Source organism: Phocoena phocoena, chromosome 9 (assembly GCF_963924675.1).
Source record: "Phocoena phocoena chromosome 9, mPhoPho1.1, whole genome shotgun sequence".
Lineage (NCBI taxonomy): Eukaryota > Metazoa > Chordata > Mammalia > Artiodactyla > Phocoenidae > Phocoena > Phocoena phocoena.
Window position 1 is genome coordinate 11,037,733 of NC_089227.1, and position 576,716 is coordinate 11,614,448.

At 42.8% G+C, this 576,716-nt stretch overlaps 1 protein-coding gene across 1 annotated transcript; it reads left to right on the top strand.

Moving 5' to 3' along the window:
• Positions 1–158,130: 158,130 nt before the first annotated feature.
• Positions 158,131–439,498, top strand: GLI3 (GLI family zinc finger 3). The gene is made up of 15 exons (XM_065883363.1): positions 158,131–158,209; positions 172,524–172,688; positions 250,642–250,884; positions 322,451–322,556; positions 350,375–350,580; positions 354,117–354,263; positions 358,796–358,997; positions 372,268–372,481; positions 373,447–373,560; positions 375,585–375,725; positions 423,277–423,426; positions 424,881–425,045; positions 430,073–430,363; positions 434,786–435,113; positions 436,010–439,498. Exons 2-15 carry the CDS (start codon positions 172,565–172,567, stop codon positions 438,340–438,342), a joined length of 4,764 nt encoding a protein of 1,587 aa, XP_065739435.1. The 5' UTR covers positions 158,131–158,209; positions 172,524–172,564; the 3' UTR covers positions 438,343–439,498.
• The last annotated feature ends 137,218 nt before the right edge of the window (positions 439,499–576,716 follow it).

Consider the following 576,716-nt stretch of genomic DNA (forward strand, 5'->3'; position numbering starts at 1 on the left):
CTGAGAAATGAACAATCATGCATATCTTACAGCTGAGAAATGAACAATCATGCATATCTTACAGCTGAGAAATGAACAATCGTGCATATCTTACAGCTGAGAAATGAACAATCATGCATATCTTACAGCTGAGAAATGAACAATCATGCATATCTTACGGCTGAGAAATGAACAATCATGCATATCTTACAGCTGAGAAATGAACAATCGTGCATATCCTACAGCTGAGAAATGAACAATCATGCATATCTTACAGCTGAGAAATGAACAATCATGCATATCTTACAGCTGAGAAATGAACAATCATGCATATCTTACAGCTGAGAAATGAACAATCATGCATATCTTACAGCTGAGAAATGAACAATCATGCATATCTTACAGCTGAGAAATGAACAATCATGCATATCTTACAGCTGAGAAATGAACAATCGTGCATATCTTACAGCTGAGAAATGAACAATCATGCATATCTTACAGCTGAGAAATGAACAATCATGCATATCTTACAGCTGAGAAATGAACAATCATGCATATCTTACAGCTGAGAAATGAACAATCATGCATATCTTACAGCTGAGAAATGAACAATCATGCATATCTTACAGCTGAGAAATGAACAATCATGCATATCTTACAGCTGAGAAATGAACAATCATGCATATCTTACAGTGGAAAGAACAGGGATTTAGAGTGAGATGGCAGGAGTTCAAGTTTCGGATTCAGCATGTTCGGCAGGTTACTTCTCCCTGAGCCTTGGTATCTTGAAATGTGAAAATACTTAGGTCAGAATATTTCGAGGATCAAAGAGCATCGCATGTGAGAACCCTGGGGACAGAAGAAAATCTCTGCATTGGTTAGGACTCTGTCAGCTGCAAGGACCAAAAGCCAGCTAAAACTGGCTTATGCAAATGAAAGAATTTGTGGACAAATCATGGCTGGGAACGGAGCTGAAAGGACCCCACTTGTGTTAGGACCACACTTCTGTCTCCGCTGGCAGGCAGGTCTTCATCATGGTGGCCCATGGCAATTCCAGGCTTTCATCCCACCAGCTTAGTGACTACCCTTTTCCAAAAGCACCAAGAACAAAGTTCTGGGCTGGGTTCTTGCTGGCCTGATTAGGGTCACGTATCCACCCTGTGGTTTGGGGATGTGGTTCTGGAGATGTGCAGGGTGTGGTACTCACATTGGTCAACCTGGATCATGTGCCCACCCCATGTGCCATGGGTGGGTTTACATGATCCATGAGTGGAGAGGCCCCCAATTCAATCAGCATGTATTACCTTAGGGGAGAACAAATGCTGATCCAATCAGGACACTAAAATGCATTTCAATGATACGATAATAATTGTGTACGAGAATCGCTTCTTTTAAATATCATTAGTAAACAGCAGATTCCATGAAGCTGACGGAAGTGAGAAAATCACTGTTATTGAAAATGTGATTAGTACTCCTTGTGTTGAGATGTCCAAGACCATAGAATCCAATGTCCTGTCTTTGAGGACTTAATAACCATGAATGAGGCCCCCCAGCTCCAGTCAGAGACCCCAGGAAGCAGACTCTCAGATGGAGCTTGCATGTCAGAAGCTTATCAGAGCATGAGCTCAGGACCAACACCTGCGGGGAGTGAAGGAAGCAGGTTTGGTTTAAAGCAGGGGTCACCCATCCAAGTCCTAACCAGGCTCGACCCTGCTTAGCTTCTGAGATCAGACGAGATCGGGCGTGGAGGACACGGGGAGGGGGAAGGGTAAGCTGGGACGAAGTGAGAGAGTAGCATGGACATATATACACTACCAACTGTAAAATAGATAGCTAGTGGGAAGCAACCGCATAGCACAGGGAGATCAGCTCGGTGCTTTGTGACCACCTGCGGGGGCGGGATAGGGAGGGTGGGAGGGAGACGCAAGAGGGAAGAGATATGGGGATATATGTATATGTATAGCTGATTCACTTTGTTATACAGCAGAAACTAACACACTATTGTAAAGCAATTATACTCCAATAAAGATGTGAAAAATAAATAAACAAATATATATATATATAGCACGGGTCAGCAAGCTTTTTCTATGAAGGGCCAGATAGTAAACACTTTGGGCTTTGCAGATGGTCCCTGAGCCAACTATTCAAGGCTACTGTTGTAAAATAAAAGCAGCCACAGAAAATACACAAACAGATGAGCTGGGCTGTGTTCCACTAAAATTTCACCTATGGACCCTGAAATTTTAATTTCATATAATTTTTACACATCACAAGATATCATCTTCTGTTTGACTTTTTTCAACCCTCTAAAAATGTCAAAGCCATTCTTAGATCATGGACCAGTCAAAAACACTCAGCAAGCCAGATGTGGCCAGTGGGCTGTAACTGTCTACCCTGGTTTAGAGGAAGAAGTTGAAATGAGATGCAGTCACAAGAGGGCCTCCACCTATCTGCTGGGGAGCCCAAGAGTAGGAATGGGCCTCTGCAGAGTTGCCCGGAATCAGCAGTAAGTTGCCCGAAATTGGAGCCTTGGATGTTGCACGTGCTTGGGAAGGAAGGGATGAGCTTGGCGAGGTGGCCCTTTTCAGCACAGGACAAGTCCCGGAGAGGAACGCAGCTGACAGCTGTCATCTACAACACTTGTAGCAACTGGGGTAAGGAGCACCTCAGTCTTGGAGGAGCACAGACCCATTCCATTCCAATGACTAGAACCATTCCACTACAACTGATTCCACAGGTGGCCATGTTTTGATTACAAGAAAATTCCATTATTATTTCCAGGGTACAGTCCCTGAAAGTGACATACAAATGGAGCTCAGTTCTCTATAGTACACTAACAAATGAAGTCTGTTCTTTGGGGCTGTCATCTTTTCAAGTCTCAACTCAAGGGAGTAGGGGGCACTGCTGAGTATTTATGGCTGCCTTCACATTCAACCTCGTTAGTCTCACGAGTCTCTAGCTCTGTGCCAGGAGTGGTGGTGGAGTTTTCACATGTTCTAAGAATGCTACCAAGACCAAGCTTGTACTGCTCGCTGCACGGGTCAATAAATGGAGAAATAAGTCATTGGGGCAAGGAATAGTGACTTTATTTGGAAAGCCGGTAGACAGAGAAGATGGTGGACTAGTGTCCCAAAGAACCATCTTGCGCAGGTTTGGATGCTAATTTCTTTTATAGAGAAAAGAGGGGGAGGTGAGGAGGTAAAGTAAAAAAAGGCAATAAGTTGTTCCAAATATTTCCTGGTTCCAGTCAGACTCCAGAGTGGATGTGTTAATTTCTTCCTTCTTGCAGCCATTCAGAGGTGGGCCTGGTCAGGATGTTTCTTGTGAGCTAAAGATATTTTAGCTTAAGGCTCAGGAAGGGTTCCAGGGGATGGGCCATTATGTATACTTTAAGCTATAGGCAATATCCCTTTAGTGATTAACTTGTAGCAAAAGAAATAGAATACAAAGATTAAAATAAAAGAAACAGATCCAATATGGTGTCAGATTTGTTCTTCTCTATTACAAGAAGATGGACCAGGTTTGAAGTCTGGTCCTTGTATGACCTATTGAAGAACCAAAACCTGCAAGTTTTAATTCTTCTAAATACTGTCCTGTTTCTCACCACCAAATCCTCATTTCTTGACCCTTGTAATGACAGTTGGGCCCAACTCTATCTTTCCCAGCCACCCTCAGTCATTGGAACAATATTCAGTTTTGGAATTCAGGGCTCTCCTCTTCACCTCTCCCTAATGCAGGCTGGAGCTATGGTCAGAGTCAGGGCAGGACCAAGCTCTCCCTCAGCCTCTTCTGGGCCCAAGGCCCTCTAACTGAAAGAAGCAGAAGACAGAAAGAGGAAAGGCATATGTCCCTCATTTATGCTGGAGGAAAGAGCCCATTGACAAAGGGCTCCTTCCCACGTGCTGGGCATCCCTGGTGATGGGGCTGCATCTCTAGCAGGAGTCATCACGCCATGCCCGGGACTGGTCCCTGGAATCCCAAACTTTTCTGTCACCCCCTGCTCATTTCAATACAATCCAGCTTCTATACCTCTCCAGAACTGGCACAGTGCTGGCCTTTTCTGCACCTGGAACTCTATCAAAATGACACCTCTCCTCAGTTTCTTTTAGGTTCTCACAGCCTTAACAGTCCAGGGTCAGGTCAGGAAATAGACAGGCTAAGCAGTCCTACCAGGGATGAATGTCCTGTCTCCCTGTGTTGCAGGACTCTCTTTCTGAAGAGTTCCTGCCAAGTTTATGCGAGACGAATTGGCAACAACTCAAAGCCCATTCCCAATGCAAGGCTCTAGAGGAGAAAGTAAGCTCTCTTCCCAGGCTCAGCCTCTCCGCAATACCTCCCTTCTCAAGGCCCCCCTTACAGTAATGATGGGGAGTTGGTGGTAGGTCTCCCTCTCTCTCCTGCCAACTGTCTGGCAACCTTCTGGCGAGATGGCTGGCCAAAACTGTTGGCAGAAGTCTGAACTTAGAATTTAGGAACTTAGTACCATTTGCCTATAATTTGGGGCTTTAACTGCAGTTCCCATCAACAGGGAAAATCCCACTCAAATGCTCTGATATGTTTTTTCTTTGTTTTATTTGGGTTAGGTTGGTTTTGTTGTTGTTGTTTGCTTTGCCTTAGCAAATAACAAGGTGCTTCTAGATACTAAAAAAAAAAACTCCCCCTGGAAAGCCCATCTTTGCTTTTCTAATCCCTTCTTGGCAAGTCCCCTGGATTGCATTCAATGACTGTGCTTTTTGTGTTTATCCTCAGGAAGAGCAAGGTTATAATTGCTTAGATGATAGACATCTTTCAAAGAAGCTGCTTCTTTCAAGATTGATTTTAAATTTAAAATCGGGTACTTGGGCATAAAGAAATAGAGTATTCCTTTTCAGATCTAACTTTCTTAGAATTATGCGTTCTATATTACACTCCTGGAACTGGTCATTGCAGAAAGGCTTGTACATACAGTTAGTCTCTAATATGAACCATAAGCAAGTATCTACTAAGTCCATGTCTATGTACACAGATTTGCACACACATGACTCCCATCAGTGTGTTCCCACTGTTACACTAATGTGCATTTAGTAGGACCGGGCTGGAAGAGAGCTTCCGGTGGGACATCAATGCCTGTGGGGCAGAGGTGGAAGAGAGAAGAGCAACTCAGCTAGGTCGCTGGAGGCGCAGTTTTCCCAGAAGGGATATATAGATTCAGACACACAAGATTCAAACTGCGCTTTGAACTTTGATGCAAGGGGGCCTCATCGCATAGGAAGAGGAAGCCTGACTGGTGTGAGGACGAGAAGCAAAAGCAGAGAGCATCCTTCTTCACCGCGGCATGGGAAAAGGTGAGCGTTCAGTCCTTTCCTTCCCTCACCTCTTCATACATATGCAGCATTGCAAAAGAGAATTTACATCCATGTTTCACTTTTTTGGAAAATTATTGTAAGTAGGCAGAGCACAGAGAATTTTTAAGGTAGTGAAACTACTCTGTATGATACTATGATGGTGGATACGTGTCATTCTGTATTTGTCTAATCCCACAGGATGTACGACACCAAGACTGAGTCCCAAGATAAACTATGGACTCTGGGTGTTAGTAATGTGTCAGCGTAGGCTCATTCATTGTAACAAAGGTAGCACTGTGATGGGGGGTAATGATAACGGGGAAGGCTGTGTGTGTATGGGGGCAGAAGACGTATGGGAAATCTCTGTACCTTCCACTCCATTTTGCTGTGAATTTAAAACCTCTCTAAAAAATAAAGTCTATTAAAAATTACTACACAGAATTGCCTTCTGTAACGCTGGAAAAAGCAAAACTGCATTTGACTCTGTCCAAGCCACACTTAAAGCAAGGAGCACCAATTTACATTCCCACCAACAGTGCAAGAGTGTTCCCTTTTCTCTACACCCTCTCCTCCACTATGGAGAACAGTATGGAGGTTCCTTAAAAAACTAAAAATAGAACTACCATATGATCCTGCAGTCCCACTACTGGGCATATACCGTGAGAAAACCATAATTCAAAAAGAGTCATGTACTAAAATGTTCATTGCAGCTCTATTTACAATAGCCAGGACGTGGAAGCAACCTAAGTGTCTATCATCGGATGAATGGATAAAGAATATGTGGCACAGGGCTTCCCTGGTGGCGCAGTGGTTGAGAGTCCGCCTGCCGATGCAGGGGACATGGGTTCGAGCCCCGGTCTGGGAGGATCCCACATGCCGCGGAGCGGCTGGGCCCGTGAGCCATGGCCGCTGAGCCTGCGCGTCCAGAGCCTGTGCTCCGCAACGGGAGAGGCCACAACAGTGAGAGGCCTGTGTACCGCAAAAAAAAAGAATATGTGGCACATATATACAACGGAATATTACTCAGCCATATAAAGAAATGAAACTGAGATATTTGTAGTGAGGTGGATGGACCTAGAGTCTGTCATACAGAGTGAAGTAAGTCAGAAAGAGAAAAACAAATACCGTACGCTAACACATATATATGGAATCTAAGGAAAAAAAAAAAAAGGTCATGAAGAGCCTAGGCGTAAGACGGGAATAAAGACACAGACCTACTATGGAATGGACTTGAGGATATGGGGAGGGGGAAGGGTAAGCTGTGACAAAGCGAGAGAGTGGCATGGACATATATACACTACCAAACGTAAAATAGATAGCTAGTGGGAAGCAACCGCATAGCACAGGGAGATCAGCTCGGTGCTTTGTGACCACCTAGAGGGGTGGGATAGGGAGGGTGGGAGGGAGGGAGACGCAAGAGGGAAGAGATATGGGAACATATGTATAACTGATTCACTTTGTTGTAAAGCAGAAACTGGCACACCATTGTAAAGCAATTATATTCCAATAAGGATGTTAAAAAAAAAAAAAAGCAAGAAGCACTATCACTTAAGACCTGTCTCAGGGTAGGCTTTTGCCAATAGCACCTGGCTGGGATCTCTCTAGAGGATTCTCTGCTGTGCTGTTGGATGCCTGCCCCCATGCAATTGTAATCTAGCCCAGGTATCTAAGAAGCTGCAGACACCAGCCCGGCAAAACAAGCAGGGGGCATGTTAATAAGTCATACCCCTTCGCTTTCTCCTGGAATAAGTCTTTTTCTCCGGCCACCATATGGAGTTGATTCACCCCCTGGAGAGGAAGGCTGCTGCTCCTGTCCTGCAACTGCTGGGAATTTTATGCCTAATAAAGGCTTCATTTAACACACAAGTATAAGTATGGCTTGTATGTAATGGCTGGGAGGTCTAGAGGTTTGGTATATTTTATATTAAAATGTGCACATTCTTCCACCTGTATTTTTTAAGAAGCGAGGGAAAATAGTGAAAACGTGTCCATCTCTAATGATGCGTCTACTTGCATCTTCTTGCAAATGAGATAAAATATTGAGGGCCTCTCACGCATAGATGTGAATTTATTTAATAAATAGGACTCAAATAGTTGTGTCAAATTCTGCTGGTATGGACCCCTTCTTCCTCTTTTCTCAAAATCTTTGACATTGAATGTGGGTTCCAGAAAGACAGGTTGCTCCAAAGACACGATTTGTGCATTGCTAGATGCACCTTAGCAAGGGCTGCAGGCGACTTTAAGAGATTTAAACAATGTAGAGATGGCCGCAACGATGACTTCATTCTTGGTCCCAGAGAGCACGTCCGTTACCTCTGCTAATGCCTACATTTTGGTTTCCTTGAATGGTTTGCCTCTCAGGCTCAGAAACAGGATTCTTTCCCATTAGTTTCCACTCCCACCTCCTCATTAACCCTTCAACTTGGAAAGAAAAGAAAAATTGGCAATCTCTGAAAACATTCTGTTTGGGCTTTTGTGTGGTACTTACAGGACGCCTAAATTAGCTCAGAGGATTCTGGGCGGGCAATCCTTATTACATCTATTGTTAACTCATCAGTAGACCAAAACTGCCTAAACCAAGTTTTCCACTCAATAATTAGCCAATGGTTTCATTTGGTGGTTTCTTCCATCAACTAATTACAGCCTTCAAAAGAATGATATCACTGCCTGGCTAGAAGAAAAGTTAAGCTAATCAAAAGCCATTTTCAGAGTCTACTGAAAAGGGAGAAAATGAATTTAGGATATCAAAGAAATCATGCTGCCAGCTTTGGGGAGACAGTGAATTTATAGCTTGGACTTCTAACACTCGTCTTTAACCCTGTGCTTCCCTAAGTTGTGAAAATATGAAGCTAGGGATATCAACAACCTATTAGGATTATTAGAAAGTCCTCAGGTCCTAAATAAAAAAGTGAGGTCAAAATCACTTCCTCAAAGTCTCAGAACAGAACTGAACTAAAACTTTGATCCCTCTAAGATTCCTTGAAACTTTTAGAATAGAGTTCTCTTTGAATAAAATGAAATAAAGTGTAGAGGAAGAATAATTTTACACTGATTTGAATATATTGACAATAATTTTTTTTTAATTTTTTTTATTTTTGGCTGTGCTGGGTCTTCACTGCTGCGCACAGGCTTTCTCTAGTTGCAGCGAGTGGAGGCTACTCTTCGTTGCGGTGCGCAGGCTTCTCATTGCGGTGGCTTCTCATTGCGGAGCACAGGCTCTAGGCGCGCGGGCTTCAGTAGTTGTGGCTCGCGGGCTCAGTAGTTGTGGCTCACGGGCTCTAGAGCACAGGCTCAGTAGTTGTGGCTCACGGGCTTAGTTACTCCGCGGCATGTGGGATCTTCCCGGACCAGGGCTCGAACCCATATCCCCTGCATTGGCAGGAGGATTCTTAACCACTGCGCCACCAGGGAAGCCCCACAATAATTTTGAAGCATAGTAATTAGTCATTAATGTACAGTAGTTTGCAGAGGTAGCTCTGATTACTGTAAATTTCAAAGAGCCAAACCAGGATTTCTGTGTGTTCATTGATTCCTGGGCACCCAACAATGGTGTAAATGGACTGGTGGTTTGGAGCGTGTAGAATTTACAGACGCCCATTCACTGTCACTCACTAGACCCTGACACCTCAAGCTGATGCTGCTCCGGCAACCCAGGCCTTTGCGCCTCAGATGAGCAGAGCTGTCTGCCAGAATTGAAGGAAGATGATCCAAAAACATACCTTTGTCATTTAAACCCAGAGTCTGGGAGTTATGTGATACCTGGTAAACATGTTCCAAACTTTCCTTTGTCTTTTTGCTCTTTGTACAAAGTTGAACGCATCACTTTTGGTTTCAATATCATTCAAATATTCTCCTATTCATTATTTTTAAAGTTTTGTTGTTTTGCTCAGTCTAGAATTTAGTTTTGCTTATGGAATGAGGAAGGATCTAATTTTATCTTTATTCCAAATGGGAAGTCCAATATTTTATTGGTTAGTTCATTTTTTTTTCCCTCACTAGTTTACAATGCCACCTCCTGCATATCCTTTTCAAACATGCATATGTAAGGGTTTGTTCTGGGCTCCTTGCTTTATTCCATTGGTCTATCCTAGAAACGGATACTACACTGTCTATTACTATTATTTTATAATAAATCTTCATACCTAGTAAAATGTGTCTTTCGTTATTTTTATTCTTGTCCAAAACTGTCCTAAATGTGCTTGACCATATAACATTTATATGAATTTCAGCATCTACTTGTAAAGTGAAAAATCACGTTGGGACATTATTTGGAATTACATTGAATTTATACATTTATTTGGGGAGAATTGCCATTGAGTCTTTCTTTCTCTGAAAATAAAACTTGGTATAGCTCTCCATCTATTTCGGTGTCCTTTAATTTTTTCCAAAATTGTCTTTTGTTCCTAGTTACCTTACAGTTTGTGGTGCCATACTAATTATATCTTTTTTTATTTGCATCTGTGATTATTTGTTGCTCACATATAAGCATATAATCATTTTTACATGTAGAAACCTTGCTGAAATTTCATTATTTCAAATAATTTGTGAGAAAAGGAAACTTTATTTCTTTCCATTTTTAAAAAATTGATCTTAGTGCACTGCCTAGGACCCCAGTTAAATGAGGGGAAAAGGCAGAGATACCGGGTATTCTTATCTTTTTCCAGATATTTAAGCAATTGCCTCTAAGGTTGCATGATTTTGTGTGCACCTGTTGTGGGTATTTGTGGGGTTTTTTTAACCCTGTATCGAGTTAAGGAAGTTCCCTTCCCATCATAATTGTTAGAAAAAAAGAGAAAATCTCATATAAACATTTCAGTTGAGCAAAATCTGGCTTTCCCAAAGCTCATTTCGAATCTCATGGACACTGAGTTACTAAAGAGTTTCTCTGAATCGGTTTTGCATCTGCTTCTTCTTGGTGCCCCAAGCGTATCCACTACTCTGAACCGATTCTTCTACTAATGCCTTGGCTTGTGATTTTTCACCACTTGAGGGTTAGGATTCCAATTCAGGTGCAGGTCCAGTGATTCAATTTCTCAGAAGGATTTGGTTTTCCATGTCAGATTCATGGTATAGATGAGCTTCCTTGTCATCCCTCAATTCTGTAAAGGGAGTTTAATACTGAGACCAAGCAGGACTCTGTGGGACCTTCCTGGGGACAGACCCCTCCCATGTCCCCTGCCCCTTGTCTGTAGAAAAGCTTTAGCCTCCTAAATTCCTTCCCTGAGTTTGAAAGAGCCAATTTAATCAGAGAATCGCGAAAATACAGAAACAAAGGAAAACAGTCAAGCAAGACAAAATAATATTAGTTGAGCTGTAAAACAAAGTCAAAGCCCTTTAGTTCCTCCTCAAGGGCTATAGATAATATCCTGAGGCATATCCTTGACTCATTTTAGAGATACTAAAACCTCCATCAGGTGGAAGAAGGTAACTGCATGCTGACCACCAGCATGTAGACCCCAGACTGGTTTGAACCAGAAGGTTGATTATGTTAACTCTGGAATACTACCCTGTTACTTCACCACCAACCAATCATAAGAACGTCCACAAGCTGATCATGTACTCTGCAACCCTCTCCCTCATCTTGCCTTTAAAACTCTTTCACTAAAAGTTTTCTGGGAGTTCAGGTCTTTTAAACATGAGCTACCTGTTCTCCTTACTTGATACCACATTGGGCATCTTGCAAAAACATTGTACTTTCCTTCACCACAACCCTGAGTCAGCAGATTGGCTTTGCTTTGCGTGGGTGGGTGGACTCAAGTTTGGTTCAGTAACAATATTCCCCTTTCTCCAGGATTATAGGTGTTCTTAAGTCTTGACTTCATACAGAGACCTCCCATTTATGCAGGAACAAGAAATAGGAACCCTCTATGGGCATTAAAACTCAAATCCATAGCCCTAACTGAGTCACTAGACCCTGGGGACAGTTGCTGCTTTGCTCATGGCTTCCTGTCCTAATGGTCAGCTCCTCTCTGCTTCAGACACACTTAATGTCAGTCATTCTCAAACCTTTTGGTTTCAGGAAGCCCTTTAAATTTGTAAAATTTATTGACAACTCCAAAAACCTTTATTTGGGTGGATTATATATGCTAATATTTACTGTACTCGAAATTAAAACAAAAAATACTTATTTAATAATTCATTTAAAATACCAGTACCAAATCCATTAAACGTTAACACAAGTTATGTATTTTTATTTAAAAATACACTCTCCAAAAGAAACACATTTGTATAAAGAGTGGCACTGCTTTACATTTTTGCAAATATCTTTGTCTAACTTAATGAAAAACAGCTGAATTCTCATATCCGCTCCTGCATTTAATCTGTCATGATATACTGTTTTGGTTGAAATATATAAAGAAAATCCAGCCTCACACAGATCGGCAGTTGGAAAAGGGAGGAATATTTTAGCAGCTTTTTCAGATAACTATAGATATTCTCCTTTGATAACACACCTGAACTCAAGTGGTAGTTTTTAACAGATTGGTTACAGTGTGGAATCTGAAACCATGATGCTGTACCTCTCTACTCCGTAACAATAAAATATGTTTGGTCTATCTTACAATTGGGTTGGATCTTGCATGCATGGTTTTATACATTTAAAAAATATTGGTTCACTGTTTTTCAGATCTTCCAAACATTAATATATCTCATTCACAATATTAAAAAACCACCTTCATTAAAATCACCAGCTATCTCATAAATATTATGAAAGTAGTTTTAATGTCACAGACCTCTACAAGGAGTCTTTAGGGGTCCCTAGATCACTTCGAGAACCATTGCCTTAAGTGATACAGTTATATTTTATTCACCATCTCTCAGGTTTCAGCTCTTCCATATCTGCTAATTTTCCTAAACCAGAGACAAGAAATCTTTTCTGTCAACAAAGAAACATGCTACAGTGAGAGTTACAAAAAGCTGTCAATAATCTCAACAATGTCTTCAAGCATAAACTTTCTGCTTGCTCACCATGGGCCAGGCTCTGTTCCAGACAACAGTCTAGTGAGTAAGAGAACATGAATTAAATTTATGAATAAAACAGTTCTATTGGTTTCTACTGGAAATCCAACTTTGTTTCTCTCACAATAGTCCAATAGCTATCGTTCATCAAATAATTCATACTTGTGCTTTAAAAATACAAGTTGCCAAGGGTTATATGGGAACTCTCTGTGCTATCTTTGTAACTTTTCTGTAAATCTAAAATTATCCAGAATAGAAGTTTGATTTTAAATTAATTAATATAGTGTGCTTCCACCAAGTTTTCTTGAGTCGAAAGTATTGCATTATGAATTCAGTTTGAGCTGGTAGCCTCTCTCTTATAAAGACATTGACTTTATTTAGAAACTTGAACTCCAAAACAGAATAATGATTTGATCACAAAGGAAGAGGATGAGTTTGGAAGGAGTATAAAAATGAATTCAAACTATACTCCAATATAAAATTAAAAGTTAAATTAAAAAATAAAAATGAATTCAGAAACACTATAAATTATTAAAACACATATATTATTTTAGTACGTATCCTACTGCATTTCTCTTACTCTGTGTCAGTCTCTAAACTAAATGTACTTCTTTTAACTTTTACAGTAACCCTATGCATTAGGCACTATCAATCTCTACTCTTCACAGAGCTACTCAGAAAGTTCTCTAACTTGTCAGTGACAGAGCCAGAGCAAAAGACAGTCTCTCTGGACCCAGAGCCCCTGCTTTTAGCCACTTGGCTCTACAGTTCTTATTGATGTGATTTCCAGAAATGGAAAAATTTACAGCCATTGAAGCCACCACAGTGAACGGAGAAACGTTTTCATTGTTGTTGGACTCAGTCCCTCATTTTCATGCTACCTTTCTCCTGAAGCCACTTTTAAGGATGTGACCGTGGATGGTTTGGTTGGATGTCTAGAGGGTGGCTTCATTGGGTGATAAATCAAGGTATCCAAGAGCAGAAGCCCAGAAATCCAAAGCAGTCCTCAGAGGAAGAAAAGGGGGATTTTAGATACTCTCCCTACCAGAAGGGAAATTAAACAAATGAATTTAATAAAATTAATGTTTACTTTTTAAATTTCTTTTTTTTTCTTTTTTTTTTTTTTTGCGGTATGCGGGCCTCTCACTGTTGTGGCCTCTCCCGTTGCGGAGCACAGGCTCCATACGCGCAGGCTCAGCGGCCATGGCTCACGGTCTCAGACGCTCCGCGGCATGTGGGATCCTCCCGGACCGAGGCACGAACCCGTGACCCCTGCATCGGCAGGCAGACTCTCAACCACTGCGCCATCAGGGAAGCCCTAAATTTATTTTTTTACTTTTTAAAAAAATGTTAAACATTTCATTGAAGTATAGTTGATTTACAATGCCATTTTAGTTTAGGTATTTAGTTTAGGTATTTAGGTATTAGGTTAGTTTAGGTATTAGTTTAGTTTAGGTATTTAGTTTAGGTATCAGCACAGTGATTCAGATATATGTATATATATATATATATATATATATATATATATATATATATACTCTTTTTCAGATTCTTTTCCCATGTAGGTTATTACAGAGTACTGAGTAGCGTTCCCTGTGTTATACAGTAGGTCCTTGTTGGTTATCTGTATTCATATATAGTAGTGTGTATCTGTTAATAATTTAATGTTTACTTTTGCTTACATAACACCTGATAAGTTCTGTAAGCATTTTATTCTGGAGATTTTAAAAACATACTCAAAAACAGAGATAATAGACATGTAAGCCATAATCAGCTAAGTTAAACAATTATCAACATTAAAGCAATCTGGTTTAATCATTCACTCACGCACTTTTTTGGAAGGATGGCTAAAGCATTTTAAAGCAAATCCCATATTTTTTAAAGATAACCGTGGTATAACGACCTCTTAACAAAATGAACGATTCCTCAATATCATCTAATACCCAGTTTGGGTTTATATTCCCCTGATTGTCTCAAACATAACATTGTATGGTTAGTTTATTGAAATCAGGGTCCAAATAAGTTCCATACATTGCATTTGATTGATCAGTCTCTAAGGATTCTTTTCATCTCTAACAGTCTCCCTGCCCCTCATTTTCTTTTATGTCATTTGTTTGTTAAAATAACCAGGACATTTGTCTCCTTGCATTTTCTACATTAGGTTCTTTGCTTCCTCATGGTGTTATTTAACACATTCCCCTACTCTTTATATCTCCTCTAAACTGATAATCAGATGAAAAGTCTTGATTAGATGCTAGAGGTTTGCTTGTTTGTCCAAGAATGTGTCATGAGTGTCGCATTCTGAGTGATGCTAGATGTTAGTATTGAGTCAGTAGGCTCCAGTGCTGTCAGCCTGGTCCAGCTATTAGAGTTCCCATCGACCTTCACCTAATGATTTTAGCAGGCAGCTGCTAAGTGGTTGCCTATGTTCACTTTCTCATGAGGGGCTACAAAATGATCATCTAATTCCATCATTCCTTCTGCTTTTATTAGCTGGAATTCTACAAACTTCACTCTGAAATAGGGTTGGATTTTATTTTATTTCTCTATAAATTCATCTAAGAGCTTTTGTCTTTTAATAAGGAGTCTAGACCATTTATGTTCAGTGACCTATTTGATAAGTATCTTCTTTCTTTTTTTTTCTTTCTTTCTTTTTTGCTTATTATATTTTTGTTTTCTTTTCCTATGTTTTGCTATATGGACTATACTTTGCATTTTTGTTTTTCAGTGTCTTGGAGTGTATATATGGTAGACAACTTATACGACATCTTCTCAGGCCATGCCCCTTTGCCTAAGAATTCTTCTCACACCTCTGTGGGGGAGCCCTTGGCAACCGTATTCGTACAATATGACCCTAGAACACTGGCCTGACATAAATGAACTAAGGGTAAATGTTTGACTCTAACTGGGCTGATCAAAATCTCTCCCCTGGGGATTTGGAATTGGGACCTTACATGCACTAGTCAATTTGGGGTTCTTACTAGAAGTAAGAAAATCTGTAAGCTTGAGCTGTGTTTACATGTTTGCACCATTCATAGTGGAAACTGGGGAGAAGGAACAAAATGAAAAAGAGGTGCAAATATATGTAAATGTATGTATTCTAAAGCAAGAGAAGGCAAGGGGCGAGGGAGGGTGGGGTAGCAGGGAGAGGGAGAAGCCTGCCTGAGCCCCCAGGTTACCTGCAGACCTTTGGTCCCTGAATCTCATCCTCCACGGCCCTGTGCACATCTTGCCTTGGTTGCTGGAAGACATCCCAGCCACATATGAGGGGGACCAACCTGGTGTTGGCTTCTGGCCATGTCACATTTTAAGGCAGCTGTTTTCTCTCAGAGGTGACATGGGGCAACTTCCAAAAGGACTCATCGTTGCCGACTCACTGACCCTCTACCTGGGCTCCTGGTTCTCTGGTGCCCACACCCACTCAGGTCCTCTCTGTTGAAGTCCCATCACCTCGCTTGGGGTAGAGTCATCCCCTTAAGGAGGTGGCTCTTTTTCTCACACACACCTGGCCCACATCTGATCGTAGGACACTTGTGCTTTCCACAAGGGAAGGGGTGTATCTGGGGAGGTGGTCCTTGAAGCTTCTCTCACTAGACTTGAGATTAAGAGAAGCACTTCCCTACAAATAGAACTACCATATGACCCAGCAATCCCACTACTGGGCATATACCCTGAGAAAACCATAATTCAAAAAGAGTCATGTACCACAATGTTCATTGCAGCTCTATTTACAGTAGCCCAGAGATGGAAACAACCTAAGTGTCCATCATCAGATGAATGGATAAAGAAGATGTGGCACATATATACAATGGAATATTACTCAGCCATAAAAAGAAACAAAATTGAGCTATTTGTAATGAGGTGGATAGACCTAGAGTCTGTCATACAGAGTGAAGTAAGTCAGAAAGAGAAAGACAAATACCGTACGCTAACACATATATATGGAATTTAAGAAAAAAAATGTCATGAAGAACCTAGGGTTAAGACAGGAATAGAGACACAGACCTACTAGAGAATGGACTTGAGGATATGGGGAGGGGGAAGGGTAAGCTGTGACAAAGCGAGAGAGAGGCATGGACATATATACACTACCAAACGTAAGGTAGATAGCTAGTGGGAAGCAGCCACATAGCACAGGGAGATCAGCTCGGTGCTTTGTGACCACCTGGACGGGTGGGATAGGGAGGGTGGGAGGGAGGGAGACGACGCAAGAGGGAAGAGATATGGGAACATATGTATATGTATAACTGATTCACTTTGTTATGAAGCAGAAACTAATACACCATTGTAAAGCAATTATACTCCAATAAAGATGTTAAAAAAAAAAAAAAAGAGAAGCACTTCCTCCATGGGTGGCGACAGAGGTCACAGCACCACCACCCTCTCTCCACCCCACACGACACACACACACCAGACAACATTTTGTATAGAAATCCACTCTGGAATTTCCAGCTTCAAACATTTATAAGCATCAGAGGGTGTTGAGGTCAGGGTCACAAAATTAGCTCTTGGCCGCCTCCTTTCCAGACCATGCTTAGACGATCAGCTCTTTACTGCCCTAGGGCTCCAGGCTAACTGGGCAGGTTTTCACTTCTACAAATGTCATACACACATACACATAGTATTTTCTAAGTCTCATCTGCTCATTCAGAACTAAGGGTTATTATTTATTTAAAATATACTAAATGAATGGGGTCAATTGGAAATCTCCCAAAACTTAAAATAATCTGAGTGTTTAATAGATTGATTCATTCTTTGATTTTTTTTCTCACTCATTTGGCTTAATATTTCTTTAAGTTTAAAACTAATACTTAATACCAACATCTTCTATTTGCCTATTCTTTAGCATTTACAACATGGTTTCAGGTGAATAATTTCATTCTACCTTCCTAGCAATCCTTTAGTGTTAACCTCATTACTGAGGATAAGAGAACTTGATCCATTATACAGATCCAGACGCTCCTTATTCTATGCTGCTACTACAGCTTAAGTAAATACATAAATACAGTTAAAATAACACCAATGACACACGGACCCCTGCCTGAGAAAAGAGATTTTAACCACAAGTCACGTTTGTAGCGGAGTGAGCTATTACCTAGAGTGGAATCTCGGCCCCCAGAGTTGTGGCTAATGGCAGCCAGCAGGGAGGCCACCAGCTGGATGGATTAAATGACCTTCTTTATGCCAATGGCTCAATCTTCCTGGTGAGGTAGGTGTGGGACGTGGGGAGAATGTAAGAACTTTCTTGAGACCCCAAAACGGAAGCATCCCTATGTTATAAAGATATCTGATCTCCAATGCTCTGTAGGCCTGTGAAGTTAAGAAGACCATGTTCATGTCAAAGTCATGTAAAAAGAATACAAACTGTGAGGACCTCCATTTCCCTGAGTTTCACATGCTGGCATTCCTCCTGAGCCGCAGATCTCACCCCGAAATGCCTTGGTCCCCCAGGAATCAAAAGTGCTTACAACACGCACCCAGCCTCTTATTTCACCCCACCATTGCCAGCTGGAGCTTCCCACCCAATCCCTTTTTTGAGTTAAGATTAATAAACATATTTGACACTGAAATCATCTTTTCCCCTGTGCCTTCTCCCTTGCTCTGAATTCTGACTCCTTTCTCAAGGCATGATAAATACATACATAATTTATTATGGGATAGATTTGCCTTCTCCTTTTGCAGCACTTCTTCCATTTGCAACTTCCTAGCACCTTCCAGCTTTAAGAGAGAAATTCCTGCCCATTCCTACCCCCATCCAAGTCACTAATAGTATATTGTGTAAGTTCCTCCAAGTTGTCTGTATAATATTCTATTTTGCTGATATCCCAAAATACATTCAACTCTTCACTAGTTCATAACATTTCCAAGATTTTTGTTGTTGGAAACAGATCTGTGATCAGCATCTTCTTCTTCCCATATTGTTTACCATATTTATGTTTATATTTCTGGGGGATAGATTCCTAGCCGTCAAGTACCGAGTCAAAAGGTACGCCTATTTTCAAGTTTAATAGACGTTGTCAAATTGCTTTTCAAAATGTGCTGAAACGGTGTACGTTCCAAGTGTCATGGATGAAAATCCTCTTTCTTTCCCTGCCAGTATTACGTGTTATCACTCATGAATTTTTACCAATCTGGTGATTAGGAATGATATGTGATTGTTACCTTAATTTGTAATTTCCCTGACTGTGAGGGATGTGAGGAATATTTTCTTATGTTTTTTGAATGTATCGTTTGGATTATTTGCTTGTTTGGGATTTACTTTTCTATGAAGTGTCTATTCATATTCTTTGTCCATTTTTAATTTGAGTTTTCTCTATTCATTATCAATATAAAAAGCTACTTTTTAAATATGGAGATTAAACTTTAATCTGTCATCAAAACACAAATATATCCCTATTTTACACTAATTTATAGATTAATTTTTGGTTTGTTTTTAAATTAAAGCATGCTCAACTCTCTTTGACAGTGTATTTCTTTTTTTTTTTTTTTTTTTTTTTTTGCGTTACGCGGGCCTCTCAATGCTGTGGCCTCTCCCGCCGCGGAGCACAGGCTCCGGACGCGCAGGCCCAGCGGCCATGGCTCACGGGCCCAGCCGCTCCGCGGCACGTGGGATCTTCCCGGACCGGGGCACGAACCCACGTCCCCCGCATTGGCAGGCGGACTCTCAACCACTGCGCCACCAGGGAAGCCCGACAGTGTATTTCTTAACATTTATTTATTTTATCAACTGGAATTCATGTTTTGTATAAGGTGTTAAGTGAAAAATTACTTTCTTTTTTTCTGAAGCACTGAGAAACTTCTTAGCACCGTTTATTAAAACAGCTTTTGAATCAAGCATAATAGCACTTTAATTATATTCAAAATTCTTAGGTATTTTAGGGCCTACTAATGTCTCATTAGGATCCGGTGAGCTGGCTATTTTTATAACAAATTTTAATAATTTCAAATTGGTAGAATAAGTTCTTCCTCTCTTCTCTCCTTTCATCTTTTAAAAAAGAAGATATAGGAAATTATATTGTGCTTATTGAGGTGAACTTTGGAACGATAGTTTCAAACTTCACAAATTTGATTACAGTGGTGTTACTCAGATAACATACTCTAACTGAGAGGCCATCACCATCTTTAGGCTTTAGGAACAAGGCTGATCTATTTAGACAAGTCTGAATTCAGATCTCAAGTTCTTATTTCGTTTTCTTTATATTTCTTATTAGAGCTGTTTTTACATATTTTACATTACTTGTTGTTTAGTGAATCAAATCCCCCTACTTATTAAAATACACTTAATTATACTTTAGCTTTCAGAGAAACTTTAAAAGTATTAATGATTCAGTGCTATGAGTCTGTAGAAGGAAATATGACTCACAAGAGTTTGGGAAGATTTCAAAAATTAAATCCTTTGAAACCATAATAAATGATTCCAATGAGACATCTGTTTGAATAGGCAATTGGCTAGCAGCCACCAGTGTATTCTCTCTTGATGTCTCCCCAAAATACCCATGAAGACACAAGAAAAGTTGAAAACATAAAACAAAACTGAAAACTAAGACAGGCAGTTGACCTAATTTTAGAATTGACATTAATTATACGTCAGATAACACAGGATTGAGAAAAGAGACAACGAGGGCTTATCTCATGAAATATCTTGACTTTTCTTCATGAAATCAAAACCACCTGAGCAAAGGGAAGAGATGCTTTGCATCTCCCCAAACATGTATCCAAGGAAGCAAGGATTTAGGGTTTGTACCAAAAAGGAAATGGTATCATCGTTCTTCTGCCTCCAACATGCTGATCTGGGAGTTGACCGCTCTAGTTCCTGTACTGTTTCTTTCCCTGTCTCTCTTACCTTAATGTATCTACTTATTCAAAGACCTAAAAAAAGATTCAATCAAACCACAGGGTATTGTTCCTTGCTAACCCTCGGGGGCCACTTTGCAAAGCAAATTAAATGTCTATTACTGCCACCTGATCTCTTATGGTCATCCTTCTATGTCTCAGCCAACCAACTCAGGGCTAGATATAATCCTTAAAAAATGAGAAGCATGTGAAGTGAGTGCCACATTCACTAAGGCTTTCCCTCTCAAGGCATTTTCCAAACCATGGCAACAGGAAAATAGAGCCCAAGAAATGAGTAGAAATCTCACAGGATGGGAGAAATGAAGATGGGAGTTTGGGATTGCTAAGGTGGCTGGTATTTGGGTGTCAGGACACCAGAGAAGAGGAAGCTGCAGAAAGGAAGTTCAAAAAGTCTGTTTAAAAGTATTGTTTTTTCCTAAGCCAACTTCTAAGCTGTGCATGCCCAAGATGGGTGTCTAGAAGGCTTGAATCAGTAGCTGCTGGGAGGCTAAAAGCTTAACAGGGATTTTAGGGGGTCACAGAGTGGGTATATATTAAAACAATTCCAGCTCAGTCAGAGTGGAAGGATCTTGGTGAACACCTCAGAGAGCACAGAGAGACCACACCCCAGGAGAAAGGACTATGCCCCAGGACTAAAACAAATGCTGAAACAGGGGTGAGGTGAGGTTCCCAGGGTGCAAACTTTCATGCCCCTGAGAGTGAATGGTTCATTTAGTGCTCTGGGCAACTCACTTGCCTCATCCTAGTTTTGGCCGTGCAGACAAGGACTTCAACATCACTGTCATTAATATGCTTTAAAACACACACACACACACACACACACACACACACACACACACACACAACAAAAGGATGTATAAAATGATTCAAAGGGAGGACATTTTAATACAGAATTTAAATTCTCATGAAAAAACAATATCAATATTTGAGAATTAAAATACCTAAATAAAATCATTAAAAATTAGTGAATGAACTAACAACTAGAGGAACAGAGCAGAAGTCATAATTAGTGAATTCAAAACCAGGTTGATATAAAGATAGCCAAATGGAAGTATAGAGAGGAAAAAAAGGAAAGAAAAAGAAAACCAAACTTAGAAGATAAGAGCCATATGGGACATAGTCAGAAATCTAACATAAGTGTAATTATGCTACACTTTGGAGTCACCAAAAAAGGAAAGAGAGAAACTGAGGAATTAAATTAGAACTAAAAAAAGAAAGATAAATAGAAAATCTCTTAGACATTAAAACACATATGCACACTTCTAAATGACTGCTAGGTCAAAGAAGCAATAATAATGGAAATTAATAAGTATTCTGAGCTAAAAGATTATGAAATATATTCAGAAATTGTGAGATGCAGTTACTTAGCAGGAATTTAAAAGTTTAAATGCATGTATTTTTTAAAAAAGAAAGTCTTAAAAACAGTGACCTAAGCATTCGATCCAACAAGCTAGACAAGGAGAGCCAATTTAACCCAAAGAAAGTATAAGAAAAGGGATAATAAAATTAAGAGTAGAAATAAATGAGATAAAAAAACAGCATATAATAGAGAAAATCAACCAGGCCAAAAGTTGATTCTTTGAAAAAAATAAATTTGATAAATCACTAGTAAGACTGCTCAAGAAAAAAAGAGGGAAAACACAAATTATCTGTATCATTCATGAAAAGAGAAACATTACTACAGGTCCTACAGTTATTATTTATTTAAAGAATTATGCAAAGCTACTATAAACAACTTTGTGCTAATAAATTTGAAAATTTAGATGAGATGAACCGATTCTATGGGAAAAAACGTACAAAATAACATCAATCTTATATAACTTCATTCTGAAAATAAAAAGAAAAGTCATGGTCGGGGATTTCTTTTTTCCTGGGAAAGAGCAGAAGGGAACTTTCTGGGGTGAGGCAAATATCTATATTTTGATCTTTCTGGTGGTTACAAAGTTGCATACATGTTCAAAAATTCACCAAGATGTATACTTATGATTTTGCACTTTATATGAGTTACATCTCAAGAAATACAAAGCAAAATATAAAAGCCTTTTATACTCAGATTTTTCTAATTTCATACTCTAAGGCAATTAATTTTTGACAATGTAAAAATAATTGTGATCTATTTAGGAAAGCACATAGAGCGCCACTCAGCAGAAGCATACACAAAGAAAAAGACTTGATCCTATCGCACAATTGTGGCCAGTGATTGTACACTTATAAATTTTAAGTACCAATCAGTGATATTAAAAAAAAAACTATTTTTCTATGCCTATGTCATGAAGATATTTTCTTATAGCAATTTCTATTAACATTTCAGTTTGGGTCTTTTATCTATCTGGAGGCTATGTTCCTATTTTTTAAAACTTTTTATTGGAGTCTAGTTGCTTTACAATGTTGTGTTAGTTTCTTGCTGTACAGCAAAGTGAATCAGTCATACATATACATATATCCACTCTTTCTTAGATTTCCCTCCCATTTAGCTCACCACAGAGCATTGAGTAGAGTTCCCTGTGTGCTATACAGTAGGTTCTCATTAGTTACCTATTTTATACATAGTAGTGTATATATGTCAGTCCCAATCTCCCAGTTCATCCCACCCTCCTATACCATTTTAGGTAAGGATTCAGTTTCTTTTCTTTTCCTTTTTTTTTGTATAGTGATCATCTTCTTTGCTTGTTGAAATAATTTTCTTCTTTTTTATGCATTAATTTCCACTCATACATGGATCTGAGTTCCCAAGTCTATTCTATTTGTTTTCATGCCAGTCCATGCCACTCTTGCCATTCTGTGGCTTTGTCTTAATATCAGGGAGAGTGAGTTCTTCTCAAAGTTATCTCCTTGTTAACTTAGCTAATCACAGATTTTTATCCCGCAAAGGATGTTTAGTAAATCAAGTTCTTTATAAAACTTCCAGTCAGAATTTTGTGTGGGATTGTGTTGAATTATGTTTATTATTTCAGCTCCCATATTTTATGAAATATGATACTTGGTTCTTTTTATGATTTTTTCCTGCTTTATATTAATAATATCCCCCTTATATCTTGGACATATTATTATGCTTATTATAAATTTGTTGTTGACGTAATCTAATAATTCTCCTTTTTGCAATATGTTTTTCCCTTTTGTTGATGTTTTTTAAATGGTTGTGTTTTTCTCTTGTCTGTTCTTTTGACCTGTGACTTTAAGTTTCCTTGGGAATATCAGCTACCTTATCCTGTAAAGTGCATAGCGAAGGGTCAAAACACACACTCTAGTTCTCATCCTACTAGATAGTTTAGGGGAGAGTAGGGGTGAACCCATAGAACTCCACTGATCACCATCTCTTTGCTGTCATGCCACCAGGCAACTGTTGGGCCAGGAAGCCATCTATAAACTCATCCAAAGAAACAGCTCTGGGATTTAGGAGGGTGATGGGAGTGGTGGATGTTAAAGGCCTGGGCTTGTTGCCACATCTGATTTCCTCAGCTCTGCGGGGCTTCTATGAAGCTCTGATATTTCCCTGTCAATGTGTGGTGTACTATGGCAACCTGCAACAATCTTCCAGCTGAATGGGACAGGTAACAGCCAAATGTTAAATCCTCTTGAGGCTCCATATCTTGATTGAAGTGTGGCTTACCTGGGGTGTACATCTGTCAAACACATTGAACTGTACACTTGAGACCTGTGCATCCCACTGTAAGAACACAATACCTAAGAAAGACGGGACATCTACTATCATCACCCTTATTTTACTGCTATTGAACACTGAGCTGGAAAACTAGCAATTAAAATAAGTTGTAAAACTAAATAAGAATTATAAATATTCAGAAAAAAGATATAATATTATATTTCATTGCTCTTATCGCATTTTCTCTGGAATCCCCAAAAACTCACTGAAAAAAATATTAGAACTACTGAGAGTTTAGTAAGATTGTCAGTTAATCAATAAACCCACACTGATCTATAACTGGGGGCACAGTTCAAATGCTTACAGCATTTTCACCTAATGAAAATGGATGAAAGAAAATAAACTGTTAGGAAGGTAATACAATTTTTTAAATTTTATTGAATTGTGGTTTAAACAAGTGATATAAACATCTGTGATACTGAAGATTATATTTTAAATTTGAAGGAGAAAAAATATGAATGGAGAAATCAGAACAATTTTATTTTATATATTTTTTTCTCACTTGGGGATGCTGTTTTAAGCCTGAAAAAATGACACATTTTGCATAAAAATATCAATATCAAGCTTTATATTTCCATTGTAATGTGTAGGACAGAATTCAACCTTGAATTCTTTAACTGGGTGCAATATTTAATTTTATATGGTTTCATATTTCATGAGAGAAAACAGCTGCTCACAAATTTAGGAAGTTCCGAACCTAACAGAATCTTTGTACAATGCTTTTTTTATTTAGTGCAATCACATTCCGGATATTTGTAGAATTACGGAATTCTGGCGTAATGATGTAAATATGTACCACAATATTGTACTGAGTTCAGAAACTTTTCTTTGTAGCTGTTCATTCAGTCTTCTTCTGATAAAGAAGTGATCACTATTGGTAATTTTTCTCAAAATATGAAGTTATCACAGTAGACTGTGTAGACTGGTTTAGAGGTTTAAGAGAATTGATTCTGCGGCCAGACCACCTGAATTCTATCCTTGCTTCAACACTCAGGAAGTGTGACCTGGGGCCAATTTCTCAGCGTCTCTGGGACTCAGTACATAATTTGTAAAGTGATGAGGCTTATAGCACCTACATCAGCAAGAAGATTAAATTACCTAATATACACAAAGCTCTTAGATGATCCCAGTGCATAGAAAGGTCAGTTATTATTAAGAACCTGTTTTTGAATTCAGTCATTTAACCCACTATTTAGAAAGTGAATATAGAAACTAAAAATGATAAAATCTTTTGGATGGCAGAATCCAAATATATATGGATGGTTGTGCATACGTAAGTGTCGGTTGTGTATGTGTGTATGCATATATGGATATACTCTTTATTAATGTTTGTATTCACTTGGATCCAGTAATTCTTCCTATGGGACTGTATCATGTGTCTAAATAATAATCATTTCAGTGTCAAAACAAACAAACACCAAAGAACAAATAAACAACCCAGAAACTTACTTGACTCAACAGGAGGGAGACATTATTAAGTCAGAACCTAAGAGAAACATTTGAGGTCAAGTTTGAGACAGACCCGTGAACCGGAGGCCTCAAGAACACAGGCAGCTCTCATCCCATCTTTCTCTTTACCCTAGGACAAACTCTCTGAGGAGGGGGTGTGAGAAGAGCCTCTAAGAAGGGAAATAGAGGAGTAATGGGAAGCTTTTGTAGTAGGCTAAAGAAATAATCATGAATTGTACAATGATGTACCCAAAAACTTGTTTATAAAAATAATATATGTCATACAATGTCTAAATGTATTGTCTAAATTATAGTAAAATATCTAGGCATTTAAATTACATTAGAGAAGACTATTTAATAACATGGAGAATCAGTTACTACATAATCTCTATTATTATGGAAAGATACATATTTCAAAAAATGATAAATATGATGTGAATTAAATTTACATTTAAATTATAAATATAGCCTGCAAATGATCTGGTTTCACCAGCATGCAACTAAAAATTAAGGGGATACTGCTTTTTCATGTTCAGTAATGACGGAGAAGTGGTTCAAATGGACTACACAAAATACCTGGTCATTTCTGCCCTTTCCACAGGTCCTCTCACCTGGTGTTTCTGGGGACTCCTGGTGGTTGGTGCCAGCATCTCAGCCAGTGGTCTGGTTTCCTATACGGTTCTGTTGTCCCCTGGGACATTGCTTGCCCTCCTACAAGGGTCTTCAGCAGTCTCTAGACTCCTTGCCTCATGCTTACTGCTCCCTGCTCTCGTCTGCGTCCCCATTGTGGGCACAGACTCTACTCCATTACCTAGATCAATAGAAAGGGTTAGGCTGTAACTTTCTATGAGACATTAGTTAAATTTCATGGATAAGTAAAGGTAATATCACAAAGGTTAAGGCTAGACATGGCCATGCAAAGAGCCCCCCTACAAGGCTTGGTTGGGGGGGTGGGTCCTCAAAGAGCAACCTCACTTTGTAACCTGATCACCTCCCCAGGCTGGGGACCCCTCTTGACCTGAGCCCTGGGAGAGCTTTGGGAGTCTCCTTGCCTCAGATCTTCAGCCCAACCTCCAGGAAACTCCTAAAGAGAGACTCCCCCTCCCCTTATCCCATTCCATGATTCACATTTAAAACATTTTAAAAATTAGTTTGTTTTTACTGAGATAAAACTCACACACTAAAATTCACCATCTTGCGGGGGTGGGATGAATTGGGAGATTGGGATTGATGTATATACACTATTGATACAATGTATATAACAGGTAACTAACGAGAACATACTGTATAGCACAGGGAACTCTACTCAATGTTCTGTGGTGACTTAAATGGGAAGGAGATCCAAAAAAGAGGGGATATATGTATATGCATAGCTGATTCACTTTGCTGTACAGCAGAAACTAACACAACATTGTAAAGCAAGTATAGTCTAATAAAAAAATAATAAAATAAAATAGAATGAAATTCACCATCTTAAAGTGTACGATTTAGTGGGGTTGTTTTTAGCATATTCACAGAGTTCTGAAACCACCACCACCATCTAATTCCAGAATATTTTCTCTGATTCCCTTTTCAATCCTTATTTCCCATTCCTGGTATTTGAGAACAAGTTTGAGAACCTCACGTCTAAACCGGTGGTTCTCAAAGTTTAGCAACATCCAAATCCCCTGAATGGCTTAACACACCACCTGCTGGTTTCTGATTCTGCAGAGCTGGGATGGGGCCTGAGAATCTGCATTCCTAACAAGTTCTCAGGTGATGCAGCTGCTGCTGGTCTGGGGACCACACTTGGAGAACCACTGACCTAGATATTTAGAAAACTTAGTTTTCAATCATTTTAATCTACCTTTGAGATTTAGTTTGCCCACTAGTCTTTCAGATTCCAGTCTTCTGCAGAAGGTGGGATTTTAGGATCTGTGCACTAGGGAGGGCTCTCCCCTCCACTGGGTCCCCGGGATCTGTGACTACCACTCTGCTCCCATCACAGACTATCTGCTGCTGTCAGGCTTGTGTTACCAGTGTTGAACTTGGGATCTGTCCTGGGCTCACGGAGCCCGGTGGCCCTTCAGTTCTCACCGGTCCTACATACCCTGCCGGAACTGACCCTGCCTTTGTTTGCGGAGGGTCACTTTGTCCCCCCCCCTCGACGGGCCCCATGGCCAGCCCATGGGGCTGACGGACTCGGCATCACAGCCTCTCTGTGTTGGACCACGCTGCTCTCCCCTTTTAGCTCTGCCTCTAACAGGAGGACAGCAAGGTCCCCGTGCCCCAAGGTCCCTCCAGGCTTTGCATCCTGGAGCAGAGGGATGAGAGCGCCCACTGATGATAAAGAACCACTGGACGAGAGGGAAACGCCCTCAGTGACTCCAGGACTCTCAGATGGAGGAACCGGCAGAAGCCAGGGCTGGGAGGCGGGGTCCCAGTTTCTCAAGCACAACCTCTGCTCTCCCTTACAGCAATCACACTCCTTCTCTGTTCTCTTTTCTGCTTAGCTGCCCTCCTTAGAGGTGGCTCCCTTTTTCTTTTTCTTTTTTTTTTTTTTGATGATGTGGACCATTTTTAAAGTCTTTGTTACCATATTGCTTCTGTTTTATGTTTTGGTTTTTTGGCTGCGAAGCATGTGGGATCTTAGCTCCCTGACTGCTGCATTGGAAGGCGAAGTCTTAACCACTGGACCACCAGGGAATTTCCCAAGGTGGCTCACTTCCGACTTGCAGGTGTTATGACATACTCCTGAATCCTTTCTGTGAAGTGCCTCTTGCCTGATCATCAGACCAGGGTGTGGTTGGGGGTGCGGGCAGCTGGACCACCTGTGCTGCTAGCTGAGCCACAGGCTCTCAGGCCACAACCCAGACTTACCGAATCAGAAACTCTAGGGATGGGACGCGAGAAGCTGCACTTGAACGGGCACCCCAGATAATTCTATGTACACTCAATTTGAGGACATCTGTACTAGGCTAATAGCCACAGAAACTGAGGGCTAGAAACTGTGCTGTTGACCAGCATATTTTCACCACGTGGCACACAGCATGTGCAGGAGTCGCCGTAAAGAGGACTGGGTTCCACAGTGGGGATGGGGTGGGGGACAATCATAGGTATAGTGACATGACGCTTGCAAATTGTGTGTGTGTGTGCATGCACGCGTGTGTCATCTCAGCACCACCTGAGTCCCCTTTGGCTCTGGAATAGACCCCTGCTTTTGCTTGGACACTGCTCCCCATAAGTGATGGGGTGCTTTAAACACCAAAGTCACAGCCTGTTGCTTACATGAGAAGAGAGTCACAGAAACCAAGACCCATGTAAGGTCAGAGTCAGGGTACCCTTCTCTGGTTTGCCATTTTCTCTGGTTTGCCATTTTCTCTGGAGCAATTGCTGGTGGAGTGAGTGAGTGGCCAGGACTGTGCTGGCTAGATGTTCTCTCTCTGTCCTTGTGTGGTTACGTTCACGGAAGCTAAAAGCACACATTACATGTCTCCACTGCGGACACAAATAAATGTTTGTTGGAGGAATGAAGGAACACGTGGCAGTTCATGGTCTGCAATGAACTTTCTATAATAAAGAAAAATAGCTGTCCTGTAGATCGTACTTTTCACGCACCAGGTCCTGTTCCAAACATTTCCCATATAAGACTCAATAAAATCTTTGATTTTATTATTTTTCTCTTTTAAATTAAATCTTTGATTTAAAAAAAAAAAAAAGTTTCCCATTCGACAGAAGTGCAGGCACAGAGATGAAGAAACTCACTCAAAGTCCCAGAGGCAGGGGCTGAGGCAGGGGCTGAACCTCAGCAGTCAGTTACAGCATCTAGGTGTTTGGCCACCTCCCCCTTGGCTCCCTGAACACATATACCAGGGGATTCGAGGGCGTTTCTGAAAGTCTCCTCAGCCAGTCCCCCTTTCATTAGCACATATGGATGTCCCCCTGAATCAAACTGGAAAACCAGGTACAAATATTTCCAGAGACAGAAGCCACCTTCTACGCTAAGGCATGTTTCCTCCAGCATGTTTTGTGCTGGTGAGGAATTGGTGGTTGGCTGGATTGAGATAACTCTCTTTTTCTTTGCAAACCACACACACGAAAGAACCCCACACCTCCTACTTAGTTTGCTTTTTCCTGCACTTTATATTATGTTGCATTCAGTGGAATTTTGATATTTCAAGTCATTGTAAATTTTATAGCTAAATAAACACCCCAATTGCAGGCTTTACTGTCTAGTCAGGGTTAGGTGTAAACATGAGAAGCTTTAGTGGAATTATTATAATACCTGTTTGTATTTCAAGATTATAAAAATTCTGCTTAAATAAAGTAGTACATATAACCTACATAACATTAAGTTATGTCATAATCATTCTTCTACACACACAAAATTTGAAGGCATTCCACTGATAATGATGGAGAGTTTCAATAATTTGTACCTTTTCTAACAGAACTAGAGTCTGTTTTGCTTGTTAAAATGCACAGTGATTTACAATAGTCAAAACTGCATTTGGCAACAAGTTATGTTGAAGACAAGATAGTAGGAAATATTTTCTTGATTAGATAGTGGTTGGTGGAAATTCTTTCCAGCTTTGGAGAAACAAAAGTTAGCAATTGAAAGCATATCAGATGATGCATCAATTTCCCATAAACAGAAGACTGTGCAACCTACTTTATTGAAAAAACCTTTATGCGGAGCTAGATTTAATCTCTCAATTTGAGAAGCAGTGCCATGAAATAAGACGTTTGCATGCAAAATCTACAGATTTCCAGTGGAAATATAAAACAAAGAAGCGCTCTGTTCCCTTGGGGATGGCACCTATCTTGGATTTGTTTTTTCTCTGATGTTCTTGCATGGTTTTATCAGTGGCTTCGGGGAAGCGAAACAGCAGTTTGCTTCCTTCAGAACAAAGGCTTGGAGAATTAGGAAAAAAGAAGAAGATAATATATTAAAAGTAGTTCCCCTACTGTTCTTTATATTTGTTATGGATCTCCTGAGGAGTAATCATTGTTTCAGATAATTTGTCTTTGAATGATTTTAATATTTAATCTAGCAACTAAATACGATCTGACTTTATGCTTTGTTTTCTTGGTTTTTGTTTTTCAAAATCACGCATGCAAATGTTTCTTGAGGAAGGCAAGTCTTAACTATGTAAAACTGAAAAGAGTATGGACTTAAGCAAACTATACATTTTTCCTAAGTGGCTAGTTACTTTACCAAAAATAAAAGCGAAACTTTACTAACATCTTTAAGTTTATTTGGTAATTAAAATATTTAGCACACGATATGTGTCTGATAAATGAATAAATGACAAATAGGACATGGTCCCATGGTCAAGGTCCACTAATGTAGTGGTGCATAACTGGTGTATATTATAAACATGGTGCCCAGGGAGAAAATACATCCTTTCCAGCACATGCACCTTATTGGCTATATGGCAACCATATTGGTTTCTCCTCTTTGTTTCTGTAACAAGACAGTCATTTCATATGTTGTCAAATTTATTGATTTCTATTTTCAGTTGTTAAATGCTCCAAAGTTCTACCTACTTATTTAAAGCACTGCTGCAAAAATGTCTAGTGTTTCACAGTCCGTTTTTATAAAGCCATTTCTGTCTACATATTTATTTGTGTCTTAATAGGCAATCTTAGGTAAAGTAAGCATAATTTCTTACCAAAGCAATTTAGCCAAATTTAGTTAATTATCTGAAGCCATAATATCGTGATGTGCTTGGACGGTTTTCCCTAAATACTATTTCCCATGAAAGGGAACCAGGCAATCTTGGAGAAATCTCCAATTCCACATCTGATTCCTATAGCTGGAAATGTACAAGATAAGCCTGGATTATCTCAAGATTGTGTCAAAAAGACACAGAGCATTTGAAGAGGTTTCCCTGGCTAAAAGTGGGACAATTTCAGCATCAAAAAGCATTGATATCCTAAAACAAGTAAATAAAATGAGCCAAAGAAAAAAGTCAAGCACATATACAATACAAATACAAACAGCAATATAAAAGCCTGAGGTCAAAAATAATAATTCGGGGGACTTCCCTGGTGGCACAGTGGTTAAGAATCTGCCTGCCAATGCAGGGGACTCGGGTTCGAGCCCTGGTCCGGGAAGATCCCACATGCCATGGAGCAACTAAGCCTGTGCGCCACAACTACTGAGCCTGTGCTCTACATCCTGTGAGCCACAACTACTGAGTCCACGTGCCACAACTAGTGAAGCGCATGTGCTTAGAGCCAGTGCTCTGCAACAAGAGAAGCCACCGCGATGAGAAGCCTGCGCACCTCAACGAAGAGTAGCCCCCACTCGCGGCAAACAGAGAAAGCCCAGGTGCAGCAATGAAGACCCAATGCAGCCAAAAAAAATAAATAAAATCTTAAAAAAATAATAAGAATAATTCATGTTACAGGTAGTAATGAGACATAGGGGACATTTTAAGTTATTAAAAGTACAATTCATAATAAATATATATCAATCATAAAGATTCATGTGATAAACAATATGTCTGAATATTTAAATTAAAAATGAAAATGAAACATGACAAAAACATAATAGTAGAAGATGTGAACATATCTCCCAGCTTTTGTCAAGGGAGTAGACAAATGTTTTAAGAACGTATAAGAAATTTTATTAAGGCAATGCATAACTATTATTTTTAAAATGTTTTTAATTTTTTTTAACCTTATAAGCAGAAAGTATCATTTTGTTTGCTGTGTCCACGAATAGGTTTTAGAAAATGATCTTATTTTAAGCCACATATTCAATTTATTTGGAAAAACACATTCTCTGTCTTCAATAAAATAAAATTAGAGGTAGTTGTAAGGATTTAAATAAAGAATTCCTCCAATTAGAAATTTTACAATGGCATTCTAAATGACTTCTAAGTTAAAGTGGAAATAAAAACTGCATATATAAAAATTTTGTAAAAATTAAAATGCCTATTCAAGAAACTTCAACAAGATGTTAAAGTTTTGCTCAGAAGGGATTATGTATCCTGATGGCTTTATTAATCTCAATACATAATGATGTAAATGAATGTATTATTCAAAACTCAAGGACTAGAAAAAGAATTGAACATTGAAAACTAAAGAAAGGATTCGGTAACTATAATTTCTACATTCATAAATTGACAAAATGCCATCATGTCTAATCAGGAAAATACAGAAGAATACAAAAGTCTATACAACATTAGGCACAAGAATGAGGATAGAGAGACATATAGATAAGAATTTTAAAATTATATTGACTTAAAAATGTTATAGCTATATCTCAAAAATATATCAATGTAAATTTCAGATGCAGTAAATACTTAAATATTTTTAAATCACTAAAATAAAAAGAGAATATTAATATGAACCCTGGATGGAGACAGATTTTCTGAGCATTACAACAAATGCAAACCCCGAATGTTACGCATTAGAAGACCTGAGAGTTTGTCTACAGCCAACTCTGGATCAGTGCAGACAGATTCAATAAGTGAGTGGCGGTGAGAGGAGCAAGTGACCCAATAAAAGACCAATGAACATGTCTTTTTTGGATGCTCGAGGCCAACCATTCAATCCAGATTGAGATGGGGCTCCCACACTGGCTTGGATTTGGTGGAGGATATTTCCAGCAATGCCACTTGCAACCATATTAAAAAATTTTTTTTTCAGTCAAGCAGGGTATATTTCCTATGAACCAGCCAGGTCAACTGGCTCAGACCCAGTGTTTTTGAGCAAATGCTTATTTGTTTTAATAGACCTTAGTTGTCAGAGCAGTTTTAGGTTCACAGCAAAACTGAGTGGAAAGTCCAGGGATGCAGGGACTCAAATGATGTCATCCAGACATGATCTGACTCCCTGCATCCTGTGTGTTGGCTTCATTTTCAGGTAAGCTTGTCTCATGGACGGCAAAATTGGGCCCCCGGGAGCATTAGGCCATGCTGTGCCAGTCCTTTCCTCCTGGAATCCTGTCGTGGTAAGAAAAAAAATGTTTAAAAAAAAGCAGAAACTCCTTTCAGAGGAGAGAAAAGTCTTTGCTGAGCAGAACACCTTGAGGAGGATTTGTGGATATAGAAAGACGCACTGGGGTCATGGCCAGTTGGGCTAGAAGAAACACGTATTTTATTATCAAATCAGGACACTTTGGAGGGTAAGAGGGAGTACTATTAATCGCTTCACTGGAAAACAGGTATCATCTGGCATCGCTCCCTATAAACTAAGCATATGCTCCCCTTCTGAAGAAATGAAGCCAAGAGGTAACTAAACTGTTGTGCAAAAAAAAAAGCACGATGAGATGACCAAATGACTGACCATCCCAAACGTTGGTGAACCCATGGAGCATCTGAAACCCTCACACATTGCTAGCGGAAGTGAGATGGTACCTACTGGTATCTGCCAAAGAAAACGGAAGTCACAAAACCCAAAGATTTGTACGTGAATGTTCGTTGGAGCTCCATTTGTAATAGCCCCATACCCAGAAAGAATCCAAATCCATCAGCACACAAGTGAATAAACACGCTGTGGTGTATCCATGCAATGGAATGCTCCTCATCGATAGAGACACATAGCTATTGACGTACACGACAATGTGAATTGATCTCAGAATCATTGCACTGAGGGCAAGAAGCCAGGCTAAGAAAGAGAACAAATTGTATGATTCCACTCATAGAAAACTCAAGAAGATACAAGCCAATCTATATACAGAAGGAATGTAGATGAGCAATTGCCTGGGGAGAGAGCTAGAAAAAAGAATGGATGAAAAGGGGCACAAGGAAACTTTGGAGAATGAGGGAAATGTTTGAGAGGTGATAGTTTTGTGGGGTATGTAGGTCAAACCTAATAGAATTGTACAGTTTAAATACGTGTAGTTTTGTGCACTTCAATTAGACCACAAAAAAGTTGGATGACTTCTAAAAAATAAAAATAAGTGAGGTTTTTTTTTTGGAGAGGTGGGGATTGGAGGAGTTTGAGCCAGGGTAGAGAGGAGGAGGTTGAAGGGGGAGTGAAGGGGCCCAAGAAGAAGCAGAGTCTGAAGCTAACCGAAGAGACCAGTGCCCATTCCCCAGTTGGGCTGGGGCCCCTGGAGAGAGGGTACCAAAATCCTGCCAGACGAATGATATCTGACAGTCTACTTTATCTGCTGCGGTATGCTCTGATGTAACCTTCATACGTACACCCTACGTCTTCAATACGAAATGGCCTTGGATGAGCGCCGTTTAGGGGATATAAAGGAGCTGAATCCCCGATTCAGGATAGTGAGGAGGGACAGCTGAAATATGCAACATGAGAGAAAGATGCAGGATTCACTGGGAGCACAGAATCAGTCTGAAATATGACCAGTGAAATATGACCTTCAAGACTCGTCACTGAGATTTGGAATTTGGCTTAAGGTCCCAGCACACAGGGAAGCGGGGGATTTGAGACAGCGTCATTGGACTTTTGGAGGCTGTTAGAGCCTGACTGACACCTGAGTTACATGACTATGTCAAAGGGCAGCGGTCCCGTCATTCCAACCAAGTGCTGCATTTTGGAGCCGCTGCTCTTTATAACCATTTTCACCTGGGGTCAAAGAGATCAAGGTCAATGGCCTTCTGCATCTCAGTCATCGGTTTCAAAGGTAAATTTCGATTCAGGCAGGGGGAGGGAGAGGTGGTGGAAGATGAGAAGGAAAAGCAGTTTTCAATTTTCAATTTCAATACCCACGGTGCCAACACTGGAAATGCCGTAATGAGCAAGACACTTGAGTCCTCTATTCCCAGAGCAGAGAAGCCAGCAGGAACACAGACGTTAAATCGGGAAGAGCGATGCATGCTAGCATAAAGAGGAGAGGAAGGGAATTCCAATGTGAATTAAAAATAACTGAGTCTAGGGGACTTCCCTGGGATGTAAAGGGTAGGATGGGATTTGAAACATGAATAGGGAATGTGCCCCACCCCCAAACACTCCCACCCCCTGTCCTTGCAGAGCAGTCCCCATCCCCCAGTCACTGAGGTTCAGCCAGGCTGCTGACAGCTACCCTGGCACCGACACTTGTGCACCGGCCGAGCTGGATACCGTCCTGAATATTGGTGTGATAAAGCAACATCTCCTACTGCTGTGGCCTCAACAGTAGGTTTCTCACTCTCTACCACAGTGGGCTCCCGTGTTCCCAAACTGATGAAACAACCAGGCACTGGCAGTACGGTAAGTCCCCTACGTACGGATGAGTTCTGTTCCGACAGCACGTTCCCAAGTCCAATTTGTTTGTAAGTCCAGCAAAGTTAGTCTAGGTACCCAACAAACACAATGGGCTATATAGTACCTTACTATAATAGGTTTATAATACTCTTCACACAAATAATACATAAAAAACAAACACAAAAAAATAAACATTTTCAATCTTACAGTACAGGACCTTGAAAAGCACATTAGTCCGGTACAACGGCTGGCATCCAGGGGCACGTTCACATCTTTGAAAGTTCGCAACTTGAAGGTTCGTATGTAGGGAACTTACTGTACACTTGAATATTCTAAATCAGAGCCTGCCTTCCTGGGAGTCATGGCATGGGATGGCACAGAAGGGCCACAGATGGACACCGTGGGTGATGGTAATAGACATGCCTTCAGCCTCCACGTTTAGTCATGGAATGTTACTTCCTCTTCTGCTCTTGTATATAGACACTCAGCCATGAGTCCCACTGTCAGAAGCACTTTTATCTGGTTCTCTGAGTCCACTGCTCTACCACAGAGCAGCCTGTGCTGGACTGTTACATTGGTGACCCCCAGTGAATCATGCTTCCTGGTACCCTCATCCCTGTGTAATTCCTTCTTCCATTGATTCTGGGCTTGACCATGTGACTTGCTTGGACCGGTGGGACATTAGCAAGAGTAAGGCAAGCACGGGTTTGATGAGCACCTGCCCACTGGGTCCTGTCCTCTCGAACTGTTCCCTGTTGGAATTCAGCTGCCATGTTATATAGATAGGGAAGTTCTTGCTCTTCTGTTGGGAGAGAGGGGCCACGGGGAGAAGAACTAAGGCATCCCAGCCCACAATCAGCACTGAGGCCTCAGGTGTGTGAGAGAGGCCTTCCAGAAACTTCCAGCCCAGCCCAGGCACCAGCTGGCTGAACCAGCAAGAATGCGAGAAGTCCAGCAGAAACCACAGAAGCAGAGAGACCACTTAGGGGAGCCCTGCCAACCCACAGGGCCATGAAAAAGAATACACCGCTATTGTTTTAGACTTACAAATACTGAAGTCCTTGCCTCACAACAATTATCTTATAGATGTGCCCTCAGGCCTTGTTTTCCCAAACTTGTCCACACTGAGCCTCCATCAGTTCATCAATGACATCTCAGATTTTCCTACCCGGGTGCTGGTTCCCATGGGGGTTTCTGTTCATGGGTCCCCACTCTAGTAAATTGTGATTCTTTGTATCCACCTGTCTGGGTCTCCAATTTGGGGGCAGGGGTTTCGCCCTGTGACTCCAATTCTCCAGCAGATGTAGAAAGAGTAGTTGATTTTTAATTTTTCAGCTTTTTACTTGATGCTATGATAGAGTGACAACTTCCAAGCTCTTTCCATGCCAGATTGGAAATTGGAAACTGGAAATCCAATGCTGGTTTTTTAATTGAGATTATATTGATAAGCAAAATTAAACTACTTGTTTAACATATTAATAGTTGGCTTTTTTCTGCTTTTATTCTTAGAACAATTTTCCTGTGGATGCTATGTTTTCTGGTACAAGTTTTTGAGTTGATCACTGAGGGCAGATACCTACCGATTTTCATTCTATGATTGCAATTTTCCCTTTCATGGGAAGCCACAGGGTAGGGTGCTCTTCTGACAGACGCGATATCCTCCAGGTTGGCAGGTAATGCCCTCAAGTGGAAGTGATCAAAGTGCTTCCCTGGTCACAGTACCTACACAGTCTCCCAAAAGGAAGCAGGCCTCCTTTGCAGGAGCAAAACGAAATTAAGTAGAGGGCTTCCCTGGTGGCGCAGTGGTTAAGAATCCGCCTGTCAAGGCAGGGGACACGGTTCGATCCCTGGTCCAGGAAGAGCCTGCGTGCCACAACTACTGAGCCTGTATGCCACAACTACTGAAGCCCACGCGCCTCAAGCCTGTTTTCCACAACAAGAGAAGCCATGACAATGAGAAGCTCGCGCACCGCAACCGCAACTACGGAAAGCCCGCGCACAGCAACGAAGACACAACGCAGCCAAAAATAAATAAATTTATTTAAAATAAAAAAAACAACTAAGTAGAGGTGGATTCCACCCCTCACTTTCCCCAGCTCCACTAGAGGCTGCACTCAGGAAGTGTGGGCAGATTCCGTCCATCCTCTGTTTCTTTATTTGTTCCACTTCTCCCGCAACTGATTCCATTGATGAAAAGTAGAAGCTCAGGGTAACTGTAGAAATGGAGGTGCTGATGGCTTGGGAGTGAAGGGTTAGGGTGACTCCCATTGCTTTGGAAAGCAGAATTTTCACGGTAAGAACAGGTACTGATTTTATAGAAGTGAGGATAAATACCCAGATGTATTCATTAGAGTCCTACCAGCTTCTTCCAGAGATAAACTGCAGATCAAATTAACACAATAGAAGTGTGTTTCTCACTCACATTAAGTCCATTTGGCAGTTAACTGAGCAGGGAATAGGGAGGGAAGCTCTGCTCCATGAGCTCATTCATGGAGCCAGGCTCCTCCGTCTCGTGGTTCTTCCATCCTCTGGAGCCTCAGAACCCTCTCCACACAGTCAGAAGACAAAGTGGAGAATCATGCAGGAGGTTTTATGAGCCCGGCTGGTAAACAGGATCCACGATACCTGGTCGTATGGCCACAGCTAGCTGAAAGGGATGCCGGGGAATGTAGTCTTGCAGTAAATGAGAAGATAAGCACTGGGCTTGGTGAACACCTAGTCAACTTCTTTTATACCAAGATAAGGGTAGACAAGACTGACAAGTCTTTGCTTCCTACATTAGTGACTGTGTTTTAAAGGATTAATGTGCATTACCCACAGATTGTGTTTTTCAGCATACTCTTCTGTTTTTTATTAATGTCCTAATATTTATTTATTTTTAACGTCTTTATTGGAGTATAATTGCTTTACAATGGTGTGTTAGTTTCTGCTGTATAGCAAAGTGAATCAGTTATATGTATACATATAGCCCCATATCCCCTCCCTCTGCGTCTCCCTCCCACCCTCCCTATCCCACCCCTCTAGGTGGTCACAAAGCACCGAGCTGCTCTCCCTGTGCTATGTGGCTGCTTCCCACTAGCTATCTATTTTACATTTGGTAGTGTATATATGTCCATCCCACTCTCTCACTTCGTCCCAGCTTACGCTTCCCCCTCCCTGTGCCCTCAAGTCCACTCTCTACATCTGTGTCTTTATTCCTCTCCTGCCCCTAGGTTCTTCAGAACCTTTTATTTTTTTTTTTAGACTCCATATATATGTGTTAGCATATGGTATTTGTTTTTCTCTTTCTGACTTACTTCACTCTGTATGACAGACTCTAGGTCCCTCCACCTCACTACAGATAACTCAATTTCGTTTCTTTTTATGGCTGAGTAATATTCCATTGTATATATGTGCCACATCTTCTTTATCCATTCATCTGTCGATGGACACTTAGGTCAGCATACTCTTCTTATCTAAGCCATAATTAGTCAAAACTTCCACCAAGAAAATAATTGCAATTCATATGTATCTGACAAGAATTCTCATTTTGAATACATTAACAATTTCTAAAATCAATAAGAAAAAAAGAAAAACAACTTAAAAAATTTTTATTTTATTTTGGAATACAGTTGATTGACAATGCTATGTGAGTTGCAGGTGTACAGCAAAGCGATTCAGTTATATACATACATGTATCTATTCTTTTTCAAATTCTTTTCCCATTTAGATTATTACAGAATATTGAATAGAGTTCCCTGTCTGTACAGTAGGTCCTTGTTGTTTCCCTATTTTAAATATAGCAGTGTGTATCTGTTAATCCCAAACTCCTAATTTATCCCTTGCCCCCCACCTTTCCCCTTTGGTAACCATAAATTTGTTTTCTATGTCTGTGAGTCTGTTTCTGAAAAAACAACTTTTTTTTTTTTTTAATGTTCAAAGGACAAGAAAAGGCATTTCACAGGAGTCATCCAAATGGTGCCTAACATCATCAGAGAAATCCATATTAAAAGCCAAATGAGATCCAGCATAGAGCCATCAGAATGGTGATAGTTGAATTTTCAATTCTTATTTTTAAAAAACTGGAAATACCAACTATTGGAGAGAATATGGAGCAATTGGAATTCTCGTATGTGTTGGCAGGTCATAAAGCATTACAACCACTTTACAAAAATGTTTTGCCAGTCTCTACCAAACCTATATATCTAAACTGTAATCCACCAATTTCCAACTCAGGAATTGAGTGGATTCCAATTCCAAAAGAATCAAAGGTGTATATCCACTAAGAGCCTTGTTTCTGAGTTTCCATAGAGCTATATTTATAGCTGGAATTTTAAAAATGTACATTAGTAAGAGAATTGGCTAACTAAAATGGGCTAACTGATCTGGGTGGTACCTACACTGAAGTTTTGTGCATTTTAACTGTATGTAAGTATTTTTAGATCTGAATTTTTTAAACATCAGGTTTCTTGAGGAAGAATTGAGGTAAAATTTCCCCTTTTTGTTCAGTTTCATAAGTTTTGACAAATGTATATACCACTATAATCAATATATTTCCATCACTCCAAAAAGATTCTTAATGGCTATTTGTAGTCAGTTTCCTCCTTCCATCCCCTAGCAACCACTGATCTGAGTTCTAAAGTTATGTGTTTTCTAGGTTGTCATATAAATGGAATCATACTTTATGTAGAATTTTTGTGTCTGGCATCTTTCACTCAGCGGAATTCTTTTCAGATTAATTTGTAATGCATATATCAGTACTTCATTCCTTTTCACTGTTTAGTACTATTCCTTTGTTATGGCTTTAGCACTCTTTGTTTATCCATTCACTAGTTGATGGATGTTAGACTTGTTTCCAGGTTGGGTCAATTACGAATAAAACTGCTGTAAACATTTACACAATTTAGCCTTTCCAAATGATGTGTAGTATCATTTGGATTTTAATTTGCCTTTACCTAAATAATGATGTTGACCATCATCTACACGTTTATTTGCCATCTGTAAATCTTTTTTTGCAAAGTGACTGTTCAAATCCTTTGCCCATTATTCGTTGGGTTGTTGCATTTCTAGCAAACAGTATGTAAAAGTTACATGTTTTGTAAACAAGCCCTTTTTCTGACATGTGTTTTGCAAATAATCTTTCTCATTCTGCACTTGCCTTTTTATTTCCTTACCGGTGTCTTTCAAAGGACAAAGGATTTTAATTTCAATGAGGTCCAATTTATCATTTTTTAAAATGATTTCTGTTTTCTGTATCCTAAGAAATACTTGCTTAACCCAAAGTCACGCAAATTTCTTCTGTGAATGCAAATCAAAACTACAATGAGGTATCACCTCACACCAGTCAGAATGGCCATCATCAAAAAATCTACAAACAGTAAATGCTGGAGAGGGTGTGGAGAAAAGGGAACCCTCTTGCACTGTTGGTGGGAATATAAATTGATACAGCCACTATGGAGAACAGTATGGAGGTTCCTTAAAAAACTAAAAATAGAACTACCATATGACCCAGCAATCCCACTACTGGGCATATACCCTGAGAAAACCATAATTCAAAAAGAGTCATGTACCACAATGTTCATTGCAGCTCTATTTACAATAGCCAGGACATGGAAGCAACCTAAGTGTCCGTCAACAGATGAATGGATAAAGAAGATGTGGCACATATATACAATGGAATATTACTCAGCCATAAAAAGAAACGAAATTGAGTTATTTGTAGTGAGGTAGATGGACCTAGAGTCTGTCATACCGAGTGAAGTAAGTCAGAAAGAAAGACAAATACCCTATGCTAACACATGTATGTGGAATCTAAAAAAAAAAAAATGGTTCTGAAGAACCTAGGGACAGGACAGGAATAAAGACGCAGACATAGAGAATGCACTTGAGGACACGGGGAGGGGGAAGGATAAGCTGGGACTAAGTGAGAGAGTGTCATGGACATATATACACTACCAAATGTAAAATAGCTAGTGGGAAGCAGCTGCATGGCACAGGGAGATCAGCTTGGTGTTTTGTGACCACCTGGAGGGGTGGGATAGGGAGGGTGGGAGGGAGACACAGGAGGGAGATATGGGGATATATGTATATGTATAGCTGATTCACTTTCTTATAAAGCAGAAACTAGCACACCATTGTAAAGCAATTATACTCCAATAAAGATGTTTAAAATTTTTTTTTTCTTCTGTGTTTTCTTTTGGAGGTGATAACCAATTTTAGGTCTGTGCCTTTGCCAGTTAACTACCTCTCAGCTCCAAATTCATCCTCTTTGCCTGCTCTGTGAAAATGGATCTGGGCCCATTGCATATTTTTTCTTTGCCTTTTTGGCACTGAAGGCTTGTCAATAGAGGGTACTAGAGAGTATTTACTAGCTGTATTTATAGTAGCAGGAGGCCAACGGGTGGAGATCTTGCTACTCCCCTTCATCTGCCTGGCACCAGGCTGGCTCCTTGCTCACTGGCCTCTTGATGTTTTCTTCCCTCTGAAATCCAGTAGGAAAGAAGAGTTTGCTTCCTGTTTCTAGAGTGCTCACACCACAGGCTCCTGCAACACACACAACATCTCCAGGGCTAGCTCCTGCAGTGCTCTGTGGTCAGGGCACCCAGCAACCAACAACATCCTCTGGCAACCCCTAGGGCCATTGTGTAGGTCAGTGCTTCCCTATGAACAGGTCCTAGAGGGCAGTTTTCCAGCATGTCCCACCAGCACAGCACACAGTGACTCTTTATCATCAGGCACCCACAGCCATGTCCTAACAACATCTATATCTCAGCCCTGGAGACAGTGGCTGATCTTCATATCTGCTATGTCTCTATTGTTTAGTGTCTTTATTTCTCACAAGCCAATCCATTGTTACTTTAATCCCTGAATATAAAGAATATAAAGTCAATACTTCTTAATATTAACTTTTCCTTGTTTTAATATGGTGTGAGTTATTAGTGAAAGATATTATATGGATATCCATTGTCCTAAAACCATTTGTTGAAAAGACTATTTCTTTCATTTAATTACCTTGGGGTCTTTGTCAAACATCAATTGACCGTACATGTGTAGGTCTATGTCTGGTATATATGTTCTATCTCATTGATCTATTTGTCTATTAATTCATCAATACCATGCTATCTCGATTATTGTCATTTTATATTAAATCTTGAAATCAGCTAATATAAGTCCTCCAACTTTTCTTTCTCTTTCAGTAGTTTTTTTTTTTTTTTTTTGGCGGTACGAGGGCCTCTCACTGTTGTGGCCTCTCCCGTTGCGGAGCACAGGCTCCGGACGCGCAGGCTCAGCGGCCATGGCTCACGGGCCCAGCCGCTCCGTGGCATGTGGGATCTTCCCAGACCAGGGCACAAACCTGTGTCCCCTGCATCGGCAGGCGAACTCTCAACCACTGCGCCACCAGGGAAGCCCTCGGTATGGTTTTGATCATATTTGGTCCTTTGCTTTTCTGTGTAGAATCAACTTACTGATTTCTACCAATAAAAAGAAAAAAAAAAACAATGTTGACTGAGATGACACTGAATCTATAGATCAATTTGTGATGAACCAACATCTTATCAATACAGAGATTTACAATCCATGAACATGATATAGCCCCACTTTTATTTAAATCTACTTTGACTTCTCTCATAAATGTTTTATAGCTTTAACATACATATCTTGCACGTATTTTGTATTAGGTATTTTAAGAGTTAAGGATTTTGTATTAAGTATTTCATGTTTTGTTATTATAAATGGTACTTTAAATTTTTTAATTTTAATTTTTAAAACACTTTTTAAATATTGGCTTTGTATCCTATGACCTTGCTAATGTTACCAGTTAATTTTAGGAGCTTTTTTTGGAGATGCTTCAGGATTTTCCACTGGCTTAGTCAGTTTGAGCTGCTATGACAAAGTACTATAGACTAGGTGGTTTATAAACAATAGAAACTTATTTTTCACAGTTCTGGAGGCTGGAAGTCTAAGAGCAGAGTACCAGCATTGTCAGGTTTTGGTACAAGCCCTCTTCTGGGGTTGCAGACAGCTGACATGTCATATTCTCACATGGTAGAAAAAGTGTTAGCTAGCTCTCTAGATTATATTTATAAGGACTCTGATCCCATTCATGAGGGCTACACCTTCATAACTTAATTACCTCCCAAAGGCCCCATCTCTAAACACTGTCACATTGGGATTAGAGTTTGAACATATGAATTTGGGCGGGGGGGACACAAACATTCAGTCCATTGCATCTACGTAGACCATCATTTGATCTGCAACTAAACACATATTTATTTCTTCCTTTCCAGTCTGTATGCTTCCCTCCTTTTTCTTCTCTTGTTGCATTGGCTAGTAACTCCACTAAAAAGGTTGAATAGGAGTGGTGAGAGCCAACAGCTTTGCTTTGTTTACAGTCTTAAAGTGAAAGCATTCAACCTTTCATTAAGACAAAATAATTAGAAATGTCAGCTATAAGTTTTTTTCCTACATGTCTTTCATCATGTTAGGAAAGTTCCTGTTTATTCCCAATTTGCTGAGAGCTTTATCATGAATGGATCTTAAAGTCTGTAAAATGCCTTTTGTGCATTTATTCAGATTATCATATGGATTTTCTCTTTTAGTCTGTTGATATGGTGAATTACATGGCTTGGTTTTCTAATGTTGAACCTTGCATATCAGGGGTTCCCAGCCTGTTGCTTAAGCTAAAAAGCTTTGACATTCAAATTAGTTAGAACACATAATCAGTTATGATTAGTAATGATTTATCATACAAGCTTTGAGGTTTTTTTAAATAGATCTTTATTGGAGTATAATTGCTTCACAATACTGTGTTAGTTTCTAAAGATGTGGCACATATATACAAACTTTGAGTATTATTCATTCAGTTCTTCAACAAGTATTTATTGAGACCTACTATTCTCCTGAATTAGGTGGTTAGGAAGATCTGTGCTTGGTTTTCTAATGAGATAGTCCTGACTCTATAAGTTTTTAGCTATATGACCTTCAGCAAGTCATTTCACTTTTCAAAGCTTCATTTTTTAAAAAAACAAAACATCAAACAGAAACAATAATTATACTTGCCTTATCCTAGATTCCCACAGGGCTCATTTCTTTCAGTTCTATTCTCCTGGAACCATCTTACAGAAGCCTTCCTTGACCACCTATGAAATGAGGCTCTTCTCTCACTCCCTTACTCCCAGATTTTTTCCATGACACTTCAGGTATGAATTCATACTTTCTGAGCCTGTCCAATACAATTTAATCTCCACAAGTTCAAAGTCTTCTGCTTTCAATACTAGTTCCCAAAGCCTAGAGGTATACCTGATATGGAGATATGATCAAATTGTATGTTGAATGAAGAATAAACTAAATGAGATTGCACATGAAAAGCATGTAAGCCTTATCTGGCACAAGACAGATGTTCATTAAAACTAACTCTTAATATAAATATGTATTCTTCATTGTACTTTCTCATATATGTTCCGATCATGAATTGTCAGGTCCCAGCAGATGGCACACTCAAACAGGGTATTTGAGGAGAGTAATAAATGGGTTTATTTTTACAAAAGGTGACTTTAGGTGGAGAAGTTTTAAGGGAAACCAGCAAAGGAAAGAGAGGGCTGAATAACAAGAGGGGCAGACTTTGGGGAATGGACCCCATCATAGGGCAAAGGCATATAGACCCTAACATCACTCCTCTCCAACTACTGGCTGAGCCCAGAAACCAGAGGGCAAGGGAACCCCAGTGAGGTGCTCCATAACGGCCAACCTTTCAGGGAGAGAGACAGAGTGGAGAGGTGTAAAATAGACCTGGAGGGGAATATGCAAACTGTCCGGCACCCATAACACACGAACCAATTTTCCAAGTTTAAACGCTCAACGACCAGGAAATTTTACAAAGTGCTACACTTCTAGGCTACCTTTTGGAAACATCTTTTTGCCCAATCCTTTCCCTCCTTGACCTAGCTCTAGAAGGGTTGTTTGGCTGAATGCAAGCCTTGGGTGAAATTGCTTTGTTGCTCTGAGATTCTAAGAAGAGCACATTCATAAGGACCACTGTAGTTCTCCCAGGCAGTTTCCTGGTTCTCTTCTCCCGATCTGTGTCTTTTGCCATACAAAATAAAAGAGAGCTGCTAACCCGGCAGCCAACTGCATTCATGTAGCATGCAGTATGTCTGTGCATTGTTACACAGCTGCCACAATTTCCCCCAGAGGTTGCTACATTTCAGAGCTGGATGAGGTAATGGGGATATTTAGCCCAAATGAAGCTTGTAAAAGTGCTTTGGGAATCTTTGGAATGAAAAGGACCGTGCATACACAAAGTTCGCTATTAATTACACGATGTATGCCCAGGGTTGGGAAAAGATCTTGGCATGGGTGTCTCCCACTAGTAAATATGACTATTTCTTTGCTTGGACAAGATTAATTTGACAACTGAGATGCAGTAAAATAAACTTAAGGCAGTATTAGTGGTAGAAAAATTTGAGATCATTCCCCTACCTACAAATTGGAAATACTGAAAATTATTATATCATCGAGACTAGGGGAGGGTATAACGGCAGTAATATGTATGAATTCATTTATGAGGAGTTTTTTTGAGGTGTCAAATAACATTCTTGGAATGGTAGCTAGATCATGACAAGGTTCCTTGTCATGCAAGGCTGGTTACAGAACCATCCACCTGCAAATGAATTGCAACTTATCCCTCCGTCTGGGTTATATCTTGAAATACAGTCAGGCAGGACTCAATTTGTTGAGTGGACTGAGGGGCCTGAAGACAGTCAGACAGACTGAGGGCTGGGGCTTTAAAACCAGCCCTTCCCTCCTGCAGTGGGACAGGTGGTGGGCAGCTTAACCCAGTTACTGATGCTTGGAGGAAGTCCAGCCCAGCAGGCAGCGTTTAGCTTCTAAGAGAGAGGCAAGAGGCCAGGCCAATAGTCAATTTCAGAGAGTTTACCAGGAAGGTCCTCATGGGATAGAACAGTACAAGCAGGAATGGCAGATACATGGAAACCCAAATGGGCAAGGACCACCATGGATGTCCCTCAGCAAGCGGCTCCAGCTCAGATTTTTACTTTACAGAAGGAACACTGGCAACTGTAAACCAGAGATGGGGGTAAGAGGCAGGAGGTCTATGGAGAAAGACACCCAGGTGCAGGGAACATCACTCCTCCAGAATTCTTATATAAAGTGCATTTGGGGAAGGCAATCTTGTTGGAAGGGGAAGTTTGAGGCTGTGTTTACATAGAACTTTACATAAAGTTGATAAGATAACAGTTTTCCATATCACAGAACATAGTAATTACGGAAGAAAGGGGATTACAGCCCTACTCACTCACACATACTCATACACACTCACACTCACACACACACATACACACACACTCATAAGCTACCTCCATGCACTACTAGTAGCCCAAAACTAGCCAACAGAATTAAAGTCCAGAGTTAGTGCAGGTAAGGAGACAGCAAGACTGAGGTCAGGATCTCAGCTCGGTCAGCTCTGCCAAGTACCAGGTGATGCCTAAAAGGCCCATCCTGATACACTCCCTATGTTTCTGACATTCACTCCCAATGGCCCTTTTCACCTGCATGTACAATACAAAGGGAAGGCTTGTAGAATGATCATCTCTGCAGCATTCCCTGAGCCATACATAGTAAGGGAAATTAGATACTTGAGCAGAAGGATGCATTCAAGACTCTTCACACCCAATATATCCCATCCACCTTCTCCCTCTATCACTTTCCCCAGTAATTAATGCCTAACATGTCCTGCTGGCCTGAGGATGTCTCTTCTGTGATTAAAAACCTCCCAACAAACAAAAGCCCAGGACCAGATGACTTCACAGGCAAATTCTATCAAACATTTAGAGCAGAGCTAACACCTAAACTTCTGAAACTATTCTGAAAAATTGCAAAGGAACATTCCCAAACTCATTCTATGAGGCCACTATCACCCTGACACCAAAACCAGACAAAGATATCTCAAAAACAGAAAATGACAGGCCCAGTATCACTGATGGTCATAGATGCAAAAATCCTGAGGATGTTTCTTGAACCACATCTAATTCAGGGGTGTTTTGACTCCAGAACACCTAAGCAAACATTTTTTTTTAGTCTCTTTTTTCACAGGTTGTGTCAGTTTTATGCATAAGACTCTGGGCTGAGGATCTACACCCTGAGCCTCAAGAAGCGAGAAAACTCCAGCTTCCATTATAGAGCCGGTTCCTTGTGACAATGGCCCCTGGCATCATCTTCAACAGAATTTTCCTGACACCCAGTAAGACACCCCAGTACAGCCCCGAACCATGGACTTGTTGTGCTAATGGGTCAAGATTACCTATAAAGTTGGAAATAAATAGAGGTGCCCGGGCTCATCCATGGAGACCCAGTACTGTAGATTTGGGGTGGTATCTGGGCACTGAACCAGAGGCAAGAATGCAATCAGTCAAAATCCAAATGACAGCCATTATGGAATGAAAAAGATTTCTAAGAGTTCCCGGTGATATATTCTTCCGCATGAAGGGATGAAGAGAATCTGAATTCAGGAAACACAGGTCTTTCGCGCTGTATTCTGTTCTGCATGCAAAACTGTACAGCCCTCTACACCATTGCATGTTCTCTGTGCATTTCTCCTTCGTTTGAAAACCAAGGGGGGAAAGTGGCAGGGGTGGTGGTGGTGTGATGAATTGGGAGATTGGGATTGACATATATACACTAATATGTATAAAGTGGATAACTAATAAGAACCTGCTGTATAAAAAAATAAATTAAATAAAATTCAAAAAATCGAAGAAAAAGAAAACTCAGCAACCAGGAAGTGATTGCTGTCATTGCCAGCTTGGCAGGGGCACTACTCCACAGCAGCCCTAAACAAGGAGCCTCTGGCCCTGTGTTGTGTGTGGATTTCAGGGATCTGTCCTGAGTGTCAACTAAATTCGTCTTGACCTTAGAACAGATGTTTCCACTTAATTTTTCGGAGCCACAGACAGTAATCAACTTACAGCAAATCTTGGTCTCAAATACAGCCAGCCACCTGGCTTCCCAGAGCAAAACCAGCGGCATTTCAGCAAATCTCCGGATGGAGAACTTGGAGGAAAGAAGAGAAATGTAATGCTTTGTAAATGCCAGGCGTGGTAGGTACACAGAAAGAAAAAATTGATTTAGATCAGAAAGAATGCAAGATACATTCTATAATCAAGGACCTTGGTGTCCGAACAGGATCCCCTTAGGAGATGAAGCTCAGAGACGGTGTTCCTCAGATGTAATGTGCGTACAAACCACCTGGGTGTTTCTTAAGATGCATATTCAGTGTTTGGTCCTGAGACTCTACATTTCTAAAAGCGTCCCAGATATAATACTGATGCTCCAGTCCAACAGCCACATTCTGGTAACAAGACCCAGGCCACAGGCCTCTGAACCAAGTTCGGTAGACAGATTATCAGCTTTGGTGAATTATCAGCCAAAGACCACAGTGACTTGAAGGCCAAAGAGGAACTCGATCTTCATCAGGCTCTCCAAGGGACAAAGGCCTTCCCATCCATGGAGATGCAAAGTAATCTTGTATCCTCTCTCTCCCTCTCTTTCTGATCAGAGCCCCAAATAACCTGTCCTATAGACTCCAATGTCTTGCAATTGTGAGTTAAGTAAAGGAGACATTAAGATGATTTCAAATTTCAAATAAAAATTGAGTCTGTTTCTTAGGCCATGTTTAATTCAAGCTCTTGCCATGGATTTTTTTGGGGGGGATGGGGGTTGGATTCAACTACATCATCACTTTCACCCTTTCTACACAGATGAAGGGCTGATGAGCCGGATGTTAGGAGGAACTGGGTGAGTGTTCTGCTCAGTGCCTGCCATATTCAGTCCCCCAATCTCCTTGTGACAAATGGCAGCTGGCTCGGTTTCAGACTGCTGCCCCAGGTCCATGTGGGGACTGAATTCATGACTGGGATGCATTAGAACAACCGTGGTAAAGCAACTGAGCAGTGGACCAACGAATGTGACTAATGATGCCGAAAATTCAGCCTCTGTGCACTGGTGTGGAATTGAATCTCAGAGACGAAGTTTTGGGTGAAGTAGAAAAAATTAGCTTTATTGCTTTGCCAAGCAAAGGGGGACACAGCGGGCTCATGCCTCAAAAACTCTGTCCCAACCCGGGCGGGGGGTCGGGCGGGGGAGTGGGATTTGGTGAGGAGTTTTATAGCGAAGGTTCAAGGGCAGGGTTGCTGATGAGAATCAGGGTGCGTGCAGGGCCTGCGCTCCTGTAATCTGGCCCGAGGCGGTCTCGTGATGAGCTTCTGTGGTTATCAAACTGTGACCCCTGGAATGAAAAATGCTAACATCTTCCATTTGTTGGGGGTTTTAGTTCTGCAGAAGATCTCAAAGATATTGCTACGTGTACCCTTGAGGTGGAGTCAGGACCCTGCCCCAAAGCTGCACTATTGTTTCTTCATTGCTCCTCCCTTGTGTCTGCAACCCCTCCCTTCTCTGATTAGCAACTGTTCAATCTGCCCTTCGAAACTCAGGGAAGGTCATTGAGGCTGGAGTCTATTCCTTACCAACAAGAAATGGGGGGCACAGAAAGGCTTCCATGACCAGGAGCTCCACAGGGTCCTGCTCGGTTTCACTAACAGGAAAAGCCAATTCTGGTAAGGCAGAGCCTCAAATCCCAGGACTGAAAACATGATGTTTAATGCTACCCCAAATATGATACACAATCACCTAACGCATTCACTAAAGGGCAGAACCGTGGCTGCCTGTTTGCTATGCCTATCTGAATCTTTCCCTCCTTCCACTCTGACAGCTCATGTAGCTGGCCTGATTCCCCTTATCATGGTATTTTTGTAAGTCAAAATTTAATACATATTTGTTGAACCATTTTTTCACTGTAGTCATAAAGAAGAAAAATGATTCTCTCCAAAAAAAAGTCTTGCTAGGATTTATCAATGGAATATGGAATTTATCAGAGTCAAGCTGGTAGAACCCAACATGTTGCCCATCCCCCTGCTGTAGGCATGACTAATACTTAAACATCCCTGCTTATTAAGACCTTTTGTGTTATTTTATAATAAGCATTAGAGAAACAGATTCTATAACCTTCTTAGAGAATGTCATTACGGTTAAGAGCATCTACAGTAAGGAGATTCTTCTGCCACCTGATTGTATTTCTTTGCACTGACCGTTTTAAAAGAAAAAAAGGAAACAAAGGATCACAATGCAACTACCATGAATTCTGCTTGCAATATCACACCTGTGAGTGGACATCTTTCTTAGCACATTCCCTTATAGGTCCTAGAACAGAATGACAAAACCACTATTCAGTTCCACAAACAAGCAAGCCCTAACGAGCAAAACCACCAAGTTCCTGGCGCTAACGGTTTCCCGGCATTCCTTTTTGACCAATATAAATAAAATATGGTTTTTGAAAAGTCTATGTTTATATTGAACATATCAGTTTGCATATTCAAAGAAAGACAAAGAGGAGCTTGGAATTCACGTACACACACTACGATATGTAAGATAGATAACTAACAAGGACCTACTGTAGAGCACAGGGAACCCTACTCAACATTCTGTGATAACCTATATGAGAAAAAAATCTGCAAAAGAATAAATATACATCTATGTACACCTGAATCACTTTGCTGTACAGCTGAAACTAACACAACATTGTAAATCAACTATAATCCAATAAAAATTTTTAAAAATTAAAAAAAAAAAAGACACAGACCACAGCAATATGGCAGCCACCAGCCACCAGCCACGTCCACATACATCTAAATTAATTCAAATCAGGTTATATTAAAAGTTTAACTCTTCAATCACATTAGCCACATTTCAAGTGCTCAATATGGACAGCTAGTAACTCTTTTGTATAAGTGCAGACATAGAACACTTCCACATCAGAAGAAACTTTTGTTGGACAATGTTGGTCTAAAAGGATGCATAGCGGGTAGTAACTATTACGGGTATCCCGGAATATTAGTGGTGATTATCTCTAGAAATTGAGACTGGAGGGTGGTGGAAATGTTGTTTTCTAATTTATGTATTATTGACTTCAGTTACTTTAAGGAGTCTTATTTACTTTTATTCTTTTTTTAACATGAAAATCCTGAAGGTTGGTGAGGAATCTAACTTTAGTTAAGTGTATTGTGGAGCCACGTTGGGTCAATGTGTCCTGTTTCTTTATGTGCATTTAGGAATCGAGCTCTTTTTCAGTAGATATGGAGTATGCCCATGTGAGCACTGCCCCATGATCAAAGCAGAATCATTCTCACTGTTTTTCCCATTTCTATTCTGTGAATAAAGGAATGAAGGAACATAAGCTTGGAAGTACAATTCTAAGTTGAATTGAGTTTAACAAAAATGCATTGAGCTTCTGTTGTGGTCTGCCCTGTGTATCAGAGTATAAGCACGAATGTCACCCTTGAGGACCTTACGGTCTGGTGGGAAGACAGGCCTAGAAACAGATTATTCCAAGGTAGGGAGGCAGGTGTGATGATGGAGGTACATGTAGCAAGTGACAGGAATCCAAAAAGGGTCATTAGCCCCACCCTGAAGATCAGAAAAGTCATAGCTCAACTGACTTAGAAAAGGGGAGTACCTATTAATGAGGAAAAGGAGGCATTTGGGGAAGGAGAAGAAATCCATGCTTGGAAAATGATATGAGCAAAGGAAGGGGTTAAAACAGAGGAGGGTAGTACACTCCCCAGGCAGGGTGGCCCCAGTGGGACAGGCCAACCTTTGGCTGAAAGGCTTATGCTCTGCCTGACTCTGGAAGGGATGGACACTGCAGCCTTGGTGAGAACAGCATGAGCTGTCGTGTCCAACAGCCCTGGGTCTGAATCCCAGCCACTTTCCTTCGCAGTTAATTGAATGTGTAAGCCACCTCACTGATGCAAGCCTTCTTTCTCTCTGTGCAAAAGGCCCAGTCATACCCAGCTGGCAGGATGGAGTGAGGACCAAGCAGGATAAGATGCGTAAAGCACAGCACACTGCTGGCCCTGATGCCCTGTGATGCTCGATCACTTTCTTCTTTTACCCCAATTGTACCATTTACTAAAGCATTTCGTTCCTGGGACTCATGGAAGAGGTAGAATCATGACAACATCACCAGCATCATTACGCGAAGCATCCTTTCTGCTCGTCGTCCCTGTGTCAAGGGCCATCACCGCCCCCGTCTCCATCCTCCTAACAAATCCCAGCAGGAAGAATGATTCCCCTCCCTGCCGCTTTGTAGCAGGGAAAGCTGAAGCTTGGAGTGGTAAAGTGACATTCCCAAGCTCCCACGCCCACACAGAAGCCCCAGAACTTGCAGCCATGTCTACCTGCGGGCAAGCCTGCCTGGGGGCCTCTGCGCGCGGCGCTCCTGCAAGAGGAGTAGCTGAGCATCATTTTGAGGCAGCCGAGGATCCACTTTTCAGAAGAGATTTTGGAAATAGTTCGAACAACAAAGAATTATCATTCACGATCTCAGTTCCCTGAAGGATCGTGCACAGGACTCTGTTTTAAAAAGCACAGAGTTTCTCTTAGGATAATATGTCTGCATGATTTAATTTTGTCCCCAAGGCAGAAACGGTAGCCCGATTTGGACCTTGACCTTGTAAAGCCAAGCTCTAGCAAGCCTGGGTAGACTTCCGGCCACCCCCACCCCCCCAGCCTCCAGGGGCTCTAGGTGGCTGCAGGGTGGGCTCTAGGAGACCCTAGACTCCAGCTGTTCAAATTCTGGTCAAGGAGTAATTCAAATAACAATAATTGCAATGATAGCTGCAAGCAGTTTCTCCATTGACAGTAGGCAACACAGGTACCTCTTCAAACCCCCAAAGCCCAGCCTCAGGTGCCGACCCAGCCCAGCTCCAAGCCAAGAAGCTGACGGGCTGGAGCCACGAGACGGGACCCTCTTAGTGTCGGCTGGAGCCCATCCACCACCCTCTCCCGCGCTGCCCTTTCCGGGCACCTCCCAGGGCCCTCTGCCTCTGGCCAGCGTCTTGTTTCAAGAGAGAACAGAGGGAGCCACAAGCCCGGGAAGGACACTTTTAATCAGTTACCAGACGCCTTTGAACTTCAGCATGAGTCCCCCTCAAGGTGTGCTTCAAATTTAAAGTGGAAGCCGTGGAGAGAAGCAGTCTGAGATAATCGGAACCAGAGTGGCAAACGCCAGGCGTGCACGTGTGCATCAGCCAGGCCCCCAAGCCCCGTCCTGCAGACACAGACATTAGACACAGGACTCGGGAGCTCCGGCTCTGCTCTGAGGATCACTCTGTAACTGCTGGGATGCGGCTACGGAACAAGAGGCCACCCCGCTGAGTCCCCACTGGGACCAACATACCTCTAGGGCCCCAAACCCAGTGGGTTTGTCACCTGTGAGCAAGAGATGCTGATTATCATTCTTTTTTTTCAATTTATTTTTATTGAAGTTTAGTTGATTTACAACATTGTGTTAATTTCTGCTGTACAGCAAAGTGAGTCAGTTATACGTATATATACAATCTTTTTCATATTCTTTTCCATTATGGTTTATCCCAGGATATTGAATATAGTTCCCTGTGCTCTACAGTAAAACATTGTTGTTTATCCATTCTCTATATAAGAATTTGCATCTGCTCTGATTATCATTCTCAACATGGTTGTTTATTATTTGCATCCCGAGACTAAACAATTACTCTGAGGCAGTAAACATTGTCCAAAGCACTTTGCAAGGAAGGAAGCACCATCCCCTCTGTACAAATTAGGAAACCAAAGCTCAGAGAAGTTAAATAAACTGGCCCAGAAGACGCAGCACTGCGCGGTGGAATCGGGGTTACTAAGGACATATTGTGATGATTAGGAAAGAAGGGCTGGAGAGCAGAAAGCTGGCTTTAGAGCAAAGGATGTTTGTTAATTGGCTTTAAGTGACATCTGTGCAATTAGTCCTCATGTCGAACTGATCTTAATTTCCTCTGGGCCATGGATCTCCCATCAGGAAAATGGGACTCACGGCTCTGCCCGTTAAGACCTCCTCGCTAATTAATTGACTCACCTATAACCTCTACGTGCAAGGTCTCGACTCTTAATCGTGAAGCACTTATATCTCTGCTCTTTCAAAGAAACTTCACAAAAGGCGTGCAGGCTGTGTGGTGTATGTGCACACATGGGTTAAGATGCAGTATCTATTTAGCCAGTGGTCCCCGACGCAGGCGGTGTATTGGATACTCTGGAAATCACGTTTTAAGTGATGGGGGGTAGGTGCTGAAGAGAACATGTCCCTTTAGAAGAAATAATGAGGTCTTTGTCTAATTGCTCATTCATCACAGGATTTTATCTCAGTCTGCCAGCCCACGAAAAGGAAAAGGCAGCCACTGATTTAGGCTTAGTTCACCTACGACTTTAACCAGCATGTGCTTCTAATGAAGCGAAGACTTTCTGGGCTGGAGAATTTACTGGTCGAGAAAGTAACCGAATGTTCCATCACCTCCTCTAATTGAACAGTAATAAAAATGTCACAAACGGTGTCAATTACCCATTGATGGGTTGCTTTCCTCCTATGCACCTTTTAAGACAGCAAGTGGTTCTGGAAAATACTCCAGGCTGCTTTTTTTTACCTCCAACTCTCCCCACACCCAGTAATATTTATTTCAGAAGTGACAAAGAGAGAGTGTCGCTTGTTGGTGTCTGGTCATTAAATATCTGTCGGAATCCCTGACTTAGGTTGGGTCCAGACACTCAATCACAGAATGGGGGCGGCGGGGGGAGGGAGTCAAAATAAAAGCAAAAAGTGAGTGTTGGTTAATTATGATCTAAAAAGTCAATAAAGTCATCTGATGGCAGATTTAGGGGAACTCATTAGAGAGTGGAATTCAATTGTGGAGAAAAGCAAGCTGCTACAGCTCCAAAACCAGCGCGTTTCATTAGGGTCTTCAAATGGGATGAGAGAAATGCCTCCAGGGCCTGAGTCCCCCCGCCCTCCATCCCAGCAGCCTACCAGTGGAGCATCTGTAAAGCATTTGCAGGAATAAGACAAGAAGTAAGGAAAGAATAAGATAGCCAGGTATCCAGCACAAGCTTCTTTCTTCTCATTTCACAGAATGAAATCCCTTACTTAAGAAAGCCAGACAAACTTAAGGACCCTAAGGATTGCAGGGGCTGCAGTGGCCACAAGTTTTTGCTCGGCCAGCATTAGAAATCTTAAAGCCATAGGCACCAGGGAGAGACGTGTGACACTTTCGTGTGTGTGACCATTTTGACTGTGGCTATTAATAAGAAACCGAATAGTGCAAGGCTGCAGGAGATGACAGTGAAAACTCCTTGTGAACCATATAGTATATATTTGTTTAAGAGTGGAATTTGGTCTGGAACTTAAATCTCCCAAGGCAAAGCTATAAAACAGGCAGTGTTTATCTTTGGCTTCTTACTGCCAGAATCCTCTCCTTTTGGGGGCCCTCTGTTCCCCGCATGTTTGTCCTCATGGCTCAGGGTCCTGTTCCTCAGCCTCTTAAAACTTACCTATCCATCTTTTATGGATCAAGCGCCCAGCTTGTGACACCTTGCTAGGCTATGGGGGAGTGATAAAAAGATGAGCCAACTGGAGTCTGTGTCTCCCGGGATCTGTTAATATTGTTGGAGAAACAAGAGATGAACATATGCCAAGCATCCATCCTACTCTGTCCGAGCCATTCCTTAAAAGAAAATGTCCGGTTCTCCCCATTTATCAGACAAGGTGATCTGATATGAGGCTCGCAAAATCTGTACCTGAACATATATACCCAGATCCCCATACTAAAAAAAATCTGTACCTGAACATATATACCCAGATCCCCATACTAAAAAAAAAAGAAGCAAGGCAGTGAGTTATAACAGTATGTTTATACTGCTGGGTGTGCTTGCATGGGTCCATTTCTATTGTCCAGCCCTTAGGAATCAGATTTTCTCTGCCTTAAAACATGGAAATAAAAAGCTGGTGTCACATATTTCTCTGAAGCTGGTGCCTTCCCTGGAAGGTAGGGATTTCACAAATCAATATGAAATAGATGGGCCCAAAATGGAAAAAGAAATGGTGGGGGGAAGAAAACATACCCATTAAAGGAGAAAAGAATTCAATTTTATTAATGCTCAAGTACAAATTAAACAACTGTGAGTGTCATTTTTCACCTATGGTTAGTGTCCAAAATTGGTGAAGGGTTAGTGAAAAGGGGACAGCAGTTTGCTGCTTGGTGCAAGTGTAAACGGGGACAATTTTTTTATGGAGCAATTTTCTGATCAGTAATCGTCAAAATGTTCATAGCCTTGGGCCTGGTAATTCTCCTTCCAAGAATGTATCCTTAGAAAATAAGCTCAGATGCATTTGAGGATTTAAGCACAAAAGCATCCAGCACACATCCCCGCCCCCAAGCATGGCTGCCTCGCCCGGGCTGGGCTGCCAGGAAGCCTCCTGCACCAACTTCCCCCCTGGGAGCAGCTTACACTTTTCAAACACACTGAAGGAATCCAGATGTGCTCCTGACCTCCCGATGGTCTAACGTCATGTCGGCCCTCGATCCTGTAACCTAAGGGCTATTAGCAGGTTTCTGCCTGTGTCTCTGCCACTTACTCTGTCTGCACACTGCCCCTCTTCCACTGAGGGTGAGTCATGAGCTTGCCTTTTCTTTCAATTCATTCTCCTTATGCAGAAATTCCTGGAGATTTTGTGTGCACATTTCAGCCCGACCAAGCATCAGCACTGGCTGCAGATTTTCCTCTTCTTTTTCTATCGGTCATTTAATTTATTTTTTTTTATTTTTATTTATTTATTTTTGGCTGCGTTGGGTCTTCCTTGCTGTTCACGGGCTTTCTCTAGTTGCGGCGAGCGGGGGCTACTCTTCGTTGCGGTGCGCAGGCTTCTCATTGCGGTGGCTTCTCTTGTTGCGGAACACAGGCTCTAGGCGCGTGGGGTTCAGTAGTTGTGGCTCGTGGGCTCAGCAGTTGTGGTGCATGGGCTTCGTTGCTCCACGGCATGTGGGATCTTCCTGGATCAGGGCGCAAACCCGTGTCCCCTGCACTGGAAGGCGGATTCTTAACCACCGTGCCACCAGGGAAGCCCCTTTATCGGTTATTTTAATGGGGATCTGGAAGGAGAGGAATTAAGACACTTGTTCTGACATAACATTCTTACCCAGAAGTCCTGGGTTGCTTTTCTAAAACAAAAGAGCATCAGAGGGAGGCGAAGAGGGAGGAGAGAGGGGAGATCCATTTGCGTGGCTCCTCTTCATAATTGCAGATAAGTTGCTGCAAGTTTGTCTGTTGGTGTGAGTTATTTTAAACAGTTTGCCACTTGTCTGGATGTTACTGAGCAGGGATTTGTGGGAGAGGGGATTGGAACAGAAAGAAAACTAGCTGCAGACTTCTGGTGAAGAGTAGATTTAGATGTGACACCATGATGCAAGGGAAGGGATTGGTTTGCCAGGAAGGACCTTTAGAATCTGGAGTCAAGATAACTGGCATCCTGAGAAGTCACACAGAGTCAGTGAAGTACACCAAAGAGCAAAAGGGAGAGAGGTTTCTAAAAGTCTTATTTTGTCCCCTCTTGCAAATTTTCCTACAAATCTGGTGGTAGCAGCCATCTCCTTTGCAATCCCTGAATCAAAGGTCCACCTTGATGAATTGCACGAAGATGTTTGGCTACACAAAATCGATTTCCTCAGAGAGCGATTAATTTTGTTGGCTATTTTGAAAGTGAGAAGTGGATAATGCTTTCGGAGTAATGTACAGATTTGACAGAATACAACCAGAGCTGTGTAGAAGCAGTGTTGGCTTTACAAAACCCTTTAGAACATACTAAACCATGCAGTTGTAGTTTCTTTGTCTTTTAATATTCATCTGAGGTCTACAGACTTCTTTTTTCCATCTTCAAATGACCCATAGTTGATCTTCCCCAGAGGGTCTTGCGCTCTATTACGGCACATCATAGTAAAGATAGCCACGCAGATAGGGAAACTCCAGGCTTGATTCGGCGGTTATTACTTTTGAATCACTGAGAACCCTCACAAAATTGTCATTGAGTTCAACAAAATTTGTCATAACATCAGTGGTGTGCGTGTGTGCGTGTGTGTGTGTGTGTGTGTGTGTGTGTGTAAAAATCTTTTTTAAAACCAGGCTGATTATAACTGGAAAATGCTTGAGAGAAAAACAAAGCTGATCAAGGAAATTTGGGTGATGTTTAACAGCTGTTTCCTGGGTACATATCTGTTATATTTTTTCAACCACAATTAAATGTGATTTTAAGAATCATTTGGTATTTAAATAATATACTATGATTGTCATATGGAATTTTAATTAAATGCACATTTTCTTCTAAAATATGAAGCGTTACCACTGTGAGAAGACCTTTTCTCTCCTAAGAACATTTTTTAAGAGTAATGTTCCCTGTGATTCAGTAGAAACAAAAAAATTCTTTTCCAATATTATTTACCCTCCTCCACTAATCCAGCATTTGATGAGTCTTAAGGGAATAAAAGACAAGAATTTTAAACCAAGTAAGTGTTCTCATAATCTCCAAATGAGGATAATGAAAACAGTGCACAGAAGGATATGCTTAAGATAAAACATTCTTCAAGTAAATAGCACATAAGAAGCAGAAGTTACTTCCATTCTGTCTCTGTTCAAGGCATTTCCTATACGCCATGTTTGTAAAGCAGTCACATTCCATCTTCTTTACCTTTGTTCTCCTTCTCTTTGGGAAACTTTATATCTTATATATTTTCCCCCAGCTTTCAAAGGCTCTGAACTTCGATCTTAGTTAAAAGCAAGCTTGTAAACGGCACTGGTCAAATCACCATCCATCCTTCCCAGACTCCAGAAAATCATTGTTTGGGTGCTCATCACATTTGTGTGCTAAAAACCCCTTTACTTTCTATAATTTTATAGAATTATTTTTCAAGTGTCATTTTTCTGGTGGCGTCCTTTTATGATTCCTGCCACCTGTTCACCTATTCTTACCTCTGGTTTCAGTGTGTCTACTGAACTATGAGCAGCCCAGGATCTAAGGATTGGTGTTGGAAATCAAACGCCTGATGCATTCAATGATAATTAAAAAATTAAAAAACTAAAATGTGCAATAATTCCCCTTCATAAAGCGGCAAGAGCTCTGGCAGCTGCCTTTTCTTTTTGTCCTTCTGTTTGCTCTTCATCTTCCTGGAAATCCAAGAACCCTTCCTGTTAGAAGCATGTAAACCAGATTTCAGCCCCATTTCAGAGTGAAAGACAGTTTGTCATGCAAGTAGTGAAAATCAGACAACTTCCAGTTATTTTTTAAAGCCAAGGGTTAGCATACAAAAGGGAAAACATTGAGCCTTGGGAATAGCTACTGAATCTCCCTCCTATGGCTAGAAGGAGGGAGGAAATTATGAGAGGCAGGGGAGAGGCAGCAAGAAGCCTCACCTGGTCGAGAAGGATTCCTTGAACCTCAGGTTAGGTAATAAAATGTCTCTTCCCCTTGGCATAGGGAGCCTGACACCAGCTGAGCTGAGAGGCAAACAAGAAGTTGAAGTCTGTAAAACCTAGAAAGGATTCCATGTGAGCCACCAAATGCAGGGGGCAGAGCAGATATCAGAGGGTAGAGTATGGAATCAAGGACTAGAGGACCAGAGAGGCAAGATCATGGAATCAAGTACCAGAGCTCCCCAGAATGTCAACCGGTGTCCTTAGTGACATTCCCTAGAGAACCATCATGTTCACCAGGGCAGAGGGCCAGGATGCGGTGTGAAGGGCGGGGTCTGGGATGCAGCAACAAACACCAAAAGGTGGGGGTAAACAGGTATCTCTGGTACCTGGAAAGACCACAAGAACCATATTTGAGAATTGGCAGGTGGTGCATAGATGTGAAAAGAGTGTAATCTCTCTCCTATTCCCATATACATCTCTACTGCTAAGGTAGGAAAATAAGCTTAGGATGAAAAATATGTGGAATAAAATCTAACACGTCCTTCTTCTTAGCCCACAGTGAGCATTGCTTATGGACTCTTTGCATAACCAAGTTTCAGAATTCTTTTTAATGCAGCCTTCTACGTTCTTAAGGACCGCTAGGAGTTAACACTCAAGTTAAACCCACTTGCCCTCTCTCCTTCAAGCTGTTCTTTGATACAGACAGTCCCTGCATCTCTTCCTTCTCTAGTTACTTGTTGGCTCTTGGTGACATAGCATAGTCATAGGGTTGGCTCATACCAGCTCACAGTGCCAAGTGTTAAATTTTCAGGAATCTTGCAAGACAGTTGTTAATCACAGCCATCTTTAAGAGTTAAATTATATAGGGAATCCCCTGGTGGTCCAGTGGTTAGGATTCCAGGCTTTCATTGCCAGGGGCCCAAGTTCAATCCCTTGATGGGGAACTGAGATCCTACAAGCTGTGCAGTGCAGTCAAAAAACAAGAGTTAAATTATATTAAAAACGAATAAATACTCAAAACTCCTCACTTCCTAATTATTTTACTACTACCTGTGAGGTTATTTACATCTATTATATCTATATGGCAGACATACTATTACCTGTGCTCTTGAAGTTATTTATTACATTTCTTGTATCTGTATGGTGGAGAGGTCTGTTGTATCTTTTTTTTTAATGCTCTGCCATGAGACATCTCTTCCTCACCCCACTGTTCAGTGGCAGTATTGGTCGTCCAAAATTGGCCAGGGTGTAAATACCACTGAAATAAGCAAACACTGTAAATCAGCCCTTTTTACTCCTCCAGGATAGCCTGTTATCCAACATTTATCAGCACACTACTGGAAACAGTATTGCTTGAAGTTGGGGAAAATGTTGGAGGAGTGGAAGCTAGACATTTGAGAAGACATCATCTGGTGAAAGTAGAGCGAGACTTGCCGTGAGGATTGTCTTTTGTGTGCTTATCTTGGTGTGCTCCATGGGCAAATCAGCACCATTTACAGGGTTAGTGAAAGGGTCAACAGTCAGTGCCTCTGAAGGCACCATTCAGCTTACCAAATGAAAAAGTGCATCACAAATGATGGATTTTTCTGTAAACTGTCATGGAGGACCCTTGAGATGATTCTCATGGGAGAAACGAATAGAGTACAGGTGGCCAGGAAAGGAATGGAAATTAATATAAATCAACATAAAGAAACTACAACACAAAAAGAGGAATTGGAGATAATAGTGATGATATAAAAAATAGGTATGTGGAAGATGCCTCAAATAAATATTTTAGAGGAAATACTAATGCAGATGGAAGAACCAAAGCCATGGCATTGCTCCTTTCTTGATCATACTTGACAGGATAAGCCAGTGGATGTCAATGGTGTTCCCTAGAGAATTCAGAATGTAGGTTAGAACCGAAAAGGAAGTTCAAGATTATGGAAGACCAGGTTCCCCTACCCTCTCACCAGGGAAGCTATTTTTCTCATTTCACATTGAGTTTTCTAATATGCCTCCACTTGAAGAAGGGCTTCCTCTGATTTCAAAAAATGGGGGAAACATGAAAAAAATAAATATTGGGTTTCTAGCTCTTTAACTGAACCATGAATTTATAATCAAAGTCATTACAAGAATCCTATCAAGCATTATCATTAAAAATATTATTGAAAAATCCATTTAAAATGCAACAGCTCTAAATTATCTACCTATTCATGAACCCCTGAATGTGCTGTGCTGAATGTGGTGTGCTTCGTGCATAAATATTTTTAATGTCTTCACATTGAAACCCATAGTTTGATTAATACTTTTTTGCCATCTATTAAAACCTTCGCTAATTTTTTTTAAAGTAGGAATCAGGTATGAAAGGCCGAACGAGCAGAAACGAGCCATCTCATGTAGGGTCTTTAAAATGCGGGTCTGTAATTTCAGTTGAGGGCGATGTGATTAGATTTGCATTTTGAAAATGGACCCTGATTCAATGTGGAAAACAGATTTGAAAGGGCTAAGGATGGATATGGGAAGATTAGTTAGGAGACAATTAAAATGGTCCAGATTTACTGTTGTGGAGACGTGAAGATGTACAAAAGTGGATAAAAGAGATATCTGGGAAGTAAAATAAGCAAGACTTTTAAAAAGAAGGAAGTGTAAAGAATGACTCTTGGGTTGCTGAACTATGCAACTGAAAGAGAGAACTGAGTTATACAACTGAGATACGGAACTCTAAAAGAGGAACACGAGGGGAGGAGGAAAATTATGAATCCAATTTGGGTATACTGTCTTTGAGACATCTTTGAGGTTTTCAAAAGGAGATTTAAGGTGAGCAAGTGGATATTATGCCTCTGGAGCTCAGAAAGAGACATTATGCTCATAAAATTATAATTCACATATCACAATTCACCCATTTAAAGTGTACCATTCAATGGTTTGTAGTATATTGACAGAGTTGGTAATCATTACCACAACCAATTGTAGAACATCTTTATCACCAAAAAAGAACCCTATTCCTATAAGAAGTCACACCCAATTTTTCCCTCACCCTATCCATAGGCAATTACTAATCTACTTTTGATATTGTGGAATTACATATTCTAAACATTTTATGTAAATGGAATCACAAAATATGTGGTCTTTTGTGTCTGGCTTCTTTCAGGTAGCATGTTTCCATGATTCGTCCGTATTGTAACATGTATCATAACTTTTTTTATAGCTGAATACTATTTTATTGTTTGAGTATAACATAGATACCACATTATGTTTACCCAATCATAGGCTCATAGACATTTAGGTTATTTCTACTTCGGGGTTATTATGATTAATGCTGATAGAAACATTTGTTGAGTTTTTGTGTGGACATATATTTTCATTAACCTTGACTGTATACTTAGGAGTGAAATTGCTGGGTCACATGAAAATTCCATGTTTTGCATTTTGGGGAAATGCCAAACTGTACTCTGCAGTGGTTGTACCACTTTACTTCCCACCATCAGTGTATGAAAGTTCCAATTTCTCCATATCCATGTCAACACTTGTTATTGTCCAGTTTTTAAAGTATAGCCATTCTTAAAGGTGTGAAGTGGCATCTCATGTGTTTTGATTTGCATTTCTCTAATGATTAATGATGGTGAGTATATTTTCATGTGCTTAGTGACCCATTGCATATCTTCTGTGGAGAAACATCTATTTAAATCCTTTACTCATTTTTAATTGGGTTATTTGGGTTTTTACTGTAAATATTTTTTATATATTCTAGATACAAGTCCTTTTATCAGATATATGATTTGCAAATATGTTCTCTCATTCTTTTCACTTCCTTGATAGTGTCCTCTGGTGCACAAAAATGTTTATTTTGGAAATAAAATTCCTTTTTTCTATGGTTGTTTATGCTTTTGGAATCACACCCACCATTGCCTAATTCAAGATCACAAAGATTTAAATCTATGATTTCTTTTAAGAGTTTTATAGTTTTTGATGTTATATTTAAGTGTTTGATCAATTTTGAATTAATTTTTGTATACAGGGTGAGGAAAGTGTCCAACTTTATCCCTTTGCATGTGGTTATTCAGTTACCCAGCACCATTTGTTAAAAGGACTGTTTTTCCCATTGAACTATCTTAACATCCTTGATGAAAATCAATTGACCATAAATGTAAGGGTCTATTTCTTGACTCTTAATTATATTCCATTGATATATGTCCATTAATATGCCAGTATCACATTGTCTTTCTACAAAGCTGAATATTGCAACTCTGTAGTAAGTCTTGAAATCAGGAAATATGAGTACCCCAACTTTGTTCTTCTGTTTTCAAGATTGTTTTGGCTATACTGAGTCCCTTACATTTCCCTACAAGTTTTAGGATCAGCTTATTAACTTCTGGGGAAAAAAAGGCAGCTGGGATTTTGATAAGGATTTCATTACTTCTGTAGACAAACTTAGGGGGTGTTTACACTTAACAATCTTGTCTTCCAATCCATAAACATGGAATGTCCTTTCATTAGGTCTTATCTAATTTCTTTCAAAAATGTTTAGTAGTTTAAAGTGTACCAGTCTTGCATTTTTTGTTAAATTTATTCCATTCCTCAATATTTTATTCTTTGTATGTTATTTTAAATGAAATTTTTTGAATTTTATTTCCTGATTGTTCATTGATAGACATACAACTTATTTTGGTATTTAGATCTTGTATCCTGCAACACCGTTGAACTTGTTTAACAGCTCTAAAAGGGTGTTTTTTGTTTGTTTTTCTGAATTCCTTAGTATTTTCTGTATAAAAGATCAGATCATCTGAAAATAGTAGCTCTCCTTTCCAGTTTGAATTTGTTTCTTTCTTTCTTCCTTTTTTTTTTTTTTCTTGCTTACTTGCCCTGGCTAGGAACTTCAGTACAATGTTGAAGACAAATGGTGAGAGCAGACCTCCTTGTCCTTTTCCTTTCCTTAATTTTGAAGAATTCTTTTGCTGGATATAGAATTCTCGGGTAACAGTCTTTTTCTTTCAACACATCGAATGCATTATCCCACTGCCTCTTGGCCTCCATGATTTCTTTTTTTTTAATAAATTTATTTATTTATTTATTTTTGGCTGAGTTGGGTCTTTGTTGCTGCCCGTGGGCTTTTCTCTAGTTGTGGCGAGCGGGGGCTACTCTTCGTTGTGGTGCGCGGGCTTCTCATTGCGGTGGCTTCTCTTGTTGCGGAGCACGGGCTCTAGGCGTGCGGGGTTCAGTAGTTGTGGCGCATGGGCTTAATTGCTCTGCAGCATGTGGGATCTTCCCAGAGCAGGGCTCGAACCTGTGTCCCCTGCGTTGGCAGGCGGATTGTTAACCACTGCACCACCAGGGAAGCCCTCCTCCATGATTTCTGATGAGAAATTAGCTGTGAATCTTATTGAGGCTTCTTTGTACGTGATGCTTTTCTCTCGCTGCTTTCAAGATTCTCTCTTCGGCTCTGGCTTTTGACAGTTTGATTACAATGTGTCCAGCTGTGAATCTCTTTGATTTTGTCGTATTTGGAATTTGTTGAACTTCTTAGATTCACAGATTAATGCTTTTCATCAAATTTGGGAAATTTGGGGCCTATTTGGTGAGACATTTTTTACACACTTTCCTTTAGTTCTTTAAACATAGTTTTCTTTAGTCTTTGAACATATTTTAAATAACTGACTTAAACTTTTTGTCTAGTGAGTCTAATGTCTGGGATTCCTCAGGACTCTTTCTATTGGCTGCTTCTTTCCTGTATATGGGCCATACTTTCTTTTTTATTTCCATATCTCACTTTTTGTGTTGAAAAACTGGACGATTTAACTAATACTATAGGGCAACTGTCAGATTCTTCTCCCTCCCCAGGGGTTTGTTGTCATTGCTGTTTATTGTTATTGCTTTGCCACTGCTATTTTTTGGCAACTTCCCTGAACTCATTCTGTAAACTCTGAGTTGTTTGTTGTGTGTGCCATTGAAATCTCTTCCTGGTTAATTTAGTGGTCAGCTAATGATAAGACAAATATTTCCTTAAATGCCTGGAACCAATAATCTCCCAGTCTTTGCCAAGGGCCTCTGTGTAGGTGTTGGAGTATACTTTCTGCCTTTAAATGAGGACACTACTGTTCACAGGTGTTATGAAAAATAGCACAAGTTCAGTAAATGCAAGTGGATGCAAGATAAGAACCAGGAATTTTTGACTTCATACTCTTCTGGGACACCACACATGTTTACATTTTAATCTTCAAAAGTTAATGAAGAGGAGGAAGGAGTATCTATACTCATTGAGGCTCCATCATGCCACATACCAGCCAATACTTAAATAAATGCTATTTCACTTTACCTGTCCCAAAACACTGCAAGGAATCAGAAATATGGAGATGTTAAAAAATCTGATAAAGTCACACCTTTAGAAAATGCCCAGAACATAGATGTTTAATAACAGTTTACTAAAAAGATGAATACAAGTGGCAGAATCTGGCTCTAGTTCTGATGGATGACCCTCTTCTCTTCTATAATACTATCTAGCTATACTGATAGGCATGGAGCAACATATGTGATTCCTCATACACAACTGGTTCTTTTTTTTTTTTTTTTCCAGTCTATTAAAGAAGCAGACCCTGGAAGAATCAGATCCTTGCTTTGGTAGGGCAAGGAGATAAGAAAGTCAGGCTATTGCAGTGCCCAAAGCGACAGGCCAGTTTAAAAGCCTGGAGAATGCTACATGGTGAAGATAGGGCACCTGGCAAGCAAAGTCTTTGCTTTCCACCTACAACTAGGGCCGCCTAAAAGCCACTCTTCTGTTAGTCTTAAATTCAAACAATGATTTCACAACAATCTTTTCTATTTTCATCAACTGAAAAGATGAAAGATTCCAAAGGAGGTGGGAAGAGCACTTCAAAATTTCATCTCACAACTCTTTTGGATCACAGGAGTTTTATTTTCTTGGCAGTGAAGAACTGAAAGGTCAATAAAAAGGCACAATATTTTATAGGGTTCTTCACTGATGGGCTATTCTTTAGATGCCAAGGAAGGAAATAAATAACACGCCTATTTAATTAAAGTATGCCCAAATCCTGTGCACAGCTGTGTCAGAGGCACCTCCGCAGAACTGTTAATGAGAGGGTCAGAGTTAACACATAAGGGCACTTCTACAAAAGTCTCAACAATTACTAGTCATCTGCTTCCAACTTCCTTCCCTTAATCTCCAGGATGTAAGTAGGGATGAAAATGCACAGTCACTTGATTTACCTACAAGATCAACTTGGGGGAAACAATGTGAGAATTTAAGACAAATGGTTGGAGAAGTGATGAGTTTCAATGAGTAAAAATAAAGGGTAGTCTGGTAAAGAAGGGCAAGAAATCAATGCAGGATCAGAGACAGGGCCCTGCAAAACCAGGCTCTGCCCACCAGTCTGGCCTGATCTCTGCCACCTACATAAGCACTTTTCTCCATCCCTAAAATGAGCTACCTGGGTTCCCCAAGCCAGTGATAGCAGTTATAAAACACTGCCTTCACACCCAAAGTTGTTCCAGAATTCAAGGATGTGATTTTCTTCAGTTGATCTACTGTAGTTTGTTCTCCCACCTTCCCCTCCAAGAACCCTCAGCTGCTCAAACTGTGAACATACCTTGTTTCTCTGACCCAGAGTCTTTGTGGACCAGACCCTCCATTTTTTTCTTTATTTTATTTTATTTATTTATTTGCCACACCATGCAGCATGCAGGATCTTAGTTCCCCAACCAGGGATCGAACCCATGCCCCCTGCAGTGGAAGTGGGGAGTCCTAGCCACTGGACCACCAGGGAATTCCCAACTCTCCACTCCTTTCAACCTCCTTGTCTGGCCTTATCCCACACACTTAACAGAGCCCCGTCCAATAACACCTTCTTTCTGGAAGTCTTACCAAATAAATCCTGCTCATTTGCCTCAACCCATTAGCCTCTGGGGACACTCTCTGTGTTCACTCTCTGTCCCACTCATGTAGTCTCCGCTGACCCTTTTTATTCAACTTGCATGTTTCCTTCCTACAGGCTTCAAGTACAAACACAGTACCCCGTGGATTTTTCTATTGATGCTTCCAGGGCCTTATGTTAATTCTCTGTGACTTGAAAACTGAAGGTCCTTTGACATATTGAGTCCACATTTATTTTCATAAGAGTGAATTGATTATGTGAATAAATAAAGTACTAACAAAGTACTCATTTTTGAATGATACGGTTTCAGTAATTTATAATTGTGGTTGAAATATTTGAGGTCACATTCTATTCCAGGTTAGAATGATCTGATTCTTCTTACAATATTTGGTTATGTCATTAACTTTATTAGGCCCATATTAAGTCATTTTGGTGAGTCGTTTTAAAAGCAAAGGGTTAAAACTTACAGTAAGGTCTAGAACTAATAACTAATAGCTATACTGAGAACAAATTCTGACCCATGCCTACATTAGATGCTAGGAGACTGCAGGAGCATGACACACAGATCCAGCCAGAAGTGCATCTGTACATAACAGCTGGGGTTTTAGGAGGAGCCAATATCCAACACCTATCTGGGCTGAATTGTGCCCCCCTCCCAAATTAATATGTTGAAGTCTTAGCTCCTAGTACCTTGGAACGTGACCAAATTTGGAGATAGGGTCTTCAAAGAGGTAATTAAGTTAAAATGAGGTCATTAGGATGATTCCTAACCCAATAAGACTGGCATCCTTATAAAAGAAGAGAAGATTAGAACTCAGACAGGGACAGAGGGAAGATGAGGTGAGGACACAGGGAGAAGATGGTCTTCTACAAGACACGGAGAGAGACGTCAGAAGAAACTGACTCTGCAGACACCTTGATCTTGGACTTCTAGCCTCCAGAATCGTGAGGAAACAAATTTCTGTTGTTTTAGCCACCCAATCTGTGGTACTTCGTTATGGCAGCCCTAACAAACTAAGACAATACCTCTTCTCTTCTTCCAAGTTCAAAGTCCATTGAGAGAGAGACACGGGAGTCAGTCATATCAACAGGAAAACACTATGTTTATTCCTGACTGATCATGTTGAAGACCATGGCTTTAGTTCTATGACTCAAATGGCTTGGTAATACCCCTTTTTAAATTAGGCAAATTTTCCAACCAGTTTCAGGTACAGCCAGACAACCTCAGGCCCTGGAATTAGGTCCCTTACTATGTGGCAGAGAACAGACCAGAATGTATGCCTCTTACAAGGACGAAGATCTGAAAGAGAAAGAAAGAAGGAGCTGAGTTCATTTTCTTCTAGAAAATTCACCAGCAACATAGGACTGAGGGCATAGAAGGAGGCCAGGAGTGTTACTACCAGAAGTTGCTAGTCATGGAAACAGAAAGAGTGGGGTTAAGTACCCCAACAAAACAATCCTCAGGGTTTTTGCTTTCTTGACTCGTTTGGGCTAAGTGCTAAGACTATGGTCAACCAGGGATATGACCATTTCTCCTAGGAGAGAGAAGATTTAACATCACAGAGCTGGTCTATGTGCATACATCCCAAGCCCCATTGATTCCATCAAACATCATCAGGATTACCCGGAGAATGAGAGCAGCCAGTCAATGCCAATTGTCCACGAGGGACAGTCAGGAGGTTAATTGTAGGACTGTGTTTATCATATCTGTGTCGGAGGGTGGAAGGTGGACTTCGTCTGTGCTTCCTTCCCAGAGAGAGGCAGCATCTGCATTTTATAATATTAAGTTTAATATTCTGATGGAAGAGGAAATGCTAAAAAGCTATTATATGGTTATTAAATTTAAGAAAAACCTGAACCCTTTGTTTAATAAAATCCTGACCTTTAGAAGAGAAAAAATTATCCACAGCAAGTCAAGTTTAAGTTAAAACTATATTCACCAAAAAAGCAAGTTATTTATCTTTTATATTTGAAATTAGATGCACTTTCAATGTGCTTATTAAGTTCAGCCATAAGAGAGAATGCGTGATTATCTTCTTTTCTAAACTTTTACTGAAATGAGAGTAAAAGTGAATAAAGGTGAATTAGTCTATAGTAGCACTGAGAACAGGAGGGAAACCATCAAAACACAGGTTTTTGATTAATTTCTTGAAGATACAGAGATAGGAGTGTTTTGAAAGAAAGCAGTAGCTATGAATGTGCTTAGGAAAGGCTGCAATAAAGGTGGGAAACATTGATTCTCCTCAGTGGAACCAGAGAACTTCCAAGCTCAAAGTCAGAAAGTACAGAATATAGATGTGAGCTATGTGGCATAAACCCTTGGGGTAGGTAATTAATTAAAAACTGCCCACAGAACAGCTGATCCCATTCTCCCATTCATAGCACTGAGAGACTGGAAATAATAGCCTCAGTCCTCATAGCAAAACTGGAAGTTTATCCTCCAAAGAGACTGAGCACTGTGCCCTGGAAAGGCTGAGACTCCAAATATTGGCACCCCAAAGAAGGGTGTTCCATATTTGGCACCAAGGAGAATGGTCAGCCTGCTTATACGTTCTGCCCTTATACCCGAGGACAGGGTTTCTCAGCAGTGGCACTGTTGATATTTTAGGCTGGATACTTCTTTGGGAGCTTTCTTTGCACTGTGGGATGCTTACCGGTATCCCTGGTCTCTACCCTAGTAACACAGTAGTAACCCCATTTGTGACCACCAAAAATGTCTTTGGACATTGCCAAATATTTTGGGGGGAAAAAATCATCCCTGGTTGATACAGCTGCCCCTGAATGAAGTGTAAAGATGAGCCCTGCCCACAAACACAAAACTGGAAGTTGGAATGGAAGAGAGACAGCAGTTGGGGAAAAACATCTACACCTGTTCTTCATAAGTGTGAATGGACAATCAAGATCCTCAGATATTTGAGGAAAATCAAGTACAAAATTAAAAGGTAATCAAATACAATGATTGACCCTAAGAGAAACAGATATTTATTATCCAAAGACAAAAAGAAAACTTTTCAAAAAATATAATTAATATGCTCAAGAAGTTTTGAAGATAATGGATCTGTAAAATTTTTTTAAAGATTTTAGTTTTAAAAATGACCTTCAGAGAATAAGGAAGATTTTGTGGGAATGAAAATATGATCCCTTCCCTCCGAAACAAATGTACACACTTAAGAGAAGCTCTAAAAATTAAATTCAAAGAAAATAACTTGAAACGAGAACAAAAATATCAGAAATAGAAAATATAAAAAAGGAGTTTAAAAAGTATCAGGGATAAACTCAAAGCTTAACATCTGTTTAACAGGAGTTCTGGAAAAAAGAAAACTGAATGGAGGAAATAAAAAGGAGAAAGAGGAGATTTCCCAAAGCTTAAGAAAGATGCTAGTCTTCAAACTGAAAACAAACCCCACTCTTAGACCCATCTTAGAACAATGAGGATGAAAAAGTATCCTAAAATCTTCAGAAGGCAGAGGGATGTCAGTGTTCATTTACAAATAAACAGTAATCAGAATAGTAGAGTCCTTATGTGAATGATAGATGGAAATAGAGCAATGGTTCAAGTTCTGAGGGATATGACTTTTTAACATAAAATCCTATGGTCAGCACAGTTGTCAGGTTTTTTTTCTACACACCTTTTCTGAAAGTGTTACTGAGGGTGCGCTGTAAAAAAATGAAACTGGGATCTAAAGAAGAAAAGGTAGGAGATCAAAGAAAAAGTGAGACTAAGCCAGAAGTGAAATGAAAATAAATTTCAGAGTGAACTCTGTTCAGTCAAAACTGGAAATGAAGTCTGAAGTCTCTGAAAGAGCCTCTTCAAGAAGAAAGTGAATTCCACTCAATCCATAATTAAGAAGCTGGGAGATTGAAGCAATATGCCAGAAGATTGTTTTTAACATGTAACCATTCATTGGCAAGGGCTACTTTGCCATCCTTACAGTGACAGTGACAAAGTCACTTCTCAAAATTACAAAGGAATTCACAAAATGGGTCTGGGGAATCAGTATTAGGATTAGATTAATCTGCAAGTTTTATAACGTCTTGTCTTGGTTGTTTTGGACTTCTATAATGAAATACCACAAACTGGGTAGTTTATAAAAAACAGAAATTCATTTCTAACAGTTCTGGAGGCTAGAAGTCCATGATCAAGGTGCAAGCCCAAGATCAAGGTGCAAGCATGGTCATGTGCTCATGAGGGCCCTCTTTCTGGTTCATGTCTGGGGTTTTCTTGTTGTATCCTCACTGGTAGAAGGGGCCAGGGGTGTCGCCAGAGCCTCTTTCATGAAGGCATTAATCCCATTCATGAAGGCTCTGCAGCTCCCAAAGGCCCCACCTCCTAATGCCAACATCTTTGAGGGGGGAGTTAGGATTTTACATATGAACTTGGAGGGGACACAAACATTCAGACCACAGCATATTCTATAAGAAGTGTAAAATTCTTAGGCCTAAAAATGGGTGTAAAGTGTTGAGAAGATGAAATAGCATAATAGCACACAAAAGCAACAAGTAAGAATGAAAGCTAATAAGAATTCCATGTAGACACGTGGGAAAATAGTATTTGTTGAGTAATCATAGTTTATTTTTAGTCACTTTAGAAGCTGTTTTTCAGTCATTATCAGCTTAATCCTCACAATAATATTCAGAGATGGTTATGATTATCACAATTTTACTTATTAAGAGATTAAGTAACTTGCTCCAGGTCTCAAAACTGTAAGTAGCAGAATCAGCCTTCTCAATCAGGCCTGCTTGTTGTTATTATAATTTTGGGGCTTCGTTTTCTCCATTCCACCTGTATGAGGGATGTATAAACCTAACTGACCATATGCGAGGTATCAATTATGTCAGAGGAAAGACACAAAATTCACATCAGACACTTCTCTAAAGACCTGAAGCCCCATAGTTGGCTCATTCTGAGATATTATCAGGAAAAAGGAATATTTCCCTTCCTGTGTACACAAAAATAAAATGTCATCTACAATGCTTATTCATATACCTCAAGAACAACTTCATAAAATCAGAGAAAGTCCATGAAAAAGCAATTAAAATGACCAAAGGGCTAGATGCACTGTTTTATTAAGCTAGACTAAAAGGATTGTGAAATTATTGGTATAAAGAAAATCATAGACTGTAAACAAGAAAATACTTAATCCTGCCAGGATAGTAGATCAAGCAGACATCTCAAAAATCTTTTTAAAAAGGAAAATTTAGGTAAAAGTAAAGGAAGAAGAGCAAATAACCCAATCTTAAAATAGACAAAAGATTTAAAGAAACATTTCTCCTAAAAAGATATACAAATGGCCCAAATCCTATGAAAAGATGTTCAACATCATTAGTTATTAGGGAAATGCAAATCAAACCATAATGAGATACTACTACACACCCACTAGGATGGCTATTATCAAAAGAAACAGACAATGACAAGCGTGGACAAGGATGTCAAGAAATATGAACCCTCATACATTGCTGGTAGAAATGTATAATGATGAACCCAATCTGGAAAACAATTTGTCAGTTCCTCAAAAAAAAAAAAAAAAAAAAGGTACCATATGACCTAAGAGTTCCATTTTTAGATGTACACCAAAATGAAATGAAATATGTCCACACAGAAACTTACACATGATTGTTCATGGCAGCTTTATTCATAGTAGCCAGAAAGTAGAAAAAAATACAATATCCATCAACTGCTGAATGGATAAACAAAATGTATTATAGCCATGCAATAGAATATTATAAAAATAAATAAATAACTGACACATATTACAATATGGCTAAAACTTGAAAAAATTACGCAAAATGAAAGAAGTCAGACACAAGACACTACACAGTACATGATTACATTTATATGAAATGTCCAGAATAGGCAAATCCATAGAGACAGTAAGAAGATTAGTGGTTGCCTAGGGCTAGAGGGAAGAGGGAACATTGAATAAGAGCTAATGAGTACAGGGTATCTTTTGGGGGTGATTAAATATTCTAAAATTAGATGTGCACAATCTGTGAATGTAATAAAAAATGCTGAATTGTAAAGTTTAAATGAACGAATTTTATGGTATAAGAATTATATATTAATAAAGCTGTCTTATAAAAGAAGTAAAAGATGATTGACTATCCATTCATGATAAAACTCTCAGTAATAGAAATAGGGGTAAATTTCTTCAACTTGATCAACAACATCTACAAAAAACCTGTAAGTAGCATCATACTTAATGGTGAGAAACTTGATGCTTTCACATTATGACCAGGAACAAAGCAAGGATACCTTCTCACCACTCCTTTTCAACATGGTACTGGAAGTGCTAGCTAATGCAGTAAGTAAAGAAAAGATATACTGATTGGGAGGAAGAAATAAAATTGTCTTAGTTCACAGACTACATGATTGTCTATTTAGAAAATCTGAAGGATTGACAAAAAAATTCCTGGACCTAATAAGTGATTACAGCAAGGTTGCAGGACACAAGGTTAACATATAAAAGTCAATTGCTTTCCCATATAACAGCAATCAACAACTGGAATTGGAAATTAAAAGCACAATACAATTTATACTAGCACCACCCAAAATAAAATTCTCATGTGTAAATCTAAAAAGAAAATAATTATAAGATCTATATGTGAAAAACTGCAAAATTCTGATGAACAAAATAAAAAAAGAACTATATAAATGGAAAGATATTCCATGTTCATGGATAGGAAGACTCAATATTGTCAAGATGCCAGTTCTTCCCAACTTGATCTATAGATCAATGCAATACAAGTCAAAATCTCAGCAAGCTACTTAGTGGATATTGAAAAACAGATTGTAAAGTTTATATGAAGAGGCATAAGATCCAGAGCAGCCAACACAATATTGAAGAATAAAGTTCTGACACTTCCCAGCTTCAAGACTTACTATAAAGCTACAGTAATCAAGACAGTGTGGTGTTGGCAAAAGGACAGACAACTAGATCAGTGGAATAGAGCAGGAAGCCCAGAAATAGATTCCCATAAATATAGTCAACTGATCTTTGACAAAGAAAAAAAGGCAATACAATAGAGCAAAGAGAGTCTTTCCAACAAATGGTGCTGGAACAACTGGACATTCACTTGCAAAAAAAAGAATCTAGATGCAGACCTCACGCTCTTCGTAAAAATTAACTCAAAATGGATCACAGACCTAAATGTGAAAAAAAAAAACCCAAAAAACTATAAAACTCTTAGAAGATAACATAGGCAAAAACCTAGATGGCCTTGAGTTTGGCAGTGACTTTTTAGACACAACACCAAAGGTATGATCCATGAAATAAAGAATTGTTAAGTTAGACTTCATAAAGTTAAAAATTTCTGCTCCACAAAAGACACTATCAAGATGATGAAAAAACCCACAGGATAGTAGACAATGTTTGCAAAAGACACATCTGATAAAGGACTGTTATCCAAAATACACCAAAAAAAAAAAAATCCACTTAAAACTCAACAATAAGAAAGCAAACAAGCTAATCAAAACAGAATGGTATTGGCATAAAAACATATAGATCAATGAAACAAAAGAGAGTCCAGAAATAAACTCACACATATATGTCTATTAATTTACTACAGAGGCAAAAATATACAATGGGGAAAAATAGTCTCTTCAATGAATGGTATAGGGAACACTGGATATTCACATGCAAAAGAATAAAACTGGACCACTATTTTACATCCACAAAGTTATCTTACATCTTAACTCAAAATGGATTAAAGACTTGAAAGTAAGACTTGAAACCATAGAACTCCTAAAAGAAAACATAGGCAGTAAGCTCCTTGAAATTGGTCTTAGCAAAGATTTCTTGGACCCGACTCTAAAGGCAAGAGCAATAAAAGCAAAAATAAACTGAGAATACATCAAACTAAAAAGTTTCTGCACAGCGAAGGAAATCATCAACAAAACCAAAAGGTTACCTATGGAATGGGAGAAAATATTTGCAAATCATATATCTGATAAGGCGTTAAAATAAAAATACATAAATAATTCCTACAACTCAGTGACCAAAACAAATCTGATTAAAAAATGGACAGATGATCTGAATAGACATTTTTTCCAAAGAAGACATACAGATGGCCAACGGGCATATGAAAAGATGCTCAACATCGCTAATCATCAGGGAAATGCAAATCAAAACCACAATGAGATATCACCTCATGCCTGTTAGAATGCCTATTATCGAAAAGACAAAAAAATAACAAGTGTTGGTGAGGATGTGGAGAAAAGGGAACACTTGTGCACTGTTGAGGGGGAATGTAAATTAGTGCAGCCACTATGGAAAACAATATGGAGGGTCCTCAAAAAATTAAAAATAGAACTCCACATGATCCAGCAATTCCACTTCTGGGTATTTGTCCAAAGAAAACAAAAACACTAAGTCAAAAAGAGATATACACCCCTGTATTCATTGCAGCATTATTTACAATAGCCAAGATATAGAAACAACATAAGTGTCCATTGATAGGTGAATGCATAAAGATGTGTTATGTATATACAATGGACTACTACTCGGTCATAAAAAAGAATGAAATCTTGCCATTTGCAACAACATGGATGAACCTTGAAGGTACTATGCTAAGTGAAATAAGTCAGACATAGAAAAACAAATACCATATGGTTTCACTTATACGTGGAATCTAAAAAACAAAACAAAACAAAAATCATAGGTACAGAGAATAGATTGGTGATTGCCAGAGAAAGGGGGGTTTGGAGGGTGGGCAAAATTGGTGAAGGGAATTAAGAGGTACAAACTTTCATTTATAAAATAAATAAGTCATGGTGATGTACCGTACAGCATGATAACTATGATCACTATTGTACTGCATATTTGAAAATTGCTTACAGAGTAGATTTTGAAGGTTCTCATCCCAAGGGAAAAAAAAATTGTAATTTTGTATGGTGATGGACGGTAACTAGACTTAATATTGTGATCATTTCACAATGTACACAAATATCAAATTATTTTCTTGTACACCTGAAACTGATGTAATATTATATGTCAATTATACTTCAATCATTTTATTTAAAAAAACCAACAAGCTGATTAAAAAGCAAAGACTTGGGCTTCCTTGGTGGCGCAGTGGTTGACAGTCCGCCTGCCGGTGCAGGGGACATGGGTTCGTGCCCTGGTCCGGGAGGATCCCACATGTCGCGGAGCGGCTGGGCCCGTGAGCCATGGCCGCTGAGCCTGCGCGTCCGGAGCCTCTGCTCCGCAGTGGGAGAGGCCACAATGGTGAGAGGCCCGTGTACCGCAAAAAAAAAAAAAAAAAAAAAAAAAAAAAGCCAAAGACTTTAACAGACACCTCACCGAAGAAGATATACAGATCTCAAATAAGCATATGAAAAGATGCTCCACATCACATGTCATCAGCAAAATGCAAATTAAAACAACAATGAGATACCACTACATACCTATTAGAATGGCCAAAATTCAGAACACTGACAACATCAAATAATGGTGAGGATGTGGAGCAACAGGAGCTCTTATTTGCTGTTGAAAGTGCAAAATGCAAGTATTGCAACTTTGAAAGACAGTTTGTCAGTTTCTTTGAAAGCTAAACATCTTTTACTATATGATCCAGCAATAGCACTCCTTGGTATCTACCCAAAGAAGCTGAGAACTTAATGTCCACCAAAATAACCTACTGGAGGATGTTTATAGCGGCCTTGTTCATAATTGCCAACACCTGAAAGCAACCAAGATGTCCTTCAGTAGGTGAATGAATAATAAACCATAGTGCATCCAGACAATGGAATATTATTTAGCACTAAAAAGAAATGAGCTATCAAGCCATGAAAAGACATGGAGGAACCCTAAATGCACATTTCTCAGTGAAAGAAGACAATTTGAAAAAGCTACATGCTATATGGTTCCACCTATATGACATTCTGGAAAAGGGAAAACTATGGAGATAATATAAAGATCAGTGATTGCCAGGGGTTAGTGAGGAGGGAAGGATGAAAAGGCAGAGCACAGAGTTAGGTCAGTGAGACTACTCTGGTATGATATTATAATGACGGATACATGTCAATATACATTTTTCCAAACCCATAGAATGCACACCACCAAGAGTAAACCCTAATGTAAACTATGGACTTTACGTGACAATTATGTGTCAATGTAGAATCATCAATTTTAACATCGATTTTAACAACTGTACCACTCTGGTGGGCACGTTGTTAATAAGGGGGGCTATGCATGCGTGGGGACAGGGGATAAATGCAAAATCTCTGTACCTTCCATTTAATTTTGCTTTGAACCCAAAACCCCCCTAAAAAAATCAAAGTCTATATTTCTTTTAAAAAAGGAAAGAATCATTTTATACATTTATGGAATTCTTTTCCTCCAAGAAGTGACAGAGGCCAGAAATAAAGGTAAGTCTACACACAGTGAGGTAACAAATGGCATATAATGTGTTATGATGGAAAGTAAGGCTATTTTGAAGATTTCCATAATCTTTAGAAGTTGAGCCTTCTAAAGAGATCATAATGATCTCCCACAAAATGTTTCCTTTGTGTTAATTTTATGAAATAAAATATTGGGCAGAGTAAACCATTAGACTGATGTTGAATAATTCTTGCTCTCTTTCTCCTCACTACCCGCCCCCCCAAATTTTCCCAGCAGAATTAAGAAAGGTTACTAATTACAAGGATAGAAAAAAGAAAGAGTAACATTACTCTTCTATGGTGGCCCTAAAAATAATATAGGACAGAATAGCAAAGGACCACAGGACACCTGAGAATTCTAAAAGTTTCTACATGAAGACTTTGAAGCAAAATGAAAAATATCACAGTGCAGGTAACACAATCAAAGGAAATGTTTTCCCCACATTGTTTACACGCCCTCACTCCCAAGGAAAACAAAACCCTCACAATCATGCACTCAAGACAAATTTTATGTGGACAGAAAATCAGTTGTTCAACTTTTTTTTAAAGAAGTCATTGCAATATTATTTCATTAAGGTTGGAAGATGATGAGCCATTGTTTGTTCAATGAATATTTAAGTGGTATAGTTTACCAGAGTCTCACCACAGAGCAGTTTTGTGTATGCAGCACAGCTGGAAGCAAAAATGCACACAAAAGAGAAAAAACAAACCACTGAGTTATTAAGCTGAGACAGTAGAGTAACAATGAAACCAGTCTGGATTTTTTTTTTTCCTTTTCCACATAAAGATACTATTTGTTTGAATAAACAGTGCATTCTTTGCATTTAAATAAACTTAATTTTAAACAGCAGAGGGAAGAGGACACATGAAACTAAACCAAACATAAAACAAAACCAGAGATCATTAAAAAAGGGACTTCAAACCAAATTTTTATTCAATTAAGACAACACCCAACAACAGAAATCTGGGAAGGATGTTGATGCAAGGACCAAACTCTTTCTTTTTTTCCAAATCTAACTAATCAATTGAGGTGGATGGCCTCCAACTACCTATATAAATGGAAAAGATCATCGTATGTCCCAGTGGAGCCATGTGACAAGAGAAGCTTTAACTGCTTACAAGATGTGGTGGTTACTTACAGAAAACCTGAAAACAGTGCGTGCTTCCCGGCTCTCTAACTCATAACTGGAACCCAGGAGGTTACAAAAACAAATGCCACATTTTCCCGAGTCTAAACAAACTCCTTTGAAGTGTCATCAGCCATATGAAATGCACCTCTGTTCCCTTCTGCAAAGGGAGCATAGGGAGATTACAGAAAGAACTCCTCTGAGGAGAGAGAGACTTTCTTGCATATTTTAGAAATCTGTGGCTGCCTCAAGGGACATCCATTATCCTAATCTTACCCAAGTCTCAACTACTTCTCAAGCTCTGGCCGAAAGGCAAACCTTCTCCAACATGTTCTAATTATTGGATTAATTTTCATTCACTCAATCGTTGTTGACTCATCACCTTCTTTAGCACAGGATACAAGTACTACCCAGCGCAAACTACCACCACAATCTGCCTCTTTTACCTTAAGGAAATGTAACTTTCAGAAGGTAGACAGTAGGGGATAAACAGGAAATGTGACCCACTTGAAGCTAGGAGGTGAAGGGCTTCCAAGGAGATCCTAAGACCTCCATGACAGCCCCAATCTCTATGGCACTGAGAGGCTAGGTCGGCCCAAGCAAAACAATGATCAGATTTATCTTCTCTATCTTTGGCTGTAGGTGTTTCTTTGCAGCTTTGAGGACTGGCTAGAGCAAAAGTTAATGGCTTTTAGAGGTGGAGCTCTTTCTGGCAACAGAAAGCCAGGACCTAAAAAATGGATGGATTTGTGAGTGATTTGATTTTGAGAAATATAGACTTAATTGTTCCTTTCTCAGTCTCCAGTTATCTTTCTCTTTTGCTTATGTAACACTAAAACCAGGAGGGGAGGTAAAGATTTTTCAAATTCACTAATGTGGTTTTTTTTTTTTTTAAGAAATACAGAAATAGTGGAGGATTTAGTCATTTGAACCAACTTTCTTGCTAAAATAGTTAGAAAAGCAGTTCAGAATATCAGAAAAATTTAAAAAGTAGTTCAGAATATGTTTGAAAGAATAGAGAGCTAATAAGTTAGTGAAAAACTACCATGCCAGGATCTGATGGAGGATAAAAACGCAGAAGAATTTTCCTTGGGGGTATTTGTTGAAAATGAAGGGAATGGCTCAAAAGCTAAGTAGTATTTTAGTACCCTCACAAAATTATCAAAATAGAGATGGGAATCTAGGGCTCAACACAACGAGAAGGCCCTGGAAAACTCCTAGCACTCTTCTTAGGACCTCAAACATCTGGTCTTCGAATTAAGAATGAATTGAAATAGTCAGGTTCTTGCAGGGGATTCAGCTCAGCCTTGAATCATTGTTGGATTAAGGTGATCCCATTTTCCTAAAGTATCAGGCTTCCTAGAGTGATGGTGCCCTCACATCTCCGACAAAGACAAACATGAATTCTCTGTAGGGAAGGAGAATCTCATACTAGGGTTCAAATTATGTTTAGAAACTGCTGTGAAACTACATCATCCAACAGAGAGTTAAAAGTAACCAGGCATACAAAGAAACAAGATACCATAAATGAAAGGCAGCAGGTAAAAAAGATAGGGGATAGAAATAGATGTTGGAGGTATACAATTTAATGCTCCTTACTATGTTTCAGAAGATAAAGTAATCAACACATCCCGATTTGTTTTAGTATTGAAAGTCCCATGTCCCAGGAAACCCCTCATTCCTGGCAACATGAAGGTTTGTCACCCTAGAAAAGACAACACTGAAAATTTTAGCAAAAGAACCGAAAACTATTTTAAAAATGTAAATTCTACTAATTAAAAATACAATAACTGAAATTAAGAACTCAATAAATGGGATTTATAGCACACACACACTAGAAGAGAGAAATAATAAACTAAAATTTGGTCAGAAAAAAATATCTAGAAAGAAAAAAATATCCAGGAAACGAAAATAGAAAAAGGAGGGTGAGGAGTATAAAGAACAGAGAAGGGGCCTAAAATACGTGTACTTTGATTTCCAAAAGAAGAGGGGAGACAAAGTGTGTTGAAATCAATATTTTAAAAGATAATGACTGAAAATATTTCTAAACTGAAGAAAGACATAAAGCTATAGAGTCAAAAAGCACTACGAACAACAGGCAGGAGGAAATCCTAGGCCCATCACAGTAAAAGTGCTAAAAACTACGGAAAAGAGAAAGTTTTTAAATTGTCAGAGGAAAGTGACAGGTGACTTACTGTCAGTAGTGATATTCTGACATCTAGCTTCTAAACAGAAAAAATACTATCCAGAAAACAATGGAAATATACCTCTGAGGTAGTAAAGGAGAATGATTTCTAGGATACTGGACAATATCAAACACCTAAATTTGAATCTCTTAAAAAATACTTCAGAAACTATAGAGAACAACAAAGAAAGCAAATTAAGCCACCTATTCCTAGAACATGACTGAGAAACAAAGAAGACTACAAACATAAAATTCCATGTGGGTAAGAAAACAAACTGCAAAACCAGCAGAGCCAGCTCCAGAGCACATGCCGGAGCAGCAGCACAGGAAGCCTGAAAAAGTAAATAAAACAGGAAAGTGTATCCTGGTGTTAAAAGTGATGACTAAGGATTAAATTGTATCACCACCCCCCTCAAAAAAATGAGTTCAACTGGGAATGGAGAAATATTTAGAATAGGTCTAAGACCTAGCAGATTTCTCTGACATATGGGTAATTAAAAGAAAAAGAAAAGAGTGTAGGACCACATGTTGGGGGTCTCAGGAAGATAGCACTTCTAGCACAGAGGGGGCTGATTTTAAAGTGGTGGTAGTATTTGGTGGTCATGAGAAAGGAGAGATTATAAGCAGTGAAAATTAAGGGCTTACAGAAAACAAATCACAAATTCAGAACATATACCAACCTCTTTCTGCCCCCCCACAAAGAAAAGGGAACTATAGTCTCTTAAAATTGCACATTATTATGCTAAAGAAAAGGGTGTTCTTGAACTAATAAATCAATTAAGCCACCCAAACCCATCATATCTTCCTTCAATTGTTTGTCCAGAAAAAAAAAAGACATTTCAAAACAGCAGATAACATCCATACAAGCTAATAATAGGAGAAAACAGAAAATAAAAATCAAATATTTCAGCTGATGAAAATTCTCGCCACGAAACAACCACAAAATACACTATCCCAAACTAAAATAAATATCTTTAGGCAAGAAAATATATGTATTTTTCAGTTATAATGGGAAAAAATTTAAAACAAAAAGTAGAAGGACATAAAAACATGACCATGTGGAACAGGAGTTGACAGAACTCAGGAAAAAACTTCTTTTAAAAAAGACAAAATCCTCTAAAAAATAAAAACATAACTAGAATATGCCAGAGGGAGAATAGATTTGATTGAAAATATAACAATGGGAATTGAGAGGAATAAAAACAACTAAGGAAAAAATAACAAAAAGTCAGAGGTAAATAGGATCAGAGTGAATAAAAATGGATGTAAAAAGACAGGCAAATATCCAACATACATATAATTGGAGTCCCAGGATGGGAATGGGGGTGGGGATAGGGGAGCAGATAAAAGAAAATGAAAGCAATGGACTTGAATACATATTTTAAACCATAATGAATAAAATTTCCTGAAATAAAAGAATCTGAATCTACAAAAGATTCAGAAAAGAAAGAGCTCACCATGTACCTGAAAAAATTGGTTTTGAATTGTCATCTCCAATATATACTATAAATATTAGAGAAGTGTTTCTGCATCTGTAGGCAAAAAACCAAGTCACAAAGGAAAGACATGCAGGTTAGCAAAAGACATTGTCACAGAAATATGCAAGGTGAGACAGCAAAATTTTCAAGGAACTTGAGGAAAAAAATTATGAATGAAGAATTTTATATCCAGCCAAGCTCTCCTTGTAATACCCATTTTACACATGCATAATCTCAGTAAATATTGTACTTACAAGCCATTCCTAAGGAAGCTAGTAGAGGATCAGTTTCATATGATTAAAAGACAACAAGATAAACTTCAGCAAAAGGGCTGTCAATGACAATTGAATATATCAAATTGTAGATCTAAGACTAAAACAAAAGTGGGAAAAGGAAGGAAAAATAGTATGTAAATGTTATATGTTATAACAAAGTACAAACAACCAAAATAAATGGAAATACAGGGAGAAAAAAAGGAAAGTAGGAAAGAAATCTATTTTATTATTACATAGAAAATGGGGGGGAGTCAAAGGATATGTTTTAAAACAAACAGACTAAATAGTAGAAGCCCCACCCGCAAAAAAACTAAGTACTAAGGACATTATATAATGTAATAGTAATAAAGTAAGCAATAGAACAAAAATACAAACTTTCCTAAATATCAAAAGGAAGTATAACATGGAGCAAATAAAACAGATAACATAAAGGAAGAAACACAGTAAATATAACAAGAGACACACAATAAATATAACATAAAATAATATGGCATACCAGTCTTATAAATAAATATAAAAGGACATAAAACACCTATTAAAAGAAAAGACCCTCAGATTTCTTCCAATGGCAAAATTCAGCTCTATGCTGAATGCAATTAATACACCAAAAAATAAAATGGTCCTGAGAGGCTAAAAATAAAGGGATAGGCAGGGAGGGGATATGGGGATATATGTATACATATAGCTGATTTACTTCGTTATATAGCAGAAACTAACACAACATTGTAAAGCAATTATACTCCAATAAAGATGTTAAAAAAAAGGAAAAAGATACACGCAAAAAAAAAAAGAAAAAAAAGGATAGGCAAATGTACACCAGGCAAATGCAAATATTATGAAATCAAGGATAGAGAACCTGGGGCTTCCCTGGTGGCACAGTGGTTAAGAATCTGCCTGTCAATGCAGGGGACACAGGTTAGAGCCCTGGTCCAGGAAGATCCCACATGCCACATAGCAACTAAGCCCGTGTGCCACAACTACTGAGCCTGTGCTCTAGGACCCATGTGCCATAACTACTGAGCCCATGTGCCACAGCTACTGAAGCCCATGTGCCACAGCTACTGAAGCCCATGGCCTAGAGCCCGTGCTCTGCAACAAGAGAAGCCACCTCAGTGAGCAGCCTGCACACTGCAACAAAGAGTAGCTCCTGCTCGCCACAACTAGAGAAAGCCCGCGCGCAGCAACGAAGACACAACGCAGCCAAAGTAATAAATAAATTAATTAAAAATTTAAAAAAAGGATAGAGAGCCTGACAGCAGATAAGATTAAATTTAGGCAATAAACATGGTAAAGAAAAATACGTTCTAATGCTAATGTCAATAATTTACAATGAAGACACAACAGTTATAAATGCTTATGCAGAAAGTACAAATGACTCTTTAGAAAGCAGACTACAATAGATGCAAAGAGAAATGAACAAAACTACATTTGGAATAGGAGATTTTGAAGCAGTAGGCAAGTGGACAAAAAATAAATTATGCTATAAAAGTCCTAAACAATATCATCCATAAAATAATATTTGGGGCCATATATTGAAATTTTCATACATATATATAATTTTTGTAGTGATGTCTTCTCCAGATTTATCATATCTAATTAGATCACAAAGGAAATTTCAACAATTTCTATGCAAGTTCTAAGTAGAAATTAATACAAAATTTTAAATGCATTGGAAATTGTTTTAAAGGAACACCTCTCTTCTAAAGAACTCATGTAAAAAATGAAAAAAAGACTAAAATTGCAGAAGGTCTAACAAATGACAATACTGCAGATTGAAATATATGGAATACAATTAAAGAATTGATTAGGGAAAAATAATAGCCTTAAATAGTGGCCTATCAGCAATCAAAATTGAAGAATAAAATTATAAGAATTAAATGATAGGCTCTACAAAACTAGAAAAATGTGTAACTAGACAAGGATGGAAATAATAATAAAAGCAGAATAAATACAGTATAAATTACAGAGATAAATACAACTAATGAATAAACCAAAATGCTGTTTCATTAACGAAATGAATCACCTACAGAAACAAACTACAAATTTCTACAGTAGAAATTTACTTAAGGAAAGGAAAGAAATGAAAAATATACAAAACAGGAAATGATAAGGCAGCAGTAACCATTAAAAGAGATGAAAATTTCAAAATAATAAGGGACTACTTTGAACAACTCTATGCAATTTGAAAACCAAGATCCAATGAAAAGAGTAATTTCCTTGGGGAAATACAATTTGCAAAAGTTCGCTCCAGTAGAGATAGAAAGTCTAAACCATCCAGTTTATGTAGAAGAACTTAAAAAGTTATCAGTAACAACCCCACAAAAAAGTCCCAAGTCAGAAAATTTCCTAGGAAATTCTACCAAATATCTAAACACCAGATAATCAAAATGCTACATCTATTATTTCAGAAAATAGGAGAGCAAAAATGAAAACCTCAAAACATTTATGAAGCTAGTATAACGATGGTAACTAAAACTGATAAAGATAACATAAACAAAAGGATCTACAGATAAATTATTAGAAATAATACTTGATATAAACATATAAAATGTAATATTATTTCTATATATCAGCAATCAAATCTGTAATAACATCACTTGTGATATCAAACACATATCAATATATCTAACACAGAATGCAAAAAATCCGAGCCAAAAAAGTATATATATACATATATATATATAATTATTGAGAGTTTAAGAGAATGAAAGGTAAATCACAGACTGGGAGAAAATATTTGCAGAACTGATCTGATAAAGGGTGTGTATTCAAAATAACACAAAGAGCTCTGAAACTCCATAATAAGAAAACAAACAATTCAATTAACAGTTGGTGAAAGATCGAAATGGACACCTCAACAAAGAAAATGTATATATGGTAAATAAGCACGTGAAAAGCATATCAACATTATATATAATTATGAAATTGCAAAATAAGAAAATGAGATATCACTACATATCTACTGGAATGGCAAAAAATCCAGAAAACAATATCAAATACTGGCAAAGATGTGGAAATACAGGAACTCTCATTGATTGCCAGTGGGAATGCAAAATGGTACAGCCACTTTGGAAGACAGCATGGCGGTTTCCTACAAAGCTAAACACAGTCTTACCATAAGATTCAGCAATTAGGCTCCTAGTTGAGTTGAAAACTTATATTCACACACAAACTTTCCCATAAATGTTAACAGCAGCTTTATTTATAATCACTAAAATCTGAAATAACAAAGATGTACCTCAATAGGTGAATGGGTAAACAAACTACAGTACATTGATTCAAAGGAACATGATTTAGCAATAAAAAGAAATGAACTATGAAGCCTCAGAAAGGCTTGGAGGAGCCTTAAATGAATATGGCTAAGTGAAAGAAGTCAGTCTGAAAAGGCAACATACTCTATGATTCCAACTGTGTGACATCTAGAAAAGGCAAAACTATAGAGACAGTAAAAAAAAAAAAAAAAAAAAATCAGTGGTTGCCTGGGCTTCAGGAGGAGAAGGGGAGTAATGAATAGGTGAAACACACAAGCCTCATAGGGCAATGAAACTATTCTGTACAATAGTGTAATGGCGGATACATGATATTTTGCATTTGTCAAAAGTGATAGAACTGTACAAAACAAATCTTACTGAAAGTCTGGATTTTAGCTAACAATAATGTATCAGTAATAATTCTTTAATTGTAGCAAATGTACTACACTAATGCACAATGTTAATAATGGGAAACTTAGGGTGGGGCAGATGGTAATATAGCAATTCTCTGTAATATCTCATTACGTTACTAAAACTGTTGTAAAATATTGAATCTTTTTTTTCAACTATATTAAGCAAAAAATAAAGACCTAAATAAATATTCATGAATTAAGACTGAATAATAGATTCTATGTAATACCAGTCAAAGCTTAATAGTTGTTACTGTTTTGGGGAGTTTGGTTTGGTTTGGTTTGGTTTTGGTGACGCTTTACAATCTGGTTCTAAAATTTGTGTAAAAATGCAAAGTAGCTAAGACAATGTTCAAGAGAAAAGGACAAGTTAGAGAATTTACTCTACGAGATGTTAAGACTTGTTTTAAGCCTACAGTAATTAAGAGAGTATGAAATTTTTGCAAAAATAAACAGAACAATGGAATGAAATACAGCATCCAAGAACAGACCCACATGCATAGGTATACTTGATTGATAACAAAGGTGGCACTATAGAGTAGTTGAAAAAAGATGTTCTTTTCAGTCAGGGGTGTTGAGAACATTGAAAATCCATGTGGGAAAAAAAAAAATGAATCTTAATCCCTACCTCACTCTATAACAAATCTCAGTTCCAAATAGACTGTGGAGCCGTATGCTGAAAGTAAAGCAAGAGAACTTCTAGAATAGCTCTTAGCCTGCGGTAAGAACAGGTTCCTGAAGAGTCTGCAGCTCAACTCCAGAAAGTTCAGAAACTTGAGTGGGGGAAAAAAATGCATGTTTAGTTTTACTAATTTATAACTCAATTTGTTATTTCCTTCGATTTATCAATATGGGCCAAAAACCACAGTAATGTTAGCAGTAACCGTCAAAACGACACCAATAGCAATCACAGATATTTTCATATCAATATAGTAAGTATAGATATTACATATATCTTGATATGTCATTTATTTTTATCCCTACTTCAAAATTATTGAATATGTGTAGGTAAGTTTCTGGAGGAGACATTGCTCTGTCATGGGGCATGTTGTAGCTACTGATCTCCAAGATGTTGAATCCATTTACATCCCACCGACAGTGTGTGAGAACCTGTTTTTCAACTCTCACCAATACTCTGTATTACTTTGTGTTTTGATCTTTGTCAAATGAATATGTAAAAATTGGCCTCTAATTTAAATTTACACTTTTTTATTTTTGCAGTACGCGGGCCTCTCACTGCTGTGGCCTCTCCCGTTGCGGAGCACAGGCTCCGCACGCGCAGGCTCAGCGGCCATGGCTCACGGGCCCAGCCGCTCCGTGGCATGTGGGGTCTTCCCGGACCGGGGCACGAACCCGTGTCCCCTGCATCGGCAGGCAGACTCTCAACCACTGCGCCACCAGGGAAGCCCTACACTTATTATTAAAGGTAAGTTTGCACACCTTTTCATATCTTTATAAACTTGTTTTTCTGTGAACTATTCATCTAGATTGAACACAGTTCCTTGGTTCCAAAGTCAAAAGTTGTAAAATGAGATACATTAAAATTTTCCTCCTATCCCTTGTCTCCCCACTATCCAGTGGCCCGCTCTCTTAAGCAACAAATTTCATTACTCCTATATGTACCCTTCCCCAAAATATTCTATGTATAATGTGGGAGTGTGTGTTTCCCTTCTTTTTCCCCAAATGGTAGTTTACCATACATAATCTCCTGCTTAAATCAAAGATTTCCGAAGACTTTTGGAGGCGTTCTCTCATCCCAGCTGACCAAGTGGAGGCATGTAATAGACACAATAATTCCTACCATCCAGATACAACAAAGGAGGCTTAAATGCGGATGGCAGGAAGAAACCAGGAGAAGGAGGTCTGTTCCTAAGAAGTGTTTTTCCTAAAGAGTCTGCCCTGAAGCTGTTTCTGCCCACCAGAAACCACAGGGATAAACAGCCCCTCCCAAAGTGCTGAGAAAAAAACTCCAGCAGATGTATAGCCGTGACCTGAGCACATCGGGAGGGGCACAGCACAGACGTGGGAGTCCCAGACAGCAAGGGGACATAGGATGGCCAGTCTGAGGCCAGACAGGTGAGAAAGCAGCTAGCAGGGGTGGGATGGCAGCACACCGCAAGCAGAATTCGGACTCATGAAGGCAGGCTTCCGCCCTCTGCCTGGGCGCAGCGTGGTGCAAGGGCGAACTGCAGAGGCACAGAGCTGCCAGGGTAACAGCAGCAGTGGGAGTCACAGACGCACAAAATGCCCTGTGACCAGGACTTGGCACTGAGAAAATGCAGAGCAGCACGAGATCCCGGAACAGACCACATGAGTCAGGCACCGGGGGTGGGGCTTAGTCCCACACCATTATTCCAACCGAGACGAGGCCTCCAGGCACTGTGGTCACCCAGGAGGGATGAGTGATTAAACAAGATCTTACCTGCACTCTGCCTATTGTAGTAACTAGTTATGTGCGGGTCTAAATTATTTAGGAGGTAGATTTTTATGTACTCACCCATAGGATTGTGTTATGCTGCTCAACGTAGCTCCTTTTCTTGTTTTTCAGTATTCCCGACCGAAGAACTTTATCAGTTGTTGGAAAACTGAAATCCGTAAACTAGCGATAATTATCCAAACTGACCATCCACTTGTGCTATGAACGCCTCAACGGAGCTACCTTCACATGAGTTCGTTCTTGTGTCCTTCAGACATTGATCAGTGTTAAGCACCTACTATGTTCCAGGGAAAGTGATGGAAGCTGAGGGCATGACAAGTGAAGCAGACAGTCCCAACCCTCCAGGAATCCAATCTGTTACGGGTAAGAGAGACAAATGAAAGCAAACTGTTACAATTCAGTACAAAAAGTTCTGCAACAAAAATATTAACTGAGTGCCTACAGAGGAAGGAGTCACCAATTCTGCCTGAAGTTTTCAGGAAAAGATTCCCAGAGGAAATGAAATATGAGCTAGGTCTTAAAAAGAGACTTTTAGGAGTTTATTAGGCAGAGAAGTGGGGGAAGGCATTCCTGGATGGGAGAAGAGTTAAGTATCAATGCAGAGTCATAGCTGGGCGTTGCATCTCCAGGGAAGACTCAAAGTTCACTGTAGCTGATGCCATGGTACCCGGTGAGAGGAGAAGTTTCGGGAAAAGAGGGAAAAGTGCCAAACTGTTAAAGCATCCAGGAAACCAGCAAGACCCAGCCCAGATGGATTTGAATGAGAGGAACCAGTGGCCAAGTACCCACCTAGGCAGTAAATGCAATCAGTCGGAGAGAACACTGAGAACCACCAGTGATGCAGACCCTTGGGATGCACTGTCCAGCTAGGAACCACCTGGAATGGGATTTTGCAGGTCATCAAAATTTTGCACATTAGTGCTGAGCAGGAATTACCCCTCCCATCCTTACCCTACACCAGTGGTTTTCAACCAAGGCAGATGGTTGAAAATGTCACAACTCAGGGAGCTATGGGTCTGTCTAGTAGGTAGAGGTCAGAGATGCTGCTAAACATCCTACCACACACAGGCCAGCCCCCAGAGCAGAGAATTATCTGGGCCTAATGTCAATCATGCCCATGTTGAGAAACCTGTGGTACACAGAAATATTTAACCACATATGGATCTCACATTAGAGGCACTACTGCACAATGGTGACATCCCTTTTCAAATCCAAGACATATAGCGTAATTATTTACAGCAGCTTAAGTCCTTCTTCTTCTATCTTCCTATCTTTTCCTCTTCCCCCGCCCTGAACTTTAACTTCCTGAACTGCTGGCTCATCTGCTAACCACCTACTTCTGCAATCCGATATCCTCTCTTCCATTCTTGGCTTCCCGCCCCTTTGCATCCGTAATAATACCCTGCACTATACTGTCTTCACAGTGTCCAGCATGCTCTCACCTGCATTTGGTACTTTTATCCTAACAACAATCCTGTGAGGATGAGACAGGCATCGTCAGAACATCTTGTCGGCGAGGAACCCAGACCACATAACAAGCAGAGGCAACAGTCAGACCTCCAATCTGGACTGACTCTGGCATTAACGCTCTCTTACCCACCCACCTACCCACTGCAGCAAGTTGCCTTCAAACTTTTTAATTTGAGGCTAAAAACTGCCACAAAGGGGGGAAGGATAAATTAGGAGGCTGGGATTAACATATACACACTACCATGTGTGAAATAGCTAACCAACAAGGACCTACTGCTTAGCACAGGGAACTATACTCAATATTATGTAATAACCTATAATGGAAAAGAATCTGAAAAAGAATATATATATATATATACACACACACATATATATGTATGTATATATAACTGAATTGCTATGCTGTACACCTGAAACTTACATGATATTGTAAATCAACTATGCTTCAAAATAAAAGATTTTTTAGAAAACTGCCATAAAATGCTGACCCCTGTGTAAGCAACTTTAATATTTAATGGATCTATGTGTTCAGTGACATTTCAATTACACAGTGAGACTTAACAGTTCTGTTCGTTAGATGTCATGTCTTTTTAAGGATTATTATAGATGAGAGTGACGCTCACTTTCTATTTCTTCCTCCTGCTTTTATTTTTTTAACATCTTTATTAGAGAATAATTGCTTGACAATGGTGTGTCAGTTTCTGCTTTATAACAAAGGGAATCAGTTATACATATGTCCCCATACCTCTTCCCTCTTGCAACTCCCTCCCTCCCACCCTCCCTATCCCATCCCTCTAGGTGGTCACAAAGCACAGAGCTGATCTCCCTGGGCTATGTGGCTACTTCCCACTAGCTATCTATTTTACGTTTGGTAGTGTATATATGTCCATGCCACTCTCTCACTTTCTCCCAGCTTACCCTTTCCCCTCTCCGTATCCTCAAGTCCATTCTCTAGTAGGTCTACATCTTTATTCCCATCTTGCCCCTAGGTTCTTCTGACCATTTTCATTTTTTTGTTCGTTTTCTTTAGATTCCATACATATGTGTTAGCATACAGTATTTGTTTTTCTCTTTCTGACTTACTTCACTCTGTATGACAGTCTCTAGGTCCATCCACCACACTACAAATAACTCCATTTCGTTCCTTTTTACGGCTGAGTAATACTCCATTGTATATATGTGCCACATCTTCTTTATCCATTCATCTGTTGATGGACACTTAAGTTGCTTCCATGTCCTGGCTATTGTAAATAGAGCTGCAGTGAACATTGTGGTATATGACTCTTTTTGAATTATGGTTTTCTCAGGGTATCTGCCCAGTAGTGGGATTGCTGAGTCGTATGGTAGTTCTATTTTTAATTTTTTTCAGGAACCCTCATACTGTTCTCCATAGTGGCTGTATCAATTTATATTCCCACCAACAGTGCAAGAGGGTTCCCTTTTCTCCACACTCTCTCCAGCATTTATTGTTTGTAGATATTTTGATGATGGCCATTCTGACCAGTATGAGATGATATCTCATTGTAGTTTGATTTGCATTTCTCTAACGATTAATGATGTTGAACATTCTTTCATGAGTTTGTTGGAAATCTATATATCTTCTTTGGAGAAATGTCTATTTAGGTCTTCTGCCCATTTTTGGATTGGGTTGTTTGTTTTTTCAATATTGAGCTGCATGATTGCTTGTATGTTTTGGAGATTAATCCTTTGTCAGTTGCTTCATTTGCAAATATTTTCTCCCATTCTGAGGGTTGTCTTTTGGTCTTGTTTATGGTTTCCTTTGCTGTGCAAAAGCTTTTAAGTTTCATTAGGTCCCATTTGTTTATTTTTGTTTTTATTTCCATTTCTCTAGGAGGTGGGTCAAAAAGGATCTTGCTGTGATTAATGTCATAGAGTGTTCTGCCTATATTTTCCTCTAAGAGTTTGATAGTGTCTGGCCTTACATTTAGGTCTTTAATCCATTTTGAGTTTATTTTTGTGTATGGTGTTAGGGAGTGTTCTAATTTCATTCTGTTACATGTTGGTGTCCAGTTTTCCCAGCACACTTATTGAAGAAGCTGTCTTTTCTTCACTGTGTATTCCTGCCTCCTTTATCAAAGATAAGGTGACCATATGTGCATGGGTTTATCTCTGGGCTTTCTATCCTGTTCCATTGATCTATATTTCTGTTTTTGTGCCAGTACCATGCTGTCTTGATTACTGTAGCGTTGTAGTATAGTCTGAAGTTGGGGAGCCTGATTCCTCCAGCTCCGTTTTTCTTTCTCAAGATTGCTTTGCTATTTGGGGTCTTTTGTGTTCCATACAAATTGTGAAATTTTTTGTTCTAGTTCTGTGAAAACTGCCAGTGGTAGTTTGATAGGGATTGCATTGAATCTGTAGATTGCTTTGTGTAGTAGAGTCATTTTCACAATGTTGATTTTTCCAGTCCAAGAACATGGTATATCTCTCCATCTATTTGTATCATCTTAGTTTCTTTCATCAGTGTCTTATAATTTTCTGCATACAGGTCTTTTGTCTCCTTAGGTAGGTTTATTCCTAGATATTTTATTCTTTTTGTTGCAATGGTAAATGGGAGTGTTTTCTTAATTTCACTTTCAGATTTTTCATCATTAGTGTATAGGAATGCAAGAGATTTCTGTGCATTAATTTTGTATCCTGCTACTTTACCAGATTCATTGATTAGCTCTATTAGTTTTCTGGTAGCATCTTTAGGATTCTCTATGTATAGTATGATGTCATCTGCAAACAGTGACAGCTTTACTTCTTCTTTTCCAATTTGGATTCCTTTTATTTCTTTTTCTTCTCTGATTGCTGTGGCTAAAACTTCCAAAATTATGTTGAATAATAGTGGTGAGAGTGGGCAACCTTGTCTTGTTCCTAATCTTAGTGGAAATGGTTTCAGTTTTTCACCATTGAGGACAAGGTTGGCTGTGGGTTTGTCATATATGTCCTTTATTATGTTGAGGAAGTTCCTTCTATGACTACTTTCTGGGGGGTTTTATCATAAATGGGTGTTGAATTTTGTCAAAAGCTTTCTCTGCAGCTATTGAGATGATCATATGGTTTTTCTCCTTCAATTTGTTAATATGGTGTATCACGTTGATTGATTTGCATATATTGAAGAATCCTTGCATTCCTGGGATAAACCCCACTTGATCATAGTGTATGATCCTTTTTTTCTTTTTTTTTTTGCAGTACGTGGGCCTCTCACTGTTGTGGCCTCTCCCGTTGCAGAGCACAGGCTCCAGACGTGCAGGCTCAGTGGCCATGGCTCACGGGCCCAGCCGCTCCGTGGCTTGTGGGATCTTCCCAGACCGGGGCATGAACCTGTGTCCCCTGCATCGGCAGGCAGACTCCCAACCACTGTGCCACCAGGGAAGCCCTATGATCCTTTTAATGTGCTGTTGGATTCTGTTTGCTAGTACTTTGTTGAGGATTTTTGCATCTATGTTCATCAGTGATATTGGCCTGTAGTTTTCTTACTTTGTGATATCTTTGTCTGGTTTTGGTATCAGAGTGATGGTGGCCTCGTAGAATGAGTTTGGGAGTGTTCCTCCCTCTGCTATATTTTGGAGGAGTTTGAGAAGGATAAGTGTTAGCTCTTCTCTAAATGTTTGATGGAATTCACCTGTGAAGCCATCTGGTCCTGGGCTTTTGTTTGTTGGAAGATTTTTAATCACAGTTTCAATTTCAGTGCTTGTGATTGCTCTGTTCATATATTCTATTTCTTCCTGGTTCAGTCTCAGAAGGTTGTGCTTTTCTAAGAATTTGTCCAGCAAATTTTACAGCATACTGTAGACAGCATATATACGTGTCTTGTTTTTTTATCCATTCAGCCAGTCTATGTCTTTTGGTTGGAGCATTTAGTCCATTTACATTTAAGGTAATTATCGATATGTATGTTCCTATTACCATTTTCTTAATTGTTTTGGGTTTATTATTGTAGGTCTTTTCCTTCTCTTGTGTTTCCTGCCTAGAGAAGTTCCTTTAGCATTTGTTGTAAAGCTGGTTTGGTGGTGCTGAATTCTCTTAGCTTTTGCTTGTCTGTAAAGCTTTTAATTTCTCCATCAAATCTGAATGAGATCCTTGCTGGGTAGAGTAATCCTAGTTGTAGGTTTTTCTCTTTCATCACTTTAAATATGTCCTGCCACTCCCTTCTGGCTTGCAGAGTTTCTGCTGAAAGGTCAGCTGTTACCCTTATGGGGATTCCCTTGTATGTTACTTGTTGTTTTTCCCTTGCTGCTTATAATATTTGTTCTTTGTATTTTATTTTTGATAGTTTGATTAATATGTGTCTTGACGTGTTTCTCCTTGGATTTATCCTGTATGGGACTCTCTGTGCTTCCTGGACTTGACTATTTCCTTTCCCATGTTAGTGAAGTTTTCAACTATAATCACTTCAAATATTTTCTCAGTCCGTTTCTTTTTCTCTTCTTCTGGAACCCCTATAATTTGAATGTTGGTGTGTTTAATGTTGTCCCAGAGGCCTCTGAGACTGTCCTCAGTTCTTTTCATTCTTTCTTCTGCTCTGCAGTAGTTATTTCCACTATTTTATCTTCCAGGTCACTTATCCATTCTTCTGCCTTTGTTATTCTGCTATTGATCCCTTCTAGAGAATTTTTAATTTCATTTATTGTGTTGTTCATCTCTGTTTGTTTGCTCTTTAGTTCTTCTAGGTGCTTGTTAAATGTTTCTTGTATTTTCTCCATTCTATTTCCAAGATTTTGGATCATCTTTACTATCATTATTCTGAATTCTTTTTCAGGTAGACTACCTATTTCCTCTTCATTTGTTAGGTCTGGTGGGTTTTTATCTTGCTCCTTCATCTGCTGTTTGTTTCTCTGTCTTCTCATTTTGCTTAACTTACTGTGTTTGGGGTCTTCTTTTTGCAGGCTGCAGGTTCATAGTTCCCGTTGTTTTTGGTATCTGTCCCCAGTGGCTAAGGTTGGTTCAGTGTGTTGTGTAGGCTTCCTGGTGGAGGGGAATAGTGCCTGTGTTCTGGTGGATGAGGCTGGATCTTGTCTTTCTGGTGGGCAGGTCCACGTCTGGTGGTGTGTTTTGTGGTGTCTGTGGCCTTATTATGATTTTAGGCAGCCTCTGTGCTAATGGATGGCGTTGTTTTCCTGTCTTGCTAATTGTTTGGCATAGGGTGTCCTGCAGTGTAGCTTGCTGGTCGTTGAGTGGATCTGGGTCTTGGCATTGAGATGGAGATCTCCGGGAGATCTTCGCCATTTGATATTACATCTCTTGTGGACCAGTGTCCTGAACCTGGCTCTCCCACCTCAGAGGCACAGCTCTGATGCCTGGCTGGAGCGCCAAGAGCCTGTCCTCCACATGGCTCAGAATAAAAGGGAGAAAAAAAAGAAAGAAAGAAGAAGATAAAATAAAATAAAGTAAAATAAAGTAAAATTTATTAAAATAAAAAATAATTATTAAGAAAAAAATTTTTTTTAAGTAATGAAAACAAAATGGACAGACAGAGCCCTAGGACAAATGTTAAAAGCAAAGCTCTACAGACAAAATCACACACAGAAGCATACATATACACACTCACAAAAAGAAAAAAAGGGAAAAACATATATATACCTTTGCTCCCAAAGTCCACCTCCTCAATTTGGGATGATTCATTGTTTATTCATGTATTCCACAGATGCAGGGTACATCAAGTTGATCGTGGAGCTTTAATCCGCTGCTTCTGAGGCTGCTGGGAGAGATTTCCCTTTCTCTACTTTGTTCGCACAGCTCCAGGGGCTCAGCTTTGGATTTGGCCCCGCCTCTGCATGTAGGTCGCCTGAGGGCGTCTGTTCTTCTCTCAGACAGGACGGGGTTAAAGGAGCCGCTGATTCGGGGGCTCTGGCTCACTCAGGCCGCGGGGAGGGAGGGGGACGGATGCGGGGCGGACCTGCGGCGGCAGAGGCCTGCATGACGTTGCACCAGCCTGAGGCGCGCTGTGCGTTCTCCCAGGGAAGTTGTCCCTGAATCCCGGGACCCTGGCAGTGGCGGGCTGCACAGGCTCCCCGGAAGGGGGGTGTGGAGAGGGACCTGTGCTCCTACACGGGCTTCTTGGTGGCGGCAGCAGCAGCCTTAGCGTCTCAAGCCCGTCTGTGGGGCCCGCGCTGATAGCCGCGGCTCGCGCCCGTCTCTGGAGCTCCTTTAAGCGGCGCTCTGAATCCCCTCTCCTCGCGCACCAGGAAACAAAGAGGTAAGAAAAAGTCTCTTGCTTCTTCTGCAGCTCCAGACTTTTCCCCGGACTCCCTCCCGGCCAGCCGTGGTGCACAAACCCCTTCAGGCTGTGTTCGCGCCGCCAACCCCGGTCCTCTCCCTGCGCTCCATCCGAAACCGAAACCCGAGCCTCAGCTCCCAGCCCCGCCCGCCCCGGCGGGGGAGCAGACAAGCCTCGGGGGCTGGTGAGTGCCGGTCGGCCCTGATCTTCTGTGCGGGAATCTCTCCGCTTTGCCCTCCGCACCCCTGTTGCTGTGCTCTCCGCCGCGGCTCCGAAGCTTCCCCGCTCCGCCACCCGCAGTCTCCGCCCGTGAAGGGGCTTCCTAGTGTGTGGAAACCGTTCCTCCTTCACGGCTCCCTCCCACTGGTGCAGGTCCCGTCCCTGTTCTTTTGTCTCTGTTTTTTCTTTCGCCCTACCCAGGTACGTGGGGAGTTTCTTGCCTTTTGGGAGGTCTGAGGTCTTCTGCCAGAGTTCAGTAGGTGTTCTGTAGGAGTTGTTCCCTGTGTAGATGTATTTCTGGTGTATCTGTGGGGAGGAAGGTGATCTCCGCGTCTTACTCTTCCGCCATCTTGAAGCTCCTCCCCTCCTTCTGTTTAATGACTCGATGCTTAATGAATAAACACAGTTACGCGTAGGATACCTGATGAGAGCCTTTCCTGTCCCAGACACCTTTCTGCAAGTACTCCTTCCTTTCTTCCAGAGCTGCACGGTTCAGAGGGAGCTGTTGGTACCCATGGTTGACTCCTTCTGGTACTGTCAGTGAGTCCAGGGCCTTAGAGCTGGACCAAATTGGGCCAGAGTCCTTTCCCTGAAGGTTGACATTGAGACCACGAGTAGCATTTAGCCTCTCCCCAGGTGGCTATAACATGTAACCTTGGGAGCTATCAGTTTTCATGTATTAAACATGTGGAGAAAAAAAATAAACTAGTTTGTAGAAACAGTATAATGAAGCAGATGACCAAACATAAAAAGAAATGGGTATTTATACGCAAAAGAATGTAATTAGACCCCTTCCTTACACCATGCACAAAAATTAACTCAAAATGAATCATGGAGTAAATGTAAGTGCTAAAATTACTGGAAGAAAGCACGAGTAGTATACTTGAAAGTTGCTAAGAAAGTAATTCTTAAATGTTCTCAAAAAAATGGTAATTACGTGACACAATGGTGGTGTTAGCTAATGCTATAGTGGTAATCATTTTGTAAGATATAAATGTATGAAATCAATATATTGTATACCCCAAACTTACGGTTATATGTCAATTATATCTCAGTAAAGCTGCAGGGAATATAAAAATTAAAGAAAAGAAAAAAATATAAGTAAATCTTCATGACCTTGGGGTAGGCAACAACTTTTTAGAAATAATACCAAAACCACGAGCAACAAAATAAAAATAGGTAAACTGGACTTCATTAAGACTTTTGGGCTTCAAAGAACATGAAAAAGAAGTTAAAAGACAACCCATAGAATGATAGAAAATATTTGTAAATTGTATATCTGGTAAGAGAATTGTATCCAGAAAATATCATGAACTCTTATAACTCAACAATAAAAAGATAACCCAGTTGAAAAGCAGGCAGACAGTCTGAAGAGCGATTTCTCCAAAGAAAATATACACATGAGCAATAAGGACAGAAAAAGATACTCAATGCCATTAATCATCAGGGGCTAATCAGAACCACAAGAAGATACCACCTCATACCCACTAAGATGGTTATAATCAAAAAAGCAAAAAATAGCAAGCATTGACAAGGTTGTGGAGAAATTGGAACACTTTCTTGTACGTTGCTGGTGGGAATGTAAAATGGTTCAGCCACTGTCTTTGTCAGTTCAGGCTGCTATGATAAAATAGTACAGAGTGGGTGGCTTAAACAAAAGACATTTATTTCCCACAGTTCTAGAGGCTGGGAAGTCCAAGATTAAGGTGCTGGCAGATTTGGTTCCTGGTGAGAACCTACTTCTTGGCTTGCAGACAGATACCTCTGTCTACAACCATACATGCGGAGGAAAAAGGAACTCTGGTCTTTCTTCCTCTTCTTATATGGGCACTGATCCCATGCTGGGGTTCCACCTTCATGACCTTATCCAAACCTAATTACCTACCAAAAGTCCCACCTCCAAATACCTTCTAGGCACTCATATTGGGAGTTAGGACTTCAACAGTTGAATTTAGGGGGTACATAAGCATTTAGTCCACAACAACCACTGTGGAAAACAGTTTGGCAATTCCTCAAAATATTAAGGGCAGAGTTACCGTATGGTCCAGTAATTCCACTTCTGCTTATATATCCAAGAGAAATGAAAACATATGTCAGCATGGAAACTTGCTTACATATATTCATAATAACCCCAAAGTGAAAACAACCCAAATATTCATCAACTGAAGAATGAATATTAACTGTGGCATATCAATACAATGGAATATTATTTGACAATAAAAAGAAATAAAATGCTGACATGTACTACAACACAGATGAACTTTGAAATCATTATGGTAAGTGAAAGAAGTAAGACAAAAAGGCCACAGAATTTATGATTCCATTTGTATGAAATATCTAGAACAGGCAAATCGAGAGAGAGAGAGAGAGAGAACAGAGCAGTGGTCGCCATGAGCAAGGGGGGTTTAAAGGGAAATGTGGGGTAACTGCTATCGGGCATAGGGGGCTTCTTTTGGGGGTGATGAAAAATCAATTCTAAAAATCTAAATCTAAAATCGCTTCTAAAATTGATTGTGGTGATGGTTGCACAACTCTGAATATACTAAATACCTTTGAACAGTAAACTTCAAACGGATGAATTTTATGACATGTGAATGATGTCTCAATAAAGCTGTTAGTAAATGAAAAGAGAATCAAAGAGAAGCCTAATGGTATTCCCAGGATTTCCCAATCCTGAAGTGCAGCTCTCAGGGTTTGGAGACATCGCTGTATGCTAATAATGACACCGCCTTTTTGTTTTTTTTTTTGAGTGAGTGGACTCGGAGCTACAATATTTGCTACCAAAAGCGTATGCCAGGATTGCACCACATGCCAAGAATGGATAGTTTTCACGTCAAAGGAACACAGTAAATATTAAAATTTGGTCTGTACTTGAGCTGATACTAACTCAGCCTTTATCTCCAGCTTTTGGTTTTATCTGCTAACCCCACAGAATTGTTGTAAAGTGCCAGTGAGGTGCTGGATATGAAAGCTTTCTGTAAACTTAGAGAAATAAGCAAATGTAGGATATCATCTAGCTTCTGAGCCTCTTAATTTTTAAAATTTATTTATTTAATTTTTGGCTGCATTGGGTCTCGCTGCTGCACGCGGGCTCTCTCTAGTTGCGGTGAGCGGGGGCCACTGTTTGTTGCGGGGCACAGGCTCCTCATTGAGGTGGCTTCTCTTGTTGCAGAGCACAGGCTCTAGGCGCACGGGCTTCAGTAGTTGTGGCACACGGCCTTCAGTAGTTGTGGCTCACGGGCTCTAGAGCGCAGGCTCAGCAGTTGTGGCACACGGGCCTAGCTGCTCCGCGGCATGTGGGATCTTCCCAGACCAGGGCTCGAACCCATGTCCCCTGCATTGGCAGGCGGACTCCCAACCACTGCGCCACCAGGGAAGCCCTGAGCCTCTTAATTTTGATAACTGATTTCTTTCCAGGTATGTTAATAGCAGGCAACAAATGCTTTCATTTTACAGGCCAGATGTACGTTGTTTTGTACGTAGGTTGATATTTAGTCTTTAAAACCATATCCTAAGAATTGAGATAGAAGATCAGAGCCTTCTAACCTTAAAAGAACTGATAAAACTTCACATCTGAACACACCAGCTTGGAGATCTTAGTAGAGAAGTAATTAGACAGTGGATTACATATGACCACACTGACCTAGGAGAGATCCCACTCTCGAGAGACCATCAGAGAGAATCAGCAACTGGTCTTGCCCAGAACTTCCGTGTGTTCTGATGGGACAATCCAGGTCCACCACTGTCTTGCTTGAAGGTCTTTAGTCCTCTTCTATTTCTTCAGGATAAGTGTAGCACACAACCTTCGTGGCATTGCACATACAAGACTTTTTACATCTGGCCCATCAGTCAAGCCCTTCCCCCCACCGCAGGTGCTCACGTCTCCTGCTCTCTCTCATGCTGACCTATTGGTCATTGCCTGACTGATCGTGTTCCTTCACACCACCCTGCTTCTACATAAGTTGTATCCTCCCCAACTCCTGAGTCGCACATAGGAGTGAAGCTTCTCATGTGTGAAGGTCACTCCAGTGTTATTTCTCATGTGAAAGTACTCTAATTTTCTCATGTGGGCGTAACCATCCTTTCTTCTAAGCTCTCGTCATTCTTTGTAAAGTTCTCCACTTAAACATCCATCATATTGGATTGGCATTTTCTGCAAGAAAACCGAAACTTCTAGATAATGAGATACTTTTTCCAAGTCTCTTTTACCAGGTGCCAAAGCTGGCAGGGATTCTAAACAAGTGGATAAATGCCAGGGTGTGGGTCTTTAGCAAGAGCTTGGTCCAAGGAGTAGTTCCTGGGCCAGCAGGCACCAGTGTGATGAATCAATCAGTATCCTCATGAACCATGGGTGCCCATGAAGTACTGGTTAAGTATTTTGAATGTCAACCCTGGCATTGGTTACCCAAATCATCCTGCAGTAGGAAAAGCTATGTCCTTGGGCTTAGCAAAGTGTCAAAAAAGAAGTCACCTAGAGATTGTCACATCTCATTTAAAACGGCTAACCAATAAGGACCTACTGTATAGCACAGGGAACTCTGCTCAATATTCTGTAACAACCTAATTGGGAAAAGAATTTGAAAAAGAATAGATACGTGTATACGTTTAACTGAATCACTTTGTTGTACACCAGAAGCTAACACAACATTGTTAGTCAGCCGTACTCCAATATTAAATAAAAAGTTAATGATAAAAAAGAAGTCAGAGCTTTAGAAGTAGAAGAAGGTGAGGTCAGGAGCCAAAGAGACTTAAGAAGAGAAACCAAAGTGAGGGGAAGCACCAAAGGTACGGGGGTGGGAGTGGCGGATCTAAGTAAAGGGAACGTGATGGGCAAAAGAACGTGGGTTCTGCATTCCCAGTTCCACTCCCAAATGTTCTCCGTACTTGCTTTGAGATCTAATTACATAAGGTAACCTCTTTGGTTCCCATTTTCCAAATTAGTAAAATGGCGGTTTTGTAACCTACTTTTCAGAATTGCTAAAAGAACTGGAGGAATGAACATTTCTCTTCTGTAATAAGGTAATAAAGCCATATTAGGGCATGTCTACATGGGGTCCTAGAACATTTCAAAAAACACAGTAATTAGCTATTCAGCAAAAACTATTAATCATTATCCCATGGTATCTCTATCTTGTATCTTCCTCTATCAGTATGTTTCTCAGGGTGCAGTATCATTAACTTGCTCTCAGTCTTTCTCTCCTTTGAGGCCCTGGGTTATTTGTGGGCAGGGACTTTATCCCAGTTGTGTAGTACAATGCATGCCTTTCCCAAAGGAGGTGTTCCATAAGGATTTGGTGAATGATGTAAGTGAATTTATTGAATGGACCTTGGGTGGGACCAGGAGAAAACAACCTGAATAAAGTTGAGGCAGAACAATATAAGCAGATACAAAAGTCACAATTATATTTTCCATGCCCAGGATGCTATGGAAGGAATGGGAAGTATCTGTGCTCTGCCTTTAGCTGAGTCATAAAGGATGAGTAGGAATTAGTCAAGTAAACAAGATGTGGAAAGGAATTCCAGGCAGAAAGAGCAGGATGGAGGTGTGGAAATGTGAACAAATGCCACCAGATAGTTTGTGTGCATTTGAGGGAGTGAGGGGAGCAGAGTCTGTGGTCAGGAGTGAGGCTGTTAACCTTCAGATTTCATCCTAGGGTAAGGGAAAGCTGTTAATGAGGTTTAGACAGAAAAATAAGTGATAGTATTGCCATGAAAGAAAAACAAAGATGGAGCACAGATCAAAGACAACCTGGGGGAAAAAGGGAGACCAGTTTGAAGGCTATTGCAATCCTCTTCTTTGGAGATGATGAGAGACTGAAGAAACAGAAGAGAGGGACTAAAGGTGGAAAGTTCTCTGGGGTGCTTGGCTAAAGCAGGGCCATGTTTATAAGCCCAGAGCTTCACCAATGACCATGAAGTAAAGCATTAAGGGGAGACATTTTCTTAATTAAGACTGTATCTTCTGAGTAATTGACATTAGTGTTGTTTTAATTGAGATATAACTTACATACAGTAAAATATACTCTTTCTAGTAGACAGTTCTATTAATTTAACAAATGGACACAGTAAACAACTACCACCACAATCAATACATAGCTAAATTCCGTCACTGTAAGAAATTTCTCTAAAGCTTCTCCCCACTCCCAGCCCTACCCATCTTATTTTCTCTTCCTACAGTTTTCCTTTTTCTATAATAGAATGTCTTATAAATGGAATCATAGAGTATGTGACTTTTAAATCTGGCTTCTTTCACTTATCACAATGTACTTGACATGCTTCCGTGATGCTGTGTGTAAATTAGTTTGACTTTTTAGTATTCCAAGTAGTATTCCAATGTATGGATATACCATTGTTTGCTTATCTGTTTATCAAGACTTCCAGTTTGGGGCCATTATGAATAAAGGCTTTATAAATATTTATGTACAGGCTTTCATGTGACCATAACTTTTAATTTCACTTGGCTAAGTAAATAAAAGTGGGTTTGCGGGGTACTATGGTAAATATTATGCTGACCTTAGTAGAAACTGTCAAACTGCTTTCCAAAGTGGCTCTAGCATTTTGCATCCCTGCCAGTACTGTATAAGGATTCCAGTCACCCCTGACCCTCTCCAGGGTTTGGAGTAAACATATTGTCGGTATGTTTGGTTTTGTGTTTTGTTTGGAATAGTTGTTGTTATTGCTTTTAGCCATTCTAATAGGTGTATGCTAGTAACTCACTGTGGTTTTAATTTGCATTTCTCTAATGTTAACGATATTGAGTATCTTTTCATGTGCTAACCTGCCATTCATATATTTTCCTTGGTGAAGTGTCTATTTAAACCTCTGCTCATTTTTTTTGAGTTGTTTATTTTCTCATTATTGAGTTTTGAGAATTATCTATATATTCTGGATACAAGGCCTATGTCAGATGTTTGCTTTACAAATATTTCCTCTCTGTCTATGGCTTATTTTTCATTCTCTTAATAGTGACTTTCAGAGAGCAGAAGTGTTTAATTTTGATGGAACCCAATTTATCTTTTATTTTTTTCTTTTATAGATTGTGCTCTGGGTATCATATCTAAGAAATCTTCTCTCAACCCAAGATTACAAAGATTTTGTTCTATGTTTTATTATGGATGTTTAATAGGTTTGTTTTTTTTTTTAACATCTTTACTGGAGTATAATTGCTTCACAATGGTGTGTTAGTTTCTGCTGTATAACAAAGTGAATCAGCTATACATATTCATATATCCCTATATCTTCTCCCTCTTGAGCCTCCCTCCCATCCTCTCTATCCCACCCCTCTAGGTGGTCACAAAGCACTGAGCTGATCTCCCAGTGCTATGCGGCTTCTTCCCACTAGCTATCTATTTTACGTTTGGTAGTGTCTATATGTCCATGCCACTCTCTCACTTTGTCCCAGCTTACCCTTCCCCCCTGCCCCGTGTCTTCAAGTCCGTTCTCTAGGTCCAAGTCTTTATTCCTGCCCTACCACTAGGTTCATCAGTACCATTTGTTTAGATTCCATATATGTACGTTAGCACACGGTATTTATTTTTCTATTTCTGACTCACTAGTTTTAGATTTTATGTTTAGGTTTATGATCCATACTGAGTTAATTTTTGTATATGGTACCTGATAGTAGGTGTCGAACTACAGTTTAGAAAATGGTAGTTTGTATTCCTCATCCTAGTCATTTTGCCTAAAAACTAAAGAAGGAATTTCCTTCTCTCCAAACTTCCTTCAGTGCAGCTCAAGAGTGGAAGAGATAGGGCTTCCATGGGGTCTCAGTGGTTAGAAGTCCGGCTGCCAGTGCAGGGGACACGGGTTTGATCCCTGGTCCAGGAAGATCTCACGTGCAATGGAGCATCTGAGCCCGTGTGCCACAACTACTGAGCCCGTGCACCTAGAGCCCTGCTCCACAACAAGAGAAGCCACCGCAATGAGAAGCCCACGCACCGCAACGAAGAGTAGCCCCTGCTCCCCGCAACTGGAGAAAGCCTCCACGCAGCAACAAAGACCCAAAGTAGCCAAAAATAAAATAAATAAATTTTTTTAAAAAGGTGGAAGAGATGACATTTGGTCCGATCCCAGATAACCTACAGATCTACTTAAAAGAATTCTAGTAGATGACTGGGTTTCCTAAACATTTCATTGTTTATCTAGAGTAAATAATCAGTGAGTCTAGCTTTATCATTATAGCTTGTTTTTTATGATTCCTATAAAACTATCGTAGACTAATACCAAGCTCAGGATGATTCTTTGATTTCTGCCTTTTGAAATCTCCAGCTTAAGAGTTATACTCTTGTGGCAAGTTTATCTGTTGTAAGTCTCCCATGCTATTCCCTGATAAATTATTGGGAATTAAATGAAAAGCCTAACATTCCCCACAAAGATCTAATGTGGTTTGCTCCTCTGACCCCAAGCTCTTAGCCCTGGTGATACATTAATTAAGAGGGCTGCCGGTCAGTTTTATAACTAAAATGTTGATATTTTGAGAAATAATTCTCACCACTTAAGCTAGATAGCAAAGCAGATAGCTGTAATAGGCTTATCTGTATGAGTCAACAATAACATCTGAGGTGGGTTTTTGGACTTTTTTAACAAGATAGAACTAAGTGCTTCCAACTAGAGGAGGTGACATTTGAATTTCAAGCTAAAGTGGTGTGTTTTGTATTTGGACAAGTATTTTGAGTTGAGGACTAGGTAAAACATGGAGCAGAATTTACTGGGCTGTTCATTGCAAAGGCTCTTAATTAGCATTGCCGTTAGCAGAGCTAAACCTGATAAGGGGCAGGCCAGGAGGTAGCTAGTCTTCCAGTGAAAAAGGGATAGGAAAATACTACTGTGACCACGAACTATACTGGAAATAAAGAGAGGTGGGGAAAACCTTATTTTATAGAGTTCTCATGGAGAATATGACATGATTGTAAGAACTTTGCTGGACCACTCACAGGGTGCTCTGGGCTAAAGCTCCCGGAGGGGAGGAAAAAAAGGTCCATGACAACGTGAATCTGTAACTGCCCGCTAAGGTGTTGAGGTTCATCTTTTTTCCTGGGAGGAGTCTATGCATAAGACTCTAGGTCCTTGACAGTCCTCTCCCCGAAATGGATGTCAAATACCCAGTTTTTAAATATCATATTAAGGTCCCCCAAATTATTAGTCTGTGTGGAGGTTCACATGTAGCCAGCTCTGCCCTTACCTTGAAGTCGTGAATGACGTTGCCGAAACCTTAATCCAGATAGTTAACGGATCTCAAGAGAGATGTAGTAAAGGCAGATAGTATGCAATTCAAATTTGATGTTCAAGCTAAGTTCGTCCCTCGAGCTGCAACTGTTTAGGCGTTGGTTAGGAGAAATGTTGTATCTGGAACCGAAGGATGAGTTCGGTTTGTGGTTTGGTTGGTTGGTTGGTTGGTTTGGGGGCTGTGTTGCACTTGGGGAAGTGGATGAGGGTGTCTATTTCCAGACGTCTAAAATCTGATTAGATTTAAGAGGTAGGTGTGGATGCCATGGTAAGAGCTATACACTCATGATCTAGGAGACCAACTAGAATGAAAAATGTACTCTTCACACCCTCCTATAAATGATGACTGAGAAGCTCTGGGATGTAGGTAGCAGTTGGCATTCGCCCACTTTATACAATGGGCAGTGCTGTCGGGGGGTGTGGAGCAGAGCTTAGCTGGATGGTGTCTCCCAAGTATCCCTGCTCAATCTCTGAGTCCCCCACAAGCCCCTGGGGGCGGGGGGAAGAGATGACCCACTCTTCCTTCTTACCCTATCTCTGCAGCACCTTAGGAAAAATGATTCCATGAGACATAATCAATGTCCAAAAGGGGAAGTTGAAAAGGCTGGAGAGTGAGGGCCATGCAGAGCTACCCATGGCTGGTATTTGCTGGAACGATCCTGTAGTGGCTTCAGGACTTGGAGTTCACGTTAGCTTCCAATCTCCATTCTACAGTATTTCCTTATTGGGGTAGAAGATTTGAAATGTTTCCTTTGATTTTAGGTTGGCTGCCTAAAATATAAGTTCTTCTGTAAGAAGAACTTATAGACAGACACATGACAATTTTAAGAATGACTATGACCCAAGCCGTTTGGTAAGCATGTCACCATTCTTAGAAGTAGAAGTCAGCTTCTATTTGCTTCTGTTTCTTTTAATTCTGTGAGGAAACATAAACCACATACTCATAGCGTCTTGAGATGAATCATTCCTACGACAAGAATCTGAAAACATCGCCATCCACTGGGCATCTAAACCTCCCTGGGATGCCAAGAAGAGCAGCTACTGACAGCTATTGATGTGAACTTCAGCAAATCACACACTCTCTGATGCTTCAATTGCCCCAGTCTTAAAGTAGTACCCTAACATTTGCAACTGCTACCCTCCATCCCCCAACACACACACACACACACACACACACACACACACACACACACTCACACTCACAAAGCAGGCTAAATAACTAAAGATAAATAATGTGCTGGTCACTCAATGGGGGTGAAGTGTACTAAAAGAACATAAAGGGACATTAGGAACCAAACTCCCACCCTGCACACTCAACCAGGAGAGAACTGAGCACCCATGATTATTAAATAATATTGTCTTGGACAGGAGCCAGGGCGCCCAAGACTCTTTTTCTGTAGCACCATTAAAGGCATGAGAATCAAAAGAAGGTAATTTCCCAGTTATAATCAGCCCTTCATTACAAGCCAGCTCTGGGTTTGGGGGGTGACTAATTAGCCTCTTCCTCAGAATTACTTCCTCTCCTTACATCACCCCTACCTTATATCTTGGCTATGGCTTCCCCTCCAAGAAGCACGGAACTCCTGCAGTCACCCCCTCCATCCCTGAGAGGTCTCTGCATTTCTGTTTCTTTGCTGGCTGTAGAGCAGCTCTGATTTATTTCCATCTTTTTCCAACTAGTTCTCCTAGTGCCAATTATTGAAGGATAGCCTTCTGCTTCTAAATACACATCCTAACAAGCATAAATCTGTAATCAGTTTGGGGACGTGATTAAAAAATGTATTTAAATTTGTTGCAGTAGTGATGGGGCAGAAGATAGGAGGCCTGGGGGGAGGATGTCCAGCCAGCTGCTCAGAGAGAGCCTTGTAAGAGCCGATACCACCGTAATGGAGTCCACATGTTCCAAGAGCTGGACCGCGGCAGGTGAGACATGCAAAGTGGATTTGGTCAGTTTTCCACAGTGTATAAAACTCAGGGAACAGAACCCGTATTAACCAAACTCACTAAAATAGTGGTTGCCAAAACCAGCCTTTGTGCTCATCATTTTTACAGGTTAACAGGGAACATGCAAGTAGACCCATGTTTCCGCCAGCTAACAGTACATTTTATCCTCCAAAGCAAACCCTTCCAGGAAGACAACCAAGAGAGGGTTTGGCTGATGCCCTGCTTCTGGGAAGTGTGTCCACCGACAGGTGACATCAGCAGCTTTGGGGATGCTTGCTGAGCTCTCTGGGGAGACTGCCAGCAAATCTGTGCTTTATTGAACTCTCTCAGTGATTCTTATGCCTGCCGGTTCAAGCTCTGGCCAAAAGGCAAAGGTTCTCCAGTATGTTCTAATTATTGGATTAATTTTCATTCACTCAATCATTGTTGACTCATCACCTTCTTTAGCACGGATACAAGTACTACCCAGCGCAAACTACCACCACAATCTGCCTCTTTTACCTTAAGGAAATGTAACTTTCAGAAGGTAGACAGTAGGGGATAAACAGGAAATGTGACCCACTTGAAGCTAGGAGGTGAAGGGCTTCCAAGGAGATCCTAAGACCTTCATGACAGCCCCAATCCCTATGGCATTGAGAGGCTAGGGTTGGCCCAAGCAAAACAACGATCAGATTTATCTTCTCTATCTTTGGCTGTAGGTATTTCTTTGCAGCTTTGAGGACTGGCTAGAGCAAAATTTGATGGCTTTTAGAGGTGGAGCTCTTTCTGGCAACAGAAAGCCAGGGCCTAAAGAATGGATGGATTTGTGAGTGATTCATTTTGAGAAATACAGACTTAATGATTCCCTACTAGGTCTCCATCTACCTTTCTTGAGGGAACTTGAACAAGAAGTTGCACAGAAGATCCCTTAATCCTACAAACATTAGTGAGCCTCTCCTCTGTGGGAACATGGTGGTAAAGAAAGAAATCCTCTTCCTGAAGGAACTCATCATCTTATTTGGCAAGAAAACATCTAGAGATGTTCAGTGCAACACAGGGCAGGATGCTAGAGCTACACACAGGCTTCTATTAGAACACCTGGGAAGAAAATCCAGGCTGGCATGAAAGAAAGTAAAAATAAACAAATATTTCCCATCTAAGAGACTTTTCATGGAAGAGTATGAACTAGCCAGATAGGTACAATGGGGAAAGGGTTTATCATAAAAAAAAAAACTTTGGGTATTTTAATTCCCCAAAGTTAGAGAACTGGTTTACTCATCCAAATTGAAATTTGAAAGTCTCTTTTCTTTTCTTCTTTTTCTTTTATTGAAGGATAGTTGATTTTCAAAGTTGTGTTAATTTCTACTGTACAGCAAAGTGATTCAGTTATATGCATATATATATTATTTTTCATATCATGGTTTGTCGCACGATATTGAATATAGTTCCCTGTGCTATGCAGTAGGACCTTGTTATTTATCCATTCTCTATATAATAGTTTGCACCTGTTAATCCCAAACTCCCAATCCACCCCTCTCCCACCCCCGTATTTTTTTTTTTTTTAGGCTTTGAATTCTTCCTGACTTTAAACAAAACATGAAGCGGATGTTATATGCGTAAAGCAGCTAAAAGCAAAGTTGCACAGAATGCGCTCCAAGTGGGGGACCCTCAGCCCCTTGCCCGTTTCTCCCAGTACCATTTGCGGGGACCCTGGACAATGGCAGGTTAAGTAAGAACGTGCAGCGCTGAGGAAAATTCTGGGAGGTCCGCTAGTAAGTGAAGGAGCAGATCACAACTCGGGCGGTCACTCTGCAAGGTCATCTTCCAAAGTGCACATTCCTAGCCTGATGGATGGACCTGGGGCAGGTGATGGGGTTTGGTGGGGGAGACATGCAGGCTGGGTGGTCACACACATGCCAGGCCCTCGTGGGATATGAAGAGGACAGGCCAGGGGACCACGATTTCTTGCCACTTTCCATCATGGAACATGGAGGAGCCCAAGAATTCTGTTTCTGTCCTTGGGCCTCCAATTTGTTTTGAAGGTTTATGTGTCAAAGTAGGAGAGAACATATTTTATTTAACAGTTGGTTGGCTTGACTTTTAACCTTGGAATATTGAGACATATGGTATGAGGATCTCTGTTTGTACTTATGTTTCAGGCCCTGAAAATATTAGGGGTGACTTGTTTTTCTTAAATTGACAATGCCAACCCCATCATGTTTTATTTTGGGTTGTGCTTGCTGAATAAATATTTATTTAACCTTTTATTTTAAACTTTCTACATAATTACAGTTTAGGTGTGTCTTTTTAAAGCAGCATATAATTCCATATTTTTTTAGCCCAATCTGACAATTATTTTTATCTTACTTGGGACAATTATTTATTTAGTTTTATTATCTTCTTTTCTACTTTCTCAATATTTCTTATGATTACTTGCTTTTTACACTTCCTTGTCTTTGTTTTGCTATATGTTTATTTATCCTCCCCAAAGATTCGAAAGGTATGCATCCTGTTGCAATTCTATTTCATGTTACATTTAAGTTTAAAAAGACTCATTCCTCTATTGAAATAAAAAATGGAAAGTTATCTTTTTACTCCTCATTGTTGGAAAAAGAATCTTATTCCAGTTTTCTTTCCTTCACTTCCAATTCCTTACTAATATAAAATGAGATTTTCAAACCAGATCGTTATTAATTTCCTTCATTTTACAGAGTCCTTTTCAGAAATTATTTTTGACGAGAATTAGATTCTGTAATAATATTTATTTTTTTCTTCCAAATTTTCATCCTTGAGATCTTAATTTGATTCAGCTTTCAGTAAGGAGAGTATACGTCAAGTAAGTTTTAATTGAAATTTTAGTTGAATAGCTGTAATTTCACACGCAGTTGTAAGAAATAATACAGAGCGATCCCACTTACGCTTTACTTGGTTACCCTAATGTCTTGTTGAAAAACTTCAATACAATATCATAACCGGGACATTGACATCAATACAATCGACAGATCTTATCCAGATTTCTCCAATCTTACTACTTGTACTCACTCATCTGTGTTTGTAAGTGTGTTTATTTCTACACAATTTTATCACATGTAAGTTTGTGTATCCACCACCACAGTCAAGGTGCAGAGCAGTTCCCTCGCCACAAAGATCCCTCTTGCTGCCCTTGATCCCCACACCCACCTCCCCCCACCTTCACCCTTAACCAGTCCCTAACCCCTGGCAATGACTAATCTGTCCTCCGTCTCTTTTTTTTTTCTTTTTCATTTCAACAGTGTTATATAAATGGAATCGTACAATATGTTACCTTCGGGAGGTGGCTCTTTTCACTAAGCGTAATTCTCTAGAGGTTAATCCAAGTTGTTGCATGCATCCATGGTTTGTTCCTTTTGATTGCTCAGTAGTATTCTATGGTCTGTAGCACAGTTGGACCATTCATCTTTTGAAGAACATCTGGCTGCTTCCAGTTTGGGGTTATTACAAATAAAATTTCTATGAAAATTGGTGTTCAGGATTTGTGTGAACCTAAGTTTTTATTTCTCTGGGATACATGCCAAAAGTGTAATTGCGAAATCATTTGGTAATTGCAAGTTTCATTTGATATGAAACTACCAAATTGTTTTTCAGAGTGGCTGTACCATTTGACTTGAGCAATTTTCAAAAGAAAGATAGGAATTTATATTTTCTGGGCTCTTATTTATCTCCAAATGTCTCTCTGTTGTCTTCACACATATGATAAATTGGCTGGGAAAATGTACTTGTTTCACAATAGTTTTTCCTTAAAGTTCTGTAGAATTTGTTCCAACATCTTCTAATAGTCTGTGTTTCAGAGAAACGTGTGTCTAGCTCAAATTTTGTTTCTTTGAAGACAACCAGTTTTTCCTGTTTGGTTACTTCATATGATGCTTTTTCTTTGCTTAAAAAAAAACACATAAGGTATATAAAAAATGGTCTCTTTTTAACAATGTTACATGAAATATGGTGTTTTCTATCTCTATTGTTAGGCCTTTGTTTTAGCTCAGAAAAAGTTCCTGAATTGTGTTTTCGATCATCGATTCTGTTAGGTTCTGAGCTCCGCCATTCTTTGCAGTATTTATTACCTACACTGTCATCATTTTCTTATGTTTGTTCTTTCTTTTTACATTCTAAGAGAGCATTGCAACTTTGGGGTCTTTTTTCTCTTTTGCATCAATCATTCATTTTTGCATAGTGACAATTCACGTATTGAGCAGCTCCAACTGGATTTAAATTTTGCTCTGCAATCCTAATTATATTTCAAACTTTCCATATCACTCATAGCTTCCTTTTTACAACATTCTGCTGTCTTACAGCTCAGAAAATCCTCCCACTGGATTTCTCTGCACCTGCCTCAAGAAGTCGTAACTTCTCACTGTCAGTTGAAGTTACTGAGAATGCTTTTTTTATTCTGGTTTACATAATAAATTGCTTTCAAAGGCACGTCTCCCCCTGCATTTTCAGAAGATGTTTCCTTCCCTTGTGCTGCAATATTTTTCTCATTTTTTAGTTGAAAATTTAAAATGTTTCTGAACTCACAAAAAGACAAAAGTCACCATTTGAACTATTTTAAAGCATACAGTTCAATGGCTTTTCGTATATTCACAACGCTGTACAGTCGTCACCACTGTTTAATTCCAGAACATTTTCATCACCCCCAAAGGAAACCCAGCACTTAGGAAGTAATCACTTCCCATTCCCTCCTACCTTAGTCCATGGCAACCACTTCTCTGTTTTCTATCTGTAGGGATTCACCCACTCTGGGTAATTTATATAAACAGCATCATATACATTGTGGTCATTTATGTCTGGCTTTCTTTCACTTAGCACGTTGTTTTGCAGTATATTTTTAATTAGACTTTTGGCTTTGATCATTATTCTGACCCACATAGATTAATCTGGCCACCACGTTTGTCAAGAGGTAACGTGGCTGAGTTGCTGCCCTGAGTTTTTCCTTGGTGGTTGGGATAAGCTCCTTCTCTACTCTCTATGTAGCAGGAGAGCACATAGATGTGCTGAGATTTTATCTCCATCCCCAGTGCCTGCTGGCTTTCATCAAGTGTAGTTCTGCAGGAATCAGACTGAATCACCTCTCATCTCCACTGGTTAATTTAAGAAAAGCCTGAACGATTTTTAGTAAAAGTTTCTTTGACCAGTGTAAATAAATGTTTAACAATGATAGCTTTGAAAATTGGCTCCTTCTGGAAAGCTAGGGAGCAAAAAAAATGATCTTTTCAAAATTTCAGTGTTCAGCGAATCCCAGGCCAGGAGAGCAGGGTAACTCCTGCTACCAGGAGTCCTTGAAAAAAGTCATGGACCTTTTTCTTAGAAAAGAGTAGCACGTTTGTGGTTACTGATGAAATCACTGAGCTAGGCAGACTTTTCAATTTGGATGTTTCCTAATTGTAAACTTGATGTGTCTGTCTATATCTCCAAGTAGAGTATGACATGATGGCCTGGGGTTTAATTCCTCTTCTTGTTTGATATCTCTAATCAAGTTTAAATAAATAAATTTGCTCTTATGTAAAGTCAAAAAAAAATTCAGTGTTCAAGATGGTTTATGTCATTGGAAGGCAGAGTATCACAGGGCTGAAGAACTGAGGTTCAGAAGTCTGGCAGACTGGGTGGAAGGTTGCTCTGTGACGGATAGGAAGACAAGTTCCTTAACAATTCTGCACCTTGGTGGAGAGAAATAATAATACCTACATCAGAGTGTCTTTTGGGTAATTAAATGAGTTAAGACACAGCTGACTTATACGAAAAAAAAATAGGTCGACGACAACTGTTAAATTAGAAAAAAAAAGGTTGATAATGTTAAATCAAAGCATACATTTTCAATCAAATCATAAGACAAATTATTCAAGTTTCATATTTGCTGTCATTTCAGAGACCCCGTGATTTTTTCAGCTTTCTTTTGCATTCAGTGTTCAACATATGAAGGAAGCCAATAGCAACTCAATATTTCTGATTTCTCTCTTCTAAACCCAAAGTTTGCTCCTGATCTCTTGTTCTCTACTCCCAGAAATATCCTTGTCCGATATCGTCTACATTTTCTGGCAACTCATCATGAGCACGCTGCACTTAGGCTCTGATATCACCGTGCTCGGTGAAGTTGGAGCAGAGAAAGGTGTTCCCGGTGGGGATCCATCTCTGCGTGGTCCAACCCCGCCACCTTCCTGGGGGTAGACAGGGAGCAAGGAGGGGTGAGATTTTAGGTTCCCTGGGTAGTTCTGTCAAGCATCAAGGAGAAGAGTTACTTTCCTAACATCCATTCCTAAATTTCCTTCCAGGTGTACCATTCTATAAATCAAAGTAAATTTTTTTGTTCTTCTTTTCCTTTTTAGCCAGAGTCCTTGACTTCTAGCATTGCAGAAAAGGGCGTGTGACAGACATTTATTTATACTCAAGTTTTGACTCAGTCACATCTGGGTAAGGGCCTGGGCATATCTTCTTTTAAAGAAAGATCATTTTCCAGGAGAAAAGTTGATAATTCTTAGAAATCTAAGGCATTCTAAAAAGACCTATGCCTGGGGAAGCACAGCAGGGGAGACAGAGTCAGAGGATCCACATTTTAAAGAAGATGAAAAGGTCAGAGAGGCCTTTGGGTTTTGCACATTGGGAATGAACCACCCACCCACCTTACTAGATAAAAGACTTCCATGCCTTCAAGAAAGTGACTGGGAAGGGATGTTTCTGCCTATTTGGGGTTTTCAGAGCTAAACATCGCAGAGGTTTTTTAAATGTCGTATGTAAGAGACAAGTACTGTACAATGATCAATCACATCCTGGCCGATGGTCATATCCCATTAGTAGCCTAGTGGGCTGACCATCTTGGCTCTGATTTTATAAATGATGATGGCTCTGAGCTTATGTGTGCCTTAATTATCTTTACATAAAAGTTTCCAATTCAGAAAATTAATATGGATGGTTAAATAATACAGTTACCCCTCACCTCCAAGAACGCAACCATTTGGACCTCATATTACATGGGAACAGAGAGTCCTACAATCAGAGCTAGCTTTGTTATCCACTGGGCATTTGCTTTGGTCATATTATATAACTTTTCCAAGTCCTGATTTCCTCAATGCCTGGCCCACGGACCATCATAAATGAATATTAGTTAATTGTATGAATGAATGAATGAAGTATGATTATTAGCTCTGCCGACCTATAAGGATTTTGGTAAGCACCATTTGAGAAAAGATGGGTTACCATGTTTACAAACTGAAGAGTGTCATTTACAAAAGTAAGGTAGCTATTATTCAAATCATTAATATCAGTACTAAAACTGATAAAGTATATAAGCAAATAAAAGACCTTTTTGTGGCCAAAAGAATGCCTCCAAATCCAAGCACTTGATTTCTTGTATTATATTCATAGAAGAATAAAAGTGTTTTAAAACTATTACTTACTCAAAATCCAAGCACACTGAGAATATGTTTTAAAACATAACAGTTCTTTACAGGATGGTAGTTTCTGATTCTGATCAGAAGCAGCCAGCTCGAAGACTGGACAAGGTGAATGACAGGACAAACAAGAAGTAGGAACTGACAAGCTGACAGTAAGAACAGGGCCTGCAAAAAAACTATTAAAACTTCTGGATTCAAGGAGCAGATTATGATTATGTAATTTAGGTGCAAGTATCCCACTCTTAGACAACCCTATGAATGTCATTTTATTACAGCATTTTGCAACAACTGATTTTATTAACAATGATGAAGACTTAATTGGCATGAGTATGCTCTAGTTAAAAGGCAAAGAAATGATTAGGACACATCTTCGGGATAATTTCCATTAAAAATGGTTCTTCAAATTTTGGCTGCTTTAAAGAGCAATTCTCAACATGTGGGAGAGGAGTGATTACCTAATTCTGTATCTCATTCCCTGGGAGCTGGGTTTTGTCTGCTGTAAAGGTTGGTATTAAGTGAGCCTACTTACCCCAAGCAACACCTTGGTCTTCCCTCCTACATGCAGAATGTTCCAGCTCATAGTTTCTTTTTTTAATTTTCTTATTTTATTGACGTATAGTTGATTTACAATGTGTATTAATTTCTACTGTACATCAAAGTGATTCAGTTATACATTTATATACATTCTTTTTAACATTATTTTCCATTATGGTTTATCACAGGATATTGAATATAGTTCCCTGTGCTATACAGTAGGATCTTGCTGTTCATCCATTCTCTATATAATAGTTTGCATCTGCTAATCCCAAACTCCCAATCAGTCCCTCCCCCTTGGCAACCCCAAGGTTGTTCTCTATCTCTGTGAATCTGTTTGTGTTTTGTAGATAAGTTCATTTGTGTCACATTTTAGATTCCACCTATAAATGATATCATATGGTATTTGTCTTTCTCTTTCTGACTTACTTCACTTAGTATGACAATCTCTAGGTCCATCCATATTGCCGCAGAGGGCATTATTTCATTCTTTTTTATGGCTGAGTACTATTCCATTGTATACATGTGCCACATCTTCTTTATCCATTCATCTGTCTATGGACATTTAGGTTGTTTCCATGTCTTGGCTATTGTAAATAGTGCTGCAATGAGCACTGGGTGCATGTATCTTTTCGAATTATAGTTTTCTCCGTATATATGTCCAGGAGTGGGATTGCAGGATCCTACAGCTCATAGTTTCTTTTCTTTCTTTTTTTTTTTAAAGAAGATGTTGGGGGTATGAGTTTATTAATTTATTTATTTATTTTTGGCTGTGTTGGGTCTTCGTTTCTGTGCGAGGGCTTTCTCTAGTTGCGGCGAGCGGGGGCCACTCTTCATCGTGGTATGTGGGCCTCTCACTATGGCAGCCTCTCTTGTTGTGGAGCACAGGCTCCAGATGCGCAGGCTCAGTAGTTGTGGTTCATGGGCCTAGTTGCTCCGCAGCATGTAGGATCCTCCCAGACCAGGGCTCAAACCCGTGTCCCCTACATTAGCAGGCAGATTCTCAACCACTGTGCCACCAGGGAAGCCCCAGCTCATAGTTTCTTGAAGTATAGTTCATAAAGGTCCTACTAACAAATCTGAAAGTCCATTTGTGAGTTCTTATGGGTAAGTAACATAATTTCATAGACCCTTACCACTTGGTGCTATTTATTTATAACTTACTAATGGAGATATTAAAGATAACGAAAATTTGGTATTCAGAGACTAAAATCAGCAAGTTCCCTGAGTTTCTTGAAGATTCTAAATCAGTATTCTTCTAAATACATGACCATCACACAAGGCTCTGTGGCTTGGCAAAGGTCCTACCATGCATGTACACGTAGGTTACAAAATGTCCAGTCTGGGGAGAAATTTCCACTTTGTTATTAGTTTTGCTGTCTCGAGTCCGTTGTAATTTTTAATTGTTGCTCTTTTTGTTTTTTTAAATATAAATGATAATTTATCTCCTGCTAGTAGTTCATTGTGTTGTGGGTTGCTTGGTTAATGACAGCATGGTGAGATATAGTTGCATCAATAATATTCTGACATAAAACTTGCAATTACTGAGCTTTAACACATGCATGTATTGGGTTTCAAACATGACTCATTCTCTATAAAAACATATACAAAAAATGCTCCCTTGTTTTGTTTTGCACAAGCCCTCTGCATTTGTGCTGTTTATACTATTAAAGTAACTATAATGAAATTACTGGGCTATTTTTTAAGTTTATAGAGTATAATATCATAATATAAAACTGTGATAGAAGCTAACCATTTTCTCCTGTAAAGTAAATAAGAAACAATTCACAGGTGCTTCTAGCAAGTTTACTTATGTAGTTTAGTCCCCTCTAATGCTTCCTTATCTCAAAGTTATTTTCTACTAAGAAAGGGAGATAATGGAGCTGGGGGTAGGGAGGAAAGGAGTCTTCTAAATCACTAAAACCATACGGCTCTCCAGAATGAATCATTCTGTGCGGATTCCAGATAACTAAAGTCCTGATGTACACGGAGAACTGTCCAAAGTGTTTTTGCCCAAAAGCTTATAAACAAGCTGTAAACAAACACATGTGACTCTGTTGCCCTGCAGCTGGAATCTCCTGACTCTCCTGGCTGGTCCTCTGAACATGCAGAAGAGAATTTACTTCAGGATCGTTTTAATCAGCCTGAGGTTCTCTGCTGGTCAGAGGAGTGTAGAAATTTACATTCCCCAGAATGCACTGTCCGTCCTCAGCCCGGGATTCTCAGCTCAGATCCCTCCCCACCCCCAGGGTGCAGGCCTTTTCTAATCCCCTCCCTCTTCCTTCCAGATGGCAGGTCAGGCCCCTCAGACACCCTCGCTCCCTCCTGCAGCGTGATGTTTTGGGCCTAGTTTCTGTCTCCCAGCCTTGTCTCTTTCCGTGGATATAAACAGAACAAAATCTTCTCTTTAATTTGTGACCTTAACTTCAGCCTTTATGCTGCCTTGAAGATTTTCCTTGGGTAGTCCGTGAAGGGGTGGTCTAATCACTTTTCACACCTGCCCCGGAAGGTCTGTGTCCTGGGCAGAGCTTCCAGAACATTCCTTGGAGGCGTTGTTTCTAGTTGGGCCTGGTGCTGCAGCTGATTGTCCCATGATGACAATGACAGACATACACAGAAGCTAATGCTGTTCATGAACTCTTCCCATCTCTGTCCTCAGCACACAACTTCATGTCCCTGACTACAAGATAAAAAGGCAGTCTGCCCTGTATTCCTGTTGAGTTTCAGGAAGTGATGTAGAAAAATGTGGCAGTGAACAGCCCCCATAAGTGATGACTGCCTAGCTTTCTGGTTGGGTCTGAGGCAGTGGTCACAGAGTAGGGAAGCCAGAGATGAAATGCTTTGTCTCCTTACTTCCATCAATGTTTTGAGCAAGAATGTTGTGTTTTAACAAGGTGATGGGTGGGTAAGCTACCAACCCTTGTTCTTAAATCCCTCTCCACTAGCCTTATAGTTTGGAAAAATTCCTCAAAGATTAGAATTTTAACCTAATTAAAATTAGAATTTTAATTTAACCAGGGTAAGTCCTTTTGTGAGGTATATATGTGTGTGTCTGTACCATTTTAGAAATTTTAGTAAGTTAGAATAGACCAGACACTGTCATTTTTTTTAAAGTGTATTTAACAAAGTATTTAAATTGAAAGCAGGAACATCCAGTTTCAAAAGGCATTTTTGAGTGTCTTCTCCCATAGCTCTATTACAATGACTAGAAAATAAAAAATTAAAGCAGCTGTGAAAGCCAAGGATCACAGGCAATATTTTGGAAAAGTCTTGGAAGTATTGCTAAAATTACTACCAAGCAGATTTAGTGAGAGCTGGATAGAGAAACAGAACTGATTTCTACATGCTTTACCTTTTGAAATATAAGATCCCCTTTCCCAAAGTACATAGGAAGAAGTTTAAAATTTCTCCCACTATCTACTTCTAACTGGGACATCCATGGTCTACAGCTTGTGGAGAAAAAGAAGAAAATCTGTACAGCCATCATTGCCAAGATACAAATGCTTCTGCTTTTACCATGTCCATTCTATGCCCCACTCCTACCAGCATTCTCTTTCTACATTTGTCTAGAGGTTCCAGCTAATGGGAGAAGAAGGTCTGTTTCATGGACAGAGTTTCCTGTCCATTTGGAAGAGGCATTGTCTTAAATGGCTCTGGTACTAAATGGGAGAGACATGCAGTCCTAAGACTGATTTTCTGATCATTTGAATGACAGCCATATACAAAAACCTTTCCTGTTAAGTGGACTCTTCTCTTCTCTGTACTAAACCCAAGGGAAAACAGAAGAGAATACATTTTACTCACAGGTAGGTAGAGAGCAAGATCCCAAAGGCCATGTACCCTGGAGTGAGAGTTTTACATGTGTGTATCTGTTGAAGGAGCCTCTTTTTAGATAAAATGTAAAGGTTTCCCTAAGTCTAAGAGAACTAAGCAAAGAACAGGTAAATGAATATTCCCCTTGATTCTAGAAGAACAGAACAAGATAAATGCCTGTAAGAAAGGAACTGACAGCATTGACCTCCCCTAAGGCCCTCCATCTGGGAGGAATCTACATGAACTCAAGTGCAAGTGCATGGGACCAAGGGTCTGGGTGGGTCTCATGTTATTAAAGGATAATTAAAGAGAAAACAAGCACACAGTGGCATGGAATGGAGAAAATGCACAGGGCACCACAAGGAAAAAGAGTTGTTTTTTGTTGTTTTTTTTTTTTTTTGCGGTACGCGGGCCTCTCGCTGTTGTGGCCTCTCCCGTTGCGGAGCACAGGCTCCAGACGCACAGGCTCAGCGGCCATGGCTCACGGGCCCAGCAGCTCCACAGCATGTGGGATCTTCCCAGACCAGGGCACAAACCCATGTCCCCTGCATCGGCAGGCGGACTCTCAACCACTGCGCCACCAGGGAAGCCCGAAAAATAGTATTTTTATCTGCAAGTTTTGGAGGCACAGTTCACCTCTGAAAATGATTTTTGACAGGAAACACAAGGGCATTTCAAAAAAGGGCTTCTTGATGTTCTCAGTAAAACAGGAATTTACAGCTCCTGAAAAAAGGGAGAATAGGCTTGTATGGAAAGATCAAAGATAAAGAAAAGATGCAAAAACAACAGCCCGAGAAATAGGCTGAGGGATAAATTGAAACTAAAGCAACACTAATTTTGAAAAAGTACGAAGCAATGGAAATTAAAATACTAACGGCAGAATTAAGGGTAATTTTAATTTTATTATTCAGGATTTTTCTGCATTTTCTAAAGTAACTATCTTTTCATAAATAGGAAAAATAAAAGTAATAATGCTATTGTGTTTTAATTATAAAAAGCAATATAATAATGTAGTAGAAAAACTTAACAACAGGAAAGATGTATAATTCACCCCTTTTATCATTACATGAACTCTCTTCCTTATTTCTTTCCCGTTTATATTTTATATGTTTTAATCATGCTATAAATACATTGTTTCAATTTATGTTGTTTAGGGATTTCTGTTCATTTTATTTTGCTGCATAATCTTCATAAGTGTTCATTTAATGGCTGCAAAACATTCCACCCCAAAGCTATTCAGTAATATGCTTAATGTCTCTCTTATTGATGGACATTCAAGTGACTTTCAAAGTTTTAAAATATGAATGATGCTCAAATAAACACTTTTGTGTATGCAATCTTTTACTTTTAGATTGGTTTCATAATTTAGATTCCCTGCAGTTATTATGGTTCTTCTTAGTCCTAACAATGACTCTTCTAATTAGGTATTATTATCATCTTCATTTTAATGGAAGAGGAAATTCAGCCTTAGAGAAGGTGAGCACTTGCCCAAGTCCCACCGTTGATGTGTGGTAGAACCGCGTTCACACATGGCTATCTGCAGGGGCAGTTCACACTGCTACATTTCTTTCCAAAGTAGGTTCTTTGCAGATTAATATTGCTAATTGCCACGGCTAACAGTTCCCATTTCAGGGCACCTTTACCAGCAATTGGGTATTTATGTTACATTTTTGATGATTTAATAAGCCAGGGTGGGATGGAGGGGAAAATAACAAATTTTTGTCCTGATCTTGGCATGCTACACAATGGTACTCTTTGCTGATTATTAAGATCACTAAGAGGACTGTCTAAATGCAGAGCAGTGCCTTCAAATGATGAGAAGCTAGACTCATTCTGACTCATACTATAAGCGGGAGCTATTCAACACAAATCAGAAACAAAAACACAGAGCCCAAAAGAACTTAAATTGAAATTCTTGCAAGAATAAAATTAATGAACTAAAAGTAATCTATATGGCAGTGGATGCCATACTCTAGATATAATGTATTAGACTAAAAAGCCTCTTCAAAAGTTTCCAGAGAAGAAATCCTGTGGATTCACTGAACAGGGGTTTTGGTATGAAAGCCATGACTCAAAACTGCAGATTTCTACATAACAATAATCATAACAGCTCCAACAGTCTCTCAGATAGCCTTATATGAAAATTGTCTGTATTCCTAAGGGGAAAAGAACAATTACCAAAATAAATTCTAAGGGAATAAGAAATAAAGTAACCTGCCTGTATCTCTATAACATTCAGATTGGAAAAAAATGTATTTCACCCCAAAGTACTCGATTCCTGATTGTAGAACACCATAGCCATCAGGTGACTACTTTATATTTACCACAAAGATGAGAGCTTTTCTACCATATGATCCTGCAATCCCACTCCTGGGCATATATCGAGAGAAAAACATGGTCCAAAAGGAGACACCCACCGCAATGTTCATTGAAGCACTGTTTACGGTAGCCAAGATATGGAAGCAACCTAAATGTCCATCGACAGATGCATGGATAAAGAAGATGTGGCATATAGACCACATGCACAGAAAGACAGACAAGATGAAAAGGCAGAGAGCTATGTACCAGATGAAGGAAAAAGATAAAACCCTAGAAAAACAACTAAATGAAGTGGAGATAGGCAACCTTCCAGAAAAAGAATCCAGATTAATGATAGTGAAGATGATCCAGGACCTCAGAAAAAGAATGGAGGCAAAGATCAAGAAGATGCAAGAAATGTTTAACAGGGGCTTCCCTGGTGGCGCAGTGGTTGAGAGGCCACTTGCCGATGCACGGGACACGGGTTCGTGCCCCGGTCTGGGAAGATCCCACATGCCGCGGAGCGGCTGGGCCCGTGAGCCATGGCCGTTGAGCCTGCGCGTCCGGAGCCTGTGCTCTGCAACTGGAGAGGCCACAACAGTGAGAGGCCCGCATACCGCAAAAAAAATAAATAAATAAAATAAATGTTTAACAAAGACCTAGAAGAATTAAAGAACAAACAAACAAACAGAGATGAACAATACAATAACTGAAATGAAAAATACACTAGAAGGGGGCTTCCTTGGTGGCACAGTGGTTGGGAGTCCACCTGCAGATGCAGGGGGCGTGGGTTCGTGCCCCGGTCCGGGAGGATCCCACGTGCTGCGAAGCGGCTGGGCCCGTGGGCCATGGCTGCTGGGCCTGCGCGTCCGGAGCCTGTGCTCCGCAACAGGGGAGGCCACAATAGTGAGAGGCCCGCGTACCACAAAAAAAAAAAAAAAAAAAAAAAAGAAGGTGTGACATGTATATACAATGGAATATTACTCAGCCATAAAAAAGAATGAAATAATGCCCTTTGCAGCAACATGGATGGACCTAGAGATTATCATACTAAGTGAAGTAAGTCAGACAGAGAAAGAAAAATAGTATATGATATCACTTATATGTGGAATCTTAAAAAAAAAAAAAGGTACGAATGAACTTATTTACAAAACAGAAATAGACTCACAGACATAGAAAACCAACTTATGGTTACCAAAGGGGAAAAGGGTGGAGAGGGATAAATGAGGGATTTGGGATTAACATATATTAATATATGGAGAAATGGGGAGTTATTGGTTAATAGGCATAATGTTTCAGTTTTGCAAGATGAAAAAGTCGTAGAGATTGGTTGCATGACAAAATGAATGTTCTTGATACTCCAGAACTATACACTTAAAAATAATTCGAATGGTAATAAATACATAATAATGAATAAATAAGTATACTGAGAACACGTATTGCACACACACTGCATGCCAGGTTCGGTGCCAGTGTATTTTAGATTCCATGTCAGAAAAGCATCTTGAAATACAAATGCCTGTGCTTTGCTTTTCTTCTCTTCCTTGTTCAGCTCCCACAAAACCTGAAGGAGAAAGAGGACAGTTTAAACAGAGAGAAAGAAATTGTCAGTGTTCGGTGTTTTAACTTCCAAAATAAGTTCTTGATCCCAGATCCAAAACAAAACTTTTGAGAGCCAAAGTTTTTGATATGCAAGAGGAAAGTTTTCAAGAGAAGAAAAGGCGATTAAGAAGCAAATAGAGAAGGCCTGAGAGTAAGGAGGGCAGAGGATTTGTGCCAGAAGCAGGGCTTGAAAAGAAGATGGCGGAAGACCAGGCTCCCACGCTCCACCCCCGCCCCTCAGGCTGACAGAGTAGGTCAACCAGACTCCAAGGCTGGAACATTCCACCAGAGGAGTAGAACGAGGCTGGGCACCGAGAGCAGGTAACTCCTACCGCCAGGTAGACTGAGCTCATCGAAGTGCACACTTGTGATCTGGCCGGTACTGGGTCCCATTCCACCTGCCCCATTAACAGACTCTTTTCAGGAGGTGCTGCCCTGGAATGGATGAGAGAGTGCTTAACCCCTTCACCTGTGTGTGACCGTGGGCAAGTTACAACCTGTGGGTCTTAGAAGCAGAGCTGCTTCTTGTGCACATGACTTACAGAGGAGTTGTTCCCTGGCAAAACCAGTAAGAAGTGAGGGAAGCAGAGGAGAAGGAGGAGAGGTTGGGGAAGATGGGCAAAGAGCTGGGAGCAGCTGACATGTAGCCTTGAGAGACTTTATCTCGCACCTGAGAGGAATTCCAGACGGGTACGACAAAGGGAATGGCAGCAAGGCAGGATTTAAAAACTAACTAGCTTAGAATTTACCAGAATTAAAGAAAGACATGAGTCATCCTAGAAAGTATGAATTGGGTGTCCAGAATATATACAACTCAGCTGATCTGGGTGAACCTACAGAACTTTAAAGATAAAAATAGTGTCAAAATCTAACAGAGAGGAGAGACTGTTTACCCACCAAAAAAATAGCACTTATGGAGACAGCAGTTTTCTTGCAAGTAGCAAGTGAAGCCAGAGGTCTAGGAAGTCGTATCTTTAAAGTGCTGAGAAGGAGGAGGAGAAGGGAGAGGGGGAGGAGGAGAAAGAGGAGAGTGGAGGAGGAGGAGGGGAGGCGAGGGGGAGGGGAGAAGAGGAAGGAGGGGGAGAGGAGATGAAGAAGGAGGAGGAGGGGGAGGGGGAGGGGAGGGAGGAGGGGGAAGGGGAGGAAGGGGAGGGGGAGAGGAGAAGGAGGAGGAGGGAGGAGGAAGGGAGGGGAGAAGAGGAAGGGGGGAGAGAAGGAGGAGACGAAGGAGGAGGAGGGGGAGGGAGGAGGGAAAGGAGGAGGGAGAAGGAGGAGGGGAGGGGGAGGGGAGGGAGGAGGGGGAGGGGGAGGAGGAGGAGGAGGGGGGAGGAGGAGGAGGGGAAGGGAGGAGGGGGAGGGAGGAGGGGTGGGGGAGGAAGGGGAGGGGAGGGAGGAGGGGGAGAGAAGGAGGAGACGAAGAAGGAGGAGGAGGGGGAGAGGAGGGAGGAGGGGGAGGGGAGGAGAAGGAGGGGGAGGGAGAAGGAGGGGGAGGGGGAAGAAGGGGAGGGGGAGAGGAGAAGGAGGAGGGAGGAGGAGGGGAGGGGAGAAGAGGAAGCGGGGAGAGAAGGAGGAGAGGAAGGCGGAGGAGGGGGAGGAGAGGGAGGAGGGGAAGGAAGGGGAGGGGGAGGGGAGAAGGGGAAGGACGGGGAGAGAAGGAGGAGACGAGGAAGGAGGAGGGGGAGGGGGAGGGGAGGGAGGAGCTATTGACCTAGAATCCTTGCTATCCTGGAACATAGCAAGGAGAAAAATAAATCAAAAGACCGGAATATGATGTAGGAAAGAATGAGAGTCCAGAAATATATCCTCAAATTTATGGTTATTCAGTGCTCAACAAAGGTGCCAAGACACTTCAAAAGGGAAAGTGTACTCTTTTCAACAATTGGTGCTGCACTAATTAAATAGCCACATACAAAATGATGGACTTGGACCCTCACCTCACATTATATATAAAATTAATCCCAAATGGATTAAATACCCAAATCTAAGAGCTAAATACAACTTGTCGAACCATAAGAAGTGATCTTCAAGGTACTGGGATGGACGAAGGGTTCTTAGATAGGACACCAAAGCATAGTATAAAAGAAAAAAACTGATAAATTGGATTTCATCAACATTTAAAACTTTTGTGTTCCAACAGATAGAAAACACAAGCTACAGATTGAGAAAATATTTATAAATTGTGTATTTCATAAAAGACTTGCATCCAGAATATATAAAGAACTCGTAGCTCATTAAAAAGACAAATAATTCAATTAAAAATGGCCAAAAGATTTTAATAGACATTTCATTTAAAAAGATATGCAAATGGGTATAAAGCATATGAAAAGATGCTCACAGTCATTAGGGAAATGCAAATTAAAACCACATGGGACACCACTACACACTCACTGGAAAAAAAGACAAGACAATATCAAGTGTTGGTGAAAAACTAGACCCCTCATAAATTGCTGGTCATAATGTAAAATGGTCTGACCACTTTGGAAAAGAATTCATCCGTTTCTTAAAAAGTCAAATATGACTTACCATACAACCCTGCAATTTCACTTCTAGGAATCTACTCAAAAGAAATGAGAACATATATACACATGAAGACATGCCTGTGAATGCAGTATCATTCATCGTAGTCCCCAAACTGTAAACAAGATGAATGTCCATCAAGTGGCAAATGAATAAACAAAATGTGGGGCACCTATACAATGGAATACTATCCAGCAATGAAAAAGAATAAACATGCTACAGCACAGATGCACGTTCCCTATTGCTCTGTAAAAGTGAGGAACAGAAAAGCTGGTTTTGACAACCATGTTTTTAGTGAGTTTGGTTAATACGAGTTCTTTTCCCTGAGTTTTATACACTGTGGAAAACTGACCAAATCCACTTTGCATGTCTCACCCACCGCAGTCCAGCTCTTGGAACATGTGGACCCCATTACGGTGGTATCGGCTCTTACAAGGCTCTCTCTGAGCAGCTGGCCAGACACCCTCCCCTCAGGCATCCTATCTTCTGCCCCAACACTACTGCAACAAATGAAGAACCTTTCTCTTTCTAATCACTTCCCAAACTGATTACAGATTTATGCTTGTTAGGATGTGTGTTTAGAAGCAGAAGACTATTCTTCAATAATTGACACTAGAGGAGAACTAGCGGGAAAAAAATGGAAGTAAATCAGAGCTGTTCTAGAACAAGCAAAGAAACAGAAATGCAGAGATCTCTCAGGTATGAAGGGGGTGACTGCAGGAGTTCCGTGCTTCCTGCAGGGGAAGTCATAGCCAAGATGTAAGGTGGGGGTGATGTAAGGAGGGGAAGTAATTCTGAGGAAAGTATCACATGTATAAAGATCTTCGATGCAAGAACGAGATCAGCAGGTTATGAGGTAAACAACACTAGTGCAGATGGAGTATAGTAAAGGCTGGAATGTAGCATGAGATCAGGATAGACCCATGATTTAGGTTTCATTATAGTAACTTTTTTGGGTTTTACTTTAAGAGCAATGAGAAATAATTGAAAATTTTTAAACTAAGCAGTAATGTGATTACATTATATGGATTTTAGGAAAATCACTCATTACTCTAGATCAAAGGTCAGCCAACTTTTTCTGTAAAGAGCCAGATAATGAATATTTTATGCTTCTGAGCAACACAGTCCTTGTCCAGCTATTCAGTGCTGTCTTTGTGGCACAAACGCTGCCAAAGATAAATGTAAACAAATGAGCTTGGCTGTGTACCAATAAACTTTATTTGCAAAAACAAGCAGCAGGCAGGACTTTTCCTTCAAATTCTAATTTGGCCACCCCTGCTACAGATGGATAATGGATTAGAGAAAAAGGCAAATCTGGAGTTGAAGAAACCAGGTTAGAAGATAAGTGAAAAATTTAAGTGAGATCATGCAATATTTATCTTTCTGTGTCTTATTTCACTTAACATAATGCCCTCCGGTGTTGTCCGTGTGGTCATAAATGGCAGGATCTCCTTTTGTTTTTAAAAGCTGAATAATATTCCGTTGTATATTCATAGTAACAGAATGGTGGTAAGTAGAATGCGGCTGCTATGGGCTGCGGGGAGGGTGTCACGGGAAGTTATTATTTAACGGGTACAAAGTTTCAGTTTTGCAAGATGAAAAGGGTTCTGCAGATGGATGGTGGTGATGAATGTCTTAATACCATGGAACTATGCACTTAAAATGGTTAAGATGGTCAGTTTCATGTTATGTGTATTTTACCTCAATAAAATCTGCTGGGGGGGAAAGAAGGCAAGCGGAAAATGTTACATCTAACATTAGGGTTAGCAGTAGAATTGTAGAGTTGACTCCAGACAGAAATTACATTGTATACAATGAGGAGAGGTAGAGGGAGGGGTCAAGAATAACCCCTGGCATCCGTCGCTGGGGAGACGGTGGTCCTCTCTGTATCTCGGTGGAGACGTAAATGTGGGCCTGGGATGCGGAAGCGCAATGTTTGGAGGAAATGAGAATCATAGAATCTGAGTGTTATTTACATGTAGCTGAAATAGTCCAACAGTAAATGGTCATTTGCAGGATGCTTCAAATTCTGTGGGGAGAATTCCCCCCCAAAGACCAATAGAATGGAAAAAGGAATGCTCATATTCTCTCCAGCGTGCCTGAGGTTCCCTCCACTCTCTGGGACCATTTTAGGCTCTAGCAAATGTGCACAGGTGGGTGGGGTCAGATGTATGGAATTTGGCCCTTATTCCATCAGAAGTGGAAAGCTGTTAGAAGGCTTCCCATCAATGGGAGGGAGCATGGGGACTGCCCTGGTGGTCCAGTGGTTAAGATTCTGTGCTCCCAATGCAGGGGACACGGGTTCGATCCCTGGTTGGGGAACTAAAATCCCGCATGCTGCACAGCGTGGTCAAAAATTAAATTAAATTTAAAAAAGGCGGGGGACGAGCATCTGAGTGCCATTTTAGGATGCTGTGGCAGTGGTCGAGGCATAAACTTAGGTAGACTGTCAGTCAATCGATCAATCAATACTGAGGTCCTGCTACCAAGCACTGTGGTAAATGATGGAGTGCTAGAGAAGAAGGAAAGGTGGATTTAAGAGCTATTTTATAGAAAAAAAGAAAATGGAAGCGACTTGCTGACTGCTTAAGGGGAATTTTAGAAGAGGGATATAATTTTATATTAAAGCAAAGTTGGGAATTCGAGTGACCAGGAGAATTAGTACCCATGAGGGAAACAGGAAAATTTAGGAAGTTGGCTAGTATAAAGGCCAAGGTGAAAGATGTTACATTCTAATTGCTGTGCATTCGTGTTGACTTTGGACTTCCAGTAGGTTCCTTAGGAACCCTCAGCACCAAGATGTAAGTTGATGCCAAGGGACCTGATGAATTTTTTAAAGGAGGCATAAAGAGAGAAAAGAAAGGTCCAAAATGGAATTTCTCTCTGTCATGAACTTGTCTTGCTATGAACCAAAGGGCAAGAGAAAGATGTGAAGCAATAAAAAAGGGGGCAGAGTGAGGAACTTTCCCAGGTGAAGAAGGATCACGTAGCTAGCTACATGAAAACCATCAAGAGTTTTCATACAGGAACCTTGTTTCTCTTCCAAATGTGTTCTCTCCTTCTCCACTGTCTCTTAATTCAGGCCATCAGCATCTCCCTCCTGGATCACTACAATAGTCTTTTAACGCACTTCCATGCTTCTGGCCCATCCTTTTAACCCACCTCCACGCTTCTGGTCCATTTAAGATAGGAAAAAAGAGAGAACTGCTGTTCTTCGATTAGACAATGAAATACTCAGTGTTCCACCCATCACAATGGTCCGACTTAATCATAGCTATTTATCTATCTATAGCTCCCACTGTTAGCTCACCAAGAGTACACGCTTATGACTTCTACCTCTGCATCTGATACCTGAGATGCCTAATAAAAACAGATGAGATTTTTTTCCCTCCTGTCAAATGAAGTCAGAAATGTTGGAGCTTCTCAGGAAGATGGCCAGTGATGCCTTCCAGAAGTGGGAAATACATTTCATGGGCTTGGCTGAGGATGGAGGAGGGAATGAGTAGTTAGGAAATGGAGACAGAAGATGCAGACAATCATTTCCATCATTTTGGCAATAAAAGGAAGGGGAAATACAGAGCAGTGCATAAAAGAGAAAATAGGTTCAAACCAACATTTTTTGGCTTCCTCACTTCCCATTTCCTCCAGTCTGGCTCTTCACTAACCATTTCACAGAAACTTCTCTAGCTAAAGTTACTAATAACTTTCACTGCTGAATCCACAGCACATTCAAATGCTTACCTTCCTTGACGTCGTTGATGAGCATATCCGCTTGCAACTCAGTAGGCCGGCCTGTCTTCTTGAAGTACTCTCTTTCTTGTCCTCCTGTGTCATCACGCTAACTTACCTGTAAGATAGGATTTTCTTCCTGCCTTTTGGGCCACCCCTTAGCTGATGCCTTATTCACCTGCATTCACTCTCCATGTTGGAGATCAAAGCTTTGAACTGGGTCACCTCGTCTTTCATGCTACATTCTTGCCCTGGCTATCTCATCCATCCCAATGACTTTGAATCCCACCTGTACATCAGTGACTCTCTTCTCTTTAAAAAAAATTATTTTTTAGTCCACTATATATCCAGACATCATCACATAACTATCTCACAAATACCTGAATGTATGTTCACAATTAAGTTCTTTATACTTCTTCTCAAATCCCAGTAAAATGGTATCTACTTGCTCAAGAAAGACAACTGAGAACTGTAATTCTCTCCTCCCTCTTGTTCACCTTGCCTTCACATCCAGTTTTTAACCAGGGCCTGTCAATACTACTTACAGAATACATAATCATCCACCTCCTTCCCTCTGTCTCCACTGCCACCACCTGGTTTAAACCACCATCATCTCTCACCTGGGGTGACTACAAATAACACCTACTGGGTTTCAGCTTCCATTGCCTTTCAATTCATCTACACACACCACACTCTGGATCATATTTCTACTTCACTCAAAACCCCTCATACCTTGGGTTAAAGATGAAATTTCCCCAGGTGGCCCATAGGGCCTTATAAGATCCGACCACTGTTTGTTTCTCCAGCCCTACTTCAGGCCACTCCTATCCACACATGCTCATGACATGCAGCCCACGGGTTTCTCTATTACATACACCAAGTTCCTTCCTGACTGAAAACCTTGGAGATGTGATTTCCTAACACTAGAATCCATTCTCTGCTCCTGTCCACGTCCTTGCCAACTCCTAACTCAATTCGCGTGCCCTCAGTTTAAATGTCCTTTGTTCAGAGCACAACCGTCTACCACTTTCCAAACAGAATTAAGCAATTTAAGGCCACCATTAAATTCTCTTCTGGTGTCCTGTGTCCTGTGTTTTCCTTCATAGCATTTAGCACAGTTAGTCTCTATACATATATTTATTTGTTTGTCATCTTTCTTCCCTACTAGACCATAAGCTCCACGAATCCAGGAACCATATTTCATCTCTAATCAATAGCCCAGGACTGGCATGTAGCAAGTACCATAAATAAATAAAAATAAATGTTTGTGAGATGAATAGATAAATAAGTGAACATTAAGTGATTGAGAATAAAAGAGAAAAAGCTTTCGAGCTTAAAGACAATTAAACCATTATCTAAATTCACACTACTCTATATAAAATAGATAACTAACAAGGACCTACTGTATAGCAATATTCAATATTTTATAATAACCTATAAAGGAAAAGAATCTGAAAAAAATAGATATAGATGTATGTATAACTGAATCACTTCGCTGGACACCTGAAACTAACACAACATTATAAATCAATTATACTTAAGTAAAAAAAAAAAAAGATAATTTTTATTTTATTTATTTTTACTTATTTGTTTATTTTTGGTTGCATTGGGTCTTTGTTGCTGCGCGGGAGCTTTCTCAAGTTGTGGTGAGCAGGGGCTTCTCATTGCGGTGGCTTCTCTTGCTGCGGAGCACGGGCTCTAGGCACGTGGGCTCAGTAGTTGTGGCTCGTGGGCTCCAGAGCACAGGCTCAGCAGTTGTGGTGCACGGGCTTAGTTGCTCCATGGCATGTGGGATCTTCCCGGACCAGGGCTCAAACCCGTGTCCCCTGCATTGGCAGGCGGATTCTTAATCACTGTGCCAGCAGGGAAGTCCCGATAATTTTTAAAAATAACAAAATAGTAAGTTCAGTCACTAAGCAACTGATGCTGAACTCAAGGATTTGGGAGTAATAACCCTGAGGAACAGGTTCAGAGTACTTCACGTGCAAGGTCACTTAATTCACATAAAGCCTCTGAGCTTACAAATGAGGAAGCTGGGAAATAGAAATGTTAATTAATTTACCCCAAAGACACAGAGCTGGGAAGAGGAGAAACTGGGATTCCAATCCAGGCCATCTGGGTCCAGAGCCTTCACGCTTAAGCACTATGTAATTCAGAACTTCCCAGATGGTGAGCCAGGAATGAGCTGCAGAGGTGCCAACAGAAATCGATTCGTTTAGCCATGGGGCAGCCAGGCTGGTGGCCTCGGGCAGTGAGCAGCTTTGTCCCGGGCTCCTCAGAGCATGGCAGAGGAAGTCTGATGTCATACCGCTGTCCCACGGCAGGAGTCAGGAACCCTGACTCAGGCCGGACCACGTGCGGACATCCTGATCCCCGGTGCAGCAGCTGCAGAGGGCGCCACTGTGCACCGCGGACAAGGCGCTCCCGGTGCAGGCAGGTGCACCGGGGGCGTGGCCAGCAGCTCAAGATGCTGAGGGGAGAGGGGCAGAGGAGGAAGGCCGGAAACTCTGCCTGCATCTAAGCGAATACACCTGTCCAGGCGCGGCTGCTGCCACCGTCCTTTCGGGCGCCTCAGCTGGCTGCATGGTGGCCCCCCTGACACCCCACGTGCCTTCTGCTGACTCAAACTTCATCAGAGTTCTGAAATGCTTTATTACTAACGGTTTGCCTGCTTTGGAAATCCATTCTCATTTCCACCTCTGTCCATGAAAGAAAAAGAAGAGCTCTTAGATATCTTAATATAGTTTCAACTTTTGTACCTCTTTGCATGGTGGTAAAATAAAACATCTAAAACGTTTTATTACCTGCTGGCGTGAACAAATTTTCTGTTGATGGCCACCAACAGGACTTTGAAGAAATGAACATGGAGAATTCTTTGAGTGGAGTTCCTGGTGGACATTTAAAGCACCAAACCTGTTATTAAAAAGTTATCTTGGTGGAAGCAAGATCAAGTTTTTCACCAAAAATGTTGAAAAGATTTTAGAACTTTTACATAAATTTTATATTAATATCTTCTTAATACTTTTCATTTTATTTTTCTAGTCATGATTACATAATATAAAGAAAATGTAAGTAATTTTCATCAAGCATCATATAGACACCCCCAAATTTTATCCAGTGGTCACTTTCTGTGTGTGTACAATGAGAAAAAAGTTGAGGACTCCCTCTCTGCAGCGTTTTCTATGTGAAGGGTGTTCATTTTGTGATGCACTTACTTCATAGGTATGGTCCCAGTCAATCATACTAGATAAGCTGCAGTTACTTCTGAACCCACCATAATTTCTCTTGCTGTTTTCTCTGTGTAGAGGTTAAGAACTAAAGCTCTGGAACCAGGATGCCTGGTTTGAATCCCAGCTTTGCCACTTATTAGCTGTGTGACACTGAGATGGCAACCTAACCTCTCTGTTTTATCATGGGGAAAGGGCATCATAATAGTAACCACCACAGAATTGAGGTAATACAGATAAACAGGTCAGAATTATGTCCAGCATGTAGTAAGCACCCCAAGAATGTCAGCTATGGTTGTTTCTCTCTCCCACTTTCTCCTCTCTGCCCTTCCTTAACCTGCCTTTGTCTGGCTGAGTCGTACTCAACTGTATGACCTCAGCTGACATGTCATTTCCTCTAACTAGCCTTCCCTGTCCACCCTAGCCTAGGCTACCACTCCCTTAGGAGCTCATGGAGCCCATAATATCGCCCCTGACATAGCACTTAGCGCAGTGCTTGGTAATTTTCATTTTCTTATCTATTGCCCACCATGGCACCATTAGAGCAAGGTCCTTCAGAGCAGGAACTGTTGCATTAGCTTGTGAATTCCCAGCGCCTGTTACGGTGTCTGATTCTCAATAACCAGTCGATGAATGAACGTCCAAATGGAAGAACCCCATTCTGTGCTATTTTCATAGCAATGACTCTGGAAGACAGGAAGAAGACAGGTGACCTTCCTAACAGGTGTTAGAAGTCTGATTACAGAAGTAAGTATCCATGATATTCTCTTACTCATTCTCTCAATCCCAACTTCCCATTGACCTTCATGTTGGGAAAAACAGCATCCCTTTTTTTTTCCCACGCAAATTCATTCAGCTGCCCTTTCGTGACTTTCTGTCTCCTAGCACTGTCTGTAGCTCAGAAGAAAGTTTGGGAACTTTGGTGTTAGCCATGGGCTGGGCTGTATGTGGGTAGAAGTTTCTTGATGCCCAGGCAACGGGTGGAGCATATGTCATGAGTGCGATTCCTCTGGCTGCGTGGAGGTCGGTTAAGCTGGGCTCTGAGCCAATGCCTGAGAAAGGGTAGCAAGGGCTGGTCCACACCTCTCAGCATGGTGATGACTCCCAGGTGACAGCTGCAGAACGTTCTGGACTCTGATGTGGTCAGCAAATTGGAGTCCAGCTGCCTTAATGCAATATGTGTTTGTCAAAGCTTTCCCATTCTTGCCTTGAATTGCCCAAGTTCACATCGTCTGTCGTTTCCTACGCTTGGACTCCTGAAGATGTCAGGTTTATTTGTTTGTGGTTTGTTGGGACTGTTTTGTTTTCATTTTCAGGAGTAAAAATAGCAAAGGGAAAACAAGTGGTCCATCATATGAATACTGATTTTCCAAACGGAACACTGATTTTCACAAGTGGGCCTTGTGTGATCCTTTACGTACTTCAGTGCCATGGGGTAACTGGGAAAGAGAAGAAGGAAATAAAAGGAAGGAAAGAAACTCACTTTTTTTAAGTAAAATGTGTGTGTGCGTGTGTGTACTTGTATGGGGGTTAGAAGAGCAAAAAGCAAGACAGGGAGCTAACATTTATTCAACATCCACTCTGCTCAGACTCCAAGCTGAGCCCTCCCTGTGGTAACCCACTCAGGCCTAATGGCCACCCTGTGAAATAGGTGGTGGCCCCTGCATTTCCAGACAAAGATGCAGAAAAGTTAAGTAACAATGTCAAGGTACATTTTGAAAGTAGGTCTTTTATTTATTTATTTATAGTTTGCATTAAAATTTTTAATACAGTTTTAAAGTTAATTTCCATCTACAGTTACTACAAAATATTGGCTATATTTCCCGTGTTATATAATATATCCTTGAGCCTATCTTATACCCAAAAGTTTGTACCTCCCATTTCCCCATGCCTATATTGCCTGCCCTTCCCTCGGCCTACTGGTAACCACTAGTTGGTACTCTGTATCTGTGAGTCTGCTTTTTTATGTATTCACTAGTTTGTTGTATTTTTTAGATTCCACATATAAGTGAGATCATAAGGTATCTGTCTTTCTGTGTCTGATTTATGTCACTGAGCATAATACCCTCGAAGTCCATCCATGTTGCTGCAAATGGCAAAATTTCATTCTTTTTTTATGGCTGAGTGATATTCTCTCATATATATGTACCACAAATTTTTTTTATCAATTAACCTGTTGATGGACACTAAGGTTGCTTCCATATGTTGGCAACTGTAAATAGTGCTGCTATGAACATTGAGGTGCATGTATCTTTTCCAATTAGTTTTTTTTTGGGGGGGTGTGTGGAGGGGATACATATACCCAAGAGTGGAATTGCCAGGCCATATGGTAGTTCAACTTGTAGTTTTTTGAGAAACCTCCATACTGCTTTCCACAGTGGCCGCACCAGTTTGAAAGTAGGTCTTTCAGACTTGAATCCCCAACCACTTTTTTCCCCACTAAGACAGGTTAGCACACACACAAGCCAGATTTGGCCCCCTACCTGTTTTTGTACAACTACAAGCTAAGAAGAGTTTTATCTTTTTAAATGGTTGGGAAAAAATATCAAAAGAAGAATAGCATTTTGTGACACATGAAAATAATGAAAACTATATGAGATTCAAATGTCAGTGTCCATAAATAGATTTACTGGAACACAGGCCCACCCATTCATTTACTGTTGTCTCTGGCTGCAGAGTGGAGAAGTTAAACAAACTGTGTGGCCTGAAAAGTCTAAAATATTTACTATCAGGTCTTTTACAGAAAAAGAGGTTTGCCGGCCCCTGTTGTCAGGGAATGATTTTGAAAGGCTGTAGTTACTTAGGAAAGTTTATTGAGAAGCAGAAAAAGGGCACTTCTCACTAGGCACTCTGATCTGAAGGCCTCCGCATGAAGCATCCTGGGAACAAGTAAAACTAAACAAAGCACAAAGAAAAAGAAAAAAAAGAAGCAAGCTGCAAACCCTCTGGAAAAAATGCCTCTGCACCTCTAGCCCTTGCCGGGGTTGGCGTCTTCAGTGGAGTCTCTTATTGCAGGGGGACCTTCAAAATGGCAGAGAAGTAAGACGTGGAGATCCCTTCCTCCCAAAATGTATGTCAAAAATACATCTATATGTGGAACAACTCCTACAGAACACCTACTGAACGCTGGAAGAAGACCTCAGACTTCCCAAAAGGCAAGAAAATCCCCATGTACCTGGCCATGTGGCAGACAGGGTCTTGGTGCTCTGGCCTGGTGTCAGTCCTGAACCTCTAAGGTAGGAGAGCCGAGTTCAGGACATTGGTCCACCAGAGACGTCCTGGCCCCACGTAATATCAATCGGCGAGAGGTCTCCTAGATATCTCCGTCTCAGTGCTCAGACCCACTCAACGACCAGCACGCTCCAGTGCTGAACACCCTATGCCAAACAACTAGCAAGACAGGAACACAACCACACCCATTAACAGGGAGGCTGCCTAAAATCATACTAAGTTCACAGACACCCCAAAACACCACTCCAGACAAGGCCCTGCTCACCAGAAAGACAAGATCCAGCCCCACCCACCACCAGAACACAGGCACCAGTCCCCTCCACAAGGAAGCCTACACAACCCACTGGACCAACCTCACCCACCGAGGGCAGACACCAAAAACAACGGGGACTACGAGCCTGCGGCCTGCGAAAAGGAGACCGCAAACACAGTAATTAAGTAAAATGAGAAGACAGAGAAATGTGCAGTAGATGAAGGAGCAAGGTAAAAACCCACCAGACCAAACAAATGAAGAGGAAATAGGCAGTCTACCTGAAAAAGAATTCAGAGTAACAACAGTAAAGATGATCCAAAATCTTAGAAATAGAATGGAGAAAATACAAGAAACGTTGAACAAGGACCTAGAAGAACTAAAGAGCAAACAAAAAGAGATAACACAATAAATGAAATTAAAAGTACTCTAGAAGGAATCAATAGCAGTATAACTGAGGCAGAAAAATGGATAAGTGACCTTGAAGATAAGATAGTGGAACTAACTACCACAGAGCAGAAAAAAGAAAAAAGAATGAAAAGAATTGAAAACAGTCTCAGAGACCTCTGGGACAACATTAAATGCACCAACATTCAAATTATACGAGTCTCAGAAGAAGAAAAGAAAAAGAAAGAGCCTGAGAAAATATTTGAAGAGATTATAGTTGAAAACTTCCCTAACATGGAAAAGGAAATAGTCAATCAAGTCCAGGAAGCACAGAGAGTCCCATACAGGTTAAATCCAAGGAGAAACATGCCAAGACACATATTAATCAAACTATCAAAAATTAAATACAAAGAAAAAATATTAAAAGCAGCAAGGGAAAAACAATGAATAACGTACAAGGGAATCCCCATAAGGTTAACAACTGATCTTTCAGCAGAAACTCTGCAAGCCCGAAGGGAGTGGCAGGACATATTTAAAGTGATGAAAGGGAAAAACCTACAACCAAGATTACTCTACCCAGCAAGTATCTCATTCAGATTCGACAGAGAAATTAAAACCTTTACAGACAAGCAAAAGTTAAGAGAATTCAGCACTACAAAACCAGCATTACAGCAAATGCTAAAGGAATTCCTCTAGGCAGAAAACACAAGAGAAGGAAAAGACGATAACAAACCCAAAACAATTAAGACAATGGTAATAGGAACATACATATCAATAAATACCTTAAATGTAAATGGATTAAATGCTGCAACAAAAAGACATAGACTGGCTGAATAGTTACAAAAACAAGGCCTATCCATATGCTGTCTACAAGAGACCCACTTCAGACCTAGGGACACATACAGATGGAAAATGAGGGGATGGAAAAAGATATTTCATGCAAATGGAAATCAAAGGAAAGCTGGAGTAGCAATTCTCATATCAGACAAAATAAACTTTAAAACAAAGACTATTACAAGAGACAAGGAAGGGCACTACTTAATGATCAAGGGATCAATCCAAGAAGAAGATATAATAATTGTAAATATTTATGCACCCAACATAGGAGCACCTCAATACATAAGGCAAGTGCTAACAGCCATAAAAAGGGAAATCGGGGCTTCCCTGGTGGCGCAGTGGCTGAGAGTCCGCCTGCCGATGCAGGGAACACGGGTTCGTGCCCCAGTCCGGGAAGATCCCACATGCCGCGGAGCGGCTGGGCCCGTGAGCCATGGCTGCTGTGCCTGCGCGTCCGGAGCCTGTGCTCCGCAACGGGAGAGACCACAACAGTGAGAGGCCCGTGTACCACAAAAAAAAAAAAAAAAAAAAGGGAAATCGACAGTAGCACAATAATAGTAGGTGACTTTAACATCCCACTTTCACCAATGGACAGATCATCCAAAGTGAAAATAAATAAGGAAACACAAGCTTTAAATGATACATTATACAAGATGGACATAATTGATATTTATAGAGCATTCCATCCAAAAACAACAGAATACACTTTCTTCTTAAGTGTTCATGGAACATTCTCCAGGACAGATCATATCTTGGGTCACAAATCAAGCCTGGGTAAATTTAAGAAAATTGAAACTGTATCAAGTATCTCTTCCAACCACAACACTAGGAGACCTGTGTTTACAGGAAATTACAGGAAAAAAATCTATAAAAAACACAAACACATGGAGGCTAAACAACACACTACTAAATAACCAAGAGATCACTGAAGAAATCAAAGAGGAAATCAAAAAATACCTGGAAACAGGGCTTCCCTAGTGGCGCAGTGGTTGAGAGTCTGCCTGCCAATGCAGGGGACACGGGTTCGTGCCCTGGTCCGGGAGGATCCCTCGTGCCGCAGAGTGGCTGGTCCCGTGAGCCATGGCCACTGAGCCTGTGTGTCTGGAGCCTGTGCTCCGCAACGGGAGAGGCCACAGCAGTGAGAGGCCCATGTACCACAAAAAAAACAAAAAACAATAAAAAACCCTGGAAACAAATGACAACGAAAACACGATGACTCAAAACCTATGGGATGAAGGAAAAGCAGTTCTAAGAGGGAAGTTTATAGCAATACAAGCTTACCTCAAGAAACATCTCAAATAAACAACCTAACCTTACACCTAAAGCAATTAGAGAAACAAGAACAAAAACACCCCAAAGTTAGCAGAAGAAAAGAAATCATAAAGATCAGATCAGAAATAAATGAAAAAGAAATGAAGGAAACAATAGCAAAGATCAGCAGAACTAAAAGCTGGTTCTTTGAGAAGATAAACAAAATTGATAAGCCATTAGCCAGACTCACCAAGAAAAAAAGGGAGAAGACTCAAATCAATAGAATTTGAAATGAAAAAGGGGAAGTAACAACTGACTCTGCAGAAATACAAAGGATCATGAGAGATTACTACAAGCAAACTATATGCCAATAAAATGGGCAAACTGGAAGAAATGGACACATTCTTAGAAAAGCACAACTTTCTGAGACTGAACCAAGAAGAAATAGAAAATATAAACAGAGCAATCACAAGCTCTGAAATTGAAACTGTGATTAAAAATCTTCCAACAAACAAAAGCCCAGGACCAGATGGCTTCACAGGTGAATTCTATCAAACATTTAGAGAAGAGCTAACACCTATCCTTCTCAAACTCTTTCAAAATGTAGCAGAGGGAGGAACACTCCCAAACTCATTCTACAAGGCCACCATCACCCTGATACCAAAACCAAAGATGTCACAAAGAAGGAAAACTACAGGCCAGTATCACTGATAACATAGATGCAAAAATCTTCAACAAAATACTAGCAAACAATCCATCACACATTAAAAGGATCATACACCATGATCAAGTGGGATTTATCCCAGGAATGCAAGGATTCTTCAGTATATGCAAATCAATCAATGTAATACACCATATTAACAAATTGAAGGATAAAAACCATATGATAATCTCAATAGATGCAGAAAAAGCTTTTGACAAAATTCAACACCCATTTATGATAAAAACCCTCCAGAAAGTAGGCACAGAGGGAACCTACCTCAACATAATGAAGGCCATATACAACAAACCTACAGCAAGCATCATTCTCAATGGTGAAAAACTGAAACCATTTCCACCAAGATCAGGAACAAGACAAGGTTGCCCACTCTCACCACTATTATTCAACATAGTTCTGGAAGTTTTAGCCATGGCACTCAGAGAAGAAAAAGAAATAAAAGGAATCCAAATCAGAAAAGAAGAAGTAAAACTGTCACTGTTTGCAGATGACATGACACTATACATAGAGAACCCTAAAGACGTTACTAGAAAATGATTAGAGCTAATCAATGAATTTGGTAAAGTAGCAGGATACAAAATTAATGTACAGAAATCTCTTGCATTCCTGTACACTAACGATGAAAAATCTGAAAGAGAAATTAAGGAAACACTCCCATTTACCACTGCAACAAAAAGAATAAAATACGTAGGAATAAACCTACCTAAGGAGACAAAAAACCTGTATGCAGAAAGCCATAAGACACTGATGAGAGAAATTAAAGACGTTACAAGCAGATGGAGAGATATACCATGTTCTTGGACTGGAAGAATCAACACTGTGAAAATGATTATACTACCCAAAGCAATCTACAGATTCAATGCAATCCCTGTCAAACTACCACTGGCATTTTTCACAGAAGTAGAACAAAAAATTTTACAATTTGTATGGAACACAAAAGACCCCAAGTAGCCAAAGCAATCTTGAGAAAGGATAACGGAGCTGGAGGAATCAGGCTCCCTGACTTCAGACTATACTACAAAACTACAGTAACCAAGACAGTATGGTACTGGCACAAAAACAGAAATATAGATCAATGGAACAGGATAGAAAGCCCAGAGATAAACCCACACACATATGTTCACCTTATCTTTAATAAAGGAGGCAAGAATATATGATGGAGAAAAGACAGACTCTTCAATAAGTGGTGCTGGGAAAACTGGACAGCTACATGTCAAGGAATGAAAGTAGAAAACTCCCTAACACCATAAACAAAAATAAACTCAAAATGGATTAAAGTCTTAAATGTAAGGCCAGACACCATCAAACTCTTAGAGGAAAACATAGGCAGGACACTCTATGACATAAATCACAGCAAGATCCTTGTTGACCCACCTCCTAGAGAAATGGAAATAAAAACAAAATTAAACAAATGGGACCTAATGAAACTTAAAAGCTTTTGCACAGCAAAGGAAACCATAAATAAGACGAAAAGGCAACCCTCAGAATGGGAGAAAATATTTGCAAACAAAGCAACTGACAAAGGATTAATCTCCAAAACATTAAAGTAGTTCATGCAGCTGAATATCAAAAAACCAAACAACCCAATCCAAAAAGGGCAGAAGACCTGAATAGATATTCCTCCAAAGAAGATATACAGATTGCTAACAAACACATGAAAGGATGCTCAACATCACTAATCATTAGAGAAATGCAAATCAAAGCTACAATGAGGTATCACCTCACACCAGTCAGAATAGCCATCATCAAAAAATTTACAAACAATAAATGCTGGAGAGGGTGTGGAGAAAAGGGAGCCATCTTACACTCTTGGTAGGAATGTAAATTGATACAGCCACTATGGAGCCAGTATGGAGGTTCCTTAAAAAACTAAAAATAGGGGCTTCCCTGGTGGCGCAGTGGTTGGGAGTCCGCCTGCCGATGCAGGGGACGCAGGTTTGTGCCCTGGTCCGGGAGGATCCCACGTGCTGCGGAGCGGCTAGGCCCGTGAGCCATTGCCGCCTGGCCTGCGAGTCCGGAGCCTGTGCTCCGCAGCGGGAGGGGCCACAACAGTGAGAGGCCCGCATACTGAAAAAAAAAAAAAAAACTAAAAATAGAACTACCATATGACCCAACAATCCCAATACTGCACATATACCCTGAGAAAACCATAATTCAAAAAGAAACGTACCACAGTGTTCATTGCAGCACTATTTACAGTAGCCAGGACATGGAAGCAACCTAAGTGTCCATCGACAGATGAATGGATGAAGAGGATGTGGCACATATATGCAATGGAATATTACTCAGCCATAAAAAAGAAACGAAATTGAGTTATCTGTAGTGAGGTGGAGGGACCTTAGAGTCTGTCATACAGAGTGAAGTAAGTCAGAAAGAAAAACAAATGCCGTATGCTAACACATATATATGGAATCTGAAAAAAAAGTTCTAATGAACCTAGGGGCAGGACAGGAATAAAGATGCAGATGTAGAGAATGGGCTTGAGGACACGGGGAGGGGGAAGGGTAATCTGGGATGAAGTGAGAGAGTGGCCTGACATATAGACACTACCAAATGTAAAATAGCTAGCTAGTGGGAAGCAGCCACATAGCACAGGGAGATCAGCTTGGTGTTTTGTGACCACCTGGAGGGGTGGGATAGGGAGGGTGGGAGGGAGACGCAAGAGGGAGGGGATATGGGGATATATGTATATGTATAGCTGATTCACTTTGTTATACAGCAGCAACTAACACAACACTGTAAAACAATTATACTCCAATAAAGATGTTAAAAAAAAAAAGCAGAAAAAGGAATCATTTTGTCCCCTAAAATATCCTCCTAAATGCTCAGAAGGATAACAGAAGTATGAAATAGATGTCAAATTAATATCTTATTATAATAAAAATACTAATATTGGGTCACATGGATGATAAAATAACTTTTTCCTCTCCTCTATGCATATGTTTTCCTATTTCTCATAGGTATTTACATGTTTAATTTTGCAGGGTGTTGCCGGAGACGAACTTAGCAGAGAGGAAAGATGGAGCCATGGTCCTGGCTTTGCTCCTAAGTACATTAAACTAATCACTTTGATTTAAATTTCCTTATCTCCAAATTGGGGGCTGGACAAGATAATCCCAAAGGTCCTCTACAGTCATAAAATGATAGGCCTCTGTGACTTACAACATAATTTTAAAATGTTAAGTGATCACTGAGGTTTATAGCAGTTATGGCTTTGCATTTATGGTAGATCAGTGGCCATATTTATGATTTATTTGATTCCAAATCCTTAGTCAATATCTCAACTCCCAATTACGGCATTGTCCCTATAGGAAAATCTGAGCAACTTTATGATGATTTGATTCTCAGGAAGATTTCCAGGGATGCATTGAGGGAAAAACTGTAGAAACTTTTATAGTTCTATAGTTTATTACCAATTTGAGATTTGAGGGTGTTTAGGAAAAGACTAAAAGTACACTGGTATCACTTTTAAATGGGCACTAATTATTTTTTCCGTTAAATAATATACCTCTAGTAATTGACAATGAAAATATTGAGTCATTTTTTCCAGAGTGTTCCATCCATTGACCTATATGTGGATCCAGACATCGAAACAAATACTCATTGTGTTTCTTAGAGCTCTGGGTCTGTTTTGATTGGTGGATCAGCTCGGAAGGTTGAGAAGTAGAATTGTAATTCTATCAAGGGCAAGTTCACATTTTATTCTGTATTGCCACTGCGTTGTTCCCTTCCTTCAGGCAGAGTTGCCGTGATTATCTGTAAACAGAAACTCCTGCAGGGAGTCTGCCCAGAGCTGGGGCTCCAGACCAGAACATGCGATGCCTATTTTCCCTGGGGAAACAGCTGAGCTGCAGGAATGGGTGGAAGTTCAGTAGCCCCTCTGCCCAATGCAATGTCAATGATTTCTACTTTGGGTTTCATGTCAACCCATTATAAAATTAAGTACCAGGTCATGTGCAACAAATTTCAATGGAAACAGAATAAAGATGCAGAAACCTGGTAATGACTTGAAAAGAAATGGAATATTCTGCATTCCTTCTTTCTGTAACATTGTTTGCTTTGATCCCCCCTGAGATCTAAGGATGTTTGTAGCTGGATGAGCTGCTTGAAGCCTCTCAATATATTAGGTGATGACTGTACAGGATAGTGGTTAGAAGTTCTTTTTTTTTTTTTTTTTTACTGGGGTATAGTTGCAGCAAAGTGAATCAGCCATATGTATACACTTATCTCCTCCCTTCTGGATTTCCCTCCCATATAAGACACCACAGAACATCAAATAGAGTTCCCTGCCCTATACAGCAGGCTCTCACTAGTTTCTCTTCCATACATAGCAGTGTATACATGTCAATCCCAATCTCCCAATTCATCCCACTCCCCTTCCCCCTCCTTGGTGTCCATACGTTTGTTCTCTACATCTGTGTCTCTATTTCTGCTTTGCAAATAGGTTCATCTGTGCCATTTTTCTAGATTCCACATATAAGCATTAATATATGATATTTGTTTTTCTCTTTCTGACTTACTTCACTCTGTATGACAGTCTCTAGGTCCTTCCATGTCTCTACAAATGACCCAGTTTCATTCCTTTTTATGGCTGAGTAATATTCCATTGTATATATATACCACATCTTCTTTATCCATTCATCTGTTGATAGACATTTAGGTTGCTTCCAGATCCGGGCTATTGTAAATAGTGCTGCAATGAACATTGGGGTGCATGCATCTGTTTGAATTATGGTTTTCTCAGGGTATATGCCCAATAGTGGGATTGCTGGGTCATATGGTAGTTCTTAATCAAGAAGTAGCCTGGAAACTCACACCAAGTTGTCCACATCAGTCCTGGGGAACCTTGTTTGCAAGCTAGAACTGGCCCCAGCCCCATGCAGCTGGGGGATGGAGGAAAGACATCACGTTTCATTTCAGTGATTGCAGAATGCAGTTTAAGAAGAAGCGAGCTTGGGGCTTCCCTGGTGGTGCAGTGGTTGAGAGTCTGCCTGCTGATGCAGGGGACGCTGGTTCGTGCCCTGGTTCAGGAAGATCCCACATGCCGCGGAGCGGCTGGGCCCGTGAGCCATGGCCGCTGAGCCTGGGCGTCCGGAGCCTGTGCTCTGCAATGGGAGAGGCCACAGCAGTGAGAGGTCCACGTACCGCAAAAATAAAAATAAAAAAAAAAGAAGAAGCAAGCTCAAAGTCCTTCTACTACACCGTCTTGTCCCGAGATGAGAATGCAGGTTAGAATCTTCTCCCGTCTACCAACCACCTCTAAATACCTTGCCAATTCCCCCCCAAAACAAAACAAACAACGTTAGCCGCTGCATTGACCCCCAAGCTTTGAGAAAACAGACATTAGGTAGGCCTGCCCCCTGTAAAACCAGCTGAACATAATCAGTCAAAATTTATGGTGCAAATAATTTTAGACTGTATTAGACTGTATTTAGACTATAGTAATGAAAACATTAACATAAGTCACTGGTCCAAGAAATCAACTTCCCAAAGGAGTCTTTTTGTTGTCAAGTACAACCTTTTTTTGATTTTGTTTTTACAGTTATATGTCTGGGATAGACCAAATTTTAAGCAATATACCTGGTCAAGACTAGAGGGACCTCAAAAACGGTTCATACCATGTTTTTAAAAAGGGAAGGAGGGAAGTATGGCTGAGGGACAGAAGATATTATCTGGAAAAATCTTCCTACTTGTTATGGTTGGTCAATCAAAATGCTACACATACAGCCAGAGGTTCCCAGGTCAGCTGCATTGCCACCAACCCAAACTTTCCTCTTCACAGTAATTCATCCCTACTCTCTGAACACCTATTGTCTACTGGATTCAATCCTCCACTCACCTGAAACTGCTTTCCAAAGGCACCAATAGGTCCCACTTTTTCACTGAGGATCAAAGCTGACTTACTATGACCTATAATGTCATCGTGTCTAAACTCTTAGTGCTCAAAGTGAGACCTTCAAGTAAACATCATCTCATCACCTGGGACTTCTTAGAAAGGCAGGACCTCTGGTTCTACCCCAGGCCACTGAAGCAGATTGTACCTTGTACAGAGATCCCCAGGTAACTGAGATGCACACTAATGTTTGAGAGGCACCATAGCGCCTTCCTTCCTCCCCTCCTCCCCAGCATCCGTGCCTGGCACATATTAGATGCTCATTAAATGCTGATTCAGGAAATCAAATTGCCAAATCTGATAGCTGCTTTTCATGCTCACGTCATTTAACCTCTCCTTATATCTGAACAGTGGCCACTTCATTCTTTAACAGCCCTTCCTTTCTTTTTTTTGTGTGTGGGGGGGTGTGGTGTCGGGTTTATTCAAACAGGATTCCCACCAAGGAACAGAAACTGACTAGCTGGGAGCTGTGGGGGTGAACAGGGCAGGGATATCCAATGCTTCTTTTCTTGGTTTCCTTTCTACTGCTCCAGCTTCACCTTCTCAGTCTCACTTGCTGTATCATCGTTAGTCAATCACTTAAGTGTCGTCATTGCCCAGGGTTGGATCACATTGTCTTATTCGGGTCTCTCTGCTTCTCCTGTTGGATCCATCTTTTCCCATAATTTTCACTAATAGGTATTTAGGATTCCAAAGTATTTAGAATTTATCTCCAGCTCAAACCTGTCTGGCTTCTTTGTCTCAACTCCATGTTTACGTATCTAGTATCCTCAGAATATTTCTAACTCATTACCACACAGACTTCAAACTTGAAATATCAAAATGATACATATTCACCCTGCCTTGCCTACTACAGTTCCCCTCATGTCTACCATCTCATGCTCTTCAATCCTGTACTTTACATGAGGTTGATGCCACCATCTCATCACCAACGTGAGCAAGTGGAAATTAGGCTACACTCTGAGACACACCCTACAATGTAGCAAACCAATCACCAAGTCCTAATTCCTACATCCAGGTTTATTGGATTCATCCCATGGGATTTTTGACATTAATCTGAGATAAGAGAGCCATCCCCTCTCCAGGGTCTGAAGCCACAAGTGGTAAACTTTCTTTTCTTCTCACCTGAGGTCATGTGTTCTACCATGTGGTTGGAGAAACCCAGTTCTCAGCAAGACACTCTAGCCAAAGCACAGAGAAATCTAGAGATAAGAGATGCTCTGAAGGTCATCTGCATCCTTTCTTCCTGGAACTTGCTCTTATATTATCTTCCTAATGATTTACCCTTTGTGATTCAAGCCATTGGATTTCTGTGACCTACAAATAAAAAGAGACCCATGAACTTCAGATATCTGAGAGGCCACAGCAGGAGCCACCACGTTCAAAGGCCTGTGATTACAGACAAGCTTGCTTGGGGGGCTGGTGCATAACAGATCAGATGCATATAAACCCACCCTCAGAAGGTGTCAGGGACATCATAAAATTTTGCCAGATAGTCCCAGCAGAAAGAAGATGGTCCCTTAAAAAAAAAGATGATCCAATAAACCTTTAATTCCCAAAGGACTAAAACTGTATGAACTGTTGAAGATAACAGTTGTTTTGGGGGCCTTCAAAAATGTTGTTTAGAGAGGGGAACATAATATTGGGGATTCCTTTGGGTGCGAGTGTTGTAGGTCCAATGTGTTTCTATTTTTCACATCTGTACAGTGTGTTCTTTTAAAATCAATATGGCTCCATGATAAGACTCAGTTTTTCCTGTTTTACTCTTAGTAGGCTATGTATAGTGCTCAGAGACAGCCTCGTCCAGTAGAAAATATGCACTTGTTAGTAAATGAATAAATGAATGAATGAATTTTCACATGTGAGTTGATGCTGTTTTGACCATTCCTCTGCATATAGAGATAAGATGGGAGAGCGTTAAAACTGAGGGCTGAAAAGCAGTGTTTGGGACCAGGAGGTGGGTTTGGTTGAACCCTGTGAAGATGTCAGTGGTGGGCTGATGTGACTCTCTATTCCCCTATTAAGAGGAATGAGTGTGGCGTGGGGACCCCTGTACTAGTGGCAGGGGTGGAAACAGATCCCAGGGATTCAGGTTTTATTAGATCTATGCAACAAGTCTTTGAATGAGCAATGGTAGATCTATACTAGGTGCAAGTTGGTGAGGGAGGAACAGAGGGTGTGGGGAAGGGGCCCAGCTCCAGAGAATGTGGTCTTTAAGAGTTTACTCTAAGTGGGTCTCTGCCCAACCTAATTTCAATCAAGCTTGAGCTAAGGATGTTCCTTCTAGTCTCTGTGACCTTTATGCCACTCAAGCTCGCCAGCTCCTATTTGAGCAGAATACATCCAGCTTCATGTCTTTATAGTCTGTCTCTTCTCATGGCACTCCACCTATCTACCTGTCATTTGTCTATCTATCTGTCTATCTATCTATCTATCTATCTATCTTTCTATTATCTATCTACCTACCTATCATCTATCCATTTACCTGTCATCTATCTATCTATCTTACTCATTTAAGACATGTTTATTGAGATCCTACCATGGATTTACTCTAAGTATCATTAAAAAGCGGGGGCGGGGAAGAAATCAAGTTGAGTGTCTATGTGCCAGGCAGGGAATAAGTATTATCTTACTGAATTTTCTAAATCATTTTATAAACTAAGTCTTATGATTCGACTTTACCTCTAGGGAACTGCAGCTCAGAGGGGTTGAGTAGTTTGCCCAGAAACTTATGGCCGAAAAGGGGCAGAACTAAGATCGACTTTGATTCTTTAATCCTAGGCTTTGTCACCAACACCAAGCTGAATTTTAAATGTAAGAGCGCTCCATATTGACTTGATAGTAAGTGGATGGACTAAATCTTTTCCTTCCATTACTTCTGTAATTGGGATCTTGTGGAAATGAGATAAGAATGGGAAAGCCCTGTCCACCATAAACCAGGAGACACTTTTGTGAAGACTCTTGGAAAGCATGCTGGAGCTGTCGGTTAGGATTCTGGGACATGAATCATTTCCCTTAGGAAACGTTGGTGTCTGTGCCCATTCCTGCTCCAGAGCATGGTATAATAGACAATACAAAATAAAGAGTTAGTCTCTAAAACCCCTAAAACCTGTTCTTAACAGAACCTTTATTGTGAAAGGTACCTTGTCCAAGCTGAGCACCCTCCCTTCCGTTTTGAGAAACATACAGGAATTTAATTACTGCCCAGATCTCTCTTATTAGTGCAAGCTTGAATAGAATCTTCATGGCCTGGCTTCTTCTCTGGGAGACTTTAACCTTGTTGACTATTTCCCTAGCACCTTTCCAATCAACACTGTGATTATTTTTTAAATAATCACATTTTTTAAAAGAAAGGTGTTTTATTCTGGCTTTCTGACGCAGCCTTCTGATAAGACCAGAATCTGGAAAATCCAGGCTAACTAACCAAGTTTTGCCTTAATTGCCTGGCCCATATAAAGATAATTTACTCAATTCTCCACTTCATTTTGCATGTGCAGAGGAAATCTGACTGCAGAAGCTCAAGCACTGTTAATTCAAGTTAACAAGCAACTAAGACTGCGGTGCATTTGGTATTTCAAGCTCAACCTTGATTTTACTTTACTGCCTTCATACAAATGTGCTCATGGCGTGCCTCTCTTTGAAATGTGCTCCACAGATAGATACCACATGTAACCTTGTATATTTCTGTTCTAAAACATATCTAATATTGGTGGAGCTTAAGAAGTGGGCAGAAGGAATATTTTTTATTCGGTATGTCAAATGGTAAATAAGTGGAGCATATGTTTCTCTCCATGGTGTCTTGGGAACTGAAGCAACATGTAGAATCAACACTTTCAAATGTGATGTGAAACTTGAAGGAAAGAAAAGTAAATGCAGTGTGCGGTTCTTAATTCATGCAGGAGTAAAATTATGAGCTAAGCATATATGGACACTTCATTATAATAATATGCCTTTAAAACCAGGATCTTGAAACCCTTTTTGACATCACCTAAGGCCACGGGATTAATTTCCTGGGTCAAGTGGAATATAAGCAAAGCCAACACTGACCGTCTGTCCTGGAATCTGGCAGGCTCTGCCTACCTCCCAGCCTCTGGCCATGCTCCTTCCTCGGCTTCCCTCTGCCTGGACCACACTGCCAGACTCAGCACTGCTCTGCATCCTTGGGTCTCAGCCACAGTCACCTCCTCAGGGAAGCCCCCCATGACTCCTCCATTTATGGCAGCCCCCCCCAAAATCTGTCACATACTGCCCTGTTTTTGTCCTCCATGGTCCCCTCTAGAGTCTAAGCTCTGTGAGGGCAAGGAATGTGACCACTGGCTCACCGCCATAGGCCCAGTGAACTTGTGCAGCCTGTCTCATAGCACATGCTCCCTGCACGTTTGTTGAATGAATACATGATTGAACGAAGAATCAACCAGAGTCCCTTGGGTGTAAGCAACCCAAACTAGGAAGGAAACCTCACCTCTTCACTGAGCCTTGCCCTACACTGTGATCCTGCAGGCCAGGCCTGTTGATGGGTTTGTATAAAGAAAAGTCTAGAGTAGCCAAGGGTCGGGTGCTATGGATCTTTGTTGCTTTTGAAGGATGTAGTGTTAAATGATTTCTAAACGATTGTGAGCATGGCAGAGTAACACGTTATCTGGAATCGGCAGGTTGTTTCTTTGGGGGAGAAATTTTTCTCCCAAGAGCTCTTTGTGAGTAATAGACTCTTGAAATAGTTTTGTGACTGAATATTTTGGAAAAAAAAACAAAAACCAAAAAAACTATTCAAAACAAGTCACACTTTTATAGGGGAAATAGAACTGAGACTGGAAACCCTACCTCTCAAGTGTCTTCCTTACTGAGTGTGAAAAGGCTGTGACTGGTAACGTGGAGCTCAGTTGGCATAAAAAGGAGGAGAAAGAAGAAATCTGCTTTTCTTGGCATCTCTTAATCCATACAGCAGGCCCATCCCTTTCTAATCTGCCATCTCATTTCCTTCTCACAAAAACTCTGGGAGATGGATATCATTATTTCCAATGTACAGATGGGCAAACTGAGTGAGTTGACTTGGCAAAGTTACAAAGCTAGTGATGGTGGAGAACGGATTTAAATCCAGGTCTGTTCTGTCTTGGAGGCTTCTGACTAATATGAAAGCCCCAAAGAAGTGAGACTGTTAATTATTATCATAAAAAGCTGAACCATATGTTACAGGTTATGGATAGGTAGAGAAAGAGATGGAGATGGATAGAGACAAAGAGCTAGAGACAGAGAGATAGAGATGGGGAGAAAGAAAGAGAGAGAGAGAGGGTCCTATCTTCCACCTTCTGTATGTGACTGTGCTTCTCTACTCAGCCACAATGGACCCTGGAAGAGCCATGAAAGGAATGTTACAATAACAAAGGTATAAAAGTAATCACTGGCTCGGAGCTCTCAGCTGTTGGGATAGTGGGACACAGAGGTCCTACATCCTTCCTGTCCCCCACTAGGTTCTCTGGTTGAGGAATGTTCTCCCATGGCCAAGATGAACTCTGCTGGAACAGCTTTGCTGCTGCTGGCTGGCCTTGCTATACTACTTGGGGGTTGAGACACCATTTTTCTTCCCGTCACCATTCATGTTTACCCCTCACTCTGGTCTCAGAGCTCCTCCTCTGAACCCCACGGTTGTTGAGGTGGGGGAGGTCCCTCTTTCCATACAATGGTTCCCAAGCAAATGACCACTGCTTCTTGACTTTTCTTGAAATATCCCAATTCTTCATTACATTCCCAGGTTCATGGCCTCAGTTTTGTCAGTTTCTTATGTAGCAAATACAGGAAGTTTCATTCACCAAAACTCCTTATAGGAATTCCTCATGCTCCTTTGGAAAAGAAATACACTGATGAGTTGCTGGGTGCATGTGTGGAGGTTTAAGGGAGTAAGAGTCAAAAGATAAGATGAGCTCATGAGCTCCTATGGATGTCCTCAACCACTTTCTAAGGAAGATGAGTCCTGGAATCTCTCAGAACACCCACTTTAGAGGCGCAGAAGCAGATTGCTCTAAGAAAAGGGAAATCAATGGGACTGGGTACCGATCAGGCGAAGATAAAATAATGTAGTAGGGGCACAGCCGGAGACAAATGAAGGACAGAAAGTTTAGAGGGAAATGTTGCAGATATCTGGTGTGATGTGTTTGATGTTACCTCCCCTCCTTTATAGCCTGTTTATAAAAACGCTCGGTAAAACCTACAGTATGTGTCAGTGGATTATTTAGGGCAAAACCAAGCAAACTCAAAATGTTTTCAGGAAGGAGACAGATGATGCAAACATGTGTAGTTGCAAGTAGGCTGTGGCGAAATGAAGAGTCCAGGGCAAAATGTACTCATGCACGTGAAATAATAGACATCGGCAGACAGCATGCGCCACTGCTTGTTACCTTAGCTTTACGGAAACTCAAAGAAGTACCGAGCACTGCTGCCAGGTGGCTGGGAGCTGATGACAAAGGCAGTGGGGCAGATCCTGGGCAAAGAGACACGGAAGAGGCAAGAGAAACCAGCATGTCGTGTGAATAAGCTCCTGGGGACGGAGGGTGAGACCTCAAGAAACAGATGCTGGCCACTCAACTGCTTTGTTTGAGACACAGAGAGAAAAACTAGTTTTATTTTTGAAAGAGAGGGATGGAGAAAAATCACCCTTGAGCTACCCAAATCATCACTAAAATGTACCAAGCTCCCTTCGTGCCTGCTGTAGGTGGGTTTCCTGTGGATTGGGCAAGGGGCAGTGTCATGCAGCATCCACAGGGGGGTCTGAACTTTGCTGCAATCCAAAGGGAGGGTTTTAGGTCTTCCCAACTTGTGGGATTGGCTGAGGTCCAAGCCAATTATAGCTACATCTCCAAGGTGAAGAGGGACACAGCCCACATCTGGGTTACATTTAGAATCCCAATGTTGTAGGAAGATGCAGGAATAAGTTATGCGGGTGCTGAGTGAGAGACCCTTGGAGGGCACCTGTGCGATGCACTTTACAGCATTCTCCCTCTTGGCAAGCGGCCAGTCAGCGTGGGGAAGCTTGGGCTGTCCACTCTGGGCCAACTCAGAGAGGGTTTCTTTCCCTGGGGCGCTTGCAAGAGGGGTGTGTGTGTGTGTGTGTGTGTGTGTGTGTGTGTGTGTGGCTGGGGATGTCTGCCTGGGTCCCCCAGTACTATCCCTACATGCACACTGGTGGGTGCAGTGCATGCAGAAACACCACATCCAGGAAATGAGAGGGGTGCAGCAGGAAACCTAAAGGGGCTGAGGTGCCCTCAGGACGTCAGATCAGCTCAGTCTAGGAATCAGTTGTCTTGGCCCTGGGGGTGAATCGGAAGAGAGCACTTTAGGAAACTAGGAGTCAGAGGAGAGAGGGGGAGGGAGAGAGAATGATGAGTAGAGCGACACTGGGGTCTGGAACGCTGGCTCCTGCTGTATCTCCTTTGCACCCCTCCAAGGGCCGAATTTCCCTTCTCCTTGTACTGACATCCTTGAGATAGCTCCAAAGTCAGGGCTTCCTGGCTGGGAGGGAGGCCTGCCTTTTCCAGCTGCTCCCACTCGTGGCGGGGGTAGGTCAGCTGGGGGGAGCATGGTTGGATGGAAGGAACCTTATTATCTTTGGAGTCTAGTTCTCTAATGCAGCCTGGACGGTATTTCTATTCCCATCACTTCCTGGATGCTATTTCTATTCCCATCATTTCTCAAAGTGGTGAGACTCCTTAACTGGCACCTACAAACTTCCGAAAGACATACAGACAGACAGATGTTAAAGGTCCTAGTTTCAGCATTAAGCTATGTTCTCTACTGAATTCGGAAACATTTGCAAATTGGCTGGGCTGGTTATGTTGTCTGTAAGGAGTCTATTTGCATGCCAGACTGAGAAGCCTCCCAGAAAATAACTCACCATAAGTGTAGACAGTATGTGGCAGATAGGCTTGGTCCAATAGTAAACCATCACTGGTGAATGGGTGGGTGGATGGGGAGGTGGATGGATGGATGAATGGACGGATGAATGGACAGATGGACAGATGGACGGGTGAGTGAGTGGGTGGGTGGCTGGCTGGCTGGGTGGATGCACAGGGGGATACAGATGTGAAGGTTTGCATTTTCATTATGAACATTTATTATCTTGAGTTTGTGGATGAAGAAGGTATGAATCCTTGAACTATTTTCAGAAAAAGAAATTGGTGGGATATTCATACATGAGGACAAAATATTAAGAAACTTGTGATCACGTATAACTTCAAAGAACAAGAAAATCCTTCTCCCCACACAGATGTGGGCTGCACTGACTTCAGGGTGCTGAGGGTGCCCCAGAACATGGTGGACTGAATGTGTCACCTTCTAGTAGGCAGCCCTACGTTGGGCAACTGAAGAAGAGGTGACAGTCCTGCATGTATGGGAGGGGAGCAGTGGAAAATGTGACAGTCTTGCATTTACAGGAAGGGAGGAAGAATATGGTGGCTATCATGTTGGGCTTTATAGAGGACTTATGCTAACTGTTCACCTGGCATGCAACTCTCCCCCTTGCCTGGCCAAGAGGAATATTGCATCCCCTTGGCCAAGCTGATTATTCCCTGGGAATGCAAACAGTAAGACGGACTGTGTAAAATGCAGCTGCCTCTGGCCACCATCCTTGGTTGCCTAAAAAACATTTGCATGAAGTGTGAATAAAGCCTAACTGAAAGATGGAAACAGGACTCGGCTGACACTGTTTGAGCCCCTGGATCCTACCTTGCCTGAAACCTACCTAGACACGTCTGGACTTTTCAGTCAACAAAACACCCATTCCCCACTTTAAATTTAACTTAAGGCAATTTGAGTTGGAATTTTGTCACTTGCAGCTGGGAGCTTATCAATACACATGAAATTGTACTTGGAATTCCCCAATAATTAATAGGGGGCTTATGTGAAGAGAGATGGAAGAGCTGTAATAGTAAGTGAGGGCAAGAAGAGTCATTATGGATAAGCACACAGGACAGGGCAAAAAAATACAGAGGAGCATGCAAAGTTTGTTCTCAGGGTCATCCTTTGTCCTCTCAGTCGCAGATCCTTCATCCTCTTCTGTCACTTTCAGTATTTTTATGGGTTGAATTGTGTCCCCCCAAAAAGATATGTTAAAGTTCTAACTCCTGTACTCTCTCAGAAAGTGATCTGATTTGGAAACAGGGTTGTGGAGATGCACTTAGTTAAGATGAGGTCATACTGGAGTAGGGTGGGCTTCTAATCTGACTGGTGTCCTTAGGAAGAGGAGAGAGAGAGAAACAAAGGGAGGACGCCATACGCCTATAGAGTCAGAGGTTGGAGTGAAGCAGTAGCAAGCCAAGAAACACCAGGGACTGACAGACATCACCAGAAGCTAGGAAGATGCAAGGAAAGACCTTCTCCTAGAGGTTTCAGAGGGAGCATGGCCTTGCTGAGACCTGGACTTCTAGCCTCAAGAACTGTGAGGCAATGGATATCTGTTGCTTTAAGCCACCCAGTTTGTGGTCCTTTGTTATAAGCAGCCCTAGGAAACTCATACTAAGATCTTCAAGTCTCCTACTTCATCCAATTTGTTGCCAAAAGACATACAAACAAAAACTGTCTTATAAGCTTAATCATTTTGAAGACATATATATATATATATATATATATATATATATATATATGTTAAAATGTATTAGGACATTTGTGTTTGAAAAGAGAACTGATGAAAGCTCTCAGTAAGTGACTCTATAATGGTGGAATTTTAGACATGGACGAAGGCCTGTAAATCTGTAAGGGCCTGTTTATCATTGCAAGGTTACACTATTGAGTGTCAGGGTGACTTTGGGGTTTTTAGAGCTGTCTCAGGAGCCATTGAAGAAAACAAGGCTAGGGGGCTGGGCCCTGAGACCCCACCCAACTGCAACCAGAGTAGCCTTCTTTTGTATTTTGGGATTCCATACAAGATTTCCTTTGGAAAAATAATTTTTGTGTTAATATAGATTGAAAGTCATTGCATTACGGCAGTATTTAACTCACACAAGGGCTAGCCAAGTTTTTTATTTCCGCTACTGTTTCTGCCAAATGTTCCCATTCACATATATGTTTACCACTAAAGCAGAAAACTGTTCATTTCTGTCAAGAATCTAAGGTGAGGACACAGGGACACACAGGAGACACCAGCTTTATTTCTCCTCTTGTTTTTAGCTATTCTGATGGGCATAAGGGGGAAGGATGAGCTGCTTTTTCTTTGTTCTTGTATTTTTAAAACTGAGAATCAAGATCTTCATGATCCAAAATGTGCAAAAGACTTTTAAGTAAAAGTCAAAATATCTAGTTTATTCCAGTTGTTGATTTATTGGCTGTCTGTCTCCTTTTTATTTATTTTTTTGCCATTGGGTGGACAGAGGAGGCTATCAGGATGTATTACTTGCATTCATGTGATTGAGGCAGAAGCAGTACTTGAATACAAAAAACTACTGGAAGTATAATAATAATTCTTACACATTTGTGTCCCTTTCTACTTTCACACGCATTATCTCATTGGAAACCCTTACAAATCCTGGGAGGTATGCGGCCTGGTTTTCCTATCACTATCCCACAGATGAGCTCAGACAATCCTCCTGGGCCTAAGGCCAGTTAGTGGGGGGAAGCTGGGACCACCACCCATGTATCCTGAGACCCCTGCTCTGTATGATGAGTCAGTGGTGAGTTTTTTTTTTTTCCAAGCATGGTGAGATAGAGAGAGAAATCGTAAAATGAATGGCTAAAAAGGACCTTCAGTCCTCCTTTATCTTCACTGCTTCTACCATAAAAGCTTAAGTCAGGGTCTGCTTTTGTGAAGTCTTTGAGATAAGCAACAAGTCCCAGGAAACAAATAGTGAATACCACCATCAGTTCCCTTCAAAATTCTCCAGTTAAGCATTTGAATCTCAAAATGCTCTTCGGATCCTAGTAGCTAATCGTTCATCCACCTACGGCTCTTCCTTCAGTCAAGATGCTCCTCGAGTCAACACAAGTGCACCCTGAGCTCTGAGGCGCTGCTGGCGGCCGGTGGGTGGGTGGGTGGAATCTCAGGTTACCCCACGAAGAACGGATTTAGGGATGCCACAGGGGTTGTCTTTCCTTTCTTTCTCCCCCCCCCCACCTTTGTTTCCCCCCATGGGAACTCTCTTTTTTGGGTTACAGGTCCAGGTTGAGTACACTGAAAGGGAACAGTTGGATGCAGGCTGGCCGGTTGAGAATAGAGGGAAAATAATTTTTTTTCTGGTGTGGGCCGCTGAAAATCAATCAGGGACAGAGACACTTTGTAGCTCAGGGAAAAGCACCACGTTGGAGTCCAGGCTCCAAGCCCGGGGTCTTTGTTTTTGTGTCCTTTATAAAGTAGCCCATGGGGACAGCAGGCTGTGTAGTGGGAGCTCCCACTTCCCAGATTTGGCCCCAAAGGGCAGATGAGTCCGGTGGAGAGAAAAACCCTGAACTTTTAAAAGCATCCTTCGGCGAAAGGGGGAGTTTCAGGGTTGGCCTGGGGAAATGTACAAGGAGTGGGCGAGCCAAGGAGGGGAGGTTGTGATCTGAGAGGCCTTAAAAGAAGAAAAAGGGAGCCCAAACTGGGAGCGGGGAGAAAAGGGAGCAGGAGAAGCGGGCTGGGAGGCGATGGGAGCTGGGAGACGCCGCCGGGGCGCGCGGGGCGCGGGCCGGCGGGGGCGTCCCGGCGGTGTGGCGAGCGCGGGCGGGGAGGGCGGCGGTGACCTCACGCCGGGGCCCCCTTCCCTTCGCCGGGTGGGTGGGGCCTCGGCGCGCCGAGCGGGCGCGGGGTCAAGGAGGGGGAAGAGGAGGGGCAGGCTTGAATGTGTCCGTGTGAGGATCGGGGAGGGGCGGAGGAGGCGGAGGCGGGGAGGGAGCGCGCGCGTGGCTCGGGGCGCCCGGGCTCCCCCCCCCGCCAGCCCCCGACCCCGGCCCGCGCCGCCTCTTCGCCACCGCCCGCGTCGCCGCTGGGACCCGCTGCGGGCGCGGGGACGCGGCGGGCGGGGAAGCGCAGGCACCCGGCGCGGCCTGCAGGGAGCAAGAAAGCAAAAGTAAGGCGAGCCGCACTCCTCCAAGTTTTCCCAACTTCGCCCCCTGCGGCGGCAGGCGTCCTGCTGCTCGGCGCGTCCCCACCGCGCCGCCGGAGAGGGGCCGAAAGAAAAGGGACGGGGCGGAGGCGGGGGCGGGGGAAGAGGGAGCACGAGCGAGAGCCGAGAGTCCGGCAACATCTGTTAAAACTTGGGGGAGGAGGAGCGCGGGGAGGAGGAGGAGGAAGAGGAGGGAAGGAGGGAGCGCGAGGGAGGGAAGCGCAGAGCCGAAGAGCAACTTTTCCACCCGTGAGTAGCGCAGGCTGCGCGGGTCCGGGCGGGGGGCGCCTCCAAGCCCGCGCGGGTTTCCAGGCCGGGATGGGACCTTATTCCAGAAAGTCGATTGGATGCCAGGAGGGGAGTGCGGTGGGGGCTTTCTTTCTTTCTCTTTCTCCTCCCTCCCGCGGGTGAACCAAATCAGAACTGTCACTCAGGGCCTGTGAGTCAGAAGGGATCGGATTACACGATCCCTGAAACCGATGCCGGAGCCGCACGAGCGGGCGGGAGCGGGCAGGGGCAGCGCCACCGCCACCGCCGCCGGCGCGCTCGCACCCTCGCCTTCGCGCCCCCTCGCCGCCCCTCGCCGCCCTCCCCGCGCGCCCGGCGGCCGCCTGCGCCGCACCATGCCCGCCGCCGGCACCCCCCGCGCCCTGCCCGGCCGCTCGCCGTAGCCCGAGCCGCCCGCGGCCGCGCGGAGCCCGGAGCTGCTCGCCCGCGCCCCGGACGCGGGTCTATGGGAAGTTCGGGGACTTGACAGCCGCCGCCGCCGCAGGTACGTCCCGCCTGAAGTTCTTTGTTTCGCCGGGCTCCGCACCCGGGAGCCCGCTCCGGCGGCCGCGCCCGCGCCTCCGGGTCGACGGTGGGGGGGTCCCCGACCGGGGGCGCGGGAGGAACTGAATATGGCTGTCTAGAGGCGCCCAGATTTCGGGAGCAGCGGGTAAGGCGTCGGAGCGAGTGTTCACTTCGCCCCCTCCTGCTCGCCTTCCCAGCGTCTGACTCGGCGCGGCCATCCGGAGACGGACTGGAGAATTTCATCTCCCGAAGTTGGGGCAGGGCGGGGTGGGGGAAGAAGTTTGCAGCAGCCGCGGCGACGGGGCCCCAAGCCCCCACTCCCCACCCCGAGGGCTTAAAGGAACTCCGCTAGCCCCCGGGGCCCCGGCGCCTGCCTTCGCACTGTTGCATCCCCCCCGGGGGGCCGGGCGCGGAAGGCGGCGGGCGGCGAGGTGGGTGCGCGCGGGGAGCGCCACGGCGGGGGCTTCCTCCAGCCTGCGCTTCCCATCCGAGGGAGGCGCGCCTCCGTCCTGAGAGAGGAAAAGTGAAAGCTGTACCATCTGTGGATGATTTGGGATTCTTTCATTTCTTTTCTTTTCCAGGGACAGCATTAAAAAAAAAAAGAATAAAAGAAAGAAAAAAAGAAAACAAAAGAAAGAAAAGCACTAGAAGCTGCAGGGAGTGAGCGGTGGAAGTTGGGCGGGGGGGTAACCGTGGCCCCTGCAATAATCATTTAAGAGGCCGCATTTTCACCGAGCAGAGTTGGGTATGAATCACTCTGCAGGGGACAGTTACTTTTTGCAGTTGCAGAGGGCACAGGGCCGGGAGGAGGTGGAGAGGGAATAAATATTTACCCAACTTGGAGAGTTTGTGAAGCGACTTCTAAGCAGATTGCCAGATGCCGAAGCTCCACCGCACACCCAGGCCTTTTATCCTCCCCTGAACTTTGTGCTCACGTCCCTGATTACACCTCATTTGGGAGATGCCATCCCGAGAGCAGCTGGACCCACGCTTCCCTTGCTGACCCCGTGTAGACAGAGTAGGAAGGAGGCATCCTCCCCGCAGCTCCTCCCGCCCGCCCCCAGGGTCTCATCTCCTGGGTGTGCAGTCCCAAACAGACTCTGGCCTTGGGTACAGCGCTCGTGGCCCTCTGCCAGTTTATATGTACATATATTTATGTAAAACATTTTCTCCCAGCTCTCTGCCAGCTGTTCCACATTTTCCAGCTGCCATTTCAGTTTGAAATGATGGACTGTCCGCATCTCCAAGTAAAAGAGCCCTTTAGTCGGAGGTATGGAGGGTCGGCCGCTGTGCAGAGACCTGCACAGTGCCATTTGCCGGACTGGTTCTAGAAAACGCCTTCTGCTCTCCTTTATCTTTTTTCCTTCTTCTCCCCTGCAGTTTGTCTCTGCAGAGCCGTTTGCTGGAAATTCGCGGTAATTAGGCTTTTCCCTCCCAATGTGATTTTGGACAGAATTGGCATGTTTTTGAGATCCCTGAAATAAGTGTGTGGTGGAAATCAGTTAACTTTTAAAAAGCGTTCCAGCTTGAGTGCCTTGGGCATGGCTGGTGTGGCCCTCTGCCATGGTCCTTTCTGTCTGTTTAAGGCAGGAACTATTCGTGGTCCCCATGTTACACTTTTTGTGTTGTTTGAAGTCTTAGCATATTATAGACGGAAATCTTCAAGAATTGGCCTAAAGTATTAATTTTGAGTATTTATGTAATTGCTCTGTAATTTGAATAGGTGCCTTATTGATTGATTCCTGTAATTATTTCATTTAGGTTTTAAATTAAAAATTAATAATGGTCTGACAGTTTCTTAATTACATGTGTCAAGATTATTTTGAAGGAGGAAAATGCTATGTTTCAAAGTAGTGAAATAACCTCAAAATCGCTTCATCTTTCTGAAGCAGAACAGTATTTCAGTTGAGGGGCTTTATTAAAGCAGTGGTGATTGGCTTTACAATGTAAACTGTGTGAAGTATCTAAAGAATTTGTTTATGTTAGGAAATATTGGTCTTAACCTGGTACACAAACACTTTGGCCAGTTGGACTATAGTCAGACCTGAAACAAACATGAACTAACATTTAAATTAGTTGTAATAGCATACTTATAGGGAGAAGAGGTTTATTTTATACTAAAAGCTATTTAATTAGAAACTGCCTGCCTAAGGGGAGATCCTTTGAGGGTATATGATTCTTGAAGTCAGCCTAGGGAAGCTTTGGTTTCAGTAGGTCCAGTGTGAGAGGTGTCCAGTGAAATTTCACACACGCAGAAGCACTTTAAACGGTATAGATTGTATTCTTATGAAAGGCTAGTAGATTCAACTCAGATACCTACGACTTCCTGGTACCTTTAACATGTTTGTGTTCCTTGATCGAACCCTGACATAAACACATTTTTCCAGTATGTCGAAATTGCAAAGGACTACAGACAGAAATGAGAAAATTCAGTACTGATGAAGAATGACTCTGGTGAATTATTTCATTACTTATTTAATGAAAGAGTCATTAATTTATCAGTTTGATGCCCAAGCCTAAAAGTTGAACTTTCCTTTGTTTCTTGGCCAGTTTTCTTAATTACCTGCATGCTGTAAGGGTTTCAGACTTCCTCTGTGCTTTGCCATTTAGGGGTCCTTACAATCTATGTGAGGTATCCTGCTTACTGAGATTCCCCTTGCCCCCCTTTTTTAAGGATAGGGTTTGGGAGTTTACGAAAGGAAACAATTTAATGATCATTGTGCCCTGCACTCACTTACATGGAGACAGTAATGTACTAAGAAAAACCAGTCTTGAAGGAAAAGTGAATCAGCGAGTCATGAAATCCTCAAGAAAACCTTAGTAATGGAATGTTAATGCTTTTAGACTATAGTAGATTATCTTAAAAGTCAGCCTTTTCTTCTTTATGCAATTGTTGTAAATCCCCAGCTAAAGAATTCTTTGAAGGAGGTTTTAGTTTTGCTGGCATCCATATTCTATAGTCAGTCTGATTTGTTTTGGAAGATTCAAGACATTTTCTGCCAACTTATATCATGAGAGTCAATTAAAATGCTGACATGACTGTAGAAGAAATTGTGCGTGCGTGTGTGTGCGTGTGTGTGTGTGTGCGTGCGTGTGTGTGTGTGTGCGTGTGTGTGTGTGCGTGTGTGTGTGTGTCTATTTCATTTGTTAAGCACAAGATCCCACTCTAATAATGACTTCAGGTTGTCTTTTCATTAAAGGCTACTAGAAGATGCTGCCCTTCACTTCCTGTTGTCATTTTTCCAGATGAAAATTGATTTGTTCTAGTTTCAAAGCAAATAAAGGGAGACAGAATAAACAACAACAGGGCAGGGGGAGCACCACAAACTTTTCTCAAGCACTTTCAGTGTATTTTTCATCTCTACTTGTATTTGATGGGCCTGTGAAATAGAGCTATAGACTGGCGAAGACTTTAAATGAAATTTCACACTTTGATGATTTTTTTTTTAACTTTGATATATTGACAGCAAAAGGAGCTGCAAAGCTTTTTTAGAACTTGAGCAGTAACGCCAAGCAGCAGTCAAACGTCTCTGTGCATTTGTGTTTAACTGCAGAAGAAAAACATGTCCGTGGGCAGTAGAGGTTCTTATCAACCCCCTAATCCCAGATCCCAGCAAACCTTGAGGGCATGCCTCAGATCTTGCTGAAATCACTGTAGACTCACACAGTTTGCAGATTAAATATGCTATGTGTTCCTGGCTCCAATAACAGGTTTATGAGCTCACTAAGCTTCCTGTTTTAAGATCCTTTTCTTAAGTTTTTAGAAGCTGTTAAAGGCAATGCTCTAACAGTAAGTGGTACTTGCTAATTTAGAGACACTCTAGATATTTTATGCTCTCTTTCGAAATTGCCAAAATTATGATTTTTCCATCTAAGGGCTGGTTTTACAGGGTTATAAGGGAGGGGAGCCGTTGGGAAGAAATTGGATGTTAACTGTGTTGGCAAGTGTATTCGATTGCAAACCTTACGTGGTGTCTCAATTGTTTCAAGGCACTTTTCCTTTGCCTTGCCCCTTAAACTTAGACTTTTTCCACTTGTAATTCTAAATGCACTATATTTTAGTGTCACACTTCTTAGCTACTCATGACCACTTGCGGGTTTTTTTTTTTCTTTAATGTGAAAGTGTTTTTTGTTCTGTGTGTGTATATTTCAACCCAACAAAACGTCCCAGAAAATCTATGGCTCTCTAAAGAAACTGAATGAACAGGCCATTACCTAGTTAATAAGGTGGCATTGGAACATTCCAGTCCCCTCCTGAAAGGCAATATTGTGTTGAGCTCCACATATGCGTCTGCAGTGTCTGGAGTTGTGTCCTCACACTAGGGTGCTTTTGCATTTTGCATACGGAGTCATAATTAAAAAAGGAAAATACTCACATCATCGTCCAAGACATGTCACATAATTCCCAAGAGAACTCGAGCCAATTTTGTGCTTAAAGGTTATTCAATGAATGAAATTGTGAAAGCCCATTTGTCAGAGTACTGCATGGTTTCTGTTAGTTTTCAAGCCCCAAATTCATTGTATGCCCGGCCAGCATCAGTCATCAGGGCATTAGCGCTGCCTCCAGGCCATGTGGCCCAGCACCTTTTCATACCATTATAGCCTTGAAAGTGTACTCTGTCGACTTGTAGAATTACTGCTCTGATTTCTGCTTGGCTGGGTTTGAGGTAAGTCCCCTCCCTACCTTCTAGCTGACTGTAATCCTTGCTTTCTTTTAAAGCTCCTTTCCAGAGATTGAGGGGAAAACTTTCTTAAGGGCCCTATTGGCGTCACACTGTGGTTTCGTTGTGGCATGCAGTGTACATGTAAATTGTACCTGCAATAAATTGGATTGATTGCTAGCCTCAAACCGCTAGTGGGCTTTTCTTTTCTTTTCTTTACTTTTTTTTTGGGGGTGTGTGTTGGCATGCGTGTTTGTGTGTGTGTGTGTGTGTGTGTGTGTGTGTGTATGTGACACAGGAGTATGTTTGAAACATCAGCATTTGTTGGTATATTTGGGTAATTTTTATGCTGCAAAATGAAATTAAATAATGGGAGATAAGTGGCCTTTTATTTAAATCTCTGGCTCTTGGAGTACCTTCAGAAGGCAGTGTGACATCTTATTTGTTTATTTTCATGTGGAAATCTGCAGCTTTAGCTACTTGAACTTTGGGGGGAGATTGCATAAAACACCTAACAATATTCCAGAGTGCTGTACATTACAAACTATGGATTTTTACGAAAAGAGACTGAAAACTCACAGTTCAGATGAAAGCTAATTCTCAGATTGTCGTAATGAAGGAATGAAGCAGTTAAACCATATTCTCGATTTCAGCTTGTGGTATTTTAGAAAAGAATAATTCAGTCTCAAGGGAGTTACCTGTGTGTCGAGGAACCTCAGGCAGTAGCTCAAGAATGAAGCCTTAACGAACTAAGATGTATGGAAATCTGAATGGAGCGTGGACCAGGCCATGCCACTTCAGGACAACATCTGCTGTTTGAACTGTGAGGTTCAAATGACATTCCACACCAGGGCATTTCACTGGGAGGGTGCATCGTTTGGTATAGTTTACATTGGCGGTTTTGTACATGATTGGTGGGCAGCGGCCAAAAAGTAAGACAGCTGTAGAATTCTGCAAAGTTTAAAGGCTGAGTGGACCAGGGGGTAATTGTTACTGAATAAGCCCTGATTAAAAATCCTTAAGTTATGAAAAATGTGCTTTTCAAATTGCAGTTAAGATTCAAGAATCCCCAGTTTAAAAATCGGGAGGATGAAGTATGATGAACAGTACCAGACAAAAAAAATAAGTACCTTTGGGAGATCTCCAGCTGATTTTAACACCCAGCAGATATTGGCTCATATTTGTGATGGTTTAAAAGTATATTCCTATGCATAGAACGTGTATTCTACTCTCTTAAGCTTGACTGTAAAGGCACACCTGATTCTAGGAGCCAAAAGTTATAGAAGTTCTCTAAGAAGGATTTTTAAATTTAGGGATTTTTTTCTTCTGAAAATGTATGAAAACTTTTAATACCTGTACACCCTAGGGAAGTGAGACAAGGGGCACCTTTGGTCAGTCATGCTGTTTTCGTGATATACGTAGGTTTAAGGGAAATGCAATTTTCATGAGCTTAGCGGATCTATAGACCAATAACTGACTTAAAGATCTCCTTTTCTGTCTGAGGATTGTCTGTCTCCAGCAAGCCCACAGAAAGTCGGGGTGCCAGCTCATTCCTTCATGGCACCTGCTATGCAGGGCACTTCCTGCAAAGCCTAACCAAAGTACACGGAACTGGTGTTTCATAGTTTTTGCAAAACTCAGAAACAGTAACAAGTATTAAAGAGGGCCCTTTACCCTTCAACTGTTTCTCATAAAGTCCTCCTGGCAGCAGAGAAAGTCAGAGTAGCTGATGATCTTTCCTTTTAAATACACAGGGCAGAAAAGTAAAACTGGCACACAAAATGTAATTTGTGATTTTAACGCTAGTAGCAGTGATGACTTCACGTCAAATATGCTTTTCAGTAGTTGAAGTTAATTAAATATATGGGTTTCTTAAAAGTTGAGATGTAGTTAATCTACTAAAACCAAACTCAGTCCGTAGCCAGGCTATTAGTTCCCTTTAGAGTGATTCCATTCCCTTTCAAGGGACGTCTGTCATGAACACTGTTTATCTGAGATAGGAGCTTCAGAAACTGGGAAAGAAAGATCTGAAAGCAACAGGCAGCAGATTTGGGGAACCCTCTAGGCTACAAAAGACCATTTTTGGCAACTTGAACAGATAGGAGCTTTCTTACTTGCAGTTACGGCTTTAGGCTTCCGGCTTTCCTAATTATGGGGGCGGGGGGGGGGAGAATCACATGTAAAGGTAAACTAATTGCACATTTTAAAATACTATAGTTAAAAATTCATGAAGATTTCATTAAGAACTTACGGAGTTGAGCTTGCCGGAAAGAAAGGCAGTGCAGACAGGGGAGGGAGAGGAAGCCTTAGGAATCTTGGGAACTGTTGGTGTGTCACAGAAGTTATGCATATCTAATTGATTTTAAGTTCAGAAAGGTATTTTGAGCACCAGGAAACATCAACCACGTCACCAACCTATAAGAGGTTTTCTGTAAAGCATGATTACATGAAATCCACTGAAATGGTTCAAATTCCCTAAATTTGGCTCATGGAAACTCATACTGTTTCTCACTTCCAGAATTGCTCAAAAGTTAAAATCAGCATTAGTTTGTGCTTCTTGATTTTCAAAAAAGAACAAAAAAACCCCAAAACTTTTCCTAGAGCAGTCATGTTCTTTAGGAACTGAATTTTAATGCTGCAGGAAGGTATAACTATTTAATAGGAATTTTACCTAAATGGTTGCTCTCAGACTGGTGTCTTGAAGGAGCAGGTAATCTGCTAGTAAGTAATACAGTATGAGAGAAATGTCACTTTTCAGTGTTACGGTGGCAGCTCCTTAGAAATCCTTACACAGGCTAGTTCTTCTGGATTTTGAAATATTAGCATATTAGGAAGATCATTCAGCTTGTTAATATACGGGCAGGTGTAAGGAAAGGTACTTTCTCTGGAGGAAAGTCTTATTCCTCTTGAGCAAGGAGTTCCCTGGGTTGCAGAGAATCATTACTCACTTAAGGCCTAATCGCCATGCTGTTCGAAGTGCTGCCCTTCCTCCTGGAATGCCTCTTTTTTCTGATCCCTCCTTGGCAATAGCTGTTTTAACCCATCAGAAACTGATCAGGTTGCCACGAGTCAGGCTTTTAACTTAGTTGTTTTAAATCTTTAAATGCATTAAGAAAAAAAAAAAGGAAAACCCAAATTCAGGCCACTGAAAAATAAACCAGCTGGATTAGGGAAATAAATGAAGTAGTCTGCTGTTCACAAAGGATGCATTATATCAGTTTATAACTACTGTTTCATTTCACCTTCGATTAGAAAGTCGTTTTATACAGTTCAAACATCACTTCAAACGTTGGTTTTAGCACTGGCGCTTCCTTTTGAACACTGTAAGGGTTTAACCCATCATGGAATCCTGCTTGTATGCGCATTCCCAGGGTTCACTGCAGAGATCTGCAAGGGGAAAGGCTGATTTTTGCACATGTTCCTAGAATTGTGATTTCTCACGCTCTCCATTTACTGTCTAAAGCCTCGTGGTTAAGGTTGAACTTTGGAACGCCACTGAGGGCCCTCCTCCCCTAGAGCCCATGAGATGGGTCTGTGCCTACACCATTCACAACACCCAATCTATGTGGGGCAGCTGATGAACGAACAACATTGGGAACAGGGTTAAGAGCCGGTGAAGCGAGTTAGAAGTTTGGTGAAGTGACGCACACAGCCAGGGCTTTCCTGAAGACGTCAGGGGTTCCGCAGTGTTGTACTGTAGTGCCAAACAGAGGGTGTTGCCTTGCAAAGTGCCCGGAAAGTTGCCGCTCTCCGAATTCAGCCAGTGAAGCAGTTGTGTGACTGCATGCGGGGCGGCCACCGACCGCTGTCTGCTGGAGATGCTGCCCAGTTGTGCCAAGGGTTTTCCAGTGCCCGGGGAGCCGGTGACCGGGGTGATGCAGAGTGCAGAGGGCTGTTCTTTGGGCGGCGGAGGCCCTGCGGGGTTCCGATCGTCCGGCCCCTGCTCTGCGCTTTCCGGGGGGACGCTGCCGGAGGGCGGATCCGAGCGGGGCCGGCCGATTCCGAGGAACCAGCGCTGCGCGGCCGGGCGCTCCGGGCTCGGGGCGCTGACCGGGAGCTGCGGCCGGGTCTGCCCGCGCCGGGGAGGGAGCAGACGGCGAGGCGGGCGCGCCGGGGCCGCCGCTGCACCGACTGCGACCGCGTGCGGGGAGCGGGGCCCGCACGGCGACGCCGGGATCCCGGCGGCGGTGGGGGGGGCAGCTGGGACGCGGAGACGAGGCCGAGATGTGAAGACGCGGACCCTGGAACCGTGCGGGGAACAGAAAGGAAGCTGGCGTGGAAGCGCAGGTTGCGAGCGCTCCCAGGCAGCACTGACCACAGCCCACTGCTTACTAAATGGAAAAAGAAGCACACAAATGACAACTTATCTTTGCAAAGATGAAAGTTCTTGGGTTTTTTTGGTTTTGTTTTGTTTTTGTATTTTTTAATTGCAGCTCCAAGTGGCCACTCTCAAGAGAGGGCCACCCGAGGCTTTGCAGGGGTGGGGTGGGGGAGTGCTGTTTCCAGTGCAGGTCTTCCCCCCTCCCTGCCATTTCTCCAAATTGGTAATAAATGTTGCAGCTTTTCTTTGGCTGCCTTTCAAGTGGAGACATGCACTACAGCATCACCTGGTCAGTGGCTCCAGGATAGGACGTCTCGTTTGGTAGGAGGTTGAAGCAAGTTCAGATTTATAATCTAGAAAGGAAAGACCCTCCTGTGGGCAGGTTGCTAGTAGGAGAGGGATTACTTTTAAAAGAGGGTCCGGAAAGAATTGTGCCCTGGGTTTAGGCCTCGGGAAAATTACAGAAGGATCAGGGACAGCTGAATGGGGAAAAGCCATGACTGTTTGCTTTCAAGAAGGCATTTTCATTCCTGCATTTACCTATGAAACGCCAGGCTTTAGCAGGTCAATTTAGCAGAGCGGTTTTTCTTGGCTGCAGGGTTTTTTGTTTTGTTTTGTTTTTGTTTTTCCCATATACCCAAGCTGCTGGGACTCAAACATCAGCTACAAATAGTTTTTCTTTTTTCTCTTTTTTTTCATAAGCATACAGAATCAAGGGGCATGCCAGCAAATCTTGCATGTAATGTTGCAGTGATGAAAAGGATTGAGGGAGAACAGTTTGGCCCTGTAAGAAAGGGAGCAGGGTCTAAAAGTCTCATTTCATTCACATCTAAAAACCAGTGGCATGTTTTCCTCAGAGAAAGATCTTTGAAGTGAAGCAGAACCGAAAAGTTTTCCTTGAGAGTTACGTTCTAAATAAATTATACTTTATTATTTAGGAAACGCCAGGTTTTATAAGGAGTCCTATAGGCTACGGCCCTAGTTATGTATGTTTTAGGATTCCATCAGGAATTTTTACGGGTCACTTCTGTACCTCATGCTTTCCTGTATCAACTCAGGACTGAGTTTCCCAACTCGGCTGAGTATGAAAAAATTGCCACCCCAGCTAGAAGCAAGCACTCTTTTCTGCTCCCTAACTCTTGGTGCAGAGTTTTGATGAGGTGTGAGAGTCTAGAATGTTAAAACTTTCTCCTTTAGGGCTTCCCTGGTGGCGCAGTGGTTAAGAATCCGCCTGCCAATGCAGGGGACATGGGTTCGAGCTCTGGTCCGGGAAGATCCCACATGCCACGGAGCAGCTAAGTCCGTGCGCCACAACTACTGAGCCCGTGTGCCACAGCTACTGAAGCCCACATGCCTAGAGCCTGTGCTCCGCGACAAGAGAAGCCACCGCAGTGAGAAACCCGCGCACTGCAATGAAGACCCAACACAGCCAAAAGTAAATAAATAAATAAATTTATTAAAAACCTCCCAACTTTCTCCTTTGTAACTGACAGGGACAAAGTTGGGTTTTTATCAGTAAAATAAGCTGATATAATTTATGGGGATATACGGGAAGCAGATGTCTGCCTTGGCAAGTTGCCATTTTTATAGCCTTGTTCCAAGCATAAACCACACTTTTAAATAATTAGTTACTAACTAATGAGATCCAAAAATAAGTTGTCAAAATAGAAGAAGGGGGTAGACTTTTGAGTGACCAAGGGTCTATTTTTTTAAAAATCCATTTTGAACAGGGGGTGGGGGGAGGAATTAGTGTTCTCCAAGACCATTAATTAGTGCGATTTCAATCAGCGCCTGGGGCTTTACCTCTTCTCACTGAGCCTCTCTCTGGTGATGAGTATTTGGAGGGTTTTTATTGCTTTGTTAAAATGAAGTCTTTCGCTTGGGGGAAAAACCAACAACTCCACAAAAACCAAGTTTGTCAAGGAGCTTTGGTGACTTGTCTTGTCGCTACTATTAATTAGTTCCCTCTCCTAAGGAAGAGACAAGAATCCCATCTCTTCATGGCTTTTTTTTTCTTTCCCCCCTCTGGTCCATTAGCTTGTTTCTGTGTCCAGTATTCATAAATCCCATCCAGATTCAACCGGTAAAACTGTATTTGTGTTTTGAGGGAAACAATAATAGTAAGTGCCCCCTTTTCTCCAAAATGGTTGAGAATGGAGTGTTTTGATTAATTAAATATTCCTATTAAAGTTTTTAGTTTTGATATAATTTGCCAGTTTACAAAGAAACACAGGCTATAAAAGAAAAGATATGTAGCTAAATCTATGACAATTAAGATTTAAGACACTGCTGAATTGTCTGGGTCATGGGATCATTGCTGGATCGCTTATTACTCAGCAAATATTCTTACAGGTATGAGGTGCTGGGTAGATAGCCCGGCCTTTGGAGTTTAGGGTCCGGAGGGGAAGACGGACATTCAACAAAGATTCCCGACCGATGCAGAGTTCATTATTGGGATGGCAGTTGGGATAGGCTCTTTTGGGCTGTTGGAATTCAGTACTTCATTCATTGGTTCATCCAATCTGCCAAGACTTCAGTGAGGACCACCTACAGTATTGGGTACAGAGCAGCAAACAAAAAATATGTAGAGCAGTTGTCTGCGAGCTTCACTGAAGCTGATAGTCACCAGTGCTGGTTCAGATAAAGGTTCCAGGGGTCACCTCAGAGACATCAGGGGTTGGACCTGCAGCTCTGAATGTTTTGCAAGCACCGAAACAAGGCTGATTCAGGTGGCTTTTGTACCACGCTGAGAAACAGTGCCATGGAGTGGGTTGAATTGTTCTCGTGGCATGCTTTCAAAATGATATTTAAGTCAATTTGGGGGGAGCATGTAAAAAATTTAGAGAATCATTCTGAGATTGGTAGAGCTAGAGGGGTGGTTGAGAATTTCTCCTTCAGGGGTTCTTTAACTGGTTTGGAGGGCCTGTGATCCCTAGGAAATCAAATGGACAGTTTTTGGTGCACTTAAGGGGATTCTGGGGGGAGAGGGTCTGTAAGTTTTAACATATTCTTAAAGAGGACTGGACACGCCCCATTCCCACCCCCAAGGTGAAGTCCCACTGTGTGACACTGTCATGTGACAGATGAGGAAACTGAGGCACTGGACAACTCCAGGGGGTGCCAATCAGGCCCTCCCCTGTGGACTTGTGTACGGTGGCAGCCTTGAGAAAAGAAGGTCTATATTCCTTCACTGTTGTGATCTATGGGGGCTCTTTTTTTTTTTTTTTCGCGGTACGCAGGCCTCTCACTGTTGTGGCCTCTCCCGTTGCAGAGCACAGGCTCCGGACGCGCAGGCTCAGCGGCCATGGCTCACAGGCCCAGCCGCTCCACGGCATGTGGGATCTTCCCGGACCGGGGCACGAACCCGCGTCCTCTGCATCGGCAGGTGGACTCTCAACCGCTGCGCCACCAGGGAAGCCCCTAGGGGGACTCTCTGAGGGATGTTTCTGAATTCAGAGTGGATCTTATAATTGATATGTACATTTAACCTAGGGCGTCTTTTTGTCTTTTTTATTCTAGAAAAGCTGTTCTAAATAACTTGTGTGTTTTACAGTGAATGCCACTGGATAATCAAGGAAAAGAAATGGAAGTTACTGGAAGAACTGGTGCTCCAGGGCCATGATGCCTCTGGGCCTTCAGCTTTTCCAGTTACTTATCCCAGATTGCAGTTCCCTTGCAAGTTTGAGTTAAGGATCACTAAAAATCTTCCATCTGGTACTTTAACTCTTTTAGTCTGTGAAGCACTTGCTTGTTTTATTTCTCTAATCCTTGTTTTGACGGAACACGGTGGCCTCCGCTAAATGTAGAAAACAGGCAGGTGACTCCACGGAAGAAATGCCCACAATCTAGAGAGCTTGAGGGAAACATGGTAGAGAGGAGACCTGTCATCTTCTCTTGTATTCTTTGTAGGTGTAGATCATGACTGCCAAAAAAGAACATGAACCAAACAGAGTGAAAATCGATGAATGATGAGTTAGGGCGATTATCACATGAATGAAGCTGGTGAAAGACAGACTAACTGCCCTTGCCATTAGCTGAGTTTTAATATTTAAGTGGTTCCAGCCTTTGCTGTGGGTGATCTTTTGCCTTTTCCTGTGGGATCCAGAGTGTGTTGTTCTATCACCTTTGTTTGTTTTAAAAATGTAACTTAAATGAATGGAAATGTTCTGCTGTTTTAAGAAAGCTTAAAGTGTATGGTTTTCCTGAAAGAATTAGGTTTAAGAGGCATGTTGCGATTCACATATCTTGGTGAGGGAAGCAAAATCATTGACCAGAATTCTCTGATTCAGAATTTGGAGTTGGGCTTGGATGGGAGAAATTGTCGGTCACTCTTTAAAACATCTAATGAATAACTAAAAAACTTCCCTGGCTTGGAAAGTTGTCCTACTGCCCCTTCACAGAAAAGTGGCCACTTTCTTATAAATGTCGGAGACACTTGTAGATGTGGCTTGAAGGAGTAATGTGACGCTTGGATTTCTCGCCGTAAACACAGCTGAAGATGGAGATATTTAGACCATTTAATAACAAATGCCCAGTAGGATTTTGGGAGAAGTCCCACATTATGGACAAATCCCTTTCTCCTCCTTTTGCACGTGTAGACAGAATTCGCCTGGCTTGTTACTAGCACTTTGAGGCCTTTTTGCAAGAAAGCCAGCAGGTAAGGGGCTTCCAGATTTTGAATTAGCTGGTGCTCCAGGCACCTCCTCAGGTGACAGGTGAAGTGGCCTTCGGAGTGGGATTTCCTTTTTCCCCTTCTTATTTGAAATTGATGGCACTGCTGTTTTTGTAGGGGTTCCTGGTCGCCCGGAGCTGAAGTAATGAGAAGGCGTCATGGAGGCCCAGTCCCAGAGCTCCACGACCACTGAGAAGAAGAAAGTGGAGAATTCCATAGTGAAATACTCCACTCGACCAGACGTCAGCGAGAAAGCCGTGGCCTCCAGCACCACGTCCAATGGTGAGCGGCCACGGGGATTACCAACAGTCAAGCCTACAGTCCTTTTCTGTGCTCTGCATTCCTTGCGAGCTGAGCATTTGCACCTGGACCCGTGTTTGTGCTCTGAGAGCTGAAGAGCGCAGATGGAGGTGGAGGTTGGGGTGCGGGCTCGGGGTGGCCAGGCTTTAGCCATCGCTGTTTTGGCGCTGAAACTACACGTTTTCTTCCAAATTTGCTAATTCGAGATGTAAATGTGATAGGTTATTTATTATAGGAAGTTCCTGTTTTGGCATTTTGGAAGTCATCTTGATGAGTCTGGCTGGGGTTCAAAATACTTTGCATTTCACATGGAAAGTCTCTACTCGTCGGGATAATCAGTTATCAGTTATTACAGAAGACACAAGAGTTGCCTTGTCCAAATTAGTGATAGGGTCCCCTGCAGACCCCAAACCCTAAGGAGTCCGCTAGAAAGGATTTTAAAAGTTGTTAACGGTTGAGCCTCATCTAGTTTCTGAGTTGCAGGTTTTGCTGTTGGCATATAAAAATTTAACGTCCTTAATTTGCGTTTAGAGATACAGAAAGCCAACTGTTTTACATGCTGTATGTTTTAATATTTTAAGCAAAGTGTTGAGAGGCATTTCAATTCAAGCATGGAGCACTGAAAATAAATTCCAGAGCCCCCTCTGGTAAAAACAGACTGAATAAGTTAAGAGTAACCTTCACTTCCTTTCCCTGCCTTTCGGCTCTGGAAGGCCAGCAGCGCCTTGGCTTTTTGTAGATTTCATAGCCACCCCTGGCCTCTGCGAATCGCTCTCCGCTTTGCCATGTGCCCTTAGGAAGAATGGGCTGGTCTCAGTCCTGGACACTGCCTACCTGGGTACAAGGTTTTGCATCTGCTGAGCCAACCTGCACCCTCTCCCTCCCTGGGCATTTATATTTTATTTATTCCAAAAAGATTTGACCAGCCTGATTTCCAATTTTTTTAAATTTTATTTTTTATAATTTTTAAATTTATTTTTCGCTGTGTTGGGTCTTCGTTTCTGTGCGAGGGCTTTCTCTAGTTGCGGCGAGCGGGGGCCACTCTTCATCGTGGTGCGCGGGCCTCTCACTATCGCGACCTCTCTTGTTGTGGAGCAGAGGCTCCAGACGCGCAGGCTCAGTAGCTGCGGCGCACGGGCTTAGTTGCTCCGCGGTGTGTGGGATCTTCCCAGACCAGGGCTCGAACCCGTGTGCCCTGCATTGGCAGGCAGATTCTAAACCACTGCGCCACCAGGGAAGCCCCTCCAATTTTTTACATACAATGGGAGAGTGAGAATCTGCTTTGGAAGGTAACAGCCCAGAAGTGTAGGCTGTGAGGGCAGACATCCAATAAAAAAGCTGTACCTTCCTGTCTGAACTGTGGCATTGCCTGGCCCTGCCCTCTGTGCCCACCCTGGTCCACAGTGTGTGCTGCTCACTTTTCTCCTTCCCCGATGTCACCAGTGCGCACTGCTGGCTTGACCGGGCCAGGGGAGGGGCTGGCATTAAACCTTTCGGCTAATGAGTCCCGTTTTGATTTGATCCTTAAGGGAGATCTATTTATGTCGGAGTTAAAATAATGAATTTACTTTACATACATACGAAACTATATTTCTTTCTTGATTCGTGGTCTTTCAACTCAGGACTAGAGCTTATTTTAATAGAGCCAGATTTTTGCATTATTCCTGTGATGAGGTTGTAGAAGGCATATTTTCTCCTTAAAAAAGCATGCTGTGGCCCTTGTTTCTTTTCTCTGGAATTTGTAAAAATTAGACACGTCTATTTCAGAAATAGAATCGGTCTGTGCCATGTAGGTGATTTGGTAATTTTAATAGCAAATTTGTAGGAATAATCGCTTTCTGGATATCATGCTTCACGAAGCATCAACGTTGAGTGATTTTTATAGCGGTGAGTGTGAGTGCGTGTGAATGAGTGAGCGTGTGTGTAAGTGTGTGCGTGAGAACAGGCTGCACCACGTGGAGCCTCCATAAACCACTGTCCTTTCTGTGAATTTCAGCAGAGTAACAATAGCGATCTGTCCTTAAGAAGGTGCTGCCACTTTGGCGATTCCGGCCACTGGACACCTGCTGGGCAGATTTTTGGTGCCGTTGTATTTGTCTGGAGCTACTCTGACCATGAGTTCTGCCCATTAACCTGCTTAGGGTGACCAGGAACAGAACTAACCTAATCAGCCCAGCAGCCAGGAAGCCACTGGGGAACAAGTATCCAGGGAAGAAACAGTCATGGTTTATAAAACTTAGTCCTTGAGTCCGAAGTAACCACAGAACTGACTCCGAAACCGAATTCCGTGGCCTTCCCACCCTGATCACCTTGGGTCCTTGAAGCACCTCGTAAATGGGTGTAAGACACGTCCTATCTTGGGGCAGAAACCTCATTAGTCAGGTTTGCAGGGCTCCTGCGTGAATGATAGCTGTCCTAGAATCCTGTGAGCTCTGACCATTTTTTCAGTGTTCTATTTCTTGTAAGAGATTGACTCCTTTTTGTTTTGGAATAACATAAAGAGCCAACCAAATAAAGAAAAATGGAAGTGGTGTTTTTGAAATATCAATGGCAATCCTGCTGGAAGATTCCAGGAAAACCAGCAAACAAGTTTAAAGGTGGGAAAAATTGAGACAAAGGCAAATAAACTTTTTTCTTTGTGATTGCTTTACATAAGCAATGCTAATAATTGTCATGATTTTTTTTTTTTTTTTTTACAAAGTCCTCGGCAGGATTCGTCTAACTAGTTCAGAGCCTCTTTATGGCCCCAGGGTCACGCTTAGGAGGGTGTGGAATGGCCCAAATTCTTCGTTCTGCCAGCTTCTACCTGGTGGCACGCTGCCCTTTGCTCTCAGCTCTGGTCACACAGCTAGTCTGGGGGCTTTGGTCTGTGGTTTGGTTTGGGTTTAAGAGCTGGTGTGGGGGGGGCAGGCTTTCAAAGGTTGGTATACTGTCATGGCTATGGTCATCCATCCGTCTGTCTATTCTGTCTGTCTCCCGTTCTGTCTTTCCTCTGCAAACATTTCAGAAGTGCTTGGATACCTCCACTGAGGCTCTTCACAAAAAGGAAATGAAAATTACTTGGATCCTATAATAGGTAGTACCAATTGCTACTGTTCCCAGGGGGTTCTTAGGCTTTCCTTACAAAGTTCTGCAATTCAGAGACTTGTAAATGAACAATGAAAAATGAGTTCCTCACCAAGATCTATTACGGAGGTAACCTGTGTATTTCTTCTCCCGTCCACAATTTCAAGATTAAAATAAAACAAACAAAGACGTCTCGCTGTCGGCGCTGTGTTAGGTTGACTTAAGTAACTTTTCCAGCCATTACGTGCTGCAGTTTATTCCTGATTGTGAGCCTTCCAGCCAGACCATGCACATTCCCCTGCATGTCCTTACAGATCTGTTTTCTTACTTTTCTCAGCTGAGTATCTACTCCTAGAATAACAGTCATACAGAGTTCTGTTTAAGCGCACACATACACACGAACCAAAATGTATGGTTCAAAAACCTTAAGCAACATTTTAAGGAAGGATCTGCCTTTAAACCTTGACATTTAAAAGAACACAAGTGAAAAACTGTTCTAAATCTTCTATGGGTAAAACACAGCCAAACTGATTTTTGTAACATTTGAGAACCTATATCAACATATGAAGCATTCAGTATACTTACTCAGGAACCACAACGTTTGCTTCATGTGTTACAGTTTGATTTTAAGCTCTAGTGTTACTTAATGAAACATAAATGACACAAGAGAAGACATTGAGTTTTCTGAATGTTTGTTCAGTGCAATTGACACGTAAATGATCATTTCTGGCGTCCAAGATGGTGTCTTTCACATATAAAGGGTGCGTTCATATCTTAGGTGTCATGGTTTACTTAAAAATCTCAAATCTGTTAATATGCTAGTACCTTAAGTAAAATGCCTTAACGATCTATTTTTTTTCAGGTACGGATTCATTACTTTCCAAGCTGCATATTGTGTTTTTGTAAATAATAGACATGTTTTAATCTAGGTGTTCCCATGTATTAAACATTCTCGTTGTCCTATAAAATTTCCTTTAACGACTTGCAAATACTGACTTTTCAGTGTGAAATGTTTTATTTCATTTTTGGCCTATGATTTTTTCTTAAAGGAGTAATCTGATATTTCTTATTAACCTACCACTCTGCTTTAAAAGAGAAAGCAGCTAATAATAAGCATATGTAGGTCCTGCTTTGGGGATCTTTTATCAGATCTGATAGTTATTGGGAACATACCTTAAAGTGATAGAAAGCAGAAATTATCTTAATGGTGATGCAATATGAAACCAAAGTTGATAGATTAATAATGGAGAGGAAGTTCCCTGTTCACTTTGATTCTTTCAAAAGGAGGGCTTGGTTCTCCTCTGCTTAAAAAAAAAATTCTTTGAGGTTTCTAAGGGGAAAGTGTTGTGGTTTGCAAATATGTAGGAGATACTTTTTTGTTTTTTAATTTTAACTTTTGGTCACTTCCTGGCCTTGTGATTTTCTTTCAAACTGTCCAGTAACTCCTATGAGTGTTAATCAGGATATCTGTTGGTCTCCTGGCTGGGAGTAAGATAGCTCAGAATTTTGTTAAGAGTTGGGAATTCATCTTGGCTGTTCACCGCCAAGATCTCTTGTCTCTTTTTGTCCTTTTTTATGGTAAGAGTTCATGTACCTAATTCTGCTCAGAAGTGGGTGGACAGTTCACAGCAGAAAGCCTGTAGGTTGTGAGTTTTAGGTTTCCTGTCCCTTTAGATGTTCAATCCCTCTTTTCTTGGCCACATCCCATTTCCTAGCACATGACAGATGGACAGATAGATGGAAAGGACTTTCAGATAACGTGGTTTCACACTGTAGGGTGTTGGATAGGAGCACCCCTGGGGTTTGGGTTGAAAGTTTGGACTGAGTTCTGGCAACACCAAGGACTAGCTTGGTGCGTGTGGGCAGATTCACTTCTCAAAGTCTCAATTTCTTCATCTGTTTAGCAAGATACTAATTAGACCCACTTCACAGGATCTCCAGGCGGATTAAGTGAGGCAATGCCTGTACCTTTCTGGTAGGACTGCACATGGTAAGAGCTTAGCCATCGTTATTAAGACAAAGCATGGGGATGAATTAAATGTTATGAATCCAAAACAAAACGATTGTGTTTTCTTGAAAATATACATAGGTTTTGAAATTAAGGGGAAAACGTTTGGCAAAAGTAATTTTAAATTTGCTGGACTCTGTCCGAAAAATAGTTCAAGGTGTTTCACAGAGCCCCCAGATGACTGAGTTTACACATCTTAAGGAAGAACTATTAAAAAAATTTTTTTTTCTCTACCTTCCTTCCAAATGCCTTCTCAAGCCAGAAAATAGGGAAGGCAATTTTGAGAAAATTTATTTTGATTTCTTTAACCTTGAAAACTACCATTGATTATATGTCTTAACACTAGAAACAGCATATGGTACATCCCTTTTCTTGAGTCTTCTTTTGGGGTAAACTGTTTCAGGTTCGTGGTACCCATTTATAGGGTAGTTTGTGCTGCATTAAATTTTATGCTTTTTAAAAGAGCTTTCATGTTTTTAAGCCAACTAACTCATGGCAAATAATCTGATTCTCGTAAGAGCCCTGACTCTTTTGAGCTCCAGACTCATGTGTTCCTTTACCTGGCAACCTCTGTCTTCTTATTTTGGCTGAGTGTATCAGCTTCCTGTGGTCATCCAGGCTTGAAACCCCACGGTCACCTTTGACCCCTTCCAACCTCCGGCTTCCCGTGTCCTACCAGTTTTGAAGTCCTGGTAGATTTTCCTCTGTAATTATTCACCCACGTGTCCCTTTGGGCCACCCTACTGCACAATGCTATTTCAAACCTCACCACCTCATGCCTAGACAGTTAAAGTGACCTTCTCTCCAATCGCTCGGCCCTGATTCATGGAGTTGCTCTTCCCCAATTAATCTTCTTACGGTTATGCCACACCCCTCCTCTAGAACCTTCAGTGAGTCCCAGCTACTTATAAAGTAAAATTCAAAATCCTTCGCTTAGGGCTTCCCTGGTGGCGCAGTGGTTGGGAGTCCGCCTGCCGATGCAGGGGACGCGGGCTCGTGCCCCGGTCCGGGAAGATCCCACGTGCCGCGGGGCGGCTGGGCCCGTGAGCCATGGCCGCTGAGCCTGTGCGTCCGGAGCCTGTGCTCCGCAACGGGAGAGGCCACAACAGTGAGAGGCCCGCGTACCGCAAAAAAAAAAAAAAAAAAAATCCTTCGCTTAATATTGAGTTATCTTCCGAAATCAGACCCCAGCCTGCCTCTCCAATCTCTCCAATCTGATTTACTGCGACTCTGCTTTCCCATGTATAACCTGTGCTTTAGCCAGTTGGAAGGGCTCCTTGCCTTCACGCTGCTCCTGCATAGAATGACCTTTATTCTTAACATCGGGGCACGTTGCGTGTTTACCTTCTTCTCAAATGCGACTCTGCCCTCCATCTTTCCATATAATCTTGTGTCCTTTGGGGAGCTACCTAGTAACACTTGGTTTGGGGAGGCTTATTTTATTTATTACTATTTTAATAAAGAGACTGTATTTTAGAGAAGTTTTAGATTTACAGAAACATTGATCAGAAAGTACACAGAGTTCTTATATACCCCTTCCCCCCCTCCCAGTTTCCCCTATTATTAACATTTTGTAATGGTGTAATACGTTTGTTACAATTGAGGAAGTAATATAGATACACGATGATTAACTACGGTCCATGGTTTCCATGAGGGTTCATTCTTTGTGTTGTGTGTCCTATGGGTTTTGACAAATATATAATGTCCTGTAGCTGCCATTGTAGACTAGTTGCACCCCTCAAATTTCCCTGTGCCCCATATATTCATCCCTCCCACCTTCCACATAACACTTGAAACTTTTCGACATAGCACCCGGTTTGTCTTTTCCCTGCCTCCACCTCATCCTCCTTTAGTAGTTTGGGCTTGGAGGGCCCCAGCCTACACAGTACACAGACCTGCCAGAACTTTCCTCGGCTCAGTGGGGCAGGGGGCACGTGCAGAACAGCAGTGGTGTGGATGCTAGGGTTCGACCCTGGCTCAGCCACTTTATCACTGTGTGATCTTGGGCTAATAACTTAACATCTCTGAGGCTGGCACAGTAAGTACTCAAACATGGTAGCTATTTTTAGGAATAGTAATAGCCTCTTCTGGATAAAATCTGGCAGGATTTAATATAGTGACACTTTTCATCTCACTCCTTTCAACACAACATCATTTGTTAATAATCTGTGCATGGTTAAGCTTGAATCTGATGGAGAGAGTTAGAGGGTGTTAGCTTACAGAAAATCTTTAAAATGTGGGGGCCTTCAGGACCTAGCTTCACAGACGAGGAAATGATAGAAGGTGGGATCAGGAAACAGTACCTCAAATCACTGATCCTGAAATTGGCACAAGTTGGATTTAAAGAATCACATTTTCAGGCCTACCCCTCATTCATAAATACGCCTTCCCATTATGGGATAAAGTCAGTAATTCTGTGCAAATGGGCTTCCCTGAGGGCAAGGCTGCTCTTTTCTCTTGCGTATAGCTATTGGATTTCTCCTCCGAAAACAATTCTTGGGTGCTCCGAGAAATCAGGAATAAATCTCAATCCCTTCTTGCCACAGTTTTCCAGACTTGGGAGTGAAAAGAAGCCACAGCATTATGTGTTCAGCTTGTGGGAAGTTTCTGGGTTGCCCTGATGACTTGTGATCCAGTGATGTGAGTATTTCACATTTTCAGAGAGAAATTGGTCAGAATCAGAAGGAGGAGCCAGAGTTGAAACTCGGGGCCAAGATGGAGCTTGCGGGAGGGCAGTGTCTCTCTGGGGAGGTATCTCGGTGGCCTTATGCTGGGTACCCTACTTGGGGGGAGGGCTTTTGTCCCAGGGCTGCTAGAGGGTGAGACCGGGAGCGTTGGGAACCACGAGGGTCCCAGGCAGAGAAGGAGGTGGGTGATGGTGAAAGCAAAACCCTTCCCTTTGTCGTATTTACGTGGAAATCTTGCCAAGTCCCCCTGCTGTAATTTCTATTTTTAAAACTTTACATACAGCATCATTTACTTTTTTTTGGTATACACTTCAGTGAGTTTTGACAGATCCATAAAGTTCTGTAATTACTGCCACAGTCAAGGCACAGAATGAACGGTTCCAGGCCCGTCCCCCCCAAATTTTGACAAATACTTGTTTTTAAACTCAGTGTAGTAATAGTTAGCTTATGAGTCACTGATAATAATAGAAAGCATTAGAACTGTAGAAGTTGCTTGATGTTATGGTTTTTTTTGGTTTTAAAAAAATCCGTGAGTTTTTAGATCCTGTTCGCTATACTCACTGTTAGTTTTCTTTTCCTTTCTATCTAAATATTTCATATAGAATTGGTAGTAGAACTAATATGTTCTGAAAAACTGCCCAGAAACATATAACCTTCTGTCTCTGCCAGTCTGAGTCTTTTTTGAGTGTCCAATCAATGTATTGTTTCCTTTTAGGCCAGTTGAAGATGCCATTTTATACTTAAAACTACAAGGCCGTCATATTAATGAGGGTTTTTTGTTTTTGTTGTTTTGCTACCATGAATAAGCAGGAGGGTGTTAGAATGAGAACATTTAATGCAGCTCTAACCTAGAAGGAAAGTATCTAAGGCTTTGTTAAGTCTTTCTTTTTTTGGTAACGTCATTCTTTTCCCCTTTACTTTTATAGATAGGACTTCATCTCAGGTAGGGGAAATTTTTCTATAAAAGTTATTCTTACTCTGACTTCGGCTGCTGTTCTTTTTCACTCTTTTTTTTTTTTTCTCTCTCTTTCTTTGACTCTTTCCTCTTCTTGGTCTCTTTCTTTTTTTTTTTTTCCCCCCTTTAGTTGTAGAAAGTTGAGTTCCATCCCAATTATTAAATCTTAGGAGACCATTCCCACATGGTTCCGTAAATGGTAGCTTCATCCTGCGTTCTTTCATCTCTTCCCCTGCTCTCTGGCTTGACAGTTGAAAAGGTCTGACTGTGCCACACAATGGTTTGATTGGTTTCTCTGGGGGAGACTTTTCCCTGCCTCATCATTCGCCAGGCAGGTGGACCAGAAAGTCTCTTGATTCTTTTGTTGCCTCTCAAAGTCCGAGGTCTTTGACTGAATAAATCCGCCGTCATGGGATAATTTGCTAAAAGGAGTCTGAAAGATGTGAGAGAAAAGCCTCCCGACTTGGGTGCTGCATTAATGAAATCACGGGGCCTTGGAGTTTGCAATTGAAAAATCACCAGGAATGCAATGGGTGGAGACGGGGCTTCTTTTATTTCCCATAATAAACTTTTAGTTCTATCATTTAAAGCACGCCTAGCCCTTTGCTGGCCCACTGGCCCGAGTGTGGTTTTTTTTTTTTTTTTATACCCACGTTTCAGGGGACAGCCCTGTCCAACTGAAAGCCATTCGGGTGCTGTGTCTAGTTAGTCATTAGATTATTACTAGTAGATGGAGAGAATTCCATATGACAGGACTAAGTTTGAGTTAACACAGGACGAAAAGTAATTTACAGATAGGCTGTCCCCAGCCATCTTTGTAGTGCCTGATAAGGTTTCATTTCAGAATGGATAGGCGACATTTCCACTTACGGGCCCATTCTGCGACACCTGTGATAACAGCTTCTGGATCCTAATTGAAATTGGTTTCAAAATGGATTTTCACTTTTCTCTGTCCGTGGAAAATATTGAATGGACTCAGAGCTGCCACAGAGAACCCCAGACCTTGGAAAATGGAGCGGGAGGCTAGGATCATCTTTCATAACAGTGTCGATGATATGACAGTTTTGTTATCTGTCTTATTAATGAAATCATTGATCATCTGATGAGGGAGATAATAAACTACATTTCCGCTCCCCCCACCAGTGTTCCCGAAACGCAATTAGATTCGGATTACCAATAAGGAGGGGGGGAAGAAAACCAAACAACTATGGAACTCAAGTCGTCAAGGTCGATGAAAAGTTTTCCTTACCCAAGGGACCATTTCAGATCAGAACATTATGAGTGATTGCAATCCAAGTATTTTGAAATTATAGAAAGCCTGCGTTGTATCTGAAGACTGTCTTTTTGTCCAAGTCACCCGCATTTTTAGCAAAGACCTATAAAGTGAAATTCACAAGTAGAAAGGGCAGTTCTGAATTAAGTGCTTTTGTAATGGGGAGAATGGGGAAAAAAATCCCCAGATTCTGTCCTCCACCCCTAGGGTGAAGGGATTTGGGGCTTGTCCTGGGTGCGTATAGTGGGCGAGGAGGACCAAACTGAAGGAAAGTAGCTTATTGTCTGTCCCTCTCTTAAAGCGCTCTGGGAATCCTAGTAAGATGGGAATTCGGTTTGGATTTAATGAGGGGGCTCTATTGTTTGGTGTTGGGCTGCTTTGGAATGTGCTCCCTTGTTCCTCTCCAAGGAGGGGAAGAGATGCTGATGACTCTCATGTTTCATGGTGAATTGTATTCTTAGGTGTTTCTCCATTCTCAGAGCCAGCAAGGATCAATCCAGTCCCATCTGAGCTTGAAAGAGGAGCTGTGATCAAAGGCTCTAATGATGTCACTGGTCTCTGGTGATTGATTAGGTACAGAAGTTCTAGAGAATTCTGCCTTTCCTTATCATTTCCAATTCATTAGTGTCGACCATTAGGGTAGCTAGCTCTTCATTTGTGTAAAATTAGAGAAAAGAATGATATATAAAAAAATGATATATAAAAAGATAAAAGAATGATATATAAAAAATGATATCTTTTTCTTCTGGATCTGTCTATCTATGTCTATTTTTTTTTTTAAGTTTATTGGAACCATGGCTGCCTTTTATAAGCAGTCTTCCCCTTTAAGTATACTGCAGAGAAGTAGAGTTCGCTATATAAATTGGGGTAAGTATTTGGGAATTTAAATTGGGATAGTATTTGAGAGTGAAAACAGTTCCATTGTTTCCAAAGCCATTTAAGCATATATAGGTAATTACATGTTAGGTCAACATTAAATATAGTTAAATATTTTATTACCTTGGAAATTTATGATTTTAGGACTTTTTAAGTTCTTTTAGTTATTTTTATGGAACTATCTAACATTTTTCCTCTTGCCATTGAAAAAGAAAAACAAATGCATTTCATGCCAAGAGGTGACAAATCTTACAACTGGGGAAGATGCAGCTTGAAAGAAAATCCTAAAAAAACCGAGAGAGAGCCTGAGAGATCTCTTTCTGGAGCTGCTCTTGACTGTACTGTAACTATTGGCTTAGATCCACCTGGGGTGGGGATTGATTGCAAAAGCATTGAAAAAAATTCTGTTTGGGGAGGCTCTGCAGCCCAAGGAAGAAAAATTGAATGGAAAATGGAGAATGTGAATTATATTAAAGTGACTGTTACCTTCTATGGTTTGCTGTTGATTGTCAAGGACTATTGCCTCCTGCTTGCTTAGAGCTAATTTCTTTCATAGAGAACTTCATTTTGAGAACTGCTCTCTGAGTAGGACTGATAAATGTGTTTATAGTCTAGGGTGAGTATCTAAAGAGAAGTGATCATGCAAATGAGCCTTTGGGAAAAGATGGTGAGGCAATTATGAATACTAAGCTTTAATGGATGTCAAAGACTCCCCATTCACAGAATATTTTTGTTCTATTGGCAGTGATAAGAAAAATAATCCCAGACTCTTGCCCGTAACCAAAAGAGAACTTCTAGAAAGAATACAACAAAGGCATGGTTAAAATAATGGGACTTCCAGCAATGTAAAGATTTTCTGGTAAAACAGGAATCTAATATTCAGTTGAAGATTTCTTCCAAGCATTTAAAAACTAGAAAACACACAGTGGCCCATTTCACATTAAGTTTAAATCAAATCTGTCTTTAAAAAAACTAATGTTTCTAGGCTTGTTTTCAAATTCTGGCAAGATTTAGAGCAGTAGAAAAGTTCCTTTCCTATAAATGTTGACAGCAGTTCCGGTGGAGGCTAACAATGTTTTATAAATAGAGTTTGCTTAGCAAAAACCATATGTACGCCTAGTGAAATAAGCTCACATTTATTTATGTTTTGATTTATAGAAAACATGTGCCCCTTGACAAAGCCTTTGGGCTCTTTTCCGCAATTAAAAGGAATCATGCTTGAGAAAAATAGCTACCGTCTTAACGGGAAACTTTTTCACATCAGTTGAAAGCATTTTCTTTGATCACTTTCACACAAATTGAGACTATTTTCATCCATCAGCTTGACCCCCAAAATTGGGTGAATTGAAAAAAAGATGTCTATAAACATGTACACATACACACACATATCAGCATATATATTGGTTGAATATTGGGGAATCCCAGATTTTTAAATCTTGGGTAATATGAGAGTGGTAGTGTACAGTTTTGTAGCAGGAATTATTTTATTTCATTTTTATTTAAAAAATTTTATTGACGCTTATTCTTGCCGTGTCTAGTGTTGGTGCAGCAGGCGGTGGTCTCCTGTTCGGTTTGATTTGGGTTTTTCAGACTGAAGATGGGCACAGATTCTGTGTGTACCTGTTACTCGGCCTTCATCTAGCTAAAATAGCTGAAAAATAGCTCTATCTTGATTCTCTTTCGAGCAAAACAGACAATAAGGCAAAAGAAGGTGGTTTGCAAATCTCTCATCCCTGTCCTTTGAAGAAAAGGCTTCAGAAGTCTTTCTTGGATTTTTTTTTTTTAAGAAGAAGACTGTATAATTTAGTTAAAAAGATGTTCCTTTTGCTTATTGATCTTTCAGGAAGTTCAGGATCAGGCGCGTGTTGCTGAGAAGAAAAAAACTCCTTTTTTACCTTAAGAAAGAAGTGGTTATATTTGCTGGGACCAGGCTACAAAATACTGTTCTGTTTCTATTCTAGACTAGACTGGATCGATAGTTTTCACACTGCTGGCGGCGTGGGAGGAGGGTGCGGAGAAAGTCAGTGTTTAAATATGAAAACTTCGGGCTTCCCTGGTGGCGCCGTGGTTGAGAGTCCGCCTGCCGATGCAGGGGGACGCGGGTTCGTGCCCCGGTCCGGGAAGATCCCACATGCCGCGGAGCGGCTGGGATCGTGAGCCATGGCCGCTGAGCCTGCGCGTCCGGAGCCTGTGCTCCGCAACGGGAGAGGCCACAGCGGTGAGAGGCCCGCGTACCGCAAAAAAAAAAAAATAAAAATGAAAACTTCATGATACGTGAGTATACTAATGATATAAGTACAAATCTTACATGTAAGGCCTAGTATAATTTGGTACCTTATTTTAACTGGGGGGGGGGGGTTATTTTTAGTTACAAGCGAGAGATTATATGTGCTTAAAAAAGAGTTAAATTAAAAAAAGTTTTTATTGAAGTATAGTTGATTTACAGTGTTGTGTTTCAGGTATATAGCAAATTGATTCAGTTTTACATATATGTGTATATATATCTATATATATATACATGTATATATATCTATATATATAGATAGATTCTTTTTTCAGAGTCTCTTCCATTATAGGTTATTAGAAGATATTGAATATAGTTCCCTGGGCTATGCAGTAGGTCCTTGAGAGCTAAATTTTTAGAGAAAATCTTTCTCATGAAGGTGATGTCAGTGTCCCACACCCTAGGAAAGCCTAGCTCCTAGCACCATGCACTCAGGAATAAGTACCATTGAGTCTGGTAGCTGATATCTCTAGGCCAGCATGGCATGTAAGAGGAGTGAACCATCTTTTACAGCATGGGGGCTTCATTGGGAATCCAGGAACCCTTGAGGTTCATGCTTCAGAGAATGGGCCAACCCTCTGAAATTACTTTATGCAAGACTTTATGGGCGTGAGCCTATATCCTCTTTGTTCAGGTTCTTAAAGAGACTTGTAACCTAGTATTTGCCAGAGCCACTGGTCTGCGGGTAGGCTTTGGAGCTCTGACTTCCTTCAGGGAAATACTGATTGAATGATTAGAATTGCTCTTTGAAAGGATGATGGTCTATGAGAAGAGAGCCTCTTAAGGGTGAGGGGAGATGAAAATGAATCTTTCTCATGTAAAATGTGATGTGATAACCATAGTCGTGACCCAGCTTACTTTATAGAGGCCACACATTAGGAAGTCAAAAGACTTCTTCCACGTCACTTTACTGTTTTTTTTCTGTACGCGGGCCTCTCACTGTTGTGGCCTCTCCCGTTGCGGAGCACAGGCTCCAGACACACAGGCTCAGCGGCCATGGCTCACGGGCCCAGCCGCCCCGCGGCATGTGGGATCTTCCCGGACTGGGGCACGAACCCGCGTCCCCTGCATCGGCAGGCGGACTCTCACCCACTGCGCCACCAGAGAAGCCCCACTTTATTGTTTTAAACGAGGAACTTGAGTATCTGATTTAAAGAGCTCTTCCCCACGAAACTCTTGTGTCTATGACATTCACCTAAGGTTCCCTAGGAATTTAGAAGAGTGAAAAATGACAGGAAAGATGTCAGGTAGATGAGAGGCACTTGAAAGGGATGAGTTAACATAATCTAAGTTGAAAAAGGGAAATCCACCATTCTGTTTAATCTGTATCAGTCACATGTATGTGTCCCTCTTGGGTTAAAAGCCGCCGAAGATTGTGTTTAGGCCAAGATGTGTGGTCACACTGTTAAGTCAAAATAATACCAAGTATTTGGAGGGCTGTCTATAGATATTAGTTTCAGGTGCACGGGTAGGGAGATTTTTGCCCCGTTTTGACTGAATCGCGGATAATTACACAGAGTTGCCACAAAAGCAGTGGATCCTCTGAAATCTGAGACGTGCGTGTCCTTGATTTAGACCGGGTATCATTCGTTACCGACCTGATTTCCTGCACTGGTCTTCCTGGGAGTACTTGGGCATGGCTGGAAGGAACATTTGACTCTTGTGTGAGACTAACTCTTCCCAGACCACAGTCCTCTTTTAAACGTCCCAAACATCCTCCGAGAGGGGTCTGCCTAGTTCTCTGTTTGGCATCTGGTTTGATGTCGTTACATTTTATCACGGCCTCGCTGAGAGCTTTAGCAAATTTCTTTGATGCTAATTTAGTCGCTTTAAACTCTGGAGTGGAAAAAAAGAAACAAAACCAAGAATACAATAAACTTTGATTACTAGTCTCCTAAACACTGCATCTCTCAAGTAACCCATATTTGTCGTTATTTCTTGAGAATGGAATTTATAGGGGGAAGCTGTTCAGATACAGCTCAGGGAAGGGGGCAGAGTCAAAGGCCAGAAGACACTGCCCTTCACAGGTTGCCTTGGGGAGATGCTGCACCCTGCAAGGAAGATGAGATGGTTCCTTATACTATAATTATTAAAATAATGCATTTTCAGGGAATTCCTCAGCAGGCCAGTGGTTAGGACTCGTCACCCTCACTGCCAAGGACCTGGGTTCAGTCCCTGGCCAGGCAACCAAGATCCCACAAGCTGTGCCTCCAAGCGTCCCAAATCATGATCATCATAATGCATTTTCGAAAGCGTTTCAGTGAAAGTGGAACGCAAATGGGTATGGGGAGTGAAGGACGTGCTCACCACAGCCCAAGACCTTAGAACTACCTTTATTATTCTCTGCTTTCCTCTCTCGTAAAGTTTTTTTGTGTGTGTGTGTTTAGTTTTATAAAAGGAATACCTGCTCATTGGGAAATTTAGAAATGCATAAAGAAAAACATGGGCGTGTCCGGGAATCTCACCACCCAGAGATAACCTTGGTTTACATTTTGGTATATTTTCAGGTTTTTTTCCTCCATCTTCTGTGTCTAGTACTACAGGTTCAGGTGACCATATGTTTGGGGGATATTTCTATGTCATGTGCTACTTTTCTCCAACCTGACTTTAGTGGTGATGTAATTTATTCACCCACTCCTCTTATCATTTATGTTCTTCTTTTCTTCTTCCACTTGTAAATAAGGCTATGGTGAAAATCCTTAAACAATCTGTATGCTTCGAATACCTCTTATCAAATTAACTCCAAGAAAAGTCGCAACTTATATTTCCATCAGCTGTTGATGTGTGCTCACTTTCAGAATCGCTTATTAATATGAGTGAAATCTTTTTAAAGAAAATATGGTCGGTGAAAACGTCACCTCATTTTTAAAATGTTTTTCACTGAAGTGTAATATGCAGAGAGAAGAGTGCATATAGTGTAAGTGAGCAGCTTTGATGAATTTTCCCGAAGTGAACACATCATGTAAACAGCACGCGGATCAAGAAAAAAAACACTACCAGTTTTTCTCTGGATATATGCCCAGGAGTGGGATTGCTGGATCATGTGGTAGCTCTATTTTTAGGTTTTTAAGGAACCTCCGTACTGTTCTCCATAGTGGCTGCACTAATTCACATTCCCACCAACAGTGTAGGAGGGTTCCCTTTTCTCCACACCCTCTCCAGCATTTATTGTTTGTAGATTTTTTGATGATGGCCATTCTGACTGGTGTGAGGGGATACCTCATTGTAGTTCTGATTTGCATTTCTCTAATGGTTAGCGATGTTGAACATCTTTTCACGTGCCTCTTGGCCATCTGTATGTTTTCTTTGGAGAAATGTCTATTTAGGTGTTGTGCCCATTTTTTGATTGGGTTGTCATACTGAGTGAAGTAAGTCAGACAGAGAAAGACAAATGTCGTATGATATCTGATATAGATTATATGTGGAGTCTCCAAAAAAAATGACACAAATGAACTCATTTACAAAACAGAAATAGACTCACAGAAGTAGAGAACAAACTTATGGTTACCAGGGGGGAAGGGAGGGGAGGGATAGTTAGGGAGTTTGGGATTAACATGTATACACGGCTATATTTAAAATGGGTAACCAACAAGGACCTACTGTATAGCACAGGGAACTCTGCTCAGTATTATGTAACAATTTAAATCGTTTGAAAAAGAATAGATGCATGTATGTGTATAACTGAATCATTTTGCTGTACACCTGAAACTAACACAGCATGGTTAATCAACTCTACTCCAATATAAAATAAAAAAAGTTAAAAAAATAAAATAAAAATAATCCCCCCAAATCCCCACCACTACCAGTGTCTGGAAAGGATGTCTCACGTCCTGGTCAGTTACTTCTCCGGCTCCAAGGACTGGTTCTGTTCATCCCTTCTACTGCTGAGGGGCATCTGGATGGTTTCCAGAGTGAGGAGGGTTGGCTGTTAGGTACCTGCCTTTTGGTGGACCTGTGTGCACATTTCTATTGGTTAGGTACCTAGAATAAAATTGCTGCATCCTAGGGATGCATATATTTAGCTTTAATAGATACTGTTCAGTAGTTTTCCCAAGTGGTTGTACAGAATTTTTCCTCATTCTTGCCAAACTAGGTATTTTCTATATTTTTCATCTTGGCCATTCTGTTGGCTGTTGTGCTTTTAATTGGTTCCAGATGACTAAGGGAGTTAAGCATCTTTTTTGGTATGTATTGGTCATCTTAATATGCTCTTTTGTGAAGACTCTGTTGTGTCTGTTGGAAACTTTTTTTAAAATCTGTACTTCTTTGAGTGTAAATAATTATTTAGTAGTTGTTCTATCACTGATTTGAAATGATACCTCTATCTGACATTGCCTTAAACTATTTTATAGCTTCTTATTCTGAACTCTTTTATGCTGTTGACCTGTTTGTTCTTTAGCCAGTAAGTACCACACTCTCAGACGTTATGACATATATTTTATTTGAGAGTGCCGTTATCTTTTATGATTCTTCCTTTTCAAATGCTTCTTGGCTCTTTTCCAAGTTTTTTCTTCTAGAAGAATTTTAGGACTTCTTTTAAAATTTGCAACTACTTGTTTATGAATTCATCCATACGTAGTAAAAGTATAAAAACATGAACGGATGCAGTTAATTTCAGCAATAGAGGTTGCCTCTGGGGAGAGTGGAAGGGGAATGAGCTGGGGAGGGTTCAGATGTATCTGTACCATCTTATTTCTTGAAAGAGAAAAGGTTTTAAGCAAATATGGCAGAATATTAACATGTGTTAAATCTGGGCGGTGGGTATCCTGACGTGACTTATATTATTCTCTGAAATATGTCGTGATGAAAAGATTCCCCTTTGGGATTTTATTTGGAATTATATTCAGCTAGCTTATCTAGGCTTCGTAACTCTACTGGCTATAAGAAACAGCCTTGATTGCTTTTCTGCCTCATTTTCACAAGGTTACTCTCTTCCCAGACGTACATCAAAGCGCACATAAATGCACACTCTCTTTGGCGCCCGCGTTCTGCATTCATCTTCAGAAGTATTTTTTTTAAAAATCTGTCACTTAGGGCTTCCCTGGTGGCACAGTGGTTGAGAGTCCGCCTGCCGATGCAGGGGACGCGGGTTCGTGACCCGGTCCGGGAAGATCCCACATGCCGCGGAGCGGCTGGGCCCGTGAGCCATGGCCGCTGAGCCTGCGCGTCCGGAGCCTGTGCTCCGCAACGGGAGAGGCCACGACGGCGAGAGGCCCGCGTACCGCAAAAAACAAACAAACAACAAAAAAAATCTGTCACTTATAAGAAAATATGTCGGAAATCACAGTTGGCAAGACCTAACAGGTGTTTGCTTTCTTTTCACCTTTTATACTTTAACATGCCCTGGAAGCAATTTAGTTTTACTTTTGTCTCATCTGTGTTGAATTGAAAGTTGCAGGGACATCGATAAGTACTTGGGTTAATGTAAATACCTCTTGTATTCTCTCAGGACAGATCTGATGCTCCAGCTTCTTGGCATCAGGCTAGGTTTTTATCAGGCGCCAGCAGCTGCCCTCTCTGTGCCTTGACAGTGGTATCTGTTACGTGGTGGCTTTTTCTACTGAAATCAGTCAGTGCCAGGATCAAGGATTAGGAGTGGGTTGAGGGTCTCTGTTATTTGTTTGTTTGTTGTTGCGAGAAGATTGATTCAATGGAAAAGGCCAAAGGAATCTTGGTAATCTCATTTTTGACCTTGGAGTAACCTTGGTTCACTCATGCCTCGGGCGTAGAGGATTTAAGTGGATGTTGGTTGTGGCCAAGTGGAAGACAGAGGTCTGTGAAAGGTCCGGTGTCAGTTCGGTGTGTCCCATGTTGCTATGATGCACGTGTATCCAGCAGAACTCATAAAGAGAGGCGAATCACAGACACCTTTAAGGACACCAAGTAGCAGAATATTCGTGCCTTTGAAGATAGGAAGTGTTGCCTTCAGAGGTGTAATTCCAGTAGCTCCTTAAGCCTCAACTTCATACACTTCAAAGCATGCCCACAACCTGTTGCCTAAAGCTTTTGGAAATAATTTAGAGACATGATTCTTGTTTATTCTCCAAATTCCAGATCATCCAACATTTTGTTGCCTTTCTGTCTGGGGAGATACACATTCACCAGAGTGATGACAATACGCACAGAAAATTTGCCAGCCCCCAGAGAAATTCGAACTTCCTCCCTTTTCCCCCACAGGAGTGTCTTGGGGAATGGCGCATACAATAGAACTTTTCATGTCTAGGCCCTGCCCAGGGGATTTCTGTCTAATAAGAACCTTTTCTTCTTCTTTTTTTTTTTTCTTAAGCATACCCATATGGAACAAAGCTCAGGAAGAGGTTGGGGACCGAATGCAGGGAAAGAAAATATAGAAAACCCTGGACCATCCGAGTTTCCCGAGTTTCCTTTGCACCCAAGTGCAGGCAATTATAAATGAAAGGTTCTATTTTCCTGATGTCCCGCCTGTAGTCAACATTCTTGAATAAAATATAATTTCTGCTCTAAAGATACTTTTAAGTGAAGGTGTTACCACACTGATTTGGTGCAGTATAAATGATACCTACCGAGTATCGAGGAAAGTCTCCTCACTTGAATTAGATCTTTTAAATGTAATTGGTTAAGGCAGGGGTAGACAGGACTCTGGACGGTGAGGGCTGGAGGATAAAATAAAGAAGAAAGATGTTCCAGGTAGAGGGAGCTATGTAAGCAGCCACTTGGAAGTAAGGATGTTCTTGGTGATTTGGGGAATTGGTTCCAGTCAATGTAGGTTGCTTATTGGATGGGCATGGGTTGAGGGTAGGGAGCCTGATGATTGAAAATGCTACTGAAGAGGCATATGGAGTCCATATGGTAGAGACCCATGAATGCACAGCTCAGAAGTTTGGGCTTCATCCTTAAGGAGAGTGGGAAGAGGGGAGTGATGGGATGTCATCTGCGTAAAGATAACACGTTGGTCCGTGGTGAGAAGGATGGCTTGCCCTGGGGGGAGAAGGGAGGCATCCCGGCCATCAGGAGGCTGCAGTGACCTGGTGGCGAAGTGGAGGGCAAAGGACACCATGCAGAGAAAGGCAAAGGAGAAAGTAGGATTGTGGACAGAGAAACGAGCACGCCTTGGAGGAAGTAATCCGGTTGTAAATGTTTCGATTTCCGGTGTTTATCTGAACTGAACATCCAGAGGCCAGGAGAAAGATGAGGCCTGATGATAAAGATTCGAGATTCATCTCAGAGGAAGGCAGGTGGTAAAGGCAACAGGAATGAGGGAATGGGCTACGACCACGTTCGTAGCTAAGACTCAGCAGGAACATGGGATGGGGAAGAAGAGATTGAGATAGAGGACCAGGACCAAAGAGGCTGAGGTTGGGCTTCCCCGGTGGTGCAGTGGTTGAGAGTCCGCCTGCCGATGCAGGGGACACGGGTTCGTGCCCCGATCCGGGAGGATCCCACATGCCGCGGAGTGGCTGGGCCCATCAGCCATGGCCGCTGAGCCTGCGCGTCCGGAGCCTGTGCTCTGCAGCGGGAGAGGCCACAACAGTGAGAGGCCCGCGTACCGCGGGAAAAAAAAAAAAAAGAGGCTGAGGTGTTTAGGATGGGGGGAGAGGGGTGTGGTTTGCAATGTGTCAGAGAGGCCAGGAAGATTGAGGGCTGGGAAGAAAACACCGTCTCTGGCAGTTGGCACTTGAAACGCATGCAGCTGTCAAGAGCAAGATGGACTGGAGGGCAAGACACAGTGGATGTAAGTATAGGCGTATGGGAGCGTGGGAAGGGGAGGTGCCGTGAGCGGGTCACTCTTTAAAGGAAGGAAAGGGGAGAAACAGCTGCTGGAGCAGGAAATAGAGGCAGGTTTAAGGGAATGTGCTTTTAGGATGGAAGGTCTGAGCCTGATTGTAGGTGCAGGGTGGTGAAGGAAGAGGGAGCAGAGGTGTAGGGATGGTGATGCTGAGGGGTGAGGCTGTGCAGGTCCCCTGGGCACAGTGCCTCTCCAGCCGGCCTGCAGTTAGGACATTGGGATCCGCAGCTCTGGCCTCGGGGCTAGTGGTTTAAGCTCCTGGGTGGTTCCAGTGTGCATTCAGACTGTGAATCTCTGCTCTGGGGGATGAGGTGGAAAGGGAACCTTTCATCTGAGAAAGATAGGAAGCCAGGGGGACTCCTGGGTAGAACCTGTGGATAAAACTAGAGGGGTCAGGGAGGGAAATTAAGAGATGCTGTTCCCACTGTTTCCCATTTTCTCAGTGAAGGATGATAGAAAAGTACCGGGGATGGTTGTAGGCCAGGCAGATCCCTTGTGAGGAATGGGAAAAGGTGCTGAGGACACGTGAGGAGGGTTGTCTAGTCACGTCGGGGGCCCAGCTGTGGTCAGGCAGGGTCATTTTATGACTGCATCCATAAACCCCATCCATTCGTGGCAGCTTCTAGCAGAGCAGAGGGAACAGGTGGCTGGCCTAGTGTTAGGGGTTGGCAGCCCAGAGGTCTAGAGGGCACAGGGAAGGATGGATGTGTGTTTCCCATCTGCACTCTCACCCCGTCCACCTGGTGATACACATGTGCTTCAGGAAGGTTCACAAACTTCAGTCTTTTTCTTTCGTGCGAGGGTACAGTTACAAGGTAGCCCTTGTAGAGATGAGACCTGTAACCTTGCCTTTCTTCATAGGATGCTAACCAACTCTGCTAGCTGATCATTGACATAGAATGAGTCAAATCAGTACTGACTACGGCCCTGACATAAATTGCTTGCTTTTAGTAGAATTGCTGTCTTGCATGTGTGTGTGTGTGTGTGTGTGTGTGTGTGTGTGTGTGTGTGTGTGTGTGTTTGTGTGAGAGAGAGAGAGAGAAAGAAAGAGATCTTATGAATTTCAGGTGAGGTCAGATTTTGGGGAAAACATTAACCAAAGAAAGGCCAATCCTCTATCTTTGGAATCTTGTTGTAATCTGATTTACTGTAAGTTTTAAATATTAATTTTTAAAAAAAACACAGATTGCTTTTCACTTGGGTGTGTATCTAAATCTACTCTGATCTCATATCTTTTTGTATGGAATTTTAAATTCTTTTATACGGGAAGCATGTTAAAATAGCTGTTGTTTTGGGTTTTGTTCATGCCTTGCTCAGCATTTCTTAAAATGAGTGGCTAGGATTTGAATTTGTCTCAACATAGAAGGACGTTGGAGAGATACTTAGAGCTGAGTTTTATACACACACACTCACCTACACACGCTCACTCACTCATCTTCCTTCCTTTCCACAGTTGATGTTGCTTAAAGGCTTGGAGCCCAGCAGGAGAGAACAGTCAAGGAGCATTGACTAAGGCCCGGTGGGGGAGGAGTAGTGATCTGACCTCATGCTGACGATCTTGGCAGCTAGAGAAGGAAATCTGTGCCCTGAAGGGCCCATCAAGTAGCTGGGTGTGTCAAAACCATGCAGGAGGTGGCAGGTTAGTACCAGCAGAAAACAGCCAAGGACTAGACCAGGAGCACAAAATAGCACTTTCCCCACCAGCTGCCCCTTCTAGAAAGCAGATTATTTTTGAACTTATTTACAAAACAGAAATAGACCCACAGACATAGAAAACAAACACATGGTTACCAAAGGGGAAAGAGGGGGCAGGGATGAATTAGGAGGTTGGGATTGACATATACACACTACTATATATAAAATAGATAAACAACAAGGGCCTACTGTACAGCACAGGAAAATCTACTGCGTATTTTGTAATAACCCATAAGAGAAAAGAATCTGAAAAAGAATATATATGTATGTATAACTGAACACTTTGCTGTACACTGGAAACTAACACAACATTGTAAATCAACTCTACTCCAATAAAAAGAAAGAAAGCAGATTATTTTCCTGGAATCCACTGGTAGGTAAGTGGAGAAGGTCAGCATACAGGGTGCCTGGAAGGAGGAAGCCAGAGAGGTCTGAAGTACAGGTGATGCCCCCGCAAAGCCCCATGGAGACCCCCAACACCCAGGCATCCCTTGCCCTGTGGGAAGACCTGCCCTGTGCACTTGCAGGACCAACTAGGCAATTTCATGGTTTCTACTTCTTTCTTTCTTATATTAATGATGCTGGAGTGACAGCTTTGGGGATTTCAGTGTGGGGACAGATATGCATGTGAAGTCCTAGTAGTTGCTTCCTGAAAAATAGCTTCAGAGGAGCAGGGGGCCGAGCCTTCGGCATCTTTGTTTCCTTGAACCAAAATAGGTTCAGTGTTTTGGAATTCAGAAAGCATGACCGTCTTATTAAACCAAAGAAAGAGCTTCTTGTGGACAGCGTGGATGTCTGGGAAGGAGGGCAGGAGTTCAAGAAAGAACCGTTCTGGTTGACGAGCTCCCAGCCTGTGCCTTACACTTCCTCACTGCCGCCACGGCCCGGAGTTCGTGTTGGGTCTTTCAGAGAAATTTATTGTGCTTATGCTGAGATGTCATTCCATTCACCGCAAAACCCAGCCTGGGTGCCAAACACCCATTTTACAGATAAGGAAACTGGGGCTGGGAGACTGGTTTTTCCAAGGTCTCCTGGCTGGGCAGAAGCAGGCCTGCCCCGGTCTCCTGCTCTCCTGGCTCTTGGCCTCTTGACCAAGGTGGGATGGGGTGGGGACCGAGGAAGTGGTGGACTCTTATATTTTTGCGTCTTGAATCAAAGATCAAGAATGGCAGTATATGAGAAATGATCATTTTCTGTTGGGTAAAGCTTAGTTGCCAACCACTATGAAGTTCTCACTATATATACATGTTGCGTAGATGCCACTGAGTGTGTGTTTTTTCTGTTTTTGAATCAGCGCACAGCATACATGTTTTTCCTCTCTAAAATCTGTGTGCTTTTTTTGCCTTTGGATGGAAAACTGAAACATATGATTCCATCTCAACGCAACCAACTGAAAAAAGGACTACTTTGAAGTACAAATGACGGTATCCGAAAATACTTTAAAAGGCACTGAAAGCACTCAGTTTAAGGCAGCCATATCGTGTCATTGCTGGTGGCCAAGCTTGGCCAAGCATTGGGTTTTAGAATGAGGAACTTCACCAGTTTCACAGCTGTGGCAACAACAATTTCTCCCTCGCTGATTGAATCTGTCAGTTGCCTAGCAAGTTTTGGCTACTTAATTTTTCATTGCTATTAGTTAATACTGAGATGTTCATTATCTTGTCGTCTTTCAGATCCTAGAACATGTAGACCAGGGGACCCTTCCATCGTGCTGGGAAAGGTTCATGCATTTTAGTGTCTCCTTGTGTCTTCAGACAGGCTCATCTTGAACCAATCCAGATATAAATGTGAGTTTTTTTCCTGAAAAGTCTTGCCTGAAGGAGCTTCTTCTGTTTCATTAGCCCACGGTGCCCAGGAGTTGTGAGAGAGTTAGAAGAAGCCTGGACACCTGTACGACCTCTCTCAATCTGAATGGCCAGACCAGAGCCCAGTATGAGAAGCATTCTTTCAGACACAAGAAGACAGTTCTTGCCAGCTTTATTTTCAGTGTATAGAATTCAACATTCTTAAATTCAATATTTGAATTTAAGTTTAAGTTTGAGTCCCGTCTCCACCAATTACTGTCTGTGTGATTTTTGAGCAATTCAATTGAGCTCTCTGAATTTTAGTTCCAGCATCCATAAAACAGATATAAAAATATATCCCTGGGGCTTCCCTGGTGGCGCAGTGGTTGGGGGTCCGCCTGCCGATGCAGGGGACGCGGGTTCGTGCCCCGGTCCGGGAAGATCCCACATGCCACGGAGCGGCTGGGCCCGGGAGCCATGGCCGCTGAGCCTGCGCGTCCGGAGCCTGTGCTCCGCAACAGGGGAGGCCACAGCGGTGAGAGGCCCGCGTACCGCAAAAAAAAAAAAAACCCAAACAACAAATGCCACTAATACTTTTTAACTGGCTAGTGATTTTCATCAGTTTTGCAGGTGAAAAGGTAGGGTTAGTGGAAAGCTGACTTCAAAATCTTTGGGGAGCAAAGCTTCTTGGGACATAGTTGATGTTAAGAGAATTAGAGAGGTTTTCCAATCCATTCCGTTCTCTGCCTCCTATGGGGTCCTCCCTGAAGAGGCAGGAGGATGCTGAAATGATAGCCCATCTGCGGTACAGACCTGGGCCCTGTTGGGGGCTGGGGCGAATCTGCACAGACGGTGCTTATGTTGTGGCCACATGTATCCGCCTCCCTGACCAGCAAATGCCCAGATACCCCTTACGGCCACTGCCCAGGCCGTGTGTCTTCTCCCCCGTCTCCCAGGTCACGTGAGGAGTCAGTGTCCCATCAGGATGAGATGCGGAGCAAGCATACCACGGATAAGATGCTTCAGATGTGAAAACGGGTCACTGGAGTCATACTTCTAATGAGTGGGCTGTATGTCTCAGATTCATTACCATTTTTGTGGCCAGCATTAAAAGGCGTGTGTGAATCCTTCCCCTCCCTTTTTGGTTTTTATCAGAGAGATGTTTTTCTTTTTTTAATGTTCTTTTTAAAAATATTTTTTAAAAGTTGAAGTATAGTTGATATACAACATTTCAGGTATACAACGAAGTGATTCAGTTTATCTGTCTATCCACCCATCTATCTGTCTTTCAGATTCTTTGCCATTATAGGTTATTACAAGATATGGAATATAGTTCCCTGTGCTATACAGTAGGTCCTTGTGGTTTACCTATTTTATATACAGCAGTGTGCACCTGTTAATCCCATACTCCTAATTTATCCCTCCCCCTTCTTTCCCCTTTGGTAACCATAAGTTTGTTTTCTATGTCTGTGAGTCTATTTCTGTTTTGTAAATGCGTTCAGTTGTATCATTTTTTTTAGATTCCACATATATGTGATATCATATGATATTTGTTTCTCTGTCTGGCTTACTTCGCTTAGTATGGTAATCTCTAGTTCCATCCATTTTGCTACAAATGGCATTATTTCATGCTTTTTTATGGCTGAGCAGTATTCCATTGTATATATGTACCACATCTTCTTTATCCTTTCATCTCTTGATGGACACTTAGGTTGCTTCCATGTCTTGGTTGTTGTACATAGTGCTGCTGTGAACTTTGGGGTGCATGTATCTCTTCAAATTAGAGTTTTCGTCTTTTCTGGATATATGCCTGGGAATGGGATTGCAGGATCATATGGTAGCTCTGTTTTTGGTTTTTTAAGCCATCTCCATACTGTTCTCCATAGTGGCTGCACCAATTTACCTTCCCACCAACAGTGTAGGAGGTTTCAGAGAGATATTTTTCTTAATGGTTAAGAGCTCTAGTACACAGGCACCCCTCGCCCACCCAAGGTGCAGGAATCTGTGAACCGTTGCTCCTAGAGATGGCGAAGACTCTTAGGTCTTGAAGTCCATCCTTCCTCGATGTAGACATCTTTTGGTAAGAGCCCAGGAGGTGCCGCCGCCATCACTCCTCAGGAGGGATGAAGCCTTCACAGGGCCGCCCATTCCATTTTCAGAGCATTTTTATTATTAGAATATCCTTCCTTGTGTGGCGCAGAGACCCACCTCCCATCACTTCACCCGCATCTGCGCCCTCCCTTCCCTGCTGCCTTCGAAGGCACTTTAGGTGATGGATTTGGGAAGGGCGAGTGATTCTCTGGCCTCTGCATCCACACGAGTTCGTGCTACTCTTCTCCCACAGATACGTACAAACATACGAAGAATAAGGCGCCGAGGCCTCTGGGGTGTCCGAGTGTTCACTGTCTGTCCGCATGAGCTGGACACGCATCTCAGTGCGAAAGCGCACAGTATGGCTGAGCAATGCTGCTCCCATTACCACGTGAGATTGGAGCTGGGTCTGGGCAGCCATAGACTCCACAGCTGATCGTGACCGAGAAGAGCATCCCTAGGTATCCTTTCCCACCTGCTGCTAAGCCATAGCTCTGCCACCTTGGACTGCAAATGACTTGAGTATTCATTTTTTTGGCTGAAGGATAGGCCACTGTATTTACCCTTATTACGTTTCTTCTTCACCTCAGCCCATCATCACAGGATAAAACTGATGTCATGTGGCCTCTCCCCTCACAGAGCTCCCCATGTTGCAGCTCCACAAGGCTTAGGTAAAAGGAGGGGGCACACACTCACACCACACACGCACACCACACACACAGTCTTTCATTCACCTGTCCTCTGATTTTGAATGACAGCCATCACACATAATAACTCACGTCAAATTGCTGTGACTATATGGCAACAAACTGATTGGAATGGAGGAGGAGAAGCCTAGGGGAAGCATGGGGGGTTGTGCCTCGCCTGCCCCACCAGCCTTGCGGCCTGCTGCGGAGACAGTGGGATTGAAGGGCGGGGGGCAGGAGCCGTCTACCCACCTCTGCAGGTGTGTACTGAGGAAAATCAGAGTTCTACTGTGCTTTTGGTGTGCTTTCGGTAAATTTATTAGAACTAGGTACCTGGCCTGGGGCCTGTTATTTACCTTACATCCTAATGTCTGTGTATCAACAATGGAAAATTTTCATCTGCTCCCAAGCAGGCGAGCAGCCTGAAAATCATTTTCAGAAATTTTAGAAATGTTAGTAACCCAACTTTGTGGTGAGCAGCTCAAACCACATCTAACATTTGGATCAAACCGTACGCTTTCAAAGCACGGCCGCCTCTCGCATGTCTCAACTGGCATTTTCTAACCATTCTTCATCTTTGCAGTGTATTCTTTTGTTTTTGGTTATTGAGTGATTGCTTTATAGATGCCATTTGTTATCTATCATCATAGGAAATTTAGGGGGAAAACACTTTGTCATTCTGTTTGGCAGTGAGATTGTCCCCAGTCTTTTCCTAAGTTTTTTTTTTTAAAAGAAACTTTTTGAAAGAGGTTTGAGGATTGGAAGCTATGCAGTTTCGATACCATAGATCGTGCTTCATCTGACTGTTTCTAAACTATAATGGTCTAACGTTTCCTGTGCAGGAGAATGAATCTGTGTCCATGGTGTGTGTGTGTGAGCACCTGCACGTGTGACTCTCAAGGTATCAAAGTTAGATCCTAGAAGGATGTACTGATTTTTAAGGATTTAGATATCAGATCAGTCCCTTGAGGGGAGTTCTGCAGCCTTTATCATCTTGAAAGACACCACAGCCATTTGCCTAGAAGGCCTTGGTTCCAGATCTTGCCAAACCTCCATGCGATGAGGTAGAGGACCTTTGGAGAACAAAGAAAACTTGACTTGGCCTGTGAGTGCGGTAATGCAGTCCTCCCACATCCCCCGGGTTCAGCACCCCCGGGATCGGCTCCAGCACTGAGGCAGCTCCTGGGATGGGTACCGGAGTTGGAAAAAATCCCACCCCGTGGGCTTGGTCCTGTCCTGTGCCCGCCCGCTCACCTCCAGTGCTTCAGCCTCCCTCCCTGCCCCCACCCTGTGCTCCCTATCACATTTCCCTTTCTTTTTTCTTCAAAGAACGTAGCTCTGTGAAGTTAGTTATTTTAATTTTTATATATCTGCGTGTTTACTGTCTGTCTCCGCACCAGGATCTGAGAACCAGCAGCGCCCTTGGTCTTCTCTACATGGACCAGTGGCCAGCACAGGATGGGGACTCAATAGATTCGTGTTGAATGAATGAGTGGGTCTAAAAATGACCTTAAACCACAGCTGGAGAGATCTAGAATTTTCACTCCTTTTACAGGACACAGTTCTACAGATGATCGATCTTCAGGTTTTGGTGGGTTCTGTTGAAGTTGCCGATCAGATGTGTGTGCCGTATGTTTTGGACAGCTACACCTGTAGTTACCAAAATCGCTCTACTTTGCTCCCAATTCGGGTCTATCTGTACCATCTTCGACTGGTTTCCATGGAAATAGCAGTGTAGGCTTCATAAAGATTATGTGGAACCTTCCAGAAACATGGAAGGAATCTTCAGGGGTCCTCACAGGTGCTGTAACACCCGGTCTAAACAGAGCGTTTTAGTCCAGAATACGAAGGCAGGTGCTAACTTTCAGGGCTGAGGTGGGGAAGTCTGAGATGGCCATCAGGCCTACGAGTGGTGAACTGTCCTCTTGCTGATGGGATCACTGACGTGGTCCATCTTGATGTGAGCAGAAGCCAGCACCCTTCCCTGTATACTCAGCAGGGCTCTCAGCTCTAGTAGCAGGATGTTTGGTTTTGCTTTGAAGTTGTATAATGAAGAGTGACTTCGTGGGTACCTGACCATACAGCTTCAGGGCTGTCCAGTGGTCAGATACCTCTGTTCTCTAGCAAGTAACTTTGGTTATCTAGTGAGTCAGAGGATTACAGTAGGAAAAGGGCTTCCAACGCAAGATCCCTGCATTCTCTAGAAAGTGGCCGTCGTTTTAGGGCTTTAGCTCAGCTGGGGAATCTTCCTTACTTGGCCTCACCTTGCTTTGGTGTCTGAGGTGCAGTGTCTTGATTGGTATTGGTAAATTAGAGAAAGCCTACAATGGAGTAATTATTTTACATAATTACTCATTTGGCTGCATAGACATTGGATAGCTGCTGATGGGTTGTGAAGACGTGATCTTTCTAGGGATCCCAGGAAAGGTCAACTAAATTTTATGACATTAAGAGGGATACATGTATGAGGAGAGCTGTAGCGCGAAATGGTAGGTTATATAGGCAGAGAAACTTGGATGTGAGTCTCGGTTCTGCCCTTAGTGGCAGGGGCTAGTAAGGCCCAGGGAAAGGTACTTTCTAGGCCTCAGTTTCCTTATTTGTAAAACGGGGATAATAATACTTTTTGAGGCTACTGTCAGTAGTAATAGAATGGTGCCCATCAAGGACCTGCAGGATTGTCAATTTCATGTTCAATTCTCTGGTGCTGGAAACTTTCACTCTCTGGCTTCTTTCCCATTTTGTTCCAGAAAAAAACACGTTGCCCACCAATATTAAACTTGATTTCTTTCTTTTTCTTCTTTTCTCCTCTTTCCCTTTTTCCTCCCTTGATGAGAAAGTTACAGGATTCTCTAGCATCTCAAATGAGACATGAAGACACCTAGAAGATGATCTCTTATCAAGTTTACCAACAGAGTTTTTAGAGAAAAATGGGAATCTTCATTCCAGAAACAATAGTTTTCATCAGGTTCATAAGTCGAAGCTAAGAGGAAATTGTAGCAGTAATTTGGAATGACAAAAGTGGTGACCTCTTTAAAATTTATGTAAATCAAATCTTTAATGCTTTTAAAAGTAAATACTGGCCAGTGCTTTTGTGTAATATACTTTTTGGTTGTTGTCCCATTTAAACACAGATTTTTAAAAGGTCTTTTTTGGGAAGTACATCTTCTGTCATTATTTGTTAATCAAGACTCCTTTGTAAGAAGATAAAATATTTAGTCCCTCCTATGTCTGCCCTCCCCTCCACATTTTCCAAAGCTCTTATTTAACCCTGGTGAGAATTGTTAGTTAAATTGGAAGTGCTGACCCACAGTTATATTTCTTCACCACTTTTTTGCTAAGAGAGATTTACAGTGTATCTTATCAATACATTTAGATGTAGGTCCCTTTAAAACATATTTCCCTTATTTTTTTAGGACAAGGAAAATATCTTTAATCCTAACTAATTGAATGGAGTCAGCATTGTTTTCTGGAGCAACTTGGAAACCTTAATTAATCAATTATTATTAATATCCATGCTGTCTTATATTAGCTAGGCTGGGAGGCCGTTTTTGCTTTTTGAACCATTAATTTTTGTGTTTAACTTTGTTTAGCTTACTAGAGACATTCCACCTGGACAACCTGGCAACAGATGATGTTTGAAAAGTGATCAAAATGGAAATAAATTCAATTATAGTATTGTAGCTAGAGCCAAGATACATGGAAAATGACATAGTATGTCTGTTGACTTGGCTCCTGGGTCCTGGAGGAGGAAGACAGCACACCAGATTTATTAAATCTACTCATCCATCCATCCATCCATCCATCCATCCATCCATCCATCCATTTGTTCAGTAAATACTTTTCAGAAACCTCCTCTGTCCCAAACACTGTGCTAAGTACTGAGGGGTGAATTAAACAGAAATGATTTCTGCCCTCAGGAAATGTCTAGTTTGTATACTAATTAATTAAGTTAATTGCTTTCATAATGCAGACCGCAGGGGCACTGGCGCTATTAGGACTGCAGTTGGGTATCAGGGAAGACTTCCTGGAAGAAGGCACATTCAAGCGGAAACCTATAAAGTTAAAAAAAAAAAACTGGATGAAAGCAAAATAAGAATGGCTGAGGAGGTACAGAGGGAAGTTATGGTCCAGACAAAGGGGTTGTAGGTGAGAATTCTCAGAGGTGCAAGGGATCCTTGTGTATTCAGGCAGCTAAAATAACCTTAATGGAACTGGGGACTGGACAGGGAGGTGGTGAGTATTGATAGACGGGGTAAATAGAGTCCTGGTGATGCAGGTCCAGGAGGTCTTTTGTGGATTTTATCTTAAGGGCAGAGAACAAAGGGTTTAAGTTTGGAAGATAGGATTATATTGGGGTTATATCAGTGTATCTGTCGTGTATATAGTAGTAGGTTAAGAGGGCAGCACAGAAGATAGGAAGACCTGTTGGAAGCTACTGCTTTAACTCACATGCAAACTGGTGGTGGCTTAGAATGGATTGGTGGCGGTGGGGATGAGAGAAGTGGAATGCATCAGAGACATAGATTTGGGAGGGTTTAATAGGACTGTGGAAGTGAAGGAGGGAGGGTCAAGGATGCTACCCAGTGCTCTAGCTTGGGCTCCTTGTGGAGATGGTGTACCATTCACTGAGACAGGAATGGGAGCAGGCTGGGAGGACTATGACGGCCTCAATTTTTCAGGTTAAGTTTGAGGGCATCTAAGTGTTTGGCACATTAGAAAAGAGGCCTGGGTTGGAAATGCTGATGGTCGTTGAGAAAGCATGAGCTCACAGAAGCAGAACAAGAAGAGATGAAAGTGGGCCTGAACCCCGTGGGAGAGCAGCGCCTGACGCCCAGATAGAGGAAGAAATGCTGTCTTTCCAGAGGCACTTTCCTAAATGAGAATGGGATGGATCTTCTGAGAATGTAAACCATGAAGTTGGGGCCTATCCTTTCTAATTGTAAATATTTATGAGTCTTGTTTCCTTTTCTTAATTCTGTCCTAAGTTTGTTATCCTCCGTTTGATGTTGTACAGGCAAAAATGTGCCTATGATGAGGTTGATCGTTATTGGAACAAATAGAGTGGGTGTCAGATGGAAGGCTTTTCTAAAAGCGATTTGCTGTACAGAACTGCTAGGCGCTGGGACTAGGGCAAGGGACTGTCCTTTATGCATTTTTAAAACATAAAAATCGATATTATTGTCATGGGTAAAAAAGTAAAAAATACCCGCAGGAAAGACTTAAGTTATTTGCTATGTTTGTATTTCTGGAGAGGGAGGGAAAAGAATAAGCCTTGGGATTTCCCTGGTGGCGCAGTGGTTAAGAATCCGCCTGCAGGGGACATGGGTTCGAGCCCTGGTCCCGGAAGATCCCACATGCCTCGGAGCACCTAAGCCCGTGCGCCACAACTACTGAGCCCACGAGCCACAACTACTGAAGCCTGTACGCCCTACACCTTGTGCTCCACAGCAAGAGAAGCCACCGCAATGAGAAGCCCGTGCACCGCAACGAAGACCCAACACAGCCAAAAGAAAGAAAGAAAGAACATAAACATTAAAAAAAAAAAAGAAGTCGTCTTTCAGGGGCAGAGGATGGGAGGCTTTGGCTCTATCTGTTTTATTTCCTTCAAATTATCTGATGCAAATATGAGCACCTGTGCTTAACATTTGAGTTGTAGGTGACATGAATAACTACCTCATCATTTTTAGTCCTTTTCTGTACCTTTGGAATATTTCATAATTTAAAAAAAAGAAACAGAAGTACGGTGGGATGTTGTATGCGCCGACTGCCTGTTGAGTTTGTTTAGCTCAAAGAATCCAAGGAAACCAGACTAACAACGAGCAATAAATAAATAATAAATAAATGTTTAAAAATTAAAAAAACACATTAAAAGCAATGGGAGTGTCCAGCCATGCAAACACATCTCTGTGTTCAGAAACCTGGCCTTTGGTGGACATAGATGTTCAGATAGTTCTACATAAAAGTTTCAAAACTTTTGTTTCAGAAACAAAACCAAACATCCATGCTGCTTGTTGCACATGGAGACGAAGCCCCACCGAGAGCAAATTCATCCTAGAAGGAGGTCTTTGCTTTTCGCTTACCTTTTGCTACCAGTAGAATTCCGGAGTAATTGGATTCAGGAGTTTTTTTTTTTTTTTTTTTTCTTGGAGCTCTTGATCAAAGCTGTTTCCATCCAAGTGAAGGCAGGATGGCGCTCAGGAGACGGGGTGCTCTCAGGCTGGGGGCGTGGGGTGGGCAGCGCTTTCAGTCCAGGAGATAGAAGCTTCCTCCAGGGATTTTTAAAAAGCCCTTTTGAATGGGCTCATTGTTTATAAGAACAGCTCCTTAATGGAAAAACAAAAAAGGCAAGAGGGTCTGGAGCACGCTCTCTGCTTTCCTGTGCCGGTCTCATTGTTTATTTGATTTATCAAGTCTCCAGTAGTTGCTCTGCTCTGTGACCTTCCTTGAGCTATTTCTCTAGAGTATCCATTTACTTTATTTAGAAACATAATATTTAAAAAAGCTGGAGCTGAGTCAAAAAATCATCACCTATTTGATGTGGCTGCTCCCCTGTCTTTTGAAACTTTAAACTTGCCCTGAGGCTTACAGTCTCTGCATCAACAATGTTTCTGGGTTCTGGCTTCTGCTCCCAGAGCCAACTGATCGGAACCGTGGTCCTCAAAGAGCTAGGAAGTGGGGCAGCAGCTCTGCCCACCCCTATAGGCCGGCTTACACACACCAAGAGGGCACAGTGCCGGAGAAGTCGGTGCAAAGGTACCAGCTGAAGGTATCCTGTCTTTTGAAACTTTAAACTTGCCCTGAGGCTTACAGTCTCTGCATCAACAATGTTTCTGGGTCCTGGCTTCTGCTCCCAGAGCCAACTGATCGGAACCGTGGTCCTCAAAGAGCTAGGAAGTGGCGCAGCAGCTCTGCCCACCCCTATAGGCCGGCTTACACACACCTAGAGGGCACAGTGCCAGAGAAGTTGGTGCAAAGGTACCAGCTGAAGGTGATGCTTGGATGATGGGGGAAACCTGGTGGACGATGTGGCCCTGAAGTGGGACAGCAAGCATGGGCTGGTTCTGTGAAGAGATGTCAGGGAATACAGAATTCGTATTGGGCATCCCTTTTTTTTTTTTTTTAATTTTATTGAAGTATAGCTGATTGACAGTCCTTTCCTTTTTTAATACAGCTGTCGAATTCTTCCTGAGCTCTGCTTCTTCAGATTAAACATTCTGAACCTCTGCTACCTTTTTAAGAAGTTTTCTTAAGATAATTTTTCAGTTATTTTTTTAACATTTGTTCTCCCACCTTCTTGCTCTTTTTTTTTAACTTTTAATGATAAAGGTTCTAACTATAAAGAAAGTTTGAAGACCAAAGAGTAGATATCAAATATCGTTTCATCAGTTGAACACATTAGCTGTTTTAAATTTTAGCATATTTTCTTATGAGTCTTTACCTGTCTGTCGTTATTAGGTTTTGTGGGTTCTTTTGTACTTTCTTTATCTTTCTTAAAAGGGGCCACCAAAGGTGTCCGTAGAACTCCATTAGGAAATTGCTTGTGCGAACAAGGAACTGTATGGACACAAGCCTGGAGATGACAAAGACTAGCATCTTAAAGGAGAATTTAATCCCTGTTATTAAAATTTCTTGGCTGGATATTCACTTCTTTTTCCTCTAAAGGAACTTTAGAATCACATTATTAAATTCTGCCTCCCACCAAGGAAAGCACGTCAACAAAAGTAATATTTTCTTTGTAGAATGTGATTGGAATTACATTAAATCTATTTATTATTTGGGGGCTAATTGACATTTTTATAAAGTACAATTTACCTGTTGTGAAATATGGTGTGTCTCTGTTCAAAAAGGGTCTTCTTGGTGATTGTCAGAAGGTTTTTAATTTTTTTAACATCTTCATATGGGTTGCATGCATTTCTTGCTCTGTTTATTCTTGACATTTTTGCTTGAGGTAGGAGTGTGCCCTTCAGTCTATTTATTTATTTGACATCCTTAAATTTTTTTTTGTGTGTGTGTGTGTGTGTGTGTGTGTACGCGGGCCTCTCACTGTTGTGGCCTCTCCCGCTGCGGAGCGCAGGCTCAGCGGCCATGGCTCACGGGCCCAGCCGCTCTGCGGCATGTGGGATCTTCCCGGACCGGGGCACGAACCCGTGTCCCCTGCATTGGCAGGCGGACTCTCAACCACTGCGCCACCAGGGAAGCCCCTTAACATTTTTTTAATTGAATGAAAGAGTCTTTAAATTCTGTCGTGCTTTACAATTTTCAAAAGTTTCACAGCCCTTCAGTTTAACTGGGAGGCAGAGGTGAGATGGAGTGGAAGTGAGGCCTTTTTATTCACTGGCCCGGTCTCATATTGGCTCTGTCATGCGCTACCGTGTGACCTGGGTAGGATATGGAATCCTTCTGAGTCTCGGCTTTCTCACCTATCCAATGTGGATCATAATGGTGTCTACTTCTTAGGGTCGTAGTGAAAATTCAATGAGCTAATAGATGTTAAGGACTTAACACCATTTCTGGCAGTTCATACGTGTTCAAAAAATATCTATTTCTATTAGCTAGTAATTGCTGGTAAATAGGAAAGCTGTTGACTTCTACATATTTATTTTCAATTGTATGGCTACACTAAATGTCTTATTTGCTCTAATAGTTTTTCTGTTACATCTTCTTGGCTTTCTCGGTTGGACTATAATACTGCGTGCCAATAATAATATTTTTCTTTGCTTTTCAATTGCTGTGTACTTGATTTCTGTTTTATATCACATTGAACTGCCTTCAACTTCCTGGATAATAGAGATTAATAGTGATGATAACCATCTTGGCTGTTAACTTTAATATTATTCCTATGTTTTTTTTATCATGCAAAGGAAATATCTTTCTGGTTTGGGTTTGGTACTTTTTTTTTTTAAATCAAGAATGAGCGTTGAATTTTATCACATACCTTTTCAGCATCTTTTGCTTTTATGATACATGATTATTCTCCCTTGCCCTATTGATGATCTTTATATATTTTCTCATAATATTTCTTCTTTTTTAAAATTCAATTTATTTAAACTTAAAAAAAAAAAATTCACCCATTTCTCCCATCCGCCTTCACCCTCCGCCTGTGGCAACAACTGATCTGTTCTCTGTATCTTATGAGCTTGTTGGTTCTTTTAAATTAAGTTTTTCTTAGACTCTATGTATAAGGGAGATCAAGCAGTATTTGACTTTCTCTGTCTGACTTACTTCACTTAGCATAATGTCCTCGAGGTCCAACCATGTTATCGCATATGGCAAGATTTCATACTTTTCATAATTTTTTAAGGCCAAATAATATCCCATTGTATATATGTAACACATCTTCTTTATCCATTCATCTGTCAATGGACACTTAGGTTGTTTCCATATCTTGGCTATTGCAAATAATGCTGCAGTGAATACAGGGGTGCATATATCTTTTTCACTTAGTGTTTTTTGTTTCCTTTGGATAACTACCCAGAAGTGGAATTGCTGGATCATATGGAGTTCTATTTTTAGTTTTTTCGAGGAACCTCCATACTGTTTTCCACAGTGGCTGTACCAATTTACATTCCCACCAGCAGTGTACAAGGGTTTCCTTTTCTTCACATCCTCACCAACACTTGTTATTTTTTTGTCTTTTTGGTAATAGCCATTCTAATAGGCATGGGGTGATATTTTGTTGTGATTTTGATTCATATTTCCATGATGATTTTTTTTAAAGATTTTTTTGATGTGGACCATTTTAAAAGTCTTTATTGAGTTTGTCACAATATTGCTTCTGTTTTATGTTTTGGTTTTTTGGCCCCAAGGCATGTGGGATCTTAGCTCCCCGACCAGGGATCAAACCAGCACCCCCTGCATTGGAAGACAAAGTCTTAACCACGGGACCGCCAGGAAAGTCCCTCCCTGATGATTGACTTATGTTGAGCATCTTTTCATGAGCCTGTTGGCCATTTGTATAAGACATTGGGAAAAATGTCTATTCAGGTGTTCTGCCCGCCTTTTAATTGGCTTGTTTGGTTTTTTGCTATTGAGTTGTATGAGTTCTTCATATAGTTTGGATATTAGCCCCTTATCATATATGATTTGCAAATATTTTCTCCCATTGAGGATGTTGCCTTTTCATCTTGGTGATGGCTGCCTTTGCTGTGCAAAAGCTTTTTAGTTTGATGCAGTCCTACTTGTTTATTTTTGCTTTTGTTGCTTTTGCTTTTGGAGTTACATTAAAAAATTATCATAAAGATCTGTGTCAAGATGTTCAAGTGTCTAATCTATTTTGAGTTAATTTTTGTGTATGGTATAAGATGGTCCAGTTTCAGTCTTCTGCATGTGGCTGTCCAGTTTTCCCTATACCATTTATTGAAGAGACTGTCCTTTCCCCATTGTGTATTCTTGGCTCCTTTGTTGTAAATTAATTGGCCGTGTATGCATAGGTTTATTTCTGGGCTTTCTTTTCTGTTCTGTTGATCTATGTGTCTGTTTTTATGCCACTACCCTACTGTTTTAAACACTATAGCTTTTGAATATAGTTTGAAATCAGGGTGCATGATGCCTCCAGCTTTGTTCTTTTTTCCTCAAGATTGCTTTGGCTATTCTGGGTTCTTTATGATTCCATACAAATGTTAGGATTGTCTGTTTATTTCTGTGAAAAATACCATTGGAATTTTGATAGGAATTGCATTGAATCTGTATATTGCTTTGGGTAGTATGGGCATTTTAACAATATCAATTCTTCCAGTTCATGAGCACAGAATATCTTTCCATTTATTTGTGTTGTCTTCAATTTCTTTCATTAATGTCTTGTAGTTTTCAATATATTTCATAATATTTCTAAAATCATGTTTGATTCTAGACTTTTGATGTGACTTGATATGCTAATATTGTATTTAGAAAGTTAGTAGTTTTGTCTATAAATAGTTTTAATTCTTAGGTTTTCTTTTTTTTTTTTTTGTCCTCACAATATTAGATTTTGGCATTTGGATTGCATTAATTTTTGAAATGAATTAGAACTTTTCCCGAAAATGTTTTCATCTAGAAAATTTTTTCTAATGTGAAATCATCTGTCCTTTGGAAGTTTGAATAAACTCACACATAAAACTATTCATTGGAAATAATTTTTTGTGTGTGTGGTATGCGGGCCTCTCATTGTTGTGGCTTCTCCCGTTGCGGAGCACAGGCTCCGGACGCGCAGGCTCAGCGGCCATGGCTCACGGGCCTAGCCGCTCCGCGCCATGTGGGATCTTCCTGGACTGGGGCACGAACCCGTGTCCCCTGCATCGGCAGGCGGACTCTCAACCACAGCGCCACCAGGGAAGCCCGGAAATAATTTTAAATGACTTTTCAGATTCTTCCATTATTATTGGATCTTTTATATTTTCCATCAATTTTGGTCACTTAGATTTAATCAAGATTCTAAAATTTAATTGCATAGAATTTTTGTAGCTTCATTTTAAAAAGCAGCTCTTCCTTATCTATGTTTATATCTCCTTCTCAAGTTGTGCTTGTATTTTCTATCTTTTAGTCTTATGTAGACTCGCCAGAGGTAGTTTAGTTTATTGCGCCCCTTCTCTACAAACAACCTGCTTTGGACTGTATTTATAAATTCTAATAATTTTCAGTTTGATACTTCATAATTTTTGCATTATTATCATGATTCCTGCTTTTTTTTCAAATTCTAAAAATTTAGTGTGTGATTCCATATATTGGGTTTTATAATAGTAAGACAGTATTCATGACACCAGTTTTGTTACTGCATGAGATGACTGTTGGTAATATTATTTGCAAATGTAAATATGTATTTTATTTTCCCTATAGATTTGTGAGGCATGAAATTGTGTGTGTGTCTGCACACATGTGTATCACATGGGTATGAATGTTCATTATAGGATATATACCCGAATCTATCAAGATGTAAGATAATATGGTATTATAGCTTTCAAAAAGACTTCAAAGGTAGGTTGATTTTAGACTTTTGGTTCTTACAGTCCAAGAAAGGAAATGGTTTATTCTGTTGGTACCAGTAAGCAGGGAGGAAAGCAGACTCTTGCCATTCTTGGTAATTTACTCCAGGACTCTGTAAGATTTTGGTAAGAATATTATCACTTCTGTGTCATCAGGTTTTACTTGCTATTTTTTAACCTATTTCCTCTTCTTTATCCTTCAAAGCCATTGGAGTACGAAGTGGGTATTCTTAGTGATATTTTATATGCTTGACGATATGTATTAGATTATCTCCTATGTTTAATTTTCTCCACCAATCATTTTATCCATTTTTGGCTGATTGCAGCTTCTCCTGATTGCCTTTTATAAATGGAGAATAGAGGGACTTCCCTGGCAGTCCAGTGGTTAAGACTCTGTGCTCCCAATGCAGGGGATGCGGGTTCGATCCCTGGTCGGGGAAGTAAGATTCCGCATGCCATGCGGCACGGACAAAAGAAAAAAATTAAAAAAAAAAAAGAGAATAGAAATAAACCTTTATTTTTTTCAGATGTTGGGGGTAGGAGTTTATTAATTAATTAATTTTTGCGGTGTTGGGTCTTCGTTTCTGTGCGAGGGCTTTCTCTAGTTGTGGCAAGCGGGGACCACTCTTCATCGCGGTGCGCGGGCCTCTCACTATCGCGGCCTCTCTCGTTGCAGAGCACAGGCTCCAGATACGCAGGCTCAGTAGTTGTGGCTCACGGGCCTAGCTGCTCCGCGGCATGCGGGATCCTCCCAGATCAGGGCTCGAACCCGTGTCCCCTGGATTAGCAGGCAGACTCTCAACCACTGCACCACCAGGGAAGCCCCGTAAACCTTTATTTTTATGAGTTTGATTAACACTTAGGACAGGAACTCTGAAATGTCCACTGTTGATTAGATCGTTCACATTAGTGGTTTTATGTCTATTTCTATCTTTTTCTGACAGTTTGACTTTCTATACCATCTACATGGCTTGAATGAATGTTTAGGATTTCTGTACATTGCATGTTCTCTCTTGGTTGATGGTCATTCTGTTTTAAGTTTGTCGTTCCTTCCAACGATTACACTGGTGGGTTGCACCAAAATTTTTACTTTTGCTTACAGAGTCAGCTTTTTAGTTCTCTTTTTACTGTTAGAAATAACAGTGCTGTGGTGGCTATCCTTGTAGCTAATTTTTTAGCTCTGATTATTTGTATAAATTTCTTAAAGTAGAATTGCTGGATCAAAGAATAATCACATTTTGAGGCTCTGATACATATTCAAAAAGCCTAAACCAGCTTCCCCTTTCACCAGCCATGTGTGTACTGATATTTTTAATCTTTTTACATTGCAAGAGATGAAATGATAGAGACCTTTCTAAGTAGTTTTCTCAGGCTGCCGTAACAAATTACCATGAACTAGGTGGTTTAAAACAGCAGAAGTCTGTCATACGGAGTGAAGTCAGAAAGAGAAAAAGAAATATACCGTATGCCAACGCATATATATGGAATCTAAAAAAAAAAAATGGTACTGATAAACCTAGTGGCAGGGCAGTAATAAAGACGTAGACATAGAGAATGTCTTGACTTGAGGGCATGGAGAGTGGGGGGAGAAGCTGGGGTGAAGTGAGAGTAGCAGGGACATATATACACTACCAAATGTAAAATAGCTAGCTAGTGGGAAGCAGCCACATAGCACAGGGAGATCAGCTCGGTGCTTTGTGACCACCTAGAGGGGTGGGATGGGTAGGGTGGGAGGGAGGCTTAAGAGGGAGGGGATATGGGGACATGTGTATGCATATGGCTGATTCACTTTGTTATACAATGGAAATTAACACAGTACTGTGAAGCAATTATACTCCAGTAAAGGTCTATTAAAAATAAATAAATAAATAACCCAATATGTGTTTATAAAAAAACCCAAAAAACAGAAACTTATTCTCTGAGTTCTGGAGGCCAGAAGTCTGAAATCAAGGTGTGGACGGGGCCATGCTCCCTCTGAGGGCTCTGGGGAGGAATCTTGCGTTGCTTCTTCCAAATGCTGGTGGGTGCTGACCGTCCTTGGCTTGTAGACGCATCACTCCAAACAACCTCCATCTTCACGTGGTGTTCTTCTGCCGCTCTCTCTCTCTCTGTGTGTGTCTGTGTGACTGCTGGTCTTCTTCTAAGGACACCACTTGGATTTCGGGCCCACCCTAATCCATCATGACCTCATCTAACATAGCTAATTACATCTGCAGTGACCCTATTTGCGGATAAGGTCACATTCTGAAGTTCCCCATGGATGTGAATTTGGGAGGGGACGCTATTCAATCCAGAACAGTTGCCTTTATTTTTTTTTGGTATTCAGTTAAAAGAAAGGAATGGAAATCCGATTAGAAAAGTAAAATCTTACCCAGCAACCATAGGAATGATTGATTCCAGAACAGTTCCCTTTATCTTATGTTGGTATTATCTTCAGGGATAAACTGGATAAGCTTGTTCTTGATGTCTTCTTCCTTATTAATATGGATGTTAAATAGCTATATCCTACATGCCAAACTTCTCTATAATATTTTTAAAAATAAAATATATTGTGTGTTTACTTAGGAGGCAAATAGCTTTCCTTATAGTTTTATTGCTAACCTTTTTTTTTTTTCTTTGCGGTACGCGGGCCTCTCACTGTTGTGGCCTCTCCCGTTGCGGAGCACAGGCTCCGGACACGCAGGCTCAGCAGCCATGGCTCATGGGCCCAGCCGCTCCGTGGCATGTGGGATCTTCCCGGACCGGGGCACGAATCCGCATCCCCTGCATCGGCAGGCGGACTCTCAACCACTGCGCCATCAGGGAAGCCCTATTGCTAACCTTTAATGCTACTTAGTCATTTTTATTCTAGACAGCCCAAAACATTTAAAAGCTCTCTTTAGTGCAGGGGTCCCTGACCCCTGGGCCGTGGACCGCTATCGGTCTGCAGACTGTTAGGAACCGGGCGGCACAGCAGGAGGTGAGTGGAGGGTGAGTAAAGCTTCATCTGCTGCTCCCCATCATTTCCCCATCGCTCCCCATCGCTCCCCATCGCTCCCCCATCACTTCCCCATCCCTCCCCATCGCTCCCCCATCACTTCCCCATCGCTCCCCCTCGCTCCCATTCACTCCCCCATCACTTCCCCATCACTTCCCCATCGCTCCCCATCGCTCCCCATCACTCCCCATCACTCCCCCATCACTTCCCCATCACTTCCCCATCGCTCCCCATCACTTCCCCATCACCCCCCATCACTCACCCATCACCCCCCATCACTCCCCCATCACTCCCCTATCACTTCTCCATCACTTCCCCATCGCTCCCCATCACTCCCCCATCACTCCCCATCACTCCCCCATCACTTCTCCATCACTTCCCCATCGCTCCCCATCACTCCCCCATCACTCCCCATCGCTCCCCCATCACTGTCTCATCACTCCCCATCGCTCCCCATAACTCCCCATCACTCCCCCATCACTTCCCATTGCTCCGCATCGCTGGTATTGCTGCTTGAACCATTACCCCTCCAACCCCCACCCCCCTGCCATCCGTGGAAAAATTGTATTCCAGGAAACCGGTCCCTGGTGCCAAAAAGGTTGGGGACCGCTGCTTTAGGGAATTCCCTGGCGGTCCAGTGGGTAAGATTTGGCACGGCACTGCCGTGGGTCTGGCTTCAGTCCCCGGTGAGGGAACTAAGATCCCACAAGCCACAAGGCTTGGCCGTAAATAATAAATAAATAAATAAATAAAAGCTCTCTTTATCTATCCTTTTACTTAATCCTAAAATACAGAACTCATGGAAGGGAGATGTAGTGGAATTTAAAAGCTGATATGATGTAGAGCCAGAAGTCAAGTCTGTTTGAACTAACTGAAAATTGAGGCGTTTACATTTAGGATAAGTTATTTTTTTATTGAGGTATAGTTGCTGTACAATATTTTATAAGTTACAGGTATGCATTATAGTGATTCACAATTTTTAAGGTCCATTTATAGTTATTAAAAATATTGGCTATATTTCCCCTGTTGTATAATGTATCCTTGTAGCCTTTTTCATACCTCATAGTTTGTACCTCTTTGTAGGATATGTTATTTTTAAAGATGGTGTTGTCTAGGCTCACTAAGCCACCTGGATTCATTTGTTGTGAATGTCGTGGGCCTTCCAGTGGCTACACAGGATGGAGGACTTCAATTTCATGTTCCGTAGCATGGTCACGTGGACGGGCCAGAGGTGGGGTCCCCGAGTCGGGTGGTCCTCATCCCACTGCAGTTTCTGTGTGGTCGTGTGGTTTCCCAGCTTTCGCTCTTCTGGGCCTTCTTTTTGCATGTGGCGTTGCCTTAAAAATGGCAGAGGATATATAAGTTCCCTTTTCCAGTAAAGTCGAGAGCTTCCTTGTCTTTTCTGTAAATCTGCACTGCTGTGCTGGTCCCGGGGGATGCTGACCGAAATGGAGAGGGCAGGTTTTAAGAAATTCAAACGTCGGGTGAAATAGAATACGTAAAAATTCTGTTATAATACCGTGCAATGGATATTATGGTTGAGAGGTTTTAACAGTGCTATGGAGAGACAGAAGAGCGAGGAATCACTTATTTCATTGAAGTGGGTCTTCAGGGGAAGCTGATGAGAGGAGATAAGGTCTGACTGTTTTTTTTGTTTGTTTGTTTCAAATTCTGGCTTCTGCAGTATCAAACAGTGGTTTGTAAGGATGCTACTTGGTTCTGATGTGCCGAGTCCCATTTTAAGGCGGAATTTCATACCTGGGATCGCTGATGACCTTAGGCTTGTATGATCATTTGCTTAATGTATGGTGACAATGAGGCTAAACTCTCAGTCTCTGCTCCCATCAGGCCCTGTCTACACTCGTCACCAGCCAGCTATTTTGAAATCTTATATGTGGAACCTAAAAAAATGATACAAAAGATCCAGGCACTGGTGCATCCTGACAGCAGGGATAGGTCAGGACCCTAGGGTCTGCGAGGCTGTGTCTGTATAGACGGTCAACCAAGAAAGCAAGTCCTGTGTTTTGTTTTATAATCACCGTTCTTCGTCCTTGACTAGTAGTATAGTCCCCGGAGAGGAGGACTGTTGCAAGCTGGAGAGGACCACTGGTGGGGCTAGAGGGTCATGCACATGTGCCCCGGAGCAGCACATCTGTACAGCATCGGATTGCGCAAGGGAAGCTGAAGCACATCTGGGCGCTTCCAAATTGCACGCAGAAAGCATTTGGATATTTGTACTTCCTTAGCGCTGCAGACAGAAGCTAAAGCTCCTCTGTAGCATCTGAGAACTGCACCCAAAACATCCCTGAGCATCTTGCCATCATTATTAAAAAAATATGGCTTGGAGTGTGGGATCCAAACTGCCACTTGAAAGGCTTCCGAGCATATTTTTGAATCCTCTCGGAATGGATGCTGGAAAAGGAAGCAGGGGAGCATGAAGGAGTGATGGGGAATAAGAAAGCAGCCGGGGTTTGGGGGGGAAGCCGCTTTTTAGATGACTTCCCATGAGTCTGAGAAAATAATACGTGGCTGAGTTACAGAAAGAATACCACTTGTAGATTTTTTCCTTTTTTTTCCACCTTTTTCTTGAAATATAATTGCCATGTAACATGATATTAGTTTCAGGTGTACAACATAATGGTTCAATATATGTATATACTGCAAAGTGATCACCACAGTTAGGTCTAGTTAACATCTATCACCACATACAGTTACATATTTTTTTCTTGTGGTGAGAACTTTTAAGATCTGCTCTCCCAGCAACTTTCAAATATACAATACAGAATTATTAACTATAGTCACTATGCTGTACATGCAAGGTTAAATTTTTCAACAGCTTTATTGAGATAACTCACACACATACCGTCCACCAATTTGTTGAAGTTCGCAATTCAGTAGCTTTTGGTATATTTCAAGAAACGTGCAACCATCATCACAGTCACCTCTAAAACATTTTTATCGCCTCAAAAATAAATAAATAATCCCGAACCCTTTAGCCCACGGCTATATACTTTTGAGCTGTGATTCTGCTGTATAATTCTGAGCTGAGATTGTCAGTTTACTGTTTCTTACTTTTTTTTACTACTTACACCAGACATCCCTAAATTCCAAGGGGAACTGGATATTGAGGAAGCCATCGAGTTTATAAAAAGGATACAGGTCTTACTTCCTTTTAAGCATCAGTGATATACCTCAGCCCTTGGCAGTATCAGTTATGTGTTATCTTTAAGTGAACTAAATAGTATCAGGTCCATATAAAATATTGGGTCTTTAAGTATGTAAGCTCATCTTTTCAACATTTTTGGTAATGTTTGCAGTTTACGATGACCATTCCTGAGAAATAAGCATGCTGTTAGAACGAAATAACATTATTCCACTCACTCTCCTTAATTTTTATTTAGTAGACCGTATAAAGGGTAATCACACATAAAATGTCACTTCCTGGGAGCATCCTCCCCCAGTTCTTTTACTTTCCCATTCTTTCTGGAGACTGTTTCATGTCTTCTACTCATCACTCCAATAACTCTTTCTTCTGCCTCATTTCTCAGCTGATGATGTTACTTTTCTCCTTTTACTGATGGAAGCCAACCTCCTGCAACCATGTCTACTCAGCTCCCAGCATCGGTGCCCTCACTGTCGGCTGCCCCTGTTCTCACAGGTGATACCTAATGCCAGTTCCTCCAGATGTCCCATCTCTCCCACCATCACTCCCACCACCACCCCCTCTCTCTTCTATGTCAGCTCTTTTGTTTCTCTGCTGGATCGCTCCTATCAGTATATAAACGTCCATCCTCTTAAAAGAAACAAACAACACTCCTTGATCCCCATCACTGCCACCAACTGCCACCCCGGGTTTTTGCAGCAAATTTTCAAACAGTCGTTTACATTCACTGTCCGTGGCTTCTCTTCAGCCATCCCATTTTACACCTGCTCTGGCCTTTCCCCTGATCTCTCGCTCTGTGGCAGCTGCTTTGTGAAGTTCATCAGTGACCCCACGTTGCTGAATCCAGTGGGCAGTTTTCAGTCTCCGTCATCTTGGCCGGTCAGCGGCGTTTGACCCAGCTCGTCACTCCCTCCTCCTCCGTGTTCCTTCTTTCCTTGGTATCCAGCTCATCTCTCCACCTGCTCTCTGCTTGCTGTCGCCTGCTGGTCCATCTCCTTCGGTGGCTTCTTCCCTTTTCTCCAGACTTTTAATGATAGGGGCCCCAGAGTTCAGTCCCCGGTCCTCTTCTCTCTCTCCGCTCATCCCTTTGGTGAAAGCAAGCAGCCTTAGGAATTGACGTGACCTCGGTTTCTTGATTTATTCATAGCTCCCAGATTTGTGCTTTCAGGCCAGACTTCTCTCCCAAAAAGCCCAGACTCATATATTCAACTATGTTTTAGACATTTCTGTTACAATACCTAATAGACACCTTTAACATGACATTGATGAACTGAGCTGATTGCCAGCCCCCTCCAACCTGCTGGGAGCCCCATTTCCTATCTCCTGTTGATGGCAAGGCCATCCTTCTGTTGTTTAGGCCCAAATGTTGGAACCATGTTCTGTGTCTCTCTCTCTCTTTCACACACACACGCACACACACACATGCACACACGCACCCCAAGTCCAGCTTGTTAGGAAATTCCGGCTGCTTCACCTTCGTGAACCACCTGTTCCCTGCTCCCATCTTTGCCTGCCTACCATCTCTCATCAACACCGAGTCAGAGTGAGCCTTTAAAAACATAAATTGGATTACATCACTCTTCTGTTCAAAGCTCACTAAGCCGGTCACCATTTCACTTGGAGCCAAAGTCCTCACAAACGCCTCCCAGACCCTACGTGCTCTGCCCCTCTGCCCACACTCTTCCCATCATTCTGTCTGCTCCATCCACACTGGCCTCCCTCTGGGCTGTTTCCTAAACACACAGGGAAGCTCGTGCTCAGGGCCTCTTGATCTAGCTGTTCCTTCCTCTTCCATATCTATTTTGCTTCCATGCCAGTTTTCCAGGGAGGTCCACCACGATTGCCTTGCTTCCTTCCCCCGCGTCCTACCCCACTCCCATCACTTGAATTTGCTTGTATCACTCTACAGCAAGCCCCCTACATACGAACCTTCAAGTTGTGAACTTTCAAAGATGCGAACGTGCGTTCGCATGTCCAATCACGTAAGTTAGTTCACGTGTCTGATGTACATTGTCATGTGCGTGCGTCCTCTACAAGTGGTTGTGCTTTTGTGTACTTTACTGTACAGTACTGTATAGACTACAGTAGTACAGTATCTTTATTTCAAGCCCAGGATGTCCAGGAGCAGGTGTAAAAGCAACAGTGCTGTAGCTGGTACTGCTGAGATTCACGACTCAGGAAATGGCAAGGGGATTTTCTTTATTTGAGGAGGCACTGTTAGTTTTTGAGGCACAGGACCCAAACGTAGAACGGTACACGAAGGTTGCAGCAGCCATTCAGAATGCAATCCAGTGCTACCATGTCATCTGTGATGAGAAAAAAAGAGCTACTACCCAGACATCACTGGATTGTTTTCTCAAGAGGATAGATACAATTGAATCCAGCAAGGAACCTGAACCTATGCCATCAACATCAGGCATGAGTGAAATTGCAGCTTGCCCTCCGTCTCCTGTTGCTGGCGATCCTGCAGCTCTACCATCTCCCACCTCCTCTCCCTCCTCCAGTCAGTAACTCTTCCTGCCTGTTCACTTGATGCCAGCCCCTGTGTGCCAGCTGTTGTACTGCACTGCTGTACTTTTCAAGGTACTGTACTGTCAGATTAAAAACGTTTATTTTTTGTGTGTGTTTGTTTTTTCTGCATTATTTGTGTGAAAAGCCTTATAAACCTATTACAGTGCAGCACTATATAGCCGATTGCGTTAGTTGGGTACCTAGGCTAACTTGGTTGGATTTACGAACAAATTGGACTTAGAACCTGCTTCTGGAACGGAACTCGTTCGTATGTAGGGGACTTACTGTACTTTTAATTTTTCCGTATTTCTTGCTACCTCTAATATGCTGCCTGTTTCCACTACTGAACCCTGAGCTCCCAGTGAGGGGGGTCCTGTCTATTTTGTTGACTGATAAGGCCCAAGGGCCTGGGACGGGGTCTAGTTACTTAGATTCTGGTACGTAGTAGGAGCTTAATGCAGGTGTGTTGGATGAACGAAGAGGCCTTGGTTCAATCTGACGGAGCCCTTCTGTGTGCTCCTCCCGGAAGAGCTCTCCTTTCTTCTTGAGAGGGGATGATCAATTCCTTGGTGATCAAAGGCGCCATCTTTTTGTTTTGTGTTCTACCTTAGGTGGTAAGAACAGGCAATCTTTTCGAAGGCGTACGTTCCACGTGATCAGGACCGTGGCCTCTGCAGTGCTGGTAGCGGCCAAAGGAACGTTCACGTGTGACTGTGGACGTCAGGTCCTGCAGCTCGGTGGCCTGCAATCTGCTCTCACGATAGGACCAACTGACTACTTACCGCAAACTGGGGCCCCAGCGGAAGCTATGTGCCTGAAACTTGAGCTAATGTTTAAAACTTTGTGCTTTGGGGGATGCACGTTTTTGTCCTGTCTTTCCCCGGAACTTTTTGTTTCAAAGAAGAGCAGTGGTGTGGGTGACCTCTGGCCCCCTGTGACATTTGCCTGCTATCATTAGCAAGCATCCTCTCAGCTGGGACCCGGCTGGGTCCTCCACGTCCTCAGGCCCAGGAGGCAGCGCATCTGCTCTCTCCACTTGATTTCTCAATCGGGCGGCACCTGAAATCTGTTTTTGCTATCATTTGATTATGTGTCTCATTCAGTTAGTAGACTTGGAGCCCATGAAGGCAGAGCTATGTGGTATCTGTCTTGGGACAACTGACCTGTGGCCCAGTCTCACCCATGTCTGGATTTAATGAATAATGTTCATAGAATTGTGAGTATAGATATTACCTGAAGCACAGCCTCTTCAGAAGTTCCACATGAGGCAGATGGAAACCGTTCTGGAGATGGATGGTGGTGATGGTTCTACCACAATATAAATGTACTTAATGCCACTGAACTGTGGTTAGGATAGGGACTTCCCTGGTGGTCCAGTGGTTAAGGCTTCGCCTTCCAGTGCAGGGGATGCCAGTTCGATCCCTGGTCGGAGAACTAAGATCCCACATGCCTCGGGGCCAAAAAACCAAAACATAAAACAGAAGCAGTATGGTAACAAATTCAATAAAGACTTTAAAAATGGTCCACATCAAAAAAAGAAAAAAAAAAGGGTTAGGATAGTAACCTTTTGTGTGTTTGACCACAATACAAAAAATTGGGGGAAAAATTATGCATGAGGCATCCCATCAGCATATGATACTGTTGTATTGTCTTACTGGACAAGCCGAGAGATCAGGAGGCTCGGAGAATTTCTACTGAGGGGCGTGGAATTGTTGACATTAGTTTTGCGCTATTAAAAATACCCATTGGGCTTCCCTGGTGGCGCAGTGGTTGGGAGTCCGCCTGCCGATGCAGGGGACACGGGTTCGTGCCCCGGTCCGGGAAGATCCCACATGCCGCGGATCGGCTGGGTCCGTGAGCCATGGCCGCTGAGCCTGCGCGTCCGGAGCCTGTGCTCCGCAACGGGAGAGGCCACAACAGTGAGAGGCCCGCGTACCGCAAAAAAAAAAAAAAAAAAAAAAATAGCCCTTTCTTGTCTCTGCTGATTCATCTGTGTTTTATAATTTGGTTCACTCTATCATTTGTCTTTGGTTTCTGTGTCTCTTTGATAAACTGCTTACTCATGATCATCCTTCCGTCGAATTGAACATTTAAACTTTCTACATTATAAAGCCACAGACAAGTAGAAGTGGAGATCAGGGATCAAAGGCTTGGGTCCTGGGGTCAGACTGGGTTTTTAACCCAGCGCTGCCGTTGACTACATGTGTCCTTGGACTTTTAGCACCTCGGGAAGGTCCCAGGAGGAAGGACCAAGCCTGTCTCATCGGCTGTCCCCATGTGCCATGTTTTGAATATAGATGTATACTAGACAAAATTATTCTACTAATATTAATTTTTTGGTATAATAATGGTATTGTAGTTCTATAGGAGAATATCCTTATTCTTAAAAGACATGTGCTGAAATACTCAGAGTGGGAAGAACAACAGCAACCTGTTTTTCTCCCTCCATTCTCTACCATTGTTTAAAGAATAAAGTCCAAAGTCAAACCTGGTCTTGTTATCCTAGAAATACTTCTGCCTTACCTAGAAATACTCCTTAGGATTTTTATAAACAAAAGAGTTTTGATTCTAAATGCAGTTTTAAGTATTGTTTTCAATTTAAATGAAAGTCATTTGAATTTCAAGCGTCCCAGGACAGTGCCTTCATTTGGACCAGGATGGTTGCAAGTATCCTAGAGAATTCACAAGTCAAGCAACTCTTTCATGTAAATGTGCATATTTTTTCAGTCTAGAGCAGGCCGATATGACATTTGATATAGAAATAAAAAGTTGCCAAACTTATTTTGGTATTCTGACTTGAGCTCAAGAAATGAAAAGGGGAGAGTAGAATAAATATATTTCATTAAAAAAACAAGCCCCCAGTGGGAGCTCAGCACGTTCGTGAACTGGACAGGAGTCAGTGAATAAACAAACAGGGGCGTCTCCTTACTGTAGTATGTGTTTTCTGTCCAATAGCTTGGCGGATGCCTCGCGATTGCGGGAAAGGTTTCACAAGTGCCGAGGGGACAGGGCAGAGCCTCTGTGTTCTTCCTGGTCCCCGGGCCTGGCCTGCTTCCTCAGCCCCCTCTGGGCAGTGGAGCCTCGGAGCTGGGCAGCTAGAGGATGCGATGATCAATAATCCACCTTCAACCCAAGTCCAGAGCAGGCAGCACAACTAGCTGAAGACTCAGGAGGTAGCTCCTTGGAGGAATTCCTCACTGAACTAAGTTTTGGACCTTTTATTTTGCTCGATAGCCTAGGGCTAGAGAAGCAGGTTGTCTGAGACACATGAAAGGTGAGGAAATGGCTGGGAGTCCATTTGCATGACCGGTGGGCTTGTGCTGCCTTGGGCATCTGTGTGCATGCATTCCTGTCTTATTCTGCTTTTTTCCCACTAACTGTGGAGTTTTGGGGGGCCAAGCTGGGCCAAGCACCTGGAGAGAGAGATTCTGAAAGAGAGGAGAAAGTCACATATATGTGTGTTTGTCAGGGGGGGTGGTGGGGGGAAAGATACTTTCAGGATTCTTGGCCCCAAGGACTGCTTTTGATCCTGGATGGGGGCAGAGGAGAAAGATTAGAAAACTGAGCCGACAGATCTGTTCTCATGAGGGATTTTGTGTGATCTATGGGCCTAAACAGGATTTGTTAGGACCTCGGGGCAAAGGAGCGCACAGGACGGTGGAAGGGGCGTTCTCTGCACCTCTGCTTGGAACCCAGCTCCCTTCTGGCACCTTGGTGAATCTTTGCGGCCACCTTTGGGTCAGCACCAGTTTCTGTGGGCTTTGAGTAAAAATGTTAAATGCAGTTGAAGTAGGATTTCGGTCAGGCTGCCCAGGGCATCTGTGTGCATCTGATTTGATAATCTGGCTGGCCAGCCTGTGTGGCCATCCTTCTCCATCATTCTGTCTGTGACTTGAGCTCAGTCGACAAGTTCAGACCTGCCGCAGTAAGAAGGTTCTGGGGCTTGTACTGTCCATGGTTGAGCGCGTGTGCTCTGGGATTCGGCAGACCGAGGTTTCATCTGATGGCTGTGTGACCTTGAGGAGCTTTCTTTCCCTCTCTGAGCTTTGGTTTTCTCATTGGCAAGTGGGAATAATAGGATTGTGATGAGGATTTAAGGAAATCAGAGCTCTGAAGTGTTTGTGCAGCCTGACATTCAATAGCTAGTGGTATTGCTGTTCGTACTGTTATCCATCTTAGTGTATGAGTTGGAACCCACTTACTCGTATAGAATGTTTTCTGCTTTTCTATACAAGCTGGTAAGCACTTAACCCATTTCCTGCCCACAGGTTGTTTAAGGGAGGCTGCTATCACTTCCATTTTTCAAAATGAAGAAACAGAGGCCCAAAGAGGTGGAGTTTGATTCCTCAGCTCACAGAGCTGGACTGAGTTGCAGCAGGCGAGCATTTCGGGGGAACTGGTCCAGAGCGCTTTGTTCTGCCAGTGTCACGGGCACACGGCAGCGCTTAAAAACACGTGTATCACTCCGTTGGTCACAGACACACAGGTGAATGGAACATCACCTAGGTGGTGTGGTGGTGTGGTTTTTTTTAAATTGAAGTATACTTGATTTACAGTGTTGTGTTAATTTCAGGTGTACGGCAAAGTGAATCAGCTATACATGTCTCTCTCTCTCTCTCTCTATCTATCTATCTATATATATATTCTTTCTTAGATTCTTTTCCATTATAGGTTATTACACAATACTGAGTAGAGTTCCCTGTGCTATACAGCAGGTCCTTGTTGTTTATCTGTTTTATATATAGTAGTGTGTATATGCTAATCCTAAACTCCTCATTTATTCCTTCTCCCACCTTTTCCCCTTAGGTAGCCATGAGTTTGTTTTCTACGGCTGTGAGTCTATTTCTGTTTTGTGTATAAGTTCATTTGTATCAATTTTTAGATTCTACATATCAGTGATGCCCTATGATATTTGTCTTTGTCTGACTTACTTCACTTAGTATGATAATCTCTAGGTCCAGCCATGTTGCTGCAAATGGCATTATTTTCATTGTTTTTATGGCTGGGTAATAGGTTTTGGTCATCTAGTAGTTTTTCGAGGTCTCTCTTGGACCTTAATATACTCGAAAGGTTGCACGAGATGGCCTCTCAGGCAGCAGGCTGCCTTTATATAAATCAGACAGGACAGCTATCCCAGGCCTCTGCAGACAGAGTGCCTGTCAGCATGGGGGGAGAGGTTGGGCTGAGAGCTGACATCTGGAGATCACGTGTCACCGGCATCCCCTTAATCCTCACGGCAAGCGCACTGCCATCGTCACACTTTGCAGATGAGGAAACGGCGCTGGGGAGATCACTCGTGCGCCGAGGGTAGTGAGGGCCAGGGCTTGAACCCTGGCAGCCAGGCTCCAGACCTGCGCTATCACCCTCTGTGCGGCCCTGGCGGGCGGGGGCGGGGGGGCGCTGATGAGCACAGTTCATCAAAAACGCACTCGGAACCGACAGATGAAAGAGGAGGCCTGCGAAGACGCGAAGGTTCCTTTGTGAACCGAAATGTGCTTTCGTTTTCTCTGTGTCAGCAAAGAGTCACCGCGAACTCCCAGGTCGCCCACCCCGGCAAAGGGCTGATTTATGAGGATTTGCTCAAGTCTACCAGCTGGTTAACGACAGGACGCTTTTAACGTTTCAAGGGGAGGAAATGAATCAATAGGCATTGGGGGTGAAGCCAGCCAAGTCCCTGGGGTTGGCTGAAAGGTGAATTCAGTTGAAAGAAGTTTTGACACAAAGCTGACATCTCTAGACCCAATTCTGAACCAGACCACCCAGTAAACAAAGAGTCAGGAAATTAGAATTTGGGGGGTCAGTTCCCCGTTTCTCACAGAGAAGGATCTTCAAAAGAAATCTCTGTGTGTCTTATTGGGGGGTGGAGGAGGTTGTGTGGTTTAGGTGGAATTAGTCAGACGGAAAAGAAAAGCTAGTTGCCCAGATAGTAACAGGTAATGCGCACCTTTGCTTCATTTTAAATTTGATAAAATAGCCATTTGAAGTTTTTGAACACTTAGACTATTTATATTTTATATTATATCCTATTAAAGACGTGCACATTTGCAAGCCTTTTATCCCACAGAGAACATGAAACCATTCTACAATTTTTTTTTTTAGTCCAATACCATAAGGAATCTACTTTACATCGCTTTTTTGTCCTTTGGAAGAAATATAAAATGAGGGTGTTTTTGTAGAATTAACATAATGGGCCAAGATTTCTATAATTCTTCAATGTGTCTCAGAAAGAGAAGCCATGAGGCAGTGGTCCAGTGTATAATGACCAAAAAGATAAAGTTGTAAGAACTGAAATGGAAACGGACAAGGTCTGTTTTGGTCCTTAGGTTTTCACAACCATCACTTTTCTTGGGTTGCTTCCACACTGGAGTGAACACAGACCCCTCCTGAGGGCCATTGGCTGTATTTCGGTTAATGTTCCTAAAGAATTCCCTGAGGTTCTTTCTGCTTTGGGAGAATCGGTGGCTCAGAAAACCCTTTGTGCTCATAAGAGGAGCCAGTCTTCTGGCAGGCCCATTTTGGGATTCACATGAGGAAAGGGAAGGAGAACTGGAAAATACAGGAAAAAAATGGTAGGAGACTATGATAATATTTATTTGCTTCTAAATCCGAATAAATGGGCAGCTTTCCACAAAAGCAAACATTGACTACAAACTCATTATCCAGCTCTGTGCAGGATACTCATTCATTCATGCTGCTGGACTGATTGCAGAGACTCAGAAAGTAGTACTCGTACAATTAAAAAAATCCCTTTTTAGAAATGAGAGCCAGACTTGGGCCTTAGAAGTAAGTAACTTCTAGTTGCTTGGGATGTAATGAAAGAGAAGGGAGGGAAACGCTCTCAGTGTGTGTTAGGCTTTTCGATTGATTCCTTTAGAACACTTCTTGCACACCCGTGTGTCTGTCCAGGGCAGCTCTGCGAGCCCAGCCTGGTGCTCATGAAAGGCTCCATCTCTCCAGGTGAGCCAGGCATTTCATGAGCATCTCTGGGGCATGTGCCTGGTGCAGTATGCAAAATAAAAAAATAAAGTGTTAACAGTAAATGATGATTTGTGTTCCCTGTACTCCAGAGAAAATCCCAGGTCGGCTGCTGAAGGCTTTTCCCTTACTCCTGGGCAGCCGGTGGGAAGCCCAGGTCCGAGTACGGACCGGGAGAGCTGGGTTGCCTTGGTGCTGTCCATCTCCACTGCACACATTACTGAGGTACAGAGCCTCTGAGATGGGCTGTGACCAAGGAAGGGGGCGGTAAACATGTGTGCAACCCATACATTTACCAGGATGTGGGATGATTTTGAGACCAGTTCCTCCCTTTAGCCCATTAAGCATCTAACACTTTTTCATTTTACCAGCTAATTCTGCTGGTTGACAGAAATGCCTATCTCCCAGACTCTCCAACTCTAGGGGTACGCCATGGTGACCACCATGATTGTTCTGCATCTCGTCACCCACAGGCAGTGGTGGGGCAGGGACGGCACGCAGGGAATCTGGCTGAACTGAGATATTTGAACTGGAACAGCACGTGTGAATCCTGCAGAACCCGCTCTCCTCCACTTTTGGAGCAGTTAACGTGATTTTATTCTTAGAGTCAGTGTGAGGGCACACTCTGTTCCACTTTTATGGGTGAAAAATACATTCTCTTCTCCTACCCTCCCTGCCAAAAAAGCATCATTAAAATGTAAGAGAGAGTTTTTGGTAGAAACAGTGAAACCAGATCATGCCCCAGTCTTGGGTCCTTTCTTTATTCTCCCCTGTATCTTCAACCTCGACATGGATAATAAATGTCACATGTTTTCTGCATACCCTTGGAAGGAATGCCTTTGGAAGGAATACCCTTGGAAGGAATGCCTTTGGAAGAAAGCTTTGGAAACTGTGTAAACTTGAGTGTTTGTGAGAAGCCCCAGATCCCAGGGCCCTTGATTCTCAGTTCTCTATTCTTTTTATCTCATTACACTTTCTGTGGCCTGTAGCATGTGAATATGGCTCTCTAATAACAAAAGTGGTACTTAATTGATATAGAAAATATTGAAAAACATAGCTAAAGAAAACAAAAATCATCCTTATTCTGTGACTCATGTGTAGATGAAAATGAACATTTTAGTACATTTCCTTCTAGTCTTTTTTCTACACGTGTGTATCTTTCACATGGCTTCAGCAGAGCGACATAGGAGTTGGAAATTCTCCTATTTTATTCCTTAAGTACTTAGACTCACTACGTCCTTCTCAGTTCCTCATAGGAAAGGATTTTTAAAGTCTTGAAGTTTTCACTTAGGGGGAAGGTTCTGCCCCTTACAGAAGGCAAAAATATGCCACTTAGTGAAACCCATGATACGGTTACTCCTGCGATAGAAAAGGCCGTGAAATTGTATCTCATCCAGACTTCTGAGCAATCTTTGAAAATTTTGCAATCAAGGTTGCTTTTGAATCTGACACTTACTAGGAGCAGAGGTGAGAAGCTGGGCGGGGTGAACTGATAATACAGTGCCCAGAGCTACATAGGGTCAGAAGGGCCTGGAAATGGTGTGAGTTGGCAATGGAAGACATTGCGGCTTTTATAGAACCATGCAATTGCACATAGAATGATTAATATGTAACCGTGTGCTGAGTCAACTGGGTCGTTGCTGCAGGGAAGAGAAACAAATGAATCCTCACAGGTTATATTTTGTCTGGGGAATGAGGGTTAAACTGGGTATGGACTCACAGAATGTCTGATACCTCCTTCCCACCCCCAAGGGGGGTTTAGCAAAGAAATGCCCAAGCAAATACTTGATTGTGGCAATCACGGTGAGAGTTCTGGCATTTCTTTTCTTTACCATTAACTCATATTTCGAAAAGACCAAAGGCTTTCTTAAAGGGCCAATAGGTACTATATAGAAGAAATTATATTAGGGCTATAATATTTAAGCTTGAAACAGCTCTGAAAAGACACATTTATTTCTGAATTAATCATTCTTTTAAAGCTTTTTTTTAAAATTTTAGAAATAGAAGAGAAGTAAAAAGACTCATCATCGACTTCCCAGTGATAACCACGGCTACTAACATTTTGGTACCCCCACTCCCTGCTCTCTCCCCTCCCAGCCCCTTTTCTCTCTGCTTTGTGGATATTATTAATCTCCTAGTGTGGTCATTTAGGAACTTTATCCCTTCTCTTATAAATCATGTTTCAGTGAACATCCTTGTAGCTAAGTCTTTGCCAGGAACCTAAATTACTGCTTTGGGTACGTACCCAGCAAGGGCAGGATTGGGTCAAGCAGTATATGTAGTTAAGACTTGTCACAGAGGTGTACAAAGATGTGAGTATATAAAATATACTCCTTTTACCCACTGATAACAGTGTTTTCTCCATTACTCAGCCTTTACCAGCACTTCCTAATTTGGTATCAAGGCAAAACCACAAAACAGTATCATATTTCAGTTTTCACTTCTTTCATTATGTAATGAAGTAGAAAACTAGTTGCCATTTTCTTACACATTTAAATTTCTTCTTCAATGAATTGCCTCTGTATGTCAGTTCTGTCCCACCCCCCATTTGGGGAGTTCTTTTTATGATAGAATAACATTTAAAAAAAATTTTTTTAATTGAAGTATAGTTAATTTACAACGTTGTGTTAGTTTCAGTTGCATAGCAAAGTGGTTCCCTTATACATATATATATATATATGTGTATATATATATACGGGTATATTCTTTTTCAGATTCTTTTCCGTTATAGGTTATTACAAGATATTGAGTATAAGTTCCCTGTCCGCTACAGTAGGTCTTTGTTGTTTACCTGTTTTATATATAGTAGTGTGTATATGTTAATCCCAAACTCCTAATTTATCTCCCCCACCCACCCCACCCCGCTATCCCCTTTGGTAACCGTAAGTTTGTTTTCTATGTCTGTGCATCTGTTTCCTTTTTGTAAATACATTCATTGGTATCATTTTTTTAGATTCCACATACAAGTGATATCACATGGTATTTCTCTTTCTCTTTCTGACTTGCTTCACTTAGAATGATAATCTCTAGGTCCTTCCATGTTGCGGCAAATGGCATTATCTCGTTCTTTTTTATGGCTGAGTAATATTCCACTGTATATATGTATTGATAGCACAACTTCTTTATCCATTCATCTGTCGATGGACATTTAGGTCATTTCCATGTCTTGACTATTGTAAATAGTGCTGCTGTGAACATTGGGGTTCATGTATCTTTTCAAATTATGGTTTTCTCTGGTTATATGCTCAGGAGTGGGATTGCAGGATCATATAGTAACTCTATTTTTAGTTTTTTAAGGAAACTCCATACTGTTCTAGAATAACAGTTTTTATATGTGGCAGATATAAGCTACCTAAAATACACAGCCACAAGTTTCATATTTAAGAAAGAGCGCTTATGAATGGGAGCACATGAGACAGGTCTGAAGAAGAGGACATTTAAGAACTGTCTGGAAGTTTTTAGAACTGACACTTAACCACTGTTTCCTGAAGGAAATATGCATGTAGGAAAATGCTCATATCATAAGTTGCCTAGTTCGATGATTTTCACAAACCAATCATATTTATGAAACCAGCACCAAAACCCAGAAACAGATGGTCACCAGCAACTTTGAGTCCCCATCCCTGACTTCTACCGGCATGGACTAGCTGTGGCTGTTTTTTGTACTTTATAAATATGTTATCTGGCTTCTCCTCTTTTGCTCTACATTATGTTTACAGGATTCATCCACATCTTGTGCAGTTTTGGGCGTTCATTCACTTTGTTCTATTGCTATTCTGTTGTATGAATAACGCCACAATTGACAAATCCTTCCTGCCATTGACGGGCACTGGCAGTTTCAAACGTTTGGTTACAAATGGTACTGGTGTAAATATTCTAGTTCATGTGTTTCGGCACCCCTGGTGTTGGAAGTGGAGCTGATATCTTAACAAACTTTCATGGGCTCACATGCTTCTTTTGTCCTCTCCAACCACCTCTCGAGCCAAGTATAGAGCAGCATGGACTTGAAATGCAAATGTTTCTGTTTTGGCCTTTCCTGCTGTTCCTTTTAGTAAGGATGAGAGTAATGAAGTTCCCTTAACAAGGTACTGATATAAATTGTGGATAATGACTGTTGGCTTCAGCCTGGGCTCTCATCTCTACATGAAGAATTACATTTTCCATTCTGTTATTTTCTTCTTCAGCCCTTGACTCACCCTACTAAATGGAAGGTTCAAATTGTCTTAAGTGGAAAGAGTTTATTAATGTATTGGTCTTACAAGCAACCTCTCTCGGTTTACTAGTTAAATGAAAACCACATCTTTGGGGCAAGAAATTGGATGGAGGCCATGTGCGTGCGTGACTTGAGGTTGAGATGTACCGAATCTAGATCACGCTGCTGTGTGATCTTCTGGTAGAATTAAATAAAAGGCATTAAAAAAATTTATAGCTGCCTTTTACCAGCTTTATGTCTGATTTTTTTTCTCTCTCTAGATGCTTTGGCTGACATGAGTTTTGAAGTTCTGCCATATTCACTTATCAGCCTATGGCAAATGCAGTCCTACCAGAGTGAAGACGAAAGGCCCAGAATTAAAAAAAAAAACAAAAAAAACCCATGTGCTACATAAGAATCCCCTACCTTTTAAGGAATTGGAAGAGTTACCTTTATTTCCCTTACCCCTTCCTTGCTCTCTCTCTCTTTTTCTCTGAATGTGTAGAAAAAGGTTCAATTCTTAACTTCTTTTTGTTAGTCTTTAATCCATCAATTGTATGTATATCTATTTAACAGTCATCCATGCTTTCCAAAACACATCTAACATGACAATTCAACATCTCAAGGTGGACCAAAATGTTTGTTGCCGTATTTCCAATGTTGTGGGTATCTCTGTAAACTACGAATCACTTTGTATTTCTCTCATCTACATGGGCTAAATTTTCATCTCCACAGCAACTTCCATGAGGTGAATATTAAACACATGAAAAATCTCAGGCAAGTCTGGGGTAGGGTAGTTCCTATCCGTTTCTCTGGCCCTTTATCTGTTTGCATATTTTCATTCTCCTTGCTTTAGTGTCCGTAAGAAGGACACCGTCCTTAAATTGATGAATAGCAAGATAATCTTCTTCCTTGATAACCTGGCAACAGTAAACAGGGGCTTAAAAGAGTCAGAACCAGCCCCTGGCAAAAGGCTGTCATAGGTGACTCCCCTCTGTCGCTCACTCCCTTGTTTGTCACCTCACCCTGGTTTGGAGCTGTGTTTTCACTTTGGGCGTCTTGTTTCTTGGGGTCCCCTTGCCAGGGCCCACATGGACACCCCAGTGTCCTTTCCTCTGGGGCTTGATTCTAATCAGATAGATGCTGAGCTGCCAGCCCTGGAAACAACATCGCTATAAGACAGTAACTGCAAGTCCCACCCCATTCATTCAATTATTTATTCATCCCCAGAATGATGCTCTAGTACCTGTGGTATGCCAGGCAGAAGAGGTGCCAGAGCTCGCAAGATTGAGCCCCTGCCCTCTAGGAGCTTATATTCTAGTAATGGAGATGTACAAGTATATAGTCCATTAGTAGTGTGGGTAGTGTGAGAGATACCCTGTAGGTGTTGGGTGGGGAGGGAAGCAGCCTCAGAGGATGGGGAAGGAGAGGGCTGAAGGCGGTCCCTTTCACTCGGAGCCCTTATTCAGGCCCGGAAGTTTGGGGTTGGTTGTGTAGACCCCTGAGCTTCCTGGAAGGTTTGTGAGCAGAGAAGCGACATGTGTTTCTAGAAGGTTTTTAGGCATTGGAGTGAGAATCATCTGGACTTTTAACATTGCTTCGGTTTTCAGAAATCCCCAGAGAGTTTGCTTTTGCACTTTCAAAATTAAGTTTGAATGCACGCGATTTTAGGATTCGCAACATTTCCATTTCCCAACGCTTTTGTGTTTTCTTCTGTGGTTTGAAGCTTCTTTGCAAGACTGGGTTTTACTTTTTTGATTGAATTTTTCAGAATGTTAGGCTGCTCAGTAATTTTATGGAATCTACTTGCTCACTTTTTTCTTTTTGTAAATAAAATGATTTATTTACTTACTATTTATTTTTGGCTGCGTTGGATCTTCATTGCTGCGTACAGGCTTTCTCTAGTTGTGGCGAGCGGGGGCTTCTCTTATTGAGGAGCATGGGCTCTAGGCGCGCGGGCTTCAGTAGTTGTGGCACGCGGGCTCAGTAGTTGTGGCTCACGGGCTCTAGAGCACAGGCTCAGTAGTTGTGGCGCACGGGCTTCGTTGTTCCGTGGCATGTGGGATCTTCCCGGACCAGGGCTCGAACCCGGGTGACCTGCATTGGCAGGTGGATTCTTAACCACTGAGCCACCAGGGAAGTCCCTACTTGTTCACTTTTAAGGGGACTTTTAGGTGTTGCTTTCTGCGATCAGCCTGGCAGAGCACATAAAAAGTTCAAGACTTGATACCACCAGTAACTAGATTTCAATGAGACTAGGCCTAAGCATGGCACAAGTGGGGAAGGAGAACCCCACATGGACCAGCAGTGTATTTTGATTTAATGACATGATAAATTGTCCAGCTCATTTATATTTCATGACCTGATCATTGCAATTAAGCTAATTTGTGACTTCTGCGTTCTCACTTTTCATTGTTTATGTGGAGAAATGTTTCCATATTTGGGTTTCAGGAATATGTATTTATGAGGGGGATATTTTAAAAAGTAATTGAATAAAAATCCTCCTAGCTCCCATGAACCTCTTGATGTTTTTGCAAATTATTTCATCTCTTAAAACCTTCAAATGGAACAAATAGCAAGACACTTCACATTGGATAAGGAAGTATTTTACCAAAACTTCTGGTGGTTTCTGTGGTTTCTATAGTAGGGTTTTGCTTAAAGCCAAAGATTTGCAACTGATTTGCTCTACCTGTCAGGAGCTGCAATCTATGAGTAAGCTTTAATTCCTTCATCATTTCATTATTGCTTTCTCTTGCACTAAAAAAAACTGCTCCTAGAATGTGGAATTTTACTGCATAAATCTAAACCTGTTTTTAGATTTCTTAAGAAATGCATTGAAACGTGGAAGTATGCAACCATATTAAAACACCACCTTTCAAAACTTTATAGTGCAAGTGTATGTACAGGTTTTTTTCAGTGATTGTTTTCTGTCCATGCTATTAAATTAGAACTTACATTTTTGCACACACGTTGATTTTTCACCCCACAGTGAATTTCAGGTCCATCCAGATAGACCCATGAAACGAATTTACAAAGGCCTGGGATAGATATTCACATTTTGGAGCCATTCAAATGTATTCTTTCTTTATTCGTTTATTTGTTTGTTTATTTATTAAAGTGTAGTTGATTTACAATGCTATGTTGGTTTCACTTGTACAGCAAAGTGATTCAGATTCTTTTCCACCATAGGTCATTACTAGATGTTGAATATAGTTGCCTGTACAGCAGGTCCTTGTTGTTTATCTGTTCTATATATAGTGGTGTGTATCTGTTAATCCCAAACTCCTACTGTATCCCTCACCCCTTCTTTCCCCGTTGGTAACCATAAGTTTGCTTTCTATGTCTGTGAGTCTCTCTCTGTTTTGTAAATAAATTCACATTCAAACGTAAAAGATAGAAAAAGACAAGTACACAAAGGTTCCTTGAAAAGAGTGGGTGGAAGTTTGTGTTGAAGCATCAGGGCAGAGAGGAAGCCATTAAATTGGCCAAATGAGAATTCTTGGAAACCTTACAGACAAATTCAGGAGTCAAGTGCAAGCTACAGAAGGTCAAGGAAAAGAGATGCTGGGGTCAGGAGAGTTTAGGATTATTGCTCGGTGGTTCTGGCGTATGCAGAAGAGAGATGGTGTATTGGATAGAGGTGGTGTGGGGTCCAACGAAGACTTTGTCGGAGAAAGGTTGAACAGAGAGAGGCAGCTACACGACAGAGGCAAGTTGGTGATGCGGATGAACGTCCCTTGCCGGCACCGGGAGGGGTGTGACAGTCAAGGGTGAGCCTGGAAGGGCACTCTTTAATATGGGGCAGACGAGGAGCAGATTGAAAGGAAAGGCAGGTTCCCGGAGATACGCACCTGTCTTGGTTTTATTCCGAGTAATTTATGAGGCCCTTGGCAAGGCAGACTATGGCCTGACTCTTATAGAAAGGGGTCAGTACCGCACAGAATCCGTGTTTGGATGGCAGATCCGTAATTTGTGAATACTGCCATTATTGGACAGGTTTGTGGTGTAGCTTTGGAGATGAGGTTGAAAGTGTAAAAAAGTGTTTGCTTCTTCCTCTTCTGGGCCACGCCTCCCCAGGAGTCCAGAGCCCATAATGCTTAGGAAGGAAGACAAGTAAAGATGAGCTTCCTTTACTCATTGCTCTGTGAGGCTGGCTGCTTGAGAGCCCAGGGGAGGCAACTTCTCTGTGGCTTGAAGTCGCAGTGGTTGCGAACCTTCTGTTGAATGAACTGAGAGATGCATTCATTTTATAGGGAGGGGATATTACATTGGCTGGCTGGACCATACTAGGATTTTTCTTCCTTTCCCTACAAATGATAGAATAGACTAAAGAGACCCAATAGAATTAGTAAAATTGTCCAGGACAATAAAAGTGCCTGGATTATATGTTTTGGTTGCTGTTTCCTGCAGCCCTTCTTGAGAGCTTTAGTAGAACTGGACCAGACAACGAGAAGAGGATGGAAGGATTTTTATCTGAATGGCTTGGCAGGAAACGTAAAGGTTTTCTGCCAAGAAAGAGGAATTTCCACTTGTGTCAGCAAGATGTGAATGAAAGAAGAAAGAAAAGTGCAAAAAGAAATAAACAAAAAATCTTACAGGTGCCTTCAAACCCCAAGGCGCAAGGTTTTGGAGCTCCAGAATCATCGTCAATACTGTGCTGTTGAGTTGAATGTATCCCCGAGGGGTTAGAGGGAAGTTGACCAGCCTCTTTGAAAGTCTGAATTAGAGGAGGCTCAGCAAACACTTTCCCAAACCGCATCTTGTCCAAACCTCCTTCAAGAATGTCTGCCTGGTCTATACGCCCACACCCAACAGCTGAACAAGCTCCTTTTCCTTTCCAATAGCCTCCTCCCGACATTGACTTAACTGTCCATTGGTCTACAGCACCAACCCTGTGGCCTGTGTTTCTCTTCTCAGGTGGTTCCAAGTCTAGAAAAATCGCGGTCATAACGGCCGCGAGGGCAACAGCCATTCGTTTTTACTGGTCTGCTTTGCTGGGACACACGGGCACCTTGACATGGTTGCATCGGTATGAATCCAGTGTAGAGCATGGCTGGCCTGGGCCAGTTTGCATGCTTTGTGTCAACTCAAGCAACCCTATACCCCCCTGGATGCAATTTCTCACACAAGTTGCCGAAACACTTTCTCGGAACCCTGACTGAATTTGCTTTTGCCTTTTGGTTGGGAGATTCCCAATTTGGTGGGAACAGGAAATCTCCAAGCTTGCCGCTTGCAGGTTCCTCCTCCATCCTTATTAGCAAAAATACGTGCCAGTCTGGGTCATCCTGCCTTCAAAAACAGATCAGTAGGGATTATATCTGGCTCAGCAGAGGGCACGTTCCCTTGTATTTAAAAAAGACACATTAAGTAGCTTGATGTGTGGGAAGTGACCTGTGTCACCTTCAGCTTTCAGGGAGACTGTGGCACTTTTGACCGACGTGTACGTGTTTGGTTTGTGATTGTTCTGAAAAGAACAAAACTCAAAACAACTGCAGACACACCCTAAACTGGATAAGGAAACCGATCTTGAATCACACACATCTCAGATTTTTTATTTAAAATTCATTACTTACCACAGTGCTTAACACACTGAGAGAGGGAAAAGTCAGGAAATGTTTTCTACCTTAAGGTTTATGAGAAAGGCCCAAATCTTCTTTTCCCCGCCATATAAATGGTCAGGTTTAGAATTATAGGGAACTGATTTGATCGCCAGCTCACTGACCTGTGACTTTGGGGAAGTTCATCTCTCCAAGCCTGTTTCGTTCATCTGTAAAGTAGGATGATGTTAGTACCCACCGTAAGGTTTGGAAGCATCAATACTATTGCTTTGAAATGGTGCTGCCTTATTTTTGGTATGTATTTCTCAGGTGTGCTTCATCGTTTCACTGATGGGGGGTCCTGAGATGGGCAAGTCAGGGGTTGGCACACTTTTTCTGGAAAGGGCCAGCTAGTAAATATTTTAGGATTTGCGTGGGCCCTTCGGGCCCTCTGCTCTTATAGGGATAAAGCAGCCATAGACAATAAGAAAATGAGTAAGCCTGGCTGGGTTCCCGTAAAAGTTTATTCATGGCCACTGAAATTTGAATTTCATATACTTTTCACGTGTCATGAAATATTCTTCCTCTTTTGAATTTTTTTTCAGCTATTTGAAAATGTTCAGTCCATTCTTAGTACACAGGCCATGCAGAAACAGTCTGTGGGTGTAAGTTGCCAAGAATCATCCTAGGAGAATTTGCCTGATCATTTTTAGTATTGTTCAGGGAGAAACAGCAAATGTATTTCTTGGGAAGGTTCAAGTGTCTCAAGTCATTGGTAGCGAACCAAGCAGAGAAGAGATTGATATTTTCAATGTAAATTTCAAGCAGGCATACTTTGTACATGTTGATTATGGGCCTGATCCAAGATACATTGAAAAAGTGGGTGAAAGAGATGGCCAGTTAAATTATAGGTCATTAACTTGGATCCTCTTTCTGGTTGTGAAACAGCGATTATTCTCTCCCCAGACCTCCAGCCTGGTGATTGGTGATGGCTCATTTTATATAAGGGGAAGCAGCAGCCCAGAGAAATCCTGTGACTTGCCTGACGTCCAACCAGTGTAACAGTAGAATCAGTCCTGGAAACTTAGCCATCCACCTCCTGACCCAGGGCACTTGCATCCCACTGTCCTGCTTGGCACGATTATCAAACAGATAATGAGGAGATTAGTGCTGGTACCCGGCACTCATAGATGCTATAATTTATAAAGGTCCTTTTCATATTTTGTTTAACCCTCAGGAAACCCTGGCAAGTGAGCAGGGCAAGTTTTATTTTCTGCCCGTTAAGTGAGGCAACTGACAATCTGATACAATTTAAGTTACCCAGGGTCACACACCCACGAATGCTAGAGGCAAGTCCGGGACCTAGGTGTTCTAACTCCTTTTATTATATACCATGTTGCCTTATTATATATACGATACGGCACTTGATGTCATTAATATCCAAACATTAAAAAAAAAATTGAAAAATAAATAACACCCTGCCCTGGCTCCAGCCCCTGGCAGTGATTTTTAAGTAGAGGTTTGTGTTGTGAGAATTTTTTTGCTTTCAGAATGCTGCACGTGCCTCTGTAAAACGTTGAATTAAATGATTTGATTTTTGGTAAGTGGCCCATGTACGTTTATTATTGAGTTATTTTGGTACTTTTTGCTTCAGCTCATTTTGGCTAAACAAAGCACTGCTGTATTTTTGTTGCATAGCCCATCATTAAAAGAAATTGAAAAGACGCGTGTTAGTTTGCATAGTGCACGGATGGAAATCTATCTGGCACTTTTAGGAACGGTCACAATTCCTAATCGTGCGTTTTAAGGCGTCTGGTTTTGTTCTTGATTAAAAAAAAAAAACTTTCTGAAATTTGCTATAATTCGATAATCGTCTTTCTTGGGGGAGAGGGTCTCAGCTCACTGTGACCCTGGTTTTATTGACTTATGCAGCATTCCCTTCCAGCCTGTGGGAGGGGAAGTATACTCTGGGGCCACATGACGGGCCTTTCATTTGTTGGTAAATAATCCACGCAAAGCTGCCCCCAAGCGCAAGTTTTCCCCTCTTTTCTATAAGCCATATGCTTCTTCAACCATTCGACTTACGCCCCTTTCCATAAACTGCATACAGCTTTAACTGTTGGCACTATTGTTAACTTGAACACAAACCAAATACTCCGACGACGGCTTCTGGCATCTAAGTCCGCAACACAATCCCCCAGAAGATGGTGGTAAATGTTCCTTTGCACAAATAGCTGTTCAGAACCTGGAGACCCTGGATAACAGGTCCTTTGGTTACAGACTGAAGTCTCCTTTCCTGATAACTTGTATAGGAAGAGGTAGAATAATTTTAACAATGACAATCATCTTCACCTATACGTATAAGGAAATGACAAGAGAATCAGTGCTCAGCTTTCAGAGACTTTACGGTAGACACTTTGCAGGAGTCACTCATCATTGATTATAGATGAGAAAGTCCCCAAGACCTGGTGCTGAAGGATGGCCTGAGGCGGCTTGCTTAAACTTATTAAGCCTCAGGGTACTTACCTGAATAACTGGGAGGGTGGGACTGAGTACCTGGTAGACTGGTGAGCAGCCAATGGGATTAATGCCTTTGCACTGGGCACACGACCTGGCTTTTAGTACAAGCTCAGGAATATGAACAACAGCCGTGGTTTAATGATAATTTCTAATGCACTTTCCCTTTATACCTTTCAGGGGGTGCCCTGGTGAAAGCTGAGTTCCCAAGTTTAGCAGGAAGTGATGTTAGGGCATTTTGGGTACTTGTTTGGAAGGCACTCGTGTATAGGTACAAAATAATTTAAAAGTCGCATGATTTTAAATAAATGAATTTATTGACATCTCCATAAATCCCAGCGTCATTGTAAGGTGTTATTAATGCGTGTAAAAACAGCCTAGCAGGCACTTAGAGTCTTACGAGGTGGGATGAGTAGTTTAAAACAAGACTACAGGAGATAAACTTGTGGGATAATTTTTCAATATATGTGTACTTAATTTGGACTTCTCTAGAGAATTATTGTGAAGGTCATACTTAGGATAGAATTAAAGCCAAGAGTAAAAGAAATCGGCTATATCTGCAGTCTAAAGTGGTTGGGAAATATAGAAACATAAAGGAAAAATAATCCATAGAAATATTTTCATGCTATCTTGGTGCGTTTTTTAAACTTAAGAAAATTTGCATAGAAATAATTATATATTTGTCTTCCTCCCTTAAAAAATTTGGAGGCATGGTGGTCTAGTGGGTGAGTGGACTCTGAATTCCAGTTCAGGCTCTGCCTCTTTCTAGCTGTGTTTTCTTGGATAAATAAGCCTCAGTTTTTGTATCTGTATAATGAGAAGCACAAAAGTATTTACCTCATAGGATCGGCACGTAACATCTTAGAACGGTACTTGGCATTCAGTAAAATCCTTTCCTTATGCTCATTAAAATCCTTGATTGCACTGTATTTAATGATATAATATTCCATCCTATCATAAGATGATGGACCTTAATTTTGTTACTGAGTTTTCCCTACTGTAAATAACACTGTGATGAATATCCTTGAATCTACATTGTCTTCTTTTCCGATTTTTTTCCCTTAAGATACATCCTAGAAGTGGGATCATTTGATACAGCCGATGATGGACATATTTTAATAGTGTGAGAAAGTGACTATCCCTTTGTATCCTCCCTAACACTCAATATTATTGCTTTTGCAATTTTACTGTAATATTCCTCATTGTTTGGGGGTACAAGCTTTATTAGCAAAGGTGTGTAAGTTCCTTTAGGGTAGTAGTTAGTCTCCAGTGTAGCAGAATCCAGTCTGCTACCTGTTTTTGTACAGCCTACGAGCAAAGGATGGCTCTTCACATTTTTCAGTGTGATGTGAAAATTACATGAAATTCAGATTTCCGTGTCCATAAGTAAAGTAGTGGGACACAGCCACGTTCATTGGTTTATATCTTGTCTGTGGCGGCTTTTATGCTCCAGCGGAGTTGGATGGTTGAGAAGTTCGTAGACGTATGCTAGGGCATTGATTAGAATTCAAATTCAAATTTCTTTTATATTTCTGGACGCTGAGTAGAGAGGTCCAACAGCTAGATCTTTAAGTGGGAGCTTTAGAGTTCGACTGCCTGGGCTCCAGGCTCTGCTTGTGAACCGTCTGTGTAACTTGGGTAAGTTAACCCAGCTTCTCTGTACCATAGTTTCTTATCTGGCAAATGTGCAGAATGACATTGTCTTTCTGATCAGGATACAGTGAAGAGTAAGCAAGACAGGTGAAGCCCTCCCTATGTCATAGTAAACAGATGTTAGCTGTATTTCACTGGTACATGGTTAACGGATTTGAATTGGTCGGAAGAATGAGTGAGACTAAAATTACTTGTATTTTGGAATTGTGGATGAATTTGGTCTTTTGTTTCCTTAATCGCTTTTATTGGGACTTCTTGAATATAAAAATGCATTCCCCTGGCGGTGGGACATTAAGTTCTCCTGAATGTGTCTGGAAAGCTAGCAAAAGGGCAGAAGAAAGGTCTGACTGTGTCCTGGTTTCTGCTCTCATGCAAAGGAGAGTGGGCGATTGTTGTCTGCCCCGTCCAGTTGGTCAGAGGAGGGGAGAGCAGCGGGGGTACCAAAGCATCCTGTCTAGGCTGTGACCATAAACATGGGCTTTGGGGGAGACTAGGTTTTGTGACCATTCCTGCTTTACTCATAGTATCTGAGCCATTCCTGGAAAGTGTTTCCCAAAGTTGCAGACCTTTGTGGCTAAGTAGCTAGAAGTAGGCTGACCTCTCTAGTAAAAGCGTGAAGAATCAAAACGTGGTATTTTCATTTGGATTTCTCGAATGCACATTTCATAACTAAGGGCAAAGTGGGCAGTGGCTAGGGGGACCTTCTGTGGTTAGAAACCTGACCCCGGGCAGCCCCTGGCCTTGCCCGGAGGCTGGGTCACCAGAGGCAAGCGCCCTGGCACCATCCTTAATCTTGTCCCAGCGCGGGTGGAGCCTCCAGTTCCTTTCAGTACAGTAATGATATTCGCTTGATATTTAAATGTCCTCTCTGGAGGGTCTGATTCCTCCCATGGAGTAAGCATGGTCTTTAAAATGTTATTAAAAATATAATACCACCATATGCTCAGGCTTTCTTAGTACCCCGCCTTCTAAAAACAAAAACCAGGCAACGTAAACACACCAGATGAAGCCAGTTAAATTTGTGCTCACCCCTGCAATTTAAAACATGGTGGAAAAGTTAGGAAATGGGACTTTGATGTAGGGACGGGGACAGGGTGGGCGCGAACCTGGGAACCACCATTCAAAAGTGCGGCCAGAAGAAGCTGTCACACACACAGATTTTTTTCCTGCCTACCTTGAAAAGAAGAGCAGGAATTCCCTGGAGGCCCAGTGGTTAGGACTCCGCGCTTCCGCTGCAGCGGGCGTGGGTTCGATCCCTGGTTGGGGAACTAAGATCCCGCAAGCCACCTGGTGCGGCCAAAAATAAAAAATAAATAAAGGAAGAGCAGGCCCTGCGTCCTCCTGCTGGACAGGAGCTGGGGTAGATCTCCAGGGCGATCGATAGGCTTGGTCCCATTGGAGGATGCAGCTGGCAGCAGCAGCCTGGACCCTCTAGCCTCGTGAACAGACATTTCACTCTTTCTGTTATGACTGTGGGTTGCAGATGTCATTATGGAAAGTTAACTGCTCAGGTCTGTAGGTGCAAAGCAAGGAAGAGGGACTCTTCATTCTTTGCTTATAAAACACTCAAACTGGGGCTTCCCTGGTGGCGCAGTGGTTGAGAGTCCGCCTGCCGATGCAGGGGACGCGGGTTCGTGTCCCGGTCCGGGAAGATCCCACATGCCGCGGAGTGGCTGGGCCCGTGAGCCGTGGCTGCTGAGCCTGCGTGTCCGGAGCCTGTGCTCCGCAACGGGAAAAAAAACAAACACTCAAAACTAAGTTCTCAAAGAAATCTCTAATACTTAAATGTTCCTGAGACTGTTACTCGCAGATAGGCATAAATGCACTATTAAGCAGAAGGAAAAAAAATGGGGCCCTCTTGAGAATTTATTGTACTGCCTTTGATGTCACTAATTAACTCACTCTGTGTAAGCAGCGACTAGCAACTAATAGCAGGCTAATAGAAGAAGCTTCGTGACATTTTAGAATTCTTAATGCAAGGAAGGGTCTTCGCGAGCTCAAGGAAAGGAAGATCTCTCTTTTATAGGAGGGCCTGCCAGGACCCTCAGGGGCCTGTTGTGGTCTTTTTTTTTTTTTCCTCTTCCCAGGTACAGGTGGGGCTTGACTAGTGCTTTCTGTCCGGAAGTTTGAAAGCTGGTTCGTAAGGCTGGGTTTGTGCTGGGTGATACTGGAGCAGGTCACAGCGACTCTTCGCTGTGCACATCATTAACGCCGAGAAGCATCCTCCCAGAGGTGGGCAGGGGTGTGGACCTCTGATTGGTAAGGGTTCAGAGAGAGGCACAAGGAAAGAGAATGAAAACCCTATAGGCCACAGGGCATGCCTGGTGAGGCCTCATATGTGAAGCTGATGGTGTGATTGGCTCCTGATTTTTCAGATGGCAAGGAGCCCTTATTGTATGATCTTTTTAAAAAGGCAAGAGGCTGCTTGCTCTCTGCTGCCCTGGAACAGCCATGTCAGGTTTGCCCTTCAGTTTATCTAAAGTCTCATCTTGCTTTCTCTCCACTCTCTCTATCCCAGGAGCCCCTTTTGAAGCTGGGTGGAGCTCTGTAAGCTGAGTAGTAGGGAGTGAGGCCAGAAATCGCCTTGGGTTCAGTTCTAACCTACACTTGGGAGCAAATAGTTTCTGGTGAAGGGCTGGTGGGATATGGGTCAGTCTGGACTATGTTTTGTACTTTGGTGAAAAGAACTCTAGAAATGTTAAAACAATTATGGCATTTGTACTACTCTGATTGAGGGCGTTTTGTACTTTCTCTCCTTCCCCCTTGGGATCTCCTGGTTGACGAAAGTGGGAAGAGAGAGCTACCCGTTAATCCTTGAGCCCATGATCTTTGAGGGAGGGTTGCCACTTGAATTTCTCCAAAGCTTCAAATCCCCTGGCATCCCGCTCGTGTTGCAGGCCTTGCAGTCAGTTTAAAGGTTGCAGACAAAGCGGAGAGCTCTCCCCCATCCATCTGGGCCACTCCCTCTATCATCACTCATTGTGAATGGGAGATGTATGTGTAGCCGCATAAGGGTGATGTCTGACCCCAAGGACATTGGAAATGTTCCTAGAGAAGGCATTGTTTACTCCTCCCCTTGGAAGCCAAACTCTAAGACATTCTAGGGAGCAGCCTCTGGCTTAGGCATCACTGCAATCAGGATGGAAAGAGGCAAGATTCTGCTTATAAAAACTACAGGAACTTCCCCCCAGCCCCCAACTTCCTGGCATAATTCTACAATGCTTACGAATGTACTTAGCCTCTTCTCTTTCATTTCTGATCTCTCTTTGGTCAAAGTCTTAGAGAGAATTCTGAAACAGGGAGGCGAGGACTTGGGTTCCACTGGTTTTTATTCAAAGAAAATCAGAATGTAAATAGCCACAGAAATAAAAGCTGACAAGATGCAACCAATGTATAATAGGAAAACATGAAATAATGCTCTTTCCGAACACAGCCAGGCAATTTCCTGGAAGGAAAGCAGAAAACGATGCTCTGTTTCTTGCTCAGAAGAGGAAACTGGGGCCCCAGGCTTGGGGGAGCACATTAAAAACTGCAGTAACACACAGATGCCATTGGTTGAGCCTCAGCGTGTGAAAGGGGTGTGTGTGTGTTTGTGTGTAGCCTGTATAGGGCATATGTGTGTCTTCGTGCCTGTGGGGATAAGATGCTTCATGGTACTAAGACCCTGAGGTTGGACGTCTCCCTGTGGATTTGTCACTGGGACCCTCTGGGTGCTTCCCAGGAGTAGACTTATGTTGATAAAAACTTAATAGGAGAGTATCAAAGGTTTGAAAATGTCTGTGCATCAAAATGTAATTACTTTTTTCCCCCTTTTATGGTGGTTATGGGGGTGGAGGCTGGGAGTGCATCCAAGTTCCAGGTATCATTCCCCAGACCTGCCGGAGAGCAGACGTCTTGTCCTGTTAACAGGACTTTGTGGCCTCAGTAAGGCGTGGCTGGGATTCCTCTTACATCACTTACTCATCGGGATGTGGCTGCCTGTTTCTGATTAGGAAACTGGACCTAACACCTTGTCCTGCTGCAACAGTGGGTTCTGGTGAGGATCAAGTGAGATGATATAAATGATAAAGCGGTCTGTAGTGGAAAAGGATTATTTATTTTATTAAGGAAGGGGGTGACGTCTGCTGGTGAGGGGTCAGGAATAGCCCTCTACGTGTTGATGGAGCCTCAGCCCTGTGTTTTAATCCATTTGAAGATGACTTGATTATATCGTTCAGTTTGGAAATGATGAGGTTTCACAAACGCAGACCTTATTAAACACGGAAATATTATTTTCTTGTTCGAATCCCATTCGCCTCGAAATCTTTTTCGAGTATGCAGTCTTTCCCCCCCCCCCCGCCCACCCTTAACATTTTGTGGCTTCTGTCCCTCTCCCCAGCCGCCCTGTCTTTTGGGCTCACTGAAATCTGAGTGCCACTTTTCTTGGAAAACCTGATATTCTGACTTCAGTTTTGTAATTTAATGATGGAGCGTTTCCTTAGTAAACCAAATTTAGAGTCCTAGAATGCTTATCTTATATCCAGACCTTGAACATAAAAGGCATTTTATACCGCAATTGTTCATTTAATGAGCAATTGCAGAGTGCAGGCCGGTTAAGGGATTGAGCTATATGCACTATTATTGCAAGAAGTATTCCGAAATACCAGAAATAGGACGTAAGCTCTGATCAGGGAGACTGCGAGCACAATTACCTTCTTTTCAAATCCTTCTGTGACACTGCAGGAGGAAAAAGGACTTTGAAACTTGAAAGGAAAGAGCTTGCTTTCAACCTCAAAAGCTAGGAGGAAAGGGCTCTGAAATTTGCTCTGAATTCCCAATTCACCATTAGCCTGTTTCTTCCTTTAGCCTCAAGGCATTCTCCGCTTTTTGAAAAGACTTTAAGAAATTCAGTCACAATAGAGAGCCTAGTTCTGATGTGTTTCCCTCGGTCCATTGAGGTCTGGGCTCCAGCCTTTGTGTGCAGTGAATTGAGCTGAGCATCTAGCTGGTTGGAGAGAGGTGAATGAGCAGTTGCTGTGCAGTGGCGAATTCTGGCATAGAAAGAAGCTCCCCCTCTTCCTTTATTTTCCAGCATGCATTCCTGTACAACCCTTGCTAGTGGCCATATGTGGCATCGAGCCTGTTCTTAAGTCAATACGGGATCCTTGGTTTATTGCAACTCTTGTTAAGTTTGTCTTGTAATTGAAGCTGCTGTTGACCTTGCTTGGGGACCGTTTGTAAAACCGTTTATTTAGCATAAACTGAAATAATAAACCCTCCTTCTCTCGGGCTGATTGTGATAGGGTGACATTAGTTTGATTTAATGATTAGCCAGCCTGACCCTTCTGCTGGAGAGAGCGGGCTTGAATAGAGAGAGTTCACTCCGAAGCACTCAGAAAGAATACTAATGAGCTTGTTAAATTTAGCATGGCTCCAACCACTTTTAATTCCTCTAATGGGAGCAAGCACTGCCTGGGAGAGGGAGAGGGCCAAGGCGCAGGGGGGCAGGGAGACACCGAGAATGTTCCTCGAGGGTCTGCACCGCTAGAGAAAGCCCACCAAGAGAAGTTTGCAGAAAGTAGCTAGCCAGAGCCTGGGACGAGTTGTAAGTATTTTGTTCTCTTTTGCTCTGTGTCTCCTGTGTCTTGGGGGAAGAGAGGAGTGATGCTTCTAAAACGGGATTTCAAGGGACAGCTTAAAATCCGTGTTCCTTTCAGAGGTGAGCACGTGTACCTCCCGGGAGTTCCTCATCCGCTAATTCGGTCCGGGGGACAGGAGGTGTTCCCAGTTAGTGATGCAGCGTAGGGTTTTACGTTTCTACCCGAAGAATCCTCTGAAACTGTTCTTTCCATTCCGAGGCCAAAGAGCACTTGTTTCCTGGGTCGCGAGGAGAAATCGTCCAGGAGTTTGTGAGCGTCCACAGGCGTGTGTGTTGAGTCCTGCTTCAGGCAACACGATTACTTCCTTTAAACCTTCACTGTGAACGGTCTCAGCAGCGTTGGCCACGAGGCCACTTTTGAGTTTGGAGGGTCTGTGGCACTAAGCGTGTCCCATGCCGTGTGGGTTGCCTTTGGAAGAGCGTGGAAGATCTGGGACAGTTTCTAAAGTGAGATGCAGGGCAGCTCTCCCTAGGGGGTTAGGAATTCCTTAACTTCCACAGATCTACAGAAGGCAAGGGGGTCCCAAGTGGGATCCCGATGACAGTCTTGAAAATAATTTTCTCCTGAAGCTTTTAGGGAATTGCATGTCTCAGTGTGACCCCCGAGCTTGCAGCTGTTGGACGGAGAGAGGCATGAACAGTCGCCTTGTGTTTGGCTGTTCACGTCCATTGGCAGATGCTTCTGGAGGACTAGGCTGTTTGCTTACATTTTCGCAGTCGACTTCTGCTTGTTGCCATGGTGGACGGTATGTTTCTGTCAATAATTTGGCCTGGCGTAGCCTGTCTGCTCTGACTCTCAAACTTTATTGAACAGCTCGGCTCAACTGAGCAGGATTAGACAGCTCTCGTCGTTTTGGCTTGCTGAAGTGGTTGCTAAATTTATAAGAGCAGGCAGGAATATTGCTCGGAAAGTTTCCTTTCCACTGGAGAGTGCATGCCTTCAAGCCTCTGAGCTGTTTGTATTCTGGGGCATGTGTACTGTCAGGTTTTCAACTGAATGCCCCTCGGAATCAACTCGGTCCACGAGATGAACTTCATGAAATAATCGTCTGCTGGAATGTTCTGGAGGGGGAGGGGAGGCGAACATTTGGGAGCACTGACTCTTGTAAAAGTCAGTCTGATGAAAGGTTCCACGTGAAAAAAAATTCTGGCCTGCGTTGTACTTTACTAAGGGAATTCATTCTTGTTTTCAGTATTAAATGTTTGAACTTTGCTGGTTTCTTGTTATAATTTGATATTCACGCGTGTTGTGTTAACTCTCATGAAGAAAATAATTTTTAGCTAAAACGTCACCGCCCCCCCGCCCCGCCCCGTTTCCACGTTCCCCGCCGCACGACTTCCTTCTCCCACCGGTGGGGAGAAGGTGGGAGGGCTGTGATCAGACCATGCCAATTACTCAGGGATTCGGGAAGTTGCATTCAGATGCTCATCCGTGGAGGCATCGTGCCGAAGAAACTCACTCTGTTATAGGGATGCAGTTTTAAGAGAAGAAAAGTTAATTTCTTCTGGGAAGATTAAGTCAAGGGAATCCTGTTTTAAACCTGGAACAGATTAGTAGGGCTTGCTTAGTCATCTTGCCCAGAGAATGCTAATTATGTGTCACAGCCCCATTTGATAGGGGCGTTCTGGTTTTCCAGATGAAGGTGCATTCTGCAGAATTTGCCCCTCAGCGCTATACGGTTGGAAGTGGGAATTTATGTAGGCGCAAATTAGTGGAAAACATGACTTTGGTCATTTGTGCATTATAGGAATTTTTATAAAACCGACTAAGAGTTTTGAAGTGTTTTTGACACCCTTCTGCTTTTACGTCACTGCAAACCCTCGTTCTATAGCCTGCAGCTTTACTGCTGATGAAGTATGGGAGTGGCTTAGGGCCTAAAAGTATTAGTCAGAAGGGAAAATAAAAATGTAGGGTTTTTTTTTTTTTTTGAGTTTGTTTTTAAATTAGCAAAAGCACGGTTGGAATTGCTTTTGTAAAGATCAATGGGTGAAAATGTGGGATTGCACCATTTTCTTTTTTAGTAGTTACTTGATAGATTAAACTCATAATTTATCCCATCATTACAAGGTTTTTGGGGTGAGGATCTGCACAGAAGAACGCTAGAATAATGTTTCACGGTTATCCAGCAGTAGTCAGCAAAATTACTATAAAGTCCAGAACATACCGCATTGCCTATTCAGTTTTGGAAGTCATTTCCAAGGCTAAAAAACATATATATATATATATACATTGCTTATTTCTTCAAGTCCCAAACATAGGCAGAAAACTGAGAGTTTCTACTGGCTTTAGGTAGTTCAAATGATTAGTCATCGCAAAACAGTAGTTGTTACTTTAGTTTGTATTTTCACGCTCATTCAAATTCATAGCTATTCTTCTGAATTTGTCAAAAGAGCTGTGTAACTGCTAAAGCATGCTTGTTCTGTTTTTTTTTAGAGGGTCTCAGTCAGACATACCTGCTTTCTGGGATACTTTGAAGAGAGGTTTGTGTATTGAGATTAGATGAGTTCAAAATCTGCTCATCTAAATAGTACAACAGTATTATTATTTATACCCAAATATAGTTTTTGTTTTGAGCATCAGGAACAGGAAACAGCTTTCAAACGAGGTGTCTAAGCGGTGTCCCAACAGCTTGGTTTCTATCAGCACTTGTCTGCCAGAGCACAGTCTGTGGATTAAACACAGAGCTTGTGTGGGCATAGTTTAGAGTGTGTGTATGATTCTAACAGATGAAGCGGTCCACTAGTTGTGGGTTCCGATCGCCCGTTCAGTTTGATTTTATGCCTCGGCTCTTTGATCTGCTATTACAGAAAGGTCATCCAGTCACACTGGCAGAGAATCATAGTGGACAGATGGAAAGTTCTTACAGATGAAAAGGAGAAGTATTAGGAAGCTGGCATTTCAGCAAGCCATTGCTTACATGTTGGAAGTGATGTCTGGAGCCCACCAGAGCATGGATGTAGATCAATGTAGCTGATGCCCTCCACACCCGTAGCCTCACCCCGTTTTCGTCTTAGCTCTCAGCTCTGCTCTGTGGGCGGAAGCAGGAGGTGTCCTGCAAGGGGCACTGTAGGTTTCCATGATTGGCATCTTTATCCCTTGGAACCAATGGGTTTTCTGTCCCATGTCTGGCCCTGTTTCATCTCTCAGTGGGTCACAAATCTGACTTTAAAAAAAAAAAACCCAAATCACAAAAACTTTGGGATCGCTTTCTAACGGGTCCTTTTCTGAGGAACAGAGGTCCCTCGCTTCCTAGATCACCCGGAGGCCTGGCTTCCTCAGACCAGGGGAAACTGGACATCCACAGCCCCAGGCTGGCGAAACTTCCAGTTCCATGTGGGACCCGCGGGGATACTGGAGAGTCCCCGCTGAGCCTCCCTGGCAGATTCGGCTGGAAACCGAGGATGAGAATTTGCTGACCCCCTACATCTCAAGTGAATAGGCTCATTTCCTGCCCGCCTTCCTCCTTCGATTTGTATCTTGGACCCTCATTCATAAGCAGTTTTGGCTTGAGACTGTCCCGTCGTGGTGTAGCTTTCAAAGTTGCCAAGAATGAGAAATAGGCTTCTTTTGCGGGGGTAGATGGATGGAGAGGGAGCCCTAGTTGATGGCTGCTCACAGAGTTTCCGTTTCCCTTCCTTCTTCAGAGGATGAAAGTCCTGGACAGACCTATCACAGAGAGAGAAGAAACGCAGTCACCATGCAGCCACAGAGCGTGCCGGGGCTTGGCAAGATCAGTGAGGAACCTTCGACATCCAGTGACGAGAGGGCCTCGCTGATCAAGAAGGAGATCCATGGGTCCCTGCCCCACCTGGCCGAGCCCTCTGTCCCCTACCGCGGGGCTGTGTTTGCCATGGACCCCAGGAACGGCTACATGGAGCCTCACTACCGTAAGTGGTCCCCTCCCCATGGCACTTGCCGTAGGAGCCGCGGCAGGCTCTGCGTGTGTGGGCGTGTGTGGGCACGTGTCTGCATGCGCTTAATTAATGAGGTATTTGGCACGTATTAATTTATACAAATGGAATTTATACAAACGTTTAATTTACTGTCTGCTTTACTTCTTACTTCTGCCACATCCTGTCCATTCTTCTTTTTAGGGAAAGCCATTTCCGTGCATCCCTAAGCAGCTCTCAGGCCTCGGAGGGGGTTGGAGGGCCGCCGTCAGGAAGGTGTCCATCTGTGGCTAATCCACGTGGACCTTTCCCGGGAACTAGAACCAGGTTTGCTCCACCCAAGTAGATGCTGCTAGAGGAAAACCGGTAGAGGGGGGCAGTTATTGAAGTGGGAGGCATTAGCAGATGTCTTTAACAGCAGCCATTCCCCCTTTTCAGTGATTTGTGTTTGTTTGTTTTTTTTGCTTCATTGTTGAGGAGGAACAAACCTCTTCTAACCAACCGAGGCTGAATTCCTTCCTATGGAAGATTTTTCCATGTGTCCTACCTTCTTCTGGAATCAGCAGACCAGAAGACCTCAGAAAGCTCCTTTTCCATCACTCCGAAAGTTTAAGAAATTAATTAGGGCTCCGCACACACCTATACAACGGTTCTCTCCCAAGGCAGAAACGTAAAGGAACATATACAAGGGTTCAGTTTATTTCTGGCCTGGTTCTAGTTAAAAGAAATGTAATTCGGTGGTGGAGTAATGAAGTTCATATTGAGATGCTCAAGCTTGCAGCTCTTGATTACAGATTTATCACCTTGCCAGGATACAGACCTGCTCCGACTCCAGATGGACCATCGCGCTCCAGGGAGGGGGGACTGGTTTGCGTTTCCCTTTTTCCACATCGTTCAGAAATTTTAGCGTTTTAAGGCAAAAGGTCATTAGCCAGATGAATGATGAGTGAGGACAGCTGATTAGTGCATGGTTTTTGGCTCAAGAAAGTGCCCAGGATAAAAGCTAATTTCATCCCTTCATTAGTTGGCTTGAAGCAGAGGGGAATGTTCACTCATCAGGGTGCAGATCAAAGAGCTTCGCACAACCTTAAGTCTCAGTAAATGCTCCTTCTTCCTCCCCCCAACGAGAGTATATTGTTGGTAAGGATGGAAGATACATTATTTTCTTCGGTGGAGGGAGATTTCTTTTAAGTGGTCAGAGGCATGGAGGAAAAGGTTTGACGGCTTCTTGTTCGCTTTTAAAAAAGGCTACAACTTCTCTGTTTAAAAAGTGCTTATCAGCCCTGTGGCTACCGTTGTTACTTTTACAGATACAGAAATAAGGAGGAGGTGTGGTGTGTATGTTCCTTTCCTTCCCTCTTTAGAGGTTTCTTTCATTTTATTTGATTTCTCCTTTATTTCCGGAATGAGAGTTCACAACAGTGTGGGTAGGGTTTTTCTCCGAGCACATTCCTAAATTTTCTACATTGTGTGTTTGTGGATGGGTCTGCATTAGATCTCATCCATGCAGAAAATTGGAGGGACTGTACATACTCTCGACCTGTGTTAATATTCCCGGAGAGTGCGCTTACTTTTGAAAAAAGATCAAGTCCAGATTATTCGCCACACGTTCCCTGTCTTGTTTTTGCCCTTCCATGGGAACACAACTTTCCAACTTTCCCCATCTCATATTTGTGTTGTGTTTTCGATTCCAGATGCCCACTAATTGGTGAGGTAGTTAATTGGTCAGGACAGCTGCCCGAAGTAGGCAGATGACTGCTAACTTTCTGTCTGTGCCGTCCAACTTGCAGCTTGCTCTTGGCCCATTTGTTCTAACGGTTTGCCCATTGAATTCTCTCCCCGTCATTTGAGGGGCCGGGATCTCTGCACATCTGAGGCCCTCATCCCCTCTCGGTGGTCCGTGTGTGCAACCCACCCCCCCCCCCCCCCCCGCCCGGGCCTCCAGTGGAGTACGAACTAGTCCGGGGCATTGAAGAACTCTTGATGGCTCTTGGAACTGTTCACGGTCACCTGTTTAAGGGACATCGCACCCATAGTTTGGTTATGCTTCAGCTTTTCCCACTGCATTTTCAGATCACTGTTCAAATCGCACGGTAATTTATAAGCGAGGTAGGTTGTCTGTCACCAAATGGCAAGTGCCATTTTGACCCACCCTCTCAACGTACTCACTCAATTGGACATGAATAAACGCTATCGTTACATACATCGTATGGATGGGGAGACCTAGGGATTATAGCTCAGCAACCAGGGCACTCAAGTTCCAGCCTTGCCGCCTACTGGCCGCGTGACCGTTGCCAAGTAGGCTTGTGCTCTCAGGTACCTCTAAGGATCCCTTCGTAACTGTTGAATGGGAGTGATGTAAGACCCCCAGTCCCATGGCGTCCTTGTGACAGTTAAGCGAGACAATGCCAATAAAATATTGAGTACCATCTCTGGCTCATGGCGAAGGTATCGGAATCATTACAGTAGCTGTTTCTCCTCTGCCCCATCTTTCTTCTCCTGTGCCTTCCTCCTTCTTGCCCCTCCTTCCGTTCCGTCGTCATCATCATCATCCATGCCCTCACCACCATCTGTAAGTGATGCGTTCACTCTCCAAACCGACGTGTTTTATTTGGTTTTTGTTTGTTTGTTTGTTTGTTTTTTGATACGCAGGCCTCTCACTGTTGCGGCCTCTCCCGTTGCGGAGCGCAGGCTCAGCGGCCGTGGCTCACAGGCCCAGCCGCTCCGCGAGCATGTGGGATCTTCCCGGACCGGGGCACGAACCCGCGTCCCCTGCATTGGCAGGCGGACTCTCAACCACTGCGCCACCAGGGAAGCCCCCGACGTTTTTTTTTTTTTTTTTTTTTTTTTTATCAGAGTTGCAGTTGGGTTCGGTTCAGTGCAGACTGGCTTTTCTCCGCCGGACCTGTTTTCCTCCGTCCCTGAGGTCAGCATCTTCTATAAATACAGGTTACAGATGGAGTGAGTTGTAACCCTTAGGGAAAGGGTGTGCGGTTAGCAAGGGATGCCGTGGCCCTGTGAACAGAATCCTTTCTCGATGAAGCTTAGTGGACAGACTATCATTTTTTTCCTGTTTGGGGAGTAGAGACATTTTAAAGCTTTTACGTGAGTTGGAGTTTTAACCTTTTAAATTCCTAGCAGAAAGTGTTTTACGTAACAAGCACAAACTTAATACATGTGGAAAAATAAAAAGTATAGGGTTAGGTGTTCATGGTAAATAATTTAAAGATGTCCTAAAACTAAGCCTCAAGGGGTCAATGAGATATGACTTTATTTTTTCTAGAACCCTGTTGGATTATTTCATCTTCTACCAGTACAATGAACGTTTTTTTAGGTACCTCGTAATAATATTTATCCACCTCACGTGGATTTAATTATCCAGATAAACGACTGATGGGAAGCTGAAACTGACACATCTTCTAAGAATCTTTTAGCGTGTGAGAAAAGTACCCTCTTTTTAAAATGAGACGTAAAAGTTTGGCCACGTTTCCTTACCTCGTCTCAGTCGGCAGCCTTGTCTAGAGCATAAGTTCATCGCAGACCTTCGGTAGCTGACGGTTCAGAGCATCTCTTCAGGCCGTTCCCGTTTCCTTTGAGTCGTCTGCCAGCCCCACCAGACGGTCGGAGGGGAAAGACTCCTCTAATCCAGTGTATCTGGGCATGTGAACTCGCACAGTAATTCCTGCGTTTCTCTGTGGTTGGAAAATGCAGACGTTCCAAGATGCCTAATTTGTGCTTCTATATATACTAACTTTGTATTTCTAACGTGTGGGCAGGCTTCCTGTAAGACCGGAAAAGGGAAAATCGCTTTTCCCCTCAGAAGGACATCTGTACAATTTTTGTTGCACAACACTCTGTTATCCTTGGGTAGGCAATGTTGCATCTTCACAAATTGCACTTAGGCGGGATTCAAAGTATTTTCGGTTTTGTGGGTTGCACTTAAAAAAAAAAAGAAAAAGAAAACCCCAGGATAGCGGGCACTTCAAACATTTGCAACATGTGTTTGGAATAAAATCCTCACTGGGGGATTGGGGGGTTTGTCTCGCCAAGGGTAGCAGTGGATGGGGTGTATGTCAAGGCAGGAAAGTTGGTGTTCAAGCTGCATGGCTCAGACCTGGGGTGGTGCTGACAGGCTGGCTGCTGCAGGATCACTAACGCTTTATAATTGGGGAGAGCACGGGAGGGGCCAGATTTGGGGAATCTGACCTACTTGTCCTGGAGTCAGGATAAGGATCCCCATCTCTGGCCCAAAGATTTCTCAGCAGTTTTATTCTACTCCTGCTTCATCTGTAGCCAGATATTTTAAACCACCATCACCCCCCGGCCCCCGCCTTCACTTAACCACTGTGCATTTCTTCTTTTATAAACTTACAAGGCAGGTGACATAATAGTTAAAGCATTCCTGTACCCTGGCCGACACTTAACTTTTATTCTCTTCCCCATTACAGAAAACATGTGTTGCATTGTCTTCTGTCTCACTGTGCGGAGTCCAGTTTTTTAACAGTCCCTGCAGGGGTCTTGGTGGGGAGTTTCTTGGAATCACCAGTCATGTCATACAGATCCCCTGCTGGTTTTGTTAAAGGCGGGGAGGGTTTAGAAAGATGCCCCCTTTTCTAAAATTTCAGGTCTCTTTTACAGTTTTATAGTTGTGTGAAGACTGCTTTGCTTCTGCCCCCAACTGCTCCCAAGCAGTAATTCCTCCTGGAAAATATGATTCATTCCTCCATGTAAATGCTTTGATTGAAAACATACCGCTGGTATTCTTCCTTATGTTTCCCAGCTCGGATGACAGAACTATTAGTTGCTAATTAGCAAAACCTGAGGAATTAGCTTAAAGAAAAGAAACTGAATTTTTAATTGGCTGGCATTTGTCTTCTGTGGAAAGCTGATGTGCTGAGCCCGCTTGCTTTCTGATGTGCTAAAAAAAAAAAAAAAGGGCATGGAAGATGTTTCTTCTACCTGTCTGTCGTTATATTGGGTGACTTTCCACACTCTTTAGAAATATGTTTGCTAAGTGAGGGGAAGGGAAGAGGTGTGTTTTACATATTTAATAGACGTACCTGCTCATGTTTCTTTTACTCTTGGAGTGTCATCTGGAGGCTGTGAAAGACAAAGATGCCTACGAGGCACAAGTGAACAGTTTGGTGTTGACCAAACTGCAAAGGCAGTGACAGTTCCCCAAGCACACAGTTCTGTTCTCATCCAGGCTGTCGTTTCTGTCTTTGGAGAACAGTTGACAAGCCAATCAGGAGTGTTGGGATTGTTTTTTTTTTTTTCCCCCTTGAAAACTAGAGGGTTTTACCAGAAAGACTGATGTTGGGTCATACTCTGGGGGCTTTGCCAAGTGTCTTGTATCCTGGGCTGGTCGTCTTGAATTGTAAGGAAGCTGGAGTGGGGAGATGCAAGCAAGTCTAGGAAGTTTTGCAAAACTTACTCGTGAGCTTAAGAATAGCTCCCTGCTAATTTTTGTCCTCTTAGAAATTCAATGTAAGGATCCAAGCTTTCTTTCAACAACCTGGAGGTAGTGTTTTAAGACCAGCAACAGTGAGCCAGTTCCAGAGATTTTTTTTTTACAGAGCTACATTGCAGTGCAACTCTGCAGAAAGCGGTAGAAATTTAGGGATCATTTTGAGGGGGCTCCAGATTCCACTCTCCCCACTGAATCTTGACTACTCTCATACTTGACGTGACTGTGATTCCACGCATGGGTCTTCTGAGATAACGACTGAAACTGGGACCCAATGCGGAGAGAAGCACGTGACCTCTGGAAAAATGAGCTATTGATTTTATCCACTGAATTACTTACTAGGACATACTTATTAGAGGGGACCAGGGAGAAGCCTGAAGGCCATTCCTCCAGGAGAGGAATAGAAAGGAAAGGCAAAGGGAGATCATGTTCTAGAGAGAACTGATTGGCCTGTCGGGGCCCTGGCCCTGCCCTCTCACCCTCTGTTGTCCAAATAGTGCCCCCTGCAGGCAAGTCTGGCTCCTGAGGTCCACTGCTCAGGCCGCCCTGCTCACACTGTTGTCCTCCCAGAATAATTCTTGGCTTTCCTCCTCTCCTTCAAGTCCTACTTATTCTTTACTAAAGATGCACTTCCTGTGAAAGACTTCTCTAAGTCCCATCTCACAAGGATCTTTCCCTACCCTGCACTCCAAGTTCACGTGTAACTCTCACCCTGAAACACATCACAGCTATATCCTTGGGTGGTCCGTGTGTGTCGGCCGGATCTCCTTTAGGATAAACGTGATAGTCCGGGCGGTGCTTTGTTCTTCTATCCACCAGAGTTCCTAGGCAGGACTGGGAGGGCTTGTTAATGCAGAGAAGGGGTGAGCGGTTCCTTGCTCGGCTTCAGTCACACCGGAGATGAAGTTAGTCCAGAGCCTGCCGGTCAGAGGTGGCTCCTTGGCAAACTGAAGAGACTGAAATTCTGCATCCGTTTTATAATTCACCCGTTATATGCAACCTCTGATCCACACTGACTCCCCTCCCCCATCCTTTCTGAACGAAAGCAAGCAGGGTTTAAAGTGTTTATAACACATTTATACATTTATAAACATCAGGAATATTTGCTTCTGCCCACCTATAGCACATTTAAAGCTGCCAGGATGCTCAGACGAGGTGGGATGTGGTACTCTGGAGGAGATCGACACTTTGCTCCCAGAGTTGGATGAGGACCAACTCATTGTAAACACCACGGGATTCTCACAGGAGATTCTCGCCTCCTGTGTGTTTTGAAGCCTGTCTGAAATCAAAGGGGTAGGTATCTTTTCCTGTAGTTAAGGTGAGCACGATATTTGTTTTCCCCTTTAGCAGATTTCGGTGATTCGTCTTATCGTCAGTAACCTCTAGGCCATTCACGATTTCGGTAACATCTTTCCCACTCGTTAGCGTGCAGGTGTGCGTGTGATCCATGGTAGTGGAATCCTCCATCGACAAATAGATCGGGATCATGAATCCAGTTGTTTAAATATTCCGTGGAGTTATTTTCCTTTTCTAATCGGGCCACCCGCCCACCACCCAACACAAGCGGCAATGTTTTTAGTTGCTTATGATTTCTTTCGCTCCCCCCACCTCCCCGTTCCTCCCTCCTTCCTTGAGAAAAAGCACGAGAAACACAGCAGTGCCTGCCATTTCATAGCCATCTGCTAACAGCCTTCCAGCCGCTTTTCTAACAGAGGCAACATTATCCTTGGCCCCCTCCTCCTTTCTGTTGTATAATTAAAGAATGTTACCTTTGATGTCTCGTGAAACCTGCATCTCCTGCCTTGCTTTAGCTTTCTTGATCTTGTACCTATAAATCTGTGCTGTATCTTCATCCTACTTAGTGAAAGGGCTGGATTTTCCTCTCTGTGCCTTGTGCAGTTTGGTTTAATATAGGGCAACCGGTCTGGCATTTTACGGCTCTGTCCTTCTTACGTTCTGATAGACTTTGGATTCTTGTGGAACTCTTGGAAAAGTGTCCAACTTTCAGTCCTTATAGCTTTTACGTGTGGGTCTCTACATTGGGTCTCTCCTAAAATGCACTGTTCTTTAATATGTTCCCTTTTTTGGGGGGGCCTCCTGGCTTTTTGTTAACCTCAGTTTTTGATGAGTTTCTTCCTCTTAGAAACAAATGAAGAAAGTTCTTGACTCATTGAGCTGTTTGTATTTTTGGTTCCCCCGTCAGTCATTTGTTAGTGAATCATGCTTACTGAGTGTCTCTTAAGTGCTAACAAGTGGTGGACAGAAAGAACAAGGTCATTGCTTCCATGGAGCTTCAGGCCAATGGGACAATAAGACAAGTAGATAAGCCCTTGCCTAAAGTCAGCACAAAGGATGTATCATAAAAGATAGATGCAGGGCCCCTGAAGAGAAGGTAACATATACCTCACTCAGCCTTGATGGATCAGGAAGGCTTCCTGGAGGAAGTGACGTCTCTACCTGTGATAGAGAGGTAGAGAGGAATGTTTTTGAAGGCGTGGAGGCCAAAGGAAAACATGTCACTCGTGAGGACCCGAGAGGACTCTGGGGTTGGTGGGTGGAGCTCAGGCCAGGGAGTGGCAGGAGACAGGCTGAAGAGGTACAGGCCAGTGGGCTCCCTGGGAGCAGACCCTCTTCTGCGTGAATCCATGGTGAGCCCTAAGACTTGTTGCACGGCCTTTGCGTATTTAAGCAGATCTTTGGGTAACTGTGCTTCCCAGCACCAGCCCAGGATTTGTCGCAGAGTTTAAATTCACCTCCTCTTTCTGATTTGCCACTGTGATTCCATCCCCAGCCCCTCCCGACTTCTCTGGCTGACTTCTTATCCCGTGGTCCTCAAGGACGTGCTGCTGCTTCCCCTGAGTCGTGTGTTATATTTTCTTTCGAAGACAACAAAATCCATTTCTACTTGTTCTCCAACTGCTGAGTTTTTCTGTATTAGGTAACCCTGATAATCACAATAGCTGGGTCTCAAAGTACAAATCCCAAACATTGGGAAATAAATGTGGTTTCATTTCCAGTGAATCAGGAGTGTTCTGTAGCAAGACACGTTTTCACTTCAGAATATAAGATTCACCATAAAATTTAAAAACTTGAGTTTTGTTTCATTGAAAAACGCAAATCCCCTAACGTCAGTTGAGCTAGAGGAATTGTGCAAAGGGCCCACGGCAAGGTTGGCGAGAGGGGCCAGAAATAACAAAGTGAAATTCAGCTGGGAAATCAAGTAGCTAATACCACTGGGAGAAAATGAGAACAAAGACTTCCAGGGGTGGGATAAGCCCGCAATCTGGCCTGGACAGAAATAGTCTTAGGGGAGATGGGGGGACCCCTGAGGAGGAACCGGGCCTCTCCATGGAGGGCTGCGGAGCTAATCAGCCGGCATTGTGTAGGTCAGAGGAAGCCCACTCTAGGAAGCTGGGTGTTTACTCGTCCACTTGGCGGGGGGTGGGGGGAGCCCAAATCTGCATCCTGACTGTGTTTGTGACTTGTGAGCGGGATCAAAGGGGGGCCTGCTTTCTAGTTTAGAGAGGAGCAGGGAAGTGTGCATGGAGCGTCCTGGGAAACAGACGACACCACCTCTTCTTTCCATTTGCTTTCGTGAAATAAACCTGCATTCGAATTCGGCAAGATTTCAGATTTCCTCCCCAATCCCTGTTTTTCCCCTTAAGGTAAGGAATGTCACAGGATGCCATCACTCCCCGCCCCCCGCACCCCGCCACTCTCCCCCAGCATCTGTGATTCCAGCTTGGCTCGACAAATCTGACCACATAGGTTGACTCTTTTGAGCAAATGTGTAGTTCACGTCTATATTTAATGTACAGGATGTACATCCCGCAGCGTGTAATGCTGTGGGATGCGTTTCTATATAGCCTCTGTGTTTTATCTTTAATGATGTCTTGCGCATAATTTTTGCCCGTCACGTTCCACAAATGATGATATAGAGAGATGGTCAATGAGCAGTTGAAGGCACCTGAGTGCCTCCAGTGTCCCCAGCTCTTCTGATCATGCCCCAGCTTCAAGTCTTACTCCACTGGGTACATGGTGCCTGATCTTCACTCTCATTTCAAAAATTCCATGCATCTTTTTGAGAGTCTGCTACAAGTCAGGCACTGTCTAGGCCCTGAGGGGCCAGCATTTGCCAAGACCGATCAGGTCCAGGCTTTCGTGGAGCCCACGTTCCAGCCAGAGGAGATACACACCAAACACAGGGGCAGAGACGTCAACAAGATGGCACAGTGGGTGCACTGAGTCCACTGAAACAGGTGGCGTGCTGGGGAGAGACTCGGGGTGGAGCATGGCACCTTGGAATGGGCGGGCAGAACAGGGAAGGCCTTCCTGGGTGGTGTTTTTGCAGCTGAGACCCAAGTGATAAAAAGGAGTCAACCTTGGGAAGGTCCAAGGGGAGAGCATTCCACTTAAAAAGTGGAATTCGTGGGTTTGCCATGGCCACATCCTGGACCAGAGAGAAGGTGTGTGTGGTGGGCAGGTGGGGGAGATGACTTGAGGGGATCCTTGTAGGCAAATGGAAAGCCAGTGGAGGGAGTGATGTGATTTGATTTTTTACTTGAAGGGGTATCGCTCTGGCTGGTGTGTGGGGATTGTCCTGAAGGGGCGGAGTGTAGAATTAGGGAGACAACTGTCAAGAGGTGTTGCAGTAGCCCAGGTGGGAACTGGTCCCTCTGGCTTAGAAATTATAGGGGGCAGAAATCAAGCCCTCACTGTGTGCCATATGGCATGGGCTTTGTCCTTGAATTCATTAAATCCCCGCAATGACCTTATGAGAGGCCACCATGATTTTCCCCAGGGACAGATGAGGAAACTGGGGTCCAGGAAGGCTAAGTCACTTGTCCATTTTTACCTGGTTCAAAGTGGCCGAACCAAGATTCGAACTTATGGAGTTTGCCTCCAGAGCTCAAATCCTTAATTCTTGCCCCATAACTGCTGAGACTTCAAAATGGCAGTCCAGGTCTATACAAGGGCCTGGGCAGGCTGGCTTAGCAGGGAACTTAGGGATTCTTCCAGAACCGGATGGTGGTGTTGCCAATGGTGACGAGCAAGGGTCTGGAGGGTCTTGGGAGGGCAGGCTGCCTGCCACGCGGGTCCCTAGGTCTGGACTGTCAGATCCTAACATGGAGAACACAGGTGTGCTCGGTGCTTCCTTTGCCCTTGCTGTGTTCCAGGCGTGGCTACGTGGGAGAGAAGGAGAAACTGCTTCTCAGCTAAGACTCTTCCAAAGAATTGGAAGTTACCTACGACCTGAACATGGGGAGGCCTCCTGGTCTTTTCTGTGTCTCTATTTTGGGGGGATAAGTGCGTGGGGAAACAGTGGCAGTCACCACAGGCCCATGAGGGGAGCATTTATCGTGTGCCAGGCGCTGGGCTAAGGACCCCATAACACGATCTCGTTTAGTTTTCGCACAAACGCATTTGGCACCTGCATTAACTGAGGCTGAGATCTGGAGTGATCACGTGGCTTGCTCCCAGGGCCAGTTTGAGTCTAGATTCCACGGCCCAGGGCTTGGGAGCCAGTGAGGGAGGCCCCACGTGCACTGCTCTCCTACTTGTCTTGTGAAATAAACTCTGTCTCCCCACCGTGTCCCTGTTTCCCTGATACCTGCAGGGGCTTTGGGGCCATAGGCTGTCTGTTGGATCAAAGATGGATTCGTTATGTGAACTCTCCATTCCGAAGAGCAGCCTCTGTAAGTAACTGGGGCTTTCACGTGTCACCAGAATAATGCAGTATCTGGACCCACCTAGGCCAGTCTGGGGACAGCTTCTCCAGCTGCACTGAGGCCACCATGCCATCCCTCACGTGTTTTCTCCTGTGACATCAGAGCAGTGGACCACCCTGCCCCACCCAGGGGAGGAAGCGGCAGGGGAAGAGCATCCCTTATTTATAAGTATGCTTGGAATGTTTATATCCGAGAGGGAGAGAGAGAGAACCATAGTCTTTTCACACAAAGGCATCTTCTTGTCCCACTGATACGGGCAGTTCCTGGTCTCCTGGCTGTGGTGTCTCAGATACACTGAAATAATCCTGGGGAACAGCAGTTAATCCTGATTAAGAAGCTGGAGGGATGATTTATGAGAAAAGATGAAAAGGACTGAATACGAATAACAGAGCCAGTGCAGGCTAAAGAGACACATAGAGACTCAAATGAGGAAATAGATGCTAAGGAAAGAAAAGACAGAAGCAAATGCATGAAGACAGTCAAGGAGGAGACCAGGGGGATCCCTTTCTCTCAGGAACCTGCAGGCAAGACTGATGTTTGCTTTAAAGACTAATGTGAGGATCAGACCCTATCTGCATAGGGTTACAGTTCAGGGGACTTGATCTGACTTGAGATAAATCTGGATCTGGTAATAAAGATACAAGCTGTAATAATGCTTCCCCTGTATCAGGAGAATAAGAAACATTAATGTGGAGACTTTCAAGAGTGACTACCATCCCCTGAGATACTTATAACTAGAGCAGTCTAAAAATTATGGACAGTTGCTTTAAGGTTTTTAGAGAAGGCAGAGGGATGACTTAGATATTTTTATTGATTCCCCAGTGTTAACTTAGCACCACACACAGTAGAAATACAAAGTATGGCCCTGGCTCTCGATTTTATATTCTGGGGAGAGATCGCATGAAACAACACATGAAAACAATTAAGCCTCATATCAGCAAGTATAAAATAGCAGGATGAAAGGCACGACCCGGGTCCGGGGAGGGTGATTTCTGATTCCAGCGGGGTTTTACAATAGAGCTCTGACTCCATGGCAAATTTAAATCCGGTATGAAATTTCTCCTAATTAACGTTTCCCTTCTTCCTTCCAAATATCAAATGTATGGACTCTAGGAAAGTCACATAACACATATGCCAGTGCTGCATTTTCTTTCCGCTTGACCTGTTCCAGCTGTTACAAACTTTCGTGTCTGACTTCCATTAATTTCTGAGGAGTTCTGAACTGCAATCTGAAATGTTCCCCTGAATTTTTGACTTTTGGGGCGACAGATTTCACATGAGTTGATCATTACCCTTGCTAACATTTCAGCCAAGCATGGGAGTTTATTACTCTCTAATAAGCTTTCCAGGGCCCTCCGGTGATGTGTGCTTGCATGCGCTGTCACGGCTCCCGGGGGGGTACATAGATAGGCTTTGTCACCGGTCATGTCACCACACACCCCCCCGCCACCTGACCGATGGAACCTGAGCGTCCTCAGTGGCTCTCGTCCGGCACACAGTTCCTGTCCTTAAAGTCTAAGAAGCTTGTAAAAAATAGGTTTTCTGGGTTTTTAGAGGCGTGCCCTCTGATCTCGGGCAGGCAGAAGTTTTAGTTGGCATTTTCGTGTACATCGAGGCTGCTGAAAATGCTCCTTCCCTTTCTTCTCCATCTTCGGGTTTTTTTTTTGTTTTGTTTTGGTTTTTTCTGCGTCTTGCGGGGTCCTAGTTCTATGACCAGGGATCAAACCCACAGCCCCTGCAGTGCAAACGTGGAGTCCTAACTACCGGACTGCCAGAGAAGCCCCTCTTCTCCATCTTCTGATGGTTCACAGGAACAAGGAACTGAGTCCAGGTCATGAAAGGTTCAAGGGCAGTTTGGGGTCATTTGCACTAGATTTTTCTTAAACGTGAGTCCGTTTCATGCTTGGTTATGGATCTTAATATTTCATATTGGTGGCCACGTGTTCTTAGTGTCTGGGAACATGCTCGCTAGACTGTGAAATGGCCCACCTATGACCGAGGTGAGTGGTCCGCACTTGCGCTAACCACCCCACAGAGGAAGAGCTGGGAGACCTGCCTTATATAGACCTGCCTTATAGACCTGCCTTTTTGGAAATCCAATAGGATGTTCTTAAAAAATCCATTCTTTTTGGTAACAGCAGAGCCTTGTTCCTTTCATGCTAGTCTCCTTCTATTAATGTTCAGATTTTCTGAAGTTTTCTCTCTTAATGAGTCACCAGATAAGCGTGAGTCTAGGCATGGATTTCTATGGTGCTGCCTTCTGTCTCGAATATGAAGATTCCAATTAGAAACTCTGTTAAACAGAGTCTGATATGAGGGCTGCGATTGGCGCCTCTTTGAAGAGTCGAGGTCCTACAGGGTGATGTAGTGTGGAAGCATGGGTACTCCTGTCACGGGAGTTCCCGACACGAGTGGGTGGTGGGCACTTGGTGGGGTTGGGAGTGAGACCCGGATGCAGGTTGGCTAGAGGCTCTGCATTCTGCATCCTGTGATGGGTTTTGAAGTTCATGACCTTGGAGGCATCAGCCATACTAAAGATGTGTGTCGTATCCTTACTTGTCCTACGTAGCTAATAATATCTGAGACCAAGGTAAAGTAGTTCTCCCCAAGTACTGCTTTATTTGATTGCCAGCCTAGTTTTACAAAGAGCCGAGGTAGAAATAGATTCTGAGAAGTTGGAGCTTCATTTTCTTTTTTTCCCTCTCTAATCTGATGGCTTAGGTATTATGAGATGAACCGGTTTGCAGGGCAGAAATAGAGACACAGAGGTAGAGAACAAACGTATGGACACCAATGGGGGAAAGCGGCGGGGGTGGGGGGGAAGGGGGGCGTGGTGGTGGGATGAATTGGGAGATTGGGATTGACATGTATACACTAATATGTATAAAATGGATAACTAATAAGAACCTGCTGAATAAAAAAAATAAAATACAAAAAAAGCCTTGTTTTAAGGTTTATTTGTATTTTTAAAGAATTTCATTTTAAAAAAGTTTTATTGGGGTATAGTTGATTTACAATGCTGTGCTAGTTTCAGGTGTACAGCAAAAGTGAATTAGTTATACGTATACATATATCCACTCTTTTTTTAGATTCTTTTCTCATATAGGCCATTACAGAGTATTGGGTAGAGCTCCCTGTGCTATACAGTAGGTCCTTATTAGTTATCTGTTTTACATATAGTAGTGTGTATATGTCAATTCCAGCCTCCCAGTTTATCCCTCCGCTCCCACCCCTCACCATTTGGAAACCATAAATTTGTTTTCGACATATGTAACTCTATTTCTGTTTTGTAGATAAGCTCATAAAGAATTTCATGCTTTAAAGTAAATATTCCTTAAAAAGTGTGGTTTTTTTTTTTTCTTTTAGAAATTAATATTGCGGGTGGCCTTGTTGTGTTCTAAAACTGGAGGAGAGGCTTTTCGCATTGGAAATAGCAGTGGGATATGGTGATAGCAAAGAATTAAAGCAATTGATTCCTTTTTTAAAAAAATTGAAGTATAGTTGATTTACGATGTTCCAGGTGTTTAGCAGAGTGGTTCAGTTTTATATATAATGTATACATATACATATATATTCTTTTTTCAGAATCTTTTCCATTATAGGTCATTATAGGGTGTTGAATATAGCTCCCTGTGCTCTACAGTAGGTCCTTGTTGTTTATCTATTTTATATTGCAGTGTGTATCTGTTGATCCCAAGTTCCTAATTTATCCCTCCCCTTCCCCCTTTGGTAGCCATAAGTTCATTTTCTATGTCTGTGAAAGCAATTGATTCTTTAAAAAAAAAAAAAAACAAAACACATTTATTTATTTATTTATGGCTGCATTGGGTCTTCATTGCTGCACACGGGCTTTCTCTAGTTGCAGCGAGCGGGGGCTACTCTTCGTTTCAGGGCGCGGGCTTCTCATTGCAGTAGCTTCTCCTGTTGCGGAGCACCGGCTCTAGAGCGCAGGTTCAGTAGTTGTGGCTTGTGGGTTGTAGAGCGCAGGCTCAGTAGCTGTGGCACACGGGCTTAGTTGCTACGCGGCGTGTGGGATCTTCCCAGACCAGGGCTCGAACCTGTGTCCCCTGCATTGGCAGGCAGACTCTCAACCACTGCGCCACCAGGGAAGTCCCATAATTGATTCTCGATAGAGTGGTAAGTGTAAGTGAAGATTCTTGTGTTCATTGAGGGCTTATTTGATTTTAAACACCTTTTAGGGTCTTTTTCTACTCACAGCTAAATGCTTTACAAAATCAACCTGTGAATATTGGCTCATCTCTGTCAAGTGATGTCTGATTTAGTTGAACAGTTAGAGCTGATATCCTGAGGATGCCAAAATGGAATGTAACTTGTGGAGCTATATGCCTCCAATCCACTCAGGAGTTATAAAGGGATTTTACTAGGATTCCACCCCAGAGTGGTATTCCAAACTGGGAAAGCTGAGTCAGGTACAAGCAAAGGTGCAAACCGAACAGGAAAAACTGATTTGTAAAAGCTGACCCTTTTTTTTCTTTTCATATATGGGGATTATTTGATTACTCCAATATTAGTTTGTTATTATCCCTAGAAAAGATCCAGAAAGAAACCTTGAAGTTCTCTTTATAATTTAACATTTTATTATGTTTTTATTAAAATTACATTTATAACGCATGCTCATTTCAACAAATTATAAAGTTCACAAGAGCTTAGGATGCGAAGCTAATGTTGCCCCACCCTTCTTGCTCCAACCCCAGGCCAAGGACAGTTTTTGATATTTCTGTTTTAATTGTTTTGATAGACAACAGTTACAGCTCCAGAATGTGCCAGTACCCTTATTTCCTGACATATCAGCTCTAGATATATTTTACTCAGTACAGTTTATTGACTCTCCAATAAGACAGTTAACTTTTAATTTTCTAACACTGTGCTTCCTCTCCTTTCAATATTAATATTATATTAGTGCTAATTGTTTTGCCTAATGGTGATTTTTATAACTTTAAAGACTACCTTAAACCTCTGTTTCTTTTTTTCATCAACTTTTCATAGTAACTTTATTTTTTTTTTTTTTTAATTTTTGGCTGCATTGGGTCTTTGTTGCTGCGCGCAGGCTTTCTCTAGTTGCGGCAAGCGGGGACCACTCTCAGTTGTGGTGCGCGGGCTTCTCATTGTGCTGGCTTCTCTTTTTCGCGGAGCATGTGGGCTCAGTAGTTGTGGCTTGTGGGCTGTAAAGCGCAGGCTCGGTAGTTGTGGCGCACGGGCTTCGTTGCTCCGCGGCATGTGGGATCTTCCCGGACCAGGGCTCGAACCTGTGTCCCCTGCATTGGCAGGCGGATTCTTTACCACTGTGCCACCGGGGAAGCCCTCATAGTAACTTTTGATTTTCCAGTTCAAAAGATGAGGGATATTTAAGGTTTCCCTCCTCCCCCTCCCCTGCAATCTCCTGAAGCCAACCTTTCCTGTTATAGCGTCAAAGTTGTAATATCTCCATGTATCTTACAATCAGCACCTCATCTGCTATGTTTCTGTTCATAAGTTGACTTTAAAAGTTGAAAATCAATAAAGCATCTCTAGCCTTACAGCTGTGGCAACTCTCCTCCCTGTCGCACCGTAGAATGTTAGGATCTCACTTACCTCTTTGTGGTTCCTGACAGTGATGTGTCCAGTATAAAGAACAAGTGTTTTTTTTTTTTTTTTTTTATGCGTTACGCGGGCCTCTCACTGTTGTGGCCTCTCCCGTTGCGGAGGACAGGCTCCGGACGCGCAGGCTCAGCGGCCATGGCCCAGCCGCTCCGCGGCATGTGGGATCCTCCCAGACCGGGGCACGAACCCGTGTCCCCTGCATCGGCAGGCGGACTCCCAACCACTGCGCCACCAGGGAAGCCCAGAACAAGTGTTTTAACAGCTTGCATACCTAGTGTATTGCTTTTTTGTAGTTGCTTTAGCTTTTCCTCTGTTATTTGCCTTTATAATATCCTTACGTTTTTTCCCCCAACCTCCCCACCACATCTTTTGCCCTTAAGGTGGAATATCCAGCTTTCCTGGGCACTTCATTCTCCCAGGTAGTCTGGACCAGGTGTCTCAGGACATCCGTTCACAATCAACTGGATTGGAACCACTGATTCCCGGGTCTGACAAATTTGTCATTCTAAGTTTATTCTTTTATTTTACTGGAGTACATCAAGTAACTTTTCAACAACAGAGGATGTGCTTTCTGAGTTCTTCCCTGTGTGAAAATATCTTTATTCTGCCCTTGCTTTGTTTGATCATTGAGCCAGAATTCTAACTTTAAAAATCTGTTAACATAGAAAGTTGTAGATGAAAAGTCTGATGGGGCTTCCCTGGTGGCGCAGTGGTTGGGGGTCCGCCTGCCGATGCAGGGGACGCGGGTTCGTGCCCCAGTCCGGGAGGATCCCACGTGCCGCGGAGCGGCTGGGCACGTGAGCCATGGCCGCTGAGCCTGTGCGTCTGGAGCCTGTGCTCCGCAGCGGGAGAGGCCCCAGAAGTGAGAAGCCCGCGTACCGCAAAAAAAAAAAAAAAGTCTGATGCCTGTTTGATTTGTATTCTTGTGTAGGTGGCTTATTTTTCCTCTCTAGAAACTTTTGGGAAACTTGGTAGTCAGAAAGCATGTCCCTAGATGTAGGTATTCTAAAATAAATTAAATTAAATTAACTTTTTGCTCGTTTTGCTTATCACTTGGTGGACCATTCCAGTCTGAAGATGCATTCTATATCTCTGGGATGATTTTTATTCTATTATATCTTTAGTCATTTTATCCACCCTGTTTTCTCTGTTTTTTTCTGAGACTCTGCTTAGTTGAATGTCTGACGTCCTGAGTTATTTCTCTGTGTCTCTTATCTTTTCTCTCACTGTTTGCTTTCGGTTCTGTGTTCTGGGAAATTTGCTTGAATTCATTTTTCAGTGCTTTTGGTGACAGTTTCATTTCAGCAATCATATTTTTAATATCTAAGGGCTTTTTAAAAAGAAAACTCTTTTATGGCTCCCTTTTCTCAGCATCTCGCTCTTGTCTTTTGTATGTAATACTTTCTCAGAACCCTCTAAAAGTTTCCTCCAGGATTAGGTTTTCTTGTTTATCTTGGTCATTCTTGTTTATGTCCTTCCAGCTCCTCATAAGCCTAGCGATTCTGAGTGTATGTGTTTGTGTTAAAACCTTGGGGAAGGAGGCTATCCTGGTTTCCATTCCTTGGAGTGAGTATCCTAATGGTGCGTATCTATGGCCAGGATCATCTTTTGGGAGATGAAGCAGGGCTGTCCACATGCCAGGGCGGGAAGGGCTTGATTCTGGGGAGCAAGGAGAGCCAGCGTGGCTTGGACCGATGAGGGGTCATGGCAACCTGCAGTGGTAAGAGCTGGTATGGCTCTCGTGGGGAGTGCGTTTGAGTGAGAGACATGGGACTGCAAGAAGGCTCCAAAATCCATAATGAAGTCGCTTTCCCAGTCCAGTGCATTTGTGGGTTTTTTTCGTTTAAACTTTTTATTTTATATTGGAGTATAGTTGCTTAACAATGTTGTGTTAGTTTCAGGTACAGCAGAGTGATTCAAAGTGATTCAACTATACATATACCTGTATCTATTCTTTTTCAAATTCTTTTCCCATTTAGGTTGTTGCATAGCACACACTGCTGCATTTAAAATGGATAACCAACAAGGACCTGCTGTATAGCACAGGGAACTCTGCTCACTACTAGTGCATTTGCTTTTTGAAGAAGAAACATAAAGCTATAGCTCGGGAATGTGCCAGCCACCTGTGCAGGAGACAGGCACAGGAGAGATGCTGGTGTTCCATGTAAAGGTCTGCCCAGTCAGAGTCTCCTTGGCTGGACTGACCACCACCTCTATCTTTGCTCCCTTAAAGAATAATCTAGCCCCCCTCTACAAGCCTCAGTTATAATTCCAGTCTTATCTTCTTTGCATCTTGTAGAAAGTCATTGATATTTCTTGTTCTGATTTTATTATAAGAGTGTGGGTTCTAAAGCCAGACTGCCTGGGTTCCAATCCTGTCTCTGCCACTTCCAACGGTGTGATCCTGGGCAAATTCCTTAGCCTTTCTGAGCCTCGGTTTTCTCATCTTGGCAATGATAAGAGCAGCACCTACTTCATAGGCTTGTTTTGAGGATTAAATTAGTTAATATAAATAAAGTTTTTAGAAGCGCCTCGCACAAAATATGTACTCAGTAAAATTTATTATTATTTGTTCATATTTTTATCATCCAACATCCACTTCCATCTATTTATGTCAGAGAGGTCTTCAGAGGGGTGGGTGAGAAATGTGTTTGCCCAGACTGCCATCTCGAACTGAAAGTGGTAAATTAAATATTTTGCATATTTGATCTGCTGCAAAAAGACCTAGAGTCGGTGAAACTTAGGGTCTGGTCCCAGCTCTGTCACCTTCTGACAGTCTGCCCTTGAACCAGCACTTAACTCTGGTTTCCTCATCTTTAAAGTGGGGGCACAAATGGCAAACTCTTAAGGTGGTAATGGGAATGACGTGAGAGAATGGACTCAAACACCTAGCGAATCGCCTTCCCTTCTGGGAAAGACCCTTGCACGGTTGCAGTTACTTTCACCTCTCCTCTGTCTTGGTTCTCACCCTAAAGAAGATACTCATACACAAGGAGAGTGTAGCTCATGGACTTTCCTCTTCCATTTAGGATCTCTTTTGATGCCACTGAATCCTTCTTTTTAATTTACTTTTAGCTTTTGGGATGCCTTTTATTCTCTTTGTGATTTTACAAATTTGAGAAGCTTGAAAATAATGGAATTGAACCCTAACATCTGAATAGAGCCCTACTTCAATAAATACAAGGCATATGGTCATTGTGACATATTTGATGGAGTAATGTACAAAAAACATTTAAGTAGTACAGCTTCCCAAAGGCAACTAACATCCCAGCCAAAAAGTCTTTAAAAAGTCTTATCCTTCCCACAGGAAGGGCCAGTCATTCATTTCCTGAGAAAAGTCTCCCCTCGTTTATTTTTTTTACCCAAATAGACTTTTTTTTAAAAAAGCAACTAATACAGTAGTTTAGTAGAAATTTAAATTACAAATAGTTCAACTCTGGCTAACATCATAACAAATAATTGAAATGGATGATATCGTCAAATTAGATCTTAAATTGAGTGCCCATTCACTACAGACTCGCTACACAGGAAAGTTTTTCTCCTAATATCTATATCTATATCTATCTCTCTCTATATATGTTCCCAGATGTGTCTCTTCCCTTTAGTTATTTCTTTTTTGCATATTAAGTCTATTTTAAAGCCATTGGCTAATACACTGTGTTTTTAATTTCTTTTTTAACATGCTCTATTTTAAGGTCCCCACAAAGAAATCATTAACTTGGAGAAATCAGTAATATTATATAAGTTTATCTTGCTTTTAAAATGGAAAAGTTATTTTCAACCTGTCCCAGGTACTGTCAGGGCTTAAAGGTGTTAAGTTGGTGCTGTATTGAATCGAGTCTGCATGGTGGAAGCTGGCCATGTTTAAGAGATGGGTGTAGTGAACTGTTGAGGATACACGTGTGCTGGGTAGAAGGGGCCACAGTCTGCAAACAGTTTTACAAGTCAGATCTCATTGAGATGAGGGCAGCAAGTGGATTTCTGAGCTTTAAACACACCGCCCACCTCACATGAAGTAAATGTCATTGTGTTCCTTATCTTAACCATGCATCCCTGAAGATGGTGTAATGGGCTGTAGAGTCAGGGAAAAACGTCTTTACCCTGGCTTGGACAGAAGAGGATGAGGCAGGATAAGACCTGGGAGCAGTGGTCCACCCCTTGCAGGGGCCCTTAGGCCCAAGTTGAAAAGGCTGCTTACTGGCAGGGCTGCCTGCAGTGGTGAGCCGTGTCAGAAGTGGGAAGATAGGCTGTCCATCAGAGAGCAAGCCCATGGGGTGGAAAGCTGCTGAAAAATGGAAAAGCTAGACATCCCAACTGAGAGAGCTGGGATCGGTTAGTGAGGCCAAGCTGGGGGCGGACAGTGTGAGGTTGTGTGGTTGGAACCAGGGCTGGCTCTGAACTGACCCTCATTGTGTTCTCCTGTGGGGTCCTCAGAACCCAGACCAGCAGGCTATGGTAGAAGCTATAGAATTGCTGTTTTATTTCACATGAGGTATATACTTTTCCAAAATGTTTAACTACTGTACACACAGAACACAAGACCATGATATACGATAAGATAGGGAGGGTATCTGACTTCTTGCAAAAGAAATATCATGTGTCTGACTCTTTCCCTTTTCCCTTTGGCTACCGGGAAACTCAGATTTAAATGTGCTGCTCAGCTATACTAACTCTATGAGATCTATGACCTGCATATTTTCTATTTCACTTTCTCTAGGTCTTGACCATCTGGACTGTTCTCTGACTGGATTTTTATTTAGTTAGCATTTTCTACCTTTTTTGCACAAATTTTTAATGCTGTGTGAAATCTTTGGTGAGAGGAGACCACATACTAAAATAATACCACCCCTAATCAGTCGCTAAGGAGTGCTAGAATTTCACTAGACATGAAGAATAGTCACAGAAATGAGTATTGTTAAAGGCATATGTGGAGACAGATTTGTGTGACAGTGTAAGTTGTTGAGAAATCTTGTAGTGAATGGATTTGGATGGAAGCAGTGTTCCTTTCCCTTAAATGGAAGACCTTTTCAGAGATACACAGACACTGCCCTTCCTCTTAGTATGATTCGGAAATGTCAGATTCTTCCAGCCTCTGAGAAAGGCCCCACAGGAAACTAGTTCAGCTTTTAAACTTTTCTCACTTGTGGTATATGAGTGTGTTTAATATTTCTCCCTCCAAACACCTTTTTTTTTTTTTTAAGTTCTTTTAAGTTGAATCAGGTCTGGGGACATTTGCTTGTTGCCATCGTTTTTTCAAGTCCCAGTGTGCACTGACTTGTTAAGCATGCTTTAATATTTTAGAACGTGTAGTCCTCCTGTTAAAAAATGAGATTATTAATCAGTTTCCAGAGGATCATTCCTGTGTTTTCAAGTTATCACAGATATGCAGCTTTGGGATCTTGGCTGCCAGCACCATTGAGCCCCGACTGTAGAGCTCCTCCACATAAACTCGGTCTAGTTACACTCTCGAAAATAAGAGGCTTGTCTCCCGAGGACCGCTCCCTATTACAGGCGGAGTATAATCCTTAACATTGTTTTTCTTTGCTTTCAAATGGCTGGAGACAGTGAGTCAGGAGTGAGAACTCCCTTTGTTTCATGTCCTGTGCATGGCGGGGGAAGAATGTAGCAGGGCAGAAAATGAAGAAAGACATAAAAGGATCTCAGCTCAAGGAGGTCAGATCCATCAGAGGCTTAGCGTTGCCTTCAAAGATGCCTGGGACAGGTGGCAGTTCAAGACAATCACAGCGGCCGCATCCGCTGGAGCTGAGATAAGGGATTTCTCCGGCAGTCTGCTATCTGGTGCCCGTTCGCTTTGATGTAACTCTGCTAGCAAGACTTTGGGGAACGGGCGACTGTCTGCTTCTGGGATAGTCCGCTGTTGTTCAGTCTTTTAAGGTCTCATTACAGTACTCCTTGAGGATTAACGCTCTTTACGGTTTACATGGATGGTTTTGTCCAGAGGCCCAGCCGGGGACCCGTGGTACCACCTGGACGAGGCACCAGGGCAACCTCTGTTTTCCCTCTGTCCTCCCCGGGTTGCTGATACTGAAACCGCAAACCTTCAGCATCTTTTGCTTCCCTTTCTGGCAATGGCTGAGTTTTTTGTCTCGCTCAGCTTGAGCTCTTCTTTGGAGGCAGTGAACCATTATCACTGAATCATCAGCTTCTGTTACTCGTTCATTCTGCTTTTCCAGCTTTTTAATGTATATTGTTTTCACTCTACTCCCCGGTCTACCCTGTCCCTTTTTAGAAAGAAATCGTGATGTTGTTTGGGTCTAGAGTATAGTGAGTTCTTTTGACCCATTGCCCTGAAAAACACACTGTGTATAGAAAGAGTCCATGGGTGCACCTAGGAAAACATCTATTTGCATAAATTGCATATGTTTGGAACTCTTCATTATAACACACACAGGATAGCAACTCGACAAAACTGTCTTCCGAATTTCATAAGTAAACTTTGTCCTGACACTTTGCGACTTTTAGTCAAGCAGAGATTTTCACAAACCCTCAACTGGCACTTTAAGGGGGCAAGTGGGGAACTCTGAGACGTGTTTAAAGGGGAGCAAGTGGAGGGCTGACTTTTGGTCCCTTGATGCCACACCCAGCTTACTGTACTTGGGGACGGGACAGTTCTGGGAATTAGTAGTGGAACATGGGGACTTCTCATCCCTTTGTTGGTGGTTCAGGGTGCTTTCATTGTCAGTGGCCAAAAGGTAATTAACATCCAACGAACTACCTTTTCCCAGCTCCTCGGGTGTCAGTTTGGTTGTTCAGAGAAGGGGGCACTTGGATTGAAACTAGCCCCCTGACTGGTCATCGCTCCCAGACTAAGTGTCATCCACATGCTACTTTGTGCAGGTCAGACTCTTCCCAAATTTGAAATAATCTTAAAGTAACAGAAGCCAGTTAAGCCCCGGCAGTCAATATAATGAAGGAGAAAGATGTAGTCATATGGGCCACCAGACGTCACAAAGATAATAAGCATGTGCTTGACTTTTCTGCAAGGGATTGTTTTGTTGTGTGTTTACATTGATTGAAACTTACCAGTGATCACCACCGCCCCCCCCCCCCCCGCCCCGCAAGATAGCAGTTTTGGGGGGGTGACTTTCTTACCCGCACAAGTGTCTAATGGAAGGCAAGACAATGGGAAGAGGCAGTTTGCGGGGGTGGTCACACAGAGATGATGACGTGATGGGCTTCTGGGGCCTTGCCTCGAGGGGGACTCTTGAAACTGCAGCATCAGAACTAACTTTGTGGTCCTTATAGAGCCATGAGGAATCCTGAACTTCACGCCAGACCTGCTGAGTTAGAATTTCCAGGAACTGAGTCTGAGATTCTGTGTGTTTAATAAGTTTTCGTACAATAAGAGTGTGAGACCCACTGCTCTAAAAGTTAAAGCATGATACAAATGAACTTGTCTATAAAACAGAAATAGATTCACAGACATAAAAAACAAACTTATGGTTACCTAAGAGGAAAGGGGAGGGGGAGGAATAAATTAAGGACTTGGGATTAACAGATGCGCACCATGGTGTATAAAATAGATCAACAACAACGACCTACTGTGTAACACAGGGAACTATATTCAATATCTTGTAATGACCTATAATGGAAAAGAATCTGCAAAAGAATATATATATGCGCATAACTGAATCACTTTGCTGTACACCTGAAACATTGTAAATCAACTACACTCCAATAAAAACAAAACCAAAAACATATATATGCACAAATTTTTAAAAAAATTATATTTTTCTCTATGTTAACATTCTAAATAATTTGTAGAAAAAGCAATAATTCTTGAGTTTAGAAGACATTCACATCTTTATTTTAACTTCTAGTATCAATCTAAACCATGGTGACATTTGTTAATTTCTTTCTCATGTTTATGTTTGAATATGGATCATCTAAGAAAAAGTTATTTCTCACATGTTTCTAATTAATTCATAAAACACATAAAACTATTTTTGAAGATATTTTACATTTCCAAGTTATGTAGACTATTAAAATATTCTTCACCACACTTGGATACTTGAATATGAATGAACATATTTTGCGTGCAAAAGTTTTACAGTATTAGAGATACATATATAATAAAATTTGCACGCTAGTGCAAAAAAAAAAAAGAGTTAAAGGTCAGATGTCTGTCTCAGTATCTTTAAATTCGCAATTGGTAAACACTTAGATTTTCTGTCTTAAAAAGGTTCTATAAATTTACTCACCTGATTGTTACATATTATATCCCCATTTGAATTACACTTTATTTCTGATAGTTGCTTACATATAAATCTGAATACTTACAAAACAACTTTACTTTCCCTATGTGGTAAAGAAAGTTGGATACCAAATTATTTGATGCTGTGGAAAATTTTTATGTATTATTTTCCAAGTATTGTACCTAAACTGAATTAGCAACTGGTTTAAGGATAATTTGTACAGTTGTGTTTCTGTATATCTGAATTTCTCTTTAGGGAATAGAAACATATACCTTTGTATGCATTTTAATACACTTGTGTTTGAATGTGTGTTGTCACCGAAAACACAGACCTTACTAAATACGAAAAGACTGTCATTTGCTAAAACACCAACCAAATTTATGAATTATTTTTCTCTTGTTACTTTTTGTGGCCAAGACTTTGCATTTGTTTTTGTTTTTTTTTTTTTTTTTTTTTTTTTCGGTACGCAGGCCTCTCGCTGCTGTGGCCTCTCCCGTTGCGGAGCACAGGCTCCGGTCGCACAGGTTCAGCGGCCCAGCCGCTCCGCGGCATGTGGGATCCTCCCGGACCGGGGCACGAACCCGTGTCCCCCGCATCGGCAGGCGGACTCCCAACCACTGCGCCACTAGGGAAGCCCACTTTGCATTTGTTTTAACGTAAGGTCTCAAATACTGAGACTGCTAGTTTCAGGATGTAGAAATGTTGATTGAGTTTGATTATCTCCAGAAATGGGAAAATATAGCCATGACTGGTGAAAAACGCTGGCCTGATCTGTCTAGTGATCCCACCACAGTGGAAGCTGTTAATTAAAGAGCTGATTAATACATACTTCAGGCATACGTATTTAAAATAAATGCCGTAATGGACTTAACAATCAATTTTCTTCTATATGAATGCTAAAATTTTGTTAATATTTGTAATAAACACTCCAGAACAGTAGCAGTGTGAGATAAGTTTGGAGTAGGACAAGTTCAGTATTTAATATCCAAGTTTTTCCTTTTGTCCAGTTTGTTTGTAAGGTCTCGAAGATACTCCTGTTCGTTCTAGTAAAAATATTCCATATTCAATCATTTTTCACCCTGCTACAGTTTCTAGGGAAATCTGATCATCAAAAAATGTGATGTCTTTTCTGATACGTCATTTGATACATAGCAGATTTAGTAAGCCTGGGTTTCCTTAATCGGTTTTAATAACTGCTCATCTTTTAAAATAGGCCAGTTTTATGCGTGCTTCCAATAAAGGAAAGATGGGTGCTGATGACTTGGTTGCTTAGAGGAAAATCCGGTGTGATTTTGGAAGCAGAAAGAACACAGTTCACCTCTTCAGCCATTTGCTTACTGAGATACCTTGTATGAGTCACTTAACACCTCAGTTTTCTTACTGATACCAAGTACCTTCTTCAGAGGCTTGTTGTGCGGGATGGAGCAGATCTGGAGACCTTTTTGGTGTGAAGTATCTACTTCTCCTAAGCAACGTTAGTACAATATGATGACTATAGTTGACACTGCTGGGTGATACAGTTGAAAGAGAGTAAGATCCTAAAAGAATAGATCCTAAAGTTCTAAGAGAGTAGATCCTAAAATTTCTTATCACAAAGAAAAACATTGTTGTAACTATATGAGGAGATGGGTAGCTATTAACTACGCTCACCGTGGTCATCCTTTCCTAGTATGTGTGTGTGTGTCAAGACATTATACAGTATACCTTAAACTTATAGGAAGCTGTATGTCAGTTATATCTCAGTAAACAGAAAACAAGACAGAATACTCTGGGCACAGAGCAGGTTAGTTTCCTGCCCCAGCAGTATCACTTTTGGCCAGTTTGGTCGTACATACAGGCTTGGTGTTTCTTCTCTAATAAAGATCATACAAAGTCTGATTTTATGTGACCAGGCGGTGATGGTTTTATCATCAGAAAAAGTATGTAAAAGCCAGAACTTTCTCTATAAAATATTTCTGTTAAAAAAGCAAGCTGTTTGATTTTCTTACCTGGCTCATTGTATCGAACAGCATTTTTCATTTTGTCATTTCTCGATGGTCACGAATTTGTTTGCCTTCATGTCACCTAATTGGAGAGAACTTGCTTTAAAGATGTAGATGCCAGTCTGCAGGAGACACGGCCTCCATCAGGGCACAGCGGCTACCCTGTTACTGGTCTCACCAACCATCCACGTGATGCAACTGCTTGGGATCTTTTTATTTTAAGATACGGGACTTATTAACTACGGATGTGAAAATTAAGAAAATGCAAGGTGTCCTGCAGAGTTTGCAGCCTCGAGGCAAAGAAGAGGCACCCACCTGCCTGCATGCCACTGTTGGCGTGTCCTGGTTTTACCCCAGGGATTAGAATTTTCGAAGGGCAGCAGCTAGTATTGAGTGAGTGCCCTATTGCATACCAGGTGCTGCCCGGGTGTTCAGGGCCACTGGTCTTGAAGGAGGAAGGGGCTGTGTGAGGACAGCGCAGCTCTGAAAAGAGCAGATGTCTAGACAGGGTGTTCTTGTCCCCCGGATGGGATCGGGGCTCCCCTCCGGATCCTTAGCAGGCTTCAGATGGAAGGAAAGGTGAGAGGGCCCTTGTTAATCCTAGATGGAGGCAGTATGTCTTCAACCAAGTGTGTGAGTGGATGGCAATTGACATTTGTTGGCTAAAATAACATACACTGATATTTCATTTCTGCGAGGAAAGAGGATGAAATGTAATCTAGTTGTCATTACTTGCTATTTTTTTTTATACCTCCCACCTCTGCTGCTCTGAGCTTCTGCCCATCTGTCTGCTAGACCAGTGGTCCTCAAAGTGTGGTCTCAGACCAGCAGCATCTGCATCCCAGAGGGAGCTTGTTAGAAATGCAGTCTGGGGCCCTGCCTCAGACCTGCTGAATCAGAAACTCCGGGACTGGTACCCAACGATCCATTTGAACAAGCTCTCTAGGTGAGGCTGATGCAGCTACTGTTTGAGAACTTTGTGTTAGAGCATCTTGTCAAATGATTTGCGTCCCTCGTTCGAATGGGAACAGCAAAGCAGGGAAAGAGCTGTGGTCCAAGTCGGGAAGAGGGAGGATTTTCACCTGCCTGGTTTCTTCTGACTCTTCAAACCCAAAGCAACTCATGGGAGGGGAATTCAGAGACAGGAGCCCGTGAACCTAACATGTCTTTTTTTGTTATTTGTTTACGTCCCTCCCTTATTAATGTATGACATTATGAGCCTGTCCTTTGATATTGTTTGAACATGTATCCGATTAGCCCTTAGGTTTGCAGGCTGCAGGGCAAGAATGATCATGGAAATTCCATAGGAGAAAATAGTAACTGTTGATCCCCCAATAATGGATTCGTGGAAACTTAAGAATTTAAACAGAAAGTTAAAGATTCACAGGATGAAATCAGCAGGACAGATGCAGAGCCCTGGGTGTGCTTGAGTTCCAAGTTAAGTCAGGGCCAACAGCCATTGCGTATGTGTCCAATTTCAGCTTCTTCCTTACAGCCTTTGAAATACCGTTTTGGCCTCTTAATTTAAAGAAATGAAAAAAGCCAAACACTTTATTCTCCTTTACAAGGCATCAAGGAGAGGGGGACCAATAAGCAGGACGTCGCTGGTGGAGTTTAATAAATACTGGTTTACTACAACCCACAATGGAAAGCAAATACATGCAATTACTTGCAAATTTCTTCAGTGTTTGTACTTATAAATCTCTGCCTAAACCTTCCCAGCTGGGAGTTCAGTTAGTCTTTCTGCTGTGGAACCAGGGCTTTGTTCTCCTGTTCAGCCTCGGCTCGGTCTGGAATAATTCAGAAACGTATTAGCGAGATTGCCGCTCCCAAAAGGCATAAGGAAATAACCTTCACTCCCGGCCTTAGGGAAATCAGCCCAATCAGGGTTTGGGTAGATTTCTCGATTAAACAAAGAACTAACTGTGCACAAATTGCACCTTAACTATTTCTAAGGAGTCCACCTTAGAAATGTCTTGCAGATGGAAAGCTGAGATTTTTTAATCAAGGCAGTGGGGCTGCTCAAGTCAAAATGTCACCAGCATTTTCCCACTGCTCCCCAATTAGCAGCCCCCCAAATTAAATCGAAAGTTGCATTCATAAGCAGTTCACTGCTTTGAACCCTCTTCTCCGGGTTGTTAAACATAGAGGGAAAGAACGCCCTCTGTTCGTGCAAGGGTTCCGGGTGTGTGTGGGGTGTGTATTTGTGCGTCTGTATGTGTGGATGACTCAGTTCGTCTGGAACACATCCCAGGGGGCTTTGGGCTGTCAATTTTTATTCCAGCAAATTTCACATTGGGAACCGAAAAGGGGGATAGAGGGTCATTGTGCTTAATGAGCTTGTGACTTTATGTGCTCCTAGTCAAATTATTTTGAAATCAGAATCGGGCCCCTGTGTTGCCGTGGAATGTTGTTTACAATAAGCCTTTTTGGAAAGATTTAGTAGATTTCTGCTGATTGTAAGAGGTGCTCGTGCCAAACCACTGCCCTCGTGACATTTTTAGAGGAATGACTGTGTATTTTGATGGGGGTTCTGGGGATAAGGGAAGGTGTGTCTAGATCCATCCCACTTGTACTTTCTGCTTTAATTCAGCGAAGAGGTCCATGCTCAGCTAAAAACAGGCGCTCCCAAGCCATCGTGCTCATGGGAAGAACCTCCCAAACTCCTGTCACTGAATTTCAGAAGAGGGCTTATGTTACATGAGGTCTGATGAGCGCATCCTGGCCCTAATTAGACAGCCCTACATCCTTAGTGTAGTGGGACCACCAAGAATGCTTGTCAGTGTGGTTTACCTGCTCTAAGATTTTGAGCTCTGTTTTGTGGAAAGAAACTGCAGCCCCGCTGATTCCACGGAAACCCTTGAGATTCCTCGGAAACCCTTGAGATTCCTCGTGGGACTCAAAACCCAGTCTGAGAAAAACAGAGTTTTGGAGTCTTTGATATTTACAAATGGCTTTCCTCAAATGTTCTTTTTGGTTTTCTTAGAAATGCAAGGCATTGGACAAGTTCATCAACGAGGTCCCTTTCCCTAGTAATAAACGTCTGAGGGAACGACTCCTTTACAGAAGTCGGAAGACCTGGGTTCAGCTTCTCGACTTTGCAAGGTGGGCTTGCTAGCCCGGCCCTCCCTCGTCTCCCAGCCCAGCTCCACTGCTTTTTCCACAAGGGAGTTGATGCGAGTCCTGCCGGCCTCACGTATCTGGAGACTTTACGTGAGAGCAGATTGAAGGTTTTTGGAGTTTCGGGATGCTCTCAGAATGCTGTTTTTGCAGTTTCTGTCTCCAAACAGTGGTGACAGTCTGTCATTCCATGCTGACAATATCAGACAAGCAAGTTAACCTGGTGGGAATGTAACTGTGGAACTCAGAACGTGGCTGGGACCAGCTGGGGGTACAGTGTATGAAGATTTGGGGATACCCAGCTGGTGCATATTATTTAAGACCGAGTGGAACTAGGATGCCCATTTTCAGTCAGGGCTCTGCCAGGTCCTGGCTTCGTGACCTCCGACGGTTGGTTGGTTTCCTCTAAACTTCAGGTTTATCACCTGGAAATCGGGGAGAAGTAGATTGTCTTCCCAGATCTGCTGGGAGGAGGTGGCCAGGACTCAACACCATGAGCTGTGTAACAGCTATTTAGGTTTTTTTGGGGGGCTGCACTAGGCGGCACGTGGGATCTTAGTTCCCCGACCCGGGATCGATCCTGTGCCCGCCGCACTGGAAGCACAGCTTCTTAACCACTGGACCGCCAGGGAAGTCCCTTTTCTTTTCTTTTCTTTCTTTTTTTTTTTTTTTTTTTCCGTATAAGCTATTTTGGAGTTAACTTCTGCATGAAAAAAACCTAAATCAATCAGTGGTGAAAAAGGCCTTTGAATATATCTCATTAAGGTTATTAAGCTTTAGAGAGAATGCGAATATTTGCAAACTTGAGCTTGGTATTTTGAGCTTCTGTTTTTAAAAGCATCCCCATATTAAAGACAAATTCATCTTATCTTTCTCTGTTTCATGGGTGACAGAACATTCTGGCAGCTCTTGCCCATATACCTGCATTTGCAGTGTTTGACAACGAACACTGCTGTTAGAGTGTGCATTTAACAAACTACGGTGTGGTCCTGACACAGAGAAGTCTGTTACTGGGGGCAGCGTATCCTAGACCACAGAATCCACAGTGGCATGTGGGGCATCAAAGTCCCAACTTGTTTTTTGTTTTTTAAATGGCATTTCAGTGTGCACCAGATCCACACCCATCACTTTAAACTCTTCCATAAATTAGCATGTATGGCCTGTGAGATCATACACTTTACCAGAAGTACTTTCATGTCACCTGGCAGCTGCAGCCTGAAACATCATTTGTTCCATTCACCAGCAAAAGCAGGCAGCAAGCAAGTCAAAACTATTTCTCTTGAAGAGTCCTGGTCTTTTTTAAAGCTTGAGTTTCAGACATCTTCCCCTCCTGCACCCGTTTCAGGGAGACTGGATCGCGCCCATCACATGGGAAGGCTTCCCCGTTTGCAGTGTTCAGTTGTCATTTTTCTTAAAACCGAATTGCAGCTATTAGTGTCTAAGTGGCTTGACATTCTCAAAACTGTTACTAAAAAGCATTTGGTCCTAGTACCGCAACACGTAAAACTACCTGTCAGAGAGCTGCAGGTGTTATAAATCAAGGACTCAGACGTGTAAGGGTGCACCTGGGTGGTGGGAGTGAAAACACTGCTTAGAAAGGCATCCATGGAATAGAACTGTAAGACCCTTCCTTTATTCCTCTCAGTCCTCTTTCTTTCCTGTGCCATTTGCCTTCTTCTCCTTCCTCCTGTCCTTCTGACCAACACATTGAGTGAAATCTCAGCAATCCATATTCCGTGACAGGAAGTTTTTAATTTAAGTCTTTTTATTGAAGTATAGTTGATTTACAATGTTGTGTTAGTTTCTGCTGTACAACAAAGTGATTCAGTTATCCATACATATGTGTGTATATATATACATTCTTTTTATATTCTTTTCCATTATGGTTTATCACAAGATATTGAATATAGTTCCCTATGCTATATAGTAGGACCTTGTTTATCCATTCTAAATGTAATAGTTTGCATCTGCTAACCCCAAACTCCCAGTCCATCCCGCTCCCTCCCCGTCCCCCTTGGCAACTATAAGTCTGATCTCTATGTCTGTGAGTCTGTTTCAGTTTTGTAGAGAAGTTCATTTGTGTCATATTTTAGATCCCACATATAAGTGATATCATATATTTGTCTTTGTCTGACTTACTTCAGTTAGTATGATAATCTCTAAGTCCATCCATGTTGCTGCAAATGGCGTTATTTCATTCTTTTTTATGGCTGAGTAGTATTCCGTTGTCTATATGTACCGCATCTTCCTTATCCATTCATCCGTCGATGGGCATTTAGGTTGCTTCCATGTCTTGGCTATTGTAAATAGTGCTGCTGTGAACATTGGGGTGCATGTATCTTTTTGAATTACAGTTTTGTCTGGATATATGCTCAGAAGTGGGATTGCTGGATCGTACAGTAACTCTATTTTTAGTTTTTTAAGGAACCTCCGTACCGTTCTCCATAGTGACTGCACCAATTTACATTCCCACCAGAAGTGTAGGAGGGTTCCCTTTTCTCCACACCCTCTCCATCGTTTGTTATTTGTAGACTTCTTAATGAAGGCCATTCTGACGGGTGTGAGGTGGTACCTCATTGTAGTTTTGATTTACATTTCTCTAATAATTAGCGATGTTGAGCATCTTTTCATGCGTGACACGGTAATTTTTAAATGCCAACACCAAAAATTAGTATTGGATCAAAGACCTGAAACTCCCAACAAAGTACGGAACTCTGGCTGGTGGACTGAGCATTCACCCACAATTGCAAGTGTGCGTCAGTGCATTGGAGCCTTGACCCCATCCCGGAGGAAAAACACTTTTCAGTTCATGAGTGAGATCTGTCTGTGGATGGCCTGTCATTGGCCAAAGTGGGTGCCTTGATAACTTCATGGACAGGCGAGAATTGCTCTCAGTTGCTAAGATGGAAGGGGCTTCAAAATGACACACTCAACTATTGCGAGACCATAGCCTGACCTCTTAGCAAATTATGGGATGTCGAAAGGGATATAGCTTTAACTATGTGTGTTTGTGGATTCTATTGGTGTTTTGATATGTTTTGTATTAATATTCCTGAAAATATGACAAAGTAACCTACATAACAGATGAAAAACCTAATTTGATTTGCGGAATCCTTTGTCCCAGTCTGGTAACTCCTTCCTCTCAGGGGATCTATCTAGAATTTTTTAAATTGTTCATATAACAATAAAAGCAAGTGGGTAACTTTTATGAATGGGTTAAAAAAAAGCTTCCCACATATTTAGAAAGGGGATAAAAAACCTTCAGGTTAATTCAGTTCTCTGCGAAGCTAAAACTTGGGCCCAATCCTCTGGGTATTGGTGAAGGTGTTTAGTTTATTTAGCGTATTCACCATTTCCGAAGGCCCAGAGTTTCTTAGTATAAAAGTAGTTTACAGGGCTTCCCTGGTGGTGCAGTGGTTGAGAGTCTGCCTGCCGGTGCAGGGGACGCGGGTTCGTGCCCCGGTCCAGGAAGATCCTACACGCCGTGGAGCGGCTGGGCCTGTGGGCCGTGGCCGCGGGGCCTGCACGTCCGGAGCCTGTGCTCCGCCGCAGTGAGAGGCCCGTGTACCACAAAAAAAAGAAAAAGAAAAAGTAGCTTACAAGTGGTTCATCTTCCCCCCTCTCCTCTGTTTCCTCGATGTCTTTTAACTGACACTCACATTTGATGACATCAGATTAAACCCTGGAAGCTCATGGGTTGCTGTTTAACAAGATTTTAGAGGTTTTCATTGAGCACTTAAATAGGGGACTTAGACCTGCTGGTGTATCACATGGAAATTGTTCTTCTCATTTGAATTTGAGTTTTTCTGACATGTGACGTGTTTGGGACCCAATAGTTTCCATCAAGGCAGGTTTTGCAGAAATGTATGTTCATGGAACAGATTTTTTTGTATTGTTTTCACCTGGTTGCTTTAGAACGATTTCAAGACAAATCTTTACCAATTAAGGAAGTATCTACAGTGGTCACCTCTGCACTGGTACTGAGCTCTCCACTGAAGACTGTTCGCTGACAGTGTTTTCTTCTTCAGGACTTCTGAGGGAAAACCCAAGACGGCCCCCCGCAATCTCTAGCTCAGTCCTATTTTTAATATCGTCGTGGGTAGGTGTGACACATTTTAGTTGCCACCAATCCCAAATTGTATAATGTGCTATGAAAATAAAAACCTCACTGCCAAGTCCTTTTCACTGTCAGGTGGGATAAGAAATAGGTCAGGGCGTAAAACTACTTAGGTGTGCCTTTGATCACCATAAAAGGACCTCATTTAGAGAAGAAATTTTTTGTTACCTAAGCAACTTAACACGTACCTGGCTTCACAGTCTACCACTGTTCATGAGGCTGGCTCGCTGGGGCACTCTGAACGTAGAGAGCTGGATATACAACCTCCACGTAACGCACATGGAGGACGAGAAGAGAGACGATTTATACAGCATTCTATTTGGAGAAAGGAAAATGCAGGATAGCTAGAAGATTGCGAAAGTGTAGGAAAATGATTTGGGGCCCAGAAAAGGGGCTTGCATTGTTACCAATTTTTGTCCCCTTTCTGTTGTTTCCTCATTATTGAAAATCACATGTTGGTGATTTCTTTTTCAATGATACCCGGCCCCAGCATACACACAAGGGCACATATGCATGGATGGATTTCTGCAACAGTTAATACTGGCCAGGGAAGGGCCCCTGGGCAAAACATGACTGTAGGGTTCTGGGGCTTCCACGTCACAGTAAAAGAGTGTCACCTAGAGATGGCCAAGGGACACTTTTCTTCTTCCTACACCTCTTTGCCCTAATAAGCAACTCAGTCCCCCACCGACGTTGCTCTTAAGAAAGCACTTCTGTATTTCTCACGTGTCTTGCTGCATACCCATCCTTCCTCAGGCTCTGTTGCTCCTGGATACCTCTTCTCTCCCCGCCAGGCTGGCATGCATGATCTTAGTTTCCTCATCTGTAAAACGGGATGACAGTAGTACCTTCTTCAAAGGGTTAACGTGTTTCTAGCCCATAGACTCTTCTGGCATTTACCCAGTGTCACATCATCATTATTTATCAGTTAAATGAACGCGAGTTGGGATTGGAGGTATATTCTGTGGTCATGTAACCTAATCTAGCTCCCTAAATCCCCAAAGAACTGAACCCAAGCCTTGCCCCTCAACAACTGAAGTTCCCTGCTTGACTTCCTTGCCTGACAACGGTGAGCACAGTTTCCTGGTGCCCAGATATACACAGTGAGGCATAGTCCATTTCAGGAAAAAGACTTGGTTTCCAGAAAAGGTTCATTATCTCTTCATTAGACCCCAGATACATCAGGGCCGTATCAGCCACAGGAAAGGTATTGGTTTTCATCAATACCATCAAACGTTTCCCCAGTTGATGCTTATAGGTGTTGGCGGTATCCAGCACATTCTCTTTTTTCTCAGGCTCTGCTGTCATCCTTGGTGGTTTTACGTTGTTCCCATCTGGCTCGTGTTACCTTGATCTCCAAGGTAGAGATCCCAGGGTCCCAGGATGGCCAAGCTATGGATCTTTCCATTACAGAGCCTGTGCTGTGCCCTGCCCGTGGTGGGCCATCCAGATAGAGCCCTTCCAGTTTACCCAGTGTGTCTGCCATCCTGGCCGTCACCTTATGGACTGTGCTGAAGCCTGAAACCCTTGCCACCTGCTTTCAGGTCCTTTTTCCCGGATGAAAGAGTGTGATCGGACGAAGGGTAGAGCTGGGTGAACTGCTCCAGTACAAAGGGTGCTTAACTTCCTGGGTACTTAGAGGGGCTCTAGAACTAGAGGTCTTCTTGCTGGGTCTCAAGCTCCTGACATTGGCTATTCTAAACATTTTCTCCCTTCCTTAGGCTTCCCCTGTCCCCTTAGAAAAGATAAAATTTCTTGAAGTATCCCTTCCATCCTACTCCTGATGTCCGGGTTCACGCGTGCACTGTAGTGACGGTCTTCTGGCTTTTCTATTAATCCTCTCGAAATGCCCAGAGATGCATATTGCCCTCGTGCCCCATGGCCCTGTCTCCCCTTGGCCTGGTCTTCAGCTGCCACTGGGCACCCGTGAAAACGTTCTGCTTTAATCAGACTGTTTAACTTGCTTCAGTGCTGCCATCCCCCACATCAGGACGCCCTCTGATCCCAACACCGTGCATAGATGCCCTGCTCCTGTTCAGGCCTCTGCCCGCTCTTACTCCTCCCAGAAACCTCTCCTGCAAAGCTTAGTTCGGAGGCTAGCTGAAAGGCCTCAAGTTATTACTTTGTCATTATCTATTCCAGCCAACTGTGTGGCGAGTCCTCAGTACTCTTTAATACTCCTTCTCCTACTACGACTGATAGATAGCAATGATGGAGGAAAATTGAGCCTTGGAGAAGATGACTAGCTTTCCAAAGTTGGCAAAATTATGGTAGACCTGAGATATGAACCCAAGTGTGATGGTTTCCAGAGCCTGTGCTATGCCAGATGCTCCGGCATCCCCACTCTCCCCTCTCCCCAGACTCGCTTGCTACCAGCCGGCAGCGGGATCTGTTTGGTGAAGGAAATGTCCGGGGCATCATGCTGTCTGCTGAACCAACCTTCACTGAATAAATTAACATCCCTCTTTAGGAACAGATAGATCTACTGAAAGAAAGACAACCTGCCTGTGCTATTGATTTATCACAAGCCCCTTCCTTTCTCTCCATCATTTAAGGTCGGTGTACGGCTTACTTACCTTTCAATCAAAATAATTTTATTTTGATAATCTTTGAGAATATTTTCATAATACTTGATAATTTTATTTTAATAATAATCTTTGATGTTTTTGTTTCAAAACATCTTAAGAGAATTGGCAACACTAGTATTCACAAAAGCAACCGATGATTGGTTTCCTGTGCATTATGGGTACCAGGAGGGCAGGCAGTTCGGTTCCCTGTTTGTTCTGAATTCCTTGGTTTACTCTAGTTTTCTCTCTCTCTCTCTTTTTTTTTTTTTGCGGTACGCGGGCCTCTCACTGTTGTGGCCTCTCCCGTTGCGGAGCACAGGCTCCGCGGCCATGGCTCACGGGCCCAGCCGCTCTGCGGTATGTGTGATCTTCCCGGACCGGGGCACGAACCCGTGTCCCCTGCATCGGCAGGCGGACTCTCAACCACTGCGCCACCAGAGGAGCCCTCTAGTTTTCTCTTTGCACCGTGGGCTTTGCCTTCACTGGACTCAGCACAGTTTTTAATTACGTAATTACTTGTGTGATGAATTAACATCTGTCTCCCTCATTCTCGCTAATGGCAGGAGGGCAAGGGCCACATCTATGCAGCTAAGGCTGTGTTCTGAGTGTCCAGCACAGTGCCTGGCGCAGTAGGTAAAGTCCATATTTGTTGAAGTTTAAATAAATGAATGAATGAATGGATGGATGAGTAGGGATGCACCCTTACTCAGGTATCCTATGTAGGGTTTGCAGAAAACTTGGTTGCAAGAGGATTTTTTTTCTATCCAATTAGATTCTAAAACTGAAAATTGATTTATGCTCAGAAACTACCAATACACTTTGGAAATATTTGAAGGAAGAAGGAAGATGGAGGTTGGTTCCTCTATCTCTTTGTTACGTATACTTTCTATGAGTTTCTTTCACTTACCACTTTGTAGCTTTTGGCAATGTTTGCGCCTATGTTCAGGCAACATATACGATTTTTGCTGTTGTAATAAAACGAGGCATTGTGTAAGAAAGGTATGCATATTCCTCACATGGAGTCCCATCAATAGGAAAGTAGTACTTGGTTTCCTATATTAAAGTATCCAAAAGCAGACTAGCCAGCGTCCTGTAACAAAAGTATTCGGAATTTTTTGTGTTCTTGGTCGGTATTCCCAGGTGTCAAGGTGAAGTTAAAATCTTTCTTCTTCCGGTGGAAAAACTGTTGTTCACAGTGACTGCCTAATAGTGCTAATTTAGAGTGCTGTGTTTCTCTTCACCAGTAAGCGGTCTAGGTCCGGGATATGGGGTTTGTATCTTTATCAGCATGTATTGCTTCATCTTATTTGCTGATTCTTCGTTGCTCTGAAACCTCTTGTCCAATGGTGTTAGTCTCCCTCCCAGGAAACAGGTTTCTCTGGACAAAGGCCGTTTCCACTCTGCTACGTTCTGTTCATTATTTTCACTGTCAGCCCAGAAAGCTCAGCTGGAAAAGGCCAGTGCCCGCTGGGTTTCCTACCGTCATCTCAGTGTCTAATTTTGTGGCTTCAGATGCAGTACGTTACACTGTCATTCATTCCAGTTTCTCGTGGCTCTCGGGTGTAGATCGGCCAAAAACATCAGCTCTATCTTACTACCGCCCATGGGGTTCGTGTGCTCCTTAAATTTCCTGAAGTGCTAGACTTTCAGAAATTCTACTTTGTAAAACGTGGGATTGCCTGTTCGTGGAAGCAAGGTTGTTCCTCATCTGGATCTCAGCTGCTCTGCAGTTCCTGGGATGAACCACAGATACACGTGTGCACAGTTAGTTACCTTAGCGTTGTTGGAGGGGTCGGATTAGGAGTTAGGCTGAGGGTTAGGGTTAGGGTTGGGGTTAAGGTTAGGGTTAGCAAGGGCCTTTTATTCAGCTTGGAAGAGAAAACCTGGGTGGGGTTGGGGGGCGGATGATTAGATTTACTTAAACAGCCATCACAAGGAAAAGCAATTACACTTACTGTGAGTGTCTTCAGAATACAGAGCTGGGACTGATTGACGGGTGAAAGTTAGAGGGAGGCATACTTGTCCGTGTGGAGGGGTCGGAGTTCTCGTCCATAGAGCAATGTGAGAGGGGAGTGGGTGGCTTTTTCAGACACCAAGTTCTCAGACACCATGTTGGGGGTTCCTGCAAGACAGGGGATTAAACAGATAACTCTTCAGGTACCTCCAGGTTCTGAAATCCCATGGTTTCATTATGCTAAGTTAAGCCATTTTAGGACAGTTTTCTTTTCTTTTCTTTTCTTTTTTCTTTTCTTTTCTTTCCTTTTCCTTTCATGGAGCAGGGATTGTTGATTCTTTTTGTGGTTCAAGTTAAAGAAGAAGTCTTATCATGGGCCATTTCCTATCCTATTGCTTTGAAATGGTCACACTTTTAGTCCAGTTGTGTTTGGACAGGTAGGGTCGTTGAGTACAGTTGTCCGGGCTGTTCACTGTACAAAGGACCTAAGTAAGAGGACTGAACTTGAGCAGGTACTCTGCTGACCAAACTATGCTTCTACTCAGAGGAAGGGTCCATCTTTCTAATTTGCAAAAAGATACCATCAGCTCACCAAGTTGAGTGCCAGGGGACTGGGTCTCCCCTGAAGAGGCATAGTTTTCTAATATGTGTGAGGATATTGTCCATATAGCAGCTGGTCGTGAGTCTGGAGAAAGGTATACCATTTCATTTCATCAGTGGTTCATCAGGACTGACAAAGTTAAGCCTAGACACACCTGCAATTTTATTGGTGGGCTGCGCTAAGTGCAGTGCTGAACATTGCCACTCATAGTGACAGATTCCATTATTTTTGCCAACTCATCAAGCATTCCGATCTTGGAAGTATCCTGAGGATTTGCTGCATTTTCCACTTTACATTTGAATATTTGGCCTTGTGGAGACCTGACCCTGTACGTTCTGCTGAGCCCAGGAATTCTTTTTGACTCTTCTGTTCAGCGTCAACCTGTAGGAGCAATGTATGTGGTTGAGAAGCAGTTGGGCATTTATGAATGCCGGGCACCTACAACCTCCCTGGATTCTCAGATGTACCCTAACCAGACTGTGAGTGTGCCTGTGATGAGGATAAACATTAAAGAATCCGACGCATCACAGGCGAGATTGGTTATTTTTTAAAAATAAAAACAGCGACAAACAAAATGAAACAGAACACCCCTCAGGTTGCTACTACAGAGGAGCGGTTCTTTGAACAGGCGCCAGAGATGCCAAGTGTCCCCAGAGACAGGCTCCTTCAGTGTTTCAGCCCCCTCAGCTGTTGTGGCTGTTCCTCCCTCCTCTGGAATGTGCAGGAAATGAACGCGACACACCCACCCATTCACAAAAAAGCCTTGAAGAGAGCCACCTCCCCTCCACAGTTCTCTTCTGCCAGCTCCTGCTCTGTTCGCTGGCCCCTCCCCCTCCGGTCCCCGTCCCTCACCCCCATCCTTGTTCTCAGGCTGCAACAAGGGAGGAGCTGGGGCCTTGCCTGGCCTGCTGCATCAACCCTGGTTGTACCATGACGTATTTTTATTTTATTGAGGCAAAACTGGTATATAACATCACATCCGTTTCAGTACGAAGTGATCACCATGGTAAGTCTAGTTACCATCCATCACCACACAGTTGACCCCCTTCATCCTCTTTGCCCATCCTATAACCCCTTTCTCTTCTGGTAACCACTGGTCTATATGAGTTTTGTTTTGTTTTGTTTGTTCATTTGTTGTGTTTTTTAGATTCCATATGTATGTGAGATCGTACGGTATTGGTCTTTCTCTGTCTGACTTATTTCACTTAGCATAATGCTTTCAAGGTCCATCCGTGTTGTCACAGATGGTAAGATTTCATTACTTTTTATGGGTGAGTGATATTTCATTGTATGTATATACTGCAATTTCTTTATCCATTCATCTATCCCTGGACACTTAGGTTGTTTTCATATCTTGGCTATTGTAAATAATGCTGAAGTATACATGGGGGTGCAGATAGCTTTTCAAGTTAGTGTTTTCTTTTCATAAATACTCCCAAAATGGGATCCTCTGCCCATTTTTAATTGGAATGCTTGTTTTTTGCTATTAAGTCCTTTGAGTTCCTTATATATTTTAGATATTAACCCCTTGTCAGATATGTGATTTGCAGACATTTTTTTCCCATTCAGTAGGTTGCCTTTTCATTTTGTTGATGATTGCCTTTGCTGTGCAGAAGCTTTTTAGTTTGAAGTAGTCTCACTTGTTTATTTTTGCTTTTGTTATTTTTGCTTTTGGAGTCAGATCCAAAAATTCAAGGCCAAGACCAATGTCAAGGAATTTACCCCCTATCTTTTCTTTTTGGAGCTTTATGGCTTCAGTTCTTACACCCAAGTCTCTAATCCATTTTGAGTTAACTTTTATGTCTGGCATAAGACACTCGTCCAGTTTCATTATTTTATGTGTAGCTGTCCAGTTTTCCCAACACCATTTGTTGAAGGGACTGTCTTTTTCTCCATTGTACATTCTTGCCTCCTTTGTCGTAAGTTAATTGACCATAAATGTGTGGGTTTATTTCTGGGCTCTCTATTCTGTTTCACTGATCTATGTGTCTGTTTTTTTCTTTCCCCCCCAATACCATACTGTTTTAATTACCATAGCTTTGCAATAGTATAGACTGAAATCAGGAAGCACAATGCCTCTGGGTTTATTCTTCTTTCTCTAGTTGCTTTGGCTGTTTTGGGTCTTTTATGGTTCCATACAAATTTTTTCCTGTGAAAAGTGCCATGGGTATTTTAATAGGGATTGCATTGAATCCATAGATTGCTTTGGGTAGTATGGACATTTTAACAATGTTAATCTTACAATCCATGAACATGGAATATCCTTCCACTTATTTGAGTCTTCTTTAATTTCTTTCGTCAATCTCTTATAGTTTTCAGTGTACAGGTGTTTCAACTCCTTGGTTAAATTTATTCTTAGGGTAAGTCAGAAAGAGAAGAACAAATACTGTATGCTAACGCATATATATGGAATTTAAGAAAGCAGTACTGATGAACCTAGTGGTAGGGCAGGAATAAAGACGCAGACGTAGAGAACGGACTTGAGGGCATGGGGGGGAAGGGGAAGCTGGGATGAAGTGAGAGAGTAGCACTGACATATATACACTACCAGATGTAAAATGGATGGCTAGTGAGAAGCAGCCACATAGCACAGGGAGATCAGCTCCTGCTTTGTGTCCACCTAGAGGGATGGGATAGGGAGGGTGGGAGGGAGGCTCAAGAGAAGGGGATAGGAGGATATACGTGTACATATAGCTGATTCACTTTGTTGTACGGCAGAAACTAACACAACATTGTAAAGTATTTATACTCCAATAAAGATGTGGAAAAAATTATTCTTAGGTATTTTTATTCTTTTTGATGCAATTTTAAGTGGACTGTTTTCTTAATTTCTCTTTCTGATAGTTTGTTATTAGTGTACAAAAACACAATAGATTTCTGTATGTTGATTCTTGTATACTGCAACCATACATAATTCATTTATTAGTTTTAATTGTTTTGTTTTATTTTGTTGCGGTATGCAGGCCTCTCACTGTTGTGGCCTCTCCCGTTGCAGAGCACAGGCTCCGGACACGCAGGCTCAGCAGCCATGGCTCACGGGCCCAGCCGCTCTGCGGCATGTGGGATCTTGCCAGACCGGGGCACGAACACGTGTCCCCTGCATCGGCAGGCGGACTCTCAACCATTAGCGCCACCAGGGAAGCCCCAGTTTTAATAGTTTTGGTGGCGTCTATAGGGTTTTCTACATATAGTACTATGTAATCTGCCGATAGTGACAATTTCACTTCTTCCTTTCCAATTTGGATGCCTTTTATTTCTTTTGTCTTACCTAATTACTGTGGCTAGGGCTTCCAATATTATATTAACTGGAAATGGCAAGAGTGAGCATCCTTGTGTACTTCCTGATCTTAAAAGAAAAGTTTTCACCTTTTCGTTCTTGAGTATGATGTTAGCTATGGGTTTGTCATATATGGCCTTTGTTAAATTGAGGTATGTTCCCTTTATACCCACTTTGTTGAGAGTTTTTCTCATAAATGGATGTTGAATTTTGTCAATAAATGCTTTTTATGCATCTTCTGAGATGATGATATGATTGTTCTTCAATTTGTTAATGTGGTGTATCACATTGATTGATTTACAAGTGTCAAACCATCCTTGCATCCGTGGAATAAATCCCGTTTGATTACAGTGTATGCTCCTTTTAATTTATTGTTGAATTTGGTTTGCTAATACTTTGTTGGGGATCTTGCATCTAGGTTCATCAAGGATATTGGCTTGTAGATTTTTTTTTTGTGGTATCCTGTCTGGTTTTGGTACCAGGGTAATGCTGGCCTCATAAAATGAGTTTGGCAACATTCCCTCCACTTCAATTTTTTGGAAGCATTGAGAAGGATAGGTATTAAATCTTCTGTGGCCTATTTCTTAGGCCAAACACTCTTAATTCCCTGAATTTAATACACTCTGCTCACTGACAAGTTCATTTATGACTTGGTGCCACTGCTTTTATCTGTCCTGACACTTTTGCATTTCACTTCTTTCTTCAGAACCCCTCACTGTTCCTTAATTACTTCAGATCAGTAGTTTCCAAATTTTGGCAGTAAAGTTAAAAAAAATCCTGTGGGAGAGACCACCCTAGGGATACCAAATACTTATTTGCCCAAATACGGACAAGAGGGCTGGGATGACTTGGGATGCTGGAAACATAAAAAAATAACAAAAATATCATCTGCTGTTGCCATCAGTTCAAAAAAATGGACCCCTTTCACACCATAAGGGCATTAAGCAGAGAACATTCTTTTAAAAGGAATCACTTTAACTGTTGACACATTCACCACTTCTATTCTAATTTCTTTAGCTTTTTATAAAATAAATTTATTTACTTATTTATTTATTTTTGGCTGCGTTGGGTCTTCATTGCTGCACATGGGCTTTCTCTAGTTGCGGCGAGCGGGGGCTGCTCTTCATTGTGGTGCACATGCTTCTCACTGCAGTGGCTTGTCTTGTCGCAGAGCACAGGCTCTACGCACGCGGGCTTCAGTAGTTGTGGCACATAAGCTTAGTTGCTCCACGGCATGTGGGATCTTCCTGGACCAGGGATCGAACCCGTGTCTCCTGCATTGGCAGGCAGATTCTTAACCACTGCGCCACCAGGGAAGCCCCTCTTTAGCCTTCTTTAGCTTCTTTTCATCCAACATAAATTCAGATTTCCAGCCACTATTTGGAGGCCACTGCTGCAGAGGATTCTAAAATAATGAACGCTTCCTTCCAGCCACAGAATAAAGCCACCAGGGAGCCCAGCTTACCCGGGCAGGAAGCCACCAGATGGATGCCTTGGTCAGGGTCTGTCCCTGTTCATGTGGCCATAAACCCAGAAGTGACCGAGTTTCTGTTGTTCCTTGATGCTGACTTAATCCTCGAACCCTAACCCTAACCCTGTAACCCTATAACCTGCTGTGGCTGGGGATCCTGTTGCTCTGCTGCTGTGGCCTCAGTGGTGGCAGCTCAAGGGTCACTGACACATGTAGGGATGCTGTGAATCTGATCGGGATGGAGGGTGGGCCCTGAAGCCTTACACAGGAATCATCCCAGTCCTGAGGCCCAGCCACGTACGTGTCCAGCCTCTGGACCTTTCTTTCTCAGAGAAGGTGCAGGTGTCGAATGCTGACAGCAGCATGGACACTGCAGGCCATAAAAAGAGGGTGCTTGCTGGACAGTGAGGAGAGCCTGTGTGATGGCAGAACACACTAGAACTGCTGGGAAGTGAGATCAGGAAAACACATGCTCCCTCCTGCCTGCCCAGCTGCTCCCACCCCAGCCTCATTTGGCTGTTCTACAATTTAGCCTGCTTGGCTGAAAACCAAATGTAAAAGGGATACGAGAAACCTTTAGGGACTCAAAGGAAGGCTCGAAGTTTAGGTGTGTGCCGAGAAAATTGATTTCCTGGTGGCGCGTCTGGGCCCCTCGGATGAGCTGAGGTACTTGGGTGTCAGCTCGCACCCTGCTCATTAAAACTGCTTTTCTGTGACCCCCTCCCCCATGTGGGCTGCTATAAAAAACTTCCATATAGTGGTTGGCTTATAAACAACAGAAGTTTGTTTCATACAGTTCTAGAGGCTGGGGAGTCTAAGATCAGGGTGCTGGTAGATTTGGTGTCTGGTGAGGACCCACTTCCTTGCTCATAGATGGCCATCTTCTCACTGTGTCCTCATATGACAGAAAATAAGAGCTAGTTACCTCTAATGTCTCTTCTTAAAATGACACTAATCTTATTCATGAGGGCTCCACCCTCCGGACCTAATTACCTCCCGAAGGCCCCACCTCCTAATATCATCACACTGGGATTAAGGCAATAATATATGAATTTTGGAGGAACACAAACATTCAGTCCATAACACTGGCAATACCTTGTAACTTTAAATGTTTCCCTATATCCATCCACCTGTAAACATTTGGAAGCCAGGAATTTGAACCTCAGAAATGTGTTTATTAAGTGATGGTTTCATAATCTCACACCCATTACATGTGGTAGTCTCAGGAAATCTCATTAACTCAGTAAATATTTGGAAATGCCTCCTAGGTGCTAGATTCCCTACTGGGTTTATGGGATTCAGAGGCTAGTAAGACATTTTCTCTTCCCTGTCTTTTTGCCCATTGTAGTAATGGGAAGTGAGAAGCAGCACTAGAACTGACGCGTGAGAGTAAAACTGGAAAGAAAGGATGTCAGCCAGCTTCCCAGAGTGGGGGACATTTTGGTTGGGTATTAAAGGACCCTGGATACTGAGTATCCAGTTAAGTTTATGTGATGCGTTTTTGCCTTTTCTAACATCAATCTTTGATTTAGGTGTAATATAGATTGTCAAAGACGTTAAGTTCAGGATTTTACTGAGTATGATAGATTCTTCACAACTGGCCCATCAGGCACCATTTTTCTAGGTAAGCCTTGTATTCCCTTCAAGTACAGGTAATAAACATCCTCATACACATGGTGTACCGGGTCCTCACACATATTATAGTGAACAGTAAAGAAAAGGATGCACAGTGAATATTCATAGGTTAGCCAGTGCTCACTTGACCTGTGTCCTAGAGCAAGCACACCTGTCATCAGCATCATTACTATTTTCTCTTCTTTTATTGACTTCGCTATTATTTATGGTTAATGCAAATGGCTTATCAAACTGTGGTGCTTTTATTTCCCCTGCTTACTTTTTTCTGAATCTTTTCACATGTCGTTTTATCTCTGAAGCTTGAGAGACAGGTTTAGGGTCCCAGCCTGGCCCTGTGCCACCTTGGACAAGTTATTTCACCTGTTTGTGGTTCCATGTCTGCAGCTGAAAAAATGAAGATTCAGGGCTTCCCTGGTGATGCAGTGGTTGAGAGTCCGCCTGCCGATGCAGGGGACATGGGTTCGTGCCCCGGTCCGGGAGGATCCCACATGCCGCGGAGCGGCTGGGCCCGTGAGCCATGGCCGCTGAGCCTGCGCGTCTGGAGCCTGTGCTCCGCAATGGGAGAGGCCACAGCGGTGAGAGGCCCGTGTACCGCAAAAAAAAAAAAAAAAAAAGAAGATTCAAATATCTGCCCACTTGATTAGAATGTTAAAAGAATCCAGTGAGAGGCTCCCCCATTATCTTGGGTCGCATGAAGCTACGATCAGAAGTTGGATGAAAGCCACAGTCAAAGCACAGCTCCTAGCCCTGCTTCCTTTTTTTTTTTTTTTTTTTTTTTTTTTTTTGCGGTACGCGGGCCTCTCACTGCTGTGGCCTCTCCCGTTGCGGAGCGCAGGCTCAGCGGCCATGGCTCACGGGCCCAGCCGCTCTGTGGCATGTGGGATCTTCCCGGACCGGGGCATGAACCCGTGTCCCCTGCATCAGCAGGTGGACTCTCAACCACTGTGCCACCAGGGAAGCCCCCTGCTTCCTTTTTAATGAGATACATTTGGTCTTTGAATCATTTCACTGGATAAATTGGAGATAAGATAAGAAATTCAGCTATTTACAGCCCTGTAGTGCTCTGCAGATATGTCCACACAGTTTTGATTCTGCTGACTCAAGAGGTGGGGCTTACTTTTTCTTCCTGGACTTCGTGACAGTTCTAGCAAATAGGGTATGGCAGAAGTGATGGCATGTCCCTTCTGAAATTAGGTTATAAAGGATGGTGGCCCCCATCGTGGGTGGTTTTCTTACTGTCTCTTCGACTACCCATTCTGGGGGTAGACAGCTGCCCCATCACGAAACCTCTTAGGCAGGCTATGGAGAGACCCGCGTGGAGGAACTGGGCTTGCCAGTGACTCCGCATGTGACCTGGGAAGCACATCCTTCCCAGTCAGGCCTCAAGATGACCACTGCCAGGGTTAACAGCTTGACTGCAACCTCACGAGAGATCCTGAGCCAGAACCACCAAGCCAAGATTACACACGCACAGGAACTGTGAGACTGTAAGTGTCTGTTGTTTTCAGCTGGCAAATGTGAGGTCATTTGTTACGCAGCAAGGGATGACTAATGCAAGGTCTAATCTGTAGAGTGGAGTTGGAAGCATTTTGATTTTGGAATCTGATGTATGTTGTCATGTACCTCAGTTGAGTCCCTGCACTGCTATGGTTGGTTCACTGAGACAGCACCCATGTACCTGTATTCAGGTGGTTTTTAGGACTCAGCTTTCAAAAGGACCTTGTCGACTTTGGGGCAAGCCAGAGAGGAGTGCTCTCTACCTGTGGTTCAGATCCCTGTTTCCAAACCTTCTGAAATTTACTTCCTAAGCGGAAACGTTTAGAATCATAGGCAACTTAATCATAAGCATAGGAAGAGACTTGGGGGTAACCTGACCCAGAGCCTGCCTCCAGCCAGGTAAGGTATTATCCTGACTTTCCTGATGAGGCCCTAAAGCGACTCATGGTGCTGCTACAGCGGCTCAGCGCCTAAGTTGTGGGTTTTCTTCTCCCACCAGCCAGGGTTATTTGATGGTAAGCAACAAAAACGGATTGCAATTCTTGCACCAATAGGAACTGCTGGGATGACATCAGGAGTTTTGATCTATCAGAAAATCCAAAGAAGCAGGTGGCTTTAGAGGCCAGGAGTGGCAGGAGGGCTCTAAAGAGGGGTGGTCTCTTCCAGGGGGAACGAACTCCAGCCATTTCTCCTTTTCCTCCTCCTGAGGTGGTTCCCAGGAGAGACCTCAGCTGTCAGCACCAGGTGCCCTGGCTGTTCCTGGATGGTGAGACTCCTGGCTTTTTGATTCACCCTCCTACAGAGCCTAAATACAGTAAAGGAGTAATTTCCCAAAGGAAATCAGATTTTTGGAGAAGAAAGAATGGATACTCTCTGGCCAAAAAAATGACTGAGGCCTCCTGCCATGTGCTTCTCTCTCCTTAGATGTTCTGAGAATTTTTTTTTTTTTTGACGGTACGCGGGCCTCTCACTGTTGCGGCCTGTCCCGTGGCGGAGCACAGGCTGCAGACATGCAGGCTCAGTGGCCATGGCTCACGGGCCCAGCCGCTCCGCGGCATGTGGGATCCTCCTGGAACGGGGCACGAACCCATGTCCCCTGCATCGGCAGGCGGACCCTCAACCACTGCGCACCAGGGAAGCCCACATGTTTTGTTTTAAATGTTATTTATTTATTTATTGGCCGCGCGGCTTGGGGGATCTTAGTTCCCCGACTCGGGATTGAACTCCGGCCCTCAGCAGTGAAAGCGCAGAGTCCTAACCACTGGACTGCCAGGGAATTCCCATTAAATTTTACAACATTATATATTTATTGTGGAAAATGTGATGTTACAGCAGAAAACAAACCTAGTTCATAACAAATATTGTTACTGCTAAAAAAAACTGTTCTCTGTGCTCTATTTTATGTATTGATTGATTGAGTCATTAATTGGTTGGGGGATGGATTTTCTGTCATAAATACAATATGGGAGATGGCACTGGATTCAAAAGAAGTGATCATTCAAGGTTAGCGTCATGGTCAGAGGGTGAAATCTTGGCTTGCATTTGTATTTACCACTCCTGATTTTGGCCCTAAGCTCATCAGACGTGAGGTTGGTATGGGTACAGCTTCTGGTTTCTCTGCAAATGGCGATTCCAGGGATTCCCTTTGTGGGTGATATAGAAATTGGTGAAGGCTGAAGTCTTTGGGGGCAGAGCTCTCCTGGCCTCTGCAGGCCATGCTGCTGATGGGGGTGTGGCTGTGAGAGGGGTCCAGTCCCTGGAGGGGGAGCTGCAGAGACCATTTTCATGGATGTCCCGCTGTTAGAGTCCCAGGACCACACATGGATGTCACCCCTTCTTTTTTTTTTTTTTAATACAAGCTCTGCTTTATTGAAGTGTCATTACTTTTTTCTGGTGTTGAGGAGGCCCACACTGCACAGCTTGCACGATCTTAGTTCCCTGTCCAGGGATTGAACCCGGGCCCCTGGTAGCAGACGCTTGGAGTCCTAACCACTGGACCGCCAGGGAAGTCCCCAGAAGCCACCACTTCTGTTCAACCAGCCTTAGGTGTTCCAGCCCCACAATACGTGAGGGGACTGAGTAGGAAATGGCGTGTGACCTTTGCCACACGTCCTCTCTGGAGCCAGGCAGGATAAAGAGGACCCTGTACTGGCCTTGTCTGAAGCACAGTGTTGATTTTGGGTTCTCTTGGGGTAGCTCAGCAATCGGATTCATTAGGGAATCAGGGACATTTTAAATTTTTTCAGTCAAAAGCACTATGAAAAACAAGGCATGATGCTAATGAAAAATGGTAGAGACCCTAAATTGACACAGCACTTTCCAGGTCACAGGCACTTTTACATGCAGTATCTCAGTTTGCTTTGGATTCCGGAAATGACCTGTGGTTGGATACAGCAGGTTTGAGACCTGAGAAAGTGGACGTTCAAAGAAATGGGATCATCTGTGTAACTTATCCCTGGAGATGTCCTCAGAGCTCCTTGCTGTAGGTTCCACTGGTCGGTACACCAGGAAGCAGCAAAGAATGGATCGCCTCCCAAATTCCATAGGGGAGGAAATGGGGACTCAGAAACCTCCAGAGGGAGGGCTCCAAAGGTCCTGAATCAGTAAGTGGTTGAAATGGGGCTGACACTTAGGGCTTCTGTTTCCATTATTATGGGTCTCTCTTTAGTACATTCTAGAGACAGAGAGATGGCGGGGGGCAGGGGTGAACTTTTTTTATTCTTTCTTTTTTTATTGAAGTATAATTGATGTACAGTGGTTCAGGTGTACAACAAAGTGATTCAGTTTTATTCATACATGTGTATATACATAATATATATATATATAATATATATGCACATTCTTTTTCAGATTCTTTTCCATTATAGGCTATTACAAGATAGTGAATATAGTTTCCTGTGCTATAAGTAGGCTCTTATTGTTTATTTTATATATAGTAGTGTATATTCTATATATAGAATTAATCTCAGATTCCCAATTTATCCCTCCCCCCTCTTTCCCCTTTGGTAACCATAAGTTTATTTTCTATGTCAGTGAGTCTATTTCTGTTTTATAAATAAGTTCATTTGTATCATTTTTTAAAATTCCGCATGTAAGTGATATCATACGATATTTGTCTTTGTCTACTTACTTCACCCAGTGTGATCATCCATCCATGATCCCTCCATGTTGCCACAATGGCATTTCATTCTTTTTCATGGCCGAGTAATATTCCATTGTATATATGTACCACGTCTTCTTTATCCGTTCATCTGTCCGTGGAGTGACCTTTTTTTGTCTTTGAATTCGGGTTGGTTAAATGTGTGTGGAAGTGAAGCCTGCATTCCCTCCAGCTTTCCGGTGGGCACTCAGCGTACTTCTTCCTTTCTCTGGGTAGCAGCAACAGGATACAGTGGAAAACAGATATGCCTTAGAGCCCTGAAGCTTTGGGTTTGGATCCTAGCTCCTCTGCTTGTCAGCTGTGAGGCGGGGGGTCTTGTGCTTAGTCTCTCTGAGGAGGAACCTCCTTACCTGAGAAGATAATATCCTGTGCTTCCTGGGACTGTCATGGGAATTGAATAAGGTGAATAAAGATGATTTTCCTTCCTGTCGAGTATGGAGCATCCCATGCATCTGTTCTATAGGGTGTCACTGGGGTATCCTGGAAGGACAAGGCAGGAACAGAACTGAGATGCTTTCCTCAAAGATGCCATGGAAAGGAACCGAGAGTCATAAAGACAAGTTCCATGCAGTCATGTCAGTACTCGCTTCAGGATGGAGAAAATGGCATGATAATTTTTAAGAAGGAATCTTTTTCTCTTTCAAACCTGCCTGGAGGTAGAAGGCTTGGGAGAGATATTTGGTTAAAATTTAGATCAGTGCGCGGAGCTTGCCAAACGGTCTCACCCAGTAACGTCTAGGAGGGGAGATCCTGGCCATTTCCTTGGTCGTGGAAGCCGCGGGTGGGGTGGGCTTCGTGCTTCTGGCTGTGGAGGGCTAGGAGGGCTGCTGATGCCCAGGGGAGGGACATAGCCTGGGCCTCCCCCACCTCCCCCTCCAGCATCCTCTCCTGTCTAATCGGAGCCTGGCTGAGGGCCTGTGGGGCTGGGACCGTCTGGGGTCTGATGCCTGCTGTTCTAAGTCTCGCATCTTCCCCTCACGCCTCTCCATCCTCCAGGGGGAGTGACTGTCTCTAATAGGGTGGCTCTGACAGATGCTGTGGGGATTCTGAGTTTGGGATAATGAGCTGTCATATGTCATTTCCCTTAAACACAATAGTACAAATATTTTGATCAAACATTTTCTCCAGCTGTTGAGCGAAAGCAATAAAAGCAGCAGGGAGTACCAGTGAATTCACTGGTTTTTGAAATGTTTGAGTCTGGAAAAGCTGTTGCCTGTTAACTCTTTCTATCTCTGCCTCTCTTCACGCGCCTTTTCCTGGCCCCTCTGAGTCCCCACAGCATGGGTAGGGCTGTAAATAAAGAGACCGAATTTAGGGCCCTGAAGGGGCTGAAATTGACCACAGCTTTTATTAAACGTCCCTTCTGCTGGCCTCAGAGCAGTCGCAGCTGCTGTCACCTCCTAAAACCTGCTTGGCCTGGCCACTGCAGCCAACCCCCAGGCCCTACCTGCCTCTGCCTCTCTCCCCGGGTACAGTCTTGAACCCAAGGACTCTGGACTCACATGCAACTGTTAGGCGACCGTCTTTTGAGACAGACTACTGCTTAGGAGCTCCTGGAACTTGGCTCTTCCTCCTGGTTGGAATCAGGTTCCTCGGTTGATTTCCCTTGTAGATTTCTCCATCTCATCCTGTTTGCTCTCTGCCGCTCTGACCTGGCTGCTGGAATCTCTTCCTTGCTTCTCTTTAGAAAGAAAGGGATGTGGCCCCATCATGAGCCTTTCAGGGGGCAAAGGAGGTGCAGTGAGGGATCTGGGGGGACCCTGGGGCACAAGCTCCTGGCTGATCATAGCAATTCTGCTTGGCGGTAAGAAGGAGGCAAGGGGTCCTCCAAGGAGGAATGCATCCTCCTAGCAAAAATCCCTAGAAGGAATAGGCTGTACCCCATCTTTTTTTGTTAAACTCTGACCACACTTTTAAAAGAGCCCTCTGTGTCACTACTCTGTAATAACCTATATGGGTAAAGAATCTGAAAAAGAATAAATATATGTATGTGTACAACGGAATCACTTTGCTGTACACCGGAAACCAACACAACATTCTAAATCAACTGTATACTCCAATAAAGTTAACAAATAAATAAATAAATGAAAGAGCCATCTCTGACTCTGCATTGCCACTGGGTCTGACGGTTCTCACGTGAGCCTGGGGTGGAACAGATCGGGGTTTTTTACTTGACGCTTTTTAAAGTGGCGCTGGCGGTCCAGTGGTTAGGACTCGGCACTTCCAGTGCAGGGGGCAAGGGTTTGATCCCTGGTCAGGGAACCAAGATCCCACATGCCTCGGGTGCAGTGAAAATAAATAAAGTGTCTTTGAAGCCCCTTCCCATTCTCTCCCTTCCTGGAATGGGGGCTAACCTGCTTCCTGTCCTGGGTTCTAGGAAAGCTGACGCATCAGTGCTGTCCTCTGACTTGTGTCTTCCAGCCCAGGCTGTGACTGCTGTCATTCCCCTCCGCTTACAGCGTGCTCAGATGCCTCTCAACTGTAAAAAACGCCCACACCAAACTCCTCCCTGACCCTCGGTTTTCTCTAGCTGCTGCCCCGTCTCCGGCCCTCTCTTCTCCCTCTGCAGCCACGCTTCTGGGGCGTGTCACGGTCTCCACGTCCCCAGCTCCCACGACTACATTCTCCGTCACAGTGTGGGTCCTCTGCTCTCGGGAGGTACCCCTTCACATCCCCTCACTGCCGGCTCCCCGGGGGCTCTGATCCCAGCTTAGCTTCATCCTCTTCCTCTGCTCATCCTTGAACCGTTGGCCTCCCTCCGGACGTCCTCTGATCTCGTCCGGTACCCTCCCCCTGTCCGATTTCACTCACTCCGTTGGCATCCACTGCCCCTGCGATGGCATCTCCTACTCCAGGGCAGACTTGGCTCTGGGATTCCAGACCTGGATCCACCTCCCTCCACACCCCCAAACCCCACCCGTCCCAGCCTGAACCCGTTCCTGCCCGCTGGTTCTTCCCAGGCCTCTGCCTACCTTTTCTCTCGGTCCCCACCACTGTCAACAGGGACCCTAGAAGTCAGCCCAGCCTTCTTTTTTCTGTTCTTACCCATATCCATTCATCCTTCTTCACTGGAGTCTCCAACCATTCATTTGCAGTCCCACCGCCCGGCCTGCAGTCCCACCGCCCGGGACTTTTGTATCTCTTACTTCCCCACCTAATTTCATCCACTCCAACCCGTTCTCCACCTTTGCACCAAAGTAATATTTGCAGAATGCACGTCTGATCATTTCAGTCTCCTGTGTCAGCCCTCGCAACTCACTGGCACAGCATGCAAGACGCTCCGTGGCCTGGCCTTGTTTTCTTCCACGCGGCTCTTAGAACCGTGGTTCTCAAAGTGCGGTCCCCCAGACCGGCAGCTTCAGCATCACCTGGGAACTTGTTAGAAAGGGCAAATTGTCACTCTCCTCCCCTCCCCAGGCCTCCCGAATCAGAGGCTCTTGAGGGTGGGCCCAGCCAATTTGCCTTTTAAGGAGGCCTCCGGGTGATGAGAGGCACACTGCCGTTTGAGGACCAGTGCTCTAAAGCGGTTCTGGGTCTTTAGGGTCATCAGACACACCCTGCTGCTTCACGCCCTCTCTCCGTGGGTTCTCTCAGCTTGCTATTACTCATCTTTCTGCGCAAGGCTTTTCCTCAAGGAGAGGAGGTTTCTCTGACCTTCTTCCCTCCCCACCGGCCCCCCCATACTCACTGCTCACCTGAGTGCCATCTTTTCACTGGGACTCTTTGAGCTGGTGTCCTTGTTCCTGGCTTTGTGACCGGTGGATCCCCAAGCTTCTCTTGGGCAGAATGGCCTATTATTAGGCTCCCCCTGTTTCCAGGGCCCCCATGGTGCCTGGGACCCAGCAGTGCTGGTTAGGTTTGTATGTGAATCCATCTTTACTTATTCATGTATGGAGTAATCAACCAGTGATTGAATCCTGAGCTGGTATTTTTAGGGAACGGGTGACGGAAACCGCCCACCTTGGCCAGGCACGGTAATAACTGCTTGCATGAGTTGTCTCACACCATGAGGTCCCGATAAGGAGCACACGGCTGCTGCTGAAGACTAACTGGGAGAATTCGGGAGGGGCCGAAAGGAGGGAGGAGGTCACAGCCCATAATAAACCCTGCCAACCTCCCAGAATCCCTCACGCAGGAATCCCTCTTGGCTGAGAGATGCGCGTGCCACCAGGAAGGACCCTGAGTCAGACCAGATATGGGCCAAGCAAGATGACTGGCCAGAGACGACCTGGAAAGCTAACCCCATCACCGTGAAACCCGAGGCTGCAAGCCACATGGCAGAGCGGTCCTCCTGGGTTCCCTTACCCTGATGCTCTCTGCCCGGGGGGTCCCTTCCCAATAAAGTCTTTTGCTTTGTCAATACGTGTGTCAACTCAGACAATTCATTTTCGAATGTTAGACAAGAGCCCACTCTTGGGCCCTGGAAGGGGTCCCCCTTCTGATAACAGTATGACTGAAGCAGCCCAGGAAAGAATTCCGGGTTCTAGCTATCCTAGCACAAATGGAAAGATTCAGAGTAGTTGAAGAGCTGAGAACAGATGATTTCTCAAGGAAGTAGTTATTTGAAGGACAGCACGAATGAGGTGGTAACATTACAGGAACGACTGTGACTCTTTCCTATAACTTTCCTTCAACCCAAGATGCTTCTTGGACAGAGTCATTGTTCCTTGTCCCTGACATTACTTCTCCTTCGTTCCTTTCTCTTTTCCTTCATAGGATAGCACAGAACTATGGCAGATTTTCAGTGTTGTTTTTCCGCTTTGAAGAAGGGCGTTATGGCATAGGCTCTCAGTCCTGAGTTTATTTGGTCATGTGGCCCTTTAATGATTTTTTTTTTTTTTTTTTTTTTTTTTTTTTGCGGTACGCGGGCCTCTCACCGCTGTGGCCTCTCCCGTTGCGGAACGCAGGCTCCGGACGCGCAGGCTCAGCGGCCATGGCTCACGGGCCCAGCCGCTCTGCGGCATGTGGGATCTTCCCGGACCGGGGCACGAACCTGTGTCCCCTGCATCGGCAGGTGGACTCCCAACCGCTGCGCCACCAGGGAAGCCCCCTTTAATGATTTTTTTTTACCCCCTCGAGGACCACTGGATGTGGATAGGGAAACAGGGAGACTTCCTTTTGGGGGCACAAAGATTTGTCTTAAAGCTCTAAGACATAAGCATTCTTCTGCTCTTTAGATTCCGCATTGTCGTGTGTGTGTGTGTGTGTGTGTGTGTGTGTGTGTGTGTGTTTCTTTTGTAGATTTATTACATTAGCACTTAATTACTCTTCATGACAGTATTAAATTTCATGAGTGATTTATAGTTTTAATAGAGACTTGTATGATTTATTGCAGTTGGCATTTGAGGTTTACCAACTTCTTAAAAGCCATAAGTACTGGAATTGCTTACTCTGACCCTTTTCAGCACAAGCAGGACATGGGTGAAACCACAAATTCAAGTATAATAGGGATGCGTGCCTGGCCAGGACCATTGTTGTTTGATGTTACCGTCTCCTATTGTGATATGTGTGTATATGTGGGGCAGTGGTGGCAGGTATGTGTGTTCTTAGAGAAAAAAGAAAGTGGATCCCTTCTGTTTTATATTTATTTTTGTTTTTTATTTTTTTTTAAACTTTTTATTTTATGTTGGAGTATAGTTGATTAACAGTGTTGTGTTAGTTTCAGGTGTACAGCAAAGAGATTCAGTTATACACATACATATATCTATTCTTTTTCAAATTCTTTTCCCATTTAGGGTGTTACATAATATCGAGCAGAGTTTCCTGTGTTACACAGTAGGTCCTTGTTCGTTATCCATCTTAAATATAGCAGTGTGTATATGTCAATCCCTAACTCTCTAATATGAGCCCCAGATGGTTTCCTGTGCCCTGGATGGGTGGGTGTGACATGAAGGCCTGAGATACAGTGGCCTGGAGGAAGCTGGGGACAGGTGTGGGTCAATCCCATCTGGCAAGGTGTTCCCAGCTCAGGCCTGCAGGGCCCGGCTGGAGAAGTCACGACCAGCCTGCTGTCCACAGGTGCTGCATGCTTCAGTGGGCCGCCGACCTTCCCCATTCTGGGCTCTCACAGCTACTGGAGAAGCACCAGTTTAACCGGCACATGACCTGTCCCCCAGTTTACCCCAAGTTTTTGTTGGGAGAGTGTTGACTCCTGCTTCTGAGCTGGAATCCTGAGAACACGCCCAGCATGGTCTTTGCTCTCTTGTCCTGGTCCTTTCCTGCACTTTCTCTCAAGTGCCATCCCTGGCTGCCCTGGCCCTGGTGTTTGCCCAGGCCCAACTTTGCAGCTGTGTCTCAGATGAATATTATTTCCATGGGATGTGGGTTCGTTATTTCAAACTGGGGATAGGTAGCTGCTCGCTTGGGCATTTTCCTAGAAGACTTGATCCGCTCGTACTCCTAGAGAAAAAGGGTGTGCCCTCCAGGCTCTGCCTTCGCCAGAGAGAGGCCCAGTTGGATAATCCTCTAAGGGCCCTCAGCCTCTGGGCCGATAATCTCTTCGGGGTTATCTGTTAATTACCAGTGAATGTGTGAAGTATTTGTGAAAAGGCTTTTGAAGTGAGCTGCATGCGTTGCCCTCCCTCCAGGGCTGCAGCCCAGGGCAGAGGGTTTCTGGGCCCGGTGCGGGTCCCCCTCAAGTGCTGGTATTCTCTTGCTAAATTGTTTGCCTTTCTAATGAAGTGAACTGTTTGTTTGACTCTGCTTGGAGGAAGGTATTTAACTGGGGGACTAAAGTAAACGTTGGAGACATTCAAATAAGCCATGCATCTCTGCTTTGTGAAGTGAAGGAAAACAGTTTGGCCTCGTTCACCTCCGGGAAGAGTCGTTAAGTTACTGTTTAAGTAATAAACGGAGCCCAGCCAGCGGGTATTGCCCGGCCAGTCTGGGGCTTTTCTGCTTACCCCGGCGGGACTGGGAATTTCTCTGCCAAGGCCACAGAGGAGGAGAGAGCCGCTCCAGTCTAGCAGTTAGTAATTGTGATTTATTTATGTGTAGAGGGACGTCTGCTTGGTTCAGTCTCGATGAAAACAAGCCAATTAGCCCCTCTGGGTGGCTGGGGGATGGCGGGGTGATTTTGCTAGCCATGGGGAAGGCTAGAGAGAGAGTGTCATAGGGGATCCAGCCTGGGTCCACCTGGCCAAGCTAGCTGGGGACCTGCCACATGTGAGCCGGGTCCCCGATATCTGGGAGAAGTGTCTGAGATGATGCGGGGATGATGGACCCCAGAGGATGTACGGCTGAGACGGGGCCCCCAGAAGGAAGGCCCACCCTTCTCCTGCCTCAGGACCTGGGGTGAAGGTGTCTGTGAGTGATGCCCTTTAGCTACTTGTGGCTTTTGTTATGGGGAAGCGTGAAATGGCGGGAGTACCCAGGAGGGGAAGTGTAGCTGTATGCAGGGCAGGCTACGTCACTGGTGGGACCCAGTGTCAAAAGAAGATTCCGGTCCTTGCTCAGAAATTACAAAGAATTTCAAGAGGGTGACAGCAGAGCATTAAGCCAAGCTTGGGGCTTTCTGAATGGGGGCCTGGGCTGCATGTCCAGGAAGCTGGCTCTGGAGAAGGCTTGGCAGTTAGGCTGGACCTGAGATGCAGCTTTGTCAGTTCCTACCTGAGGGCTGTTCAAAAAGCAATATTCAACTGAGTAAATTTTAAAGATCTTAGTGGCGTTTTTCATCGATTTATGAATAGGCAGCATCCCACCTAGCGGAGAGGAGGGGGGTCTGAGGAGTGGTACAAAGTAAGAGACTTTTATAGGCAGAAGGGAGCGGGGACAGGGAGTTACACTAGCAGAAAGTGGAATGGTTGCGACAGAAGTCATTTTCCTTGAGGGGACGGGATTACGTCACCAGTGCCGACCAGGTGATTTCTGATTGACTAGGTTAAGATTCCATTTCTGGGGGAGCCCAGAACTATAATTCGGTCTCAGCTTGGTGGGTTTGGTGATGTGGAGCTTAGCATAAGCGACTCCATGTTGGGCACGTTGTCTTGTTTTTTTTCATAGTGCCTTTCACTTCCTGTCTTCTCTGATGACTGTTTGCTCATTGTGAAGTAGGGGTAGTTATACCTACTTCACTGGGTTGTCTTGTAATGTAAATAAAAAATATCTGAACAGCGTTTAGGGTAACCTTGCGCGCAGAGTGAATGCTCAAAAAATGATAGCTATTTATTATTTGAATGTCTCTGTGGCTGTCATTTTTTTTCCCTCCCCTAATGGTTGAGCTGACAGCAGTGTGTGGCTGATCTGGAATCCGGGGGACAGAGTTGAGTATTTGCCACAGAAATTACTTGAAGACAAGGGATGAAGAACCTTCACATGTCTCATGATCAGTGAAGGCTTGAGTGCAAGGGAGCAATGTGGGTGAAGCAGTCAGATCAGGTCCAAAGCTGAAGATGCTCATGTAAAAGATGTTGACTATCAACGTCCATTTGGGTGTCTGGATTGAAGACGAAGGACTTAGAAATAACAATAACCCCCTAAATGTGAGGACTTTAGATTTTATGAACAACCTTCACCTTTGTCACTTGGCCTCTTGGACAATTCTGTGGAGTAAATAGGGCTGAATCTTCTTGGCTTATTTTATGAATGAAAAAAAATCTCTATTATGATGATAGTCATTTGTTTCTAAGTAATTCTATAAAACATGGTTTAAAACGGGAACCTTTTCAGCTGCATGTGCTGATGGAGAACAGACATGCCTTATAAGGGCTGCAGCTGCATTGTTCAGTGCGCTGCGTGTTTGGCTTTCTCCTGATTTCTGAGAAGGTGAAACTGAAGGATGGGTTTCCTAAGGTTTCGTACTGCGAGGGTGATAAACGTGCAAATATATATTGGCTCCGAGATGACCAGTAGGGCATCATCAGTTTTGTCTGTTGAGTGGTATTAGTTATTAAACCCAATGCTCTGTTTTACATACATTGTTGGGGTTCTCATATTATCACTCTTTGAGTCTTTGTGAATACTTGCAAACAGCAAAGTGTGAGAAGCATCCTTGCTCCTTAGAAATGTGTCTGGGCTCCACTCCCTGACAAGTGGAAGCTCATTGAGAAGGTGCAGGATGGGGTCCTCTCTGTAAGGTACACACCCATGTATCGGGGCTATAGTCCCTGGGACTGTAGGTGGACTGGGGTACCAGAAGTAGGTATGGACTCCAGAAGTAGACCATGTTGTCTGGCCTCAGGGGCCCATAGGCACAGATGGACATCACTGAAGTTTAGATGCTTACCAAGTATAGTTTGTAAAGACTGGGTCCCGTGTAGTTGGTTGGAAACCAGGGTCACTTTGGGAACAGGAAGGAGAGGACCCACATGGAGATCACATTGAAAACATATAGAGCCTGGGTCTTTTGAGACAAGGTAAGAAGCTGTCGAGTCCTGATAGAGGGCCTTGGGGAGAACTGCCAGTTAGGTCACCCTCTGAGGCAGTGTAACTGTCAAGCATCACAGCAGAGGTAGGGAGTAGCATGGAAGCAGAAGGGGCATAGGCTGTCCTGGTGGCAATAGGGGAGGAGGGCAGGAGAGCTTGGGCCTTAGGGAAACACAGGCGGCAGATGACCCAGACAAAGCCCTGCTCAGTGAAAGCAGTCTCGAGACCACTGACCTCTCCAGGAAGGAGTGCCCACCTGAACACACTAGAAGGTTTGTTGACACCCCCCAGATCTCCATTGCTCCCTGTCCTGAAGTAGAATGCTGACGATGGGGATTCCTCTTGGAGGTTTTTGAGCAGTTTAGCTCGTCCGGACTGTAGGAAACATAAGAGGAAGAGCGACAGGAATGGCCTCTGTCTTCTGTGAACAGGGCTGGGGTTGTACCAGAAACCCGGGGAGGCCAGTGCCTCTTGTCTGCAGTGTAGCTTCACTGTCCAAGGGCATTGCCATGCCAGCAGATGCTCTCAGGGACAGTGGGTCAGAGAAATTCTGAAACTCATCCGGCATCCCGAAAGGAAATGGGGCTAAAAAATCAAGTTAAGTCCAGTGAGGGAGGGAAGAAGGGAAGGGTAGCCAGCAAGAAAGGAAGTCTCAGGTGTGAACCCTGGGGAGTGGAGGTCGGTGGTAGTTGTGGACCCCCGTGCATGCAGCTCTGGGCTTTCTGTCCACACACCCAGGAGCGTGCACAGGGCAGCATCAGGGTGGAGGAATGGGTCCCAAGAGCAGCTCGGGGGCTGTGCGTGGACAGGGAAGGAGGGAGGTGGTCAGGTAAGTCACATGACAGTGGCCGTTGAAGGGCTGACAGTCAAATGGGCCTCACGTTCCAATGAAGGTGGGCAGAGAGTTCAGGTGTGGTATTGGGATGAACTTGAAATAGGTTTTGATTTTATTTTTCCTTTGAATTTTCTCCTTTCTTGGTCCATGCTATCAGTGTAATAATTCTTTTTTTTAATTAATTGTTATTGGAGTACAGCTGCTTTACAATGTTGTGTTAGTTTCTGCTGTAAGGCAAAGTGAATCAGCTATACGTATACGGATATTCCCTCTTTTTTGGATTTCCTTCCCATTTAGGTCACCACAGAGCATTGGGTAGAGTTCCCTGTGCTATACAGTAGGTTCTCATTAGTTATCTGTTTTATACTTAGTAGTGTATATATGTCAATCCCAATCTCCCAATTCATCCCACCCCCCTCTCAGTGTAATAATTCTATAAACTCAGCCTTTATTCATGGGCCAGAAGAAGCCTCAGGTATTGAGAGCTTCCAAATTTTGGCTATCTAATCATTAACCATGGGGATGCCAGAGGTGCAAATACCACAGCTGGCACTCAGAGCACCATCTTTAAGCAGAAACTTAGCAGAAACTTATTTCCCTCATATGATACCATCTGATACATGCTCACATAGCCGACATCTTTGAGGGCGTGTGTACCATGTATGCCTAGTGGCTAATGTAAGATTGCAGGGCAAAGAGACATCTAAGAAAAATCGGGAATGTTTCGGTACTTGCATTCTTTCCCCCTTAGAAATGGGAAATTCTTTCCCTTTTCTCCCATTTCCTTGCTCATCCGTACAAGGGAATCACTTCACGTCGAGTGCCTTATTATTTTACAATCCTGGGGAAAGAAGCACTTAAATAAACTCTTTGCTTAAAAGCTTTGTGTGTTCCTGCTTCATGGTGCTTTAGCGGCAGTGAGAATTCAGGGTTTAAGGGGCAGGAAAGTGGAGCCTTTCAGGCCTCCCAGTGTGCAATCAACGTGCTGGAATTTCAGTGGATTCCAAAGGCGTAACAATAATAGCATTAAGAACAGACCAGGGCCTTTGATGTTATTGACAATAAAAGGGGTAGAGGGGGCGAAGGGGCCCCTGTCATTTCTGTCATGAGCTTTGAAACTTTTGACCTCTAACCTTTTGTGTCAAAGAGCTCTTTCCATACGGGTGTTAGCAGCCTGCCCAGGTCTCCTGAATTCACTGGAGCGTCCACGTTTCCTTGGTGGGAAAGGACATTCAGCGTCTTGGAAAAGACCCATCGTGGGGCGGTTGTTGCAGAGTGCCCACCATTGTCTGCTCCATCTTAGGGGGATGGCAGGGTGGGATGGGGTGAGGACACCACACGTCCACATGAGGTGACTCCAGCCTGGCGGGAAGCGGGCAGCCTTGCAGGGATAGAAGGTGAACTTCAGAGCTATGATTTAGCTCAGGGTATGCAGGCATCTGCCTGGAGTTGGCTCTGAGCATGGCGTGGCGGGCACCTGGAAGCTGCATGGGGAGGATTTGGAAAGATGGTGGGGCCTTTGGGATGCCCTGGTTTGGCCTGTTAGGTAGATGGAACGGTCCTGCAGTGCCAGACAGGCCCGGTTCACTGCGCCTATTATTTGGCCTCAGTTTCCTTTCTTGTCTTTCCTTCCTCCTTCGCCTTTCTGATAAGAAACATTAATTGAGTTCCTACTGGGTGTGCGGTACAGTGAGCCTCTTCTGCCCTCGAGCCCCAGACAGCCTGGGAGGGAACGCAGATGGTTCTGGTCTGACAGCAGTGCCACGGAAGGGCCTCATCCGCAGGTGGCCTGGCATGGTCCAGGAACACAGTGAGTGCCCCTCCTGTGTGTGGGTTTATCCGCCACAGCTGTGCGTACAGCGTGGGCTTCAGTGTGGGGCAGAGCCTCTGAGTAGGAACACAGGGCCTTCAGCGGGCTTAGCATCAGGGAGAGAGGAGATGTGGGTAAATGGAGTTTGTACAGATGAGCTCATGAGTGTAAAAGGCTTATTTAGCACAGCACCTGACATATATTAAAGTATTCACTAATTGTCCTTATACTCACGATTGTTTTAGTATTATTAATTTCTATTAATGGGGCAAACCTTCGAAGACCTTTAGCTGTTGATGGACAGGAACTAAAATGGGGTGGGTGGTGGAGGAAGAGTCTATAATCTGCTCCTCGACAGCCTCTCGCCTGATTTTGAGCGGAATGAATGTGGACCTCATTCATTATTTAATGGCTACGCAGACTCTGACCAACACACCCTGAAGGTCACGGCTGGTTTTCCAGTGCCTTCAAAATATTTCTCAGGGTGGCCTTGGTTGGGTGGTTTCTCTTTGACTTAGCGGCGTTGTTCTCTGCTGTGGAACTCTGGGGAGAAAGGTAAAGGTGAGCTCTCTGAGGCTCTGAGCCTCAGCCCAGGCAGTTACCATGCAGGAGCCCGGGGTTTGCGTGCCTGAGAGCTCTTCCTGATTCCTGGTTCAGAGCAGGGTTTGAGCATCGAGGTGGGGCTCCACCACGGTGTCTGGGGCTGTACTGGGAGTGCCACCTCTGGGGGTGGAATAGAAAAAGCACCAAATTGCATCACAGGGCTCTGGTTTCTGTGACTGTGGGTACCTCATTTAGCTTTTCTGAGCAGATAATGGAATATTCCCTTCGTAGCCCTCAGGATCGTGTGATAATAGGAAATAAAGAGAAACAAGACTTAGGGGGATAATAATAAAGCCTTGGAGATGATGATTTTAGGGTGGTCAAGAGGATTCCATGAAGAAACGGACATGCGTTTTATGAAATGTAAAGCATTGTATTCCTTTGCTTTTACATTTTGTTACCTGCTTCTGTGAACTTTGCAACATTGAAAAAAAAAACATTTGGAAGCTCTTTTTTGAGTTATTTTAGGCAGGACACAGCTTCTAGATCTCATCATCATTGTTAATTGTTGGTTTACTAGCTAAACCAGGCAACCTCTGAATTCATTGTGTCTCTAAGGCTTCTGTAGTTAGAGCCTTCAGCCATTCTCTGCCTTCACTTCATCAGCGTTAAGAATCCCAAACGTGTTGGGCTTCCCTGGTGGCGCAGTGGTTGAGAGTCTGCCTGCCAATGCAGGGGACACGGGTTCGTATCCCGGTCCGGGAAGATCCCACATGCCGCGGAGCGGCTGGGCCCGTGAGCCACGGCCGCTGGGCCTGCGCGTCCGGAGCCTGTGCTCTGCAACGGGAGACGCCACAACAGTGCGAGGCCTGTGTACTGTAAAATAAAAAAAAAAGAATCCCAAATGTGTATTTTTGAAGCTATGAATTTGGCTTTTAAATTGTGCTATACAAAAAAATGGTCATTCACATAAGAATTTGTCACTGGTAAGAATTTCCATCTTTTAATTTCCATGCTTTCATAAGAAAATACACCATTAGCATAGTTCAAGTAAATGGATTTGTCACTTTTAAATATAGTGACTCCTTATATGTTTTCATGTGACTTCCCTTGGACAGTTTTGCAGTTTCAGTATAATGGCTGTAAACCTTCTCTTATTTCTCTTTGCTGCTTTTCCCTCTGTTTATTTTTTTCTCTGATCTTGGCAGGAAAGCTGGAAACAACAAAATATGATGGCTGCATATATATGGGATCATAGGCAAGGCACATTCCACAGGCTGTGGATGGAAGGGTTTTATTGGTTGGTCAGAAGGCAGATGTGGTCTATTTCTGCCATTGGGAATCCAATGGATGTGATTTTTAGTTGAGAAACTTGCAAAGACTAGTGGATGAAAGAAATTAAAAGGGACCAGGAAGGGGCGAGCTCAACTGTTTGTTCACTACCCAGGATACCTTTGAGGTGGTAAAGGCAGATTTCTTGTTAATTTACTTGCAAAGGGCTATTTATCATTTTCTTGTGGAAACACATAATTATGTTTGTAAAAGGATCATGGCCCGGATGGATTGTGATATGACCAGAGTGTAGTGCTGGGTAGCACTTAGATCTATTTAAAATATTAGATTAATTTAATATATCTGCATGCTTGGCACAGAAGAAATAATAGATTGCTATCTGAAAAGGACTTCCCTGGCGGTCCAGTGGTTAGGACTCTGCACTTCCACTGCAGGGGGCATGGGTTCGAGCCCTGGTCAGGGAACTAAGATCCCACATGCCGTTTGGGGAGGCCAAAAAAAAAAGAGGAGTCAGGAATGTTGGGTGGTTGCCAGAAGTAGAAATTGCTTGGGTTTTATACATAACAGTTTTGTTAATCAGCTTTCCACGTAACTTTGTGTGTTTTACTTAACTTATAAGGAAACTTAAATTTGCAAATGTTAAGTGTTTATTGCCATCATTTGCTAGATTTACAGTCAATCTCATCCATTATCATTTTTATCTTAGAATTTATTTATGATAAATAAAATCACAGGGTAAGTATCCTTTTTCTGAATAATTGTCAAATTGGACACTTCTACTGTAAAGATTTTTTAAGTCACACAAATAGGCATATCGGTATTTCACACATACAGTGTTATCACTCAGAAACTACGTATCCATAAAAAAAAATGGTGTGTGGTTTTTCTGAGTTGTAAACATTTCTGAGAATTACTTTCTTGGGGTATGCTAAGGACAGGGTTTGTCAAACCGTTTTCTGTAGGGCCAAAAGAGATATATTAGGTTTTGTGGGCTACGTGTTTCTCTGTCGCAGCTCTCCAACTGTGTCTCTGCAGTTTGCAGTTTGAAGGCAGCCATATGCAGTATGCAAACGAAATGGCACCTGTATTCCAATAAAACTTTATTTATAAAAACTGCCCAGGGGCTTCCCTGGTGGCGCAGTGGTTAAGAATCCTCCTGCCAATGCAGGGGAAACGGGTTTGAGCCCTGGTCCGGGAAGATCCCACATGCTGCGGAGCAACTAAGCCCATGCACCACAACTACTGAGCCTGCGCTCTGGAGCCTGCGAGACACAACTACTGAGCCCATGCGCCACAACTACTGAGCCTGCGCTCTGGAGCCTGCGAGACACAACTACTGAGCCCATGCACCACAACTACTGAGCCCATGTGCCACAACTACTGAAGCCCGTGCGCCTAGAGCCCGTGCTCCGCAACAAGAGAAGCCACCGCAATGAGAAGCCCGCGCATCGCAACAAAGAGTAGCCCCCGCTCGCTGCAACTAGAGAAAACCCGTGCGCGGCAACAAAGACCGAACGCGGCCAAAAATAAATAAAGTAAATAGATTAATTTAAAAAAAAGAAATTTAAAAACTGCCCAGTGCAGGAGTTTGCCCCCCATACCGTATGCTCCACAAGTTAAACTTCCTGCCGTGGTATAAAGAGACAAAATAATAGATCTTCTTTAATGCAAGGCATCTATCAGATGTCTTGAGTATACTATAACTGCATTTCCTTAAAACTTGCACCGCATTACAGAGGGTCTTATAAACAAGATGCTCTACACTAACGACTCTGGAGATGCTTCCGGCTGCACACAACATGCATGTAGGACTGGAAAGAAGATTCCTGATGCTCCACGAAGCGCTTGCTTCATGGGATGACGCCACCTGGATGTCCAGCAAGCCCACAGCTGCTCCCTTTGGGGTTCCACGCCTTAGATTCTGCTCATAGCAGACCAGCAGGGCCACATACTTGAGACATTCCCGGTCAGGCATCCCGGGGCTGTCCTCAGAGGGGCAGACGAGCCCCTTGCTGGCGCTGTGTTATCCACAGGCATATTCCCATCCACGGTATAATCCTGTCCACAGGCAGGAACACGAGGATGTCTGAATGGGGAGTCAGTCCGGGTGGGGAGTCCGTCCACATGGTGATGTGTTCCTTAGGCCACTGAGCCCTGGAAAAGGTCTTGCAGGTGTCAAGGTAATGATTGGAGACACTCAGCGGGGGGAAGAGGCAGAGATGACACTTGGGTGTCACTCCACCATCTCATCGGAGTGGTGAGGGCCCCTCTTTCCCCCTCTTGAGACCTCTCCTTTGACAGATGCCAGATGATTCCTTTGGTTTTGGCATAGTGGATGTTGCCCACATTGGGTTTTAACATTTCTACTGATGGCAGGCGATTGAGTGAATTGGAGGGGACTGGACATTCCTACAGGCAGGGCTGACCCTAGTGACAAGAAAAATCATCTCTAGTGCAGGTCTAGAGTAAATTCCAAAGTCAGTGAACAGATGTCTTCAGGATTTAAATAAGCCAGGAGAATTTATGCCCTGGGCAGTTTACTCTTGTGGGTCTTCCTGTCCTGTTTCCTGGGCACTTTCAGGCCACTCAAATATCATTAGGTGAATTAACTCCTTCAGGGCACAAAGGGAGCAGCCTTTGATCTCTCTTTTTTAATCTACAACTTTTGTATGTAAATTTCAAACCTTAAAAGACAGGTTCCCAGAATGGCATCCGAGAGATCTCATAGCCTGAGGATATTAAAACTATTTCTTGGGAGAAGGATGGGGCAACTGAAGATAAACCTCCAAGTGTCTTTTCCTGGCTACAGGTTTTATGATCAACCCAGGCTGTTGGGAGACCTAAAAATCAATGCCTCTCATTCCTAATGAGAGGCTCACCGCACAGCCTGACGACAGCCAGTGTGAAATCGAATACTGACAACTATACCCAGCACAAATATTGTTACTATGCATTTCAGTTTAAACATGTGTCAAGCCAGTTACATATTTATGGGGTTTAAAGACTCTTCCACTCGTGCCTAGGATAATAGGCACTCGGCAAATCTCCGCTTAGTCTAAGAGGAATTTGGTCCAATAGTCAAACCTCTTGCGAGTCTGTAATAAATCATCTTTGCAGCCCAAAGCATGGACAGTTGACTGCTTCCCACACTGCTCCCCAGACTTCCCCCACCTGGTAGAGTTTTAATTCCTTCAGTAAAATTGATTCCCCCAGTTCTGCACATTATTCTCCCTGTCTTCCATTTAGCCCGTTAGTTTGCTGACAGCAGAGTACACAGCACTTAGCAGCTGGTTTGTGGAGCCATCAGTCAGGAAATTGTATGATAAATAGGAGGGAGCCGGGTTTAGTGGCACTTCCTTCTGCTTCAGCAGTTTTTGCCCGACTTTGGAAAAGTCATCATGTGGTGTTTTGTCAAGGGCCAGAGCAGGAGATGGCTGCGGTGCGGTGACTTATTACACATACCCCTGAGTTACGATGCTCTGCAGCTGTGCCGCTCGTGTAAATAATAAACCGGGAGGTGGGTAATTATGGCGGCTGCTGGCGACACGGGCCTGTTCTCATCCTGTGGGTTTTCTTGGACAGCTTCTTGGGCTCGTGATGGAATATACTGCGATCTTCCACATAGAAACGACCAGCTGAGATGCAAGGGAAGCACTCCATGTTTGGGGAGTGGCAAGCATTTTCTTCTTTTGAGAGGTGTGTTGGGATTAATGTCATGTGATGCCACATATGTTAAAGGACATGCTTGTCCTGCTTTTTATTCTTCGTTTTTACTGTTAAGCTGTGGTCAAGCGTGTCTTGAATTGGAAGAGGGCTGTTCCATTGCGTTTACCAGAAAGCGGCTTAAGAGGTGTGATTTCCATCGATAACTGACATGAGGTATAATTGCTTGCACAGACTTTATTGGTCCAGGAGACCAATAGTAATTTTAGTTATTTTCAACTAAATCGAGAAGGAAACAAATAGAAATAAAAATGCTTAAACTAAAATCAGATGTCTTTGATGAAATCGGATCATATCCATATTTTTTGGCTCTCTATTTAACCTGATTCCAGAATATGGAATTCATAAATTCCCTTGGGACATAAATAAACACTTCGAGTAAACAGTGCTGCAAGATGCATCACATAATATCATTCAGAATTAACTTTTAAACTCACAAAACACACTCAACAGTGAGAAAGGACTACTAAATGCCCCAGTAATTCCTAACCCTCACCCTAACCCTAACCCTTTTCTCTTAAAGATTTTTTTAATGCTTGGTCATTTTCTCTCTCATTCTGAAAGAAAGAGAGAGGGTGAGAGAGAGTGAGAGAGACGGTGAATTTAAATCTGTTAATTTCTTAAAAATAAAAGGATGGCAATGCCTTTAAATATCTGTAATAGTCTTGTAGTTTTCCTTGGGGTAAAGATTTATACTGCTTGGGTACATGCTTTTGGTTTTATTGGATTATGTGCCTGGTTTTCACCCCCTATGCATATAATCTTTGCAGTGTTATTATAAATACTCATATAAAAAATAATGACTGTTATATCCTGGATATATGAGGCATATATTGAATGTTGAATCAGTTCACACATTTTGAGCCCTTGTGTGTATGAAAAATCTGGATTTTTGCTTCTTCTTAATTCACAGCTGCACCCACATAGAGAAGAGCAGATACAGTTAACACCCACTTATCTGTTGCAGAGAATTTAATCACACAGAACACAGCCAAGAGCCAGGAAGTAAAGAAGTGAAAATATCTCCCAACTCTGACATGGTTGTCACAAAGTCCCTCAAAACGCCACATAGGGCTTCCCCGGTGGCGCAGTGGTTGAGAGTCCGCCTGCCGATGCAGGGGACCATGGGTTCGTGCCCCGGTCCGGGAAGATCCCACATGCCGCGGAGCGGCTGGGCCCGTGAGTCATGGCCACTGAGCCTGTACGTCTGGAGCCTGTGCTCCGCAACGGGAGAGGCCACAACAGTGAGAGGCCCGCGTACTGCAAAAAAAAAAAAAAAACAAAAAAAACCGCCATATAAAATGATGTGTGGGAAAAACCTTAGCAGGTGTGTCAGATGGTATGAATGATTCATTTACACCCAGTTCTAGTAGGTTTATTCCTCCAGGTTCCAAGAGCCCCATGACACGTGTTAAATTTGAAGTCTGCTGGAAGTAACCTTGTTCGAATCAGCAGTGACCACTAACAGGCAAAGAAGAGAAAGAACTATTATTTTTTTTAAAGTTCTTTTGTTTACATTCTAAAAGATGCTTGTTGAAGAAAATTTGGAAAAAAGAGAAATGTATAGGGAGGAAAATGAAAACCACTTGAATTCAACAAACACATGTATAATGGTCACCCCCAGGACTTAAGGAAGTTCACAGTGGGAGGTGCAGTCACACCCTAATCTATGTTTGATACACCCACTCCCCTGCCCCGCGTGGAGGTTCTGTGTCACTTTTTCCATCCATCGCTCAGAGCCTGTTTGCAGGGCGTCATTTGGAATTGCCTTTGCCGCCTACTACACTAGGCAAAATCTTCAGACTTTTAGAAGAAGCTCAAAGCCCTTCTGACACATCAATTCCTGGGAGTGTTTCCTGAGCAGCAGCGGCGTGATGCCGGCTTCCAGGACGACCACGTGTGGAGGGTAGCATTTGCAGCACGAGTTCCGAGTTCCTGTATGTTTGCTGTCTTATCGGGCTCTGAGCCGTGGAGGCTCACCTCCTGATTTTGCACTTCTTTACTGCTTCTTGAAACTTGGGGAAAACTTTAGTATCACTGGTGCTTCTCATGGTAAAATCTGATAAAACTATTTTCAGTTCTTGCAGTGAATTACTATTTAGAAAAAAAAAGTTTATTTTCAGATTTGTCAGCGGTAATCAGGGCGAGTAAATGGAGGTAGAGAACTATTTTAAGTACGTGCATACACAGGAACCCCAAAACAGTGATGGCTGAGAGCGGGAGGGGAGGCTGGTGTGGGTCCCAGGGGAATGCTGGGGCTGCAGGGAAGGACCTTCAGTGTGCGCCAAACCCCCCTCTGTCAGGCCAGGTAGCATTTCTCTGGCCAGCCTATACATTTGCTGCCCCTGTGTTGGGATTCCGGAGGCCTGACCTAGAACAAGATGGAGGGGGAGCATGCATTTAAAAATTTAAAAAGTGTGTGTGGGGCTTCCCTGGTGGCGCAGTGGTTGAGAGTCCGCCTGCTGATGCAGGGGACACGGGTTCGTGCCCCGGTCCGGGAGGATCCCACATGCCGCGGAGCGGCTGGGCCCGTGAGCCATAGCCGCTGAGCCTGCGCGTCCGGAGCCTGTGCTCCGCAACGGGAGAGGCCACAACAGTGAGAGGCCCGCGTACCGCAAAAAAAAAGTGTGTGTGTGTGTGTGTGTGTGTGTGTGTGTGTGTACACATGCCATGGATTCTAGCAGGGACTTCTGTTTTTTTATTTAACATCTCTATTGGAGTATAATTGCTTTACAATGGTGTGTTAGTTTCTGCTTTATAACAAAGTGAATCAGCTCTACATATACACATATCCCCATATCTCCTCCCTCTTGCGTCTCCCTCCCACCCTCCCTGTCCCACCCCTCTAGGTGGTCACAGAGCACCGAGCTGATCTCCATGTGCTATGCGGCTGCTTCCCACTAGCTATCTACCTTACGTTTGGTAGTGTATATATGTCCACGCCACTCTCACTTCGTCCCAGCTTACCCTACCCTCTCCCTGTGTCCTCAAGTCCATTTTCTACATCTGCGTCTTTACTCCTGTCCTAGCAGGGACTTTTGAACACGACTCTTTTCCTTACAAAGCATCATGTGTATGGGAGAAATGAAAGCTAGTAGTGATATTACGTCTTTGCCTGAAACTCTCTTGACAGTGTCATTTTAAAATTAAAAAGTGGGGAATTCCCTGGCGGTCCAGTGGTTAGGACTCTGTGCTTTCACTGCCGAGGGCCCGGGGTTCAATCCCTGGCTGGGGAGCTACGATCCTGCAAGCCGCGTGACGAGGCCAAAAATAAAAATTAAAAATAAAAAAGCGTCTTGGAGTCTGTTCCTCTTGGCTTTGTGGCGGCCCTTGCCCTCTGGCCGGCCTCTTGCAGGGTACAAGCACGTGTTGTTTCTCTTTCTTGCTTTCCTGCTTGCGTCCAAATTGCATTCAGAGGCTTTACTGCCTCAGGTGCTGGTATTAGTATCTGCTTGGTTCTGAACTGTAAAGAATTCTTCCACAAATTCTTCAGGTAGATTCGGCATCAGCTGTGAAGACAGTGTTAGCAGTGTGGTTTCATGGATTGGCATTCCATTTCAGAGTGTTCCATTTATACAGGCTGTACTTTCTTTCTTTTTCAGACCCTCCTCATCTCTTTCCTGCATTCCATCCTCCCGTACCAATCGATGCAAGACACCATGAGGGCCGTTACCATTACGATCCGTCTCCGATCCCTCCATTGCATGTGTAAGTATTACAACTTTACCCGTCAAAGAAACAGCACAAAATACTGGCTTTCACCATCTCAGGATTTTTGTTACCAGCACAGCTACTGGTCTTTGAAGAGGTGATAGAAGTCTAAGATTTACTTTTGAAATACAGCAAGCCTGTATGTTCCTGGACTCACTGAAGCAAATGCCCGCTGCTTCCTGAAGAATGCCTGTCACACTAGGTGGTTGGCAGGTATTTCTTATATAGTTTTGCTGACATGTGTTCCGTGGGCTGTAAATACTAAATTAAAAAATTGGGCCTAATGGAAGGTTACCACTCAGGATGTGTATTTGGTCGAGAGCGGGTGTGAAGTTTTTCATGCTCCAATTTCTGTTACGGGAAGATCCTGTTCCAGGGATGAGGATGCATCGTAATGAAATGTTCATGGTAAATTTTCATAGCCCCTGTGGTGTGTACACCAACGGTCACTTGATTGATGGGAACGTCACCCAAACAAAATGGCAAATGTGATTGAGCACATAGTTTACACAAAGATAAAAGGAGAGAATGGGGGTGATAACATACATAAGAAAAGGAAGAAGAAAAGCCAGATATCATATATGAGGCTAAAAAAAATGATACAAATGAACTTATTTACAAAACAGAAACAGACCTAGGAAACAAACTTATGCTTACCAAAGGGGAAAGGTGCAGGGGAGGGATAAATTGGGAGTTTGGGATTGACATATACACGCTCCTATATTTAAAATAGATAACCAACAAGGACCTACTGTATAGCACAGAGAACTCCGCTCAATATTCTGTAATAACCTAAATGGGAAAAGAATTTGAAAAAGAATAGGTACATGTATACGTATAACTGAATCACTTTGCTGTACTCCTGAAACTAACACAACGTTGTTAATTAATTAGACTCCAATATAAAATAAAAATTAAAAAAGAAAAAAAGGAAGAAGAAAATATCCTGGAAATTAATGTGATCTTACTCAGGTTAGGGGGGAAAGATGATCAGGTAGTCAGGATAGCCCTCACCTAAACTAAAATGGTCTTCGTTTGCAGTATTGTCCAGAAAACTGATATATACTATTAACAAGGGAAGTCAATCTTTGGGAGCCGCTGACCCTTATGAATGGCCTTGATTTTATCTTTAGTCATATCTGGTAATCACCCTTCATTCTGAGACAGTAAAGTTAGAAAAGCCCAAATAATACTTTGAAGAATACTGCTAGTTATTTGGATGGTAGATTGCATCTCCATGGCTCTTAGTTACAGCTGCGTAATTACATATACGCCAAAGAAAAATGAAGTTGTTTTAAAACAAGTCCTCCTCTGTGAACAGAATTAATTGATATTAACAACCCTAACTATATACCCAAGTACACATATAATATTTTATCCACAGTTTTTTTGATCTATCTCCCATTACTGAATTGTAATTTCAGAGCAGATTTGCCTGGAGGTAAGTCATAAATCTGTGTTCAGATTTCTATAAGCATTAATGGAGAAGTGGATATTTAGGGAGAGAGAATGCAGAAACTTGTGACTTTATTCTTCAACTTTTCACTAGAACACAAGTAAGTATTTACAGGCTTCTAAACTCTGCTAAAAATACACTCAAATAAAACCAAGACGCCAATTGAAAGCCCCCTAATACAAAGGGAAGGAAATAATAATTTCAGGCTGAAACCTGCTACGGAATTCATCCTGTTCTACCAAAGTTCTGCAATACAGTTGGGACCACAAGGGTCTCAGACGAGGATCTGCCCTGTGGTACAGAGGCAGCAAGGGCCCACCGGGCCTGGGAGATGCAGATGATTTCTCCCAGACTCCAGTCTCTGAAGTGCTGAAGTAATTTAAATCAGATTTTCTATGGGATTTCAGAGTGCTTCACTCTTAAAAAATTATAGAGAAATTGCAAAAAGTGAATTTATATGATAGAATAAACTAGTTCCTCTGCGTTCATTATGGTTTGCCTTGTAATTAAATTCAAATATGAATTTATCAGTAAAAATCGCAAGTCTTGGTTCTTTGGCAGAATGTAAGAACAGCAGTCCCTCGTATAGATCACACTGTATGTTCTAGGCCCTAATGGCTGTATCTAAAGAATTAGCTCGCTAGAGATAAAAACACCACAGGATAAGGCAGGTCAAGTTTGGAGAATCCTAGGGGAGAGGGCTGCATTTTCTACCAGACTGCTGAGCAGGGATTTTTATAGATTTTGATATAGTCAACCCTTTGTGTCTTCCGGTTCTGCATCTGAGGGTTCAACCAACCTTGGATTGAAAATATTGGAGAAGAAAATTCCAGAAAGTTCCAAAAAGCAGAACTCGAATTTGCAGCACACTGGCAACTATTTTCAGAGCATTTCCGTTGTATTAGGTATTATAAGTAATCTGGAGGTGATTTAAAGTATCCAGGAGGATGTTCATAGGTTATATGCAAACACTATGCCATTTAATATAAGGGATTCGAGGATCCACGGATTTTGGTATCCGTGAGGGTTGTGGAACCAATGCCCTTCAGTTACCGAGGGATGGTCGTCCTTCCTGCTTTTTCAGCCAAGCTTTAGGATAATTTTGCAGCAATTGACTAAATTGTTCTCTAGCTGCCTAAATGTTTAGTTACCAAAGGTTCATGATGTACGGCTTGTAGATAGTCCTGAGCCTCCCAACACACGCTCTGGAGGTGCTAGGGGAGTGTCATGGCTGGGCACAGAGCGTGCTGAGCACGTGCTCTGTGGTTTCCTGGGACTGCTCGGCCTAGCGGGGTCCTGGGTGGAGACACTGAGCTTTTGAAGTAGGCTCTGGGAAGCTAGGGTCAGTCTCACCTCTGTGCCTTATAATGTGACATTCTGTCTGTGTTACCCTCAGTGGTCTTCCCTCCCTGCATGGCAAACACTGGTCAAACTCCTCACCCTCGAGGCCTAATTCAAAATCACCTCTGCTGGCTGTCCCGGAGGCTGTTCCTCAGAGAACCTTGTGTGCCTTTATCACAGCCGAATCCTCTTGCCTGGGTCAGTTATTGTTTAGCGGTCACTGCCCCTGCTAGATTTGCAGGCATTGCCTAACCCTCAGCCAGGCACTTAGTAAAGCATGCTCAGTAGACCTTCAAGGTCATTTTAGGCGTGGAGGGTAATCTAGGCAAATATAGCTTGGTTACTAAAATCTTAAAAGTGCATCTTTGCCAAGGGGCTAAAGCAGTAGCCTGGAAAAATAAAATGATTTTGTCTAGAAGTTGAATTCCAAAATGCTTGTTTTATACTTAGCTTCTAGAAAATGAGATCAAGTGAGCTTACGGAGTTTTTAGAATACATATTTTTAATTATAAGTAGACAACATTTGGGGATATTCTCATTGTTTCGTACACATGATTGTTCTTCTGGTGCCGACTTCAAAAATTAAATTGTAAGTCTCTTGAAACAGGATGTGTGTTGATGATGGAAGTGCCAACAGGTCTCTGTTCAGAAGGATGGCAGACACTGCGATAATTATGCTATCGTATCCTATCATTAATGATTCTATTGAAAGAGGTTTGTAAATTGCTCCTCTTTTTAGATAAACCAGCCTGTATTAAGGCGTCAATGATATGGCGCAGAATTAAATTAGAATCTCAGAAAATGAAATATGCTCTGTATTAGCTGTTTGACACTTAATTTGCCTCTGAATGAGTACAGGAAATCACAAATTAACCTGCCTTTGTTTTTCCAACCGTGGCTTATTAGGTGTTAGAACAACTGCAGTTACAGCCTAACAGTAACCACCAAGCCTTATAAATATGTACGGAAATGCGTCAGTTTGTGTTAAAGAGCCCAGTTTGTTAAATGGAATGCCTTTAGCTTACCCGATTTACTCTCACAGTATTCTCCAGAGTTTATGGTTAGGCAGTGTAGACAGAGTAGAGACATTTAAATCGTTACAAATACAGTACTGGAAATAATGTTAGAATATGTTAGTATTTCCTTTCTTAACTCGAAATCATGAATTCAGATGTGGGATTTCTAAGGGGGACGTGGAATGTCAGTATCATCTTTCCCTGAATTGTCATGTAAAGGTTGTCAGAAAAATGTTTGATTCCTGCACTATGTTTATTTAATTCAAGTAGTTTGAAAATTAAGAAACACTGGATATGGGGAATTTTCCCTTTTCTTCTGAAAGTTATTCTCCACGGAATTCACCAGAACTTATGTTCAACAGCTAATTGGAGTGTCTTGTTCTCTCTCAAATCATTTGCTTTGACCACAGAGTCCATGTTTTATTAAGCCATGTAGAAAAAAGTACAATGTTTGAGAAAAATATCAATGAGTATATTTTATTATGTTGCTGGGATCATTTGGAGAGTTAATGATAGAACCTGAATCTGTAGCCACATGGTCAAGGCAGAAATTTCATGTGGTTATTTCTACTTCTTGGTCTTCTCTCTGCTTCCTGCTCTGCATTGTTTCCATCAGGGCTGTGGGGTTGCATAACTCCAGGAGCTATCATTGTAACCTACGGAAATTGATGATGTTCTGTAGGCTAAGGATTACTACTTGTTTTAAAATTCCACTTGGAGACGCAGACGTAGAGAATGGACTTGAGGACACGGGGAGGGGGAAGGGTAAGCTGGGATGAAGTGAGAGAGTGGCATGGACATATACACTACCAAATGTAAAATAGCTAGCTAGTGGGAAGCAGCAGCATAGCACAGGGAGATCAGCTCTGTGCTTTGTGACCACCTAGAGGGGTGGGATAGGGAGGGTGGGATAGGCACGAGGGAGGAGATATGGGGATGTATGTATTCACAAGAGGGAGGAGATATGGGGATGTACGTATACGTATAGCTGATTCACCTTGTTATAAAGCAGAAACTCACAATTGTAAAGCAATTATACTTCAATAAAGGTGTTGAAAAAAAATAAATTTAAAAAATAAATTCTACTTGGAAATTTAGACAATGGGAATATTACATCCCTCTCCCCTAGAAACAGTTGTATTTTCAAGTGAGTACTTTCTCGTTAATGAAGAAAGCGCTCTTTCTCTTGCATTTTGAGTGTGTGCTTTTTTTTCTTTGCTTTAGTGTTAGAATGCATTTAAGCACGCTTACTTTTGAAAGTAATTTTTTGGTTTGTTTTGTTTTGTCTTTTGGCCACACTGCACGACGTGCAGGATCTTATTTCCCTGACCAGGGATCGAACCCGTGCCCCCATGCAGTGGAAGCAGAGAGTCTTAACCACTGGACCGCCAGGAAAGTCCCCAAAATATCGATCTTTTACATACAGGTTTTTTGAGCCCAAGTTTCCTCATTTATGGACCAATATGAATTTCGGACTGTCCGTTTGCTTCTGCTGAGCTTGGCAATTCATTTTTAAAAGCAGGATCAGCCTCAGTTACTAATTGATTACAATAATTCGAGCCCCACAGATCTTGACAGTGGAGCTGAGAGCTACCCTCGTCTCGTGCTATGGATGCGAGCAGCGCTGCATCCCAAGCCAGCACTCTGACAGTCTGTCGCACTTCACCATTCACTTAACTAATTCATTTTACAAAATCAGCTTCATCTCTTCTCTCCTGGGGGAAATGAGTACTCATGTTCTCTTCTACTCGGCAGCTCTTTCTTCTCTGAGTTGCGTCAACGTGCCTCTTTCCAAGGCTGCCTGACTCACTGGAATTATTTCACCGAAGTATGAAGAGCTGCTTCTCCCACTAAAAGTGGTCCACTTCCTGGCCCCTGGGGAGGGGACAGGACACGGTAGATCATTAATATGAGCTGGGAGAGAGAGGGATTTGGAAATAAATGAGGCTCCCCCCGCCGCCACCATGGTTATGACTGCCTTTTAGGGTTCCGAGCGGGGAGACCAGTAGCAAGTTTGGAGTAAGAATAAATACATTTCTTTCCAGACAGAGGAAGCTCTAGGAAAAGATAGAGTATTATGGTAAAAGCTTAGAGAAAGAAAGTGGAAGTGGATGACCAGAACTACTACTCAGTTTCCCTCCGTCCTCTCCTCCCTCCCTGGATTCAGCACCTTGTGTGGGTTGCTTAGTGGGAATTCATCTAATAATCATTCAAAAGCAGCCTTCAACCTAGCCATCTACATAAAACTTGGTGATGGGCTCATAATACGTAATAGTGATTTCATTATTTTTATTCACAGGGAAAGCCTCCAGTAAAAATGTAGAGATTGAGCAAAACCTTGTATTTGTATTTGGGGGCATAACTTGTTTGGAATATTTTAACAGTACAATTTAAAATGAACACAGGCAAGTCCTTTTCCCCCGTGTTTGTGCTCTACCGTAAACGTTATTGAGACTGATAAAGTGTGATGACATATCAGATTTCGGGCATACCTTGTTTTATTGTGCTTTGCAGATATTTAATTTTTTTACACATTGGAGGTTGCTGGAAACCCTGTACTGAGCAAGTCTATGGATACATCTTTCCAACGGCATTCGCTCACTGATAGTTAGCATTTTTTAGCAATAAAATATTTTTTAATGAAGCCATGCACATTGGCTTTCTCTTAGACATAATGCTATTGCACACGTAATAGACTGCATTATACTGTAAACATAACTTTTATGTGCACTAGGAAACCAAAAATTCATGTGATGTGCTTTATTTCCTTTATTATGATTATTATTTCCTTTATTATGATCTGGAACCCATAATATCTCCCAGGTAGGCCTATACATCAAATACTGTAGCTAACATTTTGTAAGACTCACCTCCACCCTCCAAAATAAGAAAAGAAAAAAGAAGAGAAAAGAGAAGAAAAGAAAATGAACTAGGTTACAGTCACATCTCTTGGGGGCAAAGACCACCTGTGTATGTTTTTGCATTTGCTAGGCTGAGCCCCTGCCTTTGCAGAGTGCCTCCTGGATAAATATTGTTTTCCATGGTGATAATGGGCTCTCCTTTTTCAGGCCAGTGCAGGATGACTGCCATCCTCTTTCTTTTGTTTTTCTTGGTTTACTTTGGTAGCGTGTGTCACCTCATGCCAACAAAGCTAGCACACTGAGGACTCAAAATCAAAAGCTCGATTCCTTCTGAAGATGATGTTAATATAAACACCTACTGCAGTGTCAGATGCTCTCCACTGCCAAGTGAATTCCCCGATATTAAATTAGTTACTGGTTGTGAAGGTCTGAGGTCACCTTATGTGACTAGGTACCATTGAACTTAATAGCTGCTTCTCAGGCCCCTCACGTGGAAATACAATTAATGAAATTAGCAATCTTTAATTGATAATGTAATATGAATACCAAAATTCCAAATATAAGGGGGAAAAAGAAATGACAGGACCATTCACATAAAAAATATAATAATGGCCACAACTGACATTTTTGACTACTTACTGTGGGCGCAACTTTAGAAACTTTACAAAACTATCTCACGTAGTACTTAGAATATTCAGCCTTAGGATGGAGTTGTTATCACTAGCCTCCTTTCCAAGATGTGGAAACCTTGACACAGAGAAGTTAATGGTTGTGCCATTATTTAAACCTAGACATCAAACACAACACTCCTTGCACTTGACTTTCATCCTCTGCTCGTGAAAACGAACACTGGGGCCTTTGGTGCTCTAGTTTATACTTACTGGATGAGCCCAAATAGTTCTAACAATACCTGATAGGAAATTTTCAGTGTCACTGGCTGTCATCGTCTTCTGCAGAATTCTGAGATAGGAACGTGGCAGTGAGGAGAAGAGCTGGAAGAAGCCTTGTCTGTAGCAAAACAAAACAAAATTAGATACACATCAAGGTTTGCTACTGTAGAACTTGTAACCCCCAATAGCTGGACATTTATATATCCAGCTACATGGAGTATTGGGTGAATTGTGATTCATCCACTTGGTAGAATATTGGGAAAAAAAGTAGCATTTGAGAAGACCATATGAAAACGTGGATAAATAATGGTCAGTGATTACAGCTGTGTACCCTATAAAATGTAAGCCAGGTTGGATGAGATCGTAACATGTATCTGCCTGGAACCTTCTTCCCTAAGATGTCCATGGCTTGCTCCCTTACTTCATACATTTCCCTGCACAGGCATCTCCTCATCAGAGAGGTCTTCAATGAAGAACCATCTGATGAACAGGGGTTGACAGACTATGGCCTGTGAGCCTAATTCGGCCCATGGCTTGTCTTATTGGAATCTAGTGACTGCCGCTTATTTACTATTGTCTATGGCAGCTTTGGCAATCAAGGGCAGAGATGAGCAGCTGAGATAAAGGACATGGCCTGCAAAGTTGAAAATACAAAATTTCCCAAGGCCTGATCTAAAATAACACCCCCTTTCTAGCCTCACTACCCCCTTTCTCTGCCTAATTTTTCTTTTTTTTGTAAGTGATGCCATGCACCGTATTTTCGACTTTCAGGCTTTCCCACTGCTATTCCCAACATTTCTTGTTGCATATCGTATCAATTCACAAAAAAGAAAATAAGTCTTATTGTTTGGGTATCATTTCTTATGATCAACTGAAAAAATGTAGTCTGCCTCATTTTCAAGCACTACCGTAGACCACCTACATCCACAGTTCCCAGTCTAAGGATGAAAATATTGGTGAATTTCAATTCCTAAACTTTAAAAATTTTGATGAGCTGGCGGTATCCGTGCGGATGAACCCACCCACACTTTACTTTGCATTAAGAAATGAACATGAGGAAAATAAATGGTACTCCAAGGGCATACTGCTTTTTTCTGTTTTGCAATATTCCTTTCTTTTAAAAATTTTTTTTGAAGTACAGTTGATGTACAGTGTGTTAATTTCTGCTGGACAGCAAAGTGGTTCAGTTGTACATATATATGCATTCTTTTTCATATTCTTTTCTATTATGGTTTATCTCAGGATATTGAATATAGTTCCCTGTGCTCTACAGCAGGACCTTGTTGTTTATCCATCCTATGTAGAATAGTTTTGTCTTACAGTATTTCTAATGACTGAAATATTGAATTCGGTCATTGGTTACAGAGAAAGCAGGCCCTAATTATAGTGCATATTCAGAGAGTCTGAGAGCCAGCTTCTTGGATAAATTCCTGTGTTCTTTGTGCTGGGCTCAGCAGTCCGGCCGGGAGCAGATATTGACTGAAGGTATTCACGGCCGCTGAACCAGAAGCTACCAGCTCTATAGAGCCTGCCGTCCAGCCTGTTGCAGGGGCCTGGGGGGCACTGGACTGTAACAGACTTTTTTCTTTGTGTACAATGCTTCCACTCATGTTAAGCCTGGCTTCAAAGAAAACAGAAATTTACTGCCATCGTTGTATTTAGTTTTCAAAGTACGCATTGGAGAAAATGGAACTTTCACAGAATTTGTCCCAACGGGAAGGCACTTTCCGGTTAGTTTTTAGGTGATACATACCACCCAAACCCAAGCTGCCTGCAGCTCTTCCTCTGTGGCCATCCCTCCCTCACTTAGGTAACAGAACCTGCTTTTTCCAAACCTAAACAAAGACATGCCATTTCCTATAGCCGCTCAGCAGGCTGAGTTCGTTTCAGACCCTTCCCCAGGGGAACAAAGGCTGGGGACACAGGGCTGCCTGTCACTCATTTCTTTTTGTTATTACTGCATCCCCACCCCTGCCCCCAGTGAAATTCATACAGGAAAAAAAAAAAAAAATACAGTGTTCGCAGATTTGTTTCCAGGAACCTGCCTGCTAACTTTTTGAATCCTAAGTAACAAATTGGCTAGATTTTTGCATCTTTGGTGATCCCGAGCCAGCTAAGCATACTAAAAGGAAAGAGCAAGAGGAAAGTCTGTTTTCAAACTCATCCTCTGAGTCCAAGGGTAGTGATGTGTTGCAGAACATGCATTAGATAACAGTATTGAAAATAAATTTGAAATAAATATATGGACCATTTTTAGTTCCGATGTGATCTTTGTAAGAGGCATATCGGAACAGTAATGGGCATATCGCGACACTGCAGTAAAAATTAACCAGTTAAATGGTGCATTGGTCCCATGTTTACCTCCTGCTTTAACCCAGCGGAACTGGTGACACTATATCAATGTTTGTAACACTGGTGTTGATAAACGTCAAGTGTAATGAGAGATCTATACCCTTCACCTCCATCTCTCCTCTCCCGCTGTCTCTGTTTGTCTCCCTGTTTCTCTCTCTCCCTCCCTCCACACAGCCAGGGAAATTGAACTCAGAAGGGTAGGAAGTGGTAGGAACTGCTTTAGGGCATGAGAGTACAGTCCTCCCTTTGTATCCGTGGGGAATTGGTTCCAGGACCCCCACTGGATACCAAAGTCTAAGGATGCTCAAGCCCCTTACATAAAACGATATGGTATTAGCATATAACCTATGCACATCCTCCCATAAACTTCAAATCATCTCTGGATTACTTACAATACCTAATACGGTGTAAGTGTTAACATACATAGTAAGTGTTAACATACATAGTTGCCAGCATGCTGCAGTTTCCAAGTTTTGCTTTCTGGAACTTTCCAGAAATTTTTTTTCCCCAAATATTTTCTATCCATGGTTGGTTGAAACCCATGGATGTGAAACCCCAGATACAGAGGGCTGACTGTACATTTCCAGTAAAGAAAAAAAATAAGGATCTCTAATCCAAAGCTATAGATTTTCTAACATTCAACCACTAATATTCTGGGTAATGAGAACATCCCACATGTTTATGAGTTATAGATATTTAAAACTTTCTTATCCAACTACAGAGAGATTATAATTTCATTAAAAATTTTGCCATTGGGACTGTCATAGGGAATAGGAACTTAGCCTCCATCTGAAAATCTAATTCATTAATACTAAAATGAATGAGCGGCAGGCGGTTGAAGGCATTCTTTTACAAGTTCACCTGTGAGGGTCCCTCTGCACTGGTTGCTAGTGGGTACCTGTGAATAGTTCCTAAGGAACCTGACACCGCCCACCCGCCCCCCCAGGCCCCAGTCATTCCTAAGTAGTAAGAGCTTCTGCCTGAGGGAGTTATATTAACTCAGTGCATTAAGTAATTCCCAGGGCTTGACAAGGTTCATGTGTGTCTTCTACTACCTAGAATGAGTTTAGCACTAACTAGAGAATCACCATCTTCCAAATACATTCAAATAGTATTCAAATATTGCCAAGTTCACCAGAAGTGAACAGTATCTTTATTATGTAAGGTGGGAAAAGGGATGTACTGACGGTTAAATGACCTGCCAAATGATTTGCAAAACAAATCACCAAACTCTGTTGCTTGAATATGATTTACATTTTGAAGACAGCGTTCAAAGAAAGCATTCCTAGCTTCCTAAAATGCTTCTTGCCTCTATTCAAAGAGATCTCTGACGCCCCCATGGAACAAAATCCCCATCTTCCTAGCATACATGGTTTTCAACATAAACTGTACACACCCTTGAAAGTTTTCAGAAACAGATTCAAAGGTTAAAGCAGGAAAAAAGGCAATCAGACTTCTAAAGAGGTCTCTGATTTTTAAAGGTTTTTCCTACTGTATTTGCCTGGGATATAACACATGAAAATTAGGATTATATGAGATTGTGTTAATATTAACATTTTTGGTTTCTTTAACGTAAGCGTTTTCTGTTATTTCACTATGCACACACACACACATATGTATACTCATATACATATATATACACACACTATATATATATATACACACTCACATACATATATAAACACACATATACACCCCAACACACACATATATATATTCATATACATATATACACACACTATATATATATATATACACACACTCACATACATGTATAAACACAGACACACATATACACCCCAACACACACACATATATATTCATATACATATATACACACACTATATATATATATATATATACACACACTCACATACATGTATAAACACAGACACACATATACACCCCCAAAACACACAGATATATATTTATATACACACACTATATATATATATATATATATACACACACTCACATACATGTATAAACACAGACACACATATACACCCCCAAAACACACAGATATATATATATTCATATACATATATTCACACACTATATATCTATTTACACGCTCACATACACATATAAGCACACACACATATATATTCATATGCATATATACACACACACACTATATATATTTACATGCTCACATACACATATAAGCACACATACACACATACACGGTGCTGACATCTGTCCATTTTTCTCGTGGTCATGTCAGCCTGTCCTGGAGCTTAGCTGATAAAAGACTGCATGATCTCTTCTTCATGGAAGTAGTCAAGAGGAGAAAAGAAAGTCAGCCTGAAGTATTTTAATCTCGTTTTAATGATCAAAATCTGGTCACTCAGACTTTGGATTTCAGGGCTGCTGAGATACATGTATCAATAGTTATTGGATGGAGTGAAGAAAAGTCCAATTCAAGAGTTTGCCACATGTCAGGGAACTGGGAGTATGGGGGTTGCTGAAAGCAGAGCCCCAACCTCAGCCCTAAGGCTGCACTGAACTCTATGGAGGGATTCTCTCCAAGTCGACCGGCACCCGGTTGGTGATGTCCCGTGCTGTTGGTGAGACTTTCCAAAGTGAAAGTCCTTGAGCCCTTCATGAGTCTCTCTCCATCTCTGGGGTGTGCAGAGCAGGCTGTGTGTCTATGACCAAGACGGGTCTTACACTGGTGAGGGCCTTCCCGTGACCTGAAGCACAGTCAGAAAGTACACTGCACCGTTTTTAATTTGGCTGGACTTCCCCACCTCCCCCCATCTTTGGACCCAGACAAACATAGGACTGTTGCGTTATTTTGATTATTGTTGTTTGGTGTTTCTTTGTTTGCTGGGAGGAGGAAGGTGAGAGGAAGTTGAATTGGAAAGACAGAAAACTAGAGTCTGGTCCCTTCTCCCCCAGTGCAGGAGGGAAACGTCCTTCAGGGTCTGTTTGCTTTGCAAGGGTGTTCTTTGATGAGGTCTTTGTCTGGGGGACCCCACTGAAGTCTCAGTGTACTCAAGCTTTAGAAAAGACTATTGGCCCGTCTTTGTTTTCTTTGTTGAACTGTTTATTTTGCTTTCTTCCCACGAGGTTCCCTGGCCTCGCTCTGATAGCGCTTTTCTGCATGAATTACATTCCTCGGAGCCAAGTCTCCGAATTCTTCCAGCCCATTTGATTCCGGCCTGGGTGATTAGTCCACAGCTTCCAAGTGCCGTGGACCTCTGCTAAGCAGAGTGCTTGTAAGTGCCCCTAACACGGAGACCTAAAGACATTTTGTAACCTCATTGGCGAGAGGGTAGTGCTTCATTCTCGTTTAAAAACATAGACACAGACCTACTAGAGAATGGGCTTGAGGATATGGGGAGGGGGAAGGGTAAGCTGTGACAAAGCGAGAGAGTGGCATGGACATATATACACTACCAAACATAAGGTAGATAGCTAGTGGGAAGCAGCCGCATAGCACAGGGAGATCAGCTCAGTGCTTTGTGACCACCTAGAGGGGTGGGATAAGGAGGGTGGGAGGGAGGGAAGAGATATGGGAACATATGTATATGTATAACTGATTCACTTTGTTATAAAGCAGAAACTAACACACCATTGTAAAGCAATTATACTCCAATAAAGATGTAAAATAAATAAATAAATACATTATATGAAAAAAATAAAAAATAGCTGCTGTTGAACCATCGCTAGCTTGAAACTCATGGAAGGAGGGTACTAGTCCGACAGTTCAGGTTCATATACTCATGCCGAATTCAGTAACATAAATTGTCCTGGGCCGGGTGGGAGGGGAGCCCGCTAGCTCCATTCAAGTTAAATCTACATCTGGAATTTCATAATTATTTTGTACAAAATGCATGTCTGTGTAGAAATAATGAACAACAGTAATGAAAATTATGCAGATATCCTCATCATAGCCGTTATATTTTCTTGTGCGTATATGTTTTCTGAAGTACAATTTATGACTGAGACAGAGATGGGCAGTGAACAGACTTATGAATTATGGTTTTTTTAACCTCTACTAATATAGATTAAATATTTGATTCTTTAATGAATTATGCCTTCATGATAGGTATCGTGAAAGCATTGCAATACCGCCAGAAAAAATTCAGCTGTCTTAAGAACAAAATTCTCTAAGGAGTCTGTTCACCTGTTTTTAACCATTTTTTAACACATGAGAAACTTGACTCTGACACGCAGGTAGGGTGTGCTATACCTAACAGGGAACCTCCATTTGTTGACAATGTGCCTGGAAGTGGTTTTGACTTGAAACTTCCCTAAGGAGGACCAAAGAGTTTTTCAGAGATGATTGAACACGCAATCTGTGATGAAAATTATATGCAGTGTAAATGCCCATATAGACACAGAAGCTCTTCCTTAAGGAACTGGGGAAGGTCCCGAGCCGTGTGGCCAGGGCCTGGTTCTGGTTTCTTGGGATCCTTTATATCTTCTTGCTGGTCCTGGTTCGAACTGAGCTCTTGGTGTCAGATCTTTACGAGCCCTTGGAATGGCTGCGTGCTGCGGGGCCCAGTCTTTCTGTGAGAGTCTGTGTTCTCTTCGGCAAATACATGCATCCACTCTGCGGGATCGTGGCGCTTCTTTACACGGGGAGGATTTGTTTGGAAGATGGGAATTAAACCTCTTTTGGCTACAAGAGGCCCTTCCTCCTTGGAGTGGGCTCTGAAAACAGATCCCCCAGGGAGCCAAAACACAGCTGTTGGAATACTTCCTGTGTAACACAATTAAACATCCCTTACAAGTAGGACTGGATTACAGCTTTGCTGAGTAATCGCCTCTGAGCATTCCTCCTCTCCACCCAATAGAATGTTGGTGACATTAGCCCATGGTAATGCTTTTTTTCCGGGTTTCAAAGTGTAATTCCTGAAAATTCCAACCTAACTCGATTCCAACCTAACTCGATTGGCTTCGGATGAGTCTCTGTATAAGCTGTTTTCACAATAAATGTGGGCCTCACTCATTTCCATCTCGGCTCTGCCACAGATGCACTGGGTCCTTGAACACGGGCCCTGACCTCTCTGGGTCTCCTTGTTTTCATCTGTGAAGTAAAACCATTGGATTAAATGATCTTTCAGATGCCTTCTAACATCCCACGGTTATGGAAAGTTTAGGTTTGTTCATGGTTTTTTTCCTTAGAAGAGGAATCTATGAAAACATCCTGGCCCTGATACGTACATGCCCACGTGCCAGTTTTTTCTCCTACCCTCTTTCCTCCTGTGAAGATCTGCTGGGAGAGTCTTGCACAAACTCTGGTTGTACCTCCTGCTTTTTTCCTCACACTCTCTAGTGATGCCTTACACATCCCTGGGCCACCAGCGCACAGGGCCCCTGGGCGCCTTGTGTGCCCCGTAAATCTGTGAATGTTCAAATCAATTCCCTTTGGAGTGAAAAGGTCACTGGAAAATCCTACTGTCCTGGTTGTTTAAAAGCCTCAATAATGCTAAAATATAAGTGCATTTAAGCATGGATGCACATACTTGTATTTGTCTTGGAGTAATTTTCCTTTGTGATTAAAATTATAGACTTGATTTGAATCTAGCTTGGGTATTTACTATCAGATTACCTACTCTGTCCAAGCCCAGTTGAATTATTCAGTCCCATGTGAATCAAGTATTCAATGAAGGAGCAAATAGATAGCACATAACACAGCCTCTGGCATGTCATAAGTGTTTGACAAATGGCAGAATGACCGAATACATGTCTATTACCATATTTAAGCCATCTATTCTAAGTTCATCTTTTCTGCACCTTTTAACATCTCTGAAATTGGAATGTATCTTACAGTCTGTTGTGTTTTACGATTGCTACTGGGAAGTGGCAGTCATGAGGAAGTTTCAAGTATCTCTTTTTTTAAATTTAATTTAGTTTAATTTTGTTGGTTTCAGGTGTACAGCAACAGGTATCTCAATAAAATTACTTTGCCTTAGATTTTCCTTTTTGTGCAAGTACTACCGTGATATATGACAAAGCCTCTGTCCGAATAAGCCTGAAAGAGCTCTTTTCATAAGTATAAAGTAAAAATGGAAGGTGATGAGGAAGAACCATCCTTCTGAGTGTTTCCTAAAATAATGCTGGGTCTTTAGATCAATAGCATCTTAGCTTTGATGAAATACGGTATAGATCATATATATATTGACTGTGTAGGTTTGTAATCAACAAAAAAATTATTTCACCGTCGAGGATGTTTTTCCCCCAAGAACCCAGCTGATTTTTCCTCCATGTTGTGATAAAGGACCCAGTTGCAGACTGTAAAGTTAAAATGTAAAGAGAGTGTTTTCAAAATGCTCCTGCTGCCTGAATCGTACGAAATGAGAAAGGAGGCCAACTTCAGCCTGAAAGGGTGTAAAGCAGGGAAGTGTATGTTGCCTGCTGGTTGTGCTGGTGTATTTGTGCGGATGCAAAGCACAGGCTCTCAGAGGGTAAGACTTCATGATTAATGGTGTTTATTCTTGACAGAAGCCTCCTTTATTTATCTGCAATACAGTTTAGCGATTTTATCAGGCACCTGAATGAGAAATATTCAGTCATACCAATATTGCAGTGTCAATTGAGTAGAGTCACTTTTTATTATATCTTTCTGCCTTATCACCTGCACAGTAATTTTCTAGCAGAGGTTTGATATGGAAAGGCTGGATTTAGCTGTACTTGACACAAAGCCTCTTCAATTTCCCCTAAAAGTTCAGGCTGCTCTTAGAAATGTGTGTGTGTGTCTGTGTGTGTGTATAATATATAAACCCTCTCTGTTATCCAAGCAATTTCAGGATATGAAAGAATAAAGATAAAATGCACAAACCTGGATGGGAAAAGTGCTGTTAATATAAAAACATCTAATAGCCATGAACTCACTGGTAAAAGCTCCTTTAGGGTTTAAGCTGAGGCTCAGTACCGAACCGTTTGCATGGCTCCATGGTCGCAATTTCTGCTCATCCAAATCCAATCAACATAAAGCCAGACGCTTTCATTTCTCCAGAGAGAAATATGAAAGTTGAAGACCAGAGTGGCCAGGGGCAGGGGGACATCAGTCGCAGTGATGATGGCAATGCCATTCAAAAGAGGGAGACGCAAGAGGGAGGAGATATGGGGATGTATGTATGCGTATAGCTGATTCACTTTGTTATACAGCAGCAACTAACACACCATTGTAAAGCAATTCTACTCCAATAAAGATGTTAAAAAAATAAAAAATAGAATGCGGAAAAAAAAAAAAGAGGGAGCAAAAGACATAGAAACAAACTTATGGTGACCAAAGGGGAGCAGGGGGAGGGATAAATTAGGAGTTTGGGCTTAACATATACACACTACTATATATAACATAAATAACTAACAAGGACCTACCATATATAGCACAGGGAACTATACTCAATATCTTATAATAACCTATAATGGAAAAGAATGTGAAAAAGAGTATATATATAACTGACTCAGCTGTACACCTGAAACTAACGCAACATTGTAAATCAACTATGTTTCAATAAAATTTTTTTAAAAAAATGAAAAAGAGGGAGCAAAGAAGGAAAATGAGACTCAAGTGAAGTGTCACTGAATGTTCAAACTACCCTTTATTCAAGTTACAGACTTGGTAACATGAATTGTCAAAACTGCTCAAAGGCAGACGGAAACAAATGGTTTGAATCATAGAAAACATTGGATTTTAGGACCAAAAGATACTGTAACCCTGGTGGGTGGAGTGGAGATCATCTCATCCAGATCCTCACATTTTACAGATGAGAAAAGTAAAGCCCAAAGAGTGGGCTTTAGAAAGGCTGTGGTCCCATGCAGGTTCTCTGAGGGTAATCTGAACAGGTGATTTCCACACGTCATATAGATATTCCCAGTAAGTTCAATCCATCCTTACTTGTGGTGTCAGAAGACTTGCTTTCATGGGGAAGAACAGAGTGCAGTAAGAGGCTGTGTGCTTCCTTTCCCAGTGGCCAGACGGATCTTCAGCCTCTCATGATGTCATTCCCTTTGCCTGGAGCAAAGTTCTCCGAAGCCGGGATGACAAGAACCCTAGGAGCCGGGATGACAAGAACCCTAGGACATTGCTGTGTCCTTATGTAGAGCTTAATGCTTCTTTCCTATGGAATGATATAGACAAATTGTTCCCCCAGGATATTAGATCATTAGATATACACCTTTCATATTTAACTTATTTTGGAAGAGTTTGACACCCTCAGTGTGTAACTGAAAGTGGGGTCTGGCTGCTCACCGCTCAAAAGCCAATAAAGAGGCAAGGTTGGTGGAAAGGAAAGTTTGCTTTATTTTATAGCCCTTGAGAAGGAACTAAAAGTCCTTGACTACGCTTAACGACTAAATTATTATTATTTGGTCTCCTTTGACTGCTTTCCTTTGTTTCTCCATTTTCTCACTTCTCTGATTAAACTTATTTTTTGGCTAAAGTTTTCCACAGACAAAAGGCAGGCAGAGGACATGGGTTGGGGGGCGGAGCAAGGACCATAGGGTCCGGTTCCATTTCAAGAAGGGTTAAAAGTCTAGAATATCAAGAAATGTGTCTGGTATATAAAGTCTTGATCAACATGAAGTAGAGTCTCACAAGATCTAATTCCAGTTAAATCTAAAGAGCATGGCACTTTAAAAGGGCCTCTTATTTTCACCTTTACGAAGCCAGAGGCCCCTAGCAAACCTGGGGGATCTTCTTCTGGAGGAGAGCTATTTAGATAATAATAGTTCCTTGATGGACATCTCTGTTTTCACTTAAAATAGGGGTGATTTAAAGCCTGAGGGAAAGTGTGAGTCAGAGGCATCTTGCCAAGGATGATAAGAGACAACCCAGTAAACGCTCTAGTCTGTAGTTAACAGTCATCGTAATAATTACAAGGACTGTGATGATGATGGTCCCAGAGAAAAAGTCCACACCAGCTCCTGTCCTGGAAGACACACCTGAGCTCAACGTGCCAGACTGCTGTTGATAAAGGAGTTATTTGAGCTGGTTCTTGAAGTAATGCTTGCAAAAATCAGTTAAAACAGCAGCCTCGGGGCTTCCCTGGTGGCACAGTGGTTGAGAGCCCGCCTGCCGATGCAGGGGACACGGGTTTGTGCCCTGGTCTGGGAAGATCCCACATGCCGCAGAGCGGCTGGGCCCGTGAGCCATGGCCGCTGAGCCTGCGTGTCCGGAGCCTGTGCTCCGCCATGGGAGAGGCCACAACAGTGAGAGGCCCACGTACCGCAAAAAAAAAACAAAACAAAACAAAACAAAAAGCAGCCTCATCTCTCCTTGGGTCAGCGTTCCAGATGCACCTGTCTTTGTTATAAATGTCCTCCATACCATCTATAAGAGGACTCAACATGAAGCAAGGATTAAACTGTGGAAGCTAACTTCCTGTTTCTAATTAATTATGTCCACTCAGTATCTGAAGCCTCCAGCTGGGAGGCTTCTCACTTAAATCCTGGCTTGGGGCTCTTGAGATGTTTTAAGTATCTGTTGACGTTAAATGGTGGAAATTTCCAGGTAAGTGATATAAGCACAGGCTTGTTTGTTTAGTTAATTAAATCAGCAGTTCTAATTGAATCTTGTGTACTACTTTACTGTCCTGTTTCCTTATACCTGGCGGGTATTGTGGCTCAAATTCTACCAGAGGGTGTCATAGTTGATAGAATTCTACATTTTCAGAAAACGTTAACACCTGAAAGAAAGAAAGAAAGAAAGAAGGAAAGGAGGAAAGAAGGAAAGAAAGAAAGTAAAAAGAAAAGAAAGGGAAGAAAGAGAAGAAAGAAAATGTAACACTGAGGAACAAACGCCATAGGACCCAGAGATTTTCTAGATGCTGTAATTTCATGAGACTCAGTCCTTGGTCACTCCACACTGTTGTGTTTCAACATCTTTCTGTTTTGAAGTGTGTTTTCTTCTTGGAAAAGGACATTAGTTTGCCATTTTGCCTGCTGTTTGTGGGGGGGTATTGGTAATTCATCAAATACCAAACAATTCCAATCTATTAGAATCAGTGGAAAGTTGGCAGGAATGTCAGAGAAATCAGACTTTGAAATTTTCGTCCCCGCACCACCTCGTTTTCTTTTTTCATGGCAGTGAAGTTACAGAATAATCATGCCCTTGAATTTACTTTCGGGGGAAAAAAAAATCCCTTCCGTTTTACTATGGTCAGGTAAAGTCACTAATCTCTTTGCTTTGTCCAAAGAGGATCGGGGGCACCCTCCTAGATGACACCAAGGATGTCAGGAGAGCTAAAACCAGGCCGGCTCCAGAACTGAGGAAAGGAATGCACAAGGATGCAATGAAAGCAGCGTGGCTTTAGCCTTGACCACCCAGAGCTCTAGTAGCAACAGCAGCAGTAGGAATGAGCGTGTTGGTCACAGGGGCCAACATTTACTGAGAACTTACCACGTAACAGGTCCCCGGCTAAATGCTTTATGTATATTTTCTTATTAAACATTAAATAGTACAGCTCTTGGGCTTCCCTGGTGGCGCAGTGTTGAGAATCCGCCTGCCGATGCAGGGGACACGGGTTCGTGCCCCGGTCCGGGAAGTTCCTGCATGCCATGGAGCGGCTGGGCCCGTGAGCCATGGCCGCTGAGCCTGTGCATCCGGAGCCTGTGCTCCGCAACGGAAGAGGCCACACAGCGGTGAGAGGCCCGTGTACTGCAAAAAATAAAAAATAAAAAAAATAAGAAGGTCATTCTCAAATCCCTTGAAATGATGTTTCCCCATTAAAACAAATATTTCTCTCCCTTTCTCTCTCTCTCTCTCTTTTTTTTTTTTGTTAAAGAAATCAACCATAGCCCTTGAATTCTCCGTCTAAGAAAATATTCAGCCTCTTAGCATTAACGTGTACATTAAGTGATGTCCCTTCACCTTCAGTGGCTACTTCTATCCAAATCTTATCTACTCTTGGCAGCACAGTTCATGTTGCATATTTTACGTAACCAGACTGCATCCTGGAAGGCTCCTGTTGATGCATTTTGACCCATCAGATAAGACTTGTTCTATATACACTTTATGTGTGTGTGCCTTCGCCTCCCCCCATTTGACTATAAACTCTTTGAGAGCAGGGACCAAATGACCATATATTATGTTTCTTGAAATCCCCCAAAGTGCTAAAATCATAATGGATTCTTAGTAAATGTATTTTCAATTAAATGTATATCGAATGAACATCTCATTGAAATATTCATCTGTGTGGTTATACATGTAGCTTTTCAAAATTGAAATCCAATATGGTAAATTTGTAAAAGGCCTAGGTCAGTTAAAAATTCATGGGAAATACTCTTTACCTGCAGAAAAGATGAAAATGAGGTTTGAAACTGAACCATCTTATCAGCTAGCAGTTTCCCTGGCAGTTCCATGGAGCAGATATTTCCAGAGGTGTGGACAAGGTTAGGGGCTCGGAAAGTGATAGTAGAGCCTCCGGGACTAGGAAAAGTTTGAGGAGGTTACCAGCCCTAGCCTGAAGGTGCAGGCAGAGGACAAGGGCAGTGAGGGCTAGAGCCAAGGAAGAAGGGTCGCACTTGGGGAGCGGGGCCCTTGCGGGGAAGAATGCCACCAGCAGAACTGTAACTAGTGGAAGGAAGTGAGGGGAGTTCATACCCTGACTTGTCTCCCCTCTGCCGCCAGTTCCTGCCGGTGCATCTGCGTAGTGGAATCCCGAGGGAAAGGGAGCCTGCTGATTCAGACCACAGAGTGCAGCCTTCGGGGCATGCAGAGGTTCCGGGGTGAAGGCTGGCAAAGTGGGAAATAACCAGCACACGCATGTGTACATTGCAGGGGCGCGTGATGACTCTGGGGCAGCAGTTATCCGAAAACTCACCTTGAATAGAGAAAAAGACCAAGTTCAGGACTATGCAGATTTCCAACGATGTCTAGCGTATGAGCCGCGGACATTTTCGTTATTTGTTTCTGTCGCTGTATGGAAAGCGACATGTTTTATTACAAATTTGGTTTATTAGAACTGTGCTTATTGAGTAATTAATTAGTTGATTAAAAATACATTATAAGGGGTAGCTCCCCTTTGTTGTCTGTTAAGCCACTACTTGAATATGAAGAGTGTGTACTTTTTATGGAAAGAACAAAATTAAACAAAAATTAACTTATGTAGAAAAAAAAACCCCAGCATCTCAGTCTTCTGGTAGTTGAAGCTCTCATGCGTACTGCAGAATGCAAGGGGTATGTGTACATTTCCAGTGTTCCAAGCAACATGAAAGCGAATTGTAATAATCCAGCCTATAAACCTTGTTTAATGCTCTCATAATGGGTAATGCAAGTGATGGAATACTGTGATTTTAATCTTGGCATTTTAGTAACCCAATAAGATAGATGAAAAGGCAGTAACAAATTAGATTATATAATGATATTTCATTTTAACTAAGAAGTCCAGTTATTCTCTGCAGTACATGTTTTTTTTGTTTTTAAGTTTATCATAGTATAATGTTTAAAAGGCTCTAATAAGAATCCTCTACTCTTTTCATTGTAATCTATTTTCATGACCTTATAAAAGGATTAATCCAAAGTTAAATTATTTCCACAAACAAACACAAACTTTATATTACTTTATTGTCTTTGGGGAGAACATAAAAATAATCCCCACCTGCTTTCTTGTCTGAAGCTATACTTCATTTATCCATTGGGCGATATGGAAACAAAGTGGCAGCCACACCTTGGGTCTTCATGGCCTTGGGAAGACAGAGAGGTGGAAGCAGTATAGGGGACGTTATCCCTGGGTGGGCAGGCCGGGGTCTTAAATGCATGAGCCAAGATGCAGAGGTCATGGAACCATAGCTCCTCCCCTCGGTGATGCTCTGGCCACCCAGACAACCCTCTACAGCTTGCACATCTTTTTCCTAGACAGCAGTTTTATGATTTAGCTTGAGGGGGTCACAGGCCTATTTCTATACTCTTTGGCTACAACATAAACAGTGTGGGATCCCTGTTCTTGGAGCAGTTCTAAATTTCAGTGTTCTTCCCGGAATGTTTGTTTGTTGTTTGTTTTTTTTCCTCCATGGTTTGTGTTTGTCTTCCAACCACGGAGCCACGTATAGCCCCAGAAAAGAGAGAACCGAAAGCTACAAAGGCAGAGGGAGTCATGAGAGGCCAACAGTAATCTTCAATTCAATCTCTGTGTGTATCTACTAAAATATAAACCGAGAAAGTGACACCTATAATTTTTTTTCCTCGTGCGCCTGTAATCCACAAATGAAGATGTTTAGCAAGCTTGACAAATATTTACCAGGTCAACTTTAGGATAGTTTTTGAAATGATATATGTCATTTATATGGAAAACTTGGTGACTGCCTTCCTGACATTTCCCACCTCTTCTTTCTTCAATAGAATTCACCCCTCTGGCCGTCAATTTGAATGGCTCTTTCTTCCAGCGGTGAATACACATCTGCCTATTAAATATAAAGTCTTCCCTTTCAGATTTGCTTTACAGTTAAAAGCAAAATAAATGACAAATGATCTAGATGCCAAGAATTTGGAGATGACTCTGTTAGGTAAGGTTAAAAGCAGCTTTATTGAAAAATTGTAGTTTATGTATGTTTACATCCATGTCAGGTGGCTGCCACGGCCATTGTAGTTCAAGGCTAGGTGCTCAGCTTTGATGACTTAGAAAGCCGTTTTTGTCAGTCTTCAGTGCTAGAGGAGGGTCATGCTAGCCCAACTCACAAGAGCCTGATTTGGAGACAGAAAGAATACGTCATCAACTTTCAGTGAGAAATTGAACAGCAAGGAAATGAGAACACCAGTCTCCAAAAGTCTTGCTATTTGGACATTTGTTTGCTGAACTGAAAACAGGTGACACACAAAAAAGTTGATGGATGGTTCTTACAACCACCAAGAACATCAGCGGCCACCACCATTTACTGAGTGCCCTTTGCCGGTGGTGACAGCAGCCCTGGCAGAGAAGTGTTATTGTTCCATGTTGTGTATAAGGAAACACGCCTCAGTGACAGAGTCAAGGGTGAGCCTGAGTTCAAGTCCAGTTCCTTCAGAGCTCTTGCATTTAATGATAACTGAGTTCATGTTCTTCACCACCTTGTGTGGTTTTATGATTTTGAGTGGAGGTCCTGGGAACCCCGAGGAGATGCTCCCGGGATACTGACAGGTTGGGGAACAAAGCAGACAGGTGTGTTTCCACCATACGATATGCTTTGAAAAAAGGGTTCCAATATTTCAGTGTTTGAAAACCACATAGTATGCTATATTTGCCATCCCTCATATGCATGTGTGTGTTTATGTGTATGTATGAGTATATATGTACATATATACATTTGTCTCTGTTGTATATGTGTATATATTAGGAGTGGAATATATTAGTATAGTTTGTGAAATAAGTTGTATGCACGTATTCAGCATTTATTAGATACTAGGCTCAGTACATGAGGCTTTAGTTATATTCACTTGCCAAGACCCCCAAGAGGTAGGTATCCTCCCCATTGGACTATTTAGGACAAGAAGGGGGTGAGTATCACGGCCAAGGTCACACAGCTGCTGTCCCATCCACGTCGGTTCCCCTTCAGCCCTGAGCCCTCCCATCGTACCACTGCTCTGATGGTCTGACTCAACTGTCCCCAGAATTCCTGATGACCCTTCCCTGAATGACCCTCGTTAGACATTTTCCTGTTGTATCCTGGGGATGGCTGGCCTTTGACTACTAGATGGTTCTTTTCTTTAGGGCAGTTGATATCTTGCAGCTTTTTTTTTTTTTTTTTTTGAATTGGAGTATAATTGCTTTACAATGCTGTGTCAGTTTCTGCTGTGTAACAAAGTGAATCAGTTATACATATGTTCCCATATCTCTTCCCTCTTGGGTCTCCCTCCGTCCCACCCTCCCTATCCCACCCCTCCAGGTGGTCACAAAGCACCGAGCTGATCTTCCTGTGCTGTGCGGCTGCTTCCCACGAGCTATCTACCTTACATTTGTTAGTGTATATATGTCCATGCCTCTCTCTCGCTTTGTCACAGCTCACCCTTCCCCCTCCCCATATCCTCAAGTCCGTTCTCCAGTAGGTCTGTGTCTTTATTCCCATCTTACCCCTAGGTTCTTCATGACATTATTTTTCTTAAATTCCATATATATGTGTTAGCATACGGTATTTGTCTTTCTCTTTCTGACTTACTTCACTCTGCATGACAGACTCTGTGTCTATCCACCTCATCACAAATAGCTCAGTTTTGTTCCTTTTTATGGCTGAGTAATATTCCATTGTATATAATGCCACATCTCCTTTATCCATTCATCCAATGATGGACACTTAGGTTGTTTCCATTTGCAGCTTTCTTAGTTGCATTCCTGTCTGAAAGCATGTCCCACCGTCTCGTTGAGAAATAGCTGACTCCATACCTTCCCAGCATCATCTCCAGAGGGGAGGGACAGGCATGGGTACGACATTCACCAGAGTGCGTGGAGTTTCCTGACTTCGTCTCCAAATCCTGGAGGGACCAACCCTCTTCTCTGCTGTTGCTCCTGAGGGGTGTGGAAGGGAGGATGGAGCCTGGGCATTCCTGCTGGGGAAGATGTGTCCAGATCTTGATTCCTTACTCATCGACTGGTTACCCTCAGTCTTCCTGTGAGAGCAGGTCAAATGAAAGTGAAAGGGAGGAGGCAGACATCAGGCTTCCACAGATCTGTGAGGAGAGAAAAGCATCAGCCGTCTCCTGGCTTCCCTGCTTCTTTGGGACTGGTGAGCACCCCAGCCCGATATCTATAATCTTCATGCTGTTCTAAGTGCCGATTTTTTTCCATCCATGATTCTTCAATGGAATCGAGGCTTCAGGGAATATTCTTACTACCATGCTCAATTCTAGAACTTGAGACAAATTACAGGTTCCAATTTTTTGCCTAACGAAGAAACCAATTAGCAGTGTCATTGCTTCACTGATTTTTAGTTCATAGTGTTCAGACCGAGTTTCTCGTGGATCCTAAGAAAAGCTCGTCTAGGAGGTATCATCTCATGGATGTCTTGAAATGTCTGCTTTTTTATATTTCTGCGGCACCTGTCTCTCATCACAAATCTACAAATGAGCCTGTTACTTGATAATAATCACTTGCGAATCGGATTGGGAGGATTGATTTTCCTTTGTGGTAGAAAATGAATGAATGAATTCGAGCGTCTGGTGTGCTCTAAGGTAGTGACAGGTCTAAATGGAGCGTCAGATTTAACCAGTGACACAGAGCTAACTTATTTTGTAGTAAAGAGCTAAAATAGGATAGACTCATAGGTCTTGCCAATTTCTATTTAAGAACAAGGAATTTTTACTGATTTTTGAGTGGGTATGGAAAGCCTCAAGTTGTTTGGAAAAGAAATAGCTATTTTCAGGTGGTGACTTCTCACTCCGCCAACATGTAAATTTAGAAAACTCTGGATTTTTATTTTATTTCACCCAAAGTGACATCTGAAGAACAAATAAAAAGCCTCTTTTTTTTTTTTTTAAGTTCAAAACGAAAAAAAAGAGTAAGAAGGAACAAGTAAGAAAATCCTCTCCCTCCCGTGTGTTTTAACCTCTTTGATTTTCTACTGAGAAGATCCATGATCTGAGCTTTGGGTTCATTTAACTCAGTGCCCTTCGAGGAGCTGGCTTCTCCCAGGACTCTGTTCTGACAGGGCTGGGGGCCAGAGCCCAGCTGCAACTGCAGGCTGCATGTGCCTTTGCTTGGGAGGCGGGATGAGAAAATGTGTTTCTCCTCCTTTTCCTTTCACTCCTGAAGCCAGCGCCACAAGAGGAGTTTGCAGTTCTCAGAACATCCCTCTCTATCACGGTCTCGCCTTTTTATGGCCATATTCTCTGTGAATGAAAAAAGGGAAAGTACAAGTGTTCAGCCCGTCAGAGCCAGTTCACTGGATTATCCACACAAAACGTTTTCTATTAGAGGAGGAACAGGGCGGCGAGGGGGGGGTTCCACAGACTGGCCGTTCTGGAAATGCCTGTCCCTGGGGCTTGGGGGTGGCTCTGGGGAGGGAATTCCCTGGAGTGGATGAGGTATGGTGGCAGCAAGGTATGCCTTAGCATTTATTTTCAGCAGCCAGAAGCTCACATTCTACCTTTGCTCATTATAACTACGGCATGAGCTTGATCAAAACCCTGACCTTTTCCAACTTTCTAACCCCAGGAGCGCTTCATTACGGATTGTTCACTGAACGCGGCTGATCAGGAAGCCAGCCACATGCAGAACGGCTATGAGAGGAAGCTGCCTCCCAGGGCTGCTGCTCACGGAGCAGGGGGGCTGCCTTCAAAACAGGGAAACCCATATCTGTGAAACTGGGTTTGCTCACAACCTCAAGACCCAGAACACTCAAGCTGGAGCACCTATGTACAGAGTGTCAATTTCATGTTTCTTACAGACTTTTGCAATTAGTCTCTTTTCTCATTTGTAGGCATCTCTGCCACGTGCATGCACAGACTCCCAGACCGGAAGAATCTTCCTTCCTTTCTTTCTCTCTCCATCCCTCCCTTCCTAGCTTCCTTCCTTCCTCTCCCTCCCTCCTTCCTTTCTTTCTTTTTCTTTCTTTACTTTCTTTTTTTTTTTTTTTCTTTTAATGCAGTACCATGATGGTGAGAGACACGTTCAATGGTAAAATTAACATTCAGGTCAAATGGAAAATAGAATCGCAGCTACTACTATAAGCTCAGATGCCTGTTTAGAATTTCTTCTCATGAGGAAAACCAAAGGGCTTTATTCTCCTATATTCTGAGTGCCAGGAAACTTCTCAGAGGTCCGTTTTCTTTGCCCGAGTAGCATTCTACCTACACGATGTCACCGTTATCTTAAGGTCCTAGTGCTGGAAATGTATATGCCTGATCTTCTTTCCCCCAAGACGCCTTGAGTTCACATAAAATTTTACTTATTTTCTTTCACAGACAGCCTCTGCCTACGGAGCTCTTGGTCTCATGCGTATACCTCTTGTGTCTGCTTTTCTTTTTACCTAGGCCTTCTGCCTTATCTAGTAGCCCCACGTATTCCGACCTGCCCTTCATCAGGATCTCCCCGCATCGGAATCCCGCTGCAGCTTCTGAGTCCCCCTTCAGCCCTCCGCATCCCTACATCAACCCCTACATGGACTACATCCGGTCCCTACACAGCAGCCCGTCCCTCTCCATGATTTCGGCCGCCCGCGGGCTGAGCCCCACAGATGGTGAGTCTCAGACCAGCCTGTCTGCTTCCGTACATCATGCCTCTCCTGGAACGGGGCACAGAGTAACTGGTGCTTCTTGAGTCCCGTGTGCCGGGCGCTGTGCTAAGTGATGTGATTACGTGCTTTCATTTCAGCCTCATGACACCTCCATGAGGGTGGGATATTATGTCCATTTTCAGGTGAGGATAAGGGCAGAGGGTCCAAGTAACTTGAAACCTGGTTGACTGGCTAGTAAGTGGCAGAGGTGGTACTCAGAGCCAGAATGCGCTGATGCCCAAATCCTTGCGCTCATTCACTGCTGTGTTCTATGGCTTCACGTATATTTAGACTGGCCCTGTTGCCATTCCCACATTGTGCATGTGTAACCAGCACATTTTGCTCACCTTCTGATGAACGCTTTCCTGTGCTGCATGTCTGAAGGACACGTGTATACAGATGTGTCCACTGGAGCCACACTTTGCAAACTCTGGTGCACATAGGTATCACCTGGGGATGGTGATAAAATACTGTTCTCTTTGGGGTGGGTCCAGGTGTGGCCTGAGGTTCTGCACTTCTGAGAAGCTCCCAGGTGATGTCAGTGCTGCTGGTCTAGGGACCACGCTCTGAGCTGCAAGGTCGTAGCGAACGTGATGGGCCGGCTCTGTTGTATGCGCCCTCTGTCCTTGACCAAATGAACACTGCAAGAGGGATGCGGTGGGACAAGAAACAAACTTTGACTTTAATTCTCTTATACTTGATGTTCATCTTAAGCTCCAAAGCACCAAATTCCTGTTGTTCTGTTGGCCTCCCAATTACTTGTCACCTGACTCTTTTAAATTGGACCGGTGCCTTACACAAGTACCCAATGATAAAATGCTCCTTTGGTTCAGGAAGAGCATTTCCCATCTCACGCACACATATACAAACTCATTTGCCCACAATTGCTAGCGTCTGAGTTAAGGTCCAGGATGGCGTAAGCTGTATTGATGACAGGTAGAGGATTATGAGCTCTCTGCAGCAAACCGCAAATCTCTGATGCTTGTGTTGGGGCACAGAGACACGCGAAGCAGTCCGTCTCACCCAGCAGCACGGTCCACATTCTCCACTCAGACGCTCCCCGAGGCTGGCCGTGCGTGGTGGGGATAGTAGATGGAAGCTTCCTGAGGTGTTTCAGTAAATATCCACTCATTCATACAAGAAGCTGTGCTCCAGCAATAGCTGCTGGCTTACTTTTCTCCCTCTGATTCAATGCAGGGAATATACTTGCAATGTCCCTAATGAAGAAGTTTTGCCATTTCGACAAGATTCACACTTCAAAAAGAGAACTGTAAAAGAGTGAGATTGGAGTTCGTTCTGCTTTGGATTTGGTTTTCTAGTGGGAAAAATGGAAAGTCACCTCCATGGAATACTTGGGGGTTCATGGAAGTGACTAATAAGAACAGAGGGAGAGAGGGGTCGAGAGGTCAGCTGACGATGGGCTTGGAATGTTGCCCGGCTTCTGGACATTTAGTGGGGCCACTGAAGTTGGTACCTCTAGTTAAAACATCTTGTCATCTGCTTTCCGTAGTATCTGATGATGAACATGACTAAAATGTTCTTTGGTTCGTTGTCCTGCCTCTCAGGAGTCCAATTAATACCCAAGTCAGGTCACTAACATTTGTCTCTTGGGGTCTGTGATTTTTGTATATATCTCTCTGTCTTTACGATGTATGAGAAGTATGTGGACACATATAAAAAAGAATGAAGTAATGCCACTTGCAGCAACATGGATGGACCTAGAGATGATCATACTAAGTGAAGTAAGTCAGAAAGAGAAAGACAAATATCATATGATATCGCTTATATGTAGACTCTAAAAAAAAAATGACACAAATGAACTTATTTACAAGACAGAAATAGACTCACGGACATAGAAAACAAACATATGGTTTGGGGAAAGGGGGTGGGAGGGATAAATTAGGAGTTTGGGATTAACAGATTCACACTACTATAATAAAATAAACAAGGACCTACTGTATAGCACAAGGAACTATATTCAATATCTTGTAATACTTATAATGGAAAAGAATATGAAAAAGAATATATATGTGTGTGTGTATAACTGAATCACTTTGCCGTACACCTGAAACTAACACAACATTGTAAATCAACTCTACTTCAGTAAAAAAATTAAAAAGTACATGGACACAAATGTAAAGCCTACACAGACCTATCACTAGAATGCTAGTGTTTCTACATCATAATGATAAAATTAGCTTTTGTTGATCGAATGCTATGTGCTAAGCGCTTTCCATGCACCATTGCCTTCACTGCTCCCAGCAACTTCCTGTGAAGCTGTAAGAGGTGGAGCTGGGATTTGCATCCACATCTTAGTGTATTTGGAGACCACCCTCAGAACTGCTACAGCGTCCTGCAGCTTTGGCACATAAATTGGCATGCAGAAACCGATCATTATCCCACTGCTATAGAGCTGACGCTTGCCAGTAAATTGCTCCAGATTGATAGGTGTATTTCTTTTTGATTTTGTAATGAAAAAAAGAGGAAAAAAAAGAGCTTTAAAATTATGGAACACAAAATTGCAGCTTGCCACCGTCATGTGTTATTAAAGCCAGCTGTGCTGCCTTTTCCACTCGTGACCCAGGGTCCTCCAGTTCCTGAGAGCTGACTCAGACCCTCCTGCCAGAAGACTTAGGGATGTATGTTAAGTATGTCATGAAGGACGTCATGGTTATCTAAGTTGTTTACGACTGTAAGAAATGTGGAAAAATAACTGCACATACAGTTTGATATGACACTTTTTTCTTTAAGATTATTTATTTATTTAATTTATTTTTGGCTGTGTTGGGTCTTCATTGCTGCGTGCAGGCTTTCTCTAGTTGCGGCGAGCAGGGGCTACTCTTCGTTGCAGTGCGCGGGCTTCTCATTGCAGTGGCTTCTCCTGTTGCGGAGCACGGATTCTAGGCGCGCGGGCTTCAGTAGTCGTGGCACACGGGCTCGGTAGTTGTGGCTCACGGGCTCTAGAGCACAGGCTCAGTAGTTGTGGTGCACGGGCTTAGTTGCTCCGCGGCATGTGGGATCTTCCCAAGACACTTCTATTTGAGGGAGCAAAATAGGGGAATGAGTGTACAGATACATACACACATATTTTGGGTTGGCCAAAAAGTTCATTTGGTTAATGAATACGTTGTTCAGTAAAGTTCTCGGTGAAAATGAAGAATGTCTTTTATTTTTACTGAAACCCGAACGAACCTTTTGGCCAGCCCAATACAATTTAATCATTTGGAATTCCTGGTGATTCTTCAAACTCACCTCGAAAGTTTTATCATGTATTTTATTTTTTCTATTCTTTTCCTTCAGTTTTATTTTCGAATCAGTGATATCTGGGAGACTTCAGTGAAAGCACGATTTGAGTTCAGGAAGTTTTCCTAGAAAGAACCGTAAAAGGAATGGCTGATGTGGGCTGCATGGCAAACGGACTTCGGGATGTCTCAGGGAAAGCTTCTTTTTGGCCTTCTTTCAACTAGTAACCATGTTTTCTTGTCTCCTCTTCCATCCAGCCCCCCACGCTGGAGTCAGCCCAGCGGAATACTACCATCAGATGGCTCTGTTAGCCGGCCAACGCAGTCCCTATGCAGACATCATCCCCTCCGCTGCCACCGCCGGTGCAGGGGCCATCCACATGGAGTACCTTCATGCCATGGATAGTAAGTGGCGGGCCCCTCTTCTGTAGTCCTGGGCGTGGCCAAGCTAACTCATGAGAGGGAGAGGAAGATACAAAGATGGGTTGATTACCTAACTTTTCAAACCAGAGGAGGAGGAACCACCAATACTTGAGACTCTGGTTGCCTTGGTTTCCCAGGAAGCTTCCACAGATGTGGCCGTCCTGAGACTCCCGCTTAACTCACTTCATATCAGTGAACTGGAAGATACAGGCGATTGTAATTTAGCAGATACACAAAAACCTAGTCAGCCCTGATTGTCTTGGTAGCAGAATAAGGGAACGTGTTTGATAAGATGAATGTGCTTCGTCCAGTCATTCCTTGGTTTTATAGATTTTATGCTTTATAAATTAACTAAAAAAGAGACCTATACTCGGTTTTACATTTTTCATTGATTGATTTTTTTTCTTATTTTCCACGTGTTTTCTTTACATTAAAAAATTCTATCTCATTGAGACCTCTTACATAGGAAAAATAAAAACATTTCCACATCGGGAAGGGCTACTTTTAGCCCTCTACCTAGCAGTGGAAGCAAATGGGATCATTGGTTGTACTTTGTATCACTTTATTTTGGGTCCCTCAAGGCTTATGACATGTCCTTTGTGTCACTTCTCTAGACATATAAACAAGAGCCTATGATTTTATCATTTTTCAGAACATCCAAGAGTTCTTATTTATTTGGATTCTTTAAGTCCACATCCGTTTGCCAGGCGCCAGGAAGTGAACCTGAAACATCAACCAAGGTGTACCTAATGAAACCCTTTGAATACGACGACAGTATGAGTTTGAGTAGGACATATGCTCGAGGTTTTGTTTGTTTCTTCTAGTAGCAGTGATTAATTTGTGATTTTCCATGTAGGGTCTGTTTGGATTCTTCTGTGACAATGGGTGGACCTTGGTCTACTCTCTATTAGTGGTTGATAATTCAGTTCTCAGATTGAGAATAGAGAGAAAATGATTGGTCCACAGGGCATAAAATCTACAGCCTTGGTCCCCTTACTGTCATGAACTAACTTAGCTGTGTTACATACGAACACAGCTTGAGTGGGTTTCCAATGGCGAGCTCATTACCACACACAGAGTAAGAGAAATGTGTTACATCTTCCGCAGGGATTTTGTTTTCCACTTTGTAGAAGAGAGAGTTTCCATTTCAGATCCATCATAACCATGTTTCAATTAGGGATTATTGGGAAAAAAAGTTGAGTGTTATTATGCAAATTAGTTATTTAAAAATCTGCAAATAGAGAATTAAAATAAGAGAGAATCCTTGAAAGGTCAGCCCATATTGCCTTCTCTGTTTGATGAGAATGTGTTTAGTCAGGCAATGGCAGTTTTTATCTAAATAAAGGATGAAGCTACCCTTTTACTTTGTAAAAACTAATTAAAGGCATTTTAATTTGCCAGAGTATGTGGTAAATTGATTGTCATTAACTAGGAATTTAGATGTCCTATCATTCATCACATAAAAAGAAACCTCCTTTTTCTTTGTCAGAATCTTTTATTAGAATAGAGAAACAAAACGATTAACAGAAAGCCAGATAGGAGAGCTCTGTGTTGGAACAGTAAGAGTGCTAGGGTTTAGATTTAAGAAGGAAGCCGTATGATCAGTGAAGAACTGGGCCACTTCTCTTTCAGCAGTTTTGAAATCCACACCTCGTAGTTTAGCTGTCCCCTTCAACAGATGACCCCAAATCACTGCCCCAAATGCTGACAACTTTCTCTTTCTATGCTTCGTTGTTAGGGGGTTGGGAAGAGCATGATAAAGGGCTGGAAAGTGCGTAAAGTACTATATCCCTGCCCTCTAAAATAGCTGAAATAGCATTTAGTTTAATGGAACATAACCAGAATGTTATGTTTTAAATTTAAATCATAGCAGACTTTTTCAAGGGAGGAGTGAAATGACTTTAAATTCCTACATTGGCTCTGCAGTAGCAAAACCAGAGGCAAACTGGGATCGAGCTGGTCATCCTGATCCACTGTTACAGCTCTTCAGAACTCTTCCATTAGCAGAAACGGCAATAAACTGGATTCAGACGCGCACCTGACTTTTAAATGTGCCAACAGTGGGCCTACCTGGGTTTCAGCCAGCTTCAGGATAGGGTATTTACGTGTCGCACGTTAGAAGGAACAAGTCTGTTTTATGGCTCTAATTCTTCCTTTGGGGATTCTAGTGACCTTTAAAGACAGGAGAGCAAGTAATCCCTATAAGGAATATCCTAGAGAAATCCTAGACACTCATGAAAACCACACTATTTATACTGGTGGAAACTGACTTAAATAAGTACCCATCTTGGAGGGAAAAGCAGAGGATCCGGACCATCCAGGCCCTGGGCAACCTGGAGGCTTCCATGGAAGGGATGAAGCCAGGCCCTGGGCTCTGTCCTTGGATGATGTGATGGGGATATAGGCCTCTGGTGTTTTATAGCCCTCAGACGGCCTCCTTATCTATTTAGTGTTTTTTAAAAAATCAGGAAATCACCTCTATCTGGAACGTCCTGTTACTTCTAACTCTGCCAGGGATCACTGAATCGCACTGAGAATGGTTACTTTCGAGGATGATATGGAAACTGACCAGAAGTCTGGTTTGTCCCTGGAATCCTTTGGAAGTGGAATGCATTTCTTCACTGAAAGACTTTTATGATGAAATTAGCCTCTCATAGTGAGTAAAACTGAGACATTTATGTGTAAGGCAGATGCCATAATAAAAATAAGATGCTGGTTTAAATACTAAGAGCTGTGAACATTGTAGGATTGTTATTTTTGTACGACCATGGCCTAAATCAGGTTGGTAATGAAACTATTCTAAATGAGGAAATTCAGTCTTCAATGTGCCTGAAAGAAAGCTTTGAGTAGGTACCACATTTGTCATTCAGATTGGTTTTCCAGTTTCATCTACATGGATGGTACTAAGTTCCAGTTTATGATTTATTTTTTATTCACTATAAAGTATATCTATTCATTTCTATAATATTATCTATAGAGTCATATTCATCTATTACACTTCATTAAATTATCTCAAAGCATATGTTGGATTGTTATCTTGTATCAAGGTCCATCTCTGGTGAAGAAAATATTCCCAATGAGTTTTCTGGAGACCAAGTGCCTAGACTTTTTTCTATAAAGAAGGCTTACCTTCTACTTCAGTTTTCCGGGGACCCCAAAATTGCCATGTTCCTGTAAGCAGGTGTACCCATGCTTTGAAATAGAAACCCTCCGTTATTTCTTAAAAGTATCATGTTTGATTTTCCTCTTACCTAGTGGTATTGTGTTCTCATTCTGTCATTAAACTTTAGTTTGATGACTCTGTAATATAAATGTGACCTTAGAAAAGGCAGGAGTGGGCCTGTGGGCCATTCATAGCTCTGCCCTAATTCAAAGCTCTACCATCTACCAAATTGAAGGCAAATGGACATTTAATTTTTAACTCTCCATGTAAAGAGCATTGTATTAAGTTGGCAGGTGTTTAAGTGATTTACTAACCTCCAGAATAGAACTTCATCAGTGGAATCTTCTTGAAGTCTCAAAACTCTTATAAATGCAGAGAATTAATTAATCGATTGACTGATTGATCTAATAACCAGAGGCTTAAAATTGACTCATGTTATCTTATTATAATGCTTGCAGGGTTTTTCTCCCCCAACCTTGGAAAATCTGTAAACAAACCACGTCCCAAGCTTTTAAATGTTTCTTGGGACTTAGGCTGTATAGATTATGGGGAATTTAGGGCAGCATTCCTCCATCTTGGCGCTACGGGTGCCAGACGATTCTTCATGGCGGGGTGGGGGGGGCTGCCCTGCCCATTCCCGGGTGTGCAGCAGCTTCCCTGGCCTCTAGATGTTTCTAGCACCCCATGAGTTGTGATAACCAAAATATCTCCAGATGTTGTCACATGTCCCCTGCGGGCAACATCGCCCCCACCCCCCGCCCGCATCGAGAACCATTAATTTAGGATAACGTATTTATCAGTTTTGTCAGTAAAAGCCGTAAGTATTCCGTGGATCAGATAACTACAGAAATCATGGGGAAATGCGGGCATAACTAAGCTGGATTTTTTTAATCTTAGGATACTTTAATTCATTTTTTTCCCCTTCGGCTCATTGCCTTAAAACGGTGTGCATTGCGGTGGGGAGGGTGGAGTGCGGTGCGACAGTGGGAACCACTGTCTTTGTCGCTGGCGGTGAATTAATGATGAGCATATCTAAGCAGCTGTCAGATTCATAAATCACTGGAAATGAGAGGGAGAACACATAAAAAGTCTCTCCCTTTTGTTTAGCAATTTATCATTTTGTCTGCACATTAATAAACAGAGCTCCCCCGAGGTAAGCCCCTGGAAGATAAATATTTCTCCCTAATTTCCTCAATTGTACCCAGTAGATCACAAGTGGAGGAGAGAGGTACTTGTCAACGCCGGTCGCAGGCTTCTTATCCTTCACTTCTTCCACGCGGGGTAGTCGGAACAGATAATGGGTACAGAGTCCAGCCGCAGGTAATCAGGTTCTGTTTTGTTTATACAACAGGCACCAGATTCCCCAGCCCCCGGCTGTCAGCCAGGCCAAGCCGAAAACGTACACTGTCCATATCACCACTGTCCGATCATAGCTTTGACCTTCAGACCATGATTAGGACGTCTCCCAACTCCTTGGTCACCATTCTCAATAATTCCCGCAGCAGCTCTTCAGCAAGTGGCTCCTACGGCCACTTATCTGCAAGTGCAATCAGGTATGTATTTTCCCCAAATCCATGATGTGTTTCTTTAATGAAACGTCACTGCTCGCCTGCACCTTGCGTTTGCGGTACTGACTACCTACAAGGAAGGATTGCAACAGGACACCGGGGAGGACCCGGCATGCAGATGTAGGTCACACTTCACTACGATGAGTCCCAGAGCCAATTATTGGGCCGAAAAGAATTATTTTGCAGACATCAGTTAGCAGCCCATTTAGAGAAATCGTAGTTATTCAGGAATGGAATCCCCTTCCTAGAGACAGTGAGTAATGGCAATCTTTTTATCTTCTTACTAGTTATAGTTCCCTAGAAGGAAAACCAACTTTGTACCTGATTTGGGCACACTTACAAGGACAGGGACAGAAATAAAAAAAAAAAAAACAGAAGTGGGACTTGCCTGGCGGTCCAGTGGTTAGGACTCCACACTTCCACTGCAGGGGGTGTGGGTTCGATTCCTGGTCGGGGAGCTGAGGTCCCACAGACCGTGAGACATGACCAAAAAAGAGAAAAAAGACCAGACGTGAGTCTTGTCTCATGGGGGAAAAGTGTGCATTGGGAGGAAGAAAGAAAAGGGGACCGAAGGGTTTTAAGTCTAAAGGAATTGATGGGTCTTCCATGATGAATATACATATTAGGGAAACCATAACAGTCCAGAAAAAGAAAAACTGTGTTAGCAATAGTCACATACCATATTTACTAGAAATGATGAATACCATTATTTTTTGTCCTTAATGTTTCCATTACGGTTTTAATTCTTTGCTTGTTCAGCTATCAACAATCCTCCTTGGCAGGCAAGTTAACGTTTAAATATTATAAATCCCCATTTTGATATGATGTCGTTTTCTTCAGCATCTGTCTTTTAATATGGTCAGGAAAGTGTGGAAACACGGAACAGAGCAAATAACTCTGATTGTATGATAGCAGTCCGTACTTACAGCGGAGATTGTTTCAGGATTAGCCGATGTAGACACGAAGGTAGGCTTTGGAGTCGGGCAAAACTGTAGTCAGATTCCAGCTTTGCCACCAGCTGTGCAGACCTTACTTGCCTGTAGGCTCTGAAATTCAGTCTTCACATTTGTAAACTACAGACAAGACAGCCACTGTCGAGGAAAGGGGTACCTTTTATTAAAGCTGGTGTGTATGGGCAGGGCCTGGATGAAGACCCCTGCCCACGGGCAGAGCCGCAGGAGAACTACCCCTGGTGGTCCATCCAGAGGATGAGCTACCGGGGCCCGGCCATGCTACCCGCAATGTGATCACCCCAGTCTGGCTCCGAGGAAGTACGCCCATCTCCAAACCATGGCCTGGCTGTTCTGCACTCCTGGCAGATTTCCCTGGGCTCATAGATCGCCATCGACCTTATCTCAGTTTGCTGAAATCATATCATTATTATGTGGCTCGACTAGAAGTCATAGCATCAAAGTGGTGGAAATGAGGTCCACAGTGAAATTCACAGGAGTGATATTCACACAGAATCACTTTGTGAGCATATTTTCTTCCCTTCTGCTCTCTGCCCAGCTACCGTGACTTTTCAGAGCCTCTACAGGACTTAGATTCGAAAGCGGTACACAGATAGTCTCAGTGCTGTCTTTTTTCTTACCCTGGCATCTTCACCCGTTTCCTCATCTCCTCACCTTTCCCAGGTAATCTAGTACCAGTCCTTGAGAGACTGTCAGTATCCTGACTTGGAATAATCGTTGTCCCCTGCCTCCGAGGAGCTACCACAGATCTGATTATTCTCATTTGAGCTGGAAGCAGAGATTCCTAAGTCCAGTCAGGCCCCAGGAGACCCGTTTGCAGTCAGGTGACCAGCGCCGTCGGGCACACAGTTCTTTCTTCCCTTCAGCGCCTCACCAGTCTGTCTTCTCTCTTGCAATCTGACCTCTCATTCTTCAATACACAGCCCCTGTGTGCTAGGATAAGATGTAGTTTCTGATGCATATAAAGTAATACAGATAACCCAAGATGAGATCGGCTTGCTGGAACAATACAATAATTAGAAGAATTACGACCAGCACCACCTGCCAGTCCTTTAGCCGGAGTAGCGTTAGTGCTTCACTTGCTCTGTTCCAAGTTTCGCTTTGTGAAATCTAAAGACCGACTGGAGGACTCCTCAGTAAGCGGTAGGGCCGGTGGCTGATGGGAAAGGAAGCAGCATGAAGAAATCTACAAAGGGTAACTTTCTCAAGAGGGAAAGATACAGGAGTGCATCTCATCTCTGCTTTGTACCCAGGGACACGGCAGGCACAGGAAGCGCTCACTGTTTTCATCTGACAGCAGTTTTGGAAAGCGTAGTGTTATTCTTGTTTTATGCATCAGCACGGAGGGTTTTGCAAGAGGACCAGCCCTCCAATTCCTTGCTTTTTAGTTTGCCCCAAACACGTTTGACTTGCACACTTACATGTTTTCTAATCCTAATCTGCTTCTCGTGTTGTCAGTGCATACAGTAACGGGGTCAGTTTCTAAAGATGTTTTTCAGTGTGTAATGACACACATTCAGTTTTCTAAAAAAAGTCTCCTTCACGCGTGTATCCCAGTTCAAATGCTATTCTCTAAGAGGCTGGTAATAGTAGGGACCACTGTTCGAAATTCTCCCATTTACTTGCTCATCTAGTAGTTGCTATATGTCTGTCTCTACTAGAATACAAATTCCAGAAGGTCTAGGACTGTATATGTTTTGTTCATGGCCACACTTCCCAGCTCACAACATCTGTGCCCTGTCACCTTGATACCACTCAACAGATATTTCTGGAGTGAATAAATGAAGGAGCTCTTTAATGAGCCATTAGAATTCTAATCGCCCTCCTTATTAAAAGGAAGTTTCCATGTGGTGGATGAATAATGCTGGCTTTCAGAAGGTTATAGTGTATATGGATAGTATATCGTATAGCCATAGGTTGATAGCTGTATGGAGATACAGAGGGATGGACACAAAATAAAGGGATAAAAAAGCAAATGTCCATCTTCAGTTTGTATATGGTTCTTATGTTTATGTATTTACTTAATAATTCAGACTGCTATAAGAATTCCATATAAAGCACATATTTATTCACAAAAGCCTAGCTACATCTTAAAACATAGTACTTGATTGTGGCTAACTTATTAAAACATATTGTCCAAATGTATAGCAAAAGTCTTTTTTATATCATAACTGAGGACATCATTCAAAAAAATAACTCCGTGCACTTAAAAGGATGTTGTGAAATAGTTAACTGTCTCAAAAAGTTTTAACTTCTCCATCACCCTGAAGACTCCTGTCTAAGACTAGCTGATTCATGTTTATCACATACAGCCTGTTAAGCCCCACCCTCTCTGGTTAAGGCTAGTATTATAAATATTCAGTTAATGGCGTTAAATTAGAAATAGTTTGACCTCTGCTAATACCTTCCCCTAGAAATCGAACTCCCATCTGAGGAGAAGGTGCTTCAACTGACCCTCATCTTCCATCTTCTAGCAAAAGTAAAGGGAACGAAGAAATGAGTAATCTATTCATTTCTAACCCACCAGTTACAGCTTTCTCATTTTGGGTTTAACGGCGAAAATGAAGATGGCTTCATATCCTTAGTAGTTTCAGGTCTGGTTCGGCCAGGACAGACATCTCAATGAAGATGAGAGCTGAGTGCCCAGAGCACAGCTTCACAAATCAGTGCGTGTTTTCTGTGGCTGGCACTGACCAGCTCTGCCCGGTGACCAGAGAGCAGGGGTCTTTTCTTCTGCACAGCATCAGCCCTCCCAGACATCAGGCCCCGGAGTAAGGATGCATCTGGCAGGTCCAGTGCCACTTCCTGAGAATGGTAGGAATCACCGCAGCCTCCACAGCAGCTTGACTCTGCGCTGTTACCTGCCATGAGTCAACTCATTTGTGTCAGACAAACAACACGAGATGACTTGGGTGGGAAACATCAAAGAATAGATGAATCCACAGCCGAATGACCAGGGTCCTGGAAACTCTCTGACTGCATCTTCTGAAAACTACGAGACAACATTCTCTTCCCCTAGAATCAGTGAAAACAATGAATCCTCACTAAAAAGGATAGTTTTCATTTACTTCCAGGTGTGGCCATTGGTTTGAGGTAGTCTTCCATTTAATCCGTGACTCCTTCATTTCGCAGATATTTGACTGCGTACTTAACTGTGTGCTGGTTGCTGTGCAGGACATGAGGGCTGCAAAGATGCATGAGAGACACGATTCCTGTCCTCACGGAACTCACGGAAGGGAAAGGCCTCCAATCAGCACAGGTTGGAGGTGGGCAGGGCCAGATCATGAGCAGGGTGGACTGCTGATCCCAGAACCATAGGAAGCCTTCGAGGCCCTGGTGAGGCTGCATTGTTTTAAGGACCGGGGAGTTTCACGGGCTGAATCAAAGGCGCTCAACTGCTTACGTGGGCGAAACTGCCAGGTCTAACTGAATTTCCTCTCCTGTTCCCCTTATTTCCTTCTCTCTTAAAAATCCTCCAATAGGAGGTACGACTAAAAGGATTGGAAGGAAATGCTGTTTATAAGAGGCATATAATAATGTCTGGCGATGTTTTTAAAACGTTGGTGATGCTTTTTCTGACCATGTCTACATGGCTGACCAGTTACACGATTTGGGTGCTTCAGGCCAAATCTCACTGGAGAGTGTGTTACTGCTATATGTGTTCTTGGAGGTTTTGGCTGTTTAGTGGCAACCCAGCTTCTAAAACCTTTTAGGACTCTTGCATCCTATAAAGCCTAATGTATTTTTGTCCAAAGCAATGTTGAAAGAGTGCATATGCCTCGGTGTAAACATTGGGATGATACTTAACTCATTTTGTGAGCGTGTGGGTCTTTATGCGTGGGCTCATTACTTCTTCCGAGGCTGCTGGGTTTTCCAGTGAACTTGCCCCGGGGGGCTTTTATGGATGGACGTGGAAGCTTTACTTTTTTACTTTCAAATAGAAGCACATGCATGCGTGTGTGTCCCTATACCGACATGTATACAGATGATAATGGCTGTTGGCCTGTTCTCTGCAAAACTGGGAAGAATTGTTCTTCCTTTGAATGGCAGCTGTGGTACAGTAAATTCCACAGCTGGAACCAGAAAGTGGACGACCTCATTAGTATGACAACCACAAAGTAACCACAAAGTTGGTTTTGATTAGATGCCTCCTTCTCCCCCTTGCTCTCTCTTTCCTTGAAGCCAGTTTCTGAAATTTGGGGGCCCCCATGTTACAGTGTGGACTGTTGCCTGACTCCACCTCCGGTACTGGTTTCATGAACAAGAAATAGGAGAGATGGGACACTGAAAAGGAAATAGCATCTTTGGATTCGTCAGCCTATATAGAAAACTGGGTTAACTGCAATATGAAGGTTTTTTTTTTTTCTTTTATCAAAGTATAGTTAATTTACAATGTTGTGTTAGTTTCAAGTATACAGCAAAGTGATTCAGTTATACATTTGTGTATATATATTCTTTTTCAGATTCTTTTCCATTATAGGTTAGAATTTTTTTTTTTTTTTTTTTTTGCGGTACGCGGGCGTCTCACCACTGTGGCCTCTCCCGTTGCGGAGCACAGGCTCCAGACGCACAGGCTCAGCGGCCATGGCTCACGGGCCCAGCCGCTGCACGGCATGTGGGATCTTCCCGGACCGGGGCACGAACCCGCGTCCCCCGCATCGGCAGGCGGACACCAGGGAAGCCCCGTTATAGGTTATTACAAGATACTGAGTATAGTTCCCTGTGTTATGTAGTAGGGCCTTGTTTACCTCTTTTATATATAGTAGGGTGTACATGTTAATCCTAAACTCCTAATTTCTCTCTCGCCTGCCCCCTTCCTGCTATCCCCTTTGGCAACCATAAATTTGTTCTCTATGCCTATGAGTCTGTTTCTCTTTCGTAGATGAGTTCATTTGTGTCAGCATGTTTTAGATTCCACATATAAGTGATATCAGATGATATTTGTCTTTCTCTGACTTACTTCACCTAGTATGATAATCTGTAGGTCCATCCATGTTGCTGCAGATGGCATTATTTCATTCTTTTTCATGGCCGAGTAGTGTCCCATTGTATATATATACCACCTATTCTTTATTTATTCGTTTGTTGATGGACATTTAGACTGTAGCATGAAGTTTCTTAATCCCAATGCCCGACCTGAAGAAATACATTATAAAAGCATCACATGAGTTTCTTTTAAGGAAGTCTTAAAAATTCACATCTGAAAAAAACTGACCAACTAGGGCAGTTGAAAAAAAATGTGTGCATAGGTCGTTAGCATTGATTTTACATTTAAAACATTTCCTAAGAACCTATAGCTGCTACATACTCTTCTCTCCTCTTCACTTTGGGTAAGAGATGGTGCCTTTGTGACTCAGGCCTTCCTGTGACCACCCATGTCAGGGCTCTGCTCTGGTTTAATTCTCTCATCAGTCTCTGGCCAGCCCAGCTCCATGCCTGGTCCTCCAGGTCAGGGAGGGGTTCCGGAGATGAACCCGGAAACTGATGATGAGCCTTTCGGCTGAGTTCCCGGCAACCTCCCTCGTCCTTTCCCACATTAGCACAGAGGAACCCCAGCACTGAGACTCAGTGGAAGGAGATGTTCCATGCGGCTCTAAGGAAAAACTATGATTTTTTTTTTTTTTTGAAAATGGGTAAATGCCATGTGGATTGACGTCATTAAACAATAAAATAGAAACTTTTACCTGCAAGCACGCGGTGGCTGGGTGATCCATCCTCTTGCCGTCTTTCTTATACTTCCGATTTATTTTTTTCTTTTTTGGCCGTGTTGAACGGCATGCGGGATCTTAGTTCCCTGACCAGGGATGGAACCCGTGCCCCCTGCAGTGGAAGCGCAGAGTCCTAACTGCTGGACCGCCAGGGAATTCCCCCCAGTTTTTTTACATTCACTTTTAGTTAGAAACAGATCTCTTCAATGTTGTAATTGGCTCTATCTGCCCTCCCAATATGAAGGACTACAGCGGCCCACATCACGCTGCTTTATTTATTGTACTGGTATTAAGTTATCCAGCCCATCCCCCATCCTCTTACCCTCCACCATATGCAGAGTTCCTGAAGTGTTTTTAAAATACATTTCAGGTTTGTCTCGCGTGCTATTTTAATTGGTTTTTATCTTTTTGACTTGAATATTAATGACTTTGAAATGCCTGTATGTATAATAGGGTTGAATACATCTTAACAAATGATCTTCTACAGTATGAACTTTTAGTGTCCCCCACTAATACAGCATTTCTATAATTAAATGTGAATTTACAGATTGATCAGAGAGGTTCTGTACAAATGTTGACACACATCACTTCCTTGGTGTGAAAAAAATAATGTTTGTTGTGAAAGTCAAGCATGATTATGGATCTCAAAGTTGTATGTATTGATTATACATTTGTATAATTTGTATACATTTGTATAATTTGTAACTTTCCAGTTACAAATAATTATTTTATTCTTTGGATATATAAAAGGGATCTGTCGAAAGTACTCAGCTAAAACTTGTTGAATTAATGAATGAGTGTGTGGATTTTACGATATTTATTTTTTATTTAAAAAAATTTTTTTATTGAAGTATATTTGATTTACAATTGTGTTAATTACTGCTGTATAGCAGATTGATTCAGTTATTCAGTTAAACATATATGATGTTTATTTTAGTTGTTTAACATCCTGTCTTTCTAATTACACCCCAGATTTCAACCAGATTGAGCATAGTTGTTGAGTTCCCAGACAGAAGAGTTCCAGATAAGGGAGGGGTTACTGGGCTATTTACTGCAATATTCAGAAATAAGACCCGGTTTGCAAAATTTGACCCCAGTTTGAAAAGTGTATTGACAAAACGTTACTTCGGATTTGTGATGGAGAATAAATACATCAAAACTTTCTTAACGATTCAGACTTTGGAAATTTTAACATTAAATTTTTGGAAAATAGAAGAAATAGTTTCCACTCAGCGATTTGCTGATCACTTTTAACTCAGCTCAGAGCAAAGAATAAAAGGGAAATTGACCTCAGTAGTTATCCTTATTTAGAGTTCGGTCCCCAAGTCACTGCCTACCATGGAACGAATGCTCCTTTAAGGTATTTTATAAAACTAAGAATTCAGTAGCCGTAAATCGGTTTTGATGGGTAAAAATTATACTTGGTGGATGAGGACACCACACACACTATAGTCAGAGATCGAAAATCCACATTTTTCTCATTTTCTGCTTTTTAGAAAAATACAGGACAGATTAACATTAGAATTAATTTATTCTGGCTTTCTTTTTTCTTCCTTTTATAATTTTTCAAAAATTTTTTGGAGTATAGTTGATTTACAATGTTAGTTTCAGGTGGACAGCACAGTGATTCAGTTATACATATACATATATTCATTCATTTTCAGATTTTTTTCCCATATAGGTTATCGCAGACTGTTCTAACTGTTGTCCTAGAAGACTGTTTCTCCAAGTGTTCTGTGAGGAACGCTAGTCTCTAAAATCTCCAAATGTTGCTACGAACCATATCTGGGGTGGGACATTTGGAACACACATTCAAGTATTAAACCGTTCCAGGGAACCCCGGGGCTGTATTCCTCAGACTTTATCACCTTGGCACTTCTTTTTCCTTTCCTCCCTAACACTTACTTTTGGATGACTGTGTTAGCACATTGCTTGGGAAGATCTGGGCCATCTGACACTTTCTAGCGATCTTATCGATTAAATATAGATTAACAGTTGCAAGTCACATTCTTATAAATGTGTGTTTTTAATTATCCCATCTCTCATGTAGTCATCTAGAAGAGAAGTAAATGCGATAAAAATTTTTTTAATTATACTTGATTAAATGTTGAGTGAAGAGAATTCAAAAATCAGAACATAAACTTAATTGCTCTTCAGTTGATCCAGAGAAAAGAACAGGGTGAGCAGAAATGTAAAGGCTTTGAGGTCATAAAGCTCAGGTGGACCATGTTTTAGACTAGACTGTCTCCTTCTTTTTTTTTTTGCTGTACGTGGGCCTCTCACTGTTGTGGCCTCTCCCGTTGCGGAGCACAGGCTCCGGACGCGCAGGCTCAGCGGCCATGGCTCACGGGCCTAGCTGCTCCGCGGCATGTGGGATCTTCCCGGACCGGGGCACAAACCCACGTCCCCTGTATTGGCAGGCGGATTCTCAACCACTGCACCACCAGGGAAGCCCGACTGTGTCCTTCTTGAGAGGAGACAGAAGCGATGTATAAAATTTTTCAACAATGTCAATACTTTGTATTTCTAGGAAATTATGGAACGAATACATGAACTGTTTAGGAAGATTTGTTTTCAGGGCTTCTAAAAAGAGAATTTACTTTTCAAAGAAAATTCTGACCTCTGTCAACCAGCAGTCTGTCCTCAGCAGCTGAAGTTCTATAAAAATGCACAGAGGACCTTTGTACTGTTACTACCTTTGTACTGTTTTATAAACACGTTGTCAAATTGCTTTTCTTTGAAGTGACTTTTCTGAGTTCAGTATGCAGAGTAATGGCCCCCAAAGATGTCCACATCTTACTCCCTGGAACCTGTGAATATATCACCTTACAGGGCCAAAAGAATTGTGTAGCTGTGAGTCAGTTAAGAGTTTTTGTTTGTGTATTTGTTTTTTTAATAGTCTTCGTCGCAGCTTTGTGTGTCATAGCAAACCACAACACCCTGAGATGCAGCAAAAGAACGCGCGTAGAACATATAAGGAGCGTACATAGCAAGCGTGCTATACTTAGACTCTAAGATACCATTCAGCAAAGGAAATGATTGGAGCTCAACGAAATGCAGCAACATGAAAAGATATCACAAGCACAATTGTGACCAAAGAAGCTGGACACCAAAGGTTACCTCCAGAGGTTACCACGTAGACTTTAACACATCTGAACTTACAGTGTGTGGCCCAGTTTTCCCCAGTTTTGAACTTGCCGGTGCAATCATGCAGTAGGTAATCGTTGGTGTCCAGTTAAGGGTTTTGAGATGAGGAGATGATCAGGTGGCCCTAGTATAATCACAAGGGTCCTTATAAAAGGGAGGCAGGAGGGTGTTGGAGTTAACAGGGAATCAGAGGAGGAGGTTGGGTTGAGGTGGGATCGTGAACCTCGGATGGAAGCAGCCTCTAGAAGCGGGAAGAGGCCAGGTGCCAGGGATTTCCAGAGAAACGCAGTCCTGCCCACCCATCTGAGAATTCTGACCTCTGGAGCTCTAAGGTGGCAAGCGTATTTTGTTTTAAAACAACGAAGTTTGTGGTGATGTGTTGCAGCAGCAAGAAACTCATACCTAATGGGGGTGGTTCGGTCACTCACTGACTCATCTCGAGGGGCTGCCCCGTGCCAGGCAGTGTTCCGGGCACCAGGGGTCAGTGGGGGACAAGACAGACCAGAGCCCAGATCCCCTAGACCTTCCATTGCAGAGGGAGGGAGAGAATATGGTTTCAGAGAGCCTCATCCTGCAGCGAGAATACAAGTGTCAAACAGCAGAGCATCATGGGTGAGGAGCTGCAGAGGGGGCTTGTTTTGATGGGGGCCTCAGGCTTAGGAGGCCCCTGTGTCTGAGGAGGTGACATCTAAGCTGGAATTTGAGTGACCAGAAGGAAGCAGCTAGGCTGGCTTCTGGAAAGACACAGCAAGTACCGGGATGCAGAGCTTAGGAAGACAGCTCACTTGGGGTCAGAGAGCAGGGGATGGTGGCCCCGATCCCCTGGCCCCCCCGCCACCGGTGGGAAGTTCTCAGAGGTTCTTTCCATGCATAGGCTTTGTAATCCGGAGCAAGCAGCCTTCCTTCCAGGAGCTGACGGCAGCGCCCGCTGTTGTGGGATGACACGAGGTGTTCCCTGTGCCCACTGTTGCCCAGCTCTTTGCACGCAGAGGAGAGAGGGTTTCCCTTAGCAGTCCCTCCTTATGAATAATCAGGGACTGCTAAAAATCGCTGGTCCATCCTGTATGTTCTCATATCCTTTGGAATCTGATAGTTGACATGGATTTTAGGGAAGGTTTATTCCTGTCCCCTGGTTTGACCAGCGAAAACGCAGCCCCAAAAGGGGATGTTACCCACATGGGTTGAAAGCTGTCGCAGCCTCTCCTGTATCTGAGGTCAGAGACTTTGCACCTGGGGACGGGGGCTGCAGCACCAAAGCTGGTCCTTCCTTTTGTCTTCTACATATTTTTAAAAGTAAAAAATCGACCTACTCTGTCTGGCTATTAACATTTGTAAATTGCATTACATACAAAACTGAGGGCATTTTCTGCCTTGTGAAACGTTTTCTCGAATGGTCTGGCTTCTTAATTGGGTCCTGACTTTTTTGAGCCCCCCAATATTGGGCCCCCCAGAATGAGAGGTGTACATGACCCAAGGGGCCCCCTTCCCAAGCCCACCTGCTCTTTCAAGCTCATGAAACTCAGGAAAGACGCATGGAGGTTTGTGCAAAGTCCATATCACATTATAAATATGTGTGTAGTGGGGTCTTTTAGTTTTCCTTTGTTTTTTTAATGAACAGAATAAGGTAGTTACACTTAGTAATACCCATTCACCAAAAGGAAAGGAGGGGGGGGGTGGGTTAAATCATTGTGTTTTTTGATGAATGGCTTGTACACCAAAAAATAAATTGGACAAACTGGCATAGAGCTCAGTGAACATGAAATCAGCTATTAGAAGAAAGCTTGTGAACAAATTCTGAGGCAGATATGCATCTTTTGATTAACGCCCTATCAATCATCCACACAGCTACCTTAGCTAAGTCTTGCTGTAATCATTCATGGTTGCTTTCCGAAACACTGGCAGAAACTATAGCGCTGCAGAAACAGAATATTATTAGTGATTTCTCCCTAACTTACTGTGAACAATGACTGTTTTCACCAGGTTTCTGCTCTCCTTTATTAAAGAAATACAATACAGAATGAAAGGAGAGTTCCTCCAAGCCCTGTGAAATTCTCCTAAGGTATTCTTAATGATATTCAGTCTTAAATGGGCAAGCTATTGTAACGCAAGGTTCTCCGTAGGAATAATAGTAATGTAATCCCATCGACACCACCTTTTTATGGATTGTAGTCAAATGGGCAAAAGGTGGAGTCACATTAATGAAGGGAGTATATGTCTTCGGCGCTATTACTTAAAGTTGTTGAAATGGTTTGAATTTTGTTATTGTAATTATTATAGTCTCAGTTAATGCGCTTAACAGCAATAGTAATTAACCCACCAGATTGGGAAATTTGCATGAATTCTACCTTTGACTTAGCAAGAAACCCTGATTCTTTCTGGGCCTTACACAGCAGGATGGAGAGAATATCTACATATATATATATATATATATATATATATATATATATATATATATTTTTTTTTTTTTTTTTTTTTTCCCCCACTGAGTGTTTTTAAAGGAAGAAATTTTCACAAATGCCATTACAGTGTTTCATGCATTTTTTTTTAAGCCATCAGCAAATTCCTCAAGAGCGTTTCATTCTTTTAAGAGGATTGGGTTCCTAAACTATGGTGGTGCAGAGGACGATTTGGCACTGCCTACTAGTCCAGAAATCCTTAGGTGATGGTGTGACTTCCTTAGAACTTCCCGTAGCCTGGGAAATACTCCGGCATAATGAAGTGGTGACAGGCATTAGCATGTATAATGGGCGTTAATAGACATTTAATGCTCCTTAGCTGCAAGAGGGAGCGGATGCTCTCCCATTGGAATATTCCGCAATCAAAGCCCATTGATCACCGATTGCAGCCAGGAGAGGTTAATCCATCAGCTTCTGTAACCAGACGGCACTGATGGAAATTCTTTAGGTGGCATTCAGGATGAACCAAGCTTTCCATCTTTACAAACAAATGAGTGATATGACAAGCACGGTGTTCAAAACACATTTAACCAATTGATTTCCTTTCTTCTTGTAATAAGATCTGGAGACTTATGAAAGCATGCAGGGTGAGCATAGATGAAAAGAATTGCTCCGTGCACGGGAACATGTGGGATGCGGAGCTGAGAAAAGTACTATAAAGCATGTAGTCACCCATTCTCTTTGTTATAGAAAGTTTGTTATTGCAATAAATAGTTGTTATTGAGCCGATGTCTTTTGCTTCCGTTCTGCTGAAGTTTATCTCAGGTCTGCGTGTCTGTGCCAACGCCCACGCGTGTCCTGTCTGAGCCGTCAGCTTTCTCTAGGAAGTTTCGAGATGTTCGTCGATCATTTTTACCTTCTAATTTAAATGCCCAGCCCTGATGCGATTTGGGGACAAAAAACTAGGTATAAAGGTGCGGTGGTCTCTGTGTCCCGTGTAAATGATGGTTTTCCCTTTATTTCCCACCCGCAGCCCTGCCCTGAGCTTCACCTACCCTTCTGCACCCGTGTCTCTCCATATGCATCAGCAGATCTTAAGCCGACAGCAGAGCTTAGGCTCGGCCTTTGGACACAGCCCTCCGCTCATCCACCCCGCCCCAACTTTCCCGACACAGAGGCCTATTCCCGGGATCCCTACGGTTCTGAACCCTGTTCAGGTCACCTCCGGCCCTTCCGAGTCCTCACAGGTGAGAGAGACAGCTCGATGACCTGGTCTGTCTTGGGAATCATAGAGGAGAGCCACGGGGCCACATCAGCTGTGAATACGCGCAGGCCAGTGGCATCCTCACCGCTTCCATACTGCAGCCTGTGGTCCCAACCCAGGGCTGTCATCTTCAGATTCTGTGCCGTGTGTATGCTCCTCAAGAAACGAGAGCTTCTTCCACTAGAGTCATTTTAGCCTCGGCGGAAAAGCACGCTGCTTGATCGGGCTTCCCTCTGACCCTGTGCTGTCTATAGCCCGTTCAGTAAAAATACATCCCATGAGTGGGTTGCTGTCATCTGGTTCCTTTCCCCTGCACTATTAGAGTTCGTTAAAGCCTGGATCCCAGCTCTTTTCCTCTAGCTTTAAAAAGGCCCAGGGAGTTGCTACTTAGGAGTTAAAAACAAAGAGCTGTCTCATGAATGTATATCCTGGCTTTTAAAATATATATATATCGGAGTATGATTGGTTTACAGTGTTGTGTTATTTTCTGCCGTATAGCAGAGTGAATCAGTTATACATATACATATATCCACTCTTTTTTAGATTCTTTTCCCATGTAGGTCATTACAGAGTACTGAGTAGAGCTCCCTGTTGCTATACAGTAGGTTCTTATTAGTTAACTGTTTTATATATAATAGTGTGTATATGTCAGTCCCAATCTCCCCTTTATCCCTCCCTCCCCCGCTTCCCCCCTGGTAACTATAAGATTGTTTTCTACATCTGTAACTCTATTTCTGTTTTGTAAATAAGTTCATTTGTACCATTTTTTCAGTATATCCTGGCTTTGAACACATTTTCTGAACTCTGCTACCTGGAAATAGGAGCCATATCTGTCATCATTCTAGTGCCAAGGAAGCTCGCTCTTCTCGACTTGTGTGTTTTAGCTGTGGTCCTGCTCATTGATCAGAACTTAATTTTTGTTTCTGTCCCTGCCAATGTGACCCGCAGAACAAGCCCACGAGTGAGTCCGCCGTGACCAGCACTGGCGACCTGGTGCATAATAAACGCTCCAAGATCAAAGCCGATGAAGACCTCCCCAGCCCGGGGCCTCGGGGCCAGCAGGTGAGGGAGGCGCCGGCTCTGGCTCCCTCCAGCCTGGCGTATTTTTACAGCATTGGCTTGTCTACCGCGTTCTTGGCCTTGGGCGTTACCCACACATTTAACAAAAGGCCAGGTCGTTTCTCCAGCTCAGAAACAGACACACAAAAACGCAGGCAGCTTTGTAGGGTATAAACTGGAGTAAGTGGGTGGATGTGTTTATTGTTGACCAGGGATGTGAACAGGCTTCAGTCCTTGGCCTTGATCTTGGGCCAGAATTACAAGCTGCTGGCTCTCAGCCTGAGCTGGGCAGACCAGGGATATTCCTTATAATGATCATGTTCTTATTTTTTCTTATGTTGCCACTTCCTACTGGCCAGGAGACCCTGCATAGCCAGGAGGGATCCAGCGACAACTAACCTAACCTAAGGCTACTTAGATTCTTGTTCTTTACCCCAAGTCCTGGAAGGACAAGTTTAAAAATTCCAGTCTTGTCTCTGCTGTTACTTAGATCCTAAACCTCAATTTTAAAAAGGTGTAGATTCGGACTTCCCTGGTGGCGCTGTGGTTAAGAATCCACCTGCCAATGCAGGGGACATGGGTTCGAGCCCTGGACCGGGAAGATCCCACATGCCGCGGAGCAACTAAGCCCATGCACCACAACCGCTGAGCCTGCGCTCTAGAGCCCACGAGACGCAACTACTGAGCCCGCATGCCACAACTACAGAAGCCCGGGCGCCTAGAGCCTGTGCTCTGCAACAAGAGAAGCCAACGCAATGAGAAGCCCACACACCTCAACGAAGAGTAGCCCCCGCTCGCCACAACTAGAGAAGCCCACGTGCAGCAACGAAGACCCAACGCAGCCATGAATTAATTACTTTAAAAGAAAAAAAAGAATGTGTAGATTCTGCTTGTAATCTTCTCTTGTAGGTTCCCTGGGCCTGATACGGAGCTCAATGAGTATAATTCCCAGAGATAGGGGTTGGACGAGAGTCTGGATGTCCACAGAATCTGGACCTTGCAATGTTCAGGCTGCTTCAGCCCAAACTTGAGAGTGCTTAAGCCCACGTTTCCTTTTTAGGGAGCACTTGGAAGATGGAACGAATGGGGGTCATGAGCTCTGAGAGCCATCGTTCTTCTTGCATGTTGCTGGTTATGCCTAAACACTTGTATACAGCTTTTACCATCTAACCTCAGATTAGATCCCGAATTTACACACCTCATCATCTCCCAGAATTCTGGAAATCCTTTGTCTTTTCATTTCTGCAAAGCTGCCTTAGAAGACTAGAAAAGACTCTACCGACAAGCTTTAGATGCTATGGTTCTTGGGCAGAGAGTGTACGCTTGGAGACCGGAAAGTGAGCCCAGAAGACGTCATCCCTGTAAAAATCCACACAGTGCCTCTCACAGCCTCCAGTGGCAGGGAGAACAGAATTAGAATTAGCAGTAAACCATTTCCCTGGATTCCAACATAGGAGAATAAACAAATTACTATGCTGAAAAGAATTTAACCGAAAGAACAGTCTTTTGGATAACGACTACATCACCTAGTTTAATTGCTTTTCTTAAGAGATGACATCTTAGGTTGTTCTCACCTTGGTATTCAGGACAGCAAAGTTTGGCCTCAATATCTTACCGACCTTCTGGTTTGGACCGTTGCCTTTAATCACAAACTAACAACCTTCGAAGGCATATTGAGTAAATCTGAAAAAAATGCACAGAAATGATTCCATCTTTGGTTTCTTCAATTCACAAAACCCAGCTGATAGACTTGGGCTCTATTTTATTTTCCCCCCAAAAAATTGCATCCGGAGGAAGACAAGCCTACATCAGGTTTTTCATTTCTCTTCTTTTTTTCTTTTTTGACTTTTTATTTTATATTGGAGTAGAGTTGATGAACAATGTTGTGATAGCTTCAGGTGTCCAGCAAAGGGACTCATTTACGCATTTTCCCCTTTAGGTTGTTACATAATAGTGAGCAGAGTTCCCTTTCTCTTCTGTCTGATTTTGTCTCTCTTTCTCCTCCCTTCCCCACCCCTGCCTTTCAGGAACAGCCTGAAGGGACAACCCTGGTGAAGGAGGAAGGGGACAAAGAAGAAAGCAAACAGGAGCCTGAAGTCATCTACGAGACAAACTGCCACTGGGAGGGCTGTTCTCGGGAGTTCGACACCCAGGAGCAGCTGGTGCATGTGAGTGAAGGGGGCCGGGAAGGGGGCTTTACAGCTATGTGACCTTTCCTGCGGGGTCAGCTCCCCTGACCCCATGCTGAGTCAAGTTTCTCAGCTAGCAGCCTAGCAAACTGGAGGGAGCTTGATGACTTTCTGAGAATAAAGAGAATTCTGAGCCATGGTGCTTGACCTGTTCAGTCAGCTAAAGCTGAGTGTAAAATTCAATAAAGTCTTCAAGAGAGAGCGTAATGACTCTGATCCCATAAGCGAGAAAACACTGTTTTGAGTTAGCGACTTTGATGGTTATTGAGTAATAGTAAGCTGGACATGAATTATTATTAACCTTTTAACCAAGTTTGATTTTAACCAAGACCCAGTAGCAATGGAAAAAACTCATAGAGGTGGGGGACGTCCTTTTTCTCCCTCCTCCCTTTCCCTCCCCGACCCTCACCAGCTAAGGAGTTTCCCATGATTTTAGGCGTCAGTTGGTACTTGCTATGAGAAGTGGGTAATGGTTTGCGATAAGCTGTTAGCACAGTTTCTTGACTTGAAGCCAATCCTTGCGGGCCTCACAGTTCCGTGGAAAAAGCAATATATATTTTAAAATGTGTCTAATGATGTATATTTTTGAAAACTGCAATGTGGTCCGACTGAGAACCTCAGCTCGCCTTCCCACACCAGATTCAGAAGTCTTTCCCGTACTCCCTTGCCAGTTATTTCAAATAATGCAGGGTACCCCCATCTACATACCTGATTAGCCCTGTTTCCTTGGCCCATGCTTCGTCTCTGTTTGGTACTTTCTCAGGCCAGTAGAATCTCCCTGGCACATGGGGCCAGGAGCAGTTGAGATGGAAGGGCATTCTCATCATCAAGGATGACACGATGTCAGAGCACAGGGTTGCATTAAGGCATTAGGATGGTTTGCTACGTGTAGCCCTTTCATAAGCTTTAAATACGACAGCAAATCTGACAGAGTAACTTCCTCGTGACCCCCCCCCCGCCCCGTCACCTACACACACCATACACACCCCCATTCCATTCTCTTTACTTTTACAGTCACTTTTTATTTTTAGATGATCTGTATCGCTTGATAACCCTCCTCCGTTTAAACACTAAGATTATACAATTCCTATTTGTTCTTATCCTCTAATATATACCACATGCTGCAGTTACATTATAGTGTCAAATATATGGTTTGCCAGGTTTTGAGATCCATCATATACAGAATGTTTTGAGGGCTTAACATGACCTCAGGGTTTCCCCCCACCCATTTCTTTTTTGATCATGTCTCCTTGTAATAGTATAGAGAGAATTCTAGATTTCTCTGCGCAGCAAGAAACTAGAAAGTCAAATGTTTTTAATTAAGGTATATTTCCAGATTTTTCCATGAACTTAATTTGATTCTTTCTCTTTAATTTGATGCAAGTGTTATTTAAAGCCAAGCCTGACTTAACAGCCTTTTATTCTTGCTGATTGTTTTAATGGAAACCACAGACATTGTAACACTAAAGGGGAAAAAAAAAAAAAAAAAAAAGCTTGGAAGTTTTCTTTTAATGTGGGGAAGTAAACCCAAAGAGGAAAGAATGCCAAGAATACCCTCAGTGATAGAGCAAGTGAACACCGTACATGAGAAGAACTGGTGGCACAAAACCTGCCGTCATAAACGAGATGCTGCTAGGGAGCGCTGCTCGCCTTTTAAAACATCCTTCTGAGAGAGGACACGGTCTCATGGTGCCTTTTCTGTGGATAAGTCATTGCTGTTTCCAAGGAGTGCTGTGATTTTTGTTCAGCTGTTAGCAAATGAGGAAGGAAATTCCAAGTCTACATTTAAAAGAAATTGTGTTCCTCATCAGAGGCCAGTCTTGAGATAACATGTCGGGGGGTTGTGGTTATACCTTGACATCTTCCCTGCCTTGTATGTCACATGAAAGCTTTTAAAAGACAGTGGATACTGCAGGTATTTGTATTTAATCTCAGTGGCAAAAGGTTTTAGGTAGGGATGACGCTTTAATAGAGAGATCTGAGTAGTTTTAAGGCAAGGCTGCTAAACCTGTCGACTAAATGGCCACCGTGTTGTCTGCTTTATTATAAAAACTAGGAAATGAATTACATATACACCGGAATTTTTTTATTCCAAGTTGGCAAGAAGAAATGCGTGTCAGGATTAGGAGAAAATCCAGTGTATTTATGATATTAATTTTAGTCTGAGATAAATTATATGAGTTAAGGAAACTTAGTTAAGTGAATTAAAAATTTTAACTTACAATAACATAAAGAAAGATGCTGGTTTATGTCGCTTATTCTCTACCTTTTTACTCATTATCTGACGTGTAGAAATTCCAAATTGGTACGTGTAAATTGATTTTACTTCGCGTGACAGACATATAAGTGCCTTCCTACTCACGGTGAATCTGGTGGCTTCAGCAGTGGCCTGGTATATTATTTTTTGTAGACTGAATGAATAGCTAGTTGAAATCCACCTAACTACTTGGGTGGCAGATGGAAAAAAGACCAGTGGCAAAAAACAGTTTTTTAAGGACAGAGGAAGCATGAACTATTTGCATTGCTATGACTCCCCTTGGACAGAGGACATTTTGTGAATTAGGTGAATTTTCATGCTACAGACAACCAAGAGGCAAGGTGTTAAACCATTCTGATGCTCTGCCTTATTTATAGCCATGACCCATTCTCTTTCCCCCCCTTACAGTTAATAGAAAGATTCATGATTCTTCATGGCTGTCTATCTAGTGTCTGACAGGCCCGACTGCCTGCGAAAGCAAGTCACTATCTATAATTGATATCCTCCCGTGGAATAGGGTGCTGGCTGCAATTGAAGGGCTTTGCTGAAAGCTCTTAAATCCTGACAAGTTCTCCCCTTGTTCTGGTTCAGTCGCTGAGCTGCATGGTTGGAATTCCAGAGTCATTTGAACTTGGTGCAGAAGGGAGACATGTGTTTCGCATTAGCAAATCAGAGTTGAAGAGGAGAATTAGGGACTCGGCCGACTTTGCCCGCCAGGTAGTCTCATTTTCAGCGTAATGCACTCCGTGTTCTCTTGAAAAGATGACCCCATCCCATTACTGTCCGAACAGATGGGCTAAATATTGCCTTTACCTTCTCTTCTCCTCTATTTCAAGCCCCTGTCCTTCTCCCGTGGTGTGTTGATTCCAGGTTTGCTGTGGGGTCTTTCTCACTGGGATGTTTAATTAATTTCTCTTCCCAGCAAGATAATTATAATTGGGCTTCATGACTCTCCAGCTAGTATTAAATTTGTCATAAATTTAATTCTATGCCCAGAAGCTAAGGAGACAGATGTATATTTTTGTTAGCTGGTTTTTTGTTGTACTTTGTCCCCTTCTTAGTAGCAGTTAAAATAAGAGAGTAAGAAGGATATAGAGTACAAAAATTAATTAAAGTGCTTTCGATTAAGACGGAATTTATTATTGATTTGTCAAGATGCCAGCCATTTCTCTTCCCTTAATAGCTGGAAAGCGCATAGTCTAACATCTCAAAATAATTTGAAAAGTCCACACTTCCCCTTCAATCCCAAATGAATTAGATCCTCTTTTTTGCTGTCGTGCATTATATATTCCCAAACGCACGACTCTTATATCTGATTCTGAAAGTCGTAGAATATCGGTTCACCCAGTGTGGTTTCTGTTTTTGTTTTGTTTTGTTGGTTTAGCTTTTTTACTATGGAAAGCAACTCAAATTCTGTCTGCTGGCCTTGCTTCTCACAGAGATGAGAAAGGTTTCCCAACCTTACTGAGACCCATTTCCCTCTTGCATTCATTCTGTCCCGGAAGACAGTTCCAGCTCTGGCCCTTGGTTGCTTGAAAAATACCCAGCATGCATTGCCTGCAGCCCAAGTTAGTCTCAGGTTCTTTGCTTCTGAATGGCGTTGTGTGTACCACTGATGTTCTGAGAGGCTTTTTAAGAAGAGGAGAAAGGAATACATGTGAAGAAAGAGAAACGTGTACCTCGGTGTGGGTCACCACTGCCAGGCGTCTAGTTATGCTTGAAAACATAACTGCTGGTATCCGAAAGAATAAAAATAGTATAATCACCATAGCTAATGCCCACCTGTTTGCTCTGTCACTGTAATTCGCTTAACTTCTATTACAACAACCCAACCCTTTCTTCCCGTTTAAGGAATAACACGTATAATATTCTTTCCAAAGGTCTTTAAAAGGTCAAATTATTTTTTTACCAGTTTTATTCCCCATCCTGATCCCAGCAGCACAACCTTATCTGCAGGGAGGGCCTTGGCAGTTAGACTGTGCGGGCTCTTGTCTCCTGCCTGTAGGGCCGAACGGCAGAGAACACGAGAGGTGTTTATGTGAGTCCCCAGCTGCAACTGGGTGGCATGTACATCGCTGCACTCCTTCATTTGTGTCTTTTAAACGTGGTGTCAAAAATTCACCCTTTTGTACAATGATTAGCCACCTCCTTGGATTTTAAATGCTTTCATATGCTGCAGCTTTTGATCTCTAAAAGCGTGCTGAAGTTTCCTTTATCAGAAGAACACAGTTATAATCACCTTTGCTGCCATTTGAACACAAATTCTATACATCGGCAGCATGAAAATGAAAGGCTTTCTTCTTAATACCATAGAGATTTAGATATAAAGGAAGCACACCTAATCTGCAAAGAATTGATGCATCCGTAGGAATACGGGAGAGTGTTAGGATGTGGTGAAGACATTATTTTCATATGAATACCGTGTGCCCAAATTTGCATTTTAAATGTTTTCCGGCTAATTTTGATCCCTTTGCTAAAGTTGCATTGTGTACCTTTACCTAAGAGAAGATGGAGTTTCAGATGTGATTGGGGCCTCCGATAAGAGGCAGAAATCGATTTGTGTGCACATAAGACCTAAAATGAATGAGTGAAGATTTTGATCTCATTTTCCCTCCATCGATGCTAGTTAATTTAGTGACTCTAATTATTTGGAAATAACTGCATGGAAAAATGTAGACGAAGAACCACCAACTTCAAAGCCATCCTTTGACAATCGTGCCCCAAGGGTCACGTTCTTTTTCAAGTTACTGGCTAAATTGTTCCCATAAAGACACTCGGGAGATTAGACTGAGTGGGGGGCATGGAGGGCTGTGTGGTCCACCAGTGAGAGCCTCCCGGCACCAGCGGAATTCTGAGTGGCAGCGCCATCTCTGCCCTGACCCTTCGGATGACCTCCCTGGAACCATTTGACCCTTTAGAACGTTATTTTCTCACTTATCATACTGTGAAACAGCCGTGAAAATAAGTGCCGTCCCCCACGTCCAAGGCCAAACAGAGATCTCATGCAGGAGGCCTAATGAGAAACAGACAGAGGGTCTCAGAGGTTACTCATCTCTCTGTTTTATGTATTTGTGTTTTGCAGGGCGGAGTGGGGGAGGGATGGGCAGTGGCGCTGTTGGGTTTTGTGGCCTCTGTGTATTAGCTCGAAGGCTTATTTCATATTCATTGTTGCTGAACTGAGGTGTGCATTTGACCGAAGCTGGAGATCCCGTTCTCTTCCCCCAGTGTGGTTCTAATGGATGGGACTTGGCCGAGACATTTCACCTCCTCCAACCTTGGTTTTAGTGAAAGCAAGGGAAGGGTTCAGAGTGGATCGTCCTTAGGCTAAGGATGGCAGGCAGGTTTCATTTCAGGTACAAACCTACTGGCTGGCAGTCACTTGGGGTGCTGAGCTGTGCTCTTCCCCACTTTCAGCTGCAGAGGCAGGGGGTCAGGATGATGCAAAGCCTGCCATGGATGAGGTTTCGCAGCAGACAGGTACTCACTATATGTTTTCCAGAGTCCTCCAACTCTGTAGATTAAGTGCACTCCAGAACGATTGCGGTTAATTTTTCTAGGGGGTGGTATGTTAATTACTTGAGCAATGATTGAATTATTAAAATTCTCTCTTTACTAATGCTCCTTAACCCGTGAATGAAGAGCAACAAATCAATGTTTTAAATAAGATATAATGGGTATCGAATCATATCTTAGTTACTTTCTTAAATTTGTTCAGCCGTTTTAGACCCCATGAAGTATTTCATCAAAACCTTCATCCGAATAACTGTTTACTGCCTTTTGGGGAGGATTTTTCTATCAAAAGCTTTTTGATTGGTTCTGAATGATACTCTAGGTGAGATTCTGGATTCTGCTAATAATTAGTTCCCTGGAATATTCTGTATGGACGCAATTTATACAAGAGAAGATGGTGTCACTTTGGGCTGGGCTGTCTACCTCACTAAAGTTTACTTGCCAATAGCAGATCTTGCTGATACCATGTATCCTTTTGTTTGTCAGCAAAAGTATGAGCTGACAAACAGCAGCTCACTAGAAGAGGGCCTGGGTGCAGCCTTCATACTACCCACTGCCCCAGCTTTGTGGTGGGCACCTGCTAGCGTGACTTAGACCAGAGCCTCCTGGAGTGGTCCTTCTCATTGGGAGGGGGAGACAAGGAAACATAAAAGCATAGTAAACGATGTAAAGTTGGACCTCATGAAGCCATAGAGTGTAGCTGTGATTTTAGGGGCTCAGAAGAGGAGGAAGTGTATGAGGGGTACCCAGAAGGGCTTCCAGGAAACGTGGGAAATATGGTTAAGGTCAAAGCAAAGCAGACCAAATATGCAGGTCAGCTTTTGAGATATGATGACGATGGTGATGGTGATGGTGATGATGATGGTGATGATGATGGTGATGGTGATGACGATGGTGGTGATGGTGATAATGATGGTGATGGCGATGAGGATGGTGACAATGAGGATGATGGTGATGATTTTGTAAGAAGAAATAGCACCTATCTGAAAGAAAACTTTGGCTGACCGCTGTTCTCCTGCTATAGTACAATGCACTGCATTTCAAAGCTGACAGACCTGGGTCCAAAACCTGCTTTCCACACTAGGCATGTTACATTCCTTCTCGTGAAACAAGAATAATAATAGTATTTACTTCATAAAACAGTTGGGGGAATTAGCTTAAAAATTATGCTCCATAAAGTGTTAGTGCTTCTCCATATAAAAGTAAAAAGTGTAAAGGTATTTACCGGCTGCTAAGTGCATGTGTGTTGCCTGTGAAAACATGGTTTAGGCTGGTATTCGGGCAGTGTTTGCATTGGCATGTCACCATGAAATGAATAACTGCATAAAGATGCTGACCGGGCCCCCAGTTCATGAAACCTAGGAGAGAAGGGCTGGAGAAGTCCCTGGGTCCCTTCCTTGTACTCCAGATCCCTCACTGGACTTGCTTGCACTGTGTTGAGATTCAGAGCCTCATCCTATTATGAGTTCAATTGTGCTGACATCCTTCTGAAAGTTCTCCTTAGTGGTTGCCCTAAAACGAGGCTCCCCAACCTGGGCACACGGGGGCAGGGGGTTCTTTGGTGTGGGGACTCTCCTCTTCCTTGTAGGACTGTTAGCAGCATTGCTGACCTCTGGCCACTGGATGCTGGGAGCGCCCCTCCTCCATTGTGACAACCAGAAATGTCTCCAGACATTGCCAAATGTCCCCTGGGAAGGGAGAATTACCCCCAGTTCTGCTCTAATCTTTCCTCTTGCAGTGTGGGAAGAAAAAAGCAACAAAAATTTAAAAAGTATATTTGTGATTAAAGATAAATTTTCTCCTGCTCAAATGTACTTTAGAATGTTCGGATTAAAAAGAAAAGATAACCTCATTAAACAGTCTCCAGCAAAAGACTGTATGTATTATATATATATTTATAAAAAATATATATATACACATTCTGTATTACATTTATAGATATTATGTGTGTGCACGCATGCATGTGTGTGCATGTAGGTGGTGTGTGTGTGTGTGTGTGTGTGTGTGTGTGTAGTGTGCATTAATTGGCAGAACTTAATTTTAAAACCACATTTGCTAAGGTTAGGCACACACAGTAGTTCTCAGGCAGTCCCATAACCAGCCAAGCCCTTTGTCTTGGTGGAGAAATTCCATCACTGTTTTTCTTTTTTTTGCAGACCGAGGGAAGTCACTCAGACTTCAGCTTCTGAGACCATGGCAAGCAGGGTTGGAGATCAGGCTCCTGCTTTGACATAAAACAGAGCTCAAAGAACAGAAAGCAATTTTCTAGTGCAAGGACTTTTTGAAGATTCAGAGACATTTAGGCTTTTCTAAGATTAGCTAAATACTGCCATAGATGGATTTTTTTTTTCATTTCTAGAATGATTAGTGTTGGCTAGAGAAGAGAACTGTAAGTGGCATATTCTCCAAAGACTATGTATAGGCCAAGGCCTTAAACTTAAGCCATCCCCAGCCCCCCAGTTGACAGTAAAACTAGCATCAGTGAGTGAGGGTGTGGAGAGAATATTGGATGGTATGTTGGAGATTTATCTTTTATCCCTACATCTGCCAAAAGTTGCTTCTGACTTTGAGTAAGTCACCCTACAACTTCAACCATTAGTTTCTCATCAAAAATGGAGATAATATCTATCTGATTTTCCTCACAAGTTTTTTTAATTTGTTTTTTGTTTGTAAGGATAGAATGAGATCATGTAATGGAAGTGCTTCGTAAACTCTGAAGCATTATTCAAATATAAAGAAGGTTAGAATCCATGAGAAGTAGCATTAATAAACCTACCTAATGGAGAGATTAAGGAGACTTTTCACCAGAATAAAAAAGTTTATAAGTATGTTGGTAATTCAGTTGTGCCCTCTCACCTCTGTAGGCTGTTGACCTTACCTGTTATAGTACATCATCATCATCACCACCTAGTGGCTGCTATACAAATTGCAGGCATAGTGTTGAGAAGAAAAAAGCCTCATGCACATCAGACCTATGGACTTCGGGTTGGGGTTGATACACCTTTTTATGTTTATCCCTTTGAGTAAGGAGAACATACAGGGCAGGATATTCAGGAAGAAATAGAGCAGGCTATTGGGAAGATGATAGATGTACAGGCAGAGCAGTGGGAAGACAAGTAAAGTGAAGGTGCAGAAGAAGGACAGAGAAAGGTCTTGTGGAGATCAGATTTGAACATGGTCTTGAAAAGGAAAGTGGATTTAAATAGGGAAAGACCATTGCAGGGAGGAGCTGGAGCTTCCACGTGGAAAAGACAGTAGGAAGAGGTTAATGGATGCAGAATATATGGGAGAATTTTATCTATGAGTCGTTTATATAAGGCTGGAGTTTTTGACACTTCTTGGGGTCAGAAATATAATTACAAAAGGATTCATTCTGTGCCTTTGGACTGGAAAGTGGTAAGTAATGCAGTTATGTTAGAACCAAGTGTGTCTGGAAGGCACAGTAAGGGAAGTAAGGTTATGGAGCAGAGAAGCACCATTTCATGGGTGACCTGACTGCTAGATTAGCAGTCTGACATATTCCAGATGGAGTAAGGAGAATCGATGTTTCTGATGAGAAAGTTTGAGCCCACGTGAGCTTTAGAAAGATGAGGGCTGAGCTTTGCACAGCTGTATTTGAAGAGGGCAGGGGTACGAGTGGGGCAGGGCCGGAAGTGAGACTCAGAAGTGGGAATTATTTTAACTTATTTTTTTTAAACCTGGGAGTAGAGTTCGGAGATGTTTCACAATTATGGTTTTCGTAGCTAATGTGGGCATTGTAGACGTCGTTCAGAGATCAGTTCGAAGTTTCCAGTTGCTGACTGGGCACCTGGGAGGTGGTTTTGCCCATGAAACTCGTGTCTCTTATGTGAGTGGACCAGGTAGGTTCATTACTTAAAGCTCCTCAAATCCTGTTGTCTCTCTTAGAAGTAGATTGACCAGGGTTGTTGGGAGAGTGATCTCTGATGATTTTTGGAAGATGCCTCCTATGGTGTCAGTCAAGATTTTAGCACCCGGGTAGTGATGGTTTTATTGCTACTATTCTCAGTTTTCTTTCTTTGTTGTTTTGTTTTTCTCTGTGCCTATATTCTGGTTATGGGTACATGATCTCAAGTTCTGAAAATGTCTTTCAAGTCAGGAAAAGGAAACTGTGCCAGCCCTCTTCTGTCAGCTTCAAAGGATTTGGGGGTGGGAGATCTCTTTACACACCTGGTCCAGCCCTGTCTCACCTGCTCCCTCCATTTCACCTTGAGGGACCTCGGTTTCTTGGGTGTTACCTTCAGCAAGCGTGATGTGTCCCAAGGAGCCAAGCTTTCTCTCCAGGATGAGCAGGAGAACCCTGGCTCAGGAAGAGCAGGTCTTCCCCAGCATCCTTCCCTGGCAGTAGTGAAAGTGTTCACCCTTCCCTCTCCTGGACCACTTGGCCAGAAATGGTGCAGTTCCTACTGGCCAGATAAAGCAGTCAAACAGACTGCAAAGAAAACACAGCCCTCCTTGTGTTCAGCAGAGATAACTTTGCTGGAGTTTCAGTACTGAGTCATTTGGCTTCTGGCACGAGCTTTAATTGCTAAAATGCAGATTTTTTTTTTTTTTTCTTGATCAAGAAGGGATTATTCTTCTTATCAGTCCAGAGCATCTTATTTCAAGATGAAAAGCCTTTACTGAATTACAGATGTACGTTTGTACAAAGCTTTTCAGCGATTGACAACTCAAAGAGAAAGTATGATTTATTAGCCTATAATGGCTAACCCAGAGCTATGGTCTAGGTTCTCCCGATTCGTGAAATTGCTTAATATGAACTGCCTTTTATGCCGTTCAAGCCTCAGGTGACTCAAATAAATGTAGAGTCTCCATTACAGGATATGTTACGGAAGAGGGGAAAAGAAAAGCGGGGGAGGGAGGCAAAAGGAGAGAAGTGGCTTCTAAAATTCATCTTGGTGGTGCCTTTTACAGTAGTTTGGCTGATAAGCTGACAGAGGAAAGATTAATAACGAGGCTTGTCGCTATCAGTACCTGCTTGTCGATTCTCTGTAACAGGGCTGTCCGTTCAGCATGGAAATTATTGATTAAATAAAAATTGCTATTAGATTGTGATGTGATCCATAATCACAAACAATGGTGGACATTCCTCTTTTAGATCCTCAGCCATGCATCAAGTTGTTTCTTTTTTTCCCTTGCTGTAATTTATATCGCGCTGACACTTGAGCTCATTAGGACTAGCCTTTCTGCTCGGAGGCAGGAAAGCACGGACATGCGCAGACCGGCCAGAGTGGGCCGGAGGATGGAAGGACCATTCTGGTCGGGGGCCTGGCCAGTTCATCCACTGGGCAGCAGCAGGGTTTTTGTCTGTTTGTTTGTTTGTTTAACTCTCTTTTTTAATTGTGTTAAAATACACGTAACATAAAATTTACCATTTGACCATTTTATTTAACTTTTTCCTAGTTTTCCTGAGTATAATTGAAGTATAAAATTGTATATGTTTAAAGTGTACAACATGATAACTTGATATACATATGCGATGTGAAATGATGAACACAGTCAAGTTAATTAACACATCTGTCACCTCACAGAGTTACCTTTTATTGTGCTGTGATGAAAACACTTAAGGTCTCCTGTCTCAGCAAGTTTCAAGTATACAATAGGGTATTCCTAACTATAGTCACCATGTTGTATATAGATCCTCGACTTACTCATCTTATAAATGAAAGTTTGTACCCATTGACCAGCATCTATTCATTTCCCCCACCCACCCCCAGACCCTGACAACCATGACTAATACTGTTTCTATGAGTTTCACTTTATTTTTTTAGATTCCACATATAAGTGACACCATACAGTATTTGTCTTTCTCTATCTGACTTACTTCACTTAGAATAATGCCCTCCAGGTTCATCCATATTGTCTCAAATGGCAGGGTTTTCTTTTTTTAATGGCTGAGTAATATTCGTTTTTTGAGGAAGCTCCTTACCGTTTTCCATGATGGCTGTACCAATTTATATTCCCACCAATAGTGCACAGAGTTTCCTTTTTCTCCATTTCCTCACCAACATTTGTTATCTCTTGCCTTTTTGATAATAGCTATTCTAACAGGTGTGAGAGTATATCTCACTGTGGTTTTGATTTGCATTTCCCAATGATTAGTGGTGCTGAACACCTCTTAACGTACCTGTTGGCCATTCGTATGTCTTCTTTGGAAAAATGTCTAATCAGATCCTTTTAAATTGGATTATTTGGGGTTTTGGGGTTGTTGTGTTTTTTTTTTGCTGTCAAGTTGGATGACTTCTTTTTTTGGATATTAATCCCTTATCAGATATGTGGTTTGCAGTATTTTTTCTCCCATTATGTAGGTTGTGTTTTCATTTTGTTTCCTTTGCTGTGCAGAGCTTTTTAGTTTGATATGCTCCCACTTGTTTATTTTTGCTTTTGTTGTCTGTGTTTTTGGTGTCATATCCAAAAATTCATTGCCAAGACCAATGTTAAGGAGGTTTTTCTTTCTGTTTACTTCAAGGAGCTTTACAGTTTGGGGTCTTTAATCCATTTCAAGTTTTTTTTTTTTTTTTTCTATTTCTGTGGAAAATGCCATTGGAATTTTGATAGGGATTGCATTGAATCTATAGATCACTTTGGGTACTATGGGTGTTTTAGCAATAGTAATTCTTCCAATCCAAGAACAGACTCTTTCCATTTATTTGTGTCTTGTTTAACTTTTTTCATCAATATCTTACAGTTTTCAGTGTACAGATCTTTAACTTCTTCCTTTAGCCTCTTTTAAATTTATTCCTAGCTATTTTATTGTATTTGAAACTATTGTAAATGGGATTGCTTTTTAAATTTCTCTTTCAGGTGGTTCATTGTTAGTGTGTTAAAACACAACTGATTTTTGTATGTTGATTTTGTATCCTGAAACTTTGCTAAAGTTGTTTATTAGTTCTAACGGTTTTTTGGGTGGACTCTTTGGGTTTTCTGTACATAAAATCATGTCATCTGTAAACAGAGACAGTTTTCCTTCATTCCTTCCAATTTTGATGCCTTTTATTTCTTTTTCTTGCCTGATTTCTCTGTCTGGGGCTTCCAGTACCATATTGAATAGAAGCGGTGGGAGTGGGTGTACTGATTTCTCTGTCTGGGGCTTCCAGTGCCATATTGAATAGAAGCGGTGGGAGTGGGTGTACTTACTGATTTTGACCATTTTGAAGTGTGCACTTCAGTGCCATTTAGCACGTTCACAGTTGTGTGCAGCCATCGCCACTACCTAGGTCCAGAACATTTTCCTCACTGCAAAAGGGAACTATACCCATTAAGCAATCACTGCTCTTTCTTCTTCCTCCACAGCCCCTGAAAAGCACGAATCTACTTTCTGTTTCTGGATTATTTGCTTATTCTGAACATTTTGTATGAATGAAATCGTATAACATACGATCTTTTGTGTCTTCGTTTTACCACTTACCAGTGTTTTCAGGGTTCATCCACGTTGTAGCATGTGTTACTGCTTCATCCCTTTTTATGGCCGAATCATGGTCCATTGTCTGACTGTATTACATTTTGTTTATCATCCTTTTATCTGTGGAAACAATTCGGATGTTTTCCACCTGGTGACTACTGTGTTCTTACGAGCATTCGTTTTTCATTTCAACATTTATTTTCAAATCTTTCAGGTGTATTTCTATGAGTGAGACTGCTGGCTCATATGGTATTTCTATGTTTAATTTATTTGAGAAGCTGCCAAACCTACAGCAGGTTTTAAGCTGTCTTGCACAAGCTCTGCCTTCTCAGGGGGTCTTACCTCTAACCTCATTAGCCCCTTGGATGTACTCATTATTCTGTCCCCACCACCACCTCCCCACCTTGCCTGGGCTCTGCCTACCCTCCCTGGGCTGCAGGCTCAAGCTGGCTATCTGGGTGCTTCTCTGCAAAGCAACTGATGGCTCTACCCTCTGTGGGCACGTGGGCATCACTCGGCAAAGAGGACCATACATCTACTGTCACCACTTTTCCCCCCAAAGGGGTGGGACTGTTTTGGACAAATGCATAGACTAAATATTCAGAGCATTAGGTCATGTGGGCTTGGCCAAACAAAATAGACTGACAGGTTGGCCAAATTTTATATTTAAAGGGTGATTCAGATGAAGTTCTGTTCAGGAGGAATGACCATAGTCCTTTCACAGTAGCTTGTTTGCGGGTTCATAGCTGGATATTAACTTTATTTGTTTTTTGTGGATATTAATTTTATGATCACTTCTAAATGTAGAATCTTTAAAACGACCTAACCCACTACCTGGCTTTTTTTTAACCAAGTACAGTGAAGTCTAGAAAGGGTCAGGACCTTATCTAAGGCCACTAAACTGGTTAGTGAGTGGCTTTGCTACCAATTAATTTGTTCACTCATAGACGAATTCTCTTGTTTTAAAATGGTTACTTGGCACATATAATGAAGGCCTGGCCTTTAGACTTCCTAAGCTATTAAATTTATACATTCTACCATCCCCCACTTCACTCACCTCACCCCTGCCCCCAACACACAGTCCTCCTCTGTCTGTCTGTCTATCTGTCTGTCTCTCTCTCCATTTTCCTCTTGCAGGGGAAAGCTGCCCCCAGTACACACACACATTTACTGCAAGTTGGAAACCACTGAAAGTAAATATAACTCTTCATCACAAACATCAGAGCCCTTTAATCCAAACAGAGGTGAAAGTCAGATGCCCATCTAGGGCTATCATCTTGACTCAAGATAAAACTCATGCACTCATCCAAAACATGCATTTGTCTTTTGCCTGAGAGAGAATACGTGCAATTGATTATATTAAACTTAGGACTGGAAACAACACTGCAAGAAGGCAGAACTTTTGGAACTTGAAACCCCAAGCTGTCAGTCAGCACTCCCACCCCGCACTTCTGCTGTTGTCTCCTAGTTTGGCTTTAAGCTGTAGCCCTTCACGTGGACAGAGGCAAGGATGGGACTTGTCCAGGGTGGAAACAGCCAGCAGGACAGTCCCTTGGTACCAAGGCTCAGTACCAGCTACAGAGGTGCTACTCAGACCGGACAGCCAAGCTTCCTGATGGACCTGAATAAAGAGCACGAGGCCCTGGAGGGGAAGCGGATGCAAGGGAGTTGGGGGTCACCCAAGAAAGCCCTTCTGACTGAGTAACCACAACTTCTCGAAGAAAGCAGGCACCAAGTGTGCAAAATATAGATCCCAATGGAATTCTTTGATAAAGTTAGACTTTAAGTCATCCATACAGAAGCTAGAAAGAAAGTGCATACGTGGAGACAAGAAAGAGGTGTGGCATAGGCATATCTGACCCGCCTCCAATCCAGTGGCTGGTGGGCAGGTTGAGGGCCTCAGAAGGGCTGCTGTGGAATCTGGGGAAGGGGAGGCGTATTCCTTGGAACTCATGGTTTAGAGGTGACACAGGGCTTGGAACTCACGGTTTAGAGGTGACACAGGGCTTGGAACTCATGGTTTAGAGGTGACACAGGGCTGTGAAAGCCAAACAGCTCATTTTCTAGTTTGCTCTTACCTTTGTGTTCATTTGAATGAACACGCACTTGGGACCGGGAACTAAGGGTACATCAGCGATTCACACGAGGCCTGTCCTCTGGGGCTTCCCATCCAAAATAGGGGGACAGCAGGAAAAAGAAGAAGAGTGTCTGTCCAACTGAAAAGGGATGGAGATCATGATTGGCAAAGGGAATCAGAAGCCAGCCGAGTGACAAAATCTCTCAAGCAGAGAGGTTTATCCGATGCCAGGGGACTGAAGTTCGTTACAAATGGAACCAGGAACCAATACGAGAAATTTTTGAGCAGCCACAAAAAAGTGGGTGACGGGCTGGGAGACTGAAGTTGGTGATATCCTTCAGCACTTTCAAAGAGGGCAAGAGAATGAATTCTGAAAATGACAGGCGGAGGATGTCGAGTCAATGCTGGAGGAAACTATATTTTTATTGTTAAAAGTTTTTTGTCTTATCACAAGATGAAATAGTAATCACTGGGACCCTCTGGGATCACCAAGAAAAACATTGCGCTGGACCAGGCTGATGTTTTCTTTGGCAATTTTGTTAGGCTGGTTGGCCATGAAAATGCAGTAAATACATGTTGGGACCTCAGCAAAACATTTAATAAGCACCTTTGGTCAAGACAGAGTGATGGTTACACTAAACAGCAGTTAAGAGGCGTATTCATTGGGCTTGCCCCCAGCCCCGTTTTGCTTAGCAGTTTGACGTTTGTTTCCAGGACGGAGTCATAGAATGCAATTATCATCCAAGTTGTTTATGAGGAATTTTCAAATCCAGTTAGTGCCTGAATCAAGATCCTGAAAAATCAAAACACTGAAATCACTCCATGGAGATTTAAAATGATGATAATAACATAGGGCCTTTAATGAACTCTAAATTCACTTTTACTAGACACCGAGATTTGCCCCCAAAACTAGCTTATGGGATTCTCAACTGCAGAAGAAACAGAAGTACACTTTATTAAAATCACGCTCAAATTGTTTCAAGAAAATACCACTGAGCTAGCTCAGCATTCCGATTTCTAAAGATAATACTGATTGGATCAAGCAGAAGTAGACCCAGACATGCCTTGTGAATAGTGGTTGATAGAACCAGGGAAGAGAGATTTGGGGGTTTCAGGGGGACAGAGAGAGCTGGGGGCATGATAACCGCCTTCAAATATTGGTGGGTGGGTTGCCATCCTGTAGAAGGTGGATCTGATTTTTCCCCGATGCGTAGAAACCATAGGGAAACAGATTTAGGTTTAATATAAGGAAAACTAATTTGACAGTAAGAGCTGACCAGAATGCTACCCCAGGAAAGAGAGAGTTCCTGAACTCAACCTTAGGTATTTAAATTGGACACCATTGGGCGTGGAGTGTTATGAAGGTCATTCAGAGCTTCCCTGGGTTCTGGACTAGATGAATTATTAGCCCTTTGAAAGTCTGAGAGAAATTGTTTTATTTTTTAGACATTTCCTGAAGCCAGTCGTGTGCTGTGTTCAGAGAAGGAATAGGTTGGTATTTGTCCTTAACTAAGAATTAATGAAATCATCTCAGTTTTAGAACAGTTCTAACAGTCTTTCCTCTCTATTTATTCCAAGCTTTTCCTTTCCTTACTTAAAAATATTTTGTTATAAAACATATTACTAATTAGTAAAATGAATTAGCTGGACAAAGCACTTGAAAGCTGAATCTCTGAGTTCCTCAGATAACAAACTCGGGATAAGAATTTGGGGAGTCATCAGGCCAGAGAGTTCCCTTGTATTCCAGAACTCCCTCTAATCCAAAACTTCTTGGAATTTTGGGTTTTTTCTCATTGTGTTTTAGTATGACTAGTCCTGCTGTGGTTATTATTTATGAAAACTTCCCATAGAATTTTCTTTAGAAATGAGTCTTGCGTGCTGCGTACTTTTAGATCACATCCATTTTTTTTTTCTGAGATACTTCCCGATAAAAGCGTTAGTGCTAAGGCCATTGACGTGGAAAATCATCAAATGTGTTTTGAATACTAGGAAAGGAATTTTTTTTCCTCAAAAAATACCTCAATTCCCTCTCGGATTTGGACTGTGCCTATGTGGCTCTTGAGTCTTTTGCAACATGAAGGATCTAAAACTTAGCCTGATCATTGAGAGTGTGGGCATCCTTTTTTTTTTGTCCAGACTGCAGTCCGTATCAGAGCAAGTCCCAGTCTTGTCTTTGTGTTTATTGCAAGCACGCAAGAGATTACCTAATACACTTTAAAATTTCTGCTCTTTCTGTTGTGTAGCAACAAACGGCTCTTGCTGGGTTCTGCTTTTCTCCTTTTTTTCCTCTTTTTTTTTTTTTTTCTTTAATTTCCTTCCTGCACCTCATTATCTTGATGATTTAGTTCACCCATCACCTGTGTTCTGGGCAGAGCTAAGGCATCTGCGGGGCTGTTGGTTGCTCCTCAGTAGCTAACCAGCCCTTCATTTTCCTCCTTTCTTTGTGAATCAAGAGATAAGGGTGACCCCTTCATTTTGAGGGGCTGAGCTCAGAACATCTGGAGGATTCCCATTAGTGTGTTTTTTAATAAATTTATTTATTTATGGCTGTGTTGTGTCTTTGTTGAGGTGCACGGGCTTCTCACTGTGGTGGCTTCTCTTGTTGCGGAGCATGGGCTGTAGGCACGCGGGCTTCAGTAGTTGTGGCATGCGGGCTCAGTAGTTGTGGCTCGCGGGCTCTAGAGCTCAGGCTCAGTAGTTGCGGCACATGGGCTTCGTTGCTCCGCGGCATGTGGGATCTTACCGGACCAGGGCTCGAACCCGTGTCCCCTGCATTGGCAGGTGGATTCTTAACCACTGTGCCACCAGGGAAGTCCCCATCAGTATGTTTTTAATCATCAGAAATTCCTGAAAAACCTTAAGAAATTAAGAAATTAGTAAAAAGAACCAAATCAAAATGAACCGTTCTTTACCTAAAGTACTAAGAAAATGTGAAATGCACTTACCAACCACTGTTTCCATGGCCTTCCCCTTTAGGGGTCCAAGCATCAGTAATTTCTCCCCTGAGGAACTTGGGGGCCGTCTGTTTGGTCCACTTGAAGGGACGGATGTTTTCTTTGGAATCGTGTGTTCCAACTTGGGAATGAACCGAAATGACCCTGGCCGCCGAAATCTGGAGGTTCCGTCCCTGTTGGGGCTTTTTAGGCCTGCCCCCTAATATCTGCAGGAGGACAAACAGGGGCTCACATGCTGTGTACCTCAATACTTAGCAGCTGTAAGTCAAACTACGAAACCGTTCAATAAAATATTTTATACTTTGACCTGGTCTAACGTGTCATCCGAACAACTGGGAAGGCCAGATTTAAGAGAGGATTCCGAGTCCTGTGCCAGGATGTGGCGGCCCAGGGATGACTGTCTCCCACCCCCACTTCTTTCCCCCTCGGGCTCTGGAGAGGCATGGATACTCCCACCTGCTGGTCCAGACCCCATCCCTATCCCCCCTCAATAGCTAGCCTTTGGTCCAGGGACACACATACTTGGGAAGATGGCCTGGTTTGTCTTCCGAAGGAGGGACCCCAAGAAGGGTCCTGTCCAGACGTGAGAATCAGGCACAGAGTCGGTTTGGACAGGGAATTCCAGAATCCCAGGATCTAGAGTGTGGTCCAGAAGAGGCACGGGGCTCCATTCAGGCCTCTCTGACTCCTCTTCCTGGAGGATAGGTGTTCGGCTGGAACAGGCTGGAACCAGACCCTCTGAAGCAGCGTGGCTGAGTCTGGTCTGCAGACCAGCGGCCAATTCATGGACTGTTCCTGGTCTGTAGGGAGATGAAGAAACTGGGTGCCAGGTGGAAATCAGAGCACCTCTTCCTCCATGGAGAGTATATTGCTTCAGGGCTTCCCTGGTGGCTCAGTGGTTAAGAAGCTGCCTGTCAATGCAGGGGACACGGGTTTGAGCCCTGGTCCGGGAAGATCCTACATGCCACGGAGCAATGAAGCCCGTGGGCCACAACCACTGAGCCTGCGCTCTAGAGCCCGCGAGCCACAACTGCTGAGCCCGCGAGCCACAACTACTGAACCCGCGAGCCACAACTGCTGAGCTCACGTGCCACAACTGCTGAGGCCCCCGCGCCTGGAGCCCATGCTCCACAACAGGAGAGGCCACTACAATGAGAGGCCCACGCGCCACGGCGAGGAGTGGCCCCCGCTCCCCTCAACGGGAGAAAGCCCGCGCACAGCAAACAAAAGTGCAACTCAGCCAAAAATAAATAAATAAATTTATTTTTTTAAAAAAGAGCATACTGCTTCCAAAAACTGTTAGTCGAACTGAGCAGCATGCTTCGCCAGTCTACGATCAGACACACACGCTTTGTCTTCGTCCTTGAGGAGCTCTCCTGGGCCCCCTAGGGCCTTTCTTGGCTGAGTCTAACGCCAGCCCGGCTCAGTGACCTTGGCTTCTGCCGGTCTCTCAGGTCGATTCTGGGCTAAGAGTCTATGATATCTCCTGTATTTTCATCTCCCTGGATGCCTTACATCTTCCCTCCTTTCCCTAGTAAAACTCTGTAAATAGGTAGAACTTCTCCCACCCTCATGAGTCCGGAGCCTCACCCTAGAGCTAGGAGGGGACTTGGGAACCTGCATTTCTAACCAGCTCCTGGACAAGCCCTGCTCTGCCCTGCCACCGCTGGCTCTGGAGCAGGTGCGCCACCGGGGCTGGGGGCTTGGGGGGCAGGAGAGCCTGGCCCCTTACACACTCTCTTAAGTACAGGAGAATCTGTATTTTAGTTTAGAACCTGTTCCCTGCTTAATTTATTAAGTTTGTTTTGCGATTGACATATACACACTACTTACTATATTTAAAACGGATAGCAACAAGGACCGACTGTATAGCAGAGGGAACTCTGCTCAATAATCTGTAATCATCTAAATGGGAAAAGAATTTGAAAAAGAATAGAGGCGTGTGTATGTATATAAACCGAATCGCTTTGCTGTACACCCGAAACTAACACAACATTGTTAAGCAACTATACTCCAATATAAAATAAACACTAAAAAAAAACCAAAACACCTCGTTTTGTTCTCTTTTGAGGGGTGACACATTCAAATGAGGTGTTAGTGGTAAAACAATTAGCTTCTTTATGGTAGAAAAGTGCATGAGATTTGATTCTAAGAGCTGTAGCATCCTTTGGCCATGCTGAACTCGGGGCTCTGAGAAGGAAGTGATTTGAAGTATCCACTTCCTGGCAAAATTGCCTAGTCCCCCTCTCCTCTGCACCCCGTCCCTTCATCAACTCTTTTCATCAACTGGAGCCTCCCAGCTGACTCGACTTTGGAGACTAGACATGAACAGCCAAAGGGAGAAAGAGAAATTGAACAGGAAGCTGGGGAGGTAGTAAAATAAAAGTCCTTGCCTTCAACCCACATCCTCCCTTCCCACCCTGGTCAGTGGTTTGTTGGGCCAGAGCCTAGGTGGATGGCGTCTCAGTAACAGACACAAGGAGGCCCCTGGTGAGTAAGCAGCCCTTTTCTAGAGCCGGGTGTCGGCTGCTTCCTGCCAAGTGTGCAAGAGACCAGCCCTGTCCTCGCCCCGCGGGCCCAGTGGAAGTTTAAAGTGCTTCTCCTGGGGTGAGTTCTTGGTCCTTAGGCACCATCCATCCATGTGCGTAGGCCAAAGAAATAACCAGGGCAGTGCAGGCATACGATGGTGTCCATTCGAGTCTTGTTAGCGCAGCGAGTAATTACAGAGGATGATGAGGGCTTAGGTCTCCAGCATTTTATTTTGTTCTCAGAGCTCCCAGCTTCATTGGAAGTCTTCATTCCAATACACTCATGACTTGCAGACCTGTCATTTGGATCTTGGGATTAAGGGCTTTGTCTGTACTCATAAAACGTTATAAAGCTGCTGGCCTCTATAGATGCATTTAAACTCAAAGAATTCATCAGTTCCAACATGCTGGAAGTTTCTTTCCAAATGTTTTAATTGCAATGCAGTGTAAAATTTAAGAGGGTTTGGGGAAGTAATTAAACATATGCAATTAATGTAGTGTCTAATGGCTCTTCCTATTAATTTTCACAGCCCAAATACTGTTTTTCCTTCATATCCTTCCTTCATATCCAGCCCCATGTGCTCCTTTGCTATTAATCATACACCAAGGCCACACCATCCACAGGACCTTTGCACCTGCCATTCCCACAGCTGGGATCAGTCTTCTCATAGAATCCACAGACCTTCCTCTAAGCGACTCTGCTGAAGTTCTCATAGTATCGAAGAGGTCTCCCCTGACCGGCTTGTAGAAAATGACTCATATGACCCCTCCATCACTCCCTTAACCTGCTTTGTAACTTTTTACATATCTCATAATCTGAAACATTACGTTTTTAGATTAAAAAATAAAATTATCGAAGTATAGTTCATTTACAACGTTGTGTTAGTTTCAAGTGTACAGCAAAGTGATTCAGTTATACATATATATTATTTTTCAGATTCTTTTCCATTATAGGTTATTACAAGATTTTGAATGTAGTTCCCTGTACTATACAGTAGGTCCCTGTTGTTTACCTATTTTATATTTAGTAGTGTATATCTGTTAATCCCAAACTCCTAATTTATGTCTCTCCTACCTGTCCACTATCCCCTTTGGTAACCATAAGTTTGTTTTCTATGTCTGTGAGTTTATTTCTGTTTTGTAAATAAGTTCATTTGTATCATTTTTTTTTAGATTCCACATATAAGTGATATCATGATATTTGTCTTTCTCTGTCTGACTTACTTCACTTAGTAAGACAATCTCTAGGCCCATCCATGTTGCTGCAAATAGCATTGTTTCATTCTTTCTTATGGCTGAGTAATATTCCATTATATATATATATATATACCACATCTTCTTGAAACATTCTTTTTTAATCAGTGTACCGTCTGCCTTCCACCACAAGGCTGTAAGCACCATGAAAGTAGAATATTTTTTTACTCATTCCCAAGACTGGCCTAGCATATAGTAGGTATTCTGTACATATTGTTAAATGAATGCATTAATGAATATTGATTTTCTCCTTAACACCATGGCTTAGAAAATTGTGTGTGTTTGAATTCGGGGTGAAGAATACTTTTTCAATCAGTTAAACACTTTGCTATCCATTCTTAAAATAAACTTTAATAGTTCTAGAATATGGTGAATGTTATGCTGATGATATACAGAGGAGAGCCCTTGAAGAAAAGACTATATTCACCTAAGTATTAAATAAAGTTTGGTATTACTAAAGCAACATGGAAACATTAAAGTTCAGATGACTGTTTAAAAAAAAAAGACCAAAATAATCCATAAGGCCTTCAAAATCAACAAAACCAAAGGCAACTTTTATTAAAAATTTTATAGATTTTTCTCTCTTAATCTATTTCTTAGAAATTGAGAATATACTGAGTGTATTGGTATGTGAATTTATATTTTGTACCCTGATTTCATCATATAGATATAACCATAATCACCTAATCATTGCTATTTGACATCTAGGGTTTTTCCAACATTTTTTCACTATTGGAAATAATACACATCTTTGTGTAAAATTCTTTGCTCCTAATTAGAATTGTTCCCTTCAGATAAAATCTTTAAAACAAAGGAACTGAGTTCAACAGATTAACTTAAGGATGATTTTTGACTAAATTTAGAAGAATATACCATTGCGATTTTGCCTGGAATTTTGTTAAAATCGCAAACGAAAAGAGTCTATATCCTCTAAAAATTCAGTTTTCTCATGTAGAAATGGGATATATTTTTTTATTTCTAAGCCTTCTAACTTGGTATTTTTCTTCTCCTTTTCTTACCCATTCCTAGGCATGAAATTCCTCCCCCCCCCCCACCGCAATTCGTTATTGCTTTTAATAGAAAAGGGACTGGGTGTGTTTATTTTTGTGTGTACACTCAGCCTCCTGAATCGTCTTGATGTTCCTAATGGTTCTGTATTTTATTCTCCCAGGTTTTCTAATAATACACTTCTATCATCTGCAAATAATAATAATACCTTCTTTCTAATAGGTATATATTTTGTTTCTGTCTCATTGCATTGGTTATATTTCTTGGTAACTGCTGCTTGGTGCCTGGTTTTAATGGGAATGTCCCTCTAGTTTTCAGTCTTTATATAATCCGTTCATTTAAGATGGATACAATTTGCGCATGTGAATGAAGTACCCTTCTTTCTGTTCCTAAATGTATACAGATTTTATCTTGAATGGTTATAGTTACTTTATTAACTTTTTGCCACCTAAAGATATTACCATGTAGTAGGATATAGTTCTTTGTCACTCCAGAATATGCCAGAGGCATTATTCTTCTGATACGTTACTGGATTTAGTTTGTTCTTTTTATTTATAATTTCCCCATTTTTATGACTGAGATTTAAATCTTTCTTTTCTTTTTTGTGCTACTTTGGTATCAAAGTCACTCTAGATTTTTTTTTTAAATATTCTTAGTCATTTTCATCTTTTCTGTCTCCAGAGAGCATTGCATAGCATAATAGTCTGGTCCTTGAATGTTTGAAATAACATTCCCGTAAAACTGTTTGGGTCTAGAGTCTTTTGAGAATAAAATCATTTGGTAACCTAAAATTTTTTTCTTATGGTTTGAGGAACTTTGCAGTTTTTTACCACTGAGTCAATTTGAATTATGTTGATTTTTCCAGAAAGTCACCCATTTCATTGAGATTTTCAACTTTACTGTTTTCATGCTGTGGTTATTTAAACTCTTTGATAAATGCCCTCTGTGTGCTTCATTGTACCACCTTTATTTATTTGTTTGTTTGTTTTTGTAGTTTGTATTTTCTCCCACTTGCTCGGGTATGTCATTGGTTTCATCTTGTATTTTTACTTTTTCCCCCCAAATCCGTTTCTGGGATTAGTTACTAATTCTACTGTTTAAATTTTAATTTGTATCTTTTTATTTGTTTTTATTTTTAAATTATTCTCTATCATGCTTTCTTGGGCTGATTTTTGCTTTCTCCTTATAATTTCTAAAATGAACTATTATCGTTTTCTTTTTAAATAATAAATGCACTTAAAGATGTTAACTTTCACTTTAATTCACTTTGACTCTTAAAGTTTGACAGTCCTGCTATTTCAAAATCGTCTGTAGTTATTTTTATGGGTTATTTCTTTCAGTAGATAAGAAGTCACTTAATTGTCAAATATAGTTGAGCCCCTGCTATAAGCCAGGCACTGTTCTAGGTTCTGGAGATACATTTGTGACCAAAACAGTCAAAAATCCTTGTCTTTCCGGACCCTGCATTTCAGTAATAATGTAGCTTCTACTACTACTGACAGTCAGCAGTACTTGGTTTTCAGTCAGGTATTATGTGCCAAGCGCTATACTAAGAGCATGCTGTGTTACCTCATTTCATCCACTCATAACCTAAAATCTCCATTTTACAGATGAAGGACCCAAGTCATAGAGTTTCCGTAGCTTGTCCACTGTCACATTGCCAGTACATGGCAGAGCCACATGGCTTCTTAATAACTATGCCAACAAGGACACTATGGTTTGTGTGTTCCCTGGACCTAAGATTTTGTTTATTAGCACATTTAAACTTGTGTTATTATTTTGTAATTTTATCTAGTCAGTAGAGATTGTGCAATTTCTGCTTTTAACATTTTATGGAGATTATTTTCACTGTGTGATACACATTCAGTTCTTTGAACATTCTTTCGGACAAGTACAAATAGTCTTAGGCAATGTTCATTCATTCAGCTGTCTTAATGGTGTTAGTCAAAATCTTTTTGTCACCCCTATTTCTTTGTCTACTTATTCTAAAACTGGTACTGGTGTATTAAATCTCATATGATTATGTTTCTAGCTATATTCTTTATAATTTTAACAGGTTTTGCTTTCTATATTTTGGTGCTTGGTTATTTGGTAGAGAAAAGTGTTGCTTTCCTTTAAGGATTGTACTTTTATCAGTACAACTTTGTTGTTTAATTTGTTTAATATTAAGATTAATATCACTAATATCACACCCACCTGTTTATTTTTTAACAATTTCTATAATTTTGTTTTCAGTGACTCCCTGACATTTATAGCTATGTTTATTACCATCTGAGAGAGTTTGCCTATAGTGGGTAGATTTGAGACATTTATTTTGAATGGGAATTTTCGTGTGCTTTTTCAAGTTTTCTCTGTATGTGTGTGTGGATGTGTGTCTGTATGTGTGTTGCCATATTTTCTTTATTTTTACCATGGCCAATTTGAAAGTTAATAGAGTGTTTTAAATATTGGTATACTTGCTTATACATTTATTAAATACACAATTAAATGCATAATTTCTAATTACTGAAAAAGAGATATCAAAAAATCCCCTACCTGCACATTATTTTGCAGGACAAATAATTTATTATTTAAGCAATTCTTTCTCTCCTTTTTCTATTCTTCCTTGCGTTTGCCAATTTAATTTGGGCTTATGGACTCAATTATTATACATGTATTAATTTTACCATGTAAGTCACCTCGTTTATGGTTTAATATGTTTACTTTTTTTAAAAATCAGTTTTTTTTATTTTTGGCTGCATTGGGTCTTCATTGCTACACGCGGGCTTTCTCTAGTTGCAGTGAGCGGGGGTTACTCTTCGTTGCGGTGTGCGGGCTTCTCATTGCGGTGGCTTCTCTTGTTGCGGAGCATGGGTTCTAGGCGCGTGGGCTTCAGTAGTTGTGGCTCGCGGGCTCAGTAGTTGTGGCTCGCAGGCTCTAGAGCGCAGGCTCAGTAGTTGTGGTGCACAGGCTTAGTTGCTCCACGGCATGTGGGATCTTCCTGGAGCAGGTCTCGAACCTGTGTCCCCTGAATTGGCAGGCGGATTCTTAACCAGTGTGCCACCAGGGAATTCCCTATATGTTTACGTTTATAACAGTCTTTTCAACAATCTTTATACTTTGCCCTGAGTGTTCATTTGACTTCTGCTCTTCATCCTTTCATGTAATGGCTTCTTTCTTGAGATCTTTTTTTTTTTTTTCCATCTTTTTGTCAAGAGGGAAAACTTTTTAAAAAATTTCCTTCCTACATTAGTAACAATTTAGATGAGTCAAGTTTTGGGGGGGGGAATTTTATTTTCTCTTATACCCCTATAATTCAACATTTTCCACTAATGGGTGGCCAGTGAAAAGCTGGATTAAACATTCAATCATTTCTTGCCACTGGATTATCCAGTCCTTTAATATGTGAGCAGGGCCTCCAGTCCTATTTCTGACCAGCATGTAGCAAAGTTAATGTTAACCTGTGTTTTCCTCTGTGGAAGGATACTGCTATATCTTGTTTCTGTTTGTTTCTTGAATTTTTTTTTAATGATGCCAAGTATATCTAGGTGTTTCTACACTAATTTCAGGTCTGGTTTATGCTTAGGCCATTTCATTTGCGATGATTTGGTTTACCTCTACTTTCTTTCTTCTGTTTTTGTCTTTGGGGATGTATATGTGTTCGTGCTCCACACCTTGATTTGATTTGATGTGGTTTCTCTGTTCCCCGTCCAGTTCCCTGCTGCGTCCATAGTGGATGCCAGAGGATGCTTAAACAGCTTCCTTCCCGCCAGCTTCCCACCTACTTGTTTCTTTACTTGGGTGCTTCTTGTGTGCAGGCATCCTGGCTTCTTTTATCCTATTTGGGAACAGCAAGCCGCTATTTCTAGTTTTCTTTCCTGATTGTTTTTCAATTCATTCTTTATAAACTCTGTTCTCACTCTGAGTCTTCACAGTCCTTCACTTTTTGCTGGTAAGAGAAAAATGTTCGTGGCCCTCCTGTGATGGTGGACGTTGTTGGCATCTACCTGAATGTGAGGTGTGCTGTTCGGCCCCTAGGGTGGTGGCAGATTTCCCATCTCCGCCCATGCCTTTGTTTTAGGCTTTTTTTAAATTACTTTGTGTTTTCTGGGGTTTTTAAAATATTATTTGTAGAGTTTCAAATTGAAATACATTCATGTAGTTAAAAAGCCACAAGTTGTAACAGGTATACATCAAAAAGTCTCCATCTTTTTTTTTTTTTAGCAATTGATACGATAATTACACATCATTTTTATTTATCCATTAAAACTGGGATCCCCTAGAGTGCCCTGGTAGGAAATAATGTGGTTAGACTAGTATTTTTTGTTTGTTTGTATGTTTGTTTGTTTTGGCTGAGCCTGGGGGCTTGCGGGATCTTAGTTCCTCGACCAGGGATGGAACTCAGTGGCCCCTGCAGTGGAAGTGTGGAGTCCTAACCACTGAACCACCAAGGAAGTCCCAGTCTCCATCTTTTCTTGGTCTCCCAATTCTCAGCTCCCTCTACAAGTAATAACTGTTCTTAATTTTTGTATCTGTCTGGAATTTCTTTATGGGTACATTAGCAAACACACATATAAATTCTTACTCTCCGTCCATGCTGTCCATCTCTCAACGCTATAAACAGAGGGTGTGCTTGGATCAGGCGGTCCCCTCTGTGAACAGGTGGACTGCCCCTTCTGTCCGTCCAGGTGAGAGACCACTGTTGGGTCTTCTCTTGTGGGTACAACGTGTCAGTTGTGGACCCCCATGCATAGCTCTCGGGTCCACGGCAGCTCAGTAAGGAGGCATAGACCATGATGTTTTCAGCGTGTGGTTGACTCCCTCCTACTTCTGGTTCTGTAGAGCAACATGATTCAGTGTATCCAGTGATGGCATAGACAGTCTAGTGATGGGTAATTGCCTAATTCTGTGGTCCATACAGCCTCAGGAACCCGGGGCCAATGGAATGCAGTAAAATCAATGAAAACCTTTTTGGGTATTTGTGAGGTCTGGTTAAGAAGATGTATCCAAAGAACCACATTACTTAAGTCAAGACTCTGCTGCTTTAGTAACAGGTCTATGGCGTGAGTCTTCAGTGCTACTGTTGTTCGGTATACAGTGATGGAAGCGGGCATTCTCGGTCATTTTTGTGTGTCTCTCATGTTAATCGAGTTGGTTTCCTTTTTTCTTATGCCATCTGAAGTTAGACCTTTTTTTTTGGCCGTACCACGTGGCATGTGGGATCTTAGTTCCCCGACCACGGATCAAACCCTCGCCCCTGCATTGGAAGCACGGAGTCTTAACCACTGGACCGCCAGGGAGGTCCCTGAAGTTAGACTTTTATTGATAGTAACTTCCTATCATGCAGTTAGGTCCAATGGAAAGTGAAGAAAATGGTATGGTACCCTCTTCACAACAAGAAACTCCACTCATCTGAATCATCTAATTTATAAACTAAATCAACTTGCAACTTTTTAGGTCACTTGACACTAAATATAGAAAACTGTGGATACACTTCAAGGAGAGTTCAATCGTTGTGCCCATGATACTCCGTAGAAGCTGAAAACCGATGTGGGAGGAAATGCAGGAAAGGGAAGGGCCACTGAAGTAGATTTGGAGTGAAAAAGAATACTTTCAGGCAGAAGAGAAAGAAACAAAACAAAGTTGTTAGGCCCTATTCACCTCAAAGCTGTACCTAACAAAAAGGCGATTTGACTGTTGATGTCTGAAGTTGAAGGATAATTTGGTGAGTAATGTAGAAGGTGAGACTATCCATGGCCTGAGCATTAAGTTAGCTCTGTCGGTGTAATTTCTATGGAGCCAATATTATGTTAACACCATTTAGAACCTCTGCCAATAAAATGAAGTGCTCTATTGAAATGCTGTAATTCATTATGTTACTTCCTTGCTAAAAGTCATGCATTTTCTACTTCATAGTCTGGTGAGAGGTGTTAAAGGTGAGAAATGGAATTTATTTTTGAGGCACTAAAGAAGGGAAAGGTTATGTAACGGATGGTTGTGGAATAGGCCCATTCATGTTTCATTACCAGTTTGTTTGACATAACCCACATCCTGCTGGGGTGAGAAGCAGTTGTTGCATCCACTCTTGGGCATCCTTTGAATGGTTTTTACAGTAAGCTTTCTGGGCACTTCAGATAAGATGAAGTAAAGGAGCTGGTTTTTAAAATATGTACAAAGAAAATACAGTGTTCTCTGTCACATGCTTGGAATTTGAGCCCGTGGTGAGACTCCCTTAGAAGAGGTGCCATATATTGATTACTTCTGCCGTCTCAGTTTACTTATAAAATAAATGAAGTCAGCCCTTCACCCAAGTCCCTAATGACCACTTGCATCATTTACCTCCTCTTTCTAAGCATTACCCTGAGATGACCTGGTGGACCAGCTTAATGACAACATCTGAACCAAAAAGAATGCCTCATCCTTGACTCTTGCCAAAAAAAGGGAAGAAAAAATAAAAGAGTCTTTGGGCAGCAGGCACCTAGGAGCTGTCTTGTGCCCTACAGCCTAAGTTTCCGTCCAAAGCACAGCAAGAAAAACATGGATATGAGAGTTAGATTGAGAAAATCTTTTTAGTGCATCTAGCCGACTCCAGCTACAATGAAATATGAGGAAACTGAGATTATGGGGTCGTATCTTGGATTCATGTCGTTCAGAGCTGAGCACCGTTTCCTGAGCACCTGCCGTGCGGAAGTCACAGTAAAGGCCAGTGGGGCACCAAGATGAATGAGATCCAGTCCTTCGACTCAGGAAGCAGCCTGGAAGGGGGGAAAACCACGCTCGTGCAAAATAAACCCATCCCCAATGTAAAGCAGAAGGTTCCATTAGAGAAATCTCAGAGTTAGGGCACACTTAACCCTAACGTCCAGCTGGGACACCAGCTCATCCTTTTCCACCTCTTTCTTTCTCGTTGAATTTCCATTGTGCTGTACGCTTTCTTTTTTGCTCATCTAATCCTAGGACTGCTGAGAGCAGCAGTGGCTCTGATACTCCGTGATCTAGAATGATCGTGGGCTCCGCCAGGGAACATCAATAACATTCACTTTAATAAAATGTGAACATTGCCAACCCCTCGGTCACAGGCAGCCTGGCGTAAAAAAGTTGACCTGCAAAGTTGGCAGTCCAGCCATCACATAGCCGCTTTTAAGGATGCTGTAAAATCCTTTCCATAAATAACGTTGAAGAGGCGGGGCGGGAGCCGAACTTCTCCAAATGTCCCCTTTCTTTGTCAACCTCCCAACCAGTAAGGCAAGGATGCAGTTCTTTCCTGGGAGATGGCAGTTGAGGTTTAGATTACGTCGTGTATGGAAACATCAGAGGGGGAAAAAGCCCAAACCTAAACCCCCGTTTAAAAAAAAAAAAAAAAACTTTTTATATAGCCATAAAAGGGAAATGGGAACCGCTCACAGCACTCACACCTGAGATGCCGCATCCCTCCCAGCAGCTTTGCAATATGAATAAAAATCCCAGTCTTCTGCCCATCATTTCATGGCCCGTGGACTTGCACAGGAAATCAGGGAAGACTTGTAAAACACTGCATGCACGGAGCGCAGAGTTTTGCTTGACCACCCTTACGCATACAGATGCATCGACTCAAATCGGAACAAGATGTGATCTTACTGAGAAAGAATCCTTATAATATCACGTTACCTCTCCCTGAAAATTCCCCTAAGCATGTACGAAATGCAGAAGACCTAAAGGAGGGTATCGAAGAAAGCCTTTAAGGCTGAGAGGCAAACTGCCTTTGCCTTCCTTGTATCATATTATATATACATATTACAATTATGTCAGCGATTAAAAGCATTGTCATGCCATATTATGAACTGTTTTTATGTTTAGGATTAAATAACTCTCCCCACACCCCTATGGATTCCTTTTATGTCCTCAGGGCAAATCCTTTCTCTCGGGTCAGGAATGTAATAAGGTAGGTTTTCCTCTCTCTGGGATATTGTGTCTGTCTCACTGTGTTTAAATTGATGCAGAAAGCTCTTCAGAGCAAAATACAGTATTTTCTTTGTATATGAGCCAGCAGTTGACTAACCCACGGGGAATTCTCTGTGTTGAGCATTTTAAAGGTACAGGTTGGGAATGTTTGAACGGCTGACATTCAGTGAAAACCACTGGGGAAGTGTATCGGCCATGACTACAGGAAGAGATGCTTTCTCAGGCAGTCATGAGGGGAAAACCATCATTATTCTAAACCAATAATTTTTAAGTGATAAATTAACTTAGGAAAATTACCCAGCTCGTTTTAATAATAATGGTTCAAGACAGAAATAAAGAAGATTTGCAGTTTGTGTAAATGTGTGTACATGTAATTTAAAGGCATTTAGCTTCTGAAAATGAATTTCCTAAAAATAGCCATCCTTCCTCCATCAGATGTATGAAGTGTTAACACATCCCTTCTGGGAGTTGAACCACAGACCCTGGGATCCAAAAACAGCAAACTTAGCATTTGAAGTAAAGGGAAATTTCTTTTTGATTTGATAGCTCCTTCCAGACCACCAGTTGCTAGAGGTCAAGGCCATTTCCAACCAAAGATAACTTATTTAACTCTTGTAATGCTAGTTATTGGTTTTGATAGTACCCTGGGTTGTAGGATCTTGGAATACACACAAAGTATAAACAGGATACACTGTGTGTGTGTGTGTGTGTGTCTGTCTGCAGGAACGCATGTGTTTTCTTCTTTCCCTTCCTTCTTTAGGGATACAGGTCACTCTCTCCTGTCAGTGTACTTTCTGTAGCATTTCATTAAAAAAAAACAACTCTGGGAAATCCCCCCTCTGGTGAGCTTTTGGCCCTTTATTTCTGACACATGATCCAACTCTTTTTTGGCTGTGAATTCACCACCTTTTTTCTAAGTTCCGTCCCTGTGTAGGTGGAAAGTTTAGCCCTGCATTCTGTTCTTACTACCTATGCCAGGAATTCATGGCACACTCTTTGGTAAGTTACCGAACCTCTCCCAGTGTCAAGAAAAGCCTCCTGAGGGAGATAAAGAATGGGGAGGAGTGAGCTAACAGAGAGACGTTGGACAAGCAGGCGAGGCACGAGCATTTGTGTGAACAAATGTACTGCGCATATAGCCTACAGGCCATGTGCCCAGAAACAGCCAAGATGGAGGACAAAGCAAGAATGGCCGTGATGCTTGTGCCACCTCCCATGGCCCTGTGCCATGGACTTGATGCCGAAAACTCGGCCCCTGTGCACCTGTGCCGAATCAAATCTTGGAGACAGAGTTCTGGGTGAGGTAGAAAAAATAGCATATTGCTTTGCCAGGCAAAGGGGGACGCCATGGGCTCATGCCCTCAAAAACTGTGTGTCCCCAAACTGAGGGGACTTGATGAGAAGTTTTATAGCAGTGGTTCGAGGGTTGGGTTGCTGGTAAGGATCAGGGTGTGTGCAGGGCCTGCATTCCTTTAATCTGGCCTCAGGTGGTTTCCTGATGAGTTTCTGTGGTTCTCGAGGGTTATCAAACTGTGACCTTCTCTCTGGAATGAAGAATGCTTCATCAAATAGTTAACATCTTCCATTTGTTGGGGATTTTAGTCCTGCAGAAGAGCTCAAAGATACTGTTATGTGTAGCCCTTGAGGGGGAACCAGGACCCTGCCCCAAGGCTGCACTATTGTTTCTTGACTCTCCTCCCTTGTGTCTACATTCCCTCCCTTCCCTGATGAGCAACTGTTTGAACCTGCTGTTTGGAATTCAGGGAGGGTCATGGAGGCTGAAGCCTATTCCCTGCAAACAAGAAATGGGGGGCACAGAAAGGTTTCTGCGCCCGGGAGCCCGACAGGGTCCTGCTCTGTTTCAGTACTTGTGGTTGAGTTACCTGAAAAGTGAAATGCACAGAAGTCATTCTGCAGACCATCTAGAAAATATAACAAACATATAGTACACTGTTACTTTAAATAACCAGGTGACAAAACTTGGACCAAACATTGAGTCTCCATTAGCTTCAGTCTCTGGTTTTGGGGCAAGTGCATTCACTATTGTTCCCCTATAGAGTGTTAACATTCATAAAGTTTTAACCAGTTTCTGTGCTGTTATAATCACACTGTATTAATATTCTGTTCACATATGCAATGTGGAGACAATTAGGCTAGCCACCTATATGTCAGAGGCATGCATTCGCTTGAAGGGGTCAAATGAAACTTTTTAAAAGTTGCATGATTACTCAGTATACACTGGCCACATTTTCCTAGGAAAACGTGCTTATGAAAATATGCTTTATAGAATCAAGCCCTCAAATTAAAAACATATTTTTAGGAATAATTTAGCACTTCTTGAGAAATGAAATTCTTACTTTGGTGGGGAGGTGAAAGGCAAAGCAAAAAAAAAAAAAAAAAAAAGCATAAATGGCTGAAATTCAAGGAAAGTCATCCTCCCCCAGGAGTGATTTCACCATCTGAAAAATAGTGCGAGGAGGGCTGGCTTCCCAGTTCTCTTTTGGAGAGGCCACAAATCACTTCGCACACACATACCCTTAATTTTTAAAATGTTTTTAAAAGTTGCCAGGTTGAAACCTGCATCTCAGTGTAATGCCTTCCTTGTTTATTTGTCCAGCTGAAACTCTATAGGAGCAACCTTACTTCCTTGTTTCTGTCTCTTCAAGCACTTTAGTCATGGAAGGGGGCAAAATTTCCATTTCATTAATGAGATTTCCACAAGCAGATTAAAGAGGAAATATGCCCTTCAGTCTTCTGTTACTTAACAGCATTACATTAGGAAGAAATCTCAGTATAAACTATCCACAAATACAATAGCCAGGGGGCCAAATTCCAGTGAGATAGAGTGTAGCTTAATCACAAGGTAACTTGGCCTTTTTCTCTCTCCTTCATGGGAAGCTTTATTGAATTATTTCAAAAGAAACCTATGGGAAAACATAAGATTATTTGCTTTTTACAAACAGTGGAACATAACATTGAAAGTTAGGATTACCACTTAAATGTTAGAGCCTTTACCCCAGAGTTACGTCAACATTGTCATGGTGGGCAAAAATAAAGCTAAGAATTCCTTTTCTTTAATAATGAACAGGAACCAACTAAGATAACTTTGAATTATGTCATTACTAGTTCAAAATCTCAATTTACAATTGAAATATAAAAGGGGGCTTTGCTTGGTGGACCCTAAAGGCATATGAGATGCTGAGATTTATCCGATTGTTGGGAGTAGAGGAATCACAGGAAATTGCTTCTGTTTCCTGTGGCTTCTGGTTCTTAAAGCGCAAACCTAAGAGGTTGGGAGTATATTGACGCCTGGGACCGCATCAGTTCTAAACGTGGTATTTCCAATAATGCATTCCTCCAGCAACTATTAATTGAGCATTTACTATATGCTGGGCATGGTTCCAGGCACTTGGGAAACGTCATTGAACAAAATCAATAAAAATCTCTGCCTGTGTGGAATTGACATTCTTGTGGGAAGGCAGACAATAAATCATACACAATCTCTGTATGTAAATTATAGTATGTTAGGGGTGATAAGGGGGGGCGGATAGAGCAGCAGGAAAAGTGGGGTGGACATTTCAGGGGGGAGGAGGTTGTGTTATAAATGGGGTGGTCAGTCTCATGAGGGAAGCAGCATTCCAAGAAGGACTTGAAGGAAGTAAAATAATCTTGAATTAGTGGCCCCATCCTAGATGTAACCCAGGTGTCTCCAAGCTGCCTTTCTGGCCAGGTTGTCCAGCCTCTGAAGTGGCATTTTCCTTTAAGGCATTGGCTCTGCACTTCCGTCCACGTTCTGTCCGGTCCCCCCCACCCTGCATGGTCTAGGTTGTCTTGGATTCCCTCTCATTCCATCTCCTGTCTTGCTGGGCACTCGGTCCCCACTGATGCTCCATTTTCTGCACTCTGTGCACAGGACTGCAAGATGCCGGTGGTCTTTACTTCTTCAGCTCTGCATATCTCCTTGACGAATGCTGTTACACAGAACTGAATTTTATAGACAGCCTTGAGGAAAACAAAAAGGGTTCAAAACAGCAAATCACTTAAAAAAGGAGGACTGCCGACTTCTATCAACCATTCTTTAGCCCCTTCCAGCCTGGGAATGACAAATGAGCCAGTGGTTTCCCTTCTTAAGTTCACGCTCTCCACATGTTCTTAGACATTTTCTCTCTTTCCTATCTGATCCGTCCAGACTTACTGGAACTGAGAAGCTGCCTCTGGAAGAAAACAGCTTTTACTGCTTTAACTCATCTGTCAACATCTGCCCAGGAGTCTTCCAAATCCACCCAACATGGTCGATGTGCCCCAGTCCCTGCCATTTTGTTCTACCTCCTTTGTTTTCTCCTTTATTTCCTTTTTTGTTTCCCTATCTCTTAAACACCAGTCTCCCATCTTTTCTAGCTGCTGTCCTTCTTCATCCTCTGTACAGTCTCTGTAGGTCAGGGATTTTCAAACTGGGCTTTGTGAAATCCTTAAAATTCTGGGTATTGGGGTCACCAAAGACAATATGGGGTAGGGAAGGGAGCTGCCCTCGTTCTTCAGCTACAACCTTTCTTTGTTTCTTAAATCTTTATGTTTAGACTTGTCTTCTCTATTGGAGATGTCCTGGAGGCACTTCCAATATGTCATGTCTCAAACAGGAACAGAATCTCTCTCAAATCTGTTTGACCTCCCATGCCAGTTATTGTCTCAGAGTCTTTCAAGCTAGAAACTTCTGTACCACCTATTATACCTCTCTCTAATTCACCCTGCACACATTATTCCAAGGGTTTTTCAAATGGAGCCCCTTCCCGCCATCCTCATGGCCTCTGCCCTTAGTTCAAGGCCACAGATCTCTCTTGGATAATTAGAGCAGCTCCCTAAATGGGTTTGTTGTCCAGGTCCTCTATGACACCTACTAGAGTTACCTTTTCTAAACACAAATCTGATCACTGCCCTGCTTAAACCTTCTTTTTGTTGCCTGGGATCTGGAGCTTTAAGCCATTCACCCCGCCTCATGGAGGGTAGCATGTGAATAAGTTAAGAGTTGATTGAAAAATGGTAAATTGCTCTACATGTTGAAAGCTTGCTAAAGCTGAGAGATCTAGGGGTTTCCTTTCTATTTTGCTTTGGTAAGACAGGCCTGGAAAAGCTCTGGGCAACGGGCCTGCTAGTTTTCTATGATGTGGGGACTCATGCATTCTTCTGGGTGGCTTACTTAATTGCAAAGGTGTCCATGATGTGAAAGCTAATTTTTAAGCAGTATTCCTTTCTGCGTTCTGACAGCCAGTCTTGGACAAGATCCAGTGGACGTGTCTTATTCAGTCTTGGCTGTTCAGCGTCTAGCGCGGTAACTGTCATATCATAAATAAGCATTGAGTTAATAGTGAATGAATGAGTCAGCCCAGCAGGACTGTGGGCAGATTTCCAAATGGATAATTTTGCCTGGTTGCCTGCCTCCTTCGTTTCTTCCAATAGTTCTTGAGATTTGCCTGTGTTTGTGCCATCAACAGTCACCACTGCCTTCTTTGCACACACACGCACACTGAATCTTTTTCTGATTGCTGAGGAACTCTCCTGCCACTTTTCCCGCAGGAGGATTCTTCCTTTGCAAGGTGATGGGCAGAAGACCTTCAGGTAGGGTCATGGCCAGGGACGTGGTTTGGACTGGGCTGGACCCAGAATAACTTTTCTATCCCATATCTTCAGAGGATTTCATTAAAACAAAAGATACTCGACTCTTCTCCAAATACTAAAAATAGATTTGAAATCCAAATACGTTTTATTGCATTTGTTATTACTTTCACAAAGATTCTAGCCATTAAAATTCTGACATCGAAATGAACAAAACAGGATGCCGGTTCAGGGGCTGATTGCTGGAATGGTCAGAATCAGACTTGAGTGGAGGGAACACGGTTGCTTTTAGAAGGGTAGTGAAGAGTCAAAGTCAAATCGCATCTTTAATTCACCTTTATTTTTTCTGGAGTTCTGAATTTTCTCATAATCATACTGTATCTTTAGGCTCTTTACAAAGAGCAACGCCTGGATATTCAGGTTCCTGGTGATTGCTGTGATCATAAAAATTTAAAAGTTGGCAACTGTACCCAATAGTTTGTTATAACCTATAAGCGAAAAGAATCTGAGAAATAATAGATATATACATGTGTAACTGAATCACCTTGCTGTACACCTGAAACTGACACGACATTGTAAATCAACTATACTTCAGTAAAAAAATTTTTTAAAAGAAATTTGATCAGAAAATACATACATACATACATAAAAATTAAGAAGTAATTAAAGGCTAATACTTTGTAGGCCTCTAGATAATGGTACTCTTAATATTTTATATCACAAACAGGAAGAGTTTGTATCTACCTTTGCATTCAGGGAGACTTTTAAAAACATGAGTCTTCCTTCTTCTTACAGCTAGTCACGGAGTGTGTGTGTGTGTGTGTGTGTGTGTGAAAACATTAAGCTTCTCACATTAAAAGTGCAAGATATGCTGTTGTAATTATATGATCGTACCTGTCTAACCTACCTTTCACAGTTTTATAACAGAAGAATTATTGTGACAATAAGTTGCAGAGTGCAGCTACTATGCAGATACTAGTTGGAATTCTTGGTACACGGAGACACCACCCATTAACCCTCCTTTCTGTCTGTGGCAGAAATCCAAGCCCACAAGGTGGAAGGATTTTAATGCTCTAGGACACAGTTCGGCTTCTGAAATCTTTTGCTTGGCAATAAAGGCCGTTGCCATGGATGGTAGTACTTTCCAGATACAGGGGACTCTTAGAAATGACTCCTACATGTGAGTGACTGATTTCATTTGGTCCTTGGGAGAGGTTGCATTTTACGGCCGCCTTCCCTGGATCCCTTGTCCCTGCCATTCTTCTCAGCCTAGGAGGTGGTTGAGGAACGGAAGGTGGGGCCTTTGCCAGAGATTCTGGCCTTTTCTGGTTTGGAGCTACACTTTTGGTCAGAAAGCTTGGCACTTACTGTTTGGTGGATTTGTTCATTGCAAAGAGATGAAATAGAAGATGCTTTTGGAGAGACTGGTTTTCCAAATTATTTCATTCCATGATTACACAGTTGAAATTGTCTTGCCTGTCTGGAATGAGTAGTATTCTTATTATTTCTAGAACGGGTACTACTCAATCCTTACCTGCTTCACTCTTTGGATTTTTTTTTTTTTTTTTTTTAACCAGGTCCCCAATCAATTTGCTTAGGGAGAGTTTGTGTTTTTATTGCCTTTTGGGCCGAAACAAAAGTTGATATTTAGAGGAATAAGATAAATAATTAAATGTGCCCAGTAACTTGAGAAATGATGTAAACAGAGTCTTAGAAGCTTGGAGGATGTGATGAAACCACATTACATCTCTATTTAAAATCTCAATGGGATTCTCAGCTCTTCCAAGAAAAGAAATTCTGAGTCCTTCTTCAACAAAAGCCACCTTATTAAACTGTAAGAGAACCCTCTCAAAAGAGAATTACATCCATGTTTTAGGAAAATAACTTAGAATTCAGAGAGCAGAATTGTAAGAGAAAGAGCACGTCGGTTCTCACAAGGAATTGGAGCCCCTTAATCCATTTTCAAGAATGAGAATTTTCTTTTTACCTAAGTGAAATCAATAACATTAATCAATAATATATACATTTTTCTTTTTAAACATTCTTCTCAAAAACTGAAATCTCCTTAACATTAGATCATTTTAATCATTAATTAATATACTGGCTTAATATTAAGCCAGTATATTATTCTGTGTACTTGAGTTTGAACCAGTAACACAGGCACTTCTTATGGGGGAGGGGGTATCAGCTTAGATAGATGATATCACAGATCATCCATTTATACCTAGTTATTTTCTAATTCAGTGTAACAACAAAAGTAAAAGCGTAGGGATTCTGAATTACCCGTGCTTGAATTTTCCACGAGCATTTAGTGAATCTTAGCGTATAGCATGCATTAGAAAAATACCAGGTTTTCCATCATGCGCTACTTTGCATTAAATTCCTTGAACGTACATATGAATTTACCTATTAGCGTACGATGTTTTCATTTTGTTTTGTTTACAACTCTGCACATAGTTTAATTTTCTCCATCCTTCTACTCATTTTTACCACTTGAAAGTTGGTTTCCAGTCTCTAAATTCAACACTGCGAAGCGCTTTGTCCAGACATTAACTTTTTTAAAGAACACTGCCTTTCTTACCCGTAAAATAAAATAATTTCATTACAAATTTATAGATAGAAACAAGATTTTAATAACTGTCAGGGGGACTCCTTGTTAACGAAGAAGCACATATATTTATTTCTTCTCAACCAAGAAACACATTTTAATTTTTATATCACCCTAATTTCTAATATTCACAGATCAGAAATAGGAAAAACTTCTACTTTTAGGAAGAGAGGGCAGTTCTGTACCCAAACTCTTGAGTCCTTTTGATGTTTTTCTGTATAATTTTATACTTAGATCAAAAAACTGAAAGATACTTGGGTATTTTTATTAGCCAGTGTGAATTGAAACAGTCATTTTGTGAGGTCTTCATGAAGATCTCTCCCACAGCAAACAATAATAGCTTTTTAAATACTCTGCCGGGGACTTCCCTGGTGGCGCAGTGATTGAGAGTCCGCCTGCCGATGCAGGGGACATGGGTTCGTGCCCCGGTCCGGGAGGATCCCACATGCCGCGGAGAGGCTGGGCCCGTGAGCCATGGCCGCTGAGCCTACGCGTCTGGAGCCTGTGCTCCGCAATGGGAGAGGCCACAACAGTGAGAGGCCCGCGTACCGCAAAAAAAAAAAAAAAAAAAAATACTCTGCTGGGAAGAATGATGGGTGCCACTGAAACCATTTAAATTATTTTATTTATCTAAAATTAAAGTGCATATTGAGATAAAAGGCCTGTTTCAGCCCTGGTAGTCTCTGATTCCTGCTTTTTTCACTTTTGCCTAGTAAAGCCTTAAGGAATCCTATCACAGGTTCTCCCTAATAAAATCCATGTCATGACAGTTGTAAAACTTCTGCAAATGTTACGTGTGTCAAAGAATACACAAAACAGGGCTTCCCTGGTGGCGCAGTGGTTGGGAGTCTGCCTGCTAGTGCGGGGGACGCGGGTTCGAGCCCTGGTCTGGGGGGATCCCACATGCCGCGGAGCGGCTGGGCCCATGAGCCACAACTGCTGGGCCTGCGCGTCTGGAGCCTGTGCTCCGCGGCAGGAGGGGCCGCGATAGTGGGAGGCCCACGCGCCGCTCTGGGGGATGGCCCCCGCTTGCCACGGCTGGAGAGGGCCCTTGCACAGGAACGAAGACCCAACACAGCAAAAATAAATTAATTGATTAATAAACTCCTACCCCCAACATCTTCTAAAAATAAATAAATAAATAAATAAATAAATAAATAATAAAAAACACCTGGGTTCTAGTCCTAGCTCTGCCACCTACTCTCTCAACTTTAAAAAAAAAAAAAAAAAAAAGGTGTATGCCACCTTTCAGATGGAAAGTTTTGAGGGATTCTTGGAGAGAGTTTTCTTTTAGGCAAAGCATTTCAACCCCTCCCTTGAATCAGTCTGAATGGACTTGATTCTAAATTGTTGTTCACTCTCTCTCCTTTGCAGAAAAATCTCTGGGCTACCAAGTCAAGAGCTAGTCATAGACTGATATTATAAAATCAGGAAACCAGTTGAAAATTGAGCTTCCTTAAAATTGTTTACTTGTTGCTACCCCATCCCACCCCAAACTAGAAGCCTTTCTTAACATACTTCCTGAGCCAATCCTGAGGCGTTTCAAATGATCAAGTTCTGTTAAACGACATTTGTGTGCGGAGAGAGATCATATTTACCTGAACATTATTTTTCTAAAGACCGTAACTCTTTGCTTTTACATGTACCTTGTGCTGTGAAAATCTTGGCAACGTAACCTTGTAGCAACTCTTTTAAGTTGGTGAAAAAGTTCCGTGTTATTTGAGAAACACTAAATACTGACAGAAAGACTGGTGTGTAATGTATATGCCCAGGGGAGCCGTATGGAAATGATGGTGACGTTTGAGTCTGAAGCTTTACATTTCCTGCCTTCACTGTGTTTAGGTGTGTTTAACCGTAATATTTTCATTGCAACAGTGGAAGGAATTTACCTTCCTGACGTTAAGGAGCCTGGCTTATTTAGAGAATGAGTCGCAAGCAACAGCAAGGTGTTAGCTGATAAACCTTAGCCCAGCAGAGTGTGAACGGGGAGGTGCAAACCTTCCACACACACCTTTGAGCCATGCTGTAGCCTCTTCTCCGAGGAAGTCGCTTAGAATGGAGGATGCTCACCCATCCACGGGACAATGCTTTCTGGGTGGGAGTCGGTGGGGAATCAGACCAAAGGAGAGGGAGCTAGAAAAGGAAGCAGAAGTGTGCTTCCAAGGTTCACAAACTGCTTGAATAGCAGCTTTATTTGGGGAGCAGTGAACATTCGGGATAGATGGACAGCATGTGTGTGTTTCCTCTGAAGGGTTAGGAATAGACTGAGGACGAACTGTCAGCTCTGAACTCAGAGTGCAATAAGAAACAAGAAGAAAGGACCCTGATTAGCCCAGTGAAATCTACCGTGGGCTTCCATTTTGCTGCTGGTAAAAGAAAAGCTTCAGTTTCCCTCCTGCACCATTGCAGCCTCCGAGGTTGACGCCGATGGCCGGGCTTCCCAGAGAGAAGCCCTGAAAACAAAGATGTCCCTTCCACTTCCCCAATGGCCAGGCCAACTGGAGTGATTCCCCCCAGCCTTTCTCGCTGCCCCCAGAGCTCCATGGGGAGTGCAAGAGACAGGAATCCTGGGTCTTAGCTCATCTTCTACAAACATGATCACGATGGCCAAATACCAGCTTGGTTGGTTGGCTATGGGCTCCTGAGATGTTTTATTTGTTTCATCAGCCATCAGTTTCCTGAGGCAAATGCTTACAATCCCATTTCATCGGAAAGCTCAGAGTCTGGATTCAGCCTTTCTGGGGGTGCCTGGTCCCGGCATCTTCGTCCTGTTTATTCAGACAGGGAGCGTCCGGACTGGCCCCGCGGAGAGGGTTGGCATCCACCGCCGTAATTTACACCATCTATCTCCTTCTGGCACTCAGGCCTCTGGCAAATTGCATGTCTTTGTGTTGCATTAGTTTGGAATTTAATCATGCATTATTTTCCTTCCAATTAAATTATTTATATATTTGATTAACCTTTTCACTGCCAGGAAGGCAAATTTTCAGTGAAACCACAGATAAACACAGGCCCATCAGAGTTGAGGCCGGCGTCCCAGGGGATCGACCTGTTTGTTGACTGTTAAGAATTCGCTGTGTACGACTCTTCTTAACTACCTAGGGTTTTGGTGAGCGAAGAAGGGGTGCTTTTTCCATCCAGTCCCAGGACCATGATGCGGAGGGGGACGTCTGTCTATCTCCCTCTCCTCGTGTTATCCCAGGACCCTGACTTTTATTCCTTTTTACTGCCTTCTCTTTGCTCTGGCGCTGAAACATGCCTCCTTCTAATTTCACTTCCTCAGGCTTGAGAGCCAGCCTGACCGAGACTGTCGAGGGCTCTGTTAGCCCAGAAAGGAAACTTTGAAGTCATCTCGTTCAGGGAGAGCAAATGAATGGCCCACAGGCCAAATCTAGCTACTGCTTGTGTTTGTACAGCCCATGAGCTAAGAATGATTTTTATAGTTCTAAATAATTAGAAAAAAATGTAACGGATACCCCAGGCTATGTGAAATTTTCAGCATCCATAAACAAACAGCTTCACCATGTGCTGTCCGTGCTGCTCTCCTGATACAGCAGCAGATGAGAGCTGCCCCAGCAGAAACGTTTGGGCCTGCAAAGCCCTAAAATATTTACTCTCTGGCTTTTTACAGAAAAAGTTTGTGGACATCTGATGGAGTTCATCACGCTCATTTTACAGACGAGAAAAATTAAGGCCCGACTAGGTGAATTGGCCAACGGTACACAGCTTATCACAACTTGGTCTGGGGGGCATCTTCCAATGCACCCACCCCCCATCTCCGAGCTCATGTTTTATAAGATCTGCCCTAAGATGAGCCCTCCATGAGCACCCCGCTGCGGAGGCCAAAGCAGCTTTTTTAGCAGAGTAAATATTTAGGACATGTGGACGTGTAAAATCTATGATTTCTTAGAATTTTAAATTTCACCTGAAATCTAGCTTCGGGAAATGTTTTAAGCTCAAAGGTGCAAAATGACATATACACACTACCTACTGTATTTAAAATAGATAACCAGCAAGGACCTACTGTACAGCACAGGGGACTCTGCTCAACGTTCCGTAATAACCTAAATGGGAAAAGAATTTGAAAAAGAATAGACACGTGTATGTATATAACTGAATCACTTTGCTGTACACCCGAAACTCACACAGCATTGTCAATTAGCTATACCCCAATATAAAGTAAGTATTTTCATGAATAAATAAATAACCTAAATAAACAGAAAGCTTTCTGTGTTTCTTTGAAGTAATTGATTATGTCTGTGCTCAGTATTTGGACCCTAAAGACAAGGAAGGTAGACCTGTTCCCTGCTGGCTGAGGTCACAGAATCTCATTTAAAGAAAAATAACTTGTAATCTCAATCCAAGTTGGCCCTCAAGAGCGGTTTCAGAAAATTACAAAAGCATATTAGACAGGCCTTAGGTCTACTCTACGGGGCAGAAAGGGAAAATTCCCAAGGTGCTAACCTTTCTGAAAGTGACGTTGCCTCCACGGTCCCGAGAAGCTTGCCTGTCCCTCCCCACGTGGAGACAAGACGGGGTGCTGTGTTTACTGATGGGCACTGGATTCCCGCCACTGGGATTTTCAGATATTGTCCCAGAGGCCAAGGCCAGGTATTGATCTGAAACGGTTTGCACTTTGCAGTCATTGGCCTCACCAGCTGTTGTCAGCTCTCCCCTCCCAGCTTGGTGGCAGATACCTCAACACCCTGGTCGGCAGCTTCTACAACGTCTCAGCCACTTTTGGTTACTAAAGTCCCATCCGATTTAAACCTCTAACCTGCTATCTGCTCAGAGCCTCCCCTCCATATACCAGCCAGGCTCACAGCTCCAGGGGGCTGGCAGGCTGTTTCTTCTTCCCCTACCACGCCACCCATCCAGGAGGGGACCTCTTCCCTCTCCTCCTAGAGTCTGGCTCCCTCCAGCATGATGGGGAAGGCAAGAGACAGGGTCCATTGCTTCACTAGCTGCTGCTGGTGGTGCTTCCGTGTCGGTCATCTCCGTTCCCCTGAGTGACTCCAGGTCGCTTGGGGCAGGCATCCAAGTGCTGGCTTTCTGGTGGGGTGCACTTGAGTTCTGTGCAGGGGTCTATCCTACAGTCTCCCTGCTGGACACCTGACCCAGCACTCTGCATTTTAGGTGGGCCCAAGCTTGGCTACCTCACTGGTATCCACTGGACCCCTGGAAACTCGTGCCTTCGTACTACACCAAGCAGTGGCAGTGCTGGAAGCCTCCTGCGTCAGCCTGGCCCATCCTCACCTGCCCTGCGTGTTCCTCACCCTGTTCCTCAAAGGCACTAAATTCTGTCCTCCTCCAGGGGCTTCCGTCTATCTTTCTCCCCACCCACACCCTTACCTGCACACCTGCCAAGTCTCCACTCATCCTTCAGGTCCTACTTTAAATGCCACTTCATTGGAGAAGCCAACCCTGGTCTCTGGTGTTCCCCACGGATTTGGGACCTCCTGTTAATTGTTTTTCTAAAACTCTCTTATTTCCCTTCAAAACGCTGATCACAGCTATAATTGTACTATAGTCCTTTAAGCCATTATCCGTGCCCCTCCAGTAATTCCGTGTCTCTCCAGTAATTCCGTGTCCCTGCCCTGTAATTTCCTCAGGGCAGGACTCAGGTCTGTCTGATTACCCAGCACAGGGCCTGGTGTGGAGTGTTACCCAGTACATACGTGTCCATATGTGGGCGATGAATGAAATGTTGGCAGTCGCTGAGTATTTGTTTTATTCTCCCCGGCAAGATGGGGTTCTCATTGAGCTATCATTCGAATCATTCAAGTTCTTCTGAATTCTTGATGGTATATTATTTTAAAGTAATATAACACCTACCTTAATATCTTACCGTACGGATACTGGATGAAATGCATTTGAAGCAAGCTAGGCAAAAGCATCAAGTATAATTTCTCTGGTCCAGGGAAAGTTCAGTTTCTCACATGAGCCGATCAGTCCAACAAACATTTACGGAGGACCCGCCAAGTACCAGGGCCACTGTCAGTTGCTGAGAATATGAAACCGAAAGGTGTGGATCGCGACTCAAGGAGCAGGTTCAGCCCAAATTCTCAGACCGTTTTCCAGTTTTAACTTTGCCTGCCTCCTTTTTCCCATCCTCCTTCCCGCCCCCCCTTCCTTCCTTCATTTTCTTTTAGTGCCTATTCATCCAGGAAGCTTGATGCCCAATAACTTGGAACAAAACTGAACCAAGAGCAGTTTGTGTGGAGTGGCCTTGTGTGATCGTTCATTGCTTTCCCTGGACAGGAGAATCATAGAACCTCTCTGTATCATGTGGGCTTAAAGACTGGGCTCCAGCACCCATCTGGGACAATCCTGGGTGATGTGAACAGATGCAGACATGTTCTCGAAGCATAAATTTAAAGATGGCGTGTTATCCCCTGGCCGGCACATCTGTTCTCTTCATCCACGTCTGTGCCCCTGCACCACGTTTTAAAAAAATTTTTATTGGAGTATAGTTGCTTTACAATGTTGTGTTAGTTTCCGCTGTACAGCAAAGTGAGTCAGCTATACGTATACATAGATCCCCTCTTTTCTTGGATTTCCTTCCCATTTAGGTCACCACAGAGCACTGAGTAGAGTTCCCTGTGCTCTACAGTAGGTTCTCATCAGTTATCTATTTTATATATAGTAGTGTATGTGTGTCAGTCCCAATCTCCCAGTTCATCCCACCCTCCCTTTCCCCCCTTGGTATCCATGTTTGTTCTCTATGTCTGTGTCTCTAGGCTGTCGGACAGAGTGAAGTAAGTCAGAAAGAGAAAAATATTGTATAATATCACTTGTATGTGGAACCTAGAAAAATGATACAGATGAACTTATTCCCAGCATCACGTTTAAGAAACATTCATACTGAGGCAGTTGGCTTTCTATAAGAAACACACATCTGTCAGGGGTTGGGATGCTGTCGTGAACCTGAGTGATTCTGTGTGGTTTCCTCATTGTGTTCAGAGCTCCTGAAAGGGTCCTAGTTGTCTGCCTGCGCCCTGGGCTGTGTCACCCACTCTCCCCTGTTTCTCGGGCTTTCTGAGAGCTGTTCTAGGAGAGGAGAGTACACAGCAATTGCTTTTCTCTGCCCGCATCCAGTTTTAAACTCCCCAAACAGCACAACAGACTTTTTTTTTTTTCCTGCGGCAGCCAGCTGCCTAGTGGAATAACTGAGAAAGGTCGAGTGATGGTGGAATTTTACCATCAGCTCCCCAGAGACCACTCAGTTAGGAACCAGAGCCTACGCAGGAAAGTAATTAAACGTCATGTCACCGTTACGGGGCTCAGGGAACCCAGAGGAGGTTTCTCTCATTGCACACATTTTTTAGTGATGTGTTTCCACATATGTGGGAGAAAGGACTCACAAAGGCCTTGAATTAAGGCAAATAAAGTATAGAGTGACCAGAGAATGAAAACAACAGGATCAACCTAGGGCACAAACTTCCTCCGTCATCCGTGACTGGACACTAAAATCATAGACTCATCTTCCTGGAGTAGACTTGAATTTGGTCCAGATTAAGAACCACCTGTTCCTCTGGCGCTGCTGTAGATTTCACATGTCTCCTAGTTGTAGGACATTTGATGTATGAATCCAAGGAACTCTATTAAAAAACGATCCTAAAACTTTGAAGTGGAATTTGGGGAAATTCATCTTCATTTTAAAAACCAAATTAACAGAATTCTAGAGCCGGGAAGAACCTTAGAAACTAGGGAATCCATTCCTTTATTTTGTGTATGAGGACAGCAAAGACCCTCAGACACTAAGCGTTTTGTTGACCATCACCTGGCCTTCGGCATCAAGGACATTTATCTGTGGTTCTTATCAAAGGGGTGAGCCCACTAATTGGAACTAAAGGGTCGTTTGAAAAAGTGCTTTGGTTTTTCTTGGTCCTTGTTACAGACTGTGTGTGTGTGTGTGTGTGTGTGTGTGTGTGTGTGTGTGTGTGCCCTTTCTGCAGTCTTGAGCCACAGCACTAACCCAAGGTGCTACCCAAGGCCTCGAGGGACTGAGAGCTGGAGGTCACCTCTGTGGTCAGTTCACCTTGACCCCGACCTGGCCGATGAAAGATAACGGAGGCCCAGAGAGGACGTGGGTGTCTCACCCCGTTTCTGCTCTTCTGATGCCCTAGAAGGACTTTTTCTGGGACACCAGGCTTCTTGCAAACCGGGTCACTCCTATAAGTTTGGAAGTATCCCTCCACAGTCAGTAAGAGCAAATTTACTTAAGAAACATCCTAAATATAGTAAAGGTTTGCAGTATAGTAAAGGTACCATGGAGTCTTTAGGACTTAAAGTTGGGGGATTTGGGGCACTCCGTTCTTTTGCCTTCAGAAAAGAGTAGTACATTTCCATTTTATTTCTCTCTTTCTTTTTCCAAACTCCAGCATATAAATAACGACCATATCCATGGAGAAAAGAAGGAGTTCGTGTGCCGGTGGCTAGATTGCTCGAGAGAACAGAAACCCTTCAAAGCCCAGTACATGTTGGTAGTACACATGCGCAGGCACACGGGGGAGAAGCCTCACAAATGCACTGTGAGTACCGAAGGGGCGGGGGCCAGCTGTCCACTTAGGGGAGTCTTGCACCTGTGGGTCCTTCCTTGTACTCCAAGGGCCGTGCGAGGTGATGAGTGGTGGGAGAAGAGGGTTGCAGTGCTGTTTGTGATAAACTCCTGGGGTTTTGAGAGGGGTTTCCGAAACGGAGGGGAGGGGAGAAATGGAGAAAGGATGCTGACAGCTTTGGGGGATGCTGGAAGGAATTGATCTAGACCCGCCCCGTCCAACATGGTGGCCATGAGACACATGTGCATTTGAGATGTGACTAGAGCAACCACAGAACTGAATTTTAAATTTTAACTTAAATTTTTAAATTTAAATAGCCCCACGTGGCTAACAGCAACTGAGTCAGACAGCCCAGCTCTGCAGAGTGGCAGGCAGGCAGGTGGCAGTGGGGACGTGCCATCCGGCACTGCCAGTGAGCATCGGGCCACTGGGCCTGCCCTAGCACCAGTGCCTGTCACACCAGAGCCTTGGGGAGCACGGGGAGGGGCCAGTTTCGACTTGAAAAACTTAAGTTGACTTCTTAAAACTATAACCCTTATGGATTTAGAGTTTTTCCTCGCCCTAGTAGTCCGTCCCCATGGCCCAGTACAGACCTATGAGGGGTTGGGATTCCTGCGAGGCTAAGGCTTCTTTCACTAAGGTGCCCGCCAGGCAAGGCTCAGCCCTGGTACTTTACATCTTAAAGGCCCTTTACAAACAGGATCAAATTCCCTGCCTTTGTAGGCACACAAAGCCATATTAATGAACTTTGTGCTGAATCTGAAATCAGTGGGAATTCAAGGAGATCCCTGAGCAGATAATGAAACCCATTGTCCACATTGAGTGGCCTTTAAAAAAAAAAAAAAAGTCCAGGATTTTTACTTAGCCCTGAAAACGCTTTCTCTCGAACAGCCCTGAGCCCCATCTGAATCCCAGTAAAGGCAGAGTTTACTGGACTTTTGTTCATTGGTTTTGAAAAGCTGCCAACCCTCCAAACGTCCCCGTCTTTTTTTTTTTAATTGATTAATTAATTAATTTTTGGCTGCGTTGGCTTTTCGTTGCTGCGCGCAGGCTTTCTCTAGTTGTGGTGAGCAGGGGCTACTCTCCGGGGGCTACTCTTCGTTGCAGTGCGCGGGCTTCTCATTGCGGTAGCTTCTCTTGCTGCGGAGCACGGGCTCTAAGGCGCGCAGGCTTCAGTAGTTGTGGCTCGCGGACTCTAGAGCGCAGGCTCAGTAGTTGTGGCGCACGGGCTTAGTTGCTCCACGGCATGTGGGATCTTCCCGGACCGGGGCTCGAACCCATGTCCCCTGCATCGGCAGGCGGACTCTTAACCACTGCGCCACCAGGGAAGTCCCCCAAACGTCCCTGTCTTTCATCCACGCGGAGCGAGTGGGATACATCAGCCATCATCGTGTGGGATCATCCAGATTTACCTGTTTCCTCCTCAGTTTGAAGGTTGCACAAAGGCCTACTCGAGACTCGAAAACTTGAAAACACACTTGAGATCTCACACTGGAGAGAAACCATACGTCTGTGAGCACGAAGGTTGCAACAAGGCTTTCTCGAATGCCTCTGATCGCGCCAAGCACCAGAACAGGACACATTCCAATGAGGTAAGGCCCCTCCAGGAGACACGTGTTGGGTCCAGAGCTTGTGGTGGAAATAAAAAATCCTCTGGGGAATGTACTTGGAAACGCAAGCCTGTTCCGTTGTATTTGCTTCTGGCCACTCCCAGCACGAGTGGGTTTGGGGCCCCAAAGGTAGGGCTGAAACCTGGGCCCGGATGGGAGAGACGTGCAGGGTGAAGGGGGGACGAGTTTCACGTTGTTCGGTACTGCCACCTACTGGTCAGACAGCAGGAGCATTTAACTTGGAATTCCATCCACTCGCTCTGCCTGGGAGAACAGAATGCGTTCAAAGGACGACCCTGTAAGCACCAAGGAGAGATTCAGAAGCAAGGTGTTGACAGCCAACAGCTTACTGCTAAGACAGCCACTTCTATTTGCTTTCTCCAGGTGGTGTCTTCAAAGGCACTTATATCAAAAAAGACTTTTGCAGAGTAACCCACCTTGGCTAAATAGGACTTCCAGACATTCTAAATTCCAAACGATCTTGGAAGCTAGAAACCCAGAATGGTGTCTAGTCAGTTATTTAAGATAATATATTGAGTAAAGCTTCATGGTCGTAGTTGGTTCCTGTTGTGTTGTTGTTATTTTTAGGTATTTATCCCCCCAAATTTCAGAGAAGCATAAGAATGAACGAAAATGATTTCCAATTCATTTTGTTTACATTTTAATGCACGTCTGCCTGCAGACCTCCAATTTCTCCTTGAAGATCTAGTTTAGATTCTTCCTCCTTTGTGAAGTCTTCTCTTGAATGTACCAGAGATTAACACAAAGGCTCCCCACGTTTGTGGTAGAAATAGGCTAGCTACCCAGAATTTGTTCCCATGAGATGTAGTTCTGCCCCACAAAGTAGGTCATCAGTTTGCTTGAAACTGTGTGAGAGGAGCATTTTGACCTTGGCATGACTCTCATCTGACCCCACAAGGTGCCAATCAGGCCCGTTCTTGATCTTCCAGATGGAGAGCTGGGAGAGGGAGTTTGGTAAAAGTGGACCATTCAGCTCACTGGCCATTGGCTTGAAGGCGGCAGAGATGGTCCTCACCAAGTTTCCTTTCAGCCGAACTGACAGAGCAAAAACATCTCTAAGAGGATTAGCCACACTAAAAAAAAAGCACACTCACACATAAACTCACACACATGAGTTCACTTATACGGACGCTTTCTGAATGGTTCATAGTAGAATAAGGAAGCCTGAGTCCTTTAGGATCTCATTATTGATCCAGTGTTTGCAGATGTTTTAGAGGAGATGCCACATCTCCATCTCTTACGTCAAAAATGCTTTACAGTGTGCGAAAGTTGCGGTGTAATCCGCTGTACTTGTTTTGTACCAACTAGAATAGGCAGATCCATAGAGACAGAAAGTAGATTGGTAGTTGCCAGGGGCTGGGCGAGGGGGAATAGGGGTGACTGCCAATACGTGTAGGGTTTCTTCTTGGAATAATGAAGATATTTTGGAATTTGATACTGGGGACGATTGCACAAGATTTTGTGAACGTACGAAATGCCACTGAATTGGCAGCTTAAAAGGGTTATTTTTATGGGATGTGAACTAAATCTCAATTTAAAATGTTTTAGGGGATTTGATTAACTTAGAATTTAATTAATATGTTTACATTTCATGTATTTAAGTACAATCATGACTAGAAACTTAGAGGGCATTCATTCCTGTAGATTCTCTCCTGTTACTGTGGATCAGTTTGGGCACTGGGTATGTTAGGACTTTAGCAGTGCATACATATAAACATAGTTACAGAGCTTTTTATTTTTTATGGACTTCAAATGTGTGCCCATGTCTCTTTGCTTTAATTAAGTGCATTATATTTAAACATGAATTCTTCTCTGCAGTAAAAAGTGCAATGTTGCAGAGAGCTTAATATCCATCATGAGATTAAAACATACCTTGGTCAATAATATCTTTCACCAAGGTTGAGCAACTTACCTAAAATAAATTATTAACATTGGCCATAAACACATAAATATAATTTTATTCACAAACACGTAAATCATTTTTTTCTCTGTTCCACATAGAGAAAGCCCTCATCCTTGCGTATGAATGATGGACGGTTTCAGATACACCAAAATTAAGTGTATCCAGGAAATCCAGACTTGCGTCATCAAGCAATTGTAGACAAATCTAGAAGTCTTCTTTCATTTCTTTGCTCTCTTATTTGTATCTTCGTTCTTTCACTGAACAAATATTGATAGCTAGTTATCTGCCGAGCACCTTGCTATTCTAGATGAGGCAAGCAGGGTGGAATAGAACAGGAAGGGAGCAATACCCATTCGGGTAATCTAGGTCTCCTCACCGCCCCCATGGCTGCCCTGCCCATTTAGGGTCACTGAACCATCGCAGTGGCCTCTGACCGGGCTCCCTACTCCAGAACAGGGAGCTCCCGTTCCTCCCAAAACCAGACAAAGCCAGTTTCCCGGAGCTCTGATTCGGTTGTATCTTCCTCTCCAGAAAGTTCCAGGGGCTCCGTTTTTCCTATAGGAAATGTTTAGACTCCTTAGGCTTGTATTTGCTCTCACTGGACCCAAGCCTTCCCTTTCACCATTCCCTTGACCTCTCACAATGGTGACCATAAATGGAACCTTCCAGACAGCCATGCCTGCATGCCTGAAGTGGTCCTGCTGCTGGACCTTTGCTCTGGATAATTTTTTTTTTTGCATCCTCTTGCCCTCATTTTTATCCTTCAGCATCTTGTTTGTCTTTCAGGACCCAACTATGACGCCTCTTCCTAATCAAATCTCTGTTTATTGAGCACTTATTATGTGCCCCACATCACACCGTGGTAAGCACCGCGTGCACATGGTCTGATTTAGCCCGTACCCTGACCCCGTGATCTGGGCGTTATACCCAGATACAGAAACTAAATTGATGCCTCCCATGATCGTCCCAAGGATGATCTGTCCAATCTGTCCACATCCTTCTCTAGCATCCACACTTTGTACTGTAGGTAATTCATGCTGTCTTATTTTTCCTACCATATTTTATACCCCTTGAGATTTGATCCTGTCTTATAAAACTTTGTGCTCAGAGTCTTGCCTATAGTAGGGGCCATTACATGTTTACCAAAAATTTTATTTGGATACATTCTACACAGTCAAGTAGAATAAGTATCCCCACTCTCACAAAGTACCTTCCAGTTCAGGGAGTCAAGAAGGCAATGACAGTACCGAAAGTTAGGTGTCCAGGACAGCAAATACGGGTAACTCAGGATCCTGGCAACATTTATCTTTCCCTACCGTTAGATTGCATTTCAGTGATTCATCACAACAGAATTTGGGGGCCAAGAAACGTAACTGAGTTAATGTGTTTTCCTGTGAAGTTAAGTTTCCTGACCCTGTGTTCTTGGAGTTTTTTTGTAGGTGGCTATTGTGTATGTCCACATGCAAGGGCACATGGGCACACATGTACTTGTATGTTCTGTTGGTCCTGGAAATGCAGGAACTGATGAACATTCGAAGATTCATTCCACCTCTAGCTGTGTTCCCATTTCCAAGCTAACCCGTGATACGTACATGCAGATATTTATGGGAAGAGTAGCTCTTCAAACATGTAACACGGGCCTGGCTTTGTGTTCCCTCTCCCTACCCCAGGCATTCCTGTCTGTCTGTCACAGCAGCAGAGTGAGCAAAGCACAGGGCCGAGGTCAGATGCTATACGGTAATAGCACTAATCATCAGAGCCATTCTTCTGTCCCTAATGCATAGGATTCGATGTGCTCATTTCATTATATATATATGCTGCAAATCACACAGGCTCCTGAGTAGAAGTAATTTGTAGTTAATGGGAATCAATTCTACCCAAAAGAATCGCAAATTTGGAGGTGAGGTCTCTCAAGATAATTTCTGGAATCTTTATTTCACTACTTTAGGACATTTCATCATTTTAGGTAGCTCTCAGTCTGTTCTTGGGCTTTTAGGGAAAAAGCATCATTCTGTAAGACAGGGAATCTTTGTAATATAACTGTAATGGATGCGTTGTATTACGCGTGACTTTTATGACTGTTGTTTACCTAATAGCACGTATTCCGGTATACACAGAGGTAAATATAGACTCATGTAAGTATCCTTGAATATATTAGATTTCAAGGGAAGTAAACGAAATCACAGTTCTGACGTTGGTCATGAATACAATGCCATGAGTTCTGTGATGCGAGTAAATACTCAGCTATACGGGTCCGTATCATTTTTTATGACTGTATCTGTAGGCTTGATCACTGGCCCACGTAGAAAAGAAAAGTAGCATGAACTAATTTCTAGATCTTAGTACTCGCGAGCAGAGCCTCATGCAGGAATCCTCGTCTCCAGGACGACATCCATCCGCCCTCATCGGTTTACGAGTAAGCATTCGTGGACACTCGGACAGGGCTTACGACTTCGGAGATCAGAAAGGTCCTGGATATTCTGAGCCCTGAACAACCCCCGCAGTTGTAATACAACCCAAAGGAAAGTAGTTTAGTGATATCTAACCCGGGAGAGGCTGCAGGCAATTTTTTTTTTTTTTTTTTACTGTGTCAGTGTGTAAAGAGCTCATTTTCAAAGGAGGTAGAGTGATATTAGGTCTGAGAACCAGGACATTTGTAAGAAAGGTCTTCCCACCAGCTCTCCCCAAAGCGTTCTTCTCATTAAAGGATGGGTGTCTTTTAGCCGCCTTCTGTTAGCATCAGCAGTACCATCACCACCATCCTCAGCATCAAATTATCTCTTGAGCACCACGTGACACCATGATACTTCTTCCTACTCACAGGATAAATGCTTCCAAGAACATAAGCGCAATTTACACGTTCTCCGCTCACCCTGAGCACTCTCTAAAATAATAATGCGTTCAAGCTGGATTCTTAAAGGTTAATTAAACCTTTGCACCATTTAGAGGGTTTCGAACACCTCACAGCCTTGTGATCGTGCTTTGAAAGAATTAAAGCTAGAATGAGTAGCCACAAAAGACCGTCGGGCGGGGGAATAATCGCTTTGATAACAACCTATTCTTTCATCCTTGGGGCATTTGGCAGAAACCGTACGTGTGCAAAATCCCCGGCTGCACCAAGCGCTACACAGACCCCAGCTCCCTCCGGAAACACGTGAAGACCGTGCACGGCCCAGAGGCTCACGTCACCAAGAAGCAGCGTGGGGACGTGCATCCCAGGCCCCCGGCGCCACGAGATTCCGGCGGCCACTCACAGTCTAGGTCACCCGGCCGGCAGACTCAGGGAGCCCTCGGGGAGCAAAAGGACCTCAGCAACACTACCTCAAAGCGGGAAGAATGCCTCCAAGTGAAAACGGTCAAGGCGGAGAAGCCCATGGTATGTCATTCGCTTTCCTTCCGGTTTTCCCCAAAGTTCTCCCAGGTGTTTAAAGGGGCCAGGTAGGGCGCTGAGGGCAGGGGTGAGGGGCGGACTTCACTGCCCCGTTCTCACTGCATCCCACTGTTTGATTTCCGGAGGTCAGAGCTCCCTGAGCCGGATGGCCTACCCCAGGTTGATCTGCACGGCAGAGCTCAGCTCAGAAAAGAGTTCCAGGGTTTCCTAACTGGTTTTTGAAATCCATCTGGAAGCATCCCACCTTGCGGCAGATCGACAGACACCACAGTGCACCTTTTCAGCAGGTCTCTAATGTAGAGAATCCTCCGTTCAGTCCTTCTGTAAACATATTTTCTGACTTTTTTGCCCTGGTGACCCCAAGATAAATAAGCCACGGCCCCTATTCTTTATGGGTCTGTAGTCCAGTGGGAAAGGGAGACCAAGAAACAAACACAACTCAGTGCGATGGGGCTTTAAAACAAGTCTGGGTCAGAGGGTTCGGAGCCAGTGCACTCAAGGACACGACGGGAAGGCAGAGGGCAGGTGGCCGCCAGGTCCCAGCGCTCAGAGAGGCGAAGGACCGCATGCTGGAGAGCAGGACCGGGAGCGGCCAGGCCCCAGCCTTGGGGCCCCGGGGGAATGTGCCAGAGTAAAAAGAGGGGGAGGATATAAAGGGATCTTTTTAGGTTTTCTAAGTTGTTAGTAAAGACAACTCCAGTGCCAATCTAGAGACTGGTTGATAGACTTCGAGACCGTATCTGCGGTGGTGCCTGAACTGAGGAGGTGGAAAGCGAGGGAGGGGTTTGAAAGATGTCATCAGCAAAAATCATATGGTTTGATGACAAATAGGAGACATGGATTAAGCTACTGTTGCAGCTTCTTTCAAACTTCACTTGGTGATTTTGCCTTATGCCTGGGCCAGAATGAACTATCTAAAATTTTTCCGAAGACAACGAGAAAAATGAAGAGAGTAGCGATCAGAGGAGATTCAGTACATTTGTATTTGGCATAGGTCAGCTCTGCGCTTTGGGTTCTAGTCTGTCAATCTCGGGATATGGAAGAAACGTACTAGGTAGAAGTCACAGGCTTAGACTTCCAGATGCATGGAAATGACCAGACAGGCAGATTTCTACTCAGTTCAAAGAAGCATTTGCTTAAAATTAGAAAAGTCCAAGAACTGTATGGACATCCTATGAATTCCTAAGTTATGTCACCATGTAGCGGTACGTCTGGGTGGGAATTAATGCACATAAAATTTCAGAATCGATAGAGTAGAATTTAATGACTTACTGAGTTTGTCTTTAAACTCTTACGAGTCTTAGAAAGTGACACTAAGTCTAGCCCCAAATCATGCAAATAATCTATCCAGATGTATCATCATTTCCCAGTGGGTAGCCCTACTTTGCTTTTACAAAAGCGCCTTAGTAAGAAGTTTATATACGTGTTATGACAGATCACTAGAATTAATCAATTTGTAAACTGTGTTTTATGTGCTTTTTTGGGGGGGGAGCATTTATCAATTTCCTAAAATAAAGTCCACCTATATAATAATTGTGCAAAAGATTCAACCGTTTATCCTCAAGTGTTTAATGAAACAAGGAAAGTGAATTTGTGGTCTCCTAGATTATGTCATTGAAAGACCATGATTTATGTTTTTAGGACATCCTAGGAACCCAGAATCCCTTGTACTTTTCATGTACATCCATAGCAAAAAAAGTTTAAAAAAAAAGAAAGAAAAGAAAAGAAAACTTATCTCTTTTCCAAGCACCCATTCTTTAAAAAGAAAATTGGTAGAAATAAAAATTTACAGCGGGGCTTCCCTGGTGGCGCAGTGGTTGGGAGTCCGCCTGCCGATGCAGGGGACATGGGTTCAAGCCCCGGTCCGGGAAGATCCCATGTGCTGCGGAGTGGCTGGGCCCGTGAGCCATGGCCGCTGAGCCTGTGCGTCCGGAGCCTGTGCTCCGCAACGGGAGAGGCCGCAACAGTGAGAGGCCTGCGTACCACAAAAAAAAAAAAACATTTACAGTGATTTTGCTCAGTGACATCTGAGGTTCTCCAAGATGTGAAATATTTTATAAAATAATTAAATCATAGAAACAAAGGGCTGGAAAGAGTTCACAGAGACTGAGACTAGACCCCTTATATTACCAGTGTGGAAACTGAGGCTCAGTGAGGTTAATAAATTAGTCACATTTCCACGGGAGACTATTTTATGAATATGTACACACACATGTAAATATAAGTAGATATCTTCATAGGCATTTACTAAGGTACAGATTTACATTTCTAATATCCTTTCTTCAAAAACTTGTCTTTGGTTTGCTCATCATGCTATAAATTAAATTCTTTCTCCTTTTTTTCTTATTATTCCAACTCCTCTTCTGTGTAATGCTCCTAAATGTCTTCTTCTCACTTCCTAAGGACAGTGGGTAATAAGGTGAGGGAATTTTGGCTTCTCTGCTCTCTTTGTTTTGTTTTCATTTAACTTTTATTTGTTTCACTTTTCTTTCGTCTTTGTCCTTTGTGATATTTTTAGTAGTGGACGTTACTCAGATATGTTTCCAACATAGAAGTGATGTGTTTTGAACATTCAGCATGTGGAAATGTGGAGTTAGATGTTGAAATCCATCATTCTATTTGTCTTGGTTTTCATAATAAATCACACTGGGGCCGACCAAGCAGATGTTCTCAAAGACTATTTAATTGTCATATTGACCAGTGTAAATTTATTCTTGGACCAGACGTGCACCACCTTCTTCGAGCAAGATCTGAATACACTTGTTGGCAATTTAATCTATACTGAAACGTCTGCGCTCCTTTATGCATTTTCTAATTGTAGGTGCATGTGAGCCTTCTTCCAGGCCCTGTGGAAGTGTGAGCCTGCGTGTGTGTGTGTACATACACACAGATTCACACACACACACACACGCATGCTGATTTGACGATCCAAGCGTAAAAGACATCCAAAGCCCTGGATGATCTAAGTTCTCCGCAAAGGAGCAGGTGGTCTGGCCCTTCAGGACACTGCAGAAGCAAAAACTTAAGACAGGCCTCATGCGTTCATGATCACATTTGTGTATCTTATTTTTCTCTGCTTGGTTGCCCAGGACACGCTTAGTGTACCATGTGGTGCTCGCTTAGAAAGTGTTCATTTGCTTGGGTGTATGTACTGTGTCCTCAGAAAAACTGTTCCACGGAAAATGACTGTGTCCAGACCCCTTGCTGACAGCACTGTGGTTCCACCAGAGACCACAGCCGTCTATACTGGAGTGTGTGTAGTTATCTTTCCCTGCTCTTGGGCTGCTGTCAGGCTGTAGTTTTTAGGTAACACCGGAGAGGGTGCTACAGAAGAATGGAAGGGAGGCCGGTCTGGGAGTCTAGGTCATCACAATGTTCGCTTTGTGACTTTGGGCAGTCACTGAACTTCTCTGAACATCACTTTTCTTATCTCTGCCTGAAGGATTGGAGTGTTTATCCACCAGGGCACCACTGGAATTTTAGATGGGCCAGTTCCAGGTTGTGTGGACTGCTCGATGCAGGCCATTCTATAGAGGGCTCCCAAATGTGGAGACAGTGAGCTTTCCAGTCCCCACGGCCAGGGGCCCGTGGAGGGCGTGCTTTCCCTGAGAACCAGTGGACCAGATTAAGTTCCCATCGAGTTGCAGAACTGGCTTACCCAGTCCACTTGGTTGGGGTTAAGGAAACCGGGCCCAATTCTCCTAGTGCAATGCAGATCCTCTCTGGCTATAGCAGAAGCTAAGTGATTGAAGGTTTCCCTCTCACAACTGCTTTTACCTACACCCTGCTTGGAGTTCTACAAAGCAAGAAAATGTAGAAGGAAAGTAGAGAGGTTACAAGAGCCTGGAATAGTATAGAGGGGCTGGTTGGAGGGGAGTTACCATATGCTCTTGGGACATATATTCCGAGGACTAAAGCGATTATAATAACAACTGCTAACGCTCTCCGAGCCCATTAATTATTGTCATCCAGGTCTTTTTGAACTTTGTGTGTTTTCAGGGCTTTACACCTCTTTCCCACAACAATCCCTAGGATAAATAAGTTGTCCCCATTTTCTGGATCAGCAAACTGACGTTTAGAGTGGCTAAGTAATTTGCCCAAAGGATAAAGTCATGGAGGTGGGGTGGGAACCAACAAGGAAGTGTGATGCAGAGCTGGCATTTGGGGCAGGGTTCCGTGGCTGATACATCATATCCGGCACCCCCGCCGTCCATCCCCTCCGCCGCACGTCCGCCTGCGGCGCGGTCACTGAGGTTGAGGGAGGCCACCTCCACTCACCGGAACGTAGTTCTCCTCGTCCCACCCACTGAGAAGCCCGCAGGACTCGGTCTGCGTGGTCTCTCGTCATCCGCTCCCTGGCCTTTATCATCCGGCTGACACTTCTTTCCTTTCCTCTTGACCGCACAGACATCTCAGCCAAGCCCTGGTGGTCAGTCTTCATGCAGCAGCCAGCAGTCCCCCATCAGCAACTATTCCAACAGTGGGCTCGAGCTTCCTGTAACCGATGGAGGTGGTATGGGCGACCTCAGTGCCATCGACGAAACCCCAATCATGGACTCGACCATTTCCACTGCAACCACAGCCCTCGCTTTGCAAGCCCGGAGGAACCCGGCAGGGACCAAATGGATGGAGCACGTCAAGCTAGAAAGACTCAAACAAGTGAATGGAATGCTTCCGCGACTGCATCCCATTCTACCCCCCAAAGCCCCTGCGGTCTCTCCTCTCATAGGAAACGGTGAGCTCTGGCCAGTCCTCGTGTCTGCGCAGGGTTTTCTGTTCTTTCAAGGGCAGCCGGAGCACTAAGCAGACCCGGGCCCTCAGTTTTGCATTTGCTTGTTTCCCCACCAGCCCTAAAACGATGCTGGAACCATACATATTTGTTGCCTTTCTGGAGAGTCCATGTTTTAAAAGCAGGCGGTAAGAGGTTAATCCTGAAATGAAAAGTAAGACTGTGCACGACTCATATTCTGATGGTGAAATCATACCTCTTAGACCAGGGGAAGGAAATCCCAGCCGCAGAGGCATCCCGGGTTAGCACCTGTCTCTGGCTTCCATAGTCTGCGGCCAGGAGGTAAGCAGCCACTTTGACTGATGGCCCAGTTCAGAGAAAGGCAAGCCATCTTTGTCACCGTCGGCCCCCAGTCCGTTTGTGTTTCTGAGATTACGCTCGGTATCTGCGGCGTAACCCGAGGGTGCACCTCCCCCACCCACCTCCTCAGGTGCGCTACACCCGCACGGGATGCCATGGGGAAGCCCTGAGCTTACATATATGCCTTCTGCCCTGGTACTTCCTATAACTTGAGCACTGTATATGCTTCCAGGGACCCTTCACTTGGCCCCTACCCTGCACCAGTGAAGGAGCTTAACTCATCCAGGAAGTTGTTCCTGTTTTCTTTAAACCAGGCGTGGGCCACGTACAGCTCCCACCTGCTCTTGTAAATAAAGTTTTATTGGCACCCAGCCTCACCCACCCCTTTACTACTGTCCCCAGGCCCTTTGGTGCTGCAGGGCAGCGATGGGTAACCTTGGCCGAGGCCGCCCGGCCCCAGAAACCGAAAAGAGTCACTGTTCGCCGACACCTGTGTTAAGTCATGCTGAAATGAACCCCTGTCTCCCCGGCTTTCTGTGCAGGCACGCAGCCCAGTACCAGCTGCAGTCTGGGCGGGCCCCCGCCCCTTCTCCCGAACAGAAGCGACCTCTCTGGGGTGGACATCACCATGTTGAACCTGCTCAACCGGAGAGACAGCAGCGCCAGCACCGTCAGCTCCGCCTACCTGAGCAGCCGCCGCTCCTCCGGCATCTCGCCCTGCTTCTCCAGCCGCCGGTCCAGCGAGGCGTCCCAGGCCGAGGGGCGGCCCCAGAACGTGAGCGTGGCCGACTCCTACGACCCCATCTCCACCGACGCCTCGCGCAGGTCCAGCGAGGCCAGCCAGGGCGACGGCCTGCCCAGCCTGCTCAGCCTCACGCCTGCCCAGCAGTACCGCCTGAAGGCCAAGTACGCCGCTGCCACGGGCGGTCCGCCGCCCACCCCGCTGCCCAACATGGAGAGGATGAGCCTCAAGACCCGGATGGCCCTGCTGGGCGATGGCAGGGAGCCCGCGGGGACCCTGCCTCCCGTACATCCTCCCCGGAGATGCAGCGACGGCGGCGCCCACGGGTACGGCCGGCGCCCGCTGCTGCCCCAGGATGCGCTGGGCAACGGCGTGAGAAGAGCCAGCGACCCGGTGCGGACGGCCTCCGAGAGCCTCTCCCTGCCCCGGGTGCAGCGGTTCGGCAGCCTTAACAGCTTCAACCCTCCGGTGTTGCCTCCATCCCTGGAGAAGCGTAATCTAGTGCTTCAGAACTACACGCGGCCAGACGGGGGCCAGTCCCGACACTTCCACGCGTCTCCCTGTCCCCCGAGCATTTCTGAGAACGTCACCCTGGAGTCCCTGGCCATGGACGCCGATGTGGGCCTGAACGATGAGGATCTCCTGCCCGACGACGTGGTGCAGTATTTAAATTCCCAGAACCCAGTCGGGTATGGGCAGCACTTCCCGGGCACCGTCTCTGATGACAGCAAAGTCCCCCACGGGCCCGGCTTGGGGAGCGGGCCCGGCGACTTTGACCCACTTGGGCTGCCCGGCAGCCACGCCGGCCAGCAGTATCGCGGGCTGGAACCGCCCTGCGCTGATGCCGGTAAATCCGACCTGCCCATCCAGTGGAACGAAGTCAGCTCAGGCAGCGCCGACCTGTCCTCCTCCAAGCTGAAATGCGGCCAGCGGTCCACAGCGCAGCACGCCCGCGCCTTCGGGTTGTACAGCCACGTGGGCGTCCACCCACAGAATCCCTTGAGGAGTGGGGCTGGCCCGGCTGGGGGGTATCCGACCCTCGGGGAGCACGGCGGCTCCTTCGCGGGCCCGGAGCACTTGGTGAGCCACGGCGGCGGCGGCGGAGCTGCGGGCACCAACGGGAACGCCTTCCACGAACAGCCCTATAAGGCCCAGCAGTACGGGAACTGCCTGGCCCGGCAGCCCGGCTTGCTCGACGGGGCCTGCGGTGCCGGGATGCAGGCAGCAAAGCTGAAAAGCATCCCCGTGCAAGGGAGCGGGAGCCAGCCGGATTTTGGCCTGTCGGTGGCACCGAACGAGTCAGCTGGCAGCACGGTGAACGGCATGCCCAGCCCAGACCCGGTGGGACAGGGGTACCTGGCGCATCAGCTCCTCAGTGACGGCATGCACCCCCAGGGGTCAGGCCACCCCGGACAGCACATGCTGGGGCATGGTAGCGCTACCTCACATATCCACGTCTATCAAGGGCCAGAAAGCGGCCTGCCAGGGCCTCCCAGCACCGGCATGCAGCCGTCGAGCCTGGCAGCCGTCAGGGGCTACCAGCCGTGTGCCAGCTACGGGGGCAGCCGGCGTCAGGCTGGGCCGAGGGGCGGCCTCGCTCTGCAGCCGGGACAGCTCAGTGACCCAAGTCAGACCTGCAGGGTGAATGGCATCAAGATGGAGATGCCAGGGCAGCCCCATCAGCTCTATTCGAATGTGCAGAGTTACTCTGGTCAGTTCTATGACCAAACCGTTGGCTTCGGTCAGCAAGACATGAAAACTGGGTCCTTCTCCGTGTCAGAAGCCAACTGCCTGCTCCAGGGGGCGAGCGCCGAAAACTCTGAATTACTCTCCCCAGGTGCTAACCAGGTGACGAGCACAGTGGACAGCCTCGACAGCCACGACCTGGAAGGGGTGCAGATTGATTTCGATGCTATCATAGATGACGCAGACCACGCCAGCCTGATGTCAGGAGCCCTGAGCCCAAGTATCATTCAGAACGTTTCTCATAGCTCGTCCCGCCTCACAACGCCACGCGCCGCCCTCCCGTTGCCAGCTCTGTCTCTGAGCACCACCAACATGGCAATCGGGGACATGAGTTCTCTGCTGACCTCCCTCGCAGAAGAAAGCAAATTCCTTGCAGTTATGCAGTAGGCATTAGGGGGGGAAAAAAAAAAAAGACTGCCAAGAGACCTGAAACTTTAGGAGTTTAAAAGATTAAATTGACCCCCCTTTTTTTTTTTTTTGGCTGTTTCGTTTTTGTTTTTTTTAGTTCTGTATATGTTTTAGCAATCTCATCTCACCTAACTGGGATGTGTTTCAAGTATATTCCTTTTATGGAAAAGGACTCTGAAAAACCCTAAAGTATTCTAGGGAGAAACTGTCTTCCACTTCAGTTTTGAATCAGTATTGTTACACTCGAAACACCCTCTTTTTTTAAAAACTGTAAGCCTGCCCCCCTCCTTTTTTTTTTTTTAGTAAACCGGTGTAAATGTGTGATGTGCATGTTCTTTCTTTCTTTTTGGAGAGAGGGCAAATGAAAGGATTTGACATGTTTCTCTGTTACTCCAAGGAAATAGGAACTGGTGTGCTTGTGACCAAGGGGTTACACTTCCAGCTTTTTTCCATTTTCCTTTACATGTGTTCAGCGTTTGTTTTCGTGTTTTGTTTCTTTTGTTTTTTAATTCCCACACTGGGCACGAGAATCAGAACATGGAGAGTGAGTTTGGGAATCTCTTGTGAGTGTACTGTATCAGAGGTCACAGGTTTTTGAGATGCTCCTTGCCCGCAGTTCAGTTCAGAGCATGCTTTAGACAGATACACACAGGTCGAAATTTGGGACTCTTGCACATGAAATGGTGTGCCCACCACTGGGGTTTAAAATTCTTCCTGTCCATACGTGAGCTTGGGGTGGGTACGTCTGTACGACAGTTCTCAGTTATCGACCTCGCCTCCTGTCTCTCTTTCTGTCCGTGAATGTCCAGTGCTCTTCCAGGGAGACGGGGAAGGGCGCTGGGTGACACTCAGACATATGCTGTTACTTTCGTCTGTTCTGGTAAGAAGGTAGGTGGATTGCAGATTCAAGCTACCGTGGAGAATTTGTTTGGGGAATATTTGTGGGTTTGCGTGTTTGTTGATAGTTCCATCTCTTGCCCCATTTTCATAGATAACTGACAATTGATGATATCTAGTTCTGAGTATATAGGTACTTAACCCCACAGCTAGCTATGTCATTAACACATGTTAATTCCACTATAGCGAAGGAGTATTTCTATTCTAAGTGCCCTATTTTAGGGGATTTATAAAACTTGGTTGTAAAAGAGAAAAGCTCACAGACAAAGATATTTGGAATAAATCGCTTCAAATATTTTTAGTATTTAAAAGCACTAGGGAAGAAGTTTTGTAGCTGTGTGGATACCTTTTTTTTTTGCACCCTATCTATTAAATGATGCATCCGTTTAAGAAGTTAAGGGTTGTATGCAGTTTGTCCTTAATGTGGACTTAATCTGGACTTTTTTGAATTAAAACATTTAAAGATTTAAAAAGTGCAGCTACTCCCCAGGTACAGTTGCTACACATAAAAGACATACTATGTGTGCACGGAGTACGTGGATTATCCAGCTTTTTACTTTTAAAAATATGTAAGCTATGAAAATAAAACATCGACACCGCAGGCTACCTGCTGTATTCTGGCCCCTTGACCCTGGAGTTGGATTTTTCCAAAGTGATGCATGAGTCCATTATGTGGCTTTTTCCCTTTATCCCTGCCATTTAAATGAGTATTAGACAAAATCAAATCAAAGTATTAAATAGACTATTAGGAGCAGTCCATTTTTCTCATGTTTACGTTCTCTCATTTGGACCAAGAATCTCAGTGTGGAAGTAAAATTGCCCTTTGGGACTTTGGCTAAGACAGTCGGTTTGCTTTCAACTAAATGAAAGCAGAGAGATGCTGAGGTTCTCCGGCCATCCCCACCCCCTTCCCCGTGCAACACCTACATTTAAATCAAAGGAAGCATCCACTTCAGAACAGAGTCTAAAATCAAAAGACAAGTAGTGATCTGAGCTAGGAGAGTGAGTCTCTACCACTTTTCAATGGAAAGATCAAGGCATTTTCTGTGTTCTTCAAACAGGTCATGATCTGGTTACAAAATCAGTAATCCATTCCATGAATCTTGTTTTTGCCATGAACTCAAAATCTCCAGGTCCTGGTCTGAGCTTGCATGCCCTTGTGGCTTAATCCAATCCCTGTCTTCCTTCTCCTCCATCTGAATCCTTTCCCCACTAGCATTCCTAGATGTGTCCTGCATTTATCAATTGCCATGATTTCCCATGTCACCTTTGCCACTACATGGAAGGATGGATGGAGTCTGGGATGAGCACGGTTGTCACCTTGTGCCTCTGTTTTTCCTTTGGTTTCTGGTGATTCTCTGGGTTACCCCCTATCTTTTTCTCTTCATACTTTGTTTTCTTTGCTCCTGCCTTCAGATTTGCAGGAGACACTCATGCTTCAGCTCAGTATTTGGCTTCTCTTGGTATGGAAATCTCAGAAAGATGGAGGAAAGGAGAGGTGGAAGAGGAAAGTGTATGTTTTCAATCTGTTGTGATAGTGTACGGAAGATCTTCTGGGGCCACTTACAAGTGTCCCGTCTGGACATGGATCTCTGTAGACTTGGCATCTCCTGTGATGGAACCCATCCCCAGCCTCCAATCTTCTCTCCACTTCCCTGTCCCTTGCGTTTAGGGAGATAACACCAACTCTCTGGGGTCCTGGCTACTTTTTAATGCAGGCTCATACACGGTACCGCCGTTTGGCATCCACGTTAAGCATGTCGAATCCATTTTGTTTTCTAAAGAGCTAATTAGACTGTCCCTGCTCCTCACTCACTGGCTCACCCTCTTGAGCTGCAGAGTTTCGATTCTTGCGATGTATGTGCCTTATTTTATGTTAATGTCGTCGAAGCGAGGGACCACTTGGTGTTGCCCAGTCAGGGCTCAAGGCTGCGTGCTCCCCAGACGAGAGCACACGATTGTAGCAGAGTCTGAGCTGTCTTGTAACCTGGCTTCCCATGTTGTTTTGAACTGATAGGAGGATGTCCTCTTCTGACAAGTTACTGTTGTGTATCCTGCAAACGTGTAAGATAAAATACGAGTTCATTGTTTTCACCTTTTTTAGATTTTTTAAAAAATAAAATGTGTAATCCTTTTTTTAAAAGAAACACGTGTAAATACATTTAAGTATTGTAGGCATAGTGTTTGGACGTGGCCGGCCCTGGGCCTTCCTCAGATTAGCCCGCAGCCCGTGCAATGCCCACCCGCGCCCACCTCTAGCCCGGGGCTGCAGCCCCGCCACAGATGGACTCTACTTTTGCTTTCAGAACCACTTAGTCTTTTTATAACAAAGAGAAAGAACAATGTTTCTTACAATGTCAATAAAAAACTCTTTGTACTGAAATTTCTTGTAGGTGGTTTATTTAATTCACAGTTGAATGGGAAAAGGGCTTTCTTTGGAAAAATCCAGAACCTGTTTAGACCCAGGCCCCCTGACCCCCGACACACACACACACACACACACACACACACACACACACACACGCAGAGGGAACTTTTGCTCTGAGACCCAGATTCCTCATCCCAAAGATGGAGAATGGGGCAGTACACCCTGCTAGGGTGTGAGGACAGGGCACCTGGGTGGCACACCAGTTGTATGTAACCTGGACTGATTTTCTTAATTTTATCTCTACCAAACTCTAGGAGGAAAGACATGAATAGGTTTAATGTCTAACAACTTGTCCCTCTTTTATATATTATCCTCTCATTTCAGAGATACCCTACCACATGTCAAGAGAAAATCTGACATGGTAGAAGCCTACCTTTATGTGGTTTTTAATAACTGACATCAGACAGAAACATAAGCTATTTCTCTCATTTGTCTTTTCTCGTCAGCTTGCGGTAGTTTTCTCCAGATCACTATTAAAAGACTCCAAAAGTGTTCCCTTCCTCTTCCTGAGTAGTATCAGGTGTCTTTTGAGCCACCAGCTGAAGGCATTGGTTGTTGCTGGGAAGGACAGGTGGTCCTGGTTGTCACTATCACAGGGCTACAAAGATGGGTGCAGGCCTCACGCACGGGTGCAGCCCTCACGCCCAGGTGCACACATTAGCACTGTCTCAGGGAACCTCCTGTCCCGTGGGCGGTGAATGTTTCTCTCCTTGTCCTATAGCAGAGATTGTTCAGTCATAGGGATGTTTCATGCTTTTCTCATTCACAAAGGAGAATTTCCTCCCATAAACCCAAAATTCTTTGCTTTCATAACTAGATCCTTCACATAAGGTGTCCAAATGCGTTCAGAAAAAAATAGGAACTTATGCCCTGTCTTAGGTATAAATTGTTAGCTTACAAAGAAGCGGACGAGGTAGCAAGTTAAAATAAAATAAATAAGACAAATGAGGCTAATAGAAGGAAAAAGTATGAAATGGGACACTCCTGGGAACGAGGCGTATGACAGACTCCTGTAAGTTCATGTGAGCAGACCGCAGGTACCACTCACAGCTTTGTTTAAAAGATGCCTCCTGTAAAGGAGACGTGAAGGAGGCAGAGTCAGGTAAAATGGCAAAGCTGCAATCCATCTGGTATTTCATAAAGATTTATATTAAGTAATTTTGGTTCCAAGATGTTATGTGTTACCCAGAAAAGAATATGACAGGAGAATTCTGGTATTAAGATGGAAAATTTTAACCAAGTGCCAAAATGTCTTCTTCATCCCTTTTTCCTCCATGGCTTTCTCTTTATTTTCTTGGCAGTTTTCCCCCTTTGGTTTGTTAAAAAAAAAAAATTCAGCTGAGTAAATCTGAAGATCTAATTGGCTCTATTAAACTGTTCATGAGTGGAGTACCATATCCTCTAGGAGGCAGAGAGACTCCTAGGTTTGTGCAAAATGGAGGGCTTTTATGGAAAAGAGAGTGGGACAAGAAAGTCATTAACGAGAGAAAAATGAAAGTTCACTGGAGAAAAGTGAGCATTGGGATGATGATGGCCCCTTGTTGGCTGAGCTGCATTTGTTCATAGTCAGGAAGAAAATCTTCCTTCTTCCTCCTGGAGTAGTAAAGTTGTACTTCCTGTTTGGGAGTACAAGGTTGTCTCTTCCTGTGGGGGTCTGTAATTGATATCTTCCTGTTTGGGGTAATTGACAAGGAGTGGTATTCCTTACTCCAGTTTTCTTTGAGGTTTCCCTTTCATTAATTTTCACAGGTTTTACTTTACGGTATATTCGCTATTCCAAATACAACCTGAGCTAATCTCTCCTTTAATGTTAGCTTTCTTAAAATTTCATTTTACCAACATAAACCTGGTTTATGCCTTCTCTACCTAGTTATTCAAACTCTTTACTATTTTTAGGAATAGTCATAGGATCTAGAATAGAATCTGGTTTTAGGCTTTTTTTTTTTTTCTTTCCGTATGGTTTGTGGCCCATACTCACCCAGCAGAGGCATGGAATCTTAGGTTCTCCAAATTTTCTCACCCTTCCCTGAATCTTCCACTCCCTCCCTTACAGCTTCCAACCTTCCTCAATGCGCAGTGGTAGGTTATGATGGTCTCCGCCTTCAGAGAACTTACAGTTTATCTGGGGATATTAGACGAGAGTTACGCATTCTAGGGACTAGAGACGGGACGATGAATAAAGCAGTGGATCCGTAGGCTTGTATCGCAGTGGAAGGGACAGACATGTAACCACAGAATACAACGGCATGCCATAACAAGAAGACATTCAAGGGCAGGTTCAGTTTGGGGCGTTATCCATCTGAGGTGCATAGGGCAGGGCTTCTCAACCTCGGTATTATTGACATTTGGGGCCAGAGAATTCTTTGTGGTGGGGGACTGTCCCGTGTACTGTAGGATGTTAAGTGGTATCCCTAGCCAATACGCACTAGATGCCAATACCACCCCTACCCCCAAGTTGTAACATCCAAAAATGTCTCTGGACATAGCTACATGTCCCTTGGAGAGAAAATAATTCCAGATTAAGAAGCTCTGGCTTAAGGAGTGAAAATACAAGGAGACACATACTGTAGGCAGGTGCCCAGAAGAGAGATTTAAGTACCAACCCAGACTTGGGAGCCTGTGGTATACAGGTGAGAGATGAAGCAAAGTGTAAGAGCACCATTAACAGGCACAGGTATTGAACAAGAGGGAGACTGAGGGGCTTCCCTGGTGGCGCAGTGGTTGAGAGTCCGCCTGCCAATGCAGGGGACACGGGTTCATGCCCCCGTCCGGGAAGATCCCACATGCCGCAGAGCGGCTGGGCCCGTGAGCCATGGCCGCTGAGCCCGCACGTCCGGAGCCTGTGCTCCGCAACGAGAGAGGCCACAGCAGTGAGAGGCCCGCGTACTGATACAAAAGCAAGCGTGAAATTAAGCTGTGACATCACGCTTCCTAACCTCTAAGAGACAGATTGCAATTTCAGTGGTGTCATGGGCACCTCGGAGAGTATGAAATACATTAACTCCAGGGGAAGAGACCGGAGAGGTGGAAAGTTGTTCCCCTTCCTTTCTTCCATTTTTCCTTTTTCCCTTCTTTCTTTCTTCCCTCCCTTCCTTCCTTCTTTCATGCAAAAGGCTTGACCGTGTTAATCATCCAATAGGAAAGAGGCAGAGGAGAGGAGGTGCTTGATGTTGTGGGGAACAAGGCAAGCATCATTGGAACTACCTGGACCGCAGGATGGAGGCTTCTCCAGGGAAATGAGGGAAGGACTGAAGGATGCGGGCAGGTTTAGACAGAAGCGAGGTATGGGTACCTCGAGGCTGAGGGAATTCAACAGTGACTTAGACCTGTGAAGACACAGGATGGTCTGGCACATGTCAGGAAGGCCAGTGACCTTGAACTGGGCCTTCAGAACGAGTAGACAGTAGAGAAGGGATTGGAAGGTAGGAGGGAACAGCATGAAGTCGTGTGAGGCTCACCCGCTCACACCGCCTGCTCCATGCCTACAGGATCCAGATCCGATTGACCGGGGGACAAGACTCAGGTGGGAAACTATTGTGATCTTTGGGGGTAAAATAACTTAAATACCTTTTGGCGGTGACGGTGGGTGGCATGTGGAAGGGAGGGGGAGTGGAGGTGATGCCCTTGGACTCAGACAGGGAGAGCCCAGAGCTGCTGTGCCTTAGGGAGGCAGGAGAGTGGGCAAGCGAGGGCCCCTCACCATTTTCTTCCCATTGCCCAGGAGGTGGGGTCCAGCCCAGCCCTGCAAAGGCAGAGCAAGCCCAAGGGAGCTGGAGTGCTAGGGAGAACAGGGACCAGCAGAGCTCTCCATCACTGGCTCGTCACCAAGTGAACAAGAAACTTTATGTGGTATTTCCAGTTAAGAGTGCATGGAGGGTTTGGTTTTTTTTTTTTTACATTTTCATATTAGGAGACTATTTTAACAAAGTAACAGGCGTGCTTCCCCACTCTTATCTCTGCTTCCCACCTGCCACGGCAGCTCTGCAGGGCTCAGCTCACACCTCCTTCTTGCTTCTAATTTCCCTTTTGCTGGAGCTTTCCCAGGCCCGGGCTCAGTGAGTACGTGTGAGGTGGCCTGGAAAGCTAGCCAAGCAAGCTGGAAGAAGTACTGGCAGACCCGGAGAGCCGGCCAGCCTCGCCCCAGCGCCGGCCCCTGGGGAGAGAGGCCTGCTGCTGCCTGGGTCCACAGCCACTACCGGGCCAGGGCAGGGAAGCGGGGTGGATTGGCTGTGCTCTCTTCCCGAGATGCTTCTGTCTGATCGGGCTTCTTAGTCAAGATCTAGCTGAAGAAAGATTCCCCAGCCACCCCAATTAGAAGCAGCTAAACCCCTAGCCTGTCCCTGCTTTGAAAAAAGCTCTGGAGTTGGCATGAGGGCTTCTGATGCCAGTGGTAAAGGGATATCACAGGTTCTCGGTGCCTGAACCATTGAAATAAACCCCCCCAAAGATGTGTTTGGCCATATTTTTGACCCAGTGCATCACTGGTGTCTACTAATTTCCCTGACTACCAGCTGGAGGGCTTACGAAACAGTGGTTTATCTTCTCTGAGACCAGGGGGAGGCAGGCAGGAGAGAACCCCACAGACTGCTCCTTCTTTGCTGGGCCTGCCTTGGAGCCCCTGCACTCCTGCCAGGACCCCTAAGGAGACGGGAAAGGGTCGGCTTGCCCCTGGAGCAGCCCCGCGGGCCTCCAGATCAGTGATCTTCCCCCGCAGCTGGGAATCCTCCTGTGTTCAGTCTCAGCCCATGTGATCCGCGCTCTGCAGTTGGACCCTGGCTCCTCCCACTTGGCAGGCACAGGCCCGCAGCCCTCAGGGCTTGCAAGGGCCAAACGCACTGCAGAGGTGTGATTCATTGAGTTCCCAGAGGAAACAGAGGCAGCCAACTGGCAGCGGATTACTGAACAGCCAGTCCAAGGAATTCCGTTGCTGTTTGGACGGTGATGAGCAGCTAGCTACCTCACTTCTCCTCCTCCCCCGCGGAGGCCGGCCAGGGCTTGGGGGGCAGAGGAAAGGAGCCAAGCTGGCTTCACTGACCACCAAGATAAGGGTCTGTGGCCATCTCCCCAGGGAGTCAAGGCAAGAAATCCTTGCATTTTCATTTGAAGATGATTCTGGGTGTCCCCAAATGTTTATCCGAAACACCCCAAGATGCATTGCCCAGAGGTAATGTTTTAATAAGCATCAGACTTGTTAGGCAAGAAAAATAATATTGGCTAACAAACAAAACAAGCCCAGCGTGTACGTTACAGGTCAGTGATGGTCTAGTCTCCCGGACAGGAGATTTCTTTCCCCTGCACGTTGACTATCTCAGGCTCTCTGGGTGTCTACCAGTTACAAATCCATGGGACAGTCATTCTTAACCCTGTGACACTTAAGAAACTGGCTGCTCCTTGAACCCAGGCCCCTGGACACCTCTCACTTGATCCACACCCTACACAGATGATGTCATGAACCATCCCGGTAAAGATTTCCCCTGAAGTTCACGCAAAGAACCAACCCCGAGGACCTCATCCAAGCTCCCTCCCCTTCCAGCTTAGCTTCCTGCATCCCTTGAATTGAGGTAACAGGTAACAGGGTGATCCTTTTTCAACTACCTCTGCCCTACCTGCAGGGCAAACAAACAACACTCTCTCCGAATCCCAAGGCAGTTGGGAGAAGAACAGAACGTTCCATTGACTTTCAAGACAGAAGGTCAAGGAACAGCCTTTCCTTGGGTTGCCTCGACCTGGGCTGTCTTCACTTGCTGTGCAGTTTTAGACGATTTAGTATCACTTTCCACTGTTCCGACTGAAAGGCCGACGGCTTCCAACACGGCGGCCTTCCAGCTGGTTGGAAAGGCGTTCTGAGGCTCTCTTAAATCAAGTGGGCTTAACATTCAGCCAAAAGGAAGGTTTTCGAAAATAAGCTGATTTCAGTCCCTCCTTACTGGCCTTGTGCACCAGGATTCCAGCTTCATTCAGACACAGGGTTTCCCTTTCAAAGAAGAAGTACAAAAGGGGTACAGGCAAGGGGGCTGCTCTGATCCCACCCCCAGCTGGCCCCTCCCCCTGGATGGTGATGTTAGCACAGATCCCATAAGTTAAGACCTCAGTCTTCTACAAAATTGCCCCCATTTCAGAAAGCCCGCCATAGGTTCAAGGGGGTCCCCAGGTCACTTGCACTTCTGACTGACTAGCTACAAATTTAGGGGTTCCCATGACCCCTCAGGTCGATAATTCTCCAGAATGACTCACGACTCAGGAAAGTGCTCTACTTATGTTTACAGTTTTATTACAAAGGATGCAACTCAGGAAGAGCCAAAGGAGGGGATGTATAGCTTGAGGTGTCTGGGGGTACCCTGAATGCAGAGCTTCTGTGCTCCACCACGTGTGGAGTCAGCGCCTGTCACCTTCTGGGCACATCAGTGTGGTCCCCATGGAGAAGCTCCACTGAGACTCGGCGCCCAGAGGTTTTATCAGGGTTTCATCACGTAGGCACAATTGATCAAATCACTGGCCACGTGATTAAAAGCAATCTCCAGCCCCCATCCCCTGCCCAGACGCCAGGTTGGCTCCAAGTCCCAACCCTCTAATTTCATGGTTGGTTTCTCTGGTGACCAGCTCCCAGCCCTGAAGTCACCTTGAAGACACCAAGTGTCACCTCATGAACATAAACTCAAGTGTGATCCCATGGGCTCGTGAATAACAGAAGCACTGTTATCGCTGGGGAGATCCCAAGAGCTTACATCTCCCCAAATTCTTTACTACACAACAGAGAGCTCCTTGGAAATGCCTAGAAAGGAAGCTCTGAGGTCCTGGCTCACCAGAGAAGAGCCAGCCCTGGCTGGCACGGGGACAGAGCGCCAGCACCTCCTCCGCTAGCTGGATGTCATCCCCTGAGCATCAGTGGTGCCATCTGCAAAGGTGGCTTAATTATTTCTGTCTACCCCAGAGTTCTCACGAGGAGGGCTTCAGACGGTGGATAGAAAAATGTCTGGCATGTGGAGGAGCCAGCGAGCATTCAGTGCATATGTTTACCCCTCACCCGGGCAATGTTTCCACATGACTGAAGTGCAGGAAAGGAGACCCACAATGTACAGGAAGATGGAGGTCCCCAGAGCCAGGGATCTTACAAAGGGATGCATTTACGCCTTTACCCACCAGCCAACCTGACTGCTTGCCGACTCTTGACTCACAAAGCCAACAGCGTGTGCACCTGGGTCAGAGTTCTCAGACTGAGAACAGAACACTAAAAAGATATTTCTGTCTAGACCGACCTCAGAGGAATCAACAGGTCCACAGAAGCAAATACTGAAGCTGGTATTTTACCCAAACGTCTGAGATGTAACGGGTTCCTGGTAAACGGTAGTGCTAGAATTTAGATCTTTTTTTTTTTTTTTTTTTGAAAGAAGATGTTGGGGGTAGGAGTTTATTGATTAATTAATTAATTTTGGCTGCGTTGGGTCTTCGTTTCTGTGCGAGGGCTTTCTCTAGTTGTGGCAAGCGGGGGCCACTCTTCATCGCGGTGCGCGGGCCTCTCACTATCGCGGTCTCTCCCGTTGAGGAGCACAGGCTCCAGACGCGCAGGCTCAGTAGTTGTGGCTCGCGCGCCTAGCCGCTCTGCGGCATGCGGGGTCCTCCCAGACCAGGGCTTGAACCCGTGTCCCCTGCATCAGCAGGCAGACTCTCAACCACTAAGCCACCAGGGAAGCCCTCTAGAATTTAGATCTTTTAATCCTGGAAGAGCAAAAGAATATGACTTATTTACAAGTCCTCTACGGACTTGTAACGAGTTCCATTCCGAGAGCATGTTCGTAAGTTCAATTCGTCCGTAGGTCCAACAAAGTTAGCCTAGGTACCCGACTAACACAATCGGCGATATACTGCTGCTTTTACACTTAATCTGGATATCTTGGGCTTGAAATAAAGATACTGTACTACGGTACTCTACACAGTACTGTACAGTAAAGTACACAAAAGCACAACTACTTGTAGAGGATTCACGCACATGACAATGTACGCCAGACACATGAACCAACTTACGTGATTGGACGTGTGAATGCATGGTAGCATCTTGGAAAGTTCGCACCTTACTGTATTTATTTATTTGTTTGTTTTCTTTTGGTCATGCCACGAGGCTTGGGGGATCTTAGTTCCCTGACCAGGGATTGCACCCGGGCCCACGGCAGTGAAAGTGTCAAGTCCCAACCACTGGACGGCCAGGGAATTCCCCAAGTATGACTTTTTAAAAAGACATTTTATTACCGTGTATACGCACACACATACACAAATACATTTACAGAATCCAGATCCACCCTGCTGCCCTTTCCGTCTCTGCCCTCCGCCACAGCAGGGCAGCAGGATCCATACTTCTTTGTCTGGTCTCAAGACCAGAGCTCAGAGACAATCCCCATGGAGCCTCACCAAACACTATTCCAACTTCATCCTCAGCTAGTTGCTTGCAGTAGTTTTGAAAGCGGGGGATCATTTCTTCACACTTATTTTATCACTAATTTTGTTCTTTGGATGCTTCAAGTATTTAGAATTTAAGATAAATTACCTTCTGTAGAATAAGACCCAGTGGTTAAGTCTGATGATTAGAAACATATCCCTGTTCTGTGCAAAGACAGCCACTCAATATTTTGGTGTGTCTTCTCCCAGGCTTTTTGGTGATGCATTTCTTTGTTCCAAATAACATTTATTTTCTTATTATAAAATGAATACATACTCTTTGTGGAAAACAGAAAAAAAAAAATCAGAAAAAAAATGTCAACCACCCAGAAATCACTGCTGTCAACTTTTTGTGATCTAGTTCTGGGTCTTCCTTATACAGGTAACATTCAATGATGAACATTTTTCCATGTCATTAAAAATTATGGTAAAACATGTGGCTATGGGCAAGGGAATGGAAAGACCAGTGACGGGGGGTCAGGAGATGGGACCATTGCTTCTGTGCCAAGGTCCTCCTACCTCTTGGCTGCAGGCTGGCCACATTCTTTCTTTCTTTGAGCCTGTGTATCTGTAATACCATCACGATTTTCACACTCAGTCTAAGATACAGAAGAGGCAGACAAACGCTGCTCTGTGCCTGGTGGCTACTGGAAAAATGGGTGATAAATGGGCAAGAAATGAGGCACACTCATTAAAGGTGGAGTCACAAGAGCAGAGGCTCTGGCCCTGAGACCCAGTCAAGCTCTCCAGCTGCTACAGCAGCTCAGTCCCTGAGCTCCCCAGGAGGCAGACAAGCGGGTTCAGAAGATAAAGGCACGTACACTACAGGCTGCTGAGGACGAGACGGGTAATCCGTGCCTCTCCACTTACCCCAGATCCTACGACACGCAAGGCTGGAAAATGCTCACCAAGGTTCCAGGGTACCTTGATAATCTTTCCGAATCTTGGCTCACTCCTGCAGGCCAAGTGCGCATATGCAAAACCGCAGCGGAAACCTGATTGGCTGCTGGCAGCGTCCGCAGGAAAGGCTAGGGATGCGCTGAGGGCCAAGGACCCCGTTATCTCAGCCTGGAAACAGTCACCTGCAGTCTCCCCCGCGCTGCCTGCCCTCCTGTCACTGTCATGGACACCACCCTACACATGCTTCCACAGGCGCTGGCAGGACAGGGGTCTGCGGCCCTGGATGTGGCTGAGATAGAGGAATGGGGGTGTGGGGAGCCGGCGGCCGAGGTTTCGGGGGAGAGCAGACTGGCTGAGGAGCCTACAGTCTAGGTCACTCAGGGCAGCGTGTTGGATTCTCCTGGAGCCTCCATATCACCCTCTGGCTGGAGCTTGGACCAGAGGCGGCTGACAAGCGAGACCCAGGGGAGCGTGGCCTGGGGGTGTGGAACTTTGGAACGGGGTGGGGGGCTTTTATGAGGGAGACACTTTGAGATGGCCTGAACCACGGCCAAACTTTAACATGCTGGTGCAGAGGCAGTGCCCAGCCACACCTCCCCCACGTTCCCGTGCCTTCCTGTGCATTTCAGCTTTGCCGCCTCCCACCCAGTCCCTCCCCGCTGCCCCGCTCCATGACATCCACGCCACCCGCTGCTTCCTTTACTTGGAATCACGCACAGTGTCTGCATGTTAACCCCGCAGTGTCCAACAGCTGCCTCAGAGTGGCCCTTGGTCCAACATACTAACCCGCAGGGGCTATTGGTTCAGTGCCTGGCTTGGCTTCCTTGCACTTCTCCCCGGACAGCGGGACAGACAAGCAGAGGCCTCGGGACTTCCAGAACTACCCCCCCAGAGAGTCAAGGACAGCGTTTATTGAGTACTTACTACCGGTGTGTCCAAAAAGGACGTAATGAGTTCTTGTCTTAAGGACCCCACAGTCCAGATGGGAAGAAAGAAAAGCACGCAGTAATTCCTGGAGACAATGAGACGTGTTGTGAGAGCAGAGGCCCGGGGTGTCAAGGAGGGACTGAGCTGCCAGCGTCAGTGAAAACAAGGCGAGCGGAGTCTTGTACACTGCTGGTGGCACCAGGCAAGCAGTGCACGTTAATACTCTGGACGTCAGGGAAGGGCTCTAAGGATACAAGCGAAGGTTGGGACGGGTAGGTGTCTTTCAGAAGATGCAGAGGTGGTGGAGGAAGGTATAGGAATTGGTGTGAGACGGCAAAGTGGACCCCGCGGCTGGGGGACAGGAAACAGACGTGTCTGGCCAGAGAAGGGAGGGGATTGACAAGAGCAAAGACTCAGGGCTACGACCCCCGATGAAAGAACCTGGGCTTGGTCCTGAGGACCAGAACTGAAGGGAAACTGCAGGTAAAGTAGGGGGTGTGCTTTGGGAGAGCATTTAGAAGGCAGAGTAAGTCAGTGGTCCCCAGTCTAGAAGCCATCACTTTGGGAGTAAGGAAGCCCCAAGTACAATGAGAACAGGCTGGTCTTTGGGAGTTTAGGATCCAAAGGCAGGGTCTGTTGCACCGCGATGGCAAGAGAAAAATTCCTGATCCCCTGCTGCCATCTCTAGCTCCCGAGGTCGATGAGAGAAAAGAAGGTGAAGTGCACATTCAGCCATCAGACACAATTTCTAAAATTTGACTGCCACTTTTCTCCCTCCCCGCACACTCCCCGCATCCCACATTCGGAGAGCTCCCCGGGGGGCACAGGCAACCCGGAGGGCGTTCAATAGTGGCTTCTCAGGGGGCAAAACTGAAACGTCTCAGCCCCTACATTCTGAGCTGCTACTGCCACCCCGTGGTGGAATCAGGAATTACACCCACTCCTCCTCCCCGGTTAAGAGCCCCCAAGCCCACCTCCAACTCTACCTCTGCCCTCTGGCTGATGGAAAAAGAACAGGTGGACCCAACGCATAGGAAATGTTTCCCTGTCGGAAAGTGTAACGGAAAGGTTGAACATTAGGTAAAAAATAGTATCTTTGGAGAGGGGGGGTCTTAGTTCAAATGCACCTGGGGATTCTAAATTTTATGAAATGAAACTTATTTAATACAAAACAGATGACCAACAAGGACCTACTGTATAGCACAGGGAATTATACTCAATATTTTGTAATAACTTATAAGGGAAAAGAATCTGAAAAAGAGTATATATATCTATATCAATCACTTTGCTGTCCACCTGAAACTAACACAACATTGTAAATCAACTATACTTGAATTAAAAAAAGAAGTAAAAAAGTAACTTATTTAGAGAAACATCTCTCTTGCTGATACTGTGATTTCCCTTCATCGGAACCAGAGACACTGTCTTTGTTTTTTACTAAATACAAACAGGAGAGCTTCCCTGGGCTGCCTGGGTTGGGGAGGCGGGTGTGGGGTGGCAGTAGTCCCACTGCTGACCACACCTGCGTACAGTCTGGATAGAGCCATCCAGTCCAGCTGACTGGAACAGCTCTCAGCCTCTCTGTTGATTCTGTTTGCCCCGTCCCTGGAGTGATCCAATCCAGTATTTCCTAGAGTGTCCTCGTGTATTTATCATTTCCCTTCTCTTTTTAGAGCTGTGGCTCCCTCTTTTGGAAGGCATAAACAGGACACCCTCGGTCAGTGCCTCCATGGAACAGGGTGTGAGCAGATTTGCAAGGAACCACGAGTTACAACAGGATGAGGATGAATTCTGGAACCACAGCTCTCAGTTCAAGTTGCACCCCTGGAGATGCAGGTGACTCTGAGTGAGTTATTTAACCTCCTGTGAGCCTCTGTTTCCTCATCTGTAAAATGGGGTTGCTCTCTATCTAGCAGATGGGTTGTAAGGATCAAACAAGGTGTGTTTTCTCTCTAGTGCACTCATTCCAGACCATTTGACAAGGTCCTCTTCCCCTTATTCCCTGGACTGTTTAAACTAATGGGCTGTGACCCCTATAGTCACGTCCAGGTAATCTTTTCCAACACGGATGTAAGAGAAGTCTGTACAGCCGGAAGTATGTGGCAACCCTGCCCTCCCAAAGGAAAGGACAGGTCGTGGTGACAATCACAGGTCATGGTGACGACCGTGGGTGCCCTAGAGGAAGCCCACAGATGAGGAAATTAAGGAATTTGAAGAGCAGAAGGTAAGAGAGATTAAGGCAAGTGCCCAAGGTTCCCTACCTGGTCTTACAGAGTGAGGTGGGGTGCTCAGCCAGGGTGGGGACAGGGCTCACGCATCTGCCAGTTCACTGGGCTGCCTCCCTGGGGACAGCAGATGAGGGGAGAGGGCTACAGACTCAGAGGGAGGAGGGTCTTTTGACCCTGGACGTGCAGGGCGAGCTGGATCTGTGGGTGAGAGGCAGGTGGGGTTTCAGGTGAGGTGTCGCAGCAAAGCCCAGGGAGAGGAGATGAGAGCGGGAAGAACAAGGTCATGGGCAGTCGGGGTGAGATGGGGGCTGCCAGACCCAGGGCTCTGGGGAAGGGAGCCCGTGGCGGGGGGCGGGGGGGGGGGAGTGGCACGAGGATGACTAGCTTTCCTGGGGCCATGCTGAGGGCAAGGAGACATCCTGTGCAAACGTCCAGGAGGTCAGGGAGTTGGAGCGCCTGTGCGTGGGCATCTCATACTCAGAGTTCATCTCTGATGGCCTTGTTCATTTCTCAAAACAGAAATGATTTACTTCTAGGTGAAAGGAAGGAGAGAGACAGAAAAGAAACATAATAGACTGTCCCAGACAGGACCCAGCACCTTCGGGACAAAGGTCAGCCACCCCTTCCTTGCCCATTGACAGGTAACGATCGATCTATGATTCTTTGTCTTTATACCCTTCTCCGAGTTGTCTGGGCAACCAAGGAAACATTTTCCTGCCACTAAGAGTGCCTCAGTATTATGTAACAACCTAAATGGGAAAGCCACTTGAAAAAAGAACAGATACGTGTATACGTTTAACTGAACCACTTGGCTGTACACCCGAAACTAACAGCATTGTCAATCAACCATACTCCAGTGTAAAGTGAAAAGTTTAAAAAAAAAGAATTACTCAGACTGCAGCTGTTGTGGACTTTTTTGTCACGAAGTTCAGTTTTATCACTCCGGGGAAGTTCTGTCAAGAGAGTCAGTGAGGTCCATGACTTAGAACCAGCGAAGTGGAGGCCTGTTTTTTTGGAATAAAACTGCTTTGAGGTGTGGAAGAAGGGAGCCCAGGGAGAAACGGTGGTCACACATCGCCCCCTGGTGTCCGCAGCGTTTATTGCATGTCAGCTGGACGTCCAGGCTCATCTTACCTAACAAAACTCCTTCTTCCTAGGTCTTACGCGGGCCTCTCACTGCTGTGGTCTCTCCCGTTGCGGAGCACAGGCTCCGGACGCGCAGGCTCAGCGGCCATGGCTCACGAGCCCAGCCGCTCCGCGGGCACGTGGGATCTTCCCGGACCCGGGCACGAACCCGCGTCCCCTGCATCTGTAGGCGGACTCTCAACCACTGCGCCACCAGGGAAGTCCCTTCCTAGGTCTTTTGTGTTTCTTACAAGTGTTCATCCCAGCAGTCAATGATGAGAACCAGTTTCTGTGTTTACCACTTATTTGCACACTAGTTGGTTGCACAACCCCACCTGGGAGGCGGTCTGTGTGATAGTTAAAAAGCACGCACTTGTGTGAGTCAGCGTGAAGGAGTCAACCTTCAAACCATGTGGAATTAGTACCAAGCAAATGAAGTACCAATGAGAGGCAAAATTACGGTGGATCAGAAATTGACAGCCTTGCAAAGAAAGTCAATCTTCAAAGAAGTGAATGTAGCAAAAGTGCAGAGAGACGCACCAGTGAGACACTGCATGGAGAGAGACTGAGAGAAGATACAGAGAAATACCAGATGACTTTCTCTTTTCCACTGGACGTGGAGTTACTTCTTACATGCAGGTTCCATAAGTTTTCCTATATGTTGGCTGCTGCCTGGCTAGGAGACAGCAAACCAGTGCTTGTTAAAGGGCCCCTCAAAGGTTCGCGTTAGAATCCCTTGGGCTGCTGATCGAACAGAAAAATTCCTGGGCCCTGGCCCATCCAAATTGCTGGCCGCTAGGGATCGACATTTTTGAGAGGCTCCCCAAATGATTTAGGGGTCCAGACTCTCCTTTCCAGTGCAGAGCATGCATGGCTTTGGAGTACAAGATGATATGTTTTCCTATTTCTCGTGCTTCTTCTTTTGGATTACGTGTCTGGAACAGGGTGGAGGTGGTCATTACGGCCCGTAATTTGGGAGGTGGCCATGACTCGTTTGCCTGTGTCCTCACTCCATCTTAGTGATTCCCTTCACCTGGAGTTTAAACTTGGCCGTGTTCAATCACCTCCTCCAACAGAAAGCAATCTCTCTGGCCCGTAGACTTGGTGCAGGCACACGCAGTGAATTTCCCACAGTATCTGAGGAGGCATCGCTTACCTCCACTGGAACACCCAGACATGTACACCAACATCCCCATCCTGTACCCTGGAATGTTCCCTCACCCTGCCCTAACTTCCCTGCCCAGAAGAGCCAGAGGTAGGAATTTCTAGGTATCTAGTCCCCTCTCTGATTTCTCTCTCTCCTCCATAGAACCTCCTGCCATAAAAGCTTCTGTGTATGGAGGCAGAAGGGCAAGAGATAGGATAGTGCTATGAAGGGAAAGCTGATAGAAATCAAGGCATTTCATATTTAAAAATAGTAGCTCCACACTTAGGGTGTCCTGTGTCTTGGATATTATATGTTAAGCTATTTACTCTGCAAATGTCTCCAAGTGCACCAGCTCATCTATGTCTTCCAGCACCCTGAGCGATAGCTACTAGATCTCATTTTACAGATAAAGAGAGTGAACCTCAGAGAGGTTTAGGAATTTGCTCAAGGTCACACAGCAAGTAAGTAGTGGAAACAGTGTCAGAGCCCACAAAGACAGGAGAGAAAAACTCAGTGATCTGAGTCATGACACTGGAGTCCTATTCCATCCCTTTTGAAATCACTAACCATGTAGCTTAACGTAAATATTTTACTTTTTCTGAACTTCACTTCCTTTCCATGAAAATGTGATGGTCGAGCTAGGCGGACTTGATCATCTCTTTTCTGAATACTCATTTACCCACTTGTCCAAGGTCAGGTTTCTCTGCTGGTCTTGTGGCTTACTGGTCAGTGACTCAGACCCACATCCTTGAGGGATCTGAGCCCTTAGTACCATGACATTCTCCAACCACGGCTGCTTCTCTGCTTCTTGCCAAATTCGGTCTGAGAGTAAGGAGAGATGGCTGGATCACGTGGGGTCAGCCCTTTCTTGCCCTCGTTGCATAACAGTAACCATACCTCCTTCTAAATGTCAGGGCCAATGAAACCTGCAAGTCAGGTGATTCCTTTCTGAACTGATGGACTCCTGACACAAGGAGCCTAAAGTTCTCAGGCTTCAGACAGAGCTCAGCATTGAATGGGGTCCTTCCAATGTTTCTTGCGATCCTCGTCTGGGAATCAGGATTTCTACTTACGTAGAGCCTCACGTTTCAGGAATGGAAAACTCAGTTTCCCCAAGTGGATCTTTGGGGATAATGGTGAGCAAGTCACTGCCTATTTCAATCTCTTGCTTCCTGGACTCTTTGTATTCTACTTGTCAGGGTGAGAACATAGTGTAGGATTTAGCGTGTACCCTTCACATGGAGGGCGTGTCCCATTCCTACATGGCATCATCTCCAAGGTGGCGCTAAGCCTGTTCATTCCATTGCTCTCTAAGGCTGGCAGCTTCCGGCGCTGTGATATGCCATAGGACCATAGGTCCTGTGACATCCTGATACAGCTCCTTTGTCACACTTGGTTTGAAGCAATGCTATACGGAATCCCATGTTGGTGGGTCAAATACTCTGCAAGGCTTTGGATAGGAGCCTGCAAGTAAGAAGAACCAACCTGTACTCAGAATATCTGCTTATCCAGTCAAGATGTCTTTCTACCCCTTCAAGGATGGAAACGGTCTAGTGTAATCACCTTGCAACCAAGTAGGCATTTGAGGAATGGTACCATATTCGATGGCTCAGCATTGGTGTCCATTGCTGGTACGTATGGCAGCAGCAGTAGCTAATCAGACTTGCTGGGTGGGAACCTGGCTGTGGGACCCATGCATAAGCTCCTTCTGAATACACTGGTCATGGGCTCATTGCACCAGATCTGAGGTGGCCAGTGACAGAAGGTGGCTGTTGTTGAGTCTTATGGTCATTCTGTCTATCTAGTGGTCTGCAGCCTCTTTAGTGGTGGCTGCTTTCTGGCGGGTATGAAAATGTGATACAAAATCTTCATGTATGGTGCCCGCTCCATAGGCTGACACACATGCCTCTTCCACAGACCTCTTTATTCCTGATCTGCTAATCTGTTTCTCCATGGCCATGACCAACAGCCAAACCATTCACTACGGCCCATGAGTCTGTATATAGTCTCACCTCAGATCACTTTTCTTTCCACACAAAATGAATGACCACGTGCATTACCCAAGCTCTGCCGGTCAGGAAGATCCACCTTCACCACTGACCTTCAGGGTCATCATCTGAGTCCGGCCATATTTCAGGATATAGTCCATTTTCACCTTGTACCCACATACTTAGCCAACCCTTCTGTGAACCAAACTCGGCCTGCCTCCTCTTCTGCCAATCGTAATTGCTGAAGAGGAGATTCCAGTACAGCAGTGGTGATTGACATGGGGGTCTGGGCCATGCGCCCCTGCAATTACTTGCACCCTCTTCCCATCCCTGTTTGTTCTGGTCTTGGACATGCCACATCTAACGTAAGGTGAATTGTTGACGAACCCACCTGACCTTAGGGCCTAATGGATCTAACCCAGCTCATGATGGGCCGTTCTGGCTCCATAGTTGATCACGTGATGTCCTATTGTTCTGCCCTCTAAGATATTCCAGTAACAGGAGCTAATTTCCAAACTGTGTATAATTCTCTACTGCAGATGAGATGGCCTTGTGCCAGAACTGTCACAGGGATGCATGCTGCGATTTTCCCATCAGGGCTTGCCAGAAACTCTACACCAGATCCCACTGAAGCCATAGGTGCTTTGAGGTCATAGAGCCCACATGGAAAGACGGTTTTCACTGCAGCCTGAACGTGTTATGGAGTTCTGATCTGCTCACGGCCCTGCTCAAAGAACAATGTGATACTCTGAAGAACTGTTACATAAATGAGCCAGAGATGGCCTCTGTATGTGAGCCCCTAGACTGTTTATTCTTCACAGCAAGCTGAGACCGATAAGCTCAAAACCCACTGGAGTCAAACTCAAAAATTTACACGTTCAATTGTATTAAACATAGCTCAAATAATTTTAGCCACTTAGAGCCTGCTTGCTTTGTATACCCTGCCAAACTACACCCAACCTCTGACAGCACAGATAAGCCTCAGGGCTATAAAAAAAATCCCAAGCCTTGCTGTCCTTTGGAGCTCTCTGACCCAGAGATTCCCTGCTGTCCTGCTGAGTGACATCACTTAGATCCATAAATCCCCTCCTGCCCATGAAACGTATTTGAAAATGTTCCAAAATTGATTGTTGTGATGGTTGACCAACTCTGGATATACAACAGCCATTGAATTGTGTAGTTTAAATAGGTGAAGTGTGTGGCATATGAATTATATCGCAATAAAGTAATTCTATGATTATCTACATAAATCTTTTTTTTGCGGTACGCGGGCCTCTCACTGTTGTGGCCTCTCCTGTTGCGGAGCACAGGCTCCAGACGCGCAGGCTCAGTGGCCATGGCTCACGGGCCCAGCCGCTGCGCGGCACGTGGTATCTTCCCAGACTGGGGCACGAACCCGTGTCCTCTGCATCGGCAGGCGGACTCTCAACCACTGCGCCATCAGGGAAGCCCTATGTAAATCTTATCTATAGAGAGGGAAGATAAACAAGGATAAAACTGTGCTTGATAAAGAAGTAACTGGTAAAGTCACTCATTTTTGTCAAGAGGGGGACTTGCAGTGTTTTGTCACTTACATAGCGATCTTGGATTTGTCTGTGCTTAGACAAAAGTACGGAGCAGCCTGGCTTTGTCTCACTTTATCAAGTTCTCAAACTGACCTTGCCTGACACTGATGCTGGCTGACATTGGTGAGACTGCTGGGGACCCACCCCCCGGGGGAATAATGCAGACCAGCTGTGAGTGCCAGCAAGCCTCGACCAGCTCTTAAGTGCTGAACCAGTTCTTGGATGTCAGGGGCTGATTTTCTCCTTTCCCACACGGATGCTCTGGAGGTTATGGGGATGCTTCGGTGGGCTTGTGATCCCCTGAAATTATGTGCCACATTTCAGAGTGAGAGCATGAATTTTTACAGTGAGAAAATCCATAGAATTTATTGGATTCTTTAAAGTGGTCTGTAACCAGAAAAGATTAGAAACCACTGGCCCAGGTTAAAATGTGAAAAACAATAAATATGAAACCCTGATGCTCCAGACATTTTAGGGGCAGCTAGAGTAAGAGGATAGAGGATGCCGCAGGGACTGAGGAGCCCTGATGAGACAAAAAGGAAACTGACCAAGACGGATGAGTGCTTGAAGCCCCGGGGCAGGGCGGGGCGGGGGTGGGGGGGGGCGGGGGATGCTCAAGACGCCGCCTATGCCTGTATCTGCAAAGACCACAGAGAAGTCGGGAGAGGTCAAAACCAGACCAAGTTAATTACACAGTTACGTCTTGGGGCTGAGCCATCAGTGTGGGATACTATCCCAAGAGATACTTTTGTAAGAAAAATCGGTATTCATTTTCCCTGAATGGTTTAGTCATTGACCTGCACGAAATACCTTATGGTTTTTGGTTGCTTTGGGTCTGTGAATTTGAGGTGCCACATTTCCTTCTCCAGAGGCAGGATCAGGATACAAAGGTCATGGGTCTCTGTGAGTTACTGAGAAGGCCAGGCAGGCTGTGAGCCTCCTGGAGCTGGCTCTCCCAGACCAGCTCCCTGACTCACCCTATCCATCCTTCAGTGAGCTATGGAGGGTGACAATAAATGGAAACTATAAAAATTCCCAACTGAATGCTTCTGAAGTAGCCACCAGGGAAACAGGAAGTTGCACACCTCATAGGTCTGTGTCTCCAACTTATGACTGTGTTCCCTTCATTCAGCCAGGAAGAATTTGCTCACAGCTCTGCCCCACCTGGAAAAAAAAAAAAAAAAGCCAGAGATGGGTTTTCCTGAAATAGAGTGGTCTCTCCTCATCGAGGATGTGGTTCCCAGCTTCTACCATCCTCCACTTCACACGGGAAGAAGTGGAGGGGGAGAGGTTAGTTCTCCTTCTGACTGTATTGGGAATATTTCTCAATCAGCTCAAGGACTCTGATTATGACCCATGATCAAGATTCCAAGTGAGAATCCATTACTTGCCATCCAATTTTGTTCCCCTTAAGCCCAGAATATTAGAAAGATTCTGTAGCTAATATTTACTGAATACTTACTGTTTACCAAATAAATACTTGACACACATCAGCTCATTTAATCCACACAACTCTATTCTGTAAGTGTTATCGTTATCATGATTCTGCAGATGAGAAAGTGAGGCTTGGAGAATTTAACTCTAAGTCCTACGATTGCTTATTCCATACATACTGTATAGCTCTATTCCATAAGAATGCTATTATTATAAATATTCCCCCTATTATTGATTCAATACATAACAGTATGATTCCCATTTTATAGAAGAGAAGATGAGGCACAGAGCATGGTACTAACTTGCCCAAAGTCACACAGCTAAAGCTCTAAGGAGGGTGTCACTGTCGTATATGGGGATCTCTGCCTTTCTTCTCATGAGCAGCGTATTGTTGACTAGCACTCACCTTTCCGGCAAATGCCAGAGGCTCAGAACAGCTCAGGTGGCTGTGATGGGGGTGCTTGGTCAGGCACATGTGGATGTGGCCTCGGTCTTTCACAGCAGGACCTTGGGCATCAGCAGTGGGCAGTGGTACCCACGTGGGGATGGGAGGACAGCTCTCAGATCAGGGTGTCTGTGCAGCAGCCTCCACTGGGGGCTGTTATCTTTTCCTCGTTCTGCAGATCACATCCCTGCCTGAGTGGGATGAGGATGGTTACCATTCCAGTGAATTTTCTATTCTATAGTTAAGCTGTTGAGTGTTTCAATTATGTAAACTTTCACTCAGCATCTGAGAGCTGTGTGAATAAACCTGCCAGAGGCAATGATAATACTGAGAGTCGAAAAATACATATCGTAATGCCCAAATACCAGTGGACCCAGTCTTGGATCTGAAAGTCTTGTGAAATGAGTCCTGGAACTGAAGGGTCTGAGGTATCAGGATGTGTGCATAGATGCCCTGAACAGATAAATGTCCTTTGGAGATAGAGGACTTGGAAGAAAAAAAAAACCTATATCTATATCTATCTATATCTATGTATACATATGTACGTATATATATACACACATATTTTATATATAGGCTGATATAAAAATATCTATATATGTATACATATGTATGTATATATACACACATATTTTATATATAGGCTGATATAAAAAATATATCTATATATATACATATGTATGTGTGTGTGTATATATATATATATATATATACACACATATTTTATATATAGGCTGATATAAAAAAATATATCTATATATGTGTACATATGTATCTGTATATATATATATACACATTTTATATATAGGCTGATATAAAAAATATATATCTATATATGTATACATATGTATGTGTATACACACACATTTTATATATAGGCTGATATAATAATATATAAAGAAAGGAAAGTACCTCCCATATGAGCAGACTGGAACATGAAGATGTTTCCTGAGCACATCGGCATTACAGAACTCCCATAAACCCCTTGACCTTGCCAAATTGGCAAAAACCAAGCATTATGAGCACTTATCCATGAAGTTGATTTTTTTTTAACTTTTTAATCTTATATCAGAATCTAGTTGATTCACAATGTTGTGTTAGTTTCAGGCGTCCCGCAAAGTGATTCAGTGATACATATACATGTATCCTTGTTCAAATCCTTTTCCCATTTAGGCTGTTACATAATATTGAGCAGAGTTCCCTGTGGTATACAGTAGGTCCTTGCTGGTTATCCATTTTAAATACAGCAGTGTGTACATGTCTTTGCAATGTACGTGGCTATAGCATGGACTTCTGTAAGGCAATCTGGAGTGGCTGATGGGATGCAGCGGCAGAGTATTTCGATGGCAAAACGTAGGTAGAGAGAAAAGAGAGGATTCTCCATAAATCTGAGTCCCTGGTTTGAAATGGAGACCTAACTAAATATCACATTAGCTATAAATCAGAGCAAATACGATACTATATCTATCACGAGGCTTCTATTTCTTCCCCAATACACTTACTTTAAAGAAGTATTAGCCCAAAATGTGACGTTTAATTGAAATGTACTTACGTTTAATTTGCCTGTCACCAATTATATTTTCCTTAGAAATTAAGGCTTGAGAATGTGTGGTTATAATCTTCAGATATATCAGAGAGCTATACTGAAAACTCTCTGGAGTGGTGTAAGCAGATAGGTTAGGGCATCCCCGGAGAAAGGGAACCAAGCATGGCTTTCTTGACATAAGAGAAGCCATTTTGGCTTAAGACATTTTGTGATCTAAACCTGGCCACAGTACTTGCCCTGGAACAGTTCTCAGTAATTAACAATCTTAAGGGAACAAAGGAATGCAGGAACAGAAAAAAAGGCGGTCAAACAATAGTGCAGAGATAAAGCAGATTTCTAGTTCCCCCTCAAGGGATACACATAATAATATATCTAGGAGTTCTGCAGGAACTAAGACCCCCATCCAAGTGGAGGACGGAAGGATGGTGTTGACCCTCCAGACTTCAAGCCACTAAGACTTGGACTCTGTTGACCTTTGCCCCAATTCTATGCTGAATTCTCCTCTGCTCAAACCCCTTCATGAATATGCATGTGACCTTAGCTTAAAATTTCCCCAATTTTGCTGTTCGGGTAGACACTGCTTTGGGGAAAAAACCCAGCGTCCTCTTTACTTGCTGCAAGTAATAAATCCTTCCTTCTCCAGCACTTTGGTTTGGCTGTGTCTATGGGCTCGACACCCACCAAGAGGTGAACCCAGTTTCTGGGTAACAATGGTACTGATGTACAAAGTGAGAGGGGTGAGCTATCTGCACACCTGAACTTCATGGACAGCAAAGGATGACACGTCCTCAAACACGCCACAAACTGATGGGTAAACAACCCCTTGACAGCCAAATAATTTTGCTTGAATAGTGTAAATTTGGCCTCCTGTTATTTTGCATATCGTGGGAAGGGGGAAATTGACTTTTCATGGTGGGAGCAGACGGCATTGTCAGGATGATGTGCGGTGACACACCGGGTGACGCCGAATCAGGCTTTGCTTTTGCAAGGCCAGGTGGAGGTATGTCTCTGGAATGGAGTGCGAAATAGTACAAGTGAGAAAGTGGAGCAGATAGGATATGCAGGTCCAAAGTCCAAGATCAGAGATGCGCACGCACTCTCTAAGGAAGGGCAGAGAAAGTCAGATGCAGAAAGCCAGCAGCCTAGGGACTGTTAGCAGAGCCTAAGAGCACTGGCTGGAGAGAGAACAAAGAGTTAGGATTCTTAAAAGAGGAATAGAATGAGGTTATGGAGGGAGGTGCCTGGAGGGCAGGTAGTTCTGATGAGAAACCACAAGAATTATTCACAGAACCCAAGAAGTGAAGGATCTGCGTCCTTGACCGTCTAATTGCAGGCCAGTGGCAAAAACTGACTCCGGCTGGAGGATGCAGGTAGCCTATAAGAGCAGAGGAGGGAACTTTCAGGTTACAGAAGGGAGTGGAGACAAGGGAAGATCAGAAAGGGACGTTTGGCAATAAAAATCTTTCCCAGACAATCGAGAAAGTTCAAACTATCCAGGGTTTCCTGTTGGCTTCAATCTGCACATGGTGACACCCTTGAGTTTTGCACTTGGATCAGAGAGTGTTCTGGACTGAAATGACCCAGGTGATGGAAAGACAGGGAGCCTATACAGGCCACAGTGGCTTGATCTTTGACTCCCTTCATCAGCAGGGCGGGGCTCTCAGCTTCAGGTACTTGAGTTCAGTCTTTCCACTACGAATCCAAAATGGCTGGGGCTGGGGGGACACCAAGGCACGTGGAAGGAGGGAGGGACGAGATTAGTAAGATGAATAAAAGATCTAATGTGGAGAAAAATCACCCTGACTGCAGTGGCGAACTTAAGAGTCTGAGAACGTGGCCACTCTGAGACGACCCTGTGTGCCTGTCTAACCCTTTGATCTATGAAAAATCCACCTTTATTTAGTGATTTTGCTACACAAGCTTCTCAGTGTCGTCAACAGAGCAGTTGTTTCCCTTTAAGCTCACCGTCTATCAGGACATGTTTGAGGAGTCTAGGTCACAGCGCTAAATTTAATTGAGAATGTGTGGTTATAATCTTCAGATATATTAGAGAAACTGAGGTTCAGAGAGGTTAAGAGACTTGCCCAAGGCCACACACCTTAGACTATTTGCTGGAGTTAGAATCTGAGACTAAGCAGTCTGGCCCTAGAGTGTGTGCTCTTAGCCCAATACATGATCTGTTCCTGGACAGCAGTGGACACTGTACTCTACCCTCAAGAAGCCAGCTTGCAATGTACCTCAGAGGCCTTTATTTCTCTTAATTTCAAATTCCTCAAATAGCGATAATAATACCTCTCTTGCCTACGTCGTCAGGTTTTGGGTTATAGCACGTGAAATCAGTTTAGGGAAGGGCTAGGTAAATTGTGAAGGAGTGTGAGGTTGAGGTAAGTGGTTGTTATGGCTCCATGGAAACTTCTTATCACAGCACAGTGAATGGCCAGCCTAGCGTAAGACCGTACGGTCACTGTCACTCACAAAGGGCAGCATATTCATTTTTCTGTGTCACTGGGAAAGTAAAAACAGGAAGCATCCCAGCTTCTGGAGTGATGGGCTTGAGTCAGAAGACACTACCCTGACCCATTATGATAACTTAATTATGTTCTCTTTGGGAAAGACCATAAAAGGCTAATGTACTCGGGTAGTGATGACATTAAGGGGCACTGGTGAATATCCATCATCTTTGGGGTTATTACACTACATTCCTTGCACTATCTCTCAGGAAGATTTCCAAAGAGCACAAAGAATCTTGCTCTCTGACTTGTGAATCTTACTCCAAAAGTAGGCATGGTCCTAGATAGAAACTTTCTTCTTCCAAAAACTAATGTGAGCGACTCAGAACTCAAGTCCACAAGTTTAATTTCAATTCACATCTGGGTGACGAAATCTTCTACTAATGACTGTTCAAAGGCTGAAGAGGAAGACATTGGTCAAGTTGGGAAGCTCCCGGGAGACACATCAGTCTCAAATCACAGCCACAGCAGACACCATCTAACGGCCTTGATGACTCTTCAGTAGACACATGGAAGATATAGAGAGAGTAAATTTGAGTGAAAAATAGGAGAAAACACATGTTCAGAAGAAGAAATATCCTGAGGAACATTCGTTTAAAACTATGTCATTTAAAAGTTCAAGTATTGCTGATAAAAAGCACATATTCTATGTTTGTTGGATAGAATGCTCCACATTAGATCAATTAGGGCTACCAGATCTCCAAGACCCATTAATTCATTTAGTAATTTTTCATTTAAAAGATAATAATCACAATAAATCGATATTAACAACAAAATAAAACAAAGAAAAAATAATAAAACACAAAATTTTTAAAGATAAATATTTAAGAAAATATGTGATCACTCTTATTTGTTAAATTTTATTCTGTATCTCTACCCTTGCTTTTCTTCTTTCAGAAGCATATTCCCTGGAAGTTCTTTTGAGGAACTCTTTGGATGGTAAACTTCCACAATCTTTACAAGTTTGAAAATGCCATCATTTTCCTCCCACTCTTCAGTAATAGTTTAGCTGGGTATAAGCTCCAAGCTTAATGGTTATTTTTCCTCTACTCTTGGAAGACATCTTTGAGAAGGCTGCTGTCTAATTTTCATTCCTTTCTAGGAACTATTTTATCATTTATTTTATCAGTCTCAAAGGCTTTAAGATTTTCTCATTATCTGATTTTATTTCCTTTATCTGTTTTATTTTATTTTATATGTTATAATGATATTGATATTTCTGGGTGTGAGTCCATCTTTATTCTTGGTGTTTGGTATCTATTTTCAATCTCAAGACTTTCTTATTCCTCATTTCTGTAAAATTCTTTTCTAATGTTGCTGCTTTCCTACTATTTCTTTCATTCTTTTTCGTGGAACTCCTTTCAGACATAAGCTGAGTATTTAAATGATCCTCCATGTCTCTGAACTGGACTTTCTTTCTTGCTCTGTTTTTTAAATCTTTGTGTCTTTCTGTGATGTGTTCTAGTCTTAATCCTGTGAGATGCAGAGGGCAATGCTCTTGTCCCCCTAAATGGCATTAGCAACCTAAGATTGTGAGGTTTTTCATGTGAAAATAAAGCACATATGTCTGTTGAACAACTAAAGTTGTAAACTGAAGACTGAAACTCTTATTTAAGCAAGTATCACACTGCCTTATGGGCTCCAGTAACTCTTTAGCATGCCATGAAGGAACCATTCCAATCTGACCTAAGGCCTCCAGACACACCTCCTGCAACTTGCACACGCTTTCCCTTTTTAACTGTGTAGACACAATGTTCCTTCATGACTTCAAGTCTTTGTATATGCTATTTCCTTCTCCTGGGATGCCTGAACACCTTTTGAGACCCACTTCAAAACCAACATTTCTGTGAGATCATTCCCAAGTTCACCAGAATCAGCAATTTTCTCCTTGCTCCACAAAGTCTATAAAATCACAACATACTGTAATTTTCTACTTACAAGTCTATTTCTCTAAGGAGACTTTAAGAGCGATTTGAGGGCAAAAAATAACAGTCTCTGTATATCCAGCAGATCATTGCCTGTCAAAGTTGTCATGAAATGTTTTTTGGATAAGTTTTCAATGACAAAGAGAATTCATTATGGTTTAAAATGAATCTTCTTCTTCTTCTAAATTTTCCTCTGGACCACCCTCCACTGACAGTTGGAGCTGCTTTTGATTTGGTAGTGTTCATTTTTTTTCTCCCAGGAGGTTGCAATCACATCCTGCACAGAGGAACCAGCAAACCCAGCTCTGTCCTCTCATTATATGGACTCTGACGCTCTTTTGCAAACGCTTGAGTTCAGCAAGTTCCCAGTCATATTCAGCAATGACACTTCCCCTGTTGCATTTTGAAGCCAACACGAGAAAGACAATCTGTCTGGTTTTGATTGGTTAACACTCAACTGGTCAAAAATGTGTTTTGTAACACGTAGTTCATGTCCAAGAGGTCTTGCGAGATTTCCAAAGCTTTTCCCACACCATTTTTCTTCTCACTCTCGAAAAAAGAAACACTGTTTTGCCAAAAACCAGATTACCTCAATTCTCAAAAAGGACTGCTCTTGACTAGGAATCTTCAACCCACGAGAGTTCATTCGGGGCCTCATCTCGGCCAAAACTCACATCCATGTTGCCTGTTGCATATCTAATTGGCCTCCGGCTCAAGAAGCCAAGCTGAGTAACATCATCACCTCTGTATCCATCCCTCAAGGCTGCCGGCCCTGAGTCAGCGTGGACTGGAGATAAACAGGACACTGAGTGGGAAAGAGGACCCGGGAAACGCCTGAGGATCTACATACTGGAAATGTTTCCTGATGGCCAGCTGTGGTCACAAACACTATTGGCCACAGGGCAGCCTAAAATTCTTTTATTTTTTAAGCCAAATGAGGACTGGTTGGACTTCACCTCAAATTGTATCTTGTCACCAGGTAGAACTGGCCTGGAGGAAAGGACAGAAGCAAAATTCCAGAATAAAGAACTCCCTGTTTATTCACAACAGGAGTAACTTCACGTAAAACCTGAGGTTCTCAATCATTAAAATGCCTTTGAAATGGTTTTGTAGAAAGGAAACAAGAATTAATGTAAAATTGTGTCGAAGCAAAAAAAAAAGTGCAGGGGAGGAATATATTAGGAGGTTGGTATTAACATAAATACACTACTATATATAAAATAGATCATCAACAAGGACCTGTTGCATAACACAGGGAACTCTACTCAATACTCTGTAACATTACAGAGTAATGTTCTGAGAAAAGAATCTGAAAAAGAATAGACATATGAATATGTATAACTGAATCACTTAGCTGTGCACCTGAAACTAACACAACATTGTAAATCAACTCTACTCCAATATAAAATAAAAATTAAAGAAAAAGCTATGGAGAAAAAGAAAGAAAGAAAGAGTTGGAAACGTATATAACCTGTAGAAATAAAAAAATGACTTAGTTATGTTAGTTAGTCATAGTTGAACTGTTATAAACAGGTTGCTGAATGATTCTTTTTCTCAAGGAAGGTCAAACTGAGAGACATAGAGTATCTTTCTCACCATGCTAGCCTCATTGACAGCTGCCAGAGATATGTCTTTTCCGGAACAATACAAAAGCCTCCCAGAATCTGACCTCTGCCTCCCCAGTGCCATCATACCTACTACTGTCAGGGAACTTTATCTGAAGTGCATATCTGGTCATTCCAGTCTGCTACTAAAACCCCACTTAAAATATCTTACCTTGACCTTTAGAGTCCACCATGACCCACTATATCTCACACAGCTCCCCACATGCAGCCAACCTACAGTCTGGCCAAAACAGGCTAAGGGACATAGGTTATTACACATGATTATTAATAAATCTAGTGAGTGTTACTAAAGAAATAAAGGAAGGAATACAAATATATTTAAAAATCAGACACTAAAAAATAAAGTATGTGTATAGTACTAGAAATGAAAAGTATGGTCATTGAACTGAAGCCCTTAATAGACAGTTGAAATGGTAGAGACTGTAGATAGAATGAGTGAGTTGAAGGACAGAGTAGGAGAAATCACCGATGAAGTGGCACAAAAAGATGAAGAAATAAGATGTTAAGAGTTACAGAAGAGAGAGGATTCAACATTTCTTTAGTAGCAATTCTCAAAAGAAATAAACTAGAGAGTCAGATAGGAGCAAATTTGAAGAGGCTATGATTGACAATTTCCCAGGATTGAGGGAATACATAAATCTAGGATCGAAGGGCCACAGCTTGAAGAAGTAAACCCAAAGTTGAAAAAAAAATATATGCGCACATCCACACATTATATCAAAACTTTAGAATTACCAAAGAGAAAAATTCTAATAACAATCAGAAGGAAAAGACAGATTCTTTTGAAAGGAACAAAAATTAGACCAGCAGAAGGGTTCTCAACAGCAAAATGAGACAAATTAATGAGAAAATATCTTCAAAGCGTGGGGGCAAAAAACCCATCATTTTAGAATTCTACACACTATGATATTATAATTTAACATTGAAGGTGAAATAGAGACATTTTTGGACAAAGCCTGAGAGAATTTACTACTCACAGGTCTATTATTGGCTGTAGTTCAGTAAGAAGTGAATTTAATCCAAAGGAAGGAGTGATATGTGGAGATGAACTTGAATGCTATCTTGGAGGCAAAATTTACTTTACCTAACTCCCAGACCAGGGCTCCTGATAAAGTGGAGAGAGGCAAAATACGCTCTTGGGAGAGTTTATTACAAGTGCTGCTTTCAATTTCTACTGTCATTTCAACATTTTCTCAATGTTGATGAGAACTAAGGGTATATTTATTTAGCCCTTAGTTCACTGGGTTACTGATTTCTAGCAGCTGGGTGCCTCCAATAAGGTTTGGGAATTTAACTAAACAGTTATTTTGTATCAGGGTAAAAGTTGGAGTCACTCCAATTAAATTCTGGAAACATCTTAGCAGAATCTATTTATGGCAAAAACACTGGTTCTTCATTTTCATTTCTGTGTTCTAAATTTACAATCTACTTGTAAGTTTTGTAAGGATTCCTGTAGGGACCATTTTTATCATTAACAGGATGTAGAAAGAGCACAAAACAGAATAAGCAAGGGTATTTCCAGTCTCTCCATATTGGCATTATGAACTTGTACAAGTTACATAACTTCTACGAACTATAATTTTCCTCATCTGTAGTATGGAGATAATAATCATTTCCTCTCTGAGTTATTATGACAATTAAGGAGACTATTGTATGTGCACTCCTCCCAGCTACATGTCATATCAGAAAGTCCAGCACTGGTGCCCAGGAAAACTGTTCCCTGGGACGCAGGAGTGTAGCAGTGTAAGCCTCACCTCGCCTTGACTCTTGTGTGAGCGCACAGCTGACAGTAATCCCCCCAGCACCATGCCCGTCCCATCCACCTCTTTAGAAATCTGAGATTTCAGGTCATGGGAATTGTGTCCAAAGCCACTTCCTTTGACTCTGTGGAATCTAGATCAGTTGTGGTCACTGAGTGTACAAGAAGGGGGTCCTCATCTGCGATGAGAGTTGTCAGACAATTTCTGGTCATGGGCATCACGCATCCTAACCTACCGAGTTTCCCCAAAAATGTACCGTAGCCGTGTGGCTTTCCTTCTCTTTCAGGTCAGTTTCCCCCATAGCGTCTGTGACTCATACGAGTAACACACGTTCTTCTCATGGGAGCTGATGTTTATTCACAGTCCTGAGCAACACTTTGCCTAACCCAGTGGTGTAAGGATTTTAGCTTTCTGAACAGAAAAAACTTACATAACTAATGTAGTTTAGGAGAAAGAAATTCTCCGCAACATCTGGTGGTACCATACCCTGTACTATGGAAAAATGACTTGGAATTGACTATTTGGGTCCAGTGACTGATATATGAATGGGGCTTGAGTGGTCCCTTTGCCTCTCTTCCCAGCTTAGTGGTGAAAAAGAATATTTGTTTATATGATGTGAAAGGACATAAAGGAAAAGGGGAGAGAAGGAAGGAACTGAAGGAACCTAGCATGTGCCTTGCATAGAGTCTGTGCCGGGTTGTGGAAGGTTCTGGGCAGGTGTTACCCTATGATGCTCCCATTTTATAGATGGTGAATCAAGGAGGTCGAGTAACTATAAATCCAGTGCTTTTTCTAGTATACCATCTTGGGATATTATAGTTCGCCCAGCTTTGAATTTTGATTGTAGAGGAAGCTCTGTGTGAGTGACACTTTAGGATACTCAAAGGACTTAATCCCTGCCCTTTAGGGACTTATGATCTAGTAGGGGTCAAAGATCATAAGTGCTGATTGACAAACAGATGCTGATTGACAAATGGATGTAATGGTTCCCAAGAGCAAGCAGCCTGCCAGACCTTCCTAGAGGGCATTTGGAAATTAGGATGACCTGGGCTGCCACTGTGACTGGAAGGTGCTTTAGGATGAGTGGGCAGGGGCTCTTGATGCTAAAGATCTCTACTGTGTGGGACAGTTGAACAAAAGGGAACTTATTCCCTCCCCAAATGCCAAGCTTTGCCTGTGGAGGAAATTCTTGTTTAGATAGAAGCTTAAAAAAATAAAAGTAGAACTACCATATGACCCAGCAATCCCACTACTGGGCATCTACCCTGAGAAAACCATAATTCAAAAAGAGTCATGTACCACAGTGTTCATTGCAGCTCTATTTACAACAGCCAGGACATGGAAGCAACCTAAGTGCCCATCGACAGAGGAATGGATAAAGAAGATGTGGCACATATCTACAATGGAATATTACTCAGCCATAAAAAGAAAGGAAATTGAGTTATTTGTAGTGAGGTGGATGGACCTGGAGTCTGTCATACACAGTGAAGTAAGTCAGAAAGAGAAAAACAAATACCGTATGCTAACACATATATATGGAATCTAAAAAAAAAAAGGGTTCTGAAGAACCTAGGGGCAGGATGGGAATAAAGACGCAGACCTACTAGAGAGTGGACTTGAGGACATGCAGAGGGGGAAGGGTAAGCTGGGACAAAGTGAGAGAGTGGCATGGACTTATATATACTACCGAATGTAAAATAGATAGCTAGTGGGAAGCAGCCGCATAGCACAGGGAGATTAGCTCAGTGCTTTGTGACCACCTAGAGGGCTGGGATAGGGAGGGTGGGAGGGAGGGAGACGCAAGAGGGAGGAGATGTGGGGATATATGTATATGTATAGCTGATTCACCGCAGAAACTAACACACCATTGTAAAACAATTCTACTCCAATAAAGATGTTAAAATAAAAAAGGAAATGCTGTAAGAATTTGGAACAAAAATAATTCTAGATTCATGGAAGAAAAAGTCTGCATCCAGGAGGAACTCTCAACTGTACTTTTAAGGAGAGATTGGATTTAGAAGTTAGACATGTGGCAAGGAGACTTTCTAAGTAGGTAATACTTGCATCATTTTTCCTGATACAACATACCAGTCGTGATGATTGACGAGCTCTGAAGCAAGGAATGGAAGGGCAGGATGGTTAAGGAAATGTCTGGCAGCTTGGTGAAAATGCATGGAGAAGAATGCCATTGGCATGGTTCAGGCCAAGTCCAGTCTGGGCCTGGAGAAGGAAAAAGTGAATCAGAGGTTTAGAATTTAGAGCTGGAAAGGATCTTGGGTGTTATCTAGCCTTGTATTTCATAAAATAGTTCTCAGAACTCTTGTCTCACAAGATGCTCAATGATGAAAAAAAAAAAAAACCTCCCATCAATTATGTTTAAGAAATATAGAAAACCACATTCCCCTGGGTAAATTAGAGCCCAACGCATCTGGGAAGTCCTATGCTAAAGACACCTGCTACCTGAGGTTTTCCAAACATAATGTTACCTTTAAACACTACTTATATCTAACAGTTCTAATGTTCTGGAAAATTCATTCTGGGAACCAATGATCTAGTCTTATCCTTACGTATCACAAATAGTAAACTGAAGCTTGTGAAAGCTAAGTGTCTTATCCGAGGAGAGACCCAGAGCTAAAGAACTGATTTCAGTGGCCCTTATCACTTTATAAATTTTAAAAATATACATTAATATCTATTCTGCACATAACGGAAATGAAAATTACATATCTAATTACTGTTTACTCAACAAAGCATTAAACCCATACACTTGAGAAAAATTCTCAACCGAAGAAGGATTTTTAGAGACTAACTTTCCATCAAGGAGCAACTCCCATTCCTGCACGCATCCTGGATCCTGGATTTTATACTTTACAAGAGTTTCGTTTTTGCTCTCAATCTGCGTTTTTTGCTTACTTGTAATATAACAGCTAACACTAATGAGGCACAGTTGATGTTCCAGGCGCCGTGTGAAGGGCTTTGTATGCATTTTCTCTGTTAATCCTAACAACAGTTCTACGAGCTAGTTGACATTATCATCCCATTCGAAGCTGAGGAAGCTGCGACTCAGAGAAGTAAGGAACTCGCCAAAGTTACAGAACTCATAGGTGAAGGAGCTGAGTATCAGACCCAGGTCTGGCTGACTCCAAAGTTTATAGGCTTAACCACTATATCTTCACAATATTCAGGAAGCTCTGTGGATTTAGAAGATTCCACACTGACGTCTCCAACTGTTCCATATCAAGCCCCATTAGGAGAAACAAGTGACTCAGTGGCTAAAGAATTCATACTAAGGGACTGACATGTTGAGCAAGCCTCCAGCCTGCTATTTATCCTATGGCCTTCTATAAATCATGAGGAAAAGAGGTGGGACTTTGTGTCGTCAACTTTGAAAAAGACAGCAGAAGCCAGAGTTGCATCATCGGGTTAGGTCTGTGACTGACCACCTACTTTGTCATCACTTGACCAGTTGAGTAAAAGAGTCAGCCCATGAGAGGAAGCATCCAGGACTCACATGCACACATACAGGCATGCTGTATTTTTGCCTTCCCTTTTATTGGTGACCTCTTATGGAATGCTGTGGGAAAACACTCAGTTCCTAAAGTTCCATTGACTACAAATGAAGATGTCTAGACTAACTCTTGCTAAGAAACTGTAATTCAGAAAGACACAGACCCTGCCGCAATTATACTTGTGAATTTCATTTTGTTTTAATTTTTTCTAAGTGAAATTGCCTCAGAAAATTGGAGGGCTATCTTACTTTCCATGTGTAGAACTGATTAGATAGGAAAATAATTCATCTTCTTATAGGTAGACATTGTGATTAACCTTTAAGGAAAACTAACATCAGAGTAATAAAATCTTCCATGTGCAGAGTGTGTACGTTCAAAAACTATGGTCACATCCATTTCCTCTCTCTGATCCTCACGAGAGCGTTTGAATGCTGGCAGGGCTGCTAGTATGAGTCTTTTTCCTAGCCATTCATTCATCCATCAACTATGTATTGAGTGCCTATTTTGTGCCAGGCGCTGGCAATGCACTAGCAAACGAGGTAGGTAGGTTCTTTGCTCTTAGGAAACTTGTATTCTACCAGGGGTGGCAGTCAATGAAAGAATGAATACATAATAAGTAATTAAATAAGGAAATAAGATGGAAGAGCCATAGGTGCTACTTAAATGCAAGGAACACGTAGGTGCTGTGAGATAGAGAGCCTGGGCAGATACCTCAGATGGGGTGGTCAAGGAAGGATCTCAGAGCAGGGAATTTTAGCCTGAGACCTAAACGATAAGGAGCTACATCTGCAAGGATGGGGCCACCCATTCTGCATAGATAGGAAAATTGAGACTCAAATAGATTCAGTGACTAAAGATTATATAGTTAGCCCATGATGGCCTTAGACTTCAACCTTAAGTTTCTGAGTCCAAGACCAGTGCTATTTCTGTCCACCATCTCCTTCAACAGTAAACATGGCAAAATACATAAATAATGCTCATCACTGCTTTTGTACGCTAGGAGCGCCAGGTTAAATAATATAAATGGTCATTTTGATAATTTAATACTTACATGTTGATTATTAAATTTCTTCTAAATGAGTAAGGCAATTGTAGTTTGAGCTTTTAAGAAATATGTAGTTAAACTGGACCCCTGCCTCGATGATGGCTTATTTTCTGATCAAAAGGAATTTATACAACAGTATTTCCAAGAGGTTCTTTCTTCTTTCTTCCTCCTTCCCTCTCATATTTAAGTATCTCTTGGTTTCAGGCAGGAACAATGCATAACAGCCCTGACTATTCCGCCCAATCCCTAGGACTTATAATTTCTCATTTCCTCTCTACTAGTAGCATGCTGGATGATGCAAAATATTTGAGCCTCTCTTTGCAAATCTATTAACAGGATTATAAGGCAAGCCTTTTTGGTGGAATAATACTGCTATTACAGCTTGAAAAATTACCCTGGAGTTCATGACCATAGGTGATTAAGGAATCTTTTAAAATTCCTTAAGTGAGTTTAAGTGTTGACAAGAATCCTTCCAGGATGGGTTAAATATAAATTCAAGAAGGGGGAAAAATACATATATATATATAACACATATGTATAAATGTGTATACATATGTAATATGTATATTATATATATTACACATATGTATATAAAGACAAGAGCTCTTAGAGGCTCTTTCTGATTCTTTGTAGGAAAAAGAAGCAATTAATACATGTACATTTAACAAAATCATTTGGTATTGGGACTTAAAATTTTCATTCAAATTGTGAAAGACACAAAAATATCATGTCTAATAAACACCTAATTAAATGATAGTCATAATTGACCAAAAAACTTGTTTAATTAGTTTTTGTTGGTATTAATTCATATAAGTATACAATTTTAAAGTAAATTTATTTTATTTATTTATTTTTATTGAAGTATAGTTGATTTACAACAGTGTATTAGTTTCAGGTGTACAATATAGTGATCCAGTATTTGTATAGATTACACTCCATTAAAAGTTATTATAAAATAATGGCTATAATTCCCTGTGCTGTACAAGCTATCCTTGCTGCTTATCTATTTTATACACAATAGTTTGTATCTCTTAGTCCCATACCCCTATCTGGCCCCTAGAGCTTCCCTTACCCCACTGGTAACCACCAATTTGTTTTCTATCTCTGTGAGTCTATTTCTATTTTGCTATATACATTGGTTTGTTTTATTTTTTGGATTCCACATATAAGTGATATCATGCAGTATTTATGTTTCTCTGTCTGACTTATTCCACTAAGCATAATATTCATAGGTCCATCCATGTTGCTGCCAATTGCAGAATTTCATCCTTTTCTATGACTAATATACATTATACCATATATATATATATATATATACAAAAATAAACTCAAAATGAATGAAAGACCTAAATGTAAAAGCTGAAATCATAAAAATCCTAGAAGAAAAGTAGGCAGAACGCTCTTTGATATGATTCGTAGCAATGTTTATTTTTGGATCTGTCTCCTAAGGCAAAAGAAATAAAAGCAAAAATAAACAATGGGATGTAATTAAACTTAAAAGCTTTTGCACAGCAAAGGAAACTATCGACAAAACAAAAAGGCAACCTACTGAAAGGTAAAAAATATTTACAAATGATATGACCACAAGGGGTCAATATCTAAAATATATAAACATCTCATACAACTCAATATCAAAAACATAAACAAACTGATCTAAAAAATGAGCAGAAGGGCCTTCCCTGGTGGTGCAGTGGTTAAGAATCTGCCTGCCAATGCAGGGGACACGGGTTCGAGCCCTTGTCCGGGAAGATCCTACATGCCGTGGAGCAACTAAGCCCGTGAGCCACAACTACTGAGCCCACGTGCCACAACTACTGAAACACGTGTGCCTAGAGCCCGTGCTCCGCAACAAGAGAAGCCACTGCACTGACCCGTGCACCACAACAAAGACCCAACGCAGCCAAAAAGTAAATTAATTAATTAATTAATTTAAAAAAATGAGCAGAAGACCTGAACAGACATTTTTCCAAAGAAGTCATATGGATGACTGACAGGCACGTGAAAAGATGCTCAACATTGCTAATCATCAGAGAAATGCAAATCAAAACCACGAGATACCACTTCACACCTGTCAGAATGGTCATCATCAAAAAGTCTACAAATAACGAATGTTGGTGAGGCTGTAGAGAAAAGGGAACCCTTGTAAACTGTTGGTGGGAATGTAAGCTGGTGCAGCAACTGTAGAAAACAATACGGAGGTTCCTCTAAAAACTAAAAATAGAACTACCATAGATCCAGCAATTCCACTCCTGAGTATATCAGTATAGCCAGAAAAAAAATGAAAACACTAATTTGAAAAGATACAAGCACCCTAAAATTCACATTTTAATGTGAATTACTTCATATACCATACACGTAACCTTTTTGTTAATATTAATTCATAAGCTATTCAATTAACTATTTTAACATGAATTGCTTCCATAGTTTTTAATGTATTCACAAGGTTACATAACCATCACCAGTATCTAATTCTAGAATACTGTTATCATCTCAAAAAGAAGGCCTTTGGCAACTAGTAATTGCTTCTCTTTCTTTATGGATTTGCCTATTCTGGACATCTCATATGAATGAAACCAAACAATGTGTGGCCTTTTGAGTCTGTCATCTTTTATTTAGCATGTTTTCAAGACTCATCCTTGTTGTAGCATGTATCAATACTTCATCCATTTTACGGCAGAATCGTATTCCATTATGTTGGATATACCACATTTATTTATCCTTTCATTGGTTGATGGACATTTGGTTTGCTTCCATTTTTTTGGCTATTAAGAATAATGCTGCTGTGAACATTTGTGCACTCGTGGACACATGTTTTCACTACTCTTGGGTATATACCTAGGAGTAGAATTGCTAGGTCACCTGGTAACACTCTGTTTAACTTTTTGAAAAATTGTGCAACTGTCTGGCACAGCAGCTATACTGTTTTACATTCCCATCATCAGTGTATGAAGATTCCAATTTCTCCACTTCTTCATCAGCACTTATTATTATTATTTTTGCTTGTGGTTATTTCCTTGTGCTATCTCATGAGTGGTATCTCATTGCAGTTTTGGTTACACTTCCCTAGTGATTAATGATATTGAGCATCTTTTTGTGTACTTATTGGCCAGTCGTATATTTTCTTTGGAGAAACCTCTATTTCAGTCATTTGCCCATTTTTCAATTGGGTTCTGTTTCTTTTTATTTTCAGTTATAAGATTTTTGTGTGTATTCTGGACACTAGACCCTTGTCAGATATAGATTTTGCAAATATTTTCCCTAATTCTGTGGATGTTTATTTCATTGTTATAGGTTCTGTACGGTTATGGATCTGGACTACAATTGTTAGTATAGCATTCATGTATTATTTTTGTCTGCATATCACTCCTTCTTCCCTCCTCTTTAGCTGACGACACTCTCCTCTTCCCTTCCATCTGTGAGTTTCTGGCCTAATCATCCTTCCTTCCCTCCCCAGTGGCTGATTCCCTCATGTCCAGGACCCAGGCTAAGCCAATTAAAACCCACCACCAGAATTTTTCACTTTGGTTGGAGGTTATTTAAAGATCCTTTTCCCCTCTGCTCGAAAACCTGTGAGTATGTAACAGAACTGCTTTCTTCATGTTCCCCACATGGCAAAAAGCCCTTTGGTAGTAAGAGTGAAATCCACAAGCAGAGAAGCAAAGCAGAGAAAGACAGAGCTGTGGCTGTCCATTTGTCCCCAGCTATACCCCTGACCTTCTTTGTTGTGTGAGCAACTAAAGTCCTTTTTAGGCTTGACTGAGCTGAAGTTATCTGTCACTTGTAGTGTAATACTCACTGACTAATGGAGTATGTATATGGCTTATCAAAGATATTACCAGCAACTCTTGCATAGCGAGAGTTTGTAATCGTTAGTCTGTGGGAAGAAATGCAAGGAAAATATAACTGGGTAGAATTTGGGAAAACACAGACTAACACATCTGGGGAAACAGGATAATATGTTTGAGTTTATGGGAAAGAGACTTGCAGGGAAAAGAGTCATTCCAAAGTAGTTGCAATGAATGGCAGTTGACAGTGAATCATACTATATGAATCGATGATATGAAATGACAAGTAAAACAGCCTTTGAGGTATGGAAGAAATGACAGTCAAAGGTACTGTGAGTCACAGACATTTGTGTTAAGCGTCCTTTGCAGAGCCCTCCATGGAGACCAGTTGTCAGAACCAGCTGGCATGTCTCACATATGAATGTGACTGTTTTTTCTCCTTCTCCCTTCTGTGTCATTTCTCTGTATCTTTCTCTATTCTTCCTCTATTGTCCCCTAACAATCTATCCTTTGGTCCTTTTTTTTTTTTTTTTAAAGATTGAAAAGACCAGGTAGGTATTATGAATAAACAGAACCAACAAGTAGTCCTTCCCTCTTTCTTTGTTAGTAATTTTCTTTTTGTAAATTAATTTTCATTGAAGTATAGTTGATTTACAATGCTGTGTTAGTTTCTGCTGTACAACAAAGGGAATCAGTTATACGTGGGGCTCAAATCGTCCCATTCCAGGGACTATTACTGTTACTTTCTATTCTGTTGTCAGTGCGAAGCTTGCTAAGAATGATGGAGGATTTATGGAGTGTTTCTGTGATCTAAAATGCACAGGCTTGGATATGGTACACAAAATCCTGCCTATGGCAAACAGCAAAGTTCATCCTCTTAGAAGACCGTCTCTGCACTTTTGGATGGGCTCTTTCCTCTCTGGAAATCAATGAATGCGTTGGACTCAATGAGAGGGTAGGTGAGTGGTCACTTCAAGATACTGGAACCAGTGTACTGCAGGAATAAAACAGTACTGGGTTAATATCTCAAAAATATCACCCACATCACACATGGATCTGTGCATAGTTGAGAAGGAGATGGAAGAGCTAAACCTACACAAGAATAGTTGCCCACGTCTTTGTCCTTTAAGTGTGAAATTAAAAATTATAGAGTCTAAGTAATAGTAAATTTCCTAAGACATCACCCAAGAAATGCACCATTGTATAATGTAGACCAGTATGACGGTACAAGAGGACGCAGGCTCAGGAAGAGGGGGAGAAATGTCTGACACAGCCTTCTCAATCATAACTCATCTAACTAAGATAGAAAGACTCTAATATTTTAATATATTTTCTCTATAAGTTGCTTAGATTCAATATTTAAGATCCTTCATATATTTTTTGACTCACAAGTGTCAATGTTTCCTGTTCAAAACCCTCTAGAGCATTGTTTGGTTGAGTTACAACCCCGGGGTCATGTGGAGCCCACCAACAATTGTAGTTGAGATTCTGGGGTTGAGAGTGAGCAAAGGAGAGTTAACAGTGCCCCCTCCGACCTGGAATATTGTCAAGTATATTTCTGTCTGGGAAACAGCACATACTTGCTTCAGGAAAGGAGTATCTGAAGCTTGGGTCTTGAATGAATGATTTTTTTTTGTCTGGATGAGCTATCCATTGTTGAAGGTGGGGTATTGACGTCCCCCACTATTATTGTATTGCTTCTTTCTCCCTTCAGATCTGTTAGCATTTGCTTAATATATTTAGATGCTCCAAGTGCTCCAATGTTGGCTACACATATGTACATGACTGTTATATTTTCTTGATGAATTGAACTTTTTCATCATGATATATTGACCTTCTTTGTTTTTTGTTACAATCTTTGGCTTAAAGTCTATGTTATCTGACATAAGTATAACTACCTCTACTCTCTTTTGGTTTGCGCTCGCATGGATAAGTTTTTTCTGTCTTTGCCCTTTGAGCCTATATGTACCCTTAAAGCTAAAGTGAGTCTCTTGTAAGCAGCATATAAGGGGGTCTTGGTTTTTTTGTTGTTATTTTTTGTTTGTGTGTTTGTTTTATCCATCCATATACTTCTTATCTTTTGACTGGAGAATTCAATATATTTACATTTAGAGGAATTGATAGGTAAGGACTTACTAACGCCCTCTTATTGTTACATTTCTCTTATTCTTTTCTTCCTCTCTTGCTGTCTCCCTTTGTGAACTGATGATTTTCTATGGTGGTATGCTTTGATTCTCTTCTCTTTATCTTTTGTGAATCTACTGTAGGATTTGGCTTTGTGGTTATCATGACGCCTGTATCTCATAGATATAACATCTCAGATATAACAGTCTATTTTATGCTGATAACAATTTAACTTCAATCACATTGAAAAATGCAGCCCTTTTACTCCCTTCTTTTATGTTTTTGATGTCACAGTTTACATCTTTTTGTATTGCATATCCATGAACCATTATTGTACCTTAGCTGTTTTTAATCCTTTTATCCTTTAACCTTTATGCTTGAGTTAAGTGGTTAGCACATAACCACATTACAGTTTTAGGGTATATGCTTACTTTTAACAGGGTGTTGTATATTTTCATGTTACTAGTTAGCCTCCCTTTATTTAAGCTTGAAGAAATCGTTACATCATTTCTTATAAGGCACGTGTAGTGGTGATGAATGGTGCATGGGGCCTGGTGACGGATGTCAGGTTAGCAACATGCAGGTGCACAGCTGGAGGGATCGGCCGTGAGTGCATGCACAGCAGGGAGGGTCAGCTGCAGGGGCCTGGGCTGGTGTTTTGCATTCATGTAGCCACGAAGGCCTTGGCTGCTTGCAAGTGCAGATCCCAGGATCCGGCAGGTAGGGGAGGAAATGGAAAGGGACTCAGGTGACCGGTGCCTGTAAATGCACATACCTGTGTGGGGCAAAAGCTGGTGAAATCTGCAGGGGTCCATGGTGGCTGTTCTGGCCATTGGCTTCTTCAGTGGCGAAAGCTGATGGGGTCGTCCACAGAGCAAATCACTGGGAACGTGGTTGGTCCTGCTTCTTGCCTGATATTAGTAACCCTTGCCCCCTTTTTCCTTGTCCCCAGTCATCTCTATAATTCTCAGCTTTGCTGGCTTCTCCAGAGGGACTGAGGTAGTCACAAAGCTACTCATGGAAGCATTGTTTGAATAGCAAGAGACTAGATACAAGAAAATGCTCATAAGCAGGCCTAGTTAGAGAAACCATGGGACGTTCATGCAATGGAGTCACTCTATGAGGCCATAAAGGAGAATAGGGGCTCCTTTGTGTATCAGTATGAAATGTATGCAAGACATATTCTTAAATGGAAAAAGTACAGGGCAGAATTTTGTGTAAATATATTACCGTTTGTGTAAAAAAACGAAAAACATATATGTCAGCATTTTCCTTTGGCCTTGGTGGTTTTTTCTCCCCCCTCCCCCCCCCCCCGTGCAGGGAAAAAAAAAAAAAACTGAAAAGAAGGAGAGGAACTTTGGGAAGGATTATTTGTTGTTTCCGGAAAATAGCACAGTGAGTTTTCTCAGCTTAGCTGCTTATAACAACAGGTGATCCATGACACTTTGTATATTAATTCCAGATGTTATGACAGCAATCTCAAGTTCAGAAAAGCTAACAAAAGAAACTTTCTCTTGCCTCTTCCAGACTTTCATCCCCCCATCAATGGCTCAGAAGAGGTGTACCATCCACCAGAAGCCCTGATGTTAGAAATGGAGATAACCAAGCCCTTGGCAACATATATTCTATTCTGAGTGTGAAATATGTGTGAGGATATTGTGATACGGGGAAGATAATAAATCATGGGATCTGTACCCCCAGCATGCTCAGAGTATTGTTGGAGAGACAAGACAAACATTCCTTGAGAGCACTAAAGAGAGGAGGAATCCACTAATGTGACCAACGTGAGTTTTCTTAAATCCACCCACATATCTGGATTGATCGGGAAAAGCCAATAAAGATCCCAAGAGATTGTGTATAGAAAGCACTTTGTAAACCGTAAGGTCCTATGTAGTGTGAAATGAAAAATATTGCCTGCTATGTCAGTAAACAAAAGATGTTGTTGTAGGCATCAAGCAATCCCGGAGGGTGAGCCCTGTGGGAACCCAGGATGGGGACAAATGGGCTGCCCACTGCCAAGCTCTCAGCCACTGCAGTCAGCCCCAACTATACACCCTGAGGGGATTCAGGATGGGGAAAATCAGGAGACCGCTCCTAGATAGTTAAGCTGTATATCAAAGGCATGACTTCCATAAGCCCAGAGTCTTGCATCTTCCCATATATAGAAAACTGTTAAATTCTTTAACTTGAGATATCTGATTTTCTTTAATTAACAGTAATCTTTTGAAGTTCCGACTACCTGATCTTTGTTGCAAAAAGTCCTGTATATCCTGGCTTCTCCCTTTACCTCTTGGGAGCCGTCCCTCAGAGGCTGTGTTCCAGGAACAAGTCCTCAGTTTCGTCCACCAAATAAAACATAACTCTCAAATTTTAGGTTGTTCTTTCTTTTTTATTTCAGTTGATAGTAGATACTGTAATTTACTTTGGTTGTGCTTTTTTTTTTTTCAGTCGACAGTAGATACTGTAATTTACTTTGGTTAGAGAAGACTTCACAAAGGAGGTCGGTACATAAGCCTGAGCCGGAAGCATGGGTGGCAGGCGGCAGAGGGGTGAGGGAGGGCCTTGCAGGTGGGGAGATACAGGTGTTTCTGGGAAGCAGGAGTAGGCGTGGTCAGGAGAGGTGGGCGAGCTCTCCTCACAGCCGACTTGAAAGGTTGGTGTTGGTCTCCATGTTACAGCTGAGGACGTCAGGGAGCCAAGGTAGTGAAACCGAACAGGACACTGTGGGGCTCCTGGGCGCTTAAGCCTTTCTGTGTCCCCTGTTTCTTGTTTGTAGGGAATAGGCTTCAGCCGCCATGACCTTCCCTGATTTCCAAAGGGCAGGTTCAAACAGTTGCTAATCAGGGAAGGGAGGAGATGTAGACACAAGGGAGGAGAGTCAAGAAACAATAGTGCAGCCTTGGGACCGGATCCTGGTTCGCCTAAAGAGATACACATAACAATATCTTTGAGCTCTTCTGCAGAACTAAAACCCCCAACAAATGGAAGACATTAACTACTTGATGAACCATTCTTTATTCCAGAGAGAAGGTCACAGTTTGATAACCTCGAGAACCACAGCAGCTCATCAGGAAACCACCTGAGGCCAGATTAAAGGAATGCAGGCCCTGCACACAACCCTGCCCTTGACATTGCTACAAAACTCCTCAACAAATCCTCCCCAGCTGCTCACCCCCGGGTGAGGACACACAATTTTTGAGGGCACGAGCCCATGGTTTCCCCCTTTGCCTGATAAAGCAGTAAAGCTAACTCTTCTACTTCACCCAGACTCTTGTCTCTGAGATCTGATTCGGCACAGGTGCACAGAGGCTGAATTTTCAGCATTAGTGAGAAGCTTGGCAAAAGACATGGTTAGTGACAGTCCAGGTCTGTAGCTCTTTCCACTTACGCTATGAGAATCGAATCTGAGGGTTCAAGCTCAAAGTCACAGCTCAAGGTCAACCAGCTCCAGGCTTCACATTTTTCTTCTGAAACTCAACCTGCTACTCTCAGCTGGCATCAGCAGAGTGCGCGGCATGGAGAAGTGAGCTTGGAGGAGACCCATCTTGTAGGTCTTGTCGTGCTTTATAGAAGCTTCTGGGAGAGCAGGGAGCATGGAGGCCCACAGACCAGACTGCCTGATGACCTGGAGGGCTGATTTCCCGTCTTGTTGTTAAAGAGAATTTAGGGAAGCCAAAAAGACACAAAGCAGCAAGAAAAAAATTAAATGAAAGCAACAGAAGAAATAAGGCAAAGGGAAGATAGGAGAGAAAGATGAATCTGGAAGCGTGGTTACTCCACACAATACGTGCTGTAGTTTCCGTGCATTTGCTAGAACGGACCCTGCATTTGGCTCTACACTGCGTGAACAGGGAAACAAAACCAGTCAGATGATCTGTGGCTTCTCTGGCCACACAAAGGTGGATGGAGGCCTTGCTGTGTCACCTTACACCCAGGAGAAGGCAGAGGAAGTAAGGGAGCCTGGCCTCCTGCCCTAAAGACATTGGCTGGTAGCACAGGCTTACAGAGGGGCGGGGCAGGGGCTGGGGCAGAAGCTGGCCTGCAGTGACAGTGAACCAGTGTTGCTGAGGAGCCATCAGAGGTAGAGCAGCCCAGCCCCCCTGGTTCTTCTAAGCCTGAGACAGCTGGCCAGGCTGCTGGGGAATCACAGCACCGCTGGGGAGCCTATTCCCAGCAGGGCCCCACTTGCAGGCCTGCGGGTGAGCCTTCCGGGCGCTGCTCTTGGGAGTCCGCCCCGTCTGTCCTGCCCTGCAATCCCCATTCCTGGGTGCTTAGCTGTTCAGGCAGCCGCCTCGCTGGCGAAGAGGCTGCGCCCCGGAGAGAGAGCCAGGGAAAGGGAGGGCCCCGCTCAGAAACTAAGGCAAACAGATCAGGAGCAATCTGGACTCTGCACCTGCCACATGGATGAACTGTTCTGTGTCCAAGGTTTTGCGATTAGAAAAACCTGACTTTGCTGCCTGGAAGCTCTCTGAACGCAACGCTGAGATGCAAAGTAGAGGGGAGAGAAGAGGAAATGATTCCCTTCCTCTCTCTAGTTTTTTCCTACTTTATACTCTCCACCCTCCTCCCCCCAGATTTGTAAAACGCACACGTGCACACACACACACCCTGATGGGTTAAGTGAAAACAGTGCCCCAGGCGGGTTGAAATGCTGTGTTTGCGGGTCCGCCAGGAAGCTGGTGCTCTTTTCCTAAGGAGCTGTAGCTTCTGACTCTGGCCTGCAGCCGCAGCTTCCCTTTGGTGTTGCCGAAAGCACTTAGCCAGCCTCCGATAGAGCCCAGCCCCCGGCCTGCACAAAGGAGCTGAGTCATCCTTTACGGCTACATTGGCTCAGCGGTGCCCTAAGCCTCTCTCAGGCGGTCAGGAGGGAGCCTGGAGTTTCTGGGAGCACAGTGCAGACTCCAGGGGTGAAGCTCCCTTCTTGGTGGTGGGCTGAGGCTGGCAGGGCGGCTGAGAGCCCTAAGCGTCTGGGTCAGGAATACTCCTTCTCTCCGGGCTCCGAGCCCTCTGGGCCTTGCGGGGTCCGTTTACTTATCTGTGCTGCAGGTGGTGGCTTTGTTAGTCCTGACCCTCAGCCACGCCCAGGAAGGAACTGAGTGTGCTTAGGGCCTGTTTGGGACCGCTCTTGGTCACGCTGAGGAAGGGAGATCCTGTTTGTGTGTTTCCATGCAATATATGTGTCCTCAGCTGAATAAATCTTCCGCAGAAGCAAAGGCTGATGGGAGACGCGTTCGTTTACACTTAGCAGGTGGCAACTTAGGACCTGGTGTACAGTTGTTCTGTCCTCACCCATCTGGGAGGTCATCTGTTTACTCAAAGTCTACCGATTTAGAAGTTAATCACTGGGCTTCCCTGGTGGCACAGTAGTTAGGAATCTGCCTGCCAATGCAGGGAACACAGGTTCGAGCCCTGGTCCGGGAAGATCCCACACGCCGCGGAGAAGATAAGCCCGTGAGTCGCAACTACTGAGCCCGCATACCACAAGTACTGAAGCCCATGCACCTAGAGCCCATGCTCCACAACAAGAGAAGCCACCACACTGAGAAGCCTGTGCACCACAATGAAGAGTAGACCCCGCTCGCCGCAACTAGAGAAAGCCTGCACACAGCAACGAAGACCCAACACAGCCAAAAATAATCATAAAATAAATAAATTTTAAAAAAGAAGAAAAGTTAATCACATCTAACAAATACCTTCACGGCAAAAACTTGACTGGTGTTTGACCAAATACCTGGATACCTTGGCCTGGTTAAGTCGACACATCAAATGAACCCTCACACAGGTGATCCAGGTGAGTAATTTAATGCCTCCTAGCCTCTGTTTGCTTCCCATTAATGGGGATAATGTAGCACCCACCTCACAGGGATTTAGATAGAATTAAAGGAGACCGTGTCCGATGAGCAGCCTTGACATTGCCCCGCTCATGGTAGACAGCAGTCTTGCCTTCAAGCCTCACCCTTATTCCAACCATGTTTGGCCCCAAAGGAAGGGCCGTGTGACACAAGAGATTCCAAGTGCCCAGCCTTTCCTGCTCTTTCCACACCCATCTCAGCGGAGAGGAGGCTCCACTCTCTTTTCCCTGTTCCTGGAGGCTGGCTGAGTGTGATTCCTTCATTCCATTTCCATACCCTCTGGAAAAGGGGGTTGAAGGGATGGAAATTGCTGAGGTCAAAGTCACATATAGACTCCTTAAAGGAAGGATGGGAGAAAGCTAGATCGGAATTGGAACTCTGCTCCTAGTAGATTTTGTACCCCAGTCCCCCTTCCAGACTCTGGCTCCACACAAGCTCTGGAATCACAAAGGCCGGAACCCAAGATTTTATTTCTAGCAAGGGGCCTCCGAGTCTGAAGACACTGCTAGTGTATGTGCACACATGCTGCTGTGCTTTTGGCTTTTGTTCTCATTTCCTTGAAATAGAGATAATTTTGTGTGATTAAAAAAAAAATGCTTAAATGTAAGACCCATAGACCTCCTTCTATTTTAAGCAAAATTAGCTTTCTTTTTCTGTAAAAAAAGGAAGAAAAAATATTGCCCATCATGTGTGTGGCCTGAACACAACCCTCAAAACATATTAAAGGTTATCCATCAAGGTTTTTAAAAGGAAATATATTATTCTTAATTGTTCTTATCTTATTATTATGTAATACTTTATGGATTTATTTTTTAACTTATCGTCTTATGCCAGAAAGGGCCATTTGGCTTATTTTTATTGGTAGACTGAAACAAAACTAAATATGTGGGACTGTGTTTACTATTTTGGACCTTATTCTCTATTACTTTGCCTTTCAACTTGAAAAGGAATTTTGTGCTACGGATAAACGTTTGGCCCCGGTCAACGGTGCTCCCTTCAGGCCAGGAGGGAACGCCTAAGAGAATTCCGGACCAGCAGGCAGCCGTATATTTCTTGCTTAATCCTGTGTGCGTGGGCGAAGGATCAGGCAAAGGTATAAATAAAATGTTCTAACTCCGCATATGGTATTTGGGGTTGAAAAATCCTTCATAAACTTTTTCCATTCCTATCAGCAGTTTTATTCATTACGGGACATCCAGTAACTCTCCTTTTGGGATTATTTGAGAGGCAGCAACAACGTATGAAAAGAGCATTCTGGCTGTAAGATTCAGTGTAAAGATTGACTGCCTGTGGGCAAGTAATCCCCATATAGCCGATCTAAAATGTTCAGTGTGGTTTCCCCCTTTCGTCGGCTTTCCTGTCCTCAGGTGCATGGATTCTTCAGTAGCGTAGCCATAATGACGGGAAAAAGCCTTCCCCTTTCCCCCCATTGGACCAGGATCAGGTCCATGGGCTAGCAGATGGGTTTTCTCCCTTCTTGTGTTTTTACTAACATGGGGGTCCACAGCAGGAAATCAGGCCCAAAGGATATCATTTCAAAATTTTAACACTGCGTCACTCTGGCGAGCTCCCTGTCTGGCACATCACCACTGGGTGTTGGATGTTTGGACAAATCAAGAGGAGCGAGCATCAGACCAGATGGTGCCACGCCCTCTTCTCTGTCATCTTCCATCTCTAAGCATCACGAATCACCTGTCCTTTCGCTACAGAGACACTGCCTCTGCCTAGGTCATTTCTATTCCTCCAGACACGTGTCCTCAGCTGCAGTCAGACCACATTCAGCATCCTTAGAGAAGGATCTTGTAGCTAATAAACTAGTAAGCTTCAGCCTCAGGGCCTCTCCCTACACAGTCCCCCTTCCAAGAGCCAGAGGAGCCCTAGCAATGTGTTCACATAGTCACTTATATATTTTAAGTGTATTAACAGTAAGATAAATGTACTCACAGTTGGTTAAGACTGTTTTCTGTTTCCATTCCAACTTCCCCAACCTAGCTACTGTGGTGGGGTTTGTGTAGTCACAGGCATTTTGGGGCTCCAGCTAAAAAGAAGTGGAGTTGGGAATACATTTGGTTTGGGTTTAGTAGGGGATACTTCTGTGATTGGTGGTAGTTTCCAATGGCAGGGAAGTTATGGCTAGCCATCCTGGTGTAGAACTGACCTCTAAGAATACTCCTTTGACTTCCTGTGCTGAGGTACCCAGCTCTGGGACACGAGGTAAATTGAGTGTGTCCTACAGCATCTGACACCGAAAGTTACTGCAGCTTCAAAGAGAAGCAAAATTTAAGATGCATAGAGCAGGAGGCCAGTCCGTAAAGACTGTTACAAACATCCATTGCATAGAATTGTAAGCAGAGGACTTCGTTTTCAGTAACAACCAGTCAAAACAGAAGTTCTCTCCTTTCCGGAATAGAATACATCATGCTATGTATACAGTTATAAAGACATCATACCATGTTTTTCTCTTTTAATGCAAAAGAGATTTCTTGGAATTGCCATGTTTTAACCCATGTTTGTGGTGTGTGTTTTCACAATCTAAAATTCGATTGTATAATCTTCAGGCTCCAGAAAATGTCCATAAGCCACTGACTGTCCTCCAGACTGTGGTCAGGTTGGTCTTCTTACAGTAGAAGTGTGCCCTGGTGATGACTGTGTAATGTGAACTCTTGGGTGACTTTCATCTTTTCATAACCTGCACAAGCTGTCCTCCCCTCCTGGGCACCAGAGATCCCTCACGCCCAGGGCTCCTGGAGCATGCTGTCCCGTTTGGCCCTTACCTCCTTTGACCGCGTGGGTCCCCCTAATGACAGTAACGCCTTCAGTATTGGTTTGTTCGATAAACTTCTCTTCGTCGTTCACCAAGCAGCGAGGCAGAAGATCACTCAGTTGAGTCGGAAACCTGCCAGGACTCGAGTTGGGTGACGTGGCCGGAAGGGCTGTAAGTGTTCACAAATGGCTTTTTCACAGAAGCTGGGCTTGGTCTGTTTGAAGGGCAAGAGCACAGCGGCCAGTGGGAAGCGTACCTCAGATCCCTGGAGGCTGGCTCCTTGGCTGGCCTCGAGCAGGAGCTTAACCCCTGGTGCTGATGAGAGCTGGACCGCTATCGTATGCTGGTAATCATTGACAGTAGTTCCAAAGAAAAGCCTCGTGAAAATGTTATGCCTTACGTAACAGCAGAGTAACGTAAACTATAATACAGTTACATTTCATAAACCGTTTACTACGGCTTTGTGACAATTGCATACTCATATTTTAAGGGACAGGTGAATTTACTACTTCCTGAAGTTTATTGATGCTTCCCTTTTGTCTCACGTAAAATGGAGTAGCGATACCCATTTTTCTGCATTGTAATACACTTGTCTAGGGATGCCTAGACAATCAGAACATTGGACTACATTTCTTAAGAGTTAGTGTTTTACTAACTCAGATCAGTTTTGTGGACCCTCTCTTCCTTAGATGTAAATGATATTAGTTCACTGTTAAATGAAATAAAGTGGACATTTTAAAACTAGGGCTATCAGAAGTTGGCCCAACACTGGGATGCGAATTCGTCCCTTTCTGACCTTCTGGTCTCCCCTTAGGCTACATCCCAGCAGCAGTGGCCCTCTGGTCTGGGTCCAGGCACCTTCAGATCCCCTCCTGCCCCTCTCACCCTCTCACCCACACTTTCTGACACTCTCGTTTTGTTCCTCCTTTTGAAGCCAGAGCTGGGGAAACACCCCAGAGAGAGTCATTTATTCCTCCTTTCTTCTTCATTTATCAAGGTTATCTCACTATTTTCCCCACTTTTGATTAGTCCGCTGAGAAAACGGTTTCTATCAATAGACGTCAGCTTATATGTGTGACTCAAGGGTCCACATGACATGGGACAAAACACAGCAGCAAGTGCGGTTGTAGACGCTCTTTGATTTCCAGGGGGGCGGCAGTATTATTAGCAGCAACACTGATGATGACAAAGCAAAGGCTGATTATTGTTTACACGGTAACTAAAGCCTTTTCAGGCAAGCACTTCTTCCCTATTCAGTGGGTGCTTTCATTAATCACAGAGCTGTTATACTAAATTAAGCCATTTCAGGTGATTTTCTCCTCTTCATTTCCTTTCTCGTCTTCTGTCTGAGTGTATAATCCAATCTTCCCTTTAGTTTAGGGATTTATATGTAAGGAAGATTAGGCCAAGTTACAATCCCCACCCTCAACCCCTTAGAAGGCATGCTAGGAATCAAGAAAAGACATAAGGAGACTCTGGGAAACTTCCAGGCCAAAGAAAGCAAATGTTAAATCTATCATTCTTTAAGTGTGTCCTTGGACAACTTTACAAAGCTCTCCTGTGATTAGCTTTTGGGGGAAAAATGAAAACACATTCCTTTGCATCCCCAAATGCATGCACTTTATCTCTTCTTCCAGATATCCAACTGGCCTGTTTGAAGCCCACCCTCAACCCCAGTCTCTCTACCCCATCTGGGAAACAAAACGCTACACCTCTCCTCACTCCCAAGAGCTGCGACTCTGTGTGGATACATCTGCTCTTCAGATTTGCTGTTTCTGATATTACCTTACTCAGTTAAGCTGCAGGAGGAGTCCTAAGAACATGGTCTGGTATGGTATGTACCTGTCCTCAAGGCAAGCAGAAGTTCACCACTGCTCTGTCAACTTGACCGTGAGGAATGAATCAGGTAGGAACGCTGCCCCTGGCTTCTCCTGTCCAGGTTCAGAGTTTTATAAGTGAGATCAGGTTGGGAGCTGGAACCCCTGAAGTGTACTTGCTCAGTCAGGGCTGAGAAGTTGCCAGGACTCCTAGACTTACTTTAAATGCCTACCGGGTGATGGGGGCTTTCGGGCCACTGGAGGACTGACATGAGATGGATGACGATTTCCCCAATACAGCATCACCCAGTTGGACTTGAAACCAAATGGTAAACACCAGAGAATCATAATCACCCAGTAATCAAGAGTGAAATGGTTTCAAGGACATTGACTGTTATTCCAACAAAACAGCCATCCAATGTTCAGCTCTAGAAAGTTCTGATCTTGCTTTCATCCTTTGTAAGTAATAAGGGTTACAGTAGGATCAAGGGTGCAGGCTGGGAGTGTAAGATAAATGACAATGTACCACGCCTTCTAGAGAACACAGAAAGGAGACTATTTATTTTATGCAAAAATAGTTATAACTCTTAGATATGCTCAGCAGATCTATTTTGCCCCCAAAGATAAGTAGCCTTTCTTTCTCTTTCACATAATTAATAGTTTCTTATCTGTAGTTCCCTTGTTTAAGTTCTGCAGCAAGGCAGAGTAGAAGAAAAGCAAGGGAATATTTGATATGTTAATTATGAGGTTATGACATTATTAAGTGTACCCCGAATACAAGTGGCCTCAGAGATTCTGCAATCTGTACCAAAAATGAAGCATAGAGCTGCTGCAAAACATTCAAGGAGGGACCATTTCTATAAGTTTCTTATTTATCCATCATTCCTTTGAATAAAGCTGAGGAGGTTCTTTTACCTTCTTCTATCTGGCCACACTTTAAATTTACATATTGAGTAACTGTCTCTGGGAGATGGAGGGAATGGGCCCACCACCATGCTGTGAGGTTAAGATGGGAGGGATGCTTTAATCTAGCAAGAGGTATGCTGAATACACAGGGCTGCTTGTCAGCATATGGTTTCATTGGGTCCCCAGAAGCCCACATCAGTTGAGAGCCAGTAACAAGCCAAGAGGAGGGTGCCCGAGAGAAGCAGGCAGGCTGGCCTTAGCCTGAGAATTTCTTTCTGTGGTACCTGCACAGGGAAGGAGGGGCCTGACCAAGAGGCAAAGGGAAGTTTTTGCTGCTTCCAAATTCTAAAATAACCTGGCTTGGACTTTAAGCCACTTCTTTCTAGAGGTGGAGGGAGCTCCTCCTGTTTTTCTTTCTCTTGGGCTAAACCACTCAGTGCCAAAGTCTTCAGTCAAATCGATGATTTCATCTTCCTTTACATCTTGTTGCTTGCCATAAATTGTGTTTTTTTATTTTGAACTTGAAGGAGAGAAGTTTGAAACAAAGCACTTTTTTCATATTGTACATCATATATTCATTTTATCTGAATTCAAAAATGAATCCAGTGAGTAAAAATTAAAATTCTGCCCACTTTCTAGGGCAAGCCACCTCTCCCATACATCTCATAATCAGCCACTGTGTTTTTATTTTTATTTATTTATTTATTTTTAACATCTTTATTGGAGTATAATTGCTTTACAATGGTGTGTTAGTTTCTGCTTTATAACAAAGTGAATCAGTTATACATATGCATGTATCCCCATATCTCTTCCCTCTTGCATCTCCCACCCTCCCACCCTCCCTATCCCACCCCTCTAGGTGGTCACAAACCACCGATCAGCCACTGTGTTTTACACACGCATCTGTATGCCCAGCCTGCCTCTAGTCCAGGGCGCCTTTCAAAGAGCAATCTGATTTTCTCACACCTGGCAGGCAGGGGGCGCTGTGGCCTGGGGGAGGTGGGAACTTCTACTCTCCGAATGCTTCTGCAAATTCAGCTGCCTCTGGGACTTTCTCCAAAGCATTTCCCTGCTCTACCCCACCCTCTCCACGTCTTTCCACTCCATCCTCCCTTCTTAGTTTCCAGCGGTGATCTAGAATCTCTCCACCAGGGCCCAAGCCCCACCTGCATCTGTCATCCAACACTGGACTTCCACAGAGCCTCTTACTAGCTGACCTGGAGACACTCTGCACATGCTACATGCGATTTTTCCAAATGGCTGGCCTTTGACAAGCCCCAATTATATTTTGTCAATCACTTTTTTTCTCCAATTTTTCAATCCCTTGTGTAATTTTTTTTCTTTGCGGTACGCAGGCCCCTCACTGTTGTGGCCTCTCCCGTTGTGGAGCACAGGCTCTGGACGCGCAGGCTCAGCGGCCATGGCTCACGGGCCCAGCCACTCCGCGCCATGTGGGACCTTCCCAGACCTGGGCACGAACCCGTGTCTCCTGCATCGGCAGGCGGATTCCCAACCGCTGCGCCACCAGGGAAGCCCCCTTGTGTATTTTAAGAGGAAATGTAATCTACTTCTGGTTCATTTGCAATTACAGTAACTCATCGGAACCTTGCGTGGTAAGACTTATTTGATGTTCAAGAAGTCTTCTGAACTTTCTCAGAGGACTTTAAAGACATTCTTCCTAGAATCTGGAAGTAGCCTTTGGCTGCCTATAAAAAACTTCAACATGACATGGGGTGCATTCAAGAGCTAAATGAGCTCAAATGTGTTTTCTCACTCCCATGAAGCAGTGGTTCAGGGTGGACTTGGTTCTTGAATGCCCCAGGAAGAACTTTAACTGGAACTGCTTCTGCCTGGAGGGCAGAGTCTCCTGGAGGGCCAGCAGTTACAGGGTGGGTTGAGGAGGGGGGCCTGGAGAAGGTGACTTTAGAACTTCAGCCCTTTAGGGTAACCCCTGAACATGAACGTGACTGTGAAAAATCCCACATCCAATCATCCCAGTTCCTGATAAGAAGTCTGAACTCAGGAAAGTCCTTAGACACATACACTCACACACACACATCCCGGTGAAATAACCAACAAAACCGGATGGTGGCAGAAGTGGGGACTGTGAACGCAAGTAGGTCTTTGGGGATGGAAGTCCCTGGAAGTGGAGCTGACTGTGGAAATGATGTGTGGACAATTGAAACAGAGGCTGGAGTTTCCATTCCAGGCCATTGTAAGAGGAGTGAGGAGAATAATTTTAACCGCTCTTGCTGTGCTCGGGAGGGGAAACTGCACACAGACTGCAATGTAAACTGGACATCGGGAAGCCTAGACTTACGGGAAGGCTGCAGACAAGGACTCAAGGACCCGAAGAAGGGCTGGGGAAGCAAACGTCCTGCTGAGTGTTCTCTGGGGAACTGTGTCTCTAATGGTGCCAAACAACCAGTACCTTCTGCTCACTCTGCAGAATCCAAGTGGAAACTGGGGCTTGGCTGGATCTGCCCCTGTTTGCTACGCAGTCAGTCTGCATCCGTACTAGCTGGAGTCCACTCTGATTGGGCAGTACCCCTACTGAGTCAGTGGTCAATTATCAATATTTTGTAGCTTTCTTTTCGATTTAAACCTTGTAATCCTATCCTATAGATAAGCTTCTGAGAGAATCTTTGGGGATGCAGTGACAAGCAGAGAATTCTTTTGATTAATTCCACAGGCGGCTCCACTTCCAGCAACTTCCATCCAGACATGTGTCTTCCACCAGAACAATGTTATACAGAGGACATGGCAGGAGTCACAACAGAAGAAGTTACGAGAAAAAAAAAACAATGAAGTAAAGAAGAGAGATCCAGTTTGATCACGGTTAGTGGAGACGAGCTACAGACCACCCTCTGACGTACACCATCCCTGATTCAACCGTGTTGAGATTTGGATTCCGAGTGAAGTCAGATAGGAGATTTCTCTCCGGGGTGAAGGCTGCTGCATGTGGAGAGCTGTGGACCCCTTCTCAAAGTAAGCAGCAGGGCTTCCCTGGTGGCGCAGTGGTTGAGAGTCCGCCCGCCGATGCAGGGGACACGGGTTCGTGCCCCGGTCCGGGAAGATCCCACATGCCACGGAGCGGCTGGGCCCGTGAGCCTTGGCCGCTGAGCCTGTGCGTCCGGAGCCTGTGCTCCACAACGGGAGAGGCCACAACAGTGAGAGGCCCGCGTACCGCAAAAAAATAAATAAATAAAATAAAACAAAGCAAGCAGCAGTCAGCTCAGTTCCCGTCCTTGTCACCCGAACCCTTTTACTTCCTCACCACATTTCTAAATCCTACTCACCCCTCAAGTCCAGCTCAACCCCCACCTTTCCACGAAGACTTCCTGGGTCTCCGAAGTCCCCGTGGTGCCCCTGTTCATCTCTCTGCCCCTCATACTGGTAGATCATGACGTTTTATTGACGTTTCCTTGCACTGCTATTCTCCTTTTTATAGATGTTGGTCTGGTCTCCTCCAGTCACATGGTTAAATTCTCCACGACTTAGGGTTGTATCTATACCATGTTGGTTTCCTACCAGCCTAGCAGAGAACCTTCATTAACCAACTGTATGAAAGGCTGTGAGGCTCCCTGAACCCTCTGGACCTTAAGGTGGCTCCAGGTGGCCACACTGACTAGTTTTAGGGTGGAAAATAGACTCTTGGGCTCGGAGGAAAGAGGCAGGGAACAGGCTACAGCAGAAACAAGAACTTGAGAGGCATCCTTGTTGGGGGAGCAGTTGTGTGTGAAGGTGGGTGCAGAGAAGGGCATGTGTCCAGTGCAGCAGGGGAATCGAAGTCTGTGGCAGAACAAAAGCAAACTGACTCTTTGGCTTTAGGTGCATCTGGCCAGATAATATGAGGCAGCCTGGAATTGCCACCATCCCCATTGGGAGTTTTTTTTCTCCCACCTGCGACCTTTTACCCCAATAAGGATGCAGATCAACAACACGGTGGGTGTTGGGCTTTATTCTCGTCCCCTTTCTCTCTCTCATGCAGAATAAACACAAGTGACCCCAAGGAGGGATACTATTATAATTAGCATCACTGTCATTTAAATCAAGCTCTACTTAATTATACATTTTTATGAAATGAGATTTGCCCAATCTCAAGTCTAGGATCATTTTCGGTCACTACCTGAGACCCACTATTTATATATAATGCCACCTTATTTTTAATTTATTCTTTTCTATAATTTTTACTGTACCCATAACTCCACATATTTTATCTACATCAGGGATTATCTATGCCCAGCAAAGTGGGCCAAAAGGGAACACGCTGTGAAAGAGAGGAAAGCAGAGACGTCAGGCGAGAAAGATTTGCAGAAAGTGTGAGAAGCCAAGTGCCTTGTTAACTTCCCAGTTGTACTAAGAGTCAAATCAAATGGCAGAAACATTGATGCTGGGTTGGAAGATATGGATGTAGTTGTTCATCTGGACAAGGGCAAGGCCACATACGTCTTTGGGGAGGAAGCGAGATTGGAGTTCTTTGAGGAATGAGTTGGAGGTGAGAAAGTAGACACCGGTGAGGACAACTCAATACAACAAACTAGTGAATGCAACCAAAAAGAAGCAGACTCACAGATACAGAGAACAAACTAGCGGTTACCAGCGGCGAGGCGGGGAGGGACAATACAGGGGTGTGGGAGTGGGAGGTACAAACCATTGGGTGTAAGACAAGCTCCAGGATGTATTGTGCAACACGGGGAATACAGCCAGTGCTTTGTAATAACTGTAAATGGAAAGTAACCTTTAAAAATTGCATAAATTTTTTTTCTTACTTTACACCAAAAAAAAAAAAAAAAGAAAAAGAATGCTTAGCTATGAAAGAGAGAAGATGAATGAGCTAGGAAGGAGTTTGCTTTGCTTTGTGGACTCTTCTCCTTAACTTTCCACTATGTTGCAGGACTTGTTCACTCTCTTCTCCTCTCACCCAGATTCTGGTCTATTCCTCCAAAATATCTGTTCTTTTCTAACGCTAAGGACTTTTGTTCTCCATACCAAATCAGACTCCAAGCCCCCCTTTGCATTGCCTCACCCAGCAGGACCACCATGCTCCACCCTGGTGTCATGCTCCTTAGCCTGACCTGCTAAACCTGGAAAGGCTCCATCCTTAAAAATAGGAAAATCTAGATGAAGCTTAAAAATTAGCTTTTTTTTTTTTTTCTCTTAAAATAGTTCCAGTCAAAAACAATTACTTAGGCAGGTCTCTACCTCCACCCTCCTCCATAAGTAAAAAAAAAAAAAAAAAGTAGAAAAATTTATTCTATTCTTCTCTTTAGCTGTTTAGCAGATGGCCAAGGGGTGTGTGTGTGTGTGTGTGTGTGTGTGTGTGTGTGAGACAGAGAGAGAGAGAGAGAGAGAGAGAGAGAAGAGAAGGCATAGGCTAGAAAGAAATTGAGAATCAGTCAGAGATACCTCTTTATGTAATTACTCTGCTCTCCAACTACATTTTTGGCAGGTGTGTATGGAAGCATCTTGCATCACCAAATTCCAATCCAGGCCTGAAAGTTACAAGACAGGATATAACAGCTGTTTGTGCTTTCTTTTCTTATACATTTGTTCTAGTAGGTTTTCCATTAATCTTAGGGTATTCTGGGTGCACACTTTTAAGTACAAGGAATTTTTTTCTTCTTCCTTCTCAAGAGTTATATGTTAACTTTTATTTCATGTCCAATTTGCATGGCTGGGACTTCAGAACGATGTTAACTAAATTAAGAAAAAATGGACATTTTTGTCTTGTTCCTGAATTCTCATGTTTCAGCATGAATTTTGATATTGGCTTAGTATCCATATTCTTCTTTGTGTTATGAAAACATCCACTTATTCTTAGTAGAGTTTTTGTTTGTTTTGTTTTAATGTGAAGAATGGGTGTTGAATGCTGGAGAATGCATTTTCAGATCTACTATAATGCTAATATGATTTTTTCCCTTGCACCCACTGAGATAAACTTTGGAGTTTCTAATCCTAAACCAATCTTGCATTCTTATAATAAATTCAACTTGCTCACAAACACTTATTTGTTGGTTGTTCTTGGACTAACTGGGTTTTGTTTAAAATGTTTAGGATTACGTAAGACAATTATTTAGTGTCCATGTTTACAAAGGAATGTTTATGTTATCTTCTATTATATTGTCAAATTTTAATATGGCAGCTACATTAAAATGAAATAGATTGCTTCTTATCGTTTTCTAAGTACTAGATTACTTATATAGCATATTAGTTAGAATAATCCTAGCTAGTTGCTACAACAAACACCAGTCTCAGAGCTTTAACCCAGCACGTTCATATCCCGTGTGGGTACAGTTAGATGTGGGCAGGTGTGGTGTGTCCTGGAGCTAGCTCACTCAGGCTCATGAGAACTGACTACAAGCATCTCCTCCTGACAACGTGTCTAAAATCAGCCATACTCAGAACATTTACAGTAAGAGAGAGCATGGAAAGTCCTATAGGTCCTTTTATACGTCAGGCCTGGAAGTGACATCCTTCATTTCTGCTGACATCCCGTTGGCCAGAGCTTGTCACAGGGGCCCCCTTAGATGCAAAGAACATGAAACAGCTGAATGTCATCCTTCTATGTGTACGAGTAGGTCTCCTTTGGGACATGCAGTTTGGTCCCATGGACTATCTATTATGGTACCAGGACTAACTATTCTTATTACTATAGCATCACATTTTTAGATCAAGTTCTTCCTTACTTGTTTTTTTCCCCAATATTTTATTTGCTATCTTTGGCCATTTGTGTTTCCAGATTGATTGATTTTAGAATTCATTTGTCAAGAAAAAAGATTGCATTTATATTTTATTTAAATTGCAATCTAATCTATAATAGTTTATAGATTATTTGGGGGTAAAACTAACAAACTGATGCAGATGTTACACTAATATGTTAACTAATATTAAATAACTTTGTAATTCCTGGAATTAAACCTCCTAGGTCACTTTGTATTATCCTTTTAATAGACAGTCAAACTGAATGGATACTATTTGATTTAGAACTTTTACACATAATTGACAGACAGGATTGGCATCATGTCTGTCTGTCTGTCTCTCCTTCCCCTCCCTTTTCATACCATTGTCAGATTTTATTATTAACTTGAGAAAACTAATTGAGAATGGTCTCATCATCCTTTTTTCTTCTTTATAATGGCCAGGAAATTATTTGTTCCTTGAAGCTATCTGATATTGATTATTTTTGATTTTATTTTATTGATTTTTATTGATTTGATTTTTAAATTTTTGGCTGTACTGCGTGGCAGGCAGGATCTTAGTATTTGAAAGTTGCAGAGAGTAGCTCTTAAAAGGTCTAATCACAAGGAAACAATTTAACTATATATGGCGACAGATGTTAACTAACGAGACTTACTGTGATGATCATTCTGCAATATATACAAATATCAAATCATTATGTCGTACATCTGAAACTAATACAATGTTATATGTCAACTATACCTCAATAAAATAAAGAAAATAAAATATGATTCCTCTACTTACCAGTGTCAAAAATTAAGCCGTATCAGCTGATCTCCCTGATGACAAAGTAAATATTTTAACTTCTTCTGACCCTCTGCCTCATCTCTTTCTTATTTTAATGTACAGTTTGCCCAGAGCAGGCACTCAATAAATGTTTAAATCAATGAATAATTAGAAAAGAGACAAATGTGATTGATCAGCCCTTCTCCAACACCAGCTATAGAATGTATATATTCATAACACACCACCTTCGGATGGATAGTGGGTTTCTCCTCATTCAAATGGCAGGTTCACTGAGGGCAACGTCCACTATGGTGCTAGGCGTTTAAAACGTCCCATGTGTGCTTATGAAATGAATGCAAATTATTCGTGAGAAAAGAAGTCTTCCATTGTATTGGTAGGACATCAGAAATAAGAAACATAGGATTGCCTTGGTCTCCATCTGTTGCTTGTTGTCTAGTACTAACGGTGAATGGAAACTTTCATCCAGCCTAACACTGAATAGTGTGTCAGTTTCACAAAGTGTGCAAATGAGGGACATTTAGGAAACACAAAATAACTGTTATATTCAATGTCAAAGAGGAATTACACCCCGTCTCTGGAAGTGGACGCTTTAGTACACTTCGTGTACCACCATCTTTTCCCCACAAATTATAATTTGCAATGTAATATATAATAAGGCTACCGCTATCGTGGTTTGCCAGGGATTGAAGGATTTCCCAGATGAGGGGCTTTCAGTGCTGAAACCAGGTAAGTCTTAGGCGAATCTGAAAAGTCTCAGACAAATCAGGAGGAGCTGGTTACCCTAAGTATAGAGCCGAACACATATAGCATCCTTTATATCATAGATAGTAAACAGCATATTATATAACAATGAAGATGTCATGAGACTCAGCATTAAGCTGAAATTTTTGAAACGCAGGTTATGAGCTGACTATAGCATTGTTTCCACAGCAGGTAGAATTCACGCATCGAGTGATTTTGTAAAATGGTGTAAGAGTGTTTTGATCAGTGGTCTAATTCTGAATCACTGGTGGTATTTCTAGACTTTGAGGGCGAGGATGCCCATGTCGATCAGTTTGCCATGGTGATTAACCATCATCGCCCAGGTTTATGAGACCATGTTGGAACCTACGGACTCCTTCTGACTCTGGTCTCCTGTCATCAGAAATGCCACAAATTTACCAAAAGTGCCAAGTCACCGGACCCACGGGGTTAGTTCATTTAGAAAACAGAACTGGATTTCCTACCAAGATCCAGAAAAACGTTGAAAACATAAAACAGTAAAAATCTGTGGCGTGTTTGCAAAAAATGAAAACTCTAATAACCCTGATCTAAACCAGACTGTTTTCCTCCTGGCTCCCTCCCTTTTTCCCTTAATTAAGCTAACTGGAAAGGAAAGGCTTTCATCAGACCAAAACGGCAATCTCCCTACCCTAATCTCTAGGACAAAACAGAGAATCTGGTCTGGAATTGAATTTGAAATATTAAAGAAAAATGACTGCCAGCTTAATGCTGTCACTGTTCTGTGTTTATTTTTCTTTCTTTTATGTCTGATGTCAAGGAGAAAATAATGTCATCTGCTGGAAATGTGAGCATGTTTGCATTTTGAGATAATTAGAATTAATGTTGGAGGGCCAAACTAACACCAAACAATCCTGTGCTTCCCGTGTGTGTAAAACATTTTGTAATGACTTTCACTTAATCTGGGAGCCTGGCAGGCTGCCACAAACCACCTAGATCCAAACAGCAGAGTTTCTTTCTCAAAAAGAAAAAAAACGTATATGCTGGAAGTTAGAGATCAGAACATCAGGAAAACAGAGCTCTACAAATCCCTTTATCCATTTGGGTTTTTCCTCCATCTCTTTCCTTCTTTTCCAGCTCGGATGGCAGTGCTTCTAGCGCTTTTAGCGATGATCGTTCATCTCACAGCTAGTGGAAAGGCAGGACTTTTAGAGGAAGGGGCACAAATGAATTTTCCTTCAGGAGCTGTAAACTCTGGGAACCTGGTACTGAGCCTTCATCTGGGAGATTCATTGAGAGAGGCGCAAACACGATGGTCATTTGTGTGGGGAAGACGGTAGTTGACAGGACGTTTGACTTTTCGATAGACTGTTTTGCCAACTGTACACACAATGTGAATCATGCATTAAAAAAATCTCCTGCTTAAAATCTTTCAGTAGCCTCTCAACACTCAGAGGGTAATTCCAGACTCCTAAACCCCTTGGCATGAGGCCCAAGGCTTTTCTTGCAATAGGTCATCTTTCATGGCCTGGTTTCTTTTCCCTGCTGCCCATCCCACATACCACAGGTCACAGATATCAAATGCTTTGCAGTGCCCTGTTCTCATTGTGCTGGCCCACGGACACACGCTTCCCTCCATTTGGAAACTCCTATTATCCTTCATGCATAACCAAACACTTAGCATCTAGTGTTGGTGTTCAATATTTTTATTGAATGAATTCCAAAATTCAGCTCCAATGTCATTTCCTCTGACTCCCCAGGATGGAATAAGGAGTCTATTCTCTGTGGGTCCACAATTCCTTGAATGTGCTTTTGGTACAGTGGGTCACAGCCAGGTGTGATTTTGCCTCCCAGGAACAGTTGATAACATCTGGAGACACTTTTGGTCAGTACACTGGGGGGACACTACTGGCATCTACTGGGTGGAAGTTAAGGATATTGGTGAACCTTCCATGCTACACAGGACAGTCCTCTACAACGAAGAAATATCTGACGCAAGGTATTAATAATGCCAAGGTTGAGAAACCCTGTTTAGCATCTCATCTTTTGAGATAGTCACCTTAGGGACATCTGTTTACTCTATGAGACAGTAAGCCCGTTGACATCAAGGACTATATCTTAATTACCTTTGCATCCCCATTATCCTTCACAATGTTGGGCATGTACAGACGCTCAATGAGAGTTGAATGAAACGGATAATGGAAGAAAGGAATGATGCATTGCAGACGTATTCAGTAGTGATCATTCTCTAAGGAATTATGAAAAATAAAGATATGGCTTGTTCCTAGACATGACAAACTGAAAGAGAAGCTCAAAGAAGTTGCCCAGTTTCCAGGAAGTGGCATCTCTCCACTTTTTCCACTTCAAAGGGATTGCTTTCTAATGATGCATAACCAGCAGCGCCATGTTGGAAAGTACCTTCTGCCTTGGGAGAAGTAGCTTCTACCTCATTGCCCTTTTCTTAGCTCCTAAAATTCATAAAATTCATTTCTTAGCTCCTAAAATTCTATTTTTATGCCAGCTCTCGAAATCATGGTCTCTTTGTGATTGGTGTAGCTACAGCATTTCAGAATGCCCCATAAATAGGCCCCATTTGGGAGCTTTTGGAAGTACTATTTTGATACCTCCTCCGCATACTCACTTGGACTCCAGCCATTTGTCAGGGAAACCATTTGAAAAGGCAATTTGGAAGCCCACCCACATGATCCCAGTAGCTTTTTCTTCTCGCTGATGGTATTAGGCTAAAATTGGTCTGGTTTTGACCTTACCCACCCCTCTGACTAAATAAGTAGACTATGTTTAGAATAAGAACTTGAAGCAAAATGGTCCAACTGTGAAGTCTTTGCTCCTCAGAAAACTTCGCAGGGACCTCCTCTTCACTTTGCAATTCCTCCACAGAATTGTGTTTTGCTTGGAAACACTACAAGCAAATGATGTTCAAAGTTGGTATCTGCCATGATGAAAATGTGAGGGGTACACTTTTCATTTAAAGTTTGTCTTCCCAGGAGGAATACCCTGTTTTGCTGAAACTCTGAGTTGGGATTATCCTTACCAACCGAATAAAAGCATGAACAATTCTGTTTCGATACCCACAAGAATTAAGTGCACTCCACATGGGCAAAACTTTTCTATCTTTCCTTTAGAGAATTCTACCCAATTGTCTTCTTGAAATGTGAATTTATTACATTGAAGACTATGCATTTAACGTAATAAAACAATTTACGAGACTTAATGAATATGTTTCACAATAGCCCTTTGTTTATTTGAAAGCATAACAAACAATTATTACATATTACGATGTGCAAACAAGAGATGGGGATCCAGGGAAGGATAACACAGGAAATTTACATTATCGCCAAGAAACTTTGATTGGGACCCCGGGAAGCGTAGAGGCAAAAGGCCTTCAGAGAGAATTTGACAGTGAATGGTTGACAGATGTTATTTCAGCGGCAGAGAAATGAGGAATTCGGGAAATGAGGAAAATAGAAATGTAAATTTCTTATAGATGCTTCATTAAAGAAGAGGAAGAGATCAATGTTTCTTCATACCCTCTTCCAGACCCTCGTGTAGCTTTGTTTCTCTAGTTCGGTATCCTCCAAGCTGGACTGGTTTATCATGTGTCATCTCCGTTCTCTGATATCATCATCTTCTAGGGGACAGAAGACGTATTGCTCAATGCCGGATCTCTGTAGTGGATATCACGGCGTTCGCTACAGAGATTTCAGTGGACCTTACTTGAAGAGAAAGTGATAACTACCCATGATGCCTTACATACACTGGGCAGAAGTGCTCACATTAATAACATAAAAAAGGAAACAAGACATCAGAGAGTGTGCTATTCAGGTTCCCCCCGGTATCCGAAAGTAGAGTGTTCCTGTGAAACCTTCCGTAAGCCGAAATGATAAAGCGAAGAAGCAGTTACTTTAGGACACATCTTGCTAAGGGCTGCACAAAATAAATTGAGATAAAGCATGGATGCTCACAGGCACAGGTCAAGGTGATGGCGGCTTGATGCTGAGATGCTGAGTGTAGCTCCCGGGGAAGGAGCCTGACAGGGCCGCTCTCACTGCTCAGAGCGTCTGCTGCCTCTCTAACGACTAGATGCAGAACAAACCCTGATGCTATTTTCGCTTTTTGCCTCTTTTCGTAGAAGTGAAACATCCTCTTCAGATTTCTTTCGGTTAGTGAAAGCACGTACCAACGTGGGTCTTTCGTAAAAAGGGGGTGCCAGGAGGTGGCACAGTGGATCGTAGGTTTGCAAGAGTCACCCTCCCTCACCATCTGATGCTTCCTTGCACTGTGCCGAAGTCCAATTGCTTTTGTCCTCTTCTGGGCTTATAGAGGATAAAAATGTGCCGTGTGTCCCCACCTTAGGTGGTTTATTCAGTTTTATTCTCCCATGAACATTCCTGAAATGACTAAATTCAAAACAATTTGAAAGCCACCTTAAAAATAAAACTGAAATCCACAAGTCAGTGCCTTCGTCTCTTTCTTCGGGGCCTAATTCACAACTTCTTTAGAGTCTGGAATTTACTCCAAGGCAATTCTGCAAATACTCTGTGCTTAATTGCATCTTGGAGTTTGAGATCAATATTCATGCTCATGAACTGCGTTGAATTTACACATAAATTTTACTTGTCCCATTTACTAATTACTGAGACGGAGTAATGTGGCGGCATCTAAATCTAGGAAAAACATCTCAAGCGCTTTTGCACACGTTTTACATTTAGCATAACCTAAAACACATTTCCCCACAAAACTTTTCCCCTTAACTCTTGAGCCCCTGAGTATTTCAATGGAAACGCAATACTTTTTATCTGGATTCATTTACACTCTCATTCACTCATCAGCATGGTGTTTTGTAAGAGATATTTAATATTCTCCAAGAGCCCTTTTTACTTCTGCACATTTCAAAGTTTTTCCTGTAGGAAACACTGTGTTCCAAGCCATAAATTGAGCCTGAATCCAGAAAACAGGAGTTGGGGGAAGCCGTAAATTCCAAATGAATTCCAAGTGGTACTGAGCTCGATTGCCCATTATCCATATGCTGTGGTTTCCACAACAGGAAGTGAGTAGCAAGGGTGAAGGAGACTGAGCCCCGTGACATTAACTGGGATTCAGCGCTCATGCTTAGCAAAGGGTAACTTGGGGTCTCACTCTCACTTTGTTGATTCTAGGACAGCTTCGTTTTCAAGAAACAGGTGTCACAACCGATGAGTCCTCTCTGGGACTCCAGCCGTCCAGAGTGACTTTCTCCTACGGGAAGGAAAGGGCCAGCATGGTGAGTAAGCTGCCTGTCACAGTGGCCAAAGGACGCTCCCACCCATGACCATGTGCAGCATCATAGTCGACTTTACCCTTCCTGAAACGGATCCAGGCTTAGAGCTGACTCTCCTGTCACATTTCTTTTGATCAAAAGTGTTCGAAATCAATTCTAGTGAGCTCTTTTAAAAATAAGTGTATTGGAAAGATACCACGCCTCCCTTGAAATTCAAGGAAAAGCTGAAAACGCAGCTCCTTAAGATGTGGCCAAAGGGACAGTGTAAGGAAGCTGCTAGGAGCCCAGGTGTTGGGCTGAACCCTGCAGGCCTGTAAGCCCTGTACTTGCCCAGCCTCAAGACAGAAGAAAGAGCCCAGTGACGGCGACAGAGACGTCAATGGTTTAATTCATATGGGGATCTTACATGTGTGAAGCAAGGTCCTGGAGGGATGCCCCACCTGTGTGGCAGACATTGGGCAGGACGTGGCATCAGTCTTCGCTACCTGGGGGAGGGAGAAGTTACCAGGTACAGAGGGCATTGATGCCGGGTTGGCTCATCGGTTACCAGGGAAACCAGCAGAGGGACAAACCCCTTTGATAAACCATCATAGTAGCGCTAGTTCTGATCTAAGGATTAGAAGGATCACTAGCTGGGCCAGGGGCAAGTCTGTAGACATTTATTGATTAGGTTCTATTCATAAGAGGGAAGGTCAGTCATGTGAGTAGGGTGTGGGTGAGGCAGGGACTGGTCCAGCAGGAGATGTACAGAGAGCAAGAGAACAGCCGTCCTGAGTGGCCTGACCGTACACCAAGGCTATAGGTGGATGGGGCAAATCACACAACATGAAATACATCCGAGCAGATGCCCAGATGGTATCTAGTGGTTCTATTCTAAACTAATCATTCCACAAGTGACCACCCTTCCGGCTGACTAATCTCTGGTTTGTTCCTTTTCTTCTTTTCTTCAATATGGAGATTGTGGCTTCCTTATGTTCTTTGGTTTAAAAAATTACGTTATTCTTATAATTGATGATTTGTCTGTAGAATTGACTATGTTATTATCACCTTCAGATTTAACATTAAAAATTTGCTATTGCCTTCTGTATCTAATCTGTTCATGGCTTCTCTTGAGACTTTGGGTTCCTAATATGATGAAACTATTTCTGTAACTGATTCACACTGTCCGTTAAGAACAAGCCTCAGTATAGCACAATTTGAGTCTCCAAATTCCCTCCCAGTCCAAATGCTTGTAATTGTTGGACTTTTCTTAGTGACAAGCGTGCCCCAAGGCCTGAGAAGCCTGGTTCAAAACAGATCAGTTAGTTTTCCTCTTTTAATTATTTACTTTTCAGTCAAAACCAACTGTTGAATTATTGGATCAATCAGTATACTTCCCCAAATGTATATGCGCATGAAGCTAGCACATCATTATTAGATAATTAGATACAGCCATACATTTATATATATATATATATATATTTTTTTTTTTTTTTTTTTTTTTTTTTTTTTTTGCGGTACGCGGGCCTCTCACTGTTGTGGCCTCTCCCGTTGTGTAGCACAGGCTCCGGATGCGCAGGCTCAGCGGTCATGGCTCACGGGCCCAGCCGCTCCGTGGCATGTGGGATCTTCCCGGACCGGGGCACGAACCCGCGTCCCCTGTATCAGCAGGCGGACTCTCAACCACTGTGCCACCAGGGAAGCCCCATACATTTATATTTTTATAAAATTAATGAGAACCACTAAAAATTTGATGATAGAAAATTAATAGTCTGTTTTGAATGACTTCAATCCATGCATTTTAAACGTGATAAATTTTTGCTGGGACTTCCAGGTGGCCAGTGATACTGAAGGCTCAGATTCAAGGGTTGGTAATGAGAGAACGCAGAGACTCTAAAAGGCTCCTTGACTATAAGACAAGAGAATCCACGCATCTGCTCATCAGTCACATTGGCTTCCCAGCCTCCCTAGGTAACGTTTACTCCTAGCAACCTCAGTCCTTGTAAAAAATCTTATCCTCCATCTAAAAAGCAGATCTATTCAAGGGCTGCAAATAAAAGACAGCCTTATTAAAGGCTTTTCTGTTGTGCTTGCTAACAGGACTCCAAAGTGTTCATCCTTGGAAGTCATCACGTCCACGTTCTTAGGGTTGAAAAATCAGAGAAGTAACTAATGTATTCTTTCTCTTCTCTCTGACTTTACTGGGTCAAGAGAAAAACCTGTAAACAGAGCTTGCTTTAATCATCTGCCAAACACATGGATCCAAGGTTTTCCCCCAAGGGGAGGAGATCTTAGAGGCAGTCCTAGGGAATAACTTTACCCATAAGAAGCAAAACATAGACTTAAGCAAGCACCTTCTCCTTAGGTGGACACAGGTTCAAAATTTTAAATATCTAGGAAGACGATATTCTTAAGGGAATAAGCATTAAGGATAAAGGTATGTGTTAGTGGTAGAGAGCATTGAGGCAATATAATATAATATAATGTAAAATAATATTTCATCTATTCTCAATATGGGACCACACACTTCCACAAATTAACCTGGGTCTGAAAGAAAGTGATCTCTGTGGTCAAATGAGAATTTGAATTTAAAATGCTTTAAAATGTGTTCCTCACCAATTACAACTTTTTGCACAGAAGGTCAAGAAATATATTATGGTTCAAAAATATCTATTGTAGGGCTTCCCTGGTGACGCAATGGTTGGGAGTCCGCCTGCCGATGCAGGGAACACGGGTTCGTACCCCGGTCCAGGAAGATCCCACATGTCGCGGAGCAGCTGGACCCGTGAGCCATGGCCGCTGAGCCTGCGCGTCCGGAGCTTGTGCTCCGCAATGGGAGAGGCCACAACAGTGAGAGGCCCGCGTACCGCAAAAAAAAAAAAAAAAAACCTATTGTAAAACTATCTTTAAAAAAAACTATCTTAAAACCATAAGGTGAAAGGATCTTTCAAGATATAGCTGCACAACGCTGGTTTCACAAATGAGAGAGATAAGGACTTAGAGAATGAATTTTTCAAAATGGCATAACCGTTATATGGCAGATTTCAGAGCAGAATTGGATTTCATGACTTCCCATATTCTTTTAATTTTATTTTTTATTGAAATATAGTTGATTTACAATGTTGCGTTAGTTTCCCATATACAGTAAAGTGATTCATTTATATATATATTCTTTTTCAGATTCTTTTCCCTTATAGGTTATTACAAGATATTGAGTATACTTCCCTGTGCTATACAGTAGGCCCTGTTGGTTTTTTTATACATAGTAGTGTGTATATGTTAATCCCAAATTCCTAATTTATTCCCCCACTGCCAATAGTCTTCTCCAGTTTGATTGGGGTTAATGTATGAATTCTGATTTAAGGACTTATAAAAATTATTTACAATTCCACCATCAAGTGCTGTCTGTACTCTCTTTGTACTGAGATCTCACAGAGATTAGGAAGAAGAGTAACAGAATTTATGCCCTAAATAATGTGTGACCTGAATAACAATATGAATATCAGGATCCATCACCCTTTGAAAATGTCAATTCAAGTAAAATATTTTTCATAAAATGTTATCAATGACTTTTTTTTTTTTTTTGCTGTACGCAGGCCGCTCACTGTTGTGGCCTCTCCTGTTGCGGAACACAGGCTCCGGACACGCAGGCTTAGCAGCCATGGCTCACGGGCCCAGCCGCTCTGCAGCATGTGGGATCTTCCCGGACCGGGGCACGAACCCCGCGTTCCCCGCCTAAGCAGGCTGACTCTCAACCACTGCGCCACCAGGGAAGCCCTCAATGACTTTTAAAAAATAGAGTTTTATGTTTACTTCCACTTGAATACAAAGAATAATTCAACATTTGTGGGGCTAACGTTGAAAAAAAGAAGGCCTTTGTTCAGTCTCAGTTTCTTTACCTGTATTATGGGGAAAATAATTCTTAATTTGTCATGAGCAATATGGGAGTTCCATGAGATAATGTGTGCAAGGCATCTAGAATTGTGCCTGGCACATAGTATGTATTCAGCAAACGCTGGTTTCCTTGAGGAATATTAAACTCCTTCTAATATCTATGACTTGACTACTTCAAATCTTTTTTGAATAAAACAGGGCATAACTGCTGGTGGGAATGTGAATTGGTTCAGCCACTATGGAGAACAGTATGGAGGTTCCTTAAAAAACTACAAATAGAATTACCATATGACCCAGCAATCCCACTACTGGGCATATACCCTGAGAAAACCAAAATTCAAAAAGAGTCATGTACCAAAATGTTCATTGCAGCTCTATTTACAATAGCCCAGAGATGGAAACAACCTAAGCGCCCATCATCGGATGAATGGATAAAGAAGATGTGGCACATATATACAATGGAATATTACTCAGCCTTAAAAAGAAATGAAATTGAGCTATTTGTAATGAGATGGATAGACCTAGAGTCTGTCATTCAGAGTGAAGTAAGTCAGAAAGCAAAAGACAAATACCGTATGCTAACACATATATGTGGAATTTAAGGGAAAAAAATGTCATGAAGCACCTAGGGGTAAGACAGGAATAAAGACGCAGACCTACTGGAGAACGGACTTGAGGATATGGGGAGGGGGAAGGGTGAGCTTTGACAGGGTGAGAGAGAGTCATGGACATATACACACTAACAAACGTAGTAAGGTAAATAGCTAAGGGGAAGCAGCCGCAAGGCACAAGATATTAGCTCGGTGCTTTGTGACAGCCTGGAGGGGTGGGATAGGGAGAGTGGGAGGGAGGGAGATGCAAGAGGGAAGACATATGGGAACATATGTGTATGTATAACTGATTCACTTTGTTGTAAAGCAGAAACTAACACACCATTGTAAAGCAATTATACCCCAATAAAGATGTTTAAAAAAAAAAAAAACAGGGCATAAATTCATTGATACACAAAGAGAGCTGGAATGAATTCTACAATTGTTGGTTGAAAATATGCATTTAGTTACTTTTACTTGTCTTTGGCTGTGTCAACATGGCCACCCGACTTCAGATCTCCAGCCCTTTGTGTGCTGGCCTTTTATGAGGTTGGCTTGCAGGTATGTTGGGGAACAAAGAACCCAAATTCACCTCGTTAGTTGGTCCTTCATATACTCATTGTACCGGGTTGAAGGGTGTCTTCCACTCAAGATCTTATTTGGAAATAGGGTCTTTGCAGATGTCAAGTTAAGATGAGGTCATACTGCATTAGTTTTGGACCTAAATCCAATATGACTCTGTCCGCATAAGAAGAGAAGACAGAGACACAGAAGGAGGATTGCACACGTGAAGGTGGAGACAGAGATTGGAGTTATGATGCCATAAGCCAAGGAATGAATAACAAGGATGGCTGGCAACCACCAAGCAGTGCAAGAAAGAGTCCTCCCCTAAAGTCTTCAGAGAGAGCATGGCCTTGCAGACTCCTCGATTTCAGATTTAAGTCTCCAGAACCATGAAATAACGCATTTCTATGGTTTTAAACCATCCAATTTGTGGTAATTTGTTTCGGCAGGGAAATGAACACACTTGCTCATACAAATTCATGGGTGTTTGGCAACGATTATGCAGACCATCCTCTGCACTGGACCAGTGAGATTTGTATTCCCTTAGTAATCCTCATTTGTGCCCAAATATGGGACTTGGATTTGTGTCATCTACACCATTCCTGTTATTTCCTTCAGAGAGAGAATGTTGAGCGATGAGGTCACCTCTGGTGTCTTTTCCAAGGAGTCCAGACTAATTTTCTCCCTTTGAATCTCAGCACTCAGGCTTTCCCTGAGATAAGTTTCCAGTTCTCATGAAGCAGAAAACTGCAAAATCCAGAAGGCCTTGGAGAGATATCATTAATGTGCAAATCTCTGACAACTGACAAGTTCAGGCAAGAAAATATTTTTGGTGAACTGACCTTGTGGATATTAAAGTGGGTTTCAGGATTTGGAACTTCCCTATTTGAGCTTCCCCCTTGACCATCTTCTATAGCGATTGCACAAGACTTGACGTGAAAAGCAGGCTTCTTTTCACCCAAGCATTTTGTTTCCGCAGGATTTTTCAGTTCATGTCAAATTAAGCATGTGTGTTCAGACTTAGGTAAGGGTCTGACTTCATTCAGACAGTGTTACATGGGAACACAAAGGGCGGGGTATGAAAATATAAATAAATCTCCTCAGAACTTACTGGAAGCAAAGGAAGGATACATACAAACATACATAAATTCGAATCCATGTTTCTCATTGGACTCTTTTATTCCAGTTTTCACTGTATTAATAGACTATTGCAATAATCTTCAAATTGGGCCTCTATAGCTTTTCTCAGCCAAACTGTACTTTTGACAAACAAATCTGCATACAGCCCAGGGCTGGAATGGAAGATAGGAAAATGAAGAAAGGCTAGACTTCTGTCTTTGAGGACTCATGTTTCTGCAAAAACCAGGTGCACACAACTTAGGATAAACTATAAATGTAAAAGGACTATGGCTATAGAGAAAAAGATCACATAATTTTTCTTGACAGGGTCAGTCTTCAAGGGCAAATGAAAGAATATTTGAACTGGTCTTAGGAAGTGAGCAGGTGTGAGAAAGAGAAAGAAACGGGGAGAGAGAGAGAGAGAGAGAGAGAGAGAGAGAGAGAGAGAACCAAGCCTCTTAAATCCATGTACCTTCCTGGAAGCTCTGTGTCAGACTAGATTAATCTACCTGCTGCTGCATGGCTCAACCCATGTCATCCCCCGGCTTGTGAAACATCATTGTCTGCCCTGACTCTGACTCGCCACCCCATTGCTTCTGCAGTGCAGTCATGACACCTCAGCTGGAATTTAAGACCTCGCACCATCACATCTCAGTTGTATTCCTGTTACACCCATACCCCACCCTCTCCTTTGCTCAGGACTTTGCCTCTATGGCTCCAGGTTCACCCGTTCCTTCCCCATTCTCATCCCCACTGCTAGTGTTTCAAAAACCAGCTGGGCATCACCTCCTTCAGGAAGTCTCCCTTCTTTCCTTCCGGTAGAGGTGTTCTTCGGGTTTCCAGATTCCCAAAGCACTTCATCTAACCCTCTCCCACGATATGTGTGACAGGTTGTGTTCTATTTCGCACATATTCACTGCTCTCACAACTGCACCCATCCCTGTGTCCCCTCCCTGGTGCCCCATTGACATGAGATACGGCTGGTGACTTCCTCAGACCCTTGGAATGTGAGAGGGAGTTGATCTCAGGAGGTCTTGGCCTGCAGCGGCTTGAAGCAGGATTTTGGTTCCCGGCCAAAGATTGAAGCCAGGCCACGGCAGTGAGAGCACTGAATCCTTGTCACTAGAGCACCAGGGACCCGTGGCCAGTGACAAGGCCCCTGGCCCGTTGACTTTGTAGAAATGAATTCCCACAAAGAAACGGAAAGTAGTGAAACAAGTAAAGTGTTTATTAGGAGGAAAAAGTACGTGTGAACAGGCACACATGGGCCAGCTCAGAGAGAGAGAGTTGCGCCCTTGTGGTAGTTTGAATCACTTATATGGGGCATTTCTCCCAGGTTTCCTCTGGCCAATCATCTTGCTTGGCCTGGTTCTGAGTCCGTATTTGGTTTATCTCAGCATCCTCCCACGTGCGCACGCACATCTCTTAGCCAAGATGGATTCCTGCAAAGAGGCCTACGGGTAGGTTGACATCACTCCCTTTTGACCTCCAAGGAGCATTTCTGTGCATATGTAGTCGGGAAGGTCTCCTTGACCTCAACAATGAGGATTATGTGGTCTCTATCTTTTATCTGGGCAGGGCCCAGCCTCTCCTGTTATCCTCCTGCTATTATCTTCATCTTGGAGCATCTGTCCACAGGGGACAGACACCAGAGGCTCAGCCTGGGGCCCATCTATCTCCTGCCTCAGAGTGACATGCCACTTCTGTGCAGAAGCTTTACAGGCGTCCACATGGTGTGTCCACGGGACCATGTCTCAGAAGGGGCTGCTCCTTCTGCATGATTCCAGGAATGTTGGCAGCCTATGGACCCAAAACATGGCAGATCCATAAAGGACTTCCCCACACAGAAACGCATGAGAGCCACTGAGAGACTGTGGTTATATTATCACAGTGTAGTCTCTCAAAAGATGATTTCTACAACAGGTTTCATATTCTGCCTTACACGACCAATGTTTGTATAGGTGCCTTTTCTTCCCTATTAGAGCGTGAGCTCCCTGTAGAATCCGTGTGTGATCCATTTTTGGGTTATCGCTCTCATCACGGTGCCTGCCATTCAGTAGTTGCTCATTGACTCATTTAGCAGACGAGTGAGTGACTGTAGGAAGTATGTGCGTGTGATGTATGAGTGTGCGGGGCTAGGGGTGGGAGGGCTGTGAAGATGAGAAGAACCAGCCCATTTTCTAGTTCAAGTTAGTCCTGACTCTTTATCATTAAGGCTTCCTGCCCTGCTGGGCTATATTATCAATTAGTCAGTTGGAAGTTTAGTTTTCATTTAGAGATTTGGTTTATAGTCTTCAAGACAAAGAGCAGAATTTATTTTGAGAGGGTAGACTCTGAAAAGGGTATAACCAAAACATTAGATTAACAGAGTGATATTTTAGGATAAAGGTATGTTAATATCATAACCTGATATGATCAAAATAACAGATGTGGTGAAGATTATGAAGCGCAGTCTAACTTTCAGGTCTCTTTGATGATACCTGGGAAGTTACAAAAGGCAGATGCGATAGAAGTTTCACTAGGTCTCCTTGGAAGGATAACATGGAGCAGTGCATCTTCAATTTTAATGTGTTTGATAAAATGCAGATTCTCATAGGGTAGGTTAATGGGGAGGCATTGAGGTAACACGTTTCTAACGGGCTCTCAGATACTGATCCTTGGATCACCCTTTGAGTAGCAAAGTGTTGAAGGCTTTGGGATTGAGTCAGCCATGGAACACTATGCTTGATACCTTCTAGCAAAAAGAAAAGTAGGCACAGTGAGTCCCAATGCCTGATGGGAGTTTGGGACTCGACTAACCTTTACAGCATTTGGGAAAGTCTGTACTCTGCACTTTTCTGAAAGTCAGAAAGGAAGCATTTTTTATGTGCCCCACAGTGGACGTCATAGCCAAGAAGTTTAAAGTACCAGGACTGGAGACAGTGTCTTGGGTTCAAAGTTCAGCTTTTCAATCTAATGGCTGGGTGACCTTGAGCAGTTTCTTAACTTCTCTGAGCCTGCATTTCCTAGTTTATAAAAAGAGAGAATGTCAGAATGTAGCCCAGGTACCGGAGGGGATTGAGCCCTCCATGGCAGCAGGATTAAGATATTAAAAGAGGTCTCTTCTCACCATAGTTTTGACTTGGGTGTGAATTCTAGAGATATCATATACCAAAGGGGATATCAGGGTGAGTCCCATTTGCAAAATTTACAGAAACTTTTTGTAAAATGGTTACATGATATTTAACTTCTTTCACTGACTTCAAATAAAATAAGAATTGAGAAGAAGGAAGGATTTGAGAAAAGATTTCTTTGTAAAGAGCTGTTGCAGTGTCCCTTCCTGGAGGGTATGAGGTATAGGGATGGGTGCTGCCTCTTCATCAGCCCAGTGAGGGGCTTTCATGGACCAGCTGGAGAGCTTGCATCTGGGAGACATGGAGGACTTGAGTTTGATAACTAGAACACTGTCAGCCTGTCATGACAAGATGTAAGTTGCTGGAGTGAAATTTGCTGGTGATCCTAGCACTTGTTGGGTCAGGGGACACTTGTTCATTTCTTATGGAGCAGAGCAGGGAGAGAGAGAGAGAGACAGAGACAGAGAGAGCGCAAGGCCAGGCATGTGGCTGTCTTGGGAGCCGTCCATAAGAAAGTGAAGGAACCCAACAGTAGGAAGCTGAAGGTTAACATGAGATCCATAGGGGTTTTCCACTTGGAATGGAATGTTTCTTTCAGGATCAAGGTAATCAGCATAAATAAAGTCCTTGGTGGTGGAAACTCCAAAGAACGAGGAAAGTGTCAACAAGGGAAAGCATAATCCTTATTCATCTGCCAGACCCAAGGGTACAAGGTCAATAAGGCTTTCATTTCTTCTTTCCATTCAATCATCTGTCTGTTCTGACCCGATCAGAAAACATCTAGCAAGTGCAGGGTCAGCGGAGAGGCAAATGTCAGTAAGAAAAGAAAGAAGTGCTTACCATCTTCCTTGAGACTGCAGCTCTCAAGACTAAGGAGGAAATAGAGGACATTGAAAACTTTGGTGTTTTGATTAATTCTTGGTCTGGACATTCTGACTTCAGAATCAAGACTTTTACAGTTATCATTTAAGATCTACTGCATGTCTATTTTCTAAGCAGAAAATTCTTGGGCCACCTCAAGTTTTCATCTAGGGGCAATGGAGGGTAACCTCTTTAAATAATTGTAATGAAATAATGTCAGATGAATAACAATATTAACATAATATTAAATTGTATGTCAAGTCCATGACACTTGGGCGTATTCAAATACAAGTTAAATCCATTTTGGCAGCAGAATTAAAGACCCACTCACGACAACAGCAAGGTTTACCACGTGGAGGGGGGCACCTGGTAAAGGAAGAAGGAAACTAGAAAACCTACTGAAGAGGGGGTTTGAACCACGTGGTGCCCCTTGGAAGCAGGTGTCTTGAGGGACTGGGAAGTCTCTGGATTTATAGAGCACCAGCTCAGGAAAAAAGCAGATGGCTTTCACCCAAAGGAGGACCTCAAGGCAGCACCAGTGATATTCTCATTACCACTGTAAATGTTAGCTAAGCCTCAGCTGTCTGTATTCCTGCTCCCCTTTCCAACGTTAGGAGAGGGAATGCGGAAGAAGGAAGTCTCGCCAAAATCTGAGAGTAAAGCATTGTCTGAATTCCACATTCGTGACGCAATTCCAACAGTAGTTTTAATTGCTCGTTCAGGTAACACTGGGCAAGTCAACGAGGGAATGATTGAAGTACAGAGGAAATGTTTCCTGAGTTACCTGGAAAATCCTAATCCGAATTCCTTCCGTCCTCACTCTGCCCAGAGTGGCAGCAGGTAAGCCAGGCTTCCTTCCCAACTTCCTGCCTCACTTCCTGTCATTTCCAGAGAGCTGCTCAATTCTGATGTCTTTCTTAGAATGATCTTACTTCCTGGCTCTATTCTCCCCAGACAACTTTTTCTTCTCACTTTGATTAGGGAGAAGAAGAAGTAGGGTTTTATGGGGTCAAAAAATGCAGGGAGTTCTGACCTGACACAAGAGAAAAGAGAAAAGAAATCTGCTGAAGCTGCTAAGAGTAAGGCACTTCAGATTCTTTCACACTCTTCCTGACCACTGAGGTGGGTGGTAGAATCTTACACTTTAAAATGCATGACCATTGCAAATCTATTGCATCTGTGTGTCCCAGCACCAGTGTCATGTGCAGGCTGGCTCCTCACAGAGCACATTGTGGTAGGAAGAACACAAGCTTTGGGGTAGGACAAGCTCAAGCTCGAATTCCGGCTCTGACAGCTGTTGGAGTTTGCACATTCACGCACTCAGTCATTGATTACCACAATACCCTTTCCTAAAGCACCTTCCGTGTGTGGAGTGATGGGGAGACGCTGGGGCCACATGGCTCCAAGAGATGAGTGCCTGCCCTCTAGCAATTCTTAGCGTAGTAGGGGAGATGGCCATTGTGACAGATAGAGTACAGTGTGACTAGCACACAGATGGAGATACGTGGAGGTCTTCCTGCTACCCACTTGCGGACGGAACACCACTCACTGAGGCAGAAGTAGAGAATGAATGAGAATTTAATGGCTGGACATTGGCTGAGTGGAGGATACTAGGTGTGTGTTAATTCCCAGAGGATTGGAAAGACATTGTGCATGTACACCCCTGGCACAGAGTGGTAGTGGGAAGAGGTTGGATGTAGGGATGGAAAGGCAAACATGGGCAAGGTCATGGGATCATGGAATGCCCTATAAACCATGCTAAAGAATTTATATTTTATCCTACATACAATAAGAACCACTAAAGAGTTTTATGCCAGGGAAAACCGTGATCATATTTATATTTTAGAAATATTTATCTGAAGGAAGTATTTGAAGGGAGAGATTGAAGCCATGAGGAAAGTTAGGATATTATTGCAACTGTTCAGGTGAAAAAAAAATTTTTTTCTGAACTCAAGTGGGAATGGAGAGGAAATGTCTGAAGTTGAGTTCCCAAAGTAGCAGACCTGAAGGTAAGGTTTTGAGTGCGTGTGGTTCATTTGGAAGAGTACAGAAATAGAGGGGTAAAGCCTGGGAAGTGGCAGAAAGAAGGAAGCCAAGAAAGGCTGCCCAAATGATCAGATTACCTCTCTGGGGTTGAGGCTGAATTTACCCGGGAATCTGTACAGAGTGTACTAATAGTTGCCCCATCCGAGGGGTGGGGAAGAGGGGGTGTTCATCCACTAACTTCTGTCCATCATTGGTTAGGAACCTCTCCTAAGGGCGTTAGCTCTTTGACGCACTAGGCCTGCTTTACACACATGCAGAGAAGTAGGAAACAAGCTTGACATTCTATCCCAAATGCCAGCAAGACGAACCTAGTATTTATCTAGAAAAATAAACAAATAAAAGAATAGGCAAGAAAATGTTGAAAAAGAAAGAGAACTGTTTAGGAATTTACCTACCAGTTACAATCTGCATTGTGCTTTCAAAAATTACAGAGAAAGTAGTGTGATTCTCATGTATAAGGTGATAGTCGGAAGAATGAAATGGAAACATGGGAGTTAACAACATGGGAAAATGTCCTTAAAATGAAATTCAATTTTTAAAAAATTGGTCTTCTAAGTCTATCATCAAAAAGAACACAAATAACAAATGCTGGAGAGGATGTGGAGAAAGGAGAACCCTAGTACATTGTTGGTGGGAATGTAAATTGGCGCAGCCACTGTGGAAAACAGTATGGAGGTTTCTAAAAAAAACCAAAACTACGACTACCATATGATCCAGCAATTCCACTCCTGGGTATTTATCCAAAAAACACTAATTTGAAAAGATACGTGCACCTCCATCTCATAGCAGCATTTATTTACAATAGCCAACATATGGAATCAACCTAAGTGTCCATCAACAGATGAATGGATGATGTGGTATATAGAGAGAGAATGGAATATTACTCAGCCATAAAAAGCATTAAATTTTGCCATTTGCAGCAATGGATAGACTTGGAAGGCATTATGCTTAAGGGAATAATTCAGACAGAGAACGACAAATACTGTATCATATCACTTATATGTGGACTCTAAAACATACAACAAACTAGTGAATATAACAAAAAAGAAGCAGACCCACAAATATAGAGAACAAACTGGTGTTGCCAGTGGGGAGAGAGGGGGAAAGGGGCAGTATACAGGTAGGGGATTAAGAGGTAGAAGCTATAATGTATACAGTAAGCTATAAGGATATACTGTACAACATGGGGACAATAGCTAATATTTTATAATAACTCTCAATGGAGTATAACCTTGAAAAATTGTGAATCACTCTGTCGTATCCCTGTAACATATAATATTGTACAGCAACTATACTTTAATAAAAAAATAATGTCTATTCAAAGGAAAGAAAGAAAACATAAAAAATATTAACAGAAATATCTGTAGTTTGTGGATCGCCCATGAGTTTTCATATTCATCTGCCTATTTGTATTTTGTAAGTTTTCAGCAATGATCGATATGGATTTTAAAATCAAGAAAAGGTCTCGTTTTCAAAAGAAAAAAAAAAAAAAGAAAAGACAAAGAATCCTGCCAGCTCCAGGAGAGCATCCATCTGCCTTTTGGAAAGGCCCTTCCATGAGCTACCTCAAGCTGCTTTGTGCTCTTTTCTCTGTGTGGGCAGAAACAGAATAAAACGCTGATCTTGAGGAAACGCTGGGAGATGCTATCAGAGAGAAATTAAGAAGTAATTTTGAATGGAGATTGGAGGATTTGTCAACAAACTGGAGGGAATCCAGAGAGGAACCGAGGAATAACTGAAGACCTGGGGCTGAAGGCTGGACTTGCGAGTAGAGATGAAAAGAATATGTGTTTAGCTTGGCTAGATTCTAAGGAGAGACTTAGAAACAGCATTGGAGTCCAATCAAACCGCCGTTAACTACTGCCAGGCACATCCTCGTCCTAAGTGACCCTGAAAGGTCAAAACAACCTCTTAAAATTTCCAGTGCTTTTTAGTTCAACCTGAGGTTAGAGACCATATCTTCCACACAGCACAGATTGCTTTTGCATGGATGCCAAGAGCTTGTCTTCGAAGTGCATTAAGGATGCAAATACTGTGGAGAGGAAGTGAGTCTCTAAGGGCAGCTCGAAAGCATCCCCATGACAGAGGATGCTGACGGGGCCAGAATGAGCAGGGGTTCTTCCCAGGTTTGTATGGCACGATGCTCTAATAAAATGGTTTATTCTTCCTGTGGTTCACTTTTCATGCTTGTTTCGTGTTTATCTGGGGAAACAGAGGGCCACTTAGAGTGATGGCAAAAGAGAGAAGCAGAAAGAAACAGAAAAGTGAGGCCAAGTGAGTTCCTGGGAGAGACCCAGGGAGGTGCCCAGAGGGAGAGAGGGGTTGATAACCAGCCAGAAAAATCGTAATTAGATTGGGATAAAGACTTGAGCGGAGAGAACCGGAACAGGCAGCCAGAAGGGAGGGGAATGACAGAGAGGGCCCAGTGATCTGTCCTGGGTTGGGGAACAGTAGGAGGTCTGACTCACTGGTACTAGTCAGACCACTTAAAGGAGAACAGAGATGCATGGCAAGGCAGCACTGTTTATTTTTAATATGGACTTGTATTTTGGTAACAGAAAGGGGAAGAAAAGCAAAAGGGAATTCAGAGTGGAGCTTGGGAACTCCGCACTGAATCTTGAGAACCTCTCAAAGAAAGGCTGTGATCAATGGCCTGTGACTGAGCTGGGGCTGCTCTGTCCTGCTCCTATGGATGAACCTTGACCACAGGGAAGGACACTGTCAGGCATCGTCAGCCGAATGTAGGAAATTTTTGCTTTGGTTGCAGCACTCTGAGGCACTTAAACCCTGACACAAGGGCACGTACTTAGGAGGCTTTTTCGATGGAAGCTTCGCAACCTTGCCTGGCCAACGATCTAGACCGCTCCAGCATTGCACAAAAGCATGCCTTCGTGGTTTCCCTTGCTTCATTCGTGTCCTGCTTGTTTAGGAAAATGTCACTAAGTAATAAAAAAAGTAAACATTTGTACTTATCATTCTAGGGTTTGATTACAAATATTAGGAAAACCTCTTAAAGGAAGAGGTTTAAAAATTCTCAAACTTAAATTGCTTTTTTCACTTAAATAGCAATATTGACATTCACTAGGAAATACTGCCATTTCAAAATGACAAAGATGCACAGTACAAGAAAACAATGTGTCCTGTCCTAGAAAAATACATATTTGTAATATTGGCTCTAAGCCTGGTATACCTAGTCTCTTCATTGACGATGCCCACGTCTAGAGACCAGCTGAATGACTTGCTTACTCTTGGGGGTAAGCTTTTCTGGATTTAAACATGATTCTTTTGAAATACGATGCACTCATACATTTGTAATTAAATAAATATACCCAAATCAGGGATGCGCACTCAGTGATAGGAGTGAAAGACCCAAACCATTTGGGTACCACTCCTGTAGACTACAACGTATGGTGGGGTTTCTTTGAGCACAGCACTAAGGAAGAGGAAAGTTACAGAGAAACCTGGGTTAAGGTTAAGAAGCCTGGGTTGAATTCATTAGAATCACCTTAGGAACGTTTAAAAGATACAGACTCTTGGGATTTATCCCAGCGCTATTAAGTAGGAACTTCATACTGAGACCTAGGAATCTGTATTTTTGCAATCCTTTTGACGTCTAGACCAGGATTGTGAATAGTGGGCTAGAGCACATTGTTTCTGGCCTCTAGTTACTGAATATGTTCTAAGTGTGATTACCAATTTAGCATAAAAAACTACCTCCGTCGGAGCTCAGCATGTCTTTTAGAGGCAACTAAAGTGACCTCTTCCATAATGAATGAGATGATTTCTCCTGACATTTGGATCACCAGTTCTGTCTAATAACTTTGGAATTTACATAGTTGGTTGTACAGTAGATGCAATTCAGACGTCTTCTTGAATAAAGATGCCACAGAGATTCTACTGGCATTTTTCACCCTGTCAAGTTTATTGGGGTGAGTTAATAAGCAAATACGTCCTTTTTTTTTCAGGTGAACGTTACTCTAAATATTTACAAAACATGTAAATATTTCAGCAGCTCTCTTGGGGCCCCAAGCCTGTCGGTTGCTTACTGCATGAAAATGTAGTTGCTGACTTTTCCTGAGTAAATGAATTTTAGGGTATCCTGAGATGTTCTGCGATATGGAAGAAAGGAAGAGAGAGAATGGGAGCAAGGTGGTGGGGGAATGTTGGCCATTGACTCACTGTCACCAACACTGAGTAAGACTCTTGACCTTTGGGTGTCTCAGTGAATGAACACACATGGAAAGAAGCAGTGGGAAAACGTAACATGGTCAAAATGGCCACGAGGCCTCCTGGGTAAATACACGATGATATTGGAGTTGAGAGTTCTTGTGACCTTTTGTGGTTTCTTTAGTCTGGGGAGTCACTATAATTGCAGGAGCCAGCCTTGTCATTTTCACTTTGTGGTGAGTGGGGAGCTCTTTGATGTGTAACTCTGGGATCACTGTGGGAGCTAAGAAAAGAGTAACCCCTCGTCACCCACCCACAGCTCCAGTTGTCTCCGGAATAAGTGGCAGAGAGGCTTCGTGCAGTCAGTTTTTGAAAAATCAGTTCTCTTGTACCCATTTTAAAGGGTGCAGTTGGAAAAGTTTTGACACATGTACACACCTGTGTAACCACCACCTCAGTCAAGATACAGAATCTTCTCTTCACCCCCAAAAGATTCTTTGTGCCCCTTCTCAGGCAGTCTCCCTCTACTCCCAGCTCCAGGCATTTCTTGATAGTCTTCTGCCCAATTGTGTTAGTCAATGGACAAGTGCAGCAACTTTCCCGGGCCTGGGAGTCTGGGAAAAACTACTGGAGTAGAAGGTGCCATCCAGGAGTCGAGGGAACGTAGGTAGGCATAGAGAAGGGAGAAATGAGCACCAGTGTAGATCCCAAGACTAGATACTGAAGCAAGGTTGTCTTCCATCCCACTAACTTTCCTGCTGTAATTTTCCCTGGAGAAGCAGCCTTGCAGGATGTTGGAGGAGATTTACCAAGTTGGAGTAAACATAATCACATGAAGGAAGTGCACCAATTACACAGTGGTGGATTGTGGGTGGAGCTGGGGTGGACCCCAGACACACAGCCCCTACTGGACTGAGGCATGCATTCCTCCAGCTGCTGGACTGCTGCCTGGCTTGGCTCGCAGCCATATCTCTCTCTAGGAACAGCTCTGGGCTGAGGGAGCAGCCCTGCCCATGGCTATTACCTTCCTCCCTGTGGACAGCCTCCAGGTGAGGACTGGTCTGATATGAAGGTACAGCCTCACCCCCTTGCCTCAGTTTGGGACCTCTTGGGAGGGCCATCCCAGCTCCCATGCTCACTGTGGAATCATCTGTGGTCCTGATGCAACTTCACTGTCCTTCACCTCCTTTCTCTGCCCATCCCCTTTGTCCTCACTCCCTTACAGCTGATGCCCGGAGTGCATTCACCCATGTATCGTTAATACTGCTCTCAGATCCTATTTCCGAAGACTCTCAACAATGACACTCGTGTTTATGCAGTGGTCACTGTGCTAGCCCTAGCTTTCCAGAGATCATCTCTCTAAACCTGCTCAATAAGTCTACAACAAAGCTACCCTTAGGATCTGCATTGTAAGGTGAGATATCTGAAATCATCTGTCAAAGTTCACAGATATTAAACCTGCAGTGGAAATGGGGCATGGCAAAGAGCGGTGCTTTGGAGCTCTACCAGGCCAGACTTTGTGAGTTTGCAGGATTTAGGTCCTCCAGGTTGGGGACCCTTTTTGTGGTCACGGGAAATACCCTCCTTCCCCAGCCAGTCTTTGGGAGGTATAAGCGAAGGCAGGATACCTGGGTTTGCCATCATAGAAGAATGGCAAAGAAGCATAGTCTAGTTTTGCATTTTGCAAGAGAGATTTTTGGTCTTGTATTTTTGATGTGAAAATAGTGATTTGAAAATACCTTTTCCCCGCTGTGCTTTGCTTTCTGTCAAGTTCAGTACCACCAAGACCCAAATGAACATTACTTGGCAAGCTGCCAAACTAAACACCTCCCAGCCAAGCGCCTAATAATGGAAAGGAGCATGTGATGGAAAAGATTCTTATGGACGTTTTGTGGAAATAAACTGATGAAGTTGCAAAAACAATCATTTCTTCCTTGCTCCTTAAATCTCAATAAATGAGATTAAATCTACAAGCTCGCTTTTGCTGTGGAGTTGGAAATTTTAATTCCAAATGGTTAGCTTTGACTAGTAACATCTTAAGGGGTTCAAGAAAGCTTGTATCTTTCTTAGGGAAGCTCCTGTATTATAAAAAAAAGTTCCAAAATACAGGACATTTTTCAAAAGTGCATTATAACTAGCTTCATATATATTTGTTAGGGCTTATAAGGTATCTGGGTGCTGTTGTATGAAAATTATAAATAATTTAAAAATTATTCATTCGTACATTTAAAAAAAGTAAAGCCACCCACTTTACCATAAAAACTTCAGGAACCTGCAGTAAAGTTAGTGATATTTGCAAATTCTCTATTCCTTTGACTTAAATGAATCATGTCTTTATTTAAGTCCTCAGAAATGAACGTTTCCAATTGTATATACACATCTATATTTCTCTGTACTGATGTCTCAGACAGATCTTCCTTACTTGGGAGATACATATTTGTGATTATTTACATGAATATCATCTGCATTTAGGTTTTGACAAAGCCAGGAGCATGGTTCATGCCAGCCACCTCCTTTTTCTTTCTGTAGAAATAATGTCTGTTTTACACCCGTGTGTGGACTGACTGGAAATGCATTTATTTTGAAATTAATTAAAGGCAAGGAAATATTTTCAGAAACCTGTCACAAAGGCCTAAAAATGTTAGCCTTTTGCCTTAAAAATAAATAAAAATAAAAATGGACTTTAGGGCTTCCCTGGTGGCGCAGTGGTTGAGAGTCCGCCTGCCGATGCAGGGGACACGGGTTCGTGCCCCCGTCCGGGAAGATCCCACATGTCAGGGAGCGGCAGGGCCTGTGAGCCATGGCCGCTGGGCCTGTGCGTCCGGAGCCTGTGCTCCGCAACGGGAGAGACCACCACAACAGTGAGAGGCCCGCATACCGCCAAAAAAAAAAAAAGGACTGTAAAAAAGGACATTTTCTGAAGACTGCTTTGTTAAAAAGAGAATGGTCAGAAGAAATGAATTTCCAAAGTTTTGCAAGCATGGTCACTGGTGGAGGGGAAATCCTGTCTACTGGACAGACTTCTTTTACTTTTCTCATAACTAAGACGTTTTTCCATTCGAGGAAGGGTGAGGCCAACTCCTTGGAGCTACGTGGAACTTTCATTTATGCACCATGGTGAGTTCAAGGTGCAAAGTCATGAAGGGTAATTCATATTCATAGAGACCTCTTTACTCAGATGGACCTACTGGGGGAAGTCATTAGATATTTGCTGGTGAAAATTTTGCTTAGTTCAATGTTTACATGTAAAGTTCATAAAAATAGCACTACAGATCTGGGTGGGGATGAGTCAGATTCAGAACTAAGAAATTTGTAATCTGTGAGTTTCTAAAGAAATCTTTTGGAGCCAAATGACAAGGAAGTATCACAAGGGTCTCGTTTTCTAGGATTTCACACAATGCCTCTTTTTAAATATTCCACACTGCTTGAATAATACTTATACTCTTTGGTTTTATTTCAGAATTCAGCTTTACCCTGTTTTTCCCCAGGCCATACTGGCCTAATATAATTTAATTCATTTCTTTCAGTCCCCATTCATCATGTGTTCATTCAAGAGATATTTGTTGATTTTCTACTATGTATAGGCCAATGGGGATTCAGTAACAAACTCTTCGGACTTAAGAGCTAAATCAAGAAAATAATTTTTGGTTGTGAGAAGGGCTAGCTAGGAATAAATAATGGTATTAGAGGGAGTAACAGGTGGCAGTTGAAGTAGGAAAGGCTTGTGTTATAGGGTGACAAGGGGTGGCCATATCTAAAGCACAGGAAGGAAGCAGCTGTGCAGAAAGCCGAGGGATGCCTGGCATCCCAGCATGCAGAGGGGACCAGGTGGGAGAGCTCTAAGATGCTTAGGGGTTTGGCATGTTCTGAGAACAGAATGGATCCATTTTAGCTTGAGTGTAGGGAGTGAGATGAGATTGGTAAGAGGCGTAGATTCTCTTCCAGATGCAATGGACACCCTGAAGAGGAGGAGTGATGAGATCTGACTTTCATTAAATCACAGTAAGAATAACAACCAAAAACCCCAACAGTTAAGGGCTTCACATACACCCCTGAAATTTTTGGTCTTCTACTCCTTACAATTTTCTCTTTGTATCAGGGAACTCCTAGATACCCTTATATGTGCTCCTAAGTTTCCAGTTTGTGGCATCTGCTTTCCTCCATCCTGACATTCTCAACACTCACAGAAACCTCCCTGATCATATCATGGCTTCATCCCACTTAGCTCAAGGTGCTCTTGTCACTGGGTTGATAGTATACTTCCCGGAAGAAGCTGTTGCCCTATCATTTTTTCATGCTATCAGCTCTGTAATTGGCTTTATCAGTGTTCCTTTGCTACCTTCCATCAGTGCCCACAAGCAAGAGAAAGGACATACACTCCTTTCACTTGTGTTCAAGTGTGCGAGGGTATGGGAGACAGGTAGGACCGGCTGGCTTGGGAGCCAGCCATGGACGGGGAAATATGATGGAGCGCTATGGCAGCAAGTGTTGAAGAAACCTATCCACAGCAGATTCAATGGTGGCATACACTTCCCAGAATGCAGGAGAGGTAGAATCCAAGAGCACCTGTTTGAGATCTTGCAATTCCAAAACCGACTGTTGAGGATACTCTCAATTTAACTCTTAAGATTTCTAAATCAAAAACTACATCTGAGAAACAGTTTATTCATTTATGTTCCTGGAGTATATTGGGGGAGGGATTTGCAAGTGGTGCTAATAAATGTGCTCAAAGATGTCACCCGGCATGCAGTGATGGTGATGTCGTGGGTTTCCATCTGGGAAGATGGAAGTCCAAGGAAAAGGTGTCAGTTGTATTTGATGGAAGTTCTCAGAATTTGTTGCATTTTGTGGGGTGGGTGAGTCCTATGACTCACCCTTCCTCTCAGGAGTGGGAATCTTTGAATAGTGTCCATCCACACATCATGAATTTAGTCCTGGGTTTGACCAGACTAGAGCTGCCCTGCTTGGCAATCTCCCCCACCCTTCTAAGGGCGGATCTAATTGTAGCAGGAGAAACTCTGTGATTCTCTGTAGCCTTGGAAAAATAGAATGAATAGGGAGTGCTTTGGTTAGAGTTTCCTTAGGAAAAATTATTGTAGGGAATTTGTGGAAAAACACTGCTTTGCAATCTCAGAGCTACGCAAAATATCGGGTAACTAAATACAGAACAGTGTTCACAATCTTGCAGGTCCTGACGTCTGGCTAAAAGTGAGTTCTGGGAGGGGGTGATGTCTTCTCTCTCTCTTTCTTTTCTTCTCTCTCTCTTTTTAATTTTTCTTCCTTGGTCAGCCTTGTAAGCTTAACCACGGATGATTATCCAACAAGAATCTTAATTGTTGTTCTAACACAAGTTCTTACTTAATTTGAAAGAATGTTTGGTGTTAATGAGATCTCCCTCTGAAAAAAATAATAACTGACATGAAAAAGGGGCTGTTTCACAGACTAAAAGAACTCACAGGTGCATCTTTCATGAAATGTTTTACAAAGTTTGTCAAGGTCAAAAGAATGTCACAATCACCCAATGTTCTCAGTATGAATTGTAGAGTAAGTCAGTTCAAGGCTTTTGTGTGGTGGGTTGGAAAATCTTGTTCTTTGTGCCCCCTGAAAGAGAGCTTTATCAATATAAAGAAACTGAAATGGATGTAAAATAAATCTTCTCAACTGTAAGACGTGTAAGCCTTGAAATTCACTTCTAAGTAGAATCATTAAAATATATTCTTTGGTGATACAACTTTTCTTCCATTTTTTAACCTTTCTTCCCTAAGGCAATTAAAAGTAATAAAAATTTGTAGAAAAAAGTGGGGAGGGATACCTGTAATCATTCTCTTTCTTCTTTTCTTTTCTTTATATGTATGTATAGTTGATTCTCCTTATCTGTGGCTGTTATGTTCTATAAAGTACTAAAAACACTGAATTAGGGAATATTGAGCCATTGCTCCTAGGAGAAATGCAAGGTTAGGTTCCTGCAAGTTTCTGGGCACAATATTTTCATCAACTGATCAATATGTAGCCCTGTTTTAAGTGTGTTTCTGTTTAAAGACATCTTATTTCATATACATTATTGGTTTCTGAACATGGAACTCATGGCTAACAACTATAACTTATGACTAAATGAATCTTAATTAACACACATATTACTGCAATTTGGAAAAAAGTTCAGAACCCTGTCACAAAGATTTTATGAAATATGCTGGCCCTTGGCATAGGTTGGTCCTCAAGACTCCTTGGATTCCAAGAAATCTGAAACTCTTTGTAGGCTGGTCAAGCCAACAGAAGTCTTACCTAGTAGAAATCCCTTTTCTTGGAAATTCTTCAGGACTCAGACAGAGGTTGACTAGGATCCTAGCTTCTGGGAATTATTAGGTTATTTGCCTTTGAGAAAGATTGAAAAATAGGAAGTTCCCCTTTATGAAATAATTGTCATGAGGAATCAAGCAACATGCTCTCAGTTTGAGGGGTGTTGATGTAGATTTGCTAAACTTCCTAATTTTACACTTCCTAGAATGTTTCAATTTCCATGAAGAGAGATGACATTTGTATTTCACTCTAGCATTTATGGGTACTTTAAGGAACTAGAAACTGGGAGACAGGGGACTCACAAAAAACTCTTCTCTCCTTTTGACTAGTTTACTTCTGCTTGCTTCCCCCTGCCCCTAATGATAATTTTCATCATCATTTTTCGTCCTCTTAACTCAAAAGAGAACGACTCTTGGCCTTCCTGACAGTGACTCAAAATGAAATGAAATAAAAACATATATCTGACTTTATGCAATCAAGCATAAGATCTTTTCAGCTGAGTTTATTTTACCTGTAATGGATTTCTAAGATAAGCAAACCCAGAAGATACAGGGTGGTCTGGTTGGTGTAAATTACTTGATGCCTTTGTTCTGTTTTCCTCATTGGAATGATCACGATAATGGTAACTATTCTCCCTGATTTATTGGAAAGATGCCACATTCAGGCATGCTGTTTTTAAGAGGCTGCAGAGCTAATAGAGGGGTCACATGGCTCATTTACCTAGAGTACATTGTTGATGCCCTGAGTTGCTGGAGGGACAGCTTGCACTGAATTGATTTGTAACCAGAGTTTCCCTAGACCTCATAAGTTTTGGGCGGCAAATACTTTTGTTACCGAACCAAACTCGGGTCCACTCACTCTTCTTCCTCCCACTTTGAATAAATAGAAGTCAGCAGGACTTTCGTCACCTCTCACTTCCGCTCAGTTCAAGTTTCTGTCTGCACATGTGTGCACATGTCATTTGGAGGCAAACGGAGAGGCTGGGTTCGATCAGTCACTGCGCCAGAGTGTTTCTTCAGTTCCTAGACTGGGAGTGGCAACCGAGTGCAGTTTTCCATATGGACCAAAGTATCATTCTCTCTAAATTCATCTATAGTGCATCCTTATCCCACAACCTGTCACGGTGCAGCTCCTGCCTTCAGTCTGGGTTCTAACTGTTGGACGCCGGCTGCTGAGGATGTACAGTATACAAAAAGCCCACGGTCATGTTCACGAGCTGTGACGATGGCTCATCCATTTACTTACTTTCTCATTACACACCCATCTACTTCCAGATGATCTTCTGTTTCTGTGAACACAGACACACACACACACACACACACACACGCACACACACGCGTATCAGCTTTCTCTGTTTATTTCCTCTGAAGTCACATTGCACAAGCGTGAAAGCTGAAAAAATCCCACTTCCTTACCAGCCCGTTGAAACTTTCCTGACTACAGTCCCAAGTAACCACAATAGGCAATGAGTTAACATTGCAGTTTGGGAGAATTTCCCCACCCTCCTCTCCTGTCAATGAGGCATAAAGTTCCCAGCCAATTTCTCCATCCAACCCTACCATTCCTGGAAACCTCTTTCCAAAGACATCAATGGGAAGATGTGAAAGAGGGGCTTGCCTGAGCATGGAGACAGGGATCTGATATGATCTAGTGGCTCTCCCAGGGGACCAGGAGTGACAAGTTGCTGCCTGGTTTTGAACTTTGTCACTAGCTTCGTATAAGGATGCAAGCCCCTGAGTTCTCCAAACAAAATAAAAATAAAAAATAAAGAGAAGTTACCGTTCTTTTTTGGAAATATTTTGAGCTTGAAAATTTCAAGCATTGGCCTCGTACATAAAAATCCCAGTTGACTTGAGATAAAACTATAAGCCACGATTTCAATAGGAAGAGCTTTTCTAAACACACTCATATACATACACAATATAGCCAACAGCCAGAACAAGACCTAATCTCTTAAGTGTTAAAGGGCAAACATCCTTCCCTCCTCCCTACTCTCTCTCAGCCTTGAGTCAAGAGGATGGGCTGCATGTTTTAAGTTAGATACAGATTTAGTTTTTTGCAAACTGGGTGAGAAAAATTCTTAGGATTATACTTTCTTGTGAGTCAGGTTACCATGCCACATGTACTAGTATTGTGCAAAGCCAACTGCCTCTGTGAGACGCAGGGAGTTAAGACTCTAATAGTGATGTGGTATGCAGGTAGAAAATGGTCAAGGCTTCCCCATGATCTTTTATGGGGCAGAAATTATTCACTATGGCATAGAAGCTCAGGAATTCAAGGGAATGCAGATTCTCAGATCACACACCCCCAACACAAACTTTGAACCAGGATGGGTACCCTCTTTGAACTATGACACCAGGCACATGACATTGCTTAAGCAATGTCCATCACAAGGGGATAATCATTTCCTTTACTTTGTAGCCTTGTTAACCACAGAAGTTCAACCCCATGACATTTTCTACAGAATGAGAACAAATAATCCTAAAATTTATATGGAACCAGAAAAGACCCTGAATTGTCAAAGCAATCTTGAGAAAAATGAACATGGAAATACCATGCTTCCTGACTTCACACTATGCCATAAAGCCAAGTAATCGAAATAACATGGTACTGGCACGAGCATTGACGCATAGATCAATGGAACAGAATGGAGAACCCGGAAATAAACCCATGCACTTATGGTCAATTAATCTATGACAGAGGAGGCAAGAATATGCAATGGAGGAAAGAGAGTCTCTTCAATAAGTGATGCTGAAGAAACTGGAAAGCTATGTGCAAAAAATGAAATTAGAATATTTTCTCACACCACATACAAAAATAAATCTAAAATGGATTAAAGACCTTCCAGTCTTATAAGACTGGAAACCATAAAACTCCTAGAAGAAAACATAGGCAAAACTCTCCTTGACATAAATCCTAGCAATATTTTTTTAAAAATCTGTCTCCTCGGGCAAAGGAAACAAAAGCAAAAATAAACAAATGGGACCTAATTAAACTTGAAAGTTTTTGCACAGCAATGGAAACCATTCACTTAAATTCAGAAACTCTGTGGTTGAAAAAAATTCTGAAACATCCACACTTTATAGTACAATATATAACTAACACTTAGGACAAGACATGAGATAATCACAGAGCCATAGAAACCTCTCTGTGTGTTCCCAAACAGAATTCCTTGTTCCCCAGGAGAAATAACCATGACTCTGACTTCTGTGATAATCATTTTCTCTTTTTTCTTTACAGTTTTACTACCTGTGTAGGCATTTCTAAACAAGAGTTTAGTCTTGAATTATATATAAACTGAATTATATGTATGATTTCTTTTATCTTGCTTCTTTTGTACAAATTATGCTTATAAAAAGCATCCACATTATTGTATAGCCTTAATGCAGTCCTTTTCTCTGCTGTATAATATGCCACTATCTAAATAGATCACAATTTAGTCACCCATTCTCCTTTTGATGAACATACAGATTTTCCCCCTGGTTTTAGGTATTATTAGCAATTTGTAATTGACGTTCTTGTTCTTTATCTTGGTGCACATATGCATAATTTTCCTTTGAATTTGTACACATGAGTGCACACACACACAAATGTACACATATTGGAGGTCCTTGCTTTGCACAGAACCATGTTAACTAAAACATGTACATATCAGAACTGCGTCCTTACTTTGCAGGTTCTGCATTACTTCAGTTGCCATGGAAGTATGCAAAGCAAGGACACAGTTTTAATATGCAAAAGTATCACAATACAGTATCATGCCATGCAAGAACTATCTGTAAATACACACATATCCCTGGGAGTGGAATTCTTGGATCATAGGAATTCACATCCTCAAGCTCATTAAATAGTACCTACCTGTTCTCCAAAGTGGTTGTATTAATTTACTTTTCTGTCAGCATAAGAGTAGACATTTTCCCACATCCTTACACAATCTTGGCATTTCACTGATTAGTTGTGAAGGTGAGCGCCTTGTTAAGTGTTTTGTTAGCTGTCTGTATTTCACTTAGATGAAATGTCAGCTTAACTATTTTTATATCTTTCTGTTAGGTTGTTTTTCTTCCCTTATTTACTTATAAAAGTTCTTTATATATTCTGATATGTTCTTTGCTCATGTGTTGTAAATATCTTTTTCAATTTTATGGTATTATTTGATGAACAAAATCTCTCAATTTTAAATGAAGTTAGATTTAATAATATTTTCTTTTATAGTTATGCTTTTGTGATTGCTTAAGAAAGTCTATCCTACCCTAAAGTCTAGAAGATTTTTACTTAAATATCTTCCTAAGAATTTTAAGATCTTGATTTTGAGATTTAGGCACTTAATTCATGTGGAGTTGATTTTTTGTTTATAGTTGAGGTATAAATTGTGCAGACAAGTTTTCCATATTCCTTTGTAAGAAAGCTTTCTTTCCATAATAATCTGCCGTGCCACACTCTGTCATATTTCAAAAGCCCTTGAATATCAAGGGCAGCTGTTTCTGGATTCTTTATTCTCTTCTGCTGGCTAATTTATTTACTCCTGGACAAACTCTAGGTTGCCCGGTTACTACAGCTTTACAATGAGTCTTCCACAATCACTCTCTTCATAAGTGTTTTTGCCATTCGTAGGCCTTTGTTCTCTCAGTGGCACTTTAAAATCAACCTATCAAGTTTCATGAGATTTTAATCAAGGTTGTAAGAAATCTACAGATCAAGTAGGGTCAAATTGACCTTTTCAGGGAACTGAATCTCCCTGACCATGAACATAGTATTCCTTTCAATTTGTTCAGATTTTCTTTAATACCCTTGAGTAAAGATTATTTTGTGTACAGGTCTTATACATATTTTGCTACATTTATTCTCAGAAACTTGACAGGTTTTTCTATTGTAATTTTCTGTTGTAAATGTTATCTTTTTAAAATTATGTTTTTGAAGTATTTATTGCATAACTGGTGGTAGGGAACCATTCTCTTTAAAATCAGGTAGTAATGTTCCTCCCTATCACTTCTATAGTCAACATTATATTGGAGACCTTAGCTAGCACAATGATACAAGAAAAGATATTAAAAACATTATGTTTGGAGAAGAGGGTCATGATTTACAAACAATATCATTGTACACATAAAACGCAGATGTATCTATGGATAAATTACTTTAAAAAATAGATGAATCATCAAGTTGACCAGATATAAGATTGATATATTGTACTTCTTAGTAGTATTTAGACTCCATATGACCAAAATGTAATATCTAGGAGACATAGGGAAACATATGTCCTGGTACAATAGCATTCTATGAAAATGTGTTCTGTTTTATGGGTTTGGTTTACCATTTAACCAATTCACTGTACAGAAGCCAGAATCCTTACATTTTCAGACGGGATTCAAACAAGTTAGTATCTGTCTATACCAGTATACAAAGGGGATTATTTAGCACAGAACTTTATAAAGACCACAAAAAGTTAGTTGAGAATGACCAAATCCACGCTGTGGAATGAGACTATATGCAAACTACTCAATTACAGTGAGAAGAGTCATTATATTAATACAACACACTGCAAGTAACAAAGTTGTATTCTGACTACAACTTCTAATTCCTTCTAGTAGAATTGGTGAGACATGTAAGGATGGTAGAGTTAAGGGTCTTTGTCTAAATTCCATTCATTTTGCTGTTGTCGTTGGCCAGATTCTGGATTTTCTGCTGATCCCTTTCTTAGTGTCCGATGTGAATTTGCATTGGGATAGTCACCTCTTTACAACTCTTAATATCAAGCTAGATATTAGAGGGCTTTTTGTTTTGCTTTGTTTTCAATTTCTTAGCATTATTTTCATAAAGAGCCTATATCATGCTCTACCCCAGATCCATGCACTTGTGGACTTCAAGAGCTTCTCTCCTTCTTTTCTTCCTGGAAAATGCCAGCAGCTGCTGCTTATTACAAAGGAAATCGTTAGTCTGTCTATTTGTGTAAGAGTTCATCCTTCTGTTCTAGCTCACTGTTTTTTCCTCTTCCCCTTTCAGGTGGGATAAAAGCAGTTTCCAGATTCCTAATAGCTCTGATTCTACATGGAAAACTGCCCAAATTCATAGTGGCCAGGGGAGTCCATGGCATCTCTTTATCCCATTTGCAAACTTCTCAGTACAGTGGGCCCTCCATATCTGCAGGGTTTCCAATTCACGGAATCTTATATAAGGGGCTTGAGCATCCACAGAGTTTTGTATCTCCAGGGGTCATGGAACCAATGCCCCACAGATACCGAGGGATGACTGTAATGACTTTATCTCACCATTTTACAGTTTAAACTTCTCCATGCCTACTGTTGGGTGAGTTGCAAACCCCCTCCATATCTCTATTTTAAAAGTTACTGAGCTCTGTTTACATGGCTTTGATTAAAGCCACATTTAAAAAATACAACATCTCCCTTTTGTTCACTGCAACACTATTACAATAGCCAGGACGTGGAAACAACCTAAATATCCATCAACAGAGAAAAAGATAAAGAAGATGTGGTACATATAAACAATGGGATATTACTCAACCATAAAAAGGAGTGAAATTGGGTCATTCGTAGAGAGACATGGATGGACTTAGAGACTGTCATAGAGAGTGAAGTAAGTCAGAAAGAGAAAAACAAATATTGTATATTAACGCATATACGTGGAATCTGAAAAAATTGGTATAGACGATCTTATTTACAAAGCAGAAATAGAGACACAGACATAGGGAACAAATGTATGGATACCAAGGGGGAAAGGGATGGTTACCAAGGGATGAATTGGGAGATTGGGATTGACATATATACACTATTGATACCATGTATAAAGTAGATAACTAGTGAGAACCTACTGTATAGCACAGGGAACTCTACTCAGTGCTCCATGGTGACCTAAATGAGAAGGAAATCCAAAAAAGAGGGGATATATGTATACATACAGCTGATTCACTTTGCTGTACAGTATACATTAACACAATATTGTAACGCAACTATACTCCCTTAAAAATTAAAAATATATAAAAATTAAAAATATTTAAAAAAATAATAAATTACAATCTCAAATTACTTGCATAAAGGTATGGACACAGTTCTAATAGAACTACTTTTAAAATTAAAGAGATATATTTTAGACCAAAAAAAAAATCAACAGAAAAAAAACTGCAGTGGTAGTGAGAAAGATAAAATGTCTGGGAATAAAATTAAAATTTTGATGTTCTCAAGGTAGTGGATTTTAAACCTCCTGCAGACTCCATCTAGAAAACACCCTCACTAATTACTGACCTAGCAACTACTGCACATCTGTTCTGGACTCCAATTTGTAAGACCCAAATGCCCAGGAAGCCTGGCTATCTTACACTGTTGTTGATGTAATTGTTTGCTGTTTCAATACTCCTGTTTGCCAACAAATATCATAGGAACATTCCCACTGTCACAGTTGGGCCATCAGAGGATGATGGAATGTTATTCCCCTAAGTCACAGGACGGCTCAGGTAAGAGCTGTTCTAAGCACACAAGCACTGAACAGTGCATTTCCTGAGAGGATTACCTGGATGAGGTTATATAAGGTTATCCAGATAAACCTGTTGCTGCTTATATCTCTAAGAAACACAGGTTTTCCTCCCTCAGCTTGAAGGAGACACTGACAAGTCTATTATTTCTCTATATTAAAAGCGGCATAAATGAAAGCAGGTTCAAGCAGTTTAAAAACCATCACAAAAAGAGCATGAAAGTATGGAGGAATCATTCAACCCTAAATTGCAAGAACTTCATATTTTAAAACATTGATGATAAAGCTGGGCATATGCTCCCTTTTTTAGTGGAAAAAGGCCCAGTAGGCTCATGTCAGATGAAAATTATATTTCTTTACCTAGTTCTCATAGGCATATTTGACTGATGATTTAAACTAATGAGGCAGTGACAAACCTTCACTTTGCATTGCAAATGGAGCAGAGAAACACATGATTCAGTAGGAATATGGATTTAATAGCTGTGAACATAAACTATACCACGGTAAAGGTCAGAATTGTGTTTTCTCTTCCCATGGGAAATAGAATCAAAATATCAGTAAAGGCATCCCTTTGAAATTCCTAGATCGTACCATAAATAGGAAGAAACCTTGGCAATAAACATTATCTTTTTAAAAAGTCATCCTCTTTGCAGTAGTGCGCTGGTTTCTGCTTTGCGGCAGGGTGAATCAGCCATGCACGTGCATATGTCCCTGTGTCTCCTCCCTCTTGAGTCTCTCTCCCATTATACTCTAATAAAGATGTGAAAAATAATAATAATAGTTTAACTTCTATATGTTTAGGTTTGTTTGTTGTTGCTTTGGAAATGGTTGCTTTGATTGTTGTTCTATTTTTTTTTTTAATTTGGGAGAAGTGTAAGAGTGGTTTGGCTATTTATCATTAAAAAATTTGACTCTTCTAAAAAAAAAAAAGTCATCCTTTTTCCTGACTCTAGAACTAAAAAAGGATTAATGTTATTTATATGATACCTAGTTTACATGCGAAGAGAACTTTAGGCCTGTAAAAGTTTTTCTTTAACCTTGTCAGCATATATTATATGAAAATAATGTAAAATTTAAAAAGAAAACACATTCAAATTAGTCTTGGTTTATTTGTATTAACCAATTTGTTAAGTGTTTCTACACTTTCTCCGCTGAATGTGTTATAAAGAGAAGTCTTCGGAAGCTAGAAGGTTGGGATGACACAAAATAAAACTACAATCTATAGATCTGTAAAAAAAAAAAAATTTTGCAAAATCTATGTGAAAAAAATTTTAAATCACTGACAGACAAAAAGGGCATATCATATTCTTGGGTAGGAAAATTCAGTATCTTAATGAGGTCAGTTCTCCCTCAATCAATCTATAAATTTAATGTGAGCCCAACAGAAATACTACTGGGATAATTTTTAGAACTAGATAAACTGATTTTTTTTTTTTTTTCCTGCGGTACACGGGCCTCTCACTGCTGTGGCCTCTCCTGCTGCGGAGCTCAGGCTCCGGACGCGCAGGCCCAGCGGCCATGGCTCACGGGCCCAGCCGCTCTGCGACATGTGGGATCTTCCCGGACCGGGGCAGGAGCCCGTGTCCCCTGCATCGGCAGGTGGACTCCCAACCACTGCGCCACCAGAGAAGCCCGATAAACTGATTTTCAAGTTCATGAGTGAAATAACTGTGAAAGGATAGGCCAGAAATTTCTGAAGAGAAAAATTAATTGGAGGATATTAGGTATATTTATGATGTAAATCTATAGTAATTAAAACATCATGGCATGAGAGTATAAATAAGCAAACAGATAAATATTATTGCTCAGAAACTGATCCAAAGACATATGGGGACTTAGTATGTGAAAAAGTCATCGCTGAATATTAGTGAGAAAATATGGGTTATTAAATTAGTGACGTTCAACATTTGGATATTTATTAGGGAAAAATACCATACTGGATTCTTCTCTCTCTCCTTACATTAAAATGAATACAAAATAGGCAAACTACAAAAATACTGGAAGAGAATTTTCAACTAATCTTCATGGGAGGAAGGCCTTTTTCAACATGGCAGAAAAATCAGATAAGAAACTACTGATAAATTTATAAATTTAATTAAAAAACAATAAAATAGTTCTGTCAAGATTTCTTGTGTTATTTGAATATAATTATGAATTCTAATGCTTAAATATTACTCTATCTGAATAAGTATTTCTATACTTGTAAAAATAAAAATGTGGTTGGGTAGAAGAAAGATTTTATTACTCTCTCAATTAAATGCTGGCTACTTGAACCGCAAGACCGTCTTCATATTTTGAGTTTTATTTTAGTTTTAGTTTTTGTTTTTCTCTCTCTCTCTCTCTCTCTCTCTCGTTTTTAAAGACAAAGTAGCCAGAAGGAATAAGCTCTTGAATGCTGGTATCATAAATCCTAGCCTATGACGCAGGTCCTATAAGATCATAGCACCACGTTACCCTGAAGGTAAACGGCATCCTTGTGTTTCATCGGAGTGATGCTTCGTAAACTTGTCAAAGTTTCTGTAGTTATTAAGGAGAGAGAGAGAGACAGAAACAGAGGGAGAGACAGAGGGAACTCTTGGGCACTTTCAGTCTGATGCTCACTCATTCATTCTGTCATGCCTTCAACAAATATTTATTGTATAGCTATTGTGTAGATGTTGCTGACTGTGGGGAAGATTGTTGCCATCCCTGCCCTCATGGAACCAGCAGACTCTCAGAAAGAGAGGAGAGGTTTCCTTTTTGAGTCAAAGACAAATACGTAAGTTGATACTTAGTAGACTTGACATGATGTATATTGCCTGGGTCTGTTTCAGATCAGCTTGGTCTTTCTAAAGTATGACTGGGACCCAGAGCTTGTGCCATTAGTCATTTTTTGAAGAATTGGCAGTTGAAAGTGATCAACGAATTCATGCGATTGTTTAATCACGTTCTTATAAGCATTTTCTTAAATTCCAGACTTGGTAATAATTTTATGAGTTGCTAAAGACACTTTTTCTATTCACTGCTTATAGTGATGACGACAGTAACGTGTATGTTTAGAGTGACAAATAATCTAACCCATTATCAGATTCATCTCTCCATCTATTTTTGTGGACATATGACTAAATGAGGAGAAGAAAGTGATTGTCTACTCATTTTGGGGTTCTAGGGGTTTTTATTAAGCATCATACGTGAGTTTCTTGTTATTTGATTAAAGAATGTATTAGGGTTACTTAGGTGAGATACCCCTAAAACTATATAACTGGGTATGCCTGAGTTTTCTCCTTTATATTAACTGGCTGTTAATTTTTTGTCTGTTAATAGATATCCAACTAACTTTGCAAAGACCATTCAAAGGCCTTTCCTAGTTCCCTGAACTCTATTTGCTTTCCAGTATCTTCTCCCTTTTGGAGCCCTAAAGTAACCTAGTAAGTAATTCAAAGGTGAGTCAGGTACTGGGTAGCATTTTCAGAGCAGAATGCTAGCCTGGTAAGGTGTCCTGGTTTCCAGACAAAAAAAAGTCCACCATAGGTCATAAAACTAGACCTGTAGTAACAATCACTAATATTTAATAAATCACCAAATGGTTTGAAAACCTGTTCAAATATTTGGTACCACCCACAAAAGCAGTCAGAATAAACTGTTTGGTTATCAAAATCACATAACATAATTGTTGGCATTATCACGTTCATTTGTTTTCTTATTCTCTCTTTTTGGAAACAAAATTCTTGGTTTGAAAAACAACTTTCAGTGACATTTCCTATTTTGAGTTGTAATGTGAATTTTAAGTAAAAAATAAACTTGAGGCAGTGATAAAAATGACATAGGACCTCTTCTAAAAATAAGAGATCACAAACTATAATTTTAAATGAGTCACTGCTGATTAATATAATAATAATTTCATAGGGAATTTAGTGCAATGTGTACAGAAAAGCCACTATGGAAACTCATAAAAGTGCTGTGGTTTATCAAAGTTTTAGATTAATTTTTTTGTAAGAGAAATGACTTGGAAACTATAAACATGTGCTTGGGTTTAGCAAGGGGAATTTTGGATTTTAAAAGAAGTAGCCAAGGTCCTGACTTATTTATACTGGCCAGGACTTTAGTTTCTAATGTCCTAAGAAATACTGAGTGTATGTGCTTCAAATAATGTTAGAAATGGATATTCCAGCACCTGCCAAGAACGTTGCCATTGTGTCTGTCCATATAATGGGTGTTTGGATGTTAAAAGCCTTGAATTTAATATGGAATCTGCTCTGGCCCACATGTCAGGGTCAACAATTTGGTCAGCCCAGCCAAGTATTAGAAATATGTAGGAAAAATAGCCTCCCAATTTTAAAGCAGCTTTATCCAACGTTAGTTGGTTAAATATTCCATGGGAATTCTACAATATAAGAGGGGGCTTTGCCCTTGTGACAGCCACTGGCCACAGGGACCCAACTGCCGGTGAAAAGTAACTTCCAAGATCCTAATTGAAATCGGCATTCAGAGCACCTCTGCTCAATATCTCAACATCTGGGAACAATACGTAAGTTATTTTGTTGACAGTTTCCTGTATAAACTAGATTCAAATCTCAGGCTGTTTCTGGATAGGAAGAAGGTTAGGATTAGGTCAGTGGTGCTGCTGATGAATTGGGAAATCTTCATGGAGGCAAGTTTTAAGTTGCCTTGAAACATCTATGTAAAACTCATCAATCGGGGACCAAAAGGAGATCTCACCAATGGAACCCAACACCTACCAGGTGCAGGTAAAGGTGTGAAAAACACCTCGCACCTCTTAAAACGCCTTCAAATTAATTTCAGCTGTTAAAGCCTCTGAACCCACATTGTGTAATTTCTCTTGCTGTGGGGTTGCAACCATCATATATCTTAATTATGTAGAAGGAAGTTAAGCCAGGAAGGATGGGTGATTTCCCAAAGACTTGGGAGGAAATTTAATTAGAACGTTAATTAGACCTGGTAACTTTCTCTTTTCCGGTAAGTTCTCTTTTGATTGGAGACAAGATGGTGGAGTAGAAGGACATGAGCTCACCTCCTATTACCAAAACCACAACTAACTGCTGAGCAACCATCAACAAAAAAAGACCGGAACCTACCAAGAAAGATATTTCCATAAGTTCTTTTCTGGTTTTTCTGGTTGGGTAAGGAAATACCTACTTGGGTAAGCAGGTACCCAGTATAAACTACCCCATTGCCAGAAGGATCCTCCTGTGTCAGATGAAGATCTGGGCAGCAAATACCTGCAGACGAAGAGATGCAGACAGAGGAGACACACCTGAAAGAAGATAATCATCATATCTTAATAGTAGACTTCGTGGTTGACACTCCCTCCCTCCCCCATCCTTTCTATCGTTCAGATGATGAGTCCAACCCCTGAAGGTAATTTCCCCCCTGGCCAGTATTTGGTTCAGGAATTGTTGAGCCTAAGCCAACCAGGGCCAATGAAATGTCACGAGAGCTCAGGATAGCTTAAAAAATCTAGTTGAGAGAGGAGAGCAAGAAAGGGAAAGAGAATACATATACACATACGGTTATGTGCACAAACATAACTGGTGGGTATGGAGAGGAAACACCTCCAACACCAGTGAATACCTCCTCATCTCTGCATCCCTGGGCAACCTCAGACATGAACAGAGAGGGATGTTTTCTCCATTGCTACTGGGAAACCAGCCTTAGAATAAATTGACCTTGTTGAGACAAGTAGAGCAGGGAGATGCAGATCCTTAGATCTCCTTGATGATGACCAAGAGCTACTACATCAACCCTCCCTGAAGCCCTTTAACTTCTGCTCTTCCTGTAATGTGAGTTAAAACATTTTCTCCTTTGATTTGGGTTTCTACACTTGTAATAGAAACCCTAATCAACATACCCTAATACTTATTAATTTGCTTCACATCATATTGTTTTATTGGGGTCTGGGTGCTGGTCAGTCACCTTCCCCACACACTCCAATCTCTTTTTCTTTTACACTCCAATCTCTTGTCTGCCCCTCTCTGCAGCCCAGCAGTTGACCACTTTGGGCTGCCTCCCTAGTTCTGGTGCTCTCTGGCTTCCAGGTGGGTTCAGCCAGTGGGAATCACCAGCAGGATATGAGAGGACACAGGAAGACGCTGGGGTAACATTCCAACCAACTTAGAAGCTGCCTTTCTGTTGGCAGCTGTGCCCTCCATGACCATAGCTCCCAGAGGGGGATTCTCCTCCTTGGGCCCAGGAACTCTTTCCTGCCTCATTTCTTCATCCCCGGGTGGCAACAGCTTCCCTCTGTTGCCTGTCTCTGGCTGCCTCAGCATCTCTTGTCCATTCCTTTAAGTTTGTCCATTCCTCTGCAGGTCACCTTTCATGAAGTCTCTCCATTCAGACTATCTGTGGGGAATTCTGTTTTTTTTCCAAAAACATGACTGATGTAGTCTGCCTTCTGCCTGACATTTTGCTTTCATTCATTAGAAGTTATAAAACCCTCCAACCCTGAACTATAAACTGTCACTATTCAGGGCAGAGATTGGGGTTTGGTGGGGAATTTGCAGGCTTTCTCCTTCTGCATATTGGTTGACTTTGGATGAGAGAGGGAGTGGCAATTTTTTAAATGCAATTATTTGAGGTTTTGTGGATCATGCAGTTTCTGGTGTAACTGTAAACTCTGCTGATCTTAAAATAAATGGGTGTGGATGTGTCCCAATGAAACTTTATTTACACCAACAGGTGGTGGGCCAGATTTGGTCCCTGGGTTACAGTTTGTCAGTCTCTGAGTTAGTTCATTTGATTTATGACCTAAAGTATGGGAATAAGATGTTAGTCTCCTTGACAGTTTCAAAACAAATTGCTTTGGGAGGCATATTAGTTTTTTATTAAAAAGTGACTTGTATATGATGTCATTCTAGGCAGATAAGTTTTATGTCAAATATAGCATGGAAGAAAACTTTCTTTTCTCTACCAGCAGAAAGCCACTTCATGGATGCCATGCTGTCACCAGGATGTGAGCTCTCACCATTGGCTGGCCCTTCCCAACTCCCCTCTGGAGCCTGAGCTAGACTATTAGGTCCAGGGAAAGGCATGGGGTTTTGGAAGCCACTTTAGAATGCTTACTAGGTTTTGTCAAGCATGGACAGGGATGAGGCATTCGCCCACAGTTGTTTCTGAGGCCAAAGGAAAATTTAGATTGGTAAGCTCCTGAAATCTCAGGTCTTCCTAGAAGCCTTCTTAGATTTTTCAAGGTCAAGACTGCCTCTCCCTCTGTGGTGCTCTCATAGGACTCTCCCTGTACACATCTTGGAGCTGTTATTACATTTTGGTGCATGGTAAGTAAGCAGTACACATATCAGCCTTCAGGTCCTAGGTGGTATGGGTCTAGAGGACAGAGCTAGACTCAATCGTCTTTCCAAGTGCCAAGCACTGGACCTCACACATGGTGGCGGCTCATAGCTTAAGTAATTGAGCTCTGTTTAATTTCTCAATAATTCTGTTTAATCTTAGGCATACCTTCAACATTGCCTAGGACAAGAACATAAAGGGAGGCTCATATACCACATGGCTAAATATTTAAAAGTTACAAATATCATACGATATCACTTATATGTGGAATCTAAAAAAAATAAAAAGGTACAAATGAACTTATTTACAAAAAGAAGTAGAGGGCTTCCCTGGTGGTGCAGTGGTTGGGGGTCTGCCTGCCGATACAGGGGACACGGGTTCGTGCCCCGGTCTGGGAAGATCCCACATGCCACGGAGCGGCTGGGCCCGTGAGCCATGGCCGCTGAGCCTGCGCGTCCGGAGCCTGTACTCTGCAACGGGAGAGGCCACAGCAGTGAGAGGCCCGCGTACCGCAAAAAAAAGAAAAAGAAGTAGAGTCACAGATGTAGAAAACAAATTTATGGTTACCAGGGGGGAAAGTAGGGGTAGAGATAAATTGGGAGATTGGGACTGACATATACACACTACTATATATAAAATAGATAACTAACAAGAACCTGCTGTACAGCACAGGGAACTCTACTCAGCACTATGTAATGACCTATATGGGAAAAGAATCTTAAAAAAAAAAAAAAAGAGTCGATATGTATATGTATAATTGATTCACTTTGCTGTATACCTGAAACTAATACAACATTGTAAATCAACTATACTCCAATAAAAATTTTTAAAAAAAAGTTACAAATTGAACCATATCTATGGCTTGGCTTGTCATTCCACCCCTGGGCCCACTGCCTGCTCGTTGGGAGTCACACTTGTTTTTTTGGGCAACGCTCTCACCCGGGCCAGCCCTGCTGTCTTCAGCCTGAGAGGTTGCATGGACCTCCCGGGGCAGAGCAAGGGGGAAGCTGGGCCCAAAGTCAAGAGTGCTGGGCTGTCCTGGGGGAACCTGGGGTGAGCACCTACCCTAGCTTCCTCAGGAGACAGGCTGCACTGGGTCATTTCCCTTAGGCTACACTTGTCTGACTCAGGTCTTACAGGTTGCTCCAAGGGGCTTCTAGAGCCACACAATCTTAAGAATAGGTCAGCAAGAGAACAGATATCTGGGGAATTGGTCTGCTAGACATCTACTTTGGGTGATGGAGGGTAGCCAACTTAAATAAAAGTACATATTCTGCTCTCCTGAAGCAGCGACTACGATCATAGCCAACCCTTCCCACCCCTACGCCCTCTCCTTCCTCTCTCTCTCTCTCTCTCTCTCTCTCTCACACACACACACACACACACACACACACACACATACACACACACACACACAAGCATTTTCAACCCTGCTTCCTCTGCCCCAGAGGAAGTTCGGAGCGGAGTTCATTTCTGCTCTCACTATTGTCTCCCATAATCCATATTTGTTCAAATAGGGACCAAACTTCCTAAAATCTCTTGGCACAGACAAAGAAAATGAAGGAGCTTTTATTGTAGAGTTTGTGATCTCTGGTGCACAGTGGGCAGGGACCATCTTAACCAGGTCCAAGGGCAACACCAGGACCCAGAAAGTGCCCTTGGAGGATATCACATGCATCTTCCCAGTGAATCTGCCCACTGAACAAATCATTCCCATTAAAGCTTTGTGCTATGGTTGGTGTACACCGGTGGTCAGATCCACCTGCAGGGCTTGCTAAAGTCCAGTCTGCTGGAGGCCACCTTCAGAGTTTCTCATTCAGTAGGTAGGTCTTGGGTAAAACCCCCAAATTCACACGTGTAACAAGTTCCCAGTGGACGCTGCTTGTCTGGGGCCCACACTTTGAGAACCACTGGTGTAGATGATTGAGTAGTCAGTGGAGAACCCAAAATAGCCATGGCACTCATTCCGCAGACAGGCAATGGGTTACCCTAGCTGGCACCGGCCCTAGGATATTGTTAGAAACTTGATCTTTAGTAGCTGGGAAAAGAAGGAAAACATGTAAAGCTGCAAGCAATTTCCAGTCTCTAAGGGTAGGGACATGCATTTACCTCAGAGGCAAATTGTTGCTTTCGGTCTGGGAAAACCACTTGAGTCTGCCATTTATTTACAAAAATATAAATCAAATATTCACCCACCGTTCTAGAGGGAAATGTGAAGTCAGGATTAACCCAAACACAGCTGTTTGAGACTGAGAAGTTAAGTGTTCTATTTGATATAAATTTGGGGGAAGCATTGGGTCAAACTTCTGTCTGGGAGACATAGTTGTCTGGCGGGGCGGGGGGGGGGGGGGGGAGGGAGGTGGGTGGATGGGGGAGGGGTGCATGTTCCGGTATTTCTAGGCCTGCCTCATTCTAAGGGCGCTTGGCTTCAAGCTGTACAGTATTCTTGCAGCTTTGTGTGTGTGGTGGTTGTTTTCCAGAACTTGAGCTGAGACCCAAGGACTAAGAAAAGAGGGGCAACTCCACCAGGCATGTGGTGTGTCTCACACAGGGTTATTTCTGTCAGAATAATCCACCATGTAATGAAGCTTAACTATGATTTTCTGTTGTAGTTTTTCTTGCTAGGGTTTTCCTCTGGAGGAAATTAATATTTCTAATGTTAGTCTAATAGGTGGTTCAGCCTGGGAAAATAAAAATAAGAAGGGGGGAGATGTACGTCCTCTGAGTGAGGGAAGGGATGCTCCTCTCTGGGCCTAAGGGTACTTGGCTCTGGATTGCGAGGCCAGCTAGTCCTATTGGCGATGGTGGGAAGGGGACACAGGCAGACTGCTTATAAGGGTCCTTGAAGACAGTTCAGGACTGTGGACTCTGAAAGTCACCAAGTCCAGTCCAGGGTTGCACTTTCCTTCTCTAATACCTGAGTTTTTGGTGACGTATTGTTCAAAGTTGGGGTTTAACCTTTGTTGGGACATGAGGGTTGTTACCATGGAGCTAATTGGCCAAGAGGTCAGGGCTCCTGTCTGTGGCCACTTCTCAAGGAGAGTGGACCTCCTTGAGAGGGTAGGGGTTATCCAAAGATTGCTGCAGGGTGGAGCAGAGAAAAAAGGGGTCCAGCTATGCACAAAATGACACCATGGTGAGAAGGGACAAAGTTCTTTCAGGTTGGAGCTCCAGATCAACCATAATTTTGAAGTCGTGGCATGATAAAACTGACTATTTGGGCAGCAAGTGGAATATAGTTGGTTGGTTTGGTTAATAACTAGACGTAATTTAGAAACAGGCATTGTATGTGAACACCCACCCTAAAGATGAGAGACAAGGAGAAAGTGTTCCCTTCCTTTAATAGCATAAGGTAATTCAAGTCCTCCTGACAAGTGAATATATCCAAATAGCTGTCTCAGCAAGAAATGGAATTTTTTATCTGGAGATCTTAGATAGGAAATGAAGTTTCATTGTATAAGCTTCAAAAACTCCCTCTAATTAGGCAATATGATTTCCATCAATTCTATTAATCTTTCATGGCACATAGATAAAAACCTAAACATAGAAGGAAATAAAAGCATGTAAGAGCAACAGAAGGGGTTGAGTAGGTGCAGAAGGTCATGAAAGAAAATCAATTTTCCTGTAATTTACTTGAGAGCTCCAAAAATAACAAACAAATATCAGTTTGGAACCAGATTCTTTCCTTCTCCATCATGGCTTCCAGGGACCAGAAGACCGGACAAGGCCATCCAGAAGGTGGGACGTCTTGATTTTAGCCAAAGTAAGCATGCTTGTGCAGAAAACCAAAACAATTGGGGAAGAAGAAGCCAACATGTAACACATGCTGATTCAGTGAAAAAGTGAATTTATATCTAGTACATCAAAGGGTTGGATCAAGGACAGCACAGCGAGGGTGCAGGAGCCTTGGAGACCATCACCAATTACTCACGCTGGGAGGCAAGTGGCTTATGTAGAACGCAGTCATCTACTGCTTAACGAGAGGGAGTAATTATTTTCTACTGAAGGAGTTCTGTATGTCCATTGGTTTCTTGATCTTAAAAATCGCAAAAGAAATGAGTATATTACACAACTGTTTTCAGGAAGATGGAAGCTATTATTCTCTTTAATAATTGCCCTTTCCTGCTGTACACCTGAAACGAATGCAACATTGTAAATCAACTATACTCCAATAAAATTAAAATTTTTAAAAATTCCATGAAAAGAGGGAAAAGATTATCATGCATTAAGCTAATAGTCTCTTTATATGGTAGGTAAGGGGGGCAACCAGAATGACCGTCTGTGGTTAAGCAGGAAGTGTGGTTATGTTGGGGGAAGGGGTCACTGATACTCCTCCTTGACTTACCATGACCTCATACTTCTACCCTGTCTGCTGACAATGGTGTTTCTAACACATGACCTTCCACTTAAGAGTAATAAATCTAGACCTATTTAAGTAAAAAAAAAAAAAAAAATACTCTTTCCTCTAAGAATTACAGTAACGTTACATGGGAAGTTTCATACAACTAAGTCCAGGCCTTGTGTACAGAACAAGGTGCAATCTTCATTGAGTTGTTTCTTGACCTATGCCTCAGTGTCTCCTTTTGCAAAAGATTTATATTGCATTGAGACTGGGAAACATTTTTTAAAAATTTCTTTACCCCATTAGTGTGAAAATTTGAGGGGCATTATTTTCCACTTACAATATGTTATAGACTCACTGACATTAGATGGTGTTTCTTGACCGTACTATTTTCCCCTGCTGACACAATTTCCTTGGGAAAATCTCCTGGTGTGTCATTATCGTTTAATCATCCTTTTCTCCTAGAGACTTCAGAGCGTCTTTCCAGTATTTTCCTATCCGTGTCCAGGACCTCCATCTGAAGCAGTGATGATTCTTCTTTGAACAATGGAGATAGTGTAGGACACATGAGTGAAATTTGCCCAGGGTCCTGCTGTGGGTCAGGGTGGAGTCACCCTCTGATCTTTGGGCTTTAGACTCTCAACCAGGGCTTCCTGCCTCGGCAAGAAGAATGTCCCACTTCTGATGGTCATGGGCCTTTGGTGGAGTTGACCATGTGTCACTATTTGTTGTGGGGAAGATACTGTTTCTATAGCATCAAACAGTGATATGTAATAGAAGCATTACAGGAATGTTCAAGAATTGAGGAGACGAAGACATTCTACTTTGCTGGAATTTTTCAAACTAAGTTTTTGTCACACTGCAAATGTTTCTCCTTAGTTTGTAAGACCCTTGTATTCCAGAGGCTACCAAACAGTTCTGATTAGCTGATCTTTCACTCATCAGAATAGTTGTTTTACAAGATCTGTTTTGCTACCAAAGTTTTTGGGGTGACGTTTAAAAGAATATTTTGAAAGAATGTTCCTTTGAAGTTCTGAAATTGTCTTTTTGGCAAATATGGATGGAATTTACATTCTAATTCAACTCTTCACAGATAATTCATTAAGTTTTTTGTGGACTCTCATCTTGGATACCTTATTATCCATCTGGCAATATGATCTTTTATAACATTAACCAAAATATAAGCTGTTGAATCTACTGTCTGAGAAGAAAGCAGTAGAAAACTGTGCCCAGGATCCCCAAAGCATGAAGTATAATACGTTTGTACACGTGCCACTGAGTGCCAACTTTTCAATGCACCACAATCCATGTTTGGAAGAATAGAAAGCATGACCTTTATTTCAAGGAGTTTAACTTTGAATGAGGAGAAGGAAACCCACAAAAGGCTAATACACACTGTACTGGGGACAAAGTGCCACAAAAGTAGAGAGGAGGAAAGATCATTTCATGGGAGACAAGAAATTCTTCGTGGCTAAGATTCCCTTTGAACTACCAGTGATTGGGGGTGTCAGACTGGGGGAAGAGGCCCAGGGCTCTCACTGCAGGGGGACTGAAGGAAACAGGAGCTAATTCAGGAAACAGTTATTGGTCTGACGAGACTGAAGCACAGGTTTTCCACCTTTGTTGCCCTCTCCAAAACTTCTCATAAAGCATTAAGGGGAGAGAGTCCATCACAGTGTACCAACTATAAAGGTCTGTGTGGTCTTTTTACAGCCCCCATTTTATAGCTAGTGGATTGAAAAGCCTGTCACACGCCACGTGCAAAGGACAGAGTGGCTGGTTGCAATCTAGAGCATGATGGCCTAATGGGCCCTGGGGATGTTGGTTGGCATGTAGGTTACCAGCAGACGGGGGCACACCCTTGACCTCCACACCATGCCCCTGGATCCGTGCCTGCTTTTTAGGTCTAGAAATTTGCCTTTGCCTCTGGGAATACTTTACTGTAAAAGAGAGACCTATCACTTTGCCCAGATTGTTTGCAGTTCCCAATCAGCATGTTCTCCTCCGGTGCAGATATATTAACTGACCATAGGGGATCTATCATTATGGTGAATGAGATACTTACGTTGGTTATTAAAAGGATGTGCCTTCTGATAAGTATGCAAGACTTTCCATTGAGGGCTGGGAAGACAGGGCTGGAGATATGTTTCCATTTCCATGTAAAAATAAGAAAGAAATAAGCTTTACTAACTTATAACATTAAGCCTCTGGGTGTGCCTGTCAGATTCTCGTGGCACTCTCTCCCAGTGTGTGTATGAGGCCACAGGGACAGCAGGCAGGGCCTCAGTCTTTTGCTATCACTGAGACTTACATTTATAATCTTATTCTATTGCATTTTATTTTACTATATTATTGAGTTTAAACTAAATAGCAAGTATCTTTTAAAAATTCTGCAAAATCGTGAACGGAAGATATTTCTAATAATGCAAACCCAAATAAAATCCTAAAAACGGATAGGGCAATGACCTTTCCTCCAAGCCCTTCTGCCACATAATGAAGTTAAAAACACGACAGCATATTCTAATCTGTTAGGAAATTGGCCAAAATAATTATAATTACCAAGAAAACTTTTTAGATAGAAATTTACAAGACCTGTTGTTGAGGATAATCTGGCTCTAAGAATATATTGTACCTGGAGATATTATTAGTAACAGTAGTGAGTAAATGTGATTCATAAATAAATACATATGTATTGAGATATATACTTAAAATGTTACAGACACTGATTAAGGGCATCCTCTCGTCTGTGTTAGACACCCAATAAGATTAAAAGCATCCCACAACAAGGACCTACTGTATAGCACAGGGAACTATAGTCAATGTCTTATAATAACCTATAATGGATAGAATCTGAAAAAATAATATATAAATTATATATATCAATCTATATAATATAAAATATTTTATATAAATATAGGATATATATTATTTCTGTGGACATACTTTTAACCCATTATATTTTGATTTTGTTGAGCCTTAAGTGAGAGAGATCCCTGTCACCATACTGCTCCCAGGGTAGAAGTGAAAGTCATATTACAAGATAACGCTCTCAAGTAAGATGGCAAGAGCTACAGCAGCCTGGAGATGTGTTCCCATCCCGAACTTCTCACCTTTGATTTGGAGTAGTGATTTAGTGGTTAAGAAAACAAATATAGGGCTTCCCTGGTGGCGCAGTGACTGAGAGTCCACCTGCCGATGCAGGGGACGCGGGTTCGTGCCCCAGTCCGGGAAGATCCCACATGCCGCAGAGCAGCTGGGCCCCGTGAGCCATGGCCGCTGAGCCTGCACGTCCGGAGCCTGTGCTCCGCAACGGGAGAGGCCACAACAGTGAGAGGCCCGCGTACCGCGAAAAAAAAAAAATATATATATATATATATATATGAGAAGGGCATGGAGTATACCATTTCATAATGAAATGAGTGCTTCAATCTGTGATGACAAACATGCTTGTCATCAGTCCAAGTCCTTCAGTGGATTACCTGGTACATCAATGCAAAGTGGGCTTAATTGTTTCCTGCAAGTGGTGGCAAGCAGGTTATCTGAATGAGCTAGCTGAGTTTACCAAACACCTTACTTTTCAGGGAGCAAGTATGCCCCCGAGAAGGTGGCTCACTGTTCCCCTGCAATTGATGTCACCCTACAAGAACTGTTACCTTCCCTTTAGTGCCTTGCCTGTCTCCTTTAAGGAAGCTTGCCTCTCCCTCTGCCTTTGCCGTTCAAGGTCTCTGGATGGAACTGTACTTGGGGAGGTTGGCTAATGGGATCTCTGTCTGCATTCTACTGAGGATTTTAATCTAACTCTTGGCTTCTCTGCAGGATGTAGCAGGTCCTAATTGAAGCCCAATAACACAGAAATCAATTTAGAGGCCAAAGCCCTGCTTCTGGCAAGTCTTGGAGGACTGAGCCTCTTAGCTTGATGAATATAGCTCTTTTTCATTCCTGTAAGCATCACAGAGCAAGACCAAATAGGTTCCTGCCAGCTCGCCTGTTAGCTCTCCCTCATAGGACAGTGGAACCAGGAAAGTGTCTCACCGTATGTGGGAGGGTGTTGAAATACATGGAAGAGTGGCGGAAAGGAGGCTGAACACCAAGACTAAACATTTTGGTAAGACTGAGGAGTTGGCTTTTGGGAGGGAGGTACTTCAATGGAATTAGGACTGGTTGCTGCTTATCGCCATCAACAAGGTTAGGGATGAAAGAATGAGTGCAATAGCATGGAATTCAAAAGAACAATCCTGCATATGCCATTCCAAACAGAGGTGCCGGTAATCAAAGTCAAAGTTGGTGCCAAGAAGCAGCTCTTAATGGTCTCCACCTGCTTGAAACTGTCTTAAAACATTCCGAAAATTTCCCTTTTCTTTTCATCATGAGAGAATAGGGGATAGGAGTGTTGGGGGGGGGTAGATGTGTGTGTGTGTGCGCGCACGCACGCGTCCACACGCATGCACGTGTGCAAGTGTTCGTGTTCTCATAAGTACACCCTCGTCTTGGCCCATGTGTGTTTGTCATAAAACTTGAAAGAAGTACAAGTTTTAGCTGGAAGGAAAGCTTTTTATAGCAACGTTATAAATCACTTCAAGGAGTGATTCTCAGTTAAGAGCTGACAGCTCCCTCGTGAAGTGACCATGCCAGGCCTGCCATTCAAAGAAGCTTGGAGACCAGTCTCGTGTGTCATCTAAAATGAAAGTGATATGTTCTTGGGGATGTCACATGAGAAGGCAAGATGGAATGTTCCTGCCATTTGCACTATCTTTGGATGAAACAAGAAGGAGGTGTTAGTATGATGTAATATATAATATTGAGCAGGAAGTGATGAGCAGTTGTATACTGGGCTACTGTCTGAGGCAGGGTGGAAACAGAACTGCTGTTTATTGTAACACAACGGATGCCTGACTACCATGTTTCTCTTCAGTAAAGGATCCCTTTGCAGTAGGGACTCCAAGCAGGAAGCTGCCGCACCTGGGTGGTACACTACATTTTCCCATCCTATAGTGAGATCTCTGAGCACAGAGAGAAATTTAGACTCAGATGCCTCAAGCTATGGGTGGAAATCCATAGCACAGCTGTTGTTAAACTTGACAAAGTATCATGGAAGTCAACAAAGACAGTCATAGCAGCCCATTGAGAAAGGCTCCTCTTTAAGCAAGAGATTAAGTCATCGGTCTTTGAAGCAGGAAGTGGACCTCCCAGAATACCAGGCCCAACAGTTATGAATAACGGAGGACACACAATGTCTAGACCAGATAAGAACTCATCCCAAATCCCTCTTTCTGTAAAGGAACTGGAGACATATCGGAAACCACTGTCATCTCCATTAGAGTTTACGGATATAACTGTGAAAACTTAACTGCAGTGAAAATTAGAATGAAAACAGAAAAGTAGTGGATTTTTTTTTAAAAAGCATTAAAATAATTTTTAAAATAAAAAGTAAATATTGATTGCCAAAAAGCTGTTGTCTTTTTCTTGCCATATCCGTTACTTTATGGAGAGACAAATATTAAAACGAGCTTATTAATAGAGTAAACAAGTCATAAACAATGTCAGCTAGAGGCAGAGGCAGTTCCAGGAAAAAGGATGTGGATGCTGTTCTCCACCCATTATTAGAAATCCTTGCCGAAGAAGCCTCTGTTACCTTCAGGGCTGGCAAAGACACTATCACGTATTGCTGTTCCTGTACCTCCTGTAAGCTGAGGCATGGGGCCAAGGCCGGGCGTGTGTTCACCATTTTCGGTGTAGCTAAGAATCTTCCTTCTAACTGGAACTGTGATACCCTCCTGCTTCTTTTCATCTGCAATCCTCCCAACAGTGTTACCCAGTGCCTTCCTTGCTTGATGTCATGTAAGATCTAAAAAATCAAAAACACTGGGAAAATACACACAGTCAGAGGGGAAAATGTCGGAGACTACTGCATCCTTATTTTTGAAAAGTACTAATCTCTTCCTCACTTTACTCCTTTATATGATGAAGTTATACACATGTAATTTACATATAGCGTTAATGGATCTGTATCAATCGTGAATAGCTTGAGAAATGCCTGTGATTCTCATGAGAGAGTGCAGGCTCTGTTCTCTAAGTCTGGTCATCTACACAACCTGAACCGGTAGGCTTTCCCTGAGTTTTCGCAGCCCAGATCCTATTGCACATAGCAGACAAGACCACGGTAAGAAGCATCTCTGCACCCCTCCGCTTCGTGAGGCTTATTTCCTTCTGGGCAGGCAGTGTGTTCGATGGCTCCACCAGATGGGATGCTGAACGCTGTCAGCACCTCTTTCACCCCAATGTGCCTCTGTGTGGGAGAGGAAGCCACGCAGGAGATGAGGACGAAAGAGGAGGACAGAGTCCTCTTTGAAATAAAAGCGTGGCACTCGTGAAAGCAACAGGGAGAAGTTTGAGTTCAAGAATTTGGAGATGGGGATGCAATGCCTCATTAATCAGGGGAGGTGGACCTGGGACACCTGGGGTCGTTTCCTTTTCCTGGACTAGACGGCAACGTTGCAGATGTTCCCACCACCCCGCTCCCTCGCCACCCCCGCTCTGTTAATTTCACTGACTTAACACTTTTGCAAAATGAAAAACAAAATCAAGGCTCTTGTTATTAGAGTCTCGCTCTTTTCTGTTCCAGCTCGATATGTATGGAGAGGCCCAGAATGGTCCCCCCCGCCCCCGGTCCGGTGTCCTCAGTCTCCTTCCCACGTTCCCCTCTCTGACAAGGCATCTTAAATCTGTTAATAAATGAAGGGAGACATTCCTTAGTCCCCAGCCTTGCATCCTTTCTCTGTGTCTTCCGTCCACCTTGAGTAACACGGAGCTTAAAGTGCCTGTTTGACGGCAAAGCTGGGGAAAAGGCTGTCTCTCTCATCCCTGTTACATGTACCTTTCCGGAATCTAGTGATTCTTCCTGAATAACTGGTCTCCCTTTTCTTTTTAAGGTCCTGTTTAACCGCCCTTTCCCACTTGATTCTTGGGTCTGCGCTCTCAGTGATGTTGCCGTGCCAACACCTCAGCGTTCTTCTTCCCTTGAGCAAAACTTCTCAGGAACTGGTCAAAATGTGAGCTGGAGCTACCTGGGGGTACCGGTCACATGTTGAACACATGTAGAGGCCGCGAAAAGCATTTTCTCAGTGCATTTCGTTACGTTAATGCACTTCGAAATCTCATAATGTTTCATTTAGGGGAAAAGTAAACTGTTCTCTGTCGATGAGACAGATCATTACTTTCCCATTTGCTGACGTGAGCTTGCGTGCTGTCCCTCGTAACTCAGATGCCACAAACACACCCGTCAGTGCCACGTGATGTGAATTCCTTTTCTAATAGACAGCACCCGATACTGTGCTGATTCAGGTATGGTACATCACCCAGACCTCTAGTAAGCGACAATGCGTATTTGTAAAGTTCCTGGCTGGTTGGGAAATATGGTTTATAATATTTCTTTCCCCCCGTGAAGCTAAATTATTTATTTCAGTCAAACTCCTAGGCATTTCGTGTTCAGACTCTTTGTGAAGGAGCGGCAAAACATTGTGGTTAAGAGTTTAGGCTTTGGAGTCAGAAAGATCTAGATCAGAATCCAGGCTCTGTTGTGACCAGCTGAATGGCTTTTTGCAACTTGTATGCTCTTGGAACTCCGCTGAAAGTGAGCGATTGTCAAACTGGCCTGGCAGAAGCTGTTTGTCTTTTAGAACGTTGGATTAAGTAATGCAGATGACATCAGCTGTAGAGCACCTGTCGTCTATAAAGATAACTTATTGATACATTCAGTTAATTTAATCCTAGGGCAGGGTGGTGAGGCACCATCCACAGGGTATTCAGGAAGTAGTCACCTTCTTAATATCATCATAACCTCCTAGGAGAATATTCCATCTCTACCTTGGACATCTATAGGCATCTCACCCTGTGGTTGTCCCCCTTTATCTCTCACATCTCAGTGCACATCTTTCTCTCCCAGGCATTCAGTGTCATCCTTGACACCATCTTCTCCCTCTTCCCTAAGCCAATCCATCAGCTAGCCTTATGGATTTGTCCCTTGAAATTCACACTTCTCTCTGTATCTACAGCCACCAACACCTCTTGCCCAGGACACCGCACAAGCCTCCCAGCTTCTCTTTTTTTTTTTTTTTTTTTTTTTTTTTTTTGCGGTACGTGGGCCTCTCACTGTTGTGGCCTCTGCCGTTGCGGAGCACAGGCTCCGGATGCGCAGGCTCAGCGGCCATGGCTCACTGGCCCAGCCGCTCCGCGGCATGTGGGATCTTCCCGGACCGGGGCACGAACCCGTGTCCCCTGCATCGGCAGGTGGACTCTCAACCACTGCGCCACCAGGGAAGCCCCCAGCTTCTCTTCTTATGTTCAGCCCCTCTCCTCAGCTGCTTCTCTACAGAGTAGTGATCTCTGAAAAAAATGCAATTTGAAAAAAATTCCCCCAGTCAAGCCTCTGCTTAAATCTCTTCCTTAACCTTGTCCTAAGACCAAGGCTGCTAAGCTGATTCTTCAGGCCCTGTGGATGCAGCTCTGCCTATCCGCCTGGCTTCATCTGCATCCCTCTCCCTCTGCATCCAAACACATCAGTGTCCTCCCAGCAACAGGAAGCCTTGACCGAGCAACGGTTTCTTTTCCCTTCCTGCAGCTACTTTTATACTTATAATCAGGAGAGAAGAATTCAAAACTTCCCTTTTTTGTTTTTTTCCCTAAGGGCATGGAGATGTTTAGTGAATTCATATTTTCCAAAGACATTTTTTTGGAGAGTCTCAGATGAAATGTCAAAAACAAGCCCAACGTATTATTATGATTTGAACTAGGTCCAAACAACGTTGGGATTTCTAGTAGGACTGAAATGATTAAACCAACAGCCATTCCCTTAGCATGTGTGAACTTCAATCTCAAGGCCAAAGTCTAGCTAGAAAAGTGCTGACGTTTTGAAATGTTATCCAGCAGTAAAAGGTAGTGGAATGTTTTGGTAACCTCAAAAAATATTTAGTTTGGGATTCAATCCCAGGTGTCAAGGCAAGTTTATCAGGTGTTGGTGATGTATGCAAAGGTGGATACATAACTCACCAGGGACCAGGAGTTTCAAACCCCCCTTAGACGCGAGGATCCCAGGGTCTAGAGAAGAAAGCTGTTCTATAGTAATTTCTGCTTGGTACCCCAACAGAGCCCTCCTCCTTTATTCCTGCTGCCGTTCTGATACCTCCATGTTATCCTCATTCACTCCTGGCAAGTGCCTGGAGGTAAGCCCAGAGGGAGCCAGGTAACTAATGAGAGCGTGGCTGGAGTTAAGCTTCAGAGGGCAGCGAGAACAGGCACCGGAGGGCGCTCAGCTGTCCACAAAAGTCTCTATACCTGATAGCCACCTAGGATGCGAACTCCCAATTCTTCTGATGTTTATAGGTAGCTTCTGGCTGATACGCAGATGTCATATCCCTGCCACCCCACGGGTGGACAGTTGGTAGGGACATGGCCAGGGATGGTTGGCGTGTGTGATGCTGGAGTTTTCTCATCAATTCCCTCTCTAGCCGCATCTAAATTTCACCAGCAAGAATATTGGAATTGTTAACTGTTTTTGATTTGGGTCGATTTATTTCAACTATGGAAGACTTCAATCTTCAAAGGTAAGCTTTTCTACTTCTACCAAAATCCATTGGCCATTTATGGGAATGGAATTTTATGATGCTTTTTTTTTTTTAACATCTTTGTTGGAGTATAATTGCTTTACAATGGTGTGTTAGTTTCTGCTGTATAACAAAGTGAATCAGCCATACATATACATATATCTCCATATCTCCTCCCTCTTGTATCTCCCTCCCACCCCACCTATCCCACCCCTCTAGGTGGTCACAAAGCACCGAGCTGATCTCCCTGTGCTATGTGGCTTTATGATGCCTTTTAAAGGTTAAAGGAGGTCTTCCCAGACCCTTTAGATTAGGTTAGGTCCCTCTGATATGCCCTGCATAGCACTTGCTCTTTGTTCACCACGGTTAGCCCACCTGTGATAATTAGTTTAATATCCTTATTCCCTGCCAGACTGGAAGCACCATGTCTGCACATGAGCCCTGCCCACCTTATCCACTGTTGTTGTTTCCCCACATATTGTACCTATAGTAGGCACTAAATATGTGTATGTGATATAAAAAGATGATAGATAGATAGATAGACATTTGATCTATCCATCTATCTATAGCATGGATGAATAAAATAAGCTGATTATATGCCATCAAATGGGACATCCTACAATATTAGTATATTAGTATGGGGCTTAAAATGACGAAATTTAATGCTGCATTATAACTATGGAATCTTAGAACCTACTTATATCAATGTAAAAATAATAATTTATAATAATAAAAATACAGCTAATGTGTAAATGATGCTCACAGTATGCTACAGTAATGTCCTAGTACTTTACTTACATTCAATTATATCGTTCTCATCACAGCCATAGGAGGTAGGTATTATTATCCCCAATTTACAGATGAGCAAACTGAGGCTCAGAGAAGTTGGAGATTTGTCAACTGGTAAGGGGAAGAGTGGGGTTTCCACCCAGCTCTGTTCTCTCAACCCTGTTGCTTTAGATTGGATAAGATTCCATCCCAGTCCGGAGGGAGTTACCAGCAGTTAAGTAGCATTTGAAAAGCTAAATCAAAACACAAGGCAATAAGATCTCTGTGGAGACAGGGCATGAGTAATTGTTACACGAATTGTACTCCATCCTAAATGCCACGGTGCAGAGGAAGTGGGGAGAGAGGGCCAGGGCCTGAAACAGCCTGGGAAGGTTCCATGGAGAGCAGCTGACCCTGAACGTAGTCCAGAAGGATGGGTGCAGTGTGGATGGGGGAAGGGTAAGCAGAGTCACAAAGGATAAAGTGAACAAATGTGCCACGTTGAAAGTTTTTTTTTAAACATGGATTCAATATAATAAGCGAAGTACTGTCCCCAAACCCAGATTTTTCTCTGCCTCTGAGAAGACAGTGGGATTTGGAGTTGCATAAGTAACGACGTTTTTCCCCACGTTTGTTTTCTCCAGCTATAAAACGGAATTATTACTTGCCATGTTCCTCCCCCTTAGAGATGGTGAAAGGGTTAAAGGATTCCGTAAAGTGTTGAGGGCTTCTTAAAGGAGTTATGCAAGAACAAATTATCATCATCATCACTGTTTTTGCTGTTGGTTTTTATTATCATTATTGTAAAACTGTTCCCGGGGACGCGTAACTTTTAGGGTGGTCACAGCCTGCTCCATCAACTGTCTGCATCGTGATCCACCTGCTGGAAGAAGCCGGACAGAAACTTGGCCTTTGCAGGTCCTTCTTCCAGCAATTCCTGCCACTCCAGAAGGTTCCCTGTGGCCAGAATCTGCTACCCATCTCTCTTTGACCAGGACTGGCTCATCGCTTATGCGTTTTTTTCCCCCCAGCACATACACTGTTTTAAAAAATTAATTAGTTACTGATATTTAAATATCAATACATTTCAGATATGAATCTAGAATTCCAGCTTCCCATCTGCAGAAGAACTGGCAACAATGGGCCCACATTTAGCGCCCGCCACAGCGAGAATCAGTGGGTCCATTGAAGGTACGTCCATGCCCTGACCAGGCCCCACGTGGCCTTTGTTGTCATGGGGGTGATCGCCAGTCCTGCGGGCAGCTGGGTCTTTTGGCTACACCTGTCTATTTTCCACCCAAAGGACTGCCAGGTCTGGAGTGAGCTGCCGATGAGGGCCATACTAGGTGAGGAAGGTGGCAGGGCTGGGCCCAACAGCACAGATGTGGCATTACTGATAGTCAGTCCGAAGGGACTGAGACAAAGAGAGAAAGAAAGGATCTGAATTTAGAGCCTGGAGCCAAAGACCAGAGCCAGGAAGTGGAGGTGCTAGGCACCTCCCATGGGATAATGGAAACCCACAGCATCAGTTCTGGAGAACGTTTTAGGAGCCAGAGTGTCTGCTGGGGCATGCCCTTCTATAACACTGTTTATTTTTTTATTTTAATTTTTATTATTTTTTTGCTATCTACAAGAGACACATTTTAGTTTATTTTTATTTATTTATTTAATTGATGTAGAGTTGATTTACAATGCTGTGTTAGTTTCAGGTGTACAGCAAAATGATTCAGTTATATAGATATAAAATTTTTCAGAGTCTTTCCCGTTATAGGGTATTATAAGATATTGAATACAGTTCCCTGTGCTATACAGTAGACCCCTGATGCTTGCTTACCTAACACCATTTATTTTGAGTAGATAGTTCATACTTTTACATTATAGACACTGGGAAATTACATACATTTGTGGTTTTGCATATGTGTACACCTACACTCACACCCAAGCCCCTGCCAGTGATCCTGACTTAATAACTGGGGTGGGAGCAGGGTGACAGCCTTGTCTGAAAGCTCCCGGGCCAGCACTTCCAACATGTGATGAAAACCACCACTCTAGGTGAGCTAAGCTTCCTCCTGACACCTTATTTCCATTCAGTGATCTTGGTCTAACCCCAGAAATTGAACATTCTCTAAATAACTCAGTTCCTTTTGCATAAAACTCCTTCCTCTTTCGGTTCCCTGATATGGTATCTGGATGGATGAAAGCAGTTTTCTGTGTCTCTGGTCTGGCTGGTTTCTCTTTGGAGCCTATGGATGACATCTTTTGTCCTCCTGGTCACTTGCAACTTGAGCTGGTCCCTGGTGGAACATGATCTGGCCACCACTGATGTGGTCAGGGTCTGACAGCCTCCCTGGCTGACATAGCCCCAGCCTGCCTCATGTAAGTGCATAAACCCCTCAGGGCCAATGCCACTTGTGAAGCCGAATCCGTCCTCTGTACCCCAATAACGAATTAAATCTCAGAGACAGAGTTTTGGGTGAAGTAGAAAAGAATAACTTTATTGCTTTTCCAGGCAAAGGGGGCCACAGCAGGCCCTCAAAACTCAGTGTCCCAACTTGGAGGGCTCAGTGAGGAGTTTTATAGCAATGCTTCAATGAGGGCGTAATCAGCTCGTGGACACACTTCTGATAGGTTAGTGGTGAGGCAATTGGGAGTTGCCATCATCAACCTTCTGGTTCCAACCGTTCTGGGGTCTTCATGCTTGTGGGCAGCATGCAGTTAACTTCTCCCACCTGGTGTGGGTTTCAGTATCTGCAAAACAGCTCAGAGATATTGTTCTGTGTATCCCTTGATACACAGAACCAGGACCTTGCTGCAAGGTTGCACTATTGTTTCTTGACTGCCCCTCCCTTGTCTCCACATACCCTCCCTTCCCTAATTAGCAACTGTTTGAACCTGACCATTGGAACTCAGGGAAGGTCATGGAGGCTGAATAAAGCCTGTTTCCTGTAACCAAGAAATGGTTGGGGGGGGGGGGTACAGAAAAGTTTTTGTGCCCAGGAACCCTACAGGGTCCTGCAGGGGCAGCTCCCAAGAGGATCTCCTCCAAGGTCTAATACAATTGAAACAAACACACCCTGACCTCAGTTTTCCCCATGATCTTCAAAGCTCCCCCCTGGTTTCCGAACTCCTGCCTCTCCTGCCTTTTGCTCCATTTCTCATCCCAGAATTTCTGTGGTTCTCAGGGGGGAATTTCCCTCTCCTTCCCCTCCGTGTATGTCTGGGATCCCCATGTCACATCTTCTTGCCTGACCCTGGCTTTACTAAGACTCAGCCAATAGGAATCTCACAGTTAAGGAGACCTAACTCAGGAAGGTATGACTGTCTTCATTACAGATTAATTTTCACTCATTCTTCTTTTTGCAAATGTGCTTCGCTCTTCTTCCCCCACTTGTCCTTTAAGATGAAGGACCTGGAACATTTCTCTTATTAGATCTGGTAGCCTTTGTGGGCAAGACGTCTCTTTGGTCCAACTCTGTAAGACAAATTCCCATATAAGCAGTATTCGGGACATTTGTAAGAGTTCCTTGAAGGTCACAGCTGCTATACATAATAGAATTTTGTGTTTGAATTGGAAGAAAAGGATATGGTATTCACTGGAGCTGTTCACAGGTATTCTGACCCTCCTTCTGGGTGCAAGGAATCTCCTTCATCTGCGGGAAGACAGGTTTGTCCATAGGATTTCCCTTGGCCAATGAGATGTGAAAGCCAATTCTGGCCAGCCCTTTAACAGCCAATTTGAGCTTCACCATGGCCTTGGTGTCCTCTGACAACGTGTTGGGCAATGTTCTAGCGGTGGCCGCACCATTAGCTGATGTCCTGGATTGAGAACATGGGGCAGCAGAAAACTACCCAACTCTCACTGGACATGTGGATGAGCAAGAAACAAATCTTTGTTGTTTTGAGCCTCTGAGATTCGAGGTCGTCTGTTGCCACATCAAAAAGGAACCCATCCCGAGTAAAGTGATTAAGCAGCGTGGGTTTGGACATATGCAGCCAGGACCGCAGACACACCTCCCACCCATCTCCAGCACTGGTTTTTTCTTTGCTCTCTCTCCTTCTCTTTTAATTAGCTTATTTGTATTGAATATTGAAATCATCCTTTTAGAAGATAGATTATAAGTCCAAAATCACTCATCAATTGAAGAAATGGACTAAAACAAAATCTACGGCGGGAATAACAACAGCAAGAGAAAAAAAGGACATGAGATTGGTGGGTTGTGCCCTCCAGTTTGCCCTTTGCCATCATGTTTCCTAGGAAACTTGGAGCAGGGATGCTCCAGGCACAGACACAAGCTTCCCTGAGCATCACCTCTTCACGTCCTGCCTGCCCCGCTGTTTCTCATCTTGACCTCCCTCTTCTCCCATCCCCACGGAGCAGGGCAGACCCAAACCTGAAGGGTTCTAATAGCTCTGTTTCCGGAATATGGAATTTAGAGCTAGTTGGTCCAGAGCAGCCAGCCCTCTGTCATGCCTCATTTGGGCTTCACATGGCTTTTCTGGCTGAGACGACAAAGACATTTTTATGCTGCTGTTTTCCCGTCACAAAGCCTGTGATTTCTTTAACCAAAGTAGCAAAGCAAAGCTACCCATCTTTCTAGTTAAAAAGTCCCAGACTGAAACGTTACACCATTGAAATACCTTTAATTATCCCAGATTGCTCACCCCCTTCTCCAAGGTGCCATCTCTCTGCATATCTTCCTAGAAACAGGTGCCTGCTACCTGAGCTCCACTTTTCTTATTTTTAGTGGATTTACCTTTTTGCCATTTTATATTATTTTTCATTCTAAACTTCCTTAAAAGAAGACTCAAGGAGGACAAGAAGGATGTGTTTCTATTTCAAGATAAGAAATAAAATACCTGAGAAGCTAAGCAAAGTAGCCCAGAGCCAGAATGGAATAGCTGTACCTCGAAATCTTTTCCTTTTGCTCAATGTAGGCTAACATCTGATTTTTCTAGAAATGTCTTTAAATTTCAGCGTCCACGAGGTTAACCCAAATCAGTTCAGGAAAAGAGCAATCGTTTCCTATAGTGACACTAAAACAACTTCCCCCCAGGACTCCCCATAGAAAGGAGACTGTACGAAGTAATGACAACATCCTCTCTGTAAACGGGACAGATTTCCGTTGTCACTTCTAATTTCCTTTAGTATAGGATGATGACATACTATATCCTACACTATACTATACAGATTAGACTTGGCCAAACAATCCATGGGCGTGGGGTGAAACTGGGTGGTAGCATTATGCTATCCAGGAACTCAGCTCTCTAATCAGCTGGCTGATTAGAGATGTGTTTCGAACTACCTAGAAGGAAAAGATAAGCCCTCTGTGTATTGTTGTTTATCTGGTCAAGCTTCTGAAAGACATAGAGCAGCAGTGAGTTTGAGAATATCTCCCTAACCAGACATGGAGTGCAGGTATTTTATGTGGCTAGTTAAGTGCAAAGCCATATATTCTTTTCAGTCAGCAGCTTCCTTAATGCAAACAGTACAATGAAATAAGGTCAAAGAACAATTCAGTAAGAAGTCTAGACAGTCAAAAAGTCAACAAGGTCAGGCTCTCTTAGTGCTGGTGGCCATATGAATGAACACACGACTAGGTAGGCATTTTAGGAACAGACAAACGTAGGTATACACTTTGACCCAGCTAATCTATTTCTAGACTGTTTCCTGAGGGATTATTTAAGAATGTGTGCAAATATTAATAGAAAATGCTATTTGTTCTATAACTGTGTAAATTAGTGAGAAAAGAATGAAAACACTCTAAGTGTCCAACGGTAAATTGTGCTACCTGCATGGAACGGAATAATATTCCACTATTTAAAATGATGTCTTAGACAAATGTTTATGGACAGGGTCAGTGTACATTATATACAGCTGAATTCCATATAGAGTATGAGGTGTGATTTCACTTTTATGTAGTATCAATGTGTTATAAGCATGTGTAATAGTTATTTTTAATATGAAACATTTTGTTCCCTCCACACACTTCTTTCCACTAAGCTCTTTGCGTCGCCATTTCCTTTTCAGAGTCCATACATTTCTAGTCACTTTCAGTTATTACAAGTACTCTCCAATTTAACATTTCAAACTTAAATTCAGGTCCAATTTCATCACCTGGTTCTTAGGTGTCAGCCTGAAGAAGGTGGAAGGTGACAGCTCTGCTCCTCTAGGGGGATCAGGCCATGGCCAGTCCTCTCCTTGTTGGAGCCTTTGCTGCCATGGTTAACACCAACTGACAGCACTGCCCTCTGCGGGGTGGCCATCCAGATGTAGACTCTTCAGAGTTCCCAGAAGAACCTCACAAAACCTCCCAACTGCACACTTTCCTTATGTAGTAAATCAATGCTCAGTGAGTCAATACTCAATGTCAGTTGCCACCACGCACAGCCACGTACATTTCCCTCCTGGGATCCCCTTGCTAAGTGGGAAGGAGGGCAAGACAGGCTTGACCCAGGTATCTTCTGTGGTTTCCACTTCACCCCACAGGAGACAATTTAAAAAAATCAGAAAGCCAAATGTTGTGATAAAATAATTACACGTATTTTCCACCTCTCTTATCATGTGAAGGAATTTCCTGAGTTATTCTTCTGGCCTCTCAGTCTTGGTTCAGTCCCTTCCTCCTTCTCTCTTTGGGATCAACCTGTCCTAAGGACGATGCTCATCAGAATGGGTCACCCTGATGGAGACCTGCTCTTGCCCAGCATGGCCTGTGATCGGCTAAGTTGGCCTCATTCAGGGAAGAGGTCTTAGCAAGAGCACTTGACTGTATCTAAATCATGTCGTCCAGACAAACTTACAGATAAGAAACTTGCCGTTTGCTCTCTTCTGACTTCTTCATCTATCTCTCCAGATTTCAAATTTTAAGTTGGGTAGAAAGAAGGATACCTCCCCCAAAACTTTTCCCCCAAGACCCCAACAGATCCATAGTTATTAAGCAGAGTGCATGGCCACAACTAACCTCTAAACACCTTAAAGTATGTGCAAGCAAGCACCTCGACAACTGAAAAGAGAAATCGAGCCAGAAAAATACCAAAGAACATCTGTCTTTGAACAACAACATTTCCTGATGCAGCCTGCAAGTTAACTTGTAAATTGTGCTTTATATAATCAAATAGGTTGGCCTATTCTGTATGATTTATTAATTATACACTAATTAAAATTAGAGAGACATTTAGGAAAGAAAAACATTTCAACCTCTTTATCACTGCCGGTGTTTCTTCATTCCTCTCTCTACTTTCCCTCTACTGTGTGTCATGTCACCCTTTTTTGGAGAGCATGACTTAACAGGAGGTAGTATAGGACTGGGAAGGCAAAATACCACCTAGAACCAAAGTAAGTTTTCAGTAAGTCAATAAGTATGGTATCACATTTTTCATTTTAAAAGCTTGCTGTTGGAATCTCCCAAAGTATTCCAAAGCAAAAAACATAACATTTTTATAAGACTGCTCTCTGATTGGATGCTTTAAAAAGCCTTAGTCGACCAAAAGGGATACAAGAAAACTTGGAAAGAACTTGTATAAAGAGTGTAAAGAAGAGTTGAGTTTAAAACATGAAAAGATGACATTAGAGATGGAAAATCTGATTGGCAATAAAATAAGTATCTTTACAGATTCCGAGGGCTTTTACTTAGGGAATAACGTGTCATGTTTTTTTTTTTTCGGTACGCGGGCCTCTCACTGTTGTGGCCTCTCCCGTTGCGGAGCACAGGCTCCGGACGCGCAGGCTCAGCGGCCATGGCTCATGGGCCCAGCTGCTCCGCGGCATGTGGGATCTTCCCGGACTGGGGCACGAACCCGTGTCCCCTGCATCGGCAGGCGGACTCTCAACCACTGCGCCACCAGGGACGCCTACGTGTCATGGTTTTTGTCTCTTTGGTCATAGCAATTGAATTTTCTTCTAGAAAAGGAATGGCTTCCTTCCACTGAGAACTACTGAAAATAAGAATGAGTTCTCAGCAGAGGCTGGAGAGTTTGTACATAGATGTTGGTATTCGAGGGACGTTCTCAGTGCGCTGGCTTGGTGCAAGCTCATGTGTGAAAGGCATGCAGGAAAGGATGGCTTGTGTTCATTTCTGTCCCCAGTTCTGTTAAGAACATTATTAGTTGCTGAAGTGCAGAGTGGGTAGAAGAAGGGGAGCCCAAGTGCTCCCAGCAGATTTTGTTCTGTTTTCTTATAATAACAACATTGATTACTATGACTATGTTCTCTACACCTGGGAATTTGTAGGAATCCTCTCAACAATCCACGTGATCTCCAATTTTATATTCTATAGGGAACTGTGCCCTCTTTCTGAGACAGAGAATCTTGGAGGGGCCAACACCTATGGCTCCAAAGAGGAAGGAATGTGACCCCACGTAACTGTTGTAAATGCAGTGGTGTGGGTGAGAGTCTCAGTGGCAAATGGGCCATACACACTGTCACCAGTTAGGTTTGCATGCTTCATGGTAAGTTTTACAAGCTCGATCCTTAGATCTGACCAAAGTAAAAGTGGAAAGACTCAAGTTCATATAATTGGGAAAGATATATTTTGTTCCTATACAAATTAAATTCATTTTTTAAAAAAGACACTGCAATATCTACTAAAATTAGTATTGACTATGGCCTGCCATGTAGGAATTTTTCTTGTAGGTATCTATCCCAGAGAAGAATCCACATGTTTACACAACAGTGTTCATTGAAGCACTATCTCTCACCCTGAATAATTGATAGCAACCTTAACACACAGCAATGGTGAATTTATCTGTGATGTATTCATTCCATGAAATATTACACAGTAGTTATAATGAAGGAGGTAGAATCGTATATTTAGACACAGAAGATGTCTTAGCTATCTTGCTAAATGAGAAAGTTTCATAAAGATACATAAAGTATGATTCTATTTGTGTAAATAAAAATACATAAAACCAAACTGTATATAGAGATATAAGAATGTTTGAAAACTTCCCAAGTGCCAATCGCTGTACTAATGGCTTTGTATATACTATCTCATTTAAAACTCAGAATAGTTCCATAAGATGTATAGTATTATTATCTACACTACAGACGAGGAAACTGTGGCCCAGAGGTTAAGTAACATGCCCCAAGGTCACTATGTAAGCATATGAAAATACATAGAAAAAGTCCAAGAAGGGTATACAGAAAAGTGATAATAGGATTATTTTCTGGAAGGGGAATAAGATTGGATAGGAGTCAATGGTGACTGTAGTTTTTTACAAAAAATAATTCATTTGTATATCTTAGTTCTGGCTGCAATAACAAAATACTATAGACGGGGTGGCTTAAACAACAAACATTTATTTCTCACAGTACTGGAGGCTGGAAAGTCCAAGATAAAGGTGCCACAGATTTGGTGTTTGGTGAGAGCTCTCTTTGGGCTTGTAGACAGCCACCTCTGTCTGTGCTCACATGTCTTTCCTCCCTGTGTGAAGGTGGAAAGAGAGGGGGCTCTGGTCTCTTTCTCTTCTTGTAAGGGCACTAATCCCATCATGGGAGATCCATGCTCATGACCTCACCTAAATCTAATTACCTGTCAAGGTCCCCACCTCCAAATACCATCACATTGTGGACTAGGGCCTCAACATATGAATTTTGGAAAACCACAGCCATTCATTCATAGCAAGGGGTGTGAGTGTGAGTGTGTGTGTGGTGGGGGGGTGTATACACACAAACATACACAGATAAAGTATTTACTTTCTTTAATGTAAGAAAAAGTAAAAATAGAAAGGAAAAAGAAAAGTGACTGTTCTTTCATTATTTCTTTGTATTAGATCTTTATTGGAATATAATTGCTTCACAATACTGTGTTAGTTTCTTTCGTACAACAAAGTGTGTCAGCCACATGCATACACGTGTCCCCATATCCCCTCCCTCTTGAGCCTCCCTCCCACCCTCCCTACCCCACCCCTCTAGGTCCTCGCAAAGCACCGAGCTGATCTCCCTGTGCTATGCTGCTGCTTCCCACCAGCCAATTATTTTACATTCTGTAGTGTATATATGTCAAGGTTACTCTCACTTCGCCCTCCCACCCCCTGTGGAGAACAGTATGGAGGTTCCTTAAAAAACTAAAACTAGAACTACCCTATGACCCAGCAATCCCATTACTGGGCATGTATCCTGAGAAAACCACAATTCTTCTTTCTTTCTTTCTAAACCTTAATGGAATAAGTAAGAAATTTGATTATTCTTTCCTAGGGTAAATAAATGTAAAAGAAGACAGAAATTGCCTTTTGTAAAACTCTACGTGACACCTACTAGGTTGTCCATTATCAAACAAATGGAAAACGGGTATTGGCGTGGAGAAATTGGAATTCTCATGCATTGCTGGTGTCTTTAATTTTCCCTCAGCCTTTCTTGTATAAGAGACATTCTGGATGCGATATTCTGATTGGACTTCTCCCTCTCGTCCCCAGCACTTTGAAGATACCATTCCACTGGCTTTTGGCTTCCACTATTGCTGATGAGAAGCCTGCTGCCAGTTTAATTGTTGTTCCTTTGTAGATGAACTACCTTTTCTCTCTGGCTGCAGCTACTATTATTATTATTAATTATAATTATTATTACCATCAGTCTCTGAGGTTTTGCAATATAAAGTGTCTAGATGTTGTTTTTAAAATCAATACTTACATAAATTTTATTTTGACTTCTTGGCATTCCTTGTGATTTTTCTCAGTGTAGATTCTTTCTTCCATCTTCTTTGGAATATTTCTTTTTCCGTATCTTTTCCATGCAGCCTCTCCTCCATTCTCTCTATTCTCTGCTTCTGGGACTCTAATATGATATATGTTCAAACTTCTCATTCTATGTTTTCCCTCTCTGTCTCTGTGTGCTGCATTTTGAATAGTTTCTTAAAATCTGTTTTCCAGTTCAACAATTCTCCTTAATTTATTTAAACATTGTGTACAATTACTTTATGTACTCTGTCTTATAATTACAATATCTAAACTCCATGAACATTTAAATCTCTTGGTGTTGTATATGTTTTCTGCCAACTCTCCTGCCTGAAGTTTTTTCACTTGTGCATTTGGTTGATCTTAACTGGAGGCCTAAGCTGAGAATTCTTTTTTCTAGAGAGAATTTGTGTTTAATTCAGCCAGGGAACTGTTATTCTGGGACAGTTGTCACCTCCTTGTGGGTCCCAGGCTTCACAAGTGCTTCAGAGCCAAAAGCCAGTTTCCAGCGTAAGGTGTTTTGTTCTGTTTTATTTTCCTCTTAGAGATATCTTTACAATCTGTCAGTCTCACATTACCAATTTTCTTTTACTATAGAATGTGTAGCAAGTGAACCGCTCAGGGTTCCTGTCCTCTGTATCGCTGGCAATAGAAATCTCTACTTTATTTCAGTTTATTTTACATTATGTCAAACTTATTTAGCAAAATAAAGGGCCTGGCACTAAATAATAGGAAAGATGAGATCCTTTAACCCATCTCCATAAACCAAAATCATTTTAATAGCACAAAGAAAAAGATGGTTTGTATCCAGAGACTGGTAGCATGAATATTTTCATATTATTAATTCTTCCAATCCATGAACACAGTACATCTTTCCATTTATTTGTACTGTCTTCAACTTCTTTCATTGATGTCTTAGCGTTTTCAGAGTACAGTTTTCTCACTTTTTTGGGTAAATTTATTCCTAGGTATTTCATTCTTTTCGATGTCATTGCAAACGGGATTATTTTCTTGACTTCTCTTTCTGATAGTTCATTATTAGTGTACAGAAATGCAACAGATTTCTGTAAATTAATCTTGTAACCTGCAACTTTACTGAATTCACCAATGACATTATTTAATTCACTAATTAATGAGGAAACCAGTAAGATGTTGCAACCTCTCTGAGAGATAACTGAGAATCTGAAAAATCTACTAGCCTATTTTCTGCTGTTCTTCCTTCTGTCACTATGACTCGGTATCATTGTTGAACACAAATGGTCCTGCCTAGTCTGATGTGATTCCTTGCTACCCTTGAGATGCCACTGTTGGTTTTGCAGTAATCACTCAGTGTGTAGTGAGAATGAGGAAGGGAGAAGAGGTTCTGGATCCTGGCGTTACAGTCCCTCAGATGCAGTGTTGCTGCAGAGTAGAGTCTGAATGGGTCACAATGGTTCTTCAAGTGAGGACCACTCCGCTCCCTGCAGACCAGACTCCAAAAGAAAACATTTGTCAAAGGACAATGGGGGTCTGGCTCCCTCAGAGAAAAGATTTTGGAGCATATTCCTAAACAGATCTTCTGGAAGTAGGTCAGTGTTCTGTAGAGGTGGCTGTTTGTGTGAATCTAAAGTGTAGCAAATTGAATGCTTGGGACTGCTCTCTCTTAACATCTCTAAGGACTAGGAGGTCTACTGGCTACATCATCTTATTCATAATTCCATCTGGAGATTTGCAACTTGTCAATATCAGTCTTCAGTCTCCTCCCTTCTCAGCTCAAGTTGGCTTTCCGCATGAGAATAAAGAGCTTAGATAAATTTCATGTTCATGTCTCAGTTAAGTACTTTCATCCTAAAGAAGGATTTCAGTACGTGTTCTTCCATGACCACAGTCAATGGCAGGGAATTCCTGATTCCGTTAAAAAAAGACTTCACTAATGTTTCTCTTGTTTTTTTTTTTGTTTTGTTTTGCTTTGTTTTTTTTTTTTTTTTTTTTTTTGCGGTACGCGGGCCTCTCACTGCTGTGGCCTCTCCCGTTACGGAGCACAGGCTCCGGACGCGCAGGCTCAGCGGCCATGGCTCACGGGCCCAGCCGCTCCGCGGCATGTGGGATCTTCCCAGACCAGGGCACAAACCCGCGTCCCCTGCATCGGCAGGCAGACTCTCAACCACTGCGCCACATGGGAAGCCCTGTTTCTCTCATTTTAAAAAAAAATTTATTCATTTATTTATTTTTGACTGCCTTGGATCTTTGTTGCTGCGCTCAGGCTTTCTTTAGTTGTGGCGAGCGGGGCCTACTCTTCCTTGTGGTGCGCGGGCTTCTCACTGCCGTGGCTCCTCTGCACAGCCTCTAGGCGCGTGGCCTTCAGTAGTTGTGGTGCATGGGCTCAGTAGTTGTGGTGCACGGGCTTAGTTGCTCTGCGGTATGTGGGATCTTCCCAGACTAGGGCTCAAACCCGTGTCCCCTGCATTGACAGGCAGATTCTTAACCACTGTGCCAACAGGGAAGCCCCTGACATTGTTTTAAACATATTTTAAGGAAGCAAATCTTAGGATGATAACTGCCCATTCACATACTATTTATATTTCCCTTATTTATATCTTTTTTAACGTCATAACTGAACTTCTTTCCCTTTTCTGGTGATTTCCCCCTCCTACTTCTTTATTGCCCTCATTCTCATTGCCAGCGTTTCATTTTCCCACCAGTGCTTTGCAATGAAAGGAAACCTTTCTAGTTTATTCCAAATAACAACTCCATCCACAGCCCCCTAGATACTTTCTCTTTACAATTGACCTTTTCTTTACTTCAGCAGTTCTGTAAACCCTCAAAGAAGCCTTGGGAGCCTCTCTTTTTGGGGTCATTATCTGCTAATTGATGTCCACATTCTCCACTATTTAAGGGAAAAATTTTATGGACATATTTTTAAGTTCCTGATCATGTTGGCAATCAGAAACTACAGTTTCTCATTATCCTCTAAACTGCATATTTCCTCTTTTTTTTTTTTTTTACATCCTTATTGGAGTATAATTGCTTTACAATGGTGTGTTAGTTTCTGCTTTATAACAAAGTGAATCAGTTATACATATACATATGTTCCCATATCTCTTCCCTCTTGCGTCTCCCTCCCTCCCACCCTCCCTATCCCACCCCTCTAGCTGGTCACAAAGCACCGAGCTGATCTCCCTGTGCTATGCGGCTGCTTCCCACCAGCTATCTATTTTATGTTTGGTAGTGTATATATGTCCATGCCTCTCTCTCGCTTTGTCACAGCTCACCCTTCCCCCTCCCCATATCCTCAAGTCCGTTCTCTAGTAGGGCTGTGTCTTTATTCCTGTCTTACCCCTAGGTTCTTCATGACATTTTTTTTCTTAAATTCCATATATATGTGTTAGCATACGGTATTTGTCTTTCTCTTTCTGACTTACTTCACTCTGTATGACAGACAGACAGGAATAGACACAGACTTACTAGAGAATGGACTTGAGGATATGGGGAGGGGGAAGGGTAAGCTGTGACAAAGCGCGAGAGAGGCATGGACATATATACACTACCAAACGTAAGGTAGATAGCTAGTGGGAAGCAGCCGCATAGCACAGGGAGATCAGCTCGGTGCTTTGTGACCGCCTGGAGGGGTGGGATAGGGAGGGTGGGAGGGAGGGAGACGACGCAAGAGGGAAGAGATATGGGAACATATGTATATGTATAGCCGATTCACTTTGTTATAAAGCAGAAACTAACACACCATTGTAAAGCAATTATATTCCAATAAAGATGTAAAACAAAAACAAAAACAAAAAAAACAAGGTGTTTCCTGAGGCCAACACATACTCGCATGGTTTCTCCCCTCCCTCTCTGGCAGGTCCTCTTCTCTCCTTTAAGACTGTCTTCCTGCCTTTCTTCCAACTTCATCTGGGCAGTATCATGAATTTACTTATTTTCAATCCTGGGGCCCAAGGCAGGAAACTTCCTTGGCTTACGTATTTCTTGAGTTCCTGAAAACGTGAGCCCACGGTTGTTAACATACATGTGATACTGTATCGTCCCTGGGTGTCCATTAAATTTTCAAAGACTTTCCCGTGGGTGGATGCAGAGTGTCCCAAATGCTTTCAAGAATACAGATCCACAGTCACGCATAATTCTGCGTCAGGGGTAACTCTGGAAACTTATTATTTGGGGTAAATTGTCTGAACTGATTGGAGACTACTTGGTGGTAGTAGCTTGAACTTAGAAACTCCCACTTAGCTTGAAGCTTTACATGTTTATTTCACGGTATAAAAGTTAACATGTCCGAGTACCTCTCCCAGGCCCCGATGGGAGGTGTTGCGTAATATACACTACGTGCTCACGTTGCCTTTCTGAAAATATGTACAACGAATTCTGAAGTCTGGCCTGCAGGGGTTGTGGTTCAAGAATCGTGATCCAATATAAATACTCATTTTGGGAAACAATTTGCATTACCCAATGTATAATCAATTATCATCTGATTCATACGGAAACTCAGGGAATGAAATTAGATGGATATATAAGCCATCCCTTTCTTTTATATTCAAATAAATGCCCAAAAAAATGGTTATATACTTCCGGGTATTTCTATTTCTTTGGGAATATTTAGTGAATGCGTGGAATTTTAACGTTTAAGTCTTAAACCTTTAGCAACCAGTTCCTCAGAATTTATTAGAGTTTTATGGAGTCAGTAATCCTACATATAAATATTACAATAGAGAGGTTAAATAGGTCACTGCTTTAAAAATATGACATTACTGCAGTAATGTACATCACTCACCTCACTGGAAACAAACAAGCAAAGAAAATACAACCTTCAGACACATTTAATCTATAGGTAAAGTCATTCAGGGACAAATAAAAGTATTTTATTCTCTATGGGAAGCTATGTATAATGTGCCCGGTGGGCGTTTATAGTTCTGTAGTTAGTGAGTGAATACTAACTAATTATAGTTATAAACTGGGCAAAAATATAAATCTCTACTAAGGGAGGATGATTTGTTACCCCTATTTACCAGATAAACAAACTGAGGCACAAGAATAAAGAAATGTTCTTCTCTTCCTCGACCTTTAAGTTTACTGTTGGCTCAGATAATAACTCATTAGTTCTGGTACGACATTCTTCCCCTCCTGTTTTTCCTCCTTCTCATGCGGCAAGTTCAATGCCATAAGTCCACTGTTTATTCTTTTTTAAATTAGAGTTTCTCTTATCTTCATTGACCCTAAATGTTTTTCAGTTCCTTTGTGGAACATCCACAATGTCTTTGGGATCAATGATTATCTTCTTGGAGACAGAACGAAGGACTGAAAACTGTATGAGGCAGAGGATGGGTTTTATCGGCCAATGTAAGAAACCCATTACTTGACAGAGCCAGTGTGATTTTCATAGGATTAACTCTGAGAAAGATCTAGTAGTCATCGTTTTAAAAACATTACTAAAAATGTGTCAGATTTAAAAAACAATGCCGCAATTATGTTTGGGGAAATCTCAGTTTATGGAGAGTGAATGTTCACAAAGCATCGCTGTGGTGGAGGGCTGTGGAGGGGCTGGGGGAGGGGCTGATGTCTGGCAGCCTGGAGGATGATGCAGATGTAGACTCAACTTCCCAGGGGACTTCACAATAAAATTTGGTGTTCTTTATAATTTGGTAAGGTGAGTTAGAGTTGAATATCATCTTCCAGGCGCCATATGCCTGGAGACGTTTATAGTACACCTACTACAGAAATGAAGTCAGTGGTAGAGCCAGAATTAAAACTTAGGACATCTGAGGATCCCGGATCTGCTCTCAGCCATTTAGCCATAAAGGGGATGAATTGAGTCACCAGCGCAAACTCTGGGGGAGGGGCCCTAAAATAATTTCTTCTGACTATGCTACATCTTATCTTGCCACATTGTGGGTGACAGAGCCTGTCCTCATTATCTTATGCCCAAGCATGAGCCCTTGTGTAGGAGAAGTGAGAAAAGTGAAGTCTGGGGTGTGATTTTGATTGTCATGTGGGAAGAGGATGGAAGCGACTCCCTCCCCGTGGACCAGGGATCTGAGTGAGCAGGGCTTTCGGGATAGATCCGGGCACCACACTCTTTTCTCTGCCTGAGAGCTGAGAGTGTAACTCCTACTTCCTTGGCCACAGACACACATTTTTAATGACATCAGTTGAGCAGCAGACAATTGGATCTGACTTTTAGATGCATTCTGCTTCCCAGAAACTCTACCTCCTCATTGGTAATGGCAATGTCACCGCCTTTGGGGTCACGGGTATCTTTCTTTGAGGCGATATCCAAATTCTACATAAAAGTTCTTAGGAGGATATGACCCACTTCCCAGCTTGTGCAAAATAAGGTCTCATTCCTCCTTATGTCCAAATCATATGACTCCCTATCTCTGTTCTACTGAGGCTTGCCCTCTGGAGGTACCCAACCTATGCATTGGAAGGGGACCAGTAGCAATTAATAACCCTTACAGAGGAGGAAATGGGAAAGTTTGGCCATTTCCCCTGAGGGAGACTCTTTCTCTAGTGCGGTCGCTAATGCATGGTGTTACCACAAAGACAGGAAGACAAGCTTTCCAGGGCAAGGCCTCCACTACTCCGAAGTAGTACTGAAGGCACTGAAGCCCACCCCGACCCCACCTCTGCTTCCAGGGTGTGAAGGAAATTGCTTCCCCACAGGAAGGATTCTTCTCATCCGGGGTTGCTTCACACCAAGCCAGTCCAAACTGCAAGACATAATCCTATCACTTTGCACTCATGCACAGATGGTTTCCCCAGGGCACACTATGGTACCCAGACACCGGTCCATAGGGGTCATAGAACTTCTGCAGCCAGGTGAAGCTCTTCCCATCAACACGGTTCCTGAGTCTGAGTTTAAATCCAACTCTCCTGGGAGCCCCTTTTTGTCATCTGTTGGTCTTACTCAGGGCCACCGGAGGCCATCAGACATCCTCTAAGAACTTGGAACCTCAAAGCTTCATTTCTTCCTCTTCAAGATGGCTATCTGGCCTCAGTATGAATCAACTGATGCAGAGGAGAGGGGCAAGCCCAGCTTTATCCATCCATAGAGGTGATGCTGACAGCTTGCCTTGCCAACAGCAAAACCCCTATGTGCTTGTCTCACTTGACATATTTAAAGTGACTGCTTATTTTTTCTTTGAACAAACACAGAGGACTGTTATGCTGCTAAAATGAGAAATGACTAGTGCAATGTGCTGTTTAATGTAAGTTTTCTAAAATAAAAAAATAAATAAAACAAAGTAAACAAACCAAAAGATTCACCCCCCTGAACAGTACTGCTGTGAGTGATGTAGTCACCTCAGTAGAAGCAATAGAGGCGCTGTTCTTGAGGAAGAAGACGGACTATTTCTGAGAAAATTGAGAAAGTAACCACCGACATAGATGTTCTGAGTATGTTAGGGATCAAGAGAAAGTGCATT

Excerpts from the sequence above, each read along its gene's own strand:
- GLI3 (XM_065883363.1), top strand. The coding sequence starts at position 172,565 with ATGGAGGCCCAGTCCCAGAGCTCCACGACCACTGAGAAGAAGAAAGTG. Across the intron at positions 423,427-424,880 it reads AGAAGCCTCACAAATGCACT|TTTGAAGGTTGCACAAAGGC; the intron begins GTGAGTACCGAA and ends TTTCCTCCTCAG. Across the intron at positions 425,046-430,072 it reads ACAGGACACATTCCAATGAG|AAACCGTACGTGTGCAAAAT; the intron begins GTAAGGCCCCTC and ends GGCATTTGGCAG.